This window comes from Prenolepis imparis, unplaced genomic scaffold (assembly GCF_030444845.1).
Source record: "Prenolepis imparis isolate NDT839.2.m4 unplaced genomic scaffold, iyPreImpa1.0 SCAF_11, whole genome shotgun sequence".
In the NCBI taxonomy this organism is placed as follows: Eukaryota; Metazoa; Arthropoda; class Insecta; order Hymenoptera; family Formicidae; genus Prenolepis; species Prenolepis imparis.
In genome coordinates, this window is record NW_028141169.1 from 9,403,647 (window position 1) to 9,980,362 (window position 576,716).

Sequence of the window (576,716 nt, forward strand, 5' to 3'; positions counted from 1 at the left end):
CTATGCGACGCAACATTATTTTATGTATATCAAGTTAAAAAATTTGTACGCTGGTGTCTGTTTGGTACCAAATGATTCTGTATTCAATGTACTATTAAAATGTATAATCGATGAATTTTTGGCTCGTCTTAAAATATTAGAAATTGATACATTTATGCCGCTGACCCTATGCGACGCATCCTTAATTTATGTATAGGAAATGAAAAAGTTTGTACGCTGTTGTCTGCTTGGTACCAAAAGATTCTGTAATCAATGTACTATTAAAATGTATAATCGATGAATTTTTGGCTCGTCTTAAAATATTGGAAATCGATACTTTTTACCGCTGAACCTATGCGACGCAACATTATTTTATGTATATCAAGTTAAAAAATTTGTACGCTGGTGTCTGTTTGGTACCAAATGATTCTGTATTCAATGTACTATTAAAATGTATAATCGATGAATTTTTGGCTCGTCTTAAAATAATAGAAATTGATACATTTATGCCGCTGACCCTATGCGACGCATCCTTAATTTATGTATAGGAAATGAAAAAGTTTGTACGCTGTTGTCTGCTTGGTACCAAATGATTCTGTAATCAATGTACTATCAAAATGTATAATCGATAAATTTTTGGCTCGTCTTTAAATATTAGAAATCGATACTTTTTTACCGCTGACCCTATGCGACGCATCCTTAATTTATGTATAGCAAATGAAAAGGTTTGTACGCTGTTGTCTGCTTGGTACCAAAAGATTCTGTAATCAATGTACTATTAAAATGTATAATCGATGAATTTTTGGCTCGTCTTTAAATATTAGAAATCGATACTTTTTTACCGCTGACCCTATGCGACGCATCCTTAATTTATGTATAGCAAATGAAAAAGTTTGTACGCTGTTGTCTGCTTGGTACCAAAAGATTCTGTATTCAATGTACTATTAAAATGTATAATCGATGAATTTTTGACTCGTCTTTAAATATTAGAAATCGATACTTTTTTGACGCGGACCCTGTTCGAGGCATCCTTATTTTATGTTTTTCGTATTAAAAAATTTGTACGCTGATGTCTGCCTGGTACCAAAAGATTCTGTAATCAATGTGCTATCAAAATGTATAATCGATGAATTTTTGGCTCGTCTTTAAATATTAGAAATCGATACTTTTTTACCGCTGACTCTATGCGACGCATCCTTAATTTATGTATAGCAAATGAAAAAGTTTGTACGCTGTTGTCTGCTTGGTACCAAAAGATTCTTTAATCAATGTACTATTGAAATGTATAATCGATGAATTTTTGGCTCGTCTTAAAATATTGGAAATCGATACTTTTTACCGCTGAACCTATGCGACGCAACATCATTTTATGTATATCAAGTTAAAAAATTTGTACGCTGGTGTCTGTTTGGTACCAAATGATTCTGTATTCAATGTACTATTAAAATGTATAATCGATGAATTTTTGGCTCGTCTTAAAATATTAGAAATTGATACATTTATGCCGCTGACCCTATGCGACGCAACCTTAATTTATGTATAGGAAATGAAAAAGTTTGTACGCTGTTGTCTGCTTGGTACCAAAAGATTCTGTAATCAATGTACTATTAAAATGTATAATCGATGAATTTTTGGCTCGTCTTAAAATATTGGAAATCGATACTTTTTACCGCTGAACCTATGCGACGCAACATTATTTTATGTATATCAAGTTAAAAAATTTGTACGCTGGTGTCTGTTTGGTACCAAATGATTCTGTATTCAATGTACTATTAAAATGTATAATCGATGAATTTTTGGCTCGTCTTAAAATAATAGAAATTGATACATTTATGCCGCTGACCCTATGCGACGCATCCTTAATTTATGTATAGGAAATGAAAAAGTTTGTACGCTGTTGTCTGCTTGGTACCAAATGATTCTGTAATCAATGTACTATCAAAATGTATAATCGATAAATTTTTGGCTCGTCTTTAAATATTAGAAATCGATACTTTTTTACCGCTGACCCTATGCGACGCATCCTTAATTTATGTATAGGAAATGAAAAAGTTTGTACGCTGTTGTCTGCTTGGTACCAAAAGATTCTGTAATCAATGTACTATTAAAATGTATAATCGATGAATTTTTGGCTCGTCTTAAAATATTGGAAATCGATACTTTTTACCGCTGAACCTATGCGACGCAACATTATTTTATGTATATCAAGTTAAAAAATTTGTACGCTGGTGTCTGTTTGGTACCAAATGATTCTGTATTCAATGTACTATTAAAATGTATAATCGATGAATTTTTGGCTCGTCTTAAAATAATAGAAATTGATACATTTATGCCGCTGACCCTATGCGACGCATCCTTAATTTATGTATAGGAAATGAAAAAGTTTGTACGCTGTTGTCTGCTTGGTACCAAATGATTCTGTAATCAATGTACTATCAAAATGTATAATCGATAAATTTTTGGCTCGTCTTTAAATATTAGAAATCGATACTTTTTTACCGCTGACCCTATGCGACGCATCCTTAATTTATGTATAGCAAATGAAAAGGTTTGTACGCTGTTGTCTGCTTGGTACCAAAAGATTCTGTAATCAATGTACTATTAAAATGTATAATCGATGAATTTTTGGCTCGTCTTTAAATATTAGAAATCGATACTTTTTTACCGCTGACCCTATGCGACGCATCCTTAATTTATGTATAGCAAATGAAAAAGTTTGTACGCTGTTGTCTGCTTGGTACCAAAAGATTCTGTATTCAATGTACTATTAAAATGTATAATCGATGAATTTTTGGCTCGTCTTTAAATATTAGAAATCGATACTTTTTTGACGCGGACCCTGTTCGAGGCATCCTTATTTTATGTTTTTCGTATTAAAAAATTTGTACGCTGATGTCTGCCTGGTACCAAAAGATTCTGTAATCAATGTGCTATCAAAATGTATAATCGATGAATTTTTGGCTCGTCTTTAAATATTAGAAATCGATACTTTTTTACCGCTGACTCTATGCGACGCATCCTTAATTTATGTATAGCAAATGAAAAAGTTTGTACGCTGTTGTCTGCTTGGTACCAAAAGATTCTTTAATCAATGTACTATTGAAATGTATAATCGATGAATTTTTGGCTCGTCTTAAAATATTGGAAATCGATACTTTTTACCGCTGAACCTATGCGACGCAACATTATTTTATGTATATCAAGTTAAAAAATTTGTACGCTGGTGTCTGTTTGGTACCAAATGATTCTGTATTCAATGTACTATTAAAATGTATAATCGATGAATTTTTGGCTCGTCTTAAAATAATAGAAATTGATACATTTATGCCGCTGACCCTATGCGACGCATCCTTAATTTATGTATAGGAAATGAAAAAGTTTGTACGCTGTTGTCTGCTTGGTACCAAATGATTCTGTAATCAATGTACTATCAAAATGTATAATCGATAAATTTTTGGCTCGTCTTTAAATATTAGAAATCGATACTTTTTTACCGCTGACCCTATGCGACGCATCCTTAATTTATGTATAGCAAATGAAAAGGTTTGTACGCTGTTGTCTGCTTGGTACCAAAAGATTCTGTAATCAATGTACTATTAAAATGTATAATCGATGAATTTTTGGGTGGTCTTTAAATATTAGAAATCGATACTTTTTTACCGCTGACCCTATGCGACGCATCCTTAATTTATGTATAGCAAATGAAAAAGTTTGTACGCTGTTGTCTGCTTGGTACCAAAAGATTCTGTATTCAATGTACTATTAAAATGTATAATCGATGAATTTTTGGCTCGTCTTTAAATATTAGAAATCGATACTTTTTTGACGCGGACCCTGTTCGAGGCATCCTTATTTTATGTTTTTCGTATTAAAAAATTTGTACGCTGATGTCTGCCTGGTACCAAAAGATTCTGTAATCAATGTGCTATCAAAATGTATAATCGATGAATTTTTGGCTCGTCTTTAAATATTAGAAATCGATACTTTTTTACCGCTGACCTATGCGACGCATCTTTAATTTATGTATAGCGAATGAAAAAGTTTGTACGCTGTTGTCTGCTTGGTACCAAAAGATTCTTTAATCAATGTACTATTGAAATGTATAATCGATGAATTTTTGGCTCGTCTTAAAATATTGGAATTCGATACTTTTTACCGCTGACCCTATGCGACGCATCCTTAATTTATGTATAGCGAATGAAAAAGTTTGTACGCTGATGTCTGCTTAGTACCAAAAGATTCTGTAATCAATGTGCTATCAAAATGTATAATCGATGAATTTTTGGCTCGTCTTTAAATATTAGAAATCGATACTTTTTTACCGCTGACCCTATTCGACGCATCCTTAATTTATGTATAGCGAAAGAAAAAGTTTGTACGCTGTTGTCTGCTTGGTACCAAATGATTCTGTAATCAATGTACTATCAAAATGTATAATCGATGAATTTTTGGCTCGTCTTAAAATATTAGAAATTGATACATTTATGCCGCTGACCCTATGCGACGCATCCTTAATTTATGTATAGGAAATGAAAAAGATTGTACGCTGTTGTCTGCTTGGTACCAAAAGATTCTGTAATCAATGTACTATTAAAATGTATAATCGATGAATTTTTGGCTCGTCTTAAAATATTGGAAATCGATACTTTTTACCGCTGAACCTATGCGACGCAACATTATTTTATGTATATCAAGTTAAAAAATTTGTACGCTGGTGTCTGTTTGGTACCAAATGATTCTGTATTCAATGTACTATTAAAATGTATAATCGATGAATTTTTGGCTCGTCTTAAAATAATAGAAATTGATACATTTATGCCGCTGACCCTATGCGACGCATCCTTAATTTATGTATAGGAAATGAAAAAGTTTGTACGCTGTTGTCTGCTTGGTACCAAATGATTCTGTAATCAATGTACTATCAAAATGTATAATCGATAAATTTTTGGCTCGTCTTTAAATATTAGAAATCGATACTTTTTTACCGCTGACCCTATGCGACGCATCCTTAATTTATGTATAGCAAATGAAAAAGTTTGTACGCTGTTGTCTGCTTGGTACCAAAAGATTCTGTAATCAATGTACTATTAAAATGTATAATCGATGAATTTTTGGCTCGTCTTTAAATATTAGAAATCGATACTTTTTTACCGCTGACCCTATGCGACGCATCCTTAATTTATGTATAGCAAATGAAAAAGTTTGTACGCTGTTGTCTGCTTGGTACCAAAAGATTCTGTAATCAATGTAATATGAAAATGTATAATCGATGAATTTTTGGCTCGTCTTTATATATTAGAAATCGATACTTTTTTACCGCTGACCCTATGCGACGCATCCTTAATTTATGTATAGCAAATGAAAAAGTTTGTACGCTGTTGTCTGCTTGGTACCAAATGATTCTGTAATCAATGTAATATTAAAATGTATAATCGATGAATTTTTGGGTGGTCTTTAAATATTAGAAATCGATACTTTTTTACCGCTGACCCTATGCGACGCATCCTTAATTTATGTATAGCAAATGAAAAAGTTTGTACGCTGTTGTCTGCTTGGTACCAAAAGATTCTGTATTCAATGTACTATTAAAATGTATAATCGATGAATTTTTGGCTCGTCTTTAAATATTAGAAATCGATACTTTTTTGACGCGGACCCTGTTCGAGGCATCCTTATTTTATGTTTTTCGTATTAAAAAATTTGTACGCTGATGTCTGCCTGGTACCAAAAGATTCTGTAATCAATGTGCTATCAAAATGTATAATCGATGAATTTTTGGCTCGTCTTTAAATATTAGAAATCGATACTTTTTTACCGCTGACCCTATGCGACGCATCTTTAATTTATGTATAGCGAATGAAAAAGTTTGTACGCTGTTGTCTGCTTGGTACCAAAAGATTCTTTAATCAATGTACTATTGAAATGTATAATCGATGAATTTTTGGCTCGTCTTAAAATATTGGAATTCGATACTTTTTACCGCTGACCCTATGCGACGCATCCTTAATTTATGTATAGCGAATGAAAAAGTTTGTACGCTGATGTCTGCTTAGTACCAAAAGATTCTGTAATCAATGTGCTATCAAAATGTATAATCGATGAATTTTTGGCTCGTCTTAAAATATTAGAAATCGATACTTTTTTACCGCTGACCCTATTCGACGCATCCTTAATTTATGTATAGCGAAAGAAAAAGTTTGTACGCTGTTGTCTGCTTGGTACCAAATGATTCTGTAATCAATGTACTATCAAAATGTATAATCGATGAATTTTTGGCTCGTCTTAAAATATTGGAAATCGATACTTTTTACCGCTGAACCTATGCGACGCATCCTTAATTTATGTATAGGAAATGAAAAAGTTTGTACGCTGTTGTCTGCTTGGTACCAAATGATTCTGTAATCAATGTACTATCAAAATGTTTAATCGATGAATTTTTGGCTCGTCTTAAAATATTGGAAATCGATACTTTTTACCGCTGAACCTATGCGACGCAACATTATTTTATGTATATCAAGTTAAAAAATTTGTACGCTGGTGTCTGTTTGGTACCAAATGATTCTGTATTCAATGTACTATTAAAATGTATAATCGATGAATTTTTGGCTCGTCTTTAAATATTAGAAATCGATACTTTTTTACCGCTGACCCTATGCGACGCATCCTTATTTTATGTTTATCGTATTAAAAAATTTGTACGCTGATGTCTGCTTGGTACCAAAAGATTCTGTAATCAATGTGCTATCAAAATGTATAATCGATGAATTTTTGGCTCGTCTTTAAATATTAGAAATCGATACTTTTTTACCGCTGACCCTATTCGACGCATCCTTAATTTATGTATAGCGAAAGAAAAAGTTTGTACGCTGTTGTCTGCTTGGTATCAAAAGATTCTTTAATCAATGTACTATTGAAATGTATAATCGATGAATTTTTGGCTCGTCTTAAAATATTGGAAATCGATACTTTTTACCGCTGAACCTATGCGACGCAACATCATTTTATGTATATCAAGTTAAAAAATTTGTACGCTGGTGTCTGTTTGGTACCAAATGATTCTGTATTCAATGTACTATTAAAATGTATAATCGATGAATTTTTGGCTCGTCTTAAAATATTAGAAATTGATACATTTATGCCGCTGACCCTATGCGACGCATCCTTAATTTATGTATAGGAAATGAAAAAGATTGTACGCTGTTGTCTGCTTGGTACCAAAAGATTCTGTAATCAATGTACTATTAAAATGTATAATCGATGAATTTTTGGCTCGTCTTAAAATATTGGAAATCGATACTTTTTACCGCTGAACCTATGCGACGCAACATTATTTTATGTATATCAAGTTAAAAAATTTGTACGCTGGTGTCTGTTTGGTACCAAATGATTCTGTATTCAATGTACTATTAAAATGTATAATCGATGAATTTTTGGCTCGTCTTAAAATAATAGAAATTGATACATTTATGCCGCTGACCCTATGCGACGCATCCTTAATTTATGTATAGGAAATGAAAAAGTTTGTACGCTGTTGTCTGCTTGGTACCAAATGATTCTGTAATCAATGTACTATCAAAATGTATAATCGATAAATTTTTGGCTCGTCTTTAAATATTAGAAATCGATACTTTTTTACCGCTGACCCTATGCGACGCATCCTTAATTTATGTATAGCAAATGAAAAAGTTTGTACGCTGTTGTCTGCTTGGTACCAAAAGATTCTGTAATCAATGTACTATTAAAATGTATAATCGATGAATTTTTGGCTCGTCTTTAAATATTAGAAATCGATACTTTTTTACCGCTGACCCTATGCGACGCATCCTTAATTTATGTATAGCAAATGAAAAAGTTTGTACGCTGTTGTCTGCTTGGTACCAAAAGATTCTGTAATCAATGTACTATGAAAATGTATAATCGATGAATTTTTGGCTCGTCTTTATATATTAGAAATCGATACTTTTTTACCGCTGACCCTATGCGACGCATCCTTAATTTATGTATAACAAATGAAAAAGTTTGTACGCTGTTGTCTGCTTGGTACCAAATGATTCTGTAATCAATGTAATATTAAAATGTATAATCGATGAATTTTTGGCTCGTCTTTATATATTAGAAATCGATACTTTTTTACCGCTGACCCTATGCGACGCATCCTTAATTTATGTATAACAAATGAAAAAGTTTGTACGCTGTTGTCTGCTTGGTACCAAATGATTCTGTAATCAATGTACTATTAAAATGTATAATCGGTGAATTTTTGGCTCGTATTTAAATATTAGAAATCGATACTTTTTTAACGTTGACCCTATGCGACGCAATTTTATTTTATGTATATCAAGTTAAAAAATTTGTACGCTGGTGTCTGTTTGGTACCAAAAGATTCTGTAATCAATGTGCTATCAAAATGTATAATCGATGAATTTTTGGCTCGTCTTTAAATATTAGAAATCGATACTTTTTTACCGCTGACCCTATGCGACGCATCCTTAATTTATGTATAGCAAATGAAAAAGTTTGTACGCTGTTGTCTGCTTGGTACCAAAAGATTCTGTAATCAATGTACTATTAAAATGTATAATCGATGAATTTTTGGCTCGTCTTAAAATATTAGAAATTGATACATTTATGCCGCTGACCCTATGCGACGCATCCTTAATTTATGTATAGGAAATGAAAAAGTTTGTACGCTGTTGTCTGCTTGGTACCAAATCATTCTGTAATCAATGTAATATTAAAATGTATAATCGATGAATTTTTGGCTCGTCTTTATATATTAGTAATCGATACTTTTTTACCGCTGACCCTATGCGACGCATCCTTAATTTATGTATAGCAAATGAAAAAGTTTGTACGCTGTTGTCTGCTTGGTACCAAATGATTCTGTAATCAATGTACTATTAAAATGTATAATCGATGAATTTTTGGCTCGTCTTAAAATAATAGAAATTGATACATTTATGCCGCTGACCCTATGCGACGCATGCTTAATTTATGTATAGGAAATGAAAAAGTTTGTACGCTGTTGTCTGCTTGGTACCAAATGATTCTGTAATCAATGTACAATCAAAATGTATAATCGATAAATTTTTGGCTCGTCTTTAAATATTAGAAATCGATACTTTTTTACCGCTGACCCTATGCGACGCATCCTTAATTTATGTATAGCAAATGAAAAAGTTTGTACGCTGTTGTCTGCTTGGTACCAAAAGATTCTGTAATCAATGTACTATTAAAATGTATAATCGATGAATTTTTGGCTCGTCTTAAAATATTAGAAATTGATACATTTATGCCGCTGACCCTATGCGACGCATCCTTAATTTATGTATAGGAAATGAAAAAGATTGTACGCTGTTGTCTGCTTGGTACCAAAAGATTCTGTAATCAATGTACTATTAAAATGTATAATCGATGAATTTTTGGCTCGTCTTAAAATATTGGAAATCGATACTTTTTACCGCTGAACCTATGCGACGCAACATTATTTTATGTATATCAAGTTAAAAAATTTGTACGCTGGTGTCTGTATGGTACCAAATGATTCTGTATTCAATGTACTATTAAAATGTATAATCGATGAATTTTTGGCTCGTCTTAAAATAATAGATATTGATACATTTATGCCGCTGACCCTATGCGACGCATCCTTAATTTATGTATAGGAAATGAAAAAGTTTGTACGCTGTTGTCTGCTTGGTACCAAATGATTCTGTAATCAATGTACTATCAAAATGTATAATCGATAAATTTTTGGCTCGTCTTTAAATATTAGAAATCGATACTTTTTTACCGCTGACCCTATGCGACGCATCCTTAATTTATGTATAGCAAATGAAAAAGTTTGTACGCTGTTGTCTGCTTGGTACCAAAAGATTCTGTAATCAATGTACTATTAAAATGTATAATCGATGAATTTTTGGCTCGTCTTTAAATATTAGAAATCGATACTTTTTTACCGCTGACCCTATGCGACGCATCCATAATTTATGTATAGGAAATGAAAAAGTTTGTACGCTGTTGTCTGCTTGGTACCAAATGATTCTGTAATCAATGTACTATCAAAATGTATAATCGATGAATTTTTGGCTCGTCTTAAAATATTGGAAATCGATACTTTTTACCGCTGAACCTATGCGACGCAACATTATTTTATGTATAGCAAATGAAAAAGTTTGTACGCTGTTGTCTGCTTGGTACCAAAAGATTCTGTAATCAATGTGCTATCAAAATGTATAATCGATGAATTTTTGGCTCGTCTTTAAATATTAGAAATCGATACTTTTTACCGCTGAACCTATGCGACGCAACATTATTTTATGTATAGCAAATGAAAAAGTTTGTACGCTGTTGTCTGCTTGGTATCAAAAGATTCTGTAATCAATGTGCTATCAAAATGTATAATCGATGAATTTTTGGCTCGTCTTTAAATATTAGAAATCGATACTTTTTTACCGCTGACCCTATTCGACGCATCCTTAATTTATGTATAGCGAAAGAAAAAGTTTGTACGCTGTTGTCTGCTTGGTACCAAAAGATTCTGTAATCAATGTACTATTAAAATGTATAATCGATGAATTTTTGGCTCGTCTTTAAATATTAGAAATCGATACTTTTTTGACGCGGACCCTGTGCGAGGCATCCTTATTATATGTTTTTCGTATTAAAAAATTTGTACGCTGGTGTCTGTTTGGTACCAAATGATTCTGTATTCAATGTACTATTAAAATGTATAATCGATGAATTTTTGGCTCGTCTTTAAATATTAGAAATCGATACTTTTTTACCGCTGACCCTATGCGACGCATCCTTAATTTATGTATAGCAAATGAAAAAGTTTGTACGCTGTTGTCTGCTTGGTACCAAATGATTCTGTAATCAATGTACTATCAAAATGTATAATCGATGAATTTTTGGCTCGTCTTAAAATATTGGAAATTGATACATTTATGCCGCTGACCCTATGCGACGCATCCTTAATTTATGTATAGGAAATGAAAAAGTTTGTACGCTGTTGTCTGCTTGGTACCAAATGATTCTGTAATCAATGTACTATCAAAATGTATAATCGATGAATATTTGGCTCGTCTTAAAATATTGGAAATCTATACTTTTTACCGCTGAACCTATGCGACGCAACATTATTTTATGTATAGCAAATGAAAAAGTTTGTACGCTGTTGTCTGCTTGGTACCAAAAGATTCTGTAATCAATGTGCTATCAAATTGTATAATCGATGAATTTTTGGCTCGTCTTTAAATATTAGAAATCGATACTTTTTTACCGCTGACCCTATGCGACGCATCCTTAATTTATGTATAGCGAATGAAAAAGTTTGTACGCTGTTGTCTGCTTGGTACCAAAAGATTCTTTAATCAATGTACTATTGAAATGTATAATCGATGAATTTTTGGCTCGTCTTAAAATATTGGAAATCGATACTTTTTACCGCTGAACCTATGCGACGCAACATCATTTTATGTATATCAAGTTAAAAAATTTGTACGCTGGTGTCTGTTTGGTACCAAATGATTCTGTATTCAATGTACTATTAAAATGTATAATCGATGAATTTTTGGCTCGTCTTTAAATATTAGAAATCGATACTTTTTTACCGCTGACCCTATGCGACGCATCCTTAATTTATGTATAGCGAAAGAAAAAGTTTGTACGCTGTTGTCTGCTTGGTACCAAAAGATTCTTTAATCAATGTACTATTGAAATGTATAATCGATGAATTTTTGGCTCGTCTTAAAATATTGGAAATCGATACTTTTTACCGCTGAACCTATGCGACGCAACATCATTTTATGTATATCAAGTTAAAAAATTTGTACGCTGGTGTCTGTTTGGTACCAAATGATTCTGTATTCAATGTACTATTAAAATGTATAATCGATGAATTTTTGGCTCGTCTTAAAATATTAGAAATTGATACATTTATGCCGCTGACCCTATGCGACGCATCCTTAATTTATGTATAGGAAATGAAAAAGATTGTACGCTGTTGTCTGCTTGGTACCAAAAGATTCTGTAATCAATGTACTATTAAAATGTATAATCGATGAATTTTTGGCTCGTCTTAAAATATTGGAAATCGATACTTTTTACCGCTGAACCTATGCGACGCAACATTATTTTATGTATATCAAGTTAAAAAATTTGTACGCTGGTGTCTGTTTGGTACCAAATGATTCTGTATTCAATGTACTATTAAAATGTATAATCGATGAATTTTTGGCTCGTCTTAAAATAATAGAAATTGATACATTTATGCCGCTGACCCTATGCGACGCATCCTTAATTTATGTATAGGAAATGAAAAAGTTTGTACGCTGTTGTCTGCTTGGTACCAAATGATTCTGTAATCAATGTACTATAAAAATGTATAATCGATAAATTTTTGGCTCGTCTTTAAATATTAGAAATCGATACTTTTTTACCGCTGACCCTATGCGACGCATCCTTAATTTATGTATAGCAAATGAAAAAGTTTGTACGCTGTTGTCTGCTTGGTACCAAAAGATTCTGTAATCAATGTACTATTAAAATGTATAATCGATGAATTTTTGGCTCGTCTTTAAATATTAGAAATCGATACTTTTTTACCGCTGACCCTATGCGACGCATCCTTAATTTATGTATAGCAAATGAAAAAGTTTGTACGCTGTTGTCTGCTTGGTACCAAAAGATTCTGTAATCAATGTACTATGAAAATGTATAATCGATGAATTTTTGGCTCGTCTTTATATATTAGAAATCGATACTTTTTTACCGCTGACCCTATGCGACGCATCCTTAATTTATGTATAGCAAATGAAAAAGTTTGTACGCTGTTGTCTGCTTGGTACCAAATGATTCTGTAATCAATGTAATATTAAAATGTATAATCGATGAATTTTTGGCTCGTCTTTATATATTAGAAATCGATACTTTTTTACCGCTGACCCTATGCGACGCATCCTTAATTTATGTATAGCAAATGAAAAAGTTTGTACGCTGTTGTCTGCTTGGTACCAAATGATTCTGTAATCAATGTACTATTAAAATGTATAATCGGTGAATTTTTGGCTCGTCTTTAAATATTAGAAATCGATACTTTTTTAACGTTGACCCTATGCGACGCAATTTTATTTTATGTATATCAAGTTAAAAAATTTGTACGCTGGTGTCTGTTTGGTACCAAAAGATTCTGTAATCAATGTGCTATCAAAATGTATAATCGATGAATTTTTGGCTCGTCTTTAAATATTAGAAATCGATACTTTTTTACCGCTGACCCTATGCGACGCATCCTTAATTTATGTATAGCAAATGAAAAAGTTTGTACGCTGTTGTCTGCTTGGTACCAAAAGATTCTGTAATCAATGTACTATTAAAATGTATAATCGATGAATTTTTGGCTCGTCTTAAAATATTAGAAATTGATACATTTATGCCGCTGACCCTATGCGACGCATCCTTAATTTATGTATAGGAAATGAAAAAGTTTGTACGCTGTTGTCTGCTTGGTACCAAATCATTCTGTAATCAATGTAATATTAAAATGTATAATCGATGAATTTTTGGCTCGTCTTTATATATTAGTAATCGATACTTTTTTACCGCTGACCCTATGCGACGCATCCTTAATTTATGTATAGCAAATGAAAAAGTTTGTACGCTGTTGTCTGCTTGGTACCAAATGATTCTGTAATCAATGTACTATTAAAATGTATAATCGATGAATTTTTGGCTCGTCTTAAAATAATAGAAATTGATACATTTATGCCGCTGACCCTATGCGACGCATGCTTAATTTATGTATAGGAAATGAAAAAGTTTGTACGCTGTTGTCTGCTTGGTACCAAATGATTCTGTAATCAATGTACAATCAAAATGTATAATCGATAAATTTTTGGCTCGTCTTTAAATATTAGAAATCGATACTTTTTTACCGCTGACCCTATGCGACGCATCCTTAATTTATGTATAGCAAATGAAAAAGTTTGTACGCTGTTGTCTGCTTGGTACCAAAAGATTCTGTAATCAATGTACTATTAAAATGTATAATCGATGAATTTTTGGCTCGTCTTTAAATATTAGAAATCGATACTTTTTTACCGCTGACCCTATGCGACGCATCCATAATTTATGTATAGGAAATGAAAAAGTTTGTACGCTGTTGTCTGCTTGGTACCAAATGATTCTGTAATCAATGTACTATCAAAATGTATAATCGATGAATTTTTGGCTCGTCTTAAAATATTGGAAATCGATACTTTTTACCGCTGAACCTATGCGACGCAACATTATTTTATGTATAGCAAATGAAAAAGTTTGTACGCTGTTGTCTGCTTGGTACCAAAAGATTCTGTAATCAATGTACTATTAAAATGTATAATCGATGAATTTTTGGATCGTCTTTAAATATTAGAAATCGATACTTTTTACCGCTGAACCTATGCGACGCAACATTATTTTATGTATAGCAAATGAAAAAGTTTGTACGCTGTTGTCTGCTTGGTACCAAAAGATTCTTTAATCAATGTACTATTGAAATGTATAATCGATGAATTTTTGGCTCGTCTTAAAATATTGGAAATCGATACTTTTTACCGCTGAACCTATGCGACGCAACATTATTTTATGTATATCAAGTTAAAAAATTTGTACGCTGGTGTCTGTTTGGTACCAAATGATTCTGTATTCAATGTACTATTAAAATGTATAATCGATGAATTTTTGGCTCGTCTTTAAATATTAGAAATCGATACTTTTTTACCGCTGACCCTATGCGACGCATCCTTATTTTATGTTTATCGTATTAAAAAATTTGTACGCTGATGTCTGCTTGGTACCAAAAGATTCTGTAATCAATGTGCTATCAAAATGTATAATCGATGAATTTTTGGCTCGTCTTTAAATATTAGAAATCGATACTTTTTTACCGCTGACCCTATTCGACGCATCCTTAATTTATGTATAGCGAAAGAAAAAGTTTGTACGCTGTTGTCTGCTTGGTACCAAAAGATTCTTTAATCAATGTACTATTGAAATGTATAATCGATGAATTTTTGGCTCGTCTTAAAATATTGGAGATCGATACTTTTTACCGCTGAACCTATGCGACGCAACATCATTTTATGTATATCAAGTTAATAAATTTGTACGCTGGTGTCTATTTGGTACCAAATGATTCTGTATTCAATGTACTATTAAAATGTATAATCGATGAATTTTTGGCTCGTCTTAAAATATTAGAAATTGATACATTTATGCCGCTGACCCTATGCGACGCATCCTTAATTTATGTATAGGAAATGAAAAAGTTTGTACGCTGTTGTCTGCTTGGTACCAAAAGATTCTGTAATCAATGTACTATTAAAATGTATAATCGATGAATTTTTGGCTCGTCTTAAAATATTGGAAATCGATACTTTTTACCGCTGAACCTATGCGACGCAACATTATTTTATGTATATCAAGTTAAAAAATTTGTACGCTGGTGTCTGTTTGGTACCAAATGATTCTGTATTCAATGTACTATTAAAATGTATAATCGATGAATTTTTGGCTCGTCTTAAAATAATAGAAATTGATACATTTATGCCGCTGACCCTATGCGACGCATCCTTAATTTATGTATAGGAAATGAAAAAGTTTGTACGCTGTTGTCTGCTTGGTACCAAATGATTCTGTAATCAATGTACTATCAAAATGTATAATCGATAAATTTTTGGCTCGTCTTTAAATATTAGAAATCGATACTTTTTTACCGCTGACCCTATGCGACGCATCCTTAATTTATGTATAGCAAATGAAAAGGTTTGTACGCTGTTGTCTGCTTGGTACCAAAAGATTCTGTAATCAATGTACTATTAAAATGTATAATCGATGAATTTTTGGGTGGTCTTTAAATATTAGAAATCGATACTTTTTTACCGCTGACCCTATGCGACGCATCCTTAATTTATGTATAGCAAATGAAAAAGTTTGTACGCTGTTGTCTGCTTGGTACCAAAAGATTCTGTATTCAATGTACTATTAAAATGTATAATCGATAAATTTTTGGCTCGTCTTTAAATATTAGAAATCGATACTTTTTTACCGCTGACCCTATGCGACGCATCCTTAATTTATGTATAGCAAATGAAAAAGTTTGTACGCTGTTGTCTACTTGGTACCAAAAGATTCTGTAATCAATGTACTATTAAAATGTATAATCGATGAATTTTTGGCTCGTCTTTAAATATTAGAAATCGATACTTTTTTACCGCTGACCCTATGCGACGCATCCATAATTTATGTATAGGAAATGAAAAAGTTTGTACGCTGTTGTCTGCTTGGTACCAAATGATTCTGTAATCAATGTACTATCAAAATGTATAATCGATGAATTTTTGGCTCGTCTTAAAATATTGGAAATCGATACTTTTTACCGCTGAACCTATGCGACGCAACATTATTTTATGTATAGCAAATAAAAAAGTTTGTACGCTGTTGTCTGCTTGGTACCAAAAGATTCTGTAATCAATGTGCTATCAAAATGTATAATCGATGAATTTTTGGATCGTCTTTAAATATTAGAAATCGATACTTTTTACCGCTGAACCTATGCGACGCAACATTATTTTATGTATAGCAAATGAAAAAGTTTGTACGCTGTTGTCTGCTTGGTATCAAAAGATTCTGTAATCAATGTGCTATCAAAATGTATAATCGATGAATTTTTGGCTCGTCTTTAAATATTAGAAATCGATACTTTTTTACCGCTGACCCTATTCGACGCATCCTTAATTTATGTATAGCGAAAGAAAAAGTTTGTACGCTGTTGTCTGCTTGGTACCAAAAGATTCTTTAATCAATGTACTATTGAAATGTATAATCGATGAATTTTTGGCTCGTCTTAAAATATTGGAAATCGATACTTTTTACCGCTGAACCTATGCGACGCAACATTATTTTATGTATATCAAGTTAAAAAATTTGTACGCTGGTGTCTGTTTGGTACCAAATGATTCTGTATTCAATGTACTATTAAAATGTATAATCGATGAATTTTTGGCTCGTCTTAAAATATTGGAAATCGATACTTTTTACCGCTGAACCTATGCGACGCAACATCATTTTATGTATATCAAGTTAAAAAATTTGTACGCTGGTGTCTGTTTGGTACCAAATGATTCTGTATTCAATGTACTATTAAAATGTATAATCGATGAATTTTTGGCTCGTCTTAAAATATTAGAAATTGATACATTTATGCCGCTGACCCTATGCGACGCATCCTTAATTTATGTATAGGAAATGAAAAAGATTGTACGCTGTTGTCTGCTTGGTACCAAAAGATTCTGTAATCAATGTACTATTAAAATGTATAATCGATGAATTTTTGGCTCGTCTTAAAATATTGGAAATCGATACTTTTTACCGCTGAACCTATGCGACGCAACATTATTTTATGTATATCAAGTTAAAAAATTTGTACGCTGGTGTCTGTATGGTACCAAATGATTCTGTATTCAATGTACTATTAAAATGTATAATCGATGAATTTTTGGCTCGTCTTAAAATAATAGATATTGATACATTTATGCCGCTGACCCTATGCGACGCATCCTTAATTTATGTATAGGAAATGAAAAAGTTTGTACGCTGTTGTCTGCTTGGTACCAAATGATTCTGTAATCAATGTACTATCAAAATGTATAATCGATAAATTTTTGGCTCGTCTTTAAATATTAGAAATCGATACTTTTTTACCGCTGACCCTATGCGACGCATCCTTAATTTATGTATAGCAAATGAAAAAGTTTGTACGCTGTTGTCTGCTTGGTACCAAAAGATTCTGTAATCAATGTACTATTAAAATGTATAATCGATGAATTTTTGGCTCGTCTTTAAATATTAGAAATCGATACTTTTTTACCGCTGACCCTATGCGACGCATCCATAATTTATGTATAGGAAATGAAAAAGTTTGTACGCTGTTGTCTGCTTGGTACCAAATGATTCTGTAATCAATGTACTATCAAAATGTATAATCGATGAATTTTTGGCTCGTCTTAAAATATTGGAAATCGATACTTTTTACCGCTGAACCTATGCGACGCAACATTATTTTATGTATAGCAAATGAAAAAGTTTGTACGCTGTTGTCTGCTTGGTACCAAAAGATTCTGTAATCAATGTGCTATCAAAATGTATAATCGATGAATTTTTGGCTCGTCTTTAAATATTAGAAATCGATACTTTTTACCGCTGAACCTATGCGACGCAACATTATTTTATGTATAGCAAATGAAAAAGTTTGTACGCTGTTGTCTGCTTGGTATCAAAAGATTCTGTAATCAATGTGCTATCAAAATGTATAATCGATGAATTTTTGGCTCGTCTTTAAATATTAGAAATCGATACTTTTTTACCGCTGACCCTATTCGACGCATCCTTAATTTATGTATAGCGAAAGAAAAAGTTTGTACGCTGTTGTCTGCTTGGTACCAAAAGATTCTGTAATCAATGTACTATTAAAATGTATAATCGATGAATTTTTGGCTCGTCTTTAAATATTAGAAATCGATACTTTTTTGACGCGGACCCTGTGCGAGGCATCCTTATTATATGTTTTTCGTATTAAAAAATTTGTACGCTGGTGTCTGTTTGGTACCAAATGATTCTGTATTCAATGTACTATTAAAATGTATAATCGATGAATTTTTGGCTCGTCTTTAAATATTAGAAATCGATACTTTTTTACCGCTGACCCTATGCGACGCATCCTTAATTTATGTATAGCAAATGAAAAAGTTTGTACGCTGTTGTCTGCTTGGTACCAAATGATTCTGTAATCAATGTACTATCAAAATGTATAATCGATGAATTTTTGGCTCGTCTTAAAATATTGGAAATTGATACATTTATGCCGCTGACCCTATGCGACGCATCCTTAATTTATGTATAGGAAATGAAAAAGTTTGTACGCTGTTGTCTGCTTGGTACCAAATGATTCTGTAATCAATGTACTATCAAAATGTATAATCGATGAATATTTGGCTCGTCTTAAAATATTGGAAATCTATACTTTTTACCGCTGAACCTATGCGACGCAACATTATTTTATGTATAGCAAATGAAAAAGTTTGTACGCTGTTGTCTGCTTGGTACCAAAAGATTCTGTAATCAATGTGCTATCAAATTGTATAATCGATGAATTTTTGGCTCGTCTTTAAATATTAGAAATCGATACTTTTTTACCGCTGACCCTATGCGACGCATCCTTAATTTATGTATAGCGAATGAAAAAGTTTGTACGCTGTTGTCTGCTTGGTACCAAAAGATTCTTTAATCAATGTACTATTGAAATGTATAATCGATGAATTTTTGGCTCATCTTAAAATATTGGAAATCGATACTTTTTACCGCTGAACCTACGCGACGCAACATCATTTTATGTATATCAAGTTAAAAAATTTGTACGCTGGTGTCTGTTTGGTACCAAATGATTCTGTATTCAATGTACTATTAAAATGTATAATCGATGAATTTTTGGCTCGTCTTTAAATATTAGAAATCGATACTTTTTTACCGCTGACCCTATGCGACGCATCCTTAATTTATGTATAGGAAATGAAAAAGTTTGTACGCTGTTGTCTGCTTGGTACCAAAAGATTCTGTAATCAATGTACTATTAAAATGTATAATCGATGAATTTTTGGCTCGTCTGAAAATATTGGAAATCGATACTTTTTACCGCTGAACCTATATGACGCAACATCATTTTATGTATATCAAGTTAAAAAATTTGTACGCTGGTGTCTGTTTGGTACCAAATGATTCTGTATTCAATGTACTATTAAAATGTATAATCGATGAATTTTTGGCTCGTCTTTAAATATTAGAAATCGATACTTTTTTACCGCTGACCCTATGCGACGCATCCTTAATTTATGTATAGCAAATGAAAAAGTTTGTACGCTGTTGTCTGCTTGGTACCAAATGATTCTGTAATCAATGTACTATCAAAATGTATAATCGATGAATTTTTGGCTCGTCTTAAAATATTGGAAATTGATACATTTATGCCGCTGACCCTATGCGACGCATCCTTAATTTATGTATAGCGAATGAAAAAGTTTGTACGCTGTTGTCTGCTTGGTACCAAAAGATTCTTTAATCAATGTACTATTGAAATGTATAATCGATGAATTTTTGGCTCATCTTAAAATATTGGAAATCGATACTTTTTACCGCTGAACCTACGCGACGCAACATCATTTTATGTATATCAAGTTAAAAAATTTGTACGCTGGTGTCTGTTTGGTACCAAATGATTCTGTATTCAATGTACTATCAAAATGTATAATCGATAAATTTTTGGCTCGTCTTTAAATATTAGAAATCGATACTTTTTTACCGCTGACCCTATGCGACGCATCCTTAATTTATGTATAGGAAATGAAAAAGTTTGTACGCTGTTGTCTGCTTGGTACCAAAAGATTCTGTAATCAATGTGCTATCAAAATGTATAATCGATGAATTTTTGGCTCGTCTTTAAATATTAGAAATCGATACTTTTTACCGCTGAACCTATGCGACGCAACATTATTTTATGTATAGCAAATGAAAAAGTTTGTACGCTGTTGTCTGCTTGGTACCAAAAGATTCTGTAATCAATGTGCTATCAAAATGTATAATCGATGAATTTTTGGCTCGTCTTTAAATATTAGAAATCGATACTTTTTTACCGCTGACCCTATTCGACGCATCCTTAATTTATGTATAGCGAAAGAAAAAGTTTGTACGCTGTTGTCTGCTTGGTACCAAAAGATTCTTTAATCAATGTACTATTGAAATGTATAATCGATGAATTTTTGGCTCGTCTTAAAATATTGGAAATCGATACTTTTTACCGCTGAACCTATGCGACGCAACATCATTTTATGTATATCAAGTTAAAAAATTTGTACGCTGGTGTCTGTTTGGTACCAAATGATTCTGTATTAAATGTACTATTAAAATGTATAATCGATGAATTTTTGGCTCGTCTTTAAATATTAGAAATCGATACTTTTTTACCGCTGACCCTAAGCGACGCATCCTTAATTTATGTATAGCAAATGAAAAAGTTTGTACGCTGTTGTCTGCTTGGTACCAAATGATTCGGTAATCAATGTACTATCAAAATGTATAATCGATAAATTTTTGGCTCGTCTTTAAATATTAGAAATCGATACTTTTTTAACGTTGACCCTATGCGACGCAATTTTATTTTATGTATATCAAGTTAAAAAATTTGTACGCTGGTGTCTGTTTGGTACCAAATGATTCTGTATTCAATGTACTATTAAAATGTATAATCGATGAATTTTTGGCTCGTCTTTAAATATTAGAAATCGATACTTTTTTGACGCGGACCCTGTGCGAGGCATCCTTATTTTATGTTTTTCGTATTAAAAAATTTGTACGCTGATGTCTGCTTGGTACCAAAAGATTCTGTAATCAATGTGCTATCAAAATGTATAATCGATGAATTTTTGGCTCGTTTTTAAATATTAGAAATCGATACTTTTTTACCGCTGACCCTATGCGACGCATCTTTAATTTATGTATAGCGAATGAAAAAGTTTGTACGCTGTTGTCTGCTTGGTACCAAAAGATTCTTTAATCAATGTACTATTGAAATGTATAATCGATGAATTTTTGGCTCGTCTTAAAATATTGGAAATCGATACTTTTTACCGCTGAACCTATGCGACGCAACATTATTTTATGTATATCAAGTTAAAAAATTTGTACGCTGTTGTCTGCTTGGTACCAAATGATTCTGTAATCAATGTACTATCAAAATGTATAATCGATGAATTTTTGGCTCGTCTTAAAATATTGGAAATTGATACATTTATGCCGCTGACCCTATGCGACGCATCCTTAATTTATGTATAGGAAATGAAAAAGTTTGTACGCTGTTGTCTGCTTGGTACCAAATGATTCTGTAATCAATGTACTATCAAAATGTATAATCGATAAATTTTTGGCTCGTCTTTAAATATTAGAAATCGATACTTTTTTACCGCTGACCCTATGCGACGCATCCTTAATTTATGTATAGCAAATGAAAAGGTTTGTACGCTGTTGTCTGCTTGGTACCAAAAGATTCTGTAATCAATGTACTATTAAAATGTATAATCGATGAATTTTTGGGTGGTCTTTAAATATTAGAAATCGATACTTTTTTACCGCTGACCCTATGCGACGCATCCTTAATTTATGTATAGCAAATGAAAAAGTTTGTACGCTGTTGTCTGCTTGGTACCAAAAGATTCTGTATTCAATGTACTATTAAAATGTATAATCGATGAATTTTTGGCTCGTCTTTAAATATTAGAAATCGATACTTTTTTGACGCGGACCCTGTTCGAGGCATCCTTATTTTATGTTTTTCGTATTAAAAAATTTGTACGCTGATGTCTGCCTGGTACCAAAAGATTCTGTAATCAATGTGCTATCAAAATGTATAATCGATGAATTTTTGGCTCGTCTTTAAATATTAGAAATCGATACTTTTTTACCGCTGACCCTATGCGACGCATCTTTAATTTATGTATAGCGAATGAAAAAGTTTGTACGCTGTTGTCTGCTTGGTACCAAAAGATTCTTTAATCAATGTACTATTGAAATGTATAATCGATGAATTTTTGGCTCGTCTTAAAATATTGGAATTCGATACTTTTTACCGCTGACCCTATGCGACGCATCCTTAATTTATGTATAGCGAATGAAAAAGTTTGTACGCTGATGTCTGCTTAGTACCAAAAGATTCTGTAATCAATGTGCTATCAAAATGTATAATCGATGAATTTTTGGCTCGTCTTTAAATATTAGAAATCGATACTTTTTTACCGCTGACCCTATTCGACGCATCCTTAATTTATGTATAGCGAAAGAAAAAGTTTGTACGCTGTTGTCTGCTTGGTACCAAATGATTCTGTAATCAATGTACTATCAAAATGTATAATCGATGAATTTTTGGCTCGTCTTAAAATATTGGAAATCGATACTTTTTACCGCTGAACCTATGCGACGCATCTTTAATTTATGTATAGCGAATGAAAAAGTTTGTACGCTGTTGTCTGCTTGGTACCAAAAGATTCTTTAATCAATGTACTATTGAAATGTATAATCGATGAATTTTTGGCTCGTCTTAAAATATTGGAAATCGATACTTTTTACCGCTGAACCTATATGACGCAACATCATTTTATGTATATCAAGTTAAAAAATTTGTACGCTGGTGTCTGTTTGGTACCAAATGATTCTGTATTCAATGTACTATTAAAATGTATAATCGATGAATTTTTGGCTCGTCTTAAAATATTGGAAATTGATACATTTATGCCGCTGACCCTATGCGACGCATCCTTAATTTATGTATAGGAAATGAAAAAGTTTGTACGCTGTTGTCTGCTTGGTACCAAATGATTCTGTAATCAATGTACTATCAAAATGTATAATCGATGAATTTTTGGCTCGTCTTAAAATATTGGAAATCGATACATTTTACCGCTGAACCTATGCGACGCAACATTATTTTATGTATAGCAAATGAAAAAGTTTGTACGCTGTTGTCTGCTTGGTACCAAAAGATTCTGTAATCAATGTGCTATCAAAATGTATAATCGATGAATTTTTGGCTCGTCTTTAAATATTAGAAATCGATACTTTTTTACCGCTGACCCTATGCGACGCATCCTTAATTTATGTATAGCGAATGAAAAAGTTTGTACGCTGTTGTCTGCTTGGTACCAAAAGATTCTTTAATCAATGTACTATTGAAATGTATAATCGATGAATTTTTGGCTCATCTTAAAATATTGGAAATCGATACTTTTTACCGCTGAACCTACGCGACGCAACATCATTTTATGTATATCAAGTTAAAAAATTTGTACGCTGGTGTCTGTTTGGTACCAAATGATTCTGTATTCAATGTACTATCAAAATGTATAATCGATAAATTTTTGGCTCGTCTTTAAATATTAGAAATCGATACTTTTTTACCGCTGACCCTATGCGACGCATCCTTAATTTATGTATAGGAAATGAAAAAGTTTGTACGCTGTTGTCTGCTTGGTACCAAAAGATTCTGTAATCAATGTGCTATCAAAATGTATAATCGATGAATTTTTGGCTCGTCTTTAAATATTAGAAATCGATACTTTTTACCGCTGAACCTATGCGACGCAACATTATTTTATGTATAGCAAATGAAAAAGTTTGTACGCTGTTGTCTGCTTGGTACCAAAAGATTCTGTAATCAATGTGCTATCAAAATGTATAATCGATGAATTTTTGGCTCGTCTTTAAATATTAGAAATCGATACTTTTTTACCGCTGACCCTATTCGACGCATCCTTAATTTATGTATAGCGAAAGAAAAAGTTTGTACGCTGTTGTCTGCTTGGTACCAAAAGATTCTTTAATCAATGTACTATTGAAATGTATAATCGATGAATTTTTGGCTCGTCTTAAAATATTGGAAATCGATACTTTTTACCGCTGAACCTATGCGACGCAACATCATTTTATGTATATCAAGTTAAAAAATTTGTACGCTGGTGTCTGTTTGGTACCAAATGATTCTGTATTCAATGTACTATTAAAATGTATAATCGATGAATTTTTGGCTCGTCTTTAAATATTAGAAATCGATACTTTTTTACCGCTGACCCTATGCGACGCATCCTTAATTTATGTATAGCAAATGAAAAAGTTTGTACGCTGTTGTCTGCTTGGTACCAAATGATTCTGTAATCAATGTACTATCAAAATGTATAATCGATAAATTTTTGGCTCGTCTTTAAATACTAGAAATCGATACTTTTTTAACGTTGACCCTATGCGACGCAATTTTATTTTATGTATATCAAGTTAAAAAATTTGTACGCTGGTGTCTGTTTGGTACCAAATGATTCTGTATTCAATGTACTATTAAAATGTATAATCGATGAATTTTTGGCTCGTCTTTAAATATTAGAAATCGATACTTTTTTGACGCGGACCCTGTGCGAGGCATCCTTATTTTATGTTTTTCGTATTAAAAAATTTGTACGCTGATGTCTGCTTGGTACCAAAAGATTCTGTAATCAATGTGCTATCAAAATGTATAATCGATGAATTTTTGGCTCGTTTTTAAATATTAGAAATCGATACTTTTTTACCGCTGACCCTATGCGACGCATCTTTAATTTATGTATAGCGAATGAAAAAGTTTGTACGCTGTTGTCTGCTTGGTACCAAAAGATTCTTTAATCAATGTACTATTGAAATGTATAATCGATGAATTTTTGGCTCGTCTTAAAATATTGGAAATCGATACTTTTTACCGCTGAACCTATGCGACGCAACATTATTTTATGTATATCAAGTTAAAAAATTTGTACGCTGGTGTCTGTTTGGTACCAAATGATTCTGTATTCAATGTACTATGAAAATGTATAATCGATGAATTTTTGGCTCGTCTTTAAATATTAGAAATCGATACTTTTTTACCGCTGACCCTATGCGACGCATCCTTTATTTATGTATAGCGAATGAAAAAGTTTGTACGCTGATGTCTGCTTAGTACCAAAAGATTCTGTAATCAATGTACTATCAAAATGTATAATCGATGAATTTTTGGCTCGTCTTAAAATATTGGAAATTGATACATTTATGCCGCTGACCCTATGCGACGCAATTTTATTTTATGTATATCAAGTTATAAAATTTGTACGCTGGTGTCTGTTTGGTACCAAAAGATTCTGTAATCAATGTACTATTAAAATGTATAATCGATGAATTTTTGGCTCGTCTTTAAATATTAGAAATCGATACTTTTTTACCGCTGACCCTATGCGACGCATCCTTAATTTATGTATAGCAAATGAAAAAGTTTGTACGCTGTTGTCTGCTTGGTACCAAATGATTCTGTAATCAATGTACTATCAAAATGTATAATCGATGAATTTTTGGCTCGTCTTAAAATATTGGAAATTGATACATTTATGCCGCTGACCCTATGCGACGCATCCTTAATTTATGTATAGGAAATGAAAAAGTTTGTACGCTGTTGTCTGCTTGGTACCAAAAGATTCTTTAATCAATGTACTTTTAAAATGTATAATCGATGAATTTTTGGCTCGTCTTAAAATATTGGAAATCGATACTTTTTACCGCTGAACCTATGCGACGCAACATTATTTTATGTATATCAAGTTAAAAAATTTGTACGCTGGTGTCTGTTTGGTACCAAATGATTCTGTAATCAATGTACTATTAAAATGTATATAATCGATGAATTTTTGGCTCGTCTTAAAATATTAGAAATTGATACTTTTTTGACGCGGACCCTGTCGATGCTTCCTTATTTTATGTTTATCATATTAAAAAATTTGTACGCTGGTGTCTGCATGGTACCAAAAGATGAAAAGATAAATATTATAATTGTTGTATAATATGTAATTAACGTACAAGCTGTGGATCGAGAATGCGCTACGAATATTTCGAAACATCATTCTATCTTTGTTCCATATTAGTAGCACATTGTCGACCGCAGCTTATATTGTATAGTTGAAGGAAATAAATGGCGCCCGCGAAGCGCGCGCTTTGTAGTGTTCTAGTATTTTAAAAAATAATTAGCAAATTAACGCTTTAATCAGCTGATTTCTGTCAAAAAAGCTTATTAATAAAGCATTTATTTGTTAATTAAATTTAAAAATAATATGTTATAAAATATAAAATAGTAATATGTTGTAAATAATATGCTATAATGTCCTATCTGCAATTAATATTTTTTGTCAGAAATCAGCTGATTAGAAAGTTAATTTAATAATTAATTTTTAAAATAATAATATGTTTTAAATAATATGTCATAATTCTTTAAACTCGATTAAAATTTTTGACAGTTATCAGTTGATTTCTGTCAACAAATATAAATCGCAGATAGGTTAAATTATTATAACCTTATTTACTACATATTACTATTTTACATTTTATAACATATTATTATTTTAATATTTAATTAACAAATTAACACCTTATTAATATTATTTGTCAGAAATCAGCTGACTAAGAAATTAATATGCTAATTAATTTTTAAAATAATAATATGTTATAAAAATTAAAATACTAATATGTTTTAAATAAAATATTATAGTACTTTAAACTCGATTAATTTTTTGACAGTAAGCTGATTTTTGTTAAAAAATATTATTATAGTTTAAAGTATTATAACGTATCATTTATATCATTATTATTTTAATTTTTATAACATAAATATTATATTTAAATTTAATTAGCAAATTTAGCACTTTAATCAGCTGATTTTTGTGAAGAAATATTAATCGAATTTTTATTTTTTTTCAATATCATTCTTTTTAACATTAAAGATAAAAATATATATTAGATATATATTTTATTATATATAATTAAAAAATTTTAATTTTCAATATTTTCAAACGCGCCAAAAATTAATCTTTTATATATTTCAACAGTACATTATATGCACATTATAATGGTACCATCAGCATACCAGCCTACAAACTTTTTGATCTAATATACGTAACATGAATCCGCGTCGTAAGGAGCCAGCGGCGTAAAAATTTTAATTTTCAATATTTTAAAACGAGCCAAAAATTAATCATTCATATATTTTAATTGTACATTATCTGCACATTACGATGGTACCATCAGCATACCAGCCTACAAACTTTTTGGTCTAATACATGTAAAATGAATCCGTACCGTATGGGGTCCGCGGTTTAAAAATTTTAATTTTTAAATGTTTAAAGCGAGCCAAAAATTATTCTTTCATTTATTTGAACATTACATTGACTGCACATTACGATGGTACCATCAGGATACCAGCCTACAAACTTTTTGATATTATATACGTAATATAATTGCGCGCCGTATGCGATCGGCGGCTTAAAAATTTTAATTTTCAATATTTTAAAACGCGCCAAAAATTAATCTTTCATATATTTTAACTGTACATTATCTGCACATTACGATGGTACCATCAGCATACCAGCCTACAAACTTTTTGTTCTAATACACGTATAATGAATCCGCGCCGTATGGGGTCCGCGGTTTAAAAATTTTAATTTTCAATATTTTTAAACGCGCCAAAAATTATATTTTCATATATTTTAACTGTACATTATCTGCATATTACGATGATACCATCAGCATACCAGGCTACAAACTTTTTCATATAATATACGTAATATAATTTTCCGCCGTATGGGGTCAGCGGCTTATAAATTATAATTTTCAATATTTAAAATGCGCCAAAAATTAATCGTACATTTATTTCAATAGTGTAATGTTTGCAGATTATTTTGGTACCATCAGCATACCAACCTACAAACTTTGATGCTGGCTAAATTTCAAATGTTCTGTTATCTCTAAAACAGTTCTCGTATAGTTGCACACATGTACAATGCTCTTCCATAGAGTTTATATAATAGAAATAAATAGAATATTTTTTAAACAATTATTTTTTACGAAAAAATCGTATTTTCGATTAAATGGATGAGATCAGGCTTAATTTCAAGAGTTCTGTTATCTCTAAAACAGTTCTCGTACAATGGCAATCATATACAATGCTCTTCCATAAAGTTTATGTGACAAAAATAAATAGAACATTTTTTTAACAATTATTCTTTACGAAAAACTCGATTTTTCGAATATAAAGATGAGATCGGGCTAAATTTCAAGAGTTCTGTTATCTTTAAAACAGTTCTCGTACAGTGGCAATCATGTACAATGCTCTTCCATAAAGTTTATGTGACAAAAATAAATAGAAAATTTTTTTAACAATTATTCTTTACGAAAAACTTGTATTTTCAAATAAAAAGATAAGATCAGGTTAAATTTCAAGAATTCTGTTATCTTTTTTTACTGCAGTTATTTTTGTAACATATTATCTTGTAATTTTCTTTTATCGCATATCGGTATTGCAATATTGTCATCCTTAATCCCTTCGGACCGACAGAAAACAATATCGATCCTATAAAAGTAGCACATGCGCCCTAAAGAATATCCTTCAGCTTCCGCGTGTGCGAGGGGTGAAAACACACCAAGTTCTTATTCGAGAAATATCAGTGAACATGAACAGCCGATTCTGATATCCTTGTTAATACGTAATAGTGCATTTCGTTCTGAGAAAGATGAATACTGGCTTGGGGCACGATCCTTTGCCATCGTACAACATCACTACTCTCGGTGAGTTTGAGAGACGAATAATCCTTATATCTTTTTGAGCAAGATTTATTCTACCTCATATACGCGTGAGATATCAAAATTTTTTATTCATAAAATTATACGAGAAAAAAATAAACTGCTTTTTCTCATCTTTAGTCTTGATAAAGAAAAGCACAATAACGAGAAAACGTCTGTCATATGAATGAAAAGTTGTTGCACGTAGAAATATTGCCGCGTTGATGTGATTAGAAAGTTTATGAAAAGCAATAAATCAATCTATTGGTTCTTTTTCATTCTTTTGAAGGAAACACTGCTCTCTGCTTGTGGCAACAGCCGCAACATATTTTATTTCAGTTGGCAAACTTCTGCTTCGCACTGTCATATTCGGCACCGTCCTCTAGAAAGGGGATTTTGTTCATGCATTCAGTGTTAATCCTGGGTGAGTAATTAATAATGCAAATTCTTGTAAAGTATTTTCGAAGAAACTTGTCCCAAAATAATATTCTATTAAAAGAACGTGAAATAATTTGCAAATTTTATCGCTATTTGCTACTAATTATTTGTATGCAGTTTTATCACTCCAATCTTAACTTGCAATTATTAAATTCTTTTTTGATTCTATATATATAATATTTCTTTCAGGTTTTATGTTGCTATCAGGATGGGCTTGGCACGTGATATGCGCACCAGATATCTTCTCCTGGAACTTCAGCTTTCTATTGCTCAATATCGGTCAATTAGTCTACATCGTTTATCAGATGAGACCCATTAAATTTGATCCCGAATTGGAAGAAGTTTATCACGCGCTCTTTTATCCTTTCAAAGTAAATTTTTTACAATATTATTGTAAATTCGTAAATGATACATTTTCGAAAACGTAAAATGAATAATAATTCGAAGATAAAATATATTTTTTTTATTACAATTTAATTTTATCTTGAAGTTAATTCGCTTTCCTTTTTAACTCAGGTTTCACGATTGCAATTCAAGCGATTAGTATCACCAGAGTTTGCGACAATAATGTCTCTTCACGCCGGCGAGGCATACGCGATGCAAAACCTAACGAGAACAGATAGATTAGGTCTGCTCCTCATTGGCAAAGTTAATGTCTTGAGCGATACTAATTTTCTACATCCCATATTGCCCTGCGAATTCCTGGATTCACCGGAATTCGAAAGTTCCCGAGCTTCTGTCGACGATAAATTTAAAGTATGACACTTTGTTCATTTTATATCTAATTATTAAAAATCCTAAATAAAATTAAATCTTTCAGGTATCTATCATAGCGGCGAGTTCCTGCAGATATTTGTTTTGGCAAAGAACAGCTTTGGAGTATCTACTTGTGAAGGAAACTTATCTTGCAACTGTCTTAACCACGCTGGTAGCAAGAGATATCGCAACAAAGCTGTATGCTATGAATAACAAGGTATTATTTTTGATAAAAGAATAAAATTAACTTTTATACTTTTCAAAAATTAAATTATAATAATATATTTTATTTTCGAATTTTTATTGTAACAATCTAGTTCTTTCTTTTTCTTTAACCCCCTTTTATTTTTTTTAATTATATTTTTATAACTGTTTATAAAATTATATACTCTTTTAATTAATGTATAATTAAATTAATTAATTTATGTAATAAAATATTTAAGAGATACATTATCTGCTTACTAAATTTTATTCTTTAATTTTTATTCCGAAATAATCTTATTGATATCTTAGATAGTTACAGACAAGGGGTCACACTTGGACATTCGTCTTCCTACGATTAGCGCTGGTTTAGGCATCAGCGGCGAATATAGAAGTCCTCGAGCTTACAGACAGGCATTGATCCGCAGGAAAGAAACTAAGCCGACATCTAACAATAGTACCTATTATTTAACACAGTAGATTAAATTAAATAATCCAAATTATTCGTTTAAAAAATTCTGTATACTAATATACAAATTATTTAAAAAAATATTTTATTATATTGATTTGTATTTATATTAATTGATTTTTATATTAATTGATTGTATTTTAGTTAGCAACGTCAAATCCAAAGAACGCGCGGCGAATAATTTAACGAAGAAGGGTGCGCCGAACATGGAACCTCTTCCGGAACTACCGTCCTGCGATGACCTGGCCTCCAGCGGCGTGGAGAGCTGGTTGGATTCTTCCAGCAAGTATCACAGTTGTGAAATCGTTGACGAGGAATAGCATTACGCTTCCTACTCGAATTACGAGAGTTTGCTCGGCGATGCCGAGGATACCGAGCACGATATACAGCTCTTCGACTACAAGAACACGGATTGTTGGAGGTCATATGACGACTAACGATAAAAAAAGTGACGGCAAATAAAAGCGTACGCTTTTACTTCCGTTCACACTGTTGGACTTTAATAAAACCGCCAAGACGGTTGAATTTTAAAATATTTAATACTACAAATATCATAATTAGACATCCCTTGAATTTCTGTTAGCAAATTCATCATCAGAATTCATCGAAGAATAGATTCCTACTAGCCGCAATATTGTACGATATATTCTGTAAGTTTGTGTGTTGCCCAGCAACGAAATTCGCAACGAAGGCACCTTTTGAAAAGTATGCATATAATGTAAATTTAATGCTTTGTACATATTTGTAAATATTCAACTTGACGACGAACTCGGAGGATGGAAATTCTAGTCTGAGAAAAAAGGAAACGATGCTTACGAAAATATTTTAATAAATTTTCGAAAAAAGCTAAATGTAAGTAAATCTAACATTTATAAGTAAATGCACACAAATACGCCTATAAAAATTTTTGTAAATATCAAGATCGATCAAAGAGGATCGAGTTAAACAAGAATTTCTTATTAAAAAGATTTTTACAAAAAATATAGGAAAAATACTTACACATAACATATTTAATTAAATTTTAAAGCAACATATTTATAATTAAATAAATAAAAACTTAGAGTAGCGTCAACAAAAAGCGTCTTGTTATCTCAATACTATCGATTATTTTTATTTCATGATTTTATCTTTTACCAGCTCCTAGATGTTCTAAAAAAAATATCTTGAAAAGAGTGTAAAAATGAAAAATTAATTTTTATAAATATTTAAATATTTATAAAAATTGTGTTTATTATCATTAATTGTACGTTGTTTGGTTTGCATTGTTTTAATTCAATTGTCAAATTTCCCAGGAAATGTTTTCTTTAATATTTTGATAAATTTATATTTTTTTATGCATGTTACACAAACACACACACACACATACACATCATAAAAAGAGCTAAATGAGAGAAGAATACAGCAAACAGAAGAAACTTGAAAGTAAGAAGCGAAAAGGAAGAAAAAGAAAGATAGAAAGAAAGAGTATTGTTGCTGGTAATAGAAGAAAACCATTTGAAGGTCTTTCGAATGAGACTCACAGAGGAGCAATCTCTTTGGCTTCGAAAAGAGGGTTGACAAATTGTGGTGCCATCTACGCGGAGGGCGTGGCGCTAGTTCCAAGGGTGGTTTAGTGTCGCGAGAGACCCCAGAGGCGCATCATCGCACGGAGCGCAACCCCCCGAGAGTACACAGTTTCGCGCCCTCGGATCAGGGTGGCTAAGAGCGAGAGGAACGCGCGCTTGAGCGATCGAGCGAGCGTGAGGGGGTTGAAGGTGGGCAGGTGGGCAAAGTGAAGAAGGGGCGACGAAGAGAAGGGGTGAGGAAAGCTCCGTTTCGGGTGACCAACAAGAGAGCAAGCCTGGCGTACTCCGCGCGTACATCGGCGTGCGGAGATTCCGCGCGGAGATGAGCGTATGAGTGGTGTCGCCGTCCTGAATGCCTCGCTCTTCCTTCGATGACGTCGTGGACGAGGAGGATTCCGTACGGAGAGCGGCAGAACGTCATCGCCATCTCCACCATCGGCAGGACGAAGGACACATCGCCATCGAGGACCGTTTTCCATCGCTTCTGGCAGCAGTGACCATGGCGTCAGTTTTGCCGTGTAAACAGTGCTCCAGCGAAGGATACGATCTGTTTTCCAGATTAATGATGCTGTCGTTGTGCCCCTGCTGACGAGCGGACGGAACATCCGGTGCGTTGAAAACAAGGGATGCTGGAGAGAGAGAGAGAGAGAGAGAGAGAGAGAGTGTGTGTGTGTGTGTGTGTGTGTGTGTGTGTAAGATAGAGAGGGTGAGTATGAGAGAGAGGGGAGAGAAGGAGGAGAGAGATGAGAGAATGTCGAGCAGCTTCCAATGAAGCTACCAGAGGAGAGAGTGTTGACGATAATCTCATTTTTTTCGTAGCGTGTGATTGCGTTGGAAGTTGATGGAGAATCGTGAACGAGAGAGTTGATAAACGTGTGATGCGTGAATGTTATTGATCAATAATATGATGAGAACACGCATCTTGGACGCACGGTTGTTGACTCGCGAGGGATTGTAGCGTAAATCATCGGTTGTACTCCTTATTCCTGTAAGTTCCTCTGATTTCGATGTAGTGGCAAGAATATCTTTCCAAAAAGCTTCAGGAGAGTTCTAGAGAGAATGAAAGAGAATGAATAATATGTGATTGCTATTGATCCAAAGTGATGCATTTAAGGCGTGTATGTGTGTGTATGTGTGTGATAGCTGGCTCTTAAATATTGTGAAAGAGAGAAAAAAATCTTTTAATTTCATCACCTTTAATTATCTGTATAGACAAGTTATAAAGATTGAGTTCAATTGGTTTGTAGTTGATGTAAGAATACATGATGTTCTGATTTACGAAACGCTGAAGGGGATGATTCGCGTTTAAAGAATTTCACGAAAGTTACGAAGAACGACAATGATTGTTTGAATTGATGCCATGTCGCAATCAGTAGAGCTTAATTGGGTTACGAATGAAACGATTGATAAGCAAACATTGTTAATGATGGTTGAGAGTGAAATGTCTATTCAACTTGCTGTCTGTATGTAGTGAGGTGCTTTGTAATAACGATGAGAGTAATGTGACAATTATTTAAAAGTGATAACTTTGTGATGAAATAATGATATTTTCTTTCACTTCTTTGACAAAGTTATATTCTGAAATTATTCTAAATTAATAGAAGCTTGAATTGTTTCCAATTCAAATTAATTGTGAAATATGCATCCGCAGAGAGTTCTCAATTAATTTTTAACAAAAATTTCAGTCAAAAACTCTTTAATTTAAATTAATCGAGAAATATAAGACTCTTTAATGGTGATTTATTTCAAACGCGATTCGAGTGTTTAAAATTTAAATTTAAAAGAGAATAAACTTTTTTTATACGCTTGTTCACTTTTTGATATTACGTGAAAGATTAAAAAATCTAAAAATTAATTCGAAAAAAGATACTTCTTCGCGTTTTATTAATTAAATTCTAATTCAAATTAATGACAAAGTAGCTGGGCGCTTATAATCACTTCGCGCGAGTTAATCATGAAAACTCAACTAACTAGCGTTAACTCGTCCGAACTTTGTAATACCAAGAGAGACAAGATTGTGACGCTTGTTTATCTTTTTAATAGTTCAATGAAGGATTCTCGTTGATTCCCGCAAATTCCGTGTAATGTTTCAGGCATCTGCGACGAGGCCGCGAAGAAAGCGAAGAAATGTTTCGTTAAAAAGCAAATTAGAGCAGACTCGCGATAATTATTGTGACTCTATTTGTGGTGAGATCTACGTGAGATCCTCTCCTTGCGTAGCAAGCTTACCGAGAGATTACAAAAAGTAACTGATCGCGATGGTATCGCGTGCAATGATGTTCGTTCGCATCGCGGGTTTCGACGAGGACAGAGGAAGCCCAGCGTCTTCGTGCTCGCTGCTGTCGTCGCATACTCACAGTAGACTGAGGTGTATCATCCTGCACTTCAAAAGACATATCGCTTATCCACCATAAGGTAAGAAGATATTAGCGTTTAAATTAAATAAATCGGAGCATGGTAACGATTGAGTCATTCGATTGAAGAGATTGCAACTGAAACGACATGCAAATGAAACATTAGACGTAAGTTGCAAATAATGGAAGAAAATACATCTTTTTGCAAAAATAAAAAGTTGCGTTACAAGAGAAATTAAACACTTTTTAGCCATTAAGATCTCTATCTCTTACGTGATAATCTCTCTAATCGTGGTCGCGTTCGCGTTGTCTCGACGCGAAAAAAAAAAAGGAATTAATTGTGACATGCGACGTTAGAGCATTTACCTGTTGCTTTACGTTCGTGCAAAGAGGCGACGAAACTTGCAAGTAACGGGCGGCTAACTTTGTAATTCGTAGCAATTCTGCGAAACTGGACATTATCTTTCAGTCGTTGAAGGTAAACGAAGATGAGTAATATTTTAGTAAAAGAAAATTTAATTCTGAAATCGCGCAAACTGATTTAATTGTGAAAATGTCAAAAGTATAATTTGATTTTCATGATACAATAATATAGGATATGAATTTATAATCTAATCGAAAATAAAATTGTAATTTAACTTGGTCTCCACGCAATCAGATTTAATTATAAATTATTATTAGCATAATGACTAGTACAATGTTGAATAATTTAATATTTTACGTTTATAAAAACTGGTCAGGCTGTGCGATACGCTTTTGAATCTCTCACAATATGACGCAATATTCATATATTTAAGCTTGCAACTGCACGTGTATCAATTTTGTATTCTGGATATGAGTAAGAAAATAAAAAGAATATATCTGTCTCGTTGCTAGAATTTGAATTCGGATCACGTTTCGCTGAAACTGGAGGCTATACATATATAGTCCATTTGCCGACACGTGTGTCGCAGTGTGTAGCGGCCTTTAAGAAGGAGGGTTGCACGTAGTAGACCGCGTGGTTCCTCCGTCACCGTCGAAAGGGTCGATAGCCCTCTCTCCCTTCGCACGGCGCTCGCGCCAACCCCACATTATAGACAGTTGCTTTCAGCTGTTGGCTATTTACTACGGGAAGAGACTACCCCATCAAAGTGTTTTACACCATAGTCATCGACCTTCATAGTTTGGGGGACTAAATCTCTCTTCTTCGTATCATTGATACGCATTATTCCAAATCGTTTCGAATGAAATCTCGTAAAATTCGAAGATTTCTTTGCACCCTGTGTTCGTTCCTTCTCTCCCGTCTGGGGGTTAAGATTGCCACTTTATATGGTAAGCAGTATCGTGCTTCGCAAGTCTCGGGAATTTTACGCTTAGCTGTAGGTTTTACTACTTGTCTGAGGAGTAAGCTCTTTACTACTCACTTAAGTACAAAAGGATTTACGTACCCGATAAAAAGCGATTTGCTGAACATCAAGCATTGTTAATGCACAATTAATCTATAATACTTAAGAAGAACTTGAGAAAAAATTTACAGTTGACAATTAATATGTGCATAAGATGAGAAAAATATAATAATCTCACACTCAAAAATAATAATCTCACACATGATTCTGGTTTGCTTATAATGTAATCGCGAATTCTAGACTCAGAGCTCGAGAAAATCACACGAAACAATTTACGTGCGATAGACTCGCGCACGATAAACTTGACGGGGCAACAAGTGTTTCCGGCGCAAATCCAAACGCAAGTCCAACATATTCCAGCGAAGATCTTCATGACATGGCAAACGGCATTTTTGCAAGAATTAAAATTTGCTTAATTTTTTGCCGACATTGCTATTTTTTTAAATTTTTTATCACTATTCTCTTCATTATTAAATCTAAATTCTATTATGTGGATCAATTTTTTTTTAATTATTAATTTTTAATAAAATTTGTCTGAGGAATAATACAATTTAATATCTTATTTATGTTGTTTAAATCCAATTAAAACAATAAAACGGTAAAAATAAACGACTGTTTTTAATTAATCTTTGATCAATCTTTAGTGTAATTCTTAGTGCAGTCTTTTGAAACTTAAAAAATCAAAGATTATTTATCTATCAAATCATATCCATAAATTTCCAAATACAATATTTCATATACTGAAATCACAGATAAAATAAATGCAATAATATTCAGTGTGAGGAGAGAAATCGCGGATACAATAGCTCACGGGAAATTCCGATGATGGTAGGAAATGAGCGAGCCATTTCCATGCAGAGCATAAGAAATAAGTAATTCCATCAGCATAAATTGAATTGTCTGATCAAGCGTCGCAGTTCTGTCTTCTATGACTTGTTGGTTACGATTTGAGTGAGATTCAGAGGATAGGAGAGTAAAGGGTTGGCTTCGGACTCTCAATATGCGGCTTTAATCTAATTCGAAAGCTGTCCGACAAGCCACCGCAGTCCATCGTAAAACGAATCGGGAGTGACAGAATGTGTTCGCTCGGTAATTCCAGGGTGATTTTCAGAATGGTCACGTAACGTTATCGCTGTTGAATTTCAGTCATTTTTCTCATTTGCATTTTTATTGCCCCCTTTAATCTTTTTGACTTTATATCAGATAATAGAATGATAGAATTAGTTTTTAAGCGATCGTTTGCATATTTTCTTTTATAATGTATATATTATAAATAGAAATGTATCTTTTGCATGGTTATAGGCTATAGTATAGGAAATTTAAATATCTATGTTGAAATTTTTTCCCCATATTTTCAATCTTCCAAAAATATACTGCAATTAGTGGAAGCAAAATCAACGTTTTCTATACCGCAAGCCGACATCTTCGAGGTCGGAACAAAGTGGCAAACGGAAGTAAAATCTCAAGGAAGCTTGTCGTCACGCAAGCCATATCTTGCCCGTCGACAAGATTATTTTCATATTTTCAGGAGACCTAATTTACATACGGACTCACGGTATAAGCAATAAAAGAGAGCATATCGGTCTCTTCGTTTTTTCCCGATACATTATCGATGCTAATCTGTTGGCTCGAATCGAGGGAAGCCAATTAATGTGATTTGAATAGAAACGCGATCACATTTCACGATCCGATATTCGATCTTCTGAAATATTACTGTATATTATTCTACTTTATCATTTCTTGATCTTTCGCCAATTTCGATTTATTTTTTTCAAGCAAAATTATTAATTTTGTAACACCAAAATTAAATCTAAAGAAAAAGAAAAATGCAATATGCAGTTATTTAAAGTAGTCGAGATAAATAAGACACTTAGCACATATCGTGCATAATATACGTATAAACATGTTTGAATCGCGTGACTCTATGAGATTACCATGCATTTTTCTTTACACCATCGACCCTTTGCGAAACTTTTTCTGAAAACTCTTTTCAGAATCAAATCTGAGAATGAGTTCGAGACATAAAAATTCGACACGTTGTAAATGTGCAAGCTGCACACGTTGCAAGGCGGCCTTTAGAGCCTAGCGTAAATCACCACACCCTGTTATAATGTCACGTGATTTACCCTGACCCAGCCGAGCCCACATAGAACCCGCGAATAAGTCTTCTGGGGCGATAGTGAGCACGGTAAGTCACGAAAGCCTCTCCTCCGCTTTCGTGCTTAATTAGCATACGAGCCAAGTCGATACAACGGCACGATGACCTTGAAACTTTTCGTCTGCCTGTTAAGAGGTATCTTCGGTCAATTCGTTCGTTTCGTGCGAATTGCCTCTGCAACGTCATCGAGTGAATCAATCGATCAACACAAACTGGAATACAATTGAGGTAACATTGAATAGTAGAAATAGTTCAGAATCTCCTACGATAAATAAATGAATAAAGACAATTCAATTTTTTAAACCCACAATAATAATCGCAAGATTTATATGCAAAAATCAATTTATACCCGTGTAATATTTTTTTTATGCAACTGTACAAAACACGCAGCTAAACAAATTAATATTACATCCGTGAAGTATTCTAAAATAAATATACATTTTTACCTTTACAATTATTTATAATGTAAATTGAAATTTTAAATAGAAAAAGATTATACAATGATAAAAATATTCTACTCAAAATATTTATGAAATATATTATTAGTATAATTGGAACTCACACGGCATAGCAACTAGATGCAGCAACTGATGAAATCTATAGTTGAAATCTCGCCAGTAAAGCCGATTATCTCTGGCTACTTCACGTTTCCGTTCGCGAGAAACGGCTCACGTCACAAGAGAGATTTAAGCTAAAGGATATCAAGATACGATCAAACTTGTATCGCGGCGCGGTCTAAGCCGCGAATTAGAATTTGCATAACGAAACGGACGAGCTGCCCTTGCAGCAGGCAGCAGGCTTAACTCTTTAGGGATCGCACGAACGCGAAATTAAGTTAATACGTTTAGGGAAAACTAGACTGTGTATCACAGAGATAAATCAAGCTTTAACAGTATAATGGTTTACCCTAGATGTAATTAGCTCCAGAATTCGTAATATAATACGACCTATATAACCGCTATTTTAAATACATATTCTACGTTGACTATTCGGAGTATCTCGGTCATCAATTTATAACTCTTTTCAAACGAGAAAAATATCTGACGAAAAAAAGTACTTATATTTATATGCACTCTTTTACGATATGGCACAAAATGTTGCAAAAATAGATGAAACTCTCATTCATAAAGTGAATAATAACTAATTAAATATAGTCTTGGGTACAGATTCTGGATACATATATCACTCTCTGTTCTTTCGTAGTTAAATATAAAGAATATTCAACTGTAAAAAAAGAACTGTCAGAATCATCTGATCTATAGTTACCCACGTGTATTCATGTCTCCTACGTATCCTGATCTTGGGTTCCAGTTTACACCTATTGTACGGTAGTTGAATCAGGCCGGAAAGGGTGTCCTAACGAATTTCCGTTCGATGGAACGTAGTTCCGTTAAGCGAAAGCGTGGCACAGGCCCACCTCGGACGGAAATATCGAAAATCGAATAATAATATTGAATCATTCCGAGAGCGGAATTCACGCTTATTGGCGCGTGCTGTGTCAGCGGAAAAGACTTTTAAACGACATTTCTGGCTGGTTGCACAGCTCGCATCGATAGCAGCGTCCTTCGCAATAAGAGATAATCGAAATTCCTCTTTGCGTAATTTTATTTTCTTTATTAGTTTTTATAAGATTGCGCAAACCGACGACGTTTTTATTAAGTCGATTCTGAATCAACGATATAGATTGCTTTTCTTTACGGAAAAAGGAAATGTGTAAAATTATTTTAATTTATATAATTTGATAAGAGAGATTTTATTATCACATATATATTTCTCTTTTTCTTTTTTTTCGTATAAAAATAGATATCAGTATTTTCGTTATCGTTAGATACCTAGTTTCTAATTCTGAGCAAGAATTGCATGCATTTATTATTCTTTTCAATCTGAGAAACTTATTAGAATGCAATTTGGTAGTTTTAGCTTGTATAAGAAATCACATGAAATTGTTGGATCAAAACGGCAGCAAGAAATAAACTTTATATGAAATGAGTTTTGTATAAAACCTAATATCTTGTTTTATCGTATAAAAAAGTTATGCAGATCTTGGAAGAGAGAGAGAGATCTATAAGCTGGCACACCACGTGCCAAGAGGTTTTGTTCGGTTTCGCGGTTTGGAAGTCATTCGCGCATTTTCGGGGCACAGTTCAGCTTGAAAGCAGATAAGATCGACTTTTCTGGGCGATGACGTAATCGATCCTTAACTGCATGCTATTTTCAGGTTTTCGCCGTTTGGTCAGAAAATATCCCGCGAAATCTTTAGGCCGGCGCGGCGGCGAAACGAAATACTAAAGTCACGCAGCCCTTCGGCGTGACCTCGAAGATAATAAAGCTCAGATATTGCATCCCAAATCACGAACAGCCTAATCAATATTCCAAGTTAATCGCACAGTTGTTTGTGGCTTCCATTGTAAATCTGACAGTCAGTGATTAACTGTAATTTCGATATATTAAGGGCAAGAATATATAGTATCTACAGCACTCTGAAATTCAGTTCAAGCGTATCTGATATACGGTTAGTGAATATCGAAAAATTGTTCGTACGAAGAAAAATCCCTCTGACTCAAAATACGACAGTAATTGGTCGCTAACGTTCGTTTGGCAATCAAGATTTTAGATTTTGGCTAGATTCTCGTTAATCGATGAAGAGATACACACTTAGTAATATATTAAAAATATCTTCTCGAAAAATCTACAGCATTCGATTTTCTTATTATCAAGGGGAATAAATTGTTTTATTTTTTAACAATTTTAATTATTGTAAATTTTCTATAAGATTCTTGCAAAATAACATCAAAGTATATCTCTTTACAACCATGAAAATATTTAAATAGAACATATATAATAAGAATTGACAAATATACATTTTTAAAAATCAACATTTAAAGGGGACCAACGCTCTTGGTATTGCAGAGGTCGATGGTGATGGCACGTGTCACGCGCCCTCGACAAAAAATGGCGAACACGACTGATTCACCCACGACGGCCGGCGGCAGCCTCCTCTCGTCCTCGACGACGACGCCGTTCACCACCTCGTCGACATCGGCGGCGACCTACTCGAGCGAGGGTTATACCCTCAACTATAGCGGTCTGCCCAGTCTGGGCGGCTACTCGCTGGACGACCTCAACTACACGGAACTGTGGCTGGACGTCTGGAACGGCACCGAGGTCAACAACGTCACTGAGAGGCTGAACGCGACAGTGTTGATACCGGGTGGCTACTGCGACGAATGGGAGGCCGCTCAGCACAAGCTCTTCCAGGTGAAAATTCGCTTTTGAAGATATTAAAGTTAAATTTAATATTAATAACTAAGTTAATAATAAAGTTTAATTAAATATAGCCGGGATTAAATTGGATCTCCTTTAAATTTTTGATGCAATATTGGATTATCAATGTCTTTTTCTCCCTTTTTAGAGAATTAAAAAAGTTTTAGTAGTAATTATATTAATTTCAGGCAGCGAATTTATTTTTTGCGGCTGCGTTTTTGGTGCCGCGCTCGTTCAAGGCTTCCGTCTTAGCTCTTCGCACATTTCTCACGGCGGGCTTTATGTTGGCGGCTCTCTGGGCCGGAATCACTATCTGTGCCCTGGACGCTATGTTGTGGTGCTTGGCCCTCGGTCTGCTGAATGGTATTCACTCATTGATACTCGCCTGTCGTTTCCTGCCCCCTGCTCTCAGTCCTGAATTAGCCGAGCTTTACTTGAAGCTCTTCAAACCCTACAAGGTCAGCAAAAAACACTTCCAAGAGCTAGCGAAAGAGGCGAGAATACTTAAGCTGGATTCCGATCAGACGTACGCGACGGAAGGAATCACGCCGGCAGATAAAAGGCTGTCCATTCTTTTACGAGGAAAGTGAGTATCCTTCTTTTTAATTAAAGATTAATTCTTTCCGAATAAAAAACGTAATTTTCTGTAAAAGGAGACTAATCTTAATAGAAGACTAATTAAAATTGTATTAATATAGAGAGACGCTGATACTTTTTTATATTATCTCTATGATTTTCATAAAGTGAAATTAATATCGAAAAGAACAGGATCCTACAAGATCTTTTCATAGTCTTTAATTGATCTATTTATTAACTGCATTAATCCATTATCGTATATTGAAGAGAAACGATTTTACTCAATTTCTTTTTTGTCGAGCGTAGAAAAGTCGCTCGTCGCGTAGTTTCGATATTAAATCCCGCTCTCGATTCCAGACTGAAGGTAACTTGCGACGGGGCACATTTGCACTATATCAGAGCTTACGAATTCGTCGACTCACCCGAATGGGAAGCCGTGCACGAAAGCGACGCCGACGTCTTCCAGGTGACAATACGAGCCGAGGAACCTAGCACGTATATCTGTTGGACGAGAATGAAGTTGCTCAGGGTGCTCCGGCACAGGCCGCTGCTCAAGATCGTTATCAACACCCTCATCGGTAAGGACATTACGTCCAAGTTGTACGCCCTTAACGAGCAGCTCGCTGGTGTCGCGACTGCCAGTGAGAACGCCACGTCGAATCCTTACAGGGGAGTCTCGAGAAGCGTCAGCGTCGATGCCGTTAACACGGAAACCGCTGGAAGGGTTCGATCGACGACTTGGACGACGCAAAGGCGGTACAGCAATCCGCGTAATGACAGTGAGTGTCGTAACCTTTTCCTTGAGATATTAGAGATGACAGTTACTTTATTCATATCCTTTGTATTGTAGACCTTGAATTTTGATCTTTTACGTTGCAAAGGTTCCGATATACATTCACGTCATTTCACATTTACTTCATGCAATTTAGTGTATTATCTACCCTTCGCCATAATATTCAATAATTCGATTTATAAAACTGGTCGTTTAATCGGCACGTTCTCACAAGTTAGATGTTAGATTTTTAAAGGCGAAGAGAAAAGAGAGTTCAAGTATCAAGAGATGCTTGCAATTTTTCTGCCCTCTACCCTTCAGGGAATTCCCCAGCCCGGCATTCGCATCAATATTGGCAGCCGGTGGTGGCCAACCATTTTCCGCCGACTTCGCCGTTCATTCAGAGCCAAAGCCTCGGCTACTCGTTACTGCCGCAGGGTGTTCAATTCTCGCCGCCTCCACGAGCACCCGCGCTATCTCACTCTCCCGTGGCGCGACAGCGAAGCGGGGGTGCTGGCGGCGACTACACCCTGCTACCTCAAACACCGAAGCTCGAGAGAAAGCGATCGAGAAAAGGGACTAGAGAGGTGGGTCGATGTCATTCTTTGACTTCATTACGTTAACCTCATTATGAAGATAATGGCTTGATTGCCTTTTGACGCAAAAGAGATGCAGCGACTATTTTTAGATATAAACGAAACAAAAGAGACAAGCACAATTTTTTAAAACAAATTAATCAAACGCATAAAAATTTTATCATAATCATTAAAATTAAACGATATTTTTTTTAGAGATTTTTAATTTTAATTAGACGTCACTTTATGCTTCTAAACTAAGTATAAAATATATCTCAATAAAAGTTAATAATTTCTATTTTATTTTAATCTCTCTCTTGATATATACGGAGAATGTCACGTATAATAATATGTGATATTGTTTGGAAGAGAACAATATCCTTATCGCGTGCCATCATTAACGCTTCTCCTCTAAACAATCAAACTATACATGTACTGCACTATTACAAGCTATTGCAGCAGTCCTGATTGTCATTCCAAGTGTACTTTATACGCTACGTACACCTAGATATATTAAGAGGAATTTGTGGACTTACCTTTCAAGCAAATTTGCGCAGCAAATGTGCATGAATTCTCTAGTGTGCTTAAATGCACTGTAATTATAGTTTCCAATCCTAACACTAATTATATTGTCTTATATGTTTATTGTTATGAGTGTTTCTCCATATGTTTGCGTTTATCAAGGCTTTGACCGATTTAGAAATAATAATTGATCCATTTCAGCAGCTTAATAAATAAATATCTAAATATCGTGCGCTTCCAATAATACATTGCATATATAACAAAATAAAAATATCTTCTAGTATTTTTAAATAAAAATTGCCATTTTACTGCATTTGACTCGCTGATCTGTCAACGCGATATTGTCTGCGTTGTCGAATAAATAATTCCACGTCGTCAAATCGATCTCTTTTATGCAATTTCGCATGAATTTATAAAATAATGATGTTCTCCACAGGTGACTTTCGAGACACCGGTATGACGCTCAGTTAACGGGGAAGGTCCTGCCAGCGTGCCTCTGCTTTCACTGTCGCCGCAACGCTCTGCCTAGCCCCGTCGTGGTCTCGTTGTCACCCCTGAAACACACCGCAAAACTCACTCTTTAAACTTCCGCGTGACATCAACGAATGGCCTACCTCCTCGAATGGGAAGGGAGAATGCGACGATCTCGGTACGAATATACTTTTTCAGATACCAATGGCAATTTTCTTGGTACCGCGTTAATCGTAAGAGAAAACACGGGAAAACGAAGTTGTTGCGGGTGCAGTTTTGGGGTGTGCCGTTTGATTTTCATATCCTGCAAGTGCCACGCCTTACATAGACACGCACGCACGTGAAATCGAAACCGCAATGAGACGGTGGAAACAATTCCGATGTTTCTTCCGAGGATCGGAACGATTCGTCGGAGATGGGACTCGAAAGGGGACGTGAATTGTTCGTGAATTAACGTGGAGAGGTGGAGTAAGCGATGATGAAGAAAATCGTAAACGAAAGACTAAATATAGAATTTATTGTATCGATGAGCATCGCCTCTCTATGTACACACACCTTTACATCGACTGTGATTACAACGGATATAATTATTAAGTATTTCAGAGAAACGCTGATTATATACACATACAAAGAGACACGTGCGTTAATTAGCTGCCGCGGTAATCACACACGCATAATCAATCCTAATCGCTTGCGTGAATTCAGGTGTCCTCCGTTAAAGTGTGTGATACGATTTTCAATTTTGAATAATCCTGTATATTTACAAGATTCCTATTTTACACAGATTTTTTATTTGTTTTATATTTTTTTCGACATTTTATACGATTTCTGTTTTCGATTTTCTGTTTCGAAAGGTTTCCGTGAAACCTTTTATTTTTTTTTATACAAACGTTTGCTCCCTGAAATTATTGAATTTTTATGTACTTTTACAGTATTATATATATATACCTTTTATATAAAAATAAAATTATATTATATAGCGAAAGACATCTGAATAGCACAAATTGGGATCGTTGTATAAAATTAGTGCATAAAATGCATTCACGATAAATGTGATATGTCGAGAAAACACGCAGCAGATTCTATCCGGCGAACTGAAAAAAAAATCCATTTGCACTCCCTTAATCAAATATAAAAACGCGTTAAATAAATAAACAGAAAAAAAATCGTAAACGAAAGAACTAGAAAAGTGAAATGGAAAAACATGCCGAATAACCCAGGAGTAAAACAATAAGTGCTTCGTTAAAAAAAGCCTGCAATAAAGTGCTTCGAAAAAAAGTAGTTGATGGCGAGATACAAATTATAAAACAAAGTTTAATTATTCACGCAAATTAAACGGAAAAAAATATGCGTTGTGCATAACGTAGAAGAAAAAAAAACATGTGTGTTTGTATGTTTCTATGTTTATATAATCGCCGCGTGTGAGAGCGAGGCTGTAGAAGATCAACAAAGACGCACAAACGATTAAACAAAACACGTGAAGGAAATAAAATTAATTAAAACGGCTGTGTAGAGTCGAGTGTAAATGTTAAACAATGCAAAAAATGGCTGTAGAGTATTGTAACGTTACGAAGGAGTGTGTGAAGAGTGTGTTTCAAGAGGCGCACGTCGGAAAGGATCGCCGTTGTTCAAGTAGAAGTTACTTTCGTCAAATCAGGCGAGATATCATTGTAATATTCTATCGTTACGTAGTTGCTTTTGTAACAACTGGACATATATATATATATATATAGCACATCGAAATATAATAACTTTATATATTTATAATAATCGAAATTTTGGAAAGACTGAGTTTGCTGACTGGTATTGTAAGTTTGTTAGTTTTGAATAATATAAATTTGCAGTATATCTCTCTAGATTTGATTAATTATAGCAGTATATATTTGTCGAATCTTTTTTAGGATTAATTTGTGATTCCGAGAAAACTTCTTTGCAAGACTGATCTATTTTCCGACGTAGACACGAGCCTAAAGTACAGATGGATTTGTTTGAGTGATCTTTGTCGACGTTGCGTCAAAAGAGAATAAACGAAAGCGAAAGAAATTGCGCGAGAAGGAAACTGCAGCAGCGACACATCAACATCAACATTGTATATTATTATTATTTACGATTACAATATGTTCGTTGACTATTATGTTAGAAATATATAAAAACTACATTGAAAAATGTGAGGTGTAATATTAAGAATGAGTCAATTTATCCTGATTCTGACTTTCGGTTTTTCTCGCTATTATTATCATTTATGATAGAATAATTTAGTAATTGCAAATAAAAATTATATAATTTTTCAAATTAATATTCTAATAAATAGAAAATATATAAAAATATCAAATCATATAGATGCAATTTATATAAAACATAATACTTATTTAAAAACATAGAGAATATTTTTAGAACAATATAAATTATCCATTTAAATAAGCATATATCATAAATTAACAGTGTCTTTTAAATATCCAAAAGATTATCATATAAAATATAACAAACAAATAAAAAGATATAAATATTAAAACTGAAATTTTAATTTATCGTTAGGATTTGTTTTTAAAATTATCAAATTGTAATACTTGTTACAAAACAAGTAATATATGACAATCAATGGTTTATTTTTATTTGAACTCCTTTGTCATCGAACTCATATATTTTTAATTCCTTATCGTCGTCATCGTCATCAATATAATCCTTATCTCGCGGAGAATCTACAACATGTTGACGCTGATGGGAGTGATACTTCTTCTTTTCCTTTTTTTGTGGAAATTGTATGACTATGACATAAGGTTTATCATCCTCAAATGTATCTGAATCCTCATAATGCGGTGCATATCTATGTAATAATTAAAGTAAGTCAAAAGAACAGTTAACAAAACAAAACATATCAAATTATTAACTAAATTAAGTAAAGATAAAATTTTCTTAAACAAATATTACTGATTTTACCTGTGATAGTCTGGTTCATGGTGGTGATATTTAGGCGGTTCTATTTTTTTAGAATGATAGTGTTTTGGAAGAGGATGCCATCGTGGTGGTCGCCGTGAATGGCGATTGTAAAATTTATATGGTCTTACAAATTTATATGTTTCACTAAATTCCATTAATTGCAATATTAAGGCAAAAAGCACAATAATCACAGATAGCTGGAAATCATTATTATTTAATTAATATCGATTCTCGCAACCGAGGAAATGTTTATTCTTTTCAGTATTAATTATAATCTTTTTAGTATTAATTAATTAACTTACCTGCATTTTCGTGTAATGTAGAATATTCCTTTAATTAATACAAATCTCTCTCCAACGCACTTAATCCGTCTTAATTAAATTAGTAATTAAATGAATACATAATTGATTTGTACACATGTACAGAATGACATTTCTAGATTCTTTTTATCATCTCTTTTTTTATACCAACAGATATTTGTTAATTTACTTTACAAACAAAAGTTTTATATCACATTTAAAAAATGCACAGATATCACTAACGACAAGTTTCATCGATTTTAGATTGTTATTAATATTGTGTCAATTTGTGTTCTTTCCCGAAATAAAATTCAGGACGCATAAATCCTCGTACATCACTGAGATTTTGGATGAAGAGAAATGTTCGCGTGGCCGGATAAAACTTGAATGGACCGAAATGAAATCGATAACTCAAGTCTTCGAACGAGCGACTTTCTTTTATATATTCCCTTCCATTTCTTCTATATCGCTAAGACAATACATGTATAATATGTAGTTTACACATGTCGTCCTAACACTGAGATCACATTTATTACAATTTTTTTCAATAAAGCAGATTGTTAAGCAAAATATATATTTAAAATATATATTTTTAAAATGTGCTTTTTTCTCAAATAAAGAAATGGATAAAATAAATTATTTGACAAATCAAATTATATATATCAAACGGCATACAATTTAAATCAATGAGAGAGAAATCAATGATATTATCGAAATACATAATAATTAAAAATATGAAAGATTATATTCAAGCAATGTCATGCACAAATTGCATATATGTATGTGAATTATGTTGTACTAGTTATTTTCTCGACTTATAGAATATTAATATTGTTTGTAATTTTGCAGATACGCGCGTAGATGATCGAACTGGTATAAGAATGTTAGATAAAAGAATTTTTTTGCAAAGTAGCTACCAACTAAATATTTTTACAAAAATTTTTAAAAGTTTTTATAAATCTAATATATATTGTAAAGTGCTTTTCTATATTGAGAGAGATATTTTTCGTCAATAACGTGTATAAATTAAAATTAAAATATATTCCTATATATTTATAGAATATATTATTTTGTTAAAATAAACGTCACACACTCTCTTAAGAAAGTGACAGCGTAAAAGAGATGTTTACGTCGAGAAATAGTTGCAGCTGATGAGCCGTGAAGCCAGCAAGAGAAAAGTGAATGAGGACATCTATAAAAATACTTTCGAGATACTTTCAAACATGTATGGTACATGTATACGGGTTTACTTTCGAAGATTTCTTTAGAAAGAGTGTTCATTGTTGTGAGTAAAGTTATTGCTCCGCCGTCCATTTCATCAATACAGTCATAATTGAGATCCTGTGTTCGCGTTCTTGACTTTCTTTTTCTAATTATAGAAGAGAATATATATTTCGCGCCGTATATATATACAATCACTATAAATTAAAATCAAGGACACATCTTGTACAGATTTTTATTCAACTCTTGGAAGATTCTCTCTCTCTTGGAACATTAAGTAATTAGCATAGATTCGTATGCTCAGTTCATATCGTAGAAGTATAACTCATACATTTTACATTACTGCGTATTATTGTTCTCGCTCTATTTTGTGCCAAATAATAATTATGATTTAATTAAATCAATTAAAGCTTATAATAAATTGTGACAAGATTGCTTACTCAGAATAATCAGTTATCTATAATTAATCGCTTAAAAAATACATCATTTTTAGAAGACACATTGTCGCTTTTGCATAAAAAGCAAAAAGCATTATATAGAAACATGTAAATAAGTATATATATAATCACACATTACATTAAAGTTAACAGTATATTTTAACTAAGTTCGCTTTCTTCTTATCGTACAGCGTCTACTTTCACTATAATTTCACGATTAAATGTAGTACTTTACGCTTCAAAGAATGTGTACGAATATTATAATTCATATGTATTTCTTATAATCTTCTCAGCACTTCTGGTAGTAAATAGATGTTTAAAAATTCTTAGCCTAAAGAATTAAAAGACTTTCGAAACAATTGCAAAAATACGTAAAAAAATTGTCAGCTTAGTTAAATATCTGCTGTAAATGTAGATTTTCAGCTTATAAAAATTCTTATTTAGTTATAGATAAAAAATATATATAAAAAAAGATGACAAAATACAAGATATAAAAAGGGAAATGGTGAAAATGGCAATGATAGAAAAACATCCGGAATATTTTGACACTGCTTATAATTCTAATAATATAATCGCTACGATGGTTATAGCAGTCAGTCATTATCAATAATGCTACCAGTAGATTTCATTTAACGACACTTGAATACTTTCTATAAGCAGTAATCGCATCGCCACATTGAATTCGCAGATCAAACTCACTCTTTCCCTTTTCTAAATTTAAATTAAATCTATAAATAATTAGGAAATATTCATACCCCTATCATTCTTATCACATACACCTCTTCTACTCGTCGTGTCTATTTCTAGAAAATATCTAGACTATAATAAAATTTGCCAACCTCTTTTCTCTCAATAATTTAATACTATTTCGATTTTAAATTACGTTTAAACCAACTGAAGTATAATACTTACAGATCCTATCCGGGCTGATCATAGGAAATCATAGGAAATGTTATGATTTTACAAAGATAGTGTTCTAATTGCACTAGGATTAATTTCACAAGGATTGTATATTACACATTCGTCTCTTGAGGCTCGGTACAATCAGTGGGCTTGATCTCCAACCACCAGTCGTTGGGATAATGATATTTTTGTAATTCTATGCCTTCTCGGGGCACGGGCATCAGTCGACCACCAAATTGTTTCGCCGGTAAGGGCGGTATTACTAATTGCGGTGGAAAACACTGTAGACTTGGAGAGAACTCGCAATCCGGAGGCAAGACCCTTCTGGTCCAGCCGACCCTCCTCACCATTTGTGTCTGCGTCATATAAGTGTCAAGTGACCAAACTTTCCGAAAGTGTTAGTGTAACGAAGCGTTCTATAATAGATATCTCTTTCTTTCTTTTTTTGGGGATAATCTTTAAAATATTTTTTAAATAAAAAATCTTAAAAGAGATTTCAATGAGATTAGATATTGTACGCTTCATAAATCCAAAATTAAGATGATTTTTTGTAAGTTTGGCAATAATGTCTGGGTCGTAATTCTTACAAATAAGGAGCAATAAAACGCCGGTTTATTACCGGTTTATAGACAAACGCGCTGCCAAAGGAGTTATCTTTATCCTATGTATGAATACGCTGCAGAGTACATAAAAATCATGGATATTTCAGTTTTCTTAGATCTTCCATAGAAATATAAAAGCAATAGCACACAAAGCGTCGAACTGACATTCGCGTGCCAGATACATAAAGCGTAACTTACTGAATACAAATACTGCTCTCGACATGAAAGCAAGAAAGAAGTTGAAGTTACAGCCGGCGATTAAAGTGACAATAAAATGAATCTAAATATGAGACGGATATTAACCAAATAATAAAGTGAGAATAACAAAACAATAAAGTGACAATAACAGAACAATAAAGTGATAATAAAATAGATCTAAATGTGAAGCGAATATTAACGAAACAAATAGTGCGCATCTTCGAGTTTAATCTTTAATTTTATCTAAGAATGTATCTTTGCATCCCTTTTTAAAATATCGTGTCCTTTATATTTAAATTTCAATTTAAAAACTTTTTCTTAATATAAAATTTATTTCGAATATAATACTTTTTTATGCGAAAAAAACGTTTCTTACCACTGCGTCTTCCTCGAAAACCACCACTTCTACTTTGGGTGCATCTTCGCCGACCTCGTGCTCCTGTATCCTATAAATTCCCGCCGCATGAAGATAGGTTGCACTCAGACCGACCTCTCGAAAGGCCTTCGTGATCAAGGCATCGTCGCGGAGAGTGTCCACCAAGCATAATTCCACTTTGCGAGCCCATGGCAGTGCACGGCCTATACGAACTTGACCCCAAAGGCCGCCCAGGCAGAGAAAGTGAACGATGCCCAACTTGGTGAGAACCAAATGAGCTCTGGAAAAATTATGAAAAGCCATATTTGCATATGTTCAAACAAGATTTTTCATTCTAATATTTTAAAATTAAGATTTTCTTTTCTAAGATTTTTAATTTTTTTTTCTAAGATTTTTAATTTTAATATTTTAATGTTTGATATTATATATTATATATTATAATAGTTGTATGTAAGCTTTACATATTGCGGCGAGATTAGAAAGATAGTTATTTTAATGTAAATTTAATACGAAACTAATTGAGCGTGAGTTTCCTAGACATATTTTGTGTATTCTTTGTGATTTAATTTTTTCAGGTCTTCTCTCTGAATAAATATGGACCTGTAAGCGAGATCATGTAATTTCTCGGTAAATTCTTCAGGCACACTACACGGTTGCTGAGGAATTTCTTGCCGGCTGAGGCTATACCAGAAGAGTACGACCATCAAAAAGAACGCTGCTAGAGCTCGCATAGGAGTGATGCGAAAGCGTCTCCGTGGGCAGAGACTCATGCTGATATCCTGAAAATCAGAAAGTGGTTTCAATCAAAAGTATTATCAAATATCATACAGGTCAATCTATAAATAACTACAATATGTAACTTGACTTGAAATCTCAGACATTTAACATATCGAAGAAATCGATAATATAAGAAAGTGTCAGTGTTTTTAGATAAACCTGCAGATTCTTGAGAGTATTCGCTTATTTAAAAATAAAATTCTTCAAGTGTTTTTAAGATTCTTGGATGTTATTATATTCTGTATTTTTAAATTTTTATTCTCCTTGAACCCCATAAGCTTCGATTTAGCTTAAATTTTAACATTTTTTAAGATCATTTTTAGATTGTCTTTTCTGCTTCTTAGATTTTAAAATTTATTCAAACATCTTGATTGGATGTAATAATTTAATTACTTATCCATCAACCAATTTGTTCGACGAGGTCGACATAAATATAAGAAAATTTACACGAAAAACACACATTGCCCGAAGAATATGCATGACATTAACAATACGTCTTTCAGACAACACTCGTCTCACGCAACATTGATCACACAGAATGAACTGCAAAGAACCTACAACACTCGAGCTACGTACTCGCGATGTGCGACGTAGTCATGACCCACGTGTGATCAGACTTCCTTGAATTTCTCCTTTATGTTTTTCTCACCCTCCACGACAAAAATCGCTTTCTCGTGAAAACTCCGACACTCAACCTTTGACATGTTCAACGCGGCAACGTTGCAGGCTATTGATTTTTCTGTTCTACCGACAGCTTCCTCAGAAGTGGCCTCATGTCAAGATGAAGAGATGAGAAATAAGAGCTAAACCATTTTATTAATCAATAAGATATTTGCCTTTTTAATTTTCCATTGCCAACTCTATTAATAATATCTGTATTCTTAACTCTTAAACTTGAAGAGGGAAATTATTTGTAAACATTTTGCAGTATTGATTTTTCTATTCTATTAATAAATTTTCTGCTTTAGAAGAATATATTTTCTTCAGCATAACTATTGATAATTCTATTAATTAAAAAATAAAAGATTAATACATATTTTTAGCTCTTTTAAAAAATTCATGTAATTAAATAAAATTAATCACTACTAATCCTAAAGAAAAGAAAATATAATAAGTGGCAATATTTAAGAGAATACCATATCTAACAAAGTTCGCAGATCTCTATGTTGTAGACAGCTTTTACGTGAACGATAGTAATCTTTATATAATGTATTGTGATGATAAAATGTTAGCATTTGTTTTATTTTTAATTCTGAGAAATATCTATTTTTCATAATCTAACAGATATTATTTTTTTCACAACAGAACATTAATAAGCGTTTACTATTTATATATGCAAGAGTCTGAGCAATCATATGTCGATACTGGTTCTCTTATATCGATTTGTGGCATGGAAGTAAACCTAGTTGTAAATGTAATCGATTGTCAGTAGTAATAGGGCTCTTTAAATGTTGCAAAGATATCTCAAAAGATAGAGAGACCATTCTAAAATATATTTATATATTTAATATAAAATTAAAATCAAAATTCTGCCAAAATTCTATAAATTTTACTTTATCGCAATCATATCAAATTTTTCGATCTTATAATGATTTCCTTGATTATATTAAAAAATTTGATTACAGATTTTTTTATTATAATATATTATTTAATTGATTATGCAGTATTGATAATGATATTTCCGATTCTTTTATATATATATATATATATGTCACATACATTCTTATACTTGTCAAAACATTTTATCTAAGAAAAATTTCTGTAGCTTCAATGCTTTTCGTTAAAAACAGATTACTCCTAGTAGTTCTAATTTCAATAAAAAAAGTTTTTATTACATATTAAATTGAAGCTACAGATAAGTAATTGTATAATACAACTAATGAGTATAAAATAAATTTTTTGCAAAGTTTATATTATAAATATTGCAAAATGATTAATTATTCTTGATGATGATATTATGCGGCGAATATATTCAAGAAATTTTCAAGAAAAACCTACATGAACTTGAACAGATTTTGAACGCGCCAAGAAAAGATTATTTTCTTTCTTTAGAAAAGATTATTTTGGAATACGAGAGGTATAAGTATCTTGCTTGAATTTGAGTGAGTCAAGACCAAAAGGGATATGTAGATTATGAAAAGGGCGCGAGATAAACGAGCAACGGCAGCGAGACGTGAAATTAACAAGCAAAAATAAAACGTTTCCTCGATAATCTCGGTTGCTCGCAGAATTCCCAAACGGCGTGTGCGCTTCTCCGTTTCTCGCTCTATTTACTTTTTCTCAGAGCTGAATGAGTTATCGCGTCGGAGAACCCCCTGGGTTATCCTAATGAGCAGAAACGCCAATAAGCCAGTGCGTTTTCAGTCCTCGACAGAGGGATGGTGAGTTCTTATGTCTTATTTTTAAACGGAGTGCCTGTTGACGAATTTGCGGACGTGCCGTAAATGGAACGCCAATAATATCTTTGTCTGTCCCTTATAAGGGCGTTTAAATATGACATGGCGCCAATGGTGTTAATGATATTTCCTTTAAGAAGTTTGATGATAAAAACGAGTTATAAAACATAAAACAATTCATAGAACAGAGTCTACTACTTTAAGCCTTCACAATAGTTAAACAATTACAAATGAAGAAATTTTCTTGAAGTATACTCTAACTTTTAATGTTATTACAAAAAATGACTTATTTAAGAATAAGAAATAAATAAAAAGAAAAATTTTCTTTACGATTTGCTGTGTGTACTATTTATAGTTTATACCTATGTTTCGCGAATATAAATCTTAAGATTCGAGAATATTATTACAGTATCACGAGCAATTACGTCAAGGCGGGCATTAATTTTCCGCTACCGGGGTCGGCATACGACGTCAGGATACGAGCTCTCTCCGGAATAAAGGAGTCTCGATCGGGCGAGGCTGGAGAAGAAGCTGGAGATCGGGAACGAGAAAAAGGAGGAGGATGCGCCAAGAAAGAAAAATTGCGCTCGATGTCGTGGAAACAGGCGAAGCAGTAAAACAAACGGTCGGACGTCGCGCTTCTCTCTTTCTCCGCTTCTAATTTTGTCTTCTCGTCCCGGCCAGTCCTTCATCGTGTATTTTCGTAACGCGTGTCACCTAAATCTAAGTGCCTTATCTACGCGCTCTTCGAACGTCAAATCCTGAGGTCCGTCGTCGGACCATGTGCTTCACCGTTCTTAAAAGAGTATATAAATTTTAGGATAAATAAACTTACGCGCGCACTAAGTCAGAGCAATCTTAAAATGAAATGGAAACTTATTAGATTGATTTGAAAAATTAAGATAACTGCAGAAATCAGGTAAAAATAATGCTTTCATCGTATTAATTGGAAAAAGAACCTCGCGTACATATTTATAATATATTGTATAAAGGTATTTAATTAAAAGTGAAAAACTATAGAAAAATAGAAAATATACATATAAATATATACTCATCTGAGTAAACTTTTGCTTTTTTGAAGAAAAGAAAAGAAAATTTTTTAATTATTATTTTTTCATGAAATCTATGAAGGACCATGAATTTTTGATTACATTTAAAGACATGTGAGTGACAAACCGCATGACGACTGCACTGCTATGGCCAATGATACTGCATCAATATCGCATTGATACCGCACTGATGTCGCACTGGCACTGGTACTCCTCCACTGATACTGCACAATTAATTTTGAAAAATTCAGGGAATAAAATATGCCGTGTGAATGTACTTCATACTGGATTAAATATTTTCGTAATGACAACTAACTGTGTGCGCACAACCGTTTATAGTAGCGTTATCATAATATATATACCATGACCTTGTTGTCACTTACATGACGAGGTAGAAGGTAGCGGCGTGATGTGTGTGTGTGTGTATGTGTGTGTGCCTTGTATATCGTATTATTAATTATTATCTCTCGAAATACAATCGCAATTATTTATTATCAGTTTGATATTAAAATTATCCTAAAAGCGATTGTATCTGTTGACAACAGAGATATCATTATAACGAATGATGCGTGAATTTGATCACGTAATTGTCGAATAATGATGATATTGAGTGGACGTAGTTTCATAATGCATTTTTGCGTTGTTCTCTAGGTAGTCGAAATGTAATAAAGTACAATATAAACTCGCGTGCGATTAACGTCGAGAGCAAAATTTCGCGTGATCGTCGTATTTTATATTCTTGATTACTTCGCGCGCATATTTTCACGAGTGAATGTTAAAAACAACAAAGGATGAAGAGAATGAGAAAGGAAGAGAAAGCCCGGAATGATAATGGAGTATAGCTGAATGATTGGTAATTTAAAAATAATTTATTTAATTAATTATTTTTGCTATCTGTGAAATAAATTGATTTGTTATATCTTGCATTTACATCTCTTTGCATTTACATCGTTGTATAATAAACTATACATAAAAATATTATAAATTTTGTTTTTTAAAATACTTAGAATATTTTTTATTTTATATAGAAATATCTCTGCAAGCGATTATTTTAAATGCATAATTATTCAGACTATTTAAATAAAAGGAAATAGAGAGAATTTTCGATAATGTATTAGATATACTTGTATAAGAAAAATGACATCAGAAGAATTAAAGATCTTATAAAATCTTAATAAAATCTTTTTCTGGCAATTAATTAAGAAGTTGAATTTGCAATATAATCCATCATCTCGCATACGATTAATAAGTCGTTTTTTATACTGATAAACATTTCGTTCGAGAAAACAATAATTTATCTTTTTCGCACTTCGATAATTTTGAAATTCGATAATTCGTAATTAATTCATCGATAATTCGTAATTAAGAATTCGTAAACTCCGAATGTCATTAATCCTAGACAATCGTAGATCGGTGCTTCTCTCAAACTATTTTCCTTTGCATTCGAGAACCGAAAAGTCGACACGATGATCTCGGCATTCCACGGAGCTCGCTCACTATCGCGAAAACACCGACAGCCTTTGAGGCCCTTTTCGCCGACGACCGTCGAGGGTTTTTACCCTCGTGGAATCCACGAAACGCTTTTACGTACGCGCTGGACCCATTGAAATACAATTCGCGTTCTCCGATCTGGTCCATCAGCCTTTTCGTCTTCTATCCTCTCTCTCCTATGGACCACTCCTCATCGGTAGATTGCCCTTCGATTAACCACTAATCTGCTCTCTAACGCTCTTTTCCGCCGCTTTCTCTTGCGATCAATCTTTGCCAATTTTCTCAGTTTGGTAGCGACATATATTCATATTGAATGATTCTATGTCGAAATAGGAAGAAGAGGAGAAAAATAGGTAGAATTTTTGTAAAGAGGCTAAAAGAGAGAAGAAAGATAATAAAATGTAGGATTGAAATATTAATTTCAAAGTATCCAGATTCTGTATAATTGAGAATTCAAATTAAATGTCACACACGAGGTTCATAGACGTAATTTTCAAATGTTACAATTACGATGCAATCCTGGCGCGAACAGAAGCACCGCTGTAAAGATATCGCGCGTGTTTTTCGTGACAGGAGAAGAGAAGCGATAACGACCTACCGGCGCGAGCCAGCGTTGACAACGCTGAAGAGACGAACCGTGCGGTCAATGCGCGTTAAACGTCGGCCGCGTAAACGTTTAACGTTCCCCTGAAATATATGGACATTCCGCGACATTATTTCGAATACGTTTCGCCGGTCGTTTTTACATGTCGACGTAAATCACGCTGTGTTCGACTTCGCTTCGCATCTCTCTCTCATCTCTTCGCTTTTCTTTCAACTCTCGGGGTTCCTAGATTACGAGAATCTTGAAATCTTTATTCCAGAATATTGATCGTTTTTTTTATTACTATGCGCTACACTAATCAGAAAATCAGTGAATATATGATAATAGAGAGATTCGATTATTTTTTCCAATAGAAATTTATCTCTTCCAAAGTGACAAATCATAAAAGATGTAAGTTTGCAAACTTGTCCGAAATTATTTGACGCACTTTTAATGATTATGCACGAAGAGAGATATATGGTATTGCATTTTACACCGAAAATACTGACGATCGAAGCGTGTCGACGTTTCTTGCGCGGCGAGTAATGGCGTAGTTAAGAAGTTAATTTATGGAGAACGCATTCTGCGTGAGGAATCCGAAGAAGGAGACGGATCGCACTGTGTCCACGTGTCGCCCGTCGCGCAGAAACTGTGACGATATTAGTCGACTTCTTCGACGACCGATGGTGGTCACCTGGTCGATCGGTGGAACCGTTGCACGTTTGGTGACCGTGGAGAACTGTCAGCAAGAGTATACCGTCGTCACCGAGACGACGAGTGACGGTAATCTATGCGTACAAATGGCGAAGGACACCTGTTCATTCGGCGACGAGTACCGAATGCGTCATACTCGATCAGTTGATCGAGTAATCAGTTGATTATACATACACATCTACGCATATCTTTTGATTCTTCTGCGCAAAATAATTTACGTCAAGAGAGCTAATTATTTTCTAAATGTTTATTCTTTTCGCGAGTATTCAAGCGAGATACGTTTGCATAGCGTGACCTTGTCACTACAGAAAACGATAAGTTAAGATAAGAAGAGCAAAGATACAGGCGAGTTCTCTTTATCTATATTTCAGCAACTGTAATATGTATATTTATCTTGCACAAAAGAAACTCTATCTATTCTCGAAAGCAGCACTTGATGTCGAATCTAAAGTCTTTTGCTTCTCTAAAGATTCACGATTCTTTTATTATATTAACTTTTACGAGAAATAATATAAGAAGTTTAAACGAAAAAAGAACAAATGCTCAGAGATATTCACCTCATGGAGATTCATCTCATTATCACGATAGGAAGAGAAGGAGAAACACCATCCCAGAGGGGAGGGCGGAACGGAAAGATTCCTGGAAGGGGATGAAAATTTTTATTTGGCGTTTACGAGCCGATTCAGGGCTGCGGAAGGACCCTGCCCCAAGGAAAGGACGCTTTAATATCCGCTTATGACGGCTATGTTTCACAGTCTGAGACACCCACTCGGCCCCATTCCGCCCCATCAACCCCCATAGTGCGTTTAATTTACGTGTTTTCGCGAGTTATTCGCTCTCCCATCCCCCTGCGCAGCCCTCGTCGAAGAGGGTCGGTTGCCATGGCGATGCCGGGCGTCCCGGCACCCAATCGTAGGGCGCCTACACCGAGTCGACGTCGGCCCTGCGAGGACGACAAGGACGATAATAATTGATGGGGAAAGCAGGGTGCCACACCGGGGGTTGTGCGGGGACGGACGGACGGGTCGGCGGTTTCGTGATGGAGCGGGGGGTTAAATCGACAATCGAAAAGCGCCGCGTTTCGTCCGCCACTCGGAAGTTCATTGCGGGATAAAAATAAGAGGAAGGATTTGTCGGGAATACCCTCGCTTTCAGGCAAGACGAGGTCGCTAACTCGGGAACGCAGGAATGCGAAAGAAGGCCGAAGTACTTAAACAATCCACAAGCAGCAAAAAAAAAAGAATTAAATTATTCAAATATTTAAAAACGGGTCTCAAAAATATCTAAGAGTTAACAAAATTCATTAAAAATTTGTACAAATTCAGATGTACATACACTGAATGTTCTATGTGATTCGAAAAATCTATATGCAAACGTACATGCGAAATATTTCTTCTTTTTTTCGTATCTAATATAAATATCTAAAATAATTACATCTACATATTTCAAAATGAGAAATGTCAATGACAGTGTCGATGTCCGGATTCTTTAAATCTTTAAAAAAATCTTATCGGATTTGCAGCATCACTTCAGGTTAAATAATTAAGAAAAAATCCGAAAAATCAGTGATCTCTTATTTCAAGCCGCCTCGCATCAATTGGCAGATTCGCGTATCTAAGAGTCCATGAGAAGTACGGATTCATCAGAATCCAACACGGAAAGAGGCTCGCGACTCGCGCGGTACCTACGCTATGCGACGCTCAAATTCCGGTGACTTGTGGTGTCACTCGTTGAATTCCGCCGGGCCTAACGACGATTTCCTGTTCGCTGTGCCGAGGACGAAGAGTATTTCAGATACGTACGTACCAGGCGACGTACAACACACGACCGCCTCCTGGACCAACGCGCGGTCTGGGATTCGCGAGAGATGAACATTGAAACGAGGCTCACCTCCTCTGTCTCCCTTCTTAGTGGTTTATCCTATGATGCTCGTTCCACACATCGCAAATACGGTCCATATTCCAGTTATGGTCCGATGACAAATATTCCTCTGTCTTGCAATATATGCATAGGAACGAAGAGAGAAGTAAATGTTTATGAATGTTAAACATGCACTTTCTTATCAATTCTAATATAATTTATTAACATTAATGCGCACATCGATTAACGCGGAATAGAAAGACGTAACTAATTGCGATTCCGACCGGCGATTCGTCGTCCTGTGTGAAGAGATAAACGCGATTGTGTTTGAGATCGTGGTCCAGCGCGAAGACAAGCGAAGATTTTATCTCGGGCGCGAGGACTCTCGAGGACCGAGAAAGAAGGGCTCTCTTAAGCTCCTCTTTTTCCTCTTGCTTTCTTTCTGTATCTTCAAGGTGCTACTGCAGATTTGCATGAGATCAGTTACCGATTAACGTCGATAGGATCGCCGTTTGACTTCGAATTGACATCACTGTGGTTCCTGGGATTTTTTTTTTTTAATTAATTTAGTCTGCGAAGAAGCGTGTTGCAATAATTTTCAAGATTTTTCTTTCCTTCTTATCTTTCTGATCATTCTGTATCTTACAAAAATTCTGGGTCTTATATAAAAAATTTGTTAAATTTTATTTGAAAAGAGATACTGCGTAAATTCCGTTGATTGCAAATTGAAAAGAAAAGATATAATCAACTTTGTTGATTATTTATTGATCGCGTTTATTTGCACAGCTGTTGGCATCAGTATAAATACGTTCGTCGAAATCCAAAGCAATGTCAGCATTAATAAAATCGCGAACTGAACAAGATTGTTTGAAAAGAAAATCGTAGTAATCATGTTCAACGTAAGTGCTCATTCATCATTAATCCGATTAATCATCAGTCCGATAATTATATAGTGTTGATTTTGATTGTGTCGAATAATTATTTCGGAAGAGAGAAAAAACTGTGCAAGCCTTTGTGTCAAATTTCTGACAATGAGTGTCACGATATATATTACATTAATTTTTTATATTTTATACATAGATTTTGTGCACTGTGCTTTTCTTTTCAAATCATAAATTTAAAAAAAACTTTATATTTAAATAGTATTTGGAACATAAAATAATAATGTTGAAATATCTAAAAAAAAGTCTCAAAATTTTCGAGAGAATTATTTTGACAAATTATAAGATAAAAAAAAACTTATAAAATTTTTTTAATCTAACATTCTACAATAAAATAAATGTCTAAATTTGTGAATTGATTTTGGAAAGTATAGGATATTGATATATTTGAAGATATTGCAATCTTTCTCTTTCAAATTTTAATATTAATGAGATAAAAAGATGTATTATAAATATGAATAAAATATATAATTTAAAGAATATCTTTTCTATTAATATTGCAGAAATCTTGGGCTTTTGTTATAATAATTATTGCTGCCATGATATTGATGGCGCAGGCCAGATGGTGGAATCGGATAAAAAATCAGGGAGGAAGCCGCGCAAGCCACGAATTTGAACCCGTACTTATCTAATTATAATTAAACGATGATCTGCCTTGGATAATCCAAGAAATCATAAAGCTGCAAAATCCAAGAATATTTATATATCAATAAAATTGTAAAAATTTTAAAAATTAGTATATGTATATTGAAACACATTTCAATAAACATGTTGTATGAAATATATATCTTATTTTTTATATTCAATATTATATATTGGCCAATTATCGGTCTATCAAAGCACGCAAATCAATGTCAACGCAAACTTATCCATTATACCGAAATTTCGCGGAGGGACGGACATACGGCAATCGTGACATTGTATGCATATCAGACAGTTGGGCAACGGAAACTTGCGTTTGTATCCACGCAATGACTTATGTACACTTCCGATACATTTGTTAAACGAGTACTGTGACTGTGTTTGTCGACTTGCTCGGTGCATTAATAGATATATGGCCAAATAAATTACATACATTTCTTGTGGATCTTTGTTTCATTTTACTCCGATATTTTTGAAAAAAGAAAACACATTATCTGATTTTATTAACATAATAATTAAAGGTCCCAACTAGAGTTCAACAAACTGTAACGTTATTATACAATGCTTATACTGATTGGCTTGTCACGTTTCTATTTCTACGTTAATCTTCTTCGCATAATCGTAAAGATAAAAATAAAGCCTCTCGAAAGATCCGGAAGTCGCTCAAAGATCGCCGACGACGACTACCTCGGGCTACCGGTTTCCTCGCGAGTTCCAAGATAAAAAGATATCGAAAGGGGTAGAAAAGAGACGAGAACGGAACCAGTGAAATGCGTGAGAGGATCGACAGAGAGGAGAAAAAAATCAACGATATCGAATAGAAAAGGACGCCTTGTAGCCGCACATTCGGGACATCGTACGTCAGAGGGGCCCGAGCCCGTGGGAACACGAGATGCCTTACGGGCCCTCGACGACGGGGGCCCTGCTCGAGGCCCCCCTGGGCCCGTGCTGCAGGTAGATAACGAGGGTCTACCTAGACAAGTCGGGCAACGAAGAGAGCACGAAGGGAGACAAAACGAGCACGCATGGGGGGGCGTGAGGGGGAGACAGAAGGGTGGGAGAACCCCCTGGTCTCTCCCTCTCTGAGGTGACACCGCCGAAAAATGCTCGCCGGCATTCCTAGACATTTTTTCGGCCTTTGTCGAACGCGCGACTGTACGACGTCGCATCACGGTCGGATCGATTTGATCCTTGGATCATAACTCAATGCTGAGTTTCGCATCGAGCTTACGAGAGCGTATATGATTTTCTGATTAATTCGGAAATCATTTTTTTTAAATATGAGAATTTGAATAAAACATATAATTTTTTATTAATTTTATAACATTAAGAGATTTTCGCGAAAAAAATTAGCGATTTATTAGGATAAAGCGACTCTTGATCGGACCTTCGATTTAATTGATAATGCAGTTGGTTTTGGGTGATTTTTCGCGAATCACTGTGCACCTGCCTTCTCGCGAGAGCGTTCTAATGGACGGCGAACCCTAACGACACGCTGAATACGCCAAATGAGACGTGACTGGAAAAACGAGTAGGGATCGAGATGCTTGCCCATAGTAGGACTTTTAAAGGGAACCCACGTGCGCCTGACGGTGCACCCGCGTAACTATTGTTATACCAATGCGCTTCGGGAACAATCACGATGAGATAAATCATTCCGCTGCTTTAGGATTCTCTTTTTTAGTTAGACAAATAAAGGCAGCACTCATACGTTTATCCTCGAACTTTTTGTACTCTTGTTTCTCTGATATATAGAAAATTAATGTATAAATTAATTAATTTGTTTCCTTAACTTTTAACATTTAAAATATCATTAATTACAAAGCGTGAAAATTTTAATTTAATGTTATAATAATTATAAAGTTGCAGAAAGAATAGAATAATTTAATTCAATTTTTGATAAGAGAAAATAAAATGATAAAAGGTCTTAAGAATTTAAGCAAATCTTTAAAAATGTACTATATTCTACATTGTTTGATAAACAAGAACGAAAGTCTCTGTATCGTTAGAACAATCTAATTGTAAGATGGAATCGAAGGACGTCCGCGAATATAGTGCGAATCTCGTTGACGTCGGATCCGTTCGCAAGACGCTCACCTCGTTGCGTTTTTGCTCTGCATAAATGATGAGCCCGAGTATTTTAATGAAGACATTCCGCAGCTGCTTGTCGGTTCCTTGGCGCACGACGACGAGAGAAAGAGGAAGGACAAACCCCTTGACTCAGATAGACACCTCTTACTTCTCATCTCATCGACGTCTCAATGACGCAGTAAACAATAACAAATATAATTTTATATACATAATATGTAAAATATAATATTCATATATTAATATAAATACATCAAACAATTAATTATAAAAACGACTTTTAAACGACAGATATATTGACAGATATTAAATAATATTAATAAAATGAAAAGTTATAAGTAAATCTTTTCTGTGTGATAATTACGAATTTCATGAGGCCATACATTATGGATAAATGATTTATTATAAATATTTGTTGATTATACGTAAATTTCATTAGAGAAAATATTACTTCTATTCTACATTTCTAGTTTAATTGTCATTGTACTCTATAAGATGTGTACACTTTCGTAAAAATTGCAAGACAATTCTATCGTGATGTATAATGAACTTAACGGATATTTTACCAGTGGCTTCCGGACTTCCGTCCTTGAAAAAGATGTCCTACCGATCGTAGTTGACCAGTTGCATTCCTCAGTTGGAAAATCGCGACGCCATGGAATGCTCGAATCATGCTCCCTAATTCCCCGATGATCCGGGCCGACTATACGAAGATCTACCGCGGTCTACGATCTATACTTGAGGAGACATCCTGCGCGGCAGGTAGCCTCTTGCGCGAGGAGGGAGACTTCTGTCAGCGTGGCCGATGGCCGATTATATCTATACGTTTATCTACGCCTATGTCAGCCACGAGAGATAGCCGAATGTTCCTGTTCTATGTACGAGAGAACATGCGGCTCGTTTATGTAATAGGGGATTCCTACCGTGGACAGCGTGCTGGTGGCAGGAGGAAAGGGACGAGGTAAAGAAGGGAGAGAGGAGAGAGATCCTATATTTCCTCGATCATAAATCTACCTCGTGGGAGAAGACGCTGATATCACGTGGGGTCCAGGGTGAAGACGAAGGTACATCGAGGCCGATGGTAATTTTGGGTAAAATAGGAATTTAAGTAAATCTATAGAGAGAAGAGAAGCTTTCAGATATTTTTTTTCTATTTCTTCATCTTTAATCTAGACATGTGCAAACTCTTGTTATTCGATGCACGTCAGTTAGAAATATTTGTTTAAAAAATTTAGTAATATAACATCAAACGAAAGAGATGTATATAAAAGAGAGCAAAAAATTATATCATAGAAAACTATTTCTATAATTAAATTAATTGATCGAAAGATTGGAAACATGCAGCTTTTTTAATTCTATCAAAATTGCTTGATACAGATGATAAATTTGGACTTTGACAAATGGTCGACAAATTCAAAGAAAAATTAATATTCATATTCACGGTCGAGCCATTTATTGCGCTAGTGCAATATCAACGATTCGACCCCCTTATATTGTCCCGGTAAGTTACAATAAAGAGGGGAGCTCACATGTATTTGGTATTTAATTACCGCGAAGTTTGAGGGGTGAGAGAGTATTTGATTATTTACCGCGCACCTGTTTTGATGCTTCTAAATTGTTTGTCTACCAAAACAAAATTTTACAAAAATTTAACAAATTTAATCTTTATACTATGTGTGCGTGACATTTTTTCCAATTGTAGTTTCTTTGATATATAGAAGTTAAATTTTTTAAAAATAAAAAAATTGATGGACATAGAAAGTTATTATTCATTTTGATATTCTGATTTCTTTTGATTTCAATTTTTAACTAATTAATTTTTGGTGTCATAGAAGAAATTCAACTGCGTTTAAATTTGCATATGCGATCCTATCGCGGGCATAATAGGAACAGTGAATAAACTATCGACCAAACAAAAGCCAGTTCGGTAATTACAACAGCATGATATATTCTAGAGTCTGGCAATAAATCTCGCTTCTATTCTCCCTTCCTCTCTCCATCTTGCTTCAGCCTTCTCGTCTTCCGTATATACACGGTGTTTCTACTATTATTCTTTCCCATTCATTTACTAAACTCTTTGAAGAATTTAAACGTTAAAATTTATTTATACTAATTTAAGTTATATTGCAATTAGCGTTAAATATATAATTTAATTATTCATAATTAATTCTTTCATTAAATTTCTGCTAATAGAAAATTTAATCCAATTATGTGAAGAGAATGGACACCTTGTATATCGGTCGTTTTTTTCTTATCCGAGAATCGAGGCTGGGACCTTTCTTTGTTAGTTGTTGCCATATACGCGAGGATTTATTTTATTATATGTTAGATTTAGTGGCGGCTACCGTTTATTGAAATTAGAACCCGATCGGAGATTACGAGGCAACAACGGGGCAACGTCCGTCGTCATTATAAAACGCTTAATTACCACTAAAGCAAAACAAACTCGACAAAACTGACACATTACAAAAGATTTCTTCGATAAACACAAAGTTATCTCACGTTTAGCAAAACTTAAATGTATTTTGAAAATTATGTCTCGGAATTTAAGTGTCACAGAAAAATAATAGGACTATTATTAATCATGATAAGTTAAACATACTGTTTAACGATGTAGATTTTTATTAAGTCAATTTTGATTCCATTTCATTAATCTAACAAGTAAAATAAAAGAATTAAAAATAAGATAATATATGTATATTATCATCGATAGAAAATTAAATTATTTTGTATGTACAATGTCTATATCTTTACCTATTTTTATAAAAATGTTATTATTTTATATAAGTCGATATAATTTAAATGTATAACTTTATCATCTCACACAAAGAGAGAAAATAAAATTATTCTAGTAATATATCTAAAACAGCAATGTGGAAACCAGGAAGTTCGGCATTTCGCCGTTCTTCACGTGGGTCTCACGTGGTTTCCTGTCGGTAGTTTTTCCGCGTCTAGCCGCGGCATATGCACGATTGCGTAAGAAAACACGGGGATCATACGAAATGGTAGAAGAAACGGAACAGACTGATTTATGTATGCTGCCGGGGCGATGTCCCGACTAAGGTCGACGATATTAAATTGCCGGACAAAATGCGATCCTTTACAGAACATTTATAACGCATAAGCTGACATCATTGCTACATATGACAATAAAAAATATTCGAATTATTCTTTGTAAAGTACTATTATATAACTATATTTGTGCACTGGAAACTTTCAAGATACAATATTTAATATGTCGCAAAACAATGTTAAAATTATGAAGTTTTGAAATTATTGATTTGTGGTACCTTCTTAAATTAGAAAATTAAACAAAAATTTAAATTTAAATTAAAGAAAATTAAAACTAAAAAAAAAATTGCGCGTATTTTCTTACATCTCAAAAACAGACTCAATTCTTGTATTTTATAATACATGTTAAAAAACAAGAGCGTATTTTCTGTCAAATGAAATTAAGACTGATTTCTTGTCAAGCTTTCTTTTGATTTATGAATATCGCTAAATTCAATAATGCCCGATAGAAACTCGAGATAGTAGTGATAATTTATTAAAGGCTTTAGACATACATACACACAATTTATCTTGAAGTAGACACGGACTAAGAACAGCATATGCTTTACACGTGATAACGCGCGCGTCGATCATCTGCGCGTTTCCTCCTCGTCCGAAGTGACGAAGTTAATTGCTCGTTTTCTCATCTCGTTAGCGTTACTTCCGCCTACGTCGGGAAAACAAATGCGCAAGCCCACGTGTTACGGGCTTAAATTAATACCCTTGAGTTATTAAGCTGCATGTAGAACATTGAATTTTCTCCTAGAATCTCGAACAGACAAAATGCCTCTTAGTGTATTTCCTTTGTTAATCGAAAATCATTTCTTCGTAGGAAATGTAGTATAAATGAGAAAAATTACAGTTTTAGCGCCAAAGTTTTAATAGTATACTTGATGTTACAATTTGCAATAATTCGCTTACCTGCATTTTTCAAGCGACGAGACAGAAACCCATTGGACAGAGAACAAATTAAACTTCCTGTTCTTATTACGTGCTCGATTAACTTTCCGTGCCTGGAGCATCACTAAATTTAAGGATGTGTAATTAACCAGGGTGAGCGTAACGAACCGCGAGAAACATGAAATGAATCCTATTTCCCTCGACGGAAAATTGCTTTTAGGAACTAGATGATTATAATCAATGAAAGAAACATAAGAAATGTATAAAATAAAAAATAAATTATTGAACCTTAAAGCACATTTCTCCACCAGAGAATGATAAATGTACTCTTATTAATGCGATATTAATTTACCGCATTAAAGAATCTAAGAAAATTAAAGACAAAAATCTGAAGATCGAAAAAAGTTCGAAAAATTTTCGTTATTTTGAAAAAATGGTATCGACGGTAAGTGAAAAAGAAGCAAATAATGTGATATGTGAATTATTTATTTAACAATTAGGCAGGCGATAACATGAGATGGATACGATGTGCTTAATGTAAGTAATACGGTAGTGATTATACCGGACAGATACTAAACGGTGAAACAGCGGGTGTGAAAGATTTGAAAGATGAAGAGATAAGATGTACGTAGGGTGCAATTAGGGTGCAAAGAATAATAGTTGACTCGTCGGATAATAACTATTTTAATTTGCTAACTCTCTCGAGAAGATTTTATATCTGCAGCGCCCATTGTTCATGATACATTAATAATAATAATAATAATAATAATTAATAATAATATATTTATATATATGGCAAGATCATTGGTCAATAAATACTTCACTTAAATCGGCAGCTAAATTTGCCAAATAATTATTTGCTCTAATCTTGTGTGTAATGTCTCGATTTAAATTTGAGAAGAATTTTTCTCTCCCCCTGTCTCTTTCTCTTATAGTTTTTAAATTCTTACCTTGTTTTGAATAAATATAAATTGTCGAATGCTGCTCTCATTTAGTCATCGCGTCTGAAGTAAAAAATTCAAATGTAATGTTTTGTAGCATAAATCGAAGACATTATTATATAATTATTTGGGAAATTTAGGTGTGCCCTGACGGTCTAGATCGCGCTACACTATTGTATCAGCTTCTCATTGTCAGTCACATTCTCATCATGGCCAACCTTCCTTTAATTTCAGACAGCAGTCACTATAAAGGTAATAGTGCGCGCAAATAATTCGTCTAATACTATCCTCTTTACGCTAATAGTAGATCCTTAAAAGACGTAGGTAACATTATGTACAACGATGAACAAGCGACAACGACGAACGCTTAAGCGTTGTTTTTGCTCAACAATGTCCTTGTTCTTTTTACGTTTGTATTTTTATACGATCTAATCACGTCATTAAATTTTCTCATTAATCGAAACACAATCGTTCAGTCGTCCTCTGAATTTAAGGAAACCGCATGCCTTCTGCCGATTTCCAACGCTCGATCCTAGAACCAGTAAAGGTCCTTGGAATCCTGAACTTGAGACTCGAGTCCTGCAACATGGAAAGAAGAGAAATGTCATTAAATATACAATTTTTATTTAACCTCTTAATATTTCTGAGCTTTTCATAAAGTAAATAATAAGTATAATAATTGAAATTGAAATTTTATTATATACTTACAAAAAAACAAAATATTTCTTTTCTTAAGATTTTAAATCAGCTGCTAAAATATTCTGTAATTGTTCGAGAGCAACATTATACGAAATAAAAGATCTCATATAAAGACTTTCGGCATTCCAGTGAGAGATTGCTAAACGTTATACAAGCAATCAGCTGTTTGAAGCTGCTTTCTGATTTGAAAGGCGTCTCTTGTCGTTGCATGAAATTATTTATCGGCAGTAATAAAAGGAGAGACAACGTTATGACGGATGCGAAGGTGCAGAACTGGTGATGGCACCCGCTGAGCAACACGGACGAACAAACGGATGGACGAACGAACGGATAGATAGATGAGGCCCGATGTCACGAGACCGGTCAGTTAAGATCTCACGTCTCTTGCGACCGAATTTATCTCTTATCTTGATATACCGAAGATTGAACTGACAGATCATCATCGCCGATACAGCATCCTTATATAGTTCGAATAGAGGATGCTGTATAATTGTTGAACAGTTTCACGATATAAATGCGGAACACTGTATTTTTATCTTTGCTTAGAATTGAGAGAACAGATTCATAATTCATAAGAAAAAATAATTATATTTTAAAAGAAAAAATTAAATAATTATTTAAAAGAATGTTAAAGATAAAATATCTTTTCTCAAAATAAATATGTATAATACAAAAATGTCATGAGATCAAAGATATTAAAGCTATGCAGATATTTTTTCAATTTCTTTTTTAATATTTCTTGATCGGATCGACCAAGCTTTATCTTCGATTATCGTGCAACATATCGATGTTTCGACATCATGAATTTCCAGCACGTGATACGGGAGATTGAGTTTGTATCCATCGATACACACGTGTCGGCACGTGGACCCGTATCTACCTGCTTCAAAGTCAGCATGCGACCTATGGTGTGTCGCCTATGGTATTGGCGTGCGAACCTACATGCACGGATGCGAGTACAAAAGACACGATCGTATGAGTAATCGTCGCATGGAACGCGAAGTATTATTTGATCGAGAGTCACTGAGCTAGAAAATGATCGAGAATAAGGCATTGGTGGAAGGAAAAATATACTTTTAAAATTATCGCGGTCAAAATCGATTCTCTATTATAAAAATATATAGTGACAAATTAAGTAATAAAATGGAATTATAGTAGAATTAAGTTAACTATTATTTGAAAGAACCGAGGACTTATAATTTCGAAATTCTAATCTTTTTAAATTTATATTGTAAAAAATATAGTTTCAAGAATGTAATGAGTCAGATCATAATAGTTTTTCTTTTATGCAGGTATAATTATACTGCACAAATTAAATGCGATATACATATACATATATATTGTGTGACTTTTGATATCATTAAATTATGTGTATATATACATGACAAAATATGTATACATGATTTCTCTATGTAAATTATAAATTGTTGTGGCGTTTTTCGCACCGTTAATTTATCTAAAATGTTATTTTCTAAGATTAAATTTTTAGTAAGATAGAGAGAAGAAATTCTTGGCAATTTCCGACAAAACGTTTCGTTTCGCCGGTTTCCTTGGAGTTTGTACTCACTTCTTTGTCGGTAGGACTAAAGAGAATTCCTTCGCGCAGGATCTTGCGCTGCTCTTTGATATCACGATATTGAATGTTGGAACATTCATAAAGGTGCGTCTGTCCGTAACTTTGTATTCCGCCGATTTGTGTGTGCGTTTGAGGTTTCAAATGGAAACATCTTGTTCTATACGTTTCTTAAGAATATGATAAAAAAAAACGCGGTATGCGATTTCTTCGCAAAATGTTACCTTAAAGTTTATACAAAAGTCAATTAATAAATAAAATTAAGAGTAACGTTATATATACCATTAATATTTATCATCTTGTTACACAATATTAAAATATAAAATATAATTTATATAAATCAGTTATTAATAAAATGCGTGATAAAAGGAGTAGAGATAGGAGAAATGCGTCGATTATAATTATTAAATTACGAATAATTAAATTAATACTACGAGATTTCTTGAGTAGGAATCAAATTTCATTCAAAATCATAAATCCTCCTTGATTCTATTAATAAAGGAATCTCATCCCTTGAAAATCGCGATAATCCAGTGTGGTCATCAGTGTGGTAATCCCTATGACGTCGTTAATCCTTCACGAAAATCCTGAGCGGAAAGGCCAGCGTGTAATCCTCATGGGAGAATGTCCTAATTCAATACGTCCTGCGATATCGCAAATGCCGAGCATAATGCGCCATAAGTGTCACCGACTAGGACGATTTATGCGAACCGCGTATATGTGTTTTCGCCGACGCACATGCGAAGCCCGATACAGAGGGAAAATGGCGATGCAAGGGGTGGTTTGGTAAATGGTGTGTCGAATAACCCGAACAATATTGCTCGACGTTTGCCATATTATCCTGGAGTCACCCTCTCCGATGTTTGCGGCAAGAGAGCCACATGAGAACTGTCTAATTTCGAGATGAATTTAATGATGAATCGTGACCATCAATTTTAATCATGCTTAGCAAGTAGAAAATCAATTGTACATGCAAAAAAGTTTATGTAAAAATTTAAAAAACTGCCTGTTTAATTGATGGTGCTTCAGACGATGATTGTATTTAAGAATTAAGATCCTTAAATACGATCTTAAGGATTTTAAACAAATAATCAATCAAGATCGCTTTTAAGAGTTTCACAAATCTCTGTTCATATATAATATTTTCTCCTATCTGCCAAAATAAGAAAAATGTGATATTTATTTTGTACTCAAGGACTGTTAAATATATGTTTTGCTTTTATAAGCACGGGTTTTCGTTTCTATTTATAAGAACGATTTGGAAGAAGACGATTATATTCGACAATATTGCATCCGACACACGTCGGTGATCCCGAAGAGATTTGGGAAGTTTAATTTGTAATTAATAGTCGCTCATCGATGCATACGAGTTCGCGAGGGGTGCCGGTCGACCGAGCTTACAACGAATTCAAGTATATTGGATTCCAGAGACGGCGAGGGGTCTGACCCTTCCGCCCCCATTGATAAGGGTCATCACAATACTCGCCCTGTGTGCGCGCATCTCCCGCCGGTGAAGGGATAGCAAGGGTCGACTCCTCACTTTTTGCAGAGCGAGGGTGTTCGATTTAATTTAATTTCGATGCCCTTGTTTCTGTACGTCGAGCGCGTTCTTCACGCGGTGAGAAAAGTGATCGTCTTATATTCAGTGTAACGGGAGACGCAAAGAATTCAAAGAACAAGAACGATCCAAAAAAATCGATAAGTCCTCCTGGAGATTTCAAGGTTTTTAATTAAAAAATAATAAAAATTTAACATTCTTTTTATTTCAAAGCGCGAAGCTAATATTTGGAGAAACTGGAGAATTCATAGAATAATCATCTCTCTATAAAAATCTAGAAACCTAGATGAAGAACAAAATGCAACAGTGTCGATACTTTTAAAATCCTAGATCAGGGAATTAAAAGGGATCAAAAGGAATGGATTAAAAAGGAAAGGGACACCATGAATTTCTCGCGTTCGCCAATGCGGCGACCTGTCTGGTTCGCTTCGTTCGTAGCAAAGCAGAGTCGAGTTTGAGAGATCGATAGAACCAGCAACTCTCGACCACTCCCTCCGTTCGCAGGCTGACCAATCGAGGATGGTCATCCCCGACTCTGGCCTGAGTTTGGTCTCTCTTTTCCCTTCTTCTCATGCAACGGTGAATTACGTGACGTCATTGTACGACGCCATTTTCGAGGCGCGTGCCAGAAAGCGTACGAATGATCGGAACACCCCGACGGATTACGTCGCGCGAGATGTTCTACGAAGAATGTCATGCTAGACGCGAAAAGATACTTATTATTCTTGACTCCTAATTTGGGCCTTAAATTTTTTTTCTGGATTCTAGATTAAATGAATTCTGAATTTTCACGTAGAAAGGGAGATCCTAAATTTTTTAATTTTTCTCCGCGCGATCCTAGATTTCTTATATTTTGCATTAAAAATCCTCATTTTTTATTTTGTTATTTTCTTTTTTGATTAAAATTATTTAGATTAATCAATATTCCTAGCTTGATAGAAGACCGCTTTTTTGAGTCCAGATTATATGGTTCCTGATTTAATAAATGCTAAATCCATAACATTCTTTGAACTTGCATACCTTAGAATCTTAGTTGCTAAATGGTTTAAAGCACAGCATCTTTAGATCCTGCCCTTGGTTCGCTGCATTCCGAACACAGTTCATTTATCAGAACAGTAAGAATGTTGAGCTTGTTTATCTAAAACCAGACTACACAGATTAGAATCGTACTTGTGCCTGTATTGCATAATAATTCATTCTTCATCGTATATTTTGAAATTAATCAGTTTTATAGCACATTAAACATTTTTTTATATCAAATGCAATTAATCTTTTAGATAAGTTGGACTATAATTTATTTAAAATCAAACTGTAAATCAAAGTTGTGTACACGTGACAGAACAAATAATTCTCCGCGTCATATCGAATTTGTCAATCTACTCTCTGAAAGTAAATTAATGGCAACGTCATAGAAGGTGTTTTAACACACAGTTGTTTTAGCATGTTATTTCTTCATGTTCTCCAACTGCATTCTAAATTCTATAAAGAAGTGCAATGTCTGAATTCCTTCAAATTCTTTTAGATTTAATACAAAGGTTATCATTGTTAAAATTAATCATTTAAATTAGAGCGATGATATGTTGAATAATAGCTTAAATATGATTAACTTTATTGAGAAAGAAAATTATTAACAATAAAGTTTGAATTTTAAAACCTTGAAATAAATCGATATATATCGTGAGTTATTTTAGCACAATTTTCAAAATTGAACTTGAATCGTTCTCTAACGATTCGAGTAATTCACTCCACCACTCGACAATATCGAACCGTTCTCCAATATTGAAGCTAACGTGACGGCTTCTCTCACGAGGCGAAACAGCAGCGGCAGGTCGCGAAATAAAAGCAACATGACGGACATCTCGCCATGTTAAGACGCGGACATGTCATCCGGTAATTGCGATTTATTTCTCTTAATCGCCGCGTAAACGGCAGCCGATTTATGCGATTCGAGTTAATTTCGCGCAATTATATAATTACCGAGCCCGGCAGCCATAGTGCGGGCAGCGAACCTAATCGGTTTGAATCGAGCGGAGCTCCGTAATGGTAGCACTTAAATTTAAAGGCATTTTGACGACTTTGCGCGCACTTGCAACTCACCCCCGTGGTTTCAACTCGGCCTTAGTTTCACCCTCTATTATCTTTCGAGACCCTCGATCCTTCGAGGAGACGCTAATTTCTGTTGTTAACAGTTGTGAACCAGAGTTTGTTTTTGCAAATTGATAATGAATGCTTTTCTTTACAAAATTCATATTATATACATATTTTTTAAATTTGTTAATTTAAAAAAAATCAATAATTCAAGAGTTTACTTATAACTTGTATTTAATTGCGTTACAAAAAAAATTTAATTTAAAGACTTAAATTTTTAGATAGTAAGATTATTCCTTATATAAAATACTTCTGCTGCTTTTCTTCTAAATTCCTTTCGTTTATGTATATATTTCTTTCTTAAACATACAAAGCATTATACTTATGACTTTTAGTTTTATCCCATTAGATTTTCCATCGCTCGAATGAGAGGGTACAGTAAGAGGGATGGTAGAGGGTTGGGATTCATTTTGCGGCGCGATGCTTGGTCTCGGCGTATAGCAAAGTGAGGGTACAAAATCGATACTAGACCTCCTCTCCCTACTCGGGATGGATGTCACTGTTTCCGTGCTTGGCAGCCATGCCTTTCGTCTAAGGAGAAATTCAGATAGTCTTGGATCTTGGCAGCCGCGTTGAAGTTATATGGGATTCAAAGGATCTAAGTAAAAATTTTTGCAAAACTAGAAAATACTTGCAGATTTCATTGTACAATAAAAATCCAAGCAATATAAAATTGAATCAAGAATTTGAGAAATCCATAATTCAAGGAAATTATGTATGAAGGAATGCGCAGAGAGACTGTATAGAGAGAGAATCTGAAAATTAATTAAAGTAGTAAACAAAAGATACGAGAATCCTGATTGGAAGCACAAGGTCGAAGAGAAAAGAGATAACTAAACGTAGGAATAAAGTCATAAAAATAAAAATAACGAAAATTACAACATATCGATGTTTCCACAGAAAATTCCGAAGACTATATGCGAACTATTGTAAGACTGCATCAAGATGAGAGAAAGGAATATATTGAGAAAAGTGGTCTCCATAATCATGGGCGTGGTTTTTCACGGTTTACTGCATCTGCATCTCATGTTTGGAAATAAAAGTCGATTATGTCACTTTTACCGAGGAATAAATTATTTAATGCGATTCGATGTAATAACAAAAAAAAATCAAATATATAAATAATAAATATTTCTTCCCCAGTTATATAGGAATTATAATATTATCAATCTGTTCTTTTCGGAACATTTCGCATACATAACTATACGAAGAGAAGAAATATTTTAATAATATATTAGATTTGTTTCGGCTAGGAATATGTTGGCAATTTTTCCTCGCAAAAAATTAGATCAGCGATGAAGAGAAATGCCATTTTTCTATGCCGCATAATTTAACGCTATTTTTCTACCTCGCATAATTCACCGACAGAGGAGCGGCGCGTTCAAGGAACGAGGATGCGAGCGGCGGGATCCTGGCGGCGACAGGAGCGAGATGTTTTGCAGACTCGTCCGCGGCTTTTTGTCCTACGGACGATTTCGGTGGGTGAACATCGAGCCGAAGGAGGACGCCGTATGGATCGCGGCTCCCATTAAGCTCTTATTAATTGCGAGCATCTAAAGGACCGACCGATCTTTCTTGCTCTACCTGCCATTCCGTTGGCCGAGTAAAGCTCGTCCTGCTGTCGTTCGACACAGTCAGGACATGGTAGGATGCTTTGATGCACCGTCGATATGCCGACGATTCGTAGTCGCGAGTATATCGGATGAAATAATGAGGATTTATGATAAATCGAGAATAAATCAGCAATCACGTATCTTTCAAAAATATTTGAAAATTTTTCTCAAATAATTTAATTAATTATTTCATGGCTTTACGGGTTTTAAATCGTGATACTAAAAAATTATGAACAATATTGTCTAATGTTTTGTTTAGTTCGATTAAGATCACATTTGCGTCAAGAATTAATTGATTAAGTTTAATGGCTTGCTCGACAAAACGCTTTTATCTTTTTATTTTACGGTAAAATTAAAAATTCGAATCTTTATTTTAATTAAACGAGAAGCTTTTCGAATATTCTGTCCTTCGCTGTGATAAAAGCAAACGCGACGATTTCGCGATCAGTTTCTCCGACGACGAAAGAGACTGCCATTTATTTAAATAGACAATTACTTTTAGAACGAATCGTAAATAGACATGCTCTTAGAACGAAGGGTTGTTCTCGGAATCCATTCGCCGTTTGGTGAAACCAAAAGTCTACTTACTTACCGGAGAGGGGTGTGTAGTGGCCGTGAGGATAGGGCGGCGCCGAGGAAGCGTCGACGAGGGACTGCGACGGCGTCGTCGACGTCCACTCCTTGTAGGATGCTGCAGCGTGCGCGTGATGCGCCGCGTGGTGAGATGTGTGGTGGCCGAGGCCGCGTGCACCACCGAGCAAAAGGCCTCCGTAACTCGCCGCCATATTGTGATGGTGGTACTCGTGCACAGCTCTAAAAGAAAAAAGAAAAAAAAAATGCGGAAAAATTCGCGATCTCTGAGTTCGCGAAATGGGAACCGTGGATGACGATGTGAGTATATAAAAATGGAGCACATACAAATTTTCAGGTCAGAGATAATTAAAATTAACCACCGACATGACGTGTTTTGGCGTACGAGTTGGAGATGCGTTGCATTAAACTGATATAAAAATAGTATCGCATACTTCAACGTGCCAATATGGTTGCCTTAATTACAGCATGATTGGTATTTAAATATCAATGAGGCGAATTAATATATACGCCATCAGTAAACCGATTAAATCTTACTTTAAGATGGGTGTAAAGTTGTATATGTATAAATATAAAAAAGTGCGAAATAAAAAAAGTTAATGGAACATTTTGGATGAGAGACGCTCTAAAGAGGTAAAATAAAAGGTAGAGAAAAAGAGGGAAAAAGAGATGCGACGAAGAAGAAGGATAGCGACGCGAGTTAAAAGCGAAAAGAAAGAGCACGAGCATGTGAAAAATACTGAAAACCGTCGGGAGCAGGTAACGCCGAGATCTTTAACACTGATCCGACCACAACCACTCGTATAAATTACGAGTCTGTCACCGTCGCCGTAGGAAGAGGACGGAAGATATTGGCGACTTATTTTTTTTCCTTTCATTCAATTTTTCCCTCACCGCTCCTTTTTCCCACGTGTAACTTTCTTTTCGTATTGTATCGTATTTTAAAAATATTTTTACCCCCATGAACATTTATACTTCTTAATGAAATCTTCATATGTAGATCACATATACTAAATGCAGTCGTTGAACTTGAGTATATCAATGCAAAGATTACATTAAACATTGTCATGTTCCGTGAATGTAGAATGAAAATTTAAGCCATAAAGAAACGGAGCAATTTGCAATTATGAAAAAAGCAAAAAAAATAATGAGTCAAACGGTTAATCCGACTGAACATCGTACTTAGAAAATATATATCATTTATCTCACTAATTAATGTCCGAGCTGCGTAGCCATCCATTTAATGGCGAGCTCAATAGAAAAATCTCCAGCATGTGATCCCGGTTTTACGTCTTGTGATTAAATGCTGGAATCACACAGCGATTGCTCGATGCGCGCATTTAAGAATCAATGAAACGTCACGAAACACGGCGCCGATATTCAAGCAAGATTGTAAAGAATGCTTATTAAGGGGCGGGAAAAAAATTATACTATTTATGCAAAACGAAGAAAAGATGTAGAGACATAAAGAAAGAACGAGAGAGAAAATAAAGAAAAGCGACACAATGATCGGTAACACTGACCTGTGGTGGTACTGCGGGTAATGCCATGGATCCGTCGGGTACTCGTAGACATCACCGGGATGCTGACTATTCCAAAAGGAAGGGGGGAAATTCCTCATGGACATGGGAGAGATATTTTCTGCAATAAAAAAAGAAAACAGTTTCAGCGACGTGCGCTTTTAATGGACTGTGCGAGAAAACGCGTGCTTACGAAAAATATCTTCAAGAAGAAAGAAAGAGAGTGAGTGAGAGAAAAAGAAAAAGAAAAAAAAGAGAGAAAATTCTTTTTATTGTCCAGGTGGACATTCTTCGTCTTCAGAAAATATCCGAAATAATTGGGAGATCTCTTATCGATTATTTCGGTAATTTTAATTCTTCCCGAACCCTTTGACACTTCACCATCGGAATCTGATTGAGGAACGTGTTATTCGCAGCTGTACAAATATATCGCGCCATTTATTTTTTGTTTTTTTTTTTGTTTTTTAGAAGTCGATCGTATATTATTAAGGGAAACGATGTCTGGGAGGAGGGAGCAGGCAGCGTCATAAATACCGGTAACAAACCGATGATCCTTGAGTGATGAATTCTACCGATAACTCGTCGTGTTTCTTTTCCCCGGGGAGAGAGAGGACGATCTTCTCCCGGAAAACGGGTTCTCAAGCAGTCGCGCTTCCACCAGAGAAACCCCGCTCGTTCTAAGTAGCGGAAATAAATAACGCCGCTGGCCGGCTAAATCATCGTAGTTTGTAAGGACGGAGTAAATTAGCAGCCGGTATGCCTCTCGTAGCAGATAATCGAAGTGACTTAGCCGGAGATGAAATCGCGCGCGCGGGGAGGGAATTGGAGGGTATAAATCGTGGACCGTGCGGTCGACCTCGCGTTGGCCCACAACCTTCGGGCGCGCGTTTCGATTGGCCGGGGGGATGGGTAAAAAAAAAAAAAGAAAAAATATAAAGAAAAGAAGAATCCAACGTGAGCGAGGACCGCGCGAGAGGATTGCGGGAGGATACACGACAAGCTTCTGGCTTCAGAGTGGCCGCTTGTAAAACAACCGAGCGGTACCCTTCTGCCTTCCGCCGATCCGATCCCGTGGGATTCTGCTTGCCGTTTAGCGAGATCCTCTAAAATCCGTGGGAACGACCGGGGATATTTTAATAAAGCTTCATCAATCGATTGTGAAAAATATTATTGTCGTAATTGTATTAATTAATCGCATAAAGAGTATGATTAATTGCAAATGTGATATAAAATAGATCATATATATTCGATCGACAATCACAAATGTTATCAAACTTTTTTCTGAGAATTAATTAGAAAGATTTTTAGAAAATTAAAGTCACAGAGAAATATTTAACAAAATTGAATACAGAGAAATATTTCAAGAATTAATCGCAATTAAATTAACATACATTTAATTTACTTTTAAAGAGTAATTATATGACAATTTAAAAATTCCATGTCGTCATCATATTGTCACCACGACTATGATACTTCAATCCACGGAGAGACGGGAATATAGCCTCGTGGGACCGATTGCGACCCCTCTCTCCTCTTTCCCAACTAGTATCTACCTTGGTCTCGGTTCGCCGACTGTCCTTTATTTATTAACGCAATTAAAGAAACAGAGTGTCGACCGTCTGCGGCCGGCTTTATTCTTTGCCGATGCGCGGCACGATCGAAAGAGAGAAAGGATATCGTTCTACGTAAAGGAGAATGGGGGGAGGAACGGGTAGAAAGGGTTGTCGATGCCTGGTTCGCCAATAAGTACCCGTGTGTTCTTTAGAAGTTTAGAAAATGCCGACGTTTTAATCGACGACTTGCGAATCACGATATCGCCCTTGCAATCGCAGTCTTAAATAGCGAAATTAATAGTAAAATATTCTCTCACAGAGAGCACGTAACTACTAGCTATTTTTCTCTCGTTCGTACCCAATCCCCAAAATAACTATCTTTCAATAAAACAGTTTTCATTTACTTCAAATTGGAACCCACCGTATTTTTTCACAAGCCAATTATTCGAATTCCTTTTTAATTCCAAGAGTAAACCTTTCTCCATCCAGCCAGTCAACCTCCTCCTCTTTCCCTCTTTGTTTTGGCAGTACGCGCGTATTAAGCTTAAAGCTGCTTCAGTCCTTGTACGTACGTTACCCGGCATTCCGCGGCTAAAACTGTCTCCCGCGATGTCGCCCCTCTATCCCTTCTCCTTTTCTCTCACAATGTCTTTCCTCAGCCCTCCTCCACCATCCCTCTTTTCCTAACGCAGAAGCTCTTAATTTACCTTTCGTACGAGGACGGTCGCGGGAAGTTAGAGAGAGAGAGAGAGCATAAGAGAGGACAAAGGGCGGAAGGAGAGGAAGGGGAGAGAGTGGTGAGGCGTAACAATTAGGTCGTGTTGTCTTGAATTCTAAGCAGGCTACTGAACTGATCCTCGGCACCTCGTAGTCCGGGATAAATGCGGCCTTAAACGACACCGATATAGACGAGCTTGCCGATCGCTTGCCAAACCCACTCGCGTGCTGACAACCCTCCCTCTTATCCCATCTTCTGCCTCCCATCCTCTCTTGCGGTCGGGAGATGCTCCCTCTGCTCTTTTCTCCCCACTGTTACCCTGCCCTGCCCTGCCCGCGTTTTAAGCTTGGCGCGAGTACGACAGGCGAGTTACAATTGTCACGAGGCTTGTTAGCCTTGTCGCCGACTAATGGCATACTTTATTACCCGCTTCAGAAACGTGTCTCGGTGTTGCTCGACTTCATCGAGATCGAAAAGATAGACCCCGATAAACGTTGCGAACTTTAATTATTTTAGAGCTCCCAAGGTAGCCATATATACTTGTAAGTTTTATAATATAAATATACATAAAATATACGTATTTTTTTAAATAAGCTCCCTTCGCTTCAATACAGAGCTAGATAATTTTATCCAGATTTGATTTACTCACCCTTTAACTTGTCGTGAGCGAGGGCTCTCTGAAAGTGTTCCTCGACTTCCGACGCCGCGTCGCCTCGATAATGCGTGAACACGACGCAGTTCGCATTAACGTATTGCGCCCTGCTCTCGCCGTCGTCGGAGTCTTCAGTGGTACCAGCACCTACACCTGCGCAAGTGAGATGTACGAAAATACGTAGATATAAAAAATTGACGAAATCGTACGTCGCTTCAAATTGAGACAATTAATCGTCCACCTTACCTCCGTCTGTCGATCTGTCATCGTCCAGTGTTCGCGAGGGTTGCGAGGTGGTGGTTGCGAGGGGTGGTCGCGGTTGCGGCGTTGGCCTTGGGGATGCGGGACTCGGTGCGGACCCTACGGAACCCGCGCTACTCGGCTGACCTTGAGGGACACTTCCGCCGGTTCCGCAGAGCTCGATACCAGCTGCTTCCAATGACCTTTGATGAACATTCAGCTGCAACGAAACGCGATTCATGATATTAATTTCGCATGCAACCTTATCAATCCTTGAAATCTTATTCTTTTTTCACAACACCGCAAAACTTTCTTGATTTTATATGCGAGAATTATTAGATCTTATTGTTGTAGGTCTTATTATGTAGTAAGATTCCGATCGTTGTAAACACACGAGAATTAATTAATAATTTTTTAACTATATCTTGCAGCTAAAAAATAGGGCAAAAAATATCACGTAAATTTTGGCTTTTAAATTAGAAGTATTATTAAATATGATATATATATATATATATATATATATATATTTATCTTTTTATATCTTATTATTAGATTTTTATACTTTCTTTTTCTTTGTTTCTCAATTTCCAAAGTAGTTGCAGTTGTAAAATTCTATCTGCTATACTGAATTCTTTTTAATTTCAAATCATAAAATAGCAAAATTTGTCGGATATCTTTTTAGTAAAATACAATGGAATAAATAAATAAATATGAAAGATTTGTCATAAAAAAGAATCACATTTGCTTATGATATGTAACGCGCAATCGTGCTATTTATCAGTTATTGGATTAATGATAAATTTGCTTAACCAGTTAGCCGCTTAACATTTGACCAATCGTTAATAATAACTTTAATTAGTCGATTGATACAGTTTACACGATCGTTGCGACAAATTGATTATACAGATGGCATATTAAAGAGCGAAGAAAAACGCGCTGAAAAATCTGCTATAAATTCCGATTTCTGGAATTTGGGAACCTATAGGTTACTTTAAAATAAACCAGGTACTTTAAACAATTTTTTAAATTAAATTAAATTTAAATTAAATTTTTTATTTTAAACTTAATTTTTTATTTTAATTTCAAACATTTTTCAAATTTTAAATCTTTATGGCTATGAGAACATGGATCAAACTTTTCGACGATAGCAATGATATAATAATTTCTATATGCACGTCTACTTGCACGATATTTTAAACTTTCGTCGCACGACTTCCTCGATCATTCTGTATCTTATACAATGTCAACGTCTTGTCGCAGTCGATCAACGAAATTCTCGAACGGCAAATCGTGCGAACCAAGAAATGTGGTCGACGATCGCATTGCTCGCGTGACGCAGTGATCGCGATGATGGCACGAGAAGAGAAATACGAGCGTGTAAATACCGGTGCGTTTTAATGGCGATAGCCAGGATTTTCCGCGTTACATCGAGGCCATGCGTTTTCTCGTGCGCTATAAAGAGAATGTCAACGACGAGAACGGTGGCCCACGTTGTCGGCATCCTCACAATTCGACACTGCAGCGGCCTACCGATTCAACCCTTTCGGCCGCGCATTCTTCAAGTGAACATTATTCCTCAAGATTAGATGATGGCATACACGTACAAGAGATGCTCGACTTTTAAAACATGAGAGGTAGCCAAACCTATCTTGCTTTGCAAAAGTTTAATTTTAAAATTTGAGGTAAATGTTAATTGTTTATTATCGGAAATTATATAACTGATGGACTAGACTTGAAAAATTAAATAAACTACAACACTTCTCGTCTGTCATAAATTAATCTCGATTGATGGGTAAATAAATTTACATTATCGTTCTGACAGTCCGTACTGATTTTATCGCGTAGATATGTTTTTTAATTAGTTCCCCGATGGTGCTGGAGCAAGAATGCGTATCGATGTCTAACAAATCACTGCAAAATCGTGCTTTTCCTGCCCTCTCGTCGGCGGCGAGGACGAGCCGAGCGTTTCGTTCGCCACCCCGCCAATTACGTGCATGCATCAGCGGTGCACGGAAATAAGCTGACGCTGATGTATGCGTCGGTCGGCGGAAGGGTATGAGGGACGATGCGAGAAGGAAGCGATGAGGAAGAGGAAAAAGACGAACGGCTATGCCACCAAGAGAGAAAGAGATGCTATCGTTATCTATTCCAATAAACTCGGACTCGACGCGCTTCATGGTGCAGTACATCACCGTCCTGATGCACAAAGTGATGACGAGCGATGACCCGGAGGTAGGCGTCGTCAAACGCAAGTACATTCGCTTGTCATCCGCGGCCTTTGCGACTGCTGATTGGTAGGCGGTTCGCGATGAAAGGCGGGGTAGCTTTATAAGCTCGGTGCACATAACTGCAAATATTGTCGGAGACTCGCGCGAACTTCGTTGGCGAACACGTATTCCGGACGATTGCGTCAGAAATAACGAGCACCACTTGGTGCGCTTGTGTAACTATTAAAGTAGTCGACGACGTCACTAGATTTAAATTGACAATTGGGATTTATCTGATCAGGATCTGTCTAATTGTCTCTGAGAGGTTCTAGATTCTCTACATCATATTTCATATAGATTTTGCTTAGGTCTAAGGAACATCAAACAAAATTATAACGGAGTAAACACATCAAAAAATTTCAAATTGAAAGATTATTATCTTCTCTGTTAATTTATTCGAAGCTTCAAGTATTATTTTTTATTTTTAGGCTGACGCCCGTTCAATCGATGCCTGTTCAATCGCACCGCGCGAAAGTCACCGCTCGCGAGGATGAGAGGGCGCGTAGGAGATTAAATCAAGGGGAGCTGCGCGGGTCTTCCATAGATTACCGCGCACGGTGGAACATCCAGCGCCGGTCGGCCGGACGACAATGTGGTAATTAATTGAAGCAAGACCGTCCCCGACAGCCCCTCTTCCTCTTTTGCTTTTTCTCCCTTCTTCGCTTCGCAGCCAACGGCTCTCTCTAGCCAAGAGAGAAAGAAAAAGAGAAAGAAAGACAGAGAGAGGGTGTAAGAGAGAAAGAGAGAGAGAGAGAGCTGCTCGCGGCCTTTCAAAGCATTCCAAAGCGCGAGTCCGCCCGTTCCTCTCCACGGCCTCCGTTCGCTTCTTCTTCTTCTTGCCCCCTTCCTCCCTCTCACCCTCTCTCGTTTCCACCCGCCCTTCCTGCCGGTGTCGAGTCATTTCACGAAAGGTCCGAGAGACCGCATCTTTATTTCTTTCTCTTTTGTCTTATAGATCTCTCGACTAGAGAGACCTACGATATATATATCGTATAGGATCTCTTAGCTCTCACAGATCGTAGCTCTTGATCCCAGGCTCATTGATTTCGAGAGAGTCCTTATATTTGAGGTTCACTGAACTGAATGTCACTTGATTCTCCTGATTCTCGAGTTGTTAATTTTCACATCTAACAGATGTTATTCCACGATTCTCTTCATCGTTCAGTATTTAAGGGTGACTTCATCGTATAAAACAGCATAGGAAGGAATGGAGGGAAGGTACAAGCTGATACTATTTATCTCGCGCGGCTACGACGGACAGCTGAAGGTGGTAACGAGCAGGTAAACCCTTTAGTCAAACCTGGACCGCGCGTATGCGTTTGCATTTATATCGCGAGCCGGCGATATTATTCACGGTGTGTATCTTTGCGTCGGAGCCGCATTAAGCGGATACCAGCGCGCTTCTTTCTTGCGGTGGAATACCCTTATCAGCGGGTGGCACACCGTTTACTCATTTGTGGACGTCTGGTAGCACTTAGCTCTTATTATGAAGCGCAATCCTGCGGGAGATAAAGCGAATAGTACACGCTAAAGTCAGACGATTAGCTGGAACCGCGAGGCAGGAATAACGAGCGTGGGAAGTGAAGAAGAAATAGGATGTAAAGGGTGTAAAGGACTCTCCCGGGATCTGGGAAGACCAGGGTCAAGGATACTAAAAATATGAAATATCGAGTGTTCAATCAATATGATTCTAGTTATGAATCATCACGCTGAAGAAGTGCATTCGAAAAGCTTGAAATATGAAAAATGCAAAAATCAAGAAAAATATAGAATGCAACGGATTTAATATAACGAATTATATAAAATAATAAAAAATACGTAAAGCAGATATAAAATATTGTAAATTTAAGTTAACATTTAATTTAAGTTTACAATTAACGACAGGCTCGAAACAGAAGAGACTGATGATCGAAACGATAACACAGTAAATTCTCTCGTTATTCTGAGGTAGCATCGCGCGCTTATAGGATCCATCGATCAAATCAGGAATCAAATGAGGAATTTCAGGCATCTAGCGACATGATGTTGTTTATCTCGAGACGCATTCGCAATCGCGGAGACACCGCGTTGACACCGAAAGGAAGACTGTCGAAAATATTATGGCGAGGAAGCGTTACACGCGTTTCAACGTTATCTCCTTGGATAATCGGCTGATGTTTTTGCGTAAGATGCTAATTGAGACGAGCGATAGCTCCTAGAGGAATTCTTCGATTGACGCGTTTACCGTCTTCGCCAACACAACGTTAGCCGATAACTGTCCGCGGAGAGTCTGTAAATCGTTCAATTAATTAGCGCGAGGCGCAAGTATGATCGAAATGATGCGTCGTTAAATTCCAGCTGGAATTCGGCTCTATTTATCGGCTTTACGATTATGCTACTGGGCAAAATTCATAGGGTCAGTTTATTCGGACCGCGTCGGAATTCCCACGAGCACGATACTTTTCGTGCGAATAATAACGTTTATCGTCGCGTTTGCTCTCAATCTGAATTATTGTTACTTGAGCTCATTGTCAGTTAAATTGCTAATTTTTCCCATCGCATACGATTTTGGCGTAACAATAACTTTCAATACATTATTTCTTGATCTAAGAAGAATTAAATGCAATTCAATGATAGATAATAAGCTTAAAAAATAAATAAAAATGTTAAATAAAATTTTGTTCACCTAAAGATTTACCTAGAGATTTAATTATTAAAAGAACGAGTATCAAATTTCTTGCTATTAGAAAATTTCTCAGTTTTTCCATTAAATCTCCCAGATAAATGTGATTTAATGCTAAGAAATTTTTCGACCTGGTAAAATTGCGCCGGATCGATATAGTGACGTCTAATACGATTTTGCTGTAATTTGTCGGCGAAATCGCGGCATCGTCCACCTGGCGAAGTCGCTAATGAACAAAATTTAAAAGCGAAGGTAGCCCATTCGTTCGGTGGCGTGGCTTATCGATAGTAGCGATCCCCACACTCGGACTCCTCTCATCTTCATGGAAGATAGGAGAATCGCGTCGATGAATGGCCGTGTCTGGCAAACAAATTGCAAGATACGCCATGGCAGCTTGTTATCGTCTCCCTACTCCGCACCGTCCTTCACCTTCTTCGCATAGAATAATCTTTCTCAGCCATTTTGAATTATTTTCCGATAAAAAAAAGAGAGTAGAAGCCAACAATGCAAAATCTAAGAGATTAAAAGGATGAGAAAATATTTCTGCCATATAATTTCAGCAGATAATGATTTTGAAAATTATTTCAATTGTGCGATTTTAAAATTGCCGTTCATATGCGTTTGATCTTAAAAACGTCAAATGATTTATAAATTCAAGATAATATCTAAACGATATCTAAACGAAAATCTCTGAAGAGATGTAAAAATAGCCATAAATATTTACAATTTTCGGCAAGAGAGAGGATAATTAAAATCTTAGAATCGCGGACACACAGTGAGTTTCAGAATCCAGATATCTCAAAATCTGGGAACGCTGAAGAGTCATAGCGGAACGCTGAAGAGCGCGGCAAGTCTCGCAGTAACGGTGAGCACAGCTGGGACGTAAACATCGCGTTTTTATTAGACAACATACTCAACCGCGAACTTTCAATAAGCTGCCGAGGTACATAGTAATAAGCTGGTAATGGTCCTGGTCGGCGAGAGTATAACCCACAGACGCTGCGGTAGGTAGCCGTCGTTACTGGGCACCGTATTGGATCAGGTCTGTGATAAGAGAGCGTTAAAAGCGCCTTGCATCTCGGGACCTTCTCACCGCTTCTGTTTTTTTATTTTTTATTTTTTTTAATCAGAGTTCGATCTTCGATTCAAAGTCATTCAATTTTATCTATTCTACAGCCAGATTTTCGAAACAGCTTTAAGATTTAAGTAACAGATTTTAAGCAGCTCTTACATGAAAACTTTTAAACGATATTTAAAAAAATTAATTTGTTGATTATTCGAAAAATTATTAAAATTATGATGATGTTCAAGCTTGATTAAATTAGAATCGAAATTAACATCTCATGGCGAAGTGAATGCTGAAGAACGTTAAGAGTTACGAGTGTGCAAATAATAAACTGTCGGATACTAAGACGTAACCGATGAGATTTCACGAATAATTCTCGTCGATCGTGTCGGCACTCGCGTTTTTTCCTGATTCATTATAGCGACGAATGAGCCGACCCGGAGATCGAGGAACGCAATCCGCGGCGCGATTCGATTAATATTGAACACTCGCCGACGACGACGACGGCGCGAGGCTACTGCCAATCGATCGAATCCTAACTTTTCTCGCATAACTCGGAAACTTCTTCATCGCATGCTGCGGATCAATCATTTTTTTCCGCGCATCCCATTACTCCCGATGCAAAGATATTGAGGACACTCGCTCGACTCCGTTTCCGATGCAGCGAGGATTTTTATTATATCGAAAAGAAGAAAACTCGTTTCTCTTTCCTCGTATTAATAATTAGTTGGCTGTCTCTCTTTATTAAATCTGTCACAAAGTGCGATTGAAAGAACGCTTTAAATTAGACACATAGTAAAGGATCTTTATCATTTTTTTTAGATTTCTTTGCATAATATCGAGAGTAAGAACCGAGTATCAATTTGAATTCAATGTGCCAGACGTGAATGATAGTGTATCAGTTTTAAGGAAGAATTAATTTTCCTTGAAACTAATTAATTGTGCAAAGAAGACAAATTTTTCTCGGTACGATACCAAGAAATTAAATCGATCTCAATGCGAGATTTTTATTTTTAATAAATCTCTATGTGTACTCCCCCCTAAAGAAGCGTAGGCAAGAAAAATATCGGTTCCTAAAATATTTAGCAGAGCAAAATATATCGATACCTTGATTCATCGCGAATGCCTCCGGATCCGGAATGCTCGAGAGCGCGTGCGGAATAGCGGACGCGGAACGTAGCGATGCGCGTGTCGCAAAGAATGGCGATCCTAGACTAAAAACAGAACAGCTCCAAGGAATGCAACGCATTGCGGCACACCTTGCTACCGGCGAGTTGACAGCAAGTCCAACACTCGCGCGGCGAGACGGACTTACGACTCGATCATCACGTGACGCGCGTGAGATATGGCAAAGTCGCGCCAATAATTGTCGCATATCCCGACAATTCCCGACGACTATCTTGTCGACCAGCATAACATGTTACTTTCCACAAGATTTCAGCAACGAGCGTTTGAAGACTCGAGCCGACACATGATCGTCTTATATAAATTCGATTAATAAATAATTTAATACAGTTTCCATTTAAATTAATTTATAAAGTCAAATGTAAAATATTTAAAAGATTTAAAATAATGCGTCTGTTTCATTCTACTGTGTATAATATAATACAATATTTTATTCCTCTCTTTTTTTTATAAAAATTATTATTCTAAAATTCTGTCATACAAATGCATTTATATGTCATGTGGGAATCACGTGTTCTTTTTCATTTGACGTTTCAGTTACGTTCCGCGTGTACTACGTCAGTGTTCGACAATGTGGAGGCAACTAGGTTGAGAAATCTGTGCCGAGTAATGGCGTCCGGTTGCAGATCATAAATAACAACAGGTCGCGTGGCTTCCGCGATTCTGCGAAGAGTCGGCGCCGATTTCACTGCATAAAAGCAATGCGGCGATTAATTTTCGCGGACACAAATCACGCTCTCAAGGATCAGTCATCTGATCGATCGGTCGTGAGTGAGCGAGGTGAAACGAAAGTAAGCGGCCATAGATGCCGAGAGTTCAATAAGAATTCCTATCGGTTGTATTCCATTATATTTCCGAAAAAGTGAAAAATGCGTTAAAAAATAGGGAAGGTTCTGAATAAAAAGGGAAAAGGTACACTTTCTCGCACAGAGTCGAGAATTTGTTAAACATGTGGGGGTACATATTGTTTTATAGTACTTGAAATTACACGTTAGGACTTTAAGGCTTAAAGGACCTTTTCGCTGCACATATGTGAACACCACAATTCACTTGCCATCATTATCATGTTTTAATAATTATGATGTTTATATTCAAAAAATTATGCTAATAAAAATTATATTCAATTTGCAGTAATGAATTATCACTTGTAATTTTTATATATAAATAAGCATTGTATTATTTTGTATTTTTCTATATTTTTAATATAACTTTTTTATTAGCTTAATTTTAGTTTAATAAATTATTCATTGTTAAATTAATTAATATTAGACGATCGTAAGATGTACCCACCTCAACTTCGAGAATGTCTTTTGAAGAATTTCTCGCAAAAATCTTTCAAAGTCGACGCCTATGCTTCTGAAGGGAAGGAAAAAAGGCAAAAGGCGTCTCAATGGCGACACGAGCCCGCTCCGTGGAAACTGGCTCTCGAGGAAAACCTCATTCAATTCAATTCTAATGTCGCAGAACAGAATCGAGTACTCGATCTCGAAATAGCGGCCTGAAAGCTATTCCGCTCGGCATTTACGATCGTTCCGAATGATGAGAGTATATTCTCACTATGCGAAGATTGACGAGACGAATTGTGATTTTTAAAAGGAATCCGGAAACTAGAGATTCCTGGAAGGTACGAAAGGTGAACCTTTCGTAGACCAGGATCCGCGGAATAACGTATAGATATTATGGGCATGTTCCGATATACACTGCCAGTACTGAAAAGCTATAGTTTACGTTATATTATATATTTTCAGTACTGGCAGTAATATCGGAACATGGGGTAGGTATATAAAATATGCAAAGCGGATGCAAAATTCAAAGAATCTAAGGATCAAAGGTACGTTGAATTTTGGGGTGAAATAGCTTTCGTAAAATACTTGTAATAAATGTTAAGGCATTTATGACGTTTATCGTAGTATCGTAATCGTTCTAGATAGCTCGCGTCGAATCTGGCATTCGGGAAATGCACGGTCGCGCGATCCTCCCTCGAGTCGGCGCGGCGGCGCGTCTCTCATCGCCTTTATTAACATTAACGTACATTCATTACACCCACCGCACGCCGACACGGGGGCAACATTGAGGCTCGTCGACGTATTAGCGAATCTTACGGAATGCTTATGATTTTACGAGCCTCTTTAATATGCGTTTAGCTTCCGCCGGTAGCTCGGGCTCGCGATGCCTCCGGCCTTTCTTCCCTCTCGTCGCGACCATCTCCTCCGACTGCCGCCTCCTCGGTATGCCTCCGTACGACATTTTCTGTTTAACCTTTGAACCCTCTCGAGCCCGGGGCGGCAAGTGCATTCCAGGCAGAGGCGGCGATCGTTGAAAAATCCGATCCACCGAGCCCGAAAACATCTATATCGAATTCGTGGCGAAAAAGAGAGCGATCCGAATCGGCTATTCGGACATGATCGCGAAAAGAGATATTTTTTGTTGAAGAATTATATATTTTTGAAGTTTTTTATATTTTTTATAGATTGATAAATTTTATAAATTTTTTATAGATTTTTTCAGCATATTTTAAGTCATTGAATCTTTAAAATACGCGAGGTTTTGGTTCTCAAAATTTTTAGATCCTTGAAGAGGTATAGGATCTTCGAATATTTGCTCTCCGTGAAATTCAAGATGCAGATATTAAAGCTAAGTAGAAGACGCACTGTCGTCTCGTTTTCAACAGTACGTAGGCGATCACGGTTCACCAAGAGGGAATTATGGACGAAATGCCGAGACTTTTCGCGGATCATTTTTCACTCCTGTAATCGCTCGTCTCATCTCGGCACTCGTGACATTGCACTAGCTGACAGTGACGAATCGACAGTCCTCGAGTCAATCCTTGAGTCATCGGGCAGAGCCAGTGTCTTTCTGTCCGTCGCGTCTCGTGACTAATGAAAATGTCCTGCTAGCTCGGAAATGAGAAATAAGAAGGGCACCATTCCCACATTATCTTTCGCGCGATTGCATAGCGATTAACGATTAGCGACGCATTGAGATAAGTTTGTGTCGATTTAAATTGGATAAGAGATAAAATAATATGAGATATATATATATATATATATATATATATATATATAAATATTGTGCTCGATTCTCATAAATTTAAATTTCTTGAATCCGATAAAATGATAAAAATGTTTACTTAATTAACAATCGAGTAATAAATGTGTTAATATTTTTAATTATTTTAATTATTGCATTTTAAATTAAAATTTATAAAATAATGTTAAAATACAGCAGATCGTTTCTATTAATATTCATATCTTAAGATGACTTCCGCTAATTCTTCGAGGTAATGATTCCGTCAAAAATGCAAGTCGCGACTGCCATGCTTGTTGGAACGCGCAGACGCGACGCGATAATTGCGAAACACAATATAATTGCACGATATAATTGCCCCTTTGTTTCTTCAATTACACGTCTAGACTGGCGGTTGGCGCGTATGTGACTGAAGAGGGAAAAAAAAAGGGAATGAAACGCCTCGTCGGGAAGAAGAAAAGGCGAGATACGCGACCGGTAAAAATTTATGATGGCTAAGAATTTTTATAAAATTATCTTTCTCTTTTTTCTCTCTTTTTTTCGCACGTGGATGCTTGCGCGAAAAAATGTTACAGAAATAAAGAGAATATTATCTAATGCGTAATAAAAACCTATATAAGTTTCAAGCCAGTTCTCTTAACTGTTTAACTCCGATTTTATTTATCTTGAAACACTAATAAGAGTTTAAAATATTAAAAAAAATATGATATTCACAAAAATGGTAATTTTAAATTAAATATAAAATTTTGGATTGCTATTTTAATTATAACAACCATCGAGATTTGTTAATAATTTTGCAGCTTTACGTTTAAAGCTCGATTCCTTGGATTCTTGGAATGTTGACTCTTTCGGTCCACGACTTTGTTGAGTCCTTGAATTCTCGGATCATCGTATCCTAACGTGCGCAGTAACTCAATGAGTTAATCTCCGATCAATTAACAGTGAATTCTGTGTTTGCGCAGGTACTTAGGTAAGAATTTCAATTAGTGGACGAGGGAGATGGGGAGGAAGGGAGGAGGAGGGACACGATCGAAGGACTAAGACAATTAACGGAGAGTTCGCCGAACAGGGTCGCGCTTCCGGGTTTTAACGAATCAACTACGGATTAATCGGATTCGTGATTTTCTTCGCACGTGAACCTTCTTTCTCTCGAATCGAGTGTCAAACGAGTGGTGGCCGCATTAACGCATAATTGAGCCATCGTCGCGACCTCTCTAACTGCATTCGTTACAAGATATGTGCCGAGATACTTTCATACACGAGAGGTATGCATCTCGCCTTTTTGCATTAACTCTCGAGAGATTTTCCCGTCTTAGATCTAAATATTTCCCAACGCAATAAAAATTCTTTTCATTTTTCATTTTATTACATTAGAGAATAGAAAAAAAATATAAAAATTAAAATATTTTAATACTAAATAGTTTATTTATATATCTGTCGCATCGTTGATAACTGATAAGGCTAACAGAGTTGCGTAACAATATATTTTTGTATGCTTTTTATCGAACGATAAGGGTTTGGCGAGCATTAAGGTTAAAGAAGATGCAGAGGAAAGGGTGCTTTGTGGTAAGTTTTTCGCCGAAAATGGGGAAATTTGCTGGCTGATGAAGCGAGCGAAGGAAAGTTTATGAGCCCGTCCGAACGGGCGGCTAATTTTTAAACAAAGCCTAATTTCCGCAACTTCATAGCATAGTCGCGGTCGTTATTACTTGCCGGGATAATAAATGATTATTACGCCGTCGCGAAGAAAGGGCAAGATGAGGATGCGGAAGTGAAAGGAGGGTGGGCGAAACGCTTTGATGTCTTCTCGCTCGGGTGGAAGCAAACCGAGCGACAAACTCTTCGATATTCGGACGATGAAGAGCACTTTCTCGTCCTGGGGAGAGGTCGGGAGGCGAAAGACCGCGGTACGGATGCTTAGAGAGTCCTTCCCCCCGTCCTCACCTTCTAACAGCTGATTATCCCTTCCTTCGTGTTAAATATATTTCGGAGTGTACCTTGCCAGATTACACTTTCATTGTGCTTTCGCTCTCTTTATAATCTCGATCTTCTCTTTCGTTCCCAAAATACACGCTCTTGTCCCTCCCCCGTTCTCCTCCTCGCTCTCCAAAATTTCTCTCTATCTTTCTCTTTTCTCGCCCTTTTCCTCGCCGACAGGTCGTCAATGAAATAACTGCGAACGGCGCTGCCAGACATGTGAAATTGATGAAAGTATGCGCGCTGCACGCATTCCGCTCGGGTTTGCCGTCGCGCGGAGCGGAGCGGACTCGCGCGAGTACCTATGACGACGACCTTTCTGTGCTCTCTTTCTCTCCTCTCTCTGTTCTTTATTAATGAAAGAACATTCCCGGCGAGATTCTAGTCCCTGTGCGCAAATAAAGAGGAATCTCGCGCGGAAATCAACTCGTTCGCGCGAATGAATGAAAAACAGATGGGTACACGTGAAACCCAAAATCCATCTCTCGCTCTCGTCTTTTGATCCCTTTGAACGGGGGGCGAGACCCAAGCAAGACTGCCATATGCATTTTAATGTCGACGACTTTGGATACATCCAATTACGAAGCTCGTCGCGATCTCGCGAGTTATTCGCGTCAGCCGGAATCTGCATCGATCAAGCCGCTAATAAAGTCGGAGGCCGACCAAATATTTTGTCAAGGACTTGACGTGCGAGCAACGCAAAAGCATCCGTGTTAATTTCCCCTTGTGTTATTATCTATATGAATAATTTCAAACAAAGATTCTACAATCCTGAAATTTTAAGTTCTCGCGAGTTCCTCTTTTCGATCAGAATATTCAAGAAGACTGAATTTGACAATTAAAATACATTGAATTTTAGTTAATTAGAAGAGATTAAGAATTAGATAATTTATTATTTAAAATCCTACATTTTCTTTAAGCGAAGGTTAACGTATTCACTTCTCTCACTTAACTTCAAAAGGTGAAGGGTCAAAATTTCACGGTGAAAGAGTCGACACTTCATCTTCCTGGGACAAACTGGAAGGAAAAAGACAAAAACCAAAGAAAGAGAAAGAGAGAGAGAGGGGCAGTTTCGGCCTTCGGGCCCCGTGGAGACCCGCTGCGCAAAGATGTACGGATAAGGGGATATAAATGGGTCCTCGCCGCAGTCCGAGGGCAAATATAGACCAACATAGGACATTAGGGGGAAAGGATTCCCGATGAGCTGAACGGGACCGAATAGCACTGGTATGGAAATGCGATCGGTCTTTAAACGTCGAACCGCGCACAGCTATGTTAATTCCCGCGCGTGTTAGCCAAGGTGTAACTTCTGTTTATCTTCGTATCGGTTCCCCGGCCAGATTTAACGAATACGGACAGACCACCTTCGAGAAACGAGAAAATCAGTCGCACACTGTTCTCGGTAAAATCGTGTAATTCCTTGTTCATCTGTAGTACAAATACGTTTTATTTTTCTGACGTGAGATGTAAAGTATGCTTAATATATTCGGCGATTGTTTTTCTTCGTTACATAGATTTAGATTTCAGTTGTATAAAATCGAAGATAAATGTGAATTTCTCAGATGAATTTCTCACTGATAAATATTTATTTGATTTTTTAATAGAAAAGATGATAAAATCAAATTTGCCGGAAAATAATGATAATCAATAAAAATATCACAATTATCATTGTTAAAACTAATTAATAATCGATAATAGATTAATTTTTTAGACAACTTTTTTACCTGTTTCTTATGTGTTTTAGAGAGAGAGAGATATCCCGCAATTATGTGTAAAATATTGCACGAACTTTCGAAATATCTCGGAGTCTCGTATATAACGTGTGAAAAATGTGAGCTTCGATTCTTGCATCTTCCGGATCTTCGCGCGCGTGCTCATTCATTGTTGAAGGCTCGGCGCATCTCGCCTACCGATCAGATCCGACGTGATGGATTCACTTCGCGTGGAATGGAAACGCGAGTGACGGCTACGAGCGGCGACTAAGAACGGAAAACGAATACACGACAATCGTCCTTTTTCTCGCGCGTCTCCTCGGTACATGGCCCGCAAGCATAACTTATGGGCAAAAGGAGCGAACTCTCCTTGTAAAGCAAATACTGTTAAGAACCGACATTAATGATCCCCATTTATATACCGCCCGGAGAGTACTTTGCGATTATACGAGATTGCCGAAATGCATAATCTCGCAGAGTTGAATTTTGTTTCGGATAATTAGTTGTTATTTATGCACAATCAACAATTCTCAAATCGCTATAATTTTGATAATATTTTAAAGACTCTTACAGATTTTTATTTTGAAAACTCGAATCTGAGAACATTATATTTCAACCTAATGAAGAATCTAAGAATCGGATTTATGAAAGCAAAATCTAAAAGATGTAAAAGCAGAAACTGAAAATCTCAATACAAGAAATATTGATGATCCAAGGAATACAGCATCCAAAAAATTTATATATATATGTAATTTTATAGACCTTCATATATTTTACAGAAATATTGACAAATTGCAAAGTATCTTCTTCCACGTAAGAATTATAAAAGCAGCATTCCCTCTCTACATAGATGTTTAAAAGTGATGTACGCTATGTATAATGCACGTCGGGTTGGTAACGGATTTATTAAGAGAAGGTGAAAAATGAAAATGCTTCGTGCGTGAAGTAGGCAGCTGTTGCGACTATTTGAAAGGAATTTCGAGATTAGAGGAGATGCCGTTGCGGCCAATGAATCATTCCGGGCACGCGATTTCTGGCATTCAAAGGAGGCGTTAAGTGATTAAACGACCAGTTGTCATCGGTGACATTAACATATTACGTTCTCCGCACGTAGAGTTAATGTCTTGTATCCATCCAAACCGCCTGCCGTCACGCGGAAAAGAATTATATATGATGGAGACGACAGTTCTCCAAGAAAGCGTCAAAATGATTGTCAACAAAGAGAAAGGTAGGTCTGATTCTCCGGTAAGAAAAAATACTAGGAAGTTAGTACGCATTCTTAGGCAATCAGATAAATAGCTTTCTAGCTAAAGGTATGACATACTCGATGCAATTTTCACATGTACTTAAACTTTCCAAATGGATAATAAATAATCAGGATGAAAAGTTTGCAATCAGTAGATAAAGACGCGATAAGTCAGACTTTCTGCTGGGCATGAGAAATATCTGTTTTATATAAAGTTTAAAGTTATCGTTCAAATAAATTTATTATTTAAAACCGTGTGAATTCTAAAATATGTTGTATAATATATTTTTCAGATAATATCATGTTAATTGATAAACAATTGTTCCTTTAAAATTTTAACAACAAAAATTTCTAAAAAGAATTAATAGTAATTTTTGTGTTTTAAACATGTCAAAATATGAAGTTTAAATTCACTAATAAACATCGATGAATGTAAAAGGGAAGCTGCGAAAATTCGGCGCGTTGGAATCAAGAGTAAGGCTTGCAGCAAGGCTTGGACTTAATTTAATGGAAAGCACGGTGTTGGCGTAAAGTGAGTTAATATAGAGGTCCTCCCTCTATGAGGAGCGAACGCTTCTCTAGTTTCTCAGGATAATACAGACACCGCATGCTATGATGCGTGCAATTAAGGGCACACGCGAGAAGGATCCAAGGAACTTGTAATCACAGAATGTCGAGCAGGATGTGTATCTATTGCAAAGACTCATTCAAAATCATATATACAAGACGTCATATTAAGATAGTAATATCAATTATTTAATAAAAAAATTAAAATAATTGAAAAATTATTTTCAATAATAAATTATAGAGATCATAAGTTACTTGTCGAAAATCTGAAATACATGGTTACCGCAGGTTGTACATCGAGTTTAGAGTTCAGTGACATTTGTATCTTTTTGCTTGGTCGATCTTGTTCATTTATGAGATTAAAGAAGTCTATAAGACACAAGGTGACAGCCCATCTTCCAAAAAGTGATTTATGCTGACATGACTAGTTACCGGCTAACTTATGGTGTTTACCGATTCAATTAGGGATACAACCGGCGGCCCCTTAAAACGAGATACATTTGTTTCGACATTAATTTACGGAAACGACCCGCTGTCATAACAAAACTATAATAGACCTTTGGTCGGCTGGCGTATCGCCAGGCTTTAGTGGTCGCATAAAATGCATCGGAATGTTTGCCCGCTACATTGTCCTCGACCGCATTGTATTATAAATTAAATTGTCAAACTATTTTTATCACATTTGTCTTAATCACATATCGCAAAGTATTGCGCACAAAATCGCCGCATCTCGAAATAAAAATTACGCGGAAAATAATTATGTAAAGTGAATGCTTGATAATCGTAACGATAAAATTATTAATTAACGAGTTTGCACTCTCTTTTTTCATGAATTCTTGTGTCAATTAGTTCATGAAGTTTTTTATGTAGTATAGTACACATTAGATATACATATTCTCTTAATAACGTAAAAATTAATATTGATGTTTTAACATCCTATATGTTGCTTATCATCATAATTACGGATACTCTGTTGTTCCTTGCTAACTTCCTAGTTCTTCGGCTTAAAACAAAGTAGTTGTTTGTTAGTTTAAGCCGTCGGAGAGCTTTGGAGAACGTCTTCAAAAACGAACAAAATATCGACAAGCATGCGGCGTTTTTGTAGCTAAGACAATGTAGTCTGAGTATTCTTCCTTCAGCACGACGACGCCGGAACGTCGAACAACGCGTCGCCTCTATATTTACATGCCCCAAAGTCAGTGGCCCGCTCGAGTGATTCATCATGGAAACAGATGCTGGGATCCTAGACCATTCTAATGTTAAATTTTTAGACCGATCCTGAGTCGCGAGTAGAAACTCGAGGAAGTTGAAGTTCGTTGGATTCTAATTCTTTCGCATCCTAGATTTCTACGAATGATATCTTGAATTTTAGTTCCTTCTCTTTCCTCCTTTTTTTTTTAATTAAAAAATTTTAATCGATTAAATTCTCTAGACGTTGTTACATACATGGTCCTCGAGAACCGAAGGGTTGAATTAATCTTCGCCAGGCAATGAAGCGAATGAGAAGCGATTGGACGAAAATATTTTTGCTGGGCTAAACGTTCGTCGTTGACGAAAAATCTGCGGCAACACGAGGACGGCAGCTGGTAGGCGATGCGACAAATCATAGTCTACTGGACAGCCTACACGTCGACTGGCGCTCGAGCGTCCCGCGCAAAACCGAGCGAGCACGTGCAAGCCGAACATAGCAGTGTAACCGGTGGCGGATCTCTAAACTCTCTCTCTCTCTCTCTCTCTCTTTCTCTCTTCCTGTCTCGCGAGTCCTTTGACGGATCACCCTTAAATTTATGAGGCGCCGTTCTGGTCTTACACTCATCTACTTAAACAGCCAGAGTGTCTCAGTATTCTCGACGAGTTCTCAAATGTGCAAAAAACATATAGCTACAGAGCGTCTAAAAACTACTGGTGAACAGAACTGGTGAACAGAAGATCCTTGGACGAATTTGAAAAATATTGTTGAATAAAAATTTCCCTTAACGAAAAACTTGATAATCAGCTAAAATCGCGAGCCTTTCGAGGATAAACGGACGCTGCATCCTGATCAGCTGCATTCGGATCGCACGAAGCGATTAATTAGAAATTGTTCGACGATATCTAAGCGAGAGATCGAGTCGCGAACAAGCGACATTCGTCGGTATCTCTTTGATACATCAACTGCCCGACCGGACCAGTTCTCTGCTTGCCGTCCGGTCCAAATAATATCTGGCCCAACACACGTGTCACGTGGTAGTCGGCAACCAGAAAGAGCCGGCGAATTGCCTATCGATGCGATCGAGGATTTCAGTTCGATCATTTTCTTCGACGCGCGCGTATCCCTATATAGGATATTTTGACGGAGAACTGGCTCTCTCTAACAACGCAGAATCTTAACATTATTCTCATTCTTGTTAATGACAGGTGGCCAAAATATTTAAGCTGAAAAAGTTGCACCTAAGTATACAAAACGCAGTCATCCTCGAAGTTATGTTAGCGCTTCCATCTCCAAGGATGTTCAACTTTCGCTGAACAAGTATCGATTTCGAGCTCTCGAAGAAGAGGAGAATTCTACAAATTCTCATCTTCCTCGGGAACACGCCCGTATATTAGTTTCCCAAAAGCGACAGGTTAATACAATCACATTCCATTAGTATTCTGTTAACGGAATTGCCTAACTAGACGAAGAGGAGAGAAAGTCCTCGGAATCCGCGTCGGTGCGAGAAAATAGACAACTCGCCGCGCGGAAAGGCGATGTCGGGAGAAGTAAAAGGAAGAAATTCTGAAGAGGGAGGGGCGAGAGAGAATTCCGCGGGGTTAAACAGCCGGTATTTCAATAATGGAGTCTTATCGCCGGCTACCGCAGAAGTCCGAGGTCCTCGCAGCGCCGACGAAGTCGGCAGCTGGTGGCGCATTCGAGTCTCAGCCTTCCGAGTCAAGTCGAGTCACCGAGCCTCGACGATGTTTATTAATTCGCTACTTATCCCGCGTACGCGCGGCTCGTTTCTTCCGAGCGATGAGAAAGTAGCTGCGTTTAATATATATCTCTTTAAATTACGTGGTTGCGCTAATCCTCGACGAGATCGCCGTCAAAATCGTCAATATATATGTCGTAAATATACTATTTCATGATATGATTAATCAGTAACTATATATAAGAGTTAAACGATTATTTAATTTTTTATTAATTGCACTTAATATTTAATTAGATCCTGGAGAACGTGTGATGTGTGTATTTATATACGTTTCGTAAAGTATTAAATCTAGCATAATTTTTCTGCCACCAATAAGAGTATTACAAGAATAGATAGATAGATTTTAGAGCTCTTTCCTTAGAATTTTGCCAGGTATGTAGAAACGACGATGTCACGGTTTCATCCCGAACTCTGACGAGAGAAATGCGTCTTCACCGCAACGCGTGTTCATCAAGAATCGCGCGAAGTTATAATAATGTACGGGGAGAGAGAGAGATAGCCCAACGTGTGTCTGGATTCCAGACTTCTGACTTTGCCCGATGTTTGCCGCAGTTAATCTCGCGGTGGTGCGCGTTTCGGCGGGATTACCGGGCGTGGCCGCTCTCTTATGTGCGTAATTGCGTTTAAATATATACACGAGCGAGTGTGGTCGCGCGCGAAATGCGCGCGAGGAAGAGTTCCTCGCGGCGACGAGAGGACGCGCAGAGGGTTGCAGCGCGTGTGATTTGTGGCTTCGGCTTCGTAACAAATAGACACGCGGGCATTTTCTCGGACACCGGGTGTGCGCAAAGTGAACAAAGACAAATGGGCCAGCCGCGCGACGCACGTGACTAACGACGAGCGGGCTGATAGCTGACGCGGGATTTTTTTTCGCCAAAAGATTCGATCGCCATCGATTCTTCACCCTGATGAACTGATACATCTCGAGGGATAAGGATAATTTTAAGCCTCTCGCGAGCTTCTTTAGACGGCAGGTGAAAATTCGATTTAGGGAATATGATTAGTAAAAAATGTCACGATATAATCTTTCCTCACGGTATATGTATAATTTCTTCATTGTTCTTTTCCTTTTGTTCAGGATATCTGGAGATCCTAGAATACGAACGGCCGTGTGGAATCGAGGTTACGAGGATACGATACGGGATCGGCGAGATCTCGGAAGATCTCCAGGGTCTCTGGACGTTTTTTTTTTTCCGCTGTCGCAACAAGCGACTGCGAGTTCGTCCATGGACATGTCCATCTGTCCGCGCGCGATCTGCAATTCAATGCAACCGCCTCGAGCAGAAACGCATCCGCGCTCTCTGACGAGAAGGACACCAATCCGACGGCACAAAAGAAGCGGCTGCCGCTTCCGCGATACTTCCTTCTCCTTGCTCGTCTTCCGCCTCGTGTTCGCCCTTGGATATTATTCTCATTCGTCAGCGATTTGTAAATTAAATTTATTAATTAATAATTTGTAGTTATCTTTCTCTTTAGATCAAAGTCTTATATTGCTGTCAGTTGCGATTGTGTTACATTTACAGAGATCTCTCCCTATGATTAAAAAAAAATATCATCTATAAATTGTAAATGGATCCTTAGGATTTATTGAATATATTTGATATATCGAATATGCCACGTGGTGTATACGTTCGATTGAAGAATGTCTGTATTCTCTGATTGTGAGAAACGAATAGTATTCGCGAGCGGTTACGACAGAATCATCATCATTCCGGTCTTTGGGCAGCCAGATCAGGTCTTAAACCGGGAGCGGCCCGATCGTTTTTTGCCCGATGAGCAACGGATTGTCCACCGTGTGTTGTCTTTACCTGGCGCACGCTCGTGGTACCCGATTCCCGATACCTGGACGCCGTTTTATCTCAGCCACGCGGTCGCCGATCTCCGCCGCCGCGCTGGGTCACGTATTAATTTTTTCGTTTAAACCGGTAAGGCGAGTTCACCTCGATTTCGCGACGATTCGGTGAAAGTTTTGCGCGTCCCTTCTTAGGTCGCTCTGCAACTGCGACACTGACCGTCGATTTTTTTTGTATCGCGCGATGACGTCCACATAACTCGCGAATCGAATGAATCGTTCAATATTTTTGTCTCATGCGATTTGTACTGGAAAGAATTATATATAACGAATGGAAAACTCTAAATGTATTTATTCTCCGCAAAATTAAAAATATTTTAGTTTCATATATACAAGAAGGCTCCCTCTCTCTCTCTCTCTCTCTCTCTCTAATAATGTTTGTTAGTAATTAATAATTTATAAAATTAATAAATTGTTTCAGATAAAAATGCTTCGTTTTGACCATTAAAAAATATTCGAAAAAATTTGTTTGTTCGTGCGATTATATCGATGTAAAAATGTGCGAGAGAACGCATCATACAGAATATGTTTTCTGAGAAGAAATGAACAATAGGTAACATTTATTGCATAATATATGCACACGGGGTCGGATGCCGGGAGGCTGGTAGAAACACCATTTTCCCGTTTAACTGGCGATAAAAAAGTCAACGACTCTCGGACTTCCAGATCCTGAATTTATCGAGACCTCGCAACACCCCTACTTACGGCTCTCTTTCTATCCGTACCGCACCGTTTGATCGTACCGCGGTCGAGGATGCCGTTGCTGTACCGGTCTGAAGTATCATCGTCGTCATGGCGAACGTCTCTCGATATTACCCCATCGTATGCCTTTTATTTTCAATTTTTCTTTCTTTTTATCTCTTACGTACATTGGCGTGCAACAAGGAAAAGTCGGTGCACAGATTCTATCCCAAGCTTTCGACGAATAAATTGCATTAACTATATCATTATCACAAATTATTATCTATTTAATGAAATTAGAATTTATAATCGTCTCTCTACAAGATGGACTTAGGATATTTGGAATAAAAATCATTGATTCTAATGTATAGAAGTATCTATTCAAGCGCTCCTGACAGATTGTGCGAAATTTAAAATGAAAGACGAAATAAAACATTTAAAAATTCCTCAAATTTAAAAAATTTGAAGCATTCTTAATGTACATCTAAAAAGCAAAATAATCCAGGAACAGTTATATTTTAGATTCCAAAGATGAGGAATCTGGGATCCATAGCCACCCTTGATTAACTTCCAATCTAAACGTCTATAAAAATTCGATAATTTAATTTAACAAATGTAATTTTTCGGCATTTCTCTTCGCGTTGCATTGATTTTCGCAGATGATATAGCGAGAAGAATCGCGCGCCGCGGAGAGGGAAGGTTTCGCCGAGATGTCGATGCTCCCTGCTCGGCCGAGCACGACGAAAACGGCGATCGTAGTTCATACCCGGTATAGTAACGCCTTCTCGACTTCGACAGGGTCAGCCGGTCGAACGGGCCGGCTTTTACGACGCGCAGATTGATCGTAATTAATTCGTTTTTCCATACGCGCTACACGGGCACCTTGGCAAGATATCGAAATGCCGCGCCGATATCAGCTGCTCGCGTGATCGCGCCGGCAAATATTGAAAGCGATTCGCGCGATGGGAGCGAGGGGTTGAGAAGGAGAGGAAAGGGCAAGAAGAGACTCCCTACTGTTGGTCTCGCGTTAGAAAAATGTTGCTGCTCATCGTCTGCTGGTCAAGGGGTTAAGTAAAGACGTAAGCGTAAAGAGTCTTGCGTGCTTCTCTCTGGGAACTCCCGTGCGCGCCCGGGAAGCGTTTAAATGTACCGCTCGCTTCGCTTCTTCTTTCTTTTACGGACGAGCGCGCGGTCGTTCCGCGCGCTTTATGGGCGAATTTTCTACGTGACTTGTACAGTGGCGTAGATCCCCGAAATTCGCACCCAGGAAACGCTCCTGCGAGAGATCGATGATGAAAGAGGGTGACCAGAATTCGAGCTCGTTTCATCGAATGAAACGGAGGAAAATATGTGACAAAAATATATGAGATAAAAAAATATTAATAGGATATTATTATTAAAGTAATATTTGGCATATAGTCTTGCAATAATACAATACATATGTAGTTCCAGATATCTCTGTCTCGAGATTTCGATTTTTTGATTCGTACATTTAAATAATTCGATGTATGTACGAAAATTCAACAAAGATATTGATATTATATAAAAAGTATAAATTATTGCTAGATCGAAAATCTTTAAGCCATACCAATGCATCAGAGGCTGCATAATCTCGCTGTCATATATATATATATTTTTTTTCATTAATGAACGCGATCATTAATCTTTATTCGTGGCTGATTTGAGATGCGAGATTGTATAATTCCACTTTCTTGACTTATAATTTTATGGAATTTTAATCGCGACTGTGTCGGCTTCCCGCCTCGCGGCATCGCGATCAACAGGTCGAGTTCCATTCGGCTGCCGGGATCGTTTCACGATTTGAGAAATCGGCGTCGCATTCTGCGGCGATTTTCCGCGACAGGTTGTATAAGCGTTTGCGACAGCGATCTCATAGGTGGAATGCAAAGAACGGCAGGAGAAAGGGCGCAGGGCTCTCTGGCGATCTGGCCCGAGAAACTAGTCCCGGTGGAAATTTATTCCGTCGAAGCGAGAACAACAAATTACCGGACGGTAGTCGATCTCTCCTAATACGACGCGACGGAAATGCCAGAGCTTGAAACTCGGCGCGGTATCGACACTGCGCGAAAGATTGATAACATACTGACAGTTCGCTGAAAAGTAAGTCGATCATTCCGACGATAGTCTCGTTAATTATTAATTATGAGAGAAATAATGACAAGTGAATCAAATTACGCGAATGCAATGCGTTAAAAATATGGACAAAATCTGGGAGGAAAGCCTAGGTAGAAAAAATTCGAGATATTGAAATTGCCTCGTAAAAATTAAACATGCATTTTTATCGAACAGAATTATTAATAAAATCAATTTTATATTGAATTAAATAATATACTTCTAATCATTCCTTCATGCGACATGATAGATTAGAGGGTAGAAGGATCCTGCTTATCGTTATCGCTATTATTTTTCCTCTTTAAAACAGCATCGCGACTAAGTCAAATTGATGAACATGCAGATGGCAAAGCGGTGTCCTTCGTTCTTTAATCGCGAGGGCAACGAAGAGAAGGCGCACCGAGGAAAGAAGGGAGAAAGGGGGTAGGAAAGAGAAATATAATAAAAGAAACCGTGGCAGGAGGCTGCTTTAGCCAGGCCAGATCCCGACGGGACGATAACACGAGGACACATCGCCACCTCGGCGCGACGATCGTAAAACTTGGTCAGGTAAAGGCGCGGTCCGTTTGAGACCTGCTGCTAGGAGGACGGACAGGAGCTGGTTATAGGATAGGTATTATAGTCTCGAACCGCGCGCTGTCGGTCTATCTCTCGCGAGGGATGCGCGTCCCGTACGCGTATCCTTCGGGGTGGTCCTGGCGACGACATCGGTTCATTAATCGGCCAGATACCCGAGAAAAATGTGCTTTTACGACTACTCTTTCTTCCTCACTCTATCTCGCCTTTGCTCTTCCACATTGCTCTCTCACTCTCAATCTCTCCTTCCTTCTGCTCGATCCACGTTGCCACGGTGTCTCTACCAGTTTTGTGAAGGAGGCGCCCGGTGGCTTATTATCGTTCGCCGAGAAGATCGCGAAGGGAAGGGGAACCAGGTAATTACTGGGTAGAACTCGATTAACGCGATACTTGACAACGTTGTTTCGGTTTCGTTCGCGATCGGCGGTCGATACGTCGATTCGGGCTCCGAATTACACGAGTTTATAAAATTATCTGCCCTTAAGTGCCCTAGATTCTACGTATTTTGAATTCTATTAGCTCGAAGTTTAGATTCTCCTCGGATCCCGGATATGTTGAATTCTAGTCTCCTTAAATGCTAGATTCTTCTTCAGTTCTAAAGTCTTCGAGACTAGTTTCAATTTTTTTTTATATGTCGTGAAGAAGGCAGATAAAGTGTTTAAGATGAATATTAATGAAAAATTTCTTGCACATTTTTTATTAGATAAATATGTACTCGTCATTGAGTATATTAAAACAGTCTATTAATTCTACCTTTGATTGTCGAGTGCAAACTGCGTGACATAACTTGCGACTATGTTGCAAGACTGTACAGCGATGCAGTCTCCGAATGTGTGCATTCGCTGCGCGTAGAAGAAAAGACAGTCGAGTAACGAGAGTGCTAATGAAGGATAGCCCGGTTCTTGCGAGCTTCTCTTGCGACCAGCACCTGTCTCTTCTTCGGCGCACGCGTTTCTCCGACGAAACGATCATGCGCTTTGCGATCTCTGAATTTCTTTCTCTATTGCCTAATTTTTTTGCGAGCCTTCGCGAAGATGATATCAGTTGATGATATCAGTTGACGGATTTTATGATTATTCTTAATAAGGCTTTATTTCAAGGAATATAATTATATATTCATATACATCAAGTTCTCTTCAGCAAATCTTTTTCATTTAAACAATGATAAAGACTATATTGATATAATGATACTTAAAGTTTCTTTTAAAGTATTTTTTAAGGAATTAATGAATGTTTGCGGTCTCTCTTTCTCTCTAAAGAATCGCGACACTTCGTATATCATTCTTCGCGAGAGGACTCCTCGCCACGAGTTGAACCCTCGCTCGTTTACTCGGCCAAGCGAGCGGGAACGATAAAGCATGGCGATTTCGGTGCGTCTCGTGAGAAAACGACGCGCATTTTTAACATGCGTCACATCGGTACGCGCCTTCTCGTACGCATGCACGTTGCAACCGACACACTGCGAAAAAACACTAGCGCGGCTATTAATTCAGAGACCACGGGGACAGAGAGAGCGGAGACCGGCAAAGGAGCAAAATGAGCGGCGCTTCTCAGGGCCCTAAATAAAAAGAGAAGGAGAGAGATTTAAATAAAAGTAAACTCGTGTCGTGCCGCGGCCGCGTGAACTACCCGGGCCCCCGAGGATACGAGCCTCCCTCTTCTTCCCTCGGGGAAGCCTCGTTCGCGGAGAACCTGTCCTGTCCGTCTGTCCAGGATCGGCTTTCCCTCTTTGCCTCCTCTTCGCTCGTATCGCGCGCGCTTAACGCTCTTGCCGGATGTTATCTCGCGATCGCGATTACAGGAGAGAAAGAGAAAAGTGGCGAGAACGTCGGGATGTTTGTATTTCTACAATGTCGCTGGAAGATTGATAGATAAATGGACCAACGACGCTCATAACTATATGTCTTTAAAAAAAGAAAGAGAGATATAGCCGGCTTTCTTTGATTAATTAAACTCTGGTCAATATAAAATTATATTTTAAATAAATTTTTGAACAAGAATGCACATAGACGTGTAGAGTAGAAAAAAATTCCAATTTTTAATTGAAAAATTGCAATTAAAAATTCCAAGTACCCGAGGAAATAGAAAATCTTTAGAATTCTGAAATTTTTAATAAAACTTCCAAAAATGTGCATTACTTTATAATCTGAAGATATCAGGTTTGAATTTCTAATTTTTTATGATACGAAATTTTTTAATTTTGCACAGTTTTACTTTTAAAAGATGTAAAAAAGTCTGCTTCTTCCTTCTTTTCTTATTCTCATTTCACCTCATAAATTTTAATACCTTTTATTTTATTGAGAATATATCGAGATAAATATAACAAATTATAAAGATTTTAGATCTTTAAATCGTGGTACTTTTTTAAATTCCTAAATTTTTACTTGTTATAATTAAAATTTCATGAATTGCAATGTTTCATTTTATGATGGAGTCTCCCAATAGTACTATACAATTTTTTATTTTTTGATGAAATTTCCTAAGTATATATAATATATACTTTTTTAAATAATATTTAAAAAATATTGTCATTTAAAGAAAATTCTCGCACATTTTCATACTTAAAATGTCTTCATTTTCCGAATAGCTAAGTTCTCAAGAATTTCTCATTGCATCATTAGTTACAAGTTTAATACTATCCAAGTGAGAGAGAGAAGAAATTTGGTACTGGAAAAAAGAAACGTTACTTTCTCACCGAGCCGGAAAAGATGGCGAAACGGAACTTGACACCCCACGGTGCACTCACAAATGCATGGATGAGTGCTCGCCGAGGGCAAGGGCACGCCTGATCTCCCAGCAGACAAATTAAAATGATGCACAGACGATTCTACACGCGTTATTCGAGAAAACTTCTTCCTTCTTGCCTTGGTCTCGAAACTATTTCAGGACGCGCATAGTTAGGTGCAATATTATTTCGTTCGCAGTGTTCCTCGAGTTCTAAGAAAGGCCACCGGACGATATTCGTGGATACGAAGGACTCGAGAATCGAGTGATTCGAAGGATTACTTGCTATTCGACAACTCGCGAAATTGCGATTTGAGAATCCTGGTCAGCAGATTAAATAAAAACCGAGGAAATTCAAGGATCGAGAATCAGAGATCTAAAGAAAAGTTAATCTATCTTCAAAATTCAAAGAAACATAATAACTTTTAGCAAAAATTAAATTATGTTTGTATATAAAAGATACAAGACTTCGAAACGAATAAGTATTTGCTTTCTTCAATTTTAACTCATTTCCATTATTGTACTATTCCTCATAATAAGATTTTTTGTAAATGAAAAAATTATATATTTTATTATACGGTATAGAGTTATCTCCTTAGTTTAATTTATATGGCAGTAAAAAATGCTTGTTCGCCATAAATGTGGAAATAGTTTTGATATAAAATACTAGCGAATCTCGTTATAAATGACCGCAGTTCTTTTATCAATCGCGCCAAACTTAATGAACGCAAGTCTGTTTTTAATCGCTTTGGGCGATTTAGGATTAGACCGGGTACAAGCGTTCCAAAACCGTGTTATAAAAATGTGCTGATAAACCACTTTAAAAATATGGGCATCCTGACGTATTCTATTAACGCCTTCGCCCATTTTTTTACTTCGTCTATTAACGACAGATTATCTCGTATCGTAGTATCATTAAATAAATTAGTCAATCAGCTGTCAATCGAATAATCTATATATACATTTTATTTATTTCAATTATTATATAAACACTGAGCGATAGAATTTGTTTAATTTTATATTATATTTTATTGTGTATTATATGTATTATATTACATTATATATTTACAATATTTATTTCTAATTTTACTGTTAATGATTTTTATACAGATTATTGAGATTGACAAGGAGATTGACAATTTACATCTCTTTTCTCTCAAAACCAACGGAGTTTTCGATGAGAATGTTAAACCAATGATCGAAATAAAAATCATAGACTCACCCTGTCATATTGATGCGTCGCCGTAGCCGCCGGGAAGGGTTGAAAGGGCGCCGGCCTGGCTGGACTGTGGTGGGCCGCGTGCGGATTAGCGTGGGGATGACTGTGCGAGGCCGCATGGGGGTGGGTCGGATGCGGCGGCGGTGGCCGGTGGGTCTGGTAAAGGTAAGGATAATATTGATACATCACATCGGAGCAGCTCATCACCCCGCTCGGGCCCGGCACCCCAGAGCTGGCCTGCAGACTTGCGTACCCGAACGTCGCACCACCCTTTTGAACAACACCACTCCTTAATTCGTCCTCCAATTCCGTCGATGGCGCACTGCGGTCGACTCAAGCGTGAAGAATCATTAAGAATCACTAGATTCGACACTAAGGATAATAGTCCTGTAACACATAGCGACAGTGAGGTAGTTTAATGTATTGTTTGTCAACAGTTCTGATATATATGTAAATATATCTTGGATAATTCCAGTTTCTTCTTTTTTTGTCGATGATTCGAGACAATCAATAATTTAAATAGTGTTTTAAATATTTAAAATTATTCACGATTTCTCGAAATATATATTAAATCAACGCTATAATTAGCAGTATATTGTGCTCATAAAAAATTGGATAGTATACTGTTGAATATTGTTGTGTTAACATTCTTATTTTCTTTTATTTTTTTTACACCATTACTTTGATTGTCCAAGATACGTTTATTTAAAAATTTATCAAGTCACTAAATTAGCACACAGGAATGATAATGAATGTATTTCGGTTATATACTACTTAATTTCGATATTTACAATTTTAGGATGTATCTCGCGCGCGTTTACCCAAATCTCAATCGCACAATTTATTTTTGTCTAATTATATTATTATAGAGAAACATTTAATTTTTTTTACAGCATTATATCATAATCACAAAATGCTTTAATGTTTATATTGCAAAGAAAGCAGAAGAAATAATTGCGAAAGATTAGGCATTTGCGAGTTAATCACAGTAAAATATTCTCATGAATTTCGTTCAGACACAATTCTTTCCACTTTTATTAAAATGCAATATATGCAGAATATTTTTAGCAGGTGAAAGAAACAGTTCCACGCGTTTTTCCTTATTTCTCGAGAACCACTGAACTATTACAAATATACGTAGCTAATTCTTCAAGCTAGTTGAAGCGATGCAAGAGATTGCACAAGTCGATCGCTCTCCTTTCTTTTTCCTTGGTAAGTGCGTCGTGCAAATGCCAAAGAACTCAGATAATTGTCATCAGTTAGATATGTCGAATTGCGACATATCTCTTACTTGCGAAGAATTCTACGAAGATAGACAAGGTAAACAAAGGCATATGCTAAGCCTATACCTGGTAACAGTCTCGTGTGAAAACTTTTTCTTCTATGATTTTATTTTCAGAAACTTCTCAGAATTTTTTTGCCAATAATTAATTCTTGTAAAGTTTTCTTTCCTGTTCAAAACTTTTCTTCGTTCGGTATCTTCTTCCAAAACTTTACAATATAAATCAATTGTCACTGATCAATTGACAACAATTTGTCATATAAAATTACTTCTAATGACACGCACGATTTTCTTCATGACTTCTAATTTAACAAATTTTAATTGTTCTCAGTTGCAGTTGATGAAGCTGTCTGTCTATTTTTTTTCGTTATCAACATTTCATTGACACTTCACTTAGCTAGTAGCAAGAATTGCTGTCACCGCTTTCGACACTTCATTTCATACGTCATACGCAGGACCACCTGCAGTTCAAGATGACACGTACAGTTGTACGTCTCGCTACACAGTTTATTCCATGGATTTTTCCGCCGATCTTGACGAATCGATTTATTCTCGGCTAGATTTCCTGGAGCAGTAAGACTCCGATCGCGATGTATTTGGATTGAACGCGGAAGACAAGTGGCAAAGGACGATCAGTTGACGAGCGAAAAACGAGCCCTCACCCTCACAACGTGAGCGGAGCGTGTCGCCGCTGGTGGTGTGTCTCTCATGGGTGAACACAGACTGAAACCCCCCAGACACGACACCGTGTGTCACCCTCTCTCTCCCTGGAGCTTGTCGCTGTCTTTTTCTGAACCGTCTCCGTCGCCGTCCTTTTCGTGCGAGCGGCAATGCCGCATGTCCTCTTCCTCTTTTCCGCCACCCCAACATCAGGTCAGATTCGTGGCGACAGAACCCGCCTCCTGGTAGTGCCAGTGTTAGCCAATCGCTGTGCTCGACTGTTGGAACCAATCGCACTTGGCCTGCCACTACCACGAGTTCTCCCCGTATTGATCCCACAATGAACCCGACTGCAGCTGTGGTATTAAGAAGTTCGTACTCGGGTTAAACCACCCCCGCCGACCATCTCCGCTCCCTGCCACTTTCTACCCCTCCCTCTGACTTCTTCGTGGTCTTCATCCTCTGCTACGGTCACCTCCCTTCCATCCCAGGCAACCATCCCCGCAGCTCGCATAATGAGTCTTAATTAACAGTTTCGTGGTGTTTTGGGAAGCTTAATTTGCCATGGCGAAAGGGAGAGAGAGGGGGAGAAGATGGCGTCTTCAGGATGGAATTCCTACGGAAATGTTGCTGTCGTGGAAATCACATTTTCACGCGGCACCGATCGACCGACTTATGGTCTGATTTCAAGTTGCAAATGCCGATCTTCAAGATGAATTTGAATTTATACAAGAGTAAATGAAGAGGAAAAATGCGTTGAATCGATCCTTAATATTATAAATAAATAATCTAAGTGAATAAATATGAAAATATTAGAGAGAGAATACTTCTTCAGATATTGAAATAATTCAGAGAATATTAGAGCATAGTAAGAAGAGTGATATGTAAAACCGTATACTTTATTGGTGATACATACATTAAAACATTTTTTCAAATATCTTTCATTTAATATAATCGCTTGATAATCATGTTCTAACATACTAGAATAATATTATGAAAATACATATTAATAGAGCAAAAAAAAATAATTAAATACATTAAATATATTGAAAACGTTTAACAAATATTCCCGTATATGCCCGTTTTTTCACTCTTAATTTTCACCCTTTTCAATTTGCTCGACTTTCTGAAAGAAATACCAGTGGTAACGTTGCAAAAAAAAAAACTATTCCATGTTCCTCTTTGTTAAAAATCTATATCAACTATTCGATGAAACAGTTCTTGTGCAACTGCTTCTTGACCTCGAAACTGCAATTTGATTGCATATTGCATATGTCGATCGATTTTTCTTCTTAAACGGAATCTACCATCGACTTCAAAATTTTAAACAAAATCATCAATTCGAAACTACTGTAGACTTTGAAATAAGCACTCCCATCTACCTGATGCTTAACTGGAATATTAGATTATGATTCAAATTCGATCATCTGTTCGTATAATAGGCGAACGTTTTGGTTGCTGCCCACAGGCGCTTACGGAATGTTACTGTTCGCTAGTATAAAGCACTGAAGATCGACTTCTGATGTACGAATATGAGCCAAAAATGATATTTATTTTATTAAAATTGAGTGTATTTTTTTCGCATAATATTTTCAATAAATAACAGCTGTCTATAAATTTAATATGGTGATGAAATTGATTTACAATATTACTACATTTATATTGCAAAAATGTACATAACTAATATTATATAATTTACACATAATACAATTATAACAATAATTAAATCAAATTATCTTATATGTAAATTATTAGTATTTAATGAACTTAAAAGTTTGATTCACAACTATTAAATGACACAAGGTAAGAAAGCAAAAAGCAACTTCATTTTAATTATTAATTGAAGAAGAAAATAAGAGACGAGACTAAGAAAAAATGACAAGAATCTACAAGAGAATCATGCAGATGAGATTTGTGTCAAATGGAGAAAGCTTGATACTTAAATAAAGTTTAAGATTTTCAGGCTTTTTCGTCTACGTCATTCCTACGGGACATAACCGACTCTTTATCTTTTTATAAGTGCAAAGAGAATTTTCATCTCATAACAGCAACCGGCTGCCGAGGTCGATGCCTTCGCGATAAAGAATGAGGGACATTCCCAGTTCGCGGATTATTGATATCTCTGTGAACTTTCGCTTTGATTACGCAAAACGTATCGCTCTTCTCATATGTATTATTTTTTCTACTATTTTATCTTGCAATTTCAACAATCTATACTTAATGATTAAGTGCATATGATATGCACTTGCATTTATGATACTGTTTATTTTGCATACTGAGTTGTTTTGCGCAATTATATAATTTATAATTTTGCACACTTTATATTTTTTAAAGTAATATAAATATAAAGATTAAAATAGGCCTTGAAGATAACTTATGATTTCTGACTAAACTTTTATATTTTATTTTAAAGATATTAATGTGTATGTGTATGTGTGTACAAGAGTGTGAGAGAGAGAGAGATAGATAGAGACAATATAATCGTAAAAATTAAATTGTAAAAATATATGCATTTTATATTAAAAGAAAAATAGAATAGATCGTTATTCTAAAAATGTTTCGTGATATTAAAATCTTCAAGTACAAAAACCAAATAAATTAATATATTTCGCTTCATAATATTTTTATTAACAATTATATTTTTATATTATTTAGAATATTTATTACTTAAATAAAAGATAAAAAAATTATAAAACTGGCACACATGACAACATTTATCATTTAATTTGTACTCGTCGTTCAAATATGGACGAGATAAATTAAATGAGAAGAACATTACTCATATCATTGGATGCAGGTGCGATATGTGCATTGTTGTGACAATGCAAGTGTTGAAAGAAACACGTAGTGAAAGCCTTATACATTTATTTACTACGCGAGGATTCCCCGGCGCGAGCGATTGCTTGCGTGAGCTCAACTCATAGGCGCACGAAAGTCACTGTTGGGTATTACCCAGAGCGACAGATAATGCAACAGGAATATTGGGAAAACATCCTGGGAGTACATCCCCGAATCGCGACAATCTGTATATAAACGACCGAGGTAAGGCAGACAGGCATCAGAAGTCATTTCGTAGTAGAAACGAAAACATTCCTTACTTTCTCAGAGGAATATAATTAATATCAATCATGAAGCTGTTAATTTGTGTCTTGGCCTTATCAAGTGCTATCGTTTATGCGAGTGACGATTGGGAACAACCGACCACTGATTTGATTCTTCCAGAAGTAAGTAATTATTATTTAAATAATACCAATTAAAATAAATCAAAGTTAAAATCTGAAATCTGAAAGTTAAAATCGAGAATCTTTATTTTAAATTCGAATTTATAGCTAAACTTCTTATAAATCTTTTTCTTAATTTACACTTGATCATTAAATTGTTCAAATTAAACGTATATCGATGATTCATATATTTAAAATTAAAAATAAATTAAAAATAAATTAAAAATAAAATAAAATTTTTTTATAAGCGCACGCTACCTCATTTGACGTAGCGTGAAAAATGAGTAACGTGGCTATGCATACATTATAACATGTTGCGCTGTAATTACCTTGTATTTCTCACGTGACTCACAAAGACAGATCTGGACTTGTCAGATCTGGAAATTGTCATTGAATCAGAATTTCCTGAACTAAAAAGAATCTTTGTACTTTCGCGAATGACTACCGTCATACTTATATGTAATTTATAAATATGATAAATAAAAAAGCTGTCTTTGGCATATAATAATATTCTTCGTATAATATAATATCGTTCTTGTGTTTTCACATATTACTGTGTCATTAATTTATCATAGACGTCAAACAAGGCAGCATTTATTATTTATTAAAAAATATCCGATATATGTATAATATTGGAAGTTTTTTTATTTTACAATTAAATGTAAAATTGATATTCAATCTAGATAATTTAATAACCAAGTGTAAATTAAAAAAATTTATAAGAGAGAGAAAATAAAAATTCAGTTATAAATTCAAATTTAAAATAAATATGTCGATAAAGAAACATGTATTTTGTACAAATGTACAAAAGAATTATATCTGGAAGAAGAATTATACAAGGTTATTGATCTTTCTCTTTCTTTATAGAATCTGCGTTCTCGTCGTCAAGCCGAAAAGAATTCGATAACTTTTCAAGGCACGCAACCTCTGAGCGGACCGATGCGCCAACCTAGCTGGGATCTTAACGCTAACCGCAATATTTATAACAATGGTCGTACAACGGCGGATGTCTACGGAGGATTGAATAAAATACCTGGACAACGAGCGCAGCCGCACTTCGGCGTCCAGGCTGAGAGGAACTTTGGCAATAACGGTTTCATCAGAGGTCATACTCAGTTTCAACCACGTCCAGGAGGACACGGACTCTCTCCCTCGGTTGGTGTAAGCGGTGGCTTTCGCTTCAGGCGAGAGGCAGAACCACAAGGAACTTCAATAAATTTCCAAGGGACGCAACCTCTGAGTGGACCGATGCGTCAACCTAGCTGGGATCTTAACGTTAATCGCAATATTCATAATGATGGTCGTACAACGGCGGATGTCTACGGAGGATTGAGTAAAATACCTGGACAACGAGTGCAACCGCACTTCGGCGTCCAGGCTGAGAGGAACTTTGGCAATAACGGTTTTATCAGAGGTAATACTCAGTTTCAACCACGTCCAGGAGGACACGGACTCTCTCCCTCGGTTGGTGTAAGCGGTGGCTTTCGCTTCAGGCGAGAGGCAGAACCACAAGGAACTTCAATAAATTTTCAAGGGACGCAACCTCTGAGTGGACCGATGCGCCAACCTAGCTGGGATCTTAACGCTAACCGCAATATTTATAACAATGGTCGTACAACGGCGGATGTCTACGGAGGATTGAGTAAAGTACCTGGACAACGAGCGCAGCCGCACTTCGGCGTCCAGGCTGAGAGAAACTTCGGCAATAACGGTTTTATCAGAGGTAATACGCAGTTTCAACCACGTCCGGGAGGTCATGGACTCTCCCCTTCGGTTGGTGTAACTGGTGGCTTTCGATTCAGAAGGGCAGCCGAAGATGCCGATGAAACAATATCTATCGAAGAGTATTAAATCTTAAGCTAATATTTAAATCACAATAAATTTGTGTGTATATTATATATACACACAAATTTATTAATAAGAGAGAGACTGCCATTTTTTAAATTAATACTCTTCAAAAATTGTTAATATTATATTTATCTATGCGTAAAATATGTATTATTTTACATATTAAATTTTGAGGCTATTTCACATAATATTACATAAATATGCATGTATTTAATATCATTTATTTATATAAATAAAATTTTATCAAAATATTTTTCTGTATATGTACATATTTAATAATTACTTTATGTTATCAATAAAATAGTTGCCATTAGCATTGAGATCTTAGAAAAGTTGACGCATTGAATCGCTTAGAGGCTGCGTGTCGTGGAAACTTAATGGCTTTACATTAATTATATTCTCATTCTTAAAATATTTCATAATCAATTCTCGATTTCGAAGATTATAAAAATGTAATTGCACAAAATAAATTAAATGTCTTTTAATTCTAACTATTTGTAGAGTAAATAATCGAAACAGCCGAAAACATGTAGCGTCTCGACAAACACTTGACCGTATCAAATCGTCTCTAACATTAACACCGGCCGGTGTAATCTCGCGTGTAACTTAGCAGGTTCCCGAACGACTTAGCACTTCCAAGCGACGGGCAAATCCAATAACCCTCGACAAGCGTGACAAGGGCGCAGAGTTTTTTTCGCGGGAGGTCTCCGGACAACATGACGATTAAACGTTTTCGCCCGGGCGAGAGGAACAGTAGTCATCCTGCACGTGGCCACTTCGACAATAGGCAGATAGAAGGGGCGAGGTGAACCCCCCCGCTGCCTAATAGCTCGGCATTAAATTTGTCAGTGATATTGCCGGATGGGATCGCCTTGCCCTCTCTAGATCATGAATGACGCGGGACGACTGAAATATGCCGCCGCTCATGCTTTCATCCCCATCGCGAGGGGGATGGCTCGAATATATGCCAGACAATAGGAAGCAAAGACACCGCTCGAATAAACCCTCACGTTTCGAAGTGTTGTTCTTTTTCGCCACGTGCGCCGATCGAAAAATTAGCGTTGTTTGATCATTGATGAAAAAAGATATAGGAATTTAAAAAGTACTTATTAAATATCGAGATCTTAAATTATTTTGTCTCACCTCAAAATTTAAACAAAGTTTAAACGCTAAAGAATATTAAGGTATAAATATAAGAAACAGGGATCTAAAAAATTTTTTATATTAATTTAAAATAATTTTACGATATCTCGCAAAAGGAATTTTTCAGAGAAAAACTTGCAAGTCTTAAGAAAATAACTTCGAAGGACGAAAGCAATTATTAACTCTGCTTTTTCAGCTGACTCGTTTAAAAGTATTTCCGGTAAATAGCGTTTACTGCCGATCAGGTGACTTCGACGAGCAATTCGCTCGAGTGGATCGCCGCGAGAAAGGACGCCGCGATCCAAGGATGCTGCAAACCATGTTTTTTGACAGATCGGCAGCAACGGTCCCACAAAAGGAGATTGTCAGGAACGCCGAAATAGCAAATTAGAGAATTCCAAAGAATTCCTGTCTCTTTATCTCTCTCTCTTCTTCTTGTTTTATTCTTTTTTTTTTCATCGTATATGATTTTTCTCAAGCCCGGATATTAAGAAATATACTAAGATTATACTAAGCTATTTATTGACGTTTTAATTATTGTTTTAAATTTAATTTTAACAATATAAATATTTACTTTTATTTCTATTATATTATTATATTCCTTTGCATGCATGATATCATCATTTCTTCTCTATACAGGAATTTGGAATTGAGAAAAGGGAATCAAGACAACATAGATTAATGCGATGATGATCTTGGGAAATGAATATGGCGATATGAGAATCCGAAATAATCCGAAGAGATATCTTTATTGTTGCAACGACTAACAATATATTACTAATACAACAGTAGCGCCGATTCAACGACGAAGCTGCGAGCAGCTTATAATTTCAACCATGCCGTCGTTGACAGAATCGATTAATCATCATGCTCTTATTAAAACGCCTAAGAAAAAGCTTTGAGCTTAACATTAAGCGCGAAACGACGACGAGGACTTTTGGAAATAAGGAAAATAGAATTTGTTAAAATATGATTACAATTTTATCGATCGTGGAATGCATTCTCATGGCGATACATTTTGCTCTATATTACTGTTCTTTTCCTGCTCTTTCTTTTCTTTTTGTTCGTCTTCTTGCTCCAGATATGTATCCCATTTTTCTATTCGCGCTTCAATCTCCGCATCAGTTTCTGTAATTCTATAAGGCATATTTCGATGCATTAACAGCTAGTATATTTTTCATTTCAGAACAGTCTGTAATGTGAATTCTGCGACAATTTTAAGAAATGTCTGCAATCAGTAATGCAATTACTACTAGCGTCTAATTGAATAAAGACTACAATATCAGTGATGGATAAATGGTGCGAATATCACAAGAGACACTCGACTTCTTTCTCGAGTCAGGTGAGCGAAATTATACAAAAGTAACAAATTGAAATATTTCTCCAAAATATAGCAACATATTATACCGTAATAATTTATATTTCTTTATATATTTTTTTAAAACAGCAAATCTGCAAGGAAATATAGAAACGTTTCAGGTTCCTGATTGATCCAGGCGCCTGTTCCAGCAACTATCGGTGTTGACTCTAAAGTCGACATAGTAGGATTCTGCAATGGAATAAGACTTACTTGTATTTGGTCTTGCCGTCCCAGATCTCCGCTGATATCTTCCTCTGGCTGAACCAACGGCCGTTCAGAAGCTGTATGCAAGCTTGCGCCTCTGCCGGTTCTCGGAATGTGACTTGCGCTACTCCTTCAGGATGTCTCTAAGAACAGAAGACAAATACAAGGCGCCCCACAAAAAATATGAATCAAATGCACACCGATTCATTTTATTGAATCACATTTTAACAGCAGATTGCCTTGAAGCCAATATTAAACAGATATAGGGAATTAAACAGAATATAGAAAAAAATAATTTTAATTAAAATGTAATTAAAACTTACTTTAGAATTTTGTTTTGCTGAATAGTCTTTCTGTTTAATTGAATACTTGAAAAAAATCGTAGAAAAATCCGTAGAAATAACATATTTTTTAACAAATATATATATAGTATTATTATACTATATATTCAGGTTTTAGTTTATAATTTTCAGATGTTAATGCCAGATTTCGTATCTTCTTTCTCATTTGCAAAAGAATTGTAGACGTTCTAGAATTCCATAAAACTATCAGCGGATCTCCTTTGATCCATTGCTTTAACAAGCCGCACGACAAGCATGGAAAGGAATCACATAAAAGAATATGATTCACTCTAAACCATATTGGCGGTAACATGTGCTTTCAAGATGAGAAAAATGGCAATGAGATGCCTATAGTAAATTAGGTAGCGCAGAGTATGAAATACCCCTCGCATAGTTTTTAGAGTCGATGCTATTTAAAGTCGCAACAAAGTACGAAAAAAATAAAATGTATTACGTAGATTTTTGCTTTGCAGATAAATTCATCAGCAAATTCAATTCTACATATAAAGACTTCAACCTTCAGATAATAACCAAATAGACAATTAGAATGCGCATGGGTGCGTGACAATAATATCGAGCAGCTCTACAGAAAAATAAAGAAATAGAAAAATACACGCGGACAGAAATGTCACACGTCGTGCGAATGGAATGTACTTTGACATTGAACAGTTTCACGGTAGAGGCGCAAAGACTGGGAGTATCTTGCCTCTCGCCTCTCGATTTATGGGGGTTAGGGGCATCCCCTTTCGAAGGCGTTACTTTACTCTCGTCTATTTCATGAAATTCAGTCGTTAAAAATATCCTGAGAAGGATCGATCATTTGATTCAATTTGAAGATGCAACAAAGACGATTTAAACAAAGGTTTTAGACATGTTTAGAGAGTTTGTTTTTTAAATTCGCAATATTCATAGTTTTTAACATATTAGAGAATATAACTAGAAAATTTTAATTATTATTTTAATTATGATCAATTATATTTAATTATTCAACGATTAAACTTAATAGCACTTAACACAAGGAGAGTAGCACAAACGCACAAAAATAAAATAGAAAAACTCACGTCATAAATGACGACCTTCCTGACGTCGCCGCACTTGAGACACTCGGACCGAATGTCCTGTTGGTACTCTAAAAGCAGCTGGACATCCCTGTCGAAATCTTCCGGTGCGAAAAGGTTCTTTATGATAACAACCCTTTCGCACTTTAGCGGTTCGCCTCGCATGCGCTCTGGTCGCCAGTCGAACAATCTAAACAAATAATTGCACAAGAATGTGAAAATATGGTAGAAAGAATTGTATTTAAATTAATCATGACTGTTTTTTTCCAAAGATTTACTTAAATCTTCAAATTTTTATTAGTAGTCGCAATCTTCAAAATCATCGCTTCTATATAGTAGCGAACTATTGGGATTCTATGCATCTTTCGATTCTAATACATACTATACACGTTATATCATGTCACTATTATCATTATTAGAAGTGACGTTCCTCAATGATTAAAAGATGCCGACAAATATCGCTGGTACAGCACAAATTGCTGCATAATCGAGAACAACTCGTCAGCCGTGAGAATAGTCACGATGATCGACAGATCGTGGCTCACGACTCTGCTTCTCGGAATGGCTCGGGGGAAATAATGTCGATAGGAAACGATATAGTGTAACGCGCGTAGATTCACAACGGATGTCGAAAGAGCGTGTTGCTGCAAAGACTACTTCCGGCCGGCAAACGTGGGCCCGGTCACGTTCGCCGATAACTGGTTTTCGCAAAGTTCAGGGCGTTGACCCTGCGCTCGCGACCTACGCCGGATAACGAGACGATGCAGACGATAAAAATGACAGAGAGATGCGTCTCGCGACCGAACAATACGATGAAATATGACATGGCGTGAGGAGATTTTCAAATTGATATTAAAGACGCATGAAGTGTCTCATAAATGCCGTTAGCAGTACCTTTTTTGAAGATAAAGTCATTTCATTATAATTGCTTCTATATTTTTCATAATTAAATTTTAATTCAATTGTAATTGAATCGTTAAATCAATAAATGTTATAAAAGCATCCTAGATCAAGCATATTTTTTCCTACATTTCTTAGGAGAAATGCTGGATTTCGCTCTTTCGTCGCTTATACAATAATACATTGATATATTGAGGCAATCGATGGTAGTCGGCGCGATCATACATTTCGATTAACGAATTAAGTCTCCGTTGCAATCTTCCTGCAAAGTGCACCGTGCCTGTATATAATTTTAGGTCCGCCTGTATGCACGGACCGGCAGACTAAATGCGGGTAATCGACGTGTGCAGCTGCCTTTGCCGGAACCGCCAACGCCAAGCAGTCTGGCGGCTGCAATCCGATGGCAGAGCACAATTATAAAAGCCTTTACACATCGCAACACGTGTTGCACGCGCGAAAGACACGTACATATGTGAAAAAGTATTTCTTTTAAATTATCGCCCACACACAACAACCCGAGCATCGTGATTCGAAATCATCTCGATGCGATGCTGCTTTAGAACGAGCCGCTTGCGACACGTGTACGTAACGCAGTGCACATAGAGACTTTAATAAGATACACACGCGTGACGGCACGGATCCACGCACCGTGGATGAAACGTATCTTGATTTCCCCTCCGGGGATATACGCCGTCTCGCACGGACGCGAGCGAAGAGAGAGATGAATGGACCGAGGAGAAACCGAGGAGAAACGCGACCATCCCGATTTTGCAACGCGATTCACCGAACCCGAATTATACGGAGCGACTCGGCAGGAAGTGACACTACGCTTTAAACCGACGAATAAAACGTGTGCAAGCATTTCCAGATAAATTTATATTTATAAAATATAAATAAATAATGATATAGAAATAAATAAAAAATAATAGAAATATAATAGAAATAAATAATAGAAAAATAATAAAAATATAGATATAAATTTAAATGTATATTTTAGAACACACGCGCGTGTGATTATTTAATATTAACGTTAATCGTTTTAAGGTTCGTCATTCATAAAATTTGTAGAGACTTACTTTTCTTGCATCTTCTTCTGCCGCTCCTTATCCTTTTTTTTCCGCTTCGGTTTCAGCGCGGGATCATACGCGCCCTTCATTTGGAACTTTGCCCTCTGGACCGACAATGTTTTCCCTCGGATTTGCGAGCCGTCTAAAATTTTCAACGCCAGATCCACCGACTCGACCTGAAACAAATATTAAATAACCGATGATAAATCGCACGGATTCATGAAAGTTTATTGGAAATTAAACAAGAAACGCGGATGTTGTGTTATTTAACAAACTTTTGCGCATCTTATTCCGATAGTAATTAACACAGGACGTAAAAGAGACGGCGTTAATAGGCTGCACTTCCTACTTATTGTACCAAAGTAATAGAGTTGCCATTGTTGTCTTACAATGTGTGCGATAAGTCCATGTGATAAAAATTCGCGATCGATTTAAACATGTTTTATTAACCGGGCTACGCCCATGACAATCGCCGAAAAAATAAATTCCGGCTTACATGCGAAAGGTTTGGCCCTATAGATTTATGAAACGGGCGTATTCTCCATTTATATATAATGGCCATTTAATTAAGCGGATCGACCCTTTCATTGCGCAATCCGGTCTTTCGACCATCATATATGTAATTCAAATTTGCTCGATTCATCGCGTTAGTCAAGCAAATTGTGAACAAAATCAGTTTATACATCGTATTATTTTTATTAATTATTTTGAAGATACTTATAAAAATTCATCCAGGTTTTTTCATCGCGCAGAGAAGATATGCTCCATAAAACTTTAGTAGCACGTGCGAAAAAAAACTATGACTAAGGATGAAAGAAAAGACTAGAGATCAGAAAAAGACTGAGATTAAACATGAATCCCGAACTTAAGTCGCCAATGAGGGCTTATATCGTCAAAACTAAATTATATTTCTGAGCATTCTTAATGGTTTCAAAGAAGCACCATAGAGCTCGTAGTATAGCTCGAAGTCATAAAAACTTAAATAACTTATCGCTCTCTAAAAACATAAACGTTATATAGACGTACATATAGACGGTCAATTCTGTATTCGCATGCAACATCTCGAAAATTATTTTAAGCTGTTACACCATCGTTCATTCCGAACGTCCGATGCGTCTGGGTGGTCGAAAAAAAATATTGTATGTTTAAAATATGTGTATCAGAAATAAGCGAAACTGTTCCCGCGGTAATGTGTGTCACGCTTATTTACAAAACCCGTAAAACATAAGCCGCTTAGGGCCATTTTAACCGTGACTTCATGCCACTTATATAGACGGAAATAGAACAGAAAATAAATGACAAGAAATAACTATATTTGCTGACTTCCTCCATTCTTCAAAGAAAGATACGATAAATATCGTGAATCAACAGATGGATAAATATAAAAGGTACGTAGATTGAGAATAAGCAAATTTTATAGTTTACGAAAAAATTTTCGGAGAAAAAATAATGTAAGCTCGAATACAATTTTGCATTTTTCTGAATATCTTAATATACAATAGAACGGCTGGCTCTTGTTATACGTGCATTCGGCATGATAATACACGATGAAGCAACACGTGACGAGAGTGTCTAAATATGCATACGATGTGACGCTGGCGATAGATGACGTAACGATCCCGAGACAATTCTCCCTTGTAACGATGACCTAAAAAATATTTTCCCTACTATACTCGATATCTCGAGAAGATCGAGAAACCAAGTGTAGAGAATATTCCGGGAAGTATTCAGAGGCGATCGCAATAATTTACTGTCGACCCACTTAAGCGAAATTCCTAGATTCCAAGCGATCTGCCATCTACTCCATCGAAAGACTGAAAATAAGAATAATTTTCGACACGATTCGAAATCGAGAGTTTAAAGCAATGAAATTTGAAGGAGTTAGCTGAAGAGAGGAAGACGCAAACGCTATCGACGCTGTTTGCTCGTCTGGGCACGTAAGAATTTTAGACTCAAGGATATCCACACACGAGAAATAAAGAGTTGCGTAAATACACCTTGAGAACCTGCGGACATAAAGGGCCTCGCTATTCCTTTGATGCATCATCCTGCAACACCCACGCGCCAGACAGCTTCAAGGCTCCGTTCTTTTTTCCCCTCTCTTTTAACACGTCTAGCTTTCGTTTAACCCTTAACCAGCGGGACGCGAACGGAAAGCGACGCGATCGCTGACGTCATCATCCTCACAGGACATGCAAAGTGATTTAAATAAGGATCTCCTTTCTCAATTCCTATCGCATGATCTGTCTCTTTCATGAGACAGCATTATTTCGCGCCGCGTTTATTAACGCTGTTAGGTCAAGACCTGTATCAAGACAGCAGTATAGTTGAGAAAATTAAAATCACGCAATATTCACATATATAATTATTTTCTTCTATTAAGATTAGCTTCTTGGAAACAAGGCTTGATTTAAACTCTACTCCGCTAAACAAGATTAAGGTGGAGAAGCTACGAGCTACGTGCACACGTGCACTAGATAACGCGTGAAACGATGATCTACATAGTCGACATGCAGACATAGATTATCGTTGTTCACGCGTAAACGCCCAGCGATGATTAAAATGCTGGTTTTATGCTCGGAATGTGATTCCAGCCTTTCCAGACTCTGGACCAATGAGAAACGGGTCTCTACTTATTGTCAGAATACTCGACCACCCAGACGCAGGTTCCCGCGATCATCTCACACACAGCCTATGTTAGATCGCTGCAATTACGGTATACCCTCGCATCCAGTTCATGTTAAATTACACACGTTTCTCTAGTTGATATACACGTAAAGCGTCACAATCGTCAATGGTTCTCTTAGAGAGAGAAAAAAAAATATATAGGGAAAAATATTTACAAGTTCTCTCTCTTTTTATTTATATATATATATTTTTTTTAATTTAGAGTACGTATTAAAATTTTAGAAATTTCTGTAATTAACACCTTTACGAATAGTGCATATAAATATCGCGGTAATAGTAGATTGGACATTTTCGCATTTCATGATTGTCTTTCTACGTGCGTAATTAAGTCTCGTTTCCCCTGTGTAGGCATGGTTACATACTAAGAATACATAAATTAGACAATTACGTGACTGCTTGCTAAGGTGGTTCCCTGATAAGATAAGCTTCTCTGAACGTATACATTGCGGTGCGCAATTTCCTTAATGACTAATACTTAACGACATAACCGCGTACGCATAGCAGTTTAAAATCTTATAGAATAATTTAATAAAAAGTCAAGCTGCGCTTATCGCGCTGTGTGATCAAGATGCTGAATGGATACACAAAACGGTACGTGCGTGTATATAAGACAGCGTCGGAAGCGCGCATTTATCTGCGTGTAACGTTGATTAATGACAGACGATGAGATTTCGAGGAGACCATGGATCATCGTTATTGCGGGATGTCGTGTTTCTAACACGCCTCGAAATGAATACTGACGTCCCCCCTCTAAGCAACTATAGTTAGCCGACGTCTATTATCATTACGTACTGGCGCCCGGCCAAATTTCTCGCGGGGATGCATTAAATACCGTGCTTGCACACGCGACAAGAAAATTTCCTGGAATTCTCCAAGAGCAGGAAAGATCTTTCATCGAAAAGGACTTATTTATCCAATCGATCGTACAAATAAGAATATCAATTCTGAAATAATCCCCAGCAAATCCAACATTTCAATCATTACTAGCATTTACGCGCGAACGATAATAAGTCACAATTTACAAACAAATATTCCTCTAAGTTTACACCGTTGACGATACTCTTATATTATCTAGCATATTTTGCTGCATTCCAGCCACTGCAAGTTCCGTAATTGTGAAGAGACAAGTTGAAGTGTAAAGCTAAGAAGAATGTAGAAGGCTCGAGAATACTCGCCCTCGGAAAAGAGGCTGTCGATGGAAAAAAATTTTTCCAACGACAATTGAAGATCATTTAAAATCCTGTCTCGACTAGACAGCAGAAATCCCTCGAGCAACATTGTAAAAATTTTAGTGCGACATGTCATCATCCTCTTAATATATCTTGTCATTTTCAGACAGAAAAAAAGGAACAAGGAATAAACGATAAGACGTGTTGAACAAACGGCGTTGACGTCGCGTTGAGTTAAAAACGTCGTAAATAACGAAAATACCTATATATATATCGCGCGTCACGTTGACTCAGCTGAGAGGTCAAATTATATTATCATCAGAATGATTGGCGCTACGCCTACGCTATTGACATTTAAGATCGCGTTTGTCCCACTAATTTGCATTCGCGCAAACATTAGAGATGAGTCAGAGACAATTGCGCTCGATGATCGCGCATGCAAGTTTCATTGCATCGTGGCCGATTTACAGTCGAGGTCCAACCGAACATATCATCGCGAGAAACGTGAGCCGAATTTTTATAGCCCAATTTGCTTCTCGAGATGACGACGCCAATCAAGAAGTCCTTTCGACTTAAAAAGTTATGAGAAAAAAATTGTTATACGAAATTTCATGGTTTTTATATTGGAGCAAATTTAAATCGATATGAAAGTTGACAGGTAAATGTAATAAAATGCAATTTAAGATCGATAAAGTCTCTTTCCTTAGAGATACCAACATTCATTGAGAAATAATTTTATTTTACATTAGATGCAACACTGTGTCTTGCAGCGCGATATCTCAAGTGGTACCAGGCAGCTCCGGTTTCTCTCGAGAAGCATATTTCGGGATGCGTTTCACTTTGCAGATAAACGCCGACGGAAGTTGCAGGGTATCTATCCGAACTAGTAAAATTTATTCATCAAGATACGCTTAAATTGGAGTAAAATAATGTTTCCTAATGACGCATAGAACATATTGCTGCATTTTATTAAAAATGACTATTTATATATATATTTGCGTAAATATTGCAAAGAATAATTCGCGTTTGCTCTGTCTCTTCAAATATTCGTATGATACTAGACTGTCCTTGTAAGTTCTGACGGTCAAATTCATTCGATAAATATTTCTTCTGATTTACGATAAACGATGCATCCTCTCGCCGTTTCGATTGTTCTCACAAACCGTAAAGACTCCGCGATAAAACCCTCCCCATATTAGGTCTCTCCTAAGAGACGACACCGCGAGCGGATATACGCGCGGTACATTTTGCGAAACCGGTTTCCGGAATTCCATAAAGTCCGAAGTGTACGCGAGCGCGCAGGAGCGTTCGCAAAAATCGCCGTTTTGTTTCTCATCGTTTATTTTTTTGCGCCGCAAAAATGGAGATGAACCGTTCCTCGCCGGCGGAACAATTAGGAAACTGTTAACGCTTCGGTATCTAACTATAACGATGTCGCTCCGGAAATTACGGCTTTGCAAATTACGCCGATGAGAAATTTTCGCGCAAAAAAAAACAGATTATGAATGAATATGAGAAACATCTGTTACGGCGATCCTTTCCTTGGCCTTTTGGCGATTACACGGCCGAAGAATGAAGTGTTATTTAACCCTCTTAGGAGCAAATAATAAAATCGATGAATGTTTACGAATATATATATTCGGATGTCACCTGTACTCGCAGTTTTAACGATCTACCTGACCTTCCCGCTGGCTCGAAACAGCCGAGCTTCCTTTCGCGGCGATTGCACGTGGAAGAACGCGTCTTGTAAATCTATAGTCAGACAGTCTCATGCCGCAGTGAGATCGGGTTTTCCTGACGCTTCGATTGCAATGGCAAATGCTTTGATGTCTGCGCGGTATGACTGCATCATAGTTAAACTTAATTTTGGGAGAATGCCAAATTTTTCAGCTCTACCGTTGATCCATCTTTTTCACAGAATTTTACTTTCTTAATATATATTTCTGGGTCTTTGAGAGAGAAATTTAGCGACACACGAAACGTGCGTTAAAAGTGCGTGCGAGCTTGCCTAATATGGAGATGTAATGCATGTCTCGAAACAGAAATGCATGCCTTTTAATTTTAATTGAATTAAATTTGAAGAACTATTACACACATCTGAAATATTAAAGTTCAATTTGTAAAGAAAATAAAATATATTTATATTCTATTCTAAATATTTGTTCCATTACATTTGAAGAACTTAGATACGAAGTGAGATTAATTCAAGAGCCCGGAAGCTCAAGAAATTGTTATGCTACATACTAATAAGACTATACAAGCATGTGAAAACGTAAGCTAACACTTGTAAATGATTGACTTGATGTCATATTATAATGACGTAACCGTATGGCGATGATGATTCTCAAGCCATAAACATGACCACTGCATCTACATCTCCATAATGCCTGACGCAATATCTAGAATTACTTGAATCTGTCAATCGCTCCGTTGTGATTTCAGGCACGCAGTCGTCAACCCATCCCAAATTGCAATTCCGCGAATTACAGCATTCCCAGTGTACCTTTCAAAGCATCAGGAATGCGCAAATGAATCGCCGTCATAGTAGTTTGAACGTAACCACGTTCGGCCACGCTGTCATCCAAACGTAGAGCCCGTATTTAGGTGATAAAAAATAAAATAAAATTCATGCTTCTGTCTCTCCCTTTTTGTGTGATGTGTCAAGCGTATAAAACATTCCAACGCTCAAACGCGCAGTATTTAAATATCATAGGTTGTTTGAACGGGCAATATTTAAATGTTATAAATTATTCTGAACGTGATATTTTCATCACCGTGTAAATTACAAAAATGCAATGTCGCTATTTATACATTCGCGTGCATGGTATGTGCACAGATACGTGCATGTAAAAATAGCTATCTATGATACAGAAAAAAAGAAAAGAAACATAGATATATTTAAATTATGCAACTATGATAACAATTGCAAGCTCGTACAGAATGCATAATTATCATGAATGAGCAATCAGTGTTCTTTTCAGAGATATTAAATAAAATGTCACAGATGACATTTCTATATACATGTCTATTCTCTTATAATACAATAGTCGAAATTTGAGAATGCATTTCATATTTTTTATGTGCGCCCGTGCATTGTATTTCCTCTCTCTTTATTTCTCAATCTCTTTCTCTTGATAGCAGTCTTTGACTTTTTCCATCTTATTATCGTCACGTCTCTGCGAGTGATAAGTAGAAATTATTAAACGTAAGATTCGCGAAATCCGATTCAACGGTAGCAAATTACGTTCTTTAGTTCCGTGATATCTCAGACTTATTTGCGTACTAATATTTCTTGTTATCTCTGCTACTACATTTTAATCAATTCAATTTAGCCGTAACTCCCTAAAAGATACTATCGGACAGATAGACGTTAATGCACCCAATTGGCAGCCTGCCATTAAACGGAAACGCTGGTCTGCTAGCACACGATGATATTTTAAAAGTAGGCTCAATTTGAGGTCATCGCACTTTGATATATGTATACTATCTATATAAACATATTGTTAACTATATTATAAAAATATCGAATTTGTCAATGGCGGCATAATCACGTTCTTACATTGTCAATTAATTAGAAATCATAAATCACAAATTTCAAGTAATAAATAAACTTTCATCTAAAACATTATCCAATGATTAAGTGCAAACATTAAAAATTGATAGACAAGAGTGGATAGAAGTTATCGCCGAATAAATGATTCTTCCATCTATAGCTTGATTAATTCTCCGATAATTCCAAGTTATAATCGTAGTAAGTAACAAGCGACTGCTTTTACATATTCATTATTCCTCGCTTGTTTTTATTTTTATATTTATATATTCTGCGTTATTTCATAGAAAAAAAAAATTTTTTTTTACTCTTCTCTAGTTTCGATATTCTGACAAAATTCCGACCTAAATTTTCTCGATACTGATTGTGAGTGGTCCCTTCTCTCTGAACACATTCTGCTGCAATTTTCGATGCCGAGAGATTTTAACTCTATTTTGATTGCAATATTAAGTACAGAGTATATAGGTACTTTAGCTTTGTTGTCGCGTAGTTTCTCAAACATTTCGCGAGTTGTCGACGTATAGCTACTAGAGTTTATTCAACAATTCTTATATCGTTGACGCGCAATTATCGCGCGTTCTATGCTTGCTAAGTTCTTAATATCCTTGAGTCGATTACTGGCGTTATGCAAAACGTGAATAGAAATCATTAAATGTGCGCGTTTGCAAATACCACGTACAGTGATAAACTATTTCGAAATTGCTTTAAAGATCAAGGTAAACCCCAGATTAAAGGAATATAAATTTAAAAATCGTATTGCTCTAATTGTAACAATTTTGCATAAAATGTTAATGAAAGAGAGAGAGAGACAGAAAGTTTCTAACAGTACGAAAAACATAAATAAATATTATACATATGAGTCGCTCTGCGGCGTTTCCTATGAAAAATTTCTTCGCGTGTGGGAACATTATACGGGGGTTCTTCGTAAAATACGCAGAAATCGCGAAAGCGTATTTGTCATACAGTCCGCATGATATATCGCCATGAATGTGTGTATGTTACTGCGTGAAGCGCATTCGTGTTGATTCGAATAGAAATCGGAGTAAGCTAGACAGATTCTCTCTCTCTCTACGGCGGATCTACGGCGCCTTGGATTCAGAAAATGATCGTGGTAGCATCTGGCGCTAGGGGAAGCGCGAGAGAGAATTCCTCTCGTAAGCTCGCGAAGCGCGCGAAGGTACGCGCCGAGCGGAATGGAAGCGGCTGCTTCAGTCGGGCACGAACCTTCGTCGAAGAACGGTCTCCGAATGATCAGCGCAGTCCGGGCCACCCTATATCGATCGCGATAAAGTATCTGTGATCTCCGGACAAAAATACAGAGGGGTGTAAAAGCGAAGCGGTCCATTTTTTTTTCCTCTCTCCTTCATCGCACGAATTCGCGAAACGGTACGATTATGACGACGCGTGAATTAAGAAGCGAGACGAGGTTCAAGGAACGAGAATGAGGACGATCCTGCGCGCGTATCGCGACCTTTATATCGAATATTTCGACGAGTAAGCGACCTGTGGTGCGTAAACATGTGGAAGTGTTGGGTCCTGTTGCTTCTGTGCTTCGCAGGTAATTAATCGTTTAAAGTGCGCGGTACAGATTTAAGCAGATCGCGGTTGATTCTAATGATGAGAGGGATGAGTCCGAAGTGTTAACGGGGAGATATGAAGTGGGTAAACACGGCAAGAGTCTAAGAAGCGATTAATTCAAAGAGAAAGTAGTGAAAAAGATAATTATTAATTATTGAGACGCAAACAAGTTTAATTAAAAATTTACGGAATAACGTATTGCATGAAATAACACAGACAAAATAGCATTTTTTTATATGACGATTGATATATGTTAATTCGAATAAAAATTATATTAAAACAAATGAAATATTGCGGTAATAAACGGTCATTTATTTAGTGAAAAAGAATTTGATGAAAGAATCATTTAATTATGTCTCTTTCTATAATTATGTATTTCCTCTAGTAAAGTAATATGTAATTCAGTATTATCAAATAATTAATTAATATTTAACTTTGCAGTTAATATAATAGTGCAGTATTTATTGAAGTGCCAAATGCAATTTTGTTGACTGCGAAAATATAAAGCATTATTAGAGCAAACGGAATAGCTAAATTAATTTTATATGTATTGTAATTTCATAAAATTCAATTTCTGCAACATGTTCGCCCGCGCGTTATTGATTTATTGAGTGATATAAATTCATTAGAAACTCAAACTCCAGTCTTTGTGAATTTAAAAGCTAAATGCCGCTAAAATCTTGATGATACTTAAGATAATTCATGTGATGTAAAAGGATATAATCGTGAGAAGATATCTTTCGCTGCTGAGAGACAGCAAGTTGCTTGTGCCTATTAGTAGTTACGCACTTTGCTAATTGGCAACCTAATAACAACTCTAAGAGTTACGATAGTGCAACGTATAATTATCTACATGATTTTTAAAATTACCGTAATAGTACCGTAATAACCATAATTTATCAATATCTATTTTGATGTATTAAACAATAACAGGTGAAGATAATTGGTTTATGCGGAGTCTGTTGTATAGAATTATATCGGTAATCTATATCTTTAAAAAAACTGTATAACTTGTATAACTTTTTTTTTAAAGAATTGTTCATCTCTATTTTATCTTTCATATTTTATCTTTCTTTAATTTAAATACATTTGTTTTCTCTCTCTCTCTCTCTCTCTCTCTCTCTCTCTCTCTCTCTCTCTCTCTCTCTCTCTCTCTCTCTCTCTCGCCAAGACAATTTTTTTAACGCCTTAATAAAAATCTCGAAGAAAACCTTAAAAGGGATGCACGTTGCGAGATGCATACTTTATATCGGACACACGTGAAATTTCTGCATATAAGATTAACCAGTCTGCAAGTGGAACGACTATGTTGCGCAGACAGTTTCGGGACGCGCATATTTTACCAAGCATTTTCTAATGGAAACCGCAAATAAATTAACGAACGATCAAAGTGCATGTCTTCATACAAATAGACAGATAGTTTCTGAGCAAACGCAGGAATTTATTTTCGCGAGATCGGATCTAGGCGGAAATAATACCGACAAAACGATACCATCAAATCTGCGTCGAGAATAGTTTTGATCAATCGCGGCTATCATAAACTTGCTTGCGGCTATTGAAGAGTAACTTAGAATTAAAGTCAACAATGTGACTGTTATGTAAACAATTTCTCGCGGTACTATTTGATACAATTTTCTTTCAATTGATAAAAAATAATTACAATCATTACATCGAAAAAAAAAAACTGACCTAAAATTAATTTTCTTCGGTAATGGTATATATAAACTACAAGTTAATTGATTAATTACTAATAATACCAGTTTGTTCGTGAAAGTGGAGATAAATTCTGGAAATATGAGAAGAATGTTCATCCAAGACATCGAGGTTCGCCTTGTCCCATAAATGTTACATGAATGAAAGTGCAAGTTGTGGGTAGATATATACCATAGATATAACTCCCTGTCATGTCTATCGTTCGCAGTCGATTAGACGAGCTTGAAAATATCGAATGACTTTTCCTTGAAGGGTATAATATGATCAAACGACACTATCGATAATGAGTGCTGTATCCTTATAAACTTTCGATTTTAATTACCAGCGACTTTAATTAAGTTCAGCGGACATTAAAAAACATTTTTTTACTGATATATTCATTGATTATGTTTTGCAGGATTGACACAATTTCTAGATTTACAAATATTTTCATATTGTGAAAATAAGCAAAGAAATATATCTATATATTTTTTACAATCTTCTTAAATGGAAATAATGAACGCTTGGGAATTTAATATTAATAATAATTATCTGTAGCTGCTCATTTATGTTTCTAGAAATGGTAAAAAATAAAATTTTGCGTAACTTTTCGCATGACTGAATATTTACGCGAATAAGCAGTCGCTACACGATATTTTCTGCCGCTAGTAAAAAGTTATTTCAGTAACAGACAACAGTTTGCACACCTGTGATAAAAAGACGCATACGATTAAATGATTACACAAAGGAGATACGTGCGCGCGAACTTGACAAAAATTTATTGTTCCCCATTTAACACCCATAAATGTCATGTTTCTAAGAAATAAAGCTCTATGAGTCATCGATTTTGAAAATTTTAAATACGCGAAATACAGAATAGGAAATCTAATTTTTTTTTTTGTATCAGTATTCGTATAAAGTAATTTTTGTATATTTGAAAAGTAGGAAACTGGGTGAATTTCCACATTTAAAGATTTAGATATGGCCTCTCGGAACCTGAGAATTTTAAGTCAAAATGAAATATGCAACATACGCGCTGGCCATCTCGTTTGTTCGCATTTTAAAGCAAGTTGTATATATCGCGGTATCCGAAGCTGCAACAAACTTTAACATAGTTCGCAAATTTGCATGAAGTTGAAAGCAACGGAATGAAAAAAAAAAAAAAAAAAATTCCAACAAGAATATTTTATAAATTTCGTAACAATTTCGCGAACAATGTATTTTTTTTAACAAGAAAATTTTTCAATTATTTAATTAATTTTACTTCTACGATTAAAGTTTGTTTTGCGCTCAGTTCTAATTATTTCAAATTGATATGTGTGCATAGTACTACTTTCAGCTGATGACTAATTAAAATCGATCGTACTGTAATTAAGAGGCGTGAAATTGTAGTCAGCAGCTACTAGTTTTTATTATTCGTGGAAACTAGTTCTCGCAGAATTCTGTCAAATAAATATACATTTGAATGCCCGAACAGACTCTGACTGCAATCACTACGCTTTAACATGTGCTCCGAGTACTAACTGACCGATTAAATTGATTTAATCCATTTAAATTTGACCCATTTAAATCTGCGATCTCTACAATGTAAATATCGTATACTTGTACAAGTGTATCGCAGCTTAAAAATAAGATTCCGCGAATAGTAATTAAATGTCCATTTAGAAGCTGCTACGTAATACAAATCTAAACTATACTTAGCATAAAGCGGTATGTGTTCTTTATGCTTCTTCTTATTAGCAATTTGAATAATGATTCTGTCAAAGTTAAATGCATAAAATAATAATATAATATGATAATATAAAATAACATAACGCCACATATTTGAGCTCGATTAAAATGCAATTTTATAGTTCACTGTTTTTCTATATTATCTTATGTGATTATATTTCTTTTTACGTTCCTTATAATTATATACTATTAATAATAAAATAATCAAACTCTCTAAACTTACTTTTTAATTCATAAATCTCATGTCGTTTATCATCGAGATCAAAACTGATATCATGATATTAAAGCAGTTATGTTATTAGAATTATCTAATTTTATAATAATTAAATATTTTTCAAACTTGCTCGCTAGAGATATTAATATGTGAATTGAATACTTGCTATGATAAAATATAATAAATATAATAATAGGTTCTATCGCGCGTAATTGTCGTGCGAACAAGAATGTATTTCCTATATTAAAGGCCTGCGGGCTTCCCTGTATAAAGATTAAATCTCTGGTATTTATTAATAGTCATACGATGCTAGTTATGTATCATAAATGAAATTTATGGCGGTGTGTGTGTGCCACGAGATTCATCTACGCGACAATGACTCATAGAGAATGACTTTTTGAGTAATTAATTGGATATATATGACAATCATTGGCAATGTGCGCCTGCTGCGCTGCCTATATTCTTTCATAACAGCTATATTAATTTGTAATCAATGTCGACACATGTCAGGCAAATCCTTCTTATGATTTTTCACTAAATTTTCAATACTAATTGCTTATTTTTTCGATATTTTCGAACATTACACAATCTTCAAAATGTGTCAAACCATTTATATTTTGAGATTCTCATTAACTGACGTCTTAAACTGGCAGTTAAATTATGTATACCTATTGTATGCAGTATCTCGTACTGCTGTCGTAAAAAAATTGCTTTATCTTTACCGGTCCCACCCGAAGAAGCTGTCACGCCCTAAAAAGTTTCAATCAATAGAATTGCTTAATTCTCCGCGCAGGAGGATTATGTAAAATTATAATGAATAAAAATTTCTTTCTCCCCTTTATAATAATGCATTTTTTTCTCATGTGTTCTTTTCTTTTTAGATAAATTTCATATAGGATTACATAAATGCATATTTGTGGAGAATATATAAATGCAGAGATAAAACTATGATTTAATATATGTTTGCTTAAATAAATTAGAGCACAAACAGACGTCCCATCAAAATAAGCTATTTGTGTCACAACGATAAGCCTGAAAACGTTGCGAATTTGCTATCGTGCGAGAAATGGGAAAGAATCTATTTTATGAGACAGTATTCGATAATTCAATGCTCGATATTATCTTAGCTATGCAATGAGGTGGCGCCTAGTCACGCATGAACCGCAGACGGCATTACATAATGTTTAAATTCCGCTCAAGGCCACGGAACAAAAATGTATTCATTCGGAACGAAACGCGCATCAGATATGCGCATAAATTATATAAGTAAAAGAGAAAATTATGGATTTTAAAATATCGAGATTTATATATCAGAACAAGAAATTTCCGCCGAAACGCCCGACTGTATTGGAAATTACTGATGCTGAAAGAAACGAGTTTAACCAGCGAAAAATATCGGAATAATCTGAATTTTCCATTCCTCTATGATTTCATATATATTATAGAATATTCAGAAATTTCTCAAAATCCCTACTGTGTGACAAGATTAACGTATCTGAATTTTCTTTCCAGGCTTATCGTCGGCCGTTTCGGACTTGTCAAACTTCGGCGTTAATTCCTTGACGACTAATCAATCCAGAACAGTGCGACAGCACGAATCCGTGAAACGATTCGCGTGTCCCGTAGGATTCTTTCGATTGAAACGATTCTGTTATTATTTGAGTGCCGGTACAGCGCCATGGAGGGACGCGTACTTCCATTGCAAGGACAGAAATGCCACCCTGGCTATATTGGACAGAAACGGAAAGGAGAGGATGTTGAGAAAGTACTTGATGGGGGATCAGTTCAGTGAGTATAAGCTATTCTTGTCTTTGACGACTATAACGCCGCGCAACTCCGCCTAAATCCGACAAAACTCGACAGCGAAATTGGAGCGGTGGATCGGCGGAATTTTCAACTGGCAACAAATGGCCTGGGAATGGGGTGTGACGGGTGAGAAGATGGTTTTCCAGAGTTTCGGGAAAATGGAACCGGAGAAATCTGAGAAGTACGCGTGGCATTGTATCATAATGGATCCTACAGTGAAATACAAGTGGAGCGCGAGAAGCTGCTTCGAACGGAAGCATTATATATGCGAAGTGCCTGCCGGTCGTTTAGGTGAGAAATGCATTGAAAACTCGAAAAATACATTCAGTAAAAAGAAAAAGCCATCGTACTCAAATCGATTGTGATACAGTTTATAATTGATTTTAACCGTATGATATTTTTGCCTCGTTGCAGTAAGAAGACGCAAGAAGTCGGATCCTTTTGCGCCGCAAAACCAAAGACTAAAGTCTAGAAAGAAGGGTAAAAAGTACTTAGACGAACAGAGGAAGCTAGAAGGAAGAAATAAAAGTCGAGCAAACTGGAGAAGAAACTGGACGGAACAAGGAGAGAGTGAGCAATGGGCTCATGGTGTCAAATTGGGATCGCGACCACCTTCCAAGTATGATAATTCAATTTTATGTTAAATAAATTGTGAGATTTAAAAATTAAAAAACAGGAATTTTTAAACATCTAAATTGCTACACAGAGAGAATTTTCTCTTAGAATTTACCCTGAAAGTCGTGGAAATCGTGGGACAATATGGTATGGAAAGAATTTTATGAGAATTTCTCTGATTAATATTTATCACAATAAAAATAATAATATCTACACGTTCAAATATGAAACATGTTTGATTAATTTTACTATGCAGTTTAGTAAAATTAATAAAACATGTTTTATATTTTATTGTGATAGATATTATTATTTTTATTGTGATAAATATTAATCAGAGAAATTCTCATCAAATTCTTTCCATATCATATTGTCCTACGATTACCATGATTTTCAGGGTAAATTCTAAGAGAAAAGTATCTCCGTGTAATAATCAAAATCTTCTATACGATTAATGATCCTTTCAAAATTGCTTTTTATTTTTTATTATAGTACCAAGCTGACGCAGCCTAGAGAGCGCACGCGACATCGTTCGAATAGAACCCGTTTGCAACCAGCTGTACCAAGAGTTGCCCAAGTGTTGCCTCAAGGGCGAGAATACGGCGCTTTTCTGGGCAGCAGATTCAATAGCCATCAGTCACAAAATTTGGACATGGATAACGTTCTTTCGCAGTTCCACAGTAAAATAAACGATTTCGCGCGGGAGGAGATTTTGTTAAAGCCATAAAGAAGAAGCGTAAATCACTGATAATAATTTGTTATAATTGCAACCTTGACTTTATTACTGCTCTATTAATAACTTACTACGTATATGCAACTAAAAAAAGTAATACTTGCAATATAAAATGTTTGCTACAATGATACTATCGAACTGCCAATATGGTTGGTATTTCTACCAACATCGGTTAACTTTAAAACCTCCGGTTAAACTATCTTTGTCTCTTTTTAAAAACGTAGCTGAAAAAAGACAAAGATATAGTTTAACCGTAGGTTAAAATTAACCGACGTTGGTAGAAACAGGCCTATGTCGACACAGTCATCACAATGTACATAAGTATGGTTGCAATTGTAAAAATAAATTTTGCAGAACTGCGAAAAACTATTGCACAATCAAAATTAATCTTGGAACAGATTTCTTAATATTCATTCTTGAATATTCGTAAAAATTTCAAAAATATATTGATTAGTTAATAGGTCAATCATAAAATATAAATATGATAAATAATAATAAATAACGATCATACGATATTTATGTAACTCATTATCAATTGCATTCGATATTATTAAAGACACATTCATCTAAATATTCCCTATATTTATCTATCACAATAGCACTACAAAAAATTACTTACTATCTCTTTATACCTATCTTTCTCTATCTCACGATTTTGAAAACGACGTCTTGTGCAATTAATTAATTGTAATATAAATAAATAGTTCACGTGAATAGTTCATGTATTGATTAAAAATCTAAAGCTGCCGATTCTTGTCACTGATATTCGCTACGGATTGCGTCACATGAATTAAATAATCTACTATAATTATCATTCGATAATTATCTTATAATATCGATTTATACTATAATATCGATTTATACTATAATTTATGCTATAAGAATATATCATCAGTTTTTATAAGTGCATTATGCAGTCAGATAGTGAATCAAAAAGCAAATTTGTGTTCGTTATTTTTTCACCGCTTCGTCTGTAAATATATCAACATAGGACTATCGATATATAGCCTCTGCGTATTTAACGATGTATAAATAAAATATTGATACACGAATTCTTATAGTGCAATCGATATTGTTAGTAATATTAAGAAAAAAGTCAAAGATGATCATATTAACTAAAGTATATATAAAAAAAGCTCGTAAAACATACATATATTCCTACCTTGATGTAAGTACAAAGAGCATCTCCCTTTGGTTCACCATTGCCATCTCTGTACAGCTTGATTTTGTCCTTCCCTCTTTCGTCCCTAGCTATGAGGCCACATTTGGTGAAGAGTTCCGTGAGCTCCTTCATAGTAATGTCCAGAGGTAGGCCGGATACGTAAATAGCGGTATTATGTGCCTCGTCGACCTCAAACCAAGTTGGTGGTTCCTGAGCTTTTCGCTTCGCTTCCATTCTCCTCTGTTCCTTTTCTTCTTTAGCTGTCTGAAGCTCTTTTGGCTCTGGTGGATTTGGTTGTGACGCACTAATATCTGTAAAGCCATAACTCATTTGATACTTGGCCATGAAATCCTGATCAACTTTTGGAAACCAGGCATTTTTCTCCTTATCCCAGAAATATGCACTGCCGTCACTTGGATCTGTATAAGTGTGCGTATCATTCTCAAAGCCAAAAGCACCAGTTTCAGTACTAGCTTCAGGAACAGAAATTTCTTCCTCTTCCTTTCTATCAGAGTTTTGTTTGTTACGAGAGCTCTTTTTATCATCTTCCTTCATTATCCATTTATTATTTTCTCGATCAAATTTGTAAGTAATGTTTGTTGCTTGATCGGTATAGATATAATTTTGCCCATCAAACTCATAGTTCTTCATAGAATCATCTTGTTTCTCTGATTCTTCCGTGTTTTCTGTGACTGACTGTGTATCAGCCATCTTCAACGGTTCATTAAGTTAGCTTTCAAACAATAAATCTGTAACAGAAAGATAAAAGTTGGTATTGATAAAAAGTTAATTTTTACTTATTTTGCAAAAATCTAAATAATGTTGTATATATAGCGTAGACACCTGTCGCCTAACAACTCATATTAATTTAAGCAGCATTATTTAATTATTATTGATCTATATCATATAATAGAGAAATACAATACAAACGAAAAGAATGCAGAATGTTAGGCAAATATTTATAAAATATGCAAATAATGTAATATATTTTATTTTTGCTTATAAAACACTTGAAATAGTATATTAATTATTAGTATTATATCAAATTAAGGGTAAAAACATGATTTGGAGCACGGAATAGTTTATATAGAAATAAGGTTAGGAACTGACATAGAACAATACTTTACAATACTTACCAGTATTTAAACCACTGATAAATTCCGCAGGATTCGTTGGGATAATTAATAAATAATTCGTGAATTTAAAACAATTATAGTGACAAGAATTACATTCTTTAACAATTATGCATATAAAATTACAGCGAACGAGACTTCAGCAGGTTAGATGTGGTACGTTATGAAATTATGAATAAAGTCTTGTTTAATATCGCCATCTATCACTATTTATATTAGAATAAAGAAACTAACATATCACAATTTCTGAACACTGTTGATAAAATCACCATCTGTACTAAATTTTTAATTCCTTTTACATGTTTTAAATAATATAATACTTTAATATATGTTATAATACTTTAAACTCGATTAATATTTTTGACAGTTATCAGCTGATTTCTGTCAAAAAATATTAATCGCGGATAAAGTTTTATAACATATTATATTACTTACTTACAAAATATTATTATTTTAATTATAATAATATGTTGTAAATATACTTATAATATATATACTTTGCCGCGATTAATATTTTTTGACAGAAATCAGCTAATAACTGTCAAAAATATTAATCGAGTTTAAAGTACTATAACATTTTATTTAAAACATATTATTATTTTAATTTTTATAACATATTATTTTATAATTTAATTATCAAAAAATATTAATGAAGCGTTAATTTGCTAATTAAATAGTAAATATAATAATAAATGCGATATATAATTCATACATATATAAATCTATATGTAAACTCGCCTCTAAATGTACAAGCACTGAGAGGTTCTAATGACTCGATTATCTTTACCGAAAATTACTCGATTTTTGTCACTTGAAATTTCGGTCTAATATACAATGAAATTACAAAATAATCTCACAATTTATTCAGAAGACGATATACTATTGCGAATAATTGCGTTAATTTGGTTCGATTATCTCTTTGTCGGCTTACCTGAATGGATTATTATCGGAGCTCGAAGTTTCTGCGTCTTTACGCCATGGCAGTCCCGCGCGAAAAAGGAACATGAAGTTGCTGCAAAAGCGCGCGTAACAAGCAGGGTGCGCAATCGATTCTTAAGCAGGATTTTTAAGTAAAATTTCGATAAAAACGGCATGTAGACATTATAGATATAATAAACTCGATTATAAATCTATATAAATTCGATGATTCTAAACATGCAGCACTTGGAAGATCGATATAGGAGAGAAGGATCTAATGGCTCGATTATTGTCACCGAAAAATTCGCTCAATTTTTGTCACTTGAAATTTCGCTCTAATACGCAATAAAATTACGAAATAATCTCACAATTGATTCAGAAGACAATGCTATTGCGAATAATCGCGTCAATTTGGTTCGATTATCTCTTTGTCGGCTTACCTGAACGGGTTATTATCGGAGCTCGAAATTTCTGCTTCTTCACGATATGGCGGTTTCGCGCGAAAGAGAAACAGGAAGTTGTTGCAAAAGCGCGCATAGCATGTTCGACCAATCAGAATAAAGACGCCAAAACTTCCTGCATTCTGATTGGTTAAACAAATGAAGTATTTGTAGCGTTAAGTGGAATCGATTCTTATGTGCGATTTTTAAAACTTTAATGAAAACGGCATTTAATTATAATAAATAAATGGACTATAAATTTATTTAAAAAATCAACTTTAAATGTATTAGCACGAAAGATAAGATAAAATAAAAGGCTCTAATGAGTAATTATCTTGCCCGAAAAAATAATCCGTTTTTATCTCTAAATTCGATCTAATATACCATTTATGTGTTATTTCATACTTTCTTATATTCATATATGTATATGATTTTCATATATGCATTTTCATATATTCATAAACAATACCACAAGAAAAGAAAGAGATTTAATTAATTTTTATATAATATTATTATTTTAAAAATTAATTAGCAAATTGACGCTTTAAACAGCTGATATTTGTCAAAAATTAATAATAAAGTAAAAATTTGCTAACTAAATTTTAAAATAATTATATGTTATAAAAATTGAAATAGAAATATGTTGCAAATAATATGTTATAATACCTTTTCTGCGATTAATATTTTTTGACAGAAATCAGCTGATATCTTTTAAAAATAACAATCAATTTTTAAGTATTATATTATATTATTTAAAACATATTATTTTAATTTTTATAACATTATTTTAAAATTTAATTAGCAAATTTTCGCTTTATTAATATTTTTTGACAGAAATCAGCTGATTAAAGCGTTAATTTGCTAATTAATTTTTAAAATAATATGTTTTAAATAATATGTTATAATATTTTTGACAGTTATTAGCTGATTTCTATCAAAAAATATTAATCAAGAAGAAAGTATTATAACATATTATTTACAACATTACTATTTTAATTATATTACTATTAAATAAATTACTATTTCTACCATATTATTATTTTAAAATTTAATTATTAAATTAATGCTTTAATCAACTGATTTCTGTGAAAAAATATTAATCAAGTTTATACAAACTTTATTATATTTTTCTTTAAATATTTTTTTTAACAAAAAATCGAAGAATGGCGCGCGCGTAGCCATATAAATGATTTAGGATCAGTCTAATCATTTTAACTTCATCTTTGTGAATGTTTGAGTGCATTTTCATTAAAAATTAAATTCCAGGTTGATTATTTAATTACTTCATTTATATTACACTCGTCATACTTAATTAATTATAAATTATATAATTAAAATAAATAGTCCTACAAGTGTGAACATTTGTCACGTTAATTATATGTTCTGCTGACAGTTCTGGCATTTTCTCAATAAAATTAAGTCGATAATTATTAACTTTCCAAGAGCTACGATGCGAAATAAAAAAATTCTCGTTGATCGAAGTCGCGCAAAATCGAAAATTTTCCAAATCCGATATGTGTGAAAATTTGTCACGTTAATCAACTGTTCTGTTTAGCTATTTATAAATTATTTACCATTTATATTATTTTCAAGATATACATTTTTCGTTTTTTTTTGTTTCCTCGATAGTAATCCATTTTAAATTATCATATTATAAAATATTTTAGGTTTTATTTTAAAATATTTAGAATAAAATATTTTTGTAGTAATTCATTTATCTTTTTTAACATTTTATATAATATTTCACAATATTGAATATTAAAGTCTTTAATTTATAATATTTAAATTCTATAATTACTTATATTATTTATATATAAGAATTAGATTTTATATATTTTAATTGTAATAAAAATGCAAAGAGAACGAGAAAGTGGGCGAAGTCGATCATTTTCGACACTATTGGAGAACCGCGTCGTTCGCTCCCATTCTTTATTGTGTAAAGAAAACAGCGGCGCGGTTGTGCCATTAGAAATTGATTTCTAGTTGCTAGGATACATGGTGGTCGCCTTCTCGAAAGCGCCAGCACCAGCAAGCATGCCCGCCTACCTGGCGGTCAGTCGGCTACAAGTTGCGCGGCGTAAGGTGCACAAGCATGGGCCTACCAGACATAGAGACTATACCCGGTAAAACAAAAATAAAAGAAAAAAAAAAAAACGCGAGAAATGTGTGTAATGCACGCACCTGAGACAGTATATTGCACGCATAAATTTCATCACGCACCTCAAATTATTCTATAATAGACCGTGTATATAATACTGACCCGCGATCGATCCTTGAAAACGACGCACGGGCACGGCTCCCCCGACATTATTAAAACCCCCGCACGACGTACCCCTGCTTCACCCCGTGCCGGTTGTCAGCGTGAAGTAACGAGAATCGATACCTGTCGCTGTTATCAAACGATCACGAGCACGTATGCACGGCGTGTACAGTGCAAGAAAAATTTACAGTCACTCGATGACAAATAGATTCATTAAAATTAAGTCGCAAGAATTTTAAACACATTTAAAACTATAATATTTTACTGCATCCTGCGCATTCTTATAATTATATTATTTTGTAAAGCGTTTACAAGTGCTGCTACCAGCACAATCCGACCATTAATCGGCTAATGCTACCATAGTCGTGGTCACATGCAAGTCATGTATGTGCGCATTTGTATCATTAACTTACTGGCGTTATTACACGTTGCAAGTTGTGGCGAAAAAAGAGGTTCTCGAAGTGCCGTTTGATTCGTTTAATAAACTCGTATATTTATAGATCGTATATTTATGGTGCACCATAAGCACGAATCGACGTAATATGTAACAAGATCCAATTGAAGAACGTCGATTTTTATATAAAACGAGAATCATTATTTCCTTTCTAGATCCCTTCAACGATATTTGTTATAGGCATATTTATACATGTATATTGCTTATAAATTAATTTATCTGTATTTTTTTAAATTTTGTAAAATGTGTTAATCCTTTATTTCTTTCATACTTGCATTTATAATGTGCGATATATATTTTTAAGGCGCACACAACACAGTCTTTCTCTACTGAACTTTAGTTATATCTCTAATTTTGATATTTTAATCTTATTTTTCTTAATGTGTGTTTTACATATGATTGGCTTATTATTCGCGCGTGCACGAACAATCGCTATCGACTATCAGATGATGTAGTACACATATATTTTGCAGAGCAATTTGGTAGAGCTATTAATCGACCTTTAGGTCAACAACCCTAGAAAATATGCAAACTTCGGTACTATTAATCTTCCACAAAGCTGTGAATATATTTGCTTTCATTTTCTCAGTATTTTATAATTTCTCTTACAAATTCCATGATATTAATAATAAAAATATTAATTTCAGAGAAACCTAAACTGAAAAATTCTAAAAGTAATTTAAAATGAATAATTTAGGAGTAATATAAGATAAATCTATAATTCTCAAAATTCAAAGTTAAAGATATTTAAGAACTAAAAATCCTTAAATCTGAGAATTAATAATCTGAGAAGTTGAAACCTTGAAAATTTAACAATAAAAAAAACTATTAAAAATCTAAAAAAAAGTTTTAAAGGTCTAAATATTATACATGTATCTTCTTTTTTGCATAATATTTCACATGAAGAGTCTCTAACGGGATAATTCACGTTGAGATAGCTTGCATTGCTTTCCGACGAAGGACAGATGCATAATGAATTATGCAAAAGGCCGCTGTTTGAACTTTTGATAAGAGAGACGCAAGCGTAAATCTCAAAGGATTTATCGCCAGTTTTGCGTTATTGACCTTTGCGCAAAGAGAGACCGAAATACCGCTGTTAATTTCGTGTTGAGACGGCATTCGGTATCTTAACGCTTTTCCGGTCCTTTTTACTTCGCGCTGACTTAATCTATGCTAAAGTTATGCAACGATAAAATTTGCACTCAAACTATATCCATGCACTACCCACAGTGCTTAGAAATAGAAAAATCTATAAGAGATGCCGACAAAATTAAGTTCAATTTCTTTGAGAAATTATTTCTATTTACTTTTGTTAACACGCAATTAATATAATTGAACAACAATGCTTATCTTCTTTAACAATTCTTCATTTTTTCTAGAAATAATGGTAAAATATAGACAGCTACAAAAGCGTGGAAAATTTTAGAAAACCGCTATATGTATAATTATACTTCCTATACATGTTGCATTTAAAGTCATTATGTATACTTTTGCTCGAGTCGAAGATTAAAGATCGCTACAAGTGGTTCCACGTGCAATATAGATGATGTATCCTTGTGTAATATGTATATATGTATATTTATAGCTTTAGTAGAATAATATGCAACGATTGTAATCTTGCATGCTCCAAATATAACGACGCAACACGGATTCTCTGCTATATATGTAGAACACAATTTACGAAGATAATTTCAAGTATAAAGTTTTGATTAAGAGATTTCAAATAAAACGAGATCCGCGTATAATCTCGTTGTTTTTCGAAGCGCAGATTTCTAAATGCAAAATCTGTCAATCGAAGAAGAAATTCGTTCAAAGATAGAAACCTCGATTCTCATTTTGCCTTCAATATTTAACGATTGTATCGATCTTTGTACATTATAGAGACTGGAGCGGTCTTCACGATCGGTCGTAGCAGATTTGCGGACAATGTTGCGTCACACTTCTTCATACGTAAGGATCCGGTTGTCGCCATTGAGTGCGGAGATGAACATTCTGCCGTTATTTGTCGTAAGTTTTATGCATATTTTTTTTATAAAATAATTTAAAATTAAACTAAAAGAGTGGCTATTGTCACTCTGAATCCAGGATGGAATTCAGATTAGATCAACCCTATTGAAGGTATTCTCTTAAGTAGAATTAGTGTATTATCACTGAAACAGTGGTTTTAGTTATAAATATAGCACTACAAACAATGAAATCTCACTGAAAAAATTATTTAGTGATCGTTTTAATATCAGTGATATTTCAAAATGCCTCTTATATTATACTATTATATAGAATAGAAGATAAATTCGTAGCAATATATTTTGTTAAAGTAATATTTGAATTTGACCAAGAGTCTTGCTTATTTCTTGTAAGCTTATCACATCTTAGAATAAAGAAATGTAATATGCATATTAGTTATACCAGATCTCTGCCATAATCAGTAAAAACAAGGCGGAGAAGCAAAGTGTGAGTATTTTCAATGAAAATCAGTGAAATTCATTGATTTTCGATGGAATCGTGTTACTGTTTTATTCAGTGACATTTTCATTGATTCAGTTTAAAAAAAATACTCATCAATGCACAATAAATCTAGATTAGATCTAAATTTAATCCAGATTGGATATAATTATATATTATCAAGGATATTAGCTTAAATCATTGAAATAATAGCGAGAATATTGGCTCAGATTAATTTGAACTAATCTCGAGATGCATCTAGCTTGAATCATCAAAATATAAAAAAAGGAGACGATATAGTTTATGTTACCTCCGTTGAATATCGTTAATCAATGTCGTGTAGTGTAAAGTTGATAGTAAAGCGCACATTCGTGAGCACATATACATAATGCTTACAAACAAAAAAAACTTATAATCCACAAAAGTATTTCTATCAGAGAGAAAGAGAGCTATCTCTCTTCTTATCTTCTATAAATTTAGTTGTACAATATTATTTTAAATATTATATGCCTCGAATATTTGTATTCCATAGTCTGATTTTTATCGATAAGACATATTTAAATTCTTGAATTTTGATTGCTATGCTATAAAATTTGTAGACTATAATATGATGGTTCATATGATTTACAGCTTCTGTAGCATGCAACGTAAAGGATATATATATATATATATATATATATATATATGTATGTATATATATATATATGTATATAGTCGGAGCTATGCTCACATAGGAATACCCACTGTCCAGTAAATCGATATTGAACACGCAATGGTCAGTCTACGCCAACATTGTTGGCGTTATTAGCTTAACGCGTCTCGAAAAAAATTGCATTATTATTTTGCATACAAAAAATGTTACATTAATAAAATAAAAGCAATTATAGATAATAATTGCTATATTTTAGTATTCCCAACAACTCGCTAAGATTAATATTTAATCCATTCAAGATGCAAATTTTATTTTGCTCGTTTTATTTATTAATTTAAATATCATTTATTTTAAGATCCCATAAATATATTTATATGAATTTTCTTCGTGTATAGTTTCCGAGATTTTTTTCTGGAGATTTTAGAATCAATTTTACTCTTGCATAAGATTAATCGCTATTTTTAGTACCGTAATCAAATTTACGTAAGTTTATTGCTAGTGGATTTATATCTGAAAATGCTTTTAGATTCTAGATTCCTTGAATTCTCCATATTACATAAGTATAAAAATATCATCTTAACGTCATGAATAGTTTCTGTGAAATTCTGATTTAACGAACATATCTTTCATGCTTGCTTGGAACGCCTTTGCTTGCTTTTTATTCCAGAGACCGGCAGACTCTTCGTCTTTGGCAGTAACGATTGGGGCCAACTGGGTCTGGGTCACAAGAATCACATCAGCAAACCTTCGTGTGTAAAAAGTTTGTAACTGCCTTATCGTAAAGTAACAAAAAATTTTGATATAAATAGAACCATTATTTTTTTACGTTTTATACGTTTAAATGTTGCCATATTATTTTTTGCGCTGATAAATCATTCAAAATAAGTGTCTAAGAATATATTGCTTTCTTCCAAAGCTTCTAAATCTTTATTTACTCTTCGTTTATAAATGATATCAGAATTTTATACGCACTAAATGTCGAGAATAATTTTTTGCCAAACTGTTCGTTTAATTAAGTGCTGCTCATGATTTTAACGAGAATCTCATTTGTTATAGTCCTGAAACCAGAAAAAGTTACACACGTCGCATGCGGAAGAGCGCACACGTTAATATGTACAGGTGAGCAACGACGAGTAATGTCTATGCAAAATATCTCAATCATGCTTTCTCTCGATTACATATACCGAAATTGATTACATCATTCGTTTCAATGACGCGGTAACAAGTTTTATAGATATAAAAAAAATAACTCGACAAAATGATTATTTCGAAATAATAAATGTAATACGGTGTATCTGCGAAATACCTTTCGTATGTAAGTATGTATACAGGTGTCATTAATAGATGAGAGATATATTAAGTGAGCATGCCGCTTCTATATGTAGCTTTGCGTGTCACGGACTTCGACGAATATTCGCCGAGTCATTCAACTTCAAACTTGTTCTCGTTTGAAGGGATCAACGTGATAAGGATTTCTAAATGGCACGTCACTTTACTAACTTTCCAGATAGGAATTCGAGATGTTAATTTGTCAACAGACTGAAATTGCTTCTGGCAAATAATTCGTGAAAATGTATTCACAGTTAATTTTATTAATTTACCTTAATTAATTTCCTATTAATTTAATAATTCAATTATTTTTTATAGTTTGCTAAAAACAGAAACACAATTTTAATTGACTAATTAAATCATGAAACACATACACATTTTTTTAACTTGAAATGTTTTTTCTTCAGGAGCACAGAAAATCTTTGCGTGCGGCAGTAATCAAGAAGGTCAATTGGCCCGGGAAAATTCCGCGATAGGCGATAGCTCTAGTTCTCCAATCTTGGTCTACGATTGCGGACTCGCCGGACCCAGGATTGTACAAATTGCAGCAGGATCACATCATTCAATGGTTTTGACCAGCGACGGAGGAGTTGTCGCTTGGGGAAGTAATCTGGAGGGACAGTTAGGATTGCCGGGAGTTTCGGGCCTTGTTAACAAACCTACAAAGGTTCCTATTCCTGAACCGGTAAAAGAAATCAGCGCAGGATATTATCATTCAGCTTTTTTGACCGGTAATGGATGACTTTATTTCTACGTAAAGTAATAAGCTATATAATAACTTTGAAGTATATGTATAATAAAAGCATATAAAGATATGTTTATATTTTTTACGAAACAGGGTATATATTTTTTTATATTTTCTCGCTTTTATAGCATCAAAAAAACATTTCAAGACAAAGTTGATCTAATAATCTTAAAATCCCGTTTTAAGAATCTACATATATAAGGATTCTGAGACATACTTTTCACGAGATAAAATCATTTCCGCTGTGGCCCGCTTAGAACGATTCGCACGAGCACGAGAAGTTGTAAAATATATTAGCGTGTGTGCAATTCAACCATCACACAGTTTATTTCCAGAAAGCGGTCTCGTTTATGTCTGCGGCGAGTCGGAAAGCGGTAAACTCGGAATCGATGTCAACTTTTCTACGCAAGTTGCACCGAAGCAAATGCAGTTGCCAACATCGGCACTTCATGTTACCTGCGGCGGTCATCACACTCTCGTGTTAGCAGGTTGAGATCGATCGATTTTGACACCTATATATATTTTTCCGATACTTTGGCACATATTCGCAGATTTCCGAATAGATAGAAGAATTTACACATTTCGTATCTCTTTATTTTAACTCGATTTAAAATACGACATTGACATATAGTTAAAAATTTGCCAATTGCTGATTAATTGTTTAAATTGTTAGAAAATGGCAACATTTACTGCTCCGGCAGTAACGCCAGTGGGCAGCTTGGAATGGGCACGAATGTCAACGAGATACACTTGCCAAAACATCTTGCACGCGGGTCTCTTCAAAATGAAAAAGTCGTCAAGATTGCTTGCGGTGAAAGTCACAGTGCTATTCTTACTGGTAATTAAAATTCTACTGTCGTATTCTTTTAAATCCTTAGATAATAACTTATTATCTAAGGATTATATCTTAGGATATAAGGATATATCTTATTAACAATCGTGTTAATTATTACTAACAGAACTTGGCAAACTTTTCACTTGTGGTGACGGGCGACATGGTAAATTAGGTCTGGAAGAAAACGAAAATAATGTTCACGAAGTCACATTTGCTGCCAAATATCAGGAACTCTTCATTACGGATGTAATTTTGCTTGTTTTGCTTAAATAAATATTTATCGTATTTTTATCCGATTCTCTCTAATTGTTTTCTTATTTTATAGGTTGCATGCGGAGGATGTCATACAATATTGGTTGGTCGAAGACACGAGATGGATCAATCGCAATCGGATTCCACTGTAAATGTAACTAGATCACACATAAGTTATAAATTTAGTAATAAATTATATACTATTAATCTTTTAAATTAAATTTATTATTAATTAATTTTTAAACTATAATAATATAATTTTATTTATGAGCTATTCGTTAATTTCAGGAGTCAGCCACGCAGAACAAAAGTTCTTTACCTCCTTTAAAGCTTCCTGTAAATATGCAGAATGAACATCGAATGGACACTACGGAAAAATCGATACACGAAAAAGATGATTCACATCATGTCGAGAAAATCAATGAAACACCAAAACATAATGATATTGAAACGAATTCAAAAGATTCGTCAAAGGAAAATTCGGATATTGTCAGTAATGAAAAAATTTCGTCTTCGGCAAACGATGAAAAAATCGCAAGTCCTAAGAAATGTTCAGAAACTAGTCCATCGAAAAGTTCAAAAGAAAAAGTCGAAAAATCACAATCGACTGATGAGGAAGATGAATCAAAGAATAAAGAAAGCGCACAGAATGACGAAAATACTGAAGATAAAATAGATAATGAAAGTAAAGATGCTCAGGAAAATAATGAAAACCAGAAAAATAATAAAAATGTGGAAAGGACAGCAGCGACAGTAGCGCAAGGTGCTGAAGAGTCACGCACAGAAGCAGTTTCGAGGATACAAGAAGAAACGGAACAAGAAACGTCGACAAATCCCACACCACCGCCGAAACCACCGAGATTAAAATTCGGAAGTATCGAAAATACGAGCAACGAGAACGATTCCTCACGAGAGAGCAAAAAAGACGAGAACGAAAAGAAAAAAGACGAGGAAGAGACAAAGACGAGTGATGAGCCTGAAGACTCAAGCTCAAAGTTACTTGGAAAATTGAAATCGGCAGAAAATATTACTGAAAATATTACTGAAAAGATTGTGGAGACTATTGAGAATTCGGTAGAAAAAGTCAAGGAGGATGTACACGGTGAAGAATCAGAGAAAGTAGAAACGGATGGCGCGCAGGACGATGCTGATGTGGTGCAATCTCCGGCACCGCGAACAGGTTGGTCAAACAAACTTTATTTTTGTCTCTTCCTTGTTTCTCTGTAAAAAGTAAGAGGTCAATCAGAAGCATCGATTAGAATTCATTCTGCGAAATAGAATTTCTAACATTCGAGAGATATCAGACATTAATTTAAATGGAATATTTAAATTCGCAAATATATTATATAATCGATTATTGCCTTTTAGCTAAGATGGCGAAGTTGTTTAAAGGAAAGAGACAGGAGGTAGAGAACGGAACTAAAATGAATAGTGCAGCGAATCCAAAAGCTAAGGTAAGCTTTCATGGAAAAGATACAAAATTTCCCTCATATTATTTTAATTTTATATAAGAATATTATATTAAATATAAAATTTTTTCACTTTTCAGTCAAAGACATGCACCGTTCTGTGATCGAGAAGACTTTGAAGAAACATTATATAATCCATTATATTTTTTATAAAATACTTTTGATAGATTTTCGTCGCTGGGACCAATACGCGTGGAACTGGAAATCTCCTCCAATAATCGAGCTCGATTTAACATTAATAAGAGCTTGTCTTCAACCATATATTTACAATAGAATTAATTTAAATTTCTTCTGCATCATATATCGCATCGATTTCTATTTCTCGTTACGGCGACGAAGGGTTTTAATAAGAGCAATAATTCACTGACTGTATCTAAGGCACTCTGGATATATATTACATAGAAATTGGTCCCATTTTTAATATATAAATTTCAGAAGAAAGCATAAATCTATAACTATAGTGGATAAAGAGTAGATGAGTGTCAGTTGAGTGTGAAAAATGTGTACAGTGATATTTGGATAAAGGTATTTTATTAAATTTCGGTTATAAAATTCCGTTCGCGCTAGAACAAGCTTACCCTCTACAATGTTTTTTTTTTTTTCACTCTCGGAATATATTAAAAGTACTTAAAAAAACCGATATACCGATATAACATAATTGCATTACATTCTCGATGTATCACTCATTTGATTAATCGTCAAGCCGTATTTAACTTATAACGCACCGATATCGATTAACAGTAATCATGATTAATCTAAATTTGTGTCCTTTTCGATGTTCTTTTATAGCTGGAACCGCGCTCCAAATCGTTAACCGGATATTTAACTTTACGTAGCAATATGTGTAACAGTAAAATTGTCGGGGCGTAACTGACCTTACTTCTAATCGACGTTGTTTCGCCACACGATTGCTGGCAATGGTATACTTAACATACGATCACTAATATTGCACTAGATTATGGCCGAGTACGAGTGGGACACGTTGAGAAGAAGCATCGTCACGCGCAATCTTGCCATGATCGACACAAGTGAAAGTTTCGTCCATTCACGTAATTTCCAATGAAGCTTCTCCTCGTTGCTCTCCATTCAAAACGCGAATTGCATATTACAGTATAAATAAGAACGGAATCACAGACACAATAATATAATCAATAATATAATCTTGGGATCTCTCGTAAAGGTATCAGGTAATCCCTGATTAGTACGTCCAGAAGCGTCCGTTAAATCCCAAAAATTTTCTTCCATACTAATAAGAGAGAAACACTATATATATATATATATATATATACGAATATTATAATGGTCGTATCGGTTAACTCTCACGCATTGTGAAAGATCGTGAAGGATTCTTTGGCGAATTTCGATTCCATTTAAACAAATAAAACTCTTCCGCGAATTTCGTCCGAATAAAAATTCGCGCAAAATAAAAGAAAGCCTTTCTCCGTGTAAAATAAACCAATTTGGCTCCGCATATTCTGTAGTTAGTTAATTAGTTGTTTTGATCATCAACAGCGAGACTTTGGTGTACGCAGTCAAAGAGGACGCATTTTATATTACGCCACATATCGTATCGCAGGTACTTATCCAATATTTTTTCTATTACAGCAATATTAATTAATGACGCCTAGATTTATTTTTTCCTCGATTCTTTTTTTTCGACGAGAAATAAATCAATTATTATTTATTTGATAAAACATGTATACACATTATAAATTCATACACAATTAATCCTTGGAAAAAAATCTTTAGAATTTTTAATACTTTTGATTGTTAAATCGAATTTAAATGATATGTGGCTTCAAGAATCCTAAGCTAATCCTACGAATTAATGCCGAGATTTCTTAAATCTTAATTACAGTCTAGAAATACACACTAATGTGTGCAGTTTATGGTTATATTTGGTAAAATAATTTTAAAAAATCAAATACATCCTAGATTAATTAAAAGACTCGTAGCCTTTCGGCAAGTTTTATGAAAGAGTCATGTAAGAGTTCTTAGATATATATCTTGTTGACAATTAAAGTCTCGATGAAAAGAATCTATTTGTCCTTCATGCAAGTCTTCGCGATTCCTATATTCTTCAAACTCTAAATACCTTAAATTATATATGTTAATCAAAATCCAAGTTAATTGACTCATAGATTATTTAGATTTTTCTAAGTCATGCTTTGAGTCATAGGTGAGCCTTAAATCTCTAAACGCTTTAGGTTCTAATTATCTTAATTCCTGTGAGATTCTTAAATTCTGCTTATCGCGATTTCTTTCAACACACTGTCACTCTTTAACGAATTTTTTATTAAAAAATTTTGCAATTAAATTACTTCGCGAGAGAAATCGAGACTAAGCGTCATTAATTATTTATCGCTCACGTTACGATCACTATAATTAAGGTGCACACTTACTTATACAGCATCAGCATTTCTAGCTAATATTAGAATTCATAGACAAAGCAGCATGTCCATCAGGTCTCTATCATGTCCTGCTTTTCGTCGAGGTCGATATTACTCAATAGGATATAAGAATCTCGACTGACAAGCAAGCGATGCTGGCCGTTTATCAGGAAGGACGAGCCCCTCCTGATAGTCTTCTTACCGAGCTCGATCGCCTCGTGCGCCAACACTGGACTGTTATACGCCTTCACGAACACTGTAATGATGACAGTCAGTCCGACTAGAATCATACCGTATGTAATGCAGGGTACAGCGATGTCGGCGAACGTGGTCGCAAGATAGATCCACCGTCTGATGGGCGGCGTGAGCTCTTCTATACCCTCCTCGAGCCACATGATAGGGAAAACTATGTCGGAGAAATTCGCGACCACTCCAATGTTACGCTGTTTCTCTACCTTTAGATTTAATTGGACGCGAACCTTTGCTTCGACGGGCACACCGAGTTTCTAAGAGCGGAAAAAGAAAATGATTTTTTATATATAAAAGTATTTCTAATTTAAATTATCCCAGATCGTAGAAATCATGGATTTTTAAGTAACTCGGATATCAAAATTAAGGCGTTCTCTTTTAACTATAATTATTTATTCTCACGATCAGTTTAAGCTTGATAAATAAATTATCATAAATTTATTATTGATTTGAATAAATGTAAAAAAAATTGTTTTTCTTGTTTTGCTTACCGGTTGAATTTTGAAATATGTTTCGTGTAGATTTTGAACTGGTTTGAGTCCGTCAACGGCATCTAATAATTTAGGATCCGCTTTATAAAAATGTGGAAACGAGAGATAAACCGGTGCACCTGAAGTAAGAAAATGCAAGTTGGATAAATTTCACGTTTTATGCCTACGGGCGTCCAAGAATCTCCTTAACATTCTAGACGATTCTAGAATACTTTTCATAATACTCACTATACTGGCACGGACTAATGTCTTGCAAGCCTTGCGGGGGACAATTGGCGATTCCGTCGGAGCAAAAGCACTCATTCTCCGTAAATGTCTCGTTCGGTTGATCGAAAACTATATCCGGCGGAGTATATAAATCCGCTTTGATACCCGTTTTTTCTACCGGTCCGCGATATTGCAACGGTAATGTTCTGCAGAGATCTTTATCCCACAAGTGAACGATATCTGAGCCGGTCTGATCTCGTGGTGGAAAGAACGATCCTACACGAAGAGAGCATTTAAAATTTACTCGTGACAAAATATGTCAACTCAACGTTTCATTGAAACGAAAACTCGGATAATCGAAGCGATCGAAATCTTAACAAACTATTATATCTTTTAGATGCGCGAGGAATTTACCTTCCGAAGCGATAATGGAGTTACAGGGTGCTGTCGGCCAGTATGGCAAATGATCAAGCCCGTTTAATCGATTTATTAGACCGAACTCTTTCATATCCGTATGTCCGGTGAATATTGTGGATATCTCGCTCAATGTGCCGTTTCTCTATAATTTTGATTATAAATTGCGGGCTATATATTGGCTTGCACGTGTAAAAAATTTTTAAATTTAATTATTTTTTATAAAATATATAATATAAATAATTAAAATATGACATTGTAAAATTACGATAATACAATAATTATCGCCTATAGCACTTACTCCGAGAAGAAGGCCCATTCTGCTCATAGGCCGTCTTGTTTTGGGAAGAAATCGATATCCGAGGCTAACTAATGGGTCGTCATAGCCAAAGACGAGTTCCTGCGCTGTTACAGGAACGAAGGGTTTCATGTGCATTCCGCTCAAGAAAATTGATAATCCCATTGTGATGAAATGTGGAAGACTCTTGCTTTGCGTCGAAAGTGTCTATATAAAGAAAAGGAAAATATTTTACATATATCTTCGAATTATTATCGAGAATAAGAAAAAAAAAATAAATTACATAAATTTTCTCTATATAAAAAAACAATATATATTATTTTATTAAATATTTTAGTATAATATTAATTTGTGTGTTATAAACTCACTAGCAAAGGTATATTCGGCACTATCACTTTGATGTTTCTGTCTCTAGACATTTCAGGTACAAAGTTCAGAATTTTCTTATGCTGATAACTGACGGTTCCGTTATTGTGAAATACAATATTAACTTTTTCCATATCCTCTCTGTTAAAAAAATGCACATTTATTATAAAAAATATGCAAATACGCAACCCGAATGAAGCATCGTTCAGACAGTTTGCATACTTACAAGCGCGCTTCGGGATAAAAAATATTAAGAAACTACAGTAAATACAAAGATACCCAACTGTTCGTAGAAGAAATATATTTTAATGGTAATTTCAGGATCTCGTGCAAATTTACAATACAAGTGCAAGTGCACTTACCGATAAACGAACGGACCGATTTCCTGGAGCTTTGGCTTCTCATTAAACTGCAGGAAGTTCTCCGTGTTGGTTACATTAAATATGTAGACTTTGGTTAATCGTGCTACGCCTGGCTTTTGCCAATATTGAAAGGAGAGCGAGCCATTCCATAGTCGCAGTTGCTAGAAAAGCACGATAAATCGCCGATATTATTACCGGCGTGTTGTACGCGGTTTCTCTCCGGTAAGTTAAAACTGTGATCTGTTGCACGTGCGCGTTTTATTTCGAATAATTTATCGTAAGATTTTTATTAAGGTTGAAACGGTCATTAATCATTGAGTTAATCTTGAGATAAAAAATAATGACAGGTTCTCATTAGTTTTTTGAATTGGTCAATTCATAGATTAAACGCGCGATATATTATTTATTGTTAGAAAAGAGGTCACATATACTTTTTTCAGGAATCATTATTACGTGATTAGTATATGTGCATGATTGGTGCACATACTTTGAATATCTATCTTACATTAATGATTCAGATAATTTCCGGTGAAATTAAAATAGAAGAAGTAAAACGAGAGTTAATTCCATGGATTTTATTCCATATAGATGAAAGTGGATTTTTAAACTCACTGAAGTGAGAAATGCTTTCAAGATTCTCTCTTTTATTCTTTTTGTGAAAAATGTTGTTTTCGTTTTTATTCTTCTCGACAGGAAGAAAATATGCGGAAAGGAAAAGTACAAGAATAGAAATATAATAAATTTCTACTCATGTTGAAAAAATTTGTAGTAATTCTAGTGAGTAAAAACTTTAAAACCGATTACTTCTATGGAAATTAATCTAATTGCAAATAATTAAAGAGCTACAAATCATGAAATAGCATTATCATAAAAAAAATATCGTAATAGAATCATAATTTCTTCTTTTTTACTATAACAATTATAAATTACGGTAATAACACATTTAAAATATTTAATTAATATGTGATTGAGATTGCAATAATATAATAAAATTAATAAATTAACATTTTTCAAGAATAATTCATACATGTATAATCATCAGATTTACAATTTAAGTTGTGCAAGTAACATTATTAATAAAAATTGCACATATAATAATATATGTTCAATTTATGATTGACAATCATAAATTAATTTGCAGACAGTATACTTCTACGTACGTTAAGTTGACCTTAGACAATAAAAGAGATTCGCGAAGTTATTTACTGCGAATGCAAATTACTCGACGACAAGTATGGGCCATAAAAAATATTGAATATTCATTGCGTCAGACATACTTTGTCCAAATACGAGCATATATTCTCATGTCTTTGCAGGACTTGAAAGTAAAATGAAATCGAAAGGCAAGAACTTGTCAAAGTAATCATTACACATGACTCATTGATGATGTATCGCTTACGGGACAATCTTGTCGCCTAAACACATCAACAAAATTTTTTCAATCGTGTCAATCACAATTAATGCAATCAAATTAGTGCATTATATACGATCATCTGTTTTGATTTGCTTTTAATTACATATTTATCTCTAATTCTATCTATGTGCTCTAAATTACATATTTGCAATTGACTATTACATGTACTACTTCTACCTAGAATAACATATATATATAATATATATTTAATTAATAAAATTAACAATTTAAATGACATATTATATGTTTATAGATAATTCATCAAATTTTATTTACATTATTTCAATAAAATAAAAATGGAAGATATACAAGACACAAATTTTTAAAAATTTTGCGATAACTATATTACATATTTATCAAATGTATCGAAATGTGTATATTCAAAGGGTTTCATACTTACTCTTAAAATGAGGTAATCAACCCACGGTATGCTACTGAGCACTATGCCGATTACAAGTGCAAGAAGACCTAGACAGATTGCTGCTATCCTACCTACAAAAACAAAATAATACTAATATTAATAATGCAAGTGTCAAAACGTATAGTATTAAATATATGCACACTTAATGCGCGTTTGCGCAAACAATTTTTTTTATGGACAGTTGTGGGCATTATAGCTATCTACTACTCATAGAGCAAGCATTGACCTACATTTGAAAATTAGTGCCGAGTATCAAGCATTGCGTATATTGGGTAACTCATGTTCTATAATTATTGGCAACACTTTTCAGAAAAATGTATTATACGTAATAATACTTAGTATTCAATAATATAGAATAACATTTTACATTTCGAAAGAAAATCAGATAAAGTGATAGAATAATTATTTTACTGTATCGTGCGATATACGATAAAGTTTTTGCTTACGAAATTGCTATTATATAACTGAATATAAAAAATAACTTAATTGAAATAATTGTGTGCGTATGTATGTGTATGTATGTGTATATAAATGTTATATATATAATAATACAACTACACGTTTATACTGAATAAATTATTAATACAAAATAGAAACGCTTACTTCGTATAGAATAGTGCGTAAATAACCTGGAAAATATATTACGAAACACACTTTCCATAGCAATAGCCTAGGATCTTAGAATCAAGATTAAGCAAGAGACTCTTTGCTACCAAACTGGTAGTCCCTGTTATTTGTTGAGAATTTGTAAATCCTTAGAAGATTTTAAACGAAGATTCCATGTAGATAAAAACTTACATATATTATATTTAATCGCTGCGTGAAACAAATAAAATTTCACGAATTAATAAATTAATTTGTATTAAAAGATATTTTTGACAGACAGCGATTAATCTACAATTTCATTTGTACTTATATATATATATGTATGTACATATCTGTATATAACATTATACATACATGTGTGTGTAACTATAATTTTTAGATAATCTTTATCATTCTGATTTTAGTTAGAGCGCTTCCAAGAGGTTTGCGTAATGATTATAGGTGATTAGTGTTGACATGAACTGCCGAAGTACGTATTGCTAATAAACGACGTCAATATTTCTTGCGACAAATTACATCTTCGCGCTCGTTAATGTATACGATAAAAACTGATGATTTATCATTTTTTATAATTCAAATGCATTTAACTGAGTGTCATAATGCTTTGTTTGTTTTGTTGATAATTATTATTAATTTTAACAATTTGCAATAAAAAAAATTACACATAATGTGTCTGAAAATCATTATGCAAATCTGATTGACACTGAGTGATTGACATTTGCACATTTTTTTGCTTAGAAAGCGCATAAATAATGTTAATCGAACAAAGTTCCGAAATGTTATGTATTTGTGACGGGCCAGATGTATAACTTGCGCTATAATTCGAGCGTTTCGTTACATAATTGTTACGAGATCCCAGCATCATTGGGAATTCTTCATTACGTATAAGTCGGTCAACATGCTTTCACTCCCGAATTAAATGTAGGACGCTAATGATGCAATTTTGAAATTACCATCTAAAGCTCCGATGCATCGATGCAATGCATCATATTGCACATTAAAGTGCGCTCGCAATTATGAAAAATATTCTGGTATCAATTATTTACGGTAGATAAAAATAAGAAAAGTACCTCTTTATACGTTGTTTGATTCATCTTTCTTCATCAACTATTTGCTTGTAAGCAAATCCACACTTCCATTACAATGAGCGCTAATTGCGACTGGAATTATCAGTTCGATAATAGTAAATGCAATCTTTATGGAGACGTGAATAGCGGACAAAAAATAAAAATATCGAAGCTATAAAAAAAAAAAAAAAAAGGAAAAGAAAAAAAAAGAAAAATATTCGGCGATCTGGCCTTTTAATCTTCTCAATGAAACTTGCAAAAATTTCGTTGGTCAAGGAATTCACCTGGGGCCACTCAACGACCTTGAGTTGCACAATAATGACTGAACAAATATTGACGATTGCGGACGATTTTTCTTGACGAACTACATATCAAAGGTATTTTAATACAAAAATAAATTAGATCAAGGTTATTCTCTTTTCTGTCTTCTATGCTTTTTCTAATTTTCTAATTTAGCAATAGTTTACGCTGTGAAAATTTTTTGCCCCATCAATATTTTATTTCTGAATTTTATTTTTAAATATTATAATTCTCGTCATCATTCTCAATTATTTGGAATATTTTATTTAATTTGTCAGAAAAATATTTTTTGCTATATCTTACAATTAGTTGTATCTGGTTCGACCTACTAATTCATATAGAAATGCATATCTTGCTATAATTTCGTTGATTTAATAAATATATAAATTTATAGATTTATAAAATACTTTTTTAATTGACATTCTTATATGGAAGTCTAATTAAATAAGTATTAGCAATCTCTCTTTCCTTTTTCATTCTTGCTGTTTCCGTTAGCAGAAAACATTATACGATTACTCAAACTGTATCCGCATTCTACATACCTATATCCGCATGATTTTTTCCCAGTTAATTCGATTTAGTTTCGATGAATTGCTTAACAACATTATCTCTCTATCTACATATGATCGTAGTTTCTATTTCATGTATATTTGCAATCGTTTCTCTCTCTATATAAGAGACGGTTCAATTTTCTTCACAAGAGACCTTTCTACAAGAATTCCAATATATAAGTGAAGATTTATAATATAGAATTAATATGACTCAACATAAATTAAGATTCATTTATAATCTTCGTTAAAAAGAAAAGCAAATGGAATATAAAATAATAACAAAAAGTATTTAATTTACGTCATAAAATTAACTGCACGTACCGTACCGTAAATTATACTTAAGTATGTAAATAATTTGATCTTAAGAGTTATATATAAGTATATATAAGATTGCCATTCTAAAACAATTTCGTTGGAGTGAACAGGTAAATCAGTTTTATCACACACCGTATCGATTACAGATATATCGGAAGCTGATTGTCCGCGATATTGTCTAAAAGGGGATCGGGGTAGCGTAAATAAGTCTCTTGTACATGAAAGCAATAATAAGCGCCGCGCGATTGAAAGGATCAACATATCAGCAAACGCAACGCTTGTTCGGCAATTTATAGTTCGCATACCACAGAGAGAGTGCAAAATAACTCGCGCGCTGCTCACACAAAGCTACGTGGTGCGTGGTATTTGTTAACCGTGAGTGGTATAAATTATCCGGGGACCGTTGCGCAACGCACCTTGCGATCTCTCCTTTCTCAGATGCCGGCCACCGGCCAGACATGCCCGAAGTTCGATTTCTTAATCTGACCTCGAGAAGATGCGTGCTTTAAAAAAAAACGCAAAACACCGATCTTGCCCTAATTAATCAGTCATTTTTCTCCAGTATTCCGCGAATGACCGATAATCCGCGAGTAATAATCTACTATCTCATCGCGGTCATTAACTCGTTCCGTTCTAGTTTCGCTTATTAATAAATTATTTATTGTTCGTAAAAGAAGTTAACAGGATAATTATATTAATATTATTAAGAAGCAAGAGAAAAATTATCAGAACAGAAAATTCTTGATTAATTTTTGCACGAGTAATTGTTCACTCCTTTCCAATCAAAAAGATAAAGCGAATAATTCTTTTGGAGGCGTTAAAGATTAATCGTCCCCTTAAAAACAATGCTATTATACGCTTATAAATTATCTTAATTTTGTCGCGCAAAATACGAGAAATAAATCATCGATTATCGGTTGCGGTTGCGATGAAATAGCGAGCGACGTTTGAGCAGCTCGTTAAGTGAGATTAATTTGCAGATTCCTCGGAACATAAAATCAATGTGAACATAGTTGACGATCCTTTAATCACGGTGGCGTGATAAAAGCCGCTGAATATCACTTATCGCGGTCTAACTATCGGTAATTGTACAAGCGGTGCTTAATGGCTCATTGTTTCCCTCTTATTGAGTTTAAGGAGCTGTTCAGTTACAAGCTGCACATTACGTAACTCGCGGTTAACTTACATCGTAATCTCTGCGGACTCTTGGCATTACACTGCATACCATTACTTTGCATAGCAATTCCGAGCGCCGGAAATATGATATGGATGATAAACGCGATTTTTATTGCGATTTTTATATCGCAAAAGAGAAATTAGAGAAATGAAAGAGATTTGAGGAACTTTTGAATATTTGAGAATCGAAAAATAGAAGAGTAAATGTCAAGAACTATCAGGAATGGGAAAGAGGAATTTAAAAATATAACAATCTGAAGCTTTTTCAAAATTTAAAAATTGAAAAAACTGAAGATTTACTCCGCAAAATTTATTTGCGCTTTTCAGGCTTTATATTTTCCACTTGGTATTATTTCTTTTTTATTTTGTCTTGATGAAGAAAATAAAACAGTTCTCTTTTATAATGATCGAAAGAGCGAAATCATCTCTCTCTCTACGAGGAATTTCTGAGAAATGTCCCTTCGACCTTTTCGTTGAATTGCATTCCATGATCCTATTACATACATTAGATGGTACATCAGTGATGTATCATCGGCTATGTAATATGCTAATGCTATTTCCGGTTTGAGAGGCAGTTTAAAAAATTCCGGACGGACGGATGCAGAACACGTTCGCGAGAATCATCTGTTCATCACTTGTACCAACCGTTTATCTCGCGCGGGATATAACCATCATAATAGAGATTACGTGATTGCTTCCTACGGCTTGAAAGCAGAAGGAAAGTTTTCCCCATATCGCGTCGTACAAATCATCTGCGGAGATGTTAAGTCAAATTGCACACGAGCAACGAAAAAAAACATCGAATTCGTTACAACCTTAAAAAATTTCTCAATTATTATATATTTCTTGTCTTAATTAATTCTTCCAAAAAAATTAATTAATTCTTATTAAGAATTCTCTATAATAAATACGCGTAATTCGTGCAATTTTACATGGAATTCTCGTTCCCACGTGACACTTAGCGAAATGAATAGAGAAATCCTCTTAGGAGAGAGATATCCGAAAGGCCCGGAAGGTATATACGCAGCGTGTCTAACGATACCCAGACATCAACGTATTTTAATTGGCCGCAGATGCATGTCCGCGTTCCTATGTGTTACAAGCAGGCAGCCGCCTTTCGTTCGTTACATGCGGTAATGTCGCCGCGGCGATTTCGGAGCCGCAGCATCCGCGCGCGGTGCGTGCGTGCATGCGTGCGTACGATGCACGCGTGTGCAGTTTCTCTCGATATATTGCGCTGCGCCTACCTAGGCTGCGCTGCACCGTCTCCCTCTCACCCTTCTCCTCCTCCTTCCCCCCTTCTGTAAGAGCGAAAATTCTCCTTCCGACGAAGTGCAATCACGATTTTGCAACGTCTCGCGCACTGAACTCGTCGTCGCGCGAACACGCAGCTATAGACTTATAGATGCAGCTGCGTGCTTGTGCGAGAAACGCTAGCTACTCGCCGGCTAGAAAGTTTACAGTTTGCGGAAGAAGCGGATACCGCGGTACCCGCTTACGGGAAAGCTTCCTGTAACTCGTACAGGATGTCCCTGATTAATTTCTCTTTGATCCCTTGTACATATACTATGGAGAACGATGAATTTCTATTGACTGTTGTTTCTATTGATTGTCCCCCATACGCGAGATATCGATGTCTCGTATATTGCATAAAGATTTCTCGCGCGCATTATATTATAAACTTTCTTACTTCATTCAATCTGAAACTTTTCATTTGTATTATATAGGTCAGGATTATGTCGGATAAAGATTCCTCGAGGGGGCTTTCTCAAACAGAGACGACACATATGTACACTATATACTACTTGATACTATTAGAGCATAACACTGATGATCGTCGTAAACGTCAATCAGTAGCCGCAATGTAGCCTAGATACCGTTTATGTGCCTATGGCACGTCTCAGTTTTCTAGTGGAAGAGTATTATAGATCTTCTTGAAGCTAGACATGGTTAATTATCTCAATGAGAGAGAATCCGTGCCATGAGAGCTTTTATTATATTTCTAGAGCGTTACTTTTTCTCAATACGGATTGTATGAACTTTTTGTGATTGTCGCGTAAGAATTCTGTAAGGTTGAAATATTTCTTCAGGCAGTAAAGCAATTTGCAGTAATAGTATTTGACAATACGTCACTTTTCGCGTTACTAAATAGCGGGCAAATCCGAAGCGAAACGGGCCATTATATTACAATTTGTTCCGGTCAAAGTCTTGTTACTTCATTCATAAATTCGCCATGAAACAAGATTAAATTATATAAATAGTGATCATATTTTTCGAAATAAGACATAGACAGAAAATAAAATTGTTTTCCAAAATTAGTTATCTAATAATTATAATTAATAATAATTATTAATCTAATTTAAGTATACATTTTACATATATCTTTATGATAATAAAACGAAAGGAATGATATATACATATTTGTTTGCATATTAAACTATTTAGTATATATAATTTAACATATCATTAAATGCTATTCTTAAATATGTTACGCAAAACAAAAAGTCGATTAGTTCATTGGAAATTGTGTTTATAAAACAATAATATAAAAAATTAAATTCTTCGTATGACTAATATCGCATGACTAACTATTGCACTTCTCTTATTTATAACACATTCACTTTCCTTCATTTCATTATCAAAGTTCTCGCATTTAAAGCAAATCTACTTGTCTAATAAGATTCTTAGAGGGCGAGAGGCTTTCCTTGGTGCATAATTTTGCGCAATTTTACTAATGCCGCAATAAGAAAAGAAATAGAGTCATTTACGTGCACGCGTTTCACGTGCACACTTGACATCGAACTCTCCCCATAATTCCTAAGCGCGCTTGAAAACGATTTCTTTGCTTGCCTATCATGCATGACGCGAAAATGATAGCATTCGGGTCTTAACATTTTGCGAATGAAAGTACGATTGTAAACCACAACACTACGTCAATATGAATTATTCTGTGATTTTTCTCTTAGCTATAATATATTCCGAGAAATTTATATAAAAAATGCTTATATTATTTTTATTATTGCTGTTTTAATATTAATATTAATAATTTTAATATGCGAATTAGAAATAACTTAAGATATAAAAATTTTCACGTGGAAATAAAAAATTGCGTGTGATATCATTGCTAAATAATACTGAGATAAAATGAGGAAAGATAAAAATATTCGAAATGATTTTTACAAAAATAAAAATATGTATAGCGATAGAAGATATCCTTGTAATATAAAAAAGATAAATCTTTCATTGGTAAAAAAAACGCTATTGGAATGTTTAATAGTCATCATTTCTTTTCTCTCTTACGAGTTTTTTTTTATAAACCTGCATTAGCAATTTAAAATCTATTCTATCCGGCTTCTCATCAATTTATAAAAAGTTGTATAACAAGAACAGTTGTATCTCCGATATATAAAAAATCAAGGAATGTTTGCCAATTACATTTTAATATTTATAACTTTCTTATAATAAATATTCAATATAATTTTTAGAGATCACAATCACTTATTCTATAAATAAATAAGTTACAAAAAAATTTATTTATATGTAATTAATTGAACTGAGAAATGAAACATATATACGAGCATCTCTTCTTAAGCTAAAACAACTTTCATAAATTTCATTGCTAAGTTAATATTGACACAAGTCTTGATACAAGAATTTAATAGCAATAAATTACAGTGCAATAAGAATAATATTTTCGACCGAGTCGTTGCTATGACTTTTGAACCTTTAATAAAATAAGAGATCGGTGATAGGCAGTCCAGTGAGATGAATTAAAAATAATTAATGACAGCTCCAATATAAATAAGATAAAACAAAATATGTGAAAAACATCCATTCTAAAGGTCTTACAGCCCGCGAATTTATGGATCAATCACGATTTATGACTTTATCAGAGCAAATATATAGATATTTAACAAATTAAACGAATCTGCATGCTTCGACCATGAAAGGCGGATTCGTCTGATTTTATAATTAACGAAGTTGCTTTATACGATTATTAATCAGAAATATCAACGAACTGAACTTCGTCTTCGATTATACTATAAACGTCCATAATGAAATATATGAATGCTTTCGGCAGACTTTTTGAAAAAATAGGGATAACAGAGTAAACAGTCAAAGAAATATATATATGATCACAATCTACATCGTACCATAATATATATGGTGTCGCATTGAATGCTCTTCCAATCGCAGATGCTAAAGATCAAGGTAGCTATATGATTTAAGAAACCTGGAATGCAAGTCATCTAACGTCAAAAAAACCTTGAAATGTAAATTTTATTGAATAATCTAAGAACTCTGATACTTATCGCAACTGTATGTAAAATAGTTTGTGACAATTCAAAAGATATGTTAACGTGAAGATGGCTCGAGAAAAAATTGCATTAAAATAATTAAACAGAATGTAAACAAAAAAGCTTTTCTCTATACATCTTGCAATTTTAACTGCGCTTCAGCTTTTATAATTCTCTCGGTGATTTAGTGCGAGAAAGACGTTCATTCGGATCATTTCTCGATCTAAAAAGAAAAGAAAGACGAAAGAAACTAAATACCAGAAACGAATACTATTTCGCTTAAAAAGAGGATGATAGAAACGCGCAATCACACATTCTGCTGGAGACGCAATCTCGGTTGTAAAACCTTTCACATTTTTCTCTAATGACACCTTAATCTGAACTGTAGTCCCAGACCTTCGCTTTGATCCCGCTCGAGAATGCCATGAAACGGCCATGCAACTTTTTTCGAAATCCATCTAATCATTAAAGTGTCTAATGCATCGAACTTACGACATCCGGTCCAGCCATACTTATTATACATCGATCCATAGTCACGCAAGCCATATGTCTACAAGATGATTGCAATGTCTTAATTGAAATAAAAAGAGCATAGAGAACAGATATAAGTATCTTGAAAGATATATACACTTTTCACGTTTATTTCGTAATTTAATTTATTTAAATGATTTTTAATACGTATATATAATAAGCTGAACTCAACAAATATATCTATCACTTTTTGATCAAATAAAATATATACACTTGTATTGATTTGTTCGGAAAAAAATTTTCTATATATGTATTTTTTCTTTTTTTAAAATAAAATATATACGTGGAGTAGACATCAAATATAAAAATATTAATATAATTAAGAAATTTTTCTGAACAATCTAATATCTTGTAAAATTCTACTTTGATGTTTCATTGAATGATAATATACACTACTGAACTGACAGTAGTATGCTGCAAAACAATTCCTACAGCAAGCGATATCATTTTTTCCTCGCGTTTCAAAAAGATATTCTATTGTCGCATACACGTAAAATTAATCAATCAAAAGTGATAATTACCTGCGCTGTATCACAAACAATCGGTTTCACCAACTTCTCAGAATCGTTCTCGTTTTTATTCATTGTTATTCGTCGGCGATTTTATGCTAATGAACTTCTTGCAGAAATAAGGAAGCGATTAAATGGCAAAAAGTTCTAGGATTGAGTATGCATCTCACTGTTTTTGTCACATACAGGCCAAGGAAGCTAATCTCATTTAAATTAATGTGATATAAGTTATGATATTTACTCTCATTAACATTTGTTTACTTTAATATGACGTTTCGTTTCGCAGCGAATGTGACACACCTGTACTTTTACGATTTTTTTCTTTTTTTGTAAAAGTTATAACAATTGATGGATTCATTTTAAATAGCCGTGCTCGGCGCCTAAAAAAAAAAACTTTATCAACATCGTACCGTGTTTAATATTATTTCTATGAATAGGTATCTTTATTGCATGATATATTACGAAAATTATTTCTTCTTATAGATCAATTATATAGAACAATTATTCGATTCTATCTTTTAATAAAAATTTTTTGAGTCCTAGATTTTTTTTATTTCTAAATTATTATTTGTATCATATCATAATAAATCTAATCTAAACAGACTAAACTCGAAATTGTAATTCGAAGTTTAGATGTGTCTCAGCTTTCCGCTGAATTATATTTTCTATTTAATTATATTATCAATTTTCAACCTTATATTATCTAGAATTAGAGATCTTTAAATCTAAATAATATACTCGAATTATTGACAATGAGACACGAGGAGGAAGTATTGATTAAGGAAATTTCTATGAGACGTGCTTACTTCGTGTTTATGATATATCTCCAGTAGTACTGATTGCACACCAAAATGACGTAACATACTTATTTTGGGCAGCTCTTCCACTTATTATCTCATGGTTTCGGTTGCTTAACAATTGTACGTAACACATCACGAGGATGCGAGGACATTCATGGTGTCGATTCGGAAAGTATGCGTTTACATATCGAGAGAGTGGATCATCTGTCTGTAATGGACCATGAACAGGGCCGGTTTCACTATATTTATGCAATGATTGAATCCTAACGCAAACCTAATCATCAATCATTATATACATACATCATGGACAATACTATTTTATAAGATATCTACAATTTCTCATCCTTCCTTTATATAAGTTATAGTCTTACATGAATTTAAACATGCCTATGGTACGATAGAATTAAACGATTTCTTTATAACATGAAATTGAAAGAGAGAAAAAAAGAAACTACCACAAGACTAATTAAAAAAATAAATGCTAAATCTATCTATCAATGTTCGAACTATTATATTGCTCTTTACCTATTGAATTTGAATTGATATATCGAATTTGAAAATTGATATGTTAAACTTTGATCAAGATTAAAATAGAATAATTATATAAATGTTTCATCTTGACTTCTTGATTGACGAAAAGACTGCCACTTCGATTAACGCCTGGAGCCAGCCCTGGCCATGGGTGAAAGTGATCTCAAAATCGTCGAAGTGACCAGCCCTGTCGAGTGTTCGCGCCAATTATACTCCATGAATAATATACATGCGTTTTGCAACGATCGCGTAAAAAACACGCGACAACGTTGCGTATTTATGTTGTTGGCAGTAACGATTTTGTAACTCCGACTACATTCCGAAGAAAGGGATTGTCTGGATCGAATTGAACGTAAAGTCGCAGCAACGCGAGCCTTTTCACGACGAGCTGAGAATACACACGTGTTTCATTCAAAGTGTGAAGGTCCAATGGTCTTATATCATGACTTTGCAGTTATTCTAGTAGAGGAGATCATACAGAGAACGTAAGGTTTAGATCTTAAAACTTTTTAAGGTCAAAGTAATCTACAATCCAGGTGCTAAAGAACGTAAAATATGAAGATGCTAAGTAAGTACGATATCTTTGTTAGTATAATGCATTAACTCGTCGATTTGACTGTCACGGACTCGACGAGAGGCGGAATTGTTCTACACAGGATTTTAATACAAGTTATGCGACAGGTCGCGCAACCGCAAAATTGCGCAAAACGGTTGGGTCTGCTCGCTGTTTCCGGCTGGTTTCTTATTGCAGTGCAAGTTTCTTAATCTTAGGCGACGTATTTTTTTTTTACAAGATACGAGTCATTCAACGTCACGGTCAACTATCACCGTCCGGTACATCGTAAGAACGGTCGATATATAAGAACTTTCCGTTTCAAATCACCTTTGACTTACATTCACACACTGAGAAAAAAAATACTGTTGAATCAACAACATTTTTTTCTCAGTGCAGTAATTCTTTGTTTAACTCTTTGACGTACCATCTTTTTCTACAACGTCTCTATTTTTAACATTAAATAATAGTTTAAAATTGTTTTAACGTTCATCTTTTATTGCAGTCTATTTCCATGACTATTCACTATTCGCTATCGGCGACAATGACTTGCTATCTTCCGACAGACTTCATCGAGAGTGTTTTGCTCTATGACAATGATTCGAGGAATTTTCTGACACACAAACTTCGTTTTAAATTAATTTACCGTTGAAATGGGGAATTAAACGCTAAACGGATCTCGGGGAATGACGAATGAACTTCGTTCATTGGGGTGTTGTCGTTAAAGGCTCGTCAGGCTCATCGGAGTAAAGAGAACGTAAATTGAAATATTATTTGCTCGTGCGGGATTTCCCGCATATCGTTATGCGAAATAACCGTATAGTTAAGGACACTAAATTGATTTGTACTGACTCATAGCAAACTATACGAATTAGCATAGTAGAAGTGACCACTTTTAAATTTCAGATTTCTCGGATTCTACATGATTTGAATTGTATATATATATTTGCTGGAACTCGACTTACTTGTCTCTGCTAAAGATCTGAATCTCGATACTTAATCTTACAAGAGCGAATCATTCGTGCCGATACATTGATTCTATATTTTATTTTGTCTTAAACATCTGTCATGTCTGAAAATTTAATTGTCATAACTCAATAAAACTATATCAATTAATAAAATTTGCATTTTATAATTGTAGGTCACAAGATCATCGATATTTATCATTGTAATTGTTTCGGACACTACTAGTGAATAGAAAGCACACGATCTTGACCGTGCGAGAGTGCAGACATCTCTTCTATGACCTTCTATGACCTTCGATCTTTCGTTATTGAATCCATGCCATTTGAACCAACATCTCGATTTCTCGAACGAGAGTACAATGCCCTAAAGAAACTACCGACCTTGAGTTGCCGTGCACAATTCACTGTAGGAATATTATATTTCATATAGGAAGTCTACCGATACGAAGAAGCACAATACATTGCGAAAATTAATTAGAAAACAATTTGAAATTTTGCAATAGAATTAAATTTCATGAACATTTAAAATTTTTAATTGCTAGATTATTCCGCTGAGAAACGGAGGAATGCACTTTTTTAGCAAATCGGCACACATTTGAAAGCGCTCTTTTAGTGTTTTAAGGTCAATGTTGATCATATTACATTGGCGTTGCAAAGTTAATTTAATTCGTTAATTGTAGTTCTCTACAGCAATGCAGAAGCTTGTTCTACTAAATACAATTAAATTATCAATCATTTTATCTCATTCAAAATTTTATAGTAGTCAAATAAGGTCTTCGTTATACAGAAAGAAAACTTTACAAGTGTTTCACATGAAAAGACAATAAATTCGATATATCTATGCGGGAAACTTGTCATAATTGACTTTAGTGCGAGAATAACGATTTTTTTTAACGTCAGGATTATGTAAAAAAATTATTATAATTATACAAACATACGATTATATATTAGATCAAAGTATCAATTAATTTCGCTAAGATTCTGAAGATTCAATAAGAAAATATTTAAAAAGGATAAATAAGTCGCGAATATAATAAATCATGAGATAGAGGATAAAATGTGACTACAAATAGATTTGATCTCAATTGTATTCTATTCCAAATAAAATTACGCGATATAAATAAGATACAAATCAGTTCTTCTACGCAGAACTAAAAGTTTGTCTCCTTGATCTTATTTTGATCCACATGACCGTCAAGTAATTTTGCTATTAAATGTATAAAAATTATTGCACGACAAAAAACCGAATAGATTTAATATAATCGATAGCTTGAATGTAGAATAATATTGAAAATCGATAGCTTGAATAATCTTACAACACTACTTTAATTCGGATGCAATTATGTTTCTCTTTCTTGCAAAATATCAATGTACAAAATAAAGAGTGATGTTTTTACGCACAGTTTTTTCTTCCAGTTTTAGATAATCTTGCATATACATGTTATGGCTTAATACAACTTGTGATCTTTTTGCAATTACGCTAAAACTTTCATTACGAGAAAATTGATGTAATTTGATTGATGTAAGTATGTTAATAACTTCCGTAATACAAGAAAATAATGCGATTTTCTACAAATAATGAAGCTACGATCCATGAGTAATTTATGTTAATTTAATTTGAACTTGAAATAAACTTGGCGTACTGACCGTTTATTTGTATCCTATACCAAGTATAAATATATACTGAGATTTTTGAACGCGGATCGCTACATAAAAGCGTTGAATGCCTCCTTTATCAATGGAACATCATTTTCTTTTATAATTTATTGCCATTTATTTTAATTGCCAATATTAAGCATGAGATTCACTGATTGTTTGAATACTCAACCGAGAATTTTGTGTCGTAAAACTTTCAATTTTTACTCGTTCATAACGCATCTCGTCTAAATCAGCATCCAATGACTCAAAGAAAGTATACGACTTCGAAGATGTTCCCGCATACAGAATAAGTTTTAGCTAGCATATGTACAAGATGTATAGTCAGACTGGTTATTCTACTTTTGTCGAAGTAGAAGCAGGCGAAACGAATTAAGGAGTATATCATATCAGATGCTCTCTTATATATGCGCGTGTGTGTTGTGTGACCCATAATAGAAGAAATGGAAAATGATGACACCGCGCTTCTTCACGTGACGTGACACAACGCGGTCAGACACGGGCTCACGTGATACGATAATGATGCGTATACATATATCTCGCCTGCTTGCAATCGCCAACCTGTATATCATAACGCTATATGTAATGACAGGACGTGGCCCCATCGCATTGCAGGATGAGTGTATTAGAAAGTCGATAGCACGGATCTATGAATGTGGCATAGTAATGTCAATGCATTTCGCTACGATGTATAATGGCTAAATAATTTGCGCGGTGCATTCAATAATTTATCATGCTTCTTCAATCAAAGACTTATTCACCCTTCGTCCTCGATCGCTAAATCCTTAGCATCTCAATCGAGTGTTTTGGCAACGATTATGTTACGCTTTTCAAGCACACTCTTACGTAGTGTAATAATAAATCTTATTATTAATCCATAACCGATCGTGAAGATTTCGCAAGATATACTGTTGATTTAATCATTCCTAATGGCACGCAACCGATTATACTCCACTCTTTCTATTCTCCAATTTTTTTTTTTTTTATAATTTGACTTGATTATGCTTGAGCGAAATGATTGCACAATTTGCAAAGTTCGAATAAAGATTTATATCGCGGATCATTATTTGTATTATAGATCGCTTAATACGAGATTTTATCATGCAAACTGCGTGATCTCGTCATTAACGCGAAAGCTTTAAGATATTGTGATAGTAGTAATCTTTTTTTTGGGGCAGCAAGAGAAAGCAAGAGAAAGAGAGAGGAAGGAACTATTTACAAAAAAAATCCTCGACTTCCGGAAATAAAACCGTTTGCGTGGGGAAAAGTTAAAAGAAAGATTTTGAGAATGATAACGAGATTTCGAATTACGTAAGCGTGTCTATCTCGCGTGATGCAAAGCGTGAGTGAAAATCGTGCCTCGCTTGCCGTTAACACCGTGTTCGGCAAAAACAAGACGAGCAGAAATTCATATTTTTCCGCGGAACCTAACGGTATTGCGGAATGAAGGATACCGTCGCAGGATGAAAACGTTTGCCCGGAAGGCGAAACGGCATAATACGGCAGAAATAGTAAAGAGAAGAAATTTCTTTCTTTTTTTTTAGCCTTAAAGTTTTTAAACAAAATTTGTGTTGTTATATAGTTTTAAAATTATATTTTTATAAGAGATACGGGCGAGATATTTAAAAATGGCGGAAATATGAAATTTCACACATGAATAATGTATTAAAAAATTCTGATGCTATAAGGAAGTCATCTCACTGTCTCTCTCTATTATATACTCTCAAAGATTTGAACGCCGGATAAAATATTAGCAGAGACTTTAATGTCGGATAGTGCTGCATTTTATACTTGCTTTATACAATTCTATTTTTCTTCAATGCTTCGAATAAAAAAATTAAATTAAAAACTTTTTCTTTATATAGCGAGCGTTTCTATGTAGGATATATTACATATAGGTATCATATATTATTGACACATGATGTGTATTATATATATTTAACTACTTTCTTTTAAGAAATTCCTAGTAATCGAAAACTTCGATTTCTCGAAATAGCAATCTTTTACGACAGGATGTCACCGTGAAACGTGTCGGGGCGATAGTGAAGCGTAATCGAAGTGATGCGTAACGTATAACTGTGCTGTGCAACCTGTCCTCTATCACTCGCGTTCCACTGACCCACTGCACTTTGGCCTCAGGTATGTTGCACAGAGTGTTTAATAATACTCGTATATATGTACAAGATGTTTCGCTGCAATCAGTTCTCTTGTTAACGACTCTTCCGTGACGGCTATTTCGTAGAAAACTTTTAAAACAATTTTATCTGTGAGATTTAATCTGATAAAGAAATAACGAAACTTCTCTAATGTAAGATTTCATTGCCAAGATATTTTATCATTAATGTCTCAGTTTCATTATAATGATTACTGTCTTTTATAATCAGTTTTTATAATCATCATCAGTTTTTATAATCAATCTTCTATAATTAATCATTACTGTCTTTTATATCAGTTGAAAACAATTTTTTAATGAAATCGCTACTGATTATGTTACATCGCTAATCATGTATTAATTATTCTTACGATTTGCATTAAGTCTACCGTGATATTACTGCTTTATAGAATACAGAGCCATTAAACATCGATACTGAATTTCTGTCTTAAACCCAGCGAGAAATGATTGGTCGAATCGACGTCAATTCGATATCAATTCAACCAAACCGACGTTGATTCGACCACCATTTCTCACTGGGAAATGTGTTAATATTATTAAACGTATGCATATAGATTTCTCTGATGTCTAAAATAATATTCCTCCTATTTACGAAGCACAAGCGGAAAGGAATAACGTACAGGTTCGGTGTACTGAATTTCATGCATTCCGATGTTCATTTAAGTGGTCTAATTAAGATGACTTGCTAATCTATAACTATCTTGCAATTATTGCACTCGGAATTAGGTATACTGCAATTTAATCAACATAACATCCTGAACACGTTTCAATCATGAATCGCATGTCTCTATAAATTATGCCAAAACATGCTTCTAATGGAGTAGTCTTCCTATGCCATTATATTACATATTTAAATTTGCGGTAGTGACTGTTTAACATTTTTCACCGTTAGAGCTTCAGAATAAAAATATGAAAAGTGATAAATATTGTATATTATCTTTTTCTTTCACGAAAGCAAAAGTTATAATAAAAAAAAAATTATATTAAAAATAAAGATATAAAAAAAATTAAGTATTTTAGAAAGTATTTTCACACAATACATGTTTTATATCTTTAATTAAAAATTTTTTAAATACGAGAAGAAAAGAAAAGAAGCCTAATTAAATTTTCACGAAGAGAAAGAAAAAGTAAACAAAAAAGCAATTAACTAAAAGATTTATATGTGTCAATCTAGATAAGACGGTAAATCAAGAATGTACCGTGAACGTTTGCACAATACGGATATAATTTCGAAATTTTCACTAACTGCATGTAGCTTACAATGTGATAATCTTAGGTCAGAGATAATCTAGATACTAGTTGCATTAAATGTTCCAAACTTTCTCTCAATTAAGAATTTTCTGAAAAACTTGAAACGCATTTCTCAGCAAAAATATCGACTTCAAATATACTTCACTTTTAAATCAAGTAACTTATTTTGAAATTTAAAAAATATTTATCTTGAAACATTTTAATTAAGTAAAAATATATTGACAAATAAGACCTCTTATCAAGAGACAAATGATTGAATTTCAAAGTAAACAGTCATTACGAGAGTAACGATTCATAATTCATGATGGAAATATCGAGCGTCGAAGAAAAAATTAATTAATATTTAATAGATACAACAATAAGGTTTCTAGAGATTAATAAATAATTATACTATAAAAAATCTAATTTGCTTTTTGCTCGTGCGATTTTGCAAAGATTAACATGAAGTACGGTATCGCAATTCTAATCGATTACACGGCACCAACTATGACGAATGTAACGATAACTCTGCAATTTCGTTATTCATCAAGATAATCAGAGAATACATCGACTATATAATGAGAATTGGCTACACGACCTTACGTGCAACGTTAATTATGCACGCTCCTTGAACGTGGCAAGAGTTATGGTGCGCTACAGTAGCTCTCACTTTGATACGATTTAATCAAAGTAGGGGATCAAGATAAGACACTGCTTCGAAAACAATACTAAAAATTAAACAAAGATATTGTTTCAACGCAGGTATACAATAAATTTTTAACATTAAACATTTTTGGCTATGTAATCTTCAATAAAAGAAATAACAATGTAAAGTTGGGAGAAAAAATGTGATTAATATTGCCAAAGTATTAAGAATTAAAAGATAAAAAATTAAAATCTTCAATCTTCCGCTATAAATTCTATTTTATTATATATTATATATCATATAGAATTTATAGAGATGAATAAAGTATTTCTAAAATATTTTATATATGATCTCACCTTATTACAAAGCATTAAATTTAGCTACTTGACATTTAATTTATATTCCAAGCGCTAATAATTATATGATCAATTTCGCCAACAACTGATAACTTATTCATAGGATAAATTTTATCATTCTCCCTTTATAGCTATAAAATAAGACATAGGAATTTATTTCACCAATCACATGTTGTTGGTGCAATTAAGTATCCAATATATAACGTGTAATTTAGAATGCATTCTAAACATTCAATAAATTATCGTATGTCACTTGTAAAATAACGAATGCATTGATATAAATCCAAGTACCTTCCGAGCATTCGGACTCTCTCGGAGAAACTGACGGAGAAATTGTTTGTCATAAACCATCCACCATTTTTCTTCACCGATTAACGTGACTTGCGTATCCAAGCGATACTTGAATTAGCTAAATATTTCATGGCAATCAATTGACGCTAAATTGACTGTCTTTCTAGAATAATTAAAAAAGCTACCGCGTGAGAATAATAGTAATTTATAATTCATGCTGCAACTTTGTTTCGGTCTGATTGCCGGCATGTATCTCGCGTGTATCTAACAATAAGTTATCATTAGTCGCGGTTAAGGATCACGATTTATAATAAATCGGATTACCACCTGAGAGTTACGTAAAAGTGAGTCTCGCCGCTGCTTAACATTTACGTTCAAGATTAATAAGTAGCACTCTAAGGTTTAAATAACACTGATGTTATAAAACAGCGATGACGTAATAAAAAAATCAAGATAGAAATATCAAGATAGAAATATATAAAAGAATTGATGCCGAAATTTTCGAGCGCGAGAGATTTCAATGTCAAACTTATCGAAACTGTCTATCGTTAACTATCGTATTATTATGAAGAATGTAGCAACTCACCGTGCCTGAGTTTTCCCTTCTTCGAAATCAGCAAGGATAACGGCCTCGGCACTTTTTCGGGACAAATATTGTCACTGTTGTCAGTCCTAATACCGAAAAGGGCGTTCCTGCCGACTTTCATGTACTGCCTGCCCATCGCCTTCGGAGACCCCGTCCCGAATAAGGATGTGATAAACTTCATCTTCGATTTTTAATTGATTCAGGAATCGTGTAGAAGAATAATTTTCTCTTGAGTTCGTAGATCGATAAAAAAATCGATTTCACTCAAAAAAAAACACTAATAAGATGATTTTACATTAATTAGTCTGAACCAATCACGTCACTTTCATTCAACTCAGTTTTCAATGGTTGTCTGCGATTTATTAAATTAATAATATTTCTTAAAAATATAATATTTAATAAAAAATAATATTAATGTTTATTTTAATACACTTTTATTTAGATTGGCTCTCAATAATCCTCGAACAGTCGATCTTCGATTGATGAATAAACCATCAGCCTCAGTCAAATAAAAATGCATTAGATAATTCTTGGCCAGAGCCAGGTGGCTAATTAATCGTTCTGATTGAGAGCGCGTTGATTCTGAATTGCATCTACAGGGGATCATCATTATCCTCATCATCATCATCATCATCATCATCATCTGGCGTCACTGCGCCGAACATTGTTCTCGCTACGAGTGCGTACCTGCGTCGTCATTATCGTCGGCGTTATCATCAATATCGCCTCGTCGTCGTCGTGTCGATAGCGCGGTTTCGACAGGTACCACCACACCACGTGTCTCTCACGTTCGTATTACGCACTGGACTTTCACGCCTGGTCCAGGTGGGATTCGCGTTACCCCGGCTTCACTTTCACTCGTCGTGATCTCGTCGTTGGTCCTTCATTCTTGATTTTTGCCTGAAATGCGAAACCAAATCGAGATTAAAAAGAGAAGGTGAAGGTGGTGAAAAAGAAATCGGCCAGGTCAATCGCGACCGAAAAAAATTTAACGAAGAGCAAGCCGCGAATATACACGTTCTGCGACGTAACCGACTGTTTGCCATCGAACACGCATTACGTAAATGCAAAGTATGCATTTATGTGAAAATTTTTTTCGTTGCGACTTCGTCGTGTCAATATTAAAATCGTATGGTCAAATTTATGAAAATATCGCCGTATAGTAGTTTTGCGCACAATAATCTGCTAGCCGCATCTTTCTTATGGACATTGTAACATAAAAATCGACATTATATCATTACCACACGTAACAAGAGAATTGTATCAAATTATATGTGTGTGTAAAGATATTATTTATTTTAAACTTAAATTAAATCTAATGTGCTAGTAGGGATTTATTTTTGATTTTGTGTATGACTATATCAATCAATGTCAAGATTGCAAACTGTGTTGTAATTTCAAGCATTTATTATATGACATAAAAATGCATAAGGTCGGCATAAGAAGTGACAGATCATATATTTACATATAGCAATATGTATTAATATTAATCAACAAAGAAAAAGAAGTTTAGTTCCCTTGAAAATCCACGTGTGTTGCAAAAAAGTCGATTGACAATATCAAAGATCACGGAACGAAGTGCAGCCATGAAGAAACGATGCACGCAAATAAATAAGATATATAACACGTACAATAGAAAAATAGAATAATTATTATTACGTGATAGTTCGTAGAATATATGTTTAAATGCAAATAAGTTAATACGTTTATATGCAACTATTTAACTTAAAGATTTCTCGCTAGACTAATAAAAAAACCACTTTGTTTGTCTGTCTCAAGTGCAAAAATCAATCATGTAAATTTTATATATATATATTATATTTTATTAATTATATTTTATATATTTTTATATTTTATATTTTATATATTTTATACATTTTTATAATTATATTTATATATATTTTATATTTTATTAATTATATATATACATACACATATGTATGTGATTATATAATATTATATAATTATATCCCAGTGTGGAGATACCAGTAAACTTTTAAATTATCATATAAATCATAAAATTATCGTAATATATTTCTGAAAAATATGAATAAATAATAAAGTTTTATTTTTCAATTAATTTGTAAATCAAATCAATCTAATCAAAAATTATAATAAAATTATATTATATCAAAATTAAATTACGAGATAGATGTAATGTTTGAAAGTTAATAAAAAGACTGTCTAAATGCGATTAAAAATACGCAAATACTATTAATCTCTAAAAGACGCTGTATATAAATGGTTAATTTTTTTAGACTGATAATCTAATACATGTACAGTACCGGCCAAAATTATATCACCTTTTGATTTTTTCAGCATAACTTGTTTAGTGCATGGATCTCTATCAAATCATAACATGTTTTGAAGGTTGGTATAACATTGAATTATAATTCAATATATGTTATACCGTCCTTCAAAATATGTTATGATTCGTGTAGAGATCCGTGCACTTTAAAACAAGTTATGCTGAAAAAATCAAAGGGTGATATAATTTTGGCCGGTACTGTATACTAGTTTAAAATCTTTAATATCATATATAATTTGTGCTAATTGTCTTGTGATGTATAATTGCTACTTTAGATGACCTGCTGAAACAGTGAATTAAGCAATTATATTGCTGACGCAGAATTGTCGCAAACATCGTCTTATATTTATAATTATTTTATTTACAAAACAACGTCACGGTCAATTGCTGCAATTATAGTAACGAGACAAAAGTTTTAAAATACACGTCAATATTGTAAAAAGATCGCACGTCAAATGAACCATTTTTTAATCCTTAAATGCGCGTAAACGTAATCTCAGAAATGTATAAATATAATCTGTGTTTCAGTAGAATACCTTCTCTCGTCGTTATTTTTATGCTTGACGCGTTTTACACAACTTATTTTAATTTTTAAAGACTCACAGTTAATCATGAAAATAATCGTCTGACAAAATTCGTCAAAATCAAATTTATTGCGTAACAATAAATAAAAATATCTCTTTATACTTTTATATGATCTAACAATAAGATTTCTGACACGTAATTTAAATGGATGAGTCGTTAATAAGTGGCGTCGTTAAACATGTTTAAGAATGTGATGTTTATTTCTTCGCGTTTATTCATCTTTTTCGCATGACTTTGGGAAATACCGGTGAGAACAGATCGGTTAAAACAAATGTATGCGTAAAATTAATAATTTATCTTTCGACAAAATATACGCTATATATGCTAAATGTAAAGATTTAATAGGAATTTCACTTTCAGTAGAGATAAACAAAAACGAAATCCGGTTATACCTCAACTCATCAATACTTTGATATGTCATATATTACAATCCTGTATTCTTACAAGTAACATTTCGTTGTTTTTGCGTTTGCTTCACCACTTTATTAATTAACGTGTATTTTTTTCAAGAGACACAAACTAATATAACGGCTACATTATAAGAGAATTAATCCAGAAAATCTCGTTATATCTCCTTTTTGCTTTACCGAAGAAATAAATAACGTATAAATACGTAATCATCAGCGATTAAAATACATATTTATTACGTAGGATGAAATGCAAAGCAAATCATTTTTCTAGTCACTAAAAGTTGTTTGTTTTATTAGCTTTGATGATCTCGATGTTTTTTAAATTTAAAACTAATATTAGAATTTTTTCCTATCGACTCTTTGCAAATTAGAATGTAAAAAAAAATATTAATGAACAAACGCGAATGTTACGAAATGAAGGCACACTTCTTGATGGAATATTAACTTTAAATATCACACAACCTGTATTGGAACTCGTATACTTTCTCTCAATTATAAATTGTTTGGTGAATTTTATGTCGGCTTTCCTCCGACAGAAATGTTTGAATAAACGTTCTCTTTTTTTTATAGTCTTTTAACATTTGTCTGTCTGGGATTATTAATCAAATATATAAAGAAAGAATGTGTGGTAAAAGAGAAACAAACTCTCTTTCAAATTCACCGAAATATCAGAATTTGCGTAAATTTATTAGCGCGTCTGTCTCGAATTTCTTCGAGAAGTGGTTCTTGTACGGTAAATACGATGACGCAGGTGTAATCGTCATTGTAAACCCATGACTGAAGCAACTTCCAAAAATATAATTTCTCAAAATGGAAACAGAATTTAAATGACAATTAAGGCTCTTTTAGCAACTTCATATTTAAAACAAGTTAAAAAGAAAATTAAAAAGTAGCTTATCTTCGTCGTTCTCAAACTCGATTTATCAGTCATGATCAGTCATAATGATTTGATATTTTATTATGATGTGTGCGCATCTCATATACATAGAACAGTCTACAAATTACACGATATCGTTCAAAAAATTTAATAAATTATGGGAGCGTCACGTTGAATTGCTCCAAAGCATCTAAAGAAATCAAGTTAATGATCGTACATGCGCATCTGCTACAAATGCGATTGCATTGAAGCGTTTCGGATATGTTCGCATAAAATTATTTGCCGTTCTTTTTCTCTTTCTCTTTAAAACGTGTGTGTGTGTGTGTGTGTATGTGCGCGCTTGGAAAATGATATATACGCTAACACAATTTTACGACCACGACTTTCTGTCTCGTGTTTGCAAGGGCGATCGCCAACGATACTTTCGGTACTTTTACTCGCCACTGTCTCTTATTGCTTAATGCGCCGTTACAACAACACACGCGCATTGTTCAGCTGGTCCTACCGCTTTCGCAGCTCGACGATAGTAAGCAAGATAGTCCGATATCTGCCTCGATTATCTGCGCAAATTTACATTATATATGGTATATCGTAATTTTTTATTTTCATCATAATCTGCACTTTGTGTCGCAGATATAACGAATATAATACCGCTAAGAATGTGATGGAATGTACGATAGTTTACACTCGGAGAACTCGTTAATTTAGGTAAACAAAAAATTTTATTTTAGGTAACATACGATAATATACTCATTGTCAGACGAGAAGAATCGCGCGAGAGTGATTCCGCACGAACTATGCAACAAATTAATAAATTTCGTTCCATTAAATGCGCATTCATGAAATATACATCTTTATTTCTGCTTAACATACCGTCACGGCTGTCATGTATAATAATTGACGCTCGCACGGCAAAACGCATGATATTTCGTGATGATAGCGTGCAGTTCAGGTTGATTAAGCTTGTGTTTCCGACTATTTACGAATACACACATAGCTACGTGCCGGTGTATATGTTAGTGTTAATTGCTGATCCTATTATCTTAATCATATAGCTAATACTCAATGATGGTATTTTCAATGCAAACTTTCGATCAAGGATCAAGGAACAAGGTAGTCTTTCATTAAGTGTTACATAGGAGAATGTTAACATCTGTTTCATTAAATTTACGAGGAACGCCCTTGGCGTTCTCGAACTCCTTAATCTTCGGCGAAATTTTCCTAAATCAAGGTTTTAACCTTTGTCGTAAAGATTTATCGAGCGTATAATTTTGCCTGAGATATGACATACACAATAATATCAAGTTTGCTTGAAACATAGTCTTCGACCGTGAATCGAATGTGTGATTGATATATCTGTGATCTAAAGATCATCTCTATTATTATTATATAATAATGAATATATTATATAAAAGTTTGTTTTTCGCAAATTTTGTATATAATTGACATCTCTCTTGCGACTAACGAGATCTATTATTATATAATAACAGGATAGAGAAGTTTGCTTTTCGCATAAGTCTTCTGTATGAACCGAGTGTGTGTTTGATATCTGCCATAAAGATCTATTATTATCTTCCTACCATCTCTATTTCTACCTCATTAATCTTCCCAGCTAGGTTAAAGATACTTTATTCAAGTTCGAGTTTTGCATTCTCCTGCGCCATCACTTAAAGTCGCTTTCCTTTCCTATCTCAGCCTCTCTCTTTTTCTTTCTCCTTAGCGGACCTATTTCCAATCTTCTCTTCGCAACTAAGTAATGGTAATGACCTCAAACCCGATGATCGTCGTTCCAACTCGCGATAGCGAAAAGGAAGTCTGATAGCTGCCTTTCTATTCGCGAATACAAGCAGACGTAGAAACATGTATGACGCACCGCTTCCGTCTGTTATTGCGCGCGCGGACGTCAAAACTAGATCAAGCTTTCACGACCTCCCGACATTACCGAAAGAAGTGAAACCACCCCACAGGTAATGCATATGTTGCGCCAAACTTGCCTGACCGAGCACGCAATGAAACGCACAATCGATGGCTCTTCGCGACGAGACGCATCGCGAGACTTTCGCCGAGAGATCGAGCACCAAGGAAACGCAACCTGACATCCGTAAATTATTATATCGTTCCTTTCTGACAAACGTCCTTGCCTGATTTAATTCTAGTTACGTAACACGTGCTCCATTGTGCTACACATGCTATCTGATTCCCCACTCCTTTACGAAATTCAAGAACACTCTTTGTTGCAAAAAAAAAATCTTACAAAATATGCCTGCAAGATATATCTACTGCATTTTACAATTTTTACTTTATTTCTTTTTTATATGCATAAATGATATATTTTTGCTTCATTTTATTTATACTCGATTTTCAAGATTAATAGATTTGTGCAATTTATCTTTCACTCTCAGTTGGTTAGTTATATATTATCTCAGATTAATGACAGATATTAGCGATGCGTTTTCGACACTGAACATTTTCCGCACGATTACGTATGACACTCTTTTTTTCTAGTCAGATTATAGATAAAAACGTTTTGTATCGCAATACTTGCATTCTTGAACTATTTCTTCTGCTTGATAAATTGCCTGTTCGCTAGTATATTACTGGCAATAATATCAAGTAAATTACTTATTAGTATTAATAAGGCAAAAACGTTTTTCAATCTGGTATTCGGTGTCTACGTGTGAGGCTTATGTAGTGTAAGATGGATTGAAAAAAGTCTCGGAATTCTATACTCATAGATTATAAATAAAAAAAACTTTAAGTGGAAATTACTAAAATTCTGTAAAGTTGATATTCTAAGTTTCGAAATCAGGTCACTTATTTCTTCAGTTTTGCGGACAATAATACGGGTCTTTGTTTCTTTAATCATAATTGGATTACTTCTTAATCATATATAATCACAATTGGTTTGTTTTAATTAGATCATCTTCCACGAAGAACCGAGCGTTTAATTACCGTTGATAATCAGTCTCTTCAGAGGACTTAAAAGTCTTTCGACTTATCAATTAATAAGCATGCCAATTAAATGCAAGTATCTGCTTTTTGTATATAATTAGATAATTCAAATTTTTTTAATTAAAAAATGTTATTAAAATTACAGATTTTATTAATACACAATTTATATTGTTTTTATTTTATAAACAAAAGAATATCAATCCTATTAACTGATTGCAACTTTAATGTATCATCATTATTTTAAATATATTTAGTTACAACTCTCTTATCAAAGTCGCAATATATCTTTTTTTCAACACTGATATTTACTTATCTCATTGACTCTTTTCGACATATTAGCGTTTTAAATACCAATCATATACCTCTATCTATTGACATTACACACTTTATAAAGACGTCACCGTAACTTTAAAGAAGTTAAAAAAAACACAATAACATCTTATTTTCTCTCAAAAATATTTATCTAAAAATGTAAAATATATCTTTTTATATTTCTGAAAATTTTTGAATATTAACAACCACAGAAGCACATATATTAGTACATTAGTATATTATTATAGTATATTAATATATTATTTTAAATTTGTCTTGAATTAAAATACTATATTGACAATACTTGCTTGACATATCTTTTTAATTTACGCGCATTTAGATTAATTTGGAACGGTTTCAAAAAATTGAGCAAAAATTATTACAAATATATAATCGCGTCTGAAATGTACTCATAACGATCTCTCTATATTTCGTGCTGACGTTAAGTTGCTTTCTCGGGGTTTCTTCAAATTTCGAAATGATCCGTGCCGGCCGTATTAACTTGAGTAATACTCGAAAAGAGTGGCTAAGGATGAGGAACTTTCCATTTTTTCCTTAGCGCAAAAAATATCGCGCAATTCGGGCAATTAAATGTTAAGGTAATCTGCTCGCGAAACTTCAACCTTCAATATAGAAATCGTAATTTCGATTCACCCGCGTAAGTGCGAATGCATCGAAACTACGAATACAAAAATTACGGCCTGGCAGTACAGATTGCAATGATTGCAGCAGCACCGTCTTGTCAGATTGCAGTTCTGATCTATGCAATAATGGACAAATTTTTTGCTCGTATTATTCAACTGTGGGATAACAATTACATTAACAAATATTATTCGTTGCTGAATAATCCCTTTTCGGGATTATTTCTGAAATTATACGGCGACAACAACTCGTTTGCCGCGCGGATAATGATAGAGCAGTACAACACGTATGAACAATACAAGGTAAAGAGGAAAATAATGATTACTCCTTCCGCATTGCCGAACGGTCCGAGAAGAGAAAAGTGCTTCACCGTTTCACGTTACCGCAAAATGAGCCGGACACGATGCAATAATTTGACATTTTTTCGAAACATCTAATATATAATTCAAAAATTCCGAAATAATATGCACATTTGAAATTATTCGTTGGATTATATCCAAATTAGAAATACCGTACAAATCCGTAGAAATATCGTAAAAATCTAAAAAAAAAAAAAAAAAAGATCTTTTTTACGAAATTCATTATTTATTGATGTGAAACTTTAAGCTGTTGATGTCAAATTTTTGTAGCCAGCTCAATATATGCTTATCAAATCCATTAACATTTCCGCAATGGCAATAAAAAACGCGATAAAAATATTATCTACATCCATAATTTCGTTAATATCACACCGATAATATGTTTTTGACGGTTTTGAGTTATAGATAACAATAATATTGCAATGAAAAAATAAATGAAATATCGCTAATGTGTGTAAAGTATCACGCAGGCGACAGAGATGCCATTAAAAAGATAAACTCGGTGAAAAATCGTCTCACATGAATGATGTATTATCAAAAAGTCATCGCAAGGCAGCAAGTCAATTGATGGAAAAAAAAAAGATAAATCATTCCATCCCATCTAACAACGCTGAAATATGCAATATCAATTAAAATTCATATGACATATTCTAATCTATTCAAAAACTATTATAGACAATTTATTGTACAAAATTGCAAATCTAGAATCCCTCTCTCTCTCTCTCTCTCTCTCTCTTTCTTTATCGATTTTACATTTTCATTAAATAACAGAAATTGCGCAGATTCCTATAAATTATATATATAAAACGCTGTATATAATCTTTAAATTCAAAGGATTTTTTAAAATTCTTTTTATTTCTGAATGATACGACATGTATCGGATCATTGATCCTGCTAATTTGAAACCGTCGACAAAATATCTATTCTTCAAGGATTCGTATCCGATTGCTTCTAAGTGGTGCACGAGAAATCGGTCAGTGTGTAAGCTCCGTGACTGCATCCGTTAATACGTTTGCTTTTAATATGCACGTTAATACATATGATCAATCTTCTATACGGACGATAAATCACACATGAAACCTTATTTTTGCAAGGAAAATCTCTCGATATATTACGCGTAATTATTGTGACTAATTTATCTTCTATGAGTATAAGTGTGTCGAGATGCATATATCCAGGTCAGAAATATTGGCCGCTATTTCAGATGTTATAATCCGAAGATTTACGAATTCCATTTAAAGAAAGCAATAAATATGCGACAAATCGCTTGTATATATAGCGTTAGTAATTTTTTTTAAATTCTTTTATATATATTTCAACAAATTCTTTATTGTCATATTTTTCTATAGAATCTCTATTCTCAAAGTTTAAGAGCAATTTATAAATATTATTTTATAGATAATTCTTTTTTAATTATGCATTTCTTCTTATATTTTAAAATATCTTTCATTTTTAATTTTAAAAACTTTATTTCCCTTAAAACGCACGTAAAATTCATAAATATTACAGTTTTAATAATAAGAAAAAAAAATATACTGAAATGATGTGAGACTCGCTAAAATACAGTACAGACTGGTAGAAGGCGGCCGATTTAATCATAAATATGCGATCGCAGCATATAATAGCGAGATTTGCACGCACGGGTGATACCGGTATCTCTCTAAAAAAAAAATACGCTCGATAAATGTCACCGTGCGTAAATAATCTGTTCTTGTAAATCTTTGGAATATTGTCCGATAAAATTGATTTAAAAGTAAACGTTTGTTATCTATACTCATTCTTATCTCATTTGTTTTATTTTATTTTAATAATTTTAAAATTTATTAACAGAGAGTTATTTCTTTCTCTCCCTCTTTTCAATATTTTTTATTCGCATTTTATTAGCAATTTTTTATTAGCAAAATTAAATTTTAAAAAATTGGAACCGAACGACGAAACAAAATAAATGTTCATTACGACTCTTTCGATGCACCTGTTTCTTGCAGGTCACTTTTCTTTCCCGATGCACATTTTCCGATGCATGCATTACGCGACCGTGTTCTTGGGCTACATTCTTTGCCGCTTTCAGATGACAAATTATTCATATTTACTTACGTAATGCCGACTCAGCCGTCGTCCTCGTCGTCGTCGTCGTCGTCGTCGTCGTTTTCGTCGTGGTCGTCGTCGTCGTCGGCGTCGTTGGACGTTCCTTGCGTGAGCGCACAGCCGGGTTCATTAACTGACCAGTAAAATCCCTCTTTATGTAACTCACAACAAGCTCCCTGAAAAAGAGAGTGGGAAGAACGGCGAAAGAGACACCGGACAAGTTTTCTCTATCCTGCTGTCGGGTGTGACTTATGCGTTTTGACCTCGTCCGGATCTCTGATATCTTCGATCTTTGCCGAACCTCATGGCCAATTATCAGAAGCCGCCGAATGTCAAATCGTCATAGATTCGTACCTCTCTCTCTCTCTGTCTGTGGATCTGTCATGGATTTATCTCAGAGCGCATAATAAATGTAGCTTTCTCTCTCTCCCTCTCTCTCTCTCTCTCTCTGTCTTCCTTGACACGGTGACTCTATCAGATCGCAAGATACCGAAAGCTCGATCGATTGATATATCTATCAATTTGTTCGAGCACAATTCGAAAATGGATAACTCGCGCTGATCGTAATATACTTCGTTAAGTCACTTTCCGTCGACGGTCACAAATTTCATCTCTTATCTTTTTGTCTTCGGTGAAAATGAAGCGTTCATCAGTAGCCAGTATCGATCACAGTAAAAAGTCGCAATCACTCGGGGCGCGAAGATCACTCGCTGAGTCCCCGCGAATAATTCCTGGCGAACGGTCGCGAGTCTCCTTTTTAATTCGCGAATCGTCGGCGCATAGGGAAGAGAAAAAAAGGAGAGAGAGAGAGAGAGAGACAAAGAAAAATAGAATAGTGGATAATCTGTCCAAAGAAAAAAAACTGAATAGACTGATAGAAACAGAAAAAATATAAAGAGAGAGGGGGGACAGAGATGGAAAAAAGATAAACGAAGGAGAAGAGATCAAGAGAGGAGATGGCCCGACGTAATGTTCGGATGCACGCGCGCGGTCCACGATCTGTCGAATAGCGAGCGAAGAGATAGTGCGATGTGGTACCACCGCTAGTAGAGACCACCAGGTGCCCACCAGATACCCACCGAGTGCCCATCGAATGTTGGTGGTAGGGAAAGAGCGCCGTAAGCTCGGACAGTGAGCGCGTGCGAATTGCTGATATTGGCTTCGTCGATTTCACGAAAACACGATTTCGACGATGCATTTAACACTTTGCACATTTATGTCGAGATAACTCGATGCGATTTTTATAATGACTCTCCGCGAGGAATTTTTCGTCAAATTTTTATCACACATTGAAGCGAGCGAATTTCTAATATTATCTATTATGTAGCTTATACATTAATTCGCACATTGATCAAACTTAATCAGATTAGAAGTAAATTAGAAGATCAGTAAATTAGAAGATAATCATCCCATTGTAATAATTAAATTACCATTTCTCTATTTCATATATAATATATTGTCTTTATTAAATTAGATTGAACACTCCCTCACAAGGATTTATTTCCATACATTACCTATTAAGTTATTTATCTTAATTTAAATTAATATATTAATTTATTGACTAAATATAATCTTTTTTATATCAGTTAAATATATGTGTGTATGTAAAAATGATCGATTATACCTATATATATATATATATATGTAGGTAATGCTAATTTAAATATCTGTATTATATATTTTTTATATTTAAAAAAATATTAAATTTAATTAATTTATTAAAGAATTAATTTAAATTATATAACGTACAATATATAATACAATAAATAAAATATATAAATAAATTCTTGTGAAAGAAATGTTCACCAATCTGACGTAATAAAAAAAATAAATTATAAATAAAGAGAAATGATATTTTAATTATTAAAACAGTAAAGTATAATATATGTATATACATTATATATTATATATATTGCGTGCAAAAATGAAGAATTCTACTATGCGTGACGTAAAGTTAACTTACGTTGCATAGAACTGACATTTTATTCTCGGTTTTTTCCTTGCTGACTATCGTGCGTGCTGCTATGCATGCTTCATTGCTCGTTGCAGTTGCTACTTTTGCTATTTCGTCTTCAGCAATGGACTCCAGCACTGTTCGCTACGTGCGTGAGTATTTTGCCGCATGCAACACAAAGTAAACGAATCACAATAATAATTTGTGTATTTTAACTCTTCCTTTCGCTACACTATATATCTCTGTATAATGAAATCAATCAAGTTTCTCCGGTGCAGCGATTCCTACAGAATGATACCCGCTACCAGTTGCATCAAGTATACAAAAAAGCGGAAGTGAAACATGCTTCGTATACAACGAACTTCAGAAAAGTATAATTATTATGGTTTTCAGAGAAGGATTAAAAGGACTACTACTGCCGCGCGTTTCTTCACCACGGGTCCTAGGACTCGTCCGATCCCCTAGGATTAAGGTTCGCCGAGCGGAAACCGCAAGAATGCAAACTGAAGGTAGAAACATCGGATGCTGTTGTAATCACATTAAATATTACGTTACAGATTGAGAATTATACGTGCCACGTTCAACGACAAACGAGCGAGGAGAGTACGGGTCAAAGTCTTGTTCCAGTGAAATTGCAACGTCAAAAATCACACCCGAGGGTGTATCAAGAAAAGCTTAGATATATGTACTTCCGTAAATACACAATGAAAAACATATATAACAAAACGTATATACAAACGTCACATTGTGCGCAACAAACAAGCGCGCGCACGCAATGATAAATTAATAATTTTATAAAACATGTCATGCCACATTTTACTGAATCTATACAAAATAGTTTATTAAAAGAATATATAGATCGATAAAATTACACTCTCTTGAGACTGATTGCACATGATCACGATTCTCTTCGGAAAAAGATTATTATTGACTAAAAAAACATTATAATTGAAGAGACGTTTGACGTTGGAATCTTAGCTATTATAAAATTAATTTTTTATAGACGATTATATAACATGTACACACAGTACATTTATTGACTACAATCAAAGAGAGAACAAGATCAAATTCTTTCAATAATCGCGAAGAATGCGTGGATTAGTACTAAAACGAAGCAATGCTCAGCTGTAATTATTGATCGCGCTTAGTTATAATTTAATGATATATTTTAATAATATTTTAATAATAAATTAGCTGTGCAAAATCACGAAGCTACATCTTTGAAGCGTCGTCAAACGACTTTCTCACATCTTTCATTTCAATATGGTCATAAATTAGTTTCAGTGGAAATTCAAGGTAACGAGATTCGAATGATACTACGCACTAAATAATAATAATATGATAATATAGTTCATAAATCTATTCTATTTGCGTCAAATGCTCGACTCAAATCATTTAATTATATGACGTAAGAAACGGCGTATTTTGCCAGATAAATAAAAAGTATTGATCTGTCGTTGCAAAAACCATGAATAAAATTATTTTTTGTCGATATTTGATCCTATATAAATAAATTTTAAAAATTATAATGCCAATTAATCTTCTAATATCTTAATCGTCCTAATCGATGATTGATATAGATAATCACTTAATTTGTATATATATTATCGAAAAAATTCCCAAAAATATTATATCACATTTTAATAACAAATGCTAATTCTAATTTATGGATTTTATTAAGCGAAATCTAAGATCAAGAATTTAATATTTAAATTTTGAGTGAGTACACTCAACTCAAATAAGAAAGATAGAAATTAAGTATGCGATTATATTAGAACGTTGTAATAATATTTGATATTGCATTAATTTTATGATTACCTAAGATAATATATAAATATATTAAACATTTTTATAACTATAAAAACTGATTGTATTATGATTGTGCACACTAATTAATTAATAATTGTTTAGACAAAATTATCAGATATTAAATACTGAATCCTCTGTGTGACAACAATATTAACTTATTTAATATTATTTATATGTTGTATTATAAATATATATTATATAAGTTTTTCATTTTTCTTTCAAATAGTTCAGCATTTTCTTATCTCCTATTTCGTTCTGTTAATACTTTACAAAATTATTTAATTTAAAATATTAATTGCAATCAATTTTATATATATAATTGATTGCATATATATATATATATATATATATATATATATCAATTATTAACTATAAGATTTAGTCCCTTAATCTTAAGAGAAAGATTCTTTGATAGAGAGGGAATTGAGAAGTAAATTTATTTAAAAGAAGATTTGTATGAATTATACATGTTTGTTACACTATTATATATGCTTAGCATTAAATATCTCGTTAATTTAAAAGAAAAAATAATGGAGTTATCAAAGTATAATAATGTGTAACGATGTGTTATTGTAATTTATTATTTTTTTCTTGATAAATTGCTATGTTTGCAAAAAACTTCATAAAAATAGATAATCTTTCATGAAAATTAATATAATATTCTATTTTTATTCTTTCTTATCCTAATAAATCATATATGCGATTAAATACAAATCAATGAACATAATATTTTCAAAATTATATGTAGATTTATAGAAAAACTTAAAAAACGTTCCAATAATAATATAATAACTACCTCTTATGTTCATTGATTTGTATTTAATCGCATATGATTTATTATTGGCATGATAAGAATAAAGAATAAAAATCGAATTTCGCATTAATTCATGAAAGAGTATAAATTTTTATGAAGTTTTCTGCAAACATATCTTTTTATATAACCACTCCTTAAGCAATTATCAATAAGATAAAAATAATAAACTATTGTACATTTACATTATATATATTATACTTTGATAACTATTTTTTCTTTTAAATTAACGAGATATTTAATGCTAACAATAAGCATATAATAGTAGTGTAACAAATATGTATAATTCATACATATCTTCTTTTAAATAAATTTACTTCAATTCCCTCTCTATCGAAGAATCTTTCTCTTAAAGGTTAAGGGACTAAATAGTTAATAATTGATATATTATTAAATGACGCTAATTTCAGTGACGCTCAAATATAAAAGTTATAGCAAAGCTTTACTATATACATACAAATTTCTTTTATTACTTACCAATTAATAATTCTTCGAATGTTCGAAATTCTTGGAATAAACTAGATAACTTATTGCTACAGGAAATCGATTTATATCGCTAATGCTAAATCCTTCTACTGTCGATAAAATACAGTTTTAATCGATAGGAAAGACTGTAGAGACCTCTCACGGAGAGTCGTGAACTACAAATTCGTTTTTTTTTTGTATATTACAGCCAAAATAAAGAAAAAATCATATCTTATCAATATATATTTTTTTCTATATTAATAATAAAATTTATCAGTTTATATAAATTAATACCGATGGTGTAATTCCGCCTTTTTAGCTTTTGTAATACACTTTCACTTCCGGTTTAAATGTCCTTGGCTCGAGTATATCACATCTAGATATTTATACATCATGACTAGAAATCAACCAATCATGTGCGTTTGATAGAAAGAGCATGCATCCTGTGCATAAAACATCTGATTGGCCCTTTGCCCTTTACATATGACGTACGAAAGCCAACGTACGCGTATCTCTTTCATCGGCACATAACCTTCTACATTCCCGTTCGTGTTCAGTTCATGCATCGAGTTCTTTGCCATCAATATTAGCAACGAGCAGCTGATAGTCATAAGCAGTCACAATATGTCTGTTGTCGATAAAATTTGTCATTATCAACGTAATTTAGAGAAATGTGGTGATAATGAGGATCGAGTACGTATATGATATAGAATAGCGATATTGAAACATTCATTGTTCAATAATTCATGTAAATAGTTATTAGATCATAAATACGTTATAACCTCGGCGTCCTGTAGCTGTGGATCATATACAAAAAAAAAACGCGTTGACGTTATTTGACAAAACTCATTTTCTAGATCTTTAAAAATTGCTGATACAATATACGTCTTTTTTGCATATCATATTATATAAAATAATTTGAAATACAGCTTGTAAAATTTTTAATGCATAAAAGATGCTTTTTAATTATTACTATTATTAATTTGATATAGCCATAATTAGAAATTGTTTTCAATTTTTGTTAAGAAAAAATTAAATTGTCTCTGAAATTTCACTACATTTTCTGTACATAACTTATATATCTCAAGAACATAATTTTTTTATGTACAATTATTTTCAGATATTACATTGTATTTCGAAGCTGTATAATCTACCAGTGACAGTACAACATCTTCAAGAGACAGGTGTAGGCAGGACTGTAAATAGTTTCAGAAAGTACGATGGTAGTGTAGGTGATGCTTCTAAGGCTTTAGTTTGCAAATGGAAAAGAATGGTAGCGGATGAAGCGAGTAGTGATGGAGAAGATGAAGATGAAGCTTGTGTACCTGATGTTCACGAAAATTACACTGATAACCAAGAATCACCAAAGTTAGAGAATGTAGGACAAAGTAGCTCTGTGTCTGATCAAGCATCAAATTCAAAACATGTGCATAAGGGAAACAAAAGTGAGCCGTCTACAGAACACAATACAATGCAATCGTCCAAGTCAACATCAGAGGAGAAGCATGAAAAAAGTGGACATTCTTCCAAACATCGTTTACAAAGTGAAAAGAAGTCTAAGGAATCAAAAAGCAGTAAAAGTAGCCTGAAGAAAGAAGAAGCTCATAGTTCAACAGATCATTGTCATAGTGGCAATGATAATCCGAAAAAAATGAGTGATAAGATGGCTGAAATTAAAGAAGACAACAGAAAAAGAAAAATAGATAATTCAAATTCTTCCGCAAAAGAAAGCAAGAAGAGAAGGTTATCAAATAGCAAAATTGATGATGAGAAATCTCAATTATCCATTTCAGAAAAGAATCATTCCCATTCAAAATCTTCTGAAATTGAGGCAGAGGTAAAAATTAAAGTAAAAGTCGATGAATCGTCTTTAGCAAATGATAAAAACAAAGAAGATGATAAACAGAAAAAATATTTGCAGGAGAAGTCCAAGAGCAGTTCTAATAAGTTTAAATCTGATGATCCAAGCAGTAAATCAAAAGAAAACAGTGAGAAACAAAAACATAAAACAAAAGAACATACAAGTCATAATAAACATGATAAAAAAAAGGATTCCAGTCATCATTCTAGCAAGGAAAGTTCCAAATCAAGAGTCAGTTCCTCTAGTAATAAGGATGATGTTAAGACTAAAGACAGAGACAAGAAAAAGGAGCACAAAGAGGACAAGAATAAACATGAGAAGAAGAAAGAAACTAAGATTAGGTTAATGCAGGAAATAAAAGGCAATGAAGGAATAGATTGCAATTCTGGTGTGTTGAAAAAATGATTGTATCTCAATTATTCATTTACTTATATTATCTTAAATTTTATTATGTTAAGAAATGGTGAATTTTTTGTATGTTTTTTTTTTTTTTATTGACGATTCTATACAAAAACGGACTCGACAAAAATGACGAATTTTTGGAACAACAATCTTTTATAATATATAATATATATGTTACATATATATATAATATACATATTATATATTATACATATAAATAATGATTAATTATAATTTTTCAATAGAAATATTGTTTGGAAACTTGCTTCATATATTTGGGCCTTCCAAAAATTATAAATATATTTTTATATAAAATCTATGCATCCAAAAGTACTATTTTCAAAGTTGATAATAAATAAATAATATATAAATTGTGATAAGCATGTGTTCAATTTTTAACTATATGATCTGTAAATCTTTTACATAAGAAATTTAATTATAGATTATCTAAGCATAACTCGAAAACAGAATGTTTCCTAACTCAAATTCTTCATAATAAATAATTTAATTTGAAACATTTCATATATTTGTATATAACAATTTTCTATATTTATAACAAAAGATAAAACTTTTTATTTTTAGACTTTTTATTTATAGTATATATATTTTATGATATGTATTTTATACTATAGAGTTACAAAAAAAGATAATAATGCTTTTCAAAAATTAGTTAGATAGATGAAGTAAATATAAGTACTGTGTATTCATTAAAATTTCGAAATAATGAATCGTGATAATTAATTAAGTACAAGCATAAAATTACATCTTTGACTTTCTCTTTTTTTAGGTGCAAGTTTTGCAGAAGCACTCGGCATGTGCACTATGCCTCAGCCATCGAAAAAACGTCATAATAATTCGCCTAATCCAATTTCTAGTAAGTCAATTAAAATGGAACAGCTATCACCCCCAATTAGTAACAAAAAGACGCCAACAGTGAAATCTGAGTCAGAACATGGTGAAAGTTCAAATGTAATTTGCACATTCTGTTATTTAATATCTTCAACAACATTGAAAGAAAAAAATAATTCTAACATTTAAAAACTTGATTTGCAGTCACTATCCCTTTTAGGGCCGAATGTGAAACTGGAACCATTGAATGTAGATTTGGCATCCACATTACCTGAAATCAGTCCCAATTACAAGCCACTGCCATACATTAATCCAATTCAACGCAAAGAAGAAGTTAAACTTATTGAAGATATGATTTATTACAAGAATCAAAGGTTATTCTTTTGTTGTGATACAAATAATATTTTGTTTGGCGAAATAATATTTTGTTTTGATATGTCTATTATATGTGTATTGTTTATTTTCATTCCAGGACAAAAGTGTACTCTGGCAACAAGGTTGGTTACACAAGTGTGCCGACATTATACGAATTGTGCATCAGAGTGTTGATAGAAAATATCGATGGTAAATATTTTTGTTTCTTGCGATTGCATTAATATATGTACCAATATTTTAACAATGAACATTTTTTTTATTCCAGCGCTCGAATTCACCGGCGGTGTACCATATGACATATTAAAGCCAATTCTAGAACGCGCCACGTCTGATCAATTATTTATGTTAGAACACTATAATCCATATCTTATGGAAGATACAGACATACTGTGGCAGTATCATTGTAATCGAGAGTTCAGGAGTAATGATAGGCAGGAAATGGAATCGTGGCGCGAGATGTACATGGTAAGTTGAATTGTAAAGCTAAAGTGATAATTAGAAGAAGTATGTGAAATATTCTTACGACACTGGATCTATATATTTTATTTATATCAACGTTACGATATTTTATTTTTTTACACAGCGCTGTTTGGATGAGAGGGAAGCGAAACTGAAGACGCTCACCGCCAACATCAAACAATCTATAGACAAATCCGTCCCAGTGAGATCCGCTAAACTCGCATACGTGGACAATGTCGTAAAACCACCGCGGAACATATTGAAGAAACAGGCGAAGTACGGCACAGCCAATGCTACGCCTGCCACTGTCTCCAGTGTAAAGAAAAAGTTGGTCGGTGGTGGTATGGTTAACAATGCGACGAATATTGCTGTACCGCCACCACCGATGGCTCGGTTTAAAGCATCAAGTAAGTATTTATTTTGATGATTTAGTTTAATCGTACTTTATATTATCAAATTTCTCTATTATCAATGTGTCAATGTATTATATTAATATTTGTTTTTATTAGCATCAAATGTAAAGAAGACAAAAGCACCGCTCATGGCAAAGGCACTGCAACTAATAAAGAGCCGTTACAAGCGGTAGTGGAAGCGGTAATTTTACGAATATATAGAGATCCATTGATTTCATATTCAATTTCAATAAATAGTAAAATTGTACATTTTGTCATCGTTACACGTGGACACACGTTTATATCGTTGTTTTTATATCGATCGCAATCTCAATATAATGGATTTCACGAATTTTTTGCATAACATTATTTCTTTATTATTCTTTTTTAAGATATGCTCAATGAGTCGTATGTATAACGATTTCTAATATACAAAACTAATCGCATAATATTTAATAATTGTATTCAGTTATACAAAGAAACCTATTGTTCTACTTATTCCAATCGAATGCAATCCATAGGAAAGTATAAACAACTTCCAATTGTCATGGCAAACTTCTCTTTAGTAAAAAATTATAATAATAATTCACAGCCGTATATAAATCTTTTCTTTTGAACACAAGAGTATTCTAAATATATCTAGATTCATAAATTCTAATAAAAAGAAAAAAAATATTTACTCATTTTTAGATCCATTTTTTGGGCTTATAGATATTTTTTAATCATAAATTTTTAGATTTTTGAAGCGTAAGTTTTTATTGTGTTTTAGCAACTTATTATAAGTCAATAATTAATTCGAGAATAACGCGAAAGCGTATTCCATGTGTTGGATGTTACTGTGATTTTGTCGATTTCTTTAGATATATTTTTATATATGTATTCTGTAAATATTAAATTGTGACAAAACATAAGGACAAGCATAGATAGATAATTAATCAATCTATTGTCGTTTAAATCATGTAATGTAAAAATTTCTTATAAATCTTTTATCTTATGGCTGATATATAAAATTTAAAATCAGAAACGATATATACATATGGTTTTCCATTTACAGAATGTCGTTTAATTGATGCAAACTAATTTTCATTTTGCATCTTGAAAAACTTTAAATTAGAATGATTTCTACGTAGATATTGCATAGATATGAGATATTGTATATAGTTTGACAAAAATGTCTTTTCACTACATGTTAATTATGAAAATTATTTTATCTAGTTTACAGATACGAACTAATAAAATATCTTGTATTATTCTGCCGATTATACATATATATACATGTTTAATTTAGCTGATCAAGTTACAAACCTCTGTAATATACAATGTAAAATTTTTATATATTTTTAGCTCATCTCATATTATTTATCTCGATATTATATTTTGATAATGTATTGTACTCTGAAAACTCTAAACTATATTGCATTTCAACCGAATAATAGTTTGAAAATAAATTTAGCTATTAATTTTGAGAATATGAGTAAAGAGTAAGAGATTTAATTGTTTAATTAAATTAATCTTGTTATTTAAAGATAAATTTTATTATAGTGCATCAAAAATACATCAGTTTTAAATATTTTATTTTAGTTCTGAATTATAAAAATAAAATTAATTTTTCCAATAACAACCATTGCATCTTGCATATTTTTTATTAAATATATAAATATATAAAAATACTGAATTTAGTTTGAATTGTTTTGCAGTATCAAAATAATATATCGTGTTATATCGTTTTCATGTACATCATGTTATAGATGTAGAAAATATTGTCTAAGATAATCCTATATATAAATTCGTTCTAATAATATCTTCTATCCAAGAAATACTTTTAGCTGCAGCGAATAGAATAATGCCGCGCGAACATTGCATGTAAATTATATAATAAAAATGTGAGCCTTTTGTAAAGCATTTTTTTACAACCCATGTTTCATTAAATGCTAGACCGTAGAATATTATAAAGTGTAGCAGAATAATATAAGCTAAGTATATATTATATAATATAATAAATATTTATATATAATAAATATATTTATTAACAAAAAAAAATAAAAACCCAACTAATTCGTGAAATCTCGAATTATTAATAATCAATCAATGTTCAAATATTATTATTTTTAGTTGATATTTGCATAAAAAATTAGTAAAATAAATATAATCTTAAAATTTCTTTTATTAATTTTTAAACTAACACTCATCCCTGAGTAAAACACCATAGAAAAATATACAAGATATACAAAACTACGCAATTTTTCTTTATATAGATAAAAGTAAAAATAATGAATTCTATAATATTATGTTTTTAAATAAATCTGAAATTTTATGGCCAAAAAAGATTGGCTATTCTTGGAAGAATAAGAGCGACACCAATAGTAGAAAGAAGATTAACACTGTGATTATCTAAGAGCTGTCTACCACAAATATGTTTTATACCTTTTCCCGGCCGCTCCATTATAACACCTTTCTCATCGATTCCTAAAATATCGATTATTACATATCGCGATAATCTATAATACTAGAAAATATATTTAAGAATACCGAATTTAAAGTACTAAAAAAAGAAAATACAAAATCTGAAAATATTTATTACCTGAATACTGTAAAGTCGCGCCGAGGAAGGAATCTAAAACGGAGCCAGCGAGACCTCCGATTCCTGCGACAACTATAACAGGCCACTGTGGTGCTCCTAGTTGCAATACAGCCGTATCGACAGTATATACTGTCACGATATAATAGAAAAGCCCAACAATTAAACCGCCAAGGGTGGAACATAACAGACCTATACACGATACACCGCCATTCGTTCCTAGAATAATAAAATGCAAATACTCCAGACTGACTATATTCTTAACAATCTCCTATTATAAAATAAATAATAGTTAATCTTTACTACGAATTGCATACATAAAAAAACCTATTTTGCGACCTATTAATGCGAAATTTATCCGCTTATCCTACAAAATTAATATTCTTACCTCTTGGTACTGTTTTCCATGTTGTGATAAGAACAGGGTCCTTTGTGCCAATCACTGTACCCAACTCTGAAGCCCATGTATCACCATTGCAACACGCAAATACTCCTAAAAAGTAAATAAATTGAAAATTAATTAAGAATTAAAAACTTGCAAATTAGAGATTTAAACTCGCGCTTTTCTAAAATAGAAATATTATAGTTGTACTGTTATATTGTTAATAATTAAAATATTGATTTATTACCCAATATCCCAATGGACAACCACGAGCTTCGGTATTCCTTGTCGAAGTCGATCGGTCTTTCTCCGCTTCCAACATCCATAAGGTATAATAAGGCCAATTGTGTAGCCATACCGCTGTTACACAGCACCTGTATCCAGGTCCGTTGACCACCTTCCTTGAAATCGGCTTCAAATTTTTTCTTTTGCTCAGATCGAAACTTTGTCACTTTTGAACCAGTGATAAAGAACATCATAAGAGCTGACAAGTGAGCAAAACTCGAGAGTGTCAAGATAAAGCCGACAAAGAAGCCTGTAAGATAAAAATAATTCACTCAGATTTATTAATTATCTTTTTAATATCTTGTGGCAATCTATAATTACATGCAGTAATTCAGTAGAGAAAGATGTTTTTATTGGTGTCATTTATTTTGATTATAAAGAATATTTAATTGACTATATATAAATTTAATCTTTTTTTCTTAATTTAACGTAAGTCTAAATATTTTTATTCTTTACATTATCTAGTGTGTGTATGTATTTTAATTCTATATTTTCTACATTGCAAAATTATGTAGATATTTTATTACCAAGAATTGCACCACTGATGTGCAGACTTTTTTTGCGCACGCCCCAGAACAGGAACAATAATGGAACGATGACTGCTGCCAACCATCTCCACGGTGAGATAACCGAGTGTTCTAAAATAAAAATATAATTTTTTTAAGTATTAAAAAATGTCATTTTAAATACAATTACATTTATAAACATAAAGTAACATAATTTAAAAGAAGAAACATTTTATATTTTACATAGCTAATACTTTTATCAATAGTAATATTAAATCATTTAAAAAAATAAAATCATTATCAAAATGGATTTCAGTGTAACAAAATTAAATTTCTATTTAACATATATATTTTAACTTGCAAGTTGATATAGAGTCTTTATCTCAATAAAAATTAGAATGTTTATAAATTAAATTAATAACATTGAGACTCTTTACAACATTGTATAAAAAAAATAAATATATACAGAAATTCTTTATAAAAAATTGCTTGAATATTTCACAGTATCAGTTGTATTATTCACTCCTGCGTAATCAGTATATTGTTCGAGACTGAATATGCAGATATGATGATGTAATAATTTTTCCATTGTTCTCTATTATTTATGCACTTTATAAATTAATTTGCCATTTTTTAAACCCTGTAATAGTTCTGCCATCTCTCGAGTACAAATTCTTGCTTGAAGTATTCTTCACGAAGATCATCAACCTGCCAGTTGAGATGATAAATGGAAATTGTTTTATTGCATTAAAGATCAATTATGCCAATCATTTTATAATTTCTTTTTAAAAGAGATTCTCTATGCAAAATACAAAAAAATTTGCTACATTAAATATACTTCATATTTGAGTTATGACCTTGTCATGTAAGATGCATTTTTTCAGTCACTGTTTACTCTTTAATTATATCAAAAACAAATTTAATAAAACAGTTTATCGCATATATACACAAAGTTTATATATGAGACACATGAATTTATACATACATATGCATGCATTTTCTAACCTATAATAATTAGTCAAATTGGATATACAAAACCTTCCGTGAAATTTCTCGTGTCTGACCATAGTATCGAGTAAGCTACGTGTACTATCCAGAAGGCCATCGAAATCGGAATTGCGCAAGCACTCAAGAACACCGGCATTAATACGCGAGAATGTCGGGTCTCCTCGCGATTTCCAGGAGAGATCATATTGCGAGAAATAAATTCCACGTTATATTCGGATCGCGATAAATCCGATCACTGACGAAAACCGTGTTTTCGTTTAAAAAAAAAAAACGGAGAAAGTTATTCCGAAAACAAAGAATCCACGAAACGCGTCGATACGAAATATGGAAAAACAGAGGAATAACTTCTTTCTTTTGTGAAAAAGAATTTCTTGTTCTTCTCGTGATCTGTCAACACCACGCGAGATACGTTAGAGACGGAAGAACAACGTTTTTTAAATTTAAAATGACGACTTTCGAAAAACGCGAATTGATTGAGAGTGGAGTCCCATGGACTGATATTTTCCGCGTAACATATGTATCGCCTAACCAATCAGAACATTCAATTCCGCGTAAAGGAAACGCGGAACGGCTCTGATTGCCACGTGTCTTTCCAACTACACATTTTGAACTACGCACAAATTTGTTACATGCTCCATCTCTCTGTCTTTATTAGATTTCATTCATATTCATCATAACATCATCTCACACTCATATCCATAACACGATCTCATGCTCATACTAATGTACACAAAATAATTATAGGTGATAAAAATATAAATAGTGAGGAAGCAACAAGACAAACTAAAACTTAAGTTTAAAACTACAAAAAAAAAAAAAAAAAAAACAATAATTTCACTATATATATATACTTAAAATAGATTTTATAATACAAAGATCTCGATATTTGTTTTAGAATACATTTTTAAAAAATAAGAAAGAAATATTTGAATTATAATTTAGCTATTTACTAACATCTTTATTTCTGCTTTGCAATACAAAACAATGATTTAAATCGTAGCATAATTCTGTAACTTTCTTAGCATAATCCTCTCTTTATTTATTACATTTTATTTTATAAAAGACATATATAAAAGATATAAGAACTTGCAGTGAAAATAATACACAAGTTTGATAACTTGTAAAAAGTTATACTAATGTATATACAAAATGAACTTTTAATTTACTGAATTAATGTGTAATAATGATTAAATATATATAATGAAGTGTTGTACAAAATTTAAGTCAAAGATTACGGTCAACTGTATGTGTTATATATACAAGATATAATTATAATTAAGAATTATCATATAACGATATTTGTTGCACTATATATTGTCGCTATATTGTCGAACTGCTAATGTAAAGAAATATAATAAATTATAACATTTTAATCGCAGCACGCGAAAAAGGATATACATTATGAGCGATATAGACTGTAACCTTATACATATATATCTTCCTAGAAAAATATTTCTATATTATGTTCAATCAACAATATTAACATTTTATAATTGCCAAATTACATTTTTAATTGAGCTTAATACACAAGTAAGAAATAGATTTTTTCAATCAAGTTCTACTACACTGAAACTACCTTGCATAGAAAAAAAGCGTTAGCAAATCGCGCAATAGAATCATCGAGAAATTTAAGTAAACAATGAAATATACATAATATTATACGTTTGGATTAATCCAAAAACTTAGTCTTGAAATGCCAAAAAATATATCTCAAAAATCATATATTTTAAGAGAATAATTAGTATAAGCGTAAAATAACAATTATTTTATGCTACAATAATAAAGTTATGCCAAATACACGTTATTGAAAAATAACGTTTGAAAGTTAGATCAATTATGTTTAAATAATATGAAAAAAATACGCGAAATAATAAATGAAATATCACATTTCACAATAGTTTTACGACGAGTTTGATACAATGTAAAATTAGCGCAAAATTAAACTAGAGTGATACATTTCAATGAATTACCAAATCGCCTCCAATCAGAAATATGAGTCACGTAGAACCGAATTTCCAGATTCGTCTGAGTTATCTGATGATTTTTAAGATGTGACACTATTTAATAAAATCCAGTCATTATTTATTTTATGATTAATATTATATAGCAAAATTCTCTTTATGGTTTTCTCTCTTGCTAAATATAAATATTCTACTTATATAATTGAAGAAATATTTTACATTATGTACAAAAAAGTATAATAGAGATTTAGAAGAGGTAAACATGACATTTTTGCATTTATGTTTGCAACAGTCTTGAGACATTTACAATGGAGGCAAAAGCAATTTCCTGAGTGCTTATTTTAAGTTATATGAAAGACTTGTCCTGTAATTATCAATGTGGAAAGTTTTAAGTTTTCCAAGTAAAAAAGAGAAAATATCAGAGACAATGCAATTCAGAAAGAGTTACTAAAAAAAGGATTCTTATATTATCGGATTAAATCAAATCCTTTGTACTTGTTAGTACTCGTTTAAACCCACGAGTCTATACTTACAGGATGCGTTCTTTCTGAGCAATGCTTAAAGGAGTATTACAAATGCTGCTTAAACGCGACCAAGATTTCTGTAAATTTTCTGTGTACAATGAAATATAATTCTCTTCGCATTAGTTTAGGACATTTTATATGCTGCCCTATTTCACTTATTATAATATTTCTATGTAAATAACCTATTAGTGGAAGAATGTACGTCAAGGTATTCACGGCGACTTCAACGCAGTAAATATTAGACAAAGTCAAAGGACAAAATAATAAATTTTAACACAGTTAAAGGATTACCGATGGCGATTACACTAAACTCTAGTCGATACTGGCTAAGAATTGTGAATTACGCGTTATGATTCGGTAGGAAATTTGAGAATGGTAGAGTTTCTTACAACTCTTACGTACAGATGGATTCAAGTGTTTCCAGTTTCGTATGTTCCCCTGGTACAGGTTCTGCATGACCTTTCAATAACAAGTCGTCAGCGAGGGAAATTAGCTGGAAAAATTTAATTAATTTGAGTTCACGCATTAGAAATGTAAAAAGATTTATATCATATAATATTTTAATAATGATAAATACTTACTCCATAGTTTTGGACAGTAAAATAAATATTAGTATAAATATTATTGTTAATATGGTATTCAATGACGGCTTGACCAATCCCATTACTTTTACAGAGAAGATATGCCGAGTTGTAAGCTTCTGTTGTCCATTCACCTGAATATTTGTATAATACATAATATATTCGAGAAAAAAATATAATATAAAAAAATAATTTAGTCTACAATAACTAACTAAATATAGCATCAATATATAGCTACCATTCTTTGGCTGGATATAAGCTATAAAGATTTCGATCGCTTGAAAAGGCAAACTACTCAGATAGTCCATCGCCAACGGCTTAAATTGCGAGTTATTAAGCACCCAGTAGCCACCATGATCGACTAGTCGCACTATATTCTTCTCTCCCGATGGGTCTAGTTTTTCAATGTATCCCCTGACCCATCTCTCGTTCCAATGTACAGCCACGTAATCGCCCTCTACAAAGCAATGCATTTCGCGATTTATTTCGTATTTATGATTTGGCTTATACAAACACAATAAAATATATATTTACTATTAAATACATCCGATGGCGGCAATTCTGTGCTGTTATACCAACACGTCATGCTCTCTTCCAAGCTTTCTAGAAGGTGGAATGATGGGTGAGTCGAAAGCTGAACGAAGAGCCAGTTTGGTTTGACGATATGAGAGACGTAGACGTCATTACTAACACTACCAATCAGGGACAAGGAGCGTATCAAGGGGATGTTACATGGAACCTCCTCGTTTACTTCGGGTATCGTCGAGATCTCTTCTAATGTTACTTCCGGAAACCTTTTTTCTGGGAACTTTTGCCTTATTAATTTAAGCGCGACGTTAATTCTCTCAACACTTCCTCGTATCGAGCAAATTTTATGATCGCCATCGCAGGGGTGATCATTCACGTATATGCTGACGTCTGCTTTTGTACGGATACTTTGCAAAAAGCTACCGTGACGGCCGATCAACCTACCGACCAGATGTTGTGGTATAGCAAAATCGTAGATAGATGGTACAGTATTATCCTTCCTGCATCCGTTGATACTTCCACCTAAACGAGGAAATAAAAATGTTAATTATGTTATAAATTCTAATGCTTTCATCTTATTTTTATTTATATATATACAGATAGAATCGAAACTTTTCTAGAATTTTTCCAAGAAACAGATAGATTAAATAAATCCATCGCACAGACAATTATTGACACTTCACCTTTTCCACTGTCCGTAGTGCTTCCTTCACTCCTGGCCTCATCTGTGACGCTGCCTTCCAGAACTCCGGAAACCGGACTGTGATTGGCCGAGTCTCTTTCATCGGCCTCTTGTCCCTGAGCCTCGATGGTATGTACTTCAGCTTGCTGTTTATCCTCTTCGTGATACTCGTCCGCGAGATACTCTTGCGGCTCCGTCTCGCGATGCAGGTTCTGCTCCTTTTTATCAACATCTTGAACTATCTCCGCTGTGTTGTCGACGACTGTCCTGTTGGACTCGCAAGGTACATTTTGACTCCTGGCGATCATCTCAAAGTAGCTAGCGTTCGGATTGCCACCCAGCTGTACATCCATCTTGGACATTGTGTCAGTCTCTGTGCATCTCATCTGGCTATCGCTACAAAAAGACGATTGCGACGTTGATCTCTTAATCGGGATATCCACACTCTCGCTGACCTTCCTCGGGACGCGAGACGAGTTTTCCCGTGGTATGTAGCAGCAGCCGTTCGAGGTTTGGCTGCTCTTTTCCTGAACGTCGGAATTGTTGCAACTCATATCAACCTCCTTCGTATTATTCAGAACTGTTTTTTCTTTGTGATGTAAGTCACCCCCTGTATCATCCCACTGAAGTTCAGCTCGGTCTATCCGACGGCGTTTGTACCAGAAGAAGGATAGGACAAAAGCCACAGCCGGAACTGTCCATTTGGCAAATTGTACGATCGGAGAATTCATAGTGCGAGTCCACGGTAGCTGCCGTTACTGGAAATTCGCTGATACTGAAATCGAGGTAGATATGCACAGCTATTAAGCCCCTACTACTTTGATGAACACTTAAGTGGTGTCTATCACAATAATAATAATAATAAAATCTTTTTTATAAAATTAATAAGTAATTAAAAGTATGTTCAAGATGCTTCATTTAATTATCCTATTGACACGATGATACTCTCTACAAACAATTAATCTTGTTCGATGCAAAGTGAAGCACTTGCTGATCAGCAATCAACACATGGAAACAACGTATGTAAAACGAAACGACATGCCGACGTAAAATTCCATGGACTTTTGTTCACGCATCAATTTTTCTATTCAGATATAAAAATAAAAATATTTAAACATTTATATTGAAAATTATAAAACAACTTAAAATTCAAAATTTACTCAAGAAAATGATATGAATTTTTCAAAATATTTTATATAATTCTATGACAACTGAATATCGATAAATTAAGAACATTAACATATATTGAAAACATTATATATATACAAATCAATACATATTAAGAACGTTAACATATAATTATTTATGCACACACACATATATATATATGATATATTATATATGCATATATGATATATTATATATGCATATATGAAATATTGTTGTACACTGTTGTATGAAAAAAACTCGATTAAAACGACAAAGTGTTGTATTAAATGTGATAATAAAGTATATAATGTTTTTAAAATAGAATCTGCGATTTGAATCAATATAAAAACTCTAATTGTTAAACATTCGCAGAAATGTGGTAGTATTCATATATGGAGAACATTTAAATATAAACTACAAAATATATTTGATATTTTATGTATATAGAGAAAATTTAAGAATAAAGTGTTGCTGCGTATAATAATAAAAATTATTTTCAGCTATCTCTTTAAACTTCTAAGAATATTGAAAAAATCTGAGATATCTATAAATGTTTTGATTATTTCAAAAATATGTTAATACTTTCTTCTTTATCAATTTCATATGCATACACATTTAAAAATTATATACCATAAACTTAAAATAGCTTATAGACTATCACTTTACGATAAAAACAACGCAAAACAATGATTAAATATCTCGTAAAATAAAATATTCGACAGCCAAATAATTTCTAAAATTTCGGATTATATTATCAAAGCAATGAAGCAGGACATCTTATATCATCACTATAATTACACGGATGTGTATGTCAAAATATAAAGATCTAGAAAGTTAAATTCAAGGACTTTAACAATAGTATTAAAAATTCTTATCAAAGTAATAAATTCTCTCTCATCGCGAGCTATTTACTTACATCAGCATATAATATCAATCGATCCAATGCTTCTATAGTTGGTCATGATCGAGTTGTCTTTCGCATATTTTCAAAATATTCTATCATAATCGCCGAAATTTATCTAAACGGAATTATTACGTAACATCCGAAAGTGCGTTCGAAGTGATACACGAAATTAATTGAAAAATGGATTACGTGAATACGTGCTATTGATGTCAGTACGTCTTGAGTTGTACTTCAGCTCGCGGATTTTCAACACGTGGTTAAAGCTGAGGACCAGTTCGACTGGAACCTATCACCGGTTATACAGGTGCGGTCACGTAAGACGGCATTCACACCGTAATCAAGATCTTTGATAATAGTATAAGGCGATACAAAAGTAATACAATTTTCAATAAAATTTCTAATAAAGAATAATATGTTATATAATAACTAAAGAAATAATTTCAATAAATAATAAAATATGTATTTCCTTTTTTCTTTTAAACACGCGGCTAAAATAAAATGGCCTCTTTAAAATATCAATCTATTTCAAGTATATTAGATCTATTTTATTGATAACTTTACCGTTATAGCGATAGCAATATGCATATTTGACCAATTATAACTGATCCAATTTTTAGATTATCAGTCAAACAGCTATCACATGCTTATCAGGATAAAATAGTATATGTGGACTAAAATAGTATAGTTTCTAAAATATTTGGCCCAATTTCAGCATATATACAATACATATACATTTACATTAAATTAATTAAATTAAATTATTTTATAAATAAGAAACTATATAAATATAAATATTATAAATCCGCAAATGTATAGGGATAATTGCATTAACTCTGTATAATTGTGTTTAGTATTATCGCGATAAATAGATATCTAGAACTGAATGATCGAATTTGCTCTGATAATATATCACCAATCATTTTTTCGCTAAAAGTTTCGAGTGATAACATAAGGATATATAATATATAAATTAAAGATCAATCTAACTATCAATGTATTATTGTAATTCAATTGCAAAATGTAATATAAAAAACCGCGATCAAAACGACCAATAAAAATAAAGTTTTGAAATTTAAATGTAATTTTACATACTTGAGATTGAATTAACAATTTTTGAAACTGGATAGACAGCAAAAAAATATATTGTACAAAAGCGACATGCTTGAACAATAGTCAGTTATTATTCATACTTATAATGCAATCTTTATTATTTTTGGGATTGAGAAAGAAGATCGGTCAAATTAAATAACATTATGTCTGAAAACCAAAGAAAATAAAGTAGAGAAAAAATGTTCGCAATACTAATTATTTTCTATTTAGAAAAAAAATCCTTTTTTAATTTGATTTATTGGAAAAATATGTTTACTTTTATTTATAGTAATTCTCCATCACAATTGTAAATTGTATATGCGCGTGTTTTTCTTCGTTATTATCCGTTTTTCGGCCGTTATCATTAATTTGTTACTCCTTTAAGGATTAATTATGTATCTCAGTTTTGAAAGAAAAAATTCGGCGATAATACCTCACAAAAAGCGTGCGTTATAGGTCAAATCGCGCATACTGGTTCAACGTGCTCTCGGAATGTTGAACCTGCGGCTGCGTGCGACTAATGAAGTAACCGATGCGAATAAAGTTTAGCATCAGAAGAGGAAGAAAGACGGAAATCGCGGTAACTTGATAAACTAAGTAAATCACTCTTGTTGTAATCTTGAATTCTGTGTCTTCAAAAAGCTACATATATTAAAAGGCTTACGATCTTTACCATAATTATATGGATTATAATCAGGAAAACGTACGAATTTGTTCCTTACAAAAAAAAACGCACACATTATAGTTTAAAATAAATTAGTTCTATACAGTTGGACAAAGAATTATTTAGACAAAGCAGTTAATCACAAAGAATTAATTCTTATCCAGACTCAATATCAATCTTTTCTTTTTCTTAAAGAGAAGCTATTGAATATATAATTAGCTCAGCTGTTGCATGGTCTACCTCGATTATATAGTCAGTATCCATATAATAAATTTCCGTACGATAATTAAACAAAGTACATTGTACAAATGAAAAGTATACAGTGTGTAAAGTGCAAAATAAACATGTTCATACATTTTATCTTTGATTCTCTACGTTTGTCAATAAATTTCATATAAGTGAAAGAAAATATCTCAGCTCGTGATCTCGCATTATGTGTTAAATATAAACTAAATAAAATCACGCACACATAAGTCTCTGTACAATTTGAATGAAAATAATACGATGTAAACAAACATGGATTAGGTTACATACAAAGGTAAGAGCTTAGTTTCGCATTGGCAAGCAGACAGAACAGACGAAAAGTTTGAAATCATTTTGAAACATAAAATTCATCATCAAAGCACTATCTAATTTGAATTGAGTATAAGATTGAAAAAAGAAGAATATAGATAATTATAAGGAAAGAGGTAATAAAATTAAATCTCATTTATATAATAGAGTGTAAAATTGTGATAATATATTGTGGATAAATTTAATGAAAGCATTTACATCGAAAATCATAAATGTTTTTCACAAAAAATCTTTCACAAAAATTAAAATCGCATTATACACTTTTAAGAATTATTGATGAAGAGTTATTGATAAGAGAGAGACGTTCCAAAACTCGTACGTATAATTGAGATTAAATATAACATTAAAATTGTATCTGAGACAATTTATAATGCATTAGCAAAATAGAATATAATGAATGTAACAAGGAAAAACTTTTGTACTAATCAAAGAAATATGTAAAATGTAAATTTTGTGAGGACAGAAGTGCGAAAAAATATAGAATTTTAAATAGAATATAAAAGTTTAATTATATTAGTAATGAATGCAGTAATTTGAAAACGACAGAGAGAGACATGCAACAGTTTAGAAAAATTTGTAAAGTGTGTGATTAACTGCAAAGCACATGGAAATATAGACTTGTGTGGGATTGCATGAATGTTATTGGTGTGAAAGATACTTATAAATATTTAATATACTGATTATATATCGTATTTTATCCTTAAGAAAACCTGTTATATAAGCAGCTTAAAAGATAATTATAATTAAAGCATAAAACAGTTGGGTGTTTATCTTCTAACAAGATAATAATCCCGAAACTAAAAACACAAGTTTGTATTATACAGCTATCATATACTGTTTTAATCGCAGATATAAATCCAACTGATGTTAAAATATGAAAAAAATTATACGAAATAAAGGAAAGCATTTATGAAGACATAACATAAGAAATAAAAAATAGAAGTAAAATCAATATTAGAATGTAACAGTATTGTCTTCAATAGAATATTTTATAAAACAAATGTCAGATTAACATATCATTAATTTACCAATATCGATATAAAAAAAAAGATAAATTTTGTAATTTTAAATAAATAATTTTTATAAATGTATATAAACCATATTTATTACATTCTTTAATTAAAGATTGAATCAAAATTATAAAACGTTAAAGATGCAAAATGTGTATGGAATCTTTTTTTTATTAAATATTTATAAAGTAATACTTTTAATTTACTTGACACATGAAAGCAAAATACTGCTGCTTATACATGGAAGCTCAATATGCAGTGCCTATTGTCTATATATAGAACATCTAGACTCTATTACCTACATACTGTGCTATTTAAATATGCACATGGACGAGTTTATATTTTTATATTTGAAAATTATATTTAAAAAAAAGTAAAAATTATACGCAAAACAAAGTGTTAGTTTAATTATTCTATACAATATAAATAAAAAAAATTAAATATTTTGTAACAAAATAAAATACAAAAATAAGATAATAAACATAAAAAATAGCTAGTACAAAATACGATATCATCAATATACAACAATCTAACAATTATAAGAAGCAGCCGGGAAACAGATGTAATTGAAGAATAAGCACATGAATAGATATATATATATATATATATACAGGGTGTTACAAAAGGATCGGATTTGCTTAGCACCATGCGATAGAGAATGAAAATCTAAGAAGATTTTTCCTCAACGAAAATGTCGAGGGAGGTCATCATTTTTTGCAAGTTCCCAATTTTTGCCATCATATATCTTAGTAACTAAGCCTTAAATTAAAATTCTATTAAATTAAACTCGACCTGAAATTAACTGAAGAATGCAGTTTTGTTAATATTTTAATTCCATAAAGTTTATTTTGCGAAAAGCCCTTCATTTTCAATCACTTATAACTCGAAAATTATTGATGCCTCGACATTTTCATCGAGGAAAAATCTTCTTAGATTTCATTCTCTATCGCATGGTGCTAAGCAAATCCGATGCTTTTGTAACACCCTGTATACATATATCTCGCAAGGTATAAAGAGGGGGAGAGCACACATTCTCGACACACACACACACACATACACTATCCTATAGAGAATCTAAAAAATCTAACAATAAGTCATACACAAGTTTGTGATCTTAATTATACCGATCCTCGATCAGCTGGCCGCGCGATTGCAATTATCATTCGTCATTTATACAATTCATTTCAGTACTTGGTCGCGTGCCGCAAAAGCAGCGGAGAAAAGATAACAGAAGGCGGCCGCCTTGTAGCCAAGCCACAGGGAGCACGAGGGGAAACGTCGCCGGGAAATAATTTACTTACCGGTGTGGTTAAATATTCGCGAGGCTTGGATTGATTGGCGACGAGTAGCGCGCTTCGCCCAGTGGCTTCCGAGAAGATTTCCGACGCGCCGAACGATCGACTTGTCGCGATTATTCTGCGAGGTGCACGCCACGTGCTAATAGTGTATTTCCGAGTAACGGAATGCGAATATGGCCTATGGCCACTTGGGTAACTCCGATTCGACTCCGATCCTCGCCGCTCATGTTGCGCATCCTACACTTTCGTACGAGAGAAATCCAATCAGCATCCGTTACGTTACGTTATTTCCGGCAAAGGGAGAGCCTGATTGGCCATCGTGTCGGAGACATGGAAATTCCCTAGAACTGCTTCAACCTGTGTGCAAACAGTAAACATAGTAAGGAAACAAAAGAGAGTTGAACGAGATCGATGATTCGCAGTATCGATATATCGATGTATCGATACATCGAAACCCTGTTTCCGTATTAGATGCGAGATGGCGCGTCAATCCCGCGCGGCGTTTCGCGCCTTTTTAATCCCCACGTCACTTCACGCCCGCCATTTACATCGTTCGTCGCGCTAATTTAGTCTCGGAAGCAGAATCACCCAACATTTACATTTTTCAAGAGAAAGATCAAATTTAGAGCCAGGTAAGGAAAAGATGCATATTATTAAAGATATAAAACATTATTAATACGTTGAGAAGAGAAGTTCGATAGATGGGATAAGATTTAAGAGTGCAATCTTGTGTAAAATGTCTGTCGCGCAGTTTCTTTCATATCATTCATTTCTTGCAGAGATTCGATCGAGATAAAGAATTGAGTTACTATCGAGATATATATGTTCTGTTTCGATATTGATCAAAAATAGAAAAGTATCTTATATTTAAATTATTTTGTACACGAAATAAATACGATCAGAATTATATAAATTACGTATAAAATGCACGTATGTTTTGCGGAATATTAGAAAAAAATACGACGCTAAAAGTTTCGATCTAACCAATGTAACGTTATTAATTTAGGGAGGAGAGATGTACGGAAATACCTATTGGTCTAGGACTCGAAGACACTCGAGCGATGCACGGGGTCGTTTGATCTGGATGCGGGGTGTCGGGACGCAAGGTTACAGCGGTCGTCGGGTCAGCAACACCACGGCCGTCCCTCCCGCTTTTCCCTTTCCACCCTGGCCTACCAGCCCTCGTCCTCTCGCCGCCCTCGCCAAACTCGATGTAGGTACGTCTGCCCTTCCTACCTAACCCTCCTCCTCAACGGGAGAAAGAGCGAGAAAGAGAAAGAGAGAAATAGAGAAAGAGAGATCTGTGCCGCCCTTCTCTACCCATCTTCCTCGTTTACTGTCCTTTATTTGTCCTCACTCACTAGTACCAGGGCGTGCCATCTTCGCGAATCTACCGAGATTCTTAATAGTTCTTGCGACAAGAGACCGTTTTCTTGTGTGTTTCCACGTACAATACTTTTCCCCAATATTTAATAAGAAAAAAGACTTAGAAACGCGAATGGCTTGTCGTCTAATAAGCAACCTTGTCGTCTAATAAGTACTCAAGTATCACGATAGATATCTCGGGCTCTTCCTCTATAGATCTAGTCTCTCTCTAATTTATATTTCTTTTCGAACTTGTCCTTAATTCTTTATCGATGCGAAATTATTTCTTGAAAAAAATGTCAGCTCCAATTAATGGATATTAAAATAATAATTAAAAATAAAAGATATTTTTTTGTATTTTTAAAATAGTGAATTTTTGCAAGTAATTATACTTGATTTCAAATTAGAGTGTAGAAATTATAACAATTGATTATGAAAATGATTAAACGATCGTTACTATCGGCGCCATGGTGAAACACAAGAGTCGGCGTCACCCCTTCGATGTCGTCGCATCATTTTTTTATAACACCGCCCTTCCATCGTGATACTTTACCACCACTTGCACAGACCAATGCGGTAGTCGAGTCGCTTGCAAACAGCCCGGTGGAGGGGGTGTCTGGGTCACCCCCTTTCACGTTAGTCTGTCTGTCTGGCTACTTTCCTGGGGTTCACAACCCCTGCTTTGCCGAACGTTATACGAACCATGACACTGAAATGCACCGATTGTTTATACACGCGGGGGTCTCGCTCATAATAATGAATCGCTTCGCGTATTCCCTGTCTCGTTAATTTAGCTTACCTCAATTTGCAAACTAATGCAATTCCACGACGCTTTTCTCGTTAAGACAAAAAATATATTTTCCCAGCTCTGAATGACAGGCCCGGTCTTTCAGGATTTTCAATGCTGATGATTCCCTTTCACGTATCATATAATAAATATATCTTCGCTTCGTTAACATTCATAAATCTCAATAAGAACGAAAGGGAAACACACCTGATGCAAAACTGATCGCTTTCATGCCAACGCGGGCGATCACCTTGCGCGCTCTCTCTCTAACAACTATGTATTAATTTTAATTAATGGAGAAAGTGCAAAGAGCAATCTTAAGATGTTATGCTATAAACCATCACGGTGGTATTATACTCCGATTGTTAATCTCACAGTCGCGTGACATCATATATCTACGTACATATATCTAACACGCGAACATTTTAATACGCTCATAATTTATTGAATTAGTGGGAAAATATTGTTGTTTTTTTTTATAAAGTAAACAGTGTAACGAAGATTTAAGAATACTCTTCTAATTAGATTTTTTTCTTTTTTATAGAATGTTTCTACGAATGTTTCTACGAATGTTTCTCCTGACTGCTTCTGACAACAATCATCTGATCTGGAATTATACCTGCCGGGGACCCGGGACATCAATATGAATCTTCTAAGGTGAGTCATTCTTAATCATTTTGTTCACAACTGCGTATATCGATTAACGAAGAAAAAAAAGCTTCGATTATGATGACAAAACCAAAATATAAGACACTACAAGCCAATGCAATTATATATATTAAGCCAAAGCGAAGCGATTCATTATTATGTTAGTTAAATAAAAATTAATTAGTGTCAAATTAATTAAATACGAGTCTTCGGGCCGAAATATATAACTTTAATGTTCTAATAAGATAATAAGTAACTGCATATCAATTCCAACCGAAAAAGCAATAATGATACGAGATCTAATTTAATTTCGATGATTTGCAATTTAATCGCTCTCATAAAATATGAAAGAAATTACGGCTTTATACGAGGGGCAATACGCAAGTGTACAGTACAGGCTAAATTTTTTTTTCACGAATGGATAAACGATATCGCGTTTATCGTGCTTGGGCGGTGCAACGGTTTATCAAGCAGACGGGGTTTTGCACCCTCCATCGACTATAGCGTAGGGTTCTAGAAGCAGCCACAGCTACCCGGTAGAGGGAGAATCGTCTGCTGGAGGGGGTGTCTGGGTCAATCCCCTCCAGTCTGGGGGGGTTCGCAAACTCAAACGCATTTCCCGGGGTTTGCAAATCCGTGTACGCCACCAGGCGTTACGTCTGGAAGATCCATGACACATTTTCGATCGTTGGCGATGTTCCATCGAAAGGCACTTCCATGTATGGTCTCTCGATCTGAAAAATAATTATAAAACCAAATTTTATCATATGTATGCATCCGTAATGCATGCGCTTATCTAGCAGGCATTATCGATTAAAAAAATACTTTTAATTAAATCATACAATTACATTGCGAAATAAATAAAAGATATGTTTCCAACAGAATAATTTACGCGAAAATAATAAGAGGTTGTTAAGAAATTATATAAGAAAAAGAGAAGTAATAGAAAAATTAGTAATAAAAAATGGTATCCGCGAGATACCATTAATTAGATGCATTTATTAAACGCGTCAGTGGATTTATTATAATCAACATTAACATGATGCAGCATATTTCAATGCCGACTTTATCTCTTACGGCATTGGCCTTTCATCTGCTCTTTTTTCTTACGTATCAATGGTATCGCGTTTTTTCTGGAAAGCGCGTAACATTCGCACCAGGAAAAGTAGCAATCGGTCACCGTATGCGCTTAATGCACGTGCTCGAAAGAGGAGGAGGAGGAGGAGGGCGCACACGTATTGCAAGTAATAAAACTCGACGAAAATGAGTCGACGAGCATAAAAGTGGCACAATTGGTTCAGTGGGGCGGTGCCCCTGCGGCCTTGGCTCGGGACAGTGAACCCCGTGGCCATGCGAAACGCGTGCAGCACGAGTGCTGCACACGGTGTCCCATACGCTCTCCCTCCGCCCCCGACGACGCCCTCCTTCTCTTCCCTCTTGCTCCTCTTCCCGTGATGGACTTTTTCTCTTTCCTCGCCCCGCGCTGCGACCGTTTTGCACATATGCAACGTCCACTCTCGGACGTTTCACTCGCCGTAATGCTTTCAGGGCCGGGTAAATTGTTCGGTTAAACGTCATCACTCCTAAATTTCTCATTCGCGCTAAATATAATCACCTGACCAATTCTATCTGTGTGTATGATCCTATCAACATTAATCATTTTTACTATCAGTACTTTTGATAAATAGCTTTACGTATATTCTGTATATATTATTTATATAACTATAGTACGAAGCAGATGATGTAAAGGAAAGTTCGCTTTCTCTTATCAGTTAGGGAATTATTATTTTTTTAAGCACACAAAGTAGGAAATTATTCTGGTAAATGGACGAAAAGCTCTTAGAAATTTCAATATATTAATGATATTATAATTCTGTCGCGTTTTATATATAAATTCCAATCAAGAAATTCCGAATCACAGAGAATCGATTTCATTAAATAGTAATTATCTTTTGAGTTTCTAAACTCTCGTATTTTACGACCTTGAGCTAAAGGATATAGAGTAAAAGAATCGCTCGCGAAATTTATAAAGTGAAAAGAAAACCAGTTCGGATGAACTGTTGGATGTAGGAAACTGGTAACAGATATGTCTCGATCAGAGGAGCATTAACCCATCCCTGGAAGCTGGCAAGCACGTACGCACAACGCGCCTGGATGCGTGTATGCGCGAGCGTTGCCACGCTCTACAAAGCCGACGAGCGAGCTAGCGCGCGGAGAACGTTCACCCTGACTGGTGCATCGGCCCTTCGCAGCGTCTCTCAAACATAAGCAAAATTGTTGAACTTGTTGGTGTCCGAAGTCTCTCGGTAAGGTCACCGCAGTCACGAACTTTAGCCGTAACGTAACAATACCTGCTCGCGGTTGCCGCGATTAAGATTATCCGTAAGCTCGTAGAAACGTCATTACATAAGAAATTTATATTTAACAATCATCGTTGCATCCTCATTCTTACGTTGAAATTGAGTAATATCAAAGTAATTAAAGATTGCGAGACACTCGCGTGGAAAATCAAGATTTAAAATTTACAAAATTTCGCGGAATCTGAAATCTAAGAAACGTCCAAGAATACTCGGTGCATATAAGATGCAAGAGAGGCAAATAGAAGTTTTCTCGCTACATCTCCAAGGGAGAGTTGCATCAGTTGCAAGTTCATTTCGGCGCGCTGTCCCCATCAAACGCATCCCTTCGGCTTTCCGATCGGCGGATGTCGCTCGCGGTTGATCCTGCCGCGATCCTGCATTTCTTCCTCCGCGGTTTCTCTCTTCTTTTCGACCTCCGAGCCTCCTCCGAGAGTCGCATCCTCTTTCCCGAGGAGAAGGAGCGCTCTCTCCGTCTCGCGTTCGCGCAGCTGTTTCGCGCGCGAACGCGGTATTGGGCATTGCACTCGACGGCGCTTCTCGATGCTGATCTCTCGGGTTGATGCACGCGGAATGCAGCCGAAGGAGGCCGACGTTCACCGGGAACGACCGAGGCGAGCTACCAGCATCGCGCTTGCAGCTGCAACGGTCATCTCGGGTTCGATGCACTCGCACGCCTAGCACTCTGTGCATGCACGATTCTGCACGAATGACTCAGCCGGCCCGGCGCACGAGGAGTACGACCTTGACCCGGCTGCACGTAGGTGCATCGCACCTTCGCGCCGATACCGAGAACAAAATACGCATGTCGCTGCGAATTTCATCGCGTCGCGAATCCTAGGTAGATTTCCTCTAGCTTTTCTGTATTATCGCGTCTCCTTCCTTCTATCGTTTATCATTTCGAATATTCAGTCTATTGTTACTAATTTTATGTCTTATAATTTATAATTGTACTTATCTGACTCGTAAAGAGCGCTAGATAAAAGTATAAAAATTCTCTCAATTGCCTGTTGAAGATTTGTTTTTAATCGTTGCGAGTAAACATAAGATATAATGTTTTATTCTCGCATTATCACAAAAGAACCTAACTCTCGGCTCGTGTGACCTTCGTAGGAGGTGGATGAGCGAAGAACAATGACATCTACAGTAAACATTGCAAGAAAGTAGTACATCACGAACAACATTGAAAGTGTCAACGTGCGATATACGAGAGATATGAAATATAAAATAGATTAACGTGTCGCGCGAGTAATTTAATTTCTTGCCGACTTTCATCATGCGGGGAAAAGAGTCCTGCACACTCCGGTGAACGCGTATCCTTTCGAAGGACTTGCGTTATTGCAGTTAATTTACGCTCGTGCATAGTTCAAAGTGTGTTGTCCCCAACGCTTGGGTTCAACGACTGCCGGACGAGAGCGAGACAAAGACTGAAAGGCCCTACCTCCTCAGGGTATCTTTATAGAACACAGTGTCATCGACACGCCGGGGTGTATCCATTGTAAAGGTCAATGCATCTATTGCGGATAACCTCATCGCGTCCGTCGATCACGGAATGTTTAATTCGTTTTCACAGGCACGCAACACGTCCATGCGTGACGATTGAGCTCGCGTCGATACTTGCTGCACAATGAAAGTCAGTCGTGTGATTATTCATGATTTTATACATACATGTACATAAAACACACTTGGTTGAAATCTAGCTCTTAAATTTTGCAGATTACATACCTCAGAGAAATGCTAGCCTTCACAAGTTTCAGATTTCGACGAATCAAATTTAGATTAAATCTCTGACACGTGTCAGGTCTCATAGATCTCCTGTGCTACGCATTTTAGATGATACGTGATTCTTAACTCTTATCGCTCGCGAATGCATTTAAATGCATTTTTAAATACGTTGTACAGACGCTATGAGAAAAATCTGATGATATATAACGAGATATAGTGTAGAAAATTCTACGAGTTTTCATTCTGTTTCCTATATGTATATCGCGACGTCGATGTCTGAGGGAAGGTTATCGGCATACGTCGTTCAGCATCCTTTTCTTTAATTTTTTTTTTTTTTCGAACGTTGTATTTATATATCAGTGAGGGGATGTATTTCGGTCGCATGGAAGTTGTAGCTACCACGCGATGGCGACGCGCTTTTAACCTTGAACTGATGAACGAAAGCAGCGGCGATTGGACCGCAATGTCTTGAGCTATTTCTGGAACGTCACCCTGGAGAACGATGCATCTTGCGTCGTTGATGTGTTTTCATCTAGCTATTTTATCTATTCTGTTTCCTTTTAACGAGCAAGATGTCTTTTAGTTTTTCGAACATGTAAAGTATTTCATAATTGCTGATACATTAAAAAGAGTAATTTTTATCAATATTTTTTTCTATTAGAAAATAATTCTATTTTTAAATTAATTGCTTTTTTTAGTTGAACAATTGATAAACAAATAAACAAATATTTATAGAACATTATTTAACGAGCTGTAATAATATAATCCTATTGATTTACTTTGTATTAAATTAATATTTTATTATGGCTATTTCATTACAATCTGAAACAGTGTCCTTGCTTTTGTTTCTGATTAATGCTTAAAGAACATGAGAACAATGCGTTTCATGTTCAATTGTGCAATTACATAGAACGTTATATGTCGAGGAGTCCGGTCGTCTTATCGTTCAAACATTTTTGTGGTCGCGCATTCTACTCTGTCCGAGTGCAATGTATCTACACCAGAGACGCAAACAGCGAGATTCTACCAAGGGTGTACGACCTGACTGGCTAGATACTGCGGTTTAACTTTACGCACGCTGCCTTTGTTCATGAGGGCGACACCCTTTGTGCGTAGTGCGTTAGCCTTCTTATTGTTAGACGGTCTCCCTTTCTTCGCGCCTAATCGGTCTTCATAAGGACAAATGAGTCGATGAAATCGATGATCGAAAAAAATCTAAAAGTCAACACATTTAAAATTTATAGAAACCAGAATTCGTAAAGCTTAATCTTTTCACAGAATTGATGGATCGTGCATCGTACTTAAAAAAATGACGAATTTATTATACTGCTTTTATTTTTAACATTAAAAAATCTTCGGTATATATATATATATATATATATATATATATATATATATATACCGAAGATTTTTTATATATATATATATATATATATATAATATATAATATATAGAATTATATAAAAGAATAGAGATATATAGAATTTTATATAGACTAGATATTATAAATAATATAAAGAATATTCTATTTATATAAAATTCAAGTTTATAATTCTGGATTTAAGATTAAGATAATTTGAAATGCAAGATTTACAAGATTAGAATAGATGCAGGACGTTTCCACCATAAGACTTAAGAATAACGTTTGGATTCTGCTCTTCCAACATTATTTATCGTCGCTCTTTTCCTTCCTACGTTATTAAGAGTTATAGATTATATGGCGCCAATGCGGAAAAACATTCGTCGACAACGTTCGCGGGAGCCGATATCATTTTGGAACAAGGGCATTGGTGCCATCGCGGCTGTCGCAGCATAGTGTCGCAGCATCCACTGTTGCAAGAAGAGCTGTCGCGGTACGAGCGGTTCTTGGCACGAGTACAAGAGAGTTGAATGCACCATCTAATTTTACGTGCATCCGTGCACGACACAGTGTTTTCCTCTAGGTCTAGAGCAAATGTCGCGTCACCGCGTTAGATGCTTTCTATCGAGCGGAATTAATTCATTTAGATCGCATTAATTATTTGCAAATTTTCAAAAAAAATAAACGATCGATATAAATCAAATGGATAACAGAAAAAAATATCTAAAAGCAAAGGCATTTGCTTTCGTGATACGTAATTGCTCGTCCAACCGTTAAAAAGTGAAGAGGCTTTGGGAAGATGCGTGATAGGAATGATCAAACAGAACGCTTGCGCAATTGCAATGGCATGTCTACCGTATCTTCGCATCTTTTGGCTGCAGCTACGCGACTCCCCGCCGGAGAAATGAAGGCGGGGTTCGTCGAGTACAAAGACAAATGTGAAAGGGAGCTTTTGAATATCATTGTCTTCATCGTGATCCCGCGCGCATCGCTGCATTCTAGAGAGTAATTTCCATTTGGCGCAGTACTTCTATCAACGTCATCGTACCTTCTCGTCTCTGTTTCTTGCGCGTAAAGAAATAGCGCTTAATTATCGCTTAATTAGCGCTTAATTGTAAAATAACAATTACCAAGAATTACGAAATAAATCGATACGCGAGATCGTATATATTTTAGAGAGATTAAAGAATAAAAAAAAATGTAGTTAATATATTTGAATCGTCGTATAATGAGCATTTCCTCCCCTCATCTGACTTTCAAAAGTCCGCGACCGTTTGGAAGCGTCGACAAAAGATTTGACGATGCATTCGATATTGGTCGGCCACGGTCTCGTCGCGTCGTCTTGTTCGCACAACCGCGGTGACAGAGAGGCAGCGTCAGAGATGGAAGTCGCCTCCCCACACGGCCGAGAGCCCTCGTCTGGTTTCTGGAAGGAGGTTGTAGGGTAGGGAAGGTAGGAGGTTGAGGTCGTCGGCGCTCGCGGGAACGAGGCATTGACCTCCAGTGAGTTAGGATGTCTGCCGGTATTGATTTGGCGGCGATGCAGCGCGGACTCGGGGGCGGCGAAACGGGAATACGGGAATACCGGGACGCCGCGCCGGGTAGAACGGACGGGAGGGAGGCTGACGCCTCGGAGGGACGACATATATGTAGCGGAAGGGGACCCGGGGATCTGGAGGACCAAGGGGATGGCGTCGTCGGGGGATGGCAAGGCTCCCGGGACTGAGAGGTCTCGCGGAGAGGGGCGTAAAGAGAGAAGGAGGGTGCAACGTACTGGGGCAAACTTTCCTCTCGCTCTTCCGTAGCCGTAACTCCCTCGTTGCCCGACTGGCATGAGCAAAAAGACCCGCGAGCTCGCAGACAGGGCGGTTGCCAACCTAGAAGACCCATTAACCCTTTGAGCCGAGCTTCCTCTTGTTCGACAACATTCCTTTTTAAAGGATCTTTAGATGATTAAAAGCTTATCTATATTTGAAATATAAATAAAATATATTATGATGAAATAACTTTGTATATCACGATGCAATTTTTTCTCGATCTTATTGTTAGATTTTCTATTTTTTTCTTTTTTTTTTCATTCAAAAGATCATGAAAAAAATAATATTGCAATAAGCAATAGACCTATTGCAGTTTATTATCGTGAAATTTTAATTGCACTCATTGTCAGACAAATATATCATTTAATATTTTTTTTTTTTTAATTTAACCTTATAATAAATAGCATTAAATGCACGATGCTAAGCATACCAGTTCTTTCAAAATACACGCTGGCGAACGTTAATAGCCCCGGGGTGCGACGCGACGCTTGTTTGGTGTATGCGATGGGGAGGTAGCTTGCGAGGAAGTGGTGCAACGGGAGGGAATGTCGGTGGGGTGTCCGGACACGGAGGACGAAATTCTGCAGACAGGATGGCGGCACTGGGGCGAACTTTCGCTCTCTCGCACTGCAGTGCCACTATGCCATTGCCACGTCCTAGGATGCATTAGCCCATTTTGGCTATCTAATATAATTAGAGATTGTTGATAAAAGAATCTACCTTACAAGAATTTTACAAAAATGTTTTCGATTCATAATTGTAATTTTGAGATTTTTCGTCGGTTAAAACAGTATGTAATATAAAAAAATATAGCATTACTTCTCTTTTCTCCTAATTAGTCTACATGTGAGTAAATTTTTATAATGATTAAATATTCAATAAATATTTATTAACAAAAAAATTGTATAAATCATATTTATATTTTGTAAAATAGTACGAAGCAAATAAATTCAATATCGAAGTTTGTACGAATTAACAATTAGAAATTCTTATGCAATTTAAAAATTTTAATGCAGTGCAGATATTTTTTGCATACAACTATAAAATTACTACTTTTTAAATGTTACGTTGTCGCCTTTCTGAGATCATCGAATTTTAATCGATAATATTCGCGCTTTATTTTTCCCGTATATTTCTAACGTTCAAAAGTTTCGATCAGGTAGATTCGCGGACCAGGTATCATTATTCTGACGATAACGATGCGTGCAACATTCGTTTCGCGTGCACGCGATGTTCGGGGGCTTTGGCCAGCTGCTGGTGTACACAGTCACGAGGTCATTAAGCTTCAGGGGCATTGGCCAGCGGTAGCGATTTTCGAATGCATCCCCTTAACCGCATGATAGGCACGAAAGTCCAATTTTCTCTTGTATAATTCCCGTGTGCGCGTGTAGATATGCACGAAAGATTTTTTACCGCAGCGTGAAGTAAGTTTATTATTTATTCGAAAGAATTTAATTAAATTAGATCGCAATTTAATGACTTACAATGTATTTTAGTGAAATCATCTTTTTTTCATTCACAGAGAGATTTGTCTTGCACGAATTACCTTGAAGTATTTTTATAATATAAAAGATTTACACTTGGCGAAATTCTCGTTCGTTTTTGTATGTAAAAATAATTCGTTCTTAGATTAAAGATATAAGAGTTAAAATAAAAAATATCATAGAAATAATTGGAGAATTTCATAGAACTGGGCGCGGATAGTGATTGAAGGCTACGTAACGTATTCTATCAAAGTTCAAAGACAATGTACCTCTCACGCAATGCTCATTTAATCCTACACTTCTTCCTACCACAGTAACAAGACGTCGATTCATGGTCACGGTTTACTCCAGACAACGATCCGTCTAGACAGACACCCTCCACCCAGAAACCTACCATCTTTTCCCTTTAGCCTCGGGCTTCGTCTTCATGGATGCATTTGCTTACGCATTCATCGACCCTTCGTCGGCCATAGTCCCTACTATTGTCACTATACATTATTATTCGATTTCCGGAGAACCTCTAGTTATGATAAAATCGAAAACATACAAGCGTTTTTTATTGTCGAATTTCTTGCTATCTGAAAGAAGCTAATCTAAGAGAAACTCCCAAGTTCTAAGCTATCCTATATAGATAGAATTATATTTTTCGATAGAATTTCGTAACATAGAGACATCGTAAAAAATGCAAATCGTTAACATTGATAATTATACGACTGCACATTATCAATAACTATAAAATATAAATATAAGATATAAAATATATGAAATATAGTTATCGATAATATACTTCAAATATAACTGATGTTAGATTTCTTTACATTTATTTTTTATTTACGCGTCTCAAAGAATAAATATAGTAAAATATTTTATTATGCATCACTGAACAATCTTGGCTGACCGGTTGGAAAGATAAAAGGTTCTCTATGATAAATTATTTGCTTCTTTCTAAGAACGTCTCCACATTTTCTTTTATACCTCTTATTTCTCTTGGTTATAGTACTGGCTCTTCGCCCACATTTCTATATAGAATGTTTAACAAAATGATCTAGAAACAGAGCTTTTTCTCTTCGTCCAATTATTTGCCATTAATTTATTTCTTTAATATATATTCTGCAAGTGCAAATAATGTATAATTTTAATGATGGTGAAAATTTCCACTGAGCCGTCTAATTCTCGGGTAGTGCGAAATCGAGCAGGGAGAAAAGAACAGAGACGTCGAGGGAAGTAAAGAGGGAATGAGGGAGAGAGTGTGGGGTCGAGTACTCGAGTGGTACTGTCCGTGCAAAAGCCTCAGCCACGTTTCCATGTGAGGGTGCAGACAGGAAGGGGTGAGCAACCCCTCGACGTCTGGCGCATAGGCGTAGTGCACCGCGTATACAATCGAGTAGTGACCGGGTCAATGATACCCGACGAGAATAAACTTTTTTCCACACCTGTCGATTCGCGCTAGAGACACAAGTGCAATTTTCTACGGAAAAGTTATAATACATTTATACCTATATGACGAACCATATTTTCTACAATTTAATATAAATACTTTGTATATTCATCATAATCTTCTGCGAAATATTAAGAAAAGGTATTCAGAGAAAGTATTAATATTTGTTATACAAAGATCTCGCAAATAAAACAGATTTATTTTCTGATTTATCTCTAAATTACAATCGTATGATCTATTGAGCTAATTATTTAAGACAATTTTTTTATATTAGTTTTTTCTGCATTATATTCTGTTGAATCGTGAAAATATTAAGTTTTTAAAATTTTTTCAAATTTATTTAACTTTATTCGTAAAAATGTAAATATTAAATATGACACCTGATCATCCTGATCATCCCTTAGAGTACTAACGTATTCTCAATTCATTGAATACAAGTAATATTCGATATCCTATGAAATTTTAAACATCCCTATATGCGGATCTTCTCGACCCTATTCTCGAGCGAAGTCGTTTACGTTCGTCCCGGAGGACAGCTCCGGCGAAAGAGGGGGTGGTTCGCGTCTAGGTGAGGTCCGTTGCTGCGCGCGCATCCGCGATGCAGCGGAGGTCATCCACCTGAAAGGTCGGGGTCACACTCTTGGTCGTCGCCGTTTATGAGAGAGGAGGAAGGGGGCAAATCGGTAGGGGGAGGCAAGGGGACGCAGGGAGAAGTTATATCCGCGCGGGGGTGGTTGTGCAAGCGACGGACCTGTGTATGTGTGGGCCTGGTTATCGCCATAGCAACCCCCGCGTGCAGTCAAGGCTAGACCGTGAGCTCTCTCGGCGAGGGTGTGTAGCACATTGTGCGCCGTCGTCTCGCGGATTTGACGGAGAGGAAGCGGAGGCGACAATAGCGATTCGTAAAACGTCGGATCACCGTCGAGACGAGATTTCCGCGGCAAGGATCCGGTCGTGTCATCGTCGGGGCGTTAAAAACCGCGATTCATTTGCTCGTTGGCAAAAGTCGCAGACGCAGAGAGTGATCGCAGTCGATCAATTACATTTTGACATCGATTTATGTTCACTGAGAGAAAGACATTCGTATATCTAACTGCAATCGTAGACTCTGTAATTATATCGCGCTTCTCAGACAATTATGCTACGATAATAATTGCAAATAATTTAGTCAAATGAACGCGATTTGTGAATTTCGAGCCATCAATTATCGTCCGGCCATTGCGCGATTGAAGTCAACGATACGACTCGCGTGCATTATTTCCGGCAAATTAGTTACCGCGCTATCGACTGCAGTATCTGAAAAAAAGCCTGAACCGAGGGGGTTGCACGAGGGTTACGTCGGCTTTCTAGCACGAAAGATCAATTCGTTGTCGCGACGTTGCATTCGGCGCCGGTTGACACGCAACCTGCATGCAGGATGTTCCCCGCCAAGAACTGAAAGAACCGCAATAAGTCCAGAGCAATAATAATACATTTTCCTTTTCAACCCCCTATTAAATTTATATTTGTATAAATTTAATATATTACAATATAATATGTATTGTATAAATTTAATATTGTAATTATATTAATATATATAAAGCAATTTTTTTTAAATAATATTGTTACATATTTCTCTGTTTTCCTAAAAAGAAATAATACTACAAAGATTTAATCGTATTTTTAAATAATTTCAAAACTTCTCGATTTATCTGCATTTCCGCTAGATTATCATTTCTCGATTTCACCAACCCAGATACTCGCTTTATTCGTTGTTTTCGCAGCCTATCCCATGCAATTCTTCGATAAGAAGTTCAATGTCAAAGCCGGAATGCGATATCATGGTATCATACGATGATTCGGAAAAGAAAATTTCTGTTCAGACTGCACAAGAGTCATTGTGGTAGGTCGGGACTTTGTCTTTCCGTGTTCGTTGTAAAATTTTAGACCAGGGATATACATTTGAACTCTATCACCAACGACAATTATATATATATAGCCTTGCTTAATAATTAACAAGACATTCGATTTAGACTTAAATACGATAACATGTCTCGATAACATTGTTGCATTTTGTATTAAATAAAAAAAGATATATTAGAATTAGACGCATGACATTTAATGCTAAATGATGTACAAGTAAAACATGTCAAGCTTGAAGTAGTACAGAAATTAATGGAACACCGTGCTATCTGATAGAGATAAATCTTTACGAGTTGTTCCTAAAACTTCCTTATAGCGCGTGATCCATCATTACGGTAAAAAGTCGTACGAACTTATCGGTTCGACTAAAATTATGTAAAAACGTTCTTACTGTATACCGTAAATATCTTTTTAAATTTGAATTGTGGCAAATAAGCTGCCGTCGTTCGCGAGATACCAACTACTTAAAACAGATGAAGGCCACGAGGTTAAGGAAACAAAAACATTGATACGAAATGCATCCACGTCTGTAGATACGATATCAGTCGAGCCGTCCTCTAACTGTCCGCGTGCTCGGTCTCAATGTTAACGCAAATTATCGCAGGTGATACGACACAACGGCTTATGCCGACGTTTATACAGCGCGGCAAGTTTCGTAATCGCGTCGCGCGATTATTTATTTTCCCTGTTAACGTCTCCATGTCTGTGCGGAATGCTTATCCCGAAATTATCTTAATCATCGCTCAATTCGTCACGAATTCGCGTCTCGATTGACAACGCGTAAATGTCGCAAGAGATCGTATCTACACGATTTGATAATAATTATTGGCTAAAATAGTATTAAAAAAAAATCTTTGAACGGTATCTTTGATATATTCCTTGTAAATGTATGCTTGTATAAGATCGGTATGTAAATCACACTGAATTGGCGCTGTCACATCTCGTTAGTACCGTGCAAGCATAGTTTGCGACAGGTCATGGTTTGTTATCTGTCGGTCGAAAGCTTATCAATCTTTTACGGCACACTTTTTCCTCATGTTAATCATATCTAATCTCTATGCGAATTATATTCGATATTTCTTATCGTCATATTAAAAAAATATATTTTATCTATTTAATTTAATCTAATCATTTAATTTTTAATTTAATATATAAAATGAGTTAAATTTTTTGAGAGTTTAATTTAGAAAAGTTCGATTATAAATATATATGTCAACTTTAATAGGAAATTATTTTGCCGTTATTTTCCTTTGACAACATGTTTGTTTCTCGTGCATAAAACGGTTTATCTCAGCGTTGTTTAATGCTTAATAAAATAACAAAATTGTGCAACACGTTCATGTATAGCACAGCTATTCCGTGTGCGTTTCGATTTAAAAATAATTCCCTCGTGCTTTCCCGAATCATTATATTCATGTGGAAAAAGTTACTTTCCATCATGATTTACTGAGAATAAAACAGATATGTATCGTAAGTAGATATTTGTAAGTAGCTAATTGTAGCGAAAGCAGTGTGGCTACTTTTTTTCTAAAGATCTTTGCAATAATGCAGCGGAATATTTATCGAGATTGAAAGGTTGAACGAATTCGTATCGCTATCGATCGATATCGTGTTTGAAGAAAATCGCATGAGCCTTGTGAGCAAATTATTTCTGATATAAATCGCCGAAAACATTGAAATCCTAGATAACCTTCCAGACACCAACCCTGACTTTATTGACTTTATCGCGAAGGAATTTATCGCTCGCTTCTTTATCGAAGTTTCAAAATTTTATTTTAAAAGTGAAATACTGTGTGCTCGTAAAATTAATCGATTTTTTTCTACAGTTGTTAATAAATTTATGCAATCGTCCGAAATATATCATGAAACAATGTTTCTGCTAAACTATCGATTTTCAAAGAAAGTTTCGAGCGCTGTAATCCGATTTTCGATCGATCCGAAGGCAAGCTGAAAGGTAATCTTGCTCGTATTGGCCGCATGTAAATGACTTGTTGTCTACAGAAGGAGCAGGCCTAGGTAGTAGGGCCTACGACGAGCTAGGTCGCTAACTCTAAGGGCTCTGAACAAAGACCGGTTCTCATATGAAGGTCACTAGTTCAATGGCGTCCATATGCACGCGGGAAGCTCCTTCTCGAAGGCCGTTTCACTTTCGTCGAAGGCGACCAAAAACCGTTTCGGTCGGCAGCAACTATATATGTCTCTCACTCGGTCTCTCTCCTACCTCCTCTCTCTACCCGACGTCCCGCCACACGTTTTGCCACGATGCCGATCCACTTGCACTCTCGACCAGGTTCAAGGCTAACAGAGAGAGATCAAGACAGAGAATTCACTCGTTTCGAGCCGAGTCGAGGAAAGGAGAAAGCGCAACGTGCGTGTGTGCGTAGAAGTAGGTCATAGTATCACGTATACATCGACGCGTTTGTAGCTCGAAGCTACGTGTGATCTTCTTCTTAGGTGCAGCGAACGACAATAATAGAGTCGAATTAAAAATTAGAACACGAAATAAGTAGATCGATTAACGCTAATGAGTTATACGATTGTGGACTGTTGGATTCTGGTATCGGACGCAGAATTTTGTGGATTTGGGGGATTTTGTTGTCAATCGTGTCTTAGATTCAGCGCGCGTCTTAGACTCTCCTTGCATCTGTTTGTATCAAAGCGCAGCGAATGGCACAAATCGAAGATCTCGTTTAGCACCGAGCGTGCCGGTTTCTCCTCCGGTTTGGCGTCGGTAATTGATAGCGATGAAAGTCAAAGCTGGTTTGTCACGATTCGCGTAGGGAGAAACAAAGTTTCACTTTCTTGAGCGGCTCTCACATTCGCTCTCGGCGTTCGTCGGCCTCGTACCGACTTTTCATGGACCCCCGTTGATCGCGATCCGGTTTCTAAAACTCTCGCCGACGCGATTCGCTTTCGTTGGGTGATCGCCATCGGCGCTTTTTAACGGAGAACGAAAGTGGAGAATGACGTACTCTGGTCGACGAACTGTCTTTGACACCAAAGTGCTCGATAGTCGCAAACACAACATTCCACAGTTACTAGTCTTCGGAAAATTTAATTTTATTTTAAAATCTGGAAACGCGCTCGATAATTAAAATTAAAAAAAATAATAATAATAAGTAATAACATATTAAAAACATTGAAAAAAAGGAACAAGATTAAAATTAAGATCTACTCTTAAATTTCAAAATAACTTATTTCTTATCGTTTAAATAAAGCTCTTTAATTGCTTGATAAATATTACTGTTATCTATCGTGAATATCGTGAATACATTAAGTTTAGAATGTTGTAAGGACAAAGTGAGAGACTGGTTCAAGTTCACGTAGCTGCGAGGCTTCAATAGAGGTTCAAGGTTGGTTGGAGAAAGCCTTCCTTATTCACAACATCAATATACATTTACGATACATAATAGTATATATTATATGCATATTGCATTTGATATAGAACATTAAAATATAATATAAGAAAAGCAAAAAAATTATCTATATATATTTTTATAATTACAGCTATTTTTTTTGTAATCTCTGTGTAGCGTAATTTTTTAATATCTAACAAGAATTCAAAATATTTTTATAGTCTACAGACTTATTATGTTTTTATAGCTTTATATAAGCTAGTGTTGCACGATTAAGAAAACGCAGAAAACTTCTGAAAATAAGAACCGAGAATATATAGTTTTAAATCGATCGTATTTTCTCCCTTTCTTCCTCTTTTCTTTATCCAATCTCATTATCATCTCTCTTATAATTTATCTATCTTTCTATTTATCTATTCATAATCCATACATATTCATTTACCTATATCTTTCTCTATACGCGATACGCGATAACCAATCTCTTTTCCTTATTGAAACCCTCGACTCTCCAATAGTCGATCTTTCTCTATTCCAACTCATGCGTGCTACAACGTGCGTCTTGACCTAATACAACAGAGTCGTGCTGAGCCATGTCACGACACGACCGCGCGTTCAGACCGGTTTGATGATTCAGGTTCATCTAGATCTAAACAGCTACGAGGCCCGGTCACGTAATACGCTACCCGCGATTCTCTCTCTTCACGTACGTACGACAATGACATGGTACTTACGTACTTCCTCGTGAGAATAGTTTTGAAATGTCGCACGAGACGCGTTCTCGTGCCCATCGAGAGTCACGGCCGGCGGATTTAAGCTCGCCTTGAACTTGAAATTTGCATTAAAAAAGAGCCCTCCCTTTGTTGACCGGAATTTACAGCTAGCTATACACAACGGCAATTGATTTAAGGCAAGTGTCTGGACGTTGTCTGGGATGATTTTTAATTGTCCGCCGTTTTGATCCTATTATTTTCAATTTCAAAAAGTTACATACCAGTCTCATTGAAATTCTTTCGTCGAGCAGTCTCTTTAAAAACTGGTTCGGGACGGTATCGGATTTATGAATCGCACATACGATGGTAGAGATAAATGTCTGTCATAGTCGATCGATAAAATTAGAGAGCTGTTCCCTTTCCGCGACGCACCTCGTTCCCTCGTGTCGCATTCACATCCGCTTGTTCCTTGCGGGTGTCGCAAGTTGGATGAGTCGCGTCACTGGGCGAGACGCAGGGATAATAGGATCTTCGCCGATCCTTATCCAGGGAGGCCTTGACCTGCGTCGGGACTGTCCTAGAACGTCCGGTGAATTTACCGTCTAGAGGGATTCTCGGTCGAAATTCAGAAGGGTTTAATGCTCACACCATTATACTTATTATGTCCCATTCTTCTGCGGCGCGACTCGAGGGGGACTCGTCTTAGAAATTACGGCTCGTCCTAAGAATAGAGAGACACGACGGATGTCGTTGCACGATGCATGTCCGGTTTAGTTCACAGTGACGAAAAGTGGAATCAGACATTAGGTACGTTTAACCCTTTAGTGGCTCCTTCGAAGCATGCTCAGTTTCAGTGTGAATCTTTTATGTGGAGTTTTGCGGTGGTTAAAAAGCGGATCTCGTTTTAACCCTAAAATACACGCTCTACGATCTACATACATATCGACATACACGAATGTATGCAAATTTTATTATTTCGGCTTATGTCTGCCTCTTGTTGTCTCTAGTTAAGTATTCTATGTACGCGCTATTCGTTGGATTACTTATTATTTCTTCTTGAATTCTTTTAGCATCGATCCTCACGCGTTGTTGAAAGCTTTCGAATTTTACTTACTTAATTTTACTTATTTCATGAATCATACAAATGTTTTCATAAATTTCAAGAATCATATATCTGCATTTAATTAATTAAATGTATAATATAAATGCAAAACTAGTTAGAAATATTAATATATGTAAAGACAGAAGCAACCGCGATCTTGGGAGCGTCCTTTGCTAGATACGCCATTGCACCGAGATAGATGGATGCTTATAGCGAGTGCGTCGAAGCGGGATGCGGGGGCTGATCGATAAAAGCGGCAGTCGGGTTCACAAGCCTCATTCAAGGACAAGGCCATGTGATAGCAGACGCGCAACCGCAGCGCGCACCGAACTACCCTTGCCTATCGCTGACGCAGGGGCGGATTAATATGCAACTCGGCCCTTTGACGAATGCATCTTCAAAAGAATCTTTTCTCAACGTCATAACCAAGGCGTGGCAAAAATGACATTTAAACGCGGAAATTTAAATCCTCGAAAAAAGATTTGTAATCAGTGAATCATTTCACATCTTACTACTTATATGTTAATTTTGTTTATCATTTTAATGACTCTCACGTTAGCCTCGTAATTTAATTCTCTGCTGACAACTAAATATTAGTACTTATTTATTACATGGAGCACGCATTGTTTTGCGCGTGGATTCAATAGGTAAGGGGTTGTATCCGGGGATCGCGTCTTTCGCGCGTATACGGAAGGAAGAGAGGACGGAGCGGCGCGGCGAGGCGCGGCGAGGAGGGCGAGCGAAGGGCGAAGTCGGAGGGTGACCATGTGTTGCGTGGTTTGGTGTGTCGGGTCGTATCGCGCGAGCAGCCGCTTTATATACGCGCGGATAGCACGACGACACATCGGACGCTATAGGTCGACGAGCGTGCACGCTTTTGCTTGCCGGCGGCTATAGGCTGCCCGTAGGGACGGGAAAGAGAGGGTGAGGGTGAGCGAGAGAGAGGAGACCGGATCGAGGAAGAGAGGGAGAAAACACGGCGCGGCGACGCGAGAGGGAAAGAGATGACGGCGGCGCCCGCCGTGCTTATGCACCACTGAATCCGCCACGACCGGCACACTCTCACTTTCGCCGGCGCCGATGACGGTTCTCGGCGTCGTCGGCTTGTCGCCGTCAGAACGTTGTGCATCAGCGATCACGTATACGTTAACCACCGCTACGTACGCCAGTTTGCGCGCCCGCACGCGGATTTTCCGCATCCGGTACCGCTATATCCCCCGGGTAGCACGCGCGCGCAGACGACGTCGGAGCGAGGGACCACGTGAGAAAACGTCTCCGCAGACGTCGACGTAGTCGTCGGAGACGACCTAGACGTCAGACGTCTTGTTTTGACAGCGTGATCTCAACGTGGCTCTCTCGCGACGGAGGGTGAAAGGGGAGGGAGGAGGGTTGACGCGCTCGCCTTTGTGTTGGCGATAGACCGTAGACGCAGAGGCGGTACGGTCTCTCTCGCTCCAGCGCGCACGAGGGTGAGAGACACGGGGAGACCGACCGTGAGTGGGGCAGAGTGACGCGCCGGGAGGGAGCGAGAAAGTGGTGGGTGCTTGGGTGGTAGGAGAGAAGGGAAGGTCGGCGCTGACTCGCGAGGGACGACGCGTGTGCCGAGAGGACTGTTGTTTTCGGTCAACTGCTAAGAAACGTTCATTCACACGATCGAAAGGCTGCGAAGCGCGCACTCGCGCCTTCATCCTCGCTCTCCTCTAATCTCATCTCGCATCCCGCGACTCGCGATCGGTATCTTCCTGCGAGCGAGTATTTCCTGCGGACACCTGCCACGCGCCCCTGTGAGACATTGACCGTGACACTCAAATCATACGGCGGGAGTGCGCGCGACGAGAGGGACAAAGTGACTGCGCGATACTCATTCGGTCGGTCTAACGAGAAAACGATGACAGATTGCATTCGTGAGGGAAAGTGACTGAAAGTGTTCTCCAAGTTCAATTTATATAGTTATTGATGGATCTAGAGATAGAGTGTGAAGTTGATTCGCGGCGGAAAGTATGACTCGTAGTGTTCTCCAGACTGAAATATCGCTCGACAGACTTACAAAGAGAGAGAAAAATGCATTCGTGACAGAAGAAAGTGATTAGCTCATTGGCGTTTTCCAGCTCTTTGCTTGACCGTTGGATTTAACCGGTGAAAGAGTGCACTGATTAAATAATCCTAACTGTTTATAAAAATCGCTATCGTTGAAAAGAGATTAGAGTGAAATGTCTTTATGAGACTCGGTGAGACTGATCAAAGTGTATTCTTAACGTGACTTTAGTGCATCATACATATATGTATATACGTGTTACGTGAGTGAAGTGGACGCGAGACACGACTTATAGTTAGTCTACGAGAGTGTTATCTCTCGCGTGATTCTCGTGTAACCCGCGATAGCGCGGGTTCCCCGTAACGAAGGTGGCTCACACAGCTAGAGATAGGGCCGCCGAATTGCAGGCGGAAGTACGCAGCGCCATAAGAGTGCTGCATGGCTGGTGCCCCCGCCCGCCCCAGGGGCACGCGCGGGGCGAAACGGTGTTGATGTCACCGCAGTCCCAGATACGCGGCAATCACGGAAGAAACAGCGGCCCACCTCCGCCGCCGCCCGCCACAGTCGTAGTCAGTTCGACTTCCAGCATGAGACCGCCGCCGCCACCGCCGCCTCCCAGAGCGAGGACCTCCAACGAGAGCAAGGGCCATCACGAGGAACCCACCAGTTCTATTCCCGATCTCGGTGAGGAGCCTGTTTAATTTTTTTTCTCTTACCCGTATTCTGAAATACGTGTACCTAGACATAAGGACCCGAAACATTCACACGCAAGTTCTAACGAGCGTTTTTCCCTCTCTGCGTTTAAATTCTTCTCTTTAAAAACTATTTTTAACAAACTAATAAATTTTTTGCGTCAAAGATATAATGCGTATTAATTATTGAATTAAATTGAATTACTGAATTCTTCGACTTTCTGCTTTTTAAAAAAGAGAATGATATCTTTAGAAAATGTTTTAAGAGATTTAAAAGGCTGACATTTTAAATTTGCGATGGAAAAAAGAGATCGATAATTATTAAACATCTTGTATCATGTAATGAAACATGCGATCTCGTAAGACCGTAATGACTTTCACCGTTCGTCGAGACGTTGATACACATTTCGCGAATACACCCACATTCGGTTTACGAGCAACGTCTTATGCAAGCGCGACTTATGCGCGACTGTTTCTGTTGGCACAAGTAGCGAGATTATCGGTTCATAAAAAGCGGTTTAAAAAACGACGAGTTTCTGGGAGATCCGGACGAAATTTGCATACCGTGGTGCAGCGATGGCCATAAATTTCGAGGCGTCGACTGTTCGGATGTAGACGGAGAATTCTTTGGCGCGCTCTCTCTTCGTCAGACTTCGCAGAACTGTTTTATATTCCAGATGATACGACCGCGTGTTTACGTTAGGTTCATTAACGATAAGTCCCGCTAAGCACTGTTGTCTGTTCGTCGCAATCGGACATAGACCGAGCGAAGCGAGGAAGAAGTTAAAGAGAAGAGATGACGTTGACGAAAAGGAGATTATGTCAAATATGGGAGAGAGAGAGAGAGAGAGAGGGCCAAAAAATATTTATGCGTTGCGAAACGAACAGACAATAATTTCCCTGCATCATAATTTAATCCCGGAACACGGTCGGTCCCGTCCTCGTAAGTGAGGTGGCAAATGATCAAGGCTGTCTGTAGCGAAAGGATTATGACGCGCGCATATTTTTTTTTCTTTTCTTATGTTCCGCGTCTCGCTGTCAGCGGGTGACTTGGTTCGCGAAAAAAAAAATCGATACGCGAAGATTTCGGCAAAGTTCGAGGACATCGGCGACCGCGACGTCTACGATCTATGTTAATAGGAAAAGAAGGAGAGAGTCGGTTCTCTTTAAACCGTCTCTCTAAATATAAATTTGTCGGTGACGCAGAGCGCGACCTTGACCGTGAGAAATATCGAAAAGTATTCCGAAAGACCGCCGACACGCATTGTTCAGCGAATCAACATCCTTATCTTACACGCAGAGACGCGTAATCGGAACCAACCGCGTGGAAATTATACAAGCTACATGCTAGAAGCGATCGACAAATTGAAGGTTACAAGGGGATACAAGGGGATAAGACAATTTCATCTTTTTAAAAAATAAACTATTTTCTATTAGAGAGATCGATGCTGACGGAAATTCAAGTTTTATCGGTCCAGTGTTAGCAAGCTGGAGAAGAATTATTCTCATACCTTCAATTTCGCGCTCCTAGACAGCTAATTAACGGCGCAACGTGACCGCGCATGAGTACGGGAGTTTTGCAAACTTGTCGTTGAATCACGATATACAGTCTTCATTATCTCTCGCCGTCGATGAATCGATGGATGACAAATAAACGGCGACAATGTCGCACAATTGTAAAAATACATTGGAAGCTCTTAAACGAGACTATACGCGTTATCGCAATGACAATAAAGTTATTTCGTCTGATGAGGAAAACGAAGAGATGCTTTGCCGAAAAGTATCATTTTGCAAAATTAAAACTTGTATGTATATTTGTAATATATCTTATATTTGGATTGTCATAAAAAGTTAGAACGATAAACCTGCATAGTTTACGTGCGATCTCTCTAAATCAAAAATAAAATTTTGTACTAATGTGTGTTCGAATGTTAGGAACTTTCCGTAGAGAGACAATAATATTACAGACCAGGCGTGATTAGGATAGGCCTTTCAGGTAGACGAGAGAATGCAAACGATCCCGTTGTTGATCCCGAGTGGGTCAAGTCGTTAAGTTTTAAAATAGTCTGCATCTTATCGACGCTCTGTATTATCTCCTAACTGGAGGCCAAGGCTCAGTGACGTGACGATTCGGTGTGTCATCATATATTTCGACAGAGCTACTAAAAGCTAATAAGAGCGAAGGAAAATTTTTTCTGGATAGAAAATATCTCTTCTGAAAAGTACAAAGTCTTCTCGAATTCTCTTTTATCAAAATTAAACATGTTTCAACATGTTTCTATGTGTTTTCCTCTTGGAATTCCTCGATTATTTTTAAAAATTAAAACGCAAATAACAACTTTTTTTATTCGGTCATAATAATACTACTTTCGGTGAAAAATACAAGTTTTGATCGGTAATGAAGCACAATTCATTGAACATAATTACCTCCAATAATCTAATATTATATCATAATAAATAAAAAATAAAAAAACTAAGAGGAACTAGTCGAGCGCTAGGGACATTAATAATATCAAAGGGTGCGCATCTCGCTGCATCCCGCAACGTGTACCATGGACGCAGACACCCTTCAGCCAAGGTCTGTCTGTGTATACGCGTGTGCGTGTCTCACGCGCGCGCAACATGTGCGTATCAAGTGCCTACGTGTGGTATGCGCTATGATAAGAAGGGCAAATATAGTTTGGGTCCGAGACCTCTATCTTCTAGGCCTTCTAGGAGGAATACGTGTTCCTTTTTTAATTGATAAGCTGATAAACTTTCTTCCTGTCGGATATGTGTCTTGTAGTAAATTTGGAAAAACATTACTCACGAGATTTATAATCCAATATACGATACATTGACCATTTCCTTTTGACAATACAATACAAACAAATATTTTACATTGTTTTATTATAAAATATTTGCCTTTATAGCTTTTCCATAAAAATTCATCAAATATCGTATTTACAGCTGTCTTCTGTCAAGTCAGATTGCTCCGATAACAAGTCGAAAGTTTAGATTTGAGTGATTACACTTTTCGTTTGATTATGATTATAAAATGATATAATATATTTACTTTTTATCGCCATATCTTATCGTTGTGATGAAACCAGGCAATTGACAGCTGCTTGCTCTACTGTCTTAAGTTTTAAACAAGAAGTTTATATGTGTAACATTCACTTAATTATAATTTTATTCCAAATATATAATAAAATCTTATATAATGTAGAATTTTATTATATGTATAGCATTTCATTCGATTCGACTCGTGATTTGTCATTTACAATATTCAGCTTCTATACTATATTTCAGAAACGATAATCGATAGTCTCGGAATAGAAAAATTTTAAATATATATCATATGAAAGTCCTACTATATAGTCAAAATCATTTGACAAAGAAAAATTTATTTTTATTTAATTTTCGATATACGCTCAATTATCTAAAGAATTATACCAGGAGATCAAGCACATACTATTGTTTCAATTTGTAAAGAAATTTAGAAAGTTTATCTTTCTGAAGCAAAATATTTAGACATACACAAGATAAAATTTAGACAATATATCCAAAGATTCACAAAACTTTACAATTTAATTTCATTCAAATAATTTCATTCTGTTGAGTAGAAACAGAATAAAAATAGGAATAATATATTGTTCGAAAAAAAAAAAAACAGTATTATTTTCGTGTTGATTCGATTTGTGCGAATTATTCTTCAATTGTGTTCCTTCTCAACGCTATTACCACCGCGCTATTATGTTAGCATTTCCACTTTCTGGATCGAAAGTGGCAGGACATTGGCTATTCGAAAGGTTCGCCGTCTCGCAATGACCCTCAGTCGCTAGAAAACAGGGTGGAATGACCCAGTCATTCTGCCTTGCGGTCGCAATTGCATGTGATGCCGCCTCCCTCTCCCCTTTTCTCTATTCGATTCCAATTATGCGAGGGCGCATTTCCGCGAAAAGTCGGCGAGGGAGGTAATCGCGCAACTCCCAGATAGTCGGGACTTTCTGTCGCGCTGACAAACTTCCGGTGAAACTCAAGTAGGGTGAATGTACATGCGTCGCTTTAGTAATTACCGCTGCGCTTACGATAATTGCTTTCGTGTTTTCTTATCCGTTGCACGAGGGAGAATCAAAGGGCACGGAACTTTATTCAATCTATCTCGAGTTTGATTGTAAGTTCTTTGTTGTGTGATTATTATCTCGGGATACCAGTAAATGCCTCGCAATCATTCTACTTCAATTTTAATATAAATTTCTTCTTAAGACTCTAGAGTTGAAGACTCTTCATTCTCGATATAATAATCATAAAATTTATTTAATTGCAACGTCCGAGATATTTAACGACAATATATTTAACGAACGGAAAATTTATAACTAAATAAAATCTTCAAATTTTCATCCAACCCGAAAGTGACGGTCCCATTTGAACATTCTCGCGCGAAGGTGAGCAAAAACGTGTCGCGATCGCGGTCACTGCGAAGGTTGAGTTCGATGATCGACTTCCCCCTCTCTCTTCCCCCCCAAGTTTAAGGTCCCAGCGATCCTGCGCTGAGGGTTCATCAACATCAGTGGCGGTGCAGAGAATGGAGAGGGTGGAAGTACCACCCCCCCCCCGCGCGATAACCGCGTTTTTACCCCTTCCTCGCCGCGTCGTCGCATTCGAGACTAGGCGATCGCGTAGCGCCGACGACGTAGAGGCACCCACGTCTACGACAACCACCCCCGCGATTTCCCAGGAAAGGTGCTGTTCGCCGATGCCATTGCACTGCACTGGGTGAGGGTCATTACTCCGAGCAAGGCGAGCCGGTGACCTCGGCGCCAACGCCCGCGATCGATCCAACCCCCGTCGGGGGATGGACGGGGGTGCAATGCACTCGACGTGCGCTGCCGCTTTTCGCGTTAACTCCTCTCATAAATACGTTTGCGAGGTAACTAGGAGTCCCTAGCGTGCGCCTCGGGTAACTATAAGAAAAGTATAGCCCCGCAGAATTATATATAACTAATATACGAGATATTTTCTAAATTAATATAATATACTTTCTAATTATACGAGAAATAATAATAAACTTGAATGATGAATGCATTTTCTAATGATCTAGTACGTCGTGTTTGAGCACGCATCATAAATATCTTTTTTACGCTTTTATATAGATGTATCGAGATTATGCATCGCGCACCTATTTATTTGCGGATTTCTTCTGTTCGTTTGAATTTTTTTTTTTTAATAAAAATAAGATAAAGAGGAACGTTAACAATAATAGATATTTTCTAGTAAAAATTCTTTATGTTGCAAAAATATGCGATCAATGTAAAGCTTCCAAAAAATGACAATTGATTTCTCTGAACTCTAATACATTAATCCCTGGAATCCATAGATGGCTCTTCAAGGTTTCAGAAAACAAAAGATCTATTTTGAAGATGTAAATTTAGCTCTTGCTATCAAAAAAATATTAATCAATGCAATCTATAACTTTATAAATTTAATAAATTTTAATAAATTTAATAAATTTTTGCAAGAAATTTGAATAATGTAGAACTATGAAAAAAGTTAATCATATCAAAATTCTTAATCTTTTAAGTGGAATATTAATTCAATTCTTGAAAATTTTAGATTAATTATTACTTAATGCATTATTGTTTATATTTATGTATATTTTTATTATTCTAAACGAAAATATTTTCTTCGTAAATATAGTAGAACATATACTAGAATTCGACGTTTCCATGCTATATCAAACATTTTGCGATGAGTCTTTATCCTCTTCCGGTGCTTTCAAATGAAAGTGGAAGATCAGCCACGTGGTCACGTCGTTACATCTGTTACGTAAAATCGCTCGTGTAAAAAGGGTTTCGCGTTACACTGCGCGTGTCACGTTCTCGTCTTACCGACCCCGACAGATGCATCCGTAAACGCATCCCCACAGTCGGGCTGGTGTCTTGTGCATGAGTTGCATAAATTCTATTTGTGAGCTCTGCCAAACGGAAAGCACCGGAGGGATTACCGAGAAATTTTGTGGAATACCCATTCTTATAAAGTATCAAATGTAAAAGGATTATGTTTGTGACCATTGAGAAACGATATAGCTTAATTGCGAATCAGATAATATTGTTAAAAGGTGAATCAATTCTTATACACGTTAATTTTATTTTATTGTTATTAATTTTTTTTAATTTAAAATGATTTAGTAAATTTGAAGAATAAAAATCATAGCTTTTTCATATAAGTCTCACGGTTTCTGGCATTTTTGAATGGTGTCAAATTCTCGCAGTGTAAACATAAATGGCGTGGGAACGAGGGAATGTTTGATGTTGTATTAGCGGCTACAGATTTAAAAAACTGACGGATAATTCGTAAAATATTTTAATATTCTCTTGTATCTTCATCCTTTATGCAAAGTGTATTAAATTCGATTTTTCAAAAACAGAAACTATAATTATTAAATTAACATTTCTTTATATTATATAGATTAAAACTGAATACTTGTTTCTTTCTATCGAAATATTTTATAAAAGTTTTTGTACTTGCGTACTTAAAGAAATACGAAATAATTTAAGAATTACGTAACATAATGGAAAAGAGAAAAAGATACGGGCTTCGCACAAAAAACAACTGTATTTTTTTAACTGCACTTCTGAAAGAGATCCCAAGAAGAGATGAGAAACACAAAAAATAGATACAAAAAATGTCTTTGTTTATTCGCGTCTTTGTTAATTTTCATCATTTTATTGCACACTCATTCTTTCGTGCATCATGAATTTGTGCATATGCATAAAAGATTTTCTTATCGATATCCTATATAATCGATCTAGCTTAATTTTGTTAACTTTTTAAACTTTATATAACTAAATTTAAAATTAGATGACATCTGGCACATGCGAGATATAAATATGTGGTCCACCGTTTCTGAGACAGCTGATGTCCTTCAGTCATTGGCAGTTATTTGCGAAACGATTGTCAGTTTAGAATTTGTGAAACTTTTACCTGACTTACAATCAGAAAAAGGGTTTGAACAGATGTAAATCTCTCAATGGAGATTCAATTCTACCGCTTACGTCGAATGTCGGTCCAGCTGCCGAATTCATGCATGAAATATATTCCGTCATCCTGGCAAGAATTTACGCAAATATCCTCTGCAAAGAACACGTAGAATTGGTCAATGATTTTGAAAAGAGTTGACCTGTCCTGACAGAATGCAGCTGTCCTGATGCAATTTCCTACTTTACGCGGATATGCATTTCTAAAAATAGATTATATCCTGACGAATGATTGTGCATTGGCTATTTTATGCATTCTTATTTCTATTCTGTGATATGCAAACTAGAATCACCAGTTAAGAAGTTTCGCTAATTAGATATTAGAAAAGTAAATAGGGAAGAAACATTAGAAAAGTAAATAGGGAAAAAACACAATAGAGACATGATGAGATATGAAAGAAGCCGATCTCTCGAACAGCAGCGGTTTTAGTAACTAATTGGGCATGAGATCATACAGAAGGTCCATACCATATACCAGTTAAGGGTCAATAATGCAACTTTTAGAGCCTCGGCAGGTCTCAAAGAGCATTGGCCGCCGTGTATGGGGCCACGGCGGTGCATCGGCCTGCATATCAGCGACGGACGGCGATGTGCTAGTGCGGTCAGCGTTATCGGTGTGGCTGACAGAGTGCTGTGCATGTGCACGATGCAATCTGCGCGTCTCTCCTCTCTTAGGGGCCTGTCTTTCTTTTTCTTTCGTCGTCGTCGTCGTCGTCGTCGTCGTCGTCGTCGTCGTCGTCGTCGTCGTCGTCGTCGTCGCCGTCGCGCCGCCTGTGCAAGGGCTGCGAACAGCCAGCGCGGGGAGGGCGGTGGCGAGATCGTCGCTGGGTGAGAGTTAGACGGGGGGGAGGAGGAAGGGTGGGCGAAGGGTGGAGGGACTCTCAAGGTCCGCGTCGTGCATTGATCCTGCTCGGTCACGGACCCGACTTCTCTCTCTTCTCTCTGTCTCTCGACGACTATTTCCTCCTCTCTCTGTCCGCTTCCCCGTCTGTGCCCTCTTTCTCCCTTCCACGCCCTCCAGTGTCCTCTCTCCCGCTCTTCACTCGCTCTCTTTCTTTCTTCCTTCCTTCCTTGCATCCCGATCATCGCCGAACCCTTTCGAAGGGAACGGCGGCTTGTCTGCCGGCTGAAGGGCTCCGCTTTCGAGCAGACCGAGTATCTTTGTTTTCGGCTCTTGTTTCCGAGCTTTCCGCCCGTACGAATAAAGCGCTCAGATTTCAGCAAAATATTCTGCGAGTAGAGAGGATTATATGTTGATAAGCAAAAACTCTGCTTCCTGTTTGTGTGTGTGTATGAGAGAGTGATATGGCTTCAGTCAAATTAGAACATGCTCTCATTTTTGTCTCTGCTTATCTTAATTTGCTATTTTTATAGCAGAAGATATATTTAGGGATGATAGGTATATATAATATTAAATAACTCTTCTCTAGGAATTTAATATTACTAGAAAATATTTATAATTTTCTCAGATTTGTGTATTATTTTTTTTTTCAATCACACGATTTAAAGTAAGCGTAAAAGTCACAAGCTGGATTAAAATTGATTTGATGGATGATATTAGCTACGATCGCTTTTGCTTTTGCTGTCAAGCTGAACGTTGCATGTCGAGGCGTGCAAAAAGAATTGCACGAGACAAGAACGCGATTATGTCCGAAAGAGTCCTGTTGCGATAACTACGGGTAAACGAACCCGGTTCTTCTTACATTCTCACTTCGCTTTATCTCTGTACAGGGTGATCGAGAAATTGCTCACATATCGAGCAATGTTTAATGTTAAAAGAGAGAAATGTACATATTTACATAATTTGTTATTGTTTGTGACGAACATGTAAAATAACGTAAATAAATATTAGTATACATAATCGAATGTGTATATGTATTTTAATTGTGTTACGTAATTTTCTCTCTTATTATTCAAAATAATTTAAGAGAACATTGAAATATACAGAATAAAAACGGAACCTGACGTTTGAAGACGTCAATTTTTTTCACGTCCGATTTTATTAAATCTCAGGAAAAATAAGACACGCCGTATCAATATGACTTCGAGGATTGATAAACGTGCGATATGAAAAATAGGAAGGAAGAAAAACGACGACAGGAAAGAGTGTATATATAGGAAACACGATATACCGATTATGATAAGCAGCGATTGTGTATAACTTTGATAAATAATGAATTCTTGCGAAATCACATTCTCTGATATTCATATTCTGCTTAACGACACTTGATAAAAAAAAAAAAAAAAAAAAAAAAACTCGATTATACGATTGATTCGGAATTTCCTTGTTTGTGAGTATAATTCGCGTTTGCTGCGCCTCAAGAAAAGATTCCGAGATCTCGCGAGATCCTCCAAGGTTGCATGTCCTCGAGGGATAGTTACCAAGGAAACGGTTGTGTTTACCGGTCCCGACCTTGGCTACGCTCGCATAACCATCCCCGCAGCCTTAAAGAAGGAGGCGAATCATCCCTTGTCGGTTACCCTTCCTTGCTTCTGGTAGGCCGTCGGAACCTTCTTTCTTCCCCAAAAAATTGCCTCTTCTCGACGGAGTACTAATCTCATCGTGCGATAACGCGATTAGGAGCGGATTAATAATTCGTGGATAGCAAACACGAAAGGGACAAAAAAGAAGGCAACCAGATTTATTACCCTGCTTGACACAAATGAAAGAGCTGAAGAAAGTGATTAGCCGACGACGTTTATGGCCTTTACGAAAAATTGAAGTACATTTGTATCTTCTCAGACTTCCTTGTTCGATCTGCTCTCTTGAATTTAGTTAAATTTATTTATTCAAATATTTTTTCTTTTCTTGTTTTCGAATGACCTATTTATCTGAGTTCCGGCATTTTAGCATTCCTTCAAGTCACTAATAAATCACGGCGCGAGTTTCGAAAAACTAATAACACATGAAGGTCGAAAAAGAAAGAAATTTACAACCGCTCCGTAACTGTGCGTAAAAAGGGTTCGGTACAATATATAACTAAAGAATTTTAATAATATTCACGTTGCGCAAAAAATAAATTCCATAGTACTTGATTTATAAGATGCAATTGAAAATAGATAAAAGGTATCCGTAGGGTGCACTCTGTATTGAGGTCTATTTGAACAGTTAACACGTTTCTAAACGCAAAAATAAAACTCTTCCGGCATTCTATCTACTATAACGAATTTGAAAGAAATAACTCTTTGTTCGCTGCAGTTTCCTATACTTTTCTAAATTGCTGTTAAATGAGAGGATGCTGAATTTTTCTGAATGTAATATAAGAAAAAAATATTGTGCGTTATTATATTTTTATTTTTTACTTATTGAACATGAAAATCTACAGCAGACCTCTCGTCGTACATTGCACGCTATCCTGTTGAAGGATTCAATACAAAATACAAAATGCGATTGTACGCACGATAATCGACGTATGGCGTGATCATGTATGTACATACATGAGAAGGGTTTCCGAATTTACGAAATGCAGCATCCGAAAGGGTACAAAGATTTACCTGAGATGAATCTTTGGCGGCAGCTGGGCCTTATATCGAAATACTCGCACATCCGCCCCGGATAAAACGAAACCAACGAAACCCCTTCACAAATTTCCCCCATTTTATCTTTTTTCGGAAAATAGAGAAAATACGAAAGGGGTTAAAGGTCTATTTTTTGGGCACAATACGGACTTCGTAACCGTCATCGAGCCGTCCTGATTTCACATATCTCTATTCCCATCTTCATTGATCGCGAGAAACTCGATATGTTCGACGCTCGAAGGGATTTTATGTCGACCTTGCTTTCAATAACTAGATCAACCTGCCGTTTTACGAAAGTTTTTAAGTTTATTAGTTCGATATTTTCAATCTTTAAAAGCAAAAAATGTGTGCTCTCAAAATATAATTTATAACTTCTATAATTATATATTTAAAAATTTATGTTAAAAGCAGATTTTTTAAATTTATATCATATAAAAATAAAAAGAAAATTCAGAGAAATTTGTTTTCAATAATGTATCATACTCATGCAATGATCTGTGAGAATACACAGTAACAAAGACAAATTTGTTCACGGTAGGCCTATAAATTAGTGAGGACATTTTCCTAGTGAACCGAGGTCAGTACCTTTCTCCTCGTCACGAGTTAGATGGTCTGTAAACCAATAATGCTATTTACGCCACGAATCACCCCTTTAGGCTTGATTTACGAGCAGTTTAATTTACGGGCGTGTAGCGATAGTTAAACGAAAATATGATATTTTATTTATACGCAAATCTAATGCAGAAAATATATGGTTGCTGTGGCTGCTACACCGAATAAGTTCCGAATAATTGACTATTTCGTATCTTCAGAAATTGTTTAGATTAAGCTATTCTATTTAATAGAGAGAAAGAGAAAGAGATTAAAAAACACAAGTAATTAAGTATTAAATATTAAAAAAATATATATATAATATATACATTTATTTTAATATATATACTTCTTAATTATATATATATATATATTTTTTTTTTTTTTCAACATTGTCAACTTTTAATTTAAGCAAGTAAAAAATCCTTGATACATGAGACAAAGAGAGAAAGAGAAACATAGAGAAAAAGACAGAGAGAATAAACAACGATAGAAGAAATACCGAGAGCGGAGAGACAAGAAGAGCGGGGGAGGCGAAGCGCTGCAAAAGTGCAACGCTCGAGCAAGGTTCGCGCGATGCCACTGACCCATTAATACATATAGAGCCCCGACTGCACGTCGCAATTTGCATCGGTCGGTAGTCACTATTTGAATTGCTAAGACTCATTGTAGCGATATAATGCGATGACAGTTTTTTTTTTTTTTTTTTCGATGACGCTTAATCGGCGAGCGTACTTATGTGCATACACTAGACTTTTTCGTCGCTTTTATGCCGTTTTTATCAAGGGCCTTTTTTTATGGAAAGCTCGTTGTCAATCGGTTTCTGACATATGTCTGTGTGTGCTCAAATTGTTTAATATCCACGGTACATAATTTATTAATTTTGTTCAAATTGTGAAAACAATTAAAATCGGTGCAATTTCTCGAAACTTTCGTAATTTATCACATTATGATTGAGAGACCAAGCTTGCAGTCCTCTTCGATCGCTCGCGTCGGCATCTAGTCCGGTAACAGTTGATCGGACAGGCAGTTGCAAAAAGCATAAGCGAGAAAAGGGGAGAGAGGTAACAGAGAAAGGGGAAGGAGAAGGCGAGCGATAGAAGGCTGCACGAGTCGTTGAAGGTCCTCGACCTACGCTGTTAAGGACAGAGACCCCATCTAGGGACTTACGAGACGTCCTTTTGCTTGCTTTCTACTTTCGCATGCAGTTTCGCAAAATTCCGTCAGCGTACGATGAATTAAATTGCAAATTTTTTTCATAAAAAAGAGTCTGCCTCATAATTCATGCCCAGTAATATTACAATACTTTCACATCTAACAATAATATAAAATCAATTAAAAAAATATATTTTATCATTTTGCTATAAAAGAAATTTATATTAAAGTCTTTATATTTTATTGTGTATATTTTGGATCTCTTGAACTACATTTAATACAAGATAAAAATGTGTTTTTTATTGTCTATATTAATTTATTTCTAATTAATCGATGCATCTCTCTCTCTCTCTCTCTCTCTCTCTCCCTTTCTCTCTTGTTTTATTATATTAAAAACCTCGAATATCTAATATAACAACGACGAGGAAACTCGAAAGGGTTAAAACAAATCGATCACTCGACAAAAGTACCGTAGGGTCTTCGACCTCTTGTCGTGCGGTGAAGGTCCGCGGATAACCTACTCCTTGGTTACTGCACTCGATGTCGGTGACCGGGACGTCGATGCCTCGGAGAAGGCAAAAGACCTCTGTGGATTCCTCGGTACCGCGAAATAGTGGACTACGGTATTCGCACGATGTAATACAGAAAAGCAGAATACGTTTGTGGTCTGCGGCTGTTCTGAGCTCGCCTTCAAATTGGCGATTTGTGTCCAAATTCCGTGAAAAATGCAACCCTTAATAGTAAGAATATTTTCCTAGAATCCCGGATGAAAGTAATTTGTAATCTTGTATAGTTTTTTTATTCCTGCGTAATTAAAGTAATAATAGAAGAGTAAAGTTGTTACTCTTGAAATCATTTTTAATCCAAATAATAAATAAATTTTTTTTCTCCTCTCTGATATGATAATAAAATAAATGTTTTCAAAAACTACATTACACATATTTTATAAATCTCTAGAGATTCTTAGCAATATAAAGAACAAGAAAAGTGTTCGTCTTTCAGTTTCAAGATTCTTGTCATAAATGGCGAATTTAAAGAAAAAGATAGACATTCGCGAATTCGCTGTACCCTCGTCTATGGCATGCCCTTCGACTCTCATTCAAGGTCCACGACGGGGGTGCAGTGAACGTCGGCTCTTCGGGGTTTCCATAGCGACCGCCACTAAACTACCCTTGCAACGCCCATCCGAGAGCTGCGTTTCTACTTTCCACCCTCTGTCTCGGCCGATCGAGAGCTATCACGATTGCAATCATTCCGAAAGAAAGCGACATGGATCTCGCACCAAGATTTGTCCATCGTTTTTCCTATTCGGAAAATTGCAAAGATTTAATTAAAAATAATTGCTCTTGAGCATCTTAAATCTTATATCTATAATATGTGACTTTGATTGATTTCCTATTTTTATTTATTAAAGAAAATTTATTGCATTGAACAAAATTGTTTGTAGTTACTGCATAAATTTAAATTTATATGACATGATTATAGTAGTTATATATAAATCTATAAAATGATAGATTATATATTTCCAAATTTATACTTTTTAGATTAATTGTAAGAGGCTAACTGTATACTGTATATTTTCTAAATAAGAGTATGTCTGGTGCCATGAAATTTTTCACGCTTTGTTTATGTGACTTTAACGTCAAACTGTCGAAGACACAAGCCCGAGGACAAGGACGAAAGTACACGTCAATCAGTAAAATCATATTACACGACAGCCTGAATGTTGCACTTTATTGATTGAACGGTAGACGGTACGTTGCTATGACTACACGAATACACCGTAAAACTACCTTCGGCCCTTGCAACACTCGCCCTTGCGTGATGCGTGGCTTTTATAGGACGGTTTACGATGCACCCTCATACTGGTATAACACGACTGCACCGGCAAAACGAAGTGACTGACGCCAAACAAAGATGCAATGCGGGCGTTCGTTATCTTTCGTCAAAAAAATCTCAAATCTGTGACAAGAGATCTTTTAACCCTTTCTATTTTAATATCACCTTAAAGTAAAACGTATCGTGCGTATGTATTCTCTTTCTTCTTAATTATTAATTTTCAAAAGTGTGACGCCGAAAATTATATCATGATTTATTTTTACACAAGCCATACAAGCGATGTCAACATCTCTTCTTACAAGGCATTACTTTAATGAAAGACGCGCAAGTCAATTAAATAGAGGCTAAACTGTTTTACACGGAAGTTTCCGACGTGTACAAACAAATTCACGTTAAATTTAGAAAATTATTCGTCCCAATTTCCAAAGTTCCCTACTTCTTCAGACGGGGTGACGCAATCTCTCTCCCTTAAGTTAGAATCTCGATCCCTCGCGACCCTGAAGCGAAGCAAGGGTCGGTTGACTCTCGTCGCTATCCCTAAAGCGTCTCGGAACAAAGACGGTTCCTAATTCGATGATGCTTTGTTCGTTCCACTTGGAGACACGTGCAACGTTATCCGTTTTGAATTTTTCAATCTCTCTTCTCGCAACATTATACTACTCATGCATATATATATAAGATATAACGTATATACAGGCATTTTATTTTTAACTGTAATCTATTTAGAGAAGATTTAACGGGAAAATGATTTAGTACAATCTTTGTGGCATTTTTAAATCTCACTGTAGTCTTTTGATAATAAGTAATACGATAATTATTTTATTTTTTATTTTTTATGTACTTGTATTACAACTATACATAAAAAGCTTTATTTAAGCGTATATAATATTTATTGAAAACTAGTCCAGAGTAAGCAATTTTTTCGATAAATAAGAAAGCGAATAAATAAACGACGAGTCAACACAAGGCCGATTTGTTGAACTACCGCCATCAGGACAGAAACGAGTTCATTCCGACGTTATGACGATGTTAAGCAAGCATTATCGCCATATGGCGGACCTTCGCCGATTGGTAAAGATACCGGAAGAGAGGGCATCGGGATTCCGGGGCTGATTGCGCGGGACAAGGTCGTCGTTACCCTGACAACGGTGTAGTCGGCGGCACGTGCTGCCTCAGTTCCTCCTCGTCTACTGACCCCAAAATGTGCGCGCGACGATCACTTTGGACGTACTCGTGGGATTTGGGTTACTGTCACGGGGAGTAGTAGATAGGAAGTGACGGAGATAAAATATCGCATAGAAGAATATTGAATCGATTCATGTCCTACAGATTTATTGATATCGCCGCGCGACGAGCGGGAGCGATTCGCAATAACCGCCGGAAGTGCCCAGCATTCGATACGATCCGGCTTTGTTCCAGTATAATCACAGGATTATTAATCTACGTTCAATTAAACGATGACTGAGGAGGTAGATTCAAAGGGATCGACATTCATTTCGCCGAAGGTCGATGATAATGAACAGACCATCACGTGCAATCGATCGAACCGTTTTATTGCTAAGTAACTCTTTTAAAGCGTTGCGTAATTTCAAGTATATTATATATTTGTTCCTTTCTATACACACACCACACACACACACGAACAATTCAAAATATAATAAAAAAATATCCTTTGTTCCATATAACGTAATATATAACGTAATTAGTATATTAATATATTAAGGAGAAAAAAATAATTTATTCGTAATTGCTCGATTAAAAAAAATCCGATCAAAATCATGTAAAAAGTCGGCAAAATAGAACAAAGACCGTTTCCGCGTGAAGGAAAACGAAATCTGCGTTTGTGTCGAGTAGTATGCAAAGTAAGCACACCCTCTCTCTTCCTTCTTCCCCGATTGGATTGTGGGGGTGCAGTCGATTCCTTTCTTTGTCTTCGGCTCCACATGTCGCGCGATATTTCGTGGGGCAGCAAAGTTTCGCGGACAAAGAGCCCGGTCTTCGTTGATATATAGTCATTCGAAAGCCCGGAATCCAGCGAGCTCGGTGAAGGCTAAATGGGGTGAAGGTCTCCGGGGTTGGGAATCGTGCCGGGACTTTAGGGGCGGTTAGTAGAGAGGAAGATCGAACTTGGCCGGGGTGAGGGTCGGGGAGATGGCAATGATGCGCCCTCGAACTCTAAGCTTCGACCTCGCAACTCGCGCTTCCGACTTCTACTATCTATTTACGAAAATTCTAAACACAGTCGTCTACGTTCCTTTGTTTTCTTACCGCGTATCATGCCCGCATGATGCTTAACCCGCACCTTAAAAGAGGTTTAATTTACAATATAAAAGAATCATAATAATAGTATAGATATTTAAAGATAGAGAATATATTTGTGTGTGATAGAATGTTCTACATAAAAATATTGTAATTCTCAAATAATAAATTAATTCACACATCATTGCAAAAGATTCTATTTGAGTTATTCTATTGCTATATCGAGGAAACACATACACAATGATTGTGATACTCTTATAAGAAGAAAAATCATCATTAGTTTGATCAAACTATCAATGTCAAAGCTTTAAATTATAATTAGGAAATGATTACTGATTCCATAGTGCGAATCTTTAAATATATGTAAATTCAAGGGATACTCGAAAAATCAATAATTCTTTTCTCAGGCAGAATAGAAACTTTTTTCTTGTAACATCAGCTATTGAAATATTTCGATGAAAGAATAAGATATCACATAATAAAACAATATTTTTATATGATTTTCTTTTTGTTTCAGGTAAGTTCAAAACTGACTCAGAGAACCGAATGATCTCTTTCAATCAAATCACTATCTTGTAAGTAAAATAATATTCTCAATTATTAATTATCTATACTAAATTATCTATAATTTTGATATATGAATTAACGATTGACGATTCATATATAAATGCCACGAAACAATGGTAGCAGGTCTGATTTGATTGTAATGTGCACAAAGATTTTTCCCTATAAGATATTTGCTGAAATAAACAGTCTGGGATTTTTCATAATACTTTTAAAGTTATTAAATCAATTTCTCATATTTAAGAAACAACTTTAGAATTTAGTAATGATGTTGACACTATATTTGCAAGATTATTATAACATGAAGTCATCATGTCAAAATATTGCGTTCATGCGAGCGTCAAAAACGAGCGTCAGAAAACCACGTGGCGCGATTTCACATGACATGACTTGCCCACGTGCTCGGCTCCACGTGACACCTGTTGCACTGTCATATGACAGTAGTATTACTTGAAGAACAGCAGATGTCGCTTAGTGATACGATGCCAGCAGACTCTATCGGATATATTGTAAACCAGAGTGGTCTGGCAAGCTGAGCAAGCTTCCCGTGTTTTCAATGGTCTGAACTGTACTGCCACCTACTACTTGGGTCAACCCCTTGAAGAAGAGTGGTTTGCCCGATACTGAAGTTACCTACTTGACTGACTCTAGTCTGGTCTGATTACACGTGTCTTTGATCCCTTACCAGTCGCGCGCGAATAGACCTCACATGCGAATGAGAACTGCTCGAATGGATATGTCACTGTTTTCTTTACAGATATAAAAGAGAGCCAGCATGATTGTTAAATATAAAAGATATATTTATATTCTTTGATCTATTTTAATCTATATATTATAACAGCATGTCGTAGAATTCATGCATTTCCTCATCTGAATTATAAAAGATATAAGGAAAGTAAATTAATTCTCTCTTATAAATGTTTTAATAAAAAGTAAAAAAATCAATCAAAAGTAAAATCAATTTATGTGTTATATTTTATTAATTTTATTCATTCATTTCCACGATACTAGAATTTTTAGCTGTAAGCTGTAGATTGAATTACATATGTTATACAAGAAAAGAACATTGGAAATATCATTGCTCCAAAATAGTGCATATCCATCAGTTTCAAAAAAGCCCAATTTAGTTTCATTCGAGTCTTTACACAATTATGCTCTATGATTTTCTCGAGGGTTTATTACGAGCGAACCCTGATAATTTCCCTCGAGGCCAGGTCAATGCACCCTCACGCTACACTCTTTCCGTATTGTTGACGAAGTGAGAGGGTAGACAGCCGGATTAAGTGTCTTTACCGCAAAAGTATGTTGCGCAACTGCATTGCTGCGAATTGCGTGGTAACGGCATGCTATATTCCGTGCAAGTCTCATTTTAGATACCACACGGCCCTTTATGGACCTGCTATCCGGTTCACTATTTATCGCGAGATAAATTGTACAGAACGTCAATCATTCCAATCACAATTCGTTCACGTTAGGCAAATGTAATGTAATATTTTAGTAATAATTAAAAAAGAGGATATATATATAGAAAGAGAGAGACCTTTTATTTGCAAAATTAAAATATTGCAAGAAATATCGAATATAACTAGATTCGCGCTGGTTATGCACGCTATGCTTTGCGGGAATATACCTTTGAATTCTCTTGTCGATATTTTATAATTGTAATATTTCGATACGTTGTAAAAATTTGCATCATTCACCCTTCTTACCGCTATAAAAATGTTACAAATTTTTCACTCACCGATATGTGCAATAGCGGAGTTGTAGTACGCAGCACGTTGATCCTGAAAACAAAATATTCAAAATATGTATAATTGGTATATATATATAGAAAGAGAGAGAGAGAGACCTTTTATTTGCAAAATTAAAACATATATCAAATTTTTATATTTAACTTTTTTAAAATTTTATCTTAAAAATATTTTAATATATTTGTAAAATTCCAAAATATTTAAAATAGTCTTATTTAAGCGTAACGATTACTTAATATACTTTTGTAATGAGTGATTTTAATTCGTATTCCATTTGGTATCTACTCGTAACTAATTTGCATTTAATTGATAACTTTTATTAGATAGAATAAATGACGGGTTTTAACGCCGTTTTCCCTTTCTTTAAATTACTGACACTAACATTCTTACATACGAGTAAGTGTTGCTAATACAACTTTACAAACGCAGTTAAAGACGTGAAAGTTGATACGAGACGCGGATGAATTTCCACTTTGCATGACTTGATTTTTTGCAAATAAATGAGTTATTTTAACCTCTACTAAAGTCTATTATTGGTTGGATTCTTCCAATCTTTTTCTTTGAATATTTTTGAAAAACCTAAAAAAGATTCGTTCGCGAAATATCGATAGAATAATATAATTAAATTCGAAAGTTGAGAAATTAGCTTTTATATAGCTATTATTTTTACGTAAAATTCGTGAAGATAAAAGCACGTTAACATTAAGAAAAAATATATTTATAAAACGCATTCTGATTTTTAAAACAATCTTGATTCTTATTCTTTTACATCGTAGTTATAACTTATATAACTTTTTTGTGGTATTTCTAAATGAATACATGTATATTTAGATATATGTTATATTATTAGCATCTTATAGACCAACATATTATTAATACGTTGCGTCTGCCTGACGCTCACCTCGTATTGACATCAAAGAGAAAATCTCTATGTTAAATCGCGCAGACGACCAGACCAGACCTCGCAAATTCGATTACAGAACGCATCTGCAAATCTCACGCATAATGCATGCGTGCAATTACGCACGACACGTGGCGACTCGACTGGTTCGTTGATCAACTATATAGATTCCCCGATGCACCGATGCACTAGTGTGCATACGACGTCAGTGCGCCAGCTAGTTTGTTCGGGCTTGTGATGGTATTTGCTAAACGTGCCTGAGCATGTATGCGTGTACGTAACCGATTCTCGCACACGAGCAAAGTCAAAGTTCAGTCACTCCGTAACCTCCTTTCGATCGAAACTATTACACACTAGCCAGCGACTCTCAACCAGTCGGATTTTTTTTTTTTTTACTTTCATTCTCGTTAAGCTTCGCAATATCGCATCGGCAATCATTAAACGCTCTTACTCGCGTCGCAACAGTTTATTAACCTGACGTAACTCAAATAAGATGCATGCACCTCGAGATCTTCTTTCATGTACATGTTTCTTCACATCGGCTCTTATCGCATTCGCATTATTGATAGTTGAATTAATATAAGTGTAATTGACGTCAACCAAGTGTCGCGTAAAAGTATACCGTCTTTTCTCTCTTCAGCTACGGACTTATTACATCATCGAGCATCCAAAATTTTATTCCGAGTCATAATCGAGACGAGAATTTCTCTCGAAGATGCCACTCCCTCATTATTAGGATAATGTACTTCATGAAACGCTTTCACTCTCTTTCGCTTTCGCGGTGAAAACAGTAGAACGTAAGTCGACTGTGCGGCCCGATTTAAGCCGGAAGACATAATGAATGAGTGTTATGTTGCAGAATGCAATGTGCAAACGTGTATCACAGTAGAACAATTATTTGTAACATTCTGAACAATCAATATTTTTTCATGAACATTGATGTGTGTATCCTCGCATAATTAAAAATGCGAAATTTCGAAAATTATCGAAATGAAGAGTCGATTGTAAAAGTGTTTCGACGCGTTATGAAAAACATTTTTATTTATCTAACTCGTTATGTAAACCGAAATAATCTTAACAGCTAGGATTAATGGTCTTGGATAGTCACATTACACGAATACAAATTATTCAGCGTAAACACGATCGTATGTGTATGTAACGTGTTACTTTAGCGTTAAAAAAAATAAGAGCAGAAATTTCGAAAATAAATACATAAGTCAGTAATTTCGCGATTCCATCGAGATGACGAAACGCGCCGCAACTACAGCGCGAGACTACTGGTAATAGATATTTATTCAAAGTACGTCCTGTGCAAATTTATAACACGGGCTAATCTCACAGGATTCTATTCCGGAAATTATGCAAATGCCGCAATCACAGTTGGCTACTCTCTCGCGCGCGTTGTTCGTCATCGTCTTGTTAGGAAATAAAACTTTACCTCCCAATTTCATCACTTTCAATTGCGTAAGAAGCGATATGTAGAGTGGTATAATGTGCAGTTGATCTCGGTATTCGATGATTTATTATTCTCGTATTCATAATTTAGGATACTGAATCACGGCGTGTAGATACTTATTATAAGTCATTCGACTGAAAAGAACCGACAAGCTTTATTGGCGTATTTTTTTAACATTCTAAAAAAAGGCAAAAAATCTAGAGAATTCTGTGATGTGGTTTTAAAAATTCCTTTCGTTCATTCTTATAAAATTACGCACGAGAGAAATTTCGTTATGCATGAACCATCCAAGTATTCCCTTTTTTTTTTTCAAGCAATGTTCAGATCCGTGATGTTCAACGTTGCCGTCGCGATCGAATAAAAACGCGTCTCCTCGCGCTCATTATCGGAAGAACTTAAAATTCATCGCGTTACTCTACCTTTTATCGATCCGATCGAGGATCGATAATTCCCTTACAGCCCCGTTACGTCGGCCGGGACGTGGTTCTGGCGCGCGAAAGTAAAAGTAGGCGGGCAACACGCGTTAAACTGCTTGAAACGCGTCCTCGAACGGTCGCTGCACCACGAGAAGTTACCCCGGCCCCTCTATTGAGCAACCAGCCCGGTAACTGTAGTTCAGTTTCGCTTCGGCTCCTCAGAAATTTCTCGAGTGCTTCTAGATTCATCTCGAAAAGTTTCGTTCCACGACGACACCTCGTTTTCATACAACGCTCGAGCTCGAAGGGTATCTCTTAAAATCTTAATCCCTTCTCGTAATCTCTATTTACTGAGAGAGAGAAAGAGAGAGAAATTTCTTCAACTTAAAATCTTCCACCGAGTTGAAATCTATCCGCCAACAAGTTTCGTATTAAATTCTACGCTGCAATCTCGAACGAGGCAAGTATATAGATTGTACAGTCTGTTGATTACTGGTTCTTCAATTTCATAAATCCTATATAGCTATAAATTTTCTTAGATCTTTGATTTCTCGGACCTTGGCTCTTCCAGACCTTGGAAGCGTTTACTTTCGTACGATCTTAAACGGCGAACGAGGTTTCGCGACGGAGGAGGTCCTGATGGACACGCTGTTTTGCGAACAGTGGTTGCGCACGGTGGGAGCTTATTCGGTCGTTGGGTTGCGTTGGGCAAGCACCGAGAGCGAGCAGCAGTCACCTCGATAGCGAGTGTTGAACCCGCGGGAATCTAGGCCAGCGCACTGACACACCGCGTATACGAAAGGCGAGCGTATTAACACACATACGAGTTGATCTGTATGTATCAGCCCGGTATCATGTGTGCACATGTATACAAATACGTGCGTGTATACGTATAGGAATGGATATGTATCGAGGATCATCGGGGATCTCCTCAAACGAGAGATTTAGTCGCGAATTTTAAACGAATACTCCCCCGTTACGTTTCGTCATAAATAAATACCCTCTCGAGATGCTCCGACAAAAAACCTTAACCTCCGGATGTTCCATTATGTATACCCTGGCATTAAAGGTTAATTAATACAGTGCCTCGGTAATTGGGATAGATTAATCGACAGCTGCATCGCGAGAGTTAATCGGCGAAGGAGAGCGTTACGAGAAGTAGCGTTTGTGCGTGCGCGTGATGCGTGCCAGTAACGCCGAAAGTGTCCCACTAACGGCGAGAGAACAACGACCTGGCCGGTCTCTCTCTCTCTCTCTCTCTCTCTCTCTCTCTCTCCTCCGTCCCTTCTCTCCTCGTACCCTGCCCATCCTCTCCGTCCTCCGCACTTTGCGTCATCAAACGCCTCTAATAACGCACTGTCGTTGCCATTCGACTCGATACAAGCCCGACCCGTTTCGCTCGCGAGAATCAGCGAGAAATTTCGCTCCGCGCTCGGTTTCGAGAACACTTTCATTGTGAGAATTTCACAGAGCGAATAGACTCGCTGAAATTTAATAATTATCGAAAAATAAAAAAAAATATGCGATAATCTGTCAAAGAATTTAGAGATCGAAGAGAATAAAAGTTTTTTGAATGAACACTCTTATTAAATCGTAAACGTAGCGTAATAAATTCGAAACGTGACAATCCGCTGGTATCGATCGACACACTTGCGCTTGTGCTTTTTCAAATCACCTCTATTAATCACCGAGAAGTTCTATTTCCCTTACTAAGTTTATGGAACGACTATCCTTGTACGATTTTATAGATGACTGTTCCTTTCGTCAAGGAAGTCGTTTATCAAAGAAGTCGCCAACGTAGGCCGTGGTCAGACTTAGAAACGCTTCGATTCCGGCTTTCTCAGCTGGCGGAGGGTAGATTCGTGGCGTTTGATCGGCATATTATGAAACGGCAAATTCATGCCGGAGCATAGCGCGGACGTCGAACTCGGGTCCGTTCACAGTTACGAAATCAGGAACTTTCGAGTCCGCGTGTACGTTTGTTACACCACACTGAATTTCTAAGAACGTAATCCCAAAGAGCGACGAGAGAATTATTAATTTTGCAGCACGACACGATCGAATTGCGCGCACACATCGTCATCATCATCAGCATAGTTCATTTGATCTTTTATCGAACTTGAAGATTTTAAGAAAATCTCTTCGATTCGATCCTCGGATCTTCGGTTTCTCAAAGATAAGCTAAATAAGAAAATGGATACTATAAACATATATTTATATCGCTCTTCTATCCTATAACATCCTATACATTCTATTCGAGCTCCATCTGCGCTAGAAAGCACCAAGGATAAGTCCGCCCACGAGCAGGCAAAGTCGCGAAACAGCAGCGGTTGCGAAATTCATTAGCGGCTGAATGCAGGCATTCTCGATCGCAGACTCGATCGCGGGAGCTCATTCTGTTGCTAAAGCTTGCCACTTAAGTAATGCACGAGCAAATAAAAATCGTGTTAGACACTGTCCGTCTTACACTGTTCATACATTTACGCATAATCCAGAGAAAGAGAGAGATGGAAGAAGTATTTATATAATATTTGATGAGAAAAGTTATATTTATTTTCCGATAAAATTTTTCGCTCCACGCATTGCGATAGATCTAAAAATCTATCTAATTTCAGAAATATAACTAAATATTCTATATAATATATTTAGATTGTTGATCAAATGACTTTTCCTGTTGGAAGAAACGCTATTTACTTTCGCTAAGAAAATCGAGGATTGAGAAATCTTATACAATTAAATTTCACTCTGTGGCTCTCGAGTGCCTTGCATTACGATATTATCGTTTATTATTCTCGTTATCGGTCGTTGCTTCCCATTTACGGTACAACGCAAATGCTTTATAATAACAGATTATTCCGCCGAGTACTATGGAATTATTCGAACGCGTGTTAGAATGGCACGAGAGTATATTTGATCGATTTCAATAATTTTACAATTATAATGGAGCATTTGAAACTCTAATCGTTCACCGGGCAAAAAATATTTATAATAAATTTTACTGAGTTTTTTACGTTTGAGATCATAATAGCGATTTGTTAATATCTTTTCGATACTGTAGCATATTTTGTATATTTGCATCTTTGCAAATTTTTGTACGTACATTTTCTAGATGCACGTATGTCACAAAAATTCGATTTCTTTTCAAGTCTAAGACTATTTATCATTCTTGTGAACAGTAAGATATTTGCCAATTTGAGAATCCGACGATACAAGGCTCGGAGGAGATTTGAGGATCTAAAGATCCGAGGCTCTCAATATTTGAAATTTTGAAAATTGGATTATCTGTAACATTCTGCGGATGAAGAAAATGAAGATGAGAAAAATGAAGATGAAGATTCTGAAGATGAGAAAAAGAATTTCGAGTGGGACATCGAGTGTTGAGGAAAAAGCCGCTCGTTGCCATTCGGTGCAGCGAGGAGTCTGTGAAAGCACCCTAAGGCGCAAAAGCGAGCCGCGTGGCCAAAGCCGCTCACCCCGTCCTCGACGGCGGTGGTTCGTCGTCCGCACACGGCCTTCGGAAATGGGGACGTTCGCTAGCAGTCTCATGGATCCGAAAGAGGAACGGCGACAGCGTCACTGAGAGCCAGAGAGAACGAGTAGGAGAGCAGCGAGAGTGAGAAAGAAGGATAGAGAGAGAAAGGTAGAGGGAGAGATGTGCGAGAAAGACGAGAAAAAGGAAGGCTCCGTCGAGAGAGAATATCTCTGGCGTACACGAGGGAACAATTTTCACTTGGCGTTTCGTTCGACCGTTGCGAATAACCGTCCGAAAGAAAGGGAGGGCGGGACAAAGAGATCAGATCAATTTAACACATATATAATGCATACGTTTCCCCTTCTACGGAGCGCAGATCTTCTGTTCGTTCTACCATCGGGGCGCAATGCACTCTCGGCAAGAGACCTTGTCCCGTGGCCAGTGGCTTTCAACGGATTACGGCTGTCTCGAAGTAAACTATTGGCAGAGTTATATAAATCGCATGCAATCTAAATTGTCGTTTTATACAGCATGGAAGGCGAATTGCACACGACAAGTGAAGTTGAAACATCGAAAGCGGCTTCTAAGACGAGGAATTAAATCATCTAAAATTAGATATGGATGTTGAACGTTAATTGCGCGCGATGAGAGGTACAGGTCTCTATGATGTTTGTCCTTCTCCCTCTCCCAACTCTCTCCCAACCGTCTGATTCCCCTTCGCGTTTCTCTCCTCGACGATAACTGGATGCTACGAATAGTCGTCATGAATACATAGCGTCGCTGGATGGCGTAAATATATTACGCGATAAATATGCCGTGACAAAGTAACGACTCGACAGGGACACGAGTGTCCGAATAAATCAATGGCGATACTGAGGCCGAGATAGGAAAGTAGTAGACTGAAAAGTTGTGCGGAAAGAGAAGTTTGCATATTTTTTTTCCCCTTGCAAAAATCACATTTGCGGCAACTCGAGCCACGAAAGTCGTCTTTCGCCTTTGTCTTATCGCTATCGTCGATGACGTTCGTCTCTGTGCGTCTCTGTGCCCGAGAAATGTCCTTTCAAACCCCTTCATTGCAAATGGAATATGCGCCCCCGATTTCGAAGGCCGATCGGGCAACGCACCGAGTGTCGGTCAACAGAGTGATCTAGCTGTTCTAGCCGTCGTTCTCTCAAGGCACTCTCATATCAAATCGCTATCTTCCTCTCGATCTTTTCTACATATCCGTGTCAAATGATAGTTGTTTTTACTTTGATATTTAATAATAATTTTAAAGTCACTTTTAATTACTTTTATTTATCTTTAATTTATTTTAAAAGATTATAAATTTTGTCTAAAATTTGACGTAGTATATATAAAGAAAAAAAGCTTTATGAATATTTATCAAATCAGAGCTTTTTTCAGCGAGTTTAATTATTTTTATAAAAAAAATATTTTTTATATATATGTATGTTTGTATACGTATGCTTATCTTTACGAGTATTTAATAAGTGTTTAATATGAAACGTAGATTACTCGAGTTTATCAAGGTAATTGCAAAGTCGACGTCACGCTTCTCATTGTCCCTTTCCTCATCTTTAATCAGTCGGCCAGCTGGGACGGCTATACGGTAACACTCGAGAAAGCATGTATCGTGCGGCTGAATGCACAGGTTGACTCGACTGGTTGAGTGAGTGAGCGAAGATGACGTCAGAGCACGGTTGCAGCGCCCTAGATCGAGGGAGGTCACCGTGTGCCAGGCCGATGGCCCGCCGAGGTCGTACCCTCGGTCTCTCCGCGCCGAGTACGCTTTTCGTCTAGTCGTTTCTAGGCTAGGTTGGGTTACGTCTCCAGAACGTGGGAGGCCGCCAAGTACAGCCTCGGAAATCCGATATACCGTCCAGCATATAATGCTCTAGGTCATCCAGGTGTTCCGAAGAATGATCATCCTGATTGCAAAATGATCGAGAAATACTCGTTCGAATCCACTCGTCGTCCAAATAGTAATCTTGTCAACTAGATTTGAAATTCTTTGAATATCTGCGCTATAGACCTCTCTAAGAAACCTCTCTCGAATATTGTATGATTAAAAAAAAAAACTGAGAAATTCGGAAAAATTTTAAACGAGGAGAATCTGAAGACCCTAGCTCAAAAGAGATCTCCATTAAAGAGTTTGATTAAAGTCCCAAAAATAAACGCTGCCAAATTTTTCATTTAAAAACTCGCACATCGCTTTATCGCAATCGAACGATTCTTATTATACGTTGCGAATGTACGCGTTAAAAAAAAGAGCCGCTTAATCTCGACTCGCAGAGGCGATCGCCATGCATGCTCGCTTGATCGTAGAGCCGCGGTGAAGGGTGAGGAGAACCTTTTGTCAGTGGAACAACGTACCGCCGTGAACTCTCCGCGTCTCTGTGCCATCGCGGAATCGCCATGTCATGTAACGTCAAGTGCAAAGATGCATTCACTGCAGATGCTTGCGCGCGCGAACGCGCTTATCTCGAGAGGAGTTTCAATATATAGATCTACTTAGATCTGCGTTGCGCATTCGATATTTTTGACATTTGAGCCACTGCTCTTCTTCGCGTATTTAAGATTGAATTTTATCTTGTGCGCTAGTTAAGTCAAGTGATCCGCGCGGAATTAAATTCACATTTCCTCTTTCCTTTTTCACCCGTTTCGAACAAAGAAGCAGAACGATAAAATTATACTCCGTCATACCTGGTAATCCATTAATAGCGGAGCACGATTATACTACCATGTGATCATATAAATTGAAATCCGCGAGGCTCTAATCTTCGTATCGAGTATACACGCAGGCGATGATAGAATTACACTTGTCTAGTTTAGCATATAATTATCGGGATATGCAACCGCGGGAGAGGAAAGAAATCGTGACGAAACGTAATTGGGCTCTCACCATTTTTCTACCAAAGTCACACTAGAATTTACGCGTCGCTTACCCTTGATGTATAATTTTCCCGCAGAGCGGGGCGTCGCCGAGCGTTTGCTTGTATATCTGCACGCGTGTCTCGAAGTATACAAGTCGCATTAGCATTAGTTTAATCCATGAACGGGTGTGGCGGCACACAGTGTGCTATTTTGGAACACTTAGAATCACGGGGCAATTGTTGCAAGCCGTATCCTTTCTCCGTTGCTTCGAACCGGACTGCAACGTGCAGTTCTCTCTAGTGTCATAGAATCATTAAAGTTTCAATGACAAGTGTGACTTTTTTATAATATCTTGAACAGAACGAGTTATTCCAGAGAGGATTAAATACAACGCGCTTTTAAAAGTTACAATTTTTATAGAATTCAGAGATCAATAACATAATTCCAGCAAATCGTATTCCTATGATTGAGAAACAATTTTCATATGCAACATATGATTTATGATCATAAAGCAATTTTCAATATAGACCAACCATCCCTTTTTTTTCTAATATGCTCTACATACGTTGCAGATAAACGCTCGGATTAACTTCTTCGTCCAAGCGAAACTCGTCTTGCAAAATCTCCTTCGTATTCACTTTCGTCATTCAACTACATTCTTCGTTTTTACGTTTGAAGAATTAAAGATTTTTTTTCTCATAATTTTAGTGCCGTGGAACATTTAATTTTTACGTATGTTTTGGTACAAAACAGCTTTAAAAGTACTTATTGTAAGTGCAAAAAATTTGTTTAATACGTATAATTTGAGATATATAAAAAAGAGCCACGTAATCATTTGCGGATTAATAAATTGACCGTCATACATCTCTTTCGACGTGTTGATGATAAAATATTAATAGCTGCAATCTAAAATACGATCTCTATGGAGAAATATCGATCCCGCCTATGGTGAAATCGATGGGTGGTTAGCGCACCATATCGCCTACAAGCGAACGAGTTACGCTTATGTTGGTCCTCGTGGCATATCCGCTCCGAGCTCCGACAAACCCTGGCAAGCCGTCGTGACGTGTTGCAACCACCAATATATTATCGAGACCGAGCTTACGCTCACGCTTAGGACTTGTTTGCTGTTGCTACTTCCGGTGATCGATTTAGAAACTGTCGAATAACATTAAGCTGTATTTACATTCCGAAGAGGATCATCGATAAACATTGCATTTTCTCCGCGAAATTTATACATATATTTACTATAGCTTTTCGTGAGCATCTATTTTCGAATGTCATTGATGAACCATAGTGTAATGTATCGTGCTTAATTATATTGAATCGTCAGGCGCCACGTGATTTCGTTAATTATATTCTGCATAAAAGACAACAGAGGTATTAATGAAACCGAGCGCAGAATTATTTTACTCAAGTTTGAACACGCAAAAAGTATCAAAAGAGTCAGCGACCTAATATGCCCGCGAATTCTCTCGAGAAGAGGAGGGCGATCAATCGCCCAGATCATGTTTACCTGCGCACGGCTGCGTTCCGTAACGAATGAACCGCGTATGTGCAATTCCGATGCAGCTTGCCGCTTGTCCTAGTGGGCGGACATTCACCCCCGCGAGTCGAAGATCGCCGATCAGAGGCGAGGCTTCGCGAAGTTTGGCCGGATGCTGTGTTATATCGTGGGCTTTTTTTCTTCTAGATTGTTTTTTAGAAACCTAGAGCTTTTTCGCGCGCTCTTCTCTGCGACAAAAAAAAGTGTAGGAACTAGGGTTCAACGATAAATAATCTGTTATCAGGCGAGACATATATATCCATAGTAAATTTACAATGCTATTTTTTACCCGTATAATCAAAGTATAACTCCTTTCAAGACTTTTTGTACTGATCGATACGCTATTGCAGCATAAAAGAGGTGCACTTGACTTAGTTCCTGCATTTAACCCTTGAGAATTATATCTGAATTTAATATTAATATTTTATTGCGAATATTTTTATTTTATTTTTTTTCATATCTAATTTTATTGTGCATGTGTTTTTCAAACTGAACAAAGATATAGAACTGCGACCCACCTCTGAATATTCCAACGCCGCGCTCTCGACTAGCGCGATCGACCTCGACGACGGAGAACGGAGGACATTGCACTTTGACCGTATCTAATATAAGATACTCCGCGAGAGTATAAATACGACGACTAATATGTTGAAGAAATCATTAGCATATTTGTTGCATTTTCGTGCACCAACTCTCACATTCATCCCAAAAAGATATTTTGCAAGCTCAGATTTAATTTAATAATTTAAATAATTATTAATTGAGAATGTTTTTCTTCATGTCTCTTATCATTTAATATAGTACTATGTATTATAAGTTAAAAATATTATATTATAACTTTTTTTGATCTACTGTGTATTATTTAGAAATAGATTTAACTTTGCTGTCTCGTTTTTTAAATTTATTTCGAACAAATTATAAATAAATTTATACGAACTGTGTAAAGCTATATAAAGATAGCATAATACATGCACTGTTATTTTTTCAGAAAGATTTGGTACATTTTTGAAAAGTTTTAGTCTAATATATATATATATATATATAATTCCAGGGTATTTCAAATAGCTATTATTGTTGCGCAGCCGCGCGCGTGATGATTGCAACGTGCGAAAACCGTTATGTGTATAGTGAAAGGACTTTATACGTTTGAAATTAACTGTAACGTTATAAGTATTACGGGGTAATAATTATGTCACGCGTATATGTATTCGCTTATTCCTAACGGCAGCACTGCACTTTGATATTAACTATCACAATTATGCTAATGATCGAGAATAAAATAGTGTACATTTAAGAAGAATAAAATACATTAGATTAAAAGTTGGAGATTTTTTAACTCGAAGAGCGCTATTATAAATAATTTCATGACAATTTCATGTCTCGCGTGAATAGCATTCTTAAAGAAACGTCAAATGTTATTTTACAATCAGCTGTTATATCAGCTCGTGCTCAAGCGATCCGATTAGACATTCGCGAAATATATCTTATCTTCGTTTGTGTATCGCAATTAACAGTGTATTTATTACATTATTCGGGCTACTTAAGAGGCGGCCGCGTTTCCTAATTTTGTTTTTTTTATCAACGGAACAGATTGGCAGGCATTAATGATAGCGTTACTACTATCGTTGTAACTGGCCGATACAGCATTTCGACAGTCGCAATAAATCCGCGATCGATTGATCGATAAACGGCGGTGAAAACGTACTTACGACAGCGCTTGACAGCTAGGGTGAAAGAACTTTATCTGACTGGCGACTATCCGGTAGCGTAACGGCTGCGCTAACGCGTTACGTATGGAAAAGTTACGACGTCTGACTTTCCGTACTTTCGGCCTACTTTAGGCGAGACATATCGCCCCCATCCATCTATTCTCCGGGAATTTCTTTGCCTATGTCCTCGCTTCTTTTCGACTCTAGCGCCCGGTAGAGCCAATTCTTCAAGTTCCACCGTCACATTTTTACGATCAGCAACAGGCTTGTATCGTACTCGATCTATTTGAAGTTTAGCGCGTCATTTAAATGCAATAAAAATTTTATGAAACGCATAATGAATGTGGTATTATAGCAGTTCCCTTGCGAATTGTTGAGATGTTATCTCTCTATCGTAAAGTCGATAATGAATTTTTATTCATTTTAATGATTGTTGTGAAATTCACCGCATATTTTGCCTCGATTATAATGTTGAATTGATTTTCGTAAGATTTATGAGGTATTTTTAACGGCGAAAACAATTTTGAACGACTTTTATCAATTAATAACAAAATAATAGCAAATCGAGAATCACAGAGTGATTTTGCTTTGTGCGACAAAAAGCAATTTAGCTCACGAGCAGAGATGTTTCGAGAACGTTATTGTGTAACGCCGTACGCACAAATGTAATTGACTAACAAATACCGATAGTGGAATGTGCGTCAGTCAACATCTCTACTAACGTCTGCAGATTCATCCCCGAGAGCTCAACTTACGTGGTTAAACATGTTATTTGTGCTACGGCATCTAAGCGACCACGTATACGTGAGACTTACACAGTCGCGTACGTCGCATTGTTGATTGAGAATAGTCACTGATTGTGCAATGGAAAATTGTAGGCCGAACAATGTCGGTCGCGAAGAACGCAAGAAGAAGGGGGAGGCGATAGAGATAGTCTTTTAGGTGATAGAGATACTCTTTGAGGAACATAAGAATTATGAGATAAGCTATATAGATAACTATATATTGGATATTTATGGAATCTTTCTAGGCAATTGTGTGTAAAACTGTCGTGTTTCAGAATTTAATTTATAAATCATATCGGTCGAATTAAATCGCTAATGCAGCTGAAGCATATTATTGCTTTACTATTCGAAAGATGACATTTCTTTCAAATCATTGTCGCTCGAAATTCATGCAAAATCGTTCGTTGACGTACGTATTTCGCCTCGTTTCCAAGTTTGGATGTAGGATAGACTTTCCCGACCTGATCGTTCCAGTCAACCTACCTCGGTAGCCTACACTCCTACAGTTACATTACGAAAGAAGTACGAGTCCCAGTTACCCACATTCTGCGCCAGATATTGGCTGCTAATTAAACAATCGACAATTCAGCGTTTCTATTTCAAGATTTCCGAGAACTTACAACGCAAATTACGCGTAGAAAAAATGCTACGGTAATATTTCTACGGTAAATTTCTACGAACATCTAATGGTGCTCGAGAATGTAATAATGTAAGAGGAATAAATTTCTAAATAGTCACACTCGCATATCTTTCGAGTGAAAAATACTTGCGTATTTGTCTATTTCTCATTTAGAAGTTTTTATATATTAAAATATTATAATTATATATTAAATTTTTATATATTAAGTAATTATATTAATATATATAAATCTAAATTATATATTTATTAGTCTCTTGTTCTTTCAAGATAATAAGTCGTGCTTGCACAGTCTCGTTGCATGTGCCTTGCACATTGCGAATACATAATAACGTGGGACGAATTGTGGGTGATAAAAGTGATAAAAATGTTCGCCGTGGAACTCGGGTTTTCTCATTCGGAGCTTCGTGAAGCAGATAGAAGGCAAGCGTAGCCTCAAATCGGCACGAGTCATTTAGATAATATATCTATGCGCTTTCTCGCTCAATAAACATCGCGCACGTGGGAGTCGACCGCGAGTTTCATAATTACAGGTTTACTTCTAGGTTTATCTCGCGCGCGAGCCGAACTGCACCTGAAAAATTTCAATGAACGGGTGGGTAGCTGTCGCAACGCGGAAAGTGTCCCACGCGAACTCCGACAGGCAGCTGACATTGCATAGACATATCTATTCTGACCGGCTGCATATCTCAGGCAGTCCATTGTCTGCGAGCAAGTAGGCCTGCGCGAGAATGCAATAAAATTGTCCTCCGCTGCCGATACGCGCGGACCACGCGTATGCAATGATGAATTTACTGATTTCAACTGAACGAATCAAGGGGGAGAGGAGGAGAGAGAGACATTTCACAATGTATTTTTAATTTGATACTTATATAACGTTCAAATTTTTCATATTCGTATGCTTGATCAAGTATATCGATAAATGCAATATCTAGATTCTTTTAAAACTTAGCGCATTTTAATTTGGATCTTTTTTAAATTTTTGAAACTTCATCCTTGGAAAGATTCGAATATTTGGCTTTCCATTTGTACTTCATTAACACTTTGTACAAAGTTGCAGTTTATTTGGGAAACTACCATTTACATCAAAATGCACGTAGGTGGTCTCTTCAGCGATGCTTTTGTTGGACCACCCGGGTCTTCTTTGGATAATAGATAGAGATTCTTCAAATAATTTATACAAGCCGGTAGCATGCAATTTCCGAACTTTTGTATACGAAAGAGTCTAAAAACCGCAACTGTATTTTCTATTTATCATTTTTTATTACAGTTCATAAATATATCGAGCAATTCTAACATAAAAAATTTAATTAAAATACAAGGAAAATTTATGAGCTCTTCTATAGTTCGTGGTTTAAAATTTTTGTCATTTCAAACATTGTTTTTACAAAAGAAATCAACAAGAACATGATTAAAATCAGATCATTAAATTCAGTTCAATTTTGATAATCGTAAGGAGAGACAAAATGCGAAAGTTTTCAGTTAAATATATCATAAGAAAAAATTAATTAAATTTGAATCAATAAATTAAAAATAATTGGTAACGTTTTTGAAAAATTTAGCTCCGCTTTAAACATGAAGAAATATTGTCGATGGAACATTGTTTATAGAAATGAGCATGATAACTTATTTTAGATTATGTGAGTTCATCTAATGCAGTGCTCTCTCACATTCCTCTTACATATTCCTGGACAGTCACATACCATGTGACTGTATTTACAAGCTACAGTGGGGTAGGTTAGGCCTGGACTATTGAGCTTAGATTACACGCTGGTGTCTGTACCGTTGCTCACTTTGGTCCCACCACTCACCTGTGATCCAACTTGTATTTTCTATAGACGTAACCCACGTGTTCGTGACACACGCACACACGCGCGCGAGGGTTAAACGGCTTTCACTCTTTGAGTGTTGGTGAGTCAACGACAGTCTGGCAGGGAAACGCACTATATTCCTCGTTTATATATCATATTCAACAGGGCCGTAACAAAATCAGCCTTTTTTTCACGCGACGCATATTTATTATTTTTTCGAACAAAAAAATATAATACGAATTCTCTTAAATAAGTAACAAAAATTTTACAATATACTATCATAGTGTATATTATATCGAATCTAAAGAAATCGACACAAGTATTAATTCTAAAATTTTTGACGTCACTTTATTTCTTAAAAATTCAGCTTGAGTATAGATTCGTATATTTGCAGAAATCACCCTGTAAATCCCGAAGAATTGTGCGTGACAAGTTGATTTGTCGGGTTAAGGATGCAATTATTCTAATTGACCCTAGTGGAGGAGCTCGAGAAATGAGCCTTCGTCATACTGCGCGTTAAGTTATGAACAATGCAGTTTGGTGAATCGTCGTCAAGGCGCAATAAAACCTAGGCCGAGTGTTGGTCGGCTGTGAGATCCTTGATCCTAATGACGGGTCAACCGTGCCAATTGGCCGTACGAATGAGGCGGTTGTGTCCCGAGGATACGACCGTGGTTTAATCTCTACTCGATAAGATCAACTCTGAACACGTCTCTATTATCCTGAGAATAACACGCATGAATAGTTACGTATTATATAGATTCACTAAGAACCTTTGATGTTTGTATGAATGGAATCTAACAAGTTATAAGATTGATTAATGTAAAACAGCGTTTAAAATATATTATGTTTTAACGAGTACAAATATACCCGTGACAAAAAGTTCATGTATAATCAAATGTAAATATGTATAATTATTAATTATATACAAAATATATCCATGTTTTCTTATCTCGTATAATCGCAGGCAAAATAACAAAAAGAATAATTAAAAAATAATTAGAAAAATAATTTTTGTATCTTTTTTTTTTTTAGAAAAAGTGAAATTTGAAGAAATGAGAAAAAACTTTTATATATATTTTTTATATAATTATGTATATTTATATATTAAGAATATAATACGATGTATATTTATATTTGATTATATCTGGACCTTTTCCATGTGATAGCGACTTTCGATTCTCGAAAAAAAAAATATATATAAAATTCTCTTCGGGACGGGAGAAAGTGATTGACTTTATCTAAAGATGTGTAGGCCAGAGTTTGTCTCTTTTAATTGCGATCGGGCCAAAAATTAATTCTCGGACTCGGATCGTAGCGCGCGCGGGGACGCTCGGCGGTGGCACTTCGGTGATCCCCGGCAAAGTCGGCGCGCAGGCGCCGCGGTACCGCGGCACACCACGCCGCGAGGAACTCACTCGCGTACCGCATCGCACGGCACACACAACAGCACACCAACTAAATCGAGGAAAGCGGGTCCGAGTACCCGACGATTTGCAAATATTGCGAGAGCCACGCGGTCGCAACAGCAGCAAGAAGCGGAAGCGCGCGGCGCCGGCGATCGGTAAATTTGACAGAGTGTCGGAATCGAGCGTCATCATCCCCTCAATCGCAACGATCGCAACGATCGCGATATCGGGGGATCATCGATAAGCAAGTCGATCGCAAGGAGAACTTGTCGAGGGAACGAGTGTGTGTACGGGATACATTAAGTGAGACTCGACGCGGCAGCTGTCAGTGAGAACGGGACCGTCATATCGCATGCTCCCGCGGCGTGGCATGTTTCCCAACTGTTCATTGTTTACATCCGGGTGGACGCGCCAGGAGAAGACGTGCGTCGAGAGATCGTAGCGCGACTTGGAGGGTGCGACACGCGACTTTCTCGCGCCGGGCGATGACTGTGCAAAAGGTCAAGCCTCGCGGCACCGCGGCGGAGGAACAACAGCCCTCGGCGTCGGACATCCTCTCTCCGTCGAGCGAACCCCCAGAGAATGACAAGGAGCAAAATTCGGCGCGAAATTGTTACCGCCCGACCGTTTCGCAGGACAACGAGAATCTCCTGGGATGCGTCTTGGCCGGTGAGTGAAAGATCCGACGAAAGGGAGAGTTTCGCCCCCTCCGGTCGGATGTTCCGCCTTTACATAGATGCACGTGCAGTCGCTCATCGTAGGGCCTATAACTTTGACGTACCTAACGGAATCCCGCGGAAAACATTCCTAATGTAACACGGATCGCTATTCGTATAGGAAGGAATAGAGAAAGAGGCGTTTTCACTTTCCAGCGGGCAGGAATGTAGGTCGCGGGGCCCGGGACGAGGCCGAGTTCGTTGCCCTCGGTCGGCGGCCTTCCACTCGACGCTCTAGCAATTTTTCTCTGTCTCTTTCTTCTCCCACCCAGCGTCCTCTCGCACTCCCTACTCTGTCCTAAACTATACCTACACAACGACACACGCTTCTTGTTCGCAGTGTCGATACTAGCCTAGATAGTGCGAGAGCCTCTCTAGAATCTCCCACCCTCTTTCACGCATACATACGCGCGGGCGTTTCCTCCTCTCTCGATTCTCTTTCTTTATATATATATCTCTCTCTTTCTTTCTCTGTTTCTCTCCATGTAATCCCCTCCCCTCACTTCCATTTATTTCTCTCGCTTCTCCTCTTGGCAAATCGCGTGCTCGCGCGATCCGCCGTCTCGCTCTCTCCCAACGCCGACAGGAAAGTGGGTCGACGGGGCCTTGGCGCGAGGCTAGTTCGTTCACCCTGCCTGCCCCGTAACTAGGGCAAGATGAAATTAACCGAGCAATCTCCCCCTCGCCTCACCTCGCCGTTCACCAAGTAGAGCCGCGGTGAACTCCGCGACTCGTGTGGCCAATCGCCGTCGGATCAGTTCAACGAACTTCAACTGGGTCTCCCCATCTCCCCACCATCCCTAAGGGTAGGCTCTCCCACCCCAGTTTAGCTATTCGACGACGGCAAAACCTAACCCCACCTACATCCACCAGCGAAGGTCACCAACACACGCCGACAACGTCTCGTCGGAGATCAGCCGAGCCGCTCGCACGTACTCACACGCAGACATGCGTGACGCGTGACTTCGTAGAGAGAGCGTGTACACGGCGACACACTGCGATAGTGACGTACGTATTGTACATACATACGTATACGTACGCGCACCACCGGCCTATCATCGGCTGGGAATTCTCGTCGACGTGGGCTTCGTTACGTAATCCCGAGATAGTGAATTACACACGCTGGACTACCTACTCGCGAATCCCTCTCGCCGATCTCTCTTTTCTCTTTCCCTCTCACCTCGACCCGACTGTCTTCGATACTCGGAGAAAGTACTCGGCTAAGCTAGCTGCGCACCGTGAGCTGGACCGTGATCACTCTCGCTGCTCGCCGGGTCGGAATGCTTTCACCGTACCTTCTTCGCGTCGCGAGTGGTCATCCTCTCGCCGCTCTCGCGGTGCATCATCATCTCCGGTGCACTGACCTGCCGTATACGATGCGCATTCGGGGCGGTTAGTTGATTACGGCGACTTGGTTCATGCACATGGATATATTTTAAGACGCGAAATTATTTTTACACGCGTCTTCTTTCGAAATTTTATTTTAATTCTAAATTTACTGGTACCGTTTTACACATATCATGTTTACATTCTACATGCATATTTGTGCCGAGCGATTTTAATTAAATGCATGCATAGTTTAATCTAATTCTAGCTGAATAAAATTCTTTTTAGAACTGAAAGATACTTCAGGATCCGTATTCTTAGATTGACTATCCAATTTTGCGCCAAAAAATGTATTAATTGAACAAATGATTAAAGATGCGTTAAAATAGCTACTGAGAATAATAATTATTACACGAATCAGAGAGAGAGAGAGAGAGAGAAAGAGAATATTACGTCAAAATGTTTATATATTTCCAGCAAAAAAAAAAATGAGCAACGTGCCTAAAAATTCGGCGAAAGAAAGTGTTATGTCGTAATAAAATCGTACGTCCTTCATTGGATATTTTCTAATTGCGTTTGTGCCGACTGCTAGCTAACCACAAAAGCAAGACGCGCGCGGGCAATGGCCTGGCCTCCTCCCGGTCCCCAGTGACCTCGATTGATGCGCGGTGTCCTCTCCCAGTCCACCTTCTCCCTCCCCTTTTTCCACCCCCTCTAAGCGGAGCGTTGACTCGGCATCGTCCAATCAGAGGCCGGTTCGTCGACTCTCCGGGCTGCTCTCTCGGGGTCGTTCTAATCTCGCAACGTCCCTATGCCACAAGCCAAACTGACGAGAAGCCCGATAAGAGTACGATTCTGCCTCTTTTCCTCTCTCACACACATGCACGCATTCTCTTTCTTTTTCCTTCTCTCTTTCCATCTCTTGCCATATCTCGCTCCCTCTCCCCCTCTTCCTTTTTGCCTTTCTCTCTCGCTCTCGCCTCTGCCGCCAAGGTGAACAACCTCGAATTGTGTCGGCACTCTTATCGCCCGCGAGCTCGGAACCCTTATCAAGTGAGCGCACGTTCGCTCGAGTTCACCGAACCGCTAACAAAAATAACAATTTTTCTTGGTCACCGCGTAATACGAACACTCATGAGCGTTTGTCCTGTATTAATAAGAGGAGTGGGGAAGATCGCGATACTTCAAAGAATCGACCCAGTTTGGCTAGTCGCAGTAAATATCAATGCTTTTGTCGAGAGCTTGTAGATAACATCAGTCCATTAGAAGATTACTCACTTTCTAGTAGTGGTAGATCTTGGAAGCTCACAATCAGTACAATGAAAACGGACAATGATTGTTTCAAAACCGGAATAGATTTTTTTTTTTGATAAGAGAAGTCAATTACAGATAATACTATGTTCAATGCTTAATTAAAATTAATGCAGCGAAATTTAAGTACGAGATGTATGTAAAACGAGCTGAAAATGCGTGATAAAGGAATCGAAGAGAGAGAAAAGAGAGAAAAGAAAGAGAGCTATCTTATTACTCGTACGCGTATTTCCCTTTCATTGGGATCTGGACGAACCACCTTCGCCGCTGCCTTAACTTCCTAGCCAGACCACTCTTACTTTCTTTCTGGTGAATCGTGCTTCGTTTGGATCGAGAATAGAGAAAAACAAACCATTTTTACGTTACGTTTTGCACTATATTTCACCGAATCATTTTACTCAAACTTTTTCGCGAATTAATTGAATAAAAGTCGCATCGCCGCGTTCATTCGTTCTCTAATTTTCAGCATAATTATATACTTCATTTCGTTTGATTAAATCAACGAGAGAGATGAAACCGGGCGTCATTTACGATCTAAAGTATTTCATAGAAATTCAAACGAATTGAACGATTACTCACGCGCGCCAACCCTCGGAACTTATGTGGCGTAGAAAGGGTCGTGAGGAGGGGAGAGGGAGGCCATGAAGGGAGGGCCGGTAACCTCGAGGCCAACGAACTCTGACCCACCAACCAGCCCCGGTATCGCTCATCCCTCCCTTCGTGCTAAGTATAACATTTCTACCAACCTGTCGCCCTACGCTATAGATATTACATCCACCCCAACTTATGCATTCCACCTCCGCGTCATAGCTCGCCCATCCCCTTAAAAACGCGCCAATTCCACTCTTCTTGCCGCGAACTTAATACAAAATGTTCGTTTTAAGTAATCGCGTTAGGCAATTTAATCTCACATTAAATTGCGAGATCTTCTAAAAAAAAGAAGACATAAAAAAATTAAAGAGCGCGAGATTTATCTGAAAAGAATTTATCTCTTTCTCTAAGAATCAAACTAACATATTGCATAATCATGATATATAAAATGTGTATAACACTGTAAGTATCTAATAAGGAAAAAATATAAATTATTATAATGTATGGGACCTGAAACTTTTCCGCACAGATACGGCCTCTAGAGTGATGTATATTTCTTTGGCAAGCGACCCGTAGATACCTTCGGAGGCAAGAGGGAGGTTCGCGGGCGTCGAGGTCGCGAGGTCGTCGACCGCCGAGGGTGGCACTCACCCTAACTAGGCCAGCGGATCTCTCTTTCTCTCCCTTTCCCCTCTCGATACGCCCTTCTCTCGGTTTCTCCCACCCTATATTATCATGTCCCCACTAGGACACGCAGCCTCTCGGAGACTGGGTCCACGGTTCTGCTATTTTCGCGGGGCCACTCGACACGGATATACACAGGCCATCTACGTTTAGCGAGATAATTTGCGCTATCGAGGTCATTCCACCCTGCTTCGCGAGAACGAAGCTGCCGCTCCCGCTTAAGCCCCCGGGGCTTAATCTTTCGAGTTCTGCTGAAAGCGAGAATATCCTATATGACTGTCACGACAATAATGATATTTGAGATGTGCTCCTCCCCCCACCTGCCGCGCTTGACTCATTTAATCCTTAATCAATCTCAGCCGAGTACGAAACATTAATATATAATTTACGTTTGTCTATATATACAATAATTTATTCAACGATGCGCATAATTATGTATTCAAAAACTATCGAATCATTGAATAACTTGTCTTTTAAAGTGAAATAATTCAATAACAATTTTTATTTTTTGTCTGTAGTTTTTTGTCTGCAGCTTTTAATTCTGTGACTAATCGTGAACGGCGACTAAACTGAAGCGACAAACTTGCTCTTTTTTCTCAAATATATGATATATTATATATTATATTTTACTATTTTGTTCTATATGCTTTTTACTAACCCTTTCTTTCTTCTAATAGTCAATAGAAAAAGAACAGTTAGGTAAGTCTTCCGGTGATGGTTCGACGTTAATAAAAAAAATAGAAAATAATAAATATGCTAGGAAAAAAATTTTCGAAGTCAATCGTAACTCAGTGGCTATTTTCCGCCACTTTTGTTATGGAAAAAAAAAATGTTTTATAGCCGTAGAACGTGCGAAGAGTTCGTCGGAGTGTGACAGATTTTTTTAATCCTTTAAGCCTTGCACATTTACAAGGAAACTGCTACCAAGAGAAAGATTATTTTTTAAAAATATGTATGTAGTTCCTATCCCTAACGGGATCGCGACCCATCGCGTTTTCCATTTTAGCCCTTTTTTTACTACTTTTTTTATTTATCGACGCAATGAACGAATTCTTATCTTTTTGAGAATATAATCGAGGTTACTAAAAGGATTATGTTACCGTTAAGGGTTAAAAAAGAGTTAAAATATTCTGCACAATTCCATTGTAAAATGTCGTCCTTTTTTAATATGAAAGTATAATATGACTCCGACTTTCTTTTTAATTTTTTTGCGTAATAATTTATGCACAGCCTATATTCTCCATGGTTTTTATTATTTTTTAGGCGTTTCCTTGTTTTCCGTAGTTTTTCTTGAAATAGAAAATAGACGCTTTATCATTGTCTGGCATCTAGATTTTTTATCGAATATTTTTCTTGCGGGTATTATTGACCCGAAAGATATTACACGTAGTTGACAACTGAACGTGCATCGATCGATTGATAACAGATCATTCAACTATATGCGTCATGATAAAAAAAATAAATCCAGTGTCTCTCTTTCTCTTCAATCTTATTTCAAACGCTAACTACGCTCTTAATAATTGTTAGATTTAATGTACAACAAAACGCGTCAAAGTGTCAGCAAAAATTAATGTCTGTTTTAGAGAGAAAGTAACAAATGTTAAGATTCAATTTCAATTTTCAAACTAAGTGTTATTAACTATTAATATGATTCTAATTCACATTTATTATATCATATCTGAGTGTGCTGTTAAACATCCACATTTTACAAGTAATTATCATATCTGCGGCTAATCAGATGCATCATACGACGGTTAACCGTGACGCGTAAACACTTAATCACTCGAGTATCCGTTGAGAGAACATTCAGCTTAAAAGAGGGGGAAAAAGTATTGAATCACGATCGAGAGGCAGTGTGAACGTCAAAGGCGCATACAGAGCGATTATCCTCGTTCGATGTCGATGAACCACTTGACGCGGATTCCGGCTCCGAAGGACACGAGATCGCCGATCCGCGACGAACTTCGCGTACAAATCAGCCGATATATCGGCGCACCTGGTTTTTTCTTTGCATACTTGTTTGTCTCTTACGTGGCGCTAATCGCACCAATTGCAACTATTGTGTAAGTTATAAATATGGTAATAACCGTATATGTTGCTTAATGTCACACCGCCTGCCAATAAAGCGATATAATCAATATATAAAAGTATACGATAATACGTGCACAGATTGCTCCAGAACTGTCATATTATTTTTTCCTCGGCAGTTAGAGATTTTTTGATTATTTTCCTTATCTAGATACGGGAGCTTAACGTTTACGAAGTTAAATGATGATTTATCGGCGATTGTATTATCGGCTAAACGATCGAATCATGAGTCCGTAAATATATATATATATTTTTTCGACCGTTGCGAGGAGAAACATAGCTTCACAAAGAAACAACTTCGCGGCTTGTCGTCACAATTTACAAGATTCATACGAATTATCCGCGTAGGATTTCCGAATCGATGTTACACATAATAATCGGGGGTGGTTGGTGCGTCGAATCCGTGTCGCGGTTGACCGGGTTAGGAATCGTGGTGAGATCGTTGCCCCAACGACCTGATATCACCCCGACCCCGGGATTCGTGGCGGTATGTCCACAGGAGGGCGGGAGGCCGGAAATGAGCGTCGAGGACCGATTTCTCAAGCGTAACAGCGCATTTACGCGTTTCGACTCTTGTTAATTGTCACGATTAATCATCGAAAGTCAATACATCAATTACGCAAAACGTAAATAATTTTTTTTTATAGACATAACGATTCTCTATAGAATCCTGTCTATACAGGAGCGATCCGTACTAGAACTTTTATAAAAAAAAAGCAAAATGAGAAAAAAGATAAATATTCAACGTATGTGTAACAAATAGTTGTATTTTTTCAATGGTTATTATTATGACTAATTATTTTTTTGAAAACATTATGTTTATGTAATTATTTTCTCGCTGAAGTCTGACGGATTAAAGACTATATTGTTTTGTGAACATTAACCGACAAAGCGCGTAAGAATATTGGCAATACTAATGAATGACTTGAGACATCGCGTAACACGCAGTTGCTTGCTTTCACTTTCTCAGAGTTACCGATTAACATCAACGTTTTGTGGATCACTTTCGTCGAGTTTCCGCAATGCGAACGTTTCACATTGCGCAATTTTTTTTCGATCAATTTCATCAACATTAATGAGAGAAACATAATTCAGCTGTTTACTTAAGGACATTTTATAAGCACATTTATATGAATAGACACATGTAAATAAATTAATATTCTGTTGAATATAAAATTAATCTCATTCCGGAATAGATATAAGAATATTGGGAGAAACTAAGAATATTTAGGAGTCTGGGACGAATTTGGACGATGACGAAAAAGAGTCATCTCACAAATGAACGTATATAGGGAGAGAAAGAGAGAGGACGCGTATGTTACGCGCGTCTGCCTGTATGGAGGCATGCGTCAGTGATCTCTCAAGGCCTTCGCACATTAGCCGTTCGGTAGCGTTCGCACCGTCCCACTTTCCTTCGCGCCCGGTCAACGACCCTGTAAATAGGTGTAGTAGGTGCTCCAAGGTGATATACCAACACGCGCAAACGCGCGTGCGCTCGCAAATCTATTCCGTTCTTGCTACAAATTGTTTCAAGAAAGATACATAGAAATTATATTCTCGAAGCTGTAATGATTGAGACCGCGATTTTTGCGTGCAATTATATCAATACTTCTTAATTTATCCCGAAATAAAAATAAAAGGGAAAAATTATTCTTTGCAATTTTTTATAAATATAATCTGGTTTGATTGATCGAGATTTATTGAAAAATTATCTTAGAAATTAATATTGCAATTCAAAGTCAGTATTATCAGTGAACTATGAAAGTTAGAAGCTCTTTTTAAGCTTGTAGCCAAAATTAATTAAAACGGTCTCATACTGTGCCATTAAAAGAATGAAAAATAAGGTCTAATTTATTCTGAATACTGAGTTGGTCCATTTCTGAAGATCTCCAGAATTATTCTTCTTTAAGATGTAATATCATTTTGGTAGTATAACATTGAACAGATCTTGATACAATTTTTCAAGAGGCTAATAATTTTATGTTAAACTTTATTGATAAAAATTCACAGACTTCTATATTATATAGAAGTCTGTGCAAAAACTAGACAATAAAGAACTTGAAAAACAAAATGCTGCTGTTAAAAATTTTTTTGAAACTTCCTGTACAAGATTACGCGCTTTACGCACATGCATGCAAGAATCTCATCACACATACGATCATGAAACGTTTCATACGCGATCCGAACGGAGGCGCCACTGCCTTTCGCGAATCTTTAACAAGGAGTCGGTACGATAGGAAATTCACATCTCGCGAGTCGGTGTCGGTACCGATATGATAAAACCCGAGATAACATGTGGCCTAATAAAAGGCCCATCGATCCTGATTTAATTTTCGAAAACATATCGTTTTGGTTTCAGCTAGTTGACAACGTAGCATACGCGAACGAGAATAGGGATAGGTCAGGTAGAAAGAAAGCCAAAGGTTTTACGAGATAGATTACAGTTAGGTTTTGTTATTATACTGCCCAGTTTGAGACTGTAAAACTGACCATTTTCTGAACAATACTAATCTAATTTATTAGGTTTGTCAAACAATGATACTAATATATACATCAATGAATTTAATAAATTTCTATTGATTTTGTGTAAGAGATGCATCTAAATTTAATCTAGATTTAATCGAATTATTATAATTACACTTCATTAACGTAAAAGAAAAAAGTAAAAATTAATAAACTTTTTGGACAGCGATTATAGCTCTATATAGATAGAGGGAAAGGTTGGCGAATGTAACACCTAAGTAATTAGAACACTGACTTGCGCGTGATACATTGACGTCAAGCCTAAACCCTTATGCAACATCTATAGACAATGACAACATTTCTGCATATAGTATCTATTTTTAGTTGATCAGTGTCGCGTGTCCCACTTGCAACAATATATGACCGTATAAGTTTACGATAATGGCACGAGATATAAAGTATCGCCTGCAAAATCGGCATAACTTAAGAATCTTTGAATCGATTAAATCTTTTGACAATATGTATAAGTTTGATAATATATATAAGTGTCACAAACACATAAACACGAATAAATATTTTTATATTATTATATCGATATATTAACATTATTCTTTTATCTTTTTGCAGGTAAGTTAATCAGTTAATCAATCTTGCGATACTACATGCAACATCAAGGAGTAAGTAATTAAATATAGTTATAAAATAAAATTAATAATATTATCGAGATTTATAATATTAATATTATATCTCAAGAGATATATACCAATATATTCAGAGATTGTCCTTCTTTGAGATATCCTTTTTTGAAACGCTACCCTTTCGCTGATCTTTATCAATAGTTATAAATTAATACATATCACCTATAACGATCGCATCGATTAACAGCGCTCAGATACTACTATTACATTGTTCATGCGTATTGTGCTAACGGAATGTTGTTAGTTATTGATGATTTCCGCTTATAGCCTTCTATCCTATTTTTATGCTTGGCTATTTCTCGCAGATCGCTCATAAACATATATTATAAATATGTTCGACATCGATTTGATTTGCAAGGCCGAAAGATCGCGAAAAGAAATAAACAAGATTTACATCATAATTTCGTTATCATTGAAATATTAATTGAAATGCAGCATTCTATGTAAATGTGGCATAATAAAAAATTCGAAATTAAATACGGGAAAAATTTAATTTCCATAAAATCGACAAACATTCCTATTTATTTCTTCGATCTTGAATTTACCGAAAGGGGATTAAACGCACACATCCGCGCCCAGCGGCGAGTTAGACTTCCCCCAAATCGTGTGGGCATATCGACGCTTGCGCAAAAAGCCTCGCGTTTCATCCCGTGTTTCACCCCGCCGCATCATTCATGGTCATATCAACCCTCGAGTACGCATTACCTTCCCGTCGCGGGGGAACGCGCATTACTTAACACACGTTGTCATTAACGTGGGCATGTCAACGATCGCGGTGTGTGATGACGCGAACGAGGACGCGATCGTCCGGAGACCGATCGTCGACTATGACACCCTGGGTCCGATCGAGATCAGCGAAACGGCTACCATCGTGATCACTGAGACGCAGCAGAAAACCGACAGACATCATCAACGTATCAAAGGTTCGAGAAACGCATTGGCTTGCAATAATATTAGACTTATTCGTATTAATAGCTGAAATCTTTTGAACGAGTGTGAAAAATAATCGGACGCCTGTCTAGTGAGTAGAAAAACGTTTAATAATCGAATGGCCGAGCTTGCCGATACTGTCCGAATTTCAGTATATACCTATAACGTTTCTATTAATAAATTATATTCTCAAAATTCTTATTATTACAATATCTTTTGCTACCGCTCGCTTATCTCGACGAGGTCATTTCTTTGCGCGCAGGATCGGCCGCAGACTGATGTAGAATTGGACTAATCTAATGATTCTTATGTGCCTCATAAAATGCTACTAAAAATGTGTATTTTCTAATATGCGAATAATTTTGCGAATCATACATTTTCATCACAGACATAAAATCATTAAAACATTTAATGTTATTTCAATTTCATGAATTATTATTCTATTCGTCTACGCACAGTAATCAAGCTTAACAATTGCTCTCCGTTCAGTATAAGTTTTGATCATAAATGATATTGATTAATATGTCAATATTTATTGTATAAATTTAATATTTTAAATGTCAATTCAAAGAAAGGGATATTTATTCATTATTAAAATAAATTCTTTATCGTTGACTCGATTGCGAATTATGGGCGTATCTCAGAACTGGGCTCTTACAACACATTGCGAAATTTAGATTCCGTTTCAAGTACCCCTATTGCATTAATTTACATTTTCATATGCATATCATTTTTCATATGCAGCCGGATATATTTGGAATTTGCGCGCCTTTATCTGGGAAAAGCTTTGACACTGAGTCGTATCGATTTTACCTCGAGCGGGGCTCACGTGCTCGTTGACATTGACATTGTCGAGCTGCACGGACGCGGGTCTGCCATCTGTCGTCCGCGAACTTACATGCACCTAACGATCAACTTGCACTACGTACCGAGCGATGGCAGTTGCAGCATCACTTAAAGCATCTTCAAGGAAGCGGGAAAAATGCGCTTTTTATCGTCAAAGTATGCCTTTTATATTCCGCTTGATAAAAAACGATATTCTAACACATTCTAACAATTGATGTTCTAATTCAACACACACATACAATTTGCTTCTGCTAAATTTACTCAATGATCCTAGAGAAACTAGTGATACATATAGGTGATCTTAGAATTAGAGAATGTAAAAATCTACTTATAGTTTCCAAAGCTCTATTTCGCATGTTTATCAGTTTAGAAGATCAATAACGGAGAATGTCGACTAAATTTTTCTGATTTCTTTTATCGCAAAGTCAACAATCTCTTTTACGATGGTCTTGCTCCAATAAACATATTATTAAAAAATTAAGTTCCATTCTATAGTGACATGTCCTCCTGCATAGCGAGATCTAATGCCGAGGATAAACTACGCTCACCACGTCCTTGAGCACGCGTCGAGAAAAAAAAAAAAAACGTTGAATAATAATAGATACGAGAATGTACTAGCGTCACAGTCGTTTTCGAATTTCGCAATTGCTTGCAAAACGACTCACGGCCGTTATTCTACAATTGTATGTTGACTGAGAATGTGTCTATGTCCTTCTTCGAAGAATAATGTTCTCTTTCGTTCTACATTTATTCGCGACAATTTACTTAGTGGCTCGAAAACATTGTTGAGAGAGATATATCGCGCAGAGACCGTTTAAATAATTTCCCTAGTGTCAGTCAAGTCCCCGCTACGACTGTTACTCCTTTTTTTTTTTTTTCATCGAACGCCCCAGATATAAAAACCTGAAAATCCTCTAGGGACGACGGGAGTCGCGAGGTGAGAGTGCTTTCACCTTTCTCTCTGACGTTGTCTCTCTTCTCAACCGCGCGACTTGCCCGCTCGCTCCTCTTTCTCTCTCCCCTTGACAGCTTTTACTCTCGATCGCTCGCTACTAGCCTCTGCCACTCGGAGAAAGCTGCAGCTCTGACCTCGCGCTCGCGGCGACATTTCTTTCTCGTCGATCTCTCCCCTCCTCGTTCTCTCTAAAGACCCTCTCGCACTTGCTCTCATCACATCGACCCATCTTTTAAGTTGCGTCACGTCTCGTCGTCTCGCGTACCTTGACTGGGCTTTATCCGCGTGTGTGACACCTTTTTTGTCGGCTTACATAAACGTATCGCCGAATCATCGACCGAGTCTTACCTAAACACGTTTCTCGTAAAACTCGAATGGACTTGGCGTTCGCAATTTAATAAAAACATTTAGTCGACCATCGAATGTGCGCGCTATTTAAACGAATTTCGTCATTGCAAGATCGTCCTTCTTCTAAGAAATCAACAGTGAGCTATTAAATCTAGCAAATCTTTACTCTCGACCATGTAACAATTGACAGAACAAAACAATCGCGTATGGCAAATACTGACGTGTAACGGCTGAGATCATGAACAAGATTAGATTCTCGTATTATTCCTTAGACTTGTGACTCTTTTGTAATGAAAGTATAATAGAAAAAAAACGATATCTTTACACGATTACCTTTAAAATTAATTTAACATTTAAGTAGCGGTTGAACAAATCAGATTCAAGATACACCAATTATGAACATCTCTAGAAACGAGCGAAATTTTATCACGACGTCCCGTAAATGAAGCGACCGTTTTTACAGTCAGGCATGTCCAATGCGGTATTGAGCAATAGCAAACGGGCCTCGGCCGTCCTGGATGTCGGCCGGTAACCCCAGCCGAATCAAGGCCGCGATACACCGTGTCGGCTCTTACTTTCACGCGTTAGACGCGACGCTTGTTCTATTCGCGTGTCGATGACAACGTAACGTCACGCAGATCAATCCAAATATTCGATCGTTAACTTGAATCAATACAATAGCTCTAACTGTTAACTATGTTTTTATGGCTTCATTTTCCCCAGATTTTGCATACATATTTATTTCATATAATACATATCGCAAAAATATGGTGTAATATTATTTAGAGTGTACTAAATTCTAAAGGATTCGATTTATTTGATCAAATTATGAAAGAATAATGAGAGGATTATCTTTGATTATACATCTCGTTATTTATATAAAAGAAAGAAAAGTAGAATTTATAATTAGAACAAACTGCTGAAGAAATGAAAGAGGTCATTAAATTATCTCTCTTGATATATTAAAAACCACCTCTTACATCAGATCTCTCTTTGTCTATATCAGTCTGTCGGCTATTACGCATCTAACACAAATAACTTAGCACCACACTTACGTCAGTGTAGACTGCGGACGTAGCTCCGGAGAGCTCGTCTTCTCTGGCATTCTGTTAACTCCGCGGCAAACAGTAATGTGTACACCTCGTGTCAGCAACAGGCGCAACCAGGCCATGCCTACGACCCGATGGCCTTGCTTTACGCGCTGGACCACGTCATCTTGCGAAACCGGCCTGCTCGATTATTTTCCATCTCGCCTATTGCTCGACATCTTTTATAAAAGGACGAACGGAAGATAACGCGCGCGAAAATCTATCATTAAAAAAATGGTCAACCGACGATTCGAGGACAAACAAAAAGACATCCATCGAGATGTTTGTCATATATCCTTCGAATTGTTTACATTCGCGGTCGATTCGCGAGTTACATTCAGTGTAAAATAAATGAGAACGCCGTATAATTATCCTTATTATTATCCTAATTCAATTCTATTTTTTCCGTAGAGGAAAGTTTTTAGCGCTCGCATCGAGTGTGGTAATACTTGAGGTCGGTATCCGCGATACTTCTGCCATCGAGTTAGAAAGTTTTCGGAGATAGCGAAAATCGAAAGTAGTTTACGTGCGCCGGTGACCCGTCATACAGAGAGGCTCGCGCCAAAGACGTGCCCGCTTGCTCTTCCCCGGGATTCGATTACGATTAATGCGCGCAAGCTACGTGTCCGATGGACGGGGACTTGCGCAAGAGTGCGACGACAGCGTTCCCAATAAATTTTCAGTTCAGCAATGCCGAGCTGGTCGTTGCCCCCGACCCATTTGCGCGCCAACTCGGCGACCGGCTCTCCCCCTATTTCGCGTTCTCCTTTCTTTCCTGATCGTCAGCCCCCCTTCCCCGGACGGTGGCGACACATTGTGTACCTACTTTGGAAAATAGGTGAATCGAAGAGAAATTGAATAGAAGAGAGGGATTTATATTCCGTGCGAATAATCTTTGTATAGAGGCGAATTTTTTCTGCGTCAACGTTTTGAAAATGGAAAGGGTAGATGCTTTAATCGCGTTCTTGTGCGAATTCTGCATCGCGAAAAAAGTCGACCTTAAATTAATTAAGCCATTTATAAGTGAGATAAGTAAGTTGATGATTTTACGATCGTGTGTATGCGATTATGTATACGCGATAAGAATAATAACTTCCACATTATACAGCGCGGAGCAGTAAAATATATCGTCGGACTTCTCAGACATCACGCAGACTCTTTCAACGCGCGTTTGCCCGACGTGCGAGATTATATCGATTACACCTAATGACGACAGAAGTCATTAACGCGATGCTCGCTTCGCTCGTTCTTCCTTCTTTCTACTCGGGTTCGTTCGCCTCTTCGTTCGTACGTTAAGCGCACAAGGCGAAATAAACGCACGCTGTACTAGAACGGCTGATTTCTCCCCGTGAAGAAAATCCATTATTATTTCGTGCTAATGACATTATGAATTGCAATTCTGCTTCCGTATATAATCTAGCCTAAGGATTCACCGTTAAATCGATATGCGCGACAAAAAGTGTAATATTGCGAGAAATATCGAATATAACTATAGATTTGCGCTGGTTCTGCACGCTATGCTTTGCGGGAATATATCTTTGAATTCTCTTGTCGATATTTTATAATTGTAATATCTCGATACGTTGCAAAAATTTGCATCATTCACCCCTATTACTACTATACAAATATTATAAAATAAACAAATTTCTCACTCACCGATATGTGCAAAGCGGAGTTGTACGCAGCACGTTGATCCTGAAAACAAAATATTCAAATTATACATATATATAATATATACACACAGAGTGTTTTGAAAGTCTGGAAGCAATTCAGTATTTCATAAACAAGCAGTTTAGAAAATAATGTTTTAATTTTGCATACCTCACAGATGCCCCGCTGTCGCCCGATGCCTCCCCGGGGCTCCTCCTCCTCTCTTGGTCCTTCGTGGTACTCACGATACTTGCGAAAATGCTACCTGTAACAAATAAAATACATACATATATTAGAATAATCTTATTAATTTTTTTTTGCTTTTAGAAGACAGGTGTCTTTTTAGAACTCGTGTAGAACTATTTTTTTAATCCTGATAATTACTGATAAGGAAAATGCCAAATTGATATGCCAACTTCACGTAGCATATCACTTTGTTTTTAGGCATTTTCTTTGGTTTAATCGCCAGAACTATTTGTTTAAATTATCAAGCACTCTAGAATTATTGAAAATAAAGCCAGCACAGAAAATAAAGTTCACACACTGTCGTTTTCGATCTAGATTCGCCTGCTCGCATATCGTATGAGAAAATTATTAGTATACGAAATTTTCTTTATACATGATGATAATTAATCTTTACTCATGTCAAGAGTTTATAACAATAACTTAATTTCTTATTTGATTGTGTGATGATTTTGATTTTATTTTTTCGCGATCAAATTCGAAAGAGTTTACTCGAATGACTTGGAGTGATTTTTGGTGAACGCGGATCAATCGATTATATGTATGAAATCGTCGCATAGATAAATAAAAAAAGAGAATAAAATAAACCTTACAGAACACGTTTATATATCGATAAAGGATGTCTATTGAACGATCACGCATTGCGCGACAATTCTGAGTACCAAGTACATTGACACGCAATATTCGCGGAGGGGAGGGACGAGAGGAGCCATAGGTCACTCACCGGCGCGTACATCGCGCGCGCGCCTCGTCCTTTTCTTCTTCATGCGCGTTAAACTCACATAGCCGACACGTGAACACCCGCCGCCGCCGCCACCACGCGTATCCTTGACGCGTGCACCTACCTTCTCGTCCAGGATTCCGCGTATAACGGAATCATGGATTCGTTTAGTAGAGGTACACGTGCCAGAATCTACTTATAACCCTCGATAGCGCATATCGATTGTTGGTAGCAGATGCCTTCCAATTTATTTCGACCACGTGTCGAGTATATAACATATCAATTGAGAAATTAATTTACACACTTATATACGACGAGTATATGTATCTCGCTGTTTGCATTGTTATTCGCGATACATTTAGTAAACGATTTTATTTCGTACGATTTATACCGAATCGGGGACCAAAATTTGTAAATCAAATTCTGTGAGGATTCTGATCGATTAGCTTTCGCTGTACCATCGCGTTCTCATCTTCGTAATTGCATTACTCTATTAGATCGATCGATTGCCGTATAAGCGGAAATGTTTTCGTACTCCGAAGACGATGAATAATTCTAATCCAATCAAAGACACGCTTCCACCACCAGCTGGATGTATACTAGGATCGAAGTCGAACGTTTTAGCGCCGCCTTTTAATCAGAGCACGATGACGCGGTTGAAAACGCCCGAAAGCAACGTTCGTAAACAACAACCAACACTTTCAGGCCCGCGGCATGATTCATATCCCAGCGACTCGCCTTTTAAATTCGTGACATTAGATTTACATTAGACCACGTGACACGAATATGATTCAATTTGATCGATACTAAATATTGATTGAATAATTTATTTCTAGTTGTACTATTTTGTATATAATATCAAGCAGTTTTTCTTTCATTTTTTATATCAAAATATATCCTCGAGATTTCGTTCGTCGATAATAGATCGCGGTACGTTTTATCGTCGACGGATCTTAAAAAACGCAGACTCACGATTAATTATCGATATTTAACGTCAGGATGTCATACACAACGCTTTCTGCGAGAGAAAGAAAAAAAAAAACGGGAGCGCATCTCATTTCGACAATAGCGGGTACGCGAGGTGGAGGGCATTTTCGCAGAACCGGATCGTGGCCATTGGCATTTCGTCACTGGCCAACCAGGTTGAATAACCGGTATTACGTCATCGCGGTACGCGTTTGCAGACGACCAGGAGGAAAGGGGGGCAAGAGTGCCAACGAGAAGCAACGACGGAGTAAGAAGGTGGCAAGGGACGAATGTAGAGAGGCTGGTGGGGACTATGGAGGTCGATCACCTACGTACGGGAGTCAGTGACACCTCATGATGAGAGGACGCTCTTATCTCTCTCTCTTTCTCCCCCCCTCTCTCTCTCTCTCTCTCTCTTTCCGCCTCTCGCTTCCTTGCGCCAAGCTTCGAGCAGCTCGCCAAATTCTCGACAATGTCCTCCACGTGGAGGCAGCGCGTGCGCGCGCGCAAACGATCGGGGAGACGATTCCGCCGAGTCACGTGGCTGAATTTGACGTGTGAATATCCCAGACATCTCAGACATCAGGCTCAAGAAAGATTTGGAATTTTGATATTTCCGCAGTGTAAATATGAGTGAGAACTCGGAAAGATAACCGATCAAAATTTTGCCTGAACAGATCTTTCAAAATTATATCATACCTAACCGATAAAATTGTTGACATCTATTAGTAGAGAAATATGCTAATCGATACAACTGTAATAGTTCTGGGATTGACTACGAATTTCCATCATATTCGGCCGTTCGGCCTTGTTAGGTCAATGGCTCGACACCGGGCTACTGACTCTTTCGAGACATATTACGCCACCAAGCAGAATCTACCTTTCGGTGTAGTGTATCAAGCAAGGGGTCAAGGGCCTTGACGGTTGTTGTTGTTCTCGTTTGAATCGTACTGAATTACGATGTCGAAATGCTGAGGCAACTATGCTTAATAAGCAAGTCTCCATAGCCGATAACATTTCATTCGTCTAATTGGACGCGCAGTTCTTACCTTTTATACGGTTTGCTTGAAACGATTACAATCGAAAATGTGTGACATTTTGATTCCCCCTTGCACAAACAGCGCTTGATCCGTAGAGGTTCTATTATCTCGCGATTGATTCTAAGCAGATTCGCTTTTCTACGAATCGAAGAACTCGTTAGCATGTGGCCTTTTGCCGCTTTTGTCGGTCGAATCACGGGCGGTATGTTAGTGAGATCGAATGTTAATCGCTCTGCAGCTGGATCGAAGGAAGCGGGTCACTCCGAATCTAGATCACGAGTAAACGTGAACAAAAGAGGCAACTTATGGGCGAGATCCAACATCGAGTTAATTGTTAGTGAACGCGAATGCCTTTAAATCGTGATGAAATGTTAACGAAGCTTAGTATCACGTTCTAGAATCATTAATTCTTAATGGTAGTTATCAGCTGATTTGTCAAAAAATATTAATCGAATTTTAAAGTATTGTAATATATTATTTAAAACATATTATTTTTATTTAATTTCATTTTGAATAAACTGTGAAACTATTAACCCTCGCAATGACAGCCTCTCGATGCTACGAATAAAAGGGTGTGTAAAGTTGGCACCCCTATGTTATGCTATCATAGTTCTGTTAAGAGTTCTGAGTTATTTAGAACCATAGGAAGAGTTTTTGATAATTTTTAGAAATAGTTCCGGTCATTACGATAACGAAAATCAGTTTCAAAAAATAGGGGTGCCAACTTCACATTTTTTTACACATCGAGTTCTAATAGTTTTGAGCAGATTTTTAAGGTTCTTTTAAATAGTTATATAGTTCCTGATTATTTTTTGAAAGAGTTCTGCAATTTTTAGATAAAAAAACGTACCTTCAATATCGAAGATATTTCTAAAATATCAAGTTCTCGTGAAAAACGTTAGAGTTCGTGATTTTCTAAATGTTTCTTAAAAGTGTATTAATTTTAAAAAATCAATCTCTTCGAAACTATAATAGATAGAGCCAGATTCAGAACTCTAATGTCTTTCCCCAGAACTTGATATTTTAAAAATATCTTCGATATTGAAAGTATGTTTTTTTATCTCTATAAAAATTGCAAAACTCTTTCAAAAACTAATCAGGAACTATGTAACTATTAAACAATTTAAATTTACTCACATCACGGTTGCTCCTTTGTTGCCCGATGCCTCCCCGGGCCTCCTTCTCGTAGAAGTTTCGAAACACTTGCACTCGCGTTATTTTTTTTCGTTCGCGACGCGCGGCGACGCCCGGGTTTTAGCTATCACAATCTTCGACGCGTTTCGGTAAAACGCGAGACTCGCGAGAGCTTATTCGCGCGCGAATAAAACCGAAGCTCCATTTTCGCGTCGCCGCTTTTTCCAAGACCCACTTTTCGCAGGAGCTTATCGAACGAAGATGATCAAAAGAGCGACTTCGCCGCGACGCACTGAAGTCGCCGAAGGACGCAAGCGAGACGAATGTTGAGCGAGATTCACGGCCGACGAGATCAATCTCGCGCGTGCGATCGCGATTACGATATTGGTACGTGCGACGCGATCGGATTTATACGACAATTAACCGCTAAAGACGCTAATTAATACACTCGTCCTTTCGCGAACCGGCAAGAAGCGTGCGACCGTTGATCATAAACAACCGAAGAAGAACACCCGCGGGTCGCGAACGAAAAAAAATAACGCGAATGCAAGTGTTTCGAAACTTCTACGAGGAGGGCCGGGGAGGCATCGGGCAACAAAGGAGCAACCGTGAGGTGAGTAAATTTAAATTGTTTAATAGTTTAATAGTTTTATAGTTCCTGATTATTTTTTGAAAGAGTTTTGCTGGCGTATAATTTCGTGGAAACTCGTAAATAATTAGGAGTTCTGGCTTTATCTTCAAGAGGTTTATGCCTATATGCCTATTTAATTTTTCGCAATATTATATATATATAAATATTAAATGAATAAAATAAATAATAGACTCACCGGTCGATGCATCGCCATCTCGCCATCCATCCCGCGATGTTGGAAGATACCCGCGACATTTATCATGTGTTTGGAGAAACGTCTCACGACAAACACTCGAACTCGCGAAGCGACGAACGCCGATTTTAAATGATCGCGGATGCCCGACCGCGTAATCCAATGGATAGATCGAGACGTTCGTTCGTCGCTATATAGATTCGACACTCGCGACTCGTCATACGCGGCAAGTACCCGCGACATTTATTATAAATTGCGCGAAATACGTGTTTGGAGAAACGTCTCACGACAAACACTCGAACTCGCGAAGCGACGAACGTCGATTATAAATAATCGCGGATGCCCGACCGCGTAATCCAATGGATAGATCGAGATGTTCGTTCGTCGCTATATAGATTCGACACTCGCGACTCGTCATACGCGGCAAGTACCCGCGACATTTATTATAAATTGCGCGAAATACGTGTTTGGAGAAACGTCTCACGACAAACACTCGAACTCGCGAAGCGACGAACGTCGATTATAAATAATCGCGGATGCCCGACCGCGTAATCCAATGGGTAGATCGAGACGTTCGTTCGTCGCTAGATTCGATACGCCCGACTCATCACACGCGACGTTCGAAGGTACCTGTGACACTTACAAGAGATTGTGCGTCCATAATCGGCGAAATCGGCAGGGCGGAATGTTTCTCCTCCTAGGATTTTCTGAAACAAAGTACAAATGCAAATATTAAATAAATAATTCATTACTTCATATAATTCTGCAAATGTCATATAAAAATATTATATATTAAAATGCTTTTCCTTACATTTCTATCGCGCGAATTTACGTAATTTATTTGTAACATATTTCTATTTTAATTTTATAAAATATTGTTTTAAAATTTAGTTAGCAAATTTTTACTTTATTAATATTTTTGACAGATACCAACTGATTAAAGCGTTAATTTGCTAATTAATATTTAAAATAATTTGATATAAAAATTAAGGTAATAATGTTTTAAATATGTTACCATTCTTTAAACTGGATTAATAATTTTTGTCAGAAATCAGCTAATTGAAGCGTTAATTTGTTAATTCAATTGTAAAATATGTTTTAAAAATTAAAATAATATGTTTAAAAATATTATTTTAATTTCTATAACATATTTTTATTTTAAAATTTAATTAGCAAATTAACGCTTTAATCAGCTGATTCTGTCAAAAAATATTAATCGAGTTTAAATAAACTATATTATTTTTTTTTAAATATCAATTTTTAAATATAAAATCGAAGAATGGCACGCGCGTAGCGCGCGCTTGTGTTATTCTAGTATAATAAAATGTTGAGATTTTTTATAAGAAAAATTAGCTGGACATCTATTAATAAATTTATTTATTCGCAATTATACGTATTTTAATGGAGATCTATTTCAACTGGAAGAGATCCTGAAGAACTTTACTTAAAAAAAGCTTCTGCATTCAAGTAAAAATAAATGTAACGATCGCGATAGAAATTAGAAAATAGGGCGTTTATATTTTGCGCGCGCAGTCATCCGTTAGTGATCTAAAAATAGGTCGGTAAGCTGCGGCTAACTTCCTCGTTCATTGTCGCGAATTCGGTTCGCCTAACTGTAGATCCGCCGATGCACTAGCCGTGCACATGCCACGACCGCGTAGAGAGAGGTCGATGCATCGTTAGGAGCAACCGCAACGACGCTATGTACACGCGTGAGCGGGCTGACTTGCTGTATCCAGCGCTCTTGCTATTTCTTTAACTTTTTCAGTTTCTAAACTCTTCCATGAATAAAAAAATAGAGCAACTATAATTAAATTTAAATATAATTAAAGTTGTTTAATAGAACGGTAATTAAATAAAAAATTTTCGGACATAAAGTTTATTTTCAGAAAATGTTTCAATCTTTAATTAAGAGTACAACTCCATAATTAAAATATTATTTTAAATATGTGTTGAAGGAATACTCATTTGAATTTTTCAAGAAAATGTACTTCTTTGAATTTCGATATTTTATCATATAATTATTAGAACAATAACAAAAGAAGGAAGATTCGTATACTGTCAAATTAAATAAAATCAAGCTTTGCGCGATAAAATTAACCGCGATATGCGCAGATAGAAAAGAAACTAGTTTAAATAAAGGCACTAGTTTAAAGTGGGTCCCTCGGGGCCTGGTTGGCGCGAAATCGGTGGAAACAACGCGGTTACGTAACAACCAAAGTAGGCAAGCGCAAATTTGGTTATTCGGTCAGCGGCGCGCGTCGCGGGCCAATGAGCGCACAGAGGGGACCAGTTTTGCAAGGCGCCACGTGCTCTCGTATCGACATGAGTAACACTTCATTGCAGTTTCGAAAATGTATTTTTAAACTGTACTGCAATTAGATGTAATCTATTATGTCACCATACATATTGTCATAAGAAAATAACATTATACCGTAATGCTCATATTAATAATGATGTCAACTCGACATTTGAAGAGAAAAGTGAACGGAAGATGCTGTAGTTTTTTTTTTTTTTTACTTTTCGCGTAAAAGTTTGTGTAAAGATTACATAAAGTATTCGATCCCATCAAAACTTTTAATAGTTCTATTAATTAAATTAATAAAAATGGCTTGCGCTTCGTTAAACGATCGTTATAAAGTTATAACGATTTATTTATAGAGCTAATTTTTTAAATTCTCGTTATGTATTGTCAATACGATGAAAGGCCTCTTTAGCTCGCTTGTCTCACAAAATACATTGTCGCATCGATGTCTCGCTATCGTTCTTTAGATCATGGTCGCGGTTCCTCGAGTACATTGACACCGGCCTTTTCTAACATTCCGCCCAGTACTCTTCATTCCTCGCGCGGACGCCGCGCCGTGTTTCGCACGATGCACCGAGCACCGACACGGTGCATCGAGTTCAGCGAACCCGACCTGACCCTCGCTATATCGATGCTAATGCGGGACCACGCCAACGCAGCACCATGGGGATCGACCAATAGCCCGTTCCATCGGTTGCTCGTTACCGCAAGCGGTCCTCCTAACAGCCCGGAAGGGACGCATTCGCGAGCAGAATGTCGCGAACGCGGTCATCCTCTCGTTGGAATGGGAATTAGACCGCCTATATAAATTCGAAGTACGAAATTCATAGCTGAAATTACTGCATCGCGTACAGTACATTCTCTAAAAAAAAAAAAAAAAAAAAAATAGAACCTCATTATCTTATTGGATCCCTAATGTACATTTCTTACAAGTAAAGCGGAGTAACCGACTGAATTAATTTCAAAGCCGTTTTACATTCGGCGATTCAGGAAAACAAGGAAGTGATAAGATCTTTTCATTTCTATTTCACGAGAGAGTATCTATCTACTATTCTCGTCGCTCGTTAAAATAGGAAAAATACGTATCGCGTTGTAAGTCGTACTCGTCATGCGACGGCGATTGGCTTTCCCAGATATACTCTCTCACGAGACTTTCTCCGGCACGCTATCGTGCATTGTTTCATGACACTCTCGCCGTGGCAGCGAACATTCATTCGCCTTATGAGTGGCGCGTAATTATACAAATGCTCTATCTTCGAGATGCAAATAAGTATAAAGATACGTCGCATGAAGCAACAATTTTCTTCCCTGATTGTCAAAGGGATTGCGATAAGACGACAATTGATCTTGGAAGGTAGAAGGACAAGGAACGAAATTTAAACGAAATCTCTCGCGACAATCACACAAGCCGGTTCGCGTATCCTTTCGTCCGCTGGATAACTTTGTCTTTGTTTTCTGCCATGTGGTCCAGCCACACAACCGCGCGTCTACCCTCGCTTTATCTTCCGCAGATGTGGAGCAATATGGTTGGAGGTGAGTGACCGACGTCCAGTTGCGTTCACTAACCTCCCTCTTCCCACTCCTCGCCACCCGCGAACCACTATGGTCTTCTCCCATTTTCGCGTTCGCGCTCGCGTCGCGCAGAACTCCAAGCACGCGAATAAGAGCGAGCACTCGATGCCCCGAGTGGACTCGATCGCACCGTCAGTACTTATGAATTTAGAGCGCTCGGCAGATCTGGAGCACAGTCAGGTTTAGCTATGCGCGCCGTCTTTGTTCGCTCTCTATCCTTGCGTGAAATTTTCATTTTTATTTCAGCTTCTCGTTTCGTTTTTCGCATGTGTTAAATCGATCAAAATATTTCTGCATATTATAAGTGAATATTCAATACATAATTCAGCATATGATTTTATTATATATTGATTCAGTACATAATTATATACTGCAGTGATGTTCATTTGTAACAGAAATAAAATAATTTATTATATATTTTGTTATATATTCAAACGCTCTCTATTTGGAAAAATAGATCAATACATACGCAAAGTAATGATTACTTTCGACAATAAACAATCTTCGTAATAATTAATCTTTGCATTACTGAGAATCTTCTCTCGTACTTAATATATTTAATTAAACATTTTCTAATCAAGATTTAGCAATTTCGCGAAATAATAATAATAATTCCGTTGCTATTATACCCGTTCGATTATTAAAATGATGATTGCAACCTAGATTACGTTTGATACGTAGATGCATAACGAGGCAAACAATTATGCCCACCGAAGAATGTCAATGGACGAACCGTTCAGTGTTTCCGTTCCATCTCGTGCCACCGAGATGTACTAGAAGCAAGAGGCTCGTGAAGAGGCTACGAGATTCCATTCGTTTAAGCTTCTTCACTTTTATTCGCCGAATTCCGGTTTTAGTTCGCGTTTCTCATTATTGATCAAAGAAATTATTTTCAAATAAACGCACTATACGACGTAAACAAAAAATTGCAATTTCGTGACGATATAATCCGGCGATAACGTTTGAGAATATTAATGCGGTAAGTATGACGACTACTACCCCTAGTAGTCTAGTGCCCCAGGGTGAATGCACGCGGCATCGACGAACGTGTGCATGCGTACAGATTAATGAAGCCTACCGCCCTGACGGCGCTTCGCGCGTGTGCACATGATGGTCGAGGGTCGTGCCGATGACCGATCAAAGAAGAGTTCGCGTCGTGAATACCTGATACGTAACCGTCCACGGCCACTGACCGACGCCGAAGCGACTCAGCTCGACTTGAGCGCATTGTCCTCAGCACTTGTCGAACTTGTCGCATTCGCTTCAGGATGAAACGAGAACAAGTGCCGCTATTAACAGCTTAACGAGATCTTTAAAGAGAATCTTCGGGGAAGATTAAAAAATTTCGACAAATTAACATTTCAAAAATGTGGGGAAAAGCTTATTTGGTTAACTTCAAGGATCGTATACTACTTATGTTGATTTGATAAAAATCTGCGATTCCAAGTCGCTCGTAAAGCGTTCGAAAAATAAAAAAAAAAACGACTAGTAGTCGATGTCCTTACGACATCCTTTTCATTCGCACCGAGGTCAACCTGCGCAGAGACGATCGTCAAATCTCAAGGTAGGCGAGTACAAGGATTGATAGACAAAAAGCTACGTAAAAAGTTCACGGTCGCCGTTTAATTTAATACTCGTCGCGATTGAATGAAGAATCGACGAACGAGTCGGTAAATTGCTTATTTCATGCGTGATTAACGCGGATTATAAGTCTAACTATTCTATACGCAATATCGGGCACGTAATATGTAATGTCAATAGTTTGTCGATCAAGATTTGGCGAAAAAATAATTTGCCGCTCCTTAAAATTGTAAAATTTATTCCATACATCTTATTTAATGCTATATCTAAACGCTGCCTTCCTTTGTGTCCCGAAATAAACAGAAAGCTTTTAGTTATGGAAAAATACTAGACCATGATCCTGTGATTTTATCTGTACGATAAATTTGTTGACGCGTCGGGCCTACTTTACCTGTAACCTGCTTGTAACGAGCTGCACGCACGTGCGTACGGACTTAGTAATAAACGCTAAAACATATGAGTCGGTGCGTCACTCGCAGAGATCGGACGGAATAGATAGTTAGGATACGAATCATACTGAAGTACAGTGAATCATTGCTAAATTTCGTACGTGATACGTCTATCTCTTCAGTATTTGTCCGAGTTTCCGAATTTTGTCATTGCTAAATAATCGTACAAAAACTCTATCTAAAGATTCGATTCAAGGACGATACACAATTTAAAAAACCGTGCATCTTTATAATATTGTAGTATAATTGACTTTGGCAAATTTTTTATGTAAGTCTCTAGTATGAAAATGATTTTTTTTCCATTACATGAGTTCATATTATCTCTCTCTCTCAATTAAATTAATTATGCAATTAAATCTAGACCCTTCCTTCATGTATGCGATTAAGAAGCATATACGTTGATCGTCAATTGTTTCATCGGGCTGTCGGAAATAATAAAAGCCGCGGTAGAAATCGCCAAGGGAATTTCCCATCAAAGAAGATCAAAAGGAGCAAGGAGGAAGAAGAAGAAGAAGAAGAAGAGAAGGAAGAAGAGAAGGTGGAGAGGGCCGTGGAGAGGGAAAGACGGAGGAGCGAGTCAGGCAGGCAGGCGAGCAGGCGTTCTCCGTTCGTCGCAAGATTAGCCAACCTGGAAGAGGGCCGATGCCAGTGAACTCGGTTGGCCGGTCACTAACCAGGTAACCCACACTAGCAACGACGTCAATGTGCTATGCAGCAGCAACAGCAACGGTTACGGGCTTTTTCACCGTTTGTCAGGAGGCCCTCGCCCGCGGAGTGCATAGCCCTGGTTAGGTGTACCCTGAAGTAATTGCACACGAGATTCCTGCCTATCGTCCACCTCCTGTCTCTCCTCCGCCTTTCCGCCTTCGTCCTTTCCTCATGGCGTTCTCCGTACATCCCTCGCTAGGGACGTACGGCGTTACTTCGACGTCGAATCAACGCCGCTCTCGTCTCTTCCGGGAACGGCAGAATTCACGCGGTTTATCTTAACGTTATGGTTAGTCCTTAGAAAGAACGGCGGCGAATAAATAAATAAAACGGCAAATGTCGTAAAAATCTCGCGATACGAGATACTTTTAAATCGCTATCAAGCGGAATTGATAATTTTATTTACAAATTATTGATCTGCTATTATCGTCCGTCTAAAACATTATTAGAGAACGCGGGAGAGACCGCTATTTCGTACGCGTATTCACGCGCATGTTTACCACATGACAAGAAAAATTCGGGATGCAGAAGTGGTGGTTTCACGGCGACGTCACGTTTCATCGTCACCAAATTATCAACGTTAACAGCCGATCCGTGTCGTTGGGTCACCAAAGACAACAGCAATCATTTGAGACGAAAATAAGTCTGATATATCATTGCAATGCATTTGCATTGCAATGCACGTCTATAAATGTTTCTTAAACGTTCATTAAATGCCTTCATTTTGCCTTCAACAATATCAGTACGCTGGAAATGTAACTGTGTCATCGCTTAATGACCTAATCTATAACTCTTCAAAAATATATGAAGAGATATCAAGATGTATATGAAGATAAAAATCTAAAAATTCAAGATGTCCAAAAGGTATCTGAGAATTAAAAGAGAATGTATAATATATGTATATGAGTTCAAAAAAATTTAATAATCCAACTAAGGATATAAGAAACTATAATAAGGAACTATAACTAAGCATTTAAAAATCTAAAGGCTCGCTCAGCATCCACTTCATCTCTCTTCTCCCATGATGCGGCCGTAAGAAATCGCAAGGGAGCGTCACGCGGTCGGCACGATTCCTCCCGATTTCCGCGCGAGAAATCCCGAAGAAGCGTCGAGAAGTTCACGGTCAAGCGTCCCTCGCGAAACAGCGTTACCTCGTACACGAAGTAAACGTACGCGTGTGTGCGCAGCGTAATCGAAAAGAGAAGGAGGCAAGGAGAAAAAGAGGGAGAAGGAGAGAAAAAGAAGCGCGAAGAATCGAGAGAGGGAAACGAGCGAGAGGCAAAGAGGAAGCCACGATGGCGAGCTAGTGGGGCTTGCAGTTTGTTGCCCGATGACCGAGTTCATCGCCTCCTTCTCGTTGTCGGTGCCCCGAAATCGAGAATCTTCGACGATCGAGCGAGTCGCGAGACGAGACTCGCTTTTTCATTGAAAGCTGCCGAGGAAGGAAATCGAAAAAGCGACCTATCGCGAAGGCTGCATATGATCTAGAACAATTTTCAAGATATACTACTGCGTCGCGTGCTAATATATGATAAAATATCTATTTTCGCAGCGCAAGGCAGATGTTTGATACGTCTTATTTTCGTGCACTTTTATGGCAAGATATATTAAACGAAATACTCTCGCATTTTTAAATATTAATATACCATATGTACTTCAATATATACCTCACTTTTCGTGCAAAAATAACACAATCGCGAGCGCTATCAATTTTTAACCAGGATATGGATATGGATATATAATATTAATAATATTTCTCTTCTCTGTCTTAATTTCATTTCTATTAATTGACGGTACCAAAAGTAGATCGACCTCTATCTAGAGAACCGTTCCCGGTTCATGCACGTAACAGCGACCGTGTGTCTTACCACCACGCCAGACGTTACATCAACGAAAACAGTGGTCACACCGTATGACGCAAAAGATCATTCATCTAACAAAACTGCGCAGGTATAACTGCCACGTCTGGATTATAGTGGCAACGAACTTTTGACGATGTGGGTCAGAAAAACAGGCATAGCGCGCCAAGCCACTCTTCACTATGAGACGTCCATTTCCGACTGCTACCAGAATTATCGTGCTATTTGTCATACTCGATACTCTCGTAAAATAAATAACTTTTTCTAATCTGAGATGTGACAACTGATTTAACATTTCAATTAAATTTCCATGTGAATATCGGAAATAGAGGAGAAGGGAAGAGAGAAACGTACGTAAATAAATCATCTCCGATAAATTATTTCTTAAAATTTTGACGCGAGCACAAATTCTTACAATCCCATTTTTATATCAACGATTGATTGTTGAGTTATAACAATCACAATTATTACCGCATAAATCATATATTATAAAAAGTTTGTTTCTAACCGCGTGCAAAAAAAAAGAGATATTTCATTTAATGAGAATTCTTTTCAAACGCGATGCATCGCGAGTGCATTTGCCAAAGGTCAACGACCGAACACTCTTGATCGTTCGTATCATTCGCTACTCTCACGCATGCGTGCTTGTAAGACAGAAAGAGATAAAGGAGTAGTGTGCAAAATTTTAGTGGCTACTTGCAATACCGCCGTGCTAATTACGCGACTATCCCCGGCTGTAATTGGAAAAGTTACGGGCTAGAGAAAATACAAATTTTACGGGAAAAAAAACATCGATGCACACGCTAGTAATGTACCGGCAATCCAGGGTCGATGTCCGATGACTCCTACGATCGTTATATCATTCATGCTCTTACGCACGCACGTACCTCTCGGGCGTACGAGCGCGTGGACTTGAGCGTACTTAAGCGTAGAAACGTAGGAGTACTGTTACGCGTCGCGTTCCATACCAACAAAAGACAATGAATTTTCTCGACAGTGTGACGAAAGAGTTATTTGTAACTGAAGAGATCGTATCTCGCCGGACCGCGATGACGTCCACTGTTCTTGAAATCTGATGTTTTCGGTCAGATTTATTTTTCTGAGAAAGAATCTCTCAAATTTTGATATATTTATTAATTCTAAACTCAGTTTTTCCGTGATAAATTCCTACAATATCTCCAGACTTGATATAAATAAACATTTAATTTTGTCTCCTGATTATCGAAAAGTTAATCGATTTTACGACAAAACCGAACCGACATGGACCGTTCGAAGAGTCAGGTGCACCCTCGAACATCTTCGGAAAGCGATTATCTCGGGAGACTGCCTCTTCGTATTCTCAACGGAGAGCCCTTCGCGAGAGAGTTCAAGGACTCGAAGGTGGTAGAGGACGATGAGCGAGGGAAGAGAGGAGGAAAAAAAACGTGCATTCGCGCGACGGCGAGGATACGTAAGGGCAGCTGGGAGCGTTACACCTAGGTAGGGCATTGCACCGGTGCACACGATCTTGTAGAAGTCTTTGCCAGGCGCTCGCGGTGCAACTGCAAAGAATTGCATTCGCGTAGCCGCGTGCAGTGACCCGCCCTACCGTTAGGACGGCCCCGAGGATGCGTTCCCCTCTTCTTCTGCCTCTCCTTCCTTCTTGTTCCTCTTGCGCTCTCTTCTTCTTCCTTTTCTTATTCTTTCTACCCTCTCTCTCTTTCTTTCTCTCTTCCCTGCATTCGCATCTCGCACGTTCCTAGGCACCGGGAAGCAAAAGCGCGTCTATCTAACGAGGCCGAAGGGAGAGGGCGAAGAACAAACCCACCTTCTTCCTTCGCTTTTCTTTTATCCGATTCTAACCGTGCCGCATAAAGCTCGCGCTAAGCGCGAAATGCGATTGACCTCGCGATACCTCGTAACAACACTCGAAAACGGATCATCTAATTCAGAAACGTCTATTAATATCTATTAATTTTCCACGCCAAAGTGACATCGTAGAAAGTTAAAGCGAGATTGATCACATTGCGTGATTTTTCTCTTGTTTGCGCTTTCTCTTTTTAACTCCCCCCGTAATTTTATATAGCGTCAACTTGCTCTGTTAGGAGAGGAAGAAAAAAGATAAAAAAAAAAGATATTTATCGATAAACTATCTCTATTATATTTCGTCTGCACTTTCGCGAAATCGGCAACCGGGGGATAATCTCCTCTCGAAACATCGATAGGCTCTAAGGGTGCACGACGGGCACTCGCCGCTTCGCTCGCTACCCCAGGTTTTGTGTCGAGCGTCGCGACGCCCCGCACAATCCCGACACGTTTCGTTCAGCGTCGACGCAGGTGCTCGTTCGCAGCGAGTCGCGCGGGATGGGATGGGGACGAACGGCGCAAAGAGGTCAGTGACCGTTTTGCGAGCTGGTAGGGGTCGGCGCACTCCCGAGACCATATGTGTGTACGAGTGTACGTGTACATGCGTGCGTACGTGTCGGTGCAAGACGCGCGCGCCGATGCAGTCGCTGCACTCCCACGTCGCTATGCAGTCCCGTAACATTCGCGGAAGCCGCCTGTCTCTCTCTCTCTCTCTCTCTCTCTCTCTACTTCTCCCCCTGGTTCTCTTCACCTCCTATCCAGGTCTCCATCCCGGAGTGAGAAGCTTCGCTCTGTGGATAGACCGATTTTGACTTAGCAACCACACTCGCGGCGCGATACACCCGTGACCGACCTTCCCCTACCTTCCTATACCCAATTGTACTGCACCGCCGAGGTGGAGGACCTCAATTCCTACCGCTCGGCGGAATTTCAAACGAACGGCGCGGCTCCCTATCCGCGGAAAACGCGCATTCCGCCGCCGCGACCGCCGAGGTCATTGAATCCCTGCCGCTATCAAGCTTTTCGGTCGTTCCTCGGGAATGCGTTGCCCGCGAGACGCGGCAGTCACGATTGGTTTCGCTTTCCGGCCCACTTGATGGAAGACCCCGGCGAGAGCCGCCACCGACGGTGAATCGAGAGGCGCGCGACACGGTTCTCTACCCCAATTAAATCCACTATGTACACTGGGAAATCGGCAATTTACGATTATTTCGTAATTTACCGACTATACAATGTCTCTTCGTTGTTAGAGAGTTGATGCAAGAGTAAAACGCGAATAAGAAGAATATGCAGAATTTATTATCTAACAATAGTTTGTCGCTTCTTTACATTATTACGCTACGCGTTGAAATATCGAATGTTACCAAATGTGTTTGACAGTTTGTATGTATCGCTGAAAGGGCTTGAAACGGCCTTTTATCAAACTCGCACATACACGATAGCACCTTATATTGTATATAACTAAAACGTTCTTTCTCACCATTAGAGCCACGGGCTTCCCCTTTCCTGCAACTCGCGTTCGGTGCAACGGATGCAATCAGTGTCCGCACTGTGCATTGCTATATACTCGCATTTTGCGAAACCGGTTCCCATGCCGCGTATTGTCGCAAGGCTGACAATGCAGATGCCAGACGATGAGTTAGATCGCCGCGAGATCACGACGACCGGGTGAGACGATGCGAGATTCGAGAACGGCAAGGCCGGTTATGTAAAAGCCCCCATTAATCGTTTCCAGACTATACTCTCTGGGTCAACGCACCGCGAGGACACCGACACGGCATCTATTGTCTTCCTGAAGACCACGCCTCGCTCAGTGCTTCTCGCCATTCTAGGATCGATGACCGCGAAAATTCAGGATATTAAACAATCTTTTCCCTCGTCATTTTTTTCGCGATGTTAAATACTTTAACCTTTGGTACTTGAATCGGCAATTTAATTACAGTTCCGCCGTTGCGCGCCTTTACCTATCACGTATGATTTACTATCGGTTATTTGTCCAGAACTAAATAGACGAACGAATTTTTATAATAATTATCCAATCTAACGCTCTATCATATCCTTTCCCATATAATAAATCATTGAATAAATAAAATATATAATTTTGTTCATTATTTTTGTGTCCGCTGTGCACGTGTGTTTATTAAAATTATATTATTTAAATGAGATATTTATTAATGTCATTCTAATATTTATGCATTTTTTGGCAAAAATATTAAACAAGAAAAAATTAATTATCGATTATGTCACTCTGGTAATCAAGTCCCAGAAACACGGTCTCGTCTTTCTCACAGTCAGCCCAGTTAGCGGCTTAGGAGGCTCGCGCGATCGGCCTCCTCGTTTCTCCTCGTTTTTCGTGATCAATCGAAAAAGAAAAAAGCGGTTTGCCGCGAACGCCCGTTCGTCAATCCGTAAGAGAAGGCGGGACCACAAGTAAAGGTACTCGCTATAATCAACTTGCGTCTCAAAGTAGCAATGCGAAACAGGCCAGCCTGAGGCTAGTGGTACACGTTCCTTGCTCTCCTCAACTCTTTCTCTTTCTATCTTTCTTTCTTTCTGTCTTCCTCTTTGCCAACACTACCTTTTACCTTCACGTTCCACGTCGTTTCCTCGAGAAGGCGTCTTTTTCCTTCCGTTTATCTTGGCTTTGCCAGCACGAATAACGCTTTCGATGATCTTAATAGTTTTAATAGGTGACCTATACTCTCATTAAAGCATAAATAACGCATTTTTAAATTCTCAAAAATGTTAAAAGATACAATGCAACGACCATTGATGTATGTAAAATTCGCAATATCCAAGGATACACACACCTATTCAAGTACAGGATCTAACGGTTCAAGGAGTTCGAGACTTTGTAGATTGAAATACTCTTGATTCTTAGAACACAGCCAGGATAACGCGATATCCCACTTCTTACATTCGCTTAACCCACGCGATCCGATTTATAAGCAGCAATCTATTATAACTCGATCATTTTTCCTTGTCGACAATGTATAATGGCTAAAGGAAATGAGATTTTGAAAATCGAAATCATGATAAACTCCACGATCAGAATGATGAACGTGTAACATTCAATCACGACATTCTATTTCTTCCTTTACACTGAATCGACGGGATTCGCGACTGACAGGACTTTACTGTAACTCGTCCATCTTGGTTCATCAAAGATCTAACGGTTCAAGATGCCGAGGCTTTGGAAATCAAAGCCTTCCTAGGACTCGCAATCAGAATGGCGCACGATATCGCATTTCTTTCTTTAGCACGAACTGCGCGAATCGCACCTAGGCTCGCTCATCTTTACTTCGCCGTTGCAACTGTACTCTATCGCAGACATCTACATTATCTATGTCGCGTCGCTGCGTGCCTTCCTCTCCAGGTTTCTTCCTCCACCAGGTTCCACCCGAACGACGCAAGGCATCTTTCCCGGCATCAATTGCACGCGCGAATCATTTACAGACGCGAGAGAGCGACCATGTGCGTGTACTCGCTCGCGAGCGCAACGAGGTGGTCGAGCGGCCTCCTTGTGTTTCTTTGCAGGTCGCGGCACAAGTCGTCCATCGGTCGACCCAGCACGTGGCGCCAGCAGAGAAATTACTTTTTCCATTTTTCTTTCGCTGCGAGCGAACGAGCAAGCGCAAACAGTATCGCTCGCGCCATTTTCACAACCGACTCCTGTGATTGATGCGACGCAATGCGAGTAGATTCGATAATCGCGCTTTCTTTTCAACTTCTTTTTTAATAGAAATTTTATCAAATTTAGATTCGAAAATTGACCGAGAGATTTACTAGGTATGATAAAGCTGGAGAATAATTTTAATTAGAAAATAGAAATATTGTCTTTTATTTTTATTTTATTTAAAAAAAAATAAAGATTTGAAAATGCAGCGGAATCACGTTCAATCTCGTGAGCGAGAAATTCGACGCGTTCATTCGACGACACATCGTCGTTGACACATATCCCTGAGTCACTGCGCTTCCCCGAGCGAGATATGATCGAGGACACGCGCCGCATTGTAAAGATTACGCCGACGAAATACAACACGCATCTTAATGTCTGTGCAGCGGGTGCACGCGTGATGCAACGCAGCTGCTCCTCCACGCCCACCGATCCTCTTCCGTTCTTTTTTTTTTTGGAACAATCGACCCGTCGACATTCATGCCGAAAAGACACATGTGTTGCGGTTACATAAATTTTATTTCCGAATCAACTTATGTAACTTTGTACTTTTTCTATACTCAGTTTTCAAGTATTATTTTTGCACAAAGATTTAGAATCTTCTCTCTTCCAGTCCGAAAGTTGACCGTATTCCGACATCTATTAATCAATTGTTTTTCCGTGAATTTTTTTGTAATATCAAATTTGTTAAAATTTGTGTAAACTTTTTCAGACATTCTTACACATTCTTACGCATAATAAAAATCGAAACGCGTGCAACACAGAATCGGACATCTCGGATGGAGCATATAAAGTGCAGCGCGCAAAGCGACAAAAGACGGAGCAGTCGCGTGGTATTCTTGTAAATTTGTACATACGTGCACCCGCTCTTACTGCTATTGCTGCGGCTGCTCCAGGTTCAGTGACATCACGCACGCATATGCGTGACGCGCCGTGCGCACCGTTATGCCCATAGCCTGCCCCATAGCGCCCACTGCGGAAGTATCACCATATTACTCAGCGGTACGGCATATACGCGACGACCGGCGTCCGTGCGGATGCACCAGGTCTATGTATTCGCGACTATGCACTCCGTTGCATCGCGATCACGAATCGCGTGAAAGCAGCGTACAGATCAAACAATATTCTTCCCTCGCTTAACAATTAATATTGCGCTGACAAACAAGGTATTCCCCTTTGTCTTTTTCTTGAGAATAATTTAAGAATGCAGATTGATAGGATGTAATTTTTGAATTATAATTAAAAATCTTTCATAGAAATTTGACGAGAGAATCAAGCTTCTCTGAGAGAGATGCGAATAGCATCTATGTAAGACCTTCGACGTTCACATCGTGAGCGTGCAATAATCAGAAGCTAGTAGGAAGCCGAGAATCTTGATGGAGGCAAAGCGACGATGAAGTCGGCGACCGGTCGCTCAGTGCCAAGGACACGGACGGTATAGACAATGCAATCCTCGGCCGCGGAGAAGCAACCTCTAATTACGCGCTTCTGCTTGTTACATTTTTATCCGCGCGCCTCCTCTACATGCATCGCTGCGCGTTACTATTCTCCATTATAGCGAGAGGAAGGAATCGCGAACCATCTTGATACACAATGCAAACGCCGATAATCCTATTTACATAATTGCTAAAACGAATCCATTAAGCTGTACGCGAAGGCGGAAAGTCATGTAATTCAAACGCGAGAACCAGGCAAAGCGAATAAACTCGCACCTATGGCTTTATACGATGTAATTAACATTCATCCAGTCGTAGAATTTATTTATTATTCGAATTAATCTTTTTTTTTTTATGCGAAGATCATCGACCACATCGTCACAATAGCAAATAATCATTCTCATATATATCTCGAAGAAACTATACGCTATATTTTTTCAACACTATAAAATATGTTAGTTGAAGATGAACTATTGTTTTCCTTCAAATTTACTTCACGTCCGAGAATGTAATATTCTCTGACACGGCGTTAAAGAAAAAAAGAATGTAATAACAACACGCGTGATAGCTTTACAGTGCGATCGATTAAAAATAGATGCGAGGGTCATGGTGTATTCATTGCATATAAATGTGCGTGGCTGCAGGTCACTACCCGATTTCAAGGAAACGCCATCGTCTGACCTCCGTCGTCGCGGCCATTACATTCGAGGTCTGTCCGAGTTCGTAGCCGAGTAAGAGAGCGTGAAGAAATGTTTCAGCGAAATACACGTGTAAATCTATCTCACAGAGAGACGATTTATTTTGCTCAATAAGCATCAGTTAACCAAAGAATGACTCCTTTTAAAAAATACTGGATAATGTATCTCAGCGATTTGTGAAAAGCGCAATAGAATGAAGAGATATCCAGTTACATTTTTATTTTTGATTTATACAATCCGTGGTATAATATGAATAAAATAATAAAAACCTAAATATAAATAATGCAAATAACGTAATGAATAAAATACGCAAATATTTGTCTTATATTATAATTTACTATTACGGATTATTTTCTATTAATGAAAGAGAAATTGACATAGAGGATGGGGGGCTATGAAACCTACGCATAATTCAATATCCTTAAATTTTCACATTCGATTCACAGCTATATAGATTCTTTAAACCGGCAGGAAGTACATTCAAGAACTTTCCATGGGAGAATATTTTAGAGTCTCGGAAACACGATATTTTTGTGAAAAAGCGAGAAAACCGAGCGATCACCTCAAAAATCGAGAATTCGATAATACAGAGAATCGTATAACCCTTCTCTCTACGCTGTCCTTTTGAACCTTATTGCCAACCTTGCTATTGTCCACCGTACAATGTGTTTTTGTAAAGAAAATTTTTATTTATTTTATTTTGTTCTACGTATTTATTGTCTCGTAAACATATTTAACTTTCTTTGATGTGTACAGTTAGGCAGAATGTGTACAGTTAGAGTTAAGAATGTTGTAAAAATTGATATGAAGCGTGTCGACAGTGGGAGTCGACACATTTTTATCATTGATACACTTTGTTTTGTGACGATTTTACAACAATACAATTATGATCATTGATCTGATTCTTCTTTTTTCTCTAAATTTTTCTCTTGTACATCGATAATTAATCAAGCATCATAGATAACTAAACAGCAGATATTTGTAAAAAAATTGACAATTTATAATCAGTTTTGTAGGAATAATAATTTAGTTTAAGATCTGATTATCGCAATATTTAATTTTCTTATAAGTAAAACTCTTTTAGTTATATATCCTGCTTATTTCAATATTTAAACGAAACTTTTCCATTCTTATTGCATGGTTGAAAGAGAATCAATAATTAGTGGGTTTGATATCCGGTTCAGTTTTATCAGCAGTAATTCGATGCGACGTAAGAAAACCGATAAACAGGCGGGAGAATGCGATCGGGACATCGAGTGTATTTAGGTGTATGTTAGAATACCGACACCAACTTGATCTTTTAATCTGATTCAGCGAGTATGTCGAATTGTCATCACATTTTTCGTGCAAACATATACGTGACGCTCAGTTTTTCGTTCATAAATATGAATCTCTTGATGACAAATTTTAAAATCAGATTAAATTATTACGACTGACTTATCAAAAATTATTACGAATAATACTTTCACTTGGGTTACAATAAATATTATGATATTCTTAAATCTTCACACAAAAATTAAAATTAAAAAATTAGTAAGACTCTCATGTGAAATACAAATTTAAATTTTATCTAGTTACAATAAGAGCCAGACGCTATACAATAATAACAGTATATAGTAATAGAACGTCACACACACAGTTTCAAGAAAAAATAATTTTTCATTGAAAATGTAGACGAGAAAAATATCAGGGCAAAGTTCTGAATTGAATTTTTTCCTGCTTCTTTGGAGGAGGTTAAAGGGAAAAAATGTTTATTAAAATAAAAATCTTAAATTAAAATGTATTTAAATATTTGGTATCGCACGAAAAAAATTGTGTCCAACTAATCAGTTTCAATGAAAAATTATTTTCCTTGAAACTGACACACTATTACCATCCGCGTTTGACTCTTATTAGACCCGATGAAATTTAAATTTGTGTTTTGCATTGAGAATCTTATTAATTTCTTTCTTCACTCCGGCTAAAAATAGCATTATTATTAAATATATATATATGTATATGCAAAATGAGAAGCGTTGGGTCTGAATAGGGGTCAATAAGAGAAAGGGGAGTTATTAAAATTTGTGCTCTGTGCACAACTCTAATCAGTTTCAATAAAAAATTAAAGTTTTTCGCAAGATTAGGAAATTACGAGGAAATAAAGCAGGGCATATGCCGCAAGGAAAAAAAGAAGGAAGGAAAAAAGAGCAAAGGGGAAGAACGCTTGCGATATAGAGACATAAGGAAAGAGCGAGTAAGCGAAAAGAGAGGAGCAAGTGTGGGAATAGAAAGAAAGAGAGGTAAGAGACAAGGATATGGCGAAAGGAAGAAAGAGAGATAGAGATAGAGAGAAAGAGAGGGTGAGAGAGGGAGAGAGAAGCAATGCGACAATCACTACGCTCGCGGTTAGCTCGAGCGAGAGGGCGCATGGCCTTGGCCGCTGCTGCGAGGTAATTCAGTCAAGGTTTCGGCCGATGAACTTCCTCCAACGGGAGGAAGGAGACCCTGCCGGCTGGTCGCGGTAGATACAGTGGGGAAGATGTCGGACCAATCGCGCGACTACAGGGCCTGTCGAGCCGACGACGGATTGGTCGGGCCCGTCGTGATCGCGACGGCAGAGCTCCGGGGGCCCGCAGCGACTTGTCAGTGACCTCCAGCATTGAAAATACGATGAACTCTCTCGGGGGGCCCTGTAAGAGAGCGTACGGAGCAATGTGTTGTGTGTCCTCTACTACATACTAGGTAGCCAGGGCGTAGACATTGTAGATGGTCGAGGCTGCCTGCGATAGCCTGGCAAGCGAGCAGGCACATCAATCCCTCCCCACCTTCGAGTTGGTCAGAGTTGCCGAGTAAGGGCTGCACGGCCCCCAGGTAACCAATACTCGGCAGCGCCGAACACGAGTCAGACCAACGCGAACCTCCCTCGAGCAAAGACTTACTTTCACTCTCTCTTCAGGTTACCATCCGCTCGCGTTCGGCTACTATCCTTCGCTACGTCGCGTTTGCCGGCGAGCATCACTATAACACCTGGCTGTAACTTTTGCACGCTCGCAGATCGTACCGATCCTTCGTACGCCTCGGAGCGGAGTTCTCTCGAGCGCAAGTTGACGCGCACGCGAATCGATATTCATTAGTGATCGATCAGTGAGCTTGGTGACAGTGAGAGCGAGATGGGAACCTAGTGGACCGATATATCGATAAATGTGGACCTAATCGTTCTCAGTGAAGTGTCGTGAGCAAACGGATGCAGTTTCCGTCCGGAAAGAGAGAACACTGACAGAGGGTGACAACGACGTTTCCCTCCCCCTCTCCCCATCCCTCATCCCCGACGAAACATGATTCTTATTGCGGACAGTAGCGCGCAGGACACGTTGGCAACGTCTCCCGCATCCGAATCGCACGACTCCCGCGTGTCCAGCGTGCCGCGTGTACCCGCTCAGGGCATGTCTAGTCCGTATCACGTAGTGCAATTAGCGGCTCATCGTCTTAGTCCGAGTATGCCGACAATGGATTCGACAGTCTCCTCGGCCAAGCCGGAACCCGAACTCAACATAGGTACGCGAGATAATTATTATCCGGTATATATCTCTTCTCAACGTCGCGATAAATAATGCAATTTAAGACAAGCGCGTGCGAGCGTAAAAAAAAAGCGGGTGGAACTGCAGGTGAAAGCAGAAAGTTGTAATACAGCGATGCTGTAACACGCCGCACGCGCGCGCGAGAGAGGAGAAAGTGTTCTTCTTTCCCTCCCACCTTTCTCTTGCTTGCCGCATCGCGGCACGTGGAAAGGAAGCCGCGGAAGAGGATATATCGTTGCGACGACCTGCATTAACGGAACGCGCTTCTCTCGTTTGTTTCAGAATTCGATGGGACTACCGTGTTATGCCGGGTCTGCGGTGACAAGGCGTCCGGTTTTCACTATGGAGTTCATTCCTGCGAAGGATGCAAGGTGAGTACCGACGGATCAGTTGTCAGTTACGTTGCGATCTGATTCTGTCAGCGCTATTGTCGAGGCTCGAGGAGGGCTTACGTTACAATATCTAATCGGATTTTTAAATCAAAGATTCCGCTGACGGAATCCGATGTCGCACAAGCGATTACAGTGCGAGCTGTGTTTTCGCGCCGAGCGATTTCGATATGTTTGTCCGGTGTTTTGTTGAGAAAATCGATCTTGCTTTATCCCGTTGTCAGGGCATCAACATTTGGTTCGTAATTGAAAAATACCAAAATTAGGCGGAAGTAAAAGATTTTTTATAAATATAAAATATCAAAAGTAAATTAATTAACTTTAATTAGAGAACCAAATTTGTGTGATCAAATTCATTTCATTAATCTTGTTTAAAAAAATGATTTAAAATTGCTTAAAGAGTCTGTAGACACATCAATAATATCGAAATTGCTAATGAGCGGTACGGCCAGTAGGAATAAACGTGCGTGTGTGAATGTGAACGTGCGTAAAGGCGAGAAACCAAGGCTACATATAGGAACTGTTGACCGAGCACGGATTAACCTTGGTCACGCGGAAATCATAAAAGATTTGAGATGGTCCTTGAGGTTATTTCACGATCCGGTAGTTCCCCCTCATCGGCAAGGAATCTCCACGAAGGTCTTTTTCGATTTACGTATTGCCAGGGTCATTGTGATCATCGACCATCGAAGAGCGAACTTTTTAATCGTAATGATTAGTGCAATCATGATCAAAAACATCAATCATTTCCGCGTAGATTCTCGTCGACATTCACTACGCCTCTGTGTCATTTCTTTTTTCTTTTTTTTTTTTTTGTTAGGGACTGAGACGCCATCACTCTCAGGAAGAGAATGAAAGAACTTAACCATTGCGTAATATATTGCGTAAGAGCGGACCAAAAAAAATGTGATTTTTTTTATCATTATGACTCAGTCAAAGAGATTCAGCAAAAAGGTTCTCACAGCAGGTAGACTTCAAATTCTTCCTAAAGATCCCTTTTTTTGTCAGCAGTTTACCTAACAGCTTAACTAAATCCTAACTAAATGAAAAATGTCCAAGAAGATATTTGAGGCTCGAGATGTTAGAAATGTCATTTAGATCGGAGATTATTGTTACATTTCGTGTTTCAATTATCGGCGATATCGTACGTGTTGAGATAAACAAAAAAATCTTTTTCTTCGTTACATGTTTTCACGTGTTATCTAAATCATGCTTCGATTTTGACATCTTTTGTTTCGATACGCGCGTCTTTCAACACACTCGACCGGAAGTGGGATAGCACTGGCTATCGGCGCGTTTTAGGAAGTGAAGGAACGGCGCCACTACCCACCGCCGAGTTTACCACTTCCATCGACACATGATGGAAAGTAGAGGTGGTTATACTACCAGGTGCTGTGCATCGTTCGCGCTCGCAGATCGACTTAGACCATTCGCGCGGTAACTTCGTATTACCATCTCTCTTCTACTCTCGCGATTCGCGGCTACTTTTACGAATCTTCGTACAAGATATAAGCATCAACATAATACATTTCCTACTCGAATGCAATCGTCATGGATTGTATGTGATATTTGTTATAAAATTATTTATTAATTATTATTTTTATTAAATTTTTATTTCTTACAAATTTATTATTATCGGTAAATGTCTGTAAGAGTTTCTGTCAGAATTACGATATAAATTATTAAAGAAATTAACGCGATTGTATTTTCATTTATTCTTGATTTATATTTATTTTTATTTTGCAAGATTGATTAAGCTCTTCAATAATTATCTATTTGATTATATATATATTGAATCTAATGTTGAGATTAGAATAGGCAGAGAATAATAGTTACATATTCTTTAATCGCAATTCTTTGAGAGTGCGGTAATAAATGAATAATTCATTCGGTTGCTTTTCCTATTGAGATAATCGAACGGAACCGTCAGTAGACATTTTAGTGGAGAACTCGAAAGAAGGGAGCGAAAAGAAAGAGAGTTGAGCCAACCGAAAACCCAGTGATCATCGTTACGACCGCAGGAAAACGAGAGTATCGGAAGGACCTTTCGATTCATGCCGTGGAGCAGGTACTTCTGCTTTCATCGCATTCTATTGTAGGCATGAAAAAAAGAACTAGATCGACCGCATTCCATGTGAAAACACCTGGCCAAGGATTTTTCCGTCCCCTCTATTCGTCCTCCCACTTTTCGTCACAGTTTCCGATGGTTGAAATTCACTGGGAAGACTAATCGGTCGGGCAGAGTCATGGCCCCCGGTTGGTTGACTAGGTCAGTAACTTATGGCCGCAGCGCCGTAAGAGGCGTTAAACCGAACGAGTCTCCACCGAGTGACCTAGCCGCTAGCGGTAGACCGTCTTAAGGTACTGGAAGAGGGGCCGTGTGGAAAGGGAAGAGAACGCGGAAGAGTGTTGGATATCTTTAAGACTAGGTCGCTCGGTCGCATCACTCTTGCACTATTTCGCTCTACCGTCTCATCAGTAGTATGCTACTTTTCTCCTCGCGTCACGCGGATTGCAACACTGAATTATTAATGTCGTTGAAGAAAAAATAAGTTTGTCAATGTAACACACGTAAGAGAGTACGATATTTTTGTACATACAGATTCGAGAATATTTTGAGAATAGACAAAAGTTGACGTATCGAAAAATGAACTGTCAAACGGAATTCAAAAATCCACGTATCTAATATTTTCCATGCTTTAACGTTAAATAAATTATCTAAATAAATGACATTATTATGATATTTCCTTCTTTTCCAATTTAGTATCAAAAATATGTTTGTCAGTTTATTAAAGCATCGTGAAGAAGAATAAAATAGATGCATATTCTTGAATATTTTAAACCAATTCGAGTTAAATCGATTACGGTTCGGAAATAGTCGAACGGTGCTATTATCGCCCTACTCTTGCTGCTATAACGGTACATATAGAGATTTGAAATAAATATGATTTTCACGATATTAATACTGCTTGCTTTGGTAATATTTTAAATTGATAAGTTTTTTCACTTATAAAATATATATATATATAATTTGAAATTGTTAGAAAGATGAAAATGTATTTTTCATGTTGAACGCGAGCTCTCTTCCAATTAAGCAATTTTAATCTAATATTAAAAAGTATTTTCTAAAATTCTCGCTCAATTTTAATAAAGTTATGAAAAAAAAATCGCCATAAGCTGTAATACACTCTCACGTGGTCACAATCTTCTCGAAAAGATTAGAAGGCGTTATTTAAGAGAAAAATAAGATTCTTTAATACAGTGGAGTTCCTCTTTAAATCTCCGCGACGAAACAATCATCGGTGGAGGTGCACGTCGACGCTTTTTCCGGAGGGTTGAAATCAGGCGACCGGTGCATTAACCCTCCGGTCGTCGACCCTCCGAGCCAGTTACGTCACTCTCCCTCCTTCTCCACCTTCTCCTCCCTCATTCCGCTATCCTCTCCGCACACCCCTTCCCACAGGAAAGCCTTCTCCCACTTTCCCCTCCCCTCTCGGATAACCGTCATTTTTGACGTCGTAACGAGTCGCGATCTCATTTTCATTTGATTGCACGAGTATTTCGGTGCTCGCTTGAGGTTACTGACCCCGGTGCATCTACTTTAGAATCGGGTCAGTCGCTTATTATCGTGGTAGGTGTTCGCTCGACATGGTATCTGTCCACCGGAGCGGGAGCTCTTCGAGATAACGCTCTTCCCCGGCGAAATCGGACCGCAATTTTTACACCCGATAAATTCGTCCTGCGAAACATGATACCATCGGCAAAAAGTATAATGGATCATTCTCTCCTTTCCAACATGGGTCACACCGCTTTATTACGTATCGGTGAATCAATGAGCTTCGAAAGTTTGTAATTTATGCGGATGCATCTTAAACGATTCGTAACAATGGCAGGATTGAGAAAATTTGTTAGAAAGAAAATTCCTAATTATTTTATAAACATGATCCGAAGATGAAGATTGATTCGATTTTCGAATAGATCGGTCTAAGTTCAACTGATAAACAATTTAGGTACCGAGAGGATTCGGTAGGCATATCTTTCTAGTATCCAAGACTGATCGAGATTGATATCTAATTTTATAATTAAATAGCTATATCGCTATTATCATTTGCTAATATCAGCAGGGTACAAAACTGCGCACAGAAGCGATCATCTCTGACCTCCGATCGACTTTACCGATATCGATGCCCGGGCAACAGAATAGAACGGCAAATTCTTGGGGTCGTAGGAGAGTGCTAGAGCGAGCTAGCTAGCTCGCGGTTAATGCCCTCGCGGAGCAGAGCAGAGAGTGTCGCGACTGTTGGAGCGGCGCACGCGCGCGCGTTACGTACGTCACCGTTACTCCGTTTCGCGTTCTCCTCTCCCTTCCTCCCCCAGCTGCCTCCTACTTTTACTATGGTACCTCCCGCCCCCACTCTTTCTCTCTCTGTGGCAGCAGATACGCTCACCTTCCCCTACCGTCCCTCAGACACAGATCGCCATCCCTCTTCTCCCCCGACCCTCCATCCGTTGCAGTAGTCGCGCGCTCCGGTCGTTGGCCCCGCGACCACATCGTGTGTATGTCTCACACTCTCTTTACCTATATATGTACTCATATGCAAGCATGCACGCGCTCGTATACAACCCCGTACACCGTCACCGTCGTTCCTGCCAAGCGCTACCGCTGTCGTCGCTGCGCTTCCACGGAACATAAAATTGGAGCTTTAACTTTATCGGTCAACGATGATCCTGCTAAAGTCGCCAGAATGATCGCGCGAGTCCTCCTCCGAAGATTAGAATCGCGATGTCAATTTTTATTCATCATTATTATGTCGTCTACATTTTGGTGTTTGTTATAGAAAATTAGAGAAAACTTCTTTGTACGATCTTTTTTTTTTTAATAAAAATTTAATTACTAATAATGAAGACTTGCAGAAATGAGTTTTCTCATCGCGACGAATGGAGAACGGAGAATAACAGAACTTTCTCAATCCGGCGAAAGTTTCGGCGGATGCGAGCGAGCGAAGCGCGAATACGTCATTTTGTTTGGTTCTCCTCTCAATGGATTTTTCCCGAAACTATTGTCGAATCTAATGATCATTGTTGAAATTGGTAGAACAATGAAAACCATTTCCACCATCGGTATTTATAAATCGAGATTTAAATCAAGTGGAAGATATAAAAAAAATGATATCTCTAGAAATATTTTTAGCAGCTAAAGAATCAACTTTTAGTTTCCCAGCTTTCTTTTTTTCTTGTTGTCGTAAAGATTTTAAGAACAAGACGCGGAACAACTTGAGGTAGCTCGCAAAGGTGGTCGCCCCCTGACCCGTCACGGGTCATGCACGGTTCGAGAGATCGATGCACCGCATTCCCCCACACACCTCCTCCTTCACCCTTCGCTTGTCGGATTCCCGCCGACCGAGAGGTTCAACAGGGGTTGCTGGCCTCGTCCGGGCATCGACGACGGTAGCTCGTGGCCCGATAGCACTTTGCCGTAATTCTGTTTTTTCATAAAAAAGTGAATATCTCGAATCGAAACTTTTCAGACTCGCCGAATGACCCCCTTTAAACGTACAAAAATAATTATTTTATTTCCATCTCGAATGCAATATTTGAAATAGATCTTGCAACAAGTCGATCTCTTAAAATAAATCTTAATCGAAGGAGAGAGAATTTAGATTTTATCATCTCGTTCGAAACAAATCCCGCCGTCTGATTCGAAGGAACGACCGATCGAAATGATCGGAGGCAGCGAGGTCTAGCATCGGCAACACTGACAGTTCGTTGACTTGCATCAAACGCTCGCGCCGATTGACAGCCCGGGCGCGGAGGTGCAACGGTACATCGTTTCAACGATGCTCTGCACGAAGTTGAGGTAGGCGAGGTCGCGCGTCTGACGTCACACACGGCGGAGTTACTCCGGCGACGAGCATCGCCAACTTTTCGTACGCGTACGTGCATACAAGCGCGGCCGTCGACACGACACGTCGACAACCACGGTAACATACATAGAAGAGCCTCACGTAGGGTCCCCCACGCGTTGTCGCGCGTTACGTAATCGTCTCGCGAGGTCGTTGACCGATACACGACGGGAAGTATCTTCGCGCACTAACCTACCCCTTTCCCGATTTTTACTCATTCTCAAATCTCATCTTCCTCGTGGACTTTGCCGCTCATCTCAGTAACGGTTAACGAGATTGAGAGATAAAAAGGACATGGAAAATTATATATATATAGCAAGAGGGAGATTTCTCTATATTCGCGCTTATTTGCAAATGGGTGGATGTTAGAGGGGTATCAACGCGAGGGTAGGAACCGAGAGAGGTGGAGGTAGGGCAGATCGTTCGGAGAGGGTGGCGGATCGTTCGGTGGTGGGTGGGGAGAAGAGAGGGAAGAAACCCGTTAGTAGAGCGCCCGTGAGCCTCTATGGTAGCGCTCGCGGTAGATACGACGAGGAAGACATTATCTAAGGTTCACTCTAGCACGACAGAGAGAGAGAGAGAGAGAGAGAGAAAGAGAGAGCGAAAGAGACTGGGAGAAAGAGAGAACTCAAAGAGGGAGACGGCCGAGGAGCGCCAGTGCGCGCAAGGGGGACTCTCACTTTCACGCGGTGAACTGCGGGTGAACGTCCGGGAATTAGGTCACAGTGTCCCCCACCTCGGCATGCCAGAGGCAATGTGCCGAGGCTCTATGTTCTCTGTGCTAGAAAGAGCCAGTCCACAGCCAAGCTCCGATACAAACGGTCGCTTCTTTCCCCTCCGAAAACTCGCGTTGCACTTTGGTATCGCGCGTCCACCGCGAGCCGAGCATCCGAGAGAAGAGAGACTATGCGCGAGTTTTGGTGAACGCGAAATTATATACGTGAGAAACAGTGACTGTCCAGAGACGATTTGCTCTTTCGTAAAGGATACGCTAAGGATCCCCTTGGCCTAGCGTCATCAGTTTCGAGCCAGAGGATATGTACCGAGTGATATAATCATTTGGTTAACGCGATATATATAAACCATAGACTTTTCGTTATATTCGTTCAGATAGCCGTGCGATTTCTATTTTCCTAAGCCGGAGTGAATTAATGGGGTGCTTGTGCGAATGTGACCTGGCCGCTCCGCGTTCGGGGACCGATTGTTCATCGGGGTCTTCGTCGGACAGCGACGGTCAGATTGACGAGGGTTTTGTTGGTGATTCGCAGGGCTTTTTCCGCCGGAGCATCCAGCAGAAGATTCAATATCGGCCGTGCACCAAGAATCAACAGTGCAGCATCCTCCGGATCAACAGAAATCGCTGCCAATATTGCCGTCTCAAAAAGTGCATCGCCGTCGGCATGAGTCGTGATGGTGAGTCTCTTTTAATATTTCACGCATGAAAATCAATTTTCATTTTATCCCCTTCATTAAGAGATTTAAAATAAATTAATCATTACTAAAGAAACATCGCGACAGTAACGTGAAGGTTTTAGCTTATCTTATAATCATATCAATAATCGTGTAACAAATTTAAAATTATTTTTTTCTCGAATGCATAAAATATTAATTCTAAGAATATTTGTAAGATAAGCAACCTCTCTTTCGAACTCACTATCACACCAGATTAAGTAAAGCGTCGCATTCCCCTCCCCTGTATATTTCTCGCGAAACACGCTTTTCACGAAGAGTTTCTAAAATATAGTTTGCCAGGTCATTGACCGTTTGCGTAACGTCGTTCCCCGCGACACGGCGGAATGTCGCAACGGGCGAAAGTGGCCAGTGCGCCGTTTGAGAAAGCAACGGCGATTATCTCTCGATTGGCGTATAAGCAGATCTTGCTTTCTTTTCTCGACGAATCGATAAAATCCTAACTAACTGTCTTTGTCGAATAATCGCGGTAATGCAGTTGCGCGCGCGATGCTTCGCAGCATCTCCCGCCGGGATCATTGACCTAGGTCGTCGACATGTCGCGCGGGCGCAAATATATATGTATATATATATATATATATATATATATGATGCTATATATATATCATGCAAATTAGAACGCGCTGTTCTTTAAATAGATACGAAACTACGATATTTATCAATTTTAACAGATTAAAATCTGCATACAATATTTTGATAATCATAATAATCATGATTATTCAAGAATATATAATCTATAAATAATTTTAAGATACGAAAATTTTTGTTTATCTCTCGTTCGGAAAATCGATGCGAAAATGCGCCTACCGATATCAATGCGTGATTCGCGGGGTCAATAGACGGCCGCTGCGTTCGTCTGGCGGATGATTCCAAGTCCATAGAAAGAGTACCGCTACTCACACCGCTACGTTCCCCCTTTCTCCCGCTTGACCCTCCCACCATCTTTCACCCTCCTTTCCCACTCTACATGGGTTCTCCGTCCTCGCTCTCTCGTCGTCCTTCTCCTTTCCCCAGCTCGGGCGATCGTCGTCGCTCGCTCAGCTTCTTCGGTCGTGGTCCCCACCGACAGCCGACGGCGATGCCGCGCCGTCGCGTGGCGCTACACTTCATGCGGAGACCTCGCGAACTTTGCTTCATAACTACATTTCCCTTCCCCGAGGTACGTGTTCCTCTCCTTCACATCTCAGTTCTCCCTCCTCCAGCTACCCGCGGATCCACCTGGCCGGTAGGCGCATGCTCCCGTCGCAGGCCCCGTCGTCTGGCCGAGCCGAAGCCGTACGTGACCAACTATGATAGCGCTTCGCGCTTTCCTGCGGAGAACTCGTCGTTATGACCGGGCGCGTTTTATCCTCGGTTACGCCGCGCGAATCTTTACGAATGCGACTTCAAGTACGAGTTCGTACTCCGCGAGATGGATCGAGATGAAGTAAATGTTTTTTTTTTTTTTTTGGGTGCAGAACTTTAACAGACTCCGATTTGAGAGAACAAAGATATACTGAGAGACCGCGTTCTTGAATATTGATTAAGTCACCTTAACTTTCGCGCGGGATACTTCCTACACGTTCACCGATTATTTTTCTACCGTTTTATATGCCGTCACTCTCTAATGACGTTCTCGCGATTAAATCGTAAATCAAATTATGAAACGAAGATTAAAGACCTTGAGATGATAATTGATAAAGAAATCGGTATTTCGGTTTAGCTTTATAGGGTCGGCATATTTTCAACGTTGACGATCGATAGTCCGCAAATAGATAAGTCGACTATCGACAGCTGGTGACAAGGCAGGTAGCCAGCGAGGGGTTGCCCAAGGTTGTCGAGGGTAAGTTACCCCCGACAAAGGAAGTTCGCATCTGCGCATAGAAGAGAAATCCGACTATCTTTCTCACTCCTCATGTTAAACGCTACGCTTGACGCGTCGTACATTTGCTCGTTATATAGTGTATATAGGTCGGCAGTACGCCTCGTGCGGCTGTCGCTGAAACCAAGTTCAAGGCCAAAGGCTCGGCAAAGGCCACAATCGCGCGTGATGGTGGGGGTCGTTGATGGCTGAATAAGTGGAGGGGCTGTTGAACGCAACTCGCGGAACATCACTCAGTCGGCTGTGATGCTGTCTCGTGTCTGCACGCGTACTACGGTCGCGCTGGTTCTTTAAAGTCGGAGCAGCCTCTTCCTCGCAGCACGCGCTATCCCGCCGTGTGATCGCTTGGAGTGACTCGTGCTTCGAGTTAGCCGAGAAGATCGTTCGATGATTATTAGTCGCGCAAGAGCAACGTCACGCAGAGAGCCTTCGCATGACAGTGACAATCGCGATGTCAGACGGTGGTGATTTATAGTGGACGATATAAAAGTTACAGTCACGTGCATCAAAGTGCAATTGAATCTGAAAATTCATCTGATTACTTTAACGCGATTTCCCTAAATCGTCATGGGAGACGAGTTGCCGATTCTAAAAGGGATCCTCAATGGAGTAGTCAACTATCATAATGCACGTAGGTGTCGTTCCCTTTACACGACGATAACGATTCTGAACGTTTACACGGTGTGATAGCGATCGGAACGTTTAACAACAACGTACTTTCTAACCGAGAAGCACACCGGAGCAGTGGCCGCTCGCACTTCTCTTCGCGCGAGAAAGTCGTGCGCTTTCCCCTCTGACTTTTTTTTTTTTTTTTTTTTTTCCATTTTTAGCGCGGAACCATATCTGGTGTGACGGTACTTGCGCTTTGAATAGCCGTAGAGATTTTACCGTAATTCGAAAGAGAGACGCGTTCCCTTCAATTCTCTCGCTCTTACGTGCGCGAGCATCACGCGAATGTCGACGTTTGTTCGCGAAGGTTATCTCGCGATAGCGGTCGGCGGGTCCGTTGCATGATTCATCCATTGATCGCATTAACTATTTATCGTCGTCCTTCCTTTTGCGCGCGACGTACGAGCTTCGCAGCACATCTAACCCATCATCATCCATTTCTGATTACAGCGGTGCGATTCGGCCGCGTGCCAAAACGTGAGAAGGCCAGGATTCTGGCTGCCATGCAGCAGAGCTCCCACAGCCGTTCTCAGGAGAAGGCGGTAGCAGCCGAACTGGAGGATGAACAACGTCTTCTCGCGACCGTTGTACGAGCCCATCTCGACACATGCGACTTTACCAGAGACAAAGTGACCCCGATCCTCGCCAGAGCCCGCGAGACTCCAAACTACACCGCGTGTCCACCGACCTTGGTAAGTAAGCTCGACCTTTCCTCTTGACATTCGCGGGTTACGCAAGCCGTTTCGCGCCGCGCATTAAGATTTGAACAGTCGGCGTCTACGCTGACGTCAATAGCTCCGCGGGCCTTGGGCCGTCTTGATCTTCCGAGCGTTCTCTACGCGGAAATCGCGCAAGAACCAGGCGACCTCGGCTACCGCGAAGGAGGAAGCACGAGCCGACGAGAGCGCGTAAACGTCTCACCTCGCCTCGTCTCTCTTCCCCTCGCGAGGACGCCTGGTATGCTCTTCCGAGTAACAACGGATAACCTTCGACGTGATTTAACGATTCGTCGCCTCTTGACCTCGAAAATTTCGTTCCTTCTGTTACAGGCATGCCCCTTAAATCCTAATCCGCAACCATTGACCGGGCAGCAGGAACTGCTACAAGATTTCTCGAAGAGGTTCTCACCGGCCATACGCGGTGTCGTCGAGTTCGCGAAACGTATACCTGGATTTAGCCTGCTGGCTCAGGACGATCAGGTCACGCTACTAAAGGCCGGCGTTTTCGAGGTGCTGCTCGTACGGCTGGCCTGCATGTTCGATGCTCAAACGAACAGTATGATCTGCTTAAACGGCCAGGTGCTCAAGCGAGAGTCCATCCACAATAGTAGTAACGCGCGATTTCTAATGGACTCGATGTTCGACTTTGCCGAAAGAGTCAATTCCTTGCGATTATCCGACGCCGAGCTGGGATTGTTCTGCTCAGTGGTGGTGATTGCCGCCGACAGACCTGGGCTTCGCAATACCGAATTGGTCGAACGTATGCACAATAAGCTCCGAAACGCTCTACAAACGATACTCGCGCAGAATCATCCCCAGCACCCCGACATTCTTCGCGAGCTATTGAAGAAGATACCGGACCTAAGAACTCTGAATACCCTTCATTCGGAAAAACTTCTGGCGTTCAAAATGACCGAGCAGCAGCAACAGCTGCAGGCTCAACAACAACATCAACAACAACAACAGCAAACGCACGTTATCACTGCTCAACAACAATCACATTGGCCAATGGAGGAAGAGCCCCCGGCATCCTGGGGCTCCGCTTCGGATGTAACCCTGGACGAAGCGGTGAAGAGCCCGCTGGGTAGCGTATCGAGTACCGAAAGCACTTGCAGCGGTGAAGTTGCCTCCTTGACAGAATATCATCACGCACCGCCTAGCGGTCATCACGCCTCAAGCGCGCCTCTTCTAGCCGCTACTCTAGCCGGTGGACTTTGCCCGCATAGACGACGAGCGAACTCAGGCAGCACTAGCTCCGGCGACGATGAACTTCATCGCGCTACCATGTCGAAAACACCTCAACCGCCGCAATGCCCGCGGTTCCGCAAATTAGATTCACCGAGCGACAGCGGAATCGAATCCGGCACCGAGAAGACCGACAAACCGGCCTGCAGCAGCGCCAGCAGTGCACCCACGTCCGTGTGCTCGAGTCCACGCTCGGAAGACAAGGAAGTCGAGGACATGCCGGTGCTAAAACGCGTGCTCCAGGCGCCACCGCTCTACGACACCAACTCATTGATGGACGAGGCTTACAAGCCGCACAAGAAGTTCCGCGCCTTGCGTCAGAAGGACAGCGCCGAAGCCGAGCCGGCCGTGGTGGTCCAGCACACGCAGTCTCAATTACATCTGCATCTGACTTCGCCACCGGCGCGAAGCCCGTCTACTCAAATGGCGCAACCCCAGTGTCCGCAGACCGCGAGTTTGCTGAGCAGCACGCATTCCACCCTCGCGAGAAGCCTAATGGAAGGTCCGCGGATGACAGCGGAACAGCTAAAGCGCACGGATATCATACATAACTACATAATGCGCGGCGAGGCCAGCACCAGGTCGCCCGCAGCATCGCCGTCGCCCGCGGAGCAATGCGCATCGACAACTACCGCGACAGCGCGCACGACGCAAGGATCTCAAGGTCTTTTGCAATGCGCCACCACGAGCTATTCGAACAGGTGGCCGGCCACTTCGGTAATCACGACAACGACAGGCGCGCGACAACAGCAGCAGCAGCAGCAGCAACAACACCAACAGCAGTCTTCCTCGGACTATCTCGCTATTGGCAATTCCCCGGCTTCGTCGCCGAGATACCTATCCGTGGCGGCGACTAGCAGTACGAGTACGAGTCCGAGGCCGACCTCGAGTACGGCGGCGACGTTGGTACTGTCCGGCTGTCCGAGCAACATGATGGAGCTGCAGGTCGACATCGCGGACAGCCAGCAACCGCTAAACCTATCCAAGAAGTCGCCATCCCCGTCGCCATCACCCAGACCGCTCGTCGGACCGTGCAAGGCCCTCTCTCTCGAGGCGTAGTGTTCTCGCGAGTTCGAGTGATCTCCCGTGACACGTGCTGACGCGCGCGAAATCGGGATGTCTGATCCACCTATCACTTACCGGCGTGAGCGAATCGTCGTCGTAACGCGGTACAACCTTCCCCGGCTCTTAATTAGAAACGAAAGTGCCAGGACGCTCTGAGCGCGTGACAAACCAAATAATTTATTAATTTAAACTACTTATTGCTAAAAAAAAATCGCGCGAAAAAAAGGAGGTGGAGGTTACGGAGGAACGAACGAGGTATATATCTCCGCATATATATTTATGAGGAAGACAGACATTCTCAGTGGCGAGAGTTCCTTTTTCCGAAAGTGTGCGAAACGACGATGGAAAACGGACATCATGGACGGACGCTCGCGCCGTTGAGTGCCGATCGGATGAGAGCAACGATGCCGCGTAAGGGAGCCACCTATCCACCTAAAACTACCTATCTACCTGTCTACCTACCTAAAAACCTATCTGCTCTAGGTGTATATCTAGAAGATAGAACATCAGCGAGACGGAAAAATAATAAAAGATTGAGTGTTACAGAAATTAATAATCTATCTACATGTGATAATCATGGAAATCGCGCATCCTGTACAGTCTCCACCTCATTCATCGATCATCTACTCTACTATAATTATTGAATATTATAAAACTAATTAATATTATTGTAATATGTGTAAGGTATTATAATCGTAAAAAAATTATCATTTTTTCGTGTACGTGTATAGAGAAAAAAAGCCGCGTATGATACACTTGCGCGAATGACGAGGGAGACGTAGAGAGAATGAGATAAAAAAAAAAATGAAAGCGAGCGAGTGACGAGTGAACGTGCTTGTGCAAATGAGTCGGGGCAAATCGAAAAGCTTCTTGATCGCGGTGGCAGCCGAGATAAGAAATCGCGCACGCGATTTTACAGAATTAAACGTTTTGTTATGAGACTGATCGGCCCGCCGCGGCCACTAGTTTGCAATTACCGTACCTTTGTACACTACGTGTCGTGTCTCTTCGTCTCTTCGAGGAGTAACGACTCGAGAAATAATTATATCCTCTAATCGCGTCGTATAGCGAGATAGGTATCGTAGGCCCGCTTAAACGCGTTATACAATATTATGTGTCGTGTGTGCATGCATGAAAGTCAGACAGATAAATCGAGATAGGATCGCGAGAGAAAGAAGGCGAAAAAAAGAAAGAGAGAGAGAGAGAGTGGGCGACGAAAACAAAGATAGAAAGGGAGAGAGAGAATGAGAGAATGAGAGAGAAGCCGCGAGCGTTCGAGCAAAGCGGAGTTCCGATAGAATGGCGAAGCGCAGTGTAAATAGTAGATTCGTAAGGTCTATGTCTTGGTAGGCGCGAGTGAACCTCTTTTGCTTCGAGAAAATCGTGAGGGAAAGTTAGAAGATACGCGGCGGGTCGCCGCCGACGTGTTGTTGAGACGCCCGCCTTCCCCCCTTCCCCCTTTTTCCCCGCCTAATTCTATCCCCCGAGAATCCCGGTATGAATATCGCATCAAACACGCATAAAAATCCACAACACGCTGAGCGAGTAAACTGATCTTGAAACAGTGTAGAAACACTTATGCCTCCTTTCGAGACAGACCTAGATTCCCTTGGTTCGATTCAGAAAGAGGGCTCGCTTTAATCAAGTCCGACTCGTATTAGCTCGGTCTATAGATCGGTGATTGCAAGCTGAGTTGCAATCGCGTTCGATCAGATTAAAGGGAAGCTGGTCCGCGTCAAAACGGGGCATTGAAAGCACATTCAGTCTCCCGGCTAGAATGTAGCCTAGCCAGAGTATTTCCTAAACACCCAGCTTAGAGGCCTCTGTATTTATTGTACCTAAAGAGAGTGCATTTCTCCCCTTTTCGCCGTGTAGCGTGTATCACACCCACCCGTTTGTCCTCGAACGAGTCCTCGTATAGAATCCTCCTGGTTCTCTTTACAAAATACACGCATAAATACAAGACAGACATATTTACACGACAGCAACACACATGCACACTAAAGCGAACACTTGTCTTGTCCCTTCCCCCGCAGACAACCTAGCGTTGATATTCGTAATACTTGTTATGCATAAACTACACATAATTATTATAGTGAACGATACATATAAAGTATGATATATTTCCCTATCCATTAAGAAGGAGAATACAAACAGCTGTTGTTTCTGGTGGAAAAAAAACGAAAAATATGGATATAAAACGTACTCTATTACATGCAAGAATACAAATGCAGCCCCGCATATTGCCCAGTGAGCACGTCATTTTGTACGCTTGGGAGTTGTGAGGTCGTCTGAATAAACATTGTCTGGTGAATTATACATAAAAAAATTTGTCTTCTTATTTACATCTCTATCCTGACATTTCTCCGATTTTTTCTTCCGCAAAATCTAAAGTCTCTTATCCTTCTGAGAATATTCAAATCCTTATCCGTATAATTCTTATTTATTTAAGTATATAATTAAATTGCGAATTTAATAAAATCTAATTAAAAAAACATATAGACTTAAAATACACATTTCTCTGCATATAAAAAAAAATATATGCAATCGATTTCACACTAAGAAATTACTTGTGTGTTTTTAAAAGAGCAAATTATATTTTACTTTGCTTTTAAAATTCTCATTTAATTTCTGCAATAATCTCGTATATCGATGCTCGGACTAGTCGTTCTAGCGTCTATACATCTTTTTTGATGAAACCTTGAACTTTTATATGCAGCCTTGGTAAGTATTTAGATACGAGCACGATCGGAATTTGTGAACGCATTATCGACAAGGACGCCGACTCGATTACAATAAGGGATAGGAATTAAGCTTTCCGCTGATTAGGATAATAAAATAATTTCGTGTGACACATACACATGTTTTTCGATTAAGATTGTTTCAAGAATCGGGAAGAATGATTATTTAATTATCTCTTTCGATATAATTACTTGTTTTATATCATCGAGGAAGAGAAAAATCCGATATATATATAATTTAACATCGTTTAACATCACATGATAGACATATCTGAGAATTAGTCGCGACGGAGGAGTGTAACCGCGCGTTCTCCAGTTGTGTAATTGCTTTTCCGAGTTTTCCGCATGGCTCTCGCGCACAGGGATATACGATCCCTTTCGTTAATCCGCCAAATCCGCCTACGACGAGATGCGGCATAACAGGAGCGGCAATCACTCCGCGCTCGCGTAAATACCTTTACCTATATCTATACAGTAGCGGCGCGTGGCACACCGTGGGCGTCGGTTGCCACGCAACCTGCTTCTCTCGCTAACGTGAACTGTCCTATCGTGAACTTTGCACTTCGCCTCGACCGCATCATCGTGCCGATGCGCTCCATCATAACCGCGCTGTGTCAGATGAGGGCGTTGTATTTTTGATAGGGCGAACTATTATCTAAAAATATCGGCCGTGTTAGAAAATGAAACACGCGAATCGGATTTATTTAAATATAATTTAATTATTATAATCGAATGCGAGACGTAATGTATTATATTATTACGTGCGAATGCTTATTTTTGTATTCAAAAAATATAATAAATATATAATAAATGTGTTACGTCAGATCTCCAAATAGATTCATATTTATATCTGTTTATATTTAAAAAGTGTGTTAGTATTTGATTTTTTGAAATCGCACGTCTAAATTGATACGAGTTCCATTTAACGTATCCATTACGAGATGCATCATGAAACTCTCGATCGCACGCGTTGTTAATCCGAGTAAATTCTCAGACGTCGGGCTACACTTCTACCATTCGGTCGGTCAGAGTATCGTCAGGCCGTGGATTAAGCAGGCAAAAAAAAGAGAACGAGAAAGAAGCTGTCGGACAGAGATCGACAAGGAGCCGAACAATAAACCGCTGAACAGAACTTGCTGTCGAGCGCAAACGCGGTTAACCCGAAGGTCGCTCGTTAATCCGCGAGGGTTTGTGTGCTATGAGTATATTACCGTACCGCAGCAATTATACAAAATATTAACTTGCGAATAACATTATCTGTCTCTATTTCAATCTGTTCTCATTTTAACTCTCTATTAGTTATGCGTTAAAAACGATCGGGAGAAATAAAAAAAATGTTAGCTAGTTTCTCGGCTACTGTTCATTGTCTCTCGTCCGTTTACTGATATAGAAGGAGGGTATTATCAAAAGAGGGGATGCTGATCTCGTCGAATATGTGTCTGCGACCTCGGTCGGACCTTGGACGCGCTCCTCAGCCGAGACACAGCCTGCGAGCAGGGCTTTTATGCGTGAAAGAAAGAGAGAGAGAGAGAGAAGAGAGCGGAAGTGCGGGGGACGGGAGCAGGCTGTGGATACGCGGCTCGGTAATGTGAGGGCGTCCTGGAGACTAAAACCCTGTCTGGGAATGTACTACGCTTGTCCAGGGACAGTGCACATTCTCGAACACCAGTCAAAGGTAGCCTCGAGCCGAATACGTCGCTGGAAGGATTCCTCCGCGGAGACAATACTCGCTACCGCAGCTTTCCAATAATTGGATTCTAAATACAAAGCCGGTCCCCACAAACATAAATCGCGGACGCAATCGGGGATGATTCTTAGCGGATTTATACCCTTAGGAAATTGTAACTGATGCTGTACATCAGCATTAATTAGAACTCATAAAAACATTTTGCAGATAAAAATAAAACATATACACATTCATCCTATATATAAGTTTCTTTAACTTTTCAAGAAATAATCGCAATAATATACATATAACGATATAAGAATCCTAGAAAATATTACAGAAAAATTTATGATATATTAAATTTTCGTGTTAAGGAGGTTATCCGAATAAAATTATTCTATTTATTTAAACAGCAAAATGTGAGCTTCTAAGCAACATAATCTCTTCCAAAACAATTCACGTTCAGATTATAGCACAATCCTCTTATATTGTTGTGTGTGTAGGATGGTATAATATGAATGCTCCCCTTTATTATTCTCGAATCTCTCTCTTTCTTCCGGGTTAACGCACTTTCGTCCTTCGATGACCTATCCTATCGACCTCCGCCCTTCGACAGCTCTCACCACTCCTTCTACGTTCTAGTTTTCCACGTGGCAAGGTCGCGACCCCCGCGCGAAAAACCATCCTTACGCACGAAATAAGCTCGCCCAGGCCCAAGTTTTTTTCATCCCTCACCCAATCCGAAAATTTACGAGCGGAACGGCCTTCGAGCCTCTTTAAGAGGCATATGCGTTGTTATATAGAAACCTCTTCGCGATTTTTCCCTGTTGATTCTCAAGGGATCTTTCAGTGTATCTCCCTTAAGAACAAATTCATGTATCATAGCTTTCATCGCGATAGATTTCAGACGCAATAGTCATCTTAATTAAATTCACGATATATAACTTATATAGAACATCTTTTTACGTATAAGATGCATTTTAAAATTTCGCTCATTTAAATACTGAAAATAACTTGGATTGCGAATAAAAAGATTTTTTTTTTTTTAAAGAAAATTAGATAATTATGATTCGTTGAAATAATAATAATTTTGATTAACTTAATTCAATTTCTCATACAATTATTAGTTTATATTTTTCTGTAATATTTTCTAGGATTCTTATATTGTTATATATATTGCGATTATTTCTTGAAAAGTCAAAGAAACTTACATAGAATGTATGTTTTACTTTTATCTGCAAAATATTTCTATGAGTTCTAATTAATGCTGGTGTACAGCATCAGTTATAATCTCCTAAAATTTGCAAGTCTTAACTGCGGATTTTGACATAAATAATCTCTCTTGTTACATATTATATTCTTAAAAAATATGATATATGAAAGAGAAAGTTTGAATTTCACATAGAAAACAACGAAGAACGAGTAGGTACCTTGACCTACCATCCTTGGTCGTCATACAAGATATGGATTAATATTTGTGCCCGCCTGTGCGCGTAAAGAGTTGACCAGTTCGAGGGGAAGCTAAGACCTTGAGCCAACAAAGAGCAAACACTCATTATCAGCCGTGAGCAATGTCAAGCGACAAGCAAGTTTCTCTCCTCTCACTTTTCGCTCTCTCTATCGGGTGGATTGCAATATCTGTCAAGTCTTTGCAATGTAACGAACAATTCTTTGTAATAAATAATATTAATATGATGTACGATTAGTAAGATTATAAAGATTAGTAAAATTAGCATTATTACTGCAACTTGTGACACAGAAATGTATATCTCTTTACCATTTGATTATTTATTTATTACATCTAACATGCCATAAAATATATATTATAAAGTCTTATCATTAAGATATTATTTAATTTTATTATTGATATAGATATTTATTTTGTATTAAAAGATGTGCAAAAAATTTTTGTCTCAACTGACACGTCATGTAAAAAATATTTAATAAAAAAATAAAAAAATAAATAAAAATCTTAAAATTGATATATTAATACAAATTTGTTAAGCGTAATAAAAATTGCAATAATGCGCTTAAAACAGAAAGTTGTAGTTTGACTTTGCGATAACTATGTACAAGGATAGTAGAAAAAATATGCGTGATTGATATCAACCCGTGCAATATCTAGACCGATCAGATAGAATGTTGAGGTTAGCGGGAACGAGATATTGAAATCAGGGTTATAGAAAAATATGACAGGTATGTCGAGCAATAGAGATTAAATTATAAGTAGGGGAAAGAATCATTTATTTAACGTCGAAATATTGATTTTAAAAAATTCCGCTATTTCTTATAAGCACGTAAACACCATTTACTAAAAGATTCATTTTCCCGGCAATCTTCGCCCCGAGATAAAAATGACCAAAACAATTCGTAAAGTTGGGGAACACGTTTGCAAGAAATTTATCTTGCTCGCTTACATGATCCTACAGGTTCAACGATGATAGACGATTCAGGTTATCCATGAACCCTCGCAATTTATTATTCACGATTGCTATTTAATTTCTCGCAATATTTAGATATATAAATATTAAATGAATAAAATAAATAATAGACTCACCGGTCGATGCATCGCCATCTCGCCATCCATCCCGCGATGTTGGAAGATGTATGGAAGATAAATTGCGCGAAAAACGTGTTTGGAGAAACGTCTCGCGACAAACACTCGAACTCGCGAAGCGACGAACGTCGATTTTAAATAATCGCGGATGCCCGACCGCGAAATCCAATGGGTAGATCGAGACGTTCGTTCGTCGCTAGATTCGACACTCGCGACTCGTCATACGCGGCAGGTACCCGCGACATTTATTATAAATTGCGCGAAATACGTGTTTGGAGAAACGTCTCGCGACAAACACTCGAACTCGCGAAGCGACGAACGTCGATTTTAAATAATCGCGGATGCCCGACCGCGAAATCCAATGGGTAGATCGAGACGTTCGTTCGTCGCTAGATTCGACACTCGCGACTCGTCATACGCGGCAGGTACCCGCGACATTTATTATAAATTGCGCGAAATACATGTTTGGAGAAACGTCTCGCGACAAACACTCGAACTCGCGAAGCGACGAACGTCGATTTTAAATAATCGCGGATGCCCGACCGCGAAATCCAATGGGTAGATCGAGACGTTCGTTCGTCGCTAGATTCGACACTCGCGACTCGTCATACGCGGCAGGTACCCGCGACATTTATTATAAATTGCGCGAAATACGTGTTTGGAGAAACGTCTCGCGACAAACACTCGAACTCGCGAAGCGACGAACGTCGATTTTAAATAATCGCGGATGCCCGACCGCGAAATCCAATGGGTAGATCGAGACGTTCGTTCGTCGCTAGATTCGACACTCGCGACTCGTCATACGCGGCAGGTACCCGCGACATTTATTATAAATTGCGCGAAATACGTGTTTGGAGAAACGTCTCCCGACAAACACTCGAACTCGCGAAGCGACGAACGTCAATTTTAAATAATCGCGGATGCCCGACCGCGAAATCCAATGGGTAGATCGAGACGTTCGTTCGTCGCTAGATTCGACACTCGCGATTCGTCATACGCGGCAGGTACCCGCGACATTTATTATAAATTGCGCGAAATACGTGTTTGGAGAAACGTCTCGCGACAAACACTCGAACTCGCGAAGCGACGAACGTCGATTTTAAATAATCGCGGATGCCCGACCGCGAAATCCAATGGGTAGATCGAGACGTTCGTTCGTCGCTAGATTCGACACTCGCGACTCGTCATACGCGGCAGGTATCTGCGATACTTATCTCATTGGCAGATGCACTCGCCACTCGACATCTGCAATGTTAAAAAATATTCGAGACATCAGACTATGCGAAATATACAACACGTGTTTTGCATGTATACATATTGATAATTTTGCAATAATTATTTGTTATTAATATTTTTGAAACAGATTAATAATTTTTGTATACTAAAACTTTTTTCAATCTTACGAATTTTTCTGATGCCATGGTAAAAGCGCGAAATTAAACACAAGACAAATGAGGCATTTACTCTAGCAATAATTAACATCTTGCGCACTGATATGCTTCGTTCGTGTAAATATTGCCTGATTTTGTCGCGCATGTATGATGCTTATTAATGTTTAACAGTTATACCGAATTATCGTTGGTCACTAAATTGAAAAATACGTATCTGATACATATTCTCACTTACCTACTTCGTGCTGCGAAAAGAGATTGCGGGTGTCCAGTGTCCAATCGGCGAAATCGTCAGGGCGGGATGTTTCTCCTAGGATTTTCTGAAACAAAGTACAAATGCAAATATTAAATAAATAATTCATTACTTCATATAATTCTGCAATGTCATATGAAAATATTATATATTAAAATGCTTTCTTACGTTTCTATCGCGCGAATTTACGTGATTTATTTACAACATATTTCTATTTTAATTTTTATATGTTATTTTAAAATTTATTTAGCAAATTTTTACTTTATTAATATTTTTGACAGATATTAACTGATTAAAGCGTCAATTTGCTAATTATTTTTTAAAATAATAATTTGGTATAAAAATTAAAGTAATAATGTTTTAAATAATATATTGTAATTTTTTAAACTCGACTAATATTTTTGACAGAAATCAGCTAATAACTGTTAAAAATATTAATCGAATTTAAAGTATTATAATTTTATCTAAAATATTATACATATATATATTTATTAATAATTTTTGACAGAAATCAGCTGATTAAAGCGTTAATTTGCTAATTAAAATTTTAAATAATGTTTAAAAAATTTAAATAATAATGTTTTAAAACATTATTATTTTAATTTCTATAACATTTTTATTTTAAAATTTAATTAGTAAATTAACGCTTTAATCAGCTGATTTCTGTCAAAAAATATTAATCGAATTTAAATAAACTTTATATTATTTTTTTTAAATATCGTTTTTTTCAATAAAAAACCGCAGAATGGCGCACGCTTGTGTTGTTCTAGTAACAGAAAAATGTAATGAAAAAAGTTGAAATTACAAATATGCTAGTAAATATCAAGTGAGCATAAACTATTATGTATGGCATTTAATATTGCGATATTCGCGTGCGTGAGTCTCTCAGTTAGACTTTCGAACGATGAGTTCTTGAAACGACATTGCCGATTTAATTGCAATATTCTGTGCAGGCGCGCATTTAATGAATGCAACGAATGCGTTTTCACTTTTCCACTGCTTTCACTCTCGCGAGTGAGCCACTTTTTCCGATATCGAATGCACTCACCCCGGGATATCGTATAACTTACATCGCTAAAATTTTGCATGATCTTGTAAATGTGAAACAAATTGGCAATATTTCCAGATGAACGTTTCATTTAATTTTTTTCTTCAAACTTAATAAATAATAAATAAATATGATGTTTTTTAAAGTCGGCCAATAGAGCCAAGCGCGAAAATTAATTTTAATTTTTCGGAACAGTATCTCTTGGTTTGAGATTACTGAGTTCCATTGATTAATTAACCTCGAACTTACAACCGAAAAATAGGCGAGAAAAATGTTGGTCCGAAAAGTCGCTGAAGCTGGAATTAATAAATAATATACAGTGTTGTGTTATATTAATTATTTTTTTCCTGGTAAGAGAGAAATATATTCGCTATCTATGTTAATTGTTTTGCGTGACGGTCGAGTGGAATTGCAATCAAGCGTAAAAACAACACTGATAAAGCGTAATTAACCATAGAGTGATTTCATCTCAATGACTCTCCTTTTCCTTTTGCAACGGTTAGGCCATTAACCTTTGTAAATGTTTACGTATATATTTTAACGTTATTAGATATGATGGAACCAAGCATAACTATTTCAATTATCAATTAAAATAATTAATATTAATGATGCGAAATAATCAATATTTTTATTTTTCAGGATATATCATCATATCAGAATCTTGTTAGGCTCGGAATCTAACTTCGTTTCAAATGGTACCTTTCTTTAAACCTACTTCCTCGTTCCTTCCGTCCCGAAATTCATTTCGGTACTGCATCTCCGCGGCACGATTACTCACAGTCCCGTTAAAACCCGTTGATATCGACTCCAGAGAGGCCCTGACTAGTCTGAATCAACGACCCACTTACCTCGAGAACCACGCGTATCTTTTGCGTAAGTCTCATGTTTCGTAGTAGTCTACCGTAGTAGAATTTTGCATGTTGTCACGTGAAATGTCGTCTGATATATTTGCAACATTCCGCTGCGCAACATTGCGTCCTAAACGCGTAAGTAATGTTTTCATTCATTTGTTTAATCAAAATTCTAAAAAGCATCATAATGTTTTTCTCTATGATTTATCTCATCAAATAAAAAAAAAAAGATACAATAATAAACAATATATGAAATAAAAACACTGCTTCGGCTGTTTTTCAGTTAAGCAAATAAATAAAATAATTTTAATTTTATTTGACGCTTAATAGTCAATTACTTAATGCTATAAATTTTTGTGAATTTTCACATATTCGTGATGGCTTGTGCCATTCGCGAAAAGTGATAACGAGCAAACTTTAACTAGGGAAGCATCGATAAGGCTTCGTTACTGTTAGCCGAAGCCATTCTTTTGATTCGAGTCATATCTGACTTCAGGGTCGACGAACGCCGCGGGATTTCCTCTTGTCTTCACCGCGGTGACGAGGCCGAGGTGACCATACGGTATTTCCTTTCGGTCGGGCAAGAGCGCGGGAGTGAACGCGAGCGCGCGTTTATTGTTAGAGAGGAGGAAGAAGTAGTTGGAGAGAAGGAGGAAGGGAGAGATGGAGGAGAAGGAAGAGGAAAGAGCAGATGGAGGAGGAAGGTATAACTGTACCATCTTTCCGAGGCCTGCCAACTCCTTTCAGGGTTCACGAACCTTGTCGACCGGACCGAATTCGAAGGTCATTGCTCCAATTCCAGTTTCCACGAGGAATCCCCGCGACGCCCTTTGCGAAATCGAAATGGCCGATTACTTCCCAATTTGTCGATTAAAATGTAAATTTTGATTTCATACGTATATAATATATATTTTCTTAATTAAAAAATTTATATGCAAAAATATAAAATTTTCTTTTTTTTCATAAACGCGTACGTCAACATTACATAAATTTGATTTTATCGCAGCAAAGAGCCACTGAAAATGTATAACGAGAGAAAATGTATTTCGTTCGAACTATGCAAGGGATAAATATCAATTCATACGAGACTAAAAGTCAATTACACCAATGGCCCCTATTATTAACCCTAATTAGCGATTCTGTATATTTTTTATATTAGCTTCGACTGTTGTGGAACATGTACGAGAGAAGAAAATTTAGTTAATTACGGTCAACGCTAATCAACGTTAATAGACACGATCCTAAATCTTGTTTATTTAGGTTGCTCGGCCACACATCAAAGTATCGGTCAATGTTCGACGTAAGCACAGTCCTTGATAGAAATAGTCGTGGCGATGCGATAAAGAGCTAGCAGTAATTCGAGCCGACCTTTTGCTGAAACGATAAGGCTCATGTCGAGCGCTTCGCGTTAAGCGACCCTGAAAGTTCAAGAACGTCGGGGTGAATGGCCGCTTTCTTAAGTGATTTTGCCATCTACGCTCCGCTGCTATTCCCTTCGAGGCCAAACGTATAAAAAAAAATTTAGAGAAGATATAAACTTCGACGGATGTACAGGAAGATAAGGGACAATCAAATATATCGTGCAAAATAAAAAAATTATACGCATCATACATGTAAATTGAAACTTTAAAATATTCGTTCTTGCTTTTGAATCCGAATTTATATCCGACATCTTTATCATGATGTTATAATATTCTATAAAATTGCTACGTCTATCTCATTTTTGTATTTTTCTACAACGTAACACGGAGAAAATTGTACAGTACAAATTATATAAAATACATTCCCTTTTACAATATTTATTGTAAAGTTGGAATATAACGACATTAAGATATTTATTACAAGAAAAATAATAAATTATGCATTTGTTTGTGCATCAAAATATGTGAATAATTACAATTCGCCTTTGTGAAATATAATATGTATATAATATTATTGAATAAAAATATCGTTATTTCTCTAACATGTTTGTACAACGATTACAAAAATTATATTTAATATAAATAACAATAAAAAAGAAGCTAATAAAAGTCAAGCGCGAAATAATTAAAAAAAATTAACTCCCTAATAATTATTAGGCACTATTTATTGATTAAAATTAAACGTTTTGATTCTACTTTGGGCAAAAATTATATTATAATTTTTATAATATTTTCTCCGTGTAAACTGTATAAGAAAGGCGAAGGAAAACAAAATTTTATCGAGATTATAAAACATAAACTTTTTAATGTTAATTTCTCTAAAGAATGTCTTATGATGTCACGTCGAGATAACGTTAATCAATAAGGTAAAACTTGTGTTAACCATTCGATGAGAAGGAGAGCGAGTTCGCGCGTCGCCTCATTTAATCGACGGCTTTCAATGTCCGGAAACTCGTCATCGGATTACGTCGCACCCGCGAGGCGGCGGAAAGAACCGAGCCGGTCATTGACCGTGCTCCTTAACTGCTATATTTTCGTCATCTTCCCGAAACGCTCGCCAGTCCCGGGGTCTTTACGCTTTACGTTTCGCCGGTCGAGTAAAGCTACGTATGCGTACGTTCGTACGACGCGGCGCGCGAACGCGAGCGAAACCGTGTCGGTCATTGAACCCGACGACTGCTACACGTAAACCACGTCTCATCCTCGGGAACGTTGCACGGAGAGAGTTTATCTGGTGGGAGGTGATCATCAGTTTCGTTGCGCGTGATATCGATCTCGAAACGAGCTCGTTTCTATACACACGCGATACAATCAGGTTACACAGTTACATAGAGAATCTTTAATAAAGTTTGTTTATATATACATATTTTTTAACTATACTATATATCTATGATATATTAAATATTCGGACTGATGTTACACCTATCAATTATTTTCTCTCTCAGAATGTATTTGATTTTTTAAATACTGATATCTATTCTTCAATTATTTCTGCGAAAAATGGTCCACATACGCTAATTTGTCACGTAATGCTCTAGAATGTTTCTTCTGTAAATATATCATCTTACTGAAGCTACTTTACATTATGTTTTCATTCTGATTTAATGTGCAATAATTAACGTAGAATTAGAACGATTAAAAAAATTAATCACTGCATTTCGCGTCGTAAAAAGAATACATTCTTCCCTGCACACGCATCTAAGCACGTGAAATATAACGCGAAGCATCACAGTAACTTGGCAGAAGTATGAAACATAGAGTTCCTTGCCTGGAATTCACAACAGTAGGTCGTTGGCCCAAGAAATCATACATACTCATTCGGTTAAAGTTTGTAGACGTTGAATGATAGGAATATAAATTAAAACTAGAGAAAAGAAAGATAATAATTAATAAAATAATCATTATAAAGCTCTAGAAATTATATAATCATTGCAACATCGTGATATTTATTAGAATATATACATTAAGAAAAAATATTTAGAATAAATTTTTTATATATTTTGTCTCTTGTTACAGATACATGTATATATACTCTCTCTCTTTATATTTCTCATTATTAATTTATATATTTATCTCTTTCATTTTAGGAAAATAATAAAAGTAATTGCTAGATCTTATTAGTTTCTCTTTAAACTTCTCTGATTGTGAAATGCAACGATTCTAAATTGTAAAGTCAAGGAAAAGCGACGCAAATTCTTTTATAAATTCCCCATAGCGCATTTTATATAATATATATATATATATATATATATATATATATATATCATATGTAAATTGTATAATTAAACTCTTTTATATGTGTATATAGAATTATATACAATTTATTAAAGATTTCCTAGGTGTGCAACCTAATTGTATTGCGAATATGGAAACAGCTCGTTTCGAGATAGTAATATTATACGCATTACTCCTATTGAAATTCGCATGTACTGAATTGTGCTATCCTTTGTTCGAACTCCAAGAAGGAACACTGCGATGGGACGAGTTTGCTGCCGCCAGGAACAAGCGCTCGGAAGTAACGAGATACAAATAGAACCCCTCGCGATTGCAGCGGTATAGTAACGGGTAGAGGTTACTGCCCCCGCGCGTATTAGGTCACATTTGCGCCCGTTTCAACTGGCACTGACTTGCTCGACGATTACGTCGCTTTTGCAGGACCGCGGAACTATTGACCTCTTGTTATAACAAATCCTCGAAATAAAGCACCAAATAAAAATATATGTGCCCCAAAAAGGAGCTATAAACTGACAAATATATTATATTATAAAGCATTCATATAAATATTTATCAATTGAATATTTTTCACGTTATCAGTGTTCGCAAAATAAAAATATTAGCGAATTTATAACTTTCAATAAACTCACAATCAGTCCGATAAAAAAAATTAGTTAATAATTTCCTTAACAAAATGCTCGCACATGCTTTCACTTCCTCACTCGTTACTACATCTCTCTGCTTTCTTTTTTTTTCCTTTCACATTTACTTTTCATAGATTCTATCGTCGTGTCGAAAGAAGCATCGCTGTAGGATGCTATCAGTTTCTCTTAGCATTTCCCAGTAGATTTCGTAAAATCGATCAAGCATTGACGTGATGAGTATATAACGATAGCTGTGATATTTCTATCCGAAATATCACTATAGATTGACGCTGATATCAGCGAAACGTCAAGATATCTGCAGTGATTAATCAAATCAATATAAATTCATATCGATGTGTCGTTTTTGAAACTTTCTTTCTCACTTATCAAAAATGTGTGATGAGCGACAATATCATAATTATAATTTCATAGAAAAATAAAATTTTAGTATTTACTAGTAGCGCTTTCAAACTTTATTCTTATTTATATTAGCTTGCAAGATGAAAATTAAGATAAGATATTCAAAGTAACACAAATGGTAGTGTAAAAGCAGATGTGTTGTTTCATTACACACATGCGTGCACATGGCTGCTCCACTTTTATTCTAATAATCTCGGGCGCGCGTACGTTCGTTTCTCGTTGTACTCGAATATATTATATGGTTCAGTAACGCGGGAGCATGGAAATTGACTGTGACATAATTTCGAAACGTCACGTGATACTGGCGGGACCCATTTGTTGGTTGAACCGCGACCAACACACATAATTACACGGTCTGCCGTTCGAAAACGAGTTGGCAGTTCGTTCACCGCCGTCGATATTCCAGTCTGTATTCTGCGCATCTCTCTTCTATGCGTTTCTTATAATAATATACGCATCGCAAAACAAACAAACAAAAATTCGTCGACGTGACAAGTTGGAACAGCCCGGAAGAGAAAAGAGAGAAGTCGTTTAATTGAATAAGAATAAAATTCCCTCCCTCCCCCAAATGGGTTACATTTGTCGATCGTTTTTTATTTCACGCGGTGCCTCAAGCTTGGTCTCTCGTGCACGTGAACGAGAAGGAAATTGGGTGTCGTGGTATCGACCTCTGGCACTCTCTCGCTTCGACTCGACGCCCGCGCCAATGCCTGACTAGCGAAGCGCACTTGCGCTGAATAGTGACGAGGCCATTGACACTTGCACGTACACGCGAGTGCAGAAATAGCGTCGGCGCTCCGATGCACTCAACAGTGTCCGATGGAATAGTGGCCTTATTTATTCGAAGATATTCATCTTAAATTCTTTTCCACTTTATAATATAATTTAGAAATATATTTTCTTATTATATGTAAAAGAGAAACGCGATTTTCCGAACGTAATCTCCTTGTCACGTGGAGTCGGATTTGCAATCACGAGCTTTTCGCGAAGAGAATGATGAAACTGTATCGCGGTCTTTTCGAAGCAATAAACGCCTCTAAATGCGACGTTAGTTGCGTAACGTCGCTTTTCGTTTTTTTACGACAGAGCATCGTCCTTGGATGAAACTCGCGAACGATTAATACGCGATCAACACAGGAGTATTGTACTGTCGCGCAACGAGATTATCTTGACCAGCAGAATAAACGAGGATTGAAATTCATCCCCGAAAGCTGATTAAATCGCGATCGATCGATGATAACGATGCATAATTTTTTAAATCGTTTTTTTTTGTCTGCACGGATTGCGCCGTTGAATCGTTTCCTATGCTGTCAAGGACGCCGTAATCGCGGGTCGATATCGACCGCTGCGTGTTTATCGCGAATGTGTTTCAGCGTACAAACGACCGATGCTTTATCGCGAATGGAGGGAAGAGTGTTATGCCGCGTATAACGGATGTATAAAGACACACGATACGCGCGATCACCTGTCGTCGGCACTATCGCGGCGAGGGTGTCGTAATTACCAAACTAAAGTCTTAGCTATACAACGATACCAGCTCTCAGCCGTCCGGTATCCGATTTCCTGTTATTCCATATGACGAAGAATCCCCCTGACACCACGTGACACTGACGATCCCGATATCATCCGATTGTATATTCGCACGTACATGCGCTATCGTTTGATATTTTTAGCCTTATCGATCGACTTATCTACGCTAGGAAAATTTATGACGATCGATCGATCAATTGAAATTCTTCCGAAGGAGAAAGTCCCTAAGAATTAATTTAAAATGTCACAGACTGAAAGCGAACTCTAATTGAAAGCATGATAAATTTGATTTATAAAAAAAGATGCTCGGAATAAAAAAGGAGATTAAATATTTCGCGTATAATTAAATATATACATATATGTATATATATTTCTTGCGTCCTTGGTGCGACTGTTGCAACAGGTTAACACGCGATGGAGTCCTTTACAGTTATTCGTCGTGGCTGCAGTTCGTTGCATCGTAACGGAACTCCAGTTCTTCCGCAAAAGATCAGTATCCGATCGTAGTAATTACGTAATTGCGCAATTACTACGGTTGCGAAGAAGCGTCGCTTTGCAAAAAGGGAAGAAACCTTTATCTTTCACATGCTCGTTGTCAGGCGTTAACTTGTCAAGGCCTTAGACGAGCGATAAAGATAAAAATTTGCATAATATGTAATGTCATGTGTTACATAAAGAGAATTAGCGTGTGTGAAAGTACCTAATTGCTTTGTAATTATCGCAATATTAATTATTTCACTGATAATTATCATATCAAACAGAATCAAAAAATATTATTTATATATTATATTATTATATAATTAATAATTAGCTTTTTTCTCTTTTTGAAAAGATATTTTAATTCAACATTTTTTAAAGAGTCCTATCAAGTTTTTAAATCTCTTGTTAATGTAATTAAATCGATCAGCGTTATTGTGTATATTGTAAAAAAACCTACATCACCATACCCGCAAATAAACCCGCGATACAAGTGGGTCATTATGTTGAACACGTTGGTCAAGCGCGTCGAGGTGAGCTGTCGAAAAGCCCTTCGAGGGGCGAGTCATCCGGTGTGAAAGCGCCGGAAGTCACGCCACGTAACCCAGTTGGGCGCGTCAAGGTCTAAAATATTCACCTTAAATAGCTCTAATTATCATCCAGACGGGGTAAACGAGTACGTGTACACGAATACGAGCCACAATAATTCTGTTTCTCTGTTGCAAATATAGCACGATATAGAAAAAATATAAAACTTATATTTTTAGAAAAATTATTGACGATTTTAATAATAAGGAAACAATGTAGTATTATTCCGTTTTGAAATTCAATGAATAAAATAATCAAGTGAATCGCGCGATTTTTATTACAGTAATATTCGGAAACAATGAATAATCACTTTTAACGACAGACACGTGGACGGAACACGTGTTTGAGAGAAAAAAAATACGAACGTAGTTTGTCACCGGCGTTTAACAGCTATAAAAAAACATACTTGCGATCGACTCATCTTTATGAGTTCGACGATGATTAGAGGGTGGATGAAATAGCGGTCTCTCACATAGAGAGGAAAGCGGAGAGAACGCGAAAGCTGACCTTGCGCGTTTTCAACGATCCGGCTAATAATAATATAGCGGACGTTATTCAAGTTCGGAAACGCTAGGTTGCGCGTGTCGGAATCCCCCGTGTCCCTCTTTATTCTTCCTCCTCCTATTCTCTTCTCACCTTGGACTTCGTACGTTTACTCTATTTCCTCTTCTTCGAGTATTCGAAATTTTATGTCGAAATAACGAATGACGACATCAACGTATATGATAAGATAAAAAAATGAGACAAGAGTATATATTTATTCCATTGCTACACTCTCTCGATCTGATCAATGGCACTCTGTGTGCGATTCTGACAGCTAACAATCTCGCTCTCTCTCTCTCTATAATATCTTTATCGTAATACAACAAAATAGATTGCAGCGTCTTAATTAATCTATGTCGCGCCACGACTATAAGCTCCTTTTCTATCTTTCTTTTCTCGCTCGTTATCCGCGATTCCTTCTACTTCGTCAGCTTCTACGTCGCCACACACGTGTCGCTGCGTTAAGTATTTCGCTAACCAAGGTCAGAGATAGCAAGTTCGCTTCCTAGAACCAGGGGGGTATCGCTGATAACCAGCAGTGCTCGTTCGAGATGACGACTCGTGACTCGAGATACTCAGATTATCTTTCTTCGCGGAAAACAGATCTGGACCAAAGAACAATCTACGCATGTGTGAGACCGATAATATTTATAATGAAAATACTAGACGGATTACTAACATTTTCATTCAAATTTTATTTCATTCCAGAGTGAAGATTTTAAACTATGTATCGTAAAAAAAAAAAAAAAAAAAAAAAAAAAACCGCGTTCTCCAAATATATTAGCCAAAAACGCGCCATTTATTTACATCACCGGTGCGACAGCTCGAATTCCCGATGCATTGTCGCGATATAATATATAGGTATATATATGTATTTATCTTCCGAGCGCATTATTATTCATAAATATAAAAGGAAGGCTGACGCACGGTCGCGGGAGCTGCACTAATCGTTCGCAGTCGGTCCGATGCGACCGCAGCCTCGACGCCGCGCCGTCCGATAACGAGGAAAGATTATGTTCAAGGACAAGGCCGTGCCGCGTCGCTCCGCGTCTCGCCTCGTCTCGGGCGCGTTCGCTCGACTCTGCCTCCAAACGACACGAGACATTGCGACAAATCCGCGACGCGGAGATATATACGCGTGCACGTAGCAACATGCTGCGCATATGCGTGACGATACGACATTGATGTGTGCGCGATCGTCCTTGTGATGCCGCCGCCGCTGCCACCGCCACCGCCGCCGCCGCCGCCGCCGCCGTCACCAAGTTGTCAACAAGAACAAACTGTCAACCAGAATTCCGAAGTACGCGTTCGACGCTCGCGGTCTTTAAGATATGCCAAATTCTATGACGTCTCTTAGACTACGATCGAGAAGGTCGATTACAAGGAAGAGGGGAGGTTTCCGAAAAAGCGGGAACGATATATATATACTTGATATAATTTGGTCAAATATTGAAAAGAAAATTAATAATTTTATATAAAACGTAATTACGTATGGCAGACTTAAATTACCGGTCCAATGTCGCGAAAGGCAAGTATACCCTAAAATAGCAGCGGTTTCTATTGGGTCATCTCACTGCCGAGCTTGCCCCCCAATTTGCTCTTCCTACTTGATGTCTCTAATTTTAAGCGAGTGTGCGCTTACACATACACAACACTAGTTTGCAGCGAGTAACTTTACACTCTGTGTAAACTAGTCATAACACGTAACCGCGCCTCCCTCGCAACAGTGAGTCGAAACTCCTCGAAAACTAAAACTGTCGCAAGGACGAAGACCGAAGGCGTTGGACTGTTTTAAAGCGTACGTCGGTATTCGACGACCATTCGACCTTCGACGTGATTTCTGGTTGAAAAGATCGAACATCAGCCCTGGCTTCTATCTATACATAATGCTGACATAATATCTATACGCGATTCGTTATATTACGCACCGAGAAAAATTAAATGATATTTGATGGTCCCGAGAGAATGAGTTTTGAATTACGCGAGATAGCAGCAATTTCAATAAAATGAATCAGAACAGAAGAAATGAATTCATTTTGAATGTGCAATAAGTTCTTCGAGAGATTCGAAAAATAAAATAGCAAGAGAGCAGAAGATAAAAATCGAAAAGTGACGTCAAAAGTGGAGCAATTGAAAATGAAAAATTTGATTTTATTATTATTATTGCAACTCTTGTTTGGCAAGTTTCGTCGCAAACAACATTACATAAGCACTATACAAAGTTTATTTAAGAACTCGTATCGGTCTTCCGCTGCATGTTTTCTTGTCTCATTCTCATTATACTTTGTGAATTTCGAAACTTTATTTCTCGTAATATACGCGCATATATATGCACGGAAGATAACATATTGTCCAGATATTTCACAATTTTAATTTTTTTTTTAATTTAAAGACATTTTGTTTAATTATTCAATGAAATAGAAAAAGAGAATCACATCATTAAAAATTATAGTTTTGTCAGATTCGTCGTAGAAACTATTATGCTCCTCCTCGTAATTTTTTCTTATAATAGAATCTATAAAACTATTAGAAAACAACATGATGTAATCAATGTATTTGCATCTTGTAAAAAAGTAATTTACTTAAGGATATACAGTGTATTTAAATTGAAAAAATTAAGCTATCTCTCAAAAATATTATAATACGGAAAAAAACTATCTCTCGCGCTGGACCACAAGACATTTTCGGAGATATTGAGCCATCGATATCACAAGAACTTTAATCAACCTCTCAAGGTTAAGATCGCTCGAATTTGTACTTGAACTCATCTCGCTAAGTCACTTAGAGTATTATCGTCGGTCTTGATAAAAATGTATACACGGCAAAGATAACCTTCCTCATGCTCGTAAAGCGCAATCAGGTGAATTGACTTCTGCTCGGATGTATCCGTTTAGAAACTTGCAATGCGATCGATGTAATTCAACAGCAAAATACATATCGACTATTCGACTAGTATAATTGAGTTTTATAATTACGCGTCAAAAGGATGACGCGGGGAAAACCGCCTATATTAAAAAGAATTATCTGTTTATCTCATTTGATCGTAAATAAAAAAAAATGTATGTGTTAAAAAGGTATTACAAAATGTGAAAAATAATTAGCAATATATAATCCTGGAATTCTCTTATCGAGGAAAATCCGACTTTATATTAAATATCGAGATGCTGTAAAGTGAGATGTTACAAATAAATCTATAAACCAATTAAACTCACAAATGATAAAGATTGCGCGATTTCTCAAAGCCTGAAATACGGGATGCGCATATTTTTACCGGCATGAAATCAACAGGATTTTCCCATCTTTATTGGAAAAAAAAAAAAAATATAAAAGGTCGAAAGAAGATTGGTTTTTCTCGCATTAGTCACTTGCAAATTCGTTCGGTACGATGTCTCGATTCATCGTAATTTTATCGTATATACATATCGTATACACGTATCATATAAAACATTCGTGTGTACACGTGCGCGTTTTTCTCGTGCCTTCCTCTCCTCTCCATTTCTCGTACTCGTTATAGGAAGGTTCCACCGGCAGAGCCGACGAGTGTCGGTGGCACGTAGTGCTCGATGCGACGTCGTACAAGGACAAGGCCACATGGTCACGGGCGGCCGGGGCGGACACATGTCGTCGTATAGATATATATCGACTACTAGTCGTGACCCTCTCCTCCCACCCCCCACGTCATCATCGACGTCGCTCCGCGCGATCACCACTACTACAATCGACGGTATATGTATACCTATATGTCGCACGACTAAATACGAGAGAAAAAGAGAGAGAGAGAGAGCGACCGACGTATGTGCGCACGTCGTTTGACCCTGCGTCGCGGTCTCGTGGATCTTCAGGGTCACACGCAATACGGCAACACAACAATGATGGTGACCCTTTAACCCTCTTTAATACTAAACGAAGGTGTAAAGAGCGGACGACGAAGTACGCATCTCCTTGAGAATTTTTCGGATATCTTAGCATCTATTAACGGAGTCATTCCATTTAAGATTAATTAAGCCGACTGAATAAAATAAATAAATAAATAAAATAAAATAAATAAAATAAAATATTAATATTGGCTCTGATATAAATTTGTATAAAATATCGGTATAAAATCGGTATAAAATATTTAAGCATAACTTTATCATTAGAAAATCGTCACACTATCACACGGTTACTTCAAAGAGTTCTCATCTCAAACTTATTGTTATAGTTTGTTCAAGATTTATGCGCATAACATTCTTTCAACTATTTTAAGTACACGCAATTACGTGTAATGTGTAACAAATGTATAATTTAACAATCGTATAAGACCTATTACCGTAAAGCTACTTTGGGGACTGTGACGATTTTATTTCGTCACGTTTCTTTCACGTGATGAAGGCTATACTCGAGATTAAAATGCCAGCAGAAATTACGAGAAATTAGACTACTGAAGTATTTTGATACGCGAAGTTTAGAATTTAGAAGCTATATAAATTATTGACTTATTGCCAAACTCTAGATCTCACAAAATCGTATACAATGTTTTAGAAAACGCTTCTACGTAGCTCTTCTATCACGCCTGCTCATTCAAAATATCAGCTCAGTTGTACCACGCAGAAAATATAACAAGGTGGAAAATATATTACGTAACACACATATACACATATATGTACGTCAATACACACATGTATTTAGATTATTTGTTTTTATTATACATCTGTCGTCATTCGTTGACGAAAGAATATTTTTAGAAGAATATTGAAGCGATTTTTTTTACATATTTTTCACAGTTCAATATAAAACCGAATATTTTTTTTATCAGCAACGCGAAGTCCGAGGTTCGAGTGAAAATAGACCCGGAAATGGTCGAGATAAAACATAGGGCACGCATACTTTTAACCTTGACTCGCCTTATCGCAAGGCCAGCTTTCGGACACGCCTAGTGGAAGAGGTCAATGTGGCATATTGCGCCACTTGGTCACGTTGATTATTACTTGTGCTTTTAGAGAGATTACTGTTCGCGTCGGTAGAAAAAATGTGTAAAATGTATAAGCTACATTCCAATACAATGCTTCTGAGACAATTATAAGAGATGCTGTTGATGATCGATTAAGAATAACATATTATATATATGGTATAAATTTACTGCTAAGATTCTAAATATAAGTCTCATTGTTCGTATTGTGTGGAAAAATGAATGCAGAATGCGGCATCAATTATTGATACTTGGTAAAGATATCTACATACTGAGAATGTTATTAATGTTTCATCATCGAACGAAGCAGAAAATAATAAATTACTTCACGTTTAACGGAAGTTTCTCTCTTTCATTTTTTTTTATATATATATTTTCACCTTTATTTATTTAATAATATAAAACGTTCATCGAACGCAAGTTTTTGCAATCCTGGCGCAACGACGGTGCGAGAAACTGCAATCTCACCTCGACTCGCAATGCCAGCCAACGACCTTGGCCTTGCCCGAATAAGACGCGGCCTTGGCGGTCGATCGATGCGACTATCAGCCGGTGCAAGTGCAGCGAGAAGGGCAGGAAGGGGGGAGGGGGAGGGGGAGAGACTGGATCTGAACTGGTTCTCACGTATTCCCGGTTTAGATCACATCGCGTGCATCAACTGCGACGATCAGTCCGAGCTCAGTCGTGCTACAGAACTGTGTCACGTGTCACATTGTCATCTTTTGAGCTTTGATCCTTCACGTAAATCGCGCGCGCATATCGCTTATACTGCGCTCGCTGCATATTGCGCAGCTTGGCAGCAGTTACAAATTCCGGTGGGGCAAACACCAGTTTCAACCGGTGGACGAGAAGTCCTTTGAGAATTCGACAAAGTCATTTACAATATTTATCGGAACTTTATATTCTTTATCGATGATGCGATAATAAAGATACAAACACACACAGGCTCGCGATGATATGATAATAAAGATACAAATTATTTACGGTGGCATCAGGGAAAAGTGAAGGACGCGATCGCGCTTTAAAGAGGATTGCTCAATACATCGAGCCTCTAATCCGATATTTCCAAAGCAACGATAAATATTAACCTTATATATCGAGCATAGCTTTGCCGTCTGCAAAATTGGAATTTGACGCGTCGAAAGAGAGCAGCTGATTCGACAGAAACGTAAGAAAAGTGCGAGAATATACTCGCGATCTCGGGAAGAGACTCACACCGACGAGCATGCGCACCCTCGACCTTGGTACGAGGAAATAACATCTCTCTGCGACTCTGTCGAAAGATTGCATAATGTTACGCGAGACGCGGCGGCATAATTCCGCGTGTGTATATATGCACGCTCCATCGCCTCTGTCCTTTTTATTCTTCCGCGCCCGCGCTCGTCTTCTACGCAGACGAACGCGTCGTATATACCCTCTGGACCACTCATTCCATGACGATAACTCTGAGGTGACATACCAATTTTTCTTTTCAGCCGGACGGAAACGAATAATCTCGTCGCGATGAATTAAAGAGACGCTGTTCGTATCGCGCCGCGAAAACACCGACCTCGAGGAAATGGAGATATCCGGCGCGATCAGTTTTGTAAACTTGTATCGGCCGCTTGCGCAGTCAATGATATTATGGCAACATGTAAGACGACGTGACGTAAGAGGGGAAATGTTAAACTAAACTAAGTTAAAAATAAAAATTTATATTTATATAGATAGTATAGAGAAGATAAATGAAAACTCTTGTGTCAAAAAGAATTGCTCTGATGATGATGTCTGCTACTTAAATGTAAGAAAAGAGGATGTTGTTCTTGTCGCTGCTACGTTAACGTCTAACTGTTGAACTAATCCTAATTTATTTTCGACATATACCGTCCGCGCACGCATCACGCATACATTGCGTGATACGAAAACACGCGTTATTAGGAACGCGCGTTAATTATTTCCGGCCTGACGATCATTCGATCACGGACATTCGTTATAAATGTGACCTTAGATGAGGCCTTGGATGCTCCGCGCTAAATTTTAAGAGTCCGCCGCTTTAATCAGTTGAACTTTGCCGCGCGTGCATAACGCTCGTGTCACAAGAAATGTATGTACATACAACATGTGCACGATGCATCTGATAATAAATTACGAGGCATTCAACAAAAATTCAACATGTATAGTTAAAAAAATTTTTGATTCAGGTAGAAGGAAATTTTGTCAAATAACTTGCGTTTTAATTGTCGTCACTTGTACCGTTAATTAAAGACCGTCAATCCTTTTTCATTGACGCGATCGAGTCTAACAAGTCAGATATCTCGTTGGTTATTTGTCGAACGACCTCGCTCGTACATTCGCGGTCACTTGACGTCAGTTGATGCAAATCGAGCGCCGACTTATCGATTCCATCTCGCGTCATCGCACGATGGATCGCCACAATGCAATTTACTACAAATAGGTGTTACCGTAGAAGACTATTATACTATTGAGAATCACTTTGTTGAAGCGTAATCGCTCGCATACCATCGCTATAGTCAGCGTAAAACTGGCAAGTCAATCGTTACATCGTAATACAGAGTAACAAAACGCGGACTCACAAACATTATTGACTCAGCAAAAAAAAAACTGATTACGGGTTTTGAATAAACAAAATACAGTCTGAAAAAGTTCCGACAAATATTTCGCAACTGTATATTTCTCGAACTGCTAGTCGATTTTAGATATCACATATTATTTAGATGTGCTATCATAATTTATTTTTTATTTTAACGAAGTGACAGACATTTTTTCCAAAAATGAGTTTCCTATGTGTAGCTATTAGCAATAACTTTTACTCGCGAAATACGACATTACTTTTAATTACGGGAAAAACTTTAAACGCTATGAATGCGAGGAATGAATTATGATAGCATCGATTAAACGTTCGTAATTTTTAGAGTTTCTCTCTCTAGCTATAGTAATGCCATATCTTGCAAATAAGACTTACTGCTAAACAGCTACACATAGAGAACTTATTGCAAGAAAATTCTACTGCGTTATATCTTTTCACGGCGGTATATATTAGATTCTAACTTGAGACTAGCTCACTACGCGTCAAAATGCTAAATTCGATCTACTTCAGCTTACAAACGGAGAGGCTTTTCTATATACATACAAGGTTTCTCTACGCAAGTTTCAACTAAAAAATGGGTTATGCTGAAGTCACATGACAGTAATGTCTGCGGTTGAAAAGTCAAGGATCCGAAACCTTGTAAAGTTTGTTGCAACTGTCCATATCGCAACTGTAGCGACGTTGCATGATTGATGCGTCACTATAACGCAAACAAGTATATTAAAAAATCGGAGTTTATTAATCGAAAACTATTAAATCTGGAATATTATAAAACGCGCGGTTTTTATATTTAAAAAATTTTCTAATATTAATCATGATTTATTGGCCGTTCACAAAACGAAGATTTTAATTTTACGGAATGTGCTGGCGGTTTAATATAAAAATTCGTATAAAAATGTATATATCTGTTTAGATTACTTACGTTTCATATAATATTCTACCATTTACATTTATCGATTCGGTTAGACGGCCGAATTTAAGTTCATCGTTTTAGGACGATAAGAGACAAGACGACATTATTCTCACTGAAAGTTTGTATCCTTGACACACAAAAGCTATAGCGACGTAACCCGGGCAAAGGGGCCGTTCCGTTTGCGAATCAAATAGGCTGAGACAACAATGCCGATGCATAAGATGAAGTTCGTAGTTTACGATGACCCCGAGACCACTTTTTCAAAATTTAGTATATCTTGTGTTGAAACATATCCGGTGTCTGATAAAGAAACATAAACCAAAAAAAAATGTAAAATATTTTTTAAAAAACGTTTTATCGCTTAAGCCATTTACAAAAAAGTGCCAGTTTGCATCGAAGAAATTTTGTTTGACAGAAAAAATCATTTTTAGATAGATATCTATTATAAAAATCTGGTTTTATTTTATTACAGAAAGCAGACACTGGAGTATTTCACGAACTAAAGCAGCATTGAGCATTTCAAAAATTCTGGAACTCGTCATTTTCTTCAGGGTCATCGCGTCTCGGCCCCTTCACTTCCGTCGATGACTAGCTATTACTGGGTGGTTCCTGATCTTCCACAATTTAAATTATCAAACAAGGTAACAGTATTACGCGGGCGTAAATGTCACGAAACTAGAAAGATATATCACCATGAAAGAGACTCTTTAGTTAAGCCTATTTTTAATAATAATAATCATTATCAACATCATCGGCTTTATCAGTCACATAGTGAATACATTGCTTTAACATAAAGGACAATAAATAAACTTCATTTTTTATACATTGTGCGAGCACTTCGTTCCAGAAAGCTACTATAAAGCTAGCGGGATCAAGGTTGCTCTGCAAACAAGCGCTGACTTTTAGCTACATGTTTACGTGTAGATACTCATAGCTTATCAGACGTTTTAGTATACAACGAAATTAACATTTCAATCAACGAACTATACGCGTAGAATAGTATGACTATAAATGAGACTTACGGCAGAATGACCTAACTTTGCTCTATATTTCTTTTATGTATTTTCCCCCAACTTTTTCATGTAAAATAGATTTATGTAGAACAGAATATATTAAAGAATATATGTAAGTGCGTGTTAAAAATTTTTATTAAGAATTTCAATATATATATATATATATATATATATATATATATAATTTTAATTATTTAATTAATTTTAATTAATATATACATATATATATGCACACATATATTAAATATATGTCTTATATTGCAGCTTGAAAGTGATTTGGAGCAATGTTGTTCGAACGTTTCTAACTATTACGATAACTAAATGGTATGAAGAAAATCGGCAAGATTCCGTCTTGTGGAAGCAAGATTGCGTTATCGTGTTATTCCGCCAATTAAAATCGATCGTTCGACATTTGTTGCCCCAATAATTCAGAGAACCAAGACGGATTCAAGGCTACGTGGCGCGTTTGTTTAAACGTACAATACGACGACTCGCATTGATTTCCGACGACGATTCTTCAAGGTTAACCGCAGGAATGCGTAATGCTAATATCGTGTATGCGTCTTCAAGGGACAATAAAAAATTCATTACCTCTACGATAGACGTAAACTAATCTCTCTTGACTTTTATAGAATAATTAAGAAGATTAATTTTTTGCCGTTCGACTGTCTAAATTAATTTTGTCACCTCTAAATCCGCTCGCAATCCAAATCTCCGGTCAGGTATTCGTAACCTCGGATTCTTGTGTCCTTCATATCCTCAGATTCTAGGATCTTTGGCCCATTAGCCGTTCCAGTATATCCAGAGGGAGACGTTTCTTAGTCCGAGAGTCGACCGCTATTTTTAGACGTCATTGACATTTGCACGTAGACACGTTCGGCCGCACCGTGCGACGGGATCAAGTTAGTCGCGAATTGTCTTGATCGTCGGGATTCGTCACCGAGAAAATTTAGCTCCGAAAGATAGCTTCAGAATTAAATTTCTTAAATTGAGAAATAAAAAAAATATGCATTCTTTATCGGCGATTATTCGGTTAAAAAATGTGCTCGTTCCTGTCGTAGACATTTAAATTGGACCTCACTTTCGATCGATCCCATCACTACTTTAGCGCCCTCTCGTTCGCGCACATTTTCGCTGGTCCTCGCCCACGCTTACCCTTCAGAGTACGCTTCTACGGTCGATCGGGCCATAATAATAAGGCGGAGGATATAAATGCATGCTTTCTCATTGTTCGAGCTCCGGGTGTGCGGGTGTTTTCGCGATATTTTTGGTGTCCTCCGTGACGGGGACGGCCGAGAGAAGCGAAAAAAAAAAGATGCGGATGCATCGTGTTTTGCAAAGACGATTGTCTCGTTTAGTCTCGTACATGTTCGACGCGTAATTTTCCAAAAAGAATGAACGCCTAACGGTTGACAAGTTTACGATCACCATTCTTGGCAAAGGTCAAGACCTTATCTGCGAAAACTCGAATACGAAAGAAAAAAAAGATCTAGGAATAAATTCTTAAATATACCTATTCCATAAAGATATTATATTTTCTTTGAATGAAAATTATCTATGAATCTAGACCAAAAAATTACGAAGCTCATTATATGTACTTTTGCGTGATCACATTCAATTTGTTTTTTTATATTTGTAGATAAATTATTCTATATAAATATTCATATCTAGACTATACACACATTATTATATATACATATATATAATACAAATGTACAGTTATTTATTATTAATATTATATTTAATATTATATTTATCATTATATTTATCATTAATGTAACAATATTATATTCTTAATATTATATGATATGCTATGAGATTAAGTAATTTTGTTAATAACGTTCATGTTATCTTAATGACATTAATAACCGTAAATTTTTATCAATCATATAAGCAGACTAAAAATATTCATTCGTTTACATTCAAGATTTAAAATAAGCTCGTTATCGGTTTAGATTCATATAGAATGATATGCGATAGCAAGAGAAAGAAAGTTTCACCAACTGGCTGGCAGCTGTTGCGATTGTTGTAAAACTACGGTGTGAGTGACAGTATAACACATGAAGAGAGAAAGAGAAAGAGAGGGGGGGGGGGAAAGACGAAGTATAATCTACTTTACTTTCACCGAGCCTTCATGATAATGCGGATTTCCGACAGTGAGAGTTGTATTTCGCCAGTACATTTCGCACCTCGGGGAGAATCAATTTTCTTTTTTTCTCAGAATAAATTTGATTACTATCTTTCCTCGCTATTTCTCATTTTTTGATATAAAATATGTTGCTATTCTCAAACGTCAACTTTCAATGCTATAAAGCAAATTCTATTTAAAATGAATTAAAAATTTAACATTTTTATCTATGTCAATTTTTTATATCTTAATTTCAATTTTTTATTTTTTTATATTAAAATAAATTGGTGTGAATCAAATCATTCACTAAACTCGAGGGAAGTGGGACGTGTAATATCACCGATAAAAGAGGCTCTTTATCAGCTGTTGATTTATTACGATCCACGACTCGTAAATTTCTCCGAACGTATTCCATTAGATCAGTGACAGGTTGCGAATCTAAAGAAGCGAGAAAATCTTGAACAACATCGCGTGGAACCCTAATCGATTGGCGCCCTTGACACGTGCTCTGGTTACCCGTGGCAAGTCAATGCCAGAATAATTACAAGCGAGAATCTACAGTGGCGAAATGGCTTGGAACGAACCACTCGCTTAACCTTATTAAACATCATCACCAAATATACACAATATTCATACGCGCGCGATCTAATTGTATGGTCTACTTATTTTATTTTCATTTTGCGAGAGAATGCGATAAAAATATAAATTTGTATAATATTTTTTCACAAAGACTAATTTCTTTAGCTTCTCCCCCTTTCTACTATATTATTCATTATAACAAACTTTCATTATCTTTATCTTTTAATATAATTTTAATGTTACGATTTATTTAAACGGTAGCAATAAATTCCTTCAACAATATATATTTTTTGTAATAGATTAGTTATGATATATACAAGTGTTTTATATTATGCATTGTAATCTAATACGATTGCCATATAAATATTAAGAACTTGATATCGCGATATCGGGGGATGGGACTTTATTTATTACGGCTCACCCTATAACACAATCAGACCTTTGGCACGTGCCAAACGTATATTCCCACACGTCGGTCCACAGTGCCGGGATAATTACAATGTTCCGTGCGGTTCACGGACAATCGGAAAGCGCCCGCGACCACTCGCCCACGTGCTGTACACGTCGTGAAATTCAAAAGCGGTTGTTCACGTGGGCCACATGGTGTGTGTCGTCGCCTCTCACGCTTTCACAATGTGTAACCACCTTGTTCCGCATCGACACGGTGGGTCGTCGCCCTCTCCGTATCATCGTATATGCAGGTTGTGTAACACGAACCCAAACAATATGTAGGTCGCGTCTATTTCTCTTGCGCTTTTGCCCACCTCGATCTATCTCCCCCGATTACATCAACAATCGGCGCGACCTGTTAGTCGAATAAAAAAAAATCGTCAATAAGATAGTCTTCTCTTTTATGGTTACGACTTTACTCAATTGGACGCTGCGTATTCGCGTTCTAATTATTCTGCTCTTAATGCTTGACTGACAATATCAATATCGATTACAATGAAAAATTAAATTAAAATACATACAGTTGTCGAGTTACATAACTTTTATACCAGTAACAAAGCTATCTTTTTTTTTTAACAATGACATTGACCAATACTTAAGATAAGATATTGATATTTAGCAGTCAGCATCCATACTTGAGCGAAATAATATTCCTATATATGTATAATAAAATTTATTACCAAAGATGTCCGCGCTATTTTTAGTTTTATAATCACAATCTAGCTATAATTATACATATAATTATACGATCTCATTAGCTGCTAATTTATTGCCCCAACTGTAGTATGATATCTATTGCACAAATGCGTATCGTTTTCAATTAATGCGATGAAATCCGTGCATACACGGCACATCGATACAAATGACGTCGAAAGATAAAAGCTTGACCTTGTCTGGCGCAAAATTGATAAGAGTTGTAATTCACAATCGTAACTTTGGACTACGCGTGTATACAACTCATATATACATATGTATATTACCTTGAATCGATTAATTTGAAATAAATTTCTCGAAATAGCTCAGAGATTAATTTTAAAATATTCAGCCACGGATATTAGACGATATCAAAATTTCGCAAGGTTCAAACTTCAACGATTCGCGACATCATAATCAAATTCGGCGCTCGTCTAAAGTGAAAAAAATTTCAGAGCTAAATTAATAATAAGATAAAATATTATAAAATGATAATTATATATGAGAGAAAAAACAGTGGTAAAGATATTGCTGGAATCTTGTTGAAGTTAGGAACTTTATAAATTAAGAATTTTATAAGATATGACAAAATAAAAATATAATTTTTATAAAGTCTTATAATATATAAATAAATAATTATAATCTAGAATCTAGAACAAAGTGTTAAAATATTTTATAAATATTTCTATATAAAAATATATTAATTATTACACATATTTTACTGAAACATTTTAAGTATTTTAAAATAAAAAACTAAAATAAAAAATCTATCCTATATACATATATTATATTTCATAATGATAGAAGATGGATTCTCATCATAGAAATAAGTGAGTGATTACTTTTACAGTAATAGTAACTAATAATAAATTATAAGTTTCTTATCCTACACGCGACTGTTCTGCCGTCGATGCCTCCCGAATTTACTCTTTTGTGGATTCTTTACTACTTCATGTCACTCACTCGCGAAAACACAGATAATTAACTCGCGAAGTGTTATAAGCACGCATATTTTATTATATTACAATTAAAAAACACAAAACTAACTTATTCATTCAAAAATTATAAGTAGGAATTACTTAAGGGACTGTAGGAACTAATTAAGAAATATAAGTAAATAAATATTATACATAATTAAAAAAAAGTATCATTTTATTATTTCTCGAATTATTTGCAATGACTAAATTTCTCGAAATACTAGGAGATGCCAAACGCGATCATTTTCTATGAACAATTGAAGATTATTAGCCCTTACATTTATTATCAGCCATTACATCATCACAATAATTAATTAACTCCCGCGATTAACTCGTAAGCCGAGATATCGTGATAACGGCTATTTAATTAATCATCAAATAATATATTTTGCACATATTGCGATCCTTATAAATAATAAGTTATATTTTTTAACGATGGAATTTCTTTAATGATATTAAGTCAAATATATATTTCGTCTCACGCTTTGAATTTTGAATTTAGATAATTTAAAATTCAATATACATATATAGAATTTTCTATTCTTTAATGATTTCGGTATATTGTCAAAATCAATTATTGATAGTGGTTGTTTTTTTTCAAATTAATGGCTAATTAAAACATCATAAAACATACAAAAATATATAAAAAAATTATTGTAAACATATTTTATTTCTAAATCCCGTAAAATATATATACGAATTAATAAATATATTATACCTTTCTATTGCTTGAAACAAATGGCCATTATCACAATACTTTGTATGTGTATCGTTTATCATAGAAATTAATTGCGCAAGTTGATAACTGCGCTAATTCTAATAATTACAAAAAATAATCGTATTTTAAAAGAAAGATATGAAGATATACGGAACGATTTACGTCGATATACCTGCCCGTTCGAGTGTCGTCGAATGTCAATAAGGCCACGGGTATGTAAACAATAGCACGGTATATACCCCACAAAAATGAGCGCTAAATACTACGTAAGGCTTATTTCGTTGCAAATACGAAAAATTTAACAGAATTTTTGTCTTGGTGGGGCGGCTTGAGCAGCGCGTTATTATTGACATATTTTTATATTATCTTTTAAAATGCTATTATTTCTTGCAATTATTGGAATTAACAATTAGTAATTTTCACAATTAATTAATTTCTACTGTAAACGACACGCAAAAGTATTGCTGTGATTATTATTTGATTCAAGTAATGAAAAGTTATGAGACAGTGTTCATTAATAACATTTATATTCCACGAAATTTATGCGTTAGAAATAGAATATGTTTACTGATTTTTACTTGTATATTTTCGGACGATTTATCGTGTTTTAATTCATAACTCGATTCGCGTAATTTCACATGGTATCATTATGTTTTTTTTATTCTAATTGCTCAATTTAGCGATTCTTATTTCGACTTCTCTAAAAATAATGCGCAAATTATATTTAAATTGATGAAAAATTCTAAGCGCAAGGCGAAATACATATATTCGATTTTAACATCATTAAAGAAATTCTAATATCGTTAAAGAATATTATTTATTGCGCGCTCATAAAGATCATAATACAATGATAACTTATAATTATTTTCTTTATCGCTTCGATTCTTATTTGAAATGTATAAATTGCATGAATTACATGCTTTCGCAAACACCACTGTACAGATATCTCGGCTTACGAGTCAATCAACAAGAGTTATATATATATAATTGATTGTGAATGGGTTGATAATCTCTAATTGTTCGTAGAAAATGATCGCGTGTCATGTCTCCTAATATTTTAAAAGATAATCATCGCGTTATTTCGAGAGATAAAATAAGACTAGTGTCTGTAAATTTGGCACCGTATTTTACGAATTTCAAAAAAATATTATAAGAGTTATAATAGCACTTTTCATAGTTCTACAGTTCCTGATAAAAATTTAAGAAATTTTCTTGTTAAAAATGATAATATAACACGCGTTTTAGTATTTTTAGTACTTTAGAGAGAAGATATTAGATTCGCGAAGTTAGCACATTTTTTCAATGTTAAATTATTAATATAAGGAATGCAGAACTTTTTAAATTTTTATCAGGAATTGTAGAACTATGAAAAGTGCTATTAAAATTCTTAGTATTTTTTTTTAATTTATAGAATGTCGTGCCAAATTCACAGACACGCTTTCTTCAAATTATGTATTTATTAATTTATGTTACATAACGCGCGACAGTAAAATTGTTCTATATAATAATGTATATTATTTGTTAATAATCAAAGTAGCCGAAATGCGTGGTATTATATAAATCTGCCCGCGCGATTTTTAAGTGGATCGTTCGCTTTGTGTAAGTTTTCGCATAATTTTTCTGCAATATAATAAAATGTGCATAACATTTAACATTGAGAGTGCTGTGTAAAATGTCGCGCGATAATCATATTTTATTGATACGCACGCGACTTATCAGTTTATTATCCATATTTTCGCGAGTGAATACCATATGAAGTAGGAAAGAATGAAGAAAAAAGGAGAAGCCTGAAAAAACATCAGCTGACGATTAAACTCTCATATTTATGTGATTGCAAGTGTATTAGTAACGTAATTTTATAACATTAACAATCCGTGGGATAAACAACTTATAATTTATTTATTATTTATAAAAGTAATTGCTCATTTATTTTTGCGATGACAATCTATCTCTTTCATCATTGTGTAACATAATACAAATAGAATACTTAAAATTTTTTATTTTAGAATACATAAGATATTTTAGTAAAATATTTATAATAATTAATATTTGTATATAGAGATATAATATTTATATAAAATATTTTAACATTTGTGTGTTCTAAATTTATAATTAAAATTTTAATAAAGTTCAGTTGGAAAATTCAAAGAATATCAGTTTTGCAATCTGAACGCGCAAGTTTCAAACGTTATAAACATATGACATATTTATATATGTATTATACTCGTGCAAAATAAAAGCACGGGTCGCGAATGATTACATGTGTGAGATATTTGTATATTTGTTACTTTATTATTTTATCTATGAAGCAAACTTAGTTTACGAAACATGTTGATGTTGATGCAATTGTATAAACTAAGTAAGTGCTATAAATCGTGCAAAGAGTGCACTTTCCGAGATATTTTTGCGCCGATTAAGAATATCTGACGTCGAAATTTAGAAAGATGAAAACATCATCGAAGGTTTCACAAGTATAACGCTGCTTCTCTCATTGACCGTTAGGTTAATAGGTCATCCACGTTTTGATTATTTGAGCTCTCTCGAAATAAGAAATTAAATCAAATTGAGAAAAAAAGAGAACGAAAAGAAAAAAATTATGTGATAGGTACACTATAATTCTGAGACATAAAGTCATTATACTTTCTTCTGACATATAAAGTCATCTTTCTGTAGAACAAAATTTAACTGTGTGAAGAGACTAGTTTCATTTCTCAAATTTTTACTTTCTCTCTTTCTTTCTCTTTTATATTTCAGTCATCAAATATCATATATCAAATATTAAGTTCAATTATCGTTAAGTGAACTGAAAACTAACTGAATAGAATTTTTTTGTCACTGAATTCGTAAAAAAGACAACTACAATATAACACATAATTTTTTGTAAATATTATACAATAAAATCTAAATTAATAGTGTGATGCTGTTGCAATCAGGAAATGAATCAGAATTGAAAATTTCTCGCGATCGTGACTGCTGCAAATATACCAACTTATAAATGAGAAAAGGGCAAAACTGATCGAACAGATATAGTCAAACACGAATCTTTACAAATGCTAAAAGGTTGAAATACTTTACGCGAATCTAATCATAATTAATAAGTGTAATATTATAATAAGTAAAATCATTAAAATTTGTTGAAATTTAATAATAATTAAATTATCTAATTACTTAATTAACAGTATTTTAAATACTTTTTATCTTTTTTATTTTGTAAATTCTTTAATATAACTAAAATTGTCTATATATATGTATAATCATATATAATAACGTGTAAATAGTCGAGATCTAATAGCAGATAAAAGACGGAGCTGCGGAAAATGCAGTGAGCATGTACTTTCTCTCTAGTAAAAGTAAAAGTTGCGACATCACCAAGAGACAAATGTAATTCAACGAGTTCAACATTTTACTTATTCATGATGCTTTCTCTTATGCATGGCTATATAAATTGGCTATATAAATTGGCTAAACCAATCATATTGGCTAATCATATCATTTTTAAAGATTATTTAGAGATTTTGGCTGCACGCAATTCATAAATATTTCATAAAATAATATATATAAATCAAATAATAGAAATGTATATATAATTAATCAAATAATATATAATTGTTCAAATGGAAAAGTATGTATATATAATTAATTAATTAAAAATGAAAATAATAAGAATGTCGTTCATTTCATTTACATATTACCTACTTGTCATATATAAAATACATAATATTTCTGTATTCATATTTTTAAATTATTAACATAATTTTCAACATTTTCGTATAGTTATCATTTGTGCTTGACACATGAGATCTTTGGTTTGTGGCCTAAAATTTTACATATGTATATTACATATACACACATTGCAAAAATTTAGAATACCAAAAGAATTGTTTCCGCCCGGGATCGAACCGGGGACCTTGTGCGTGTGAAGCACACGTGATAACCACTACACTACGGAAACGTTGTACTTCTGAATCTTCTTCGAGAGTATGAATAGTGAGACAAATAATCCTCAATCAACACTAATAAAACATCGTATTTTTTCACTTAAAATTAAAAAAATTTTAATATTTATAAATTGTATCCTAATGCTTAAGTTTCAAATAAAGAGAATCTGCCAAAATTTATTTGGAAATACGCGATTTACTGGCAGTCTTGTAAACGTGAGATTTTGTCGATAAACTTTCGCACAAAGACGAAACTGGAAGGTGGATTTAGGAAACACTGATCTTTGTGTGTGAGAAATCTTATATGTGGTATGAGAACGCCGGATCGCCGGGGTAGGGCAGGTCGAGGCGTCTCAAGGCCGGTTAGGCACAAGGGCAGCTTCAGTCTAGTGTGAACTCGACCGCGCCCTTCGAGGTCGTGCCATCCCATCCTCGCACACGCATCTTTATTTTTCCTTCGACAAGTCAACGCGACCCGGAGTTTGCCCAGTCTTTGTGTTTCAAGAGACGACGAGATGAATGAGAATGAATCAACCCAGAAAGATCGATGATGCTCGTGTGAAAGAATTTAATAATTGAATCATTATTTAATATTTATCATTAATCAATCATCATTATTTGTTTATTATTATTAATTGATATTAATCGGTTTTCATACGATTTTATGGTTATCGTATTAAATAAAAAAAAGTAGATATCAATAATACAAAATGTGTGGAAGATAAATAATTATTTAATTATCCCATTTATATGAAGATCATCAATTTCTCTGTTGATTCACATTATTCATCTTATGTAGTCTTTTAAAAATAATGAAGTTGAACAATTCTATTTGAATCTCTCATTCTATCGCGAATTGTAATATGAATAAATTTCTTATACTAGCGACGTGATATAAAAAAAATCAGTTTATCAATTGTCGCAATATGGCAGCTTTAATCATCCCAAACAGACTCTTTCTCACTGAACCGAAAGGTCAATCTTGATTAGTATGAGAAGCTGGACGACCATTGTCATTGAATTAATTGCTCGTCGGGTACGACAGATAAGCCAATAGACGTATCTCCCTTCGTTCCCCACGTTCCCCAGAAGTACCGAATCATAATTGGACGTCACGCGATAGGGAATGAGAAACAGATCAAGGTTTTGTCGATGAAAGAAACAAGATTTCGGCGAACAATTTTACCTATTTCGAATTTATGAACAAGTTGGATAATCGATTACAAAAAACCATTTTGTTAGACTACGAAAAGAAAACTCAGGTAAAAACTCGATTATTTCAATAGACATCTTAACTCTCGAGCACTCTGCTGACCCAGTAGAAAATAAAAATAAAATAAAAATTAAAAATTTGGCCACCATTATTATGCGTAAATGAAATTATTTAATCGATTTAATTCCTGAACAAACAGAATTTAATTAAATAATATTAATTATTTCAATTTTTTTGTAATTCAATTAATGATACATTTTTGAAAGAAAGATTGTGGTGTAAAATGGAGACCATAATATAAATATTGCCTGGAGACATGATATATAAATACAAAGACAGAAAATTTCGAGAGTTCACGCAAAGGGGTGGAGATAACAGATTCCTGAAGCAAATATGGCTGAATCGAACCTTGACTGAGCGAAGAACCAGCAGGATAGAAAAAAAGGGCGGCGCAGTTCAGCGAGAGAAAGAAGGAAAGGGAGACAAAGAACTGAAGAAGCCCTCATTCCTTTAGCACGCTGCACGCCATGCTCGTTCTCAGCTCCCGGGGTTAACGCACTACGGTAGACACAAAAATCCCCCCAAGGTCGGTGCATCCCTGTCTGTCGGTTTGTCCGTTCTACATCGGTTGACCGTCCCCTGCCCCACCCCTCAGACAACCCCCTCAAAACTCAGCGCCCCTCCAACGGGGCAGACTCACCCACGCGACTGATCTTATTTGATTCCAGGGTCGTCTGAACGAAAGAAGAGAAATCTATTTGGATAAATTGTGTAAAAGCATCGACTAAATTCATTTTTTAAATGTGGAAGACAGTTATGTGAGATATTATAAAGTGATATTTTTATTCTATGTGTGAGATATTTTTATTCTACATAAAAATCATTTTTATTGTGGACTTTTTATTGTCAGAAGAGAAAAAAAAATTACTCGCATCGAGTATAATAATCTCTCAAGAGATGGACTGAGAACTGCATTAGGATTAAAAATTTGCGAATGCTGAATCGTCGTCTTTATCAATCGCGATTGTTGTGAACGCCGTACAACACAGAGAAAGAACGAAGAGGAAGGAGAGGAGAATAATCGAGAGCAAGGATCGCGTGTATGGATTGGCGTGAAGCGACGAGTGCATCGGGTGAACGGCCGGCCGTGCATCCAGACTGCAGACGTTCAATAAAAATATCTTACGTTAGTCTTTCTCTCTTCTGACCATCGTCTACTCCCTCATTCATCGCTAAATTATTTTTATTACCGAACAACCGATGCAGTGCTTCTTACCGAACATCGTTGGCCAGATGATGCTTTTTTTACTCGAATTAAGAGACGAGTGAAACAAAAGAGGTAGAAATTCGTCGGTATTTTTATTATTCGGAGATATTGAAAAATAATTTAAATACACAGAACGATTTCGTAGTGCTGTGGATAAATTCCGTGGACATTCCGATAGCGATTTAATTCAATGATAGTTTGAAAAACTATTCGTATACCGTCGCGCAACAGTGATTGAGATGTATATATAATTAATAGTAAAATCTTTAAACAAAATTTTTGAAAAATCTTTTCCAATTATTCTTATGGTTTACTAGTTAATTTTAACTCTAGCATATTTGGCGCTAAATATTGCGGTAAGGGCCAATGATCCAGATGGACTTTCGCTCTGCCAAGTTGAGCCGAGCGCATTATCTCCTCGTTATTGATACGACCGTAGGACAATGCACTCATTGGCTGTGAACGTAAATAAGTACACGAAAAGACGACGATCGAAGCTTTTAACTCGCATTGTCGGGATCTATGATTCGCCTTCGTGGATAAATTCTCCGCGTCTCCTCTCGCTAACGCGAAAGGTTTCTGATTCACCCTAAATTATTATAAGCCAGCCGAAGAACGGTGTATTCTGGTCGAACAGTATTGTTTCTTTGCGACGCGACGTCGATCGCAGATCTTTGAAACGGTCGACCGTTAATCCCGCGTCCCGACTTGATCCTAAAAATATCGAAAGAAGCGCGGTCGATGCTAATAATGCTGATACGCAAATAAATACCTTAAATCTTTTTTACGAGATATATTTGTAAAATAATGAAACAAATACTATCTTTAATACAGTACAAATCAACACGAGGAAAAAACACCTCTGCTCGTAAAGATATTTTCCAGATATTCCGTTCATAAATTTTTTAACAAATTTTAACTGGGCATTTTCTCAACAAAATTTTATAAAGTAACTGTTCAATTATTAATTTTGACAATCTATTCTCTGCAATTTAGATATAAATAGATTTCCTAAAGCTGAGATTTTGATCCGTTTTGGCATCATCATCGTATGTTGCTCGGTCGCGACGATTCACGACATGAGTCACTGAAAATATAATCCGAATATACGGCCGGCTATGACGCACAAGGTCAAGGTTTCATACAAACGGTTATCAAGAAATAAATTAAAGTACATCCTCTCTTACGCTTATAGCATCTGACCAACGCGACGAGCGAAGAGCGAATTAAAGATAACAATGACTATGCGCACTATAACTATGCGCATAATGTGTATGGCTGAAAGTATGCACAAAGTTGCGTCAAATTATTTCTCGATTATCTTCAACAAGTATAATTTGCAAAAAACAAATATACTTATATATTCGCAAACTAATTCCTTCTAGATATATTAATTGAACGTTATAAACTTATAGAAGTATTATATCAATAATATAAACAGTACTGTAAGTATCTACTGTCAAAGTTGATACTTATGATAACTATAAATTAGCTATTGTTCTAAGCAGCATAAAAAAGTCATCGATTAGCAGCAGAATAGCTAAAATATACATATATTACACGCGCCCAATTTTAGAAATTTTTCTCACATCGAGTATAATTTGCCGCACTAATCTAATTAAAGACTCAATCTGACGAATTTATTACGAATTACGGAGCGACATAACAACATTCTAGGGCCCGTTATACCTTGATAAACATCGTTCTGGGGTCGATCGCAATTCTGTGATTCCCTTAACAGAGAGCGGTAAGAGAGAAGGTAAATCACTCGGATGACCTCCGATTAAACAGCGTAAAACGATCACGGTGACCCTCGACTTGCTCTTACTTCGTTGAAGAACAAATCGATGCCTCGAGCAGTGTCAATGTCAGCCGTAGGGCAGCAGCAGTCTTTGACATTGCGTCATCGTGACGTCAGTTAGCAACCCCTTCAACGCTAGACTTGCTCCGGCTTGCCCTTGCTACGAACGATCGACCGTCCACCCCGCGCTAGATTCTCTAACCTGCGATGTGGACGCACCTTCGCGTCAGTCCAACCTGTTGATCTAGCTGAAAATAAACTCGATCCCTCTCTCATTATGGAAAATGCCGAGATCTTGGAATAAACGTGGGTTCTTAGCTATCAATTTATATCCATTATCGAGAGTGAAAAAGTGATAAAACGTATCGTTCGATTCATAGAAACGTTCATTCTGATTTCTTTAATATGAATCTACTATAAATCTATGAAAAAATAATATATATTATATATAATAACTATTTTTTTTAGCATTTAGCAATTAGAAATTTATTAAACTATGTGTGTCACGCTTATATTACAATAAAAAACCAATTAGTTTTATTTAGGAAGGCTATTGTCACGATTTAATATGATTATTAAATTCGAAGTATCAATCGCACACTTCTGATAACTTTATTCACGCTATACTCTATAGATTGTTTCAAGCTATTGATTCTCAGAATAACAATTAAAGCAGGATAGAACAAGATTGTGAACCGGACGCCAGGGAGACAGAATAAATAAAAAAAAAAAATGACGAAAGGAAGATTACACATGTAAAACAGTTCGTAGCAAGAAGCAAGCAAGAAGGATCTTGCAGCGAGGATTGCCAGAAACATTTTTGTTATAACGTTCTCATCGAAAAGTATATTTCATCCCCGACATTTAATAACAAAGCTCTCTTGCAGAAACAAAGAACGTATTAATGTACAGGATATCAAGATGGGTGGCACATGATATCGAATTACCTTGGTCTTACTGGACAGAGAATTTTCGGGTGGTCGAAGAGCGAAAAAAAGCTGCATGCAAAAGACTCTGATCGAGTCGAACTCAATACAAGCTGCCAAGGTGGCCACCAAATTTTTTTTTTTTCGTTTTACGAATCATACTTGGAACACCTGTCCGAACTCAAAGGCTCTGTGTGCTTCTGGTTTAAAGGCAATACAACGTTAAATTTATTTTAAGCAATAAAAAATATAGTTCTGCTCTCCAACGGAAAATCTAGTGAAGAACGAATGTTATAGCGTTTAAAGTTAATCACGAGATTAAATTCTATTCGTTTAACAAAATATCAGGATGCCGCAAACCGCAGACGGCGAGTAAAGCTGGCAAATATTGTATACGGTTCTTCCTTTTCGAGGTCATCCATCGCCCGTGCCGCATCACCTGCCTGTTGATACAGCCGAGCTTACACACTCCTTCGATCTTAACGCTTATTTTGTAACGGAAGATAATCACTACTGTATATATAAGATAATATAATATAAATGACGCTCCCTTATAAAAACGAGATGTAAAAAATTACACATCGACCCGATCTTAACTGCACAATAAATGACAATTAATTTGCATCAATATCGAAGATTTGTGAGTATAAATAACGTGACTAACAAGTCTTAACGTGATAAATTGCAATAATTCGTTTATTTTTCGGCTCGCGTTTGAAGCAAGGAAATGCAATAGTAAAGCGGCATTCAAATGTGACAATTTAGATATTATTTTTGCCAATAAAATGGGGTCATTTAATTTTTAACGATCCCCCGAGACCAATTATGAACCACATGCAACCGTCTGCCGAGGGTCACGTAAACGCGGGTGCGCCGAGGGCCAGGTGTTCCACGGCGTACGCCGATTTTGTAGGTCGTCATGGCATACAGACACCCCGAGCCCTGCGTTTGGCACATGACTGGCGGCAACATGTTTGCCCCGTTTATGTAGGTCACAAACTATGCATGGGGTTATAACATTCAGGGCCGTACAAATCGAGAAACAGCCGTCAACTACTTCGTTATATATCCGTCTGAATGTATCCAGAAAATGAAACTTTGAATACGCTTTTCTCAATAGATTTCCGTCAAAGACAGATGGTTATATTGAAAAATTCTAAAACAAAACCGATACTTTTGAAACCATCTAGATATAGACAAGAAATAATTTATATTTAAAGCGATACTTTTACTATATATTGATAAATGTATTGATAATATATATTGATAAAAATATTTGACACGTAGAGTCTCTTAAAATATCTCTTAAATTATGTTATATCGACGAATCGCCAAAGTAAATCACAAAGTAAAAAGTTTCAATCTGAAAGAAAATTCTACGAAGAAATCATCGCGAGCACGAGCCTGATGTAACAAGATGCGGTTTACTCGAGCAGGTGTTACAAGTAACGAAGCACCCGTTGTCGAAAGAAATGGACCACCTGTCCATTTTTATCAAGTATATTACACACATTACATTCACACTTCGGAACAGCGTGTCCGCTCCTCCACGTGCAATAAGAAATGAAGTAGCTTCAGTCCACATGCTCGGAAGCAGACCGATGTCTTTGTACTTCCCTTTACTTATTACAGGTGTTTATCGAGATTAAGGAAATTATTAATTATATTATGGGACAGTATTATACATATAATGGGACTGACGAAGAGAAATATGTAAAATACAAATCAATAACTCTTAATTATGACTAATGAAAAATTAATATTGAAACAAATTAAATAAAAAATAATTTAATTTATTTCTTGTATTCATTATTAATTTTTATGAGTTTGCGTTATTCGATATAAATTATTCTAATAAACTAATTTCTTTCGATCAATTTTAAAGAATCAGATTGATTATTGTAATTTGAAAACGCTAAAGAGATATCTTGAAAATCGATTGTATGCAGGTGCGACCCCTTTTATTAAGTTTTTCTACTTTCTGACTTCTCAAGGTAAACTGAGAAAGAGAAATCGTCCTTCGTCTTTGAAATTAATCATTGGCTCCATTGATGAAATAGCCAATAGGCGATCCTTTAATCGGACAGATGTCGTTCCCTTTTCTATAATCGTAAAGTTACAGGCTAAAGATGGGCGAAAGGTGATGGTTGAATGACAAAGAACCAGACTTTAAGACGTGATTATTACGTTCATTGTTAGAAAAGACCTTGAATAATGTGTAACGCGGTTGTTCATTGTATCTCCTGAGGACATAGGACGACAAAACCTGACTTCTTGGAAACCTTCCTCCATTGGAGATCTGGTTACGAAACAACTCAATCTACTGGTATATACGTGCTAATATAAAAAATATCTAGAGTACATCTGCTGCTACCCCGATCGTTTAACTTAATTAGTTGCTGATTATTAACTTCATTAAAATTATCTAGGGTCTAAAATCGCAATTTCTCGGATTGCAACCTTACTAATATCCTCGTCAGTGAAAAATCGTGTCAAGGTGTCTTATAGATATTATATACATCACATTAGTCGCATGCATCGCAATGTCGATATAGATAACACTCTTTCAATTGAAAGTAATTACTATATATGTATATATATATAAAGAACAAAACGTGCATCTTTGCCCTTTATAAATTCATGTTTAGCTTTACGGATCTGTTGGATCGATAGAAACAAATATAAACAAATTTTTTTTTTTAATTTCTAATATATTTATACTACTTTTTTTAAAATAAAAGATAAAAGCAAGCTGTAGATATTAGAAGATATCTTTGATTAATTCGGACTACCGGAAATTGAATATTGACCTCGTTTAACATCGATCTGGCTGTTTCGCGGCACCGTGAATGAGTGCTATGAGTAATACACGATGAGTGACTAAGATTTCTTCTATTTTTTTCCACACAACTCTGTGGATGATTTCATCGCAATAATCTAGATGACGATTGAATTTCGTTCAACATATTAATTTCATAATCAGAAATAGTTTATAAATCATCTGTAATATACATATATGTATATAGAAACGCAATTAATAAAGAGATACGATAATAAATTAATATTGTTACATATGATAATAACTCATCAGAATTTGCGATGCAAGCATTCAATTTTGCAATCATTATAACTATACTATACTCGCACTAGCCAACTTCATTCGTTGTACGCTTTGATGTTTCATATTAGCTTTTCCCTTATCCTACGTCATCTTCTCTGACCATAAGTGCTTTCGCTTGAAAGCTCATTTGCGATCAAAGATATTGCTATTATCGAGATCTTGACACAAGTGACCAAAAACGAAATTAAAGCGAAACCATAATGGCTTTCGTGTTCGCTTTAATTTCATTTTTGGTTACTTGTAATAGAATCATCACCTCCCTATAATTTGTGTGTATTTCACAATATTGAATATTTTATTAAATTATATTATTAATAATTTCTAAAGCAAGTTGCTTATTGAATGTATCAACAATCGAATGGTACATTTGATACGAAAATTAAAGCCGATATAAACTAACTTTTAGTATCAATTTTATCGTTTATAATTCAATATTATTCATAAATAATAATCAAACGAATTAATTGCCAATATTTATAAAGTTTGCACCAAATGTCGTGAAAGTCTGACGATATAAGTGTACTTAAAGCTTACATTCATAAAGTATAAAGTATAAGATGCACTGTTAAGGTTCTTCCGCGACCTATACAAGGACGCGTGAGGTCAGTATGCGTGGGTTGTTGCACTGGGTAGGGTTGGATCGATACAGCTTGCACCGGGGTGCACAACCCGGCTAGCAACGACCCACCTCCTCATCCATAGCAACAGGCAGCTATTTATGCGTGTCGAGTTAACCCCTTACGCGCGTGTCACTTTCTAATTAAATGATGACCGCGCAATCAACATTTCGTAGAAATGTTAGAAACCTATTATAATTAGCACGCAAATTACGAATTACGATTAGCAATCATATTTTTTCCCTTTAAATTATTTCAGAAATTAAAAAGTTTTTTAAAAAATGTAAAACATGTGTTTAACTTCTAATCAAATCCTTGTAACATCATTAAATCAATTGTTTTAGAGCAATTTATATCTACAAAAATAAGATATTATTTATGCTTATGAATAATTGCTTATTAAATTATGAACACAAAATTGAAAAACATTTTTTCCGGAAAGTTTTAGAAAAAATGGAGAAAAAAAATAATGAATAATAATTTTTGATATGGGGAAAAAACATCTTGTCGATTAAAATGTAATCAACGAAACGGCTGAAGTTGCGCCAAGTACCCGGAAGTCTCTGTTGCGTGGAGCAGTGATTTGACCTTTCGAGAAACTCAGTTAACTAAAGCTAGGTTCAAAGTGGGTGTCATTGTAAATGGAAACCGGGAAATGGGTTGAAGGTCAAAAGTAAAAGGTCACGATACAGCGATGCTCTCATCCCTCGTGCTATCTCGTTCATTCTCACCTTTTCTACTATCAAAGTGTTTTAGCAACTTTAAAAGCGATTGAAAAGTAACATCAAATATTTGTCTCTCTTTTATTAATGTAAAAGTTATATTTATTAATTTAGGAGTTATATTTATCTTCACTCAAGATTATAATCGCAAACTGTACAAGTAAATGTATAATTTATTGTAATTTTTTGACATTTTAATCTTGTTAATAATTATGCTCGTAGAATACAAAAATAAAACAAAAATACGACGATGAAAATAAAACGAGTTAGAATTAGCCTTGAGTCGAGAGCCAAAGTTTTCCAAAAGGGTGGCAGGATCCTTAATGGTATACGAGTAGGGAGAAGAGAAGCAGAGATAACGCGAATGTGTATCAGAGGGTGGAGTCATTTTCACAGCTAGTGACCTCCAAATTTCCCAAGAGCGCACACGTGCCTACAGCCTATCTTCTCGCCTGTTCCTTGTCAAGGACGAAATATTTTCGCCATCCTAACTATTATCATTTTACGAACGAAGAGATCTCGTACAGAGATTCAAGATTATAATCTGAGTCATCGACGTAAGAAAGAGGATCATTCATCAATTACTTTTCTTTTAAACATAACTATCATTTTCACTGATTGGCATAATAAATCAGTATTATGCAAAAAAATGCAATTGCTTAAAAATGATTGTACAATAGAATAATGTATAAATATACATAACTTGTATTTTTTTAAATTTTGATCAAAACTAACATTTTAATAATTAAAAAACGGAGCAACGTATATAGAATTTCTTTTTTCTCCTCTTTCTTACATACGTTTTGCCCTGTAAAGGCACTTTTCCCGGAAAATTGGTTATATATTACGACATATTACTACGTCTAGTACCAATATGACAGTGAAGCTGGTCGGAGGCCAAGGTCGAATAAAGTTCGCCCTGGGTGTGCCTCTATCCATTCAAAAGCTTCTATATGGCTTCTCGACTCGACACTCGACACTCATCATACAAAAAGTCGTGACAATTAAACTGCATAATTTTTCTACCCCTCCTTAACATAATATTTATCGAGAAAAATAAGCGTATATTTTCTCTTATTAATGTCGTACATTTCGAATTTCAATTATTAGCATTTTTCGCGACACAGATAAAACAATATTTATTGTTTCAATATATGGTCCTTTAAATTCATTAAAATTAAAATAACCATAAATAAGATATTATCTTTAATTCTCTGTTAATGATTAAGACCTTGCTTTGTCAAGGCCAAATTATGCATATATTATGTCATCTATTATGTAATCCATTTATAAAAGCAGTCGTTCTTTCGTCTATAGAAATTATCGAAAATGATAATTCTCGTCGCACAATATTATGCCTCGTGTGAAAAAGTGAATTGCAAAATTTAAAGAATATTTTTGCATATATCAAAAATTATATCTCAAATAAAAAACATTTTTAGAAATCGACAAATATTAATTATCTTAGAATTATCTCAACAATTATTATATCTAATTAATAATATTTAATAAATAATATCGCCAATTTAATTTCTTTTTAGATTTTTAAAATTTTAATAAATTTACACATATACAGCATTGCAGTATAAATTTCTAATAAACTTAATGATTATTAATTGCCTCGTCAACAAATTCTTTTCAGATATAGATGTTTTTATCATTTCGTGAATAAATAAATATTACATTTTAAGTAAAATCGCTGCAAGGCCGTAATGTGCATCGTATCAACACGTGATTCGACCATTGGGACCATGAACTGAGTGAGTCAGGAAGAGCAAAGGAGAAAATGCGCACCGGTGACAATCGAAACTTATCAGTCGTGTGGCACAAATAAGAACGGACTGAATGCGAAGAAGCTTATACAGAGGAGAAGAGTGGCGGGAACGCGGGAAAACGCAGCACAATGTCAAGTTCAAGGACGTAGGACGCGTGATTCTCCTATCACTTTAGTACGCGCAACCGAAAGAGATTACATATTAATCCAAAAATCACGTAATTCATGATTTAAAATATTAAAACTCATATTAATATTAAAACGGGCAATACTCCCCCAGAGAAGTGCTCTTTAACGTAGCCTTGTACATTTTATAAATTTTTTTCTATCGAAGTATACTAACGGTGAAAAAAGTTATATAAAAAGATAAAAAAAATTTTGTACGATTTAACAAATATATTTTAATGCTGATGACGTAAGGCTTGGATTATATCTGTAATATGCGAAGCGAACATGACGCATGCATAATTTCCAGAACCTGAGAGAAACCGTTGTATAAAGATCTTAACGTTTTTGAAAAGTAGAGCTCTTTCGCATGATAAAGGATCACCTTGAATGACAGGTGCATCTTGCCGCACACGTGGCAATCCGTTCGCCATTATACATATGTATATCCGTCGTCGGTCTACTCAAACGTATTTTACTCTACTAAAGAGATTGCGCAACAGTTTTGCGAACACTCAGTGAATTAATATATAACAGATTTGTCTATTATAAATATAATTAAATATTAGACAAATAGAAATAAAAATCTATAAAACGATATATATACGATATATGTATATATATATATTTTTTTTTTTTTTTTTTTTTGCGTAATTATACTCGCGGAAGAAGAGAATACTTTCCAAGTTTAAGCGCAGCGCTTATAGCGCGAACATTTACGGGTTAACGGCGCGGCACGTTGAAGGTTAAACTCCTCGACCTTCGACGATACGTCGATTACTTGAAAATAGCCGTTGTTGTTGGAGCAATGCGCGCGATACACCGTGTCCTACGCACACTCGTCTCATCAGAGACGTCCTTCATAGCCGTTCTTTTAGCGACGCGCACGCATATTATCAGCCACATGCGTCCCAGCACTGGCATCCACGTGACTGAGATTGCACATGAATAGTGCAGTTGCAAAACTTTTCAATCGTTGTAAATTGCGAATCGCAGAAAAACGATTGCACGGTTAATTTTTAACATTACGCAACAAGTGCAAAAGATTTTCCGAGAGATACTTTTATTTTAGTGTCCATAATCATTTTCTTGCGAATGCTAATCATGCTTTTACTATCGTATGTTTACGTTTGTGCGCATAATCAATTGAAGTATTATATCGTATGACTATAGTCAATATTCCTTCTCACGATTAAACGATCAAAGTCCAGACGCGACCTTCGTCAGAGGACGATATCCTATTGATAGGTGCAGAATAAAACGTTGATCTCTCGGCTTTTATCGGAATGTTTCAACAGTGACGACAACGTGACGAAGCAGTACCGAGTTCTCGACACTTAAATATTTTAAAATTAGAATATATAAAAATTTTCAAAGTTTTCTCAACAGCCCTTTGAACATATTTTCGTTTATAGAATTTATAGAATTTTCAAAATTTAACTTGCAAAATTGTTCATAATTGATAATTTGTTTCTAACTCTGAATGAGAAATCACGTTTACATTTATTAAATTTACTATTTTAACTGTAGATTTTAATCAAACTTTTATATTTTTTCTAATACTTTTTTATGTTTAATTTTGTTCGATATTTTAGACTAAGAATGATTTTAACTAAAAACATAAATTTTGACTGATATGTGCTTTCTTTGGTTTCTATATAAAATTTAATTAATAAAAATTTCTTTTATAATAATTCCGCATTTCATAAAGGGTTATCAATTTGACACACGAAGAACAGTCAAGGCCGCGGATCTCTCGTTTGAATATAAATTGCACAAATTAGACTCACCTTTATTGCCGCCGCGTCTGTTTGTTCACTGATTGGTCGAGATTACGGTACTGCTATCGCGCTTTAACTTCCGACACTTAATTCCATCGCAAGGTCAAAAGAAGAAATGTTCACACTTGTTCTTATTTCAGCAAAGACAACGATGAAAGTAAGATTCTTTAAATTAAATGTATATATTCAGTTTATGCATTTTTTCAAATTGTATATCTTTTTAGAGGAAAAGGAAACAGCATATTTTTTTCTCTAATTTTATGCACTTACGTGTAAACTATTTTACTATTGCAACACAACAAGTATTAAAAAACAGTGTTTATTAAAAAAATCATGATTTATACTAAAAAAAAAAAATTATATCAAATTATTTGAGTATTTTTACAAAGTTTTCAAATTCTTTAAACATTTCTTCTTTTTATAAATTGATTTACTTGTCACGGAAATAAAGTGCTCTAATCGAGCATGTATTTGACATTGCGGAAGGAAAGTAAACGTATCCCCGAATTAAGCGAACTGTACAAAGAAATTGCGGTTTCTGCGTGATCGTCGTTCCCACAATCACATGGGTGCATCGCAATCGCATCATCACCGATCTTGAAACGTGACACAGGATGTTGCGGCAAAGAGCTATCTCATTTTTACCAACACTTCCGCCCGCCTATGTGACATTTTACGAGGTTAATATTACAACGAATTAAAGCGTGCGACCCTTGATTTGATAACTACAATTTATTTAACAATATTGTGCACTTTTCTAAGATCAAAAAAAAAGCCTGACATTTTCAAGATTGAATTTCTCCAATTAATTATATGGTAATACAGACTTATGTATATAGACCACGGTCTCATCATGTAACGCTACTCCGGTTGTCAACGCGACAATCATTATAATATCGATCGCGCGTATAATGCATGATTTCAGGATATCAATCGTAATATGTTCTATATGTATCGCGCGACGTCCTTCAAGATCTAAATAGAGATAAGTATTATTGTGTGAGATACATACACACTGACAAATAAGCGTTGTTACTCGATATCGTAAACCTACTTTCTCGCGAAACAAACGTGAATATATACGCACACCCTTTTCTCCTCCACATATGCTCGTAATCGCGGAGAAAGTCGCAAACGTACTAAAATGCAAAGAAGTTTGTTCGCGTTAAAGTCACAGAGAATTTGCATTTACTTAATCCATCTAATTTCGCAGATTTTACGTTCATCAACATACTATAAAATGATATCGTATCACATCGGAATAATATACCAATTAGAATGTTTAAATCACATATACTACAGGAAGATTCGCAATGACCTCGAAAAGAATAATCAAATGACATTGCTGTTAGAAGGACTTCGATATTAATGAAGCACTTCGATTATTAATGAAGGACACCTTTCAAGAGAGAGGATAGCGATACTTGAAACTATTTAGAAAAAACATGCCGGACTTTGAAAAAAGATAAAAATTTAACTAAACTAGAAATCAATTAACGTTCTCGATTCATGTCATACACTCTCAATATTTCACATAGTCAGTTTAAGATTTGCAAAAAAATTGCGAGAAATTAAAAAAAAAAAAACTTTCACAATATTTAAAAGCTTTTAAAACCTTTACAACTTTTTTGACAAAATAATATTACATGTATTGCGAAATTGAAGATTCGCGGGAGGATCTATCTATCGAACTATCTGAAAATATGCCGGTTGCATAAAAATCGGGGAGGGGAAGTGATCGCGCGCGTTTCTCATTCACGCCTGCAACGGTATAACGGATTCGCGAGATTATTTATGCGATCTCACAATGGCAGTTACGTAAGATACACCGCGTGGAACTGGAATAGCGGGAACTGGTCTCGAGCCAATAATTGCTGCGTCTTAATCGGTCGACGTCCTTCGGGGAAAGTGGCTTGAAACAGAAACCTGGGAGCAATCTTTGTCGGAGACGGTTCTTTATTTATATCCGCGTGAATCGAACGCGCTTCCGACCTCCAGTCGGAATTTTTTCTAAATCATCGCCGTTCACGACTATTACATAGAAAAGTTAGTAGACGCAGAGAGAGACATGAATCGATATAAAAATTGTTACTTTATCTTATGCATTCAATGACGCGAAATCTTGTGCTGTTACGTCTAATCATTACGTTTAATCTGTTTTTTTCTTCAACCTAATTACAATAATTATTTTAATGAATTGCTGATTAATTGAGTTCAAGGTTAATCATTGTGCGTAAAGGCTAAACCAGACATCATGCGTACATCTCCCTTTTGTGTAACGAAGCGATTCGAGCATTGTGTCGGACAAAAGCCGTAGGACCTTCATCGGCACAAACGAACGGATGCTGTCCTTCTTGGACATAAATTACCTGTCCTAATTCCGAGTTACAGTGGCATTCTTCAAAAATATCATTAATTATAGATCTAAATTTATTAGCAAGATCGATTATATGTTGAAGTCTAGGACGGATATTTTACATCTAATTTCTATCGAGATTTTCAATCATTTTTAATATAATTATGTGAATTATTGATCAATGAAATTACAATTACAGAGATAATCATAAAGTGATCATTGAATGGTGATTAATTTCTAACTAATGTGAATTTCTAACTAATGTTATTTAGATTGCTTGTGCCGCTCGAATGAACGATTCACGTCCAAATGGGAATGTGTAACTTGATTGTATATTCGCGCGAACAATGGGACGTAAACTAACTTCAAAGTGGGTGAACAGGTCACAACGATTCGCAGTGGAAACGGAGTGCTATATCTCCATGCTCTTTCTCTGCGCGACCAGAAAGGCCCGAGTATATCGAAAGTCAGAGGTATATATGTGGGAAAGCTTCAGGAACGATACACTATTAAAATTCGTCGCTTTCGCTACACGTACAGCCGCACGGTTGGCCACATTTATTGCAATTTTAAGTAGTCCTATAAATTTCAAGCTAATTTTTATGAAGATACAAATTTAATTCTCTTCTGTATAATTGATTATCTTTATTTGAGGAAGATTTCAAAGAATATATACTTTATATATATGTATATCACATACTACAAAATAAATAAGGTCAAACGTACGGCAAACTCACGAGAGATGGAATAACGAGTTCCGCATTAATTATCAAAATCTCGGAAGGCTCGCCATCATTTCTGATCTGGCGATACTTCATCGTTTAACACCTTTCACTTCGACACGTCAAGATATCAAGTATAGGAGTTTATTTAAATAACAGCTGCATCACGATCGCGCGCTTGATTGTACTCTCACTTTCTCTGCGATATTGCCGTCGACCCGATTTTCGACGACACAATTCGCTCCGGCAAATGGGAAAGTGAACGTCGTTGCTTTTATCTTTGTCTGCGCGAGAGAAATTCTTTCTAAAGGAGTGGTGTGTGTGATGCTAGCAAATCATATCGTGAAAGATTATAAATAGTTGAGAGTTTTCTTAATTATTTATAAGTATCCACGAAATGAGACGCTTTACACACCCCCTATTACTACTATACAAATATTATAAATTAAACAATTTCTCACTCACCAATGCACGTGCATAGCGGAGTTGTAGTATCCAATACGTTGATCCTGAAAACAAAATATTCAAATTATTAACAAAATATTCAAATTATTAATATATACATATGTGTATGTGTGTGTGTGTGTGTGTGTGTATAAGTAAATATACAGAATATTTTGAAAGTCTGAAAATGATCGAATATCTCAAAATCAATGCAGTTTAGAAAAAATGATTTTATTTTACATACCTCATAGTGGCTCTGATGTTGCCCGATGCCTCCCTGGGCCTCCTCCTCCTCTCTTGGTCCTTCGTAGCACTCACGATACGCGCGAAAACATGAATAATTACGATCGCCCGACACTTTACACGGCACTCCCGACACGCGAAACTTTACACGGCACTCCCGACGCGACGCGTGCGATTCACGGTATTTCGCGTACATTGCGCAATAAGAAAAAACGACGCGAAAACTAAAACCGCACGAAGCAACGTCCGTTCGAGAATTTCGCAGCCAGTAGTCCCGCTGTCGCCTGATGAATCTCCGAGCCTTGTCCTCCTGTTAGTAAATCCTACCTGTAATAGCAAATAAAATACATATATATATGGAGACTTAACAAATATAACAAAAATTATGTTTCTTAAAAGAAATTGTATATTTATTTTGCATACCTTAAAGATGCCCCGATGTTGCCCGATGCCCCCGGGCCTCCTCCTCCTCTCTTGGTCCTTCGTAGCACTCGCGAAAACACGAATAATTACGATCGCCCGACACTTTATACGGCACTCCCGATACGCGTGAATCGCAATGCTACCTGTAACAAACAAAATACATACATATATTAGAATAATCTTATTATTTCGCATTATAACATACACAATATAAATATGTAGTCTAGAATTAACGATATATCCACGGATCGCAACACATTCGCGCGCGCGAAAACAGATTAGGTTGACGCGCGATACTTATAAACATGACTTAATATTAATAATTAATTAAAACTCGGAGGAGATTCGTTCGAAAAGATATAGCTTTAGAATAAGTATAATTTTCGAAAATCGACTGGCGTTTCATCTCAATATCTATAAATATAGGTATTCGGTTGTCTTTATTTTAGCTTAATCAATATTTTTTTTTATTTTAGAAGGCAGAACTCTTTTTAGAACTCATGTACAACTATACATTTATCAGCTTTATAAGGGATCGAAATCATAGAAAAAGAGAAATACGATATAATATTTCGCGGACATTGAAATTATTATGGAAACTCTCCGCACACAAGGAAACTAAATCGATAGACCTCGGAGACAACTTTGTGTAGCAATCCATGCGTTGATGAAAGCATTATGATATTTCCGCTTTTACGAGGTCATTTCGAGTGTGGCCCTCGCGTGCCACTTCGCGCACGCTTTTTACAGATTCATACATTTATAATTATTAATACAATGCCACCAAATGGCATCATGTACATATTGTACATAATTATCGGCAATAATTGCGAGTGACTGATAATAACGCAACATAAACTCTTGATTTTATAGAGGCCTTTAATAAAACATATTTATTACTTTTTTTCATCATAAAAGACATCTTTTAAAATTATTAAATTAAATTTTTTTTTTTAAATTGTTACAATGTTTGAAAAAAAATCTTTAAAGTAATATTAATGCATCTGAATAATAATTTTTATTTATATACATATAAATAGACCACAATATTATTTAAATAAATAGTGTCTTAAATACAAAATAACTAATAAATTAATAATTAATAATTAATCACAATAAATATTGTACTATCATTAAACATCACTCGGTTTTAATAGTCGGTGCTATAAATCCCGTAAACCAAATGTATGTGTTTTCTAACAACTCCTTTTCGGTCGAATTTAAAGAAAGTTGTAAGCGATCGGTAAACGCTATATTCAAACAGTCGTTAATATCAGTCCACCTTCGCATCATTTTACGTTCGTTGCTGCCACGGTATTTACTATATACCCCCGGAAATAGCTTTCACTTTCTCCTCACCGCTTCGGTTAACTTTCCCTGCCGCTGATATCGGTCGCTACCAACAAGTCCGGATGCATGCACGTATGTTCTCGTAAATAGGGGAAAGGGGGGAAAAAAATCGGGTTTCTGGGTCATCCGATGGAACAAAGAGTCTAACCGTTTCTCTCGTACTCGCGATGATTCGTGAACTCATCATGAACCCGAAATTATACTTTTACCATATACTACTATTGCCTCCTCTCTTCCCCCTCAATGGTGTAACATAGAAACTGAACCGCTTTCTATATTCTATTTCGTTGATGTTGTCTCGCGATTGAACGCGAGATATATGTTACTGCGTCCCGAAACGACAAACGTTCATTTTGGAACTCGAAACTGGAACGCGAGACTGAATTGCAGTAACAATAAATGAACGATGTATCCTCCGTTTCTTTTCCCTATCTGCCTATAAAGCCTAAGGAAAAATCAAGTTAATGAGAGTTAACCAATTAAAAGAGTGTAATGAGCTGCAATAATATTTACACACATCGTGGAATTTATTAGAAGACGAAACAATACGACACGAAGATTCCTCAAAGGGAAACGATTTTCTTTTCGAATTTTTTTTCCTTCGATCACAACAGCACGTTCAGAATATATGTGACATCGCCCTCTCTCGAAGAGCGAAAGGAGACGAGAAAGTGGAACACGGCCAACGACCTGCTAACCCGGTGACATACATTTCCCGCTCGCCTCAACGAAAGTGAAAAGAATCGCTCTTTTATCGACTCGCAAGATGATATTTACAAACGGAGAATACCTGACGAATTGCGTTTCGTAAATTCACCGCCACGTGTGCCAGATGTATAAAGCCGACCCAACCTACCTAAAGATATACAAGCATGAAAGCGCCATTGAATACACAGAGATAATTTTCTTTTAGTTACCCTGAAAATTATGGTAATTGTGGGACAATATGGCATGGAAAGAATTTTATGAGAAGTTCTCTGATTAATATTTATCACAAGAAAAAATAATAATATCTATCACAATAAAATATAAAATATGTTTGATTAATTTTACTAAAAGTATAGTAAAATTTACTAAAAGTATGGTAAAATTAATCAAACATATTTTTAAAATTCTTTCCATACCATATATTGTCCCACGATTATCATGATTTACAGAAGAAAATTCTCTCTGTGTTCCGGTTTACATTGCACGAAATTCAATCGTATTTATAATTATTGGTTATTAGAAGAATAAGGAACTTTCAATTTTTTAAAATAAACTTTTGAAGGTCCCAAAAATTTATCTGTTAACTAATTTCTAAAGAAACACGATAATTGAACTATGCCAAAATGTTTAAAGCGTGCGCAATCGTAAAAATTCAACAACTGCATGCACTTTAAAAAGCTTATTTCGAAACCTCGACCTTGGATTCTTATGAATTTCGTAAAACTGCGAAAAATCTGACTTTTATCACACCGATAATGGAAGAAATTCTTAAAGAAATTCGTAAAGAGATTATCATCCTCCCTGTGTAACATTATAAAGACGATATTACGCATGTAATATCGGTGAACCAATTTTCAAAACAATTTTCAAAAAAAATATACGCGCGCACACATGTATACACATTGCGCAATGAGTGAAATGTTACAATACATTACGTGAATAATTTTAAAAATCGCGGCAAGATCCTTGGCGGACAAAGGGTATAACGCGATATATCGTGCTCGAATCACCCTCTTCTTAATAGAAGTCTCGATATCCTTGGTTCCGCTTTTAGCATTAAAATGCGGACATAAGTGCACTTTGGCCTCCGCCTTGAATTTATATGTATAGACCATTCTGCCGCAAAGCACACATATGTAAATTTATTCATTCTTCTAAAACATTATTGCCGCGAAAGATGTAATCTCATAGTTTCAAGCACACAAATCATTTTGCAAATATATATGCGTACATAAAAAAAATAATGGAATTACAAAATTAACACATCCAGGAGAAAAATGGTTTATATTCTCCCAATAATGTAGTCATTCCGCGTAAACTAACTCGACAAATTGTATAATGAAATATATAAGTTGGGAGGTATAAGCGTTTCCGTAAACAGATTTATATAAATTGCTCTCGTCTTTTGGCACGTGTTATGTGTCTCTGAAAGCTCACTACGTGCTTTAATTATGTTATGTGTGGTATGGGGAGTATGCGACTGTTTGACAAACAACGACGCTGCATTTAGCGCAGGTCGCATTTCTATACGAGCTTCTTAGGAATTCTCGTCTGTGAAATAATGTGAATACGCGAATGTCGTCGATTCTTCCGGAATTGTGGGTATTTCCGTTGTGTATTTTAACCGCGTGATTTTAGACGATGACGATTACTCTATTAATACAGCGATTCACAATGAGAGAAATCGACCTTGAATACATACGTAAGAAAAGAAAATGTAATCACGAAATACGTACAAATCTTGCAAAGATCACGTGATCGATATATAACACTAAGAAAATGTTCCGTTTGCACGCCAACTTGAACGAAAATAATATAATGCTATGCACTTTTTCTCTTACGAAAACCTCTATTAGATTTTCTGATTGCTTTTGATTTCGTGACAATATATTTAAAATAATTTAAAATATAATAAATCTATATTTTATTTACACAGAGAGAGAGAGAGAGAGAGAGAGAGAGAGAGAGAGAGAGAGAGAGAAAAAAGTGTAAGTAATTTATTTCTTCAAATATTATAAAGACATTAGTACACAGAGTGAATTTTCTCTTAGAATTTACCCGGAAAATCATGGTAATCGTGGGATAATATGGTATGGAAAGAATTTTATGAGAATTTCTCTGATTAATATTTATCACAATAAAAAATAATATCACAATAAAATATTAAATATATTTGATCAAATTTACTAAACTATATAGTAAAATTAATCAAACATATTTTATATTTTATTGTAATAGATATTATTATTTTTTATTGTGATAAATATTAATCAAAGAAATTCTCATAAAATTCTTTCCATACCATATTGTCCCACGATTACTATGATTTTCAGGATAAATTCTAAGAGAAAATTCTCTCTTGTGTATTATTGGGTAACAAGGGCGGCCGCCATTTATCTATCTTTCAAATTATAATCGGGCATAACTGAAACCAAGAGAATCCTACCGATCGTGATATAACAAAACTGGTTTGTACTTCGGAAATTCTGCAAAAATTTATGGGAAACCTTTTTAGGAAACCGTTACATCCCCAAGTTGGAAGTTTTTGCTGAATTGCTCGTAATGTCTCGTAATGTATCTCGGACTGTCAAAGAACGAAAAGAAAGTAATCTTTTTTCCAGGTTACTACGTTTTTTTTTTACGCATGAAAAAAGTCGCAGTTGAACGTTTGTCAATAAGCGCTGTCCCACCCGCTAAGATATCTGTTAAAGTGAATGCGATATTTACGAGCCGTCCGTAAAAAACTGGATATTTATGACCGTCGTGAATTAGATGAATTGCCACATTTTCTCACGATCGTAATTAATATGACTTAATAAGAAAAAAATATCTCACTTCCGAGATGTGAAATATAGATATGCCAAAGAAAGTTAATGCAAGATACTTATCATTACTTAAGATTAACTTGCACTTTAATTTAGATTACATTTTCAATGGAAATATAATGTTACGTAAGAAACTTTTATCTAGTTTAACTATATGAATTTCTCGTGAGTTTATAGATAGAAAGTTAAAGTTTGCAAATGTACTATACAATTTTCCTCGCTAATGTACTTGAATAGTACTTCAGTTATATTTGCAACGAGATTCGCGATTAAATTTACACTCTACGTACACAATAAGTCTAATTTGAGTAAATCGGTTTCATGTGTCATTTTCGTGCATTGCATCGCAACGATAATATGAGTGACATATATGTACGTTGATGCGCCCACGTGGGATAGGTATAGATGTAGCCTCGAGATTTCAGGTCGATAGCCGTGACGTCAGTGGCTCGCGCAGGCGAGAGAGAGAGAAACAGCGAGATGGAGAGAGAAGAAGCGAAAGAACTGATGAAGTTCAAGGTTACCGCGCTCGAATGCACGTCCTACGCGGAAAATAGGAAAAGAGGGCGAATGGATTTTCCAGGTCCAAGGAAAAACGTCAACGCCTAGAAGAGGCGCGCTATATCCGCAACGAAGCTTATTAGAGGTAAGGAATTACGCTTTTAAAGGGGCGCGTCTTGTAATGATAAAATGAATAAGAATCTTGTGCTCGCGCGTTGGAGATAAAATCAAATGCAAGTTCAGCTTTTGAAAGAATTATGTATAATATTTTCTGAAAAAACTAAATTAAATAGATTTTTAATTGAAATAGAGAAAAAACATTTTTTATATATTTATATATTTTTTTCAGAGTATTAAGATTAAAAATTTTTATTGATGATGCCTCGATTTCATGTAGATTGCGATATATGTCAATATTTTGCGACTCGTTACTCAGTCAGTTTCGTCAGCTAATGTTTTGATGACATCATATTATAACACAATAACTGACTACGCGGAATAATGACGCAGATGGTCACCGGCTACGCAGCGTTATCAGCCGATTGGTCGATTACGTTGAAAACGAATTATCGCACTCATAACATTGTACATGACATGAATGTACGACGCAATCGGTATAAAACTTCGTTGTTCGTCAAAGTAGATCAAGCTAATATTAATCGGTGAATTTTTCATTAAATTTTTCATAATGTTTTTGTCAAAAAATGCAACATATTATATAACTCGTCATTCAGTGTTATGCATATAAATCGGAGATGGCAATTTATGCGAAAATATTCTCTAATCAATTCACTAGTTTAAGACTAAAATCTGTTGTCTCGATACTCGAGTGTCCTCGAACGAAACGAAATCGTATTTGCGTTGGCACGCCCGGACGTGGTCCGGACTGAGCAGCCTTGAACTTGCTCACCCCCGAACAATTCACCCTCAGCTTCCGACCTTCCACCGTCTCCTCTCTCTCTCTCTCTCTCTCTCTCTCTATCTCGCATCAAAGGCATACACATATATATATATATATATATTTAGTAGAACGCAATAAGTATATTCTTGACAAGCAATAAAAAAAACAAATCGATACTGTACAATACACGAAAATAATACATGGCGAAATGTGGCGCAAGCAAAAAAAAAAACGTTCATCGACGTTATTCCGTGTAAATGCGATGTCATTTACAAGATTCATTTAACCCGCGATCTCCATTTACTCTCCGCTTCCACCTACCCGCCTACGTCGTTTTCCGCGTGACAAAAAGTCCTATCATGCGAAGGGTTAATAGCGTGTCCTACTCCCCAGGACGAGCCGACCTCGCGCTGCTCTCGACGAGCAACCGCGTATAACGGGTTTGCCCGTGACCAACGGGGACCTTGGCAATGGCTCACGGCGACGGAAGAGGGCCGCCGACGTCGCGACGCAGACGCCGAATGCGCGCGCAGTTCGCTCGATGCATCCGGAGGTCGCGCTCGCGCGCCGGGAGCGATAACCTTGACCTTATACCGCGGCCCGGTGGCGAACAAGGTCCATCCACTCCTGAACGGTTGAAGGTCTGCGGTGCCGTGGCCGGGGGGGGGGGGGGCGTGGGTGAGACCAGGGCGAGGGGGAAGGAGGAAGGGACCTAGCGAAATCTAGCCACTCGCTCGATCTCCCTCGAGGACGCGTTAACGATCCTCAATTACCGCACCCTCGTCAATTCTTTCGCTTATTCTCCTCGTCCCTCTCTGTCTTTCTCTCTCTCTCTCTCTCTCTCTCTCTCTCTCTCTTTTCCGCGCTATCCCGATATCTCCTTTTTCTTACTCTTATTACGGACTATATATTCGTTTCTTCCTTCCCGCTTCCTCCCTATCCCTATGCGAGGATTTTTATCCTCTTCTATAAAAAAAACTTGGAGACTATAAAAGGGAAAACATCAAGTATATACTCGGCGTAGGTTGTGCTTTGCGAGAAATAAAGAGCGACCGCGCGATAAACTTTCTTACCACTCTCTCTCTCAAATTTTCCTCGTCCTTTTTAACGCACAGTTTATCTAACCGTAGTTATTTAACAATCGTGAATCAAGGACGATGCGAAACACGATGCGTAATTAATGGGCGAATGCTCGTTGACAAATAAACGTAGTTGCAAATATGGCAATTAATATAATGATGAAATATTGATGAATTAATGTATGTGAGATTCTCACTCACCACTTCGCCGTTGTCCTCCTGCAAAACGAAAATTAATGCGAAATTAATGCGAATGTTTATTTATAAATAAATATGATTGCAAATATGGCAATTAATACAATGATAAAATATCCCAAGTAGCAAAAAAATGTTTAAAACTCATTATCAAAGATATTTTTAAAATGTTAAAATAATTGGTTAAGTCCCTTTTTATTCATTAAAAAAACGTTTATTTTAACGTTAATGTAATAAAAATATTTATTTAACGTATATTATATATTAAATATTAAATATTTTATTAGTAAAATATTAGTAAAATAAATATTTATTAAATATATGTTTTTTAAATATATATTTTAAAATAAATATTTATTAAATATTTATTTTATTAATATTTTACTAATATTTTATTAATGAAATATTAAATATTTAATAAACATTAAATTAATATTCATATTACATTAACGTGAAAATAAAATTCTTTTGCTACTTGTAATGCAATATCAAAGCTCCAATTTTCTTGAGCATATACAAACAAGTTTCGTATATGAAAATGATGGTTTCAAATGTATAGTCACATATGAAAATCGTCGTCGAACTTGAAGTTGAAAGTAATTATAGGTATGGTCGATTTAGCGCCAAAAAATATTTCAAAGCATTTGATTGATCGACCAGAACAATGAAATATTTGCTTCTTTTATACTGATCAAAAAATTAAACATTTCGAAATATTTGTAATGCCAGTTCGATCGCATTCAACATATCATGTTGTATGTAACAAAGAAGCATAAATAATGATATTTAAAATAGAGAATATGGAGATAAAAATATATATAAATAAATATTATATATATAAATATAAAAAATATATAATATATTTTTATATATTTTATATAAAATATTTTCATAATATATTTTATCTTCATATTCTCTATTTTAAATATCATAATTTATGCTTCTTTGTTACATACAACATGATATGTTGAATGCGATCGAACTGGCATTACAAATATTTCGAAATGTTTAATTTTTCGATCAGAACAAAAGAAGCAAACATTTTTTTGTTCTGGTCGATCAATCAAATACTTCGAAATATTTTTTGGTGCTAAATCGACCATACCTATAATTACTTTCAACTTCAAGTTTGACGATGATTTTCATATGCGACTATACATTTGAAACTATCATTTTCGTATACGAAACTTGTTCGTACATGCTCAAGAAAATTGGAGCTTTGATATTGCATCCAAAGTAGCATAACGTATAAAAAATGTTTAAAACTCATTTTCAAATATATTTAAAAAATGTTAAAATAATTGGTTAACTCCCTTCATTAAAAAACGTTTATTTTCATTAATGTAATATAAATATTAATTTTACGTTTATTAAATATTTAATATTTTTTCAATAAAATATTACTAAACATATTAATAAAATAAATATTTATAAATAAATATTTATAAATAAATATTTATTTTATTAATATGTTTAGTAATATTTTATTGAAGAAATATTAAATATTTAATAAACGTAAAATTAATATTTATATTACATTAATGAAAATAAACGTTTTTTAATGAAGGGAGTTAACCAATTATTTTAACATTTTTTAAATATATTTGAAAATGAGTTTTATATATTTTTTATACATTTTTTTGCTACTTGGGATACAATATCAAGGTTCCAATTTTCTGGAGCATGTACAAACAAGTTTCGTATACGAAAATGATGGTTTCAAAATGTATAGTCGCATATGAAAATCGTCGTTGAACTTCAATTTTTTCAAGTTCGACGACGATTTTGATATGCAACTATACATTTGAAATCCATCATTTTCGTATACGAAACTTCTTTGTATATGCTCAAGAAAATTGGAGCCTTGATATTGCATCCCAAGTAACAAAAGAACGTATAAAAAATGTTTAAAACTCATTTTCAAAGATATTTTAAAAATGTTAAAATAATTGGTTAAGGCTCTTTTTATTCTTTACAAAAACGTTTGTTTTAACGTTATTGTAATATAAATATTAATTTAACGTTTATTAAATATTTATATTATATTAACGTTAAAATAAACGTTTTTGTAAAGAATAAAAAGAGACTTAACCAATTATTTTAACATTTTTAAAATATCTCTAACATTTTTTAAATTAGTTTTTTAATATATATTTTGCTACTTGGGATATATTGATGAATTAATGATTTCACACACCATCCGCCGACGTCGCCGTCTTTTCTGGATGCGCCATGTTGATGCGCCTTCTTCGATACGTCCTTGAGTCCTGCTTTGTTGACACTTATACTCGCGTATCGAATATTCGTTCGTTTCTCCTACAAAACGCAATGTGTAATTAATGCGAATGCTCATTGATAAATAAATATGATTGCAAATATGGCAATTAATACAATGATAAAATATATGTATTGATGAATTAATGATTCTCACTCACCATTCGCCGACGTTTTTTCTCGATGCGCCACGTCGTCCCTTCGATACATCCTTAGATCCTCCGTTGTTAACTCTATTGTTGTATACTCGCTTATGTATCGAATATATCTGTTCGTACTATTATACGAAAAACGAACGTATTACCGCGTACGCGCGCGTTTTCACTTACGACCGACCGATACACTATTTCGCCGTGTAATCTGTTAGTACGAATACATTCATTTGCGAGTACAATTGAATTCGCACACGATAATTAATATACTCGCCGTGTTACACGACATTCCGGGCACTTACCCGTTCTCGCGATACATGTCGGACGCGATAAATCACGCGAAATTTCGTTACGCACGACGACAATGCAACAAGCAGTTTGAAAAATTAGGCGACAATTTCGTGCCGTTCGGCTGATACTCCGGTGGATCGTAGCGTCGCCTAATATCACTCGCTTCTCGACACGATGAGGGAGGATCCTGAAATATGAAAGTGCTGTTACATATTTGAAATTTTTCACATTTACAGCGACGAGTCTAATGCGCGCGTATATCAATGCTCGTATCTCGCGAAACGAGCAAGAATTATCACTTTTTCTTCCGCGTTATTTTAAACATTCATTTACTTATAATATTTTATACACATTCATCAAAAGAAATGTGAATAATTATCGCGAATCGGCTAGATGCTATCTCGCGAAAAGTGTTTCGCCATTTTCTGATCGGATGGCATCGAGCCGGTGACTGAAATCTTTTCTCCATCATTCACTCGCCCGCAAATACGACTCGAATTAACGCGATAATTAACTCTACGTTACTTACACGATACTTTCGATGTCTAATAATATTGTATATCGGAGTACATCACCACAATATAAATCGCGCGAAATTCACGACCACTTGTTACTCTACACGACACGTCCGACCGTTACACTTTGATTTTTTCGTGAAAAATGTGCATACGTCACAAACAATGATACCAACGCGAAGATAAATCAAGATCAAGCATCGTGAAACATGAGCGCCCCCGCGTACCCCGAGAATTTTTCGTTGCAACAATGAGCTATGCGATTATCAATTTTTTTTCACAGTTACTTCTCGAATATTATTTATCTATAATATATAGGTACGCGTCCATAAAGGAATAATTACCGCGAATCGACTTCACTCACCGGCTCGATATTATCCTGCCAAAAAATGTCTCACCATTTTATGGCACGATAGCGTCGAGCCGTGAGTGAAGTCGTTCCTCGATCATTCGATCATCCACCCCCAAATTCGATTACAATTGCAACAATTATTCGACTTACATCATACTTACAGTATGTCCAATAATATTATATACCGCTGTGTACAATAAATCGCGTAAAATTCACGACTGCTCGTTGCTCCAACACGACACGACACGTCCGACCGTTAGATTCAACCCGATATTTTAATCTCGTGAAAAGGTGCATACGTCACAAGTACAAAACATCGATACCAACATTGATTTAAATCCATTATGGTGGCGTCGCAATTCGCGAGTCGAAGGACCAATCGTGAGCGCCCTCGCGCCCCCGAGTTTTTCGTTGCAAAGTTACCATATAGTCATAGAAATGTACAAAGTATAGATTGCCCCCCTCCTCTCCTTCCCTAATCCGCGTCGTAAGTGAGAGTGAGAGAGATATCCATATATATGCAAAAGAGATAGAACTATCGCGTACTCCGAGTTTTTTCGTTGCAATAATGAGCTATGCGACAATGAATTTTTCTTCCACAGTTACTTTGAATACTTGTTTACTTGTAATATATAGGTATGCGTCCATAGAAGGACTAATTACCGCGAATCGACTTCACTCACCGGCTCGATATTATCCTGCCAAAAAATGTCTCGCCATTTATGGCACGATAGCGTCGAGCCGTGAGTGAAGTCGTTCCTCGATCATTCGATCATCCACCCCCAAATTCGACTACAATTGCAACAATTATTCGACTTACATCATACTTACAGTATGTCCAATAATATTATATACCGCTGTGTACAATAAATCGCGTAAAATTCACTGCTCGTTGCTCCAACACGACACGACACGTCCGACCGTTAGATTCAACCCGATATTTTAATCTCGTGAAAATGTGCATACGTCACAAGTACGAAACATCGATACCAACATTGATTTTAATCCATTATGGTGGCGTCGCAATTCGCGAGTCGAAGGACCAATCGTGAGCGCCCTCGCGCCCCCGAGTTTTTCGTTGCAAAGTTACCATATAGTCATAGAAATGTACAAAGTATAGATTGCCCCCCTCCTCTCCTTCCCTAATCCGCGTCGTAAGTGAGAGTGAGAGAGATATCCATATATATGCAAAAGAGATAGAACTATCGCGTACTCCGAGTTTTTTCGTTGCAATAATGAGCTATGCGACAATGAATTTTTCTTCCACAGTTACTTTGAATACTTGTTTACTTGTAATATATAGGTATGCGTCCATAGAAGGACTAATTACCGCGAATCGACTTCACTCACCGGCTCGATATTATCCTGCCAAAAAATGTCTCGCCATTTATGGCACGATAGCGTCGAGCCGTGAGTGAAGTCGTTCCTCGATCATTCGATCATCCACCCCCAAATTCGACTACAATTGCAACAATTATTCGACTTACATCATACTTACAGTATGTCCAATAATATTATATACCGCTGTGTACAATAAATCGCGTAAAATTCACTGCTCGTTGCTCCAACACGACACGACACGTCCGACCGTTAGATTCAACCCGATATTTTAATCTCGTGAAAATGTGCATACGTCACAAGTACGAAACATCGATACCAACATTGATTTTAATCCATTATGGTGGCGTCGCAATTCGCGAGTCGAAGGACCAATCGTGAGCGCCCTCGCGCCCCCGAGTTTTTCGTTGCAAAGTTACCATATAGTCATAGAAATGTACAAAGTATAGATTGCCCCCCTCTTCTCCTTCCTTAATCCGCGTCGTAAGTGAGAGTGAGAGAGATATCCATATATATGCAAAAGAGATAGAACTATCGCGTACTCCGAGTTTTTTCGTTGCAATAATGAGCTATGCGACAATGAATTTTTCTTCCACAGTTACTTTGAATACTTGTTTACTTGTAATATATAGGTATGCGTCCATAGAAGGACTAATTACCGCGAATCGATTTCACTCATCGGCTCGATGTTATCCTGCCGAAAGGAGTCTCGCCATTTTCGACAAGGTAGCATCGAGTCGGCAAGTGGAGTCGTTTCTCGATTGTTCATTCGCCCTCAAATACAATTCGCGCGATTCCAATAATTATTCAACGTTAATACTTACACATACTTACGATGTCTAATAATATTGTACACTGCTGTGTACAAATAAATCTTGACTGCTCGTTGCTCAGCTCGACACGACACGACACGACACGTCCGACCATTGTACATACGTCACTTGATCCTTTATCCTTTGTCTCATGAAAAGGTGCATACGTCACAAGTACAAAACATCGATGCCAACATTGACATAGATCTATTGCAGCGTCGCGCAATTCGCGAAACAAAGGACCAATCACGAACGCCCTCGCGTACCCCCGAGTTTTTCATTACAGAGTTGCCATCATTGACTTTTTTCGTAAATCAGTCATAGATATGTACAAAGTAGATTGCCCCCTTCCCTTCCTAATCCGCGTCTTGTCTCACAGATAATCTATGCTTATGATCGTCATACGCATCTAATGTCGCGTATGTCTCGCAAGGTGGCAGGTCAATGACATTAATGTAGAGAGACTCTAAAAATCACGATCGTATAATGAAATTATTATTCATTAATTTAATTAATGAAATTATTATAAATTATTAATATTAATAATCAATTATTTTTACCCTTGTAGAGAGACTCTAAAAATCCCGATCATATAATGAAATTATTATTCATTAATTGAATTAATGATATATTATCCATTAATATAAAATTATGCGCGTATGTCTCGCAAGGTGGCAGGACAATGACATTAATGTAGAGGTAGGACAATGACATTAATATAAAAATCCCGATCGTATAATGAAATTATTATTCATTGATTGAATTAATGATATATTATCCATTAATATAAAATTATGCGCGTATGTCTCGCAAGGTGGCAGGACAATGACATTAATGTAGAGGTAGGACAATGACATTAATATAAAAATCCCGATCGTATAATGAAATTATTATTCATTAATGAAATTATAAATTATTAATATTAATAATCAATTATTTTTACCCTTGTAGAGAGACTCTAAAAATCCCGATCATATAATGAAATTATTATTCATTAATTGAATTAATGATATATTATCCATTAATATAAAATTATGCGCGTATGTCTCGCAAGGTGGCAGGACAATGACATTAATGTAGAGGTAGGACAATGACATTAATATAAAAATCCCGATCGTATAATGAAATTATTATTCATTAATTGAATTAATGATATATTATCCATTAATATAAAATTATGCGCGTATGTCTCGCAAGGTGGCAGGACAATGACATTAATGTAGAGGTAGGACAATGACATTAATATAAAAATCCCGATCGTATAATGAAATTATTATTCATTAATGAAATTATAAATTATTAATATTAATAATCAATTATTTTTATTCTCTATTTAATTTTATCAAAATTCCGCGAGAAAAAAATGTCGATCTCAGGCTCTGTTCACTTTTACGAGCTAAATGCGTTTGATTGATTGATAAAAATAAAACTCGACTACATTGATAAAAACTGGCAATTATAATAAATTAAGCGCTATACGTGATTAAATATAGTCTCTAATTGAAAGTGTACATACACTAGTTATAGTGCATCGACCAGTGAGAGCGAAACCGGTTCGCGGTAATTAATTCGTTATCCGTACGACCGCGATAATTAGTCACGTCTTTCCGATTATTAATTAATCGCGAGAATGTTGCGAATGAATAAACATTCGAGATATAACCGTGCAAGTGAATTTTTGGAGCAAGAAAGGACATTCAACCTTCGGTGTAACGAGATAATTAACCTATTGTCCATTAAAAAGAGAGAGCAAAGTATATATAGCTCTATCTCTTTCTAGCTTTAATTAATCGCGAAAATGTTGCGAATAAATAAACATTCGAGATATAACCGTGCAAGTGAATTTTTGGAGCAAGAAAGGACATTCAACCTTCGGTGTAACGAGATAATTAACCTATTGTCCATCACAAAGAGAGAGCAAAGTATATATACCTCTATCTCTTTCTAGCTTTAATTAATCGCGAAAATGTTGCGAATAAATAAACATTCGAGATATAACCGTGCAAGTGAATTTTTGGAGCAAGAAAGGACATTCAACCTCGGTGTAACGAGATAATTAACCTATTGTCCATTAAAAAGAGAGAGCAAAGTATATATAGCTCTATCTCTTTCTAGCTTTAATTATTTCCGCTGACCATCTTAATTCGACGCATGCCGGTCTATGTGTTTTCTATATCTATGACTGACTAACTAAAGGAAGTTGCAATGATCGACAACTTTGAAAAAACAATTTTTGCAAAACGCAGTTGGCACCCCATCGCGCGAAGTAAGGCCCCTCCGCGATCCGCCAATCAGAGCAGCCGCGCGAAGTTGCATGTAGGAGAGGTTTTTCAAATCGCTTGAGATATTGAGATATTGAGATATTTCGTCGGACATCAACGGTCTCGGACAGGGCGGAAGGAGCTCTCGCGTTTCGCGGCTTTTCCTCGTGATTTATCCGCCCGATCGCGTCTCGCCGGTGTCCAGCGAGTACCGGGAGTGTCGGGAGTACCGGGAGTATCGTGTCGATCATCGTGTCCAGGTAATTCGACCCGTATTCGCGAACGGAAGCAACAAAGCGAACGGTCGGCCAAGTTGCAAGAGGGCGGCGTCCTTGAGCGTAACCGAATCCCGATTGTCGGTCGTTATTAGCGTCTCGCCGATCGCGACACGGATATCCGTGGCGAGTGAATAAGCGTTTCGATATATGTGATACATGTGAGTGAATAAGGGCCTGTTATATATGAGAAATAAGTGCCAGAGTGTACGTGAGTGTGTATCAGTGCTCGGAGCAAGGTGGATTACGATCGAGGGAGACGACCAAGGAGGGCGGCACTTGGCTACCAGCTACCACATCCTCGAGATACGACGATAAAAGGCGGCGGATCGAGAAAGGACGGCGCGATCGGTGAGTGAGAAATTTCGTTATGCACGATTCTTAATATCCTTAGTTCCGTCGAGACGACTCGACGCCATTATGACGTCATCTTGACTCAACGCTGTGACGTCATCCCTACTCTCGACCCCCCCCACCCCCCACCCCCTCGGTACCCCGCTGAAAATGCGCATTTTTTCCGCAATTTTAAATCGAATCGCGACAAAAAGAGCAGAAATGAATTGTTGAAATAGCTAGATTCGTATCTGAATTCGTTAAATAAACTCGCTCTAAAAATAGACCAGGGGCGTCTAGAATTTCGAGATGTCACGGGCGACAAAGTGCTTCGCCCTGTGCTTCGCGGATTGATAAAGTCGTGTATGATCGAACAAAATATAGTTGTCTCGGACCCGATCCTCAGCACAGATTAGAGACGGTGGAAAGTCGAGGTCGCCCTTGACGTAAGCGCCTACCACGTGTAGATGATACACAAATACACCGACGTTACTTTTCTCACATATCGCATTCTGAGAAACACGAAACGTCGTCGGATATTACGGCGATGATGGTGAGACATAGAGAGAGAGAGAGAGAGAGAGAGAGCACGCGGATGTGTCGGTTTGAATTATTAATAATCGCTCTTTAATTTAATTTAAACTTAATGAAATCGTTTATCTTACTCTGCAAAGTTTATAGTAATTTAGTAGCAGCGTCAATCACATCGCGATCTTTGATGCAAAAAGACACTTGGCGCCGCATGCAAAGCTGCTTCTCTCCATGACAAGTAAATGTTATTGCGTTCGGGATATTTTTAAAATGTCAAAATCGATGCACGACATCTTCGTTAGATTGATTCATTTATTGTAATTTTGACGCGACATAATTGCAGAGCTAAATACGTCGACTCTACACAGCGAAAATTTTCTCTTAAAATTTACTCTGAAAATCATGGTAATCGTGGGACAAACAATATAGTATCGAAAGAATTTTATGAGACGTTCTCTGATTAATATTTATCACAATAAAAATAATAATATATCTATATCACAATAAAATATAAAATATGTTTAATTAATTTTACTAAACTGCATCGTAAAATTAATTAAACATATTTTATATTTTATTGTGATATAGATATATTGTTATTTTTATTGTGATAAATATTAATCAGAGAACGTCTCATAAAATTCTTTCCATACCATATTGTCCCACGATTACTACGATTTTCTGCTTCGCTGTCAAATGTCAAAAGCCTCTCTATCTCTCTCTATGCATTATTAGGCGGGAAGTAAATCCGTCCATATATATATCCGCGTATGTCTGCTACCGTGGTATGTATGTGCTATTTAAGGTCGAATCTCGAATCCCTCTTTTCAATAACAAAGCAGTAATGTACGTGTCAATTTGGGGGGTTGCAATAAGCAGTTTCTATACATCTATCGGCCTTGACATCGACCGTTGCAGCTACGCAGTTGCAACAAAGTGCATCACCGATATCTGCCAACTGTTACAACTAGACTACGAAAACACAATCGTAAATTTAACAGCGTAAAGCTCGGTGCCGATGTTAATAGAATAATTCGAATAATTCGCTCTAAATTCACTATAAAATATGTCGCTGACACTTTTCGTGCGTTAGAGAGAAGCATAATAAGATATATATTTTTATCAAGTATACAGATCATTGTGTAGTTGTTGGCAAAGAGAATGCCATGTTATCTATATTTTACCGCCAATATTCTGCGCGGTTTCGATGACGAATCTTGGCGCCCGCACACTAATTCGCTTCGATTCTACTTTCGCAAATGACGGTGCATCGACGCCGACGCGAAGCGATATCTTTATAGATGCCATCGGCCTTGTCCTTGACATCGACCGCAGTATCCTGATGCTACGCAGGTCCGTAGTTACATCGAGATATCCGATACGACTCCGCGGAGGAGTTTTGCGTAGGAAGGGAGACTTAAAGGGGGTATATACAGGGGACGCGAGTCACATATCGGAGTCAAATGGGTGGTGAAGATTTATACATTTTTATACAGCGGTCGTAAACTCTCTCTCTCTCTCTCTCTCTCTCTCTTTCGTAAGATTACGTAAAATTTTAGAAACTGACTTTCTGATACTGAAACACGCGTTTGTTTTTTAATTTAAATTATTTCTTTTCCTCCAACTTCTTTGCATAGAGCGCGATTTATAATTCGTAGCTCTGAACTACTTGTGTCCGTTTTATTATGGATTAGAGGTGCCTCAGGTTATTTCCGTGTATATTGACATTATGTACAAAGCAGAATTACTTGAAATAAAACAAGGACAAGTTCGACTAATCGCGAATAAGATCGTATTGCACGACTATTTATTACCGCAGTATATTCTGCGCTAGAGACTGCATAGGATGTCTATATGTAAACAATATCTAAGTGTAGACTTTGTGACCTATATGCATTTTTCGCATTTAATGTTTATTATGCAACATCCTCTATTAATCAGTAAACTCTACAACAGAGAGAATGTTCTCTTAGAATTTATCCTGAAAATCGTGGTAATCGTGGGACAATATATGGAAAAAATTTTATGACAATTTCTCTGATTAATATTTATCACAATAAAAAATAATATCTATCACAATAAAATATAAAATATGTTTGATATAGTAAAATTAATCAAACATATTTTATATTTTATTGTGATAAATATTATTTTTTATTATGATAAATATTAATCAGAGAAATTTTCATAAAATTCTTTCCATACCATATTGTCCCACGATTATCATAATTTTCAAGGTAAATTTTAAGAGAAAATTCTCTCTGCGTATCAATTAGTATCAGTAGTCGAAGAAATTGAAATCGGTATAATATAATAGAAATTCACAGAGTTTGTGGAATAGAAACAATATTTATTTACATATATACCACAATTAATTATGCAAATAATGCAAAAGATTCTTGTAATGTAACTAAATTAAAAATTATTATTCGTCATATAAATATAGAAATTATTTACTTTTCCTGTTCTTAGTATTAGGTTTTGCCCTAGGTCTGTTTCCGCCTCGATTTTTCTTTCCACGTCCTTTAGTTTTTTCTTTAGCTTTAGCCGCGCGTAAGTCCTTCTTCATTCTCGGATCGACTACTTTATATCGACCTTTCACACCAGGAGGCCGAACAGCCCGCTTCTGCGCGGTATGTTTCTTTGCTACGATATATTTAACTTCTTTTCTTGGTTCCTTCTTGGCTTTCTTGTACAATCTATGTAAAATCAAAGATCTCGCATTAGAACGCATTAAAATACATTATAAATTCATTATACTTCAGATGTTTTAAAGAAAAATGGTACTTACGCTTTAATTTGTCTGGCCTTCTCTCTGTCGCTGATATCCACATTATCCATCAACACTTCCATCTTCTTCTTCGCCTTTTCAAGTTTGCGCATTGTGCGTTTCTTTTTTCTCGCTTTAGCTTCCATTACTTTCTTAATCGGTCTAGCATTAAGATCCTTGACTCTCTTCTCGTACTCTTCGACAAGTTCCTTAGGTACAGGTGCTTCTTTCTTCATATGTTTTTCTTCGTCTTTTACAAACCAATCGGGTAATTTTTCATCGTTAAACGCATATCTGTTCCAAGCCGAGTCAATTAAATCCCTTCGAGATTTTTGACGAATCAATAAAGATCCGAGTGCTAAATCTTCGGGAGTCAATTTTCTCTTCTTTAATTTATCTGTTTAATAATAAAGAATCATGTGTTTAAATCGACATAATTAACAGCTGCCAGTAATCATTAGTAGACTCGACCGGTAAAATTTCCGTCCAAGCTTTCTTACCTGTTTCTCGTGGTACTATTTCAAAGCCGTCTTTACCGCCGATTTGCTTCGCTTTTTTCTTAGGTGCCATCATCTCTTCCACGTCGTAATCTGAATTTGCATCGTCGCTCTCACTAATTTTGCGTTTCTTTTCCTTATTTATTTTCTTCTCCACCTTCTTCTCTTCCCCGAGAATATGTCCACCTTTTCTCTTGTATTGCTCCATCATTTTATCTAATTCATAATCTGCATCATCTTCGTTCTCTAAATTTTTAAATGCGTCTTTTTCGAACCAAAGTTCAGCTTTATGAATTTTTTTAGTCTTTTTGTCACGAAAATCTAAATCAGTTAGCAAAGGATTGTTGTTCTCAGAATCTTTAGATTGTTGTTCCTTCTTTTGCACTCTGTTTGTACTTTCGTCTTCCGAATCCTCCAGACCTATTTTGCGGTAATAATTCTTGTTATAAATTTTAAAAGATACGCAAGTGAGAAATAGAGAAATACAAATAATAAGAAATAAAGATATGGATATAAATCTTTTAAAATTACTTGAAAAAGAATATTTAAAATTAATATTAATATTTGTTTCATAATACCTAGTTCAGATTTTTCACTATCTGTATCATCATCTGACGCATCTGTATCATTTTCCTCGCTATCTTCTGATTTATAATATAAGCCCTTGCTATCCAAATGACCAGTATCTTTCCCATAAGAAATCATTTTTGGTTTGATTTTCTCTTCGTCCGAATCTACATCGCTCTCTGCTAAAATGTCAGGCGTTTGATCTGTAACTTGTTTCAATTGCTGATAACTTTGAATTTGGCTTAATTTAAACATGTCGTCCCCTTCTAATTTAGGTCCCTCATCAGCCTTATGAATCATTTTCAGATTAAGGCGTTCATTCAATTTTTTCCTCTCTTTATTAGTTTTCTTCTTCTTGCGCTTCAATTCTTTAGCTTCCTCTTCCCTGAGCTCAACAATTTGTTTTTCAATTGCCACATCTTCCAAATCTTCTTGCTCTTCGAGGCTAGTGACTTTAGATGTTGTAGTTTCATTTTCCGCTACATCTTCTTTTTCGTTTGTTTCAGCTTGTGTCTCTTTTAACGATTTCCACCAATTAAGTAGCAGTTTCAAATCCTTCCGACCAAGTACTTTGATATCTTTGCAACATTCTCTAATTTCTGCAGTCGTCTTTTCATGCTTGTTGATAATTTCATCATCTATCACTATTTCAGAAGCATTTTGCAAAGCCTCTATTGCATTTTCACAGGCAATAAATTCTTTTGCAGATAACTTATGATATAATGTATAGTCATTCTCAGGATATCCTTCTGCTTTCTGTTTCTTCTGCTTGTCCGATTGAAGAAAGTTTGATTTTTTAGATTCTATTTCTAATTCAGAAAATACATATTTTGAATCAAAGAACTTGGGGTCTAATTTATCAGGAGCAATATAATATTGACACACAACAAAGATTTCTGCAGATTCACTACGCGAAGCTTGAGGTTTAGTGGCGTGTACCTAAAATGGAATTATGTGATAGTCGAGTGATACGTAGTAAAAAAAAAAAAAATTATTTTATATAAATAGTATTATATATAATAATATTATATATAATAATACCTTTTTAAATAACTGCTTCAGCACCCAGATCAATGGGTGATAATCTTTAGATCGAAATACTTTTGTTACAAACCAACCGCCAGCTTTTAAGAATTGAGTTGCTAATTTAACAGCTGATAACGTTAACACAACTTGTTGATATGCGTCATGGAGCCAATTTTTTCCTACATTGGGAGCACCATCATTTAAAACAATATCAGCCTTCCACGTTTTCAATTCACGCGAGATAGCCACCCTACATTTATCTGTTGTAATGTCTTCTGTAAGACTGATACATCCTGGTATGGGTTTTATCGGAAATAGGTCTACACCTATAATTATCGATGATACTGGCATATTTTGCCTGGCAACCTGCATCCAGCCGCCAGGTGCTGCACACAAGTCGATGCATACTCTGGACTTTTGCAGAAATTCAAATTTACGATTTAGTTGTATTAATTTGAAAGCAGCACGTGATCTGTAACCTGAATAAAAAATTCACTTTTAATCATTATTTTAATGACAAATATTAAATTATTCGACACACTGTGGCATGTCAAGCTATTACAAATTATTTAGTAATTCAATATCTCTCATTATATATTATTAATTAACATCACTTGCCTGTTTCTTTGGCTAATTGATAGTATTTATCTTTCCTTTGCTTTCCAATTTTCGATTTCTTCCCCATTTTAGTTAAAAATAAATATTAACTTTTCACAAGTGTGTGAAAGAATATGCACGCATAAAATGCGTGCTATTCAATATCTAAACAACGTGGTTTTCTCAACGTTTGTGATATAGGTTAGAAATTGTCTCACATATACACACATACAATTGTGTGGCCAATAAGTACCACCAACTTGGCCATACAAAATTTTACTATTTTTCATGAGCAGAAATATATAGAAATGGGATATTCCAATTGGCTCTCGAATAGAGAATTTTGAAAATCGGACAGTGCAACGATGCGTAAATAGAATTATTTTCTATTAAAATGATACCGACCTGTTTTCCTTTATAAATTCTGCAATCTGCGCAAATTTTAGTGCACTCGCTCTTAGCGTAGTGCACAGACGTAGTTTGATGTAATAATAAAAGTGATTTATCTCGATTCGAAAGTACACAACTTTTATCTTTCTAACGAATTACGAGTCTTTTTTTCCAATATATAAAGAAGAAAGGAAATGTGGAAGGTGGTATTTCGTGGAATTCGAGAGACGTTGGAGCGACGTGTTTGTCGCACCAACGTTTACTCGCAATCGTCGCAGGATAATGCGAAGAACGAAGTCAAAACAAGCTTGACGTGCCAACAAAAATTTCTTCCCCCAATTTTTATTACTTGTGATAAGAGTTTTTGCGAATCGGCTAAAAGCACCGGTGCTAAAGACAAAAAATACGAATGGAATACCAAGCACAGTTGGCCAGAGGCTTTTGGTTGGGTAAATATCTTTTTAAACAAATATTACTTTTGTGTTTGCAAAATAGCATTAAAGAAACTTTATTGAATCGCTAATGTGACTTTTATTTTATTAGTCCAGTGTACTGGCAGCTGGATTGATTGTATGCCAAACACTTTGCTTCCGTAAAAGAATATTTGATCGAGACAGTAATGAGACTTTAAAAAATAAACTGTGCGATTACTCCGGAGTCTCATTTATACTTACACAGTTATTGAATTTTAAACCAAGGAATATTCTACCAGTCACCAATTGTATTGGTAATAGCGATACAAAATCTAAGCCGAAAGATTCAGACTCACAATGGGCTCCTAGCAAACCGTTTGGTCCTATCACCATTGAAGAGGTGAGGATGTTGTTTTGCAGAAATTATACTCTGTAATTATATATATGCTAGAAATAGATAAATTATAATATGAAAGCATGCAACATCTTTCATGCTCCTGAATAAATTTATCGCGGAGAACATTATATATTTATATTTAGAGGACGTTGCTACCATTTATTTATGCAGTTTAAAATTATATTAAATAAGTGTACAGAATACATATATCTATATGTACACATTTTTTATTTAATTATACATTTTCTAACAAATTTTAAGATCTTTTCTCTGTATATAACAAGAAACTTTTTTTATTTCAATACTTATCGCGATATTATCTTTGGAAATTGATGCAAATTATAACTTAGTAATTTATGCTTGTCATTTTCTCATCTTGTCAATAAGAAGTGTATTTTGAAATTAAGCTCTGTATTCAATTACATAAATTAAAAATATTATAGAATAACGAGAATTTGTATATATTTATTTTTTTTATTTTAAATTTTTTTCTAAAATGATTGACCTATTTTCTGTATAGAAATAAATATATAAAATGTCATATCCCTATAAACTTTTTATATCTTTAGGCATTTAAAGAGGCTGCTGACGAATTTGCAAATACTCATAAACTAGTGGTAGGAGAATATGAATTTCGTTATGGTATAAAAGCGTTACAGGAAAAACGCTACGATAATGCTTTGATGCATTTTTCCGCGGGCGCTAATCTATCATCCCCTGGAAGTATGTTTAATTTAGGCCTATGCCATGAATTAGGCATCGGAACTTTAGTTGATCAAAAAAAGGTATGCTCTAATATTTAGATACAAAAATCAGATATAAAAAGAGCTAATGAGAGCCACTTGTTTTTAAATTTCTAATTATTTTGAACCTTCCTTTGGATCCTCAGCATATCGATTAGTAAGAAAATCCACGTGTAATCGATTCGCATTTCCGTCTTACAGACCTGATAACTTATCAGTGATAAATCTTCACACTTTGCAAAATAAATAAAACAGTCTTCGCTTGCTGTGAGGACTATCAGAAATGCAGAAGTGATGATTTTTTTACTAATCGATATGCTGAGGATGATCCAAAGAAAGGACCGAAACATTAAAAATAATTAGAGAGGAATTTAAAAACAAGTTTCGCGCCTGGTTCTTATTAGCCTTTTTTGTGTCTGATTTTATATTTATATATCAGAGCCTGTTCAATTCATTATTTTAATATTTAGATCTCTAGAAAGCTACAAAACAAATTCTAAATTATTCAATTTGGTTAGTAAAATACTTTCGACTTTATAGAAAGATATAAAATATATTCAATATTATAACAAACATAAAATATTTAAGACTAAAAAAATGTTTTAAAAAAAAAATATACAAAACTATAATTTTCCTTCAGGCTGTAAAATATTACAACGATGCCGCGGCTCATGATCATGCGGACGCATTATATAATCTAGGAGTTTTTCATGCTCAAGGAAGGGGCGGGTTAAAGATTGACATTGATGTTGCGCGCTCTTATTTCATTAGAGCAGCTAAGTTGGGCCAGATACAAGCGCAACATGCACTTGATTTAGAGAAAGCTGGGTCTTTGAAGAAAAATAACAATGCCTCCATCGTACCAAACAAACGCTTAACAAATGAAGAAAATTTAGAAATAGAAAAGAATAAGGCAAATGATGAGCACATGAAATTAAATGATTATATGTTGAAAACAAACATTGAGAAAATATTAAGTACAAATTTCACCGCAAAATGTACGCTGGAGGCGGCAAAATATAAGGAAACAGTCCAAGATCCCACTCAAGTATTTTTAGATTTTCTTGGCTTAGGAGAATCTAATCAAGCGCCTATTGCGATAACTACTAACGATTGTCACGTGCCATGTTAAAAAAATATTTTTATTATATCGACGTAAGATCCGCCAAGCAGAATCATTCTGTGTCTTAATACAAATGTATTAATTTCTACATTTTGTTCTATTTTGTGTTTTTTTTTTTGTGTGTCTAGTATTTATACGTAGAAATACGTGGTACGTAGAACGATATCAGTGCAAATATTTGCTCAACTTATGATGTCATATAAATCAGGGTTTTACTTTAAGTCTAAATTTCGCGTTTATTCACAACATTATTTTCACATCTTGTTATTTTCCATTTACGTTTAAAAAACAAGTATATATATATATATATATAGGTTTTATGTATATTTCAATATATATGCGTAGCGTTTGAAGATTCTTTTTTCATTTTGTTAAAGTTGTGCGTATAATTTTATCATTACACTGTATTATATAACAATGCATACATTTACATATAATTTTTAAACAGGAATTTTAAACTACATAATATTATATATAAATATAAATTACTTTATTATATTTATATATAATCGTATATAACGTACTTAAACTCGTGGTTGAGATGGAACATAACTGTGATGTGCAATTAAAAAAATTAAATATGAAAATATGCATGATACGACAATTATAATTGAAAAAAGTTCGGACATTGCACGCCCTCGCAAACTTTCGAGTCCTAAGATTGTAATATTTGATGTATTATAGTTGATAATTTTGTTAAAAATGTACATATTTCAAATCTTCCATTGAAAAATCTCATTTCATCGATATAAGATGTACATTAGACTTAAGATTTTATAATATAGTTTGACATAAACGACAGTAATGACATTAGTGGTACGCGCTTATATGTATTTTACTGTGCGTAAAGTATACATGCGAGTACATAAACAATACGTAATACAAAAATAAATTTTTTTAACTTCATAGTTCTTTTTTAACAATGAGATATCCTTTCCTCTCGGAACAATCGTAATCATAATCATATAGATTATCGGCTTTACCAATGCGCGTTACGTCGCAACACGGTTTTTTTTATGAATTCGCTGTGATTGGCGTATAAATTTATTTGACGATTCACATCCATCCATCTTACATTACGCGCGTCGTCTCCAGCCTTTAGCGCGAGTTTCCCGACGACACTACTATCCTCGTCGTGAAAATTTATAGCCACCGTCTCCATCCAAGCATTATCCGTATTTCGCGGATCGTCTACATATCCTTTATAGATCTCGTCGCCTTTCGTGAAGAATTCCGCTATAGAATCTTGAAGCGCCTTTCTTTCACAGTCGTTCTTTTCCAAAAAATTTAACGCTTCTTCCATGAATTCTCTCATTAAAGTGGTGGAAACCGTTTCATCCGGATCAACCATACCTCCCGGTATAGCCCATTCTCCAGAATCTCGCCTTTGTATCGCGACGAACTGTAATACAGGTTTTCCTGTGTGCTCGTTCACTTCCACAGCTTTCGCATTATCGCGTTTCCATCGTGTAACAATCGGATCGGCAGCGTGATTCGGTCCCCATCGACCTAGAAGTCCTCGTCCGATGATACCGGTTCGTCCCACAGGATTTAAAGGATGACCGTTCGCGTTTACGACGTAGTTACCCGTAAAACTCTTTCGATTCACCTTATCTGTGAAGAATTATGTTTCAAATATAGCGCGCGATAATGGCTTGTGTTTCGCATGCGCAATATCACTCTATAGTCTTATGCTGAAGTGAATTTGTTAACCTCATAAATATACATCCTCTATAACATTTTTCTTCTCTCAATTATTTACGTAATTACGATAACTGCCCCGAATTTAGATAAAGAAAAAAATCGAGAAATAGTTACCATCTATCGCATTCCATCTCGGTTGGAAAGTGGGTTCGTTGATGTCCGGATCTGCCCAAGGTTTGCCCTGAAGAGCGGCAGCGGTATACGCGACCGGTTTATACTCGGGATACTCGACTGTCCATGGAATTTTTTCCTCCGGTACTGCAAATCTCTTTATATTACTGGATGGGTACAAGCCTTGCGTACATTTCTGGTGAAGCATTCTCGTGCATCTAGTATTCATTTGACAACTCAAGAAAATCGATACGATGAATGCATGATAAGACATAATATACAATGTAGACCTAGTATTAAATGACAGTTCAAAGGATAGAGAGAGAGGGAAAAACAGAAAAAGAGTCCATCTCTCTTCAACAAAGAATTGCGCAGATACGAATGAGAGAAAATATATCTTTCACCGTATTTTACTGGATTTTTCTATGTAATCTTCATCAGCAAAATATTTAAAACCTCTGCTCAATAATAATATTTATATCTTCTGCTCTATTTATATATATTCTATATATATATATGTCTATATAGTTTAACTTATTTGTATCTCCAATGATCGTTACTAATAATTTCCAAGCTTTATATCGTGTATCTCGAATAAATTTAAAGAAAACAAAATAGGATATACTGAGTCTCTGTTATAAATTATATAATATTTTTGAATTAAAAAATTTACATTAATTTACTGTTTACATTAATAACTGTTTCGAACAGGATGCAAGGGAAAAAAGATCGAAACATTTCTATATATTGATTTAATCTATATTTCATATCATCTTAGATTTAAAAAGTGCAGCAGACTTTATTAAAATCTTCGAATTATATAACATTGTACATTGTACTATCGGATTGTTAATTGTTGCACATGTTTTTTACATAATCTTTTAAACACAAGTTTTATATGATATACAGATGATAAAGCATTCTGACTTTTTAAAATCCGTGCGAGTCAAACTGCAAATATTTAAATATGTGCGTTGTTATTAAAATATTATAATCAGAATGAGATATCGATCTTTTTATAATATTTATTACGTAAAATAAGTTGCAGCTTATATAAGACACACATGGACTTTATAAAATTGTAAAAAGTCTTATTCCATTTAATCCTTGGCATATGTGTATATGGCATGATATTAAAATATGAATTTCAGTCATCATAATGACACAATTACATGATATATTTACAAATATTGGCTTTTTCCCCCAGTTCTTGAACGTATATAGATTTTTGCAAAGTATTTTTTAATCATAATTCGCTTAATTTCATTTAACTTTTCACAAATCTTGTATTTATACGCTGGAAGACTAGATTAGAAGTATCTATAAAATTTAACAAACTCTAATAACACTTATCTACTTAGATTGGTAAAAGTCTGTTTTTAATTAATTTGGATGTTAATGAATAATACTTGCGCATGATGTATTATTAATGCCCACTATTTTAAATAGTTCAAATAGTTCAGTGTTTGAAGTGACATTAAGGAGAGGCCCCCCGAAAATAAGATTTATATATTTGACAAAAGATATATATATTTTCATTCAATAAGATTTAAATTTTAAAGCCTATTTTTTAGCGTCTTTTATTATTCTTCAATTATTTATTTTATCAAAAATATATACGCTTTATACAATTATTTTTACTATTTATAAAATTTGTGCACATTTAAGTCAAGATAAAAAATAAATAACTTAATAATTTTGAAGAAACATTATTTATATAAATATATCAAAAATTATTTTAGTTTTTACACGCTTCAAATACTGAAACAATTGAAATAATTTTTCAAATATCTTATATTTACCGAGATCCATCGCTTTTCTGCAAAGTACAGATGATTTAAAGAATCTCATTCTGTAAAAATAATTTTATCTCTTGAATCTTGATTTAAATCTTGATTTAAATCAAAATTAACAGAATTAATTATTGTCAATTTCTTTTACTCATGTGAATAAGCGTATGGCAGTCTCGAAAAAATAATTTAGGGCTAAGATACCGACCAAAAGTACCAGCCAGTTATAAGTTTTAATTCATTATTATATTAAAAATATTATATAAAGTTCAATGATTTTGTGTTTGAGCTTTTAAATTCATAATATTAAATTTTAAAATATCTCTTACTTCGGTTATATAAATAGCTTACGTATTTTAAATCTGCATTCAGTTGCTTCATGCATTTTTAGGAGCAGCTCCTAATCCTTACACCTTGTGCTTATTTTTTCAAATTGACATTTTCATTGATATTACGTGAAAACGCATTTTAATATCCAGAATATTGCCTAATATGGAAAAGTTTTCCGTTGTAGAAAATTATTTCAAGATACATTATAATCATACGTTATATCTCGTATTTCAAGTCGTAGCTATTTATTGTTTTTAATCGGAACCTATTTTTATTTTAGACATAAAAAAAATTCCTTACGAAATAATCTTATAAAGTAATTAAAGACCAGAAATCGCTATATTTTTACTTATTACCGAGTCAGAGAATTCGAGTCTATATCATGAATCCGTTTTACTTCTCATAAATAATTTTTTTTTTTTTTTTAATCAAACGCCGTGATCAAATTCGTGATATCCTTCTGCTCCGGTAAACACAACGTCGACCCAAACACGCATAGCTTCTGGGCTAGGTGCCATAAGATGATAAAGTCTAGATGAAGTCTTGACGATGAAAGTAAGAGAAGGTTGCGGCGATCGTACGGTGTTCATATGGTCCACATAGACTTCCTCAATCGACTGCAATACGTTTTTTTAATATTATATTTTATTATAATATAATATTTATATAATAAATATTTTATTATATTATAATATTTCAGTATTAGAATTTTTGTATTATATAGAGAAGCCTTCAATGCGCTTACCTGGAAATAAATTACACCGCGAGCCTTTCTAGACGCGTTGACACTGTAGTAAGACAGAGTTTTTCGTTTGCGATCGAATACAAACCATCGCTTGTTCCAATGATGAAACTTTTTACTCATTTTTGATAAATAGCCACTGCAGCTTGTCGTGTCGACCGTAACATCATAAATCAGAGGTAACTGATGCCCGGCAGTCTCTATGTGATGTCTTAAATCTAAAGACTCCGACTTGATAGGTAGATATCTTGTAAGTGGCCTCTGTAAAAATCATCGTTCATTGAATTTCAATTTATCAATAATGTAATAAACTGAGCAATTTATTTTGCGAGCGAAATAGAATAAAATAAGAGATAGAATAGAATAAAAAATAAATAAAGTAAAATAAAATAAAATAAAACAGAATAATACGGTAATATTAAATAAAAATATTTAAGTCGAATATAGTTTCTTCGAATAAAGGCCTTCTTGGTGCTCTCCCAATTATCTCTTTTAGCAGTTGCTGGTTGTTGTTCGTACTGTCTTGTAGATAATTAATCAAAAGATTTTAGGGAATTACCTGAAGTTTTGCCTTTTCACGATGTTTGACAGGCTGCAGTGGACTAAGAGTGTCCATCTCGCTAGATGTTTGAGAAAGGGGGCGACTTCCGTTTCCGTCGATGATACCTCCGCCGCCACCACCTCCTCCGCTATTATCACTAAGCCTCTCACCTTCCATCGATGTTCTCCTGTCGTCTCTCATCTGAAAATAATCCGCCAACTCTCGTTATTTCGATATATTTGTTTTATAACAATTTTCACTCATTGTTAAGTCTTTCGCCGCGTTAATATTACACACAAAAAATAAGAAATCAAATTTATTTAAATTTTTTTAACAATATAAAAAAAATTTCAATATCTTGCATTAAATTGTTTTGCATACATGTTTACAAACTTCGCGTCTTCGTCTGATGTAACGTTTTTTCGTTCTGCTTTTTACATAATTTATCCACATAAGTGACATCGTATATTACAATTCAAAAAGTTCGCCCGTATGATTTTACAGAAAGCGATGGCAAATATGCCAAGACGTCTCGTTTCGTTTACACAGATTCGAACAGATGACGGGGAAAGACTGACTAGTGGTGGCTCGGTGGTCCAGCAATATAATTCCCACTGTAAAATGTGACTCCCACCCACTTATTCGACGAATGCCGTGAGCACCAAATTCGCCCGCGCAACAAATTTCGATTATTCATTCATTCATAAAATATCACGTGACACAAGTCGAGTGACACAGATTGCTAAAATATACAAGCCGATATATCTCTTTATATATGTATAATATATAATATTTTTTATATATAATTACAGTTATGTTGGATATAATGGATAGATGAATATTGATATTAATAAATCATGATTTAGTAAATAATTGATGGAAATCTCAATAAAGGATTGAACTAAGTTATTGTTATCAGCAAGATTATTATATTTAAACTAAATAGATCAATAATATAATATAAGGAGATATATATATGTATATATATATATATGTATATTTATTTATTTAATATCAAGAATTCCTTCAAATAATTGCTCTTAATAGTTGAATGGTTCAGACGAGATGAGAAATTCCGTCAACTCGGCAAACGCGGTGTGACTCATCACAAACACTAATTTACTGCCGACATTTCGCCTTAGTTTAACTCGATGCTAACAATAAGTAGTAGTAATATAAGGGAAAATATGTACAAATTTTTTTTTTTTTTTTTTTTTTAAGAAATATTTAGGCATGTTGAAAAATTAATTTGTTTATTATTTTATCTTTGACAATGGTAAAAAAATTGTTAAGTATATTTCATTAACTGAAAATGGCACGAGAGATTTATCTCTTATATACATTTATATAAATATACAAGAAAGGGGTCAATTGCAAAAGAGGCTCATGAATCCAACATCATCAATTCTGTCATTATAAATTATTACTGCAACCTTAATCAAGATATTACAAAAGCTCATTTATCTAAGTATAAACTATTCTCTGAATTCTGTCCAATGCTCGGCATTTACGCACCGCGGTCCAGATGCGTGTTGTACAACGGGAAAAACACGTGCGCAATGACGAAAACACTTGCTCCAGAATTCAAATGGATATACTTGCGAAATGTCAGTGTTGAAAAACATACGTCTCGACGCGCAAATGCATGGGCGGTTCAAGACGACGCGCGAACTTCCGGCGGCAACAAATGCATACGCAAAAGTATACTCTAAGATGATAACTTTCAATTGCCAAAACATTTTCATGAGAAAATGAATGCCATATGTAAGAAAAACGCGTATCTTGTCGCATTTAGAATAGCTGACACATACAATATGGTAAAATCTTATAACAAAGAATTTCTTTCTCTGCGTTGTTTTCTTTGGACAACTAAAGTTATTTTTTTCAGTTGATTCATTTTTCATGAAATATTTTACATAAATATTCGCACTCAAAATTGTTTGAAACGTACACGACTATTCTCTATGTATAACTGAGACCAAATTTTTTTTTCATGGATATTTAGAATAAATAGAATAGATAAAGTAAATTTATTGCTAAAAAAAAGAATATATTTCAACGATCAAAAGAATATATTATCAATCATAAAATAGATGAAATTTGAAGAAAAGAGAGAAATAAAAAAAGAGACAAATGTAGAGAAAAAGAGAGAAAACAAATTATTTATATTCTATTTATATATTTGTTTATATATATACTTATTTATATTTAAATCTTATATATATATTATATGTGTGTGTATGTGCAATCTTCTATATATAAGAACATACCAATAATTAAAAACTCCACATAAAAGAAGTTGCGAATATCACGATTTCAGCAATTTATATACCGAAAAATTTTTTACATGTTAAGAGGTCAAGTGCACGAGATGTTCGCAATATATAAAGCCGCGACATAAATGCGTCTCGAAGCAAGAGAAATCATGCTTGCGTGAACATTGAAAAATTTTGAGAAGACGAGGAGACTGTCGAAAGACATTTCTTTGAACAGGTGTGCGATAAAATCCACATGACCAGAAATAGATTGGAAGATAGATTTTCGCGTTTACTCGAGAGACGTAACATTTAATATATAAGCATAATACACATATGCAAGTGACCATGTTTAGTGAAATTTAACTGATGATAAAATATATTTTTAGATTAAAATATATAGATTACTTTTTGTAAAGAAATTATATATTTTTATCATTTTATAAAAATATTGCAGAATATTTTTAATTTAATTGAACGAAAAGCATTAGTCAAAATGTGTATCTTATGAATTATGCATTCTACTTTTAATAAATTAAATCTTCAGTACAGATAACAATAACATTTCATATAGTTGTTTATACTATTAAAAATTTTATTTATACTCTAAGCTATAAAAATATAGCATTTTGAAAATATAATTTATCTGACTTTAAAATGAAAAAAAATCGCTAACATATTTTGATTCAGAATTGTTTGTAATAATTTTGATTTTGTTTGTGTGTGTAATTGATTCATTAAAAAAATTTATATATATATTTTTTTTTCAGTGTATTGCAATTAATAAAAAAAACCGTAACTTTTAATTTTAAAGATAACTCACACAAATTTTTTCTCTCTCTCTCTCTCTCTCTCTCTTTTCTCTTAAATATATTTAAATTTAATTTAATATATGGGTCTGTGCTGCATACTCACATTATCATTTTGAAGCAAGGTATAAGAATTATTCGACGGTCCTGGACTAGGTGAAGTAAGCTCCGAAAGCTTGCTGGGGGATAATTTTTCACTGTTTCCGCCTTCCGCACCGTCACTACTTCCGCTACCACTGAAAATGAATTAATAATAATAACAATTATATTATACATATATGTATGTATATAATCTGTTTCGCAACAAAATTAATTAAACCATTAAAAATAAATTTATTATAAAATTACATTATCTCTTGCATTTTGCGTAAATAATGATTAGCTATAAATAATATCGATTAATTCATTATCAAAATGTTGAAAAAATAATTAAAATTAATTAAAAATTATAAATATATAAACATATAGGCAATTATGAATAATTTGATTTTCGGGCAATATTATCGTAATAATATCGTAGATCTTTTGATATCGTTGAATCGTGTTTACACCTTATTTACGTTTCAAATGAAACTTCTCACTGACTGATTTAGCAAGCGCTATTATTAACTGAACCGTGAACTCTGATTTCCGCGAATTTTATTCAGCGACTTCGACATCCTCGTGTAAGAAATACCGTGCACTTCGAAAATCACATTCCTAGCTTCTGACCATCGCGAGACTGAGAAGAGAAGACGAGACCTATAGTCGACTATAGCGCGAAAGGCAGGTATTATTAAAACCTAACAAGTACAAAGTGACTCGGTGGACCGGTTCGACGATACCACCGGCATAGCATTTAATTCTTCTACAATGTTAAATGCAGCGCGAACGATACCCGAACATTCCGATCTCGTTGCTATGCCAACCTCGGCCTTGGCTAGAACCATTCCCTTGTTCCCAATAACTGACCTTTTTGATTTTAATAGTCTTTGCAACTCTCTAGAATACTTATCAAGCTTCTCATTCAGTAGCGGCTCTAAAGCTATCAAAGCTTCACGTGGCATACACATTGAATGTTACTTTCCAAGAGTTCTAGTTTAGTTTTAGATTAGATCTCTATACAAGAGGTCATTCTCTCGCTGTGTGTACATTCATGGATTAACTTTAAACAATCTAATACGCCGTAGGTAAATTAATCTTTTAAAAAATTCTATAGTGAGTATGTTACATTATTAGATAAATTGTTTATCGCAATTTCGTGTAAAAAAATTGGTCATCAAGGTTTTGATGCAAAATACGGTGATATAAAAGGTCAACAGAACTTGATATAAAAACCAAAGGCCAAAAGATGATATAATAAAAATATATTTTTAATGAATATGTAGCCGATTCTAAATTAAAAACCGCTAATGTAATAATGTAAACAGGAAAGTTCTTAGCATATTATTACAATAATTTTATTATCTAAGTTTTTAATTTTTTTTATGTCTTAATAGATCTCTCCGTTTCTCTCTCTCTCTCTCTTTCTCTCTCTCTCTCTCATACATACATACAATGCTTAGATAGTGAAACGTTTTTAAAGTGTGTCTGCGCATCGCGCGTGTAGATATATTACAACGTATTATGAAGAGGTCAGAAGGTGAACGTTGTTCTACTTTTTGCCACGTGTCGCCTTGTTAGCTTTATTTCATCTTCATTCTAAATACGTATGAAACACATATATGCGTATGCATAATATTATATTGTCGTAATAATAAATGCAATGCTTTATTTTGTTTTATTTTAATTACTTTTAATTAATAATTTTATTTCTAGCTTATTATTACATAAAATTTAATTTTAAAACTTTTAATAATCTATTTTATGTCGAAAAAATAAATGTATTAAAAAGGATTAATTAATTAAATGTGGGTGTTTAAAATTACATTTTCTATTAATTGACATATTCAAAAGAATCGATTTTGAACTGTCTCATAAATTATTAATCGAATTATTGCTATCTAATAGGAAAAAATAGGATTTTTTTTAAAAACTCGTGACTCACAAATAACGTTGACGAATATCGCGCGTGTGACTTTCCAGAGGACGATAACAGTTGTCGCAGATCCAATCTTTAGCGCAGATGTAACAATGATTACTAGTAAGCAAGGTGATCAGATTGCACCCTGCAATTCTGGCCTCGTTTAGCACCATCCCGCTTATTTCTCTTGGATCCATTTTGAAACATTGTAGGCGATAGACACCGAATACACATCTTAATTCTTCTCGTTGTTAGCGAATCACTGTTTGTCCACGTTTATCACGCGTCATGACGAATATTCTCGCATTTTCCCTTTTTCCGTATACGTTAACGCGACGTTGGAGTCGGAAAGACATGCAGCTATATGCTCACAGATATCGTATCGCGCGATAACGCCCCGCCTACCTTGCACCGCGAGAGAACGAAGACTCGAGTTGAGTGCTGATCAACCGACGCGATATGCGGCCCTCGCACGCGATCAGTAATTGCTCTTAATAGTATCTTGGTTATTGACAATAACATTATTAGAGAGAGTAAGACTAATGTGTAGACTGATTTTTTACATTTCGCAAAATGGATTTTTCCGAGTTACACGCACATTCTCTCTGAAATACATTTATATATTTTTTTCACAATGAAAAAAATTCTTTGCTTTTTTGAAAAATAAAGGGAAAGTGTATATAATCACCGAAATTATTTTAGATGTTTGCTCACCTATCTATCTTACGCCATGACAAGTCATTACGTTCGACAAATTTAAATTTTATATTGAACATGTGGGGTACACTCAAATTGTTACACGCTAGTGTAACATCGAGGCGCGTCGATGAGGAAAATTTCGTAATAAGCTCCAATCAACGATGAAAAGGCCGTCACGATTAACTACAATATTGCGCGATAAAACGCAAGCAGTATTTCATGTACTTTGTATGAATAGTGTACGTTTCTGTGCATTAATTTTTACGTAATGTAATAAATCTCCGATTTTTTAGCATAAAATCTTTCGTACATGCAAATATAAAATACGCATATTATGATATACATTTAAGCATCGTGAAAAATTATTGACGCGAAAATTTTTTAACTTATACCGATATCATTCTTTATCTATTCATACAGAGATAGCATAAAGATACATAAGAAAAGATTAAAATAAATAAGGGATTAAAATAATATTTTAATTATTCATTAACCATAAAATGAAAGAAATTAATTAACTACATTTATTCGACTTACCTTTCTGTTGGTCCAGTGGAATAACTGGATTCTTCACCAGATTCAACGCTGTTGAAAGATGCACAATTCATTTTTCTTTCTTCCCATTGAGAGCGAACCTCATCCTGTACACGCCTTTTCAATTCCTCGACTCTTCGTCTTTCTTCCGAGATTACTTGACTTCCTAGAAAAAATATTAACATTTTTATTTTTCTTCTTTGAGCGCTACATGTGTTATGAAATTTGTAAATTGAAATCATTTGCACCTTGTTTAGCTAAATGAAGCTGCCGATTTCTCTCAATTTCTTTCAGGGACTCGATTGTCTTTCTCCCCAAGCTGCCTTGATTGTTTACAATAGGAGAATCATTTGTCACTCTAGATATTCTGTCAAAATCTTCCCTGCTCGGGGACCGTTTCTCCTCAGAATATTCAGCAGAGTTTTGAGCCAGATAGCTGAGTTCCTCGTTTATTTCTCGTACTCGATTTCGAGCCTGTCATAATCATAATCATTAATTGATTCAATAATTATTAATTAACAATACTATACATTAACCCATTAAAACATAATATATAGTGATTAATTATATAATTAATATTTCATATTGAAAGAAAATAAAATAGACTACACTTGTGGCTTATTATTAATTATTATTTAGCAGGTTAATGTTTTTCATAATTACGTTGCTGTACTGACTTCTTCCAATCGCTTCAAATGTCCCAATTTCTGTCTCTCGAGACATCTAGCTTCTTTAGTCGCCGTATTCTTTATTTCGGATCGTTGCGATTCCAAGTGATTCAGTTGCGATTTTCTGCCTTCGATCTTGTTCGTAAGCTCGCTTAAATATCTGTAAAAATTTGCAATGAAATATCAATTTCGAGAAAATATATAAAATATCAATTTGAAAAAAATGTACACGAAAATCTTAAAAAACGTATAAAATATTAATCTCAAGAAAATACATATATGAAACATCAATCTTAAAAAAATATAAGTCTGTATCTGCGATGGAGAAAAATCTGTAAAAATTTGTCAAGAAAATTTATATAAAATATATTACTTTGCAAGTGATTATACAGATACAGATATAGATATTCGATACAGATTTTTCTCGAGATATACATTTCGTGCTTTTACATTTCTTGATATTTCATATGTTTTTTTAGAACACGCAGATTTTTATTTATATGTATATTTTCTTGATTTAAAATTTAAATGTACCTCTGCAGCTCTTCTCTCGTGGCCAATTTGCTCGCCTCTTCCTCGAGATGATGAAACTCTAAGTCTTCGAAAGCTTTCCTTTCGCTCTCGAGGATGTCTTGCTGAGCTGCTAACTTGTGAGCAATATTCTGCTGCATAGCTTCATCCGTGCAAATGTTTAATCGTTCGTCCAGTCGAGCACAATTTTGCTGTGCTTTTTGAACGCGTTGTTTTGCTTCAGCTTGTAAATTCGAATGAATCGCGTTATCCTCCGTCATTTCTCTTTCCAGTTCGTTTATTCGCATCTGCACTTTAATCTTCTCTCCCTCATCCTTCGTGAGCTTTAAAGATTCCGATTCATATTCCGCGGATAAAAGCGCCTTCTCCAATTCGAGCTGTCAAACAAATAATGCATTTGATTTTTAAAATCTTCCGAGCAATTCTTCAGTGAAATTTTTATAAATTCGAATTTATCAGAAAAATAAAACGTCGATGAGATAATAACTTCCAAAATGCATTATTTTTTTCTATTCATTTCTAGATTCCATACAATGATTACAACAGATGCGGCAATAACGAGTTTAATTATGAATATAAATAAATTTTTACAATGTTAATTTATTTTTTATTTAATCTATTATTCTATATTTTTTAATTAAATATAATAATTTTTTTACAATAGATTTTCTCTATTTTCTTTATTTTTTACTTACTTTATTTAATTAATTTTTTTTATAAAAAGAAATTACTCTATCCGCAGTTGTTATTGTTATTGCCGTACTCTACACAAACATCACGCATTGAAAAAAATTCGACATAAACAGAGTTTATAAGAAAACGTAAGCATATAAATATTAAATAATATTAAATATAACTCGAGACGTTTAAATGTAGGTAAGAGGAAACCGGATTTGAAATTCGTCATCAATTATTGTATTATTAATTATAAATATATCTTATTATCTAACAATTCTAACATGACAAATACTTACGATCGAACGTCTTAGCATTCCATGCCCAGAAAGAGATAAAGAGAACAAATAAACAACTTATTTAATATACGATATACGGCGCATATATGAGATGACATTGATTCACAATTGTGAATTTATCTGTTCAATATCGTTGATAAAGTAATGTAAAAATGAAATTACCTCTCGATTAATTTCTTCCTCTTGAATCTCAATTTCGGCGACACTCCTTTTCAAAACATCCATGTTGCCAAGAATGTGTAGCTTCTCGTTTTGCAAGAAATCTATGTATTTCTTCCTGTCTTTCTCTTCCAGCTGCTTCCTCTCTTTGTCGGCTTTCGCTTCGTTGGACTTTGCGTTGTCCTTTTCGGAATTGTTTCGCTTAGGAGTCATGCAGATTTCCTTGGGCTTGGAGAGCATAGACAGCTGCTCGATCGCCTCGAGGAGATCGTCGTTCGATATCGCGAGCTTGTTTTCTATCATTTCGCACGAGTTCGATAACTGGCCGTTTTTCTTTGGCAGGGAATGATTCTGATTGTTATTCCGCGTCATGGGAGATAGCACGATATTTTCGTAAAGATTCGCGTTTCCATTTTGCGTCGCTTGCTGCGATTCGATTTTCGGTCGAATTGTTCCATATATGGACAGTGAGCCTTTGGTATCGTCATCAACCTTTATGTAATTCTCGATTCCATCGGTGTAACTATTTCTATTATTGCCGATGATAACGTTTTCGTAATTGCTGCTGCGGGAAACCGAGCCTGAGAAATTACAGTTGCCATTTGTATTGTGAGCGTTAGAGTACTTTGCCATTTGATTACTGCTCGATGTAGATGCATGCGGCGATCCTACGGGAACGTCGCACGAATGATTTTCAATTTGTGCAGACTGATCCTTACGATTGGCAGGCGAATTGCCATTTTGGAAAATAACTTTCGAATTTTGCACGGATACGTTTTCATACGACGATGTACCCAAACTGGTTTGCTTGCCGGTATCAAAAGAGAAATGCGGCTGATTTTTTGACGGACTCTTCGGACTGTCGAAAGGCGAGGTATAGCCGGGTCTCTTGTCACGCGGAAGAGATCCATTTGTTATGATCCTGCAAAGTATTTTTATTTATGTAATACAATATTTTTTCAATCTCTCTCTCTCTCTCTTTCGCTTTTTTTTCTCTCTGGTAAAAAAATTGAAAGAAATATATAAAAGTTTAATTTTAAATAAATTTCTACAAATTTCTCAAATTGTTTATTTTGCAAAACAATGAAAATTATAGAAAATTATAGAAAATTATAAAAAATTGAAGAAAATTGAAAGAAAAAGAATTATACTGAAATATATACAAAATACGATAATTACCGATTAGGCTGCCTCGGCTTTTCGATAGTGCTCTGTCTTTCATACTCGGCACACATCGCTAAGATTTCTTCGAGTCTCATTTTCTCTTGCCTCTCGACCTCTTGCTCTCTTAACCTCTCTTCCTGCGCTTGTTTCCGCTTGGTCTCCGCCTCCCTGCGTTTATTCTCCGCGTCGGCTTGCCTTTCCCGCAATTCCTCGAGGGAGCAGCTGCTGCCGACACTGGGAGTAGGACTCTTGACCCTCGCGTAAACCCTCTTTTGCTCGCTATATCGCGGATTCCGATTGAATGCCGGGCTCGGTGGTTGAATTCGTTTAATATTCGAATTCGAGCCGAGACCCTGAGCGGTAGATGGTCTCCAAATCGTGGGATTAGAGTCTCCGTCAACATTAGCGTTGCAGATACTCGGATTCGATCCGTATTTCTCCAGTTGTAGAAACTCCGTGGTCGTCGTTTTCGTGACAATGAGGCTCTGGCTCATGTTGAAGTCCCTGTCGGCGAGATGATCGAATTCGTTCGAACTCTGGCAAGTCATACTTTGAGACATCAAGTCGCCGCTTCGGGCGACGATTTTTGGCGCTGTCATTCCGAGAGACGGCGATCGTACGTTCTTGCTATTGCTTTCGCGGTAACATGGCTTGCACGTCTTCAGGTATGTTTCCGCCGAGTACATTCTGATTTGATTGTGATTCTGGCACTGCAAGTTTGTTGCGTTCGATCGAGTCGGCGTACCGAATCGCGAGTCCGATCGCTGACGAGCCTCGTCGTGATAACTGATCGAGTTCTGCGAGGGGGAGTCGACGTTCCCGTTCACTGGAGATTTCGTCAAGGACACGAGACTCGATGATCTCGAGTGACCGAGGATTTGATCGGCCGGCACATTCGTCGTGAGAGCACCGGCGGGAAAGACCTTCGGCGAGACGCAATTGGTTCTGTTTTGCTTCGACAGCATCTCGAATTTAGTCAGCTTGCCCAGAAAGCCGATCTCGTCGTCGGAGCAGGAATTCCTCGGAGATTTTCGCGGTGCGACTGGTGGCTTTCGCTCTAAGTGATGATTCTCTTGCGGCTGGTTGTCGGGTAAAGCGAAACTTATCGGCGCCATTGAGATTCTCGAGTGGGGAAGGACGGATCGTAGATGCTTAGCCTCGGCTGGATGATTGAAGCGCATATAGTTTGATCGACCTATCGATAGCATGCAGCCTGAAACATTTAGCGCATTGTTCTCCTTATCTCGATAATTATTTTATTTTATCTATCAAATAAATTTCGTAACAATTACGTAATAATGCTGCACCGATAAATATCAAGACAGCTTTAGTTGAAATATTATTTTTAGCCAGTACGAAGAACCTTTACGTTGCCCTTTTAGAAGGTCAGCTGTATGCATTAGCTACAATTATTTATTCATATATTTAGGTCAAGGTTTCTTACCTTGCGCGAGTCTCACTGGCGAATTTATCGGTACACCATCGACAAACGTGTTTCCGTTTATGGGATGAAGAGTGACCACGCCGTTATTGTTTTCGATCGCGCAATGTACGGGCTCGACGCCGGTACCGGCCACCAAAATATCCGCATCTCGGTTTGATCCCAGCGTGATCTTACCTGTGAGAGAGAAATGAAAGAGAAAAAGGATCAATTTATTGCAGAGATTTTTTTCATATCTTTTTATTTTAAATTTATTTGAAGTTATATTCACACTTCTGAGAAACTTGGTTTGTATCATTGGAACGTAAAATGCAAGATAAAAAAAAAGGGAAGATCAGGAAGCATGACTAATATCTCTCGCGCTGGTCTTACGGTTGAATGGAAACCAGGCGAGCGCGTATATGCATTCCGATTGAAATTCTCGCGGGCTTAGTAACGCACTTTCCAACATAACACGCTGAGTTACGTTTATTTTGGCAGCAGTTCTCGCGAGAGAGTGTATCGGTATATAAATATCGACATAATTAAATTCTCGAGTTCATCCGCGGAACTGCCTCGCCGCACTTTAATTCCGAAAGGCGCATAGAGCCCGGCCAGTTTACAATATTAATTTGAGCCTTCCGGGAATGTCAACGACCTAACGACCACCACGAGGATGGCGGGTGGTATTCTCCGCTAGATGCACAAAACTTCCAAGTACGGAAGTACTTCGATTGAAGCGAAATGCTGTTGAATTAAAAAATGCAAATTCGAATTAACAAGACTCAGAACTTTATTAATCGTTTGCGCACCTTTGAAATTCAATTTGCCAGAACTGCGTTTAACTTTTAATAGATCTACGAAAATACGTATACACAAAGCGGACGCGACTTTTTCACAGCTCTATAGAATCGGCTCTCGATAGATCGATAAATAACTCGCACTAGTTTCCGTAAAATAATTCTGGGCGTGTTCCGTTCTGCGCGACGCGGGTAAATCGTGGTGCATTCTACGAAGGACTGCAGTTATATTTAGTTTTAGCGCGGTCGTGCACTCTCTCTCTTGCATTTTCGGTCTTTTTGGAAATGAGTTGGCCACGACGTGCGTTGTGTAGAAATATATAAATGTCCGACGGTGTCTAGATTTAAGCAACGGCTGCACTGATTTTTTTTTTCTTCGCCGAACGTGTTCGGGAGATGAATCAGATCGTGTTCAATATTCTCGGAAAAATGTGATACATGAATTCACACGTCGTGCAAATCGAATACATTTATTTCCACAGACTATTCATTTGAATAATCACTCTATCGTCAATGTTGTATCAATCAATCATTATATTAGAGCGATGTAAAATTTTTAAATATTTTTAATAATTTTTTTTATCAAAAATATAGAAAAAATCGGTTTGAATTGACGCGAGAACTGATGGCTACGAGATTTCGAAGATTGAATTTTGTCGCGTAAACGCGTATATTGTTTCGTACCGGAGAAAGTTCCCTGTGATTTCAAAACGAAACGCGACCGTAAATTCCAAGTAGACACGGTGTTCCGGCATGCAAGCAGACAAACGGACGGGACAGGTGCTCGGAGGAAAAGTATATGGCACTCTTATCCCGCGCGAAGAAAATATTCTGAAAAATTGATAGGCCGCTCTCCACCGTTAATTAAAATCTCTGGGCAATTAAGTTTGAAAGTAAATTTCTGTCGTGACCCACTTAAAAAATTTCTCGGAAAACTTTTTCTTATTTTAATTTATTATTCAATTCTTTCATAAAAGTCGAGTATATAGATCCTGATGAACCGAGTGTTGAACTTACATTACGAATTTATAAGAAAGCTTATTTTTCGATGGAGTCGCGTTACTCGGTCGCCATAGCGAACGGAAGATAGCTTCCTGTCGATCAATTCCATCCTACGCGTATATCTATCTTCGTGCAAGCGTTATGCAGGTACATGCGTCCGCTCGGATAGATTTATTCGCGTCACATGTACGCTCTATGCTCGTTTACACTGTTCTCTCATGCGTTCACCTCTCTTGATTTCGTCAAAATTTTCCTCGTTTATTTTTTTATTTTTTATTTTTTTTTTCGTCTTATAAAACTCAATCTTGTGAAAACTTTCTCGAATAACCCGAAAGTTACGAAAGTGGAACAGAAGTAGGAAGTTTGACTCACGCAATAATTTTATTACGCTCGGTTACGCATGACGCATATCGACTAGTATATTTAAGGGATTCTAGAATCCATAAACAAAATTCTCGTGTATTCAGCTATTTTTTTCTTTCAAGTTTCGCAGATTAACAGTAACTTAATTGTAAAATGTTGGCTAACATTTATTCAATCTGTTCGTCGTTTCACGATCCACGATATTGTTTCAGGGCTACTATAGCTTATTCTTCCGGAACGGAAATGTAGGGCCTGTGGGGATCTTAAAACGGCTCTGCTGACTCGGAGAAAAACGGTCTTTATGCCATTTATATGTCCCATACGTTTATATATATACCGCGCATATGTGCGTGCACAAGTTTCTTCGTACGTATATATGGTGTGTACATAAAAGCTAAAGCGGAGACCTCGAAGGGTTGTGCAGTCGCGGATATTATGGTCTTGATGTTTTCTATCGTGGGTCTTTCAATTTAACTGAACACAATACTTGCTGTCTCTTTTTTTTACGTTTATATCTGTATGATGAAATAAAGATTTTATCGTCGATTCTTCCCAGCACATTTTTTCATAGTATATCATGACAGGATAGTATCGTTCGATTTTTTCGAGCTATTTATTGTTACGAGTAGTAGTTAACGATTATCGTATCTCGACGGCGCCATAAAGCTTTATCAGAGTATGTATGTGTGTGTGTGTGTGTTTAGACAACGTTATTCAAATGGATTGAACACCGAATGAATCACTGGCGGTTACGTGGCGATGAATTTATCTGTTGCTACAATTTCACAGTTGATACAGATGATAGGAAAATGCGCGAATAGAGTAAATTGATCATTCTTCACGCTCTCTTTCTCCCTCTATCTTTCGCTCTTCGATACACACAGGTGCGCCTGTATTTATTTAATACGATAAATGTCAAATGTCAAATGTCAAAATGTCAGCTGATTAGTAACTTGTTAAACTCTTCGAGAGAAGCGTTTGTCGCGAGACAGGAAAGGGTGAAATAAGGCATCACGTCGGTTTTATATCTAACCTTCGGGCAGAGGATGCAAAGTCACGGCCGTCGACAGTCGTCCGCTTCCCATGGAGACGAGATGCGGTGCTTCCGTTTGCACGCGCAACGCCCGACCCGCCTCGTGCACCTCGAGACCGGCGGTCGCTATGCTCGCCATGCCTGTAAAACGAAAGCATTCGTAATAAATGCGCCGTGGAATTATCAGGTGGAATTAGCGTAGAGATTGGCGCGTCGACGGGTAACGTAACGTAACGATCCAATTCCATCAATTCCCGCGAATGATACCCGCGGGAATACATACCATTTCTCATTATAGCCATGCGCAATGAATTGAATTTAATGACCAAGTATTAATGATACGCAGCGCGGAACGATATTAGCAAAGAAAAAAATTATATTTTTTAATAAGCTTTATATATCGCGAATTCTCACGAGAATTAGGGAAACTGTGCGGAAATTGTAATAGTTATAATAGCTGTGAGAATTTGCATCCTCCCCGGGGAGCACCATTAAAGTTATGCTACTCGATGTCGGACATATACCACCAAGGGGGAAGAGGGAAAGTTTATCGAGCCTTATTATTAGCTACAACGAACGACCTCGTCGAAGATTATGGCTATCGTTTCACGAGAGATCGATCCAGATGAGTTCTACGAGCGAAGCTTCACATTGGCGGATAAGAATGGAGAGGATTGCCCAAAAGGAAAAAGCAAGACTGAAAAACCGGTCTTTCCGAGACGAGCAAAGATTTTTCTGCCTTTTTTCTTGCTCCTCCCCATCATAAAGTTAGTCTACGCCAGGGGTTCTTAACCTTTTTGCGACCTATTGCATCTCACGGAGATTTATGATAATTCCGCGTTTGTAGAATAATTTCATTACGGTCATTATTGTCCATTTTATTTTTATATTTAATTCTAGTATTTAACAAATGCTTGCAATTAATTAGTTTTGCTTATATTTGAAAAGATTCTTATACTTAATAAATCTGGATATATACACATAAAAGGAATTAGAAAATTTTAGTCATGTTGAAAACCATGGTTGCAGTTGACGCCATGGCTGCATGCCGTTCATATAGGGTTGTTCATCTCATGTGAATGATCTTAACGAGTTGAAACAACTTTAATTAAGCGCATTACGTTAGGCCGTCCCGTTGAACTTTGCTAACGCGTCTGGCCACAAGGAAGTAATGTATTTCACTTGCAATTTCTATACCGACTGGTTCATTGCAGAGAAAACGTGTGAAATGCACAGAGAAATAAAAGAGAGAAATGAAAAATAGAATAATTTATTATCGTGCAACCTCACGTTTAGGAACAAAAAGACATTTCGGGAATCGGTTTAAAATTTTATAACTCTTAAATTTCTGTATCGTTAAATTATAACTATAAATAAAAAGCAATTACTGATACCTTAAATAATAATAATAATTAGGAATCAATATAGAGTAATTAAAAAGAATGCGGAAATATCTTTAAATCTCTAAATAACAAAAGAAACGTTTCTATTAAATTTAATAAAATATAGATTATACTTTTACTGATTCCATTTTATTCTTATTTGCAGTATCATATAAAGGGCAATACTTTCATGTATAAAATTTTATAGTGATTTATCCGGATTTATCTCTGCGGTGAAACAGATAAACTGCCAGCTTGTGGCGCTATACGGTCGTGTAGTACATTCACAATCTGCTTAAATTACATCTCCTCGGATTTCGTATCGGCCAGTAATTTAAAGCTGACGATTAAGACGTTTGAATTTCGTTGAATTTCTTAAGCGAAGCTGAGATCTTTGAGTGAGGAAGCAGAAATCTTATCGTTATCTCCGCTAGCTTCGCTCTGCGTACGTTGAATATCGCGATATCGTCTTCTCGGGCTTTCGAATGCATGTTAGCGGAGTCTGATAGGTCATCGTCGCAAATCTGGTAGGTCATCGACTTATTACGCAGTTTAATTTCATCACGAGTTCGGACGCGCGAACGAACATTTCTTGGGGAACGTAGTTGGATCGATACTTGCGCTGTCTCTTATATTCGGAATACCACACTGAGGCATTTGTGATAAGATATCCGATAATAAACAACACACACACACACACGCTTGTCGCAACATGATGGAGTGCGTCAAGCGATAAAATTCAAGACATACTTCGTAATGTGCTATAATAATAATCGTGAAGCGCGCTAACGTTCGTGACAGGATGTGCTATAATTCGGAAAAGGGATTTTGCTATTTTATTGTTTCTTAAGTCAAATTTGAAATATACGCGTCACAAATTTTCTCCGTGACACTTCATTAAAATCAGTCGAGGCACCAAAAGCGCAGGTGCATCGTTGGTTTCTCGCGTGACTCTATTTGAACAGTAGACACCTGCCTGTGTGCAGGTGAATTCACGATTGGTGAATTAAATATATAAAAATATATAAAAAAATTGAAAACGTTCTATAATTAAATTTAAATTATATAGTTAAATATATATTTGATCACATTTTTATCGAAGATATATAAATATTTTATGCATATAAGGCTAAGAGAAGCAGAGAGATAATTATTGGAAAGATTCACATACTGTAAACTGTAAATTATCGAGAAATTAGAATAATTTTAATTCAAAGATAAGTTAAGTAAATCGAAAATAAATGAGAGCAAATTCTTTGCGAGTTTGCAGCTAATATACGATCACAACATACGTATTATCGTGCAAATACAGTTGGTACCAACGGCCTTGGACACATCGTTTCGCTCGTTTCTCGATGATACTCTTTTTCCGTCGCGTCGCTCTGAAAAGACCAACTTTAAAAATTTTTTTTCACATTGCACACGCACTTGATGTAAACACGTAGCGCAAGATCTTGCGTAGCTTAAAAAGATACGAAGGAAGCAAGAGGCGGTGGTAGGCAAATGGCGAACGTAAATGTTTGCCCGCACGCGAGACGATAGCGCACAATGATAGCATGATTTTAATGAAAATACATAGTCACGCCTCTCCGTGCAAATTGCAGCTTATACCTATTTAATATTAGATCAGATTAGTCGATTATAGTCCTCGTAAAGGAAATGCAAGAAGATACTCGCGCGACGAACGCATTAAGAAATGACGTTTGTGTCAATTAATTGGACTGCTGTCATCATCGACATACTCTCTTTTGGCGAAGCTTTTCTCAATGGGTCAACGGTTCGTTCTCCATTAGCGGCAGTTAACGCCGCGATATAAACGTTTACCGATGACGTCAGTTGTGCCACACGCGGAATGATTTACAATGATGCCCCACTATATGAGCATCGCCTACGGAGATATGAGTTTTATCTACGTTCGCGAGATGTACGCGATGAGCCAATTTGATAAAGTTCTCGCCTGAGATTTTTTTTCATTCCTATGTTACTATAAAAATCAAACGATTTTAGATTGACACAATGGTGTCGAACAAACAAGTATCAAGCCAAAGATGTATCAGTCATTGTTACGAACTTACTTCCGATAAACTGTGGAGCCAATGTTTTTTTTTCTCCTAACGAAAACAATTTTATTTCTACAAAGTTACTTTAGGCGCGAAAGTCGCGAACTCAATTACTGTCAGATCTCTGTCTTACGAAATCCCGAATTAAAAGACCAGCATAAAGAGAGTAGACGGCTCTCCTTTCTCGCTTTGAGCTTCGACGGATGCGGGTTTATTTACAGAAACCGTTTTAGCAGGAAGAAGCACGTTCGTGTCAGGTACCGACTGTAAGCACTTCGCGTCCGGTCCTGTCCGCGCTCCGTTCCGTTCTGCCGCATATAGAACATCCGTTGCAGTAACTCGCATACGTGCAAGCTTTGTGCACGAAGCTTCTCACATGCGATTCGATCTCATATACATATATATTTCGAAATATATATGCAGTCACTCATCGTAAAAAAAGTGCAGTTTTCTTTCGTTCTCTTCTAACAATAAGAGTAATTTCCTCAGGCCTGCCTGATTAATAAATTATTCAATTCAAAATTGAGAATCTTTTATATCATATACATAGGTATATATATATATTTATTAATTACTCTTTGAAGAGAATGAAAAAAAATGTCGCCCCTATGTTTGCTGCACTTTTTACGACGAATATAAAACGACTGCATATATGTATATCGCGAAAGATGTAATCGATTTTCATTGTAAACAATCGCAATCAAATAAGAAACCGAGTATTTTGTCATTGACGATGACAGCTTACCCGTTAAATGCGGTTATATCGATATAAAGACATGGGTAATTGTCTGAATTTAAGGCAATTGAGAATCTGAAGTGATGTAGAATCTGACGCGTTCAGCAATAACGATTCGATAGCGATTAACGATTTAAAAGAAAGCGATCTAGGTCGGGCAAAAAAGAGGCAGGCGCGATAAATGACTCGGAAATGCCACGAAATTCGAAACCAAGAGACAATATCATAAAATCTATCGCGTGACAATTGTTGGTGCGAAAGTTTCACGAAATCATCAGTTTCGCCCGTCTCTGCCGGCGACATCTGCCTGGCAACCGCATCTTCCTCCTCGTGTCTGCTTCTTTATTTTTTACCGCTTCTCTCATACACGAACCCTTTGGATGGCCGATGTACAGCTTATAGACATACGAGATGTTTATCGAATATGCAATGAAATAACGGAACAGAAGCGTAGTACGCGACTATTATTATAATTATTCATTTATCGTGTGTGATTGATGGCGTAACTAGCTCTTAATTATATAATAGATATGAATAATAAGGTTTTTATTACTATTTACTTGCGTTCTTGATTATTTCAATTTTTTAAAAATATTTTTTTCTTTATTTTTCTTTTTTTTTCTCTCTTCTAAAAATTGAATCTGCTCAAATACGAAGAGCGCGCGTAGGCTCTTTTTTCACTTTCCAACACCCAAACAGATTCCCACTCATTTTCTATCTAGATTACGTGGGTAGAATCCGGTCTGCGTTTACACGCGCTTTATAATCGGCATCAATGTCGATTAACGTCGCGCCTCTCGAATATTTAATTGATACGCATTAAATCGCGGTTATTAGAATAGTAGATAAAACCAGAGCGAAAGAAAGAGAGAGGAAGTTATCGCCTCGTCACGATCCCCGGGGCATTATGCCATCAGCGGTCAAAGCGAAAGTCGTGCAGGAACGTAAATCGTAACGAGCATAATGCATTAAATCATATGTTCAAGAGATCTTTATTTCTCAAGGTCGATCTCGACCGCGACGTTACAGACCTTTTGAAAAACACGTTCAACGATGTGTAACAAGTTTTCCGAGCCGGTATTTGCAACGGTCGCTACGCCGATTACATTATCGATCCGTGTCCATCTGTTTGCATTTCTTTGTCTCGCGCTGCTTCGTTACATTTTCGTACGGCGAAAATTAGAGCATGCATGCCTTATATCGTTGCGACGAGAAACGGCGACGAAGGGCGAAGAAATCGGCATGACGTAATGGCCCGCATAAAGGCAATAGAAATAAATGACATTAAATTGTTGGGTGACTCGTTTTTTAGCGAGTTCTGGCATGGGAGAATTGGAGACAAACATTAGAGAATGAAGATGAGATCAAGACTTGAAGCTTGCGTATTTATATAGAGTCGCATGATGACTGCTTTTTAGAATTAGAAACATAAGCAATTGTCCATAACACAGATTTTTATAAAATTTATTTTATAAATAGCATGTCTCTCGGACAACTGCACACTGTATTAAATTATAATTTTTCGAGGCAAGATAAAGTAAATTTTCAAAACTTTTGAAAAATAATTTCTCGTATGAAAATCTGCGAAAAGGGAGATTTATTTCAAACACGATCATGTGCTTCACGACGCATAAAGACATTGTTCGACGTTAGGGATGTACGAACCGTCGGCTATAGGCAGCTGCTCCACAACGTACAATTCATAGGGTGAACTATAGAGGGACAATGAACGAGACCGAGTCGTCAAATCGATCCAGGGTTGTATTCAAGAGCGTTAGTTTGTACACAGTATGTTTTGCTTATATATAGCGGTTATAGTGTGGCGAAATTATTATTTTATGGAATAATGTTCTTTATATTTTTCTTGAATGAAAAGACAAATTTTTTTTTTATTTTTATTTTTACTTTTATCTTTTATTCTTAATTGAATTCTTAATTTCCGAAATGAGTAATTAATTTATAAGTATTTAAAGTCTCGTTTATATTAATCTTTTCCATCACTATAATATTTTAATACAAGATACATTTTTCATTCCGCATTAAAATCCTGCCTTAAGCTCATTTATTTTTGTAAAGAATTGTCGAACGAATATCTGCGAGATTAATTTAACAATCGAGATTTCCGATAATATTCCTCGCGTTCTCCATATTTCTCGTATCCTGCATATCGGCAAGGTCACGACCTCCACCGAGAATCGTGACTGGATTGTACAGAGCTGTTCAGGTCGTTGCCATCATCACTTCGTCACGCCGCATTTACCATCTCGCCAGTTTAATTTTCGTTTATTTCATGATTTTTTCAGATATATTCCAAAAGAAATAATACAATTGCTTGTCTTAAGTTCAGAATTACAAAATAATAGATCGCAGTCAATTCCTTGACAAAAATTAATTTCCCGATACTAAAGAAATCCAAAATCAAAATGACTTAAAAATATTTTCTATAAAATGTAGACAAGAGATTTTAATTTCCTTAACGCTTCAATGTGCGTTTCTTTTACCGAGTACAGAATAAGGCGATATTCTATTTCATGTTATGTTTGGCTCAGCATCCACCAGAATGCAAATATTCGCGATTGGGATGAATATCCTGTAGATTTTTTTCTATAGATTATTTTAATTTCATAAATAACAGAGCAGGAAATATAAAAAAAAATAATAAGAATTGGCTCGTCTAAATTGAATTCCTAATCTTCGAAATTAGTTTTCTAAATAAGAAAAGTGATATCTAGTGGTAGTGATAAAAAATCTGATAAGTCTATTCAACAATCAGAAATTTTTTATTGTGAACATGATGTCATGTGCATCACAAATGAAACGTACATTGTTATGAGCTGATGGCATGTAGAAAACTTTCAGTTTCTATATTGTACAGATTACTACGTCAGAATGTAAGAATTGTAAAAAGAACTTACATTCTTTATATACATATATCTTCATTTTCGAGCTCAGTTAAATTAAAGCCGCGGCGTGAAACGAAAAAAATTTAATTTTAATTTTAATAATACAAAATAATTCCATAATTACGCTCTCATCTAGAATTTCATTGAAAATAAAAACCGATTCTATTCAAATTTTTTACAGAATATTATCTTATAATTGTTTCCTATACTTTAATACATATAATATAGAGATTGAATTATTAGTTAGACGTATATCTTATTGTTAGATACGCGCGCGCGCGCTTAATATTTTTTCCCCCACTTTGATTTATGAATTCCTACGATCCTGATCGCTCGTATGCGCTCGCGGTGGAGAGGAATTTATCGAAGGGCTCACCGAGAGGACTACCTGGAAAGGTCCAGAGTCGAATTCCAATCTCGCTAAATCGGCTCCTCCAAGTGGAACACTGTTTTTTTTTTTTCAACGCGTCCACCAGGCGTTCGTGAGTAATACGAGAGACCGGCGTTCGCGAACACTCATATTTTTCCGCGCGGATGTGCACTCGCGAAAAATCGCGGTTCGTTTCTTCCTACTTGGCAAAAAAAAGAGGAGTTTTTTCTTTCGAAAAATCGGCTATCGTTCTTCGATAGGCGCTACGCGTCGCACTGCGTTGCGTCACGTGCCGACTTACGCTATACTGTCGTGGCAACGGGTGTTCAGACACTATGTTCCATAGCAACATCACTGTGCCAAGGCAGATCCGTTCGGCCATTGGTGTAAACCATGCTGGAAGGGAGACCGGAGAGAGGACTTTGTTCCGACGATATAGCGAGCACGGTTTGAATTTTGGCGGGGGATAACACGTATATACAACTATTATATCCGAGATATATATATATCATTCTAAATAATTAGACACGATATAGGAATTGCGTGAATACGTTTTATTCTTTAAAATGTTTCAAGCGTACAGACTTTTCAACCCCATTTGCTAAAATTGCAGTCGATCATTCTCTCTGACGTAACGGGTTGCAAGGATGGCGGTAAATAAGGATAATTAATTAATCTTGACGGTATACTCCACACTGGATAATTAAGCTCCTCGGTACCGCTCGAGTCCAGCGTGTTCTCGAAATATTCTTTAATAATATCCTCCGAATTTGGCCAACCATCTCTAGGTTGTATTGTCGAGGCTTTGTAATTTTTCATTGCAACTGAAAAGAAAATTTTAATTAATGAAGATTTACGCATTTTACGCAAGTTTAATCATGAGACGATCGATATATAGAATGATTACCGAGCTGTTGAAGTTCCCATATCATGTGTGGCGTATAATGTGAATATCGACAACCAAAACCGAAAGCGCAGTCTCCAACTGTCATATAACGTTTGCATGGAGTCTTCGCGTATTCTTCCTTCAATATCGTTTCTGGGTCTGAAAGAACAATATTGATATAGCTCACAATCAGTTACGACAGATTACAAGAGAGGTTATGTACGAAAAAATATTTCATAAGAAAATTTTATTTTAAAAAATCTCACCTTTAAATATGCTATAATGATTCGCTCGATTTTTTACATGCTGCAAACTAGACAAATGCTTTTTACGTGCTTCCACATCATCCTTGAAAGATCTGTCGCAGTAGTCGCAATAATATATCTTGCCCATTGTGGATTAATAAGATTAGTATATGCTCAGTGTGTATGTAATAAATATAAAAAAGAATATATCAATTTAATTAATAATTATATGGTGTACTGTAACGGTTGAATGAACGCACTGAACACAAAGTGTCAACTTGTATAAATCATCCTGAATAGAGGACGTATAAAGTATAAACAGAGCGAGAGTGTGTGTTGTGCGAGAAGGGAAAGATATAACTGGAAAGTGACATCTGGTCGTATGAATGTTAACTGAATACCAGTCACAGTTTACTTTTAAATGCACATCAGATAACAAAGCTTACACGCGCGGATTCTTTTTCATTCCCCCCGAGAGAGTACTTAATTATTTAATGTATCCTATATCGATTCAATGAAGAACTTTACTCTTTGACATATTTATATATTAAACAGATTTTCTTTCTCTCTTGGAAAATCAATGTTTCTGGGAAAACATGGGAAGTGGATTATTTTTATAATTGTTTCTATCAAAGAACTCGAGAGCAATATTTTTCAAATACATATCGACATATGTATAATTTAATTATACTCTCTATATAACATGATATAGTAATATTAATTGTTACATTATTATTCAAATAAAAGAAAGATGAATCATTTCGTTATTGTTTACTATATTTTGTAATATAATTATTACATTTTATCATATATGCGCATTATCGTATCGGATCAAATCTAATTAATGAATTTGCAGATATTAAAATTTTAGTTCGTACATTTAGCAAGGTATGTATTTTAAACAAACGGAATACATGTAATGCACCGCTCGTATCAACGGCACAAGTCATTTTATTACATTCTTACAATATATTTTTTACCACAACTTGTCTTGTGCACCGCTAAACTATTTATTATGTGATAAAGTAACGTATCGACAAGAATGACTATTATCCGTCGCAACGTTTCGCATTCTATATTATAATTCGATACAACAAGTATTCTTTATCCACAATATTCACTCCGGCATAAACTAGAGACAACGTTACTCGATGATAGATCATTTTCGACGATATCAAAGCTTCGCTTTAATTTTCTACAAGCGACAATCGTAGATAATCTATGAATAATATGTAAATCGTGTAATCTAAGACAGTATTTGTTCATAAATTACTAATTAGAAAACAATAAGTAAAAATCGTGGATATATAATTATGAAATCCGGAGATTTGTAATTTTTTTCTAGAAATTTATTTGGGAACTCTACTACTGTGAATTCGAAACATGACCTTAGAGCTAGGGATATAGAATATAGGAAGTGGGAATTTTTTTGGAAAACTAGAAATAATTGGATAATGGGAATGGAAAAATGCTGTTTGACTATATTGGTTTTTGAACAATAGTTGCACGTATACCATCGCAATCAATCGTAAATATTGCGCATAATAAAAACATGTTATATTTGAGAGGAAGAATCGCCGTTTGCATTATATTGCCGCGATACGTTAATTTGTACAATAATTTTAAACCGCAAAAATTTTGTCATAATAAAATACGTGCGATTATTGCTCATAGTCAGCGTTAAACGTGTATCGGAAATATTATTTAACGCGTAATATTATTTAATTTGTCTTCAGCAAATTGATATAAATATCGATATAAATTACGCGAGTATAGAAGGTAGAAATAATATTCGCTCTGTAGAAAAACGCGTGGACGAACGTGAGAAAAGTAAAAATAATAAACTCGCAGTACCCTGCTTCTCGTGGACGAATAAAGCTGGCATTGAAGAGTAAAGAATTATTTGAGTAGTTGAGTTGCAAAATTGTTCTCGTTTGCTGCTTCGCATTGTGCATCTTGAATCTCTTACTGATCGCGTTGTTATACAATCATGCAGGAAAGGTGATCGATAATGTACACAAGAGTTATTATAGTTTCTTTTTAGGCCTGGTAAAATAAATTCCCATTTCAAGGTATCGAGATATCGATGCTAATTTATATATGAAAAATGGACTGGATGACAACCAAATTGAAGAGGCAGCTGTCAATATTTAGGAAAAATAAGATAAACTAATATTAATAAATATTTATTAAAGAAAGACATAATAAATGATTTTAAAAAATGGAATTTTAACTTTGGTATATGAAGATTTTGAGCAAGTAAACACATTTAGGGAGACCATGACTGGAAAGAACGGACTTATTTTGACGGATTTGTTCAGTTCATTTCAGTTATGAATTCTGTATATTACGCACGCTTTTAATCGATGCAGTAGAACTTCGATTTAATAGTTGATTTAATTGCTCCATTATTGACAATAGGCCGATAAATTGACACATGAGAAGCATCTGAAAAAAAACCATATGATTGAGACAAATTATAGTAAGGAATTTTAATTAGAAAAATTTCACAGATTCATATATTTATAATATATAATTTAAATTTTACTTTAAAGTTTAAATATGTCATTATTCTTCTCCGTTAGAGGTTCTACTGCATTAATAAAATATAATTAAATATTTCTGATTTAATGTTTGCAAAATTATATGAAAATTTTGGAATTGTTTTTTAGTCCTTTTTTATATCCAGTATATGGGAAAGAGTTTTTTAAATTTACAGTACTTCTAAAATGTTAACAAGTTAATTAGTAATATGACGATCAAGATACAGCTCCTTTCGCTTTTAGGTCAATATGCTTTCTTTCCAAGCTCTCAAGGGAGAAGCAATCATACACATTTTTACACTTTCCACATTTAAAATAAAACAAATATACATTCAATTTTTCGAAGAGAGAAAGAGAGAGAGAGAGAGAGAGAGAGAGAGAGAGAGAGAGAGAGAGAGAGAGAGAGAGAGAGAGAGAGAGAGAGAGAGAGAAAGAGAGCAAAGAAGAAATTGTAGGAAAATGTAAAAAGTGCAGTCCATAAATATACTTTAGTTATCACATTTTAAAGATCAATAAATTAGAAACATTTAAAAAAAAAGCAAAATCGTGCTTCAAAACATTCGTGTCTCGTAATAAAGAGTATTCGAAAATCACTTTCATCGTTAATAACTTTAAAATTGAAGATAGTACAACCATACCGTTTATTTTACATAAATACAGGAACTTATAAAAGTTAACATGCATAGTGTGCATCCTAATGCTCCGTTCATCGTGCGCAGGACGTCAAAGTTATACTCTATCGTTTATCGTGTTCCATTTAACATACCTACCAGATATAAGGATTTTGCGTATTCGTCGTTCTATTCTTGTAGATCACAATTTATATCGAATATTATATCGATTTTTATTTTTTTCCTCAATCATGGTGTGTTTTATGCACAACGTACATTATATTATCATACTTTGAAAAGTGCTTTAAAAAATCTGTCTATTATATGACTCTCTGACGTTCCTATATGTGACAGACATAACTCATAAAAAATGTAGATATAAATCGATAATACAGGAATAGTTTGAAAATAGTCATGTAGAGTGAATTGTGAAATGTACTCAAAATTGATTTATAACAATCGACTCTCAAGGAACAATTTTTTTTTATTTACCATTATACTCTTTCTTTACACAATGCAATTTTATTCCAGACAATTTTTTTTATATATCCATAAACGATAGAGATATTTCTCCATTCGAGTGTTTTAAGCTGTGCATACGTCTCGTTTGAAAAATCCTCATTCTAGTCAAAGTAGAAAGCGCTTAAAAGTCTCACTGGTCCCGGGCGAGAAGGCTGGATTAATTATTAACGTAAGATAAACGGTATCGTTGTTTACAATTTTATGGTCCAAAGTGAACTAATATAATCAAAATTGTTCGGTATGTCCGTTGTTCAGATTTTCTGGAATGCCTCGTATATTTACGCGCATAACTTACTATAATTCACGGATGCTACATTATGAGGTATAAGAAATAGGGGATGGCGTTCAATCTTCTTAAGAATGGCACTGGCTGTAATAAGTAGTAATCTATCTCCCGGCATCCCTCTGCGTTTCGAGTAAGCGTCTTATTTTTTAGATTCGTCGGCAGTATGAATGTTGACCTCCTGACGGACCTTGTGACCGCGGAAACTCGCTTGAATCTTAGTCGCTGCCTTATGCAAGTCCGGATCGGCCAAGTCGATCCCCTCTAATTCTTGTACAGCGTCATGCATCTGGAGCAGAGTTTGAGAAAAAGAATATGTGAAGCGTGAGAGTACTGTATAATCGATCCTTGATTCGCGTGTGTCGCCGTCCTAAAATATCTTTTCATCCTCGAATACAGCTTTCCGAATTTAACTCTCTGTCCGTGATGTACAAAGTGTCTCATGTTTAAAGAGGTCACTCTTCTTATATATCGTCGCTGAGACTTAGACTGCGCGGAATCCTGCTGTGCGTCAATTATCCCGTACATAATTAATCGACACGGCATGAAAGTAACTTAAACTTTATAGACCATACCGGTCTACTGATCTCGGGATGAGCTTTAATAGCGCTTCAATACCCAGACGATCATCTTCAGCTTGGAAGGCAGCTGTCGATTACTTGCCGGGCATGGATCAACATAACGTCAAAGGGTCTAACAATAGCTTTCTCTCACGAACCTCGCACAGAAATGATCGATTACGGCGACCTTGCGCATCAAAACCTGTCATTACTGCTCCATCGATCGAATCAATCTTCTCGTATCGGATTGAGAAAAAAAATTACTTTGATTACAACGGCTTAGTTATTTATTCTTTTTTTCAATATAATGCACAATGGACAATGTAAACAAAGTGTATAACCATAATGTATTTTCCAGAAAGATAATTTCTGAAAGACATGGATTTATAATCAATTTGCTCTAATTAATGTGCTAGAATATTCATTCACATATTATTTCTTATACACATTTTTTATGTGTGCAGAAAATTATGAATTTGATTTATCACTAAAATAATCTATTAACAACAAAAATAATTTCTTCAAATAGGCGACTTATTCTTTCATTATAATTAGCTGCGCTCCACTTTACAAGCCTTTAATCTTTCTTGACAAACTGATAATGATATGTCTAATGAAATCTTCTCAGAAAATTAATCATCATTAAGCGGGATTAATTAATTTGCTATATGATTATTATATTTAAATTGTTATATGATGTACACGTGTAAAATATTAAACATCGAACATATTTCGTTAAAACGCAAACTTCTGTATTAAATATATAATATTCTATATTATAAATAACTCAGTCGGAAGCAAAAGTTTGTTGCATATAAATAACGATAATGAAAAATACACAAGAGACGGGAGGTAACATTTTCTTGAAAATCTACAATATCAGCTTAGAGAAGAAATTCTGCAGAATCAATAGCTCTTTTTAAAATTTTCCACGGAAGGTCGAAAGGGGGGAGACGGATATTGGATAAAGCAACTTCTCTTTTATCTAACTGTTCTATTTCCTTGATCAATAGTTAGCAAGTCTATACATTTAATGAAATTGACTTACCTTTTCTTCTATCTTGGCAGTCGCGCTCTCGACTGCGTTTATCGCCGATTTGGCGGCAGCGGTAGTCTGCTCCTTTCTCGACATGTGGCCCCGGAAAGTCGCTTGTATCTTCGTCACCGCGCTACAGAGCTCTATGGAGTGGAAGACGAGTGCTTTCGAGATTCGCGTGATTTCTTTTCGAGCTTCGAATTCATTTCATATCATGTGTAATCGCTTACCCTTGTCGTCGGCAGAGAATTCTTCCTGCAACTCTTCCTTCGTAGGGTCCTCTGCAGATTCCGAAGGTGCTTCGTCGGTCCTCGTTCGCTCCGATGCTGTTTCCGACACTCTTAAACTTTTCCTAGCGTGGTGTCCGCGGAAAGCTGCTTGTATTTTCGTGGCTGCTGCCTCCTCCTTCTCTTTATCTCCCTCCGCGTCCTTTTCTTTCTCTTTATCCTCGGAGGACTCGGTTTTCGTTGCACTGTCTTCCGCCGCCTTTGAGATATCTTCGAAGAGAAGAGTAATTCAAATATAATTTTAATTTTAATTTTTAAATTCAACACAACTTCGAGATATTATATATGCGATATTAAAGATATTATGTGTGACATGGCTAAAAATTTCTTGAGGAATGATCAGAATTTGATAAATTATTAATTATATAATGAAATATAATAGCGAATTTATAAATTAGATTCGCTGCAAGAGATGCAATCCTATAATTATCCACTTGAATAAATGTTCCCAAGAGGAAAATAATCCTAAATTGCTCAGAAAATCCGTAAGTCTCCAGTGGAGAAAGGGCGCGGCTACATCCCGCATATTAGAAATGGCCGCCGTGTTAGCCACAGTTCACCTACATTTATTCCGAACATTTCACCTTCCACAGACACGTCCAGAGAGCGACAAGTATCGATTAGCGTTTCTATTTTCGCGCTGCACATTCGAGATTACACACGGTGCCTAATATACATTTTTAATATTTCACGCCCTGATGGGGAGATGGTGGCGGCGAATGCCAATCGATTCTTTTGATCTTTCCCGATTAAATTAAATCTGCTTGTCCCCGCGAAATGATTAATCGATGTATGTATATACTAATAACGTGCCGACATATCTAAAGCTCCACCGTGTTCTTATACGTTTATTTCATGCGATATGACTTTTTCTTGGAAATCGCAGAAGATAATCGCTATCATTTCCCTCATTTCTTCCGGCGAAAGAACAAAGTTGTAACAAGGATTAATTCCCGTATCAGACATCAAGGTCTTCCAGGTTCCATTAAATGTTCTTAATGATCCGACTCAATCACCGCTATCTCGCTGAATCTTCTTCGGAAATAACGCGCCTTCGTTGATTTGTTTTTTAAATATAATATATTATATAAATCGAAACTTAAAATTCTTTGAGCTCGAATAAATGCAAAGACGAAGACAATGAGGTGCGAGGATTAAGTGTGACATTATCGGAAACTGAATTTTCTTTTAGAAAAGTAGAGAACACTTCAGCTATTGAGCGCTTTTGCGCGACACGGTTTCCCTAGGTTACCACTCGACGAAGTAGGACTTCAAGGAATACACTGACATTTTCACGACGAGACAGCAATGAATTCTTCCACAGTTATGCGCTTTCCGACTGTTTTACCACGTTGTACAAAAGGGACGAATCGACCGTGCAAGTCCGCGGTAATTTTATCGACATTTATGTTTATGTACGCTGTAAAGCTCGCGAAGAAAGTAAAAAGTATACGAAGAGAGAAAGATGATAAGATCGTGGAGCATTTTATGCGCGTGCATATATAGCGGGTATGAAATTTCAGTTAAAAGCTAAAATGTGCTTATCTAGGAGTTATCCGCTATTTGTATCGTAATCTCCTCTTCGAGCATCCTTCGTGTCTATGTTTTTTACGACAACAATGTTTCTTGAATGCTTAGCGCTCTTATTTCTTTTTCTGATATCACGCAAGGATGTCCCGCCATCGATCCACCCAGACCTTGTTACTAGTACTACCCTCAAGGAAATCAAATTTCCCATTAGAGAAACATCGTTACCTTGATTATGAAACCGTAGCTCTAAACTAGATGCAAATTTCATTTTATTACTAAAACTAATAGAGTAGTCCGATTGTACTGTAAATTATGTTGTCTTTTTTTTTAAATTTAAATATGATAGAGACTTTTATCGAGAAAAAATGTTTATTGTTTAAGAAACCCTGGAGATTAATTTTTTGAATGATAAATTTTTTTTAAAGCGGCTTAGCTGTTAATATCTTGTGACTAAATGTCATGTTCTAATTTAGAAATAGAAAGTCTGTTCTAATTTCAGGTCGCCGATTAATTGATAATTAATAGAGTAATATCCATCAGTCTCGAAACATTTTTTGTCGAATAAGGAAGATTTCGCGATTTAACGATTACGTGCAAAACGTTTTCGATGGATTGTTTTTAAACGAGCGCGATGACGATAAATCGAAACCTAGTATTTGGCAAAAGCCAAAAAAATATTTACAATCTGAGAATTTACTCTCTTTGACGGAGACAAATCTTTTTCGCGAGGATGTGTGCGAGAGAATTTATTTCACGCATTTATCATAATCGGCTTACGTTCGTCAGACCGTACGAAATGATTGTCGATATCAAACAGCTGATCTCAAATCGATTTAGGGCTTTCGAGCGTGCACCTACTTCCCCATCGCGCTAACGATAACGATCTTTTTTTACTTGACCCGACGTGGTCATGCTTGGCGTTCGATATGCATTCCCGGATGTGCAGGCAAGAGGTAAGGAAAGAACAGGCTCGCGCGTCGCACCTCAACAATCGCCTCGTCGATCATCGTTTGGCTTTTGCGCGCTCCGCGATATTAACGGTGCACGACGAATGCAAATTCGCGTGCCTCGGGACAATATCACTTGATCCCCCGGCCGGCGGCCCCGCCGCCTCTTTTAACCCGGTTTTTCGCCGACAAGGTGCATGCACGCGAGGGATCATCGTCGTCGTTGCATCGCGAGAGGCGGCTTTCGGGTCGCACTCGCGCCGCGACTCACCTGCGTCGGAGTCGCGTCGCCGCTTGCTCGTTCTCGGCTTCTCTCTCACCTGCACATCCACGCGCGGCTCGATCTGACGTGCGACTGACTGTTCCCGGGTTCCCGGCGACCCCGTTTATAATAGCGGCCGATCACGGCCCTGCCGCGCCGCTCGTTCGCAGTCGCGGCCCTCTCGATTCTCGCCTCGCGACGAGACGCACCGCGGAACAGGGCCGTCGCAGGTGTCGTTCAACCCTCTGTGCTGCAAACTTTTTGTTTGCCGTTTTATTTACTCGCTACTTTGAACTTTAATCTCGCCGTGAGCGTAATATTGACTCGCGATTGGATGATTTATATCTTCAAATTATTATATTGACTCGCAAATGTGTAAATCGTGTCTGTGGATTTAAATATAGTCAATGCCTTGGTCCACTTTAGACTCTCCTGACTCAAGAAAGATATTGATCTTCTTTTCTCTTTTTTATTTTCTTTTTTTTAAACTATTGAAGATTTTTTTTAATTTTTATATACTTTGCACAAAATACAATTATGTTCATAGTTATTTATGTACTTATTGCGCTCTCGTTATTCTGTTATATATATTAGTGATTTTAAATTATAAAATCTCTTTTATTTTCCTAATTCGTTGAATGTTTGAAAATTATTATTGAGCAATGCGAAATCGCATTAAGAAAATTGCACAATATGGTAATATTTTATCTTTTGCTATGCAATCCTTTTTGAAAAGCATCAAGAAATGTAATATGCGCTTTAAGACAGTAGCATTGTCATGGCATCTAAATCGTTAAGAAGCCAGTGATGATACCAAAGAGGATTAAAGGAAAAGCTAATGCTTACACAATTTAGTATTTCTATTAAAACAGTATCAATAAATAATGAACTATTGCATCACATATGTATACGATATAAGCTACTTATCTGTTTCATCAACTGCTCATATTATTGTGCGCTTTAGTCCGTAAATACAATTAAAAATACAACTGGCAGCATAATGTTTCATTTATATTCAACTCTTGTTAACTTGAAAAATACAGTATTGTTTATACTGCAAACTTCTATTTTTTATAATCTTTTGTTATCACATCGCATGCTTATTGTGAAATATTCTTTTTAAGAAATTGATTGCGTCATTTTTAAACCGCAAATTACAACGATTTGCAATTATATATAGCGAAATTAGGTCAGATGTGTTATATATATATTGTTATAGTATTAAATTAGTTATTTCATCTGTCGCAGAGAAAAACATTTTCAACTTATTAAAATTTTGCATTTTCTAAAGAAAAATTGTGCTAATATTTTGAATATTTCAAATATACACTCATTCATAACGTAGTTCGAAACTACAGTATCTTTAAAGTCGATTAGTATATTTCTAACAATAAGATCTTTGCAAGACTTTTATATGTATTGATGTAGTCATCCATCATTCCTACCTATACGGTAGCATTTCTGTCGTCGATCGATGAGTTACACATATATAGAATATCTAGATGTCGGTATTGATGAAACCCAATATCTCGCATGCAGAAAACTGCTCGAAGCTCCGAATAATTGATTCTGTGTGCCCGAAAAGCACAAGTTACATTGCATAACTTGTTACTGCAGCCAGTAAAGCAGAATGTGCGCAAATTAAAATAATTAAACAATTGCATGATTGTATCAACTTATGATAAGTTAATCTTCTTAATTACTAGTTATTAATTAGTAAGCTGTAAAACATGCAAAATTCACATGTGAAAAAATATTGTTACTTTATCGGACAAATAGGAACATAATTTCAAGAGAATTCTTCCGAAGAAAGCAATTTATTGACACAAATCCATTCTTTGTTCTTTATTATTATCATATGACATATATTTTTTCTCTGCATATATATTTTAATATAATCCATTACTATACCTTCGAAAACTCAATTACCATTACTCGATAGACAAACTCAATTGTGTAATGATTTAAATGCCGGCAAAAAGCTGCGAACGATCTGCTCCAAACAATTCTGCATAAATTTTATTAATATATTTAATTTCATTAAAAGGGGTGGAGTTATTTTAGTTATATATTATTCCTCTTTCCTATATATTAATTCTATCATTTAATTTCTCTACCCGGGGCGCCTTAACTCCGCCACATTTTCCGATTATAAAAAGAAACTTTCATAGATGTAGAAAGCGAATAAGGGTTGAACCTTGACATACATCACGCGATCAGTACTTTCATTGGTTTTTCAATACATCCCCATCGTATTCTACAAGCGTCCCAATTTTCGTTCACCAAGATGATAACATTTATTCTTTTTATTAATCTATTCTATCGTTAAAAATATATCGTACGAAAAATCGCAAGTTAAGAAGAAGATTTAACGACATTTTCGTATAAGCATCGTTCTCACACGCATATTAATATTCATTTTGTTTTCTTATTATACGAGAATACATGTTTTAAATTTATTACCCATATATTTAATTGTGTGTGTGAAACTAGCACATCATTTAATGGAAGATCATAAATAATTGAGATTTTATTTTCAATAATTCTAGAGTTCTTGAATAGTTCAAACAAAAAAGTTCTGGCGATTAAATCAAAGAAAATGCCTAAGGATAAATTGATACGCCAAATTCACGCAGCATATCACTTTGCCCTACGGCATTTTCCTTATCAGTAATTATCAGGATTAAAAAAATTTCTGCCTTCTAAAAGCAAAAAAATTATTAATTAACATCGATCTGTGGATATATCTATCAATTATGTAGCTTACATATTTATATTGTGTATGTTATAATGCAAAATGATAAGATTATTCTAATATATGTATTTATTTTATTTGTTACAGGTAGCATTGCGATTCACGCGTCGTGTCGGGAGTGCCGTGTAAAGTGTCGCGCGTCGGGAGCACCGTGCAAAGTTTCGCACGTCGGGAGTGCCGTGTAAAGTGTCGGGCGATCGTAATTATTCGTGTTTTCGCGAGTGTCGTACGTGCAAAGGACCAAGAGAGGAGGAGGAGGCCCGGGGAGGCATCAGGCAACAGCGGGGCAACTGTGAGGTATGCAAAATTAAAACATTTTTTCTAAACTGCATTGTTTATGAAATACTGGATTGTTTCCAGATTTTCAAAACACTCTCTGTGTGTGTGTGTATATATATATGTATAATTTAAATATTTTGTTTTCAGGATCAACGTGCTGTGTACTACAACTCCGCTGTTGCAGTATCGGTGAGTGAGAAATTATTTATTTTATAATATTTCTACAGCGGTAATAAGGGTGTGATTTAATTTAATTTCATCTCGAATAATGAGATATTTAGATGAGAAATTCGGGTTTATTTTGATATTGCTTAAAGAGATTAGATTATTTATATTTTAAGAGTTTTTGCTTAATTTCGGTCGGCAGCTCTTATATACTATCGACCACTAACGATGTCTAACAATCCGAAATTTTCCATTGGGAAAGTAATCAAGACTCTCTGATATACATTGCACAGAGAATATGAAAAATAAAATTTTAATTGAATGCTAAAAATTTCTATATTTCATCACTGCACACACTGAATGCATTCATTACGCAGAAAATAGTCGTTTGTCCCGACGACCCTACTGATTGCGTTGATATTACTGAAGCGTGCATGCAATCAGCTCGAAAAATCTAACGAAATGTGTATGTATGTATTGAAAGGTACATTTATCATTCGTGAAACAAAGCAGACTTTGTCATTGTCAAGATAAACAACGCCAAAGTTCTACGGTAGTCGCAATATATAGACTACAACTCATAATGCTATAAAACAGCGATATCATCAGTCGTAAGCATAATGCAATCATCATCAAAGATATTAATATCATGTAAATTATAATGACGAAAATATTACATAAAACGAAATTGCATTTATTGCATGGCATGTAAGTTTGAATAATACTCTCGCCGACACTATTTGCACAATTAATAAATTAGAAGGGATGATCGCGCTTACCCCCATTCTTGACAGAATCGCCTTCTTTTCCCTCTTCCACCGCTGGCTGAACGCTCTCCTTGCTAGTGTTGCACCCCATGTCTCTTTTCGTCTGTTCTTTTCTAAGCTCTCCTTATGTTAGACTAACCACGTTGTTGAAAGGCGCCCGTATTATTGCAGTTCCCTCGTTAACATCGCGTTACCGAGTAAAAATCGTATCAAGTTACCACTTTTCTTAATAGAGCAATTAGACTCGTAGCAATATACGGTATAGTTCTTCTTCGGGAGAGAGAGATGAGACTGATTGTGAGTAAAGTCTATAAATTTTCTTCGCGCCCCTTTGATTTTTTTTATCTTCTCTTCATTCTTCTTTTTTTATTTTTTTCCCTTGCCACCTTTTATTCTTTCTTCCTTCTCGCCTTTTTTGTCTCTTATTGCTCAAAAAATTTTATATAAAAATCTACTACGTTTTAAATATATTTTAAAATTATCGTCTTTATCTTTTTAGTAATAAAGTACCTCCTCTTTTAGTCACAGTTCGCTATAATTTTTTTGAAGCACTTAAGAATATATTTTCTGCATTTTAACTAAGATTTGATGATTTTTATTAAAAATTACCTTGCACTTTTTCTCTCTCCCCTTCCTTTTACCTATGTACGCGCGTATGTATGTTTCTGCCTCTTTCCCACCCCTTAATCTTCCTTCCGTTTTATTCGAGGGTTACTGACACGGGTCGCGTGGCGCCGGCACCTGCTAGACAATCCTTCACACTCGAAAAATAATCCGATGCTCTCTCACGCGTCTCGCTGTCACGCGACGTGTCCGGCAACGTCCCCGTGTAACGTTTGCCCCTTCGACGGAGGATTCTACCGGCCTGATCGTGACTCACCGAAAGTCAAACATCGCGAGCACGCAGACGAGAAATCCTGTCCTCGGCGTCGCGAACGATACTGGCGTCGTTCGCTCGCGACCCTGCCCTTGCTCGCGTGGCGACTTGTACCATAGAGTCGTCCTACGTATATATATATACACGTATATATCGCGGGGGTATATTCGCGTCGCGGAAAAAACTCTCCCCGGTTTCTCACGCGTGGAGAAACGCACGCGGAAACGATCGCCACGTTTCTAGCCACGTTTCGGCCGGCGCGGAGCGGCGCGAAGCGGCATGCTTGGAGGCAGAGGCTAAAGCGCAAGCCTCGCGGTGTCACCCTATGGCGGTCGTCCTTTCGTAAAGGATTCGGCGTGCGAAGGACTACGCGATATAGATTGCACTGGTATAATCGTTCAACGGCAGGCCGTTTCGATCCGGTCTCGGTCGCGCGCCGCGAATGACTACTATATCAAAAATGTACCGCCACTCCCAATGTACTCCCATACTACTCTGTCGCCGTCATCCGGAGCGGATTCTCCGCGACCTTAAAGCGCGCGATCGATTTCGCACAGACAGCAGTAGTATTTCGCTCGCCTAGACAGTTGCCAGACCGGCGCCAGCCTCTCCGTTCTTCCTCTCGTTTTCTGGAACGAATATCGATCTCTCTCGTAGCTTCACGGTGCACGCACACGTAGCTCGCTAATATATCTCGGTCGTTACGCGACGTTAGAGCGAATTCGTGACGGATAAGGGTAAAGATTATTACGGATAAACGATACGGATTTTTTTTTCCACTCTAGAAACACAGCGTGTATATCCCGCGATCGCAAAAAGTAAAAGAAAAAAATGTATACAATATTGTATATCGAAAAGACGTTTATAAAAATTACTTTCTTTATTAACAATTAATGGAAATTGAAAATTACTGTTGCAGTAATATATAATTATGTGCAAACGTAATAATCACATATCGGATGTACTCCATTTGTAGGCTTCTTCTTGCAGCGCTTTCTTTGCATTTTGTGCGTCGTACCACTTCTTTTCGTATCCGTTACTTCTATCGACACCGTCCCATCGATGACCAGGTTTGATTCCGAATCGATTTGGCGCGTATGAGCCTTGATATTGTGGCGGATCTAGAATTGAAATTATATCGAGTGAGAAATTTGAAATATATAATATGAAGAGTCATAATAGAATTATTTTATACGAACTAAATACCTGGCTTTCTTTTTCCCTCTTTTATCTGCTTCTGTTTTATGTAATTCAACATGGGATCACCGGCTCTCTCTTGTTCTCTCAATTGTTTATCTAAATCTGCATCATCCGCATATCTTGCCAAAGGTTTATTCATCTCATACAAGTCGTCCTTTAATTTTTCCTCGCGATCCTCTACTTGTTTCAAACTAAAATAACGTAGATAATACATATCAGTGTGAACATTTATCAACATTTATTAATTAGAAAAAAATGTTTTAAATCAAGATACATTCGAAGTAAAAGAAAAAAATATTAATGAATGTAAAAATCGATAAAAATAAAAAATCACTTACCCTTTGCCCCATTTGGCGTATTTCTCATCCATTTCTTGTTGCTTTTTTTGTTTTTCGCGATTTTTTTCTGCTTCTTCTTCCAGATTGCGCTTCCTTCCTGTTTTTTTGTCACGCACAATTGCAGCTTGTCCTTTTCCGCTGACTTCGTTACTTAACTGAAAGAATTTGACATTTACTATCTCCATGAATGAATTAATTGCTTTTATAAATCTGTATTGTAAAGAATATTACCTTGTTAAACTGCTCTGCGTCTCGTCGTTTCTGGGCCTCAATTTCCTCTCGCAATTCTTTCGCAGCTTGAAATCCCGCTGCTTTTCCATCTAATGTTTTTGTCATCCGGCCTTCCTGATCTTTCGAATGACTTTCCGCGCATCTGTGTTCAAGATCGTCTGTTTCATCGCCCCATCGTGATTTTTTTCTTTTCTCTCTTGTATCCGTGTGCGGGCGAGATTTACGATCTCGATCTTCATATTCCTTTCGGCTTGACCTGTTCAAAAAAATATTACGTAAAATTTATAATTTTTACGAATATTCAAAAAACAACAAGATAGTTTCACAAATTTCATTATAATTTTTATTGAATTTTAATTATTTTATTTCGACAAAATTATCGTTAATTTACCTTGACACATCTTTGCTAGATCTAGATGAATTTTTATCATAATCGTATCCTCTACGCGAATTGGAATATGGCGAATCCTCTTTCCGAGATCGGTGTTCCTTGCGTCGTGATGTGTTTAAATTTGAATCTCTGTTTCTTTTATTTCTTCTACTTTCATACAAATCTGCATCTAGATCCTGCTTGTGTCTTCTAGGCGGACTAAGATCCAAATCGCTGTCTCTGTTACCTGAATTCCGATAGTTTCGTTCAGAAGTACCGCGAGTCGAATGTTTCGTAATTTTTCTAGGCGGATCTAGATCCGAGTCGTAATTTCTAAATTGTCTGGGTGGACTCAAATCCGAGTTATTGTCGTTGTTCCTAGATTGTCTAGGTGGACTCAAGTCACAATCATTATTCTTAGACTGCCTAGGTGGACTCAAATCCGAATCACTGTCTTTAGGTTCACTTTTAAATTTTCTACGTGCATTTAAATCCACATGTTTATTTTTAGAATGCTTAAATCTAGGTGGACTCAAATCTGAGTCACTATCTTTAGATATATCTTTAGATTTTCTACGTGGACTTAAATCGACATGTGTATTCTTAGAATGCCTAGATCTAGATGGACTCGAATTTGAGGTATCATTTTTGGACGGTCCATGTGAATTTAAATCTGCATTCTTATTTTTAGAATTTTTAAATCTAGGTGGACTTAAATCGGAATCATCACTGTTGTTCTGATTGGCTTCCATCTCATCTACTTGAAATCTTTTTTCCTTATCGGTAGTACGATTAATAATAGTTAAATCTCCTTCTTCATTCTCAGTTATAATTTTCCATCTTTTTTTGTCCGTAAAATCAACTGGTCCACGTTCGTCAATTATACCAGCAATTTGCGGAGCGTCTTCTCCTTCTAAAAGGATATCGAATTCACCTTCTTCAACGGGCCGCATATTTTTCAGGTCTATGTCATCATCTATAATTTTTACTCTGCAAAGATACATATCATCATTGAATCAAATAAAAAATTCCATTTAAAAATAATTTACAAATACCAAAAAGTTTTACAAGCTTTAATTGTACAATGTGAGATATTGGGAAGTCCTTAGTTTCAAAATTAAAAATTAATTTAATTCTAATTACTACGCATACATATCTGTGCATAAATCTAAACAAGTGACATAAATAAAAAAATAGCTTTCTTTTAAGTAGATATATATGTTTCGATTGATCAGAGTTTTATAATAATTTTATGCTTAAAAATATGAAAAATTTTATTGCGCAGAGAGAAAGAATAATTTTAGTTAAAGAATAACACGCAATATGCAATCTCATATAAAAAATGATACATGATCTGCAGTGATGTAAATAATATGAACATGATTACATAAGCGTTATTTCGATTACAATATGCCTCCTGTCTTCTTAACAAAAATGCAGCATCACAAATGCATAACAATAATTTAATCTAACCTCAACGTATAACAGTCATGTGATAAAAACTAAAATGCTCCTAGATTAATTCTTACGTTTTCGTCCCCGTTTTAGGCTTCTTCTTCTTTTTCTTCTTTTTTTTATCTGTATCGCCGAAAGATATGTATTTCTTCAAATATTCCTTTTGATTTATTACTTTGTTTTCCATCGCCAGAGTTTTAAATTATAATCAGTGTGAAGTTTGGACACGCAAAATGAGATTTAAATGACTGTATGATTAGATTCACAACGAGATTTTATTATTTATTATTACCTATGCTTTTATAATAAATAACAATAAATTATAACCACACATTAATGTTTATCCATGTGTATTCCATTGATGCTTCTAAAAGAAATCGATAACTTGTGACTACTACGTGGCGTTGCGTACGTTTTCGTCTGCAAGTTGGTATTTGTGTGCAAATTACAAGCTTGAAAGTTGCCCGGACTGTTCTAATTGTCATTCATGCACGTGCTCGTAGAAATCGCAATAAATGAAATAATCACATACAAATATTTCGCAGATGAATTTTTATTATTTATATTTTTTTTTCTTTATACGTGGGTATCTAATAAAATATCTGCCATAATCGTAGATATAGATAAAACTATAATATAAAGAAAAAAAGTAAAAAAGATAAAATTACAATTGATTTTAAAAATAGAGATACAAAAAGAATTTTGTACTCTTGACGTAATTTTTATTTTCAATTTCCTTTTTATTCATTTGTATATGTATACATATGTATACATATTATAATATATAATTATGAAAAAGATAAATAAATAAATATAATTATTTTGATATTCTTTTCAAACAAACATCTTATTCAACGATATAGATATATTTCATATATTTTGGATTTATGTATATAAATATATCTGTGTACGAAATTCATTACAGAGACAAAGAAATAAATCTCAAAGAATCATTTTTCCATTATCGCAGCTTTTATTTCCTGAGCCTCATCGTTTAAATATCTTCTTCATTTTTTATTCCTTCGTTTTTATCGTTAAATCTTACAATTAGTCGCTAATTCAATAACGAGAACAAAATGCAACGCATAACGCAATTCAAATAACATAGAATGTCAAAACAGCAACTATATTAATTAGAATACAATATCGAATAAAGTATCAGGCAGGTGTGAGACCACAAAGAGAGATATTAGTCGGAAAAAGACTAGAGGTGGAAGAGAAGCCACCAGGCGAGAGGTAGGGATCGAAAGTGAGTGCGTCTCTCCAAGAATGGGCAAGAAGGAGCGGACTGTTGCGAGAAGAGGTGACAGGAATAAGGTTCGTGGTGGGCGATAGCGAGGCTCGTGTCGAGGCGAATTGGTGCTCATCAATCGTCGTTCGATCGTCTATCGATCGTGAAAAGTGTGGAGAACGCGTATTACGCGTGCGGAATGTGCCGCTATCTTCGAATGAACAAAAATGTGATGATGAGGTGCATCGTGGCATAACTGGTACCACAATTCGCTAGCAAGTAGGAAATGAGATTGTGAAAGAGAGCAAGAGAGAGAGAGAGAGAAAGAAATAAAGAGAGAAAAAGAGAGGAGAGACGCATGCCACATACTACGAACGTGCTGATGCGATGCAAGCCAGTGATTCTCACCTCGCATCATGAGATAGCGACTGGAAAAAAGGTTGTTCCTTGCGCGTACCTTGATGTGCATTCAGTGAGCGTGAAGCCGCGGTGACGTAAACGCCTGCACGAACCGTCAGTCTCTGTAAATATAGCTGAAAAAGTGTTCTCCTCGGCGCCAGGATGACGAGAAAGCTCAGCAAGTTCTTAATACTTTTTGATAATACGAATTTACTGTATTTTCCTGGACACTTCTTGTCCGGCCGTGTTCTCATAGAGCTGGACGATGAGGCTTAGTAAGTAATGTTTAAAAAAGATTATAGAAAGATTTGAATTAATGTTTGAAACAATTATTTTTATGCGTGGAGAGAAAAAGTATGCGTTAGAAATTTTTTCTTATCACGTTAAATCGAATCGTATCGAGCTCGTAATGCAAATTAATGTGGGATACATTACCGTAGTGTTTCGGGATTACATTTCCATGTTGTGGGAGAAGGTGTAGTTCGGGTACGCAGTCAACGTGCTGAGAGAGTTTACGATAAAGAGAATTACATTGATTTTCGCATGCGGCTGCTGGGCGAACCAGGTGAATTATTTTATATCGCATATTTCAATGAACATAATTCAATGATCATGTAACTAATGTAACATTTAAACTACTATAATTTTACGCTTTAAAGTAAAATTTACATTTTTTTTTTTTTTACATTTCTCTGTCTTTATAAATTATATGCAATGAATTATATATTTATACATCGTATCTCGATAATAATAGCTTAACAAAAATATCTTAAAAATAATTTACAATTATATAATTAAAAATATATATTATCTTTAATTTATAATTATAAAGATTTAATATCTTTACATTTTTTTTTGATGGTGAACGCGATTTCGCACAGGCGAAGGGCCGTCATTGCTATCACCGGGAATACACAGCTTTCCCTTTAAATTGGGTTTACCGTTGGGTCTACCTTCTACTTTCCTCGGAAAGCACGGATGGGTGCAATATTATTGTAAAGCGGCTCTTCGCGAGCCAGGTGGACTCACGCATAAAAATCAACAGGTCTTCATCGTTATGAATCCGATCGATTTAAATCTGGAGCCTCCGATATTAGCGGTGAGCGTTATGATATAATGAACGAATTATTATTTGCAGATTTAATTTATTCAAATCTTGAAGTTCAATCTTTATATCTCAATTATCTCCTCGTTAGATAAAATTTTCATTCCTTAATTGATAGAAAGCAGATTTGAAAAATTATTATAAACACCTAAGCTTTACGAAATCGATTAAGACCAAAGAAAGTGTTTCACGCACGCGATTAAATGAAATACCGAATTTGCATTACCATAACCGAGTTCCAAATACTGGTCATCAACCCGTGAGGAAAGCGTTGCAAATAACCTGAGGCGCGGCAAAGAATTTAAAGAGAATATATTCGAAATAATACATTTAATTCAAGACACATGTAAAGAATTAAAATACGAAGCATTCTATGTTCTGTTTGCATATGATTTGTGTTGTAACGTAATAATAGTTGCGTAGAAATCATGATGAAATCACTATACCCATATTTTCCGATAGCAATATGCATTTGCATTTCTAGAAAATTGCGCAAGAAATTTTTTGCGTAGGCAACATTCAGTGGCAGGCATTGTTTAATCGTAAATACTGGCGTATCGTTTAGCAGACGTTATAGTGTTCAATAATTTAGAGATGCATTCTGCTTTTTGAGATATTGTTTCTGATGTCAAGTGAACTTGTACGAGTTTGGTTTATTCGAAAAAAATCGGCATATAAATAAAATATTATCGTAACGAACAGCAACCTGCGAGACAAGAGGTCGAACAGCGTGTGGGTGTCTCTTGCGTATCGGGCGGTCCTGTATTTTGCAGAGTTAGTCTGGATCGGGGTGGATATGTACCTGGGGAAACAATCGGTATTTCTGCGACTGTCAGCAATCGCAGCAAGGTATGCGCTATAGTTAACGCAACTAACGAATATAGTTTTAACAATTTTGAGACAATATATTAGAGAAAGCACAAAAGGTCTTTTTGAAAACTCGAATTATATTAGGTGACGATGAAATCGACCAAGGCGTCGCTCACCGAAACGATACAATACTTGTGTCGGGGTAAAGTGCTCGCTAGCGAGACCAGGGAGCTGGCGAACGTTTCAAGGGGGAAAATTCGACCGGGCGAAGGCGAAGAATGGTTGAACGAACAAATGTACGTTCCTCCTTTGCCGCCGACAAATCTGCGAGGATGTCACTTGATCAATGTTCTTTATCACGTTTACGTGAGTGTTGGAAAAAATATATATCTATTTTTATCTCTAGACGTAATAAATAAAATTCATCGTCAGAAATGGAAGCACTTCCGCGAGCCCGCGAAATTTCATGTAATAAATGTTTCTCGCAGTTTGTCATAAGTCCCAAGAGTTTGGACAAAGAGATCAAATTACAAATACCGATCGTATTGGCTACGTATCCGTTGAGGCCGGAAGGTGCACCAGCTGGTACGGCGCCATCCAAACGGGGCGCCCATTATCCATCGACGCTACCCATTTTCCGGCCTTGGCTCGACGACAAAGCTTTCGAGATACAAGAATGAAAGTTGATGTATTAATCATTATAAATATATATATATATATATATATATATATATATATATATATGGTTATTATATGAACAAATAGTATCTTAATTAAAGGTACCTTAATAGTACCTTATATGCGCTTATAAATACTCTTGCAAAAATCTTCACCGATTCTCGTATTGCTAGTCACAGCAACGCTTGTGTAAAATTTTAAAGAATTGATGATGATTTTTGGAAATATTGAGTTTGTTGCAAATATATACCTATATATAGCCCCGCTAGAAGCTTTAATATAATTAAATTTTATTGAATATTGACAATACGCAATAACTCTATCAATTATTTTCATGAAGAGGAGCAGAGATGTATAAATTGTATAATATTGCACAAAATTACTGACATTTCAAACACAGATATACGCAGAAAATAAATAACAAAATTAAAAATAAGACATTAAAAATGTATATTTATAAGGATACATATATTAATTAGGGAAAATCGTTTAATGTTAAAAAAAGCTTTTTTATGAAGTAAAGGAAAATTTTTTAATTGCCCATTTCTTTTTTTAATTTCGCCAGAACTTGATCTATTGTAATTCCCGATACTATAACTACTTTTTGCCGACTTCGAGATCCCTGCACAAAAAAAGAAAATAAAGGTTCATAATTTCGACATGCAGATATAATAAAATCACCTTGAAACTACTGGATTAAATACTTACACGGTCCAAAGATACATCGGATTTTCTTAGTTCAAACATCGAAGCTAAATATTTAACAAGTTCGGCATTTGCTTCGCCTTCCATTGGTGGGGCTGAGATCGCAATGCCTACTGCTTCGTCGGAAATATCTATAAATATTTGTTTACATCTTTACAATCATTATAATTTTATCTAAGAAAATTTATTGTTTTATTATAAAAAAACTTATTTTCTCAGAAAAAAATAAATAATCCTTTTTATAATAAAAAATTCAACAAACATTTAACATTTGCTGAATGATATTTTTTATTACCAGTTACATTGTTACATTTTGCTCCGGGTTTAGCTTGAATTTTTATTACTACATTTCCATCTTTATTTAAAACCACAGGTCCCGTAGATTGATTCTGTAAATCAATGATGTATTAACAAATGAAGACAAAAAATCTTAGCATATAACAATAATACGGTTACCGAAATCAACTTTTCGTTATACCTATATTATTTTTAGAAAAACGAAAAATTGATTGGTCTACGTGTAAGTTACATATTATTCCCTAGCATTATCTTGGCTTGCATGCAAAGCTTCAAATTTTAGCAAATTGATAGAAGATCAAATATCTAGGCTTCTCGCTCAAAAATTCTTTCTGTAAAAAAATGTTACCTAAACATTTTGATATCAGAATTTTTATTTCAAACTAGAACAATACAAGCGCGCCATTCCTCGATTTTATATAAAAAAGAATGATATTTTTATATAAAGTTTGTTTAAACTTGATTAATATTTTTCGACAGAAATCAGTTCATTAAAGCATTAATTATAATATATTATAAAAATTAAAATAATAATATATTTTAAATAATATGTTATAATTCCTTAAACTCGATTAATATTTTTGACAGTTATCAGCTGATTTCTGTCAAAAAATATTAATCGCAAATAAGGCATTATAACATATTATTTACAACATATCACTATTTTAAATTTTATAATCTATTATTATTTTAAAATTTAATTAGCAAATTAACGCTTTATTAATATTTTTTGACAGAAATCAGCTGATTAAAACGTTAATTTGTTAATTAAATTTTAAAATAATAGTATGCAATAAAAATTAAAAAATAAATATGTTTTAAATAAAATGTTGTAGTACTTTAAACTTCATTAATATTTTTTGACAGTTATCAGCTGATTTCTGTATTATTCTTTTTAACATAAAATCGAGGAATAGCACGCACTAGTCCCCTTTCTAAAAAAATGCTTGTTAAGTCGATTCTCGCAAGTATTGTTGCCTTTTTTTCGCGATGTTGATTAACTGTCTCGATTTGCGTTGTGCGTTATATTTATAGTTTATAGCATCGAGAGGCTGTCATTGCGAGGGTTAGCAGTTTGACAGTTTGTCCAAAATAAAATTAAATAAAATAATAATATATTTTAAATAATATGTTTTAATATACTTTAAATTTGATTAATATTTTTGACAGTTATCAGCTGATTTCTGTCAAAAAATATTAATCGCGGGCAAAGTATATATTATATAAATTATAGTATATATTATAAGTATATATTATAACATATTATATTATTTACAACATATTATTATAATTAAAATAATAATATTTTGTAAGCAATATAATATGTTATAATAATACTTTATCCGCGATTAATATTTTTTGATAGTTATCAGCTGATAACTGTCAAAAATATTAATCGAGTTTAAAGTATTATAACATATTATTTGAAACATAATATATATATATTATTTTATTTTATTTTATTTTGGACAAACCGTCAAACTGCTAACCCTCGCGATGACAACTGCTCGATGCTATGAAAATAACGCACAACGCGAATCGAAACAGCCAATCAGCATCGCGAAAAGCGACAACAATGTCAGTAACATACCTTTTCTAGAAAGGGATTGTTCTCAATAATATGTTATCAAAACGTTACTCAATCTAGAATACAAAGGGACAACCTTAAAAATATATATCAAGAAACGATTGATCATCACGTCGCTAAGAGACATTTTACGCGTCCAGTACTTTGTCCAATTACATCCGTAAAATTCTCAAACTATACTGTAATAGTGAGTTGTAACTATGTGGTTGGTAGAAGTGAGTCTAGTCACTTTTATACAGATACTGAAGTGCCAGAGATGATAAAGTGTCTAATAGAAAATGTCACATTATTTTCGCAATAGGTGATCGTATATCCTGCAAGCAAGGAATCGGTAAGCGCAATGTTAAAATAAATAAATCACTCACATCGGTGGTCACCTCCTTCCGCATCTTCTCATTTTTCGCAGATCGCTGTTTCGACATTTCTCGCGTGATAGTTAAATAAATTCCACAGCCGCTTTTATTCAGTCGCGTAACCATGAATTTTCTCTGTGTCACATTTATTGTTTATCGATGAAGTGGAGTACACTACGCACATATACGAGTTTTTGTACACCGTTTATGATTTTGAAACGTAAATTATTTCGGTGTCCCTTAACCTGAATCTTAACAGCTTTCACAGTGATTCCGCGCATGTGCTGCGAATATTACCAACTCAAATATATAGTAACATCCGCCCGCTATTTTCAAAAATATACGGAAATAATACATATCATATAAGAATCACAAGTAAGATTTGCATATCACAGATCAATATGCCGAAGAAATTCGTGGGTGAGAATAGTAAGGCGATTGCCGCCCGAGCTAGAAAAGCGGCAGCTAAAGAAGCCGAAACTATAAAAAAAGCGATGGAAGCTGAAGATAAGGCCTGGGAAGATAATGATAAACAGTTGTTGAAAAAAAAACAAAAACAAGTACGTCTTAGAGTTGTTATAAAGAAATATTAATAATTTATTTTAGATCAAAAGAAATAAGAGAGAATAAGAAAATATATATATATTATATATTTTATTATATATGCAGGAAGAACTGGAAAAGAAACGTCAACAGCAATTAGAAAAAAAGGCGGAAGCTAAAGCTCTGCTTGAAAAAGAAATGGCAAATATAAAAGTCGGTAGCAAGCAGCCAGCGTCTAAAGTTACTAGAGCTGAAATTGTTTCTGTTACTGAAAAACGAAATCAAGTGGCTATGAAGAAGAAAGAAGAGGAGAAACCAATTGAAGAAAATTTAAATAGAATAACTTTGGAAGGTGAAACTGCTCACGGTATAGATGAAGCTATATCTATCTTAAGGTAATTATTTTCAAGATTAGACGAATAGAATATTAGAAGATGAGAATATAATTAATGAAATATCGAATGCTCTATTAAAATTTTCTGCTATATACATAATTGCAATGATAACTGTAGATTGAAGGCTTTAATCGAAAAATCGATATGCAATAGCGTTTATTAATATTTAATTTCTTTTACTTCAATTTTCATGATTTTATTTTCAGTACAAAGGATCCTGAAATTGATCGACATCCGGAGAAACGAATGAAAGCCGCATATACGAGCTTTGAGGAAAAAATGATGCCGATTATTAAAGAACAAAATCCTACCTTGAGATTGAGTCAGTTAAAACAGATACTTAGAAAAGAGTGGACAAAATCTACTGAGAATCCGCTTAATCAGAAGTTTATTGAATAACTGATAATGATATTAAACGCGCTCGGTATTTGCGCACATCACTGACTGATTAATTATTTAATCTAAATGTTAAATTTTGGTTATAAATAATAATTACTGCAACAATATAATCAGCTGTATACAATTTTATTTGTAAAAACGAATAACTTATATTAAAAAATATTATCTATGAAATAACGATATATATAAATGATCTTTGGTTTATATGCTATTCCATAGCCTCTGTTTTTTACAATATTTGTTAGATCACTTTGAATAACTTTTTTTTTATCTAACACAACAATGAAACAGGTTTTAAAAATTATTTAGTTTAAATAAAATTTCGTATACATTTTGTTTATGACAGCGAAAACAGTTTTTTTTCTCAGGTACATTAAAAATTCAAATTTAAAATGGGAGTCAAATATGTTGGTAATACATATTGATTATTAAAAAAATAAAATTTTCAGATATGTATAAAAGTTATTTTAAGTGATCGAGACGAATGAGACATTTCGTATTTATTTTATTTACACAAATTTTGGCACATTTACGAAGCCACTCGAATTGTGTATCGATTTATCTTATCGTTCGATGAAATTGAATCTTTTTTTAATCATAACATTGTTAATAATATTCACTTTTGTTCATAATATTGCTTAATTCCCTCCACTTAAAATATACATACAAGTTTGATATTATATTTAATTATTTGACAGTCTGTTGATCGACTCAATCGATGCAATTTCAATATCATACAGATTTTTAGATGATTATTTCTAGATTGAAATTATTATATAACATCATTGCTGCCATTTTTTGTTTTTCCACAAATCTATGAAACAATGTATCATATGATTCAACTGCTGAGGGCATTCGGTCATCGGACTATGACCAGCCATTGGAATAGCTTCGAGGAAAGCTTTTACCATTGTCTGAAAAATTCGAAAAAAAATTAATTTAAGACTATTATTAACTTAATATTATTCTAACAACAAAACAAATGATCGATACATAAAAAATTTTTATGTAATTTAAATAAAAAATATCTCTATTGTCTATATATGTTTTAATCGCGCGGATAATAATAATTAATCGTAATATAAACTCACTCTTTCCATTTGACACTCCTGCACTAGCGAAACTTTATTGTCCCTTAATCCGTGCACCAAAAGCGTCGGTGTACATATCTTCCTGTGAAAAGCGTAGTCTCCTTGCGGCCAGATCATACCGTCCAATACGTATTTCATGTGGGAAGGCCACTGTTCCGTCGATTCGTGACCGCAATAAGGATGTTGACGACCTCGCGCGGAATATAGAATATCTCGGTGAAGACCGCACATTAAAAGTGGTGCGAGAATCGCCCTGAGACAGCAATGTCCCGCGCATTCCGTGCTCGGCGGGGCCAGAGGAGTCGGCCCACCGCCCGATATTAGCACGAGCTGGTGAATATTACTGTCATATTTACAAGCTAATGCCGTAGCGAAGCTACATCTGAAATAAATTTGTAACATATACACAGATATTCATTTAATAACAAAACATCTTAAAACAATCATTTTAAATGATAATAAATTAAAAAGAAACTCTGATATAAATATAAAATTAGATATGCTAATATACTTAATAATTATTTTATGAATTGTGTCACTACGAATTTAATAATTCTTCACAAAATAATTAATGAAGAATTTAAAAATAAGTTGCGTCTAGCTCTTATTAGGCTTTTTCATACCTGATTTTAAATTTAAAATCAATTATTCAAAAATAAAAAGAAACAGCTTGCATGGCATAGTTTCTAAATAATAGCGACTTACCCATAATTATGTGCCACTAAAATGCACTTCTCTCCGGGCTTGAAAGCGTAATGATGTAGAACAGCGTCTAAGTCCTTGAGTAATTTGCCAAAGTGATAATCTCTAGACCAACCGGGCGCTGAACTCATACCGTGTCCGAGCATATCGGGGGCGATGCAAGGATAACCAAGAGAAGAGAAATACTGGAGTTGATGTTCAAAGACTTCTGCCGAGGAACCGAAGCCGTGTAAAAAAACTATAGTCGGTTTTCTGTTCCTTCGAAATGTTATTGAATTGCGAAGACTTTGACGAGTATTTTCTTGCGAAGAAATACTATCAAACTCCGTCCATTCTTTCCTATAATCCTTGAGCTCGATAGGAGCGGTTTCCGTTAATTTCGAATCGAGTTTTGATCGAGTTCCATCGTTCACAGGGATGCCGTTACTTTGAAATTCCAAGCGTAGTTTCTCGAAATTAGTTTCTGCGTTGATAGCATCCTCCCGATACTCCACTTTGTCGAGATCAGTTGGTAATATTTCAAGATTGGCTTGTATAGTCTCCTGAGAATCGATCTCGGAAATCGTTTTTTGCAAATTTTTCTCAGGACTATCTTCCTCCGAGTTATTCATCAGAGAACCTCTTCCCAATTTTTCATCAATGATTTGTAATAGGGATTGCTCGAAGCTGGGTTCTTGATCAAGTAATTGAAATTCGATCGTTTCCACGCTGTTTATTCCGGAATCCACGCAGTCTAATTTTTCCGGAGCGATGCTCTCGGTATTTCCTGGTATTCCAAAATATAGGTCGGCTATTCCATGAAAAACAGTATATATAAATAAAAAGAAATTTGTACAAATACAAACGAAGTCTATAAACAATATAATATCTACTATAATAATAATAATCTATAATAATAATCTTATTATTGTAATAATTTTATTTCGTAAATCTGTTGCTTACCGCGTTTTCTTGCAGAATGATTGAAGTCTAAAGAAGCTAATTCATCTGTCGAACCGACAAAAGCAGGATTCACATAACCCTCGCCTACCGAAACTCTGGCGAATTGTTTTTTACATTCATTTTCTGCGCTCCACTGCTCTTCTGTCGTATCTATTGAAAGACGGGAATTAATATTGTCTCTCTTTATCGAAATTTCATCTTTGGATTTATCAGACTTCGATTTCAAATTATTTTTTGTTTGTTCCCAAGAATGTTGAACACCATTTTTTTCTACGCCAGTTACATGCTTAACAGTGTCGTCGAGTACTTCTTCGAGAAGCGTATTGATATACCTACAATTTATATTAGTTTTTATAACATGTAAATTTTTAATTATATACATTTATATATATAATATTTTAATAATATATAAGAAAGAATATATGAATAGAAATGAAAAAGAGATAGATCAATGAATTTTCAGTATACTACATTTAACACAAGACAATATATTTCTATAATATTAACTGTGAATTCTGTTCACACATTGTTTCCTATATTGGATCGATAAACTTACCTTTCTAAATCTTTAACGATTTGTTGCTTCGCATTTTGTTCGAACGACTGGCGATCCGTTAGTATCGAAGGCATCGTCTCGTTCGCCTCATTTATGTGATCAGCGGCCGCGTTGTCCCGCAATTTTTGTAAATTTACCGAAACTTTTTGCTCCAGTTCCTCGATGTCGCGCGCGTTCTTCTCGCCCTCGCAGAGACTCGTTCGGATGCGATTAAGTTCCGCGGATATGATTCGCTCCTCGGTCGTGCTCAACGCGCCGGTGGACTGACGGAAGGAGCATCTGCAGTTTCCGGACGGATGCGGCCTCCTGGTCCATCGGGCGAAGAAATTATCGTTGACCGATTCCGGCCGGTCGTTCGCCGTGCTCTCGTAATACCAGCCGCTCTTCAGGGCCGGCCTGAGAACGCGCAGCGTACGTCGCGGTGCCACGATAAAGAAATCGCAATCGGGCAGCTCGATTTTTCCGGGACTAACTCGACTCCGATTCCTCCAACACTCAAAGATCTTGCTGTACCAGGGAAATCTCGTTGGAGACGAGGGTGTCTCCTCTACTTTCGTTGCCATTTGTCTCTTCTTCGGGGCAGCCAAATTATAAATACATCAGAATAGCCGATTCTCGAACGTCGAATGCGAAATATATGCCATAGCACTGGCATATATATTTTTTTTCTAATTCGTTATCTATAAAATGGAATATTAGTATGTAATATTAGTGATATCTATTTTATGCGTGTATATAAGTATATATAAATCTCGATTTTATTAATTTTAATAACAGTTAAAGATTATTTTAATAACAGAAAAAGAGATTTATATTTTCCTTGTAATTGTTTAAGAATACATAATTTTTATTCCATAATTTGTGCAATTCTAGAGAGCTTTATATTGAACACTTTATATTTGTGATAGTTACGAGTTAATTAATATTAAAGTCTTAGTAGTTAATTAATATTAATAATAAATATATTAATTATTCATAAATGAAGTTACTGTTAGTTTTAAATGCCACTCGCGCGATCGATTTCCTTCGAATCGCTAATGTTATAGTTATAGACTGACGGATGTTTATTGCGCAAATATCGACTTTCTCGACTTGCAACGCTTTTCATACGTTCTACGCAGTCGAGCAATTAGATTTCCCCTCGAAAAACGAAAGTGTTGTTTCCACGGTCGAATAAATTCGAAACGACTTTGAAAGAAATATTTTTTCCAGACGCGATATTTATTCAAAATTGACGCAAATTTACCGCATTTTTAAGGAAGAATATATATTTTTGCTTCAATAGAATTTTGAATATAGAATTCATAGGTAAAAATTTAGAATTCTCTTGCGAGAATTCAACCAAATAATTGATTGTATGTCTTTCACAGCGACGTAGATATAACTTATCTGTCGGAACAATCTTTCATTTAACCATACCAGGAAAAGCATAACGTTAGATCGTATAATGTGCATGCGTAATGCAATGATTTCACTTTTTTTCATAGAAATATGCTACTAGATGTGTTCATCGACGATGTTACTTTTTTATAGCTTTATAGACATAACAGCGAATAAAGTGTAACGAGAATATCATCAGTTTAAATCGTGTTAATCCAGCTAGATTGGTCGAATTATTTACGTAGGAGGGAGCTGAATGAACGTTCATGTGTACAGAATTTTTCACTGTCACATCTTCGGGATTTTTAATATTTAATACATGCTCCGATCTTCTTAGATCTTGATGTGGCAATTTTATTTAAAAGAATTTAATTGAATCAAATTTATTTAAAAGATACCAATACTATACAATAATTATTTTTCGAAAATGCCATCAGAAAAAATACACATGACAATTCTTTCACGGTTATATTACTCGACACGATAGGTATTACCGTCTCTCGATTTTAAAATCCAACGCACTGCACTAAAGAATACTGCAGAAATACTAATTACCTTCCTCAAGAGAGCGACATATACGTAGGATACATAATAACACCAGGGGACATGAATGCACTGGTCTAACGAATAAAGCACCTCGATAATTTCAGGACGCGCACTATGAATACCAACGTAGCACAATATCGATGCAACGTTCGCCTCGATTGTCGCTGAAGGTTTTAGCAACCGCGTTCCAACGACGTAATGCACCCGTATGCAATCGGTCGCGTGTCGACGGTCACTGTGTTTTCGTCGAGGAGCGTCAACGGCGTACGCGTTGATGAAACGTCAGGACGACGCGGGCGTCGTATATCGGAGCACGCTGTCGAACGGACTCGGGCCGAATGGTACCACCGCGGCGAGGCGTGGTGCATTTTTTTTTCGTGGGCGTCTCTCGGCCGGCAAATTAAGACGGGAAAATTGAGGACGATTAATACTTGAAGCGCACAGCACGTTGGCTCACGGCGGCCATTGTATGTCTCTCGGGCACACACTGATGGACCTAGCGAGAAAGAGAGAGAAAGAGAAAAGAAGAGAGAAAGAAAGAGCGAGATCGCTGGTACCCCTACCATCAGGAAATCGTTTGTATACAGGGCGTTTAGAAAGTCCGCATCGGCTTTATACCTGCTTCTGGTTTGCTTGTAATCATCATACATTATAAACGAAATTTCTCTGCAAAATATACACGTGTTCGTTGTATAAGCAATGTATAATTAACTCTTTGCAAAAGCGAAAGTTATAAACGACACTATGTACATCTGCGCGATGTCATCTAATAATATTATTCGACAATAAAGAAAAAGATCTACAAGATAATTAAGATAATTAAAGACTCGAATACTAGAGATCCAATGAGCTAATTCGTATTTTTTTTTTTTTTTAATGCCACCCTTTGATGTGATCTCTTTCATTAACGGCTCTATATAAGTAGCTGTATACTCTCCCTTGAATGGAAATCACCATGACCGGAAGAGACTTTATAAATCGCGAACGTACGTGGACACGAGCGTGAAAGATTTTATAATTATCTGACCTATTAAAGCGAATCGCGATGACTGTCTCGGGAAGAGAAGGGAGGAGGGAGGCAGGGAGGCACCAGTAGATAACAGTACCAAATACTAGGACGAAAAAACAGATACTATCCAGAAAAAGATCAAATTAATAAAGCAATTTTTAACTATAAATATAATAGAAAAATTATTAAATAATTTTAAAAACTGTTTTATTTATTCGCGAGTAATTGTGTTATCAATGAATAGTGCAAATAAAGGAAATGATAACATATTTCCTGATCTATACCCCAGAAGATTACGATAAGAGCGAGTGTCGCTGACCTATTGCATGTAGTATATTTTATATCATTCGGTGTTGTATAATAAGAGAAAATCGATTATCTGAATTCAAAATATTAAATTCGACATTTTAAGTATCCCGACTGATGCTATATTTTCAAGATATTTAGCTTTGTTCATAAAATAAAATTTTATCGCGAACAACGAGACTTGTTCATATTCAACTAGCCAATGTAATTTCTCCCAGCGTGCATAAGAAAAAATTCGCGCGGTAGTATGCATACGCAGGATGCGATAATGATACGTTTTTGAATAAATGTGTTTGCGGAACAAACGAGTATACGAGATAGCACTCGAAGTACATTAAAAAAAAAAAGAAAGCTGTAAATAGTAAACTCAAGACGTTTTAACAGACGGTGCTAAAAATAGAGAAGCGTTAAAAGATTGCGTCGAAATAAAATATCGTGTTGCACAATTTTTTTTATATCGCTAAAATGTTCATTCGATTGCGTGCATCTCTGATATATCTCTGATATATATCTGTCGTGAACATTATATCTGCCCAAGGGTTGCGAGGCTTATTAATTATCATTATGAGAAAGTGTTGGCATTTTGCATCCTCTGCCTTCGTTACGCCGCTGCATACAAGTGCATGGGGCGATTGCAGGTTTCGAAGAAGCTCCATGGAGAACGCGCCGATAAGCAGTGCAAATTTGACGTTGCACTCCAACACGTTGTCAGGAGATAGATAACAATTTACGCGTTAATATATTAGCCATACATGCGACGACGTATCTTTACGAGAGTGCGTGCGACGCAAACATGCCTCTAACTAAGACTTTGACAGCGCAAACTCTTCGATGGTCATTAACCCCGCCGTCCCGGTAAACGACTTAAGGTATAAAGGGTTGCGTCGCTCATCCCGACCGATTACTTTGTTGAGAAATCTCGACACTATGGAAGTGACGCACTTAATCGTCGTGTATCTTCTCGTTGCTCTAAGCGTGCACGAATCGCACGGAAACGTCGAAGCCGGGGTCACCGAACAGGAAGGCATCCACGAGGATCAGCAGAAAGTGCATGACGAATGCCGGAATCCGGACTACAAGAAATATCTCAAGTGTTTAATGAGGCCGAAGAGGCATCATCATAACGGCCACGGGCTGTCGGAAAATGGTAGATTCAATCGTTTTATAACAATCGAGATAAACGCACAGGAATTCGCGTGTCTGCTTGGAAGCCTCGTTTGAATTTATTACGCAACTACATCTGTTACACGATCATTTAGACACGGATAGACGATCGTATTAAATTTAAATTACTGGATCTCTTGGAAACGTAACACAGATGCAATTGCGCAATATGTTTGATCATTAATTCATAGTTCATTAATAATCATTAACGCGACTGTTGTACAGCGGACGATACAAGAAGCATCGCGACTTTATTCTTATGTGACATAATTATTCTTCAACTATGTAAATTAATGACATTACTTTACATGCGTATATGAAACATATATTGTAAACGATAAGTGAAAAAATATGAAAAAATTTCGCAGATCCCACTCATTGTTTGGAAACGTGTCTAAAAAAATGCGACTATCATTCGGAACATGACAATTGCGAGAAAAAATGCAGTCATTGCACGAAAACCAAGCACAGGCATCAGATCATTACGGAATATGAGACGGAATGCGTATCGGGAAATTGCGGTCCGGCAAATGACGGACTGAGAACTACCAATATAACAACAAACATCGACATCAATAATATCATTAATACTTTTAGCAATGCTACTACAAACGGTGAACCTGGTAGATTGCCCGGTACGTCCGGTAGGCCGGGTACGCCGGGTACGTCCGGTACACCGGGTACATCGGGTACACCGGGTACACCTGGTACACCTGGTACACCAGGAACACCAGGAACACCAGGTACGCCCGGAGGTGGTATTGGAGGTAATGGTGGTAATGGTGGTATTTCAATAACGGATATATCAAGAGACTGCTGTCGTGAGTCAAGTTCTTTAATTAATATAGATTCTAAGTTTTATAAATGCAATTTAAGGTGATAGGGCTGCGTTTCGATAAGTTTAAAATCGTCGATTCAGGCTCGTCTTCAATTTTACAGCATCTCGCTTTCCATCGATTCCTATAATACCTCAGATTTCGTTGGTACCACAAATTACGTATGGTGTAGGATTCGGAGCTGCAGGCGGATGCGCGCAAAATCAGTGGCTCTGCATCCAACAAAGCGGCGTTAAGGAAGTACAGGTAGACGGTATCGTATCGAATCTAAAATATCCTGCGTATTAAAGTACAATACACAATCGCAATCTTTTTAAATGCGCAGCCTGATTGCTCCGGATGCGGCAATCCGATCTTACGATACAGGTGCGATGTAAGCTGTTACACAACTTACGCCGGCACGCCGACTAAAATTAATAAACTGCCTTGTACTAGTCCGGAATGCGTTGGGGGTGAGAGTTTGTTTTATTAACTCATTATAATTAATCTGAATTTTAAACACTATCCTTTTTTTATTTGCACAATTAACAGATACTTCTGATTTTTTAACTGCTCTATTATTATTATTACTATATCTTTTATATATTTACTATATTTATTATATTTCTTTTATTCTTTTATTTATATTATATCTATATTTATATTATATCTACAGTATTACGAATGTAATACGCAGTAATACTATTCTGTCTCTTAGGTTCGATATAATTATGCTGGATTCATTGAAAACAGCTGCAATGTGATTGAAATATTATCATAATCGTTCGAATTTATTTTTATATTCGTATATCAATATCTTGATAAAAAATTGCTTAATTAAAATTGCATAATTAACCATAAAACGTAGTTCTAGATTTTTCCAAGTAATCCCCTACTTGCTGAAATAATGTATAACGATCAGTTTCTCAACATTAGCTTATGAAATAAAAACGTTATTTTTCTTTTGCAAAGACCTTGTTTTAATAACCATGTCTACGGAAATTCATCATTTTAAAAGATATACCGGAAAGCATATACCGGCGAGCGACTACGTATCTACGGTTGCCGATCTCTTGGCGCAGTGCGAGAAAGCTTTATCGGGATTTTGATAAGAAAATATTAGAGGAATAGATTAGATTACTTTCTGTTTCTAAAGAAAATATAGTAGCATTAAATTAGAGAATCGATTTTTTATTATAAAATATTATTATAAAGAATTAACAAAAATATATCCGAACAAATCCATCATTTATATGACCTATGACTATAAATAGAACGTAACGTATATAAGCGAACGAATGGTCGAACTGATTGTGAGACCACAAACGGGATTGCCTTATGTCTTGCATTATGCCGTTTACGGCATAACGCATTGACAGCCGTCTGGTCGTTGGCGTCGACCGCGTCGCGTGGACAAGCGATGTGTTCTCAAATCTCCAAGCGAGCGCGAGAAGAGACTTTGTCAGGTGTCAAGGTGAAAACAGGTGCTGGAGAGGCGCGATATTCAGGTACACTGTGACGAAAGACTGTGACATTACAACGTTTACGTTTAGAAAGCCAAGTAAAATTAACGGAATCAATTTTTATCTGCCCCGAACAGAACCGAAATTTCGGAAGAATCCTTCCCGAGATAATTAATACAATACGAGAACGAAAAAAAAAATAAAAATAAAAATAATGTTTCTCCTTATCCCTTTGTAAAGGAATGACATGATTTTCTCATCATATTTTAAACAAAGCATATGATATGTAATTAACAAGTAATATACAATTAATTAAATTAAATAAAGTTTAATTTTTTAATTCTTTCCATAAAGAGCCAAAGTAATTCATGTTTACGATAGTTACTTGATCATTTTGCATTCGCATATTTGCTTATACATTGAGATTTCAGTATAAATCTTCGAAACAAAAAATGCAATCTCTCTCATGAATCTGTTACATTTCGCAATGTACCGATAATGTTAGATAGCGAAAGTGTTTGTAGCATCCTAAGCAGGCGCAGCGTGGGAATAGCAACTTGTTTCTCCTACTCCCATCTTTCTGTCAATTATGTGGTGTGGATGGATCCCTTTTTAAGAGAGTTAAATGCGTCGTTTGCGCGATTTTTGCCGTATTTCGCAGATAACAGCGAGAATAAAAATTGAGTCGATATACTTGAAAGAAAAGACACAAGTATCAATTAACGCTGTTTTAATGTTCAAATCAATTAATGCTGTTTTAGCGTGCATTGAATGTAATCTGTTTCTTTACATATAGATTTTTAGAGAACTAGCTTTATAGCAATAATAAATGCTCTTCTACTTAACTCTCTATATATTAAAGCTTCTCCTATCTTAAAACATCCGATGCGTAAAAGCACCGGATGTTTTAATATACACAAGAGAAGTTATAATATAAAGAGATAAATATATAAATAGAAGAATTTATTGTTGTTATAAAGGTAGTTCTCTAATGCAAAAAATAAAATCTAGCATACATTTTGTGTAGAAAGAGAGAGAAGATATTGATGCAAAATTGATTAAAAATACCTCACATTTATTGTTTTATACAACTTATTAGAACGTTGTAACATCGAAGAGCGCGTTTACGGATCGATCTTAGAAACGTTATATCGAAGATATCCCGGAAGTGATATCTTACGAGAGAGCATTTCGCACGAGGTCCCTGTAAGCGCAATATTTTACCGCCGTAACGCGTCGATAGGTATGTACCTGAGAAACTGTACTAGGCGGACTTGCCCGCAAGCGACGCCTTCCATCGTTATTCTATTGTTAGAAGAGACAACTAGCCGGTACACATACACATGACGGCATATACCTATAGATATTCTATGCTAGTTTCTCGAACGATAAGAATGCAACGTTTCCCCGTGGCGAACTCACGGACCGGACAGCGTGGGCCGTCCTGCCTCCAAACAATCAAATTTACTGCGAATGCAGAGGATTGTTCCTGCCATTTCTGCCCACTCTTGCCCGCCAGTATTCGCCAATCAATTCGATTCCGTTTTAATTTTTTGAAAATATTCTTACAGCTTCGAAAACTGCAGAGAAATATTTCTAATCTTCTTGTGGTTGAAAAAATAGAGATTATTAATTTCAAACGCATAGAGAAAATATTTTTACGGCTTCGAGAAAATTACAATAAATTTTGAGAGACATTAAAAATTTTTTTATGCCTGACAGAAAATAGATTATTAATTTCTATCGCATAGAGAAAATATTTTGACAGCTTTCAGAAAACTATATTTTAAAAGACGTTTTTAATTTTCTTGTATGCTTAAAATATAGATTATTAATTTCGATCGCATAGAGAAAATATTTTTACAGCTTCAGAAACTAAATTTTGAGAAATGTCTTTATAATTTTCTTGTGCCTGAAAAAAAAATAGATTATTAATTTCATATAAAGAAAATTATAAATGTCGAAACTAATTTAAGAAAGGAAGAATGTTGCGGACGATATTGTCCCACCGAGGAGGGTAAACTCGGTTCCTTTCTTCTTTCAATCTACACCTGGCTTCTTAAGCGCATGACGGACCACCCACGGATAGGTGTATCCGAACCCAGGTGGAATCATTAGAGCGAGAGATCGGCGCATAGACATCCGTATGCGTATACCAGACTGCTAACATCCGTCGGTTGGTGTATCAAAATGTCATGCGCCGTAAGCCGTCAAGAGTTTCGCGCTCTATACAATTTAATTTTTTTCATAACTTTCCGTCCATTCTCCGTGTTTACTTTGCGTAAAGGGGTTGGGACGCGCTGCACGATATTGCGCCAACAATACGCTACTATATGTGCATGCTTTTCTCCCCCGTCAAGAACATGAATTTTTCACGGTGCGTGAATCTATTTTCCTGTAAGACTGCGAGGGTGCTTGAAGGCACCCCTCGAAGGCACGTGAGGCGTGCCATCAAATAAAGTTGCCAATTAACTCGAGCTCGCGTCATACGTGTGCATCGACTTCCTGCCTCTAAAAAAAGTCTAATTTGCTTCGAGACATTTAGACCGAAACGTTAGATCGATGAAATATACGAGATATAAAATAAGACAAGGACAAAAATGAAAATTTTATTTATCTTTGCGCGCATGCGAAGATTATTAGTCACAATTAAATTAAGGTCTACTTCTACCTGTATGACTCTACGCAAAAACGTTTCGCTAACACATTTGTATAACTGTTTCGAATAAAGCGGAACTTGTCTAGCGAATATCAGATGGTTAATCGATTATTTACATTGGACGGGATCGGGAGATCGTCATCGGTTGAACAATTGGAGAAGTCACTGATCCGTGAAATGACTACCATCGTGGGCATCGTCGAGAGCGAATGGAAGTTCGTTGGGGACGGCCCACAGTCAAGGGTTAACAAAAGTCCGTTACAGTTATTCCTCGAAGTAATCGTTTGGTCGAGCACTCGCAGCAAGCATTGATGAAACGACCCGTAATCGATTTGTACGGTAGTGCATATCGTTTCATTCTCAAGTTTGAAACGCGGTCCCTTTCAAGCGATTCAAATAAACGAGCGAAGTGTACGAGTATAAATACCACGTGTGAAAATTCTGATTACAGCCTTAACACGTATATGAGACATATTTGATTTATAAATATTTTTTAAATTAAAAAAATAATAAATTTTTTAAGTTGAAATTTAAAAATTAAAAAATTAAATTAATCATATATAATTAATAAATGATATGCAAGTAAAAAGCATCGATAATAGGATAATTGTCAAAAGCTGTAAATAGTTAAAGAATGGACGAATAGTGTTAATTTGAATATAAACTTTATATATAAATAGTATACATATTTTTTCAAATTTATACTAATAAGATACAACGCGAGCATTAAAATACTTTCTCATTTAAGTTAATTATAGAGCTATTACGGATTTCTCCCGATCGTTTCGCGAAGGTTGTTGTTCGTTTTAACTATTTCCTTAATTGCACGGCGTGACGGTACATTTAATTAGCTTTGTGATTGAGTCGATGAGAACAACAAACGCGCGTAACAGCAGGACGTAATGATTGCGGCTGGATATTACGGCGAGGAGGAACGGCTGCTTTTATAGATACTGGTTTTACACTGCCTATGGTTCGCCGATTGCTAAATAAGTCGGGTCGACGCGACGTCGGCGTGGACATTTTTTTTTTATTTGCAATCGATTTGAATTTATTCAAGAAGGTAACCCACGATCTGCACGATCTAGAGTCTGGACTATTGTTAATTGCACTCGGGAGTATCGCTCGTAGGATCCGATTATACGCATACGCTTTTCCGGTGAGGAAACTCAGTCGAAGACTCTCGATTTTCACACTTTTATGAAATCGCCAAGCTATTTTATTATGTCGTAAGAGATCGGTACTTTTTTGGCCGTGTATCATAAATCAACGCTCCATATATCGCGTCTGCCATTAAAATACACGGTGTTATGTCTATCTGTGCTTCTGATATTAATTTATCGCCCGCTTTGATCACATGTGAGATCAGTGAGAAAGGCGTAGGCCACGTCAAAGTGTTCCTTTAACACGCCGATGTTTCATGGGTTACCCACGCAGCCTCACGTTTTAGATTAGTGCCTCCGAATAATAATATACAGAGGGTTTGATTCGCAGATATACAGGTTTGTTCTCTCATCTTTCGTCTATCTCTAGACTATATCAAGCACCCTTCTGTACTTGTTCTCGCTAGTAGCCATGTTGAATTACAAGGTGAGTCTATGCTGTAGGAATCGCTTTTTGCTCGACTCAAGGCCTCGGCGAGAGATGTGAATGAATCTAGAACCTGTTTCTCCCCGCATCTCTTCTTCTCACACTTGTCCGACTTCTTTGCGCTCAAGTTGAACGAATAATTTTATTGAAAAATAACATTCAACGCGCTTTTTATTGCGTCCACACGCGCAATTGATATATATATATTTTCTAACATAATTTTTAATGATACTTCTCATTGTGCTTTGTAAAAATTTTCGAAAGCAAAATCTTTTGTCTCTTCCTTTTTCTTTCCTTAATTATTTTTATTTTTATTACAAAAGAATATGCGTGTATAGAGTTGAAAACAAGATTTCATCGACACAGGCTATAAGTTAACGGAGATTATGGAGAAGTAGGAAAAGAGTAACAATATATACTATTGTTGGCATGTTATTGCGCATAGGAGAGAGAGAGGGACAGACATACACACACACAACAGAAATATTATCAATATAATTGTTAAGAGAAAAAAACATAGGGGCAAATATAGAAAGTAGAAGAAGGGGCAAAAGGATTGTGTTCCTGTGCAGGTAGCGCCACGCGTAATCGGTACGACTGCGATGATGTGATGCCGGCAGTTTGGAGCGAGTCTTGCCGGTGAACAGGTCGAGCAAGAGCGAGGCTTCTTCCCTCTCGTCGATCGGTGGCAGATACAGGATACATACATATATATCGGTACCGTCGTTCCTCGCCTCGGGTTTGCTCCGAAACGGAGCCGTGCGATACGGACGGCAACGTATAGTTGTGCCGTCGACCGTTTTATTTATCAGTGCGTTTCCGCATTCACGGACGCGTGGTATAGAGCCGAGAATTTAGATCGGAATCGCACCGATGATGTATCGTTTCAACCGCAAGACTATGTTCGCGCTGTCGACGAGCAATAACCTTCTTTAATCGAAGGTAAGTCTTCGGTCATGGTGCCGTGCTTACCATATCTTATTCCTCCATTCCCCGTTTGCCATTAATAATTGCATACGCTGATGTTGCGTTTCGCGATAAATTTAAATAGATAGGTCATTTAAATTTATAATATGAAAAGCCTATTTCGTTTTTTTTACATAGTTAGAGCGTAATTAGAAAAAGTAATTGCTTACTAAATAAAACTATATAATGTCGAATGCTTCGTCCTCTGCTCATCACTCATCACCTTTCACTGCTTTCAGTCGTACTTAATTGTTACTGGATATCAACACATATTTCTGAGAACAAAATAGAACTATATAATATCGAAGGCTTCGTCCTCTGCTCAACACCTTTCACTGCTTTCAGTCGTACTTAATTGTTATTGGATATTAACACATATTTCTGAGGGCATTGATGTAAACAAACATCGAATACGCAGCCAATGTGAAATTTAACTCTAACGTATTACCTCGAACAATATACGTAAAATCATATATTCCATAGAAATTATTGACTTTTAATCAGATTTCCAGAAACAATAATAGAATTAATTATTAATAATTATTCATCTTTGACCGTAAACAAAGATGTCACACAGCTCAACTATAAAGTTAAATTAAATTCTACTATCACTATCAACGTTAAATTAATTAAAATAACATTAAATTAATTATTATAATCACACATTAAAATGAGATGCATTTTCTCTTAAAGTTAAAAGTTTTCATTTTATAATTTTTGCACAGGAGTAAAATAATTTTATATTTCTTTTCGTACTTTCATGTATGTATGTTGAAGTTTCGCACAGAATTTGTCGGGGAACAGTGAACTGAAACTGTTAACATAGCGGAGTCAGAACCCAAGTCCTAATTTGGAACTTGGGTTACGACACAGTCTCTTCTCTCATTTTTCGTTCAATTCGAGGCTACCAATGAAACATTAATGACCAAACCAATATCCTTCGCTAGAAAATTTTTTTTGCTTCAACAACAAGAGAAACTTCAATAATAATATATATTATAAAAATAAACATTTTTTTCAAACCAGAATTTTTAAATTGAACAATTTGAGCGATCGTAGCTTAAAAGTTATATAAATTGCTTGAATAATATTTAATTTAAAGTCAGTTATATGCAAATATAAATAAATATAAAAAAAGAGAAAGATACCGATATGCTCTTTACAAGGTTCACGTTAGCCCTCGCGCCCTTTCACTGCTAGACACACCTGACTCTTTGCCATAGGAACCTGCCATTGCCTTTCGGCTATACGTGCCAGAAAGCAGATGTCCATTGTCCTTGCGAACGAGGGACAGCAGCTACCCTCATCATTTCATCGATTAGACCTATAGTTTCAGGTAATAACGTGACCGCTGGCGCGCGCATGTTATACACGTTATAGTCTACACAATCATATGAATTTAGCCCCAAAATTCGAGACCTCGATGATTCGACTCGAAATTTTCGATTCTGAAAAATATAAGCCGCGATTTTTTCGACGATTCGATCGAAGGAATTAAATCATTGTCGCGTATCAACGTGAAATACGGTAAATATCTCGATCGCTCGCACGACGGATATTTCTTTACTCTCCTCCTTAATTCCTAGCATATATCTTTTCCATATTTTTTTATTCTTTACCGAACAGCATCCCATAGAAAGTAAAACTATCGGCCCGGTTGCGTGTCCTCGAACGACATACAGTTCGATATACATATTCACGAATAACGCAGACAGATCATTTTTCAAAGATATCGTGAATTTGATAAAAAAGTCGCGAGTTAATTGACATAAGGAGCCTAAATTTTCTTGAATTATATTATTAATAAAAGCAGATCTATTTATAGTTCAATCATATATCTTTATAATGAATGCATTTTATATATCTTTTTTTTTAGTTTTATTTAAATTATAAGCAAAGGACAGTTCGTGCAAAATTTAACTTCCCCTCGTGAGACATAAAAATGATGAGGTTGATATAAGTGCACGTAATCATGAGTGCCCTATGGAGGGTAAAAATGTGTGCACCTGTGAGTTTTTGTGTTTTAATACGAAAGGTAGAAAATTCATTTAGAGAGACTCTATTATGCATTTTCTTCTGAGAATAAAATTTTATAAAATAATATCTTCTATTTTATAAATGATATATTACGCATGCAATTTGTAAATATTCGCTGATTGGTCGATCGTGCTCAAGAATTATAATATAAAAATTCTTAAAAATATTTATACAATTATTATAAATATTTTTACTAACATTACATTTACTATTCTCTCGAGAGAATGTCCGTCAAAGTGTTAAAAGGGGTGTATTTAATGTCACAGAATAAAGCGCGCGTACTGCATATAACAGTAACGCATCTCGCGCATTGCTTATGATCTTATACCGTTATCTTGAAATAGGTGAGTTCGCGGTACATAGTGCATACATAGTGCATACATAGTGTGTATCTGCCAGTTAATCACGTTGTTTATAATATTAACTGCCAACATGATTGAACAAAATGAGTTGCGCATGACTTACGACAATAAAATTCCCTGCGGACCGTGTAGTTATTGCGAAATATTTCCAGATCTTATCGCAGTTGAAATATGTTATCACATTGCAATGCATGTTACTTTATTCATGATGCGATACTCGTATCGATTTGGTGAATATTTATCGTCTGAACGAATTGTTCAAAAGCACGATATGCAATACATTATGTGCAATGTGTAATACGTAATGCACATAATGTTAATATGCAATGCGATATTATTCCATATATACATATTTCATATATATTCGTACACGTTTAAAATATCACCGCTTCTTAATTGCAAATAATTGCCGCAAGGAAAGAGTTAATGTTATTCAAGTGTATTAACTTACATCTTATGAAAAAAATATGATTCACATTGTTAATGACCTTAGAAATATCAACCTTGGTAAATATTAGTGCGATTACGTATTATCTATAAAGGATATTCCTCGCGTGCCTAATCGTGGCAATCTAATATATTTTTTTTTCTTGTGCCAAACACAAACACAACGCGCGCTTTAAAAATATTTAACATTTACTTTCTTTTTTGTAAAATTAAATGCACAAAGTACTTGCTTTTGTCGCACTAGAAAACAAACGAAATATCGTAAACAACAAATTAGTTTATTATTCGAAATCGCTAATTGACTTTAATTCGTTTTTATTGTTTAAAAATATATTCTTCGAAGTAATTACGCTCGATAAAATGTATGAAGATTAAAATTTAAGATAATTGTAATGACTTTCAAGATATTCCGTTATAAGAAATAAGAATTGAGATGCTTAATTTTTTTATATCCTTTAGCTTTGTGTGCAGTTTTTTTTTTAATTACGCAGATCATTTAATCACTAGAATGGCAGAATTGTTTCACAAAAATGTCTTTAAAAATGTTCATTTAAGAGGAAAAAGTAAAAATAATTGTGCTTATGCCTTTGTGCAATTTAATAACAAAAATTCACCCGGATATGTCTACAATCAAACACAGTTAAAGAAATATTAATTTTGTTAGTATGTCTAAGAAGTTTACTCGACCCTGTCATTATAATCGAAAAGCCAGCTAGATCTCTGCTTTCTCCACTCGAATTTGCAATCGCTTAGATTGCATCGAAGATATGAACCGTTACCTTGTTCTCTTCTAGATATACTCAATGTCTCTCAGTTTAAGTCCCAGTTTATGCAGATGTATTTTTTCTTATTTTAATAAAAATTTATATGTCTTTCCGCGATCTTCTCCTTCTTCTATCAACTATCATATATTCTCTTTTTATTTCTCCATGAAATAATTGTTCTTTTGTATTTAGTGGAATTATGTTACACGCTCAGTTCTACAAAAGCTGGAAATGGGATTTTTATACCCCGCAGGGCACGGAACGTGCAATATGTAATATATGAGAGGTGCAATCCATACTTATTATAGATTATTCGTCCGTAAAGAGTCATTTAAAAAATAAGCATCTGAATATGTAGGAAAATGTTATATCAGAGAGAAGAGATACTTGACAATCTCATTTTGTTGTAGTAAATGATAATAACACCGTAAAATGTAAAATATGCAATAATACTCTTATAGCATATTTTTATAGAATTTTCTGACAAAATAATAAATTTAGAAAATATACATAATATTAATAAGGCTAAAGAAAAAATGTATCATAATTTGATTATTATGTATTATATGCGAGAAGGTTGGAGTGACACGAAGAAAATGTTTCAAATGTGAGAAAACATTCGAACAATATGATTCTTCAACGTTAATTAAACATCTGAATGACAAACACAATATTAATGCATCAAAATATCGAACAACAAATAAAATAAAAAAAAGGTGAATATTATTGTTTTTTTCTTTTTTGAATTAATTCAAGAAAGATAAATAATAATATTTATCGTGTTTTATTTTATTTGTTCTTCGCTATTTTGGTGCATTAATATTGTGTTTGTCATTCAGATGTTTAATTAACATTGAAGAATCATATTGTTCGAATGTTTTATCACATTTGAAACATTTTCTTCGTGTCTTCAACCTTTTCGCATATATATATATATATATATATATATATATATATATATATATAATACATAATAATCAATTTATAATACAGTTTTCTTTAGCCTCATTTATTTCATGTACATTTTCTAAATTTATTATTTTGTCAGAAAATTCCATAGAAATATGCTATAAGATTATTGCACATTTTACATTTCACGGTGTTATTATCATTTACTACAACAAAATGAGATTGTCACGTATCTCTTTTCTCTGATATAACATTTTCCTACATATTCAGATGTTTACTTTTTAAATTCTCTTTACAGACGAATAATCTGTGACGAGTATGTACTGTACATCACATATATTACATATTGCACGTTCCCCATGCTCTGCATGGGTGTACCAAAATTCCCATTTCCAGGTTTTAAAGAATTGGGCGTGAACACGATTCCACTAAATACAAAAGGATAATTATTTCAAGGAGAAATAGAAGAGGAATATACATATAATAGTTGGTAGAAGAAGAATAGGAAAGTCGCATGAATTTTTACTATATCACAGTTTAAGTTCCAATTTACGCAGATGTATTTTCTCTTAGACGAGTAGCACGTATAATAATTAATAATTCTCTCTGTTTAGCTAGAATTTGTCCTTATACATTTTTTTAAATTGTTGAATATTGTTATTGTCAATATTTTAATCTATTTTTTTATATGTGTGTTATTAATATTATATCATTTAAAATAATATTTTAAAATATATAAATACAATTGTTATTCGTTGAGTAGAACAAGGATGTGAAAGATAACGTAACATTTGATAAAAAAAATCACGTGAGAGAGAAGAATTGCGATGCGTAAAAATAAAAAAAAATAGAGGGAAGAGAACGTGTGTATAGGCGGGTTCATTGTACGATTACTTACCTGCGATGTTCCTTTCGTGGTCCATTTTTTCTTTTTTATTCAAAAACGTGAAACAGACATACGGGCGTGCGACAGATGTACATACACGATGGTGACCGTTTCGTGGACGAGGGCTGACGTCATCCGACGACAAACCTTTCAAGGAAGTCCGAGGCTGTCTCGCAAAGTCTCCCTTTCACGTTTCTCTCTTCTTTTTTTGCTTTTCTTACTCTCATCTCTCATACGCACAGGGTGTTCCATAGAATTTACCGTAACTAATATCGTAGGATTTTTAAATTTAAAAAACGTCTCTTACTCAATATGTAATTTTCAGCATTACAAGTATTTACACTGAATTAATAAATTATATACTAAAGGAAAAGAAAGAAAAAAGAACGGAGAAATTCTACGATTGCGCTGAAAATATGTTAATTATATAATTCGCTATTTACACTTTTACCTGTTCGCTTGAATACATTTCCTGATTTTACTCTATGATTTATGTTAACATCAGATTAAATAATTTTACTTGCAGCATACTCGAACAATGCGTCTTTTCAAACGTTATACAGCCGATACGAGCCCGCAGCTTGTTTCGGCTGTATCTATCTCTCAAGATATTGCACCTACTATTGAAAGTAATGCGTCTGAGAGATCGGAAAAAAAATCAAAGACAGACGAAAAATTAGAAGATATTCTTCCAATTAAAGATGTCGACGCGCAAAAGGAATCGGTGGATTCCTCTATTCTGACTCGTAAAGGTAGGAATGTAACAAGTTATTTGTAATATTTATAATATTAGTAAATGCGCACTTTACAACATTCGTATCTATATCACTTTATTGTACATATAATAAACCGTAATAATAAAGAAATTAATTAAACGGTAATAATAAAGAAATGAATTAATTAAATTAATCTTGATTGACAATTTAAAATCGAATCTTGCACCTTTGCGTAAAAGGAATTTCAACTTGGGGGCGAAAGATGGGTCGGAGATGGGATCAAATGAAGAGGTCAGATAGTTCCGAATTACTTTCAGTATCTCGACGACGACGACGATGGAGTCCACATCGGAAAAGCAGCTACGACGAAACTTCGAACGAGAAAGAAAACGTAATATATAATAATACCTTACGTGTTATATGCGCGGCAAAATTGTTTCAGCTAAGATGTTGATCGAATAAAGTCTCTCATTCCGCGAAAGATGTAATCGTTCTGAGTAATCGACACTTTTAGGGTAATAGCGAGTTCCTGAGACCAAAGAGAATTCCCAGGGTGGAATCGTTGAAAAATTTCTTTAGGACCGGCGGCGATCATTCTTTCAACCCCAAAAATTCTGCGAGAAACGCGATACAGGAGGAGGACGTCATCGATATCAGACACTGCCCGATGGAGAAGACGCTGAGCGAAGGAGCGATCAGGAAAATTCCTCTTCGAGGTATCTGCTCCGAGAATATGGACGATCGTGAATTCGCTGGAATCGATCGAGAAATGTTCCTTCGTCAAAAGAAATTACAACTTAGTCGTAGCATTCAGGATCTTCAAGAGCAGCGACGAGTCTTAGATTACATACTTAAGAATCAAGAGATCCTGAAGACGCGACGGGGCGACACGTTCGTGAAAGAAACACTGGAGAACGGTGGAACGAATTCGAAGCGAATCTCCAGTTCCGATTGCTCGTCTACGGAAAGGACGAAGAACGTCTCGACGCGAATGCCTGATCATCGATCTCCTACTTCCGGTAACGCCAACAAAATTAAGGAAAACGTTTGTCATGAATCCTCCTCAGTCGCGCTGACCGGTTTGGAAGATCTACTGAGCAATCTGCGCATAGGTTGCGACGAAAGTGGCTACGATTCAGATAGTACGCGGGCCGGCGCGGATTCGCCGGACAGCGAAAAATTGGCGGTACCTTCGTTGCTGAAACCGCGCAGTTCCTCGATAACATCTGACGATTATCGCGGCTTGTCGCTATCGTTCCTTGCCTCGCGGAAGAAAGACGCAGCGATCAAGCCAGATTCATCGAAAACGTACGCTTCGACGGTCGAAAAAGTCGACGCCGCTGTCGATGCCGCGACAAGCAACACTTCTTTCAACGAATCGATTGTAACTCAAACCACCATGTTAATGTCGGATGACGATACGGATAGCTGCGACGATGACACTTTCGCCGATTTTTTTGAATATCAACCAGACTTAACGAGAACTTATTCTAAGAGGGAAGCGGATCTCTTTCCGCAATGTCACAAGGATCTAATGATAGCAGCGTCTTCCGCTCTGCTTGATGATTCGACGAAACTTCAAATGACGGAGAGTAATGATCCCGACATTACTCTGACACAATATGACGATGCTTCTGACGATGCTGATATGCATGGCATTGATGATGCCAAAACGAAAGTCGATCTTGACGAGAGAAAACCTGTTGCAGCAAACCATGTACCTCAAATGGTTAAATTTCCGAATTTACTGAAGGAGAAGAAATATAAAAATCGCAAGTGCTCCAGTCCGAGCGTGTTACATCTTTTAGATCACGCTGCGCCTCCGTGTAACGACAGTCCACCGGCTAACAAAATCTGTTCTTTATCTAAAATGACTAATCCGCTGCAATATTACAGCCCGAAGAGATCACGTTCCAGTCTAGGACTCGATACAACGGACGTGACGAGGAACGTGGCGAAGAGAGTGTTGACGTTGAACGAGTTCGCGCTTCCCACAGTTTCCAAGACTGTCAATAAAACTCTAGCACGACGGGAATTGAAAACGATGAAACTCACGGTGAACCATACGGTGGGTCTTGGTATATCGATGGAGCGACGCGAGGCGGCCAGACCGTTTTACGTGATCGCCAAGATGGATCCAAACGGCGAGGCGGCTAGGTCGAAGCAGTTTCGTATCGGCGACGAGATCGTCCGAGTCTGCGGACGTAGGATACGAGGTATGTCGATGGCGGAGGCGCGAAACGCCTTGCGAAGCTGCGTCGGCACCGTCGAGCTCCAGGTAGCGAGAGAGCCGATGAAAATCGGCGATACCTGGGGCGACGTCTTGACGCGTACACGAAGCGATCCTGACTCGTGGATCTCAAAGAGCCAAAGAGCCGAATTTCAGTCGGCTTCCCGTGCATCGTCTCCGACGAATCGCACTTCCGATGCAAGGGCATCTCTTGATGACACGACTATCACGACTGGCCGGAAAATAACAGGGATGAAGAAGTTCCAGATCGTGAGGAAACGAAGCGCCGAAACTCCCGCCGTTCAACGAGGCTCCAGTTTAGCCATGGATCTCCTGACGATCATATTAGCGAAGGGTGCGCCCAAAAAATTGGGCTTCTCCATCGTCGGCGGTGTGGACAGCAATAAAGGGCGCATGGGTATCTTTGTGAAAGATATTATGCCCGATGGACAAGCTGCGGAGGAAGGTATATCGTATTTCTTCTATCAAGATATTAATGTGAGAATAAAAATGGAAAGATATAATGATGTAATATAACGTGGAGAAAACAATTTCTATATTGGTTTGCTCGTAATATTGTTAAAGGTACTCTGAGAGCGGGGGACGAAATTCTAGCTATTAACGGCTCCTCGTTAGACGGCCTGACACATGCCAAGGCGTTGCAGATGTTCAAGAATGCCAAAGCCGGGAATTTGATACTTCACGTCGCCCGAAGAGACCCGGCGCATAAACGGTTGTCTCACATAAACCATGCAGTTTAGAGTTAATGCGATATTTAATTATTAATACGCGCCGGTTAGTTTTTGCTTCGCTCTATTAACAACCGTGTCCCACTGGGCAAACTTTATTTGCTTCTTGCTTTCAGCGCTGTTAATTAATAATTATAATTATATGACATTTAACAAAGATTTTTTTCTGTGTTGCAGATATGTTACGCAATCAAAATCGTACGATTGCCTCAACAAATTAACGAAGTCCGCCGACGAATGAAAATATTGCCATTATCATCGTTATCGAATTAATCTCATTATTGTAGATATATAATTATTTCGAGAAATTTTTTTTTCAAATATGATTTTCCTTAGGATCTCTCTCTATTAAATTAATAATTTATATTTCAAAAAAATTAAATTATTGATATTGTGCGTTCGAAAGATTTGACATACATCTAGATTAACATCTTAATATATTTCCAATAATATTTTATACGCAAAAATATATACATATATATGTATGCACCGTAATCGAACCATAATTGTGATAGCAATTAATTATTTTCACTAATATTCGTAATCGAATTCTTCTTTTTCTAACAGAAAATTTTTTTTTACAAATAAGAATATTTAATCTCATTGAAATCTCTAAACAAAATCTCAGAGATGACAATAGTCAGCATTTATTTGCATTTATATATATGTATGTTGCATATTTAATTAATTTATTCTGTTTCAGAAAAAGGAGGAAATTAGAGAAAATTAAATTATGTATTGCTATTGAAATATTTGCATTTCAGAAACACACGTCTATTTATACATAAACGTTATACTTTAACGTTAGAGATGTTAATTAAAGAAATAGAATAGTTAGCGCAATAATGATATTACACAGCTTTATAACCATGTCCTGTTAGATATAGTATGCTAACAATTTGGAATATGGTTTGACTTAACAGCATCGTGGGGGATTTGACATATGTTTTTACTTAAAAACGTATTATTGTGTAAATCGAACTACGCAAAAACTAAAAAAAAAAAAAAAAAAAACTAGTTTTGTCCGAAAACGCATAAGTCATCGATCGCGTATTGTTACTACAATAATGAATAATCCTTATTAAGTTATTTGTTAAGAGACTGACATTATGAATGTCTACCTGCAAAATGCTGTGATATCGATTATAGTCGTATCGGCTCTGATATTATTACAAACTGTGTATTTAAGAATAAATGTGATGTTGTTAAATATAAAAATATATCTTACATGCTTCCTTTTAACAATCCTCAAAACAAATATAATTTTGTCCATCGTACAATATATGCAAATTTTTGAATTTTTATCTATAGTTTATTGGTGCTCGAATTGAAGACGTATCGATGAAGGAGTTTCTAAACGTTTTTATATTTCAGAATTAATTAATCTTTGAACGATAAGAATGCCGTGAAATAAGATACTCCCGTTCTCACCACCTTAAATCGAATAGGAACGTATAAGTCATTTCCTATATATTTTGTAAAATAATTTTTCCAGATTCTCGTACTTACTGTGGCGAAGATTGCCATCGATAACGGAAACAAATTACCTGCTGTCAATTTGCACGGAACGACACTTCTGTAAAGAGTTATAATTAACAATGATTTTAATCTTGGTGAGAATTTATACCATTCCGCTGCATATCTGTGAAAAGATATTTCTAAAATTATTTCATATAAGATTTTCATCAAAATTATGCAAACTAGGAAATATTATAAAAGATTTTTTTAAGTTAAAGTTGAATTTATAATTATTAATATTTTAGATATTTTACATATATCTGGATAATATTACAATTTTTTTTAATCGCGAAAATTGATTTACAAATTTTAAAGCATATAGAAATTTTTAGAACATGATCGAATAAATCATATAATTTTGAAATATTTTTGATAAGCTGAATTTCGGAATGATTTAATACAAACATAAATATATGTATATGTAAAAATATAAAAAATTATTACGCTCGATAAAATATATTCTGACTTTCGTCCATTAATTTCTGGCCGGAATAACACACGATTATCAGTTGCAGCAGTGCTCCCGCGATTATAAACAAAAATCTAATTATTTCTTCCAGTTGGTCTAACACATAGACGATCTATAATATACATTATATATCAAAAGTGTTATATATATATATACATCCACGTCCCATCTCTGAAATATAATTATAATTTCACGAAATTTTTACGTAATAATCTTGATACATAACAATGCCGATTATGGGAAAGTTGATCATTTAAAAATATGTCCTACGATATTTAACGCTTACGCGAACTCCAATCAGACTGAAAACCGCGCCAATGATTAATGAGAAGCTAATTCCCACAATCTTATGCGTGTCGTTCAATATATCGACATACCTACAAAATAATGATGACTTTAATTAATAACATTCTCTTTTATTACAGTCTTTTATTACTAGATCATCTTTCGCGAGTTCTTGCAAAAGATCAAACACGGAGGAACTCATGCTTACTCTAAAGCGAGTTGATGTTTCTTCAAACACACAATGTATTCTCGATATATCATTTTCTCATCGAACAAGTCATACTCTGCATTCGCGCGATATCTCGTCTCGTCGTTCACGTTCGATATTACGTTCTCAATTTCTTGACTATAATGCGATTCTTGTGATAATTCGCGGAAGGATATCTGTCGGACGAATTTTTTTCTACCCGCACATTTATATCGTACTTACCCGATAACTTGGAATAAACTGCATGCGTGCGCGGTGCACGCAATATGCATAGTATCGACAGCCACCATAATGGTCATACCCACCGTGATCATGATAGTGGTGTACAAAAATATTGCTACAAAATACTTATTCTGATCTACCCCATATTCAGCATAAATTGCGAGGTGTCGCGGACGCGATTCATTAAGAGGCAGCACAACATCGAGAAACATCGGTCCTAATGAAGGTATTGTGATAAACATTGACATCATAACGTAAATCAGTACTGCAAATTTTAATAATATTATATATTATTCATTTGATAATATTTTTATACATAAAATGTATCAATCATTATATAGGTATATGTATATATGTATACATAATTTCTTTTTTTTTTTTATAATCACTCACTGGAATAAGATACTGAAAATTTCTGTGATATACCAGAATAATTTTTCATAATTCGAACTTCGAAATCACTTGTAAATATATTCCAATGGTTTTCCATAGTTTCGTATAAACGTTGAAACTATAAATCATAAAAGACATTGCAAAAACATTTAATATTAACATACATATCTAAACATACATATAAATATAAAAAGAGAAAAGTACATTTCACTTTAATCAAACTAAAATCATTTAAGATAAAATTAACACATTGATATTAATTGTTGTTGATGTGTTTCAAAATTTACCTTACTGCGATACCAAAGCTGATTCAATAATTTTACAAGGAAAGCCAGCGTTACAACCATTTGATATATACATTCGAAAATCATTTGTCCACTATGTCTATGCATGTACAATGTTATTATCTGCGGTTAAATTATATTGTAATCCGAAAATATATATAAAAAAAATATACATATATATTATATATCAAAAAATAATATTTAGCATGATAGAAATTTTTGAAGACAAATTAAACGTCCAGAAATTCAAGTGTATCTATCATATATATTACCTCGAACGGTAAGTAACTTATTTCGAGTATAACGCAGATTATTGGCAATAAGTGTCTCGTGAGCTTACGTTGGAATGGCCAAAGACCTAGGCACGACAAAAATATTCTATTAATATTATACTCTCGAAGAACATTCACCAGCATGATTCGCTTCTGCTTGTTACGATAGAAATGAAGAGTACCGCGTGCGCGCGTGTCGATCGATCTTCGCTAGGATCCGAGAATCGTAAAATTATAGAGGTGTCGGAAGAATTGGAAAATTACGGGATGTCAGATATATCGTCCGCTCGTGGTCACTTATGTATCATCAAAATTAAGTATCTAGTTGTTTCTGAAATGCAATTTCTTGCACGTCTTCTCAGAATGACAATTGCATGCCACGTGACACGGTAACTGATGAGGATACAAGAATAATGGAAAGCGTTCTCTCTTCTTTTCTTCAATCTATTATCAACTTTGTCCCCTATTCTATTGCTACATTTTTTTTCTAGCTCAAAAACACTGATAAATGTATGTAGATACGACCGTTTTCGAATGTTCGTCGTGTGCGTATATGTATAATTTATGCATCTCTCTCGAGGAGAAAGATAATGCATATCTGTTCGCTTCCCTATTCTTATCAATATTTGATCATTTCTTTTTACATGACATAACATAGCTAATCACATCGTACGTCATATACCTCTCACGAACGCTGCTGTATTTCATTCTTGATAGGGGATCAATTAGTTTCAATCTTTAAATTATTCGCAAGTCGTAATTATTGTGCAACAAACCGCGCTGCGAAATGCACCGTCAAGGAAATTCGTAGGTCTGCGCTTTCGCATTTCAAAGAACGGTCTTCGCAAATAGCGTACAACCGGTCACATTAGTTGTAAGTAAGGAGAAAATACAGGAAATGTTATACGATACCGGTGAAGATGTTATAAGATAATTGTCGGAGGTAAGTTTCGGACGTAAATTACTCGGGACGGGGAAATAAATAAATACGAATTGCGACGTGCTTTTCAGAAATATCTCGGAATTTAATTTAACGATTTCGTCTCGTTGGTATTAATGCTCGGAATAATAGACTCCCACGTACACGTAAACGAGCCCGGTAGAACTAAATGGGAAGGATTTCACACCGCTACACGAGTGGATGTGCCTTTGTAACGATCTTTATTCTTCCCCTTCCGTCGTTTATAAACACTAAATAATTATCTTTATACTTACGTTATTTATTTCATATGTTATAGAAATTCTATTCCGCCTACCATTACCTTAGACAATCTCAAAGTTAAGGAGAAGGAAGCGTACGCGAAAACATTTGTATAGATGTTGCGTTCTGGGGCGGTATAATACAAGAAATGAGGTATGTTACAAAGCGAGTTTTTAGATAATTTTTTTGAATATTTGAATACACAACACGTGAAATATATTTTTGTATGTACTACGACAAAAAATTATTTTTCGAAGAAAACAGATGTCCAAAAGATATCAATTCATGAAACTCTTCTCTCAAGCGAGACAGATTTTTAAATATAATTTTTGAATATTTAAACAAAATATACATGAAATATACTTTTGCTTTTGTATATTAAGTACAAAAATTATCTTCGAAGAATAGAGAGAATGCGGGTACATATGTCGCGAGAAATTCGTTTGAAAGATCAGTTCGAGTCGCTCGAAATTAATTATTTATTAGTATTTTTTTATTAGTCATTTATTATTAATTAGTCTTTCATCGATAGGAATGCCGTGAAGTAAAGCATACTCGCTCGTATTACCTTAAATCCAATTGTATATTTTATACGTTGTTTTCCGTGCATTGTAATAAATTTACGAGATCTTGTACTTATCGTAGCATAAATCGTCATCGACAATGGAAATAATTTACCTCTAATCAAATTGCACTAACATCACTGAAATAAGATACTGCAAATTTCTATGACATGTCAAAATAATTTTTTATTTATTCGAACTTCGAAATCATTCGTAAATATATTCCAATGATTTTCCATAGTTTTGTATAAACGTCAAAACTGGTCACAAAAGACATACAAAAAATGATTCAAACATATTTGAAGCAATATTTGAAACATATTAACAATAATATCAATGTACAGCGTTAATTTTATCTTTAAAATATATATTATATAGCAAAAAGTAATATTTGGCATGACAGAAGTTTTCTGCTTGTTACGATAGAAATACTGTGTGATCGATCTTTGCACGACCGAACGATCATAAAATTATAGAGATATCGTAAAAATTGAAAAATTACTGGATATATATCGCCCGCTCTTGGTTACTTATGTATCACCAAAATTAAGTTGATACCTGAAATGCAATTTCTTGCATGTCTTTTCAAAATTTATGTGACGCTGTAGCTGATCAAGGCAATAATGGAGCGCGAGTGAGTGCTTTCCCTATTATTTTGAATTTATAATCAACAAATTTTTCTCCTTTTCTCTGTTCCATTTTTTTCTAGTACGAACACTGATAAATGCTAGATCGTCATTTGAATGTTCGTCATGTGCGTATATAATTTATGCATCTCTTTCGAAGAGAAAAATAATATATCTGTTTATTTACCTATTCTTATCAGATATTTGATCATCTCTCTCTGCATGCCTAACATAATCAATCATATTGTACGATAATGTAGCCCCCACAAACACTGCCGTATTTCTCTCTTGATAGGGATCAATCAGTGTTCCAATCATTTTATCACTTTTGAACTATATTTACAGACGCGGATAGTTGCATTTATTGTGCAATAAAGCGCATTTCGAGATGCGCTCTCAAATAAATTCGCAAGTCTGTGCTTTTGCATCTTAAAAAACGTCATCGCAACATGCGATATACATACATAACGTATAACATGCCACATTAATCGTAAGAAAAGAGAAAATACGAGAAATATTATATCTTATTTCTCTTAAGTATTTATCTCATATTATAGGAATTCTATTCCGCCTATTATCACCTTAGACAATTTCAAAGTTAAGAAAGCGTATGAGAAAACATTTAATAATTGTTGCATTCTGAGGCGATGTAATACCAGGAAATCACGTATATACAAGCGAAATAGATTTTTAAATATAATTTTTGAATATTTAAACAAAACACATGAAATATACTTGTATATATACATATACATATATTAAATACAAAAATGATCTTTGAAGAATAATGTGGGTACATATATCGCGAGAGATCCGTTCGAAAGATCAGTTCAAGTCGCTCGAAATTAATTATTCTTTGATCGATAGAAATGCCGTAAAGTAAGACATACCCATTCGTATCACCTTAAATCGAATGCATGTTTTATACATTGTTTTCATGTACATTGTAATAAATTTTCGAGATCTTGTACTTACCGCGGCATAAGTTGTCATCGACAACGGAACTAATTTACCTGCAGTCAAACTACACGGTGTATAACTCCGATAAAATGTTGTAATCAACAGCGATTTTAATCTCGGTGAATATGTATACCATTTCGCCGCGTATCTGAAAAATACGAACTTTGACATTGATGAGATCTTCACGAAGTTTATCTTAAATTTTTTGTCTTTTTTTTTATTTACGGTTGAAAAAAACAATATTAACATATTTTAAGTGTGATTTAAAATTTAATTTATTATGTGAAATGTTATTTTATCGAAACTATTATTTAATTATATTACACTCGGTAGAATATATTTTGACTTTCATCCATTAACTTCTGACCAGAATAACACATTATCATCAATTGTAATAATGCTCCCATGATTATAAACGTAAATCTAATCATTTCTTCCATTTGATCTAAGACATAGACAATCTATAATATTAATATTAAAAATATTATATTCACGCAATTTAATATTATGATATAACGAATTTCATTATCCATACATATATTGAACTAGTTATTTTTATATATACTTTTCACAAAATTTAATTTAATATAACAAAAAAAATGGTTGATAGCAAGATTTTGTTTTGCCTCTGAGAATTAATTTCAAAAACGCATATCTGGTATTTATTTTTGTTTTCTTATTGAGAAATAAATATTTAGTACTTACTCGAATTCCAATCAAACTTAAGGTTGCACCAATCAGTAATAAAAAGAACACTGCAACAGTTTGGTGCGTTGAATTTAGTATACCGACAAACCTAAGAATCACAAAGATAACAATAACAACAATCTTATATTAATTTAACGCATCATATATGCAAAAAAAAAAGATTTGTCAAAGTGGCTCACTTTAACGCAAGCTGATATTTTTTTAAACATATAATGTACTCCTGATATATTGCTTGCTCATCCTTATTCACACAACATCCACATATTTCCACATCTCGTTCCAACGTAATATTTTCAATTTGCTCACTGTGAAATAGCTCATGATTTTTATTACGATATGCTGAAAAGAGAGCTTCAGGTATCGTATACACTTACCCGATAATTGAGAACAAGCTGCACGCATGAGTGGTGCATGTGAAATGCATTGTGTCGGCAGCCACCATAATGGTTATACCCACCACAATTATAGCAGTAGTGTAACAAAAAAGCGGTAGAAAGTATTCGTTTGTGTCTACTCTAAATTCGACGTCGATTGCCAAAATTCGCGGACGCGATTCATTAAGAGGCAACACGAGATCTAAGAACACAGGTGTCAATGGGATCACTATAAACATTGAACTCAGAAGATACATCATAACTGTAAAATTTCAAAAAATAAATATACATATATTCTCCGCACATTAATAATTTAACCAAAATCGTAATGTTTGAAAAAATCATCGTTAATTTCATCGAAAGATTTACGTAAAGTATAGAACTCACTTGAATAAAATATCGTAAACTTTCGTGATACGGTAGAATATTTTTTCAGAATTCGAACTTCCAAATCATTTGTGAATATATTCCAATGATCGTTCATGGCCTCGTATAAACATCGAAACTGATCGTAACAACAACGTCTATATATCAAAGAGAGAGAATCTTTCCGAGATAGTGATTGAGAAAATAAAATAAAAAGGTTTTGCAAAATCTCGTTGCTTTGGAAAACTTACCTTGTCGCGATTCCAAATTTCATTCCATAGCCGTGTTAGAAAGGCAGTCGATACGACCAGTTGATAGCAACTTTCGAAAACCATTTGTGCATTATCTTGATGATCGTAAAACATTAATATCTGTGTGCATTAATATCAATCGTGAATCAGAACACAAATTTACATAAATTTCAACGGGCTATAGTAAGATCCATAATGCGGATGATAGTTCGTGAATTTCAAGGAAAATTAATTTTTCATCGAAACTGATTAGTTGTGCACAGAACGAATTTTCTTCATGTGATACCAAGTAATTAAATAAATCTCAATTTGATATTTTTATTTTAAAACCACCCTGATCCCTTTAAAGAAATGTAGACGAAAACAATATCGTCGCCTGACAAGAAAGATTTGGATTCGATTCACTTCACCTCGATATTTTTCTTCCCTATGTTTCTTTAGGGAGAGGAGGTTTCGAAATAAAAATCTCGAATTGAGATTTATTTAATTACTTGATATCGCATCAAAAAATGTATCCTGTGCACAATAAATTAATTTCAATGAAAAATTAATTTTCCTTAAAACTGATGCACTATCATCCGCGTCTGACTAGTCCGAAATTTAAATTTTTACAATGAAAGCCTCACTAAATTCTTAGTTATAGTAATAGAACAATTATAATTTAAGCACATCCTTGACTGACTGATTACCTCGAATGGATAGTAACTAATTTCAAGCACGAGACAAAACATCGGCAACAAATTTCTCATGAGTTTACTTTGGAACGGCCAGAGGCCTAAGCGCGACAAAAATATTTTATTGACATTGTATTCTCGCAGAACGTGTACTAGCATGGTATCCTAGCTTTTTGCTCGAGGACTGTAGTATAAGTGATTCATGCTGCATGTACTTATATATATCGACTCTTTGCCAAGTTCTTCAGAAATTATTAAGTATTAGGGATCATCAAATACGAAATAGCTATCCCCGCCGTAACAATATATCTGTCCCTCGATCTGTCCTAAAGCCAAATTGACATTCTCGCACTCTCGTATCTCAAGTAACATTTGTCGCATATTTTTTTTAGCATAACACTTACATGTACAAAGTGGTATTGCGTGACGCAGAAAAAAAGATGCTATAAGAGTAATAATAGAGTGAGTGAGAGCGAAACATCATGCACTGTCTTGCCGTTTTATTGATCAAATGCAATTTTATGTTCAAAATTTTTAATATGCGTTACTTTTAATAAACATAGATGCAGTTAATTTTTAATTGTTTAAATTCTGTCCAAGCGATGTTTAAGTTAACTTTGATTAACCCAGCAGTTTCATAGCACGACTTGCAAGGATCTAACATAATTACGTAAAATTAAAATAATTCGCGTCCCAAGTCTCAGTCATACAGTATCACTATTTAAATATACAATATTAGTTACACTCAATAATGTGTGTGTATATCATGCACGCGATAAAATTATATTTAAAAGATAACTTTTTAAATACTCTAATCGTGCAAATTAAAATATGTTAACTGCTGTTTATTATCTCTAAAAATAGATAATAATTTATATTATATATAATCGCTATCTAATTTGTAGTAAAACTTCTTGCGTTTACTTTGAAACTATGACTAGTATAACAAAAATACTTTATTTTTGTACTCTCGTTAAATATGTGCTAGTATAACTCTGCGCATCTATTTCTGTTTAAGAGTTACGATACAAATAGACATATATCATCAATCTTCGTTACGCAATCTTCTTTTCTACAAGTTGTAAATCTCTAGTTATTTTAAAATGAACAAGTTTTCAAAATAACTTTATTCTTAAAATAAACTCTAAGTAAGAAGTTCGATATCTCAATTTGCTATTTAAAATAAGTTACTCTATTTATTAGAAATAATACGTACACCAATTATTTCTGTTAATGTAACGGAGATATCTAAAAAAAAAATAGATCGTTATACTTTCGACTCATTAAATCAAAATTGGTTTGAAATAGTATTTCGTAGATATTATTTCAGAGTGCCATTTGCTATAGCAATGATATCGCATGACACGAGTAGAATGTCTATCAAGCATTGTAGACAAATAATAGAGGACACCATGAAAATAATAAGACCGTGAACGAGAAATAGCTACATCCTATACGTTATTTTCTTATGGTAGTTGCGATTAATCTCTCTTATTTATTGCAATTTTTAGCACGAGTTGCGATCGTTAGTAGACGCAGGTGTAGTCGGATTCAAGTGCTTTTTATGCCCGAGCGAAGTGGACGAATTTCCACATATGTCTCTATGGATGATGTAGAGAAGACTTTAATGGAATTACTGCTTATAAAAACCACACTAGCGGTACTTTGCTACATGTTATATCACTCGTATATTTTTGTTACGTATTCGTATTACGTTCATTAATCGCAAATGTACTTGCAGTTTCACGCAGAATGCGAACAGAATGAAAGAACGAATCCATTAACTGGTACATGTAAATTTTTATCTTTCCTTCAGAATCACATAGTTTTTTTTTTCGTATTTTTAAAAACTTGTACGACACTTTTTTTGCATTCTCGACCTGACCACATGGAATTTGATGTCATAAAATTAATCTGCGATTGGTGTTCAAAAGGACCCCGCCATTTCCTTGTGGAAATTGGGTTTCGGTGAAATTAGCTGAAACTTTGCAGAAATATTGTTCATGTGATGCTGATCAAAAGTCAACATTGGCACGACCCCCAAAAATCAATCGTTTGACCTCTACGAATTGTTCTTCTTAATAACTGATACAACGGCAACAGCATCATCAGGCCTATTGTGCAACTATATACTTGAATAAGTGCGTGTTTGTGTGTGTGTGTGTGTATCTGTGTCAATAATGAACATATGCGCAATTGCATCACACCATCGTTCGAAAAAAAGGCAAAAAATTCAAAATATTTTTATGAGAGTGATTAAAAGTTATGTTGTTTAAGTTCTAGAATCTTCAATCTGTAGAGACTGTGTACGAAATGAAAAAAGTATTGATATATGTGTGTGTTATGTGGCTGTGTGTTTTTATTTGTTTAAATGTAGTTTTAATAAAAAAAACTTATGATATGCACGCAATTGTATGCTCATATAAGCACATATCCATATGCTTTGGATATGCACACACATGTATATAAATGTGCAAAAGTCTATACATACATATATCTTTTCTGATAGTATATGGAACCCTTTTACCATTCTGTCGACATTATAAAGCTTACACTCACTGACATAACACGCACAGATTTACAGACACAATTACACAGTTACATAGACAGTCAAATACAATCGCGCGCGCGCACATGTTCACACATATATCAATGCTTTTTTCATTTTGTATACAGCCTCTACAGATTGAAGATTCTAAAACTTAAACAACATAACTTTTAATCGCTCTCATAAAAATATTTTGAATTTTTTGCCTTTTTTTCGAACGATGGTGTAATGCATTTGCGCATGTCATTATTGACACAGATACACATACAACATACACACATACAACATACACACACACATACACGCACTTATTCAAGTATATAGTTGCACAATAGGCCTGATGATGCTGTTGCCGTTGTATCAGTTATTAAGAAGAACAATTCGTAGAGGTCAAACGATTGATTTTTGGGGGTCGTGCCAATGTTGACTTTTGATCAGCATCACATGAACAATATTTCTGCAAAGTTTCAGCTAATTTTACCGAAACCCAATTTCCATAAAGAAATGGCGGGGTCCTTTAAGTAAGAGATTCATTATTCATTTCAATGCTTTTTGTAAAAATAATGTTGCATAAAACTTTTTAGCTATTGATGCCACATAGTGCATTTGTCAAGTGCGAAGTGTTTGACATTAATAAACGATGCTAAGGCCCATGGTGCACCTTTAACCGTGGAAACATGCCATCATTATTTAGTTCTATTGAAGCAATAAATTATTTAGTCTACTGAATTCAAATGTTGTCCACCGATCAGAAGAAAGAAAGAGTAATCGAGTAATTATATAAAATATTAAACAAAACTTATGGCTATACATTTTTATATTAAGCTTCTTTGATAATTTCAATCTCATAAATATATAGTATGTTCGTTTTTTGAATTAATTAGATTTCTTAAATAGTATTTTAAAAAGTTCGCTTTGTACGCATCTATCAAATATGCAAAAAAAATACGTAAATGTATTTGTAACTTCCACGTGACTTTATTTAAATACGTACGATCAGAATCAGGCTTATCCGACGAAACAAAGTAATTAATATAATTTGATATTTTTTAACATTACATGTATATGTGTTCAGGAAAAGTGGCAAGGTATTAAAAACAGAATTAAAAACTCGTGGAAATTTTTTAACCGCTTGGGATGGAATCTCTTCCTTGCAATTCGGTGGGTGTTGATATAAAATAAAAAAAATGTAAAGTGAGATTTATCAGAAAATAGTATGAGATGTGAAACTGTGAGAGCACTTAAAAAAAAACAATATATGTTTTACAGGGTTATCACTGATATGGACAGCCGCGAGAACAAGAGACGTCATTTTCCGATATCTCAAAACTATTGAGCAGCCAATCTGCGAGATTATGCGATCTCGAAGATAGCAAAGGTAATCTGCTTGTGAGAGAAGGAATGGATGCGGATTTCGTTATCTGGGACCCGAAGGAAATTATCAAGGTCAGTTCTGTCGTATATACATTATATTTCAAGAGAACAGTATGGATATATCAGAAAAATATTTTTTTTCTAGATCGAGACAAATAATATTTACCATAAAAACAAAATAAGTGTAAATGCGACATCGATTTAAAAAATGGAAAGTGTATGATGAAAATTTCGACACAGTTTACAAGCCTTCAAACAATTTAACTTTGCAGCTAATACCGTATCAAGAAAATATTTTATTTGGAAAAGTGATCGCAAATATCCTTAGAGGACAATTTATTTTCCAAGAAGGAAAAATTCTCGGTAAATCTTTGGGGAAATTTATTATTGAATGATAATATTTTGCAAGCGATAAAAACTCAATAAATTTTATTTCACTTCGTAGCTCATAAATCTTTATCGTTCTCTTGTTTCTATTTTGAATTTTGAACATGAATTTTTAGCATAATAAAGAAAGAAGATATTGAAATAATAAATTACAGAGAAAATTTTCATATATAATAATTCACATGAATTTTACTTTATATCATTTATATTTTATAATCGTAATTTGTGTCTTTTGAAGGCTCTTTTTAAGCGCAGAAGGTTAATATATATAGAAACACTATTGCTCGTCCAATATTAGGAATATCTGACGACGATATTATTGTGAAACAGTTTCAAAATTCAAGAGAAAGAAACATATTCATAAAAGTGAAACTCTTCAGCGCCGATATGGGCAACAGCAAATCTTGTCTGTATCGTATATTGGTCAATGGGGCACTGATATTCACAACAGGTCGCACGACGTTCCTCGAGAATGTATGAAGTGAAATGGTTCAATTTGTAGCACCGATATTTTATCGCTATCGTTCTTCGACATTTATTTTCCGCTTAAATGGTACATTCTATATAATATAATATACGAAAAATTGCAATATATATAAGTAGTCTCTGCGCCATAAAAACAATTATTTCGTAAATATTTAAGATATAAATAAAATATATTAAATATAAAAACATTCCATAATATATCCGTATATTTAATATGATTTAATATGACATAAAACAATTTCTGAACGATAAAGTTTTCTGAACTGTTTTCTCCATATTATATTTTTTTTCTCCTTTATATTTTTCATTATTCAATATAATTTCATATATAATTTTTAGGATTTCTTCCATTTCTTAAAATACGTTACAGGAGAATATACGTATATTTTATTCGTACCTCACCTATAGTTAGTTACAAACGCAACGTGGATCTTCCTCGAGAAGGATGGGAGTGACCGTTCACCGCTCTGCTACCTTGCATCTCCGGTATAAAAGCAACCTCTGTCGCCGCGCGCTCAGTTTCATTCCGGAGTATCCGATTGTGAAGCAACGCTTTCAACGTGAGTATTACGTGCAGCAAAAATCCTGCTCGGAAAAACAAATCTTATTTTTCAACAAAATTCACACGCGTATCTGCTCAATTAAATTCATCTTATATATTTTTTTTAATCACTTCTGCGCAAGATACATGTTTCGAAAAAAAAGAAGATAAGGCATGATTAACGCATTGCAAATTTTGATATTTTTGTGACATTTGCTAATCAGAAATATTAATATCAAATTTAATACAAATTTCTATAAAAATGTTACTTTTATCATAGATTATTTATCGTTGAAAGTTTTTTTTATTTGCGCTCTTTATTGCGTACTAAGACGCGACAAAGTTTTCTTTAAACATTATTCCAATTCCATGACCTCGACTATTAAGGAGAGATCGGACCATCACTCAGCATCTTCACTTTCGATACCAACGAAACTCTTGTTTCAGTCAACATCCAATTTACCTTATATTTTACGCGATAATCTTATATTCATACGATATTCACAAAACATCTCGCTGCGTAAAAAAATAACTTTTGCGTTGAAAAGAAAATAATAACTTCTGCATAACGCGATAATTACGGATCTTACGTGATAGAAGATTGCGAAATCTTTCGATTGTTACATATGTATATTCGATCCGAAGTTTTCACTGCCTCTGGTTATTTAAATATTTTAAAATTTAAATATGTAAACTTTAGGTTTTAAGATATTCCTTTTAATGACGCGAATTCAAATCTTTTTCTTGTTTATTTTCAGATGAAGTTTTACATAACAGTACTGGCCGTGTTATTTCTGGCGGACGTGATCCTGGCGTATCCGCAGAAAGACGGGCAAATCTTCAGCAATGAGGCGATACGACAAGCTCAGAATACCTATCTCATTCCTAAAGATGCGACTATACAGAAGGTCCAAGAAGGCATCGAACTGGCCGCTTACGAGTCGATCCCCGGCGATCAGAGAATCAATCTCTTCGAGATCCTGGGCGAACATGTGCCACCCGAAGTGGTGAACAATCTTCAGACGCAGATCGATCAAATAGGGCGAAATTAGATTCGTACAATCATCGTCTCATCATCATCGTCGTCGTGTAAAAAAATAATCATATTCTGTCTCCTATCCTTCGTACTTGTAGAAATATTTATGAACATACAATTATGTTTTTGTACCTTGCTTTTGTATCTCGTAAAATTTTCTTTCGATATGTAAGACTTTTTTACTTTTCATAAATAAATATATCAAGAAAACAATTCTTAAGAGTATGCGCGCGTCACCTACTTGCGATTATGTCAATTCATGAATAAAATCAGCTGATTGATAATGTATGAATAATGTGTGCGAAGAATATAAATCCTAAAATGTATTTTATAGCAAAATATAATTTGCGTACTTGCTCTTGACAATTTCATTAACATATTGATAGTTTCGAAATTGTATTTTGCATTGAAATTGACGTGTCTCGAAACGAATGCGCAGTTTTTACGTCTTCGCTAAAATAAACACGTATTCTTGTAAAGATTACTTAGTTTGAATTATGTATAGCTACACTAGCGATATATATCGTAGAGAAAGTTGCAGTACTCGTTAAAGAAGCGTACTTTCACTTCTTCTATTCATCATGTTATTGAACAACTCTTCTGTTCTGCCGTTTATTACACATGTCACGGGAATTTGTATTTAAATCAAGGCACGACGGGATTATGAGATCATACTTTTCGTTTTTCTGTTCTCTGCTAATTTTATTGTCCCTTATAATACATATCCATATTGAACGAAAAGTCTTGATTTATATTTATATATTTTTTTTCACTTTCACTTTCTTTCATATATACAGCCGTTCGCGCGTGTAAATGAGGTAAATCTATCAGAGAAGTCGTTATATAACAATATACAGCTGGATCACCTTACTGTGTTACAAAAGTTTAATAAAAATATAGTTACCTTATAGAGATGATGTGTCTCCTGTCTCATTTTCTCCGTAATCTCTCACACATACAAATCATATCCTGTCTAATAATCTATATAATAATACTATTGTATAATAGTAATAAATTTCTTTCGCGAGTAAGTAGGGCGTTTTAATAAAAACAGTCATTTTCATGTATCAACATTACATACATTTTGAAATATAAAAACCACAAATGACATTTGTACATTAATGATAAATAACTTAAGAGCGATTTTATATCGTACAAATCTCTGAGAACTAGGCAAATGAGTTTTGGACAACATTCAATTCATTTGTTTTCAAATTAATTAAGCCCTTCATTTTTTCAGCATACAGATGCACGATGAGGGAAATTGCAAGTGAGTGTATTCCCATATCTCTGAATAATCAAAGCAGATAAAAAACAGCTAAATAAAACGTATTGTTTTCTTTATATATATATATATAAAAAACGGAATATTTTGTAATGTTGTCATGGATTATAGATGCAATAAAAAGAAAAATGCTTTAAAATATGCAGATTTCAAATTTTTAGTAACTGACAAGAAAAATTCTCTATTGGAGCCCACATGTATGATAAATCGTATTTGCTGTTAGTACATTGTCTTGCATTTCTATCATTATTTCCTTTATAGTTCGCAATCTGCGAATTAGAAATGCTTGTGTTAATGCTATATGTTACATCATATTTCTTACTAATACAAATATGAAATTTGAATATCTATTATCGATTTAAAAATATTATGAAATAGATGGGTAAACTTTTAAGATAATGCCTTTTGGAAAAAAGAGGTACTTTAAGTTTATTCCGTTAATCTGTTATCTTTATACATTACATGCATTGTTGAAAACTTATTAAAACATTGATGTATGTTTTTATAACGCGATCCTTATATTATTGAATGAGGAATGGAATGAGACATATATATACTTAATCTTAGACATTACATTAATTATCGAAAACACAAAAATTATAAAACAAGGAAAAGAAGAGCCAAAGATTCCCTTTAGTACTTTTTTCAAGAAATGCTAAATGAGACTGAAATGCAATATTTATGCATTCCAGCATATTTTAATTTTATATAAATTTATTCTTATGTACACTTGAAATGTGATTGCAAGATGTGTGTTAAGGTATGTATCTATTACTATTAAAACAGATGTGTGAACGCATTTAAATATTAAAATAAACTAAGTATATACGAAAAATTAAATATTTGAGAATGAAATACTTAAGAATTCGAAAAAAGAAATAATCAATAATTCGCTCCTGATCACTCAATGCAAGAAAATGTACTATTTTTATGGATCAGCTAATTTCTATATCTTAAGTAAGAAAGCTTAACTTAGAATCAGCATGGTATTTTGTTGTGATTTTCTGTGTGCTTCCCTTTCAGTGCGCAGATCCTTTGCATTTACTTTCTATAAATATTTAGTAATTAAAAAAGGAGTATAAATATTTATAATCATGAATCTACTAACAATTACTCACCTAGATTTCTTAGATGCCCTACCGTTTCTTTCCGAACTGTCATCACGGGAGCGTTTCTTACTGGACGAAGAATGCGACGACTTACTTTTATCGCGCTTATCACGTTTGTCATTCTTCTTGGGGCTAAACAAACAAATTTTCAAATTATAGTGACATTAAAGAAATAAAACTTAACGGTAATCACCTGTGTTTGGACGATTTGGAAGGAGACCCCTTCTTGTGTGAGCCCCCACTCCGTGATCGATCCGTTCTTTAATTATCGAAGCACCAAAACTCAATACAATTTCACAAAAAGGAAACGCGGGGGGATATATTATTTTTAACCTACAATAAATCATATTTACCTGTGTTTGTCCGGTGATCGTTTATCCTTACTGCTGGACGAACTTTTGCTCTTTGAATTCACGGAACTTTTGTGCTTAGAATTATGCCTTATAAACAAAATAAAAAAATATATATATATTTACAATATTTAATAGATAATCGATTAAAATATCAAATATAATATCTATATACATGATACCTGTCTTTTGAAGGAGATGGAGATTGTCTTCGATTTGATTTTTTCTTCTTGCTGGAGTTATAATCATCACGGTAACGCTCATCTCCTCTTTCTTTATCCTCTTCAGCCGCTTCTCGTTCTAAATCTGACCAATCTTTACCCGATTCTTCAGAGCTGCCTAATTCTTCTTCTAATAAAATACACCAAAAAAATTAAGTAAACTAAATAAAAGAATAAGGTTAATAAAATATAATTTAGAATAGCAATTACCTTCACTGTCACTGTCTTCGGAAGCTTCGGAGTATTCACTATCATCATCAGATTCTTCCTCACTTTCTATATCCGATGGCTGCAAATAGATTAATCACAAATATAAAATAATATATTTATTGTTCTTACATTTTTAGAAAATTCATAGACTCTCTCGAATACCTCATATGCATCATCTTCTTCCTCTTCTTCATCTTCAACTTCTTCATTTTCTGCATCAGTTTCAGGATCTAAGAAAGTCCATCCTCCGCTCTCAAAGAATCCTTCAGGATCATCTGTTATAGTCTTCATAATCTTTGTCCAATTCAAAGACTGAACGCCTTCCGAATACCGAATATCACATGAACTAAAAGAAGCAAGATAAATGTAATAATTATAATAATATATTATATGTATGTGCTATAACTTCTAATATTGAAGATTGTTAACTTTATGTTAAATAATATAACATTACTTACTTTAACCATTCCTTGACGTGATCCAGCATATTCATAGGAATGGCATTTACCATCGCTACCTTTCTGTGATAATCTTTGAAAACAAAAATCATGTCAAAGTTCTTCAAATGGAATTGTACCCTTTCAAAATGAACTAATTCAACATCTTCCAATGTAATAACAAATGGAGGCTGAAATTCAATATAACATATAATGTATAATTTGCTTTGTTTTGAAATATTTATTTCGTTTCATCATAATATATGCATTACCCATTCTGTGAGATTAACCAAACATCCACTAGTTGGTTGAAGCAAGACGGTGCTCCTATATGGTGCACCAGGAAAGCCCAAATCCCGAAATGGAGTATCAAATTCAATCTCTTGCTTTATCATTCCTTCAACCTTTGTAAAACACATAGATACATTATTAAAATATATTATATATATATATATATATTGTAATGTTATATATATTATATGTATTATAATATATTATATAATTATTATATATATTATATAATAATATATAGTGTTGTATAATTAAATGTAAACCCAATTTGTAATTATATATGTATATGATACATACCTTTTCACAGAAACTCCTGAAAGCAGTTTTTAATTTATGTCTCAATTCTCGTTCCGACTGTTCAGCAGCAAGATCGTCACGATCGTGCATGTGTTGATGTTTACCTAAATCTGTAGTAATTTCTCCAACTTCTGTGTAAAACTGTACATCTACATGTTTCTTTTTACCAAACATGATAGCATGCTAAAAATATAATAAACATTTGTATAGTTATGTACTAAACAGATGCTGAACATTTTTATAGATCATATTAAGATAATTAAAAAATAAAAGCACTTTTGTATATAATATAATAACTGAAAGAATATTTCTTTCATTAATTTTTCATACGTACTTTTAAATGGAAATGAAGCAGTATAATCATTTCACCATCACATGGTTGGAAGAAGGCGTTCTTAATGTTATTATAAAGAATGTCCACTTTATCACCGCGGACCGAAGTGTACCGGAATCCATTTGTGTGCGCTTCTAAACCACCCGTCATTCTCTTTGTGACAATATTCGGTCGAATATACAGATCTTTTAACTTTGGATTGCCTTTATTCTGTGACAATATTAAAGTATCCTGTTTTACGAGATCCTCCTTCTCTCTTTCTTCCGCTTCTCGATTTTTGAACTTCTTCTGAACCTCTTTAATTAGTCTAAAGGCTGTATTTAAATTTGACGACGGTGCGGAGATCTCACCGGGCTCTTTGGTATTTGTGCTCCGATATGTTACTTCTTTAACAAACGTTGCATCGGGCTGAGGATAAGATCCACCTTCGTTTCGCCCCATTGTTGCACCAGGGTGAAAAAAGTTTATTCTAAGGTACGTATAATCTCCCTCTACCGACTGTGAAATGTTCTTAATTGTCGATATGTGGAAGGGTACTGAAATACCAGAAATAGGTAAAATCACAGTCTCGTACTTCTTATCCACGTATAACTTCAACTCCTTGACCTCTGGTTCACGTGGCATATGGTTCAAACTTTTGTAAGACACCGTGGATTTTCGTATTTTCTCTTGTTCTTTGCCGCCAGACTGCTGAGCCAATCGAGCCTTAGCGATTTCGTTCAATTGCTGAGCTAATTCTTTCTGATGTTGCTTCCTCTTCTCTTCCGAACTATGTTCTGTTCTCAATTTAGATTCTATGACAGCTGTTCTTTTTCCTCGTCCCAGGATCTCTGGCTTTCGCTCGTTTTCTTTTCCACTTCCCTCTTCCTCCTCATCTTCGTCATCTTTCACATATATACCTATATTTTTCACTTTCTTTTTCGATGGAGTCAAATTAGTAGCAGGCTGTCCTTCGTTTACCATAACTGTATCACCTATGAAAAGGGCATATGTTTTCCCTTCTTTGTCTGTCGCATCTGGATTAATAAGATTTGCAAGACCAATATTAACATTGAAAACCATGCCCTTCTTAGCTATTGCATTAGTCTTTGAGCCCAAGAGTAAAGAACTTTCTTTAAATTCAATGCCCATGGCAAATCCAAAATTCTTGGTCAAATGATTTAACATTTCTGCTTTCTCATTTTTTACAAATTTAATACCAGCATCGTATACTTCACTTATTTTTGTTCCTGCAACTAACTTTTTCAAGATCTCTTCTTCAAGTTGTAGCAAAAAATTGTAATTTTCCTATAAAAATGTATTATAAATTATAACATAAAAAATTTCTATATATCGGTTTTTATAATATAAGAGCTCGTGTCATTATTATTAAATAATTTTCGTCTTCTACATACCTCAATTGTCTTTGTGGGATTAACCAATAAAGTTCTTACTATATTTGAACAATAGGATTTATAACGTGCTCCCAATGAGCAAACAATAACGCCAAAGTGAAGAGTAGTATTTTTGTCGCTAACAGCACTAAATTTAAGTGAATAATTTCCACCACTTTGTATAATAGCAGGATAACACATATCAACTTGTGAAATATCTACTCCAGTTACATATTTCTTATTTGTGATGGCTGTATCTACACCTTCTGCTAATTTTGAATGTTTAACTTTCTGAAATAGACATGAATAATTATTTTTCTGTATTCTTTCCTTTTGTAAATTCAGTTATACTCTTATATGCATTGATTGAGAAAATGTACCTTGTCCGAATCTATAATCTCCATTATCTGATCTTTCAGATACTTTGTGAAAACATCTACTGATACAAGACATGCTTTTTTTATAGTAAGTATTTCAATGTCTTCTTTTGGACACATAACATAAGCAGCCGCAGCACTTACATCGACCTAAAATTAACATAGAGAGAAGAGAGAGATAAATATTTTAAGATTTTAAAGTTATATATATTTATATGTATTATCTTTTTATCTGCTAAATATTTTATTTTATATGCTTACTGTATCAAAAGATTCGTTCTTTAAAGCAGCTCTCCACGCATCCATAAAAGCACCAGGATAATTCTCCTTCAAAAATACTCCCAAAGTTTTGCCCTTCTTGCTTTGTTTCATTACTTCAATGAGTTTTCCAAAGTTTGCTTTATCTTCATCACTCTTTAATCCAAATATTGCTTAGTACCACTGACAATGTTGATAATAAAATTTCTTACATAAATTGTGCAATATACATACTCTGTCCCTGACAAATAACTTTACAGCTGGCACTCCTGTATCCTCAGGTTTCTGATTTTCCACTTTCCTTAAAAATTCAATTTTCTTCTTGCTGGCTAAAAAATTAATCGACTCTTCTGCCAAAATCATTATTGTATCCGTAAGTTCGTAGCTGAGCAGCCACGTCTAAAAATATTTATACAATTATATTAAATTATTTTCTATTCGATGAAAAATACAGTTTATCTTGATTATAAACATGTCCAAGTTTAATGTTTACTTATTTTTGAATCATATTATTTTTGATACAATGTATATATTATCAATAAATCTATATTCTGTATATATTGCATAAGAAACAGTAAATATTTATTCTTGAAGAAATCAGAATATCAGCATAAAATTGTGAGATTTATGTGCATATAAAACGAGTATAAAATCTACAGTTAAGATTTATGAGAACTCTATTTCTGTAAAATATACATACTTGCAATGCTATGGACTTGCTGTAAACGATGTCTTCGTCGGAACCGACAGCGGAAACGAGACAATCCATTTTACCGAAACTGTCATCCGTGCCGACTTCGCCATCCTATTGGGAGCAAAAGATTTCGAAATAAGTAAATACAGAGAAACTTGGTTCGCACCGAGATCCAGGAGACGCCGCGAAAACACGTGCACCTCCCGCGCATACAACACATACACGGCAACGCTTACCTTCCACGCGGCGTAAAGACGCTTCATGCGCCGGAAAAACATGTCTTTGTCAAGGGACACGTTTGCCATGATTTCTGTATGTTGACGCGTAGATATACGGCGGAGAAATAGCCACAGGTATCTTCAGTCCAACGTTTTCCTTACCGCCGCCGTCGACATTAACTGGCAGCGCGACCACAGCTGCGGGAGATGGCGGGATTTATACGGATTTACATATATAACCAAACCCGCAAAACACATCCGAACGCGCACCGCGATCCTGCCTGCTTGCGAATTATATATTATATGGACTCTCGCACACAGAACGCGGCAAAGCGTCCCGCGCAGCTCTTCTTCTGGAAGAGCGAAGTTGATTGGCTGTCGCGTTTAACCTCCTCCTCGCCTGGCACCTTTCCGCCCGACGACGCCGACCAAGTGACACGTGATTCACGCAGCGGCCAATAAAATCGCCGCTTTCCTGGAAAGAATGGAAACGGAAGAGATGAAGCGTTGGCCGCGTTCAGCAGAAAAAGCAGCTTTGCAACTGTTGGAAAATTCGTGAATCTGATTGGTGTATTCTCTTAGGTTCAGCTAAGATGAAGAGAATACACCAATCAGATTCACGAATTTTATAACAGTTGCAAAGCTGCTTTTTCTGCTGAACGCGGCCGTTGTTTCATCGCGTATAGAAATCGACCAATCACAGTCAAGCATTCTCCTCGATTGTGATTGGTCAATTGTGAACCAGGCCTAAGGTCCATGTTTCAGAATAGAGGAAATGTTAAGAATAAGAGAAATACTCAAAATAGGAAATATTCAGAATAGAGGGTTATTTGGAACAGAATATTCAGAATAGGGGAACTATCTGGAACAGAATATTCAGAATAGGGGAACTATCTGGAACAGAATATTCAGAATAGGGAGACTATTCCGAATAGGCATATTCAGAATAGAGAAATATTAAATTAAGAGAACAGCCATAAACCATATGAACGTCTAGACGCGCGTTCGACCCGAAAATAATTGCCGCAAATCGACCAATCACAGTCAAGCATTCTCAAATGCGTTCCGAAATAATTTTGGAACACATTTATAGAAGCTGTGCGACAAACGCACATATACACACACGCATATGAATATATATACTATGCGAAAATCAGGAATTAGATGTATAATACACTCAAATACAAAACAACTACACGCACACACACACACACATATATATAACCTGTACAACTGCGTTTTCTACTAGGCTAGGCGTCAAACGTCTCTCGGATGATCGGGATGTTGGAGCCGATTAGGACTCTCGTTCTGCAATAAAACTTGCAAAACACGGCCGTTCCAAGTGCATCATTTAATGTTCATCTTATCTACGCGCGGACGTGTGTGTTGTATGTACAAATACATATATATGCTGCATCCGAATAGATCGCGTATATTTTTGTAAGCCTGGTCGCGAAATTGCGGAATTAGCTTTTTATCCCCTTGGGATTGATTGAACGTCGCTACTTGTGTCCGGGCCAGATTATTAATTCGACGTTGCCTTATTGTACACCGTATCGGGAAGCGCGAGAGAAGCGAAGCTTCTCGTCGTCGAAGAAGAAAGTGAAAGAGATTAGAAATCGTCGGCGGCTACAGGATATCGAAAGAGAGTGTCGTGCGATTATTAGATGCAGAGGAGATAAATGTTGCCGCAAACGCATCTCAAAATGAAGATACGTATCCACTTTGGGTGAGGACTGTGCTTAGATTTTTGCACAATTATGAGAAGAAGCTCGAGCACTTGGTACTTGACTCGAGAGTCCGGATCTGTTCAGAGGAGAAAACGACTCGTCGAGTCGTGTGTATACTTGAAATAGTTTGTCGAATCCTCGAGGATCCCTTACAGCAGTTGCTGCGAGTAAAACGCGCGGCTCCTGTATCATGAATGTTAGTGTAATTATTTATCATTATCAATAATCATCATCGTATCTCAAATTAAATCATGTTCCTAGATATATCTCTTACTACAATTTTTTACTATGTCTGGAAATCTATTAATGTGATTATCTCTTGCATGCTGATAGTAATATTCTTCTGTGATATATTATTATTTGTTGTGTTAATTACATAATTTTTTTGGTAATATTTATGTCTTATTAATGTGCTGGTCCTGAAAAAAGAAAACAGTATATTGATTGTGTTGTAAAAGTCAGTCTCGTAATCCTCTTCTCTCTTTCACATGTATTATAAACTATTTTCAGAATATTCCCGTTCTACATTATTCTGGCACACAGTAGATGGTAATTTGATTATGTAACTCATGTTGAATTATTGACCTAAAAATCTTGATAAACTTATTTTTGATGACAACTGTGGAATGTAATTATATTATTCTATCTATTTTTAGTTTGAAGTCTATTTAAGTAACATAGACTCTTGTGTTTTAATTTGCAAGAAAGTCTTCTTTTCAGTTGCACTTTCTTACATTTAAGAAGATACATATAATTCAAATTTATATAAAAAGAAGAAATAAAAAAGAGAAAGATGTAAAAAATTTTCAAAAGTGCAGCTAAAAACACAGACTTTTTGTATGGCAATAACAATATTTTAATAGGTTTCATTCCTTTCCTTTATAAACTTTCTTTGTAAATAATATGAGTAGGAAGAGAAGAAATATATAATTATATATATTTTTATCATTAACAATAACAAAATTTACTATAAATAAAACATTCTTACATATTTAAAGTATATTGTTAAAATATGCTTATATTTTTGTGTATGTGTGTGTGCATGTATCTATAAAACTATACTGTATGTTGTATATTTTATCTATTTTAAATTAATAATTTTCCATTATCATTAATTCCATTTATAATTAATATGCAAAATTGGTTTTTTATACTATTTTTGAGTTTATCTATGATAATCCTGATACAATTTCATCCTTTATACATATTTATAAAACATATGGCTAAATTATATTAAATTTTAGAAAATTTTAGAAACTATTCAAAAAATTTACAAGTTTAATGCATTTCTATATATATAGAAATATAATTGTCATTGGCAAATTATTATGTGCTTAAATGTTTTATTATTGATTGGTTCACTGTCTAATCTATTTAATTCTCAATACAGGTGGTCAGCATAGCAGAGAGGTGGTGTCGAGAAGGTGGTTGACACGCCTTCATTTATTTGAGATGATTGAAAGTGTATCACGCAGAGCGTTGAGTGGCTCCAGTGGGAGCTACCACGTTCGTGGTGCTGAACTAGCAAAGAATCGCAGATTAAAATCTTTATCAGCTATCGTTACCTTTCTTGATGATACACAGCATACATTTCAATTAGATGTAAGTAGAGATAATAGATAAATATCATAATTAGATGTAAATATAATATTTTTGATTATATTCGATTTATATAATGATAAGATCATATTCGAATAATAATAAATGTGTATTATGTTTGCACAGAAACGAGCAAAAGGACAAATTCTATTGGATTTGGTGTTTCAACATTTAGAACTTATTGAAAAAGATTATTTTGGTTTACAATACTCTGAAAATGGAGTTAATACAACTATTCCTACATCTGATACAATGGTAACATATTATAAAAATTACAATTGTAATAGAAAATTAATTATTCTATTTCTTTCAATTATTATTTAATATATAAATTGTATATATTTCAAAGACATAATATTTTAACATAGTTAAAAAAAATAATATTAGAGAATAAAATAATTAATTATAATAATTGTAGTGGAAGGCTCTGGTGTTGCAGAACATATGAGTAATTGTGGGCCAATTGAGAGTCGTCGTACGTTTCGGTTCGAATTTTGAACCATCTTCAGCAAAGGATTATTGAAACATGTTTACATTCTTCCTGTCCTGTGACCATCAGCCAAATCTACAACGGATGAACGGGTTATTGCGTCGTAGATTTGGCTGACGGTCACAGAACAGAAAAAATGTAAACATGTTTTAATAATTATTCACTGAAGATGATTCAAAATTCGAACCGAAACGTATGATACAATAAATAATTTAAACAAGGAAAACATTTGTGCATTACCTATTGCACCTGGCTCTCAATTGGCTCACTATTACTCATATAATTTATTAATTTTTAATATATAAAAATTTTCAGAGATGGCTGGATTCCTCTAAACCAGTGAAAAAGCAGATAAGAAGTAAGGGTAAAGATCGTATTTTTTAAAACGAAATATCTTCAAATTATATGGAAACTGAATATATTTTTATACTTGTAGTATACTTATACTTCTCGCATTTTTTATACAACTGATATATACTAAAATGTACAACATATATTTATTTGTTTCAGGTGGACATTTCTTTTTTGCAGTAAAGTTTTATGTATCCGATCCTAGTAAATTACAAGAAGAATATACCAGATATCAATTTTATTTACAAATAAGAAGAGATATTCTTCAAGGAAAACTTCAGTTGCCAACCAGTACAGCTTGTTTAATTGCAAGTTATACAGTTCAATGTAAGAGAGCATATTAGAAATAATATAATATAATTATATATTCTTTTATATAAAATATAATCATAAATAGAGCAAGTTAATACATTGAGTCTTTGTTTGATGTATATCTAGCGGAATTAGGAGATTATTATCCAGAGGAACATGGGCCAGGCTACCTTTCGCAGTTGCAATTAATACCTGGACAAACAGAAGAAATGGAAAAAAAGATATCAGAATTACATAAGTTACACAAGTTCGTACATTTTATAATTCTTAATATGTTCTTGTAAATTTTGTTTATTTTAGTATCAGTAAAAATGTACGCTTTTTTATTTACAGGGGACAATTGCCAGCTGATGCAGAATTTAACTTCCTAGATCATGCAAAGCGTTTAGATATGTATGGAGTAGAATTACATAAAGCCAGGGTACATATAATGCATATCAGATAAAAATTTTTTTTGTAAAACAAGCGTGCAATATGTATACAATTGTCTCATTTATTTTATAGGATTCCACAAATAAGGAAATACAGTTAGGTGTTACATCAATTGGTCTCGTTGTATTTCAAAATAGCATAAAAATAAATGTGTTTTCATGGTCAAAAATAGTTAAAATTTCTTTTAAAAGGAAACAGTTTTTTATACAGCTTCGACGAGAACAGGTGGGTCTAATTATTTGTAATATGTGCGTTTTTTGGTGAACTTTTGAAGATATAAGTCTTTATTAATAACTTTAATAACTTTGTTACAGTCTGAAAACTATGATACATTACTGGGTTTTAACATGCAAACTTATCGCAGTTCTAAAAATCTGTGGAAAGCTTGTGTCGAACATCATACCTTCTTTAGGCTTCACAGTCCAAAAATGCGACCAAAACGGTTTCCCCTCACTTTGAGTAGTAGGTTTACATATTCAGGGCGTACAGAATTTCAAACAGTTGAAGATGGAAAGCACAGAGCACGAGTGGAAAGAACATTTATACGGTAATTATAACAATTAATAATAATGTGAAAAATCAATTCTACATTTTGTAGGGATATTCTTTTTTTCATAGAGACTATTTAATATTTAGATCACCGAGCAAGAAAATAGCTCATGCTATTACAACGCCAGCTGTTACCGATGACAAAGGAAAACTGACAATACCTTCTGGAAGATCATCGCGATCTTATGACAATAAGGTTCAATCCCTCGGTGCTCGGGAACCTCGTCAAGCATGGGGTGAAGGAAATCAGAGTGACGAGTTAGTACATACAATAGTTACAATTACATAAACATATTCCAGAACTATTGTCACTTTTTTTAACTGTACATAAATAATTAATAGGCAGAAGATTAAATAAACAATCAAATTTTAGGAATTAAATTTGCAAAATCCATAGATGGAAGAAGAGACAATCGTACTGGAAAACTTACAGTATAATTTTTTACATTATAAATTGTATAACATGTCATTCTCATTTATAAAATTACATCAATGTGAGAACAATATGCAATTAATCTGCATAATATATATATAATTTTCTTTAGTATCTCTCTCTCTCTCCTTAGTTTCATTTATCTCCTCTTATAGTGAAGGTGGTTTTTTATCTTTGAGGGAAGAAATAACAGGAAGCTATACGCAAGGTGGAGCGTTTTCTCCAGCATTAGGATCTCGAATATTCAGTTATGCGGACGACGACACAACTGCTGAAAGAAATATTTATGATCTGCCAGATTATAGTGAACCTACTAGTTCACCGGCCCCGCAAGTAAATATATTTTATGAAAATACAACAAACAATAATAATTAAAAACAATATATAAATTTTTACACAATAAATTCATATAATAATCTATAAATTTATTATTTTAGATATTAGAAGATGGTTTAGTAACAATATCTTTAACGCCAGATGAACAAGGTCGTTTTGGTTTCAATGTAAAAGGAGGATTAGATTTGGATATGCCGATTCTGGTATCACGAGTAGCTCCAAATACACCCGCTGATCGTTGTTATCCAAAACTGAATGAGGGAGATCAAGTACTTATTAATTTAATATGTACCTCAAATCATTAAGTATTATTATATTCTGTGCCTATTAAATTCTCACACAAATATATCTGTGTAATATACTCTATCTTTATGCATCATAAAACATGATTCTCTACGTAGGTTGTTTACATCAACGGAATCGATGTGAGCGGTTTATTGCACGAACGCGTAGTGAACTTAATACGGCAATCACGTGATCGCGGATCCGGCGAACTTACGTTGACTGTCAGACCGAACGCTCTGTATAATGCATTAGCTGGTACCGACGAAACTTCTGAAGAAGAGCCGCCTTATAGGTATAAAATCTCAAATTATGGATACTTTCAAATTAAACATAATTCGTGCTAAATCTAATCTATATAATGTAATAAATTACAAGGTATGTGCCTGATGCACCTCATGCAACTATTGGATCTGATGCGCTGGCACAATCTATGTTACTGCTTGCGGACGGTCTGGCGAGTGGTGCTCTTATCGCGCAGTACGAACAATTGTACAGAAAAAATCCAGAACTTACGTCACTCGAATCGAAGAAACCTGAAAACCAGTCGAAAAATCGCTATCGGGATATATCACCATGTAAATAAAAAAAGTTTAAAATTTTTTTTTCAACGAAAGATCTGATATATATTGTCAAGTTGATTGAAAAATTTATTTATAAGAGAAATAGCAAAATAATAATGTCGAAAGTCAGTACGTAATAATAATAATAATAATAATAATGCGATACTTGTGTCTTTCTAGATGATGTTACTCGAGTGATCCTGATGGGATCTGCAAATGGAGATTACATTAATGCCAACTATGTGAATATGGAAATACCAGGTTCAGGCATTATTAATAGATATATCGCTACGCAAGGTCCCCTGTCTTCCACCGTTGCCGACTTTTGGCAAATGGTTTTAGAAGCCGGTAGCACGCTTGTCGTTATGCTGACAACTCTAGTTGAACGTGGTCGTGCAAAGTGTCACCAATATTGGCCGGCATATAACGAAACGCTCACATTAAGGAATCTCACACTTACGTCAACTGCAGAAAATATCGAAGATACATTTATTTTTAGAGAATTTATACTTCGTGATGTTAATGTGAGTAAAGTTTTGTGTTATTGTGCGCAACTAGTTGTATTCCTTTATATATAAATATATATATATATATTTAATATTTATTAAATATATAATATATATATAAATATATAATACACACATTTATATATATGTGCATTTATGTACACATTTATATATATGTACATTTATGTACACATTTATATATATACATTTATGTACACATTTATATATATGTGCATTTATGTACACATTTATATATATATATATTATATATATGGATATATATATTGTATATATATATATATATTTAATATTTATTAAATATATAATAAAATATATATATATGTATATATTTAGTACATTAATTAATATGCATATTTACACATATATTTTTACAGACTGGAGAAGAAAGGGATATAACGCATATGCAGTATTGTAGCTGGCCTGACCATGGAGTGCCGAGTGATTGGCGACAATTTACTACGTTTACAGAGCGGGTTAGAGCAGCTCGTACTGGAATAGTCGAACCTGCGGTTGTACATTGTTCCGCTGGAATAGGACGAACTGGTGTATTAGTTTTAATGGAAACTGCGCTGTGTCTAATTGAAGCTAATCAACCGGTATATCCATTAGATATTGTACGCTCTATGAGAGATCAGAGAGCAATGATGATACAGAATGCTGTAAGTTTATGATTTTATTTATTTTGTTTATCATACAGTACTCATATCTATTTGAATAATATAAAATATTAATTTCGTATTTATTAATTCAAATAAAAATATTTGAATATATGTGTGTGATATCTTTTCAGAGTCAATATAGATTTGTGTGCGAAGCAGTCCATAAAGCCTATAGCGAAGGGATAGCTAAACCACTTCCAGAGTTTAGTAGGTGAAAACAAGAATTTAAAATGGGCAGCATATTGTAATTATAGCCATTTCTTCTCTTACATCTTGCATCAAGCATCATGTCATGTTAGAAGGTAATTTTATACTTTGACAATAAACACATAATATATATTTAATATAGTATAAAATGAACTAGTAAAACAGAACATTTACACATTGTGTAATTACACAAAGTATATATCTCATTTATACATAACACTGACGTCCAGTTGTCATTCAATGTTATCACTCAAAATTGCTATTTCTTTATAATCTTATCATACGCAATCGATTTAGTATTCTAATATGTATGTGTGATTGATCCATTTCTTCACACCAAACATTATCAAACAAAATGTGATCATATTTTTTTTTAAGTATATATTAATATTTTATAATAATTTAAAATATATATTTCTTTTTCTAAACATATAACGTGATGTGGAAAGTGTGAAAAAAAGGCAATGTACTAAGTTATATCATTATCAAATTTGTAAAATAATTAGATTTAGTTCAAAAATTGTAAGCTACAACATAATTTCAACGCAATTTTAAACGCTTTAAATAACGAATCAGTTTTAAATTAAATTTTATATACCATTATTAAATGGAAGTTTTGTGTATGTGTATTTTATTAGTGAACACAACAAGAATGAATATTTATGGAAATATCATATATAAATCGGCATATATTTTTACATTGACTTTCTTAGATAAATTAAGTCAATTTTTCTTTTTTTTTTTTTATAAGCAACATATATTATTTATATACTGAAACTTTTTAATTTTTGATATTCAATATGTTGAAAAGACCATGTGAGATCTACAAAAAAAATAATATTAATACATAAATTAATATATTTACACCTCAAATTCAAGAAGTACAATTACGAAAATAATTGATGAGAAGTTTATATAGATATGAGATATAAAATGAAAAATATTACATGCAATCTAAATAAAATATACACAAATTAAATAAATTTTAATATACTAGATATTTAGCTATTATCACATCAACTGTCAGAATGGTAAACTTGAATTTGAAAATAATTTCTTTATATAATGTGTAAATCCGATAGACAGAATTATAAAGATAATGAAAATGGAAAATGCGACAACTCGTATCAAATTTGTGCTGTGCGTTAAATTCTCATCAAGGAATTATTATCATTAACAATTGATGTGGTAAAAATTGGGCGATTTGTCTAATACAATGCGAAACTTGGTCCATCCTAAAGGATTGATCATACAGAAGCTATTTAAAAGCACAAGATGAAGTACAATCTTCAATATTGACAGCTTAAGACAAACTATATATAGCTATCTTGTTTGCATAGAAAGAATATGGTTGTATTTAATATGAATCAAAAAAACTGTGTAGAACCACAGAAGCGTGTTTTAGTCCCTTTTTTATTTTATGAGATGAAACACACAGCTAAACAATTCAAATACTATGAAAACGTAATATTTGACAAAAAAACGTTTCATTCACATTTCACCTTCCCCCCCCCCCCCCAAATATGCATATTGATCAAGATATGTGTAACTGTTCTTTTTGAAATACTGTAATAGTATTAGCTAAGTAAAGTTAACTCTAATATTTAGAATACTAATAAAATGCAAATGCTACATATCTGACTTGAATATTTATATTTATGATAAACATATGCTCAGTATTTGAATTTTATAATTTAATACATTATACACAATTTTATTTTATACACAAAAGCATAAGTAATAATTCAAAAAAGATAAACAATAATATTTACCGTTTTCCGTTATTTATTTAATTTAAAGATAATTGGAATTCTGAAAGGAAATGTATGAAATATAATAAAATATTATAAATATTCAGATATGTAGCATTTGTATTTTATTAGTATTCTAAAAATATTACAGTTAACTTTACTTAGCTAATAATAGATATTATTAAGATTACAGGACTGTTCTTATTATTAAATGTTTTAAGCAACTGTATTATCTTCTAATAGATGTTTCATAGATTATTTATTTTTCACACAGTTAACCAGATAAATGTACTAACATATCTCTATATGAAATTTTAGCTTTCTAATTAACTTCACGAATGTCATACGAACTCTTTTCTGTTAAATATTTGCTGATTTTTTTAATAATATATAATACCTCATCATGTATTATATATACATACATACACCGTTTCACAATCTATTTTTATAATAATACAAAAAACTGGTACTACGAACATTATTGGAAGGCTAGCGATCTGTAATCTTTCATGCATGGTCAAGAGAGTAGAAGTTTCTCTTTAATTAATTTTAAATTAATTATCTATATAAATGGATACAGCAATTTTTTTCTTACTATTTTATTTATTTACAAAATTTTCTACTAATTAAAATTGACTTATATTCTTTTTATAGTGCATGAGAGAATTAAAAAAGAAATGAAAGAATTATATATATATATATATATATATATATATATATATATAAATCTATCTTTATGTCGATATATAATAAGTTTCTAATTTGGCAAGATAAATTAAAATTACTAAGAATTACATTATATGAGAAAGAAGGAAAAAGTGAAATATGCTATTAATATATGTATATTATAAAGCATGTACATATTAGAAAACAATATTAGTGTATAAGTATCTATGTGCGCGCATGCACGAAATCTCTATAATTTATTATATACACATTATATAAAAAAATCAAAATTTTATGCAGATAACAAATCAAACATATAAGCCAATTACATTTATGAATAGAAAAAGGTAATTTCATAAAAGGATGCAAAATGTGAGCACATAAAAACAAATTTCTGATACAAAAAATAAAAAAAAATGTAAGACCATTATGTATAAGTATCACATATGTAATGAATTTGATACAAATGTATGTCAAAAGTTATAAGTTTTCTTGTTATTTAACTTGAAATAATTTTGCAAATATGAAATGCGCGACATACAACTGTCTATTTTTTATGTGTATGCAAATGAAAGTATCTTTAATTGAATATATGTGTTATATATCAATGTCTTTATAATTGCAATAACACATTACATTAAACTATTTTTCCAAAACTTGCTCAGTATATTGTGCGTGTCGATTAAAAACAAGTAATAAATAAAGTTGATTAAAAATTTATTATTTTAAATACATTTATATCAGTCAAAGTTTTAGACTGTAGTGCCTTGTACATATTCTCCCCATACAAGCGCAATCGTGTTAAATATATGAACTAAAATATCTAAATTACATGCTGTATAATTTCGCTTCGAAAAGTATTAATGGCATATAAACAAATGCAGAAATATAACTAGCCTTACAAATCTTAATGGTAATATTACTATTATAGATGTCTAGTCTTGTTTATACTTTTGGAATATAAATAAAATTGTTGCAAAACAATTTTCCTACAGTTTTTCTTTCCTGAGTTATTCATCTTCTACACATTACAAAGTAATTATATTACAAATATCTAAAATATATATATATAATTAATATTACAAAATTTAATATATATATACACATATACAGTAAATAAAAAATGTGTAGATAAAATGAGAATGGAATTAGATGCAATATAAAGTTATAGTTCAACAATTTATTTAATTTGCTAAAGAAGTTGAAGCTGTAAATTACAAGAAGATTTACAGATTAAAAAGAATGGTCCCTCCTGACCAGGTATGTATGTCGAGGGAATAATATGATATGTTCCTGCTGGTACATCTTCCAGTTCCAAATACACAAATCCAGATCTGCAAATAGGAATAAAGATAAATCACAAATTCTTGTTGAAAAACATGTGCGGACAATGTTTTTTATAGAGATATGTGTAAAATATTAAAAAGTACAAACCTAAACGGTCCAGAAGTTTTAGTTTTAAATGCAGTCGCTGCATTTACATCATTTAATACAACAGTGTTAATGTCAAAGCCTATTTGATACTGTTTAGGTCCTTTCAAAATAATTAATAAATAATTATTATTATTAGCACTTTCGAGTACTATTTGATATCGCGGATTATTCATATATGTCGGATGGTTGCCACATCCTCCTGCTGTAATGCCCTTCCATTGACCAGTTACCTACCAAAAATTATATTAATATATATAAAATATAATCTAGAAATTTAGAGAAAGAATCTAAAAAATATAGTTTTAGAAAAATATTGTCTTAAAAAGAAAGGTATACCTCTTTTTCATATTTAAACAATTGAGGTATTTTTTGCAATATGAATCGACATGTTCCATATGCACGAAGCGTATAGTAGATTGTGTTCGTTTTCTCATACTGAGATATGACCAAAGTGTATTTTGTATCACTTTGCTCCCCAAGTTTGATTTTACACAAATAATGCGGGCTGTTTATTTTCACACCATCAATATATGGCGACGGATCATCTAGATAATTTAGCATATAATTATCATTAACAGCTAATAATATAAAATTGAAAAGAAAAAAATCAAATGTATGCTTACATGGATAATATACTCTTTTTCCATCATTGCGATAAATTAAAACTGTGATATATTCCTGATTTTGCCGGAAATCTGCTATATCTGTAATATGCCTTGTAAGAAGTATCCAAATAGCACCAGGTCCTTTGCTCTGTACTTCCAATGAAAATTGTGGATTATCGCCAATATTATATGCGTCTTTTACAGGTCCAATACCAGCTTTCCACATTCTGTAATAAAATAGAATTATTCTCTGAACACATATTACTGCTGTGATGAAAAGAGAGTGATTGCGACTATGTAATACATAATACAGATGACAAAAAAAGTGACTTACTGATGTACGCAATAAGTATAATTAAACAGTCCTGGATTCCAGTTTAAATAAAATACATCAAAGAATCGACATATACTGTCGTAATCAATCCAAAAAACACCGTTATCAAATTCCGAAGCAGATTCTGGATCGTAATTCAAAGCTTCCTTCAAAGCTGGAGTCCAGTGTTTTACATCGAGTTCCGAATAATTGCCCCTCCATCGCAAATGAGACCATGGATTTTTTAATTGTAATAATCTTTCTCCCTACATATAACATTAATACATTAAATACTTCATTTATTTAAATTTATTACAAATCTATAACATTTAGAAAAACAGATGTTATTTGTATTGTGTGTCTGCACACACATTATGTCGGAAGATATGTTTAAAACAGATATTAACTAAATAAATTTTTTTTTTGCTTACATTAATCTTTTTCACGTCAAGAACGGCGTATGCGTGACTCGGTACGAGTCCTGTTCGATCTGCATCCAAGTCCGATAACTCTCCTGTGGCTACAGTGACTAGTACATCTCCCTTGCGAAGTCGTAATAATAAAGTATCAAAGATATTATCCTTATTAAAATCTGCCTCATTTGGTCTTATCGCCCATCTTTCAGGTACCCAGCCAGTTAAGGCATGTAAATCTATATTCTATACAGAAACAAATGTAATATATTAAACAAAGTAATAAAAAGAATTATAGAACAATTAGTGAACAATTGAATGTTGTAAGGAAACTTACACTGTTTGATCCAGGGAAATCATAACCGCCCATTACTTTCATATAAGCCTTTTCGAGCAATGAAATCCATAGTTCCCCACGATTGCTAGAGTAAGAACAGAGTAATTGGTTGTATCGGCTTACAGGCAGAAGGTCATCTATTATTACTTTACGTGGAATGCCATTGATGTGTAGTTTCACCATGTATTTTCCTAATAGTACATGTGTTTATCATTTCTCTAATATACTATATAATAAAATCTATTAAAGTATTATTTTTTAATTATACACAAGAAAAATTCTCGTATAAACAATGAATATGCTTTTTAAAAGAATATTTTAATTGCATAAATTCAATATAAAGAAAGATGATATTATTACTGGTGTCAACATTTAAAATTGTGTTTGCATGAAAAATAAACTACAAACAAAATCATAATAGGGATGTGTAAGTTGTTTGTACCTTTTCCATATAATTTAATTAATGTAAGCGTTTTAAGCATATGGAACATGTACAATTAATAACACTTGTGTTTATGTTTTATCATTCTACAAATCAATTAAAATTAATAAACTAAAAATAATTACCAAACGGATTATATATAGGCTCCTTCTGTTTATTCTTGGGATAAATAATGGATGTTATAAATCTTCGCCCAAACTTCTTCTCATATTGAGCACTCACAGCAAGCGAAGCAACGAAAGAACAGTCAGAAACTACCTAAAACGCACAGGAGACAATTAAATCAAAGTCAATGTGCTACATACTAAAAAAAAAAATTCTCTGCAATACTTTTAAGTTTGAAACTAATATTGTAAAAATATGTGTGCATACTAAAATACATTGATATTATACAATTATATACCACTACTATTAATAATTATGTTTACTAACGGTCTGTTTTATGCTGAAGTAGTCAACATGATGACCAATGACCATTTTAGGATCAGAATATAATTCTTCCGGCCGACGCCACCCAGCAAAGTCAGGCTTTTGCTTCGGTGCTAATTCTAATAGTCCATCCTTGTCGGTAAATGGAATATGATATTGAAACTTCTCAGCAAGATCAATATTCATAAATGGTACAAACTCATGATCATTTATGTGAGAGCTGTGAAGCAATACTCTTTTTTCTTCTTCAGTATAATTGGTATTACCTCCAGTTACTTTAAGATGAGCACTGCTTCCCCGATGAAGCGAAGATTTAGTATTTCTTGCTAAAATTTATTCAAATAGATATATTAGTTTCTCTTATATAACTCTCTTTTTGTCTTTATAATATATTTACATTACCTGAAGCAGTTGATGTAATTATTGGTTGTTCAGGTTGTACAGGTTGTATTGATTCTTCAGTACTAAAAATAGTTTCTGGTACAGATGGTAGTTTAGCAAGACTTTTCATAACACTGTTATCCTCGGTAGTTTTTATTCCTTTCAATGATTCTGCCCGTTCGACAGCAACTCTAACAAGGTTTGTTAATTTTGCCTTTACTTCTGTGTCAACAGTTTTCTGCAATATATCATGTAGACTGAGATACATCATTAAATACCATATATCTAAGAATTAATTTAACAATTTTATATAGTTATTAACAGAAAGTTATACTTACTGTACTAAGACCTAGTTCAGCAGCATCAGTGTATAACTTTATTGCGATATCTTTTAAACCTGCCTCATCTGCATCCAATGCTTGGTTCATGAGAAATTTACATCTTTGTAACTCGGACTGATGTAAAGGTTCTGGCTTATGACTATTTTGTTCCTCCTCGTGAACTAAAAGTTTCACAAATTATTGTTATGCATATATATATGATTTATACAACTTGCACTTGCAACAAATTTCTACGTCATCATCAAACTTACTAAGGTGTTGTATCGATGACATCCTCTCACGATAATCTGAAAGCTTTTCTTCATACATGTCATCCAATTCCAATTTGGTAAGAAGTTTTACAGCAATATCATAATAATACAAGGCTTGTTTATATTGGCCATTTCTGTCAGATTGCACAGCTCTGCTAGCAGCAAGTAGTGCATCATCTAATGTTTGTGCCATTTTTAGTGATGTAGAATAGCAATAAGATTAGAGAAATCCAGGAAATCCAAAGCACACAAATTTTCATGGAGTTTTAAACTTTTCGCTCACGTGGATTATAAAATTATAAACATAAGAACAGAATAAAGTGTCAAAATGTAAAGTAAAGGAGATCATATTTACATACATATAATTAAGAAAATCCGAATTTCGTAAAAAATTACGTGAAATCAATCAATAACAAAATAATTAGAGATTTTTTAATCAACAATTATAATGCAAGAGTATCTAACACATGGAAGGGGAAGGGGAGGGAAGGAAAATACACAATGAGCTGTCAAAAGAGTAAATGTGTAAATGTGTTCCAAAATTACGTGAATTATAGATTTCCGATACTGACAGTGAATTTCGGAACGTATTTGAGAATGCTTGACTGTGATTGGTCGATTTGCGGCAATTATTTTCGAGTCGAACACGCGTCTAGACATTCATATGGTTTATGGCTGTTCTCTTAATTTAATATTTCTCTATTCTGAATATTCCTATTCGGAATAGTCCCCCTATTCTGAACATTCTGTTCCAAATAACCCCTCTATTCTGAATATTCTGTTCCAAATAACCCCTATTCTGAATAGTTTTGTCTTGAAGTCCCCCTATTCTGAATATTCTGTTTCCAATAGTCCCCCTATTCTAAATATTTCCTTATTCTGAATGTTTGCCCTATTCTTAACATTTCCTCTATTCTGAACATGGACCTTAGGCCTGGTTCACAATAGGGAATTGACCAATCACAATCGAGGAGAATTCGCAAGCAGGTAGAATCGCGGTGCGTGTTCGGATCTAAGAATATTCGAGTTACTTCTCTAGCTAATTCAACTTTCATGGCGGAATGTCATGAAAACTTGCCTTGAGATGTAGACAATAAATTTGCATACCAACACTGCTAAAAAGTTGACATATCCGAATTGCACAAAATTGGACGTATCGTGAGTTATTTGTTGAAATAAGAAAATGTACGAGAGAATATGGGACAATTATTTCTGTAATTTTATCAAATGATGTGACTCTAGGAATTGATGTAAGTGAAGTTGTGTAACATATGACAGGTTAATAATACGAGAACCGATTAACATTTCTATTATGCCGGCTTGCTAATCTTTTTTTAATTAAAAAGAAGCCTGTAGACGTGCAAAAAATGTAGGAATAATTTACAAAAGAATAAACATTTTTTTATCAATTCCATATATATTTTGTAATAAGAAAGAAATTTTCTGATTAAGCTTTATAAAATGCCGGTTTTTTAAAATCAAATCGGCTTATTTAATAATAAATGATTGCAGGAAATAATATCACTGAGTAGCACAAAGGAAAACAACATTGGACACAACACATGACAAAAATAAGAATGAATAAAGAAATGCCGTTAAGTGTAGAATGGATGCCACAAAATGCATATGTGCGCAATTCTTTGGATCATTTGCTGCCAGGTGAACGAAATCAGCGTAATTTTGTATTTGTAAAACAGGAAACGGAATTCTTTGAAAGTGCATTAAATTCACAATCTGTACAAAACACAGTTGTGCACTTGCAAGTTTCATCCAAAGAGAAGGATAAAGAGATCAAGCAAGAAAGCAGTCATTTGAATATTTTAGTAAGTATTTTGATTTTTAACTTTTTATATGTGTATGTGTACATATGTATATATGTAATAACTTCTAATGTACAAATTATATACTTATTTTCAGCCTGGTGAAGCAGGATCTTTAAATCAATCTCCCAAAAAATTGACCAATGGTTCTGAGAGATTATATAACAGAGGTCGAATTGACATAATAGAAATAACAGTAGAACCGACATTTTGTTATAAATATTTGTTTGTTTATGAAAATCAACCATCCAAGTTTGTTGTATTAAGAGCTCTCTGCGATAACACGGCCAAAGAAGTTGCTAAGAATTTGTTAGATGTATTAGCGATCATAGGGGCACCACGAGTGCTACAGAGTGGTAATGGACGTAAGTTTGCTGAACAAGTTGTACATGAGCTACGTTTATTATGGAACGATTTCCTCATATTGCACGGGGATGTACCTAAGTGTGAAGTTAGCTGCAGGGATTTTAAGAGCTTGCTCGAATCCTGGATGAGAAAAAATCCTACTAGGACCTGGTGCGAAGGACTGAACTTTATACAAATTCTTCACAACTCGACATACCGCTGTCAGAATGGTAAAGTTCCATGCGACATATTATTTGGACGAGATGTACGCGAAAACTTTCAAAGCCTCGGTATGGAAAAAGATACAGAGAGCCTGTGGACAGAGGAAGAATGGATCAAACATTTGTCACATAGGGAAAATAAAAATATAATTACAACGACGAAAGATACGCAGAAGACATCGGATAGTATTAATGTAATAATACTGTAATGTTATATTATTATCAACATAAAATTATATTCTGATTTATTATTATTATTTTGAATGTTTCAGCATTGTGAAGAAAACGACAATGTACAAGATAGATGCAGTCAAAAGGCATCTTCGAGAAGCGACAACATAAATGGCTTTAGTTTTGTCAATGTAAAGAATGAATCTTTCACGAGCAACGTACGTGCAACGGATTTAATAACGACTAGAGATGAAATAGAAATAGGAAAAAACGAACTGAAAACCGAGAGTATGCAATTTCTCAAGTGCAAGTACTGCCAGAAGCAATACATGAAGCTGGGACATTTGAAGAACCACATGAGAACTCACAAAACGCCACGAGTTCTCCAATGCAAATTGTGCAGTAAAACATTCAGCGTTCCAAGATTATACGCGAAGCACATGAAGCAGTCGCACGGGCAAGATAAATTAGCTGACGAAGAGGAGGAGATACCGGTTAGTAGAAATACCAGAAGCAACGACGCAGCGAAGACTGTATCCAATGAGCATAACGAATTATCTGATCCCGAGACGATGAACGAAAATTGCGACGCGTCGCTGGACGACACGAAAACTTCCTGCAGCAAGACTGTCAAGACCTCGAGTCACCTCGGTAGACAAAAGTCGTCCGCGGAGAGTCGGAACGTGTCGAAGACACAATCCACTTTACAGTGTACATATTGCGAGCAAAAGTTCAGCTTTCCCAGCGTGCTGGAGAGGCACATGCGATCGCACACAAACGAACGTCCATATGTGTGCGACGTTTGCAACAAGAGCTTCAAGCAGCTTGGTCATCTCAGCCAGCACTCGCTGACGCATCACGATTATCGCTCGTTCCAGTGCACGATGTGCGGGATAAAGTTCGACTCGTTGGACTCGCTGAAGCAGCACGCGCATTTACACAAGGGTGACACGACAACCACGACGACGACGACGACATCGTCAACGTCCAAGATCCGCGACGTCTATCGTCTGTTCGAGTGCGACAACTGCAAGAAGGTGTTCACCACGAAGAGCGTGCTGGAGCGGCATATATTCACGCACACGCAGGAGCGGCAGTACGACTGCAAGGTCTGCGGGAAACGTTTCAAGCAGGCCGGCCACGTCAAGTCGCACATGTTGGTTCATACAGGCGAGCGCCGCTTCCAGTGCACTATATGTTCGAAGCGCTTCAGCCTGTCGAACTCGTTGAAGAAGCACATGTACGTGCACAACGGCGAGAAGCCGTATCAGTGCGACGTATGCGGGGCGCGTTTCCTGGAGAAGCGCAATCTCAACGGTCATCTGCTGACGCACACCAACGAGCGTCCGTATTGCTGCAAGATCTGCGGGAAACGGTACACCTTGGCGGATACTCTGCGCCGTCACGTGAGCGCCGCGCACGAGGACGGTCGTACTTATCAGTGCGAGATCTGCGCCAAGATGTTCAAGCAGCTGGCGCATCTGTCGGTCCACAAGAAGGTGCACAACGACGAGCGGCCGTTCCAGTGTCACCTGTGCGAGAAGAACTTCAAGCACAAGAACGTGCTCAAGTCGCATCTGGCGATTCACGCGAACGTACGGCCGTTCGAGTGCGACGTCTGCAAGGCCACATTTGTCAGGAAGACGAATCTGCAAACCCACATCTCGTCCGCGCACATGAACGAACGCCCGTACGTCTGCACCATCTGCGGCAAGCGTTTCAAGCAGATCAGTCATCTCAACGGACACGTGGTCGTGCACAGCAATCTGATGCCCTACAAGTGCGACTACTGCGACCGCCGCTGCAATCGACTGGACAACCTCAAGAAACATATGCGTCTCCATACGAAGAACAAGGAGTGAAAGAAACCTGGAGAATCGATATTAGTCGTATGTGAAAAATGTGGTAAATTTCGCCATTGGTTCTGTCAACAAGTTCCTCGAAGAGGAACTAAAATAAGAGATCTCATAGCTATTTTGAGATTGAAGTAATAAGAGACGTTAGTGGATTAAAAAGTATTTTTTTTTTTCCTTTTATACGATGTTATTACAGATATTGTAAAAGATTATTTGTATTATAACTTTTAATATCGTTTTAATTATATTTATAATTATATCATTGCTAATTATATTTATAATTTTGTTTATACACTCTATATGATATACATATACTTTACTTAATATGTAATATTCTTCAGGCATTCTTTTATGTATATTCTATGTGTATATCGTGTGATATATAATTGTACAATAATTTTCTTTTTTGCTTTAACAATTTATTATAAAATTTTGATTGATATCTATATTTGAGATTTTATACTATTTTATACTATTTGCTTGATGATCTTGAAGCTATATATAAATTTTATACCTATAAAATCTCTGAACAAATACATATGTGTATATACATATATATGTGTGAAAATATGTAACTATAATATATGTAAGCAAAATTTTTTTATCATATATATAGACTATTTTATACACTATATTATGTATACTTAGCAGACAGAGATAAAAATATTTAATAGAAAGATTAATTATGCAATATACAATATAAGTTATCATTTTTTTAAATAAATCATTGTAATAAAAATATGTTACATTATTTTATCATCACACTAAATAAGAGACATATGTGTAAGGAGAAAGAGAGAGGGACTTTTAAATTATATATAACATTTTATCGTATAATATAAATGAATATTCTTTTATTAAATCACAAAATATTAAATTTAAAGTTATAATTTATCTATATAGATATTTATAAATTTAACAATTATAACAATAATAGTTATTATTTATATATTATTATTTATTATATTTATATATATTTTTTTATATTTATATTTTGTTGGTTATCTCTCGTGAATTGCGCAATATATATACGCATACATCGTGGTCAATTGTGCATGGTCAGTGGTCAGTGTCAGGTGTCAATTGATCAGTTGTGCGCGAACTGTCGATGTGCGCGTGTGACATTTCGTATTCAAAATGGGGTACAAGAGGGGGTTAAGATTCGGGACTCTTTTCACCGTGCTGATCGTACTCGCGGCGATCTATTATCGTAACAGTGAGAACGTCTTGCAGAAACGACTGCTAACCCTGTTGCACGGTCTCGAGAGACTCGAAAACAAACACGTCATCACTAGAAGACCGAAAGTTGCCGTAGGTTATGGCGTGTGCACCGACGTCTTCATCGACGCGAAACACCTGCTCAAGTACTCGGACGAGATCGGTCGGCCTGAACACTTCGACGAGATCAACACCGAGCTCGAATTGCTCAAGAGCTTCGCTTATTACTTTCGCTATGGAGCCGCTGCCGAGTAAGTCCTAGGAGTCATTTTCACATCCAAAATATTCTATAAAAATATATATATAAGCATATTAAAATGGCACATACATTTAATAATCGAGTTTATTAATTAGTGGAATATGTCGATATTATTTAAAGTATATCAATCATGTATATCTATAAATATATAAATTAATTGCAATTAATCAGAGAAAAAATGTGGACCGCAAGGGCAATTGATTGAATAGAATCAATCGAAGCTTATTTTATACTCATTCATTAGTATTTTCAAGTATTTGAAATCAAAGGACAATAATCAAGAGATATGTTCCATTATAAATCATTGTACATCATATATCGCATACTATTGTAGTCCTTGATAAATCTACCTTGTTGAAGATGACGATAACTTTCTTTCATAGGCGCTACATGGCGAACAGAACTCTATTCGACGAGCTGGTGTCGAAGGCGCGTTCCTTTCCTTCGTCGTATTCGACAATCGGAGGAAATGCAGCAATTATGGCGATGCGATTCTCACGAGAGGGATGCGACGTGACTCTCGCTGCTGAGCTGACCAGGTCCTTACATCAGATGATTCCACAGATGATAAATGTCGTAGGCGGCGAGGTGAAGCGCGACGACATTCACCTAATCTTGGAATATAAGCACGGTGAGGTGTGGGGTCCTTATTCTAGTGCGAGAGCAAACAGGTATGTACGGATGAATATATAAAATTGAGTGAATTGCAGAATAACATATTCTATTTTTTAATGTACCTTTTTTCTTAGATATATCGTACACAACGACTTGATTAATCCAATGATCAGCTCATTCAATGCCTTTGATCAAGTCCTGGGGACCTATGATCCCGATTTATTAGTAATCAGTGGCCTCCAAATGATGGACAATTATCCATTTCAAAAAGGTAATTTTTTCTATCGTCAAAATTTCTTTTCTGCTCACAAAAGTACAAGATACTTTTTATTTCTTGATCCATGTCTTGCAACTTTGGATGACTTTCAGTTTATGCATCCGTAATTTATAAATCGCGTACTTTACAGATAAACGGAAGAATCTGCTGCTGAACGTGAAGAAACAAATGTTGGAACGGCCGAGTTCTACCAGAATCCACTTTGAGATGGCTTCATTCGCCGAGGATAAATTGCTCTTCGAGCTGTGTGATCTGGTGGTTCCGTTCGCCGATAGCTTAGGGATGAACGAGCAGGAGATAGCAAATCTGTACAATACTATGTATTATGGCAATATTTCGCTGGTCGCGGACTCGACCCCGCGAGTCGCGACGGTGTTGGATCAGATGAGAACGTTATTCAAGCTCATACGCTTGAGAGGCAAGTCGATCGCGGACGCTAGGGAGCTCACGAGGATCCATGTGCACACGCTAGCGTATCAAGCTATATTCACTGTCAAAAATTCCATCTGGAAATATACGATGGCTGCTGCGGCCAAAGCGTCGCTAACTGCACATAGACATGTATGTGCGTCAAGTAACGTAAGTATCGGGATTCATATGAATACGAAGTGAAATGAGTAATTTATAAAAATTATTTGTAAATATATCTAATATTCGTCTGAATCTCTCTCACAAAAATAATAAAAATTGTTATTAAATATTTATAGCATTTATACTATTTAAAGTATGTTAAAGTATACCGTGTTATATTAGGATTATTCTGTGTCATATGATTTTGAAATGCTTTCATCTTCGTACAGGTTGATGTGAAGAAAGCGACGCTGATCATGGACGATAGTTTCTCGACGTCCATCGTTGATGGTACGCGAATACCATTGAACGTCGACAAACCGGTGTCTTGTTGGGACGAGATACTGAAAACGGAGCAGGAGAATATTCCTATTCAAGTATGCGTCGCACCCGTATTGGTTTGCACGCAAGCTAGTCAGACGGCTGGTGGCGGGGACAATATTTCCAGCGCGGGCCTAGTACTTCAGATCTGAAATCCATCGATACAACATGATCGTTTAAGTATATCGTATTACGAATCATATTCCTCCTTTCGATCAAAATCCTAATTCGCTCATTCCACACTAGTTTTTACATTCCACTCGACTGGAAATTAGAGACTGGACACACATACACAGACTTTGTTACACATTATATTGAAAGATATAAAGCACTATTTAATTCTATGCACTTGTATGCATTTTATCGTATTCTAATATTCTGCCTATTACGATTGACAACGATTTTGGTACTAATGTCAATGTCTATGAACATTATATTGTTACTCTCGCATTTGTAAATTAATTTTAATCGAAAGAAAGTTTATATAATATATTCCACTACTGTTCAATATTATATAAGCTAATCGCAGTGCGTTGTGGTAGATTAAATGTTTTCATAAAAATGTAATTAAATAAGACGATCGTGAAAATTTATCGAAATTTTTGAAAGTACTGAAAATTCGAAATAGAAATAGATATTTAATAATTTAATAGCACATGTGGACATGTATTATATTTATAATGTATCTTCGTATGTAATAGCCTTTAATGCAATATAGTGCGGTCAATTCGTTATACGAATCTTATAAAAAAATCTCAATTGACGTACCAATGATTGTTTTACATTTAAAATTGTATTATATATATATATATATGGCGCAAACCTGAAAGTTACCAATTTGCAATATCAAAGAATATTTAATATACATTACATACACGATTGTGTGACATTTATATGTTCTTTTTATTAATATTACACTTTTCGTCCTCTGATGTACATAATTGATAACATTCGATTAACGCTAGATTGTCCAGATTACTTGCAGATTTTCAACGAGTGTTTTTTGTAATACATTTTATTAATACACAGTTTAAAATTAAAATAGCATTATATGTTAATTGTTGCTAATGTTCACTGATATTAACATTAATTATACGATGTGTCACGAATACAAAAAAAAAACTTGAAAACATATTGAGACGGAAAAAAATTACAAGATATGAACGAGATAACATATTACATATTACTATCTAATGGACAATATTTGTAAGTTTTACTGCATATATCGTTAAGTAATCTTTACAGACCGTGCGCATCATTTATATACTCACAGTATTTCAGGACCATTTATTGTTGCTGTTTCTTTCTTTTTTTTCTTCATTTTTTTATCACATATTCGTTTTATTAAGATAGTTACGTAATTGATAATTACTAATGAAGTACTTATCACATGATATTGTCGAGATGAGCGAAAAATGACGAATCAACGCTAAACGGACCTACCCTTTCTAGTGCGGAGTAGGAAATCTTAATGTTTCAAGTTATTTGAAGAGAACTCTCATTAAGAGAGTTTGAATACAAATCTCGGGAAATCAATATTTTCTACAACCAATATAGAAATCTTTGCAAGTGCGATTTACAGGATCGTATCTCCTTCGTCGATGCCCAACATGCGAAGATCATCGGGTCCGGGTTGAGTATCCGCCTCTGCCTCTGTCTCCTGCATAATTTCAGGTGGTGGTTGATCCATATATTCAGGTCCATATCCTACGCAACCCAACATGCTGTACATCGATGAATACATGAGACTGGATTCCTGTTGATTCTGCTGCTGCTGCTGTTGTTGTTTGGTCTCCGTTGTCTCCTCTTTAGGGAAGATTATGTTCAGAGCCTCCTGCAGATCATCCGGCAGCGGAATGCTCGGATCAGCTGGACGTTTCTCGGACGGCTCTGGTATGTCAGATACGTCGGATTGCGATGAAGTAACCGCGACGCTCGAATCCATTGTTGATGGTAATGGAGGCGGCGGTGGAGGCGGATTCTGCGGATGGTTTTGCACGAAACCTGTGCTCGGTATCGGTGGCGGCTGCGTCGTCATGAAGGCAGCAGGCGGCGGTACGGCCTGACGAGGAGGGAACCTCGGTGGCGTCTGAACGAATGGCGGTGGATTCGACATGAACGGCGGAGGCGGTCGATTCGGTGTAAACTGCGGCGTTGCACTCGGTGTCGGTGTCGGCGGCGGTCTACTATGCACGGCCGACTGCTGTTGTTGACTCGGCGTAAAGCTGGGCGGTGGTCTATTCAGTGCCGGTGGTGGATGCGGGGGTAGCGGCAATTTCGACACGCTAGACGTTTGCTGTTGCTTCTGCTGCTGTTCCACTATCGGCTGTTCTTCTATAACCGTCTCCTCGGCCTGGTCGTCTATCTCCATGTCGACCACTTGTGGCGTGGGTTTGTTCTCGTTTAAGACGGGCGGCGGAGGTGCCACTAAGATCTTCATAGGCTGCTTAACAGTCTTGCTTGTCAATGAAACCGGCGCATTGCCGTTATTATTCAAGTTCAGCGGAGTGGCTAGCTTAGTGATATGCACGACACCCGGTGGATTGATGATCTCATTGGGTACCTTCGGCGTGTCCTCGAACTTGCTCTGTTGATAGGGCAACGGAGTTATGTCTTTCTCCGGTAACTTGGGGTCCTCGGCCTTCTTCTTGAACAGGGGTAATCTGCCGATGAAGGGTAACTTGCCCTTGGCCGCCACCTGCGGTGCGGACTTCTTACTCAAAACGTTGCCTTTCTTCGACTTGGAGTCGCTCGATTTCTTTTCGAACTTTGACTCGTCATTTGATGAGTTGTCATCCCCTCGTCTGTCCTTGCCGTATTTATCATAATTCCTCTTTGGACTGTTATCGCGCCAATTTCTGTCACGTCTCGGAGAATCGTTGCTATCCCTGTCTCTATCTCTCTTTCGACGATCGTCGTAGTAATCGCGATCCCGATCCCTTTCTCTGTCCCTATCGCGATCCCTGTCCCGTCGGCTTCTTCTCTCGTATCTGCTGCTGTACTTGCGATCTCGATCGTCCTTATAGCGATCTCTGTCGCGATCCCTCTCGTCGTCTTTGTCCATTGATTTACTTTCAGGCGGTTTCACTGTCATGTTTACCTGTTGCTTCGTCCAGAATCCCATATGCGGCTTCGGCATCTCCTCCGGTTTTGGCAGCTCGATCGGTTTGTTCGTGATTGGCAGCTGCGATTGCTTCTCCTCTTCCTTCTTTATCCAGAATGATTTAGGCGGTTCCTTCGGTCCCCAAGCCTCCAAGTCCTCCGATTTCTTCGAATAGCTCTCTTGCTGTAAGTCTTCCTCCTCTTCTTCCATCGTCTTCTCATTTATTTTGCGACTCTTCATCTCTTCTTCCTGCTTGGCCTTCAATTTATCCCTGATCGAATTCAGAAGCTGTCTGTCATCCGCCTCCGATGGATGTTGCTCGGGCAGGGGTGATTGATTCATCTGCGGCGCCTTCGACCAATTGTGCCCCTTCAGCTTTATACGTTGATAATCTATTTCCTCATTAAGAATCGCCTGTGTCGAGGCCTTCATCTTGTTTCGCATCGCCACACGTATACTCTTGGTGGTATCCTGATCAGATTCGGTATCGGAGTTCTCGGACTCGCTAGACGTATCACTAGCACTGCTTCTGTTTCTGCGTTTCTTGGCTTTCTTCGACTTTTTCTTGTTCTTCTTAGACTTCTTCGACTTTGCCGGTGGATCATCGTCTTTCTGCTTTTGCAATTCCAATTGTATTTGCTTATGCTTTTCCTCGGAAAACGCCTTTTCTCGATCAGCCATCCAATCCGTTTCCCAATGTGGGTTTTGCTCCACGAAACGCTAAACAGTACATTACTCAGTTAAAATAATTGTTGTATCAATTATATCGGAGTAATGCAAGTCTATCAACTTTTTATTAGATTTTAAGTTATTAACTTTTTTAGATTATTTTGATTATAGAAGTTATTTCGAAAGTATAATTTATAATTAGAATTTTGTTTTTAACTTTATGTTGCAAGTAATGATCTTTTACACACACACATACACACACACTAATTCTTAATATTATATTGTTCAAACATTACATGTTTAGATTACTTACAGAGAAGTTTTCAGAGTGACGTTTAGACTTCAGGTGTAGACTGGCACAATGAAGATCTCCTATCCAGGATTCGCAGAGTTTGCAATACCAAGCTGTCGATGCGCTGAAGAATTGTAGCCCTATAATCAAATATTCCTGCAGTTAGCATTATTCAAGCTTTGAAACAGGTAAGCATTGTAAGTTCATAAAGAATGACCTTATATTCTGCCACGAAACATTCATGTCACTGGAAACAAAAATAATATATTAAAAGATGTGTTTGAGCATAAAAGATACAGATTATATTAAATTTTTTTCTTGCGTAATCCCACGATGATCTGTGGAAAAACAGAAGGTAGGGAGAAAAAAATCAATTTTATTTCTCTCATAAAAGTATTATCTACATGATACAAATAATAATGCATATAAGTATATATAGCTAACAATAAGTAAATATATATGTACATTATATTTTTATATGAATATACTGCAACAATTGTTTTCAATCTAATTCTCAAGATTTAAATCTTCTTTACTGTTGAATAATACACTTTTTAAAATTATATAACTGTATACTGATATAGTTTATAAAGCAAAAGAGATTTTGCAGTATATTTTACAAATAGTTGATACAATTTGTTGTATAAATAAATTAATATAATATTGAAAAAAATACACATTTTCAATATAATAATAGTTCTTTTTTTGTATAACTTCACCAAAACTTACACATATTGTGTACATACATCTCAGTTATAAACAACACAAAATTATTTATATATTATATATTATCTTATATATCATTACTCTTTGTTGAGTAATACAACACTACACTATAAAATCTTGATATATAAAGATCTAGTCCTGAAGATAGTTGTCAACATACCTAAATTGTGTAAAATACATATATGCAAAAATAAAATTGTAAGAAACATGTGATGACACGAAAAAGTGACATTGATTGAAAGTTGCTCGGAAAATGTGCTTCTTGAATCCAGCTAAATTCCATGGCTGTGGTGTTTGCGACGTTGCTAGAAAATTTGCTGCCAATAATACCGATAGACTTACACGATATATCTTTCACACATGTTGCATAATACAAGTTAAAACTATTGATTTTAATGTTTCGACAGCATTACATGTTGGATGATATCGCGAATGAATTCTAACTTACTTAGGGCGAACAAATTTTCAAGCAACTCATGAATGTTGACCTCTTCAATACATACCGAACACCACAGTTATTCTGTGCACAAGCTACGGAATTATTTTCTATTAGTAATTATCCACTGTAATTGATCTTACCTTTAATAGGTGTTCTTTTCGTCGGCAGTCCGGGATAATAGGGTACTTCTTTCTCTGTTCCTTCAGCATTTCGCTCATGCCATGGCATATCAACAATCTTGCGTTCCTATTATATAGAATAGAATATAAATAGTAAAAACGAGCGTGACATCAGATGCGAGAAACTCGGTACTGGTTCTTTTCTTTTATAATTATTGATATATATGGTACATAAAAAATTACGGTATGTACCAAGTACCTGCTTGTTGTGATCATTACTGTGTAATATATCATCCAGTTTACAAATATAGTTTGAACTACAAATATACACAGTCTTAATTAAATCCATTTGTTTTTTCATTACATAAAAAGAAATATGTATATATTTTTTTTCTTCTACCTGTTCTAGCAACAAGTATTATTCATAAAAGAATCTCTAAATTTATTTTCTCCAACATTTAATTATTTCAGAATTGATTCTATTTTACGACATCTTTGTATTGCTAGAAAATATTACTTACTAAACAAGCTTCTTTGTGTTCATTGCTATGTAGATGATTTAAATATTCCTTTGCTGTCTTAGGAAAGATATCGCAGACTTTACACCAATGCATTTCGGGATCGTAGTGAACAAAATTGTACATTGGCTTATCCTCCGATGATCTTCTCTCCCTAATATCTCTTTCCGCTTTGGACTCCTTATCTGTATCGGAAGCCGACGTTCTATCAGGTGAAGGAGACTTTCCTTTCGGAAAATCTTCTTTCGGGCTTCTCGAACGTTTACTTAATTCTAACTTAAACTTGCTCTTCAGGTCATCCACTGTAACTTCGTCACCGATGATGCCAGTGAGCATATCGATGACATTGTGAATAGATTTCATTTTATTTTGTATCTCGACCTGTAACATTTAACTCAGATTAATATTAGCCACAAAAATATACCAACAAATTCATATACACATTATTTACCTGCAATTTTTGATTTTCTTTTATAATTCGGTTATTTTCGCGTCCACCCTCCTTGCCTATCTCGTCGCACTGTTGACGCAGAATTTCCAGTTCACGTTGCAGAGTAGCAGATTTTAGAACATATTCTTCTCGTTGTTTAGTCAATGTCGCTTTCTGTTGTTTTACTTCAGCTGCGATTGCTGCTAAATATTCAATTTAAAGAAAGTTTAAAGATTGCGTAAAGAGATATCGATTCTTTCATTATCAAACATGCAGAGATTGGAGATTCATCGAATGAACATAGATTATATAATGAAATCATTGTTGCACACCTTCTTTTTTGACATCCTCAGGTCTTGTTAAAGATGTCACTAAACCGGAAGAACCGCTGTCAATCGGCCTCGATGATTCTTGTTGAGATGTCAATGATGGAGGCGGTGGTGCTTGCTGATTGTTATACGACACTTGACTTCCCTGCCAGTTGGGTGGTGGATAATCCTAACAGAATAAATACGACTAACCAATCTCGAGTCGTTCAACAACACTCTCATCGACCCTTACCTTTATTGAGTGGTACTCAAATGAGGACTTTGGCTAATACATGGTCTTCAAGTAACGATCTGGTCAATATTATAGATTTCCAAGGTTGGTATAAATAAAATAAATAACGCGGATATCATACTTACTGAGGAATTCACAGTCATAGTGCAGGGAAATATAATTATATAACATTCCAAACGGATAAGAACGCTACCGAATATAAATCATAATCGGTAGCACGATTTTTGAAATGTTTTGCAAATGTGTGCATAATTTTTAGAATTCATAAGAATACATGCTTTGCCTGAATATTTGCATACGCATCTACAATATTTATATTGTTTCAACACACCATATGTAATTACTCCTCCCCCTAAATAAAACTAAGACACCAATTGCATTTATCTTTTTTCAAATAAAACTTACACTTCGATAGCCAGCAGGCTGCTGATAACTGTAGTCATAACCTGTGCCATAGTTGTAACCATAGTTGTTATATCCCTGATTGTAAGCAGATATAGGTGGTGGTGGCTGACTTGTGTTTGGTGGAGGTGCCTGCAAAAAATAATATAAAGCAGTAAGTACACATGATATAAAATATAAAATCAATAAATATAAATACATTAACAAGATGTAAATTTCATATCTCACTACTGTTTATATATAAGTCAAGCAATCTATAAAGCTATTTATACCTGGTATTGATTATGTACTGCTGAAACATAACCGGTAGAATTGCTTGGATTCGGTACAGCACTCTGGGATTGAGGTGGCGGAGGTTGTTGTTTCCAGTTGTCCTGCGATCTGCTGGCTTCCTTCCGTCTTCTGTCTCTGGAACTCGAACGAGATCTTCTGTCCCTAGATCGCGATCTGCGATATCTACTTCGTCTCGGAGACGGCGATCGATCGTACTTCCTCCTTCTTCTGGCATGCGAGGAATCATCCGAGTCTGCGCTGGGGCTCCTAGGACCCTTGCGCCTGGATTCCGACTCCATACCTAGTGGTAGCTTCCAAGTTCTGTCTAATATAAATTGATCATTTATTACGATATTTGTTACGTGTCTTAAAAATTAAGGATTTAATATATTTTGTTTATCAAATGAAAATTAATGAGTTTGGTACAAGAATGAGCCAAGTCCATGTAATAAGTCAAGACACGTGATTTCGTTAAGCTCGATTTTATAAATTATTTTTTTTCACGACTTTATTCCTGAAATCATAAATCGGAGCTTTCGCGACAGGCGTCAAACGTGAAAACACGCGGTATCTATTGCAGCCATTGTTATTCTCTCGTCGAGACGAGTCGGCATTCATCCATCAGTACATCATTGGAAATGTTATCACGTTGCTCACCTCGGTCGAGAAGTTCCCAATCTGTCAAATTCCAGATGACGTACAATTCGTTGAAATTCTCGGCGTGTCAACAATCGCTAAAAAATAGCGATGGCACTCAACATACCGCAATACTTGACGGATGAATCAGGATGTGTAGCGGATACGAAGATAACGTGATGATGGCGTCGCCTCGCACGAACCACGAACGATGCAATCTATCTAGATGGGAAAACTCCAGGCATCCAACAACTCTCGCGCATTGTAAATGCGCCATTATAGTTAAAAAAAAAAATGCATATCGTTTCAACCGCAAAAGACCAATGAGTTTCCGGTTTCCGGTAGCTCGAGTGAAATTGAGGGTATAAAAGCCGCGCGAAAGTTTCAAAGCGAAATGTCCGAGAATTGCGCGGATTCTACCGTCGAAGAGGACGAGGAACGAAAAGACGGCGGAGCGAGAGGAATAGCGAAGCGTTTCAAGACGTTGTTCTGCTGCTTCAGACGCGACGAGTCAAACTCGAAGGAGATGGTCGGATACGATCCCGAGGAGTACGATTACATCGTCGAGAAGCTCGTCGTCAAGCGGGTGCCGCTCGCGCTTTTCGCCATCCCAGCTCATCTGTCACAATCAGCTGATCGACGCAGATCCGGCGACGCGTCGACGACGCCGGATGACGTCTCGCAATCGTCGTCCTTGTCCACGTTTGGCGGCAATCCTTCTACCGCGAATGTCATCACGCGAAGAAGGTGTCTCGCCTCGACGAGGATTGATACAACTGCATACGATTCCGCGACGAATAAAGTTCTGCGTTCTGATACAAATAGAAAGTAAGATTTAAGGTTGGAAAATAACCGATTCATTTCGCGTAATTTGAATATTTTTTATCTCCGACATATCATATCTTTATTCTGCACTTGAGCATCATATGGCTGACGTGTATATTTATATTAATATTTCTATAAAATATAATAATATAATAATTTCTAAGAATTATATGTTCTGAGGGCCATTTGATTTTTGGTTATAACAAGTTTAAATATCGAAATTTGATCGATTTGTTTTGACAGGATATAATGTTTATATATGAACTATAATTTATTTAAATTGTTATTATAAAAACTAATTTTTATTCAATATTATTTTAATTATTAAAAATAAATATATAAAATAAAGAAATTAATTTAATTAAACTAATACACAGATCTTATATGAGTTCTTATAAAATATATTGTTTTTAGCTTGGACAGTCAAACAAAGGTTAGGAGACAGGGAATCCTGAGCAGATTCAGTGCTCTGCATCCGGACTTGAGGGAATTCGAGAGGCCATCCAAGAATCCGTCGAATTTTTCGCGAAGCAAACAGTTATTCGCGGAGGACATTTCTGTGCCGTCTACCACGAGGACTGACATTTCTTCCAGGACGTCTTCGACGTCCTCCATTGTTGTCCAGGACAATATTTCAACCCGAGATAATTCTCGTCGCGAATCTGCTTTTGAGAGCGAAAGAAATGACAAATCACGAGCGAAAAAGGAGGACGTCTCGAGGCAGCCGTGGAATCCATCCACCGAGAAAGATCAGCATAAATTTGGCCTTGGACGGAACCGGAGATACATAGTATCGCCGTTTCGAGTGAAACGAGGTTCCCTTGATCTCACGAAACCGAAAAACATCGAAAATTTTGGCGTAGACGGAAAATCGCTGGCATATATTCAAGAATCTCTCGAGGAGAAATCCTCGGAATCAGCGAAGAATTCGAATAAAGATCACGATTTACAATCGAACCCAGCAGTCAGGTGGCGAATCACTATTAAACGCCGGCGCGCAAACGCGGATTCCGAGGTATATATGTCAGAAAGCTTTCAGAAATGATACATATAGATGCTTTTATTTTCTCTTCTCTAGGAAGAACGATAATTGATTTATCGGGGATTCGCAAGAAACAAATTCTTAAAAATACTTTGATCCAATTCTGGAAAACTTGTAAAGATCCGCACTTATAAAATTCTAATTTTATTACGCGCCTTGCCATCTTCTCAATAGTTTAATTATATCATGATTATCAACATAATAATATTATTAATATAATATTAATATAATAATCATGATTATTATATTAAAATTCGAATATTTTATTATTACAAGAAAATATTCTCTCTTTTCAAGTCGCGGTCTCTAAAAGGGGAAATGCATCGGTGAGAATATATCCTCGCACATGTAGTCAGCTGTCGTTCACCTGCGTCTATATTATGTTCCCGCATCTGTGGACGTTGCCGCGGCGACAAGTGTTGCATCATAATGGCAGCGATTGAAATATTTTCGAGCTCCGTCACTTACAAATACAAGAGCAGGATATATTCCTGCGCTTCGATCGTCGTCTTCGCGTTCATCGTGCTATCCTTGCTCACGCCTCTTTTTATAATCTACAATGCCGGGGGTAAAAATCGTCCCGACACTTTCACGTCATCGCTTTTGGAAAAAAAATCGCGCGATAATAATCTTTGATTTATATTAAAATTTCAGGCATCTGGATAAGAAATCGGATGCATGCGGAAACACCGGATGTGCATTTCGAGTACAAGTATCTGCTGCTCGCGGAAGTGGATTCTTACGAGGAGCCCATCGTGTGTTCCACTTTTACGACATACAAGGAGAACGAGATCAAAGATCATTGTACATTAATCAAGGTTGTATCTTTACTATTAAGCCAGAAGAGCGATGTTAGAAATATAAGATTTCATTATTCACTTGCATAAGTATTTTAGTCAGTCTTTAGCTTCGGCATTTAACGTTAAATGCAGTTATTTAATTCTGAATTTTTGCTTCCAATACGAAGCAGCATTTATATAATCTTTATTTTTTTTATTACAGCATTATATATAGTTACTTATATTTATATTTATTTGCTTAGATATATATATATATATATATATATATATATATATATATTTATATCTAATCTGTATTTATATTAATCTTATATTTGTTTGCAGGTACGAGAGAGCGACTTAAACGGCGATGGACAGAAGGATTCGTTAAAGTTTGAAGCTTATTTTTACACGGACAAACCAGTAAAATCTTTAAGACTTTTGTTGTTCTTCAATTTTCAGTTAAAGGTAGGCTCACACGAATATATACGCTGCTCATAAATTTTTTACTTCGAATTTGACGGGCTTTTTAATATTACTTTACAGCATCTCATTCAAGCGACGATAGAATCTATCGGTGTGTTCGATCAGGTGTTAAGCCACTTGGAGGTTCAAGAGATACGGTTCTTCGCTGATTTGGAGTTACGACAGAAAGGACTCCTGCGGAGCGAGGGCCTTTACGAGACGTACAACCACAGCATAGAACTGTCCGATTTTTCTCTACCTGAACTGCTGTTGCACAATTTCAACCGAAAGTGTGCGTATATTAAAAAGAAAAAAAATCGTTTGACATAAAGACGTATAAAATTATATATTTGCTCGATAGTTTCAGCCAGAATCACAAACGAACGAGTAACGTGGCGAAGCGGCTTCTCTAAAGACGAAGCGGTGGCTGTCATCGGTGAATTGTTTTACGCGGAGAACTTTATTTATTATCAGCCGAGCGTGTGGGAAGAATTGAAATGGGCATGGATTCAATATCTATCGTGTCTACTCGTTTTCGCATACGTCGCCAAGCACATTCTGGTGTTTCTGTTTACCAACAGATACTTGAACACGTATATCGTAAGACCGTGGGCGAATATATAAATAAGTAATAAATAAATAAACGGAGTAAATTCCAGCTTGCGGTAAATAACTTTGCGTCCTGCGTGCATTCGATTGTTATTTTTCGTGCAACATAAGCCGGTCTGTTCTTGTTTTTTTTAAACTTTAATAACATTTGAAAAATTCGTATTTTTTTTTCTAAGAATTCAAAGTATAATCAGTATTTAGTCGGAATGCATAATGTTAAAATTTTAACATTTTTAAATACATATATATAATGTTAAATATTTCCATATATAAAATCTTTATAAATATCTTAAAATTTAAGTAAATTAAATGTATATATCAGAGAAACAGAAGGGCTTGATGAGAGAAAAAAAAGACAGCGTTTGCCGCTTGCGCGCAACTATATTAGTCATATATACAAATTAGATCGATAAAAGGAACCGCGGCTATGGAACCACTTCCACCCTCGATGGTAGCGCCAGGCATATCTATCGTTGACGTCGGCCCGACATCAAGCCCTTCGGGTGTTCTCGTGGCTGGCGTCGATTGGCGGCTCGATAAGGGTGGAGACTGCGCCATGTCCGGCGGTGATATCTTCGCCGTTCTCGTGTGTACGCAAACACAATAATCGCACGCTGGCAGTCTATCGGGCGTGAGCGATACACAATTGACGTCAAAATGGGTGAGTCTGATATGTAAGAGCATGAATCAGTGGAAATCGGTGAAATTCGGCTCATCTGGATCGGTAAAAAAATTTCACGAGAGCCTTTACTTTGATAAATTTCGACGGATTTCTTCGCAATCATTGGATAACTTAAAAGAAAGCTGATCGACAAGATGAATTGTTACAGCGGGGAGGAATTTTCCAAGATCTATCGCCGGGAACAGTTTGTGCGACGTAGAATTCTAGCATCTAAAATATCTTCAGAGAGACGTTTTGTAAAGATTAATTTTCAATATTTTATTCATTCGAAAATATTTCGAAATTAATAATTTGGCGGGATAAATTTTCTTATCGAGTTCGAAAGATATATATATATCTTTAAGATGTTAAAAAAATATTGTTATAACATATTGTTTATGCAGAGCAGTAGATATGTTGTTATATATTCAAATAGCAATATTTATTTGTGCATTTGATTTCGAGAAACTAATCGAGATAAGCTTTCTAATGTTTACATAATAGATGATATTATTTATATGTTATTCTTTTTTAGTTATTTTCATTATATGTTTTATTAGTGAACTTAATCTATTTCCTTCAAGAATTTCATTTAAATTGACTTATTATCATGCCTTAAACAATTCGAATTATATAACAGTCTCTCCTCCAAGTTCTTTTTTTTTGCATGTAAATTTCTTTGCAATATGTTCTATATGAAGTGTGAAATCATCATGATTTTATATGTTCTAAATGCTTATTATAAATAAAAATATTTTGAACGCAGAGTAGCGAGACACGGTGGAGTAGCGACACGGTATTTCAACCATGTCCACGAAATCGAAGGAGAAGGTCGTAGCTGCTATCCGGAAGCTCTTCCGATCTTCCGATAAGATCGCGGAGCCGGAAGGAGCCAGCGGCTCGACCAATTCGCCGTCAAGGAGACTCCTGAGTCGTCATCATCGTCCGGACATCGTCACTCCAGCGGACGCTCCGATACCGGAAAATCCAGATCCCACTCATGTCGATCGTAATTGTTTCTTCAAGATGAAAAAGTCCGTAAAGGTGCGTAGAGTTCCTGATTGATTTAGTGAAAAGATCCCAAAGAGATTGCCGAGCGATTTTGATAAATTGATGTTTGCTGATCCTTTTCTCGAATGGATAAACTTGATAGCTGGATGAAGTAACTAGCTTGATTCTATACAATCATTCTTGGCTTTCGAATTTTGCATATCTTATTCTAAATGTTTCAAATCAAATTTGTTTGTATAGGATAATAACGAATACAAGACCGCTAGCGACAAGGACGTCGGTCTACGTCGCCTGATGAAGGAATTCAACAGGATTCAAAGGGCACAACGCCACGGCGACTCGGCTTTCACCGCCGAACTCGTCAACGACAACGTCTTCGAGTGGTCTGTCCGATTGCACAAGATCGATCCGGACAGCAAACTGGCGGCCGACATGCGTGAACTGAAGATACCTCATATACTGTTGAATGTGATCTTCCCGAAGGAGTTCCCGTTCGCGCCACCTTTCATGAGAGTGATCTCGCCTAGGATAGAGCAGGGCTTCGTGATGCACGGCGGTGCTATTTGCATGGAGCTCCTCACACCGAGAGGATGGTGCTGTGCATATAGTGTTGAGTCGATGATTATGCAGTTCGCGGCCAGTGTCGTGAAAGGACAGGTGAGCACCGAATAGTTAATCCTTTCAGACATAATATATTATGATAATGTATATGATTACATTGACTGAATTGAATACTATGAGTACATTTATAGTCTCCACATGCAAATTTCTTATGGCTTTCGTGTCATCTTTTAAATTTGGAAATTAATAGGAATGCAGTCTCTTGTAGACAACATCTTTTTTATTAATAACTTTGCAAAATTCTATCTCGTTTCATTTTTCGTGATTAAAAAGCGAGCAAAAAATATTTATCAGTAACAGAAAACATTTGTAATATTTTTATACATTTTTGAGTTCTTAGAAAAAGATTTCTTATATTTATGCAAAGCCTTTATTTTCGTATCGCAGGCGCAAGTGTCGAGGAAGTCGAAACCCAATAAGGAATACAATCGACAATTGGCCGAGGAGACATTCAAGAATCTGGTGAAAACGCACGAGAAATACGGCTGGGTGACGCCGCCGCTCGCCGAAGGCTGATCTTATATTGTTAAAATACATTATCATCCAGAGCTGGAAGAGGTCCGCGTTTCTTGCTTAAAAGGAGGCGCACGAACCGACATGATTCTTTATGATTTCCCGGAAACGCCGACAGTGATTTCTTTCCGTTCCGTTCAGGAAACCCAAGTGTAATTTCGTTATCGCGAATACACACATGCAGTCAGAAAGGAATTCACCGAGTTCGTCGGATGAACGAGACGTAAGTTTTCTTTTCATTTTCACGCATTTTTCAACTTTTTGTATAAATAGGAACTGAAAAAAAAGTTCCGAGAGTATTAAAAAACTTTCAATTTTTCGCTTATTATTTATAATAGCGGAAATAAATACTCTTCTCTCTCTCCCTCTCTTTCTCTTTTTCTAATCGCAAGAATACTTTTTATTGTGTTTATGTCAAAGATAAAACTTTGAAAAGAGATGATTGAAAGAAATTTCTTGAAAATTTCAAAACTTTTTTAAGTCCCTGTGTTTATACAACTACGCCAAATTAGTTATTAAGACGAATATAAAACTGTTATAATGTTATCTGCGCTTGTCAAATCGTCACAAGAAAATATCAGAAGCTCATAACAAAGTACTTTGTTTCAATCAACTTTAAACATAAATATAGAAGAAATGAGAAAAAGATTGCTCAATAATGTATACTGAATTGTTAAATGTGCCCAATTATATATATATAATATATATAATCGAAAATTATGAAATATGTAAATATAAACAACGAAAATAGTAGACATAGTGTTGCTTGTTTCTTCGCTTTCGTTTAATTCCAATTTGTATCAATAATTTAAGAAGAAAGATACTTGTGCGTGAAATTTTTTTCCGTGGAAACAGAAATCTTGATTATGAGCTTCTACACATATTACACAATGTAAGTATATTTCTCTTCTCTTAATACACTATCCAGTGCATATGATTTTTGATATGGTTTTTCCATCCAATCAATCGCAAAAGTACGTTTGTATATATAATTATTATGTTGGACATATACCTGTATGTGCCAAATAAATATATAATTAGTGATTGGAAATATTAATGTCTCTTCGCAAAACTTTAAATTGACATATAATCGCGAAGGTTCGCGCGACCATTTAAACGCAAGAACTATCATATGGCAAAGCTCTAGACTCTAGATTCTCGATAACAAAAGACTCTCAATTCAACAGTCCAAAGTCCAAACAGTCGACTTTAATGTGATGCTGAGAAATAATAATATTTGTACAAGATTTTGAAAAGTAAAAATGAAAGGAAGAGTGAGACAAAAGTTAAATACAAATAAAATATTTACAAATATATGAGAAATCGTTATTAATCTTTTTGGAGTTTACGTTAACAGTACTTTTGGCCTATTTACTATACACTTACAAAAGTTCGACGAGACCAGGCATATTGTATTTCTTTTCCATCAGTCAAATTATCATATGCCATATTTAGAAATTTAGGAAATAACAAACAAGAAAATACAGTGCAAATCTTTTTCTTTTATCTCCGTTAACAGCTTATACATTTTAATTGCATGTTATTATACTTTAAAACGATTTTCACAAACACCGTTTTATCAAAATTGTTGGAATAAAGTTGCTATATTAAAAAATCGTTATTATATTTCTATAAAATCTCCTTTAAAATGTATATTGTTTTCATATTTATTACAATGATTGAAATAATTTAATCCTTAACATATTTTGTACAATATTCTATTGTCTTCTGTTTTACAGAAAATGTAATCTGCTTGCATACAAGGCACACTCAATCAATTATTCTCGAATGTACTTTATTTCATCACTAAGATCCTATCGGTACTTGAGCAGTTATTCGATTAGAATAATATATATGCGTAAATGATAATTATTCACAGTCACAATATAAATATTTTGTTCCTTTTTCAAACTTTACTTTTGTCATCCCTAATATTTTTAGTTTTATATTATTGACACATATATATATATATATATATATATATAAAATTAATATAATTTATATTTTATATCAGGATTAATGAACTGTGAATGCATTAATGATCAATTAATACATCATTATCATATACAAGATAATTCATTCAAAATATAGAAAAGATAAATTTTTAGATTTTAAAATAAGAAAAATCTTTATAATATTTTTTCCACTGAAAAAATTGATGTTTTTGAGTGAACACTCTCTATAATACTTGTGTATAATAATGAAAATGATCTTCAAAGATATGTCTAAAAGTTTAGTGTAATATTAAATTTCTAATAATTGACAAACAATTTTCAAAATTATATATAAACGCTGCATATGTACAATCAAAGCAGATTTCTTTATATACTCTGCATATTTTTATTTTCATAGCTATATACTTATGTATATAGTTAATAACTGTAAGTTTCTAATATAACTATATTTTATAACTATAAGTTATAACTATATACTTATGTATAATTCGGAATTGTAGACTTTTGCATATATAGTATACAAAGAGTTTACATTATTTTAAGAGATTACATTATATGTACAATTCGGGGATTGAAATCAGTATCATCTCTAAATTGAGATATAAATACCACATGCTGACAGTCCTCATCTCCGCAAATAAATAAAATGTAAAAATTGACATAATAATTTTCAAAACAAAACTTCTTACTGAAATTATATTAATTTTTTTAAACAATTCAATAATTTTTCTAAATTTCTCTATATTATTATACTTTGTGCATAATTATATTTCTATATATTATTATTATGCCTATGTACTTCAAAATGGTAAACAAAAGTATAGAGCGCGTTTAAAATAAATATTTTAAACGTGTATGAAATATCGAAATTCTCGACGTAGACGTAGCTAATTGACACTCGAATATAATTTATGCACCAAAACTAACAATGTCGTTTCAGGCACACAAAGCGATAAGATAAATATGATATAAGATACTACAATTGCAAATATATAAAAATTATAATTTATATTATGCGAATATATAAAATATAAAAATTACAAATCTACATCGGCGATCGTGCTGTATCATTCACATCCGCGCATTGTCTCGATAATACTTACATAATAATGCGGCTGTTAAAGTTCGACGTTGTATAATTGACATTATGATCACGATTATAATTCTAGTTTACTTACCTAAAAAAGTACGACGCATGTTCGAACCGCATTCTCGAATCCAGGCACCATAATTCGTAATTTTTGGCAATAATTACAACTATTTTCATATACTTTATTCGGTCTTATCTTCTTGTACACACATGAACAGTTTGGCACACGCCATGTTGAAATTATCTGCAAATATATAATATCATGACAGTATTAATTATACGTAAATATGAACATGGCTTTAACAAGCTTCCAAAGTTTGAATACGACTTACGGGATCCATTCACAAGCCACGCGGGCTTCGCTTTCCAATCGATGAAGATCCAATACATGGGAATTCCAGACAGGATTATGATTATGCCTACGCCCACCTCCCATGGTGAAACGTAGCACGGAAAAATGACCAGAAATACGCAAATTATGAAGAAGATGATTGGTAGAAGTATAAAAACCTAGAAAAAATATATAAAAATGTGAAATAAAATTTTATTTTATAATAAAGGAAGAAAAATAGACAAATATATATAAACTGTGATTGGATTTCCTTTGAAAATCCTGGCAAAGTTGTGCGTACTTTTATGGGGCGATGGAGATCAGGCTTTTTGTAACGTAGCCACAACAGACCAGACACGGAAAGCGTGGTGAATAGAGCCTCAACGAAGCTGACATAATTTATCAGCACGTAGACATCCTTTATGATGAGGAGCACCAGGGTGATGACGCACTAGAAATTATAGTTTAATGCTCAGAATTGAAGTTCAAGAATAACAAATTTGTTTTGCGAGCGTATTGACGTTTTCAAAATCAATCACGAATGTCTCGCGAGATGTTAGATTAAAATTTAAAATAATTTTCGCGATCATATGTAAATATATCATAATATGTATACGTATAAATTGCGTATACTTTTCCTCATCTACAAATTTTTCAATCAATTTTAAGTCGGACTTTTTCCTCAGCAAAAAGATTGACGCTATGATAAATGATATTTTTAAATAATTTTTTAATACTTGGTCTTAAATAATTTACGCTCAATATTTCAAAAGCTAACGACCTAAAACATTAGAAAAATAATTAATATATTAAATATGCGTTACAATTAAGTAATAAGTTCTAATTAGAAGATAAGATAATTAACAACACAATTACAAATATATATATAATTCGTTCGCAAAAAAGAATTAAAATCGTAAGAGATTTCCGCTACTGATCATCAAAGAGATCGCGACATGAAAGGATTAATTTATCGCTTTCAAACGAATTACAGAGTTTAAAGTTTAAGATGCCGGACTACATACTGTTGCATGCGTCGCGTTGATTTGACTGGCTTATATTATTAAGAGGCCAGCTTTAATGTAATTTCGCGGTGCTTGATTTATAAACATCAATTAATTCTATTTTCGATAATTGAACGAATTAAATTATCGCACGTAACACACAGAATTAAAAATTCATTAAAAATGTACCGTCGAATATTTAATTAATAATTAATAATTTCTTTAATATTTTCTTCTCAATTATTTTCTTTTAGCTGCGCAATTATCTAAAAAGACATGATTTTATGAATGTTTTCATTGAGAAGGGTTTAAAAAGATTTCCAAAGTATAAATAAACCACATATTGCAGCTAAAGAAAGGTTTGTATAATAAAAATATTGAATAAATTATATAAATAATTTCTCGTAAGATGATCGAATTATTTGGAGGTTTGATAAATTTATTCTATGAACGTACAAATGCTACACAGCGTGATAAGAACCCAAACAAATAAATTTCACATTAAATCGTTGGCTCAATCGCGATATGATAATTGTCATGCGTAAAATTTTTAACATTCTATTCTGTTATCGCTGAAGGAATGCATTGCAGAAGTAATGAGTTATTCGGCGATAACTATTAATGAAATAAAAAATGTATTAGATTGTTCGATTATATTGGCGGATAATTAAAACGATAGAGAAAAGTTCCGTTCACCATTCGGAATTGACTTTCAAGGAGAGCCGGTTATAAAATTATCATAAAATTACATGCGTACAAGTTGTTCGCGACGTTTATTCGCATTTTCCTCGATTTTTTATCTGTCAAAAATTATTTAAACTCGAAATCAAATTATTAATAATTTTATTCAGTTATTACTTTGCAATCTGTCCTTTTTTTCACATTTTGATTTTAATTTAACGAAAAACGCGATACTTACGAGGAAGATTAGGGATGGCATCGGCGTCAAGTTGCGGACATTAATCAAAGAAATGGCAGTGGGGAGGTGTCCGTTTCGGGCGCCGACAAAGAACAACCTGGACGATGCAAAGATCGCGCCATTCAATGCTCCGAAAGTCGAACACGCCACGAAGAATGGCATGATCCACGACATAACGCCCAGCAATTTATCGCCGAAGGTCTAAAAAGGAATTTTCGCTGCGATTTAATACCGGGTTAGCAAAAGTAGAGCAACATCTTGATTATAGCGAAAACGCGGCCGCGAGATTGCGTAATTTTTTTCACGTTGTATTAGATCGATTTGACGATATAAATATAATGATAAATAATTTATCGGTTTTATCGGGAATACGTCTCTTATCGAAAGCTGATAGAAAGCATAGAGGAGACATTCGCTTGCACACATATACTATCTTTATCACTTAAAATATATTTTCTGTGTATATTGTTATAAATAATTTAATATAAGTTAATTGCGTGAATTAAACTTTCTAATTTAAAAAAAAAATTTGTTTTCTTTAATATTTAGAACTTAATATCATCTCAATATATCTTTTTATATAATGAAAACTGAATTATTCTCTTTGTGATGCAAAATTAATGCAATCACTTGGCAACGAAACGTGATCGCGTGAATTTTATACTTTACAATTGTTCTAATTATTAATGTGTAAACGCGTACTTACAACAGCGACAGCATTCGATGCAAGTATTTCGTCCTGTGTGAGTACAACGAAGTAAGCGATGTTCGCGAAAACGTAAATAATTGTCACCACTGGCAACGATATACAAATAGCTTTCGGAAGATTTCTGTAAAAATTAATTAATATGAATATTAATTCCTCATATTATAATTTTGTAAATAATATTTAAATTTTTAATAATATAATTTTAACGTTCTATTTGCTGCCAAAATAGATACCAATTTGATCTGTTTTATCTTTTTTTCTTTCACGAGAATTATAGCAGAGACATACGAAGAAATAAGACGGAGAGCTCGCAATTACTTGTAAGGATCTTGGAGTTCCTCCGTTACGAAGTTGAGGTAATTCCAGCCCGAATAAGAGAATAGTCCGGAGTAGATCGCTAGAGCGATGTAACCGGGCTGAGTGTTGGTACCAGCCATTGGACGTTGAAAGTTCTCCGTGTGTCCTTGACAAAGCCATACTAGACCCGCTATGACGATGATCAGCAGAGCAAAGATCTTGGTGGCGGTGAAGAAGTCTTGCACTCTGGTCGCCCATTTGACGTTATAACAATTGATGGCAGTTAACAGACCTGCGAACGAATTTTCATTCTTATAAAAGCTTTACATTGATAATGACAATTTGTTTTCCTTTTCATTAAATTTTCTCTAATTTTTTATACTTTTTCCATTTAAAAAATCGTCTCTGCTAACGCGCGTTTACTTTGCTTATTTAAGATAACTAAAAAATCTCCTAAAGGGAAGAAATTTAATAATAAAAATAAAATATTCATCTTACACGTGATGACAGCAGCGAGGAGTCGCACCGCTTCATAAGGCGGTTCGCATCCAGGCCAAGCAGGTTGCAGGATGTATTGCGCGAACGTGAGCGCCGTGATAGCGTTTCCCGTTGGCACCAGGACAAATAACGCCACCCAAAGATAAAGGAATGCTGGTAAAGGTCCGAAAGCATCGCTGATGTACGCATAATCACCACCGGACCTGGGAATCATCGTACCTGTAATAAATGCAAAGAGCTATCATCTATATGTTTTCTCATTATAAATTGAATTAGCAGATATAAACGAGTTTAGGAATGAGAGAAAATTGGAATGTGGAAAATATATAATAAAATCATAATTAGTATATTAGTATACAAGTATTTTAGTCATAATTTTGCCTTTATATAAATTTCTCATTCGTTTATCAGATTCTATATATCAAGCATTCGTACTTTCCTAATCTCAATAACAGTTAGTCCAACAAGAGTATAATGTAATATATCTGTATCTTTATAAGATAACATTAAACATCACGTTATTTGTACGCTTATTTATCGCTTATATTGCATTTTCTTTTGTTTTTTAGGAAGCGTACAAGCCGTTAATCTGAATAATAAAAAAGAAAAAAAATCGATAATTGCAGTAACGTTGTTTAATTGTCGCTGGGTTGGGTCGAATCGCGCGCTCGTGATCTGCTGTATTATTAATTATTACACACATCTCTGGACATGCAGCATCTGTATGAATAGATTCTGTTTCCTTGCAAATCATGTCCCGCATAATTATATATGCAGTCTTATCACACGCTCCCGCCCATCTCGCGGTTCTTGCGATATCGCGGTTTTTTGGTCATCGGCGAATCCACAGTTTGCATATCTGTTCTCCTATACTTTCTATTTTTTTTCTTTTTCTCCTTCTCTTTCTTAGATCTTTTGTACATTCGATCAAGAGTTACAAAAATCAGTCGATCTTATTTTCTTCAAAATAAAAGAGTAAGATTTTTATAGTTATATATAAAACATCTTACAATTAGTTATATCTTGCAATGCTCAATTCAATTTTCTTTTCTAATTTTAAGAGCACACTTTGAGCATAATCTTCAATTGAAACACGCGATAACGATAACGCGATAATGGTAACAGTGGACGTGACTTGTAATAGCGTAAATTTAATGATCGGGTTTGTCACGAAGAGCTTGCTACAATTTATACACTTGACGACGTTCGTTTCCCGTTATTACAAGGTAATTACGCTTTTATTCGTCTCACTTCAATCTCAATTTATCAATGGAACCTTTTCCACGTGTTTTTATACGTGACGATTAATTAACTGTGTAATCGAACTTAAATAGGTAATAGTATATGTATATTGCACGAGAAGAAAGTATATATAAGACACCCTATACTCGAAAAGAGGATTTTTTTCGAAGCATGAAGACTCATAATTAATACTATTGGAGATAACACATACTCGATGTTGAAAACAAAGTCAATAAAGAATACAATGTAAACAATATCTTGAAACATATGATTACGTTATCGATATATAGTTATAGCATCGTTTGATACACTTTGATATTTCGCAATGTGACAAATTTGTAACCAGTCTTTTATATCGGGACTATTGTTATATGCGTCATCGTATTACTGTTAAGACAAAAGAATCTCTGAATGCATATTACATATCAATGACTATTATACTCTGTAAAGATTAAAGACTTAAAGTTCAATTTAAAAAAATTATAATAAATAGATAACCTACTATAAATAGATAACCAAGACATTAATTTATATATTTTTGAAAATAAATAAATATATATAAAAATTATATATATAATATATATAAAAATATATATAAAATAAATATAATGTATAGATATAGGCTCGACAGGCTGTAAATGTTAAACAATTATTTCATAAAAATATCAAGTAGAGATAAGATAAGAACAAATAAAAGATATTTGTGCCTTCCATAGATAGATATTTTGACTTTTAAAATAATTAAATAATATTTGTAAAAAGATTACACACAATTTATAAATATAGTTCAAAAATATACTTTCGTATACATATATAAAACAAAGAAAAATTTAGAAAACAACTATTATATTATGTAAAATTACAAGCTGTTCAGAAAATTTCCTTGTTCTTATAAAACCTTTTAAATATGTAAAATAAAAAGGAAATAAAATAATGTTTAATAATATTTATATAATTAAGATTAATAACTACTTTTTACAGACGCTCTTAATACATAACAAATTAATACATGTACAATCTAATCGTGATATTTTTTATGAGTAGATAAAAATACTACGAGATAAAGAACAAAAAAAAAAATATATATATTATTTGTATGAATCGTGTGATGGCTAACTTGTTACAAATTCGAACAGTGAACTGCGGATAAATGATCTACACAGAAATCAAATTTTAAATTGTAAAGCTATGATTTTAATTGCAAGAGACTGAGAAATATTAATAGAAACAAATCATCATCATATTTCGCGAAGATATTAACTTTCATTGAGAGATTCTTTATTGTCAACGAAAGAATTTTGTCAAAAATACAAAAATGATTCCAATTTACATTAAATTTATATAATTTATAATTATCAAGAAAAAATACTTGTATATATAATTAAAATATATTCTTCTAACAATAAGACTATAAAAATTTAAAAACGAATGAAAACTACTTTTTTCGAGCTGGGACGTAATTTTGTAAATCTGCCTCGAATGAAAAATGTTTGTAATAAAAATATCTGGACAATGTTTCATGGACGCCGTTATTCTCCATGATTCTCTTTTCTTGTAGAAAACAATTCCGTTCGAAATTTGCATTCGGTCGGGTCATTGATGCCCAAGGATGTTAGTCATCTGACTCTCTTGCGAGATATCGCGTTCTATCAATATACATTGCAGTGTTGACGACAATGCCACGTGCGTACAAACAAAGAGACATCAAATAAGGAAAAAACAAATAAACACAAATAAACACAAATTATGTGCCTTTCGCAGATACATACTTCGAGTTATAAAACAAGAAATTGTAAAAAGGAAATTGGAAATTTGTAAAAAGATTACATACAATTTATAAATATAATTAATTCAAAAATATACTTTATATATGTATATAAAGCAAAGAAGAATGAAAATATAATTGAGAAAGAAAATATTGTGTTATATAAAATTACGAGTTATTCGGAAAATTTTCTTGTTCTTATAAAACATTTGAAACGTGTAGTTTTCTTGTTCTTATAAAACATTTGAAATAAAAAGAAATATAAATAACTATATAGGAAAACTATTAAAACAACTTACACAATAATAAAATAAAATTATAACTTATCAAGAAACTTTTAAATTGTTATTTTTGCATTATTAATTTGCACTGATGATAGACTAATGATATATTGAGAACATATGGTGGCATATATATAATTTAAAGAAATTTCACAATTTTATTCTATTGTCTTGTATAACATAATATATGTCATATTAAATTATTAAATTGCTTTTTTCTTTATATAATAATGTAGTATAATATAATTTTTAGAATATATATACATATATACTCTTCCAAAAATTATACTATCTATCGATCCTATGTATATTTACATTTTCAAATATTAATAAAATATTTCAATATTAAATACATTTTTAAATATTAAAATATTTTACGTAAATAGATAAAATAAAAACAGAATTCGAAAAAGAGACAGGGAAAGGACGCACTTTTACGCAAAAAATCACATGCCAAGAAACGTTTACGCGACAGAAACATGTTTACCAGACTATAATATTTTATATATTAATTTTTTATAAAAAAGAAGAAAGGGACATCCTTTCTTTCTCTCTTAAATCAAGTTTTTCACCTGAACACGTTATATATACCGTTTCTCGGACCACCTGTCGAGCCCGCCAATTCGAAGCGAGGGGAAGCTCCTTCAGTAACCGTTGTACAGAATTTCGTCATTCACTCACCTAGTTCGGCGTAACATAGAGCCCCGATGAGCGACAGAACCCCGGAGAAGATCCATACGATGAGGGCCTGACCGACGCTGCCGCTGTTCAGGAGCACACCCTTGGGCGACACGAAGATACCGGCGCCGACGATGATGCCGACGATGATCGCCACGCCGTCCCACAGTCCCAACTCCTTCTGCAGCTTAATACCCTCGCCGCTGTTGTCGGGCCCCGTGGCCACGGGCCGCGGGACCGTCTTCTCCGCCGGGGCTACCTTGTCTGGCATCTCCTCGCGCGTCTCTACCTACGTATCTACGCTCCCCGAAAATTGGCGCGCTCGAATGTCACACGCGTTTCCGCGCGACTGTGTGCGATTCCGGAGCGACGAAATTAATGGGAATTGCCGCGTGAGCATCACCGTACACGTGGACGAAAGCGGGACGGAAAGCCGATGACCGAGTCCAAGGACGAAGAAAAAACGGCGGTGAAAAAAAAAAAAATTGGGAGAAGAGCAGCACGCGTTCCTTCGGCACGTGGCGGGAAGAAAATTGTTGACGCACACACGTGTCAACGAAACTGCCGCGTCGCGCCGGTCCACGCACGCACTGCCGATGAAGCCGGACGTTCTCGCTATTTCACTGCGCGCTCTCCTCCACGCGCTCGCGTTTGCGTGGTATACGCACTCACCACTGCCTCTACCCTCCTCACGATCCTCTGTCGGCGATCGAACTGACGCGACGCTCGCAGTAGTGCGCGTCCAGTGGCGCGGACACGAGCGCACCGAAATAGAGTTTTTTTCGGAGCATATAGCACCGGCATCGGCTCCAAAACTTTGCAAACTCCGCACCCTTAAGTCTCCTTCTTTTCTCTTTGGTCCTTAGGTCCAAATTAACACGGGAAATATGCGACGAAAGTAGAGAATATTTAATTATAACTCGTCCTTCTTTGTCAGCCTTCTTCTTTTCCTTTTAAAAATGCGATGAGCAAGTAAAAGTATTAACGTCGGAACTTGTAATTTAGATTATTTCCTCTTTTGGCAAACACATTCACGTTGAATGGGTCACTTAAAGAGAAAGATGATAAATAATAATAAAAGTCGACGGATTCTCACGTCAAATGTAAATTTTCGTAGTTTGAAACTATGTAGAGACGAAGTGTTTTTTTTCTTCAGAAAAATCATTTGACGCACAGAAGGTTGGATACATTATAAGCACTTTTATTCAAATTTAATCACGTGTCTTCCGTGTCTACGCCATTGTGCACACCTAGGTCTTACGGGTCCCAGATCCGTGTTGCGTCAGATATACCGAAAATGCACACCTGCGAAAACTATAACGCATACTGCGAAACGTGATACGAATAAAGGTAAAAAAATAAAAGAAAATAGGAGCGATAATACCGAACAGAAATTCTTGACCAAATATTGACAGAATACACAGATATTGATAACTATATATCATACATCGGTTCTTGCTAGTTTCCTTTTTTCAACAATCTACGCGATGTGCCTCACAGAATTATTAATCGACTATTTCATGATATTATAACAATCTTGCTTGTTATCACAGCGTTTATCGGTTTATCACACCGATGTGGCTATAAGAATTCTAGCTCGCGGAAGTTCATGACGATTAATATATCTTATATACGTATAGAAAAAACACGATATTAATATTGATAGGCTTGTTATCACAGCGTTTATCGGTTTATCACAACGATATGGCTAAACGTTCTAACTCGCGGAAGTTCATGACGATTAATATATCTTATACGTATAGAAAAAACATAAATAAGTAGCAGATTTCGATTTCGATCAATTCTTTTTTTTAATAATAAAAAAAAATTAAAAATTTTGACAACGATACGACTGAAAATTATCTCAAAAGTAGGATATTTTCTTATATATATATTTGAATCTCCCTTCAATTTTTTCTGTAAATCGAAATCTTAATTCACGGCTTAATTACCGAGTTGATTAATACTATATTGTATTACTACAAACTTGCAGAAAAAGTCGCGATCAAGTTTCCGCTCAGGAGAGTCTCTCGTTACAAGTTATACTTATTTTGCAACCCTAATGGCTTTACGAATAACGTGTCGTAACACTATATTAAATACGCCGTGTGTAATCGGTATACTGTAAACGTGACATTTCATGACGAAGGTTCTCTTCTTTTCCTGCGACATTAATCGATTGTTTTCGTCACCGGATCACCGATCGCAGAAGTATTCGCGCGGCGATTTCTCGAGCGCAAAAAGTGCCGGCAGATTTTCCCGGCGCGCAGCATCTCGCCGGCGATCATCATCATCATCGGGCAGATGGCGAGTTCGCGGCGCGCCTCGCCACGAGGAAAGGATCATGCTCTCTCGTGAAAAGACATGATTGACGCGATGCGTGTGCAATACTGCAGTTGTAGTGCGATACTAAAGAAGAGTGTTACGTCCGAGCGAACCCCTTGCTCTTTCGCTCGCGGAGAGCACGCATCACCCTCTCGACATTGGCGCACACGCAGCTATGAAATAATCGCAAAAATCAATTCTTGTCTCGTAGATATCGAAGATTTTTAATATTAAAAATTATATAAACGTTATATTAATTATTATGATTATAGTTATATTAATAATTATGATTATAATTATTAATATAATTATTCACATAATTATAATTAATATATATTAATAATTAATTAAATTACATTAATATATAAATATTATATTAGCGAGTTGTATTACTGGAAAATTATTTTTCGTCGACAAAGTTCCTTTTCGCGAAAACCTGTATCGAAGAAAAAAAAATGCGGCCGAACACATCTTAAAAAAAAAAAAAAAAAAAAAAAAAAAAAAAAAAAATCGATTGAAAGAGAATGTTTGTCGCGATAATAATTGAGGACTTCACGTGGACAAATATTGCACAAATGTTACTATTGTAAAAAACTTATTTTTAACTTATTTTTTTTCAAGACTATCGCGAAGTTTTTCAAGGAAATTTTAAGACAGGCATACTAATGAGACCTACAATATAAATAATGTATTCAGCTGCAGCAACAGATTTTTTCTACGCCAATGACAACGCACGTCCGTCCGTTTCGTCAGTGCCGCACAACCTTCTCGTCATTATCATCGCATTATCATTTACACGCAATATATTGGTGTGCGTGACCGCGTGTAAATGTTACTTAAATACGAGCGCGAATCGCCGTGACAATTGAATCAGTCAGTGACAAAGCTTCTCTCGTCGCGTTTGTCTATATGTTTTGAATTTGTTTAAAACTTTTCTCGACACTTTTGCTAAATTTAAACACAAATAAGCTGACTTTAATATTGCTATACATTTCTGTCTTTTTTCTAATCTATTTCTTTTCCTTTTTTATAAAAAACATTTGAACAATTGTACCTATATTTTTCATTATTAAGTTAAGCTTTTTGTGATCTCTTATTGCCATTTTACCGCAGTTTATTTTTTGTCCATGTAAGTTCTGCACGTATTTTATTCTACAGGCAGAATAAAAATGCAAATTTATAAGGAAGATTATGTACGCATACACATTATATTTTATCTGAAACTATACGAACTGCATGCCTTAATCGCACGTAACAATGCAATGTGCAATTCCAATGCTTAATACTTGCAACTTCATTAGAATTTGAAATTAGCTGTTTTTCATAAGCTCACATTTCTTCCACACACTAAGAAATTAATGAAAGATTTATAGATAATAAGATAGACATATCGCTTTTAAGCCTCAGATATTTAACTTATGCTGAATTTTGCCGTACAACTTCTTTGTAAATAATATATAACTTCTATCGATTTTTTTATATAAAACTATACATGAGAGAGCAGATTTTTTTTATATCATTAACTACAAAAATGGAAGAAAAATTAATTTTTTCAATCGATGTAGAGTGAATAAATATTTACTGAGTATGGAACTTAGCGAATTTTCTCTATTTCTTTTTTTGAAAAAATTGAATGTAAATGCAATTATACGAATTTATTAATTTGACCGTTCCCAGAGGAATCCGTTGTTTGAGTGTCACTGCGTGACAGGCTTCCGCCTTTGAGCGTACGTTTCTCCCCTTTCTAATCCTCGCGCCACGAGTTCCCGTGGCGATATAAAAATAAATTTTGACGCCAGCACGACGATCCGACACTCTGATTAAAATCATCTTAATTATTCTTTTCAAATCGGCGGAATAAATTGCGGACAACAAGTAGATAGCAAATCTCTCTTTCTCCCTTACAACAATTTGCAAGCAATTCAATTTCGAGTGTTATAAATCAGTTATACAAGACGGAGATTAGATTCTCGTTATCATGATAGCAACAATAAAATGCACTCACATTTCGTTGAGAAACATTACATAATTGATGATAGTACTGAACACTTGCAACTGATATTATTGTTGTACCAAAAATTCTGATAAATCGTTCGTCTTGTAAATAATTAACATAACCTAATTAGACATGAAGTATCTATATCATATTAATTATTCAGAGTTTCTTTATATGTAATCAATTTGTGTGTTAATTCTTCAAATTTGCTATTTCATTAATTTATTTACATACCTCTGCGTTATTCATTCCGTTCTTTGCTTTCGCAGCCATTTTGTACGTTGTTATGTGTGTCGATCTGTTCTTCAAAATAAATAAATCACAAAAATGTATATGTACTATATAATATATACAATATACACGACATATAATAACTCGCGGCTTTAGTTTCGATGCTGGATTGACAATTATATAAATTATACTGCTTTTTATACTATACATTTATGTTATCACTTATTTTCTCTGTCTTCTCCACATTTCTCTACAATTTATAAATCTATTTAATTCGAAAGTTTTTGCGTACTCGTCGCAAGACGCCGCCACCTACTGAAAGTGGATTTAAGCGCCATCTGTGAGGAAAAGACTGAAAGTAAATTAAGGCGCCATCTATGAGGGAAAGAATGAAACACGAAGGCAACAGCTGATGCGACCAGCGGACCAGCTGACATCAGCTGTGGAAACGTCAAACGCATATGTACATACATTTGTTTGCAGGATTTATTTATAATAAAGAAGGATTATTAAATATCTGTGGAAGTGAAAGTCTTTTGAAGTGACATTTTAGAATTTATCTTGTCTTGAGAAAAGCGGGGCAGAAAAGTATAAAAGTAATGCTGCATTTTTATAAGGATAAAGAGATATATAAAATCGTATCACGAGTAAATATTGCGCTTTTTCAGATTGAAAGTCGCGTCAAAAATGAATCACGTGGAGATCGAGGATTTCTATCACCACGATTTCACCACCGTTTCCGAATGGGAGGTGTTCATCGCGCGGCTCGAGGAAATCATGCACGAATGGAAACTGTCCCATACAAAGATCGCGAGTCCCCTCAAATCGGGAGACTTTCTCAATTGTCAATGGCACGAGGCTTCGGAGAAAATAAATTTCGCAGGTCCATATTTTACAGATATTTTAAACTTTATCGAGACATTTAAGAACTCAAGAATATTATATCATGGTATATACAAAGTTGAATATACAGTGTTCAATATAAAATGTAATAAACACTTAAACAAACATAAGGGAAAAAATTCTTGATAGAAATATCGATGTATGTTTCATACAAATTGCAGCTAAAAGTAATGTAGTATTTGTGGAATATCTTGTACAGAGAGACACGAGATAATTATAATTGATAGATAAATTTATAAATTTGTGGATTCAACATTCCATATTTTAATTTTATACCTTGATTTTAATTTTATACATGTCACATAACAATGCAAATCTTCCGAATGTTATTTTTAATCTCAACTCTTTGGATCCCATGCTGACAATTGTATATATTTCAGATGTAGAATTTTTGCTGAAACATTATAAGCTAAAGAAGGAAGACGAAGAGGATGATGTGACAAATCCTCAGGAGGAAAGTGAGGAAGAATGGATACAGAGTCAAAATGATGCACTGGACATATCCAACGATTTTGTGAGACTCACTGATAATTGCATGGAAATAGTTCGTTATTATGGTGTTCGAGAATTCCTCGTTTTAATACCAGCTCGAAAACCAAGTTTAACAGACGAGACACGGATAAAAATTCTGCTCAGTTCATTGACAATTGCAACTAACAATGCGAATTGGTAAGTATAGTTGATTCGCGACATTAATTTGCATTATTGATGCAGAAATCTTTATCGTTTCTATGTATTTTAGCTACATTCCTGCGTTGGTGCAGGTACAGGAACTTTGGCAGAAAATGTATCTGGGATGCTGCGCTGGTAAAGGAACTTGTGTGAATCTCGATATGGTACATTTGAAAAAGGTTCCGCCACATTGCAAGTATCTCACCGGTATGCATCTTTCATATTTTATATTTTAATTTAATTTAAATAATATGAAATTTGTTTTGTAATTAAAATATGTTTATCGATAATAAATTATATTCATTTTGATAATTCTCATAGACATAAAAGTTTTATAAATAGTTTTATAAATAGGTATTACTTACAGGTTTACTTGCTCTTTTCAAGCAGAAGATAGGAGAGGGTTGCGGGGTAAAGCTTGATTCCGTAATGGTGTCAGTTAGGTTCTCCTACTTGTTGAAGGATTGGACTAACAGTACATGGATGCAGGAACCTCCAGATTTCGATTTTATGCAAGGGGAAACGTTAGGCGTTGCTGAATTGGGTAAACTTCCCTTTGGAGCGACCTTTGATCCTGTGGGGTAAACTTACAATTAAATTAAACATATTGATTGTCATCAGAGGCATAATAACAAAGAAAGCGATTCTTTCCGACTTAACAAGTAAAGTTAGTAAATTAACAGAAAGAAGATAATTTTATTTTTCTATCAAAAAAACTAAGTTTTGCTTTTGTGCTCAAGAAAAATCGATTATGCCTCTGATTATTATAAAAAATTCTAATTTGTATGCGAAATATTTACATTTTCAGAGAACTCCATCTATTCACCACGTGGCCGGAAATGTCGGATAATGTGGTTGTGGATAGCGAAGGATATTCGGATCTCGATCCGCAACTCGCTCCCGAGTGGTCGGTACAAGTGAAAATGGTGGCTTTACCGGCTTGTCTGCTCGGCGAGTATATGACGGACTTTCTGCATTTGTGCAACAATCAGAAAACCATGGTGGAGTTGCTGGGCGAGAACGCATCTTACATCTACGACGATCAGATGCTGAGCTCGGCCTTCAACGTGCTTACCGAGTCTAGAATACCCACGATTTCGACGGTCGTAGGTAGGACGAGCACGAAGAAGAATAAAAATGTCGAAGGTCCAATCTCGGAGGAGATATTATTACCAATACTTTACTTCCTCTTCCCGGACGCGGACGATACCTCGGTACGTATAGACAATTATTTAACGTTCTATTTTAGACGTACAGTTTTCATATATATATATAAAGATTCATATATATAAACGCAATTAATAATCGCAGATTTAAAAAACCTTGCAGAAGTTTCCCTACAACGACATCACATGCAACGTGGAGGACGATCAGTGGAAAGGCGTGAAGACTTGCACAATGGATAGCTTAGTATGGCGTTTATCGGTCGTCGCGGCGCACTGTACGCACAATCTTGGCGGCGCGACCGCTCTGGCTCAGCTTTGGCACGAATTCGTGCAGGAGATCAGATTCCGTTGGGAGAGAAGTATCCTGATTCCGGGGTGAGTGAAAGAATTTTTTTATTCGTCATTAATACGCCTGGACGAGTCATCGATACGCGCACACGCGAACGCACGTGCGAATACACTTATAAAAAGGTAGACTTTACGGAGAGCTTTATAAAGTCTCTCATTTTGCGTTCCTCCTGTTTTTCCTCTCGCGACGTTGAGTTTTCACGATATATATCAGTTCATTTGGTCACGTTAGAGATTTCTAAAGACTTCACTCTAGAGATAGACACTTTGATCGCAGTCTTTGAATAATAGAACCGTAAAGTCTAGTCGCGTCACACGATAAGAATCTGGAAATTGTGCATTCAAGCCAGCCAAAAAAGACGCTCTTGGCTTGTTCGCTTCAACGCGATTTGGTAATTAAGAGTATTCTCTTACATAAAACTGCTTAAAGCTACACAAAGACATACATCTAAGGCCGTTTCTCAACCTAACACTCGCAATTCGCACGTATTTTCACAAATATTACATATTGCCTGCCTGCGTTATATTAGCCGTGATCGAAGCCGATAAGTTTCGAATGTGCCAAAGAAATATTTTTTTTATCATCATGATTACATCAGACCTTTGAGAAATTTAAACTCACAGTCATACGAATATTTTCTAAAATAAAATACTCGACGCATTCGAGACTCTTTTCTCCTCCGATCAGAGTTGCTGTCAAGATTATCTAGATTACGCTCGGCGTCGCTTCAGCTTGAAAAAGCGAATCGCACGAGCGAGAAGCATGGTCTCTCAAAAGGACTGGATACTCTACTTGAACACGTTTGAGCAAGAATGTACGACGAGATAATGTTGAGGCCACCGAATTTTAGAGCGGTACGAGGCCGCCTCTCGTAGTGGGATTGCGAGCCATGTAGATGTCCATGTCGTGATCGGTCCAGTTGTTTTCCTCGTAGTTGTTGAGAGTATGTGTAGAATCCGCCAGGCTGTACCGGCTACCAGGTCGCGGCGGATTCGATTCGAGATTGCGGTTGCGCGATCGGGGTCGTTGCCGCCTGGCCGAAGAATGTGGCGGTAGGTGGTTGCTGGAGAAGTTTGACCGCGACATCCGGTCCGAGGCGGCCGCCAATGATTGACGCGATTGTCGTAATTCTGAAACATTAAACGAAAATACATATAGTAACAGTATAGAAAATTTAAAAAAAAACTTTGACGAATGTTACGGGAACAAACGCGATAGGATGACAGTAAACCGACCTGGTCTCGTATTGACGAGGTTCGAGGCCAGCGCGGTGTTGGCAAAGTACCGCGTGGAGTTGTTGGAGAAGCTGTGCTGGGACTGGCCGTCGGCGATCGACCGGGCGGACACTTTGCCGGTGTAATGTCCGATCTGGGAGCGCACGTCGTCGATACAGGACGCCCTAGTGATCGATCCTGAAATCCATTTCGCGTAATTTACACCTTGCACTTGCTACAAGAATAATACTAACGATCTATCAAAAAAAGTATCAATTTTTATCTTAAAAAAAATCAATAAATACATTTAATTAATGATTCGTTTAAAAAATTAAAAAATAAATAAAGAGGATGTTTGTAAATTTTATGGATCCGTAAATATTGAAGAATGACTCACCTTGTCGATCTATGGGAAAGATCCTCGGTCGCGGTATACTCCTGTTACTATAAGCCGACACTTGGTCCCACTCTTTCTGGGCGTTGTAGGCGCTTAGGGTGGCCATCGACGCCAGGGGTCCGCCGGGGCTGGGCGTCGGACCGACGTTCGAGCAACAATTGACCGGCAGGCCGGCGATCGGGCCGCCGCCTATCTTCGTCTGATCGATGCTGTGCAGAGTGTGCAGCTTGCGGGCACGACGTCGATTCGCTACCACGAAGATGATCACCGCGACGACGATCGTTGCGCAGATCGCCGCGCTCGCGGCAATCGTGATCTTGTCCATGTTCGAGGTCGGCGAGTTCTCCGTTCGGACCTCGCGGCACTGATTATACGGCACATTCGCCGGCGTAATGTTGGTCTCTTCCAGCGAGACCACGCAAACCACGATACATTCCTGCGAGCGAAAAGTAACTTGAATAAACATTTCACACTCTAGATAAATTATTTATGATTTAAATGAAAAGTTAAATCACACAGCAAACAATTAAAAATACAGTATATTGTTAGATGTTTTAATATTTATTCATAATTTATTATAAAGCTTTATACTTTTTAAATTTAAATTAATGACATTTTTTGTATTTTTTTTTCGCGAACATCGAGTAATTTGTATAATTATATAATGTAATATATTTATATATTATATATTTTATATATTATATAATATACATTATATATAATATAAATATATATTTTATATCAAATATAAAAATAGCCATGCTTAAATGATCTCAAGAGAGTTATTCGAACAAATTAAAGTGTGAATAAAATCTTATTCAGGGTACCGATTTTTTCTAGTCTATTATATTTCTTTGAATATCAATTTCTTGACAACAAGACGTCTTTCCTACCTGCGAAGGCACGTTCTTGATCTTGAACTCTCGTTCGCTGGCTTCAAGCGGCGGTGCCTGTTTGAAACTGTTATCGCCGAACAATCGATAGATCACTCTAAAGCCCAGAATGTTGGTCGCTTCAGTATCCCAATATATGATGACCGCGTTGTCTTGCCTGAGTACATCCTTTACAATGATATCCTTTTCATTCGACTTTAATTTGTACAACGGCGACCCCAGGACCAACGGCGGTCTCGGTTGATGTTGTATCTGCTCCTGCGACTGTTTCGGCGGCGACGGGGTAGTTCTCACGACTACGACATTTCCGGTTCGCGCAGCGGTCGATCGAGTCGTCGGGACGAAGGTCGAGGACGGTACCGTTCTCCTCTGCTCGGTCGACGACAATACAGTCACCGTGGTCGTAGATAATGTACTGGTGATTAGCTCGGTTGTGGAAGCTGTCGAAGAACGAACGGTTGGAAGATGGCTATTGACATCTCCATCAGCTACCGCTTCCGTTGGCTCTCTGGTGTCCACACTCTCCACCGTTCCGATTCCGATTATCTCTGGTAGTCGATCGCAAATCATATCTACAAACAATTTTTATAATTCTTTAAATATTGTAATATTTTTCAACATTGAATATTAATTTTCTTAGACTCGACACTTCTCTCGTTTTGTATACATAACATTATTTATACAAATAAAAGTTAATTTTAAAGTTAAAACATTTTAATTTTTTGTGTATTAAAAGAATTAAAATTTCTAAACTAAAAATATTGTGAATTTTTCTCCTAAATTAATTACATATTTTTTTAACTAAGAAAGTTTTGTTCTATTTTTAACTAATTTTTTAAATTGGAAGGATTATAATTTATTAATCTTTCGAGAGAGAAAGCGAGAGAGATTAAAGAGAAAATAAAAATTTAAATTTTCAAGACTTGTGAGAAAATGTATTAAGTAAACATCGCACGTAGGATTTACCCTCGGGATCGATATTGTAGAAGCTTCTATCCTGCAAACGCTGCGGACTACCGCAGAATTGCGGCTTGCGTTCGCGACTGGTGACCTGCAGATCTCGCGTTTTGATCCAATCGACGATCCATCGTAGCCGGCAGTCGCAGACGAGAAACCGTCCGCCCAGACTTAGACCGCGCAGGGTACCGTTTAGCCGAACGAGCGCCTCTTCCGGTACCGTGGACAACGGGTTCCCGTCGATCGCCAGCAGCGTGATTGACGGGTTCCCTTGAAAGGCGTTGACCGGTAGTTCGGTGATCAAATTGAATCCAATGTCAAGCACCTGGAGAATATCAATCGCTTCATAGAAAACAATTTAACTTGATTGCCGTCAAAAAGAAATAGTTAGTACGATAAGTTGAAAAGAAGACTTTATTAATAATAATTATTTTTTTTTGCATAATTTGTCTTTGAAAATTAAAATTATTTTACTACTTACTCTCAGGTCGTGAACACTGTTGATAGCCGCTGTAGGGAAATCCGGAATGAGATTGTTCAGCAGGCTCAGGGAACTCAGAGTGTTCCTGACGCCGTAGAACGTGTCCGGGCCGATATTCTGAATCAGATTTCTCTCGAGGTTCAACCCCGTCAGGGAATCGAGACCGTCAAAAGTTTTGGTACCAGATGTGCCAGGAAGCTCGCGTATACTGTTCTGCGATAGATCGAGAAAGGCCAAAGTCCTCAGACCTCTGAGCGCCTCCGGCACCTTCTTCTGCCGCGTTCCCTTGAGATTGAGATTCTTCAGCGTCCTTTCCAGGCCACGAAATGATCCTGGAGCGAGAGTGACCTCGTTGTCAGACAGCTTCAGCGTGATCAGTTTAGTACCGGCGAAGGCATTGTCGTTGACGTTAGTGATTTTGTTCATCGAGAGGTCGAGCACAGTGAGATTCTTCAGAGTCTTCAAAGTGGCGGCGGGAATCTCCGTGAGTTCGTTATCCTTGAGATTCAGACTCTTCATGTAGTGCTCCTGACCCTTGAAAGCCTCCGGCTCGATGCTCCTGATGCGGCAATCGGACAGTTGCATGTTATTGATTCTCAGGTTGGCGAACCAATCGTTTCTCAAGACGCCGATCGTACTATTGTTGACGTAGAAGAGATCGATCGATATTTTGGTGGCATAACGTCGCATCGTCGACAACAGCTGCTCGTAATCGACGATGTCGCACTGCACCGAGAGTTCGCCGGCCAGATTGTAGTCGCAGATGCATGAGCTTTCGAGATCTGTCGCGTGTTGTGCCCACGGACAAGCGGACGTCGTCGCCGCGACGACGAACGCGCTCGCCAGCAGCACCAACAGCTCCTTCGGAATTGCATCTGAAAGTTGAAGTAGAAAAAATAATGAAACAAGAGAAAAATCAAAAAGACTCTCTCGCAACTAGTAGAAGTAGATAGACACGAAATAGATAAATCGACAAATATTTTATTAAAAGCTTTGTTAAAAATTATTAGAAACCTGATTAAAGCGTTAATTTGCTAATTAAATTTTAAAATAATATGTTAAAAATATAAAAATAGTAATATGTTGTAAATAATATGTTATAATACCTTATCCGCGATTAATATTTTTTGACAGAAATCAGCTGATAACTGTCAAAAATATTAATCGAATTTAAAGTATTATAATATATATATTATTTAAAACATATTATATTTTAATTTTTACAACATTATTATTTTAAAATTTAATTAGCAAATTAACGCTTCAATCAGCTGATTTCTGTCAAAAAATTTTTCCTTTAATATTTTTTGACAGAAATCAGCTGATCAAAGTGTTAATTTTCAAATTAAATTTTAAAATAATAATGTTATAAAAATTAAAATAATAATATGTTTTAAATAATGTTATAGTTCTTTAAACTCGATTAATATTTTTTGACAGTTATCAGCTGATTTCTGTCAAAATATATTATTCGAGCTTAAAGTATTATAACATATTATTCACAATATTATTATTTTAATTTCTTATAACATATTTTTATTTTAAAATTTATTAATTATCAAGTTAACGCTTTAATCAGCTGATTTTTGTCAAAAAATATTAATCGAGTTTAAATAAACTTTATATTATTTTTTTTTAATATCATTCTTTTTAATATAAAATCGAAGAATGCGCTTGGGTTGTTCTAGTATATTAAATGTGTTTCGTGTATATAATATTATTACATACAAAACATTTGTATCTTAAAGTCAATTATATAACTAACAATAAAGAAAAAATTGCTCGCGGAAGAATTAAACGAAAAAATATAAAAAGATGTTAAATAAATATAGAGTTTTAAATTAATTTCTTAATATATTACAGTGTCTATAAAAATGTTCTGACAAAACGAAAACGATTTATCGATTGTAAAATGGATTGAAAAACAAATAAAATCGATAAATGCTGAAAAATGTTACAGAAAAAAATCGAGATATAATAATTTATAAAAGGTGAAAAAATTATATATTATTTTTACACAGACTCTGAAATTCTACGAATAATACATGGATGTCATTATAATGTCGTAACACATAGATGCAGGGAACGCGTCCTCTTAGGTCTTAGAGAAAGCGCCAATTCCTTTGGCCGCGCGTGAGTACACGCGTGATTTCGAAACATGTCGCAACGAGGCTTGTGCATTCTCGCAATTATGTCGCTTTTCATTATAATGCCTTTCGCGCCTCCCTTCGTGAAGCCTTGGGACAGGCCATTTCACAAACGCGAAATACCATCCGGCCATTCTCGCTCATTGTCAGCATTATATTCTCTTATTCCCGCCTTCGTCTCGTCTTGTGTATCCAAAGAAACGGAGCATGCAATTCCGTGTTTTATTTTTTCTCGTAACGTTCTATTAATTTCATGCAGGTGAAAATTCCACGCAATTTTCGCGTCAGAAAATCTTTCGCCTTCATCAGCAAACATTTGTCGTAATAAATGTTATAGTCTTTTCTAAATTGATTTATTCATACAATCGCGAAATTATAGAATAGTTAAATTTCTTAGGAGTTGCGTGTTTTCCTCGCGAGTTTATTATGCCATACACGGTCAATCGTCACGATAACAACGAGCATGATCCATTTCTCTCCATATACGAGTGAAAGAAATCATTCGTTAGATCGTGCGACAACGAATCTACTAAATATGAGAAGAGAAATCGCTATGATACTTCGCGCTATAATCGATATCGAAAGGTATAATATTTAACAATTAGATGCGCAAGCATTATTTGTTATCCGAGTGATCTAATTTTTTTTCTTTTGAAAGTTTACAAGAGAATAGTTTCAATTTATTTCATACAAATTAAATAGTTTAATATATGTATATAAATAAACTGTAGAATTTAAAATAAGACATTTAGTGATATCGAAATCAATCAATCGTTATCATTATTATACATTAGAGTTTGATCAAAAAAATCGGACTTTAAAAGAAATCAAGTAATTTAATTTCTTAATGATATAATTATGGAATAATATCTATACTAAAAATTATTTTTATGCAGTAGAAGAATAGAAACAGATTTGGATGATTCAAGCAAAAAGATTTAAAGTTGGGAGTTTTATTTTTATTTTTTTTCGATCTTCTAATTAAATTTATAAATGCGTAACAATATGTAATTTTTCTTCGCGTAGTGCAACCTGCTTTCATCTTTTGTACTTCTGATTCGGACGAGTAATATAATAAATCTCGACAGGTGAATTTTCGACTAGACGAACAGTAAATTTTAATTGAGACATCAGCTGGAATAGTTGTCACGATCAAAACCCACAGGAATTCGTGCACCGTAAGGTGCGTGGCTATCGATAGCGAGATCGGGCCGAAGACACGTATCGCGTGTAACACTCCGGCCGTTGACTCGTAACGGGTTCGTTCTATGGGCTTGGGTTCGTTCAACGAGGCGTTCTTGAGCGCTGGTCATACCGACTTTTCTTGCACGCCGCGATTTTCCACGGCTATCGTTATTTCTCGCAACCACATATCACCAACTGGCCCAATAACCTTTCGATAGTCAGAGGCCCTCTCCTTTCTTTAAAAAGTTTATTCACAACATTTTTTAATAAAGCAAAAATTCCCCTTACAATCTCTCTTTCTACTAGACAAAATAATTTTGAAAAAAAATAGAAAGAATATATCTCTTCTCCTCTATAATTTATGAAATATTTCTAATATCATCCCGATTATCCAAAGTGTATAGATATGCGAATCATTGCTTTTTCTTATCTAAAAATCAATTTTTCCTCACGTCTTTCGAGACAGGTTCACAATGGGTCGATGCACGCATTATATGCATATGGACGATAATGACTGTTTACTGATACGCAGTGGCTCCGCATTTCCATTTCAATATCCCACAGCATTGTGGCTGGACTTTCCGAGTTTTTCCCGGTCTCACGAGGGTGGTTTGGTCATGTTAACACGCCCATATCTCGCATGAATTTCCGCGAACGCATATCGTGCATCATGCGCGGCGTGATTGCAGCGGTGTATTCATAATCGCGGACAGGTAAAAGCAAAGTAGGTTGAATCTTCAAGCATAAGGCATATCATTCGATTGTCGAATGGAAAGAAACATCGCGTGTTTGCGATGTTAATCGCTCAAGCAGCTCGAGAAGGAATTTGAAAATATTCCGTCCACATTCAACACTCGACTGGGAAGAGTTTGACTTAAAACACAAACAGGCTATATCTTCAAAAGATAATTTATCTTCAAAAAATAATTTTGTATCGAGAAATTTACGATGTATCAAGGCCGATAATATTGCGAGAAACAGCGTGGGTGTCGTTCAGAGGAATATTTATGAAGGACGAAGCGCGAATGTAAAGAATATTCTATCTATTTTCCTTTGAGATTTTAATTTTTATAGCTTGCAAACTTTTTTTTTACACGTTGGGAACACTTACCTAAGTACGCGAAACTATTTAGCCTAGTTTTAATTACACACACGAGTCTCGTGTAATTAGCGGGTAGAGATTTCTTCGCCGTATTTCATGGGATCGACTTCCGACTGCGTTCGCATAAACGCGTGCGACTATTATGGGCAGGCGTAAAATCTGGGAAAATCTAACTCGCCTTTCACGTTTTTCGCGCACGCCATCCGCGATATATTCCGAGACTTCCGGATTACAAAGGGTTCGTGATAGCGGAATCACCTACATCGCCGGTATGCGGCTATAATGCGCGTTCCCGGCGTTCGAGGCCGACGAAAGGAACAACATGCGGACCTTTCACTCACGATCTGATTGTTTCCGCGCAAATATGTAAACGTGCTCTTTTCCGATAAACGCGGATATCGCGCCCACACGCTCTTTTCCTTCCTCCGTCGCGTGAAAAATGACTTGGCGAGCCCCCCGGCATGAGAAAATATTACGAGATCGACAAAAATACTGACAAGTAACATCGAGTAAAATATGTACCATTATACTTGCGAGCGAAGAATATTTGGAATTTAAATTTCCAGAGGATGTAATTTTTTAAAAATATATATAGAATGCTAGTACAAACTAATTGATTAATTATATAATTCATCCTGTTATTCTGCTTATTATTTGGGAGATATCTTGCGTAACAGTCCGAACATTTTTATAATTTTTATAATTGTCGAATTTAAATTCTGTATAATTGTGTTATTAGAATGAAATAATGATCTCAATAAAAACCAAAATTTGTTATATGTATATTAAAAGGAAGATTATTATTCAATCTTTTTCGCATTGTAATATTTTGCGTTCTGAATATAAATTAATCATTGAGCTCTTCGCTAAATCAAATAATCGTTAAATAATATAAGATTCTTTTCATTTTTTATTTTTATCGTCAATTTAGTTGGACTTTTTCTTGCTGACGAAAATTATTACACATGTGACATAATATATATTATTTTACACATATGTAATATTATTTTAAAATATTATGCTACTATTTTACTCGTAATTTGATGATTACAATTAAAATTTTAATAGAAAGATTTCAATGACATATGAAAGTCCCGCGCTCGTAACAATCTCGTAAAAAATTTTCAGAGCGCAATGGGCGATTTGGATTTCCTTATCTACTAGAAAAAAGGAAAGACTGAGAACGCGCAAGTGCGTGTAATGAATTAATTAAACTGGCCATCGTTACGGCGCGGGATCTCGGAATACTTGGTAATGGGAGCACGTTGCTAGTTAGCGCGGCGCACTTTATTACCGTTAACTATAAAGTGCGGAACTCGTTATCAATTATTATTCATTATGACGAATGATTCGTGCGAAAAATGCATGGAAAATTTATCTTGATATACGTATTGCGGAACATTGAGAAGCGATTCCGACGAGCATTTGATCAAATCTAACTGTAATTCTTTTGTTCAATTTTGAGATTAACTATAAAGAAGAGATGAGTGATCAATTAATTGAAGAATGTTCCTGTAATAAATTTTGTTAAAGCGCTATATATAATTGTAGAAATTTAATTTTAATGGCTAAATTTTGATGAAATTATTCGAACACGCTTTTAATTTAATGTTTTAATGATATACATATACTCTGTACACGTGCGAGTACAATGCACCCGTTTTTAATATTCTGAAGATAATCTTGAAAGTATCGCCTAATTAGGTGGTCAAGCTGCTGAAATAATTAATTCGTAATGGGCTCAATTAGTGCTTCCATCGCAGTAGCAATCGGTGATTGGTATAAACGTTATCAGACTATGACTGAACGATCATTTTCCTGGTGCTAGTGACCTTGCGTACGATGCACCAGCGACAGATGGAAAAGATTAACCATTTGCATTATTATTTTTCAATTATAACCATAGCAATTCTCAAATGCTTAATCGTATATTCTCTCAAAAACTTTTTCCATGTAGATATAAATTTTGTTGATTTTAATTCATTTTATGAATTAAAGAGTACTTCTTAATAAATAATATTAATATAATTCATTAAAAAAAGATCTAATTCTTTGAAAGTGTTTTAAAATTTATTACAGGAACATTCTTTAATTAATTGATCACTCATCTCTTCGATTTATAGTTAATCTCAAAATTGAACAAAAGAATTAGGTTTAGATTTGATCGCAAGCTTGTCGGAATTGCTTCTCGATGTTTTTCGTATAACAGTATTATAAAGCTATATTGGAATCATCGTCTTTAAAAAGGATCGAGTAAATCGCGATTGTGTGTACGTGTATCGACAAGAAGGTTATTAGACTATAACAATACGGGATTACCGGTATCTGCCTCGTAAGAGACCTTGACTGTGCCAGATCGAATCGCTGATGATCATCTGACAGGATGATGAATAATCGATAGTTGAGACACTAATTTTTAAATCAAGAATGAATATAAGATTATTATTTTTTCATAATGTAACTATAATGTGTGTATGCGAAAAATATAACGGAATTGTGTATACGAAAATATTACGCGAATAATTATTTAATTTGAAAAAAAATATTTTGAAATTTTTTCTTCCTAGAAGATATGTTAAAATTATGTTATTGTGAACATATAGCTTATGAAAATATACTACGTTATACTTTTGAATCGAAATGATTAATTTGATAAACATTGGGCTAACGGATCGGATCTCCCTAAATGGCGATGCTTCTTCTTCGCGTGACAACGTGATTAGTCATTGGGCTCTCGTAACTGTCCCTGAAGAACCTGTCGATTGATCATACGATGTTACGACATCCACCGGGCGGGCGAGACCGGTCGATTGGATAACCTTTCACCGAAGAATGCGATTGAATTGTAAAGAGAAATCACAGGGAAACGCGATGCGCAAACCTGGACGGATCTGCGAGACAAGGGCGAGCACTGTCCTCGGTTATCGTGTTAAACAGGTTAAAGGAGAGGCTGGCTCAAAGTATGAGGAAAGAATTATGTCGCGACAATCTCTCAGTTATTTCAATTTTTTCACAATGTCAGTTTATAAGAAACTTTAAATCAACTATAAATAATATGTTATAATATCTTATCCGCGATTAATATTTTTTGACAGAAATCAGCTGATAACTGTCAAAAATATTAATCGAGTTTAAAGTGTTATAATATATTATTTAAAACATATATTTTAATTTTTACAACATATTATTATTTTAAAATTTAATTAGCAAATTAACGCTTTAATCAGCTGATTTCTGTCAAAAAACATAAAAGCAAAAATTTTTGACAAATCAGCTGATTAAAGCGTTAATTTGCTAATTAAATTTTGAAGTAATATGTTATAAAAATTAAAATAGTAATGTGTTGTAAATAATATGTTATAATACTTTATCCTCGATTGTTTTTTGACAGAAATCAGCTGATAACTGTCAAAAATATTAATGAAGCGACAATTTCAGTGTCAGTTTATAAGAAACTTTAAATCAATTATATTATATAATCTACACGAGGAATTTAGCTAGAAAAAATTGAGTTTTTAAATGTTATGCTTCATCTTTTATATTTATTTTTACTTATGATATTTATAATTTTATCGATTTTAAAATATAACTATTATTAATTGTCTTGAGTATATCTATATTTTTAATTATTTGCAATAATTATAAATTCAATTTTTTTTCTCTCCAGATATACGAAAGAATTTATCCGCAAAATAATTATCGATGTATATAAGACAGAAAGATTCTCTCTCGCAATTTGTTAGTGAGATACGTTTCTTTTCGACCGATTCGACGATACGAATCGATTCTGGATCGATTCGGTTTTTCATAAACCGGCATTTCCGGCGTGGCGCGTGTAAACGCATGTAAGGAGCACGTGTACACAACAAACTCTTGCACCTATATTACTTGCGAAGGAATCTGATCCTTTCACTTTCGTTCTCTTTCGGCTTTCCGTTTCTTTCATTCTCTATCTCTTTCCCTCTCTTTCTGTATTTCTATCTCTCCCCCCTCATGACAGATACATTATTGGCCGAGATTTATACAGGATAGATTAGAATGTTGCGATATATTATAGTAATCAATGGCAAACGTGTCAATGTTTGGCCCGAGATCAACGATCGGTTCCCACGATTAATACGTCGCATTTTTCCTCTGTG

General features: G+C 35.7%; 42 protein-coding genes, 1 long non-coding RNA gene, 1 other non-coding gene and 3 pseudogenes across 79 annotated transcripts in view; 22 read left to right on the forward strand and 25 right to left on the reverse strand.

Moving 5' to 3' along the window:
- The first annotated feature begins 29,069 nt into the window (after positions 1 to 29,069).
- Positions 29,070 to 32,107, forward strand: LOC145942499 (popeye domain-containing protein 3). 2 transcript variants are annotated; one of them, XM_083049290.1, is made up of 7 exons: positions 29,070 to 29,226; positions 29,510 to 29,644; positions 29,848 to 30,029; positions 30,175 to 30,414; positions 30,479 to 30,631; positions 30,928 to 31,072; positions 31,229 to 32,106. In XM_083049290.1, exons 1-7 carry the CDS (start codon positions 29,172 to 29,174, stop codon positions 31,402 to 31,404), a joined length of 1,086 nt encoding a protein of 361 aa, XP_082905416.1. In that variant the 5' UTR covers positions 29,070 to 29,171; the 3' UTR covers positions 31,405 to 32,106. The 2 variants fall into 2 exon arrangements, with proteins under 2 accessions (XP_082905416.1, XP_082905418.1); XM_083049292.1 differs by lacking the exon at positions 29,510 to 29,644 and having other exon boundaries at positions 31,229 to 32,107.
- A 318-nt stretch (positions 32,108 to 32,425) lies between these two features.
- LOC145942646 (popeye domain-containing protein 1-B-like) lies at positions 32,426 to 46,920 on the forward strand. Its single transcript, XM_083049572.1, has 7 exons — positions 32,426 to 33,257; positions 34,743 to 35,064; positions 41,457 to 41,804; positions 41,999 to 42,396; positions 42,744 to 43,165; positions 43,480 to 43,745; positions 44,692 to 46,920. The coding sequence occupies exons 3-7, from the start codon at positions 41,463 to 41,465 to the stop codon at positions 44,713 to 44,715; spliced, it is 1,452 nt and encodes a 483-aa protein (XP_082905698.1). The 5' UTR covers positions 32,426 to 33,257; positions 34,743 to 35,064; positions 41,457 to 41,462; the 3' UTR covers positions 44,716 to 46,920.
- A 363-nt stretch (positions 46,921 to 47,283) lies between these two features.
- LOC145943026 (uncharacterized) lies at positions 47,284 to 48,490 on the reverse strand. Its single transcript, XM_083050217.1, has 3 exons — positions 47,966 to 48,490; positions 47,664 to 47,860; positions 47,284 to 47,550 (listed from the first exon to the last, which is right to left on the reverse strand). The coding sequence occupies exons 1-3, from the start codon at positions 47,969 to 47,971 to the stop codon at positions 47,322 to 47,324; spliced, it is 432 nt and encodes a 143-aa protein (XP_082906343.1). The 5' UTR covers positions 47,972 to 48,490; the 3' UTR covers positions 47,284 to 47,321.
- A 901-nt stretch (positions 48,491 to 49,391) lies between these two features.
- LOC145942764 (uncharacterized) lies at positions 49,392 to 58,744 on the reverse strand. 6 transcript variants are annotated; one of them, XM_083049778.1, is made up of 4 exons: positions 58,505 to 58,744; positions 52,300 to 52,478; positions 51,700 to 51,979; positions 49,392 to 50,879 (listed from the first exon to the last, which is right to left on the reverse strand). In XM_083049778.1, the coding sequence occupies exons 2-4, from the start codon at positions 52,467 to 52,469 to the stop codon at positions 50,634 to 50,636; spliced, it is 696 nt and encodes a 231-aa protein (XP_082905904.1). In that variant the 5' UTR covers positions 52,470 to 52,478; positions 58,505 to 58,744; the 3' UTR covers positions 49,392 to 50,633. The 6 variants fall into 6 exon arrangements, with proteins under 6 accessions (XP_082905904.1, XP_082905899.1, XP_082905903.1 ...); XM_083049773.1 differs by lacking the exon at positions 58,505 to 58,744 and adding an exon at positions 56,024 to 56,243; XM_083049777.1 differs by lacking the exon at positions 58,505 to 58,744 and adding an exon at positions 56,049 to 56,241.
- A 9,952-nt stretch (positions 58,745 to 68,696) lies between these two features.
- Vg (transcription factor vestigial) lies at positions 68,697 to 112,084 on the reverse strand. Of its 3 annotated transcripts, none has more exons than XM_083049978.1 (7): positions 111,189 to 112,082; positions 109,843 to 110,226; positions 82,004 to 82,217; positions 81,755 to 81,910; positions 78,838 to 78,955; positions 77,312 to 77,536; positions 68,697 to 69,711 (listed from the first exon to the last, which is right to left on the reverse strand). In XM_083049978.1, the coding sequence occupies exons 2-7, from the start codon at positions 110,041 to 110,043 to the stop codon at positions 69,573 to 69,575; spliced, it is 1,053 nt and encodes a 350-aa protein (XP_082906104.1). In that variant the 5' UTR covers positions 110,044 to 110,226; positions 111,189 to 112,082; the 3' UTR covers positions 68,697 to 69,572. The 3 variants fall into 3 exon arrangements, 2 of the variants coding, with proteins under 2 accessions (XP_082906104.1, XP_082906105.1); XR_014426434.1 differs by adding an exon at positions 73,983 to 74,111 and having other exon boundaries at positions 69,624 to 69,711; positions 109,843 to 112,084; XM_083049979.1 differs by having other exon boundaries at positions 77,316 to 77,536; positions 109,843 to 112,080.
- On the forward strand, positions 95,313 to 96,164 carry LOC145942691 (uncharacterized; annotated as a pseudogene).
- A 2,772-nt stretch (positions 112,085 to 114,856) lies between the features above and the next one.
- On the forward strand, positions 114,857 to 118,578 carry LOC145942467 (uncharacterized). 2 transcript variants are annotated; one of them, XM_083049213.1, is made up of 3 exons: positions 114,857 to 115,005; positions 115,870 to 116,874; positions 116,907 to 118,578. In XM_083049213.1, exons 1-2 carry the CDS (start codon positions 114,910 to 114,912, stop codon positions 116,851 to 116,853), a joined length of 1,080 nt encoding a protein of 359 aa, XP_082905339.1. In that variant the 5' UTR covers positions 114,857 to 114,909; the 3' UTR covers positions 116,854 to 116,874; positions 116,907 to 118,578. The 2 variants fall into 2 exon arrangements, with proteins under 2 accessions (XP_082905339.1, XP_082905338.1); XM_083049212.1 differs by having other exon boundaries at positions 115,870 to 118,578.
- A 145-nt stretch (positions 118,579 to 118,723) lies between these two features.
- Positions 118,724 to 141,162, reverse strand: Barc (RRM1_TatSF1_like and RRM2_TatSF1_like domain-containing protein barc). Its single transcript, XM_083049211.1, has 6 exons — positions 140,995 to 141,162; positions 139,859 to 140,607; positions 122,933 to 123,099; positions 120,960 to 121,146; positions 119,564 to 119,700; positions 118,724 to 119,129 (listed from the first exon to the last, which is right to left on the reverse strand). The coding sequence occupies exons 2-6, from the start codon at positions 140,567 to 140,569 to the stop codon at positions 118,997 to 118,999; spliced, it is 1,335 nt and encodes a 444-aa protein (XP_082905337.1). The 5' UTR covers positions 140,570 to 140,607; positions 140,995 to 141,162; the 3' UTR covers positions 118,724 to 118,996.
- LOC145942468 (uncharacterized) lies at positions 131,524 to 139,748 on the forward strand. The gene is made up of 5 exons (XM_083049214.1): positions 131,524 to 131,888; positions 137,058 to 137,333; positions 137,409 to 137,642; positions 137,766 to 137,970; positions 138,456 to 139,748. The coding sequence occupies exons 1-5, from the start codon at positions 131,849 to 131,851 to the stop codon at positions 138,688 to 138,690; spliced, it is 990 nt and encodes a 329-aa protein (XP_082905340.1). The 5' UTR covers positions 131,524 to 131,848; the 3' UTR covers positions 138,691 to 139,748.
- A 3,254-nt stretch (positions 141,163 to 144,416) lies between the features above and the next one.
- Positions 144,417 to 153,284, forward strand: LOC145942520 (X-linked retinitis pigmentosa GTPase regulator-like). Of its 2 annotated transcripts, none has more exons than XM_083049335.1 (12): positions 144,417 to 144,472; positions 146,945 to 147,070; positions 148,825 to 148,917; positions 149,214 to 149,276; positions 149,894 to 150,217; positions 150,567 to 150,719; positions 150,905 to 151,069; positions 151,191 to 151,312; positions 151,392 to 151,466; positions 151,607 to 152,498; positions 152,687 to 152,772; positions 152,868 to 153,284. In XM_083049335.1, exons 1-12 carry the CDS (start codon positions 144,442 to 144,444, stop codon positions 152,889 to 152,891), a joined length of 2,154 nt encoding a protein of 717 aa, XP_082905461.1. In that variant the 5' UTR covers positions 144,417 to 144,441; the 3' UTR covers positions 152,892 to 153,284. The 2 variants fall into 2 exon arrangements, with proteins under 2 accessions (XP_082905461.1, XP_082905460.1); XM_083049334.1 differs by having other exon boundaries at positions 151,392 to 151,472; positions 152,868 to 153,282.
- Dsb (scavenger receptor class B member debris buster) lies at positions 153,285 to 190,142 on the reverse strand. The gene is made up of 11 exons (XM_083049336.1): positions 189,079 to 190,142; positions 179,227 to 179,439; positions 178,540 to 179,132; positions 159,379 to 159,470; positions 157,565 to 157,725; positions 157,205 to 157,343; positions 156,840 to 157,043; positions 156,539 to 156,683; positions 156,146 to 156,400; positions 155,918 to 156,036; positions 153,285 to 155,683 (listed from the first exon to the last, which is right to left on the reverse strand). Exons 3-11 carry the CDS (start codon positions 178,718 to 178,720, stop codon positions 155,249 to 155,251), a joined length of 1,731 nt encoding a protein of 576 aa, XP_082905462.1. The 5' UTR covers positions 178,721 to 179,132; positions 179,227 to 179,439; positions 189,079 to 190,142; the 3' UTR covers positions 153,285 to 155,248.
- Positions 190,143 to 194,596: 4,454 nt separating this feature from the next.
- On the forward strand, positions 194,597 to 198,897 carry Eloa (transcription elongation factor elongin A). Of its 2 annotated transcripts, XM_083049547.1 has the most exons (9): positions 194,598 to 194,801; positions 195,229 to 195,945; positions 196,030 to 196,357; positions 197,159 to 197,340; positions 197,425 to 197,594; positions 197,693 to 197,784; positions 197,861 to 198,060; positions 198,179 to 198,461; positions 198,564 to 198,897. In XM_083049547.1, exons 1-9 carry the CDS (start codon positions 194,733 to 194,735, stop codon positions 198,638 to 198,640), a joined length of 2,118 nt encoding a protein of 705 aa, XP_082905673.1. In that variant the 5' UTR covers positions 194,598 to 194,732; the 3' UTR covers positions 198,641 to 198,897. The 2 variants fall into 2 exon arrangements, with proteins under 2 accessions (XP_082905672.1, XP_082905673.1); XM_083049546.1 differs by having other exon boundaries at positions 194,597 to 194,801; positions 195,229 to 196,357.
- Positions 198,898 to 200,080: 1,183 nt separating this feature from the next.
- LOC145942633 (transmembrane protein 19) lies at positions 200,081 to 203,831 on the reverse strand. The gene is made up of 6 exons (XM_083049549.1): positions 203,236 to 203,831; positions 202,219 to 202,329; positions 201,654 to 201,941; positions 201,413 to 201,517; positions 201,028 to 201,243; positions 200,081 to 200,912 (listed from the first exon to the last, which is right to left on the reverse strand). The coding sequence occupies exons 1-6, from the start codon at positions 203,387 to 203,389 to the stop codon at positions 200,758 to 200,760; spliced, it is 1,029 nt and encodes a 342-aa protein (XP_082905675.1). The 5' UTR covers positions 203,390 to 203,831; the 3' UTR covers positions 200,081 to 200,757.
- A 388-nt stretch (positions 203,832 to 204,219) lies between these two features.
- Spoon (A-kinase anchor protein spoonbill) lies at positions 204,220 to 216,675 on the reverse strand. Its single transcript, XM_083050235.1, has 7 exons — positions 215,198 to 216,675; positions 214,172 to 214,525; positions 207,483 to 208,256; positions 206,806 to 207,321; positions 206,510 to 206,728; positions 206,272 to 206,405; positions 204,220 to 206,183 (listed from the first exon to the last, which is right to left on the reverse strand). The coding sequence occupies exons 3-7, from the start codon at positions 208,210 to 208,212 to the stop codon at positions 206,085 to 206,087; spliced, it is 1,698 nt and encodes a 565-aa protein (XP_082906361.1). The 5' UTR covers positions 208,213 to 208,256; positions 214,172 to 214,525; positions 215,198 to 216,675; the 3' UTR covers positions 204,220 to 206,084.
- Positions 216,676 to 217,667: 992 nt separating this feature from the next.
- LOC145943035 (uncharacterized) lies at positions 217,668 to 394,552 on the reverse strand. 3 transcript variants are annotated; one of them, XM_083050237.1, is made up of 5 exons: positions 394,457 to 394,552; positions 391,146 to 391,614; positions 390,908 to 391,026; positions 388,717 to 388,734; positions 381,162 to 381,294 (listed from the first exon to the last, which is right to left on the reverse strand). In XM_083050237.1, the coding sequence occupies exons 2-5, from the start codon at positions 391,192 to 391,194 to the stop codon at positions 381,256 to 381,258; spliced, it is 225 nt and encodes a 74-aa protein (XP_082906363.1). In that variant the 5' UTR covers positions 391,195 to 391,614; positions 394,457 to 394,552; the 3' UTR covers positions 381,162 to 381,255. The 3 variants fall into 3 exon arrangements, 1 of the variants encoding a protein (XP_082906363.1); XR_014426458.1 differs by lacking the exons at positions 381,162 to 381,294; positions 388,717 to 388,734; positions 390,908 to 391,026; positions 391,146 to 391,614; positions 394,457 to 394,552 and adding exons at positions 255,634 to 255,676; positions 288,360 to 288,398; positions 288,525 to 288,618; positions 292,461 to 292,833; XR_014426459.1 differs by lacking the exons at positions 381,162 to 381,294; positions 388,717 to 388,734; positions 390,908 to 391,026; positions 391,146 to 391,614; positions 394,457 to 394,552 and adding exons at positions 217,668 to 217,702; positions 255,634 to 255,676; positions 271,251 to 271,347.
- E75 (ecdysone-induced protein 75) lies at positions 235,620 to 328,617 on the forward strand. 5 transcript variants are annotated; one of them, XM_083050231.1, is made up of 5 exons: positions 235,620 to 236,938; positions 313,250 to 313,338; positions 320,528 to 320,672; positions 323,710 to 323,951; positions 324,309 to 328,617. In XM_083050231.1, exons 1-5 carry the CDS (start codon positions 236,746 to 236,748, stop codon positions 326,280 to 326,282), a joined length of 2,643 nt encoding a protein of 880 aa, XP_082906357.1. In that variant the 5' UTR covers positions 235,620 to 236,745; the 3' UTR covers positions 326,283 to 328,617. The 5 variants fall into 5 exon arrangements, with proteins under 5 accessions (XP_082906357.1, XP_082906358.1, XP_082906359.1 ...); XM_083050232.1 differs by lacking the exon at positions 235,620 to 236,938 and adding an exon at positions 273,018 to 273,328; XM_083050233.1 differs by lacking the exon at positions 235,620 to 236,938 and adding an exon at positions 283,246 to 283,459.
- LOC145942946 (uncharacterized) lies at positions 345,060 to 345,926 on the reverse strand (annotated as a pseudogene).
- Positions 349,394 to 355,337, forward strand: LOC145943036 (uncharacterized). The gene is made up of 3 exons (XR_014426460.1): positions 349,394 to 353,306; positions 353,553 to 353,721; positions 354,358 to 355,337. It is a non-coding gene; the product is annotated as an uncharacterized LOC145943036 (long non-coding RNA).
- On the reverse strand, positions 363,518 to 363,590 carry Trnav-cac (transfer RNA valine (anticodon CAC)). Its single transcript has one exon. It is a non-coding gene; the product is annotated as a tRNA-Val (tRNA).
- Positions 394,553 to 400,179: 5,627 nt separating the features above from the next.
- LOC145942527 (pre-rRNA 2'-O-ribose RNA methyltransferase FTSJ3) lies at positions 400,180 to 403,506 on the reverse strand. The gene is made up of 6 exons (XM_083049346.1): positions 403,323 to 403,506; positions 402,720 to 403,183; positions 401,690 to 402,617; positions 401,115 to 401,531; positions 400,636 to 401,011; positions 400,180 to 400,543 (listed from the first exon to the last, which is right to left on the reverse strand). Exons 1-6 carry the CDS (start codon positions 403,387 to 403,389, stop codon positions 400,294 to 400,296), a joined length of 2,502 nt encoding a protein of 833 aa, XP_082905472.1. The 5' UTR covers positions 403,390 to 403,506; the 3' UTR covers positions 400,180 to 400,293.
- A 230-nt stretch (positions 403,507 to 403,736) lies between these two features.
- On the forward strand, positions 403,737 to 407,273 carry LOC145942528 (uncharacterized). Its single transcript, XM_083049347.1, has 4 exons — positions 403,737 to 404,140; positions 404,235 to 404,504; positions 405,071 to 405,286; positions 405,885 to 407,273. The coding sequence occupies exons 1-4, from the start codon at positions 403,886 to 403,888 to the stop codon at positions 406,374 to 406,376; spliced, it is 1,233 nt and encodes a 410-aa protein (XP_082905473.1). The 5' UTR covers positions 403,737 to 403,885; the 3' UTR covers positions 406,377 to 407,273.
- Positions 407,274 to 407,276: 3 nt separating this feature from the next.
- On the reverse strand, positions 407,277 to 408,478 carry LOC145942529 (ADP-ribose pyrophosphatase). Its single transcript, XM_083049348.1, has 2 exons — positions 408,186 to 408,478; positions 407,277 to 407,981 (listed from the first exon to the last, which is right to left on the reverse strand). The coding sequence occupies exons 1-2, from the start codon at positions 408,454 to 408,456 to the stop codon at positions 407,347 to 407,349; spliced, it is 906 nt and encodes a 301-aa protein (XP_082905474.1). The 5' UTR covers positions 408,457 to 408,478; the 3' UTR covers positions 407,277 to 407,346.
- A 441-nt stretch (positions 408,479 to 408,919) lies between these two features.
- On the reverse strand, positions 408,920 to 433,791 carry LOC145942443 (uncharacterized). Of its 4 annotated transcripts, none has more exons than XM_083049167.1 (13): positions 433,468 to 433,791; positions 425,999 to 426,139; positions 422,825 to 422,998; positions 421,396 to 422,593; positions 420,220 to 421,138; positions 419,087 to 419,460; positions 418,562 to 418,712; positions 418,133 to 418,358; positions 417,888 to 418,050; positions 414,756 to 414,885; positions 411,604 to 411,786; positions 411,048 to 411,305; positions 408,920 to 410,919 (listed from the first exon to the last, which is right to left on the reverse strand). In XM_083049167.1, exons 2-13 carry the CDS (start codon positions 426,135 to 426,137, stop codon positions 410,731 to 410,733), a joined length of 4,104 nt encoding a protein of 1,367 aa, XP_082905293.1. In that variant the 5' UTR covers positions 426,138 to 426,139; positions 433,468 to 433,791; the 3' UTR covers positions 408,920 to 410,730. The 4 variants fall into 4 exon arrangements, with proteins under 4 accessions (XP_082905293.1, XP_082905292.1, XP_082905294.1 ...); XM_083049166.1 differs by having other exon boundaries at positions 433,456 to 433,791; XM_083049168.1 differs by lacking the exon at positions 422,825 to 422,998 and having other exon boundaries at positions 433,456 to 433,791.
- Positions 433,792 to 433,988: 197 nt separating this feature from the next.
- Positions 433,989 to 434,998, reverse strand: LOC145942455 (zinc finger matrin-type protein 5). The gene is made up of 3 exons (XM_083049191.1): positions 434,602 to 434,998; positions 434,357 to 434,494; positions 433,989 to 434,273 (listed from the first exon to the last, which is right to left on the reverse strand). The coding sequence occupies exons 1-3, from the start codon at positions 434,726 to 434,728 to the stop codon at positions 434,038 to 434,040; spliced, it is 501 nt and encodes a 166-aa protein (XP_082905317.1). The 5' UTR covers positions 434,729 to 434,998; the 3' UTR covers positions 433,989 to 434,037.
- A 493-nt stretch (positions 434,999 to 435,491) lies between these two features.
- On the reverse strand, positions 435,492 to 448,416 carry Igl (IQ calmodulin-binding domain containing protein igloo). 2 transcript variants are annotated; one of them, XR_014426360.1, is made up of 5 exons: positions 447,140 to 448,416; positions 440,366 to 440,632; positions 440,148 to 440,278; positions 438,552 to 438,828; positions 435,492 to 437,028 (listed from the first exon to the last, which is right to left on the reverse strand). XR_014426360.1 is itself a non-coding variant. In XM_083049189.1 (4 exons), exons 1-4 carry the CDS (start codon positions 447,216 to 447,218, stop codon positions 438,682 to 438,684), a joined length of 624 nt encoding a protein of 207 aa, XP_082905315.1. In that variant the 5' UTR covers positions 447,219 to 448,416; the 3' UTR covers positions 435,492 to 438,681. The 2 variants fall into 2 exon arrangements, 1 of the variants encoding a protein (XP_082905315.1); XM_083049189.1 differs by having other exon boundaries at positions 435,492 to 438,828.
- A 438-nt stretch (positions 448,417 to 448,854) lies between these two features.
- LOC145942449 (uncharacterized) lies at positions 448,855 to 451,973 on the reverse strand. The gene is made up of 6 exons (XM_083049185.1): positions 451,673 to 451,973; positions 450,165 to 451,133; positions 449,774 to 450,029; positions 449,543 to 449,697; positions 449,211 to 449,395; positions 448,855 to 449,125 (listed from the first exon to the last, which is right to left on the reverse strand). The coding sequence occupies exons 1-6, from the start codon at positions 451,783 to 451,785 to the stop codon at positions 448,953 to 448,955; spliced, it is 1,851 nt and encodes a 616-aa protein (XP_082905311.1). The 5' UTR covers positions 451,786 to 451,973; the 3' UTR covers positions 448,855 to 448,952.
- Positions 451,974 to 452,770: 797 nt separating this feature from the next.
- On the forward strand, positions 452,771 to 456,231 carry Vdup1 (arrestin family protein Vdup1). The gene is made up of 6 exons (XM_083049188.1): positions 452,771 to 453,503; positions 453,669 to 453,793; positions 454,110 to 454,327; positions 455,036 to 455,182; positions 455,288 to 455,509; positions 455,632 to 456,231. Exons 1-6 carry the CDS (start codon positions 453,391 to 453,393, stop codon positions 455,821 to 455,823), a joined length of 1,017 nt encoding a protein of 338 aa, XP_082905314.1. The 5' UTR covers positions 452,771 to 453,390; the 3' UTR covers positions 455,824 to 456,231.
- A 73-nt stretch (positions 456,232 to 456,304) lies between these two features.
- On the reverse strand, positions 456,305 to 459,034 carry LOC145942456 (UPF0235 protein C15orf40 homolog). The gene is made up of 4 exons (XM_083049193.1): positions 458,777 to 459,034; positions 456,822 to 456,915; positions 456,530 to 456,657; positions 456,305 to 456,443 (listed from the first exon to the last, which is right to left on the reverse strand). Exons 1-4 carry the CDS (start codon positions 458,888 to 458,890, stop codon positions 456,354 to 456,356), a joined length of 426 nt encoding a protein of 141 aa, XP_082905319.1. The 5' UTR covers positions 458,891 to 459,034; the 3' UTR covers positions 456,305 to 456,353.
- On the forward strand, positions 458,601 to 460,283 carry LOC145942454 (coiled-coil domain-containing protein 124). Its single transcript, XM_083049190.1, has 4 exons — positions 458,601 to 458,742; positions 459,160 to 459,324; positions 459,434 to 459,702; positions 459,909 to 460,283. Exons 2-4 carry the CDS (start codon positions 459,166 to 459,168, stop codon positions 460,099 to 460,101), a joined length of 621 nt encoding a protein of 206 aa, XP_082905316.1. The 5' UTR covers positions 458,601 to 458,742; positions 459,160 to 459,165; the 3' UTR covers positions 460,102 to 460,283.
- An 83-nt stretch (positions 460,284 to 460,366) lies between these two features.
- Positions 460,367 to 465,835, reverse strand: LOC145942448 (uncharacterized). The gene is made up of 6 exons (XM_083049183.1): positions 465,328 to 465,835; positions 463,393 to 464,072; positions 462,837 to 463,168; positions 461,898 to 462,684; positions 461,193 to 461,574; positions 460,367 to 461,015 (listed from the first exon to the last, which is right to left on the reverse strand). Exons 2-6 carry the CDS (start codon positions 463,953 to 463,955, stop codon positions 460,884 to 460,886), a joined length of 2,196 nt encoding a protein of 731 aa, XP_082905309.1. The 5' UTR covers positions 463,956 to 464,072; positions 465,328 to 465,835; the 3' UTR covers positions 460,367 to 460,883.
- Positions 465,836 to 467,380: 1,545 nt separating this feature from the next.
- On the forward strand, positions 467,381 to 469,544 carry LOC145942450 (uncharacterized). Its single transcript, XM_083049186.1, has 5 exons — positions 467,381 to 467,780; positions 468,166 to 468,618; positions 468,737 to 468,879; positions 468,959 to 469,085; positions 469,331 to 469,544. The coding sequence occupies exons 1-5, from the start codon at positions 467,465 to 467,467 to the stop codon at positions 469,339 to 469,341; spliced, it is 1,050 nt and encodes a 349-aa protein (XP_082905312.1). The 5' UTR covers positions 467,381 to 467,464; the 3' UTR covers positions 469,342 to 469,544.
- A 5,412-nt stretch (positions 469,545 to 474,956) lies between these two features.
- On the forward strand, positions 474,957 to 485,593 carry LOC145942446 (uncharacterized). Of its 3 annotated transcripts, none has more exons than XM_083049180.1 (6): positions 474,957 to 475,266; positions 481,222 to 481,447; positions 481,651 to 481,802; positions 481,926 to 484,107; positions 484,227 to 484,436; positions 484,568 to 485,593. In XM_083049180.1, exons 2-5 carry the CDS (start codon positions 481,234 to 481,236, stop codon positions 484,400 to 484,402), a joined length of 2,724 nt encoding a protein of 907 aa, XP_082905306.1. In that variant the 5' UTR covers positions 474,957 to 475,266; positions 481,222 to 481,233; the 3' UTR covers positions 484,403 to 484,436; positions 484,568 to 485,593. The 3 variants fall into 3 exon arrangements, with proteins under 3 accessions (XP_082905306.1, XP_082905305.1, XP_082905307.1); XM_083049179.1 differs by having other exon boundaries at positions 484,227 to 484,374; XM_083049181.1 differs by having other exon boundaries at positions 481,729 to 481,802; positions 484,227 to 484,374.
- Positions 485,594 to 485,694: 101 nt separating this feature from the next.
- Positions 485,695 to 488,186, reverse strand: LOC145942458 (odorant receptor 10a-like). Its single transcript, XM_083049195.1, has 9 exons — positions 488,042 to 488,186; positions 487,773 to 487,892; positions 487,486 to 487,603; positions 487,093 to 487,357; positions 486,871 to 487,008; positions 486,664 to 486,754; positions 486,353 to 486,489; positions 485,900 to 486,032; positions 485,695 to 485,824 (listed from the first exon to the last, which is right to left on the reverse strand). Exons 1-9 carry the CDS (start codon positions 488,183 to 488,185, stop codon positions 485,771 to 485,773), a joined length of 1,200 nt encoding a protein of 399 aa, XP_082905321.1. The 5' UTR covers position 488,186; the 3' UTR covers positions 485,695 to 485,770.
- Positions 488,187 to 488,828: 642 nt separating this feature from the next.
- On the forward strand, positions 488,829 to 499,034 carry LOC145942947 (allantoinase, mitochondrial-like; annotated as a pseudogene). The gene is made up of 13 exons (XR_014426442.1): positions 488,829 to 488,984; positions 489,053 to 489,192; positions 489,280 to 489,376; positions 491,076 to 491,098; positions 495,276 to 495,424; positions 495,506 to 495,697; positions 496,892 to 497,076; positions 497,319 to 497,473; positions 497,582 to 497,758; positions 497,832 to 497,849; positions 497,884 to 498,049; positions 498,372 to 498,626; positions 498,899 to 499,034. The product of XR_014426442.1 is annotated as an allantoinase, mitochondrial-like (transcript).
- On the reverse strand, positions 491,229 to 493,923 carry LOC145942451 (odorant receptor 63a-like). Its single transcript, XM_083049187.1, has 9 exons — positions 493,780 to 493,923; positions 493,091 to 493,210; positions 492,861 to 492,978; positions 492,474 to 492,735; positions 492,279 to 492,404; positions 492,097 to 492,187; positions 491,716 to 491,852; positions 491,407 to 491,539; positions 491,229 to 491,334 (listed from the first exon to the last, which is right to left on the reverse strand). The coding sequence occupies exons 1-9, from the start codon at positions 493,921 to 493,923 to the stop codon at positions 491,281 to 491,283; spliced, it is 1,185 nt and encodes a 394-aa protein (XP_082905313.1). The 3' UTR covers positions 491,229 to 491,280.
- Positions 498,979 to 501,048, forward strand: LOC145942457 (uncharacterized). The gene is made up of 2 exons (XM_083049194.1): positions 498,979 to 499,119; positions 499,859 to 501,048. The coding sequence occupies exon 2, from the start codon at positions 499,859 to 499,861 to the stop codon at positions 500,150 to 500,152; it is 294 nt and encodes a 97-aa protein (XP_082905320.1). The 5' UTR covers positions 498,979 to 499,119; the 3' UTR covers positions 500,153 to 501,048.
- Positions 501,049 to 501,832: 784 nt separating this feature from the next.
- Dre4 (SPT16 homolog, facilitates chromatin remodeling subunit dre4) lies at positions 501,833 to 507,957 on the reverse strand. Of its 3 annotated transcripts, none has more exons than XM_083049171.1 (17): positions 507,609 to 507,957; positions 507,379 to 507,483; positions 506,913 to 507,077; positions 506,682 to 506,834; positions 506,424 to 506,570; positions 506,065 to 506,334; positions 504,671 to 505,957; positions 504,337 to 504,519; positions 504,021 to 504,152; positions 503,770 to 503,939; positions 503,474 to 503,657; positions 503,312 to 503,390; positions 503,063 to 503,228; positions 502,884 to 502,970; positions 502,724 to 502,789; positions 502,540 to 502,662; positions 501,833 to 502,469 (listed from the first exon to the last, which is right to left on the reverse strand). In XM_083049171.1, the coding sequence occupies exons 1-17, from the start codon at positions 507,675 to 507,677 to the stop codon at positions 502,463 to 502,465; spliced, it is 3,393 nt and encodes a 1,130-aa protein (XP_082905297.1). In that variant the 5' UTR covers positions 507,678 to 507,957; the 3' UTR covers positions 501,833 to 502,462. The 3 variants fall into 3 exon arrangements, with proteins under 3 accessions (XP_082905297.1, XP_082905296.1, XP_082905298.1); XM_083049170.1 differs by having other exon boundaries at positions 503,063 to 503,231; positions 507,609 to 507,955; XM_083049172.1 differs by lacking the exon at positions 502,724 to 502,789 and having other exon boundaries at positions 503,063 to 503,231.
- Positions 507,958 to 508,752: 795 nt separating this feature from the next.
- Positions 508,753 to 519,223, forward strand: Ptpmeg (protein tyrosine phosphatase Meg). 5 transcript variants are annotated; one of them, XM_083049177.1, is made up of 18 exons: positions 508,753 to 509,516; positions 509,831 to 509,948; positions 510,711 to 510,922; positions 511,046 to 511,174; positions 511,725 to 511,773; positions 511,920 to 512,087; positions 512,199 to 512,319; positions 512,406 to 512,493; positions 512,577 to 512,729; positions 512,819 to 513,051; positions 513,123 to 513,311; positions 513,666 to 513,819; positions 513,924 to 514,091; positions 514,224 to 514,399; positions 514,483 to 514,682; positions 514,848 to 515,191; positions 515,569 to 515,853; positions 515,985 to 519,223. In XM_083049177.1, the coding sequence occupies exons 2-18, from the start codon at positions 509,933 to 509,935 to the stop codon at positions 516,066 to 516,068; spliced, it is 2,769 nt and encodes a 922-aa protein (XP_082905303.1). In that variant the 5' UTR covers positions 508,753 to 509,516; positions 509,831 to 509,932; the 3' UTR covers positions 516,069 to 519,223. The 5 variants fall into 5 exon arrangements, with proteins under 5 accessions (XP_082905303.1, XP_082905299.1, XP_082905300.1 ...); XM_083049173.1 differs by having other exon boundaries at positions 508,756 to 509,516; positions 513,642 to 513,819; XM_083049174.1 differs by having other exon boundaries at positions 508,756 to 509,516; positions 511,725 to 511,767; positions 513,642 to 513,819.
- Positions 519,224 to 519,637: 414 nt separating this feature from the next.
- Positions 519,638 to 523,945, reverse strand: LOC145942447 (calpain-7). The gene is made up of 12 exons (XM_083049182.1): positions 523,424 to 523,945; positions 523,170 to 523,333; positions 522,853 to 523,069; positions 522,454 to 522,776; positions 522,147 to 522,279; positions 521,580 to 521,770; positions 521,261 to 521,488; positions 520,851 to 521,095; positions 520,535 to 520,743; positions 520,248 to 520,456; positions 519,912 to 520,141; positions 519,638 to 519,811 (listed from the first exon to the last, which is right to left on the reverse strand). Exons 1-12 carry the CDS (start codon positions 523,614 to 523,616, stop codon positions 519,670 to 519,672), a joined length of 2,484 nt encoding a protein of 827 aa, XP_082905308.1. The 5' UTR covers positions 523,617 to 523,945; the 3' UTR covers positions 519,638 to 519,669.
- Positions 523,946 to 524,495: 550 nt separating this feature from the next.
- LOC145942740 (uncharacterized) lies at positions 524,496 to 528,227 on the forward strand. Its single transcript, XM_083049732.1, has 4 exons — positions 524,496 to 524,673; positions 524,936 to 525,246; positions 525,341 to 526,003; positions 526,082 to 528,227. The coding sequence occupies exons 2-4, from the start codon at positions 524,986 to 524,988 to the stop codon at positions 527,840 to 527,842; spliced, it is 2,685 nt and encodes an 894-aa protein (XP_082905858.1). The 5' UTR covers positions 524,496 to 524,673; positions 524,936 to 524,985; the 3' UTR covers positions 527,843 to 528,227.
- A 633-nt stretch (positions 528,228 to 528,860) lies between these two features.
- Positions 528,861 to 531,976, forward strand: LOC145943142 (ADP-dependent glucokinase). The gene is made up of 5 exons (XM_083050552.1): positions 528,861 to 529,305; positions 529,697 to 529,984; positions 530,063 to 530,199; positions 530,336 to 530,784; positions 531,006 to 531,976. Exons 1-5 carry the CDS (start codon positions 528,974 to 528,976, stop codon positions 531,246 to 531,248), a joined length of 1,449 nt encoding a protein of 482 aa, XP_082906678.1. The 5' UTR covers positions 528,861 to 528,973; the 3' UTR covers positions 531,249 to 531,976.
- A 138-nt stretch (positions 531,977 to 532,114) lies between these two features.
- LOC145943140 (uncharacterized) lies at positions 532,115 to 539,444 on the reverse strand. 3 transcript variants are annotated; one of them, XM_083050550.1, is made up of 9 exons: positions 539,286 to 539,444; positions 538,628 to 538,953; positions 538,359 to 538,487; positions 537,725 to 537,890; positions 537,414 to 537,592; positions 536,966 to 537,343; positions 536,466 to 536,571; positions 535,182 to 535,300; positions 532,115 to 534,919 (listed from the first exon to the last, which is right to left on the reverse strand). In XM_083050550.1, exons 2-9 carry the CDS (start codon positions 538,925 to 538,927, stop codon positions 532,673 to 532,675), a joined length of 3,624 nt encoding a protein of 1,207 aa, XP_082906676.1. In that variant the 5' UTR covers positions 538,928 to 538,953; positions 539,286 to 539,444; the 3' UTR covers positions 532,115 to 532,672. The 3 variants fall into 3 exon arrangements, with proteins under 3 accessions (XP_082906676.1, XP_082906673.1, XP_082906675.1); XM_083050547.1 differs by having other exon boundaries at positions 537,414 to 537,595; XM_083050549.1 differs by having other exon boundaries at positions 537,414 to 537,595; positions 538,628 to 538,949; positions 539,286 to 539,440.
- A 77-nt stretch (positions 539,445 to 539,521) lies between these two features.
- LOC145943144 (transmembrane protein 231-like) lies at positions 539,522 to 543,143 on the forward strand. Of its 3 annotated transcripts, XM_083050555.1 has the most exons (5): positions 541,441 to 541,699; positions 541,786 to 541,949; positions 542,256 to 542,378; positions 542,457 to 542,667; positions 542,737 to 543,143. In XM_083050555.1, the coding sequence occupies exons 1-5, from the start codon at positions 541,561 to 541,563 to the stop codon at positions 542,997 to 542,999; spliced, it is 900 nt and encodes a 299-aa protein (XP_082906681.1). In that variant the 5' UTR covers positions 541,441 to 541,560; the 3' UTR covers positions 543,000 to 543,143. The 3 variants fall into 3 exon arrangements, with proteins under 3 accessions (XP_082906680.1, XP_082906679.1, XP_082906681.1); XM_083050554.1 differs by lacking the exons at positions 541,441 to 541,699; positions 542,256 to 542,378; positions 542,457 to 542,667; positions 542,737 to 543,143 and adding exons at positions 539,522 to 540,092; positions 540,504 to 541,104 and having other exon boundaries at positions 541,786 to 541,915; XM_083050553.1 differs by lacking the exons at positions 541,786 to 541,949; positions 542,256 to 542,378; positions 542,457 to 542,667; positions 542,737 to 543,143 and adding exons at positions 539,522 to 540,092; positions 540,504 to 541,104 and having other exon boundaries at positions 541,429 to 541,604.
- Positions 543,144 to 543,498: 355 nt separating this feature from the next.
- Positions 543,499 to 547,292, forward strand: LOC145943145 (ubiquitin-conjugating enzyme E2Q-like protein 1). 2 transcript variants are annotated; one of them, XM_083050556.1, is made up of 4 exons: positions 543,499 to 543,645; positions 544,412 to 544,689; positions 544,897 to 545,313; positions 545,665 to 547,292. In XM_083050556.1, exons 2-4 carry the CDS (start codon positions 544,453 to 544,455, stop codon positions 545,791 to 545,793), a joined length of 783 nt encoding a protein of 260 aa, XP_082906682.1. In that variant the 5' UTR covers positions 543,499 to 543,645; positions 544,412 to 544,452; the 3' UTR covers positions 545,794 to 547,292. The 2 variants fall into 2 exon arrangements, with proteins under 2 accessions (XP_082906682.1, XP_082906684.1); XM_083050558.1 differs by having other exon boundaries at positions 543,513 to 543,645; positions 544,417 to 544,689.
- Positions 547,293 to 547,477: 185 nt separating this feature from the next.
- On the reverse strand, positions 547,478 to 558,206 carry Mnd (L-type amino acid transporter minidiscs). Its single transcript, XM_083050551.1, has 8 exons — positions 556,563 to 558,206; positions 552,594 to 552,812; positions 552,117 to 552,387; positions 551,796 to 551,919; positions 551,090 to 551,290; positions 549,468 to 549,617; positions 549,168 to 549,345; positions 547,478 to 549,079 (listed from the first exon to the last, which is right to left on the reverse strand). Exons 1-8 carry the CDS (start codon positions 556,828 to 556,830, stop codon positions 549,018 to 549,020), a joined length of 1,473 nt encoding a protein of 490 aa, XP_082906677.1. The 5' UTR covers positions 556,831 to 558,206; the 3' UTR covers positions 547,478 to 549,017.
- Positions 558,207 to 561,533: 3,327 nt separating this feature from the next.
- Positions 561,534 to 576,716, forward strand: part of Rab3gap1 (RAB3 GTPase activating protein subunit 1) — a 29,342-nt gene continuing 14,159 nt past the window's right edge. The window contains exons 1-7 of the mRNA XM_083049020.1: positions 561,534 to 561,707; positions 561,780 to 561,994; positions 562,395 to 562,683; positions 562,757 to 562,893; positions 563,054 to 563,267; positions 563,495 to 563,900; positions 564,016 to 564,227. Of these exons, the coding sequence (XP_082905146.1) occupies positions 561,799 to 561,994; positions 562,395 to 562,683; positions 562,757 to 562,893; positions 563,054 to 563,267; positions 563,495 to 563,900; positions 564,016 to 564,227 (1,454 nt within the window). The 5' untranslated portion in view covers positions 561,534 to 561,707; positions 561,780 to 561,798. The remainder of the gene's footprint in view (positions 561,708 to 561,779; positions 561,995 to 562,394; positions 562,684 to 562,756; positions 562,894 to 563,053; positions 563,268 to 563,494; positions 563,901 to 564,015; positions 564,228 to 576,716) is intronic.
- Positions 564,221 to 576,716, reverse strand: part of Haf (leucine-rich repeat and fibronectin type-III domain-containing protein hattifattener) — a 24,242-nt gene continuing 11,746 nt past the window's right edge. The window contains exons 3-8 of the mRNA XM_083049021.1: positions 568,144 to 569,018; positions 567,672 to 567,987; positions 566,706 to 567,277; positions 565,813 to 566,248; positions 565,437 to 565,613; positions 564,221 to 565,331 (exon numbers count right to left, since the gene is read on the reverse strand). Coding sequence (XP_082905147.1) covers positions 565,048 to 565,331; positions 565,437 to 565,613; positions 565,813 to 566,248; positions 566,706 to 567,277; positions 567,672 to 567,987; positions 568,144 to 569,018 — 2,660 coding nt within the window. The 3' untranslated portion in view covers positions 564,221 to 565,047. The remainder of the gene's footprint in view (positions 565,332 to 565,436; positions 565,614 to 565,812; positions 566,249 to 566,705; positions 567,278 to 567,671; positions 567,988 to 568,143; positions 569,019 to 576,716) is intronic.

Excerpts from the sequence above, each read along its gene's own strand:
- LOC145942499 (XM_083049290.1), top strand. The coding sequence starts at position 29,172 with ATGAATACTGGCTTGGGGCACGATCCTTTGCCATCGTACAACATCACT. Across the intron at positions 29,227-29,509 it reads GTACAACATCACTACTCTCG|GAAACACTGCTCTCTGCTTG; the intron begins GTGAGTTTGAGA and ends ATTCTTTTGAAG. Across the intron at positions 30,415-30,478 it reads CTGTCGACGATAAATTTAAA|GTATCTATCATAGCGGCGAG; the intron begins GTATGACACTTT and ends TAAATCTTTCAG.
- LOC145942646 (XM_083049572.1), top strand. The coding sequence starts at position 41,463 with ATGGTGATGGCACGTGTCACGCGCCCTCGACAAAAAATGGCGAACACG. Across the intron at positions 42,397-42,743 it reads TCCATTCTTTTACGAGGAAA|ACTGAAGGTAACTTGCGACG; the intron begins GTGAGTATCCTT and ends TCTCGATTCCAG. Across the intron at positions 43,166-43,479 it reads CAGCAATCCGCGTAATGACA|GGAATTCCCCAGCCCGGCAT; the intron begins GTGAGTGTCGTA and ends TCTACCCTTCAG.
- LOC145943026 (XM_083050217.1), bottom strand. Across the intron at positions 47,551-47,663 it reads CATGAACCAGACTATCACAG|ATATGCACCGCATTATGAGG; the intron begins GTAAAATCAGTA and ends ATTATTACATAG.
- LOC145942764 (XM_083049773.1), bottom strand. The coding sequence starts at position 56,053 with ATGCGGTTTGTCACTCACATGTCTTTAAAT. Across the intron at positions 51,980-52,299 it reads TTACATGATCTCGCTTACAG|AGCTCATTTGGTTCTCACCA; the intron begins GTCCATATTTAT and ends TAATTTTTCCAG. Across the intron at positions 50,880-51,699 it reads TTTTCGAGGAAGACGCAGTG|ACACAAATGGTGAGGAGGGT; the intron begins GTAAGAAACGTT and ends TATATGACGCAG.
- Vg (XM_083049978.1), bottom strand. The coding sequence starts at position 110,043 with ATGAGCTGCTCCGATGTGATGTATCAATATTATCCTTACCTTTACCAG. Across the intron at positions 77,537-78,837 it reads TACCCGCAGTACCACCACAG|AGCTGTGCACGAGTACCACC; the intron begins GTCAGTGTTACC and ends TTTTTCTTTTAG. Across the intron at positions 69,712-77,311 it reads TACACACCCCTCTCCGGTAA|GACTCGAGTCTCAAGTTCAG; the intron begins GTAAGTAGACTT and ends TCCATGTTGCAG.
- LOC145942467 (XM_083049212.1), top strand. The coding sequence starts at position 114,910 with ATGAAGCTGTTAATTTGTGTCTTGGCCTTATCAAGTGCTATCGTTTAT. Across the intron at positions 115,006-115,869 it reads CTGATTTGATTCTTCCAGAA|AATCTGCGTTCTCGTCGTCA; the intron begins GTAAGTAATTAT and ends CTTTCTTTATAG.
- LOC145942468 (XM_083049214.1), top strand. The coding sequence starts at position 131,849 with ATGTGGAAGTGTTGGGTCCTGTTGCTTCTGTGCTTCGCAG. Across the intron at positions 137,334-137,408 it reads CTTGATGGGGGATCAGTTCA|CGAAATTGGAGCGGTGGATC; the intron begins GTGAGTATAAGC and ends AAAACTCGACAG. Across the intron at positions 137,643-137,765 it reads AGTGCCTGCCGGTCGTTTAG|TAAGAAGACGCAAGAAGTCG; the intron begins GTGAGAAATGCA and ends GCCTCGTTGCAG.
- Barc (XM_083049211.1), bottom strand. The coding sequence starts at position 140,569 with ATGGCTGATACACAGTCAGTCACAGAAAACACGGAAGAATCAGAGAAA. Across the intron at positions 119,701-120,959 it reads GGAAGGTCGTCATTTATGAC|AGACATCCTGAAGGAGTAGC; the intron begins GTGAGTTTTTCT and ends TTCTGTTCTTAG. Across the intron at positions 119,130-119,563 it reads GACGGCAAGACCAAATACAA|AATTACAGAAACTGATGCGG; the intron begins GTAAGTCTTATT and ends TATGCCTTATAG.
- LOC145942520 (XM_083049334.1), top strand. The coding sequence starts at position 144,442 with ATGGGCCTACCAGACATAGAGACTATACCCG. Across the intron at positions 144,473-146,944 it reads AGACATAGAGACTATACCCG|AGACTGGAGCGGTCTTCACG; the intron begins GTAAAACAAAAA and ends TGTACATTATAG. Across the intron at positions 151,473-151,606 it reads AATCGGATTCCACTGTAAAT|GAGTCAGCCACGCAGAACAA; the intron begins GTAACTAGATCA and ends CGTTAATTTCAG.
- Dsb (XM_083049336.1), bottom strand. The coding sequence starts at position 178,720 with ATGAAGTTTATCACATCCTTATTCGGGACGGGGTCTCCGAAGGCGATG. Across the intron at positions 157,344-157,564 it reads ATCGGTCCGTTCGTTTATCG|AGAGGATATGGAAAAAGTTA; the intron begins GTAAGTGCACTT and ends TTTTTTTAACAG. Across the intron at positions 156,684-156,839 it reads GAATGGGCCTTCTTCTCGGA|AGAAACGGCACATTGAGCGA; the intron begins GTAAGTGCTATA and ends TCAAAATTATAG.
- Eloa (XM_083049546.1), top strand. The coding sequence starts at position 194,733 with ATGTCTGTTGTCGATAAAATTTGTCATTATCAACGTAATTTAGAGAAA. Across the intron at positions 197,595-197,692 it reads ATTTATTACAAGAATCAAAG|GACAAAAGTGTACTCTGGCA; the intron begins GTTATTCTTTTG and ends TTTTCATTCCAG. Across the intron at positions 198,061-198,178 it reads CGTGGCGCGAGATGTACATG|CGCTGTTTGGATGAGAGGGA; the intron begins GTAAGTTGAATT and ends TTTTTTACACAG.
- LOC145942633 (XM_083049549.1), bottom strand. The coding sequence starts at position 203,389 with ATGATCTCTCCTGGAAATCGCGAGGAGACCCGACATTCTCGCGTATTA. Across the intron at positions 201,942-202,218 it reads CATCAGTGGTGCAATTCTTG|GCTTCTTTGTCGGCTTTATC; the intron begins GTAATAAAATAT and ends TTTATCTTACAG. Across the intron at positions 200,913-201,027 it reads CGCGACTTTACAGTATTCAG|GAATCGATGAGAAAGGTGTT; the intron begins GTAATAAATATT and ends TCGATATTTTAG.
- Spoon (XM_083050235.1), bottom strand. The coding sequence starts at position 208,212 with ATGAATTCTCCGATCGTACAATTTGCCAAATGGACAGTTCCGGCTGTG. Across the intron at positions 207,322-207,482 it reads CACTACGGACAGTGGAAAAG|GTGGAAGTATCAACGGATGC; the intron begins GTGAAGTGTCAA and ends TTCCTCGTTTAG. Across the intron at positions 206,729-206,805 it reads GCCATCGGATGTATTTAATA|AGGGCGATTACGTGGCTGTA; the intron begins GTAAATATATAT and ends ATTGCTTTGTAG.
- E75 (XM_083050230.1), top strand. The coding sequence starts at position 312,725 with ATGATTCTTATTGCGGACAGTAGCGCGCAGGACACGTTGGCAACGTCT. Across the intron at positions 312,945-313,249 it reads GGAACCCGAACTCAACATAG|AATTCGATGGGACTACCGTG; the intron begins GTACGCGAGATA and ends CGTTTGTTTCAG. Across the intron at positions 320,673-323,709 it reads CGTCGGCATGAGTCGTGATG|CGGTGCGATTCGGCCGCGTG; the intron begins GTGAGTCTCTTT and ends TTCTGATTACAG.
- LOC145943035 (XM_083050237.1), bottom strand. The coding sequence starts at position 391,194 with ATGTATCGAAGGGACGACGTGGCGCATCGAGAAAAAACGTCGGCGAAT. Across the intron at positions 391,027-391,145 it reads AGAAAAAACGTCGGCGAATG|GAGAAACGAACGAATATTCG; the intron begins GTGAGTGAGAAT and ends TGCGTTTTGTAG.
- LOC145942527 (XM_083049346.1), bottom strand. The coding sequence starts at position 403,389 with ATGGGGAAGAAATCGAAAATTGGAAAGCAAAGGAAAGATAAATACTAT. Across the intron at positions 403,184-403,322 it reads TCAATTAGCCAAAGAAACAG|GTTACAGATCACGTGCTGCT; the intron begins GCAAGTGATGTT and ends TTTTTTATTCAG. Across the intron at positions 401,532-401,689 it reads TAGTGAAAAATCTGAACTAG|GTCTGGAGGATTCGGAAGAC; the intron begins GTATTATGAAAC and ends ACCGCAAAATAG.
- LOC145942528 (XM_083049347.1), top strand. The coding sequence starts at position 403,886 with ATGTGGAAGGTGGTATTTCGTGGAATTCGAGAGACGTTGGAGCGACGT. Across the intron at positions 404,141-404,234 it reads GGCCAGAGGCTTTTGGTTGG|TCCAGTGTACTGGCAGCTGG; the intron begins GTAAATATCTTT and ends TTATTTTATTAG. Across the intron at positions 405,287-405,884 it reads CTTTAGTTGATCAAAAAAAG|GCTGTAAAATATTACAACGA; the intron begins GTATGCTCTAAT and ends ATTTTCCTTCAG.
- LOC145942529 (XM_083049348.1), bottom strand. The coding sequence starts at position 408,456 with ATGTCTTATCATGCATTCATCGTATCGATTTTCTTGAGTTGTCAAATG. Across the intron at positions 407,982-408,185 it reads GAGATGGAATGCGATAGATG|ATAAGGTGAATCGAAAGAGT; the intron begins GTAACTATTTCT and ends AATTCTTCACAG.
- LOC145942443 (XM_083049167.1), bottom strand. The coding sequence starts at position 426,137 with ATGGCGAGCATAGCGACCGCCGGTCTCGAGGTGCACGAGGCGGGTCGG. Across the intron at positions 411,787-414,755 it reads CCTTGCTTCAAAATGATAAT|ATGAGAGACGACAGGAGAAC; the intron begins GTGAGTATGCAG and ends GATTATTTTCAG. Across the intron at positions 410,920-411,047 it reads GCGGTGTAATTTATTTCCAG|TCGATTGAGGAAGTCTATGT; the intron begins GTAAGCGCATTG and ends AACGTATTGCAG.
- LOC145942455 (XM_083049191.1), bottom strand. The coding sequence starts at position 434,728 with ATGGGCAAGATATATTATTGCGACTACTGCGACAGATCTTTCAAGGAT. Across the intron at positions 434,495-434,601 it reads TCATTATAGCATATTTAAAG|ACCCAGAAACGATATTGAAG; the intron begins GTGAGATTTTTT and ends TTGTTCTTTCAG. Across the intron at positions 434,274-434,356 it reads ATGGGAACTTCAACAGCTCG|TTGCAATGAAAAATTACAAA; the intron begins GTAATCATTCTA and ends TTTTCTTTTCAG.
- Igl (XM_083049189.1), bottom strand. The coding sequence starts at position 447,218 with ATGGGGTGCAACACTAGCAAGGAGAGCGTTCAGCCAGCGGTGGAAGAG. Across the intron at positions 440,279-440,365 it reads ATTCTCTGCCGACGACAAGG|AGCTCTGTAGCGCGGTGACG; the intron begins GTAAGCGATTAC and ends TCCACTCCATAG. Across the intron at positions 438,829-440,147 it reads CTGCCAAGATAGAAGAAAAG|ATGCATGACGCTGTACAAGA; the intron begins GTAAGTCAATTT and ends ACTCTGCTCCAG.
- LOC145942449 (XM_083049185.1), bottom strand. The coding sequence starts at position 451,785 with ATGGAAAACAAAGTAATAAATCAAAAGGAATATTTGAAGAAATACATA. Across the intron at positions 451,134-451,672 it reads CCTAAAACGGGGACGAAAAC|AGTAAAAATTATAGATGATG; the intron begins GTAAGAATTAAT and ends GTATCTTTGCAG. Across the intron at positions 450,030-450,164 it reads TCTAGCAAAGATGTGTCAAG|GTCAAGCCGAAAGGAATATG; the intron begins GTAAATTAACGA and ends TTTTTTGAACAG.
- Vdup1 (XM_083049188.1), top strand. The coding sequence starts at position 453,391 with ATGACGAGAAAGCTCAGCAAGTTCTTAATACTTTTTGATAATACGAAT. Across the intron at positions 453,794-454,109 it reads GCGGCTGCTGGGCGAACCAG|GCGAAGGGCCGTCATTGCTA; the intron begins GTGAATTATTTT and ends GATTTCGCACAG. Across the intron at positions 455,510-455,631 it reads ATGTTCTTTATCACGTTTAC|TTTGTCATAAGTCCCAAGAG; the intron begins GTGAGTGTTGGA and ends TGTTTCTCGCAG.
- LOC145942456 (XM_083049193.1), bottom strand. The coding sequence starts at position 458,890 with ATGGTTACGCGACTGAATAAAAGCGGCTGTGGAATTTATTTAACTATC. Across the intron at positions 456,916-458,776 it reads GGAAGGAGGTGACCACCGAT|AATCAATCTACGGGACCTGT; the intron begins GTGAGTGATTTA and ends ATTGATTTACAG. Across the intron at positions 456,658-456,821 it reads AAAATGTAACAATGTAACTG|ATATTTCCGACGAAGCAGTA; the intron begins GTAATAAAAAAT and ends AAATATTTATAG.
- LOC145942454 (XM_083049190.1), top strand. The coding sequence starts at position 459,166 with ATGCCGAAGAAATTCGTGGGTGAGAATAGTAAGGCGATTGCCGCCCGA. Across the intron at positions 459,325-459,433 it reads TGAAAAAAAAACAAAAACAA|GAAGAACTGGAAAAGAAACG; the intron begins GTACGTCTTAGA and ends TTATATATGCAG. Across the intron at positions 459,703-459,908 it reads GAAGCTATATCTATCTTAAG|TACAAAGGATCCTGAAATTG; the intron begins GTAATTATTTTC and ends TTTTATTTTCAG.
- LOC145942448 (XM_083049183.1), bottom strand. The coding sequence starts at position 463,955 with ATGGCAACGAAAGTAGAGGAGACACCCTCGTCTCCAACGAGATTTCCC. Across the intron at positions 463,169-463,392 it reads ATCGTTAAAGATTTAGAAAG|GTATATCAATACGCTTCTCG; the intron begins GTAAGTTTATCG and ends TATAAATTGTAG. Across the intron at positions 461,016-461,192 it reads AGGAGTGTCAAATGGAAAGA|ACAATGGTAAAAGCTTTCCT; the intron begins GTGAGTTTATAT and ends CGAATTTTTCAG.
- LOC145942450 (XM_083049186.1), top strand. The coding sequence starts at position 467,465 with ATGGTCATTAACCCCGCCGTCCCGGTAAACGACTTAAGGTATAAAGGG. Across the intron at positions 467,781-468,165 it reads CCACGGGCTGTCGGAAAATG|ATCCCACTCATTGTTTGGAA; the intron begins GTAGATTCAATC and ends AAAATTTCGCAG. Across the intron at positions 468,619-468,736 it reads TATATCAAGAGACTGCTGTC|CATCTCGCTTTCCATCGATT; the intron begins GTGAGTCAAGTT and ends TCAATTTTACAG.
- LOC145942446 (XM_083049179.1), top strand. The coding sequence starts at position 481,234 with ATGCGTCTTTTCAAACGTTATACAGCCGATACGAGCCCGCAGCTTGTT. Across the intron at positions 481,803-481,925 it reads CTTCGAACGAGAAAGAAAAC|GGTAATAGCGAGTTCCTGAG; the intron begins GTAATATATAAT and ends CGACACTTTTAG. Across the intron at positions 484,375-484,567 it reads AGAGACCCGGCGCATAAACG|ATATGTTACGCAATCAAAAT; the intron begins GTTGTCTCACAT and ends TCTGTGTTGCAG.
- LOC145942458 (XM_083049195.1), bottom strand. The coding sequence starts at position 488,185 with ATGCTGGTGAATGTTCTTCGAGAGTATAATATTAATAGAATATTTTTG. Across the intron at positions 487,604-487,772 it reads AGCTTTGGTATCGCAGTAAG|TTTCAACGTTTATACGAAAC; the intron begins GTAAATTTTGAA and ends TATGATTTATAG. Across the intron at positions 486,490-486,663 it reads TCAGTCTGATTGGAGTTCGC|ATCGTCTATGTGTTAGACCA; the intron begins GTAAGCGTTAAA and ends TGTATATTATAG.
- LOC145942451 (XM_083049187.1), bottom strand. The coding sequence starts at position 493,923 with ATGCTAGTACACGTTCTGCGAGAATACAATGTCAATAAAATATTTTTG. Across the intron at positions 492,979-493,090 it reads AAATTTGGAATCGCGACAAG|TTTCGATGTTTATACGAGGC; the intron begins GTAAGTTTTCCA and ends TGTTACGATCAG. Across the intron at positions 491,853-492,096 it reads TAAGTTTGATTGGAATTCGA|ATTGTCTATGTCTTAGATCA; the intron begins GTAAGTACTAAA and ends TTAATATTATAG.
- LOC145942457 (XM_083049194.1), top strand. The coding sequence starts at position 499,859 with ATGAAGTTTTACATAACAGTACTGGCCGTGTTATTTCTGGCGGACGTG.
- Dre4 (XM_083049170.1), bottom strand. The coding sequence starts at position 507,677 with ATGGCAAACGTGTCCCTTGACAAAGACATGTTTTTCCGGCGCATGAAG. Across the intron at positions 506,835-506,912 it reads AGTTATTTGTCAGGGACAGA|AGTGATGAAGATAAAGCAAA; the intron begins GTATGTATATTG and ends TTTGGATTAAAG. Across the intron at positions 506,571-506,681 it reads AGAACGAATCTTTTGATACA|GTCGATGTAAGTGCTGCGGC; the intron begins GTAAGCATATAA and ends TGTTAATTTTAG.
- Ptpmeg (XM_083049173.1), top strand. Across the intron at positions 514,092-514,223 it reads AACTGAATGAGGGAGATCAA|GTTGTTTACATCAACGGAAT; the intron begins GTACTTATTAAT and ends TTCTCTACGTAG. Across the intron at positions 514,683-514,847 it reads CTATCGGGATATATCACCAT|ATGATGTTACTCGAGTGATC; the intron begins GTAAATAAAAAA and ends GTGTCTTTCTAG.
- LOC145942447 (XM_083049182.1), bottom strand. The coding sequence starts at position 523,616 with ATGGCACAAACATTAGATGATGCACTACTTGCTGCTAGCAGAGCTGTG. Across the intron at positions 520,457-520,534 it reads AAAAAGAGTATATTATCCAT|ATGATCCGTCGCCATATATT; the intron begins GTAAGCATACAT and ends TAAATTATCTAG. Across the intron at positions 520,142-520,247 it reads TGTTTAAATATGAAAAAGAG|GTAACTGGTCAATGGAAGGG; the intron begins GTATACCTTTCT and ends AATTTTTGGTAG.
- LOC145942740 (XM_083049732.1), top strand. The coding sequence starts at position 524,986 with ATGACAAAAATAAGAATGAATAAAGAAATGCCGTTAAGTGTAGAATGG. Across the intron at positions 525,247-525,340 it reads GCAGTCATTTGAATATTTTA|CCTGGTGAAGCAGGATCTTT; the intron begins GTAAGTATTTTG and ends ACTTATTTTCAG. Across the intron at positions 526,004-526,081 it reads AGACATCGGATAGTATTAAT|CATTGTGAAGAAAACGACAA; the intron begins GTAATAATACTG and ends TGAATGTTTCAG.
- LOC145943142 (XM_083050552.1), top strand. The coding sequence starts at position 528,974 with ATGGGGTACAAGAGGGGGTTAAGATTCGGGACTCTTTTCACCGTGCTG. Across the intron at positions 529,306-529,696 it reads CGCTATGGAGCCGCTGCCGA|GCGCTACATGGCGAACAGAA; the intron begins GTAAGTCCTAGG and ends TTTCTTTCATAG. Across the intron at positions 529,985-530,062 it reads TCTAGTGCGAGAGCAAACAG|ATATATCGTACACAACGACT; the intron begins GTATGTACGGAT and ends CTTTTTTCTTAG.
- LOC145943140 (XM_083050547.1), bottom strand. The coding sequence starts at position 538,927 with ATGGAGTCGGAATCCAGGCGCAAGGGTCCTAGGAGCCCCAGCGCAGAC. Across the intron at positions 537,596-537,724 it reads TGAGGATGTCAAAAAAGAAG|CAGCAATCGCAGCTGAAGTA; the intron begins GTGTGCAACAAT and ends TTGAATATTTAG. Across the intron at positions 537,344-537,413 it reads AAGAAAATCAAAAATTGCAG|GTCGAGATACAAAATAAAAT; the intron begins GTAAATAATGTG and ends TAAATGTTACAG.
- LOC145943144 (XM_083050553.1), top strand. The coding sequence starts at position 539,659 with ATGTCCGAGAATTGCGCGGATTCTACCGTCGAAGAGGACGAGGAACGA. Across the intron at positions 540,093-540,503 it reads CGTTCTGATACAAATAGAAA|CTTGGACAGTCAAACAAAGG; the intron begins GTAAGATTTAAG and ends TATTGTTTTTAG. Across the intron at positions 541,105-541,428 it reads GCGCAAACGCGGATTCCGAG|TCGCGGTCTCTAAAAGGGGA; the intron begins GTATATATGTCA and ends TCTCTTTTCAAG.
- LOC145943145 (XM_083050556.1), top strand. The coding sequence starts at position 544,453 with ATGTCCACGAAATCGAAGGAGAAGGTCGTAGCTGCTATCCGGAAGCTC. Across the intron at positions 544,690-544,896 it reads AGATGAAAAAGTCCGTAAAG|GATAATAACGAATACAAGAC; the intron begins GTGCGTAGAGTT and ends TTGTTTGTATAG. Across the intron at positions 545,314-545,664 it reads CCAGTGTCGTGAAAGGACAG|GCGCAAGTGTCGAGGAAGTC; the intron begins GTGAGCACCGAA and ends TTCGTATCGCAG.
- Mnd (XM_083050551.1), bottom strand. The coding sequence starts at position 556,830 with ATGCCAGACAAGGTAGCCCCGGCGGAGAAGACGGTCCCGCGGCCCGTG. Across the intron at positions 551,920-552,116 it reads GAACTCCAAGATCCTTACAA|AAATCTTCCGAAAGCTATTT; the intron begins GTAATTGCGAGC and ends TAATTTTTACAG. Across the intron at positions 549,618-551,089 it reads TGCCATCCCTAATCTTCCTC|TGCGTCATCACCCTGGTGCT; the intron begins GTAAGTATCGCG and ends TATAATTTCTAG.